This window comes from Homalodisca vitripennis, chromosome 3 (genome assembly GCF_021130785.1).
Source record: "Homalodisca vitripennis isolate AUS2020 chromosome 3, UT_GWSS_2.1, whole genome shotgun sequence".
In the NCBI taxonomy this organism is placed as follows: Eukaryota; Metazoa; Arthropoda; class Insecta; order Hemiptera; family Cicadellidae; genus Homalodisca; species Homalodisca vitripennis.
The window spans coordinates 110,706,586-111,180,000 of NC_060209.1; the positions used below are offsets into that span (position 1 = coordinate 110,706,586).

The following is a 473,415-nucleotide window of genomic DNA, read 5'->3' on the forward strand; positions in this document are numbered from 1 at the left end:
TGTGAGGAAATTTGATCGCCTCAGGGTTGATTGAGGGAAGAAAGTCACTTGTGGAGATATCCCATTAAGTCCGTAGGTAATTTTTCTGTTTTAGCTTTTTGAACAGTTTCACGCCATTTTTTAACTTTTTTCAAAAATAGCCTTATAATGTAACTTGAGATGTACTGTATTAGTTTTGGAGATTATAGTATAGTCTTGAACTCTTGAGTTTTTTTGTATAATCTTTTGTAGATTATTTTGAAGCTAAGAGTAAGCGTAGATAAGAGTACTTATACTTTTCTAAAATGTTCAGTGTTACTTATAGCAACATATTATATGAAGTATTAAACGAGAATTTTCAAATGCAGTAAGATGGTATTATTTGAAGTTTTTCAAGTTAGTGTTTTAAAATATAAAACATATAATGGAAAAGTCAATGCTTTTACCATTATTTAAAATTTTAAATCCTATATAATGGAATATCCGTAGACCAATAAATATATATTATGTGTTTTGGGAAAGGTATAGACAAGTTGGTGTATAAGCAGGTTATTTAGTATGTTAAAGTCAATAATATAATGAATAAATATTAGTCTGGTAAAAAAAATTATTATACAGTCCGCTTTATTGAAAATTAAGGACGGATAGAGCTTGCCTTGCTGTATTAATGTTACATGTCTTTAGCCGTGCCTTCGATTATGTAAATTATGTTGTAAGTTTCATTTGTGAAATATTATAATTTTAGTGATAATGCTGGTTAAATGGTTTGTCTTATTTGGAAGGGAGACTACAGCAAATTAAGACCGTTAGAGAGATGAAACCTGACTGGAAACTTCATTAAGTTACCAGTCAGATTCTAGGTATACCCCAAGATTCAACTTTATCGTCATTACTGTTTTCTTTGTACATGAATCGAATAAATGAAAGTGTGTTTTTTAGTAATATTATATTGTATGTGAACTGTGACGTACAGTTATATGTTCAATATAGACCTGATAAGATAAATTATGCAGCCAATCAACTAATTGTAGATGTAGCTAATGTTTTCTCTTGGTGTTGTGATAATGGGTTAAAATTATATATATTGAAGTGAAAAACCAGTAATATTAGGAACATCTATATTGTCGGATAAAATTATTGTAGGCGATATTATGCCTATATAAAGTAACTGTCAGATTACGGTACTGAGTTTGAAAAGTTTTAATTTAGGACCTAGAATTAAGGATAACTTGCCATGGACAAGCATGTAACCTATGTTAGGAAAATGGGCTACAACGCTTTCAAAATGTTACCCATATATATATATATATAAAGATAACGGAAATTTTAGATACGTTAAATATACGTACAGTTAAAACATTCCCAACTGATTCATTTGAAAGAAAAGGGAAAAGTAGCGAACCCCTTAAGAAAATAAAAAGCACATTTTTTTCAAATAAATTAAGATCTAAATTAATTCCTCACCATTCCAAAATACCCCATATGTATGGCCTTCCCAAAAATATGTATCATCTCTCCCTGGCCTGTAGTCAGTTTTCGTGATTCACCTTGCAGGGAATTGTCTGAAGTCCGTGTAGGTATTTTAACGCCATTCGTAGGAAAAACTGACTCATTTATCAAAATTGCTAGGGATTTTGTAGAAACGTCCAAATTCCTTAAGTTGACCAAAACTGACAAACTTGTAAGTTTTGACGTTTAAAATCTACTCACAAATGTACCAGTTCCAGAAACTCTCGAAATCATTGAATCGCGTCTCAAGGAAGTCAGACATTAAGTGAAAGGACTAAACATCCCGTGCTAGTAATTATGGAACTGTTAGAATTATGAAGTCAATGCAAATACTTCAAGTTGGAGGGTAAAATTTACCGTCAAGATGAAGGCATGGCAATAGACAATAAGGCATATCTCTACTGTCTACTACTCGAGCCAATATAGACTTGTTATTTATGAAAGAATTTAATAAAAAAGCCTTTTAGCTCAGTTCAAATCGAAGATTTGGCGGAAGTATATGGATGATATCTTTGTTGATTTTACTCATGGAGACACTAAATTGAATGAGTGTTTTAATCATATTAATAATATTTCTCCATCCATCCGCATCGCAATGGAAGTAGAAGTCAGAAACAATATTTCATTTTTGAATGTTGGTGTATTAAGAGAAAGGGATATTCATCAGGGTACGGGTTTTCGAAAGAAAACATACACAGGAAAATATTAAAATTATCAGTAAAACCATAAAAAATTTGTCCAAGAAGGATTGGCCTCCTCGTTATTTAAAAGAACAAAGCGCTTACGCTCATATTAAAATGGACTAAAAGAGGAATTTAAGAAAGTTTAATCAGATCTTAAACGTAATAGATGCACTCAATCAATAATGAACAAGTGCAAACGAACCAAAAGAATCATTCCTGATTCAGTCAACCAGAACAGTGATAAATTTGCGTTTATGTGAATCTCTTATGTTCTGGGATTATCGGAGAACATTAGAAGAGTAGGTAGAAAGTACAATATCAGAACCGCGTTTAAAACACACAATACCCTTAGACAAAGTTTCGTAAAAACAAAACCAAAAATAGCACACAGGATTCCAAATATTATGTTTACAGTATAAAATGTAGTTGCAATAGGATAGGCGAGACAAAAATACCATTAAACGTAAGGATAAAAGAAAAGACGAGGAAAGGACTAGGAGGAAAGTCCAAATTGCACGACATTATTGGCCCGAAGACCATCATATGAATTGAGATGATTTTCTGTTGGATTATTTATGATCTTTTCAACAGTATTTTACATTGATTTACTGTCGAATCCTAAAATGTGGTTAACAGATTTATTGTTGGATTATTTATGGGTTTTTAAACAGTAATTTACATTGATTTACTGTTGGCTCCAAAAGTGGGCTAGAAACCCCACATTACTATCTACTTATACTTATGCATTGTGTAGCTTCTTGGATTTTGCTAAGTGAAAGACAAGGTGAAACACATTTTAGAGATATCCCTTCTATTAATGAAACCTATTTAACAGTTCCTTAAATTTTTAATTCCAATTTTTCAACCATCGTGAATATTTAAAATAATATACAGTAAACTTCTTTTAATCTGGCACGGTCAGGACTTGAGGCATGCTGAATTATCAAATATGCCGGATTATTGGATATATATATATATCAGTGAAATAACGTAAACATAATAAATAAGCAATCGCAGTAAAACGGGTTTGTATTATTCAAATATAACCTTCAGGTCGTCCTCGTTATATGTGAATCTATAAGAACCATTTTAACACTTTATTTACAGTGCATAGTCTACGCATCCCAACAATTAGGCGAAAAACGGTCAACGTATGGTCATAATCTTTAAGCCCCTGGGTCAGTTGGATTTTGTACACATGCAGGCCTAAATCCAGACGCAAAATTCGCCAAGTTGAAGTTTGCGAAAAGCAGAGTTCTTGTGCACGGTTCATCACGAGATCCTGTACTTACCGTCACTGCCAGCTTCTCTAGTTACTGCTTGCCTATCTGGAAGGCAGTGTTGAGAAGTCAGTCGTGAAGAGTCAGTGGCGTAGCGAAGGGGGGGTCCCGGGGGTCCGGACCCCCCCCCCCCGAAATTTTAAGACATTAAAAAAAGAAGCATGAAGCAGGAGAAAAAAGGAGAGTTATCATTACTCTTGTCTACAAACAGTAAATTGATTGATTTAATTGATTAAAGTGACCGTTGTTAAAAATATAATTGTCCTTTCGTTTAAATCATAAAGTATCAAACGATACTTTTGGGCTCGGCCTTTCGGATAGTGTAGTGTAATCACGGTATTTCTATAGGGCGCGGTCACGTGACGTCGCAAAGTAACCTGAATCGTAACACGGCGAACAGTTTAAATTAGTAACCACTTCGTTCAAATTCGTCTTGGGGACGTAAAATGACCGCTATTTACAATTTTTTTTGTACGTATTCGAGTGGTCCAATTTTCAATTACTCTGCCGCATAAAAATTTGAGCGATGGCCTGGGTTATGTTGATCTTAAGTTCATCGGTTGATTGAGGCCTATTGGCATAGACCTGCGACTTTAGAAAACCCCATAAAAAGTCTAGGGGCGTCAAATCGCACGGTCTCGTTGGCCAATATCACATCACGATCACGTCACCTCTGCGAGAGATAACCATACCCTCAAATCGTCCATGCAAAATGTTCATGGTTTCGTTCGCTGTGTGGGACGTAGCGCCGTCCTGCTGAAACCAAAAGTAGTTTACGTCCAATCGTTCAATTTGGGGCAAAAATTCCGATATCATCGTTCTTTAGCGTTCGCCGTTATCAGTGATGACCTCACCAACGTTGTTTTCAAAAAAATACGGACAAATTACACTGCCAGCCCAAAATCCGCACCAAACAGTAACTTTTTGTGGATGTACCGCTACCTGGTGAACCTCATGTGGGTTTGCGTTGTCCCATATACGGCAATTATGCTTGTTAACATAGCCATTCACCCAGAAATGTGCTTCGTCGCTGAAGATAATTTTTCGGCCGAAATTAGGGTTCTCTTCTAAACGCTCCAAGCCCACTCGGCGAACAAACGGCGTTGTCTATGGTCATAAACTTTAAGCTCCTGGGTCAGTTGGACTTTGTACACATGCAGGCCTAAATCCAGACGCAAAATTCGCTAAGTTGAAGTTTTTCGAAAGGCCGAGTTCTTGTGCACGGCGAGGAATTTACTGTCTCGGGTTCCTCTGCACACTTTCACGGACAGTGGCGACGTTCTCGATATATCTGCTGTTCCTTTGACGTCTGGGTGTAGGCTGGTTGTTTACCGAACCGGTCTTCTCGAATTTAGCTACCAAACGTTGAAGAGTTGAAATTGAAGGGCGTCTGCGTCTGCCGTTAAATGGTCGCAACGCACGTAACGTTTTAACTGGCGAACACTCATTTTGATAATAAAGTTTAATCATCTGAACGTGCTGCTCAATCGTGTAACTTTTCATGATGAAATAAATTGTAATGAAATGGCAGAACTTACTGAACAACAATACACTAATGAAACAGCTGACACTAAAACACAGCCGCCACAGGCTGCCAACACCTACCCGCCCAAAATGAAAAACCTTATATTTAGTCACTATAATAGGGAATAACTAAAATTTAGGACTAATAAGATTTTGTTGATAAATGAATTGTTATATACATAATAAGAGATTGTTCCAATTAAGAGTGTAAAAGGTACCCATTCTTTTGTTGTGTATAGCTTATAATTTAATGGGAATTAAATTGTATAATAATGTATATTATTACAAACTTGACTCGTAAATTTCTCAATGTTATAGAACTATTGGAATTAAGAAAGCTTGCAGATTTATTTTAAATACATTTTGAAGAGTTCATAATTTTATATTAAATATGTAAACTGTTGACTAATTTGGACCCGTATTATAAGATGATAATATAAATTTAATTTATGTTATTGGCGTCTAGAAATTTAATTACAGCTCTATTATAATAACATTATGAATATTGTTTCCTATAATTTATACTTATTATAAAACAATATATAACTTTGAAATATATATATATATATATATATATATATATATATATATATATATATATATATATATATATATATATATGAACACACTAGGCAGACAATATCTACAATTCCTTGGAAGTATCTCGACATAGCACTCTTAGTTGTAAGATCTTAATTCGTTTTATATCCTTCTTAAGTAAAACAAATGATTTCTGAAATAGTAAATTACCGGTACGATTTTTCCATACAATTATTCCATAAGATGAGTAGGGAAAGTATTAGCCCATACATATTAAGCCATTTTAAAACATCTTTTCGAAAATAATTGCTAAGTTTTGTTTAAAAAATGTTGTTAGCCTATCTATAAAAGTAATAAAATTGAACGAGTCTCGTGAGTTTAGTGCAGGTAAACGGACAGAACAGCTGATTTGAATGCCTGCACAAGGTTGTCAATGAAGAACATGAAGAATTAACAATAAGGAAAGAACCTAAAATTTTTTTTATTAGAAATAAAAGTAAACTATAAACATCCAGCTTCATCCCATACTTATTCTTAATTAAATTTAAACCTTGCCTTCTAGTATGGCCATATGCAGGGCACGTAATAATGATATGTTCCAAAGTCTCACTATGACCTAAAGTACATCTCAGACATAATGGAGTGCAGTACTGACCAGTAAAATACAGGCTTTTATTTATAGCATGACCAAATCGTAATCTTAGAATATTAATTATTTCCCACCTTTTCTTTCAACATTTTTTAAACATCTATATTTTGGCATCGTTTTAAGAACCTCTTTATACCATCGGGCTTTATTTACTCCTATCCAAAGATCGTTATATTTTTAGAAGTATAATTGGTTTTGGTATGCTTTGAAATCGTCTATCTACATCGTTGTTGTGTTGCGTTGCTAAGATTGAATAATTGAGTGTTATTCAAAAACATCATCATTTGAGTTAAATACGTCGAATTGTGTGTCTGTAGATAAAATCTTGAGATTTTAGATTTTATACCTGTGGTTGCCTTTTTAAAACTTACCTAAATATCATTTTCCATTTGATTAACCTCAAAAAATTATGGTTTAACTGAGGTGTGTGTTGTGTCTGTGCTACTATTGGCAAAGTTAGACATTTATTAGACATCAAATTTCTATCCTTTGAAATTTTGTGAAATTATACGTCACATTTACACACATTTTATTTATTCCGGTAGGTTGGTCCTGACAAAATGTCAGGTTCAGCAAACTCCCCTCCAGGAGATATTGAATCACAGAAATTGGAAATGGAAACTCAACTGGCGGTTGCTTCGATTATAGGTCTCTAAATAGAAAATACAAACGTCAATCATGATTTTGCAGAAAATGTTACAGTACAATCAGACCATAACACTACTAATGTAGGCCAACAGAAAAGAAAGTTCAGTGAAGGTGATAATTGTATTAATCCAACGGAACAAAATCCTAGACCCAATGCCTCCAGTTTGGACACAAATCATGTGGCAAAAAGACCTAACATTAGACGGTTGAGATTATACAACGAATCAAACAAAGGACCGTATGAAGTAATCATACAAAGTAGGGACGGGAAAAAAATCAACCCATTTTTGGTAGGCAAAATATTTAAAAATGGAGACTGTAAAATTGACCATATTAAACGAGTAGGCAGAAATCTAACTGTGATTTGTGAAGATGCTTTTTCGGCAAATGAGTTAGTAAATTGTGTTCATTTAAAGAATTTTAATGTTTTTATACCAGCCAGTAACGTGGAAATCACTGGGGTTGCGTATATCGAACCTGAAATTACTGAACAAGAAGTGATAAGTGAGAGTAAGTCCCCTTATCCCATAGTTCATGCCAAAAGAATTACAAAGTATGTAAACCGACAAGTAACAGACACACATTTCATGACTTTAACATTTGAATCAGACCAGCTTCCAGATTTTGTGTATCTAAATTATGTGCGAATACCCATTGAGCGGTACATGTTGCCTATCAAGCAATGCTATAACTGTTTTCAATATGGCAATGTAGCTAAGTCCCCTTGAAAATTTGAAAAGATATGCAGAGAATGCGGACTGAGGTTTCACAATGGTGAATGTACACAGTCAAAAAAATGTGTCAACTGCCATGGTAACCACAGTAGCAACAGTAAGTCGTGCAAAGAATATGAGAGACAAAAAAACATTATGCAAAGGATGTCTATCCATAGAGAAGATTTTTTGACGGCAAGTAAACACTTCCCAACATATAACCTAAAACATAATCCATACAACATCCAGAGGAAATCATATGCAACTATAACAAAGCAGACTGAATTCTACAGTCAACCTCCATCAATTACCGGCAGTGATCATTCCCTTCTGCTCTCAAGTAATAGATTTCTAGGACTCAGTGATATAATAGAACCCAGCAATTCAACACTTGACAAACCTATCAATACCAAACCAAGATTTGTCAAACCAAAGGAAAACTTGTCTGGAAAATCATATAGTAGAACCTCCAGTTCAAGTATCGACAATATATCTTACCAACCTGCAAACAAAAATCCGAAAATCGAACGCTCAACGCCTGCGAATAGCGGACATTAAAAACAAGAAATTAAATGACAAAATTAAAGAATTGAGAACCAAAATACAAGGCGAAGGGGTCATTAATAAACAAAAGGTAGATGACTTACTGGCAGAACTTCTTAAAGATTTATTAGAGTCTCAAAAACCTGGAAATACAATCCAGACATATAATAATAACACATCAAATAAATCAGGAAACAAACAAATAGACCCCAAAGACAGTGTTTTTTGGTCCTAATCCACGAAACTTCTGCAATGAACAGAAAAGAAAATAATCAATTAAATTTGATTCAATGGAACTTAAGGTCTATCAAACAAAAATGGGCAGAACTTATTCAATATATTACAAAAAACAAGATTCATGTTGCAATCCTACAAGAAACATGGCTTTGTCCACATGATACGATCAGAGATAACAATTTCAGAATATTGCGACTTGATAGAGAAGATGGTTATGGAGGTGTAGCTTTCGTTATTCATAACTCTCTGACCGCCAAAATAATCAAAGAACATAATAAGAATAATATCCAAACCCTAGGCATAACAATAACAAACTCTTTTAGATCATTAAATATATCCAACGTATATTGTACCAATAAACCAATAAATTGCTCCTTCTGGCAAGAGTATATTTTTAGCTTAGATCAAGGTAATACAATGATTTGTGGAGATTTTAATGCTCACCATCAGTTCTGGAACTGCAAAAAACCTGACAAAAGAGGTAATGACATCTTTAGAAATTTCAGTAACTCAAATTTTATACTGGCTAACGACCATTCCTTCACTACTATTCCGAGCTTATTTCATAATCAGTCAACCATAGACCTAACATTCTTAACCCCTGAACTTTACAGACATCTTGATAACTGGGAAGTCCTATCTGATGCGATGGGGAGCAACCACTTTCCAATAGTAATGACTCTAAATTCTGTTAAACATTCAACATCCAAGGTAGAAACACCAAGAAGAAACTTTCAGAAAGCAAATTGGCAAAAATATTCAAAATTAGTGGAAGAAAATATGAAAAATATTGTCAACGAGTCCTTAAACATTCAAATAGAAATGTTGGAAAAAATTATGAACAATGCAGCAGATAAATCAATACCTGAATGGAACAGTCCTAGTTTATGTAACCAAAAAGGCTTTACACCAAAATCATGGTGGACTGCTGAATGTTCTCATGCAATTGCTCAACGAAGGCTTAGTTTTAAGAAATTTAAGATGGATATGAACCCTGTTAGTTACCAAAAATATCAAGAAGCTCAGTTAAAAGCTAAAGACACAATTGAAAGGTCAAAAAAGAATGAATGGCATAAATTATGTGCAAAAATAGGTGAGAAAAAAATAGCAAATTTGCGTGGAAGGTCATAAGAAAACTGAAAACAAACAAAAGCAATAATGAAATATCACTTATCAAAGAAGACCAGCACCTAGCAGAGAAGTTTATGAAACACATTGTCCCAGATCACGTTCCACAAGCTGAAGAGATCTCCACACCAAAAATAAAGGATACAGATCACATACTTGAAGAAAACTTCACAATGACTGAGTTAATTAATTGCAGTTCTTAAAACAAAGAAAAAAGACACTGCTCCAGGAAATGACCTCATTTCCTATAGTATGATAACTCACCTACCTGAGGAGGCCTTAAACGTTCTACTGAATATATGTAATAATATTTGGAATGACAACCTAAGCTTACCACAAAAATGGAAAGATATAAAAGTCATAGCTCTACTTAAACCAGGTAAAGAAAAAGATCACGAGGAATCTTACCGCCCGATTTCTTTGATTTCTGTTTTTATTAAGGTGATGAATGGTATGATAAAGAAAAGACTAGAATGGTATGTAGAGAAATACAATCTGATCCCCTCAACTCAGTATGGATTTAGAAGAAACAAAGGATGCGCCGACTATCTACTAAACCTAATACTGGATATGGAAACTGCTCGAACTTTTAACGAAACATTAATATTAACAAGTCTAGACATATCATGTGCATATGATAGTGTAAATTTACCCTATCTGTTTAGAAAAATGTACATTTATGGTGTTCCCAAAAAGTTTATCATTCATTGTCAAAAGTGGCTTGTGGGTAGATCACTTAATTTGGTTTCAAACCAAGGCATCATATCTAGAGTGACCTGTAAAGGTCTGCCTCAGGGAAGTACCTTGAGCCCATTGCTATTCTCATTATATTTGGCAGAAATAAATAATTGTTTGCCTGAAGGAGTCATATCCCTACAATATACTGATGATGTGGCTTTGTACTCAAGTAATAAGAAAATTTGTCAAGTAATGGTTAAAATGCAGACCGCACTCACAAATATTGATAACCTTTTCAATAATATGAGCTTTAGTTTAAGTGTGAGTAAATGCAAAGCTATGGTTGTATCTAGAAAGAAGAGGATAAATCTATATATATAAAAATGAATGTTTGTATGTTTGTCCTTTATGGAATCGTGAACTATTGGACCGATCATGATGAAAATTTGTACGTATATGTATTTTTCCACGGAGAAGGTTTATAAGCTATGCCCATCCCTTTCCCGATTCAGGATTCCGCCCCACTGGTTACAGAAATACCCATAAGAAATGCATTGCAGCAAACATATGTTAACGTCTTTTCAAATTTTTAATCAGCTGTTCTTTGTAAACATATATTACACTTATAGTTTTAAAGCATAGAGTAAGCTTAAGAGAAACGACAAATTTTGTTTAAACTGTTTTTGCAATCACTGTTAAACATAGACTTTACTATCCAGATAATACAATTCAAATTTGACGTAAAAATTCACCTTTAACTGCAATATTTATTTAATATAAACCATGCTCATGCTTGATCAGAAGAGTAATGCAGATATCATAATTACTATCTTACGTTGGCTACAAATATAAAGAATGTTATAAAATCAACCTTAGTTGTTTTTTTTGACAGAAGTATGGTTCTCAAAACTCCGTGTGTACATATTCTCTCGATCGAGACAACAAAGCAAGCTCAATCGTGGCATCGGAGATATAACTAATTTAATCTAAAATTTATTATAGTAAAAAAAAATTTACTAAGTAATATAAGGACTTCGGTTCTTAAGATTTGCGTGCGAAGCCGTGGGTAACAGCTAGATAGAGGCAGGAATATGGTACATACCTTCATAATACGCCCAAGAGGCTCACGATGGAACGACTATCAATTATCTCAGCAATGTTTAGAATGTGATAGAAAAAGAATAAGTGAATATAGTGTACTGTTTTCAACGGGAAATTGCGTGCGAAGCCGCGGGCAACTTTTGCAAAAAATTATTGAAATGCGCAGCAAAGCGCGCCGGGCCCGCTAGTAATGTTATAAATCTTAAAGTTGAAGGTCAACAACTCCCAATTGAGTCAAGAGTTAAAATGCTCGGTGTAACGATCGATAATAAATTAAAATTTTATGAACACATAAACAACTTAATAAACCAATGCAGTAAAGATCTGAATATCATCAAGATGATTACCTGTGGAAGAAACGGTGTTAATCCTCATTTCGCACTTACAGTTTATAAAAGCTTAATTAGATCTAAACTTGATTACTGCTCGTTTCTGTTTGGACACTGTTCAGAACACAGATTGTTAGAAATAGAAAAAATTCAAAACCAAGCTCTAAGAATAGCTTTAGGAGCCCTCAAATCATCTCCTATAATCGCCTTACAATCTGAATCAGCTGTAGAATCTTTAAACCTGCGAAGAAAATTTTTAACGGAAAGACTTGTGTATAAAACTATCACAGATATTGATAACCAAAATCGATACAGATGCCTATACCTACAACTACTAATCAACATCAACCCTTACTGGGAATGTAAAAAGACTCTACTCTATATTGAGGCCATAGATTCCATGGTTAACTTCATCCCAGACTTTCCTGAAATGAACAAGAAAAAATTCAGATCTACTGATTGGGAATTTCCCCCTCAACTAGCAAACATTTCTGTACAGATGAATGATACAATAGATGATAAAATTTTAACTAAGAAAGATAATTCTCCGGAAGTTTTCCAACAGATAGTTAACCAAATAATCAACTTAACCTACAGAGATAGGATCAAAATATTTACAGACGGTTCTAAAACAGGCGAAGGTACAGGAGCAGCAATTTTGATACCACAAATGAATGTGGAAAAGAAATATAAACTTTCACCAAATGCATCGATTTATACAGCTGAGCTTTTTGCTCTATACATGTGTTCTCAGCTTATGAATAACCTCCCCAACTGTGACATATTAATCTGCACTGATTCTCTTTCTGCCATAAAATCACTTCAAAGTATATGTGATGGCATAATAGAAGATAACATGTCTCTTGAAATAATAAAACACTGTGTAGACTCCAAGAATAGAATAACCTTTCAGTGGATACCTAGCCACGTGGGTTTGAAATATAATGAAATGGTTGACAAGCTCGAAAAAGAGGCAGTGGTGAATGAAATATCTGTTCAAGACATCGCCCTTCCATTGACTGACCTCAAGTCTTTTCAAAAGAGGAAGATATTTGAAGAAAAAAACAACTTGTTGCTATATACAACAAAGGCCAGGTGGTATAGGAGTGTACAACCTATCAGTCCTTTACTACCATGGTACCAAGATATGAAACTTAGCAGAAGGGAAATAGTAAATATAATCAGACTAAGAATAGGACATGTCACAGTTAACAAAACTCTTCATCTAATGAAACTTTATTTCACTCCTCTGTGCTTAAATTGCACTGCAGGAGTAAATGAGACAGCAGATCATCTTCTAATGAAATGTCCACAATTTGAATATGCAAGAAACTCATGTTTCAAACCAATTAGAAGAATACCTGATGATGATATCTCAGAAAAACTCAAAAAAATGTTATCTAGTTTTGATGAAAGATTATATAAGGAAATAAATCGATTTCTGACAACCATAAAACGAAACATAATAGTGAAATAATGATCAAAGGCAATCGCAGATGAAACCAGTGCAAAACATTCTTTTAAGTGAAAATTGACTTCATGGTGTAATGCCAAGTCAGCCGTAAGGAATTTAGAAAAAAAAAAGAAATCGTCTATGGATATATGTACTCGTAATTTTTCAATTATGGTGCCATCTTTAACTGCTTCTTACGCTAATTGTTCACTTTTTCATTACCAGAAATAACTATATGACTTGAAATTCACTGCAGAACAGTATTTTTCTTCGATTCTAATATTTTGAATATTATTTAAAAGACTACATTTTGTTTCGATAAACCTTTGAAGCTGTTTTCTATAGCGCTTAATGCTGCCTGCGAGTCGTTTAATGTAACAAACTCATTAAAGTCTGAATTATTTATATATTCAATACATTTTAAAACTGCTACTAGTTCGGCTGCATAATTAGACGAATACGGGTTTAATGAGTATTATTGACGTTATATATTGAGCAGCGGAATATAAAAAACAGACCACGTACCATCTTTTGTTTTTGAGCCAATTGTGAAAACACACAGATAGTCTTTGTATGTTGTGTTAAGTTTATGTCTTATTGGCTGCAAAATAACTTTTTGATTTTGAAGATACTTATTAATTGTAATTCATTGTTATCTGTTACATTTATACTGGTACTAAGTTTTTCAATACTACCAATCATTTAGAGGTTTTTTAAAACGCCATTGATTTTTAGGTTCGTCATTAATACAAAAATTAGGGTTCATCAGATAAATGTTTTAAATCATTGTAAAAGAAAAGGTATCTTCTTCTTTTCCCAATACTGCATATGTATATATGTCGAGTTTATGTACATCAAACCGAAATGATCAGGATGTTTACATTGAGTAATAATCTTCTAATCTTTCAGTAACAACTTTCTTCTTAGACTTAAAGGCATTATTGCTGCTTCTGCATGCAAAGCTACAATAGGGGAAGATCTAAATGCCCCAAGTGCAATGCTTAATGCTTGATGTTGAATATTGTCTATTTTGTTAAATTATTCAACTTTGGCAATGTTTCCATAAAAAAGCATCCATAATCTAACCTACTTGTAATAAGACTTTTATCAATCTGCAGTACAAATTCTGGTTGCGCTCCACTTGTTCAATTCAATTCAATTCAATTCTTTTTATTGCATAAGGTACACAAAAGTACATCGCAATCGTCAATATAGTATAAACTAAACTTAAGTATAAAAGTGCTATCAACAAAATCAAATTGAATAGTAGTCAAAAGAAAGAAATAAGCACACAAAAACAATTATTTAAATTAAAATTTAAAAGCCACTGTCAGAGAGGAATTCATTTACACTATAAAATTCCTTTACTATTAAGTATCTCCTCAGGTTCCTTTTAAAAATTGTCAGTTCACAAACCTCCTTCAAATTTTGAGAGAGAGCATTATAAAAAATTACACCCGCGTGCATCACTCTATAGTCTCGTGCAGGGACAATCGATGTGAGGGAGTACGAAGCAAAGTGCCGTGCCTTGTCGGGTAGGCATGAGTGCTTTCCACTGACGGAATCTGACACAGATGCTTCCTCACATACATGACAACTCTAAAAATATAAAGGGATGTCATTGTTAGAATGTTGAGATTCCTAAATAAACCGCGGCATGAATGAAGATTTGGGACCCTGCATATGATCCGTACAGCTCTCTTTTGGACCAAAAATGCATGTTCTGCAGGAGAGGCTCCACCCCAGACCTCAATCCCATACGCCAACAACGAAGCGAAACACCCGTGGTAAGCAGTCACCAACCCATCTCTGTCCATAAAAGTACTCAGAGTACGTAATGCAAAACACACTTGACTCAGTTTACCACACAACCCAGATACATGAGTAGACCACTGCAATTTACTATCGATGGTTACACCCAGGAAACACGTAGATTTAGATGGTTCTAATGAAGTTTCATTTATGTTAATCAATAAATGAGAGTGTTGCTTATTTTTTGTTAGAAACTGAATAAATGTGGTTTTCTTAGCATTCAAAATTAGGTTATTTTTGGAGAGCCAACTGTCAATATTTACGAGGGAAGAAGATGCTCGTAGGTCCACGTCACTATCTGAGCCACCGAGAAGAACCGTAGCATCATCCGCGTAGAGTACCAAATTGGCGTCCCCCCTGCACACATGAATATCGTTAATGTAGAGGATAAAAAGTAATGGGCCCAGAATGGAACCCTGCGGCACCCCATACTTGTTCTCAATCAAACCTGATTTCGAAAACCCAACTTGAACGAACTGCTGCCTGTGAGACAAATACGATTGTAGCCATGAAATACGATTGTTCTGCAACTAATTGATTTCCATATATTTAAATCCTTCAAACCTTGTTGCAATATTTTATTATTATAAGTCTTAAAAATAAGCTTATTATAAACATACCCAGAATATCCATTGTATCAAGTACAGGTAATCGGTGTTCCTTAATAAAGTATTGTAGCTCTCAGGATCAACAACTCTTTTCCTGGAAAATATAATTACACTACTTTCCTGGGCATTGAATTCCATGTGTAACAGTTAAAAATATGTAACAAGATTGCGTATGGCTTGTAGTATATTTGTACTATATTGCATATGCGTGTGTACTACATCATATAATGTTTATTTGCAAAATATAGCAGAATATCGTCAGCATACTGTAGAGATTTAATATTTGTCGGTAAAAACGAATTTATATCTGATATGTATAAAGAGAACAACAAAGGACTAAGAACACATCCTTGAGGTAAACCACTGTTACTATCTCTAGCGCAAGTAAACCTAGAATCAATGAAACTTAAGTGCCTGTTGATAAGCCAGGTATGGCAATAAACCAAGAATTTAGGTCTAATACCTAAATTAGACATTTTATTTATTAGTGCTGGTGTAAAAACAATATCATACGCACAGGTTATGTCCAATACTGTAACAACAGTAGTTTCTTTGTGCGACAGGGCTATTAAAGTGCATGTTATGAAAGTAGTAAGATAATAACTGCAACCTTTCATTTTTCTAAATCCATATTGGGTGTTCTAGGAGCATGATAAGAGCATTTATTAGCAAACATTTAATCATATTATAAGAACTTCCATCTAGGCCTGGTGATGTATTCTTTTTTACTCTTAATAGTTAGTTGTAACTCTTTTAAAGTAAAGTTTGTTTATAAGGGGTCATTTGTGGATCCATATAATTTCATTTTGACGCATTGCATTTCATTGACACGGGGTACACAATCTGGAGGTACAGTAAGTGTTTCACCAAACCCTCACACAATTCCTCGTTGTTATTTATAACAGCGTCATTATGAGTAATATTACTGTTACCCTTTAACTTCTTCACTTTCCCCCCAATATCTTGGCATAATTTTTCCCAATTTAATTGATTTGCCAACTAGATTTTATCTCTAGCCCTTAATTGAGCTATTTGACATGCATGGTAGTTAACTGCATTCATTTGTTTCTTGAATGTAGTGGTTGCTAGACGTCTTTGGGCAACAGCCCGGGAACAATTGTCTGTCCACCATGGTTTTGGTGAAAAAGCTTTTGTTGGGTTGGTAAACCCATATGAGTTTTTGAATTAGGTACTGTATTAGTAGTTATGTTACACTAATACGATTAGGATGTAAGACCTTGGGCTTATAGCCATTATTTTTATAGCCTATCCCATGTTTTGTGTATTTTTGTTGGCCTATCTCTGTTGGAGTATACGTAATGTTATAGCTACTCTCACTGTTTTGGCTGTTAAGCTCTGAATAACCTTCTTCAGTTAAGGGCGAGAACATGTAGACAGTTTCTATATTTAAAATTAATTAATGGAAGCTCAGGACATTTAGTTTAATATTATTATTTCATATTTAACTTTCTTTTTCTGCTATAAAATTAAAAATAAATTCGTGGACTAATAAATGTAGACTAATAAAATAAACAGATGATAAATAATATGCTAAATATTAAATCAATGGAATTTACTACTAATGCAAACATAACAAAAAAAACTGTTTAGAGAGGTTGCTTAAAAATAAAAAATGTATTAAACCATATCTTTTACCGTTACGAATATAAATCCAAATAATTATGATTCTTTCACTTAATACTTGCTACCCTGAACCCGACATAATAATATAACGCCCCTTGGCTAACTAACTAGGTGGCGACCAAACCGTGTGTCTCACGGAATGTTGAACGTTGGGGCACATTGTCGAGTTTAACTTTATCTTCACAAGTGATACGTTTACTAATAATAGCATACTATTATAAATTCCACACAAATATGACGCATCGCTCGGTTTTCAGATTTTCTCGATTTTTAATACTAGCCTAATATGGGAAAGTTGCTAAACCTGACTGACATTCAAGTGTGCTCAAACATAAGAATATTTATAATATAACTACAAATAGAACATTTATTCATTGTTTAAACTGTATTAAGGTTGGAAAAGGATTTGAAAGAATAATAATGGGATTTTAAACATTTGACATCGGTACATATGACATATTACTTTAGCGTGTGTCGATTACGAATTTCCGAAATTCTTACTCGTTATTGTCATTATGATTAATTTTTTATTTTACATAAACGATTGGGTAATATTTTAAAGTCGAATTTGTGATATTTTTGGGTGTCCTCAGTTCGTTACAACATTGAAATAAACAGTTGTTTATACCACATGACATTTTAGCGTATTATATATTGGTAAGCAAAAATGTATTCTAACAGACTGACATTGTAGGACTCAGCTTTCAGCATAAACATGGCCAAGAACCGAATGGAGTTGAGCACGTAGCATGAAATCAGTGCTGCAAATGTACAATTTACATTTTTAGCGTTGTTTCCCGAACAAATCATCTGCTTGTTTTTATGGTTATTGAATTTGAAATACTACTCAATATTATACATTTTTAATACCGTACTATCAACTAAATTATTTGTAACATCATTATTGATTTAGGGCTAAGAAATTTACAATACAATATTCACGAGTAATATATTAGTAATAATAGCTGTGTGCATAATAACATTACAATGCACTTATGGTCAGTAGTGAACAATAAAAAGTCTGACAAGTGAATACTGTGCTTGGCGATTGCGCAAATGAGATGACGTAGCGAGTGACATCGAGGGCCAGCGTAAAGTCCGAGCCGGCAGGCTTCGTTATGACGTCACGAACGGTGGCTGTGAAAATGAACTTTGCCCTTTTGTAAAGCATTGCGAGCACCCGCATTCGCTTATTCTTACTGGCCTAATTTGATATTACTCAATATGTATATAAAAAATATAACTTTGATCTGCATTAAGGAAGGAACAAAATTATTTGACACTATTTATTGTATCACATGTGCATAAAAATGAATAAAGAATTTTGAATTGAATTGAATATATCAATTATGTACAATTACGATTAAGGAATTAATTAATGATGAAATATCTGTCTCAACAAAGTTTGTTATAACATTTCTTCCACATATTATTTTGCTGAAATTTATAGCATTTCTCTTATATTTTTTCTAATTATGTAATTTGTCTTTAAAAATTTTTTGTTGAGCTGTAATTGTTTAGCAGTATTTTTGGAAAATGTGGATACACACCTTTTTACTCAAATTTAATGAGATATTTTACGCTGTACACTTTTAACACGTGTAGTTAAGTATACATTGTAGCATTCTTGAAGCATTTCTAATTAATCTGTGTACAATAATTTTCTTTAAGATTTCTTTTCGATGAAACCTTTTTAGTGTACTTCTATAATACAATTAACTAGTTTTAAAATTGCTATGAAAATACACACTATTTCAGGTTTAGGATTTTTGTCTACCGTGACCTATGATAGATTGGCTCGTTAATTTGCGTTTTGTCAGTAGTTGATTTTTGATCATAACAATAATGTCTCTGCAAACTGAACACCTGTGTGAATTTACTATCTTTTTATGCATATATATCAAGCTCATTTCCTCGTTTTCAGGCGTGTTAATTCTTTACTTCATCTAGCACAATATGTAGGCTATGTTGGCAAATATATTCATTACATTTTTTTGGCCTACTTCACAATCGGTTTCTTTAAAACTCAAATCTTTAATAGAAAACTTTCTAATTTTGAAGACTGATTTGAGCAAAGAAACGACTTAGTTTTTCCGATTCTAAAGGCACTATTATGTCAATGAGACCATTTCTGTCACTCATTTAGCGGTACTGACCAAACCTTAATTTAATGTTACCATTTAACAATGTTATGTTTTAGTTAGCCTATACGCGTTGTTGTTATTTACCGTGCTCTTTTCAATATCGATTCCAATGTTTCGAAATAAGATTTAGAGACATTCATCTCTTTTTGAGCTGCAGATCTACAAACTGGAGGGATATTCTTAATATTTCATGTAATACTGTCCATGACGTACACAAGAAATAACTTTTATTGCTTACCAAGCTAAACACGTTGTTCATAATGTCAACATCCTTAAATAAATATTAACTTGCAAAAGTACATAACGCAAACAGACAGACTTACTTTAGAAGTTCCTTTTAAAAATAGTTAATTTTACGAAAGGATATTCAATTTTCATTTGTTATTAGAATATAAACAAGCTTCTGATTTTAAAAGATGTCTAGCTTCTTACTAAAATTACAAAAACTATATATTTTTTCCTGTTTGAAGTAAATTTTGGATTGCCTTTCTTCATGAGTTTTCTATTTTTTTAGAGTGTGTATCATGAAACTCGGTTGATTTTTAAATAATGTAAGAAAAGATCTATTTCTCAATGTTTGATCTGCCATTTTACAGTTATTAACTGTTATATCTGTTCTTTTCACACAATATTCACAAACTATATCGTAATAAAGAAAATTATCATCACAAACTACATAATTTTTATTAGGTTCAAAATTGTGTTAATAAATAAATCTAATCCATATTTGCCTTAAATTATTATTTGTTGAAAATCTAAATACTGACTTCATTTCGGTTCCACCATAATTAGAATTTCAACCTGGAACACAATACTTTTACATATTCAATGGAATAATCGTATTGTATCCACACGGTATTGAGTATTTTACCGGTACGTCACTGTAAAATGATTAATTGCTTCCATGGTAGACAAATAATATCCATTAGGTTACTCATTCAGTTACTAATGAAAAAACATATTACAAAAGCAAGCGCACTGGTATGTTATGATTTGTCAATAAACAAACAAACACAGTGCTTATGGTTGTCGAGACAAGTCAGCCACCGTTCGTGACGTATAGTCGTGGAACAAACTGCCGTCCCTGCGCGGCGTTTACGTTGACCCCGGTACATGCTCCTCAATCATCAATGGAACAGATTGTGCAGGCTACACTCTAGAAGAGTTGAAATGATACTCAGACTATTCAATCGAACCCTTGATTTATTTCACCTTATAGATAGAACCAACATTGAGCTAACCATTTTATTAGACTAAATCAGTGTCCCCATAAATTGGGATATTTTGTTTCGATAGGTTGATAACAATGATAAGTTAGCAGCAACACGGAGTGAGTTCATTATTGTATGTTCCAGTAGCTAGTGTAAAATGACGCTCTTTGCCTGTTATTTGTTTGTGTGTGTTTTAAAAATGTTTACAACCCTACGAGTTTACATCCTTCAGTTGTGGTGGAAGCATAATAAAAATACTGCTGTAATAATTAAGAATGTAGTGGTAAATATCCAGGTGCCGCGATAACCACTCGACAGTATATGCGGAAGTTAAATAAGAAATTTGAAAACACAGTAAGCGTTTTAAATACCTCGAAGTGTGGTCGTCCACGACCAATTTGCAACGAAGAAAACCTGCAGACAGTTGTTCAAGCTTTTGTAGCCAGTCCCGGTAAATCGACTCTTAAGGCATCTGCTGAACTATAAATAACAAGAAGAAGCGTACAAAGAATGTTAAAACAATTCAAATTTAAGCAATACCGTCCATCTTTACTCCAAGCACTGTACGAAGATGATTCCGATTAGAATTATATGGAGAGGTATTTCGAGTACTGCACTGATTGGTCCTTATTTTCTTCAAGGAAATGTTAACTCAGAAAGTTCCTTACGATTACTGCAAGAAGTAGTAGTTCCCGAACTCAGAAACCATCCTGTTTTCAATATCCATTCGCTCACCTGGCAACAAGATGGTGCCCCAGAACATTTCGGTATCCAAGTTTGAAAGTTTTTAAATAAGACATTTAATGAATGGATTGGTCGCAGTGGTACAATTGATTGGCCTGCGCGCTCGCCAGATCTGATCTCATGTGATTTTTCACTATGGGGTATTATAAAGGAGACTGTGTATGCTTCAAACAGCAAAATCTTGACGAACTCAGAAACCTAATTAGAAATGCATTTGAACTTGTTAATAACGATAAACCGTTATTGCTAAAAATTTGTGATTCTGTTCTCAGTCATTGTATAAAGTATATAAAAAATCAAGGTGGACATTTCGAACAACTGCTATAACATTTATGTAAGTAATTTCATATAATGAATTTGTTTTCTTGTCGAAAAGTGTTGTACTCAATTAACCTATAACGCCTTTAAATTTCCATGAGATAATAAAGTACCTTTGCGTTAGCCTGGAAATGAGAAAAACTACTGATCTCAGTGTGTCATGTCTATGTCCCAAACGAATATTCAAGAATCTTTACTTATAATGATTACTTATTAATCAATTCTGTGTTCCAGCCACGGATAGCTCAACAGGCAACAAACAACCGATAACAGAATGAGCATCCCATTCAGTTAATGGTGATCAAGATAGGCTAATGAAAGTACCGAATCTTGAGGGGACGGAGAGCCACGTATATGAGGGCAAAGAAAGCCATCGGAAGACGAGACATTTTCGTTTGCTTGCAGGGCCCTAGCTCTCTGTCAAAGCGCAATTTTCTTCATGTTACACAACTAACTAATTACAGTTAGACTTTAGGAATGGCTTGTAGCCATGACTCCAACTCTGTCTACTGTATCAGCCTACATTACCTAAAACTTCTAAATACAAAATGAAGCTTATTGTATATACTAATCCTCACTAACATGCTGGTTTAAATATAGGCAAATTTTAAGATTGTCCTCACCCATCAGTGGAAACAAAAACTCTATTGTTCTCAAACGCAAATAGCTGAACCAAAACAATAGAACCCCTATGTATTAAGGTGAGAGTTTTTTTTTTTTTGTATAAGGAAAAATTAGTAGGCCTACGTGAATATTAGTCCGTGTTTTGCTAATATTGCAACGTTTACACGTGCCAATTATAAAAATGTTATACTATTGAGCACACTTCTTTTGAAATATTTTAAATTATTGCTAATATTTAGGTGGTTAATTAGTTTTGTTTTTAGATTTATTTGCTTTTCTGGTTTGTTATACTTAAATAAATTGTATTGTGCTGCTTTTTTGCAGTGGACCTAGGCTGGAATGTTTTTTTACTTGCTCAATTAATTGTAATTACGCCTTTGAATATATTTTTCATGACAAAAGTAAATAATTTCAAACCTTAGGGCCTAGGTTTATTTAAATATTTTTTGATTTAACAATTGTGTGTTAACAATGTAGAGATCGGTGAGTATACTATATTTTACGTAATCTCACAATCTATTTCTAGACTACTCTAAGCATACTTGGGACAGACCTTGCAGTAGTCTTTTCTGTTGAAAACAAAACATAACTTTTGCACAGAGCAAATATGTTAAAATCTGTCAGATCAGTCATGACTGTCACACGCAGTGTTATGTTATTCGTAACATTCTTAGTGAGATTAGAATATTTATACAATTTGTATGTTTTGAGATTTTAATTTTAATAATAATTAGAAGATTGACATGATTGGTAGTGGGATTATATTAATTAAACTTTAATCCATCTTGATATCCTTTGAAGGACGTACCTGCAACTAATGTCGTCTGCTGTGCTATTTATTTGACAATTAGATTTTAAAATATTATTTTACAGTTGTAATGAATTCTTGGACCTTAATGTTTATTTGTCAATTCATCACTTTTGTTTTGAATTAGGGTAAGTGTATAATTAAGATTTATATAGTTATTTGCATCTCAATTTTACACTATTTAGAATATAACAATAGTTCTGTAATAAGACAAGGCTAGCAACCCCTTGAAAAATTTGTACAGAACCTAAAAGCCTAACATATATAATTTTGGCTTGGTAATCTAATTTTTATGATACATTTTTGTTTGCTATTTCTTTAACCTTTTAGTGTACTGTACTTTGGAGTAGGTCAAGCTTTAGATGTAATGCCCTAACTAGCCTGTTCTAATAAATGGGTTTAGATCTGAGTGAATGGGTTTTCAAAATGGTATTTTTGGAAAAAACTCAATATTATGTATATTGTCTTACTTAACCCTATTTAGGTTAAGTTTAGCCTATAAGGAGCCCCTTTTTACATAAAATTAAAAAACTTTATCACTCAGAAGGAAAATTGGGCAGAGTACGATAAGCAGCCTCAAGTTATTTGTTATATCGCTTATTACAATTATCAGTACTTTATACTTATCGTATAACAGATATATTAATTGAGACTGCAGTATAATAAGGGGTCACCAACACAATCAGATGACCATTATCAAATGATATCGAATCATCAATATTCATGACCAACCAAAGGCCTGAAAACAAAATGTCAAACCAAATAGTGTTATAGATATTCCGAGTAGGGTATCAATCGATACTGATTAATTATTTTTAACGATTAATTAAATAATCTATATCAATAACTGTAAACACTTACAAATAATACTCTTAATGTAATATTTCAAATCTATATAAGTAACATTTGATTATTAAAAATTACAGTCAATTTTAAAAATCTACACGACATTGCTTTGGAAGATGATAAGACATGTTTTTCATGACTTCAACATGTTGGACTCGTGCAGATAAACCCATTATGTGAATTTTGTGGGAAAGAAACAACTGTAACTGTGATAGGAGCAAATATGGTCGTCTTCAGTTTTCCTAATTTTGGTTATAGTAATTTATTTGATCACTGTAAATATTAGATTCATATTTTAATTTAAAACATATGATTGTTATTGAGAACAATAGATACTTTATATCGATTGATAGTCTAGGATTTGAGATACGAATATTAGGTATTGATGATTACATTCTTCGATATAAAAAACCGGGTCCGCCTATCGTACCCTACCCAGCTATAATTTTATATGTAAAAGAAATGTATTTTTCTTTCAGATTACATAATATAACTAAACTTTATTTAAAATCTGTTTAACCAGCGTAGTACTTACGATTACTTTAGCCAATTTGAAATTGTTTACTGTAGATACTGACGCCGTCAGATCTACATTCTTTCATTAAAATGTCATAGTTTGTTTGACTTCAACTAAAATAGTAGATTATTCACACTATATTCTTAATAACAAATTTAGAATGTTAAAAGTTTCCTCAAGTGCATTTTTTGCAGTGTCGTGTTTGTTCTGACTTTTCTTGTAGTGAAACGCTATTTGATTTCCTTTGATTTCCACCATTAATTTTAGCTTTCATCTCCTCTCTACAAACAGGATACTTCGGATTTAAGAAGCTAGCTCCTTTTCTTTTAGCCACTTAAAATATTGCTCAGTACAAACATTTTGAGCCAATATTTGCATATTCATCACCATTGTTCTTGTCGTCACTAGCCTTCTCCTACAAATACAACAAAATAACAACAGCTGATGATGTCACTAGCAACGCTGATAATGACATCACTAGTTTAAATAAAGAAAGCTGGCAATAATTGATTACGAATATCTTGGTTAAATGTCGTATTCGATAGTATCGTTATTTGAAATCGATAATCATCATCCGATGATGTTGGTGGCCCCCTATTACACTGAAGCCTCAATCGATATCAACATATATAAAATACTAAATTAAGGTCACATGTTTCAAATTAATAGAAATATTTTAAATAATTATGTAATGTTTGAAATTTAAAAAAATCCATAACCATTAATCAATCAAAAAATGAAGACCAGTGACAGGAAAAATTTAATTTAATCTTCAAAAGTGATGCCTATGTAGAAATGATTTTACATACAGAATTGTATCAAATCAAATCCAGATTTTTGTTGCCAACGCATGGCAAAAGTCAACTTTTTACTTTTACTCGCTAATGTTTTGTCATACACACCACAAGAAATCTCATTCAAACATACAACATTTACAAACTTACGTATATCCATTCATTCGTCAATTATTTCCACTTCCAGCAACGAATTCAATTAGTTTTTTTAATTGGTGGTCTCCCAATCATATGATAAAAACATTATGGAATGTTTGTGACACTTAAAAGCGTATCAAACGAGTTTTACTACCTTGGGAGTTGGAGGGTTATTAATTGAATCTGGTAATTTGTTGAAAAAATGAATACCTGCTTGTGAAGGCAAGCGTTCATAAATTACTGTTTTGTGCCTACCAGTTTGGTAGTTATCTCTGCCTCTAGTCTCATAGTCATGTATGACTCAGCCATTTGTCATGGCACATTTAGATATACAAATCAGGGTTGTTTCTAAGATGTAGAAACTGGCCAGAGTCAACAGATGCATATTTTTGAAGACTTCCTTGCACGACTCTAAATTTCAACTGAGCAATAATGCGGAAAACTTGTTTTGGCAGCTTGAAAACTCTCATGAATTGATTGTTTGCATAAGCTCCCCACAACACCAGCCTTAAGTGAGATGGGGGTAAATCAAGCCATAATATGCTGTCATCAGAAGAACCTGACTAGGGCAGAATCCAATTTGGAGCAAACATGGTCGACGTGATTATTCCAAGTTAACCCTCGATCTAGGTATATTCCCAGGAATTGAGTAGTAGACTTCTTCCAGCATGGTATCAGTTAACATATCAGCTGGCTCGTCATACCTGTCTACAGATCTCAAAGCAAAATTTAGAAAATTCGGTTTTGCAGAATTTGACTTAAGATTGAGGCTGTTGAAATATTAAATCGCAGTTGTTTATCTCAACAAACCTCTGCTGTTCCAGAATCAATGTTGATTTGCTAGTGATTTATGTCTATAGCTCAATTTTTTCTCACTACATCCTGCGGTAAACAGACAGACAGTAGGAGAGACAGACAAAAGAGATATTTGGCCAACTCCTTGTTTGATTAGAAAATATGAAAAATTCAGTTCTATAACTCAATTTCAAGATATCCTCTGTGTCAAAGGCTTTGCTAACACATACCAAAATCCCCTAGAAGAACATTCATCATCATTTGGTTTTCAAGGTATCATGTGGGGAGAAAGACAGAAGAGAAGTTCTACTAGCTTCTAAGTGATTGGCGTACCCCTACCTTAACCTCTAAAGCAGAGCAAAGGCCCTTTTAGGACTAGGTGAAATTTCTAAGTTTTGTGTCTTAATTAATTTTAAGGATGCGTTCTTCACAAAACATTTTTGGAATATGCACCATAAATGGGAACCGATGAATATCTTTACTATTTTTGTTTACAATAATACTTTATTTATTTCACTATCAATAACCTTATAGGCTCATAATGTACAACAAAATTCCATTTAAAAAGACAAATTATGATGTCTTAAGATTATTTGCAGAAATGAGATATGTCAAGTGGTGTAATAGATAAATAACCCTATCCAATCTGTATATGTGAACCCTACATTAGTTTGGAACACATATTTGATCACCTGATGTGCATGTAATATTTCTTGAAAGATAAAATATAACATCCTTTAGGGTTTTTTTAGTGATTTAACAATAAAACATTTTGACTTTGACAAGTGAGAAACTTCCTCTTATCCGATTAAATCAATCTAATATTCTATTAAATTCAATTTTGAGCATATTTTTTATAACAAATTTATTATAACAAAATAATCTCTTCTTATTAGTAAAATTTGATTGATTTACAATTTTTATTAAATAACAAGTCATTAATTGCAACTAAGAAAATAATCTTAGTAAAAATGACTATACACTGTCAATAGAATAACATTTCTATTATATTATATTACTCCTAGGTAAGATCATAACATTTGCCAAACAAGGGCCAATCTCTATTACTATTAATAGATTATTTCATAAGCTGTTCAAAAAGCCATTGTGTGCCTGTATGATAAAACAGGGATTGTTGATAAATACATCAAGGCATTTAGGCTTGTTCCAGGCTCTACGTCAGGTTGAGGTACTTGGCTGGGAAAGGGTTATTCTTGTAGAAATATAGTTATTAGGCAATCCAGTATTTTTTTTTCATTCTGTAATTTCCTTCTCAGTAATAAACAGACATATCTTGTAGAATAAATGTAGTTAAGTATTATGATCTACAATACAATAGGCTTGATTGGGCAAGAAAATGTCCATGTCACATGACCCTATGGATCTATTGTGACTTAATCCTGGTATCTAGATAACCCAGGTCATCTTGAGGCTCTTGATAAACCCTAGGAGCTAAAAGTTCCATCTCAGTAGGTTTTATAAAAGCACTATAAAGGTGTTTCGACCTAGTCAGACAGGCGCTTGACAAACACAGATGGTGTGTATAGTAGTCTCCTTGGACTCTGTGCAGAAATAAGATATGTAAGTCCTCCTCCTTAGACTAATAGCTATAGTCTCAGCATTCTAACTGAGAGATCACGGGTTAGGGACCCGGGGAGGTCCAGTCATGTACTTTGTACCAGTGGACTTCGAAGCCGGCATAGCTGATGCTGAGGCTTAAATGAGAATTTAAAAAAAAAAGATATGTAAGACAACTTAGACACAAAAGTGCAGCTGCTGAGAGATCTCAGTGCAGCTTGACTGTCCAGTAGAATCTAGATCTTGGCAATCTTCAGGTTTCTTGATAGTTGATCCTGACACACGTGTACTGGATATTTTAAATACATATTTCAAATTATATAAAAGGTTCAGGTAGTTATAATGAATTCCCAGTTAAAATAATGTAATTGAACTAAACACCAAATGAGGATAAAATTAATACTTAAGTCAAAACTTCAATGTGATTGGTTTAAGAGGACACTGTTAAGAATCTGAAATAGCATTCTATGATACAATACCCAAGAGAGCAAATGCTAAAATTTCCTCAGAACCTCAGAAAATTGATGATAAGGTTCATACAATGATAGTTATTTAATATATAAACATATATCTTATGATTATATGTTTATAGTCAATTAAAAGACATTGTTATTCTGAAAATAGTGTTTAAAGAGTACTAATTTTTAGTGCTGTATTTGCCTTGATTAAAATTAAAAAAACCAACAAACCTATATTGATATTCGAGGAATACATGGCTGTTTTAAGTATGTGTTCACACTTGAGCCATGATCACTAATCTCCTAAATGATTGATTTTAATTAGTTATTACTTGTACCTTTCTTGTATAAATTTCATTAAAGGTACACTGTTGGTAAGAAGCAAACCTCAAACCTATACTGCTTGAATTGATCCAATGAGATATAAAGTAAAAACTATTGACGAAGCACCAGTACCTTATGAAAACTAATTTATTAAATCTTGACACATTAATGTTTAGTATTATTTTAAGCAAACGGAGAAGCCTGAAAATTGTTATGTAATGGTTTGTTGGGAAGCCAGATAAATGACTGTGAATGGATGTAACAGGATTCTCCGGAGGTTACATTGGAAAGTGAGTAAACTGCTTACATCAGTGTGTAACGTTACCTCAAGCAGGTTAGTGTCTTGTTAACTGTTGAGATGGGTAATAGTGCTACTAGTGGGGGAACGGTTTGTTTACGCCCGCCAAATGCACTTATTGCTTGTACTCATGGTAAGAAAGTTTCATTTCAATATAGTAATATATAATTTAAAGACCTACAGATTAAACATTAATAATTTTATATTTCGGTTTTTTTTATAATTATAAAATTATTTCAGAATATTGTGTCCTTGCAGGAACGCAAGGGAAAATCTGCTGTTTGATATTGTAATTTATATTGCAACATTTAAATTGCTGTTTATAGATGGATATACAGGCGGATTAAAACATTGTGTAAGACAAGCTCTCATTAAAAGTTTTAAATCTCTAACAAAGACATGGATGTGTACAATTTTTACAGGATATTTGTTTAAAATGGTTCAGAATTAGTGAGAGGATTAATTACTTCTTGAGTATTTTAAGTTAACAAGTTAGTTGGAGTACAGTAGCTAAAAGATGTATTTTACAAGGAAAGTTCCTGTAGTTTTAGTATTTTCCTCAGGAATCTACCATTATAAAGAAACAAATACTTGCCTTGGTAGCCCTCAACGAATTACAAGATAAACTGGTTGATGAAATTTGTATTGTACCAATGAGTTGTACACTTCACTTTTCTCATATAAAAAACTTCAAAATTAACTATCAAGTATGTTTTAAGATTTTTCATTTATTCAACCAATCAATCTCTTATTAACTTTATTTTCTTAGATAAAAGCAATACAGTCATATTTTTTACAAAATAGTAAATCACAGTACAAATTTAGGATAGAGCAAGTATACATACAGTAATTTTTTGTACAAATCAAGAAAATAAAAATAAATATTTATAAAGAAAATGTTGATGGATTGTTCTCCCAGTTCAAGAACTCCTTCACTGAGTAGAATGAGTATTGCAGGAGCCACTTGGTTGTGACAGACTTCAGTCTATTAACAGAAAGTCTCTTCAAGTGGTCAGGTAGTCAGGTAAATATAGCTCCAGATTTGTATGCAGGTTTTTTCTAATAGTCTTAGATTGTGATTGTGCTGTTCCATAGTTTAAATTTATTACTTCACTATTATTTTTTCCCCGAGGGAAAGAGACGGTTTTCTCCGCACGTAGTCCTAAAAGGACCTTTATACCTCCCTTACTTTTGTTTTTGCCCTCAAAATATGAGACTATTACAAAAGCCAATCAGATTTGAAGACTCCTGTACTTTGATGTCCTTTGGGCTGAGGAGATATGTCCTTAGGAATTTTTTGATTGTTTTAATCCTGAGGCCCCCCCTACTCCAGTTAAAGGATCTAATCTTCTTTTCCCAGTCTTTTACAACAGCTCTGCTGTAGGAGAAAGCTACTCCTCAGCCCGGCTCTGGCCCTACCGTAAGAGACTCTGTTCCTATTTTGGCAAGGTTATCTGCTGTTTCATTACCATGAACGCCTCCATGGCCCAGCACCCAATCTAGTGTTAATCTGTTCTTCTTCGCCAGTTCTACCAGAGCATTCCCAAACTGCTTTTGAATCAAACGAACAGGTGTCAAGTGCCTTTAGTGCAGCCTGGCTGTTAGAGAGTATTAAATACTCTGCTCCTTTTTGGCCTAACTTGTAGGAGTCTTCTAGTACATGATTCTACTACCATGACTTCTACTTGGAAGACCGTGTTTCCCCAGTAGCGCAGCTAGGTAATTCCTTGTCCGTATATACCGAATCCTGCCCTTGAGTTAAGGCTTGAACCATCTCTATAGAACTTTTGGACTCCTAGAGTAGGGTAGACCTCCCTTTTTGCTCTATTTTCCCTATCTTCAATAGAGACTATGTATGGTTTCTCAAAGGAGTATTTATTAACCATTGCTTTTGACACATTGGTTAGCATTTCAGCCTCAGGAATTCCTGGGTTATTTTCATGTGATCTTCTGAGGAGGTAGTTTTTATTACAGTGGAACCTGGCTAATTCGAACTTGTATAATTCAAAATCTTCTTTAATTAGAGTATTTATATTGGCCCCTAGCATTTTCTATATAAATAATGCAAAAATATCGTGGTTAATTCGAAGTTTATTTTGGATAATTCGAACTTTTTATTCGAACCCGATGCCGATTTTAAAGTGGAAAGATTCGCGAAAAGACGCTGCACTCTTTCTAATCACAAGGCACTTGCTTCAAGGGCATTGGACACAGATCTAGCCACACTCCCGCCTGGCCGGCCGGCTCGGCCCTATGCTTCCGCGCCTATTGTTTTGTAGACGTGACTCATCGCGACTGACACAAGCTGCGCTGCCTGCAAGACCACTCCACCCCCCACCCACTCCACTCCCATGTCGTCGCCTCGTAATCCTCGAACATACAAAACTGTCTTTGGCTCAGAAAATAGCGGCAATCAAAGAAGTAGAGAAGGGAGTTAAGAAAAAATCTGGGATTGCCAAGGACTTTGGAATTCCTCCTAACACATTGTCCACCTACTTAAAGAATAAAGAAAAAATTCTCGGGAGTGAAAGTGAAAACATTAAAGACCGGAAAAGGTTAAGGGAGCCAGAAAATCCAGATTTGGACAATTGTGTTTGTTTTAAAGTGGTTCAAACAAACTAGGGATCACAAGATTCCAGTGAGTGGTCCTCTCATAAGAAACAAAGCTGAACAATTCGCTACTGAATTGGGGAAACAAGATTTTAAGGCTAGTTTAGGGTGGCTTGAAGGCTTCAAAGATCGCAACAAAATTTCGTTGAAATCCATTTGTGGTGAAAGTGGAAGCATTAATCAACAAGAAGCCAACCAATGGAAAACAGATTTGGAGGAGATGATTCAGGATCAGGACAAAAGGGACATCTTCAATGTTGATGAAACGGGACTTTGTTTTTAATGCACCCCTGAAAAAAACACTCGCATTTAAAGAAAAAAATGCCACGGAGGAAAGAGAGAATTACTCTCCTGGTTGGTGCAAACATGGATGGATCAGAAAAGCTGCCTTTACTAATGATCGGCAAGTCGGCTAGTCCCCGTTGTTTGAAGAACGTCAAATCAAAACCAGTGGAGTATGTGAACAGCGCAAGAGCTGGGATGACCAGTCACCTTTTTGAGAAATGGTTGTTGAACTTAGACAAAAAGTTCATAAAATAAAAACGAAAAGTTATCTTGTTTATAGACAACTGTGCTGCGCACAACACGATTCCAGTAATGGAAAATGTTAAAGTGATTTTTTTCCCTGCCAATATGACTTCAGTTGTCCAGGGGGTCATAAAAAAATCTAAAACAGTTTTACTGACGTTTATTGGTTGAGTACATACTGACTGAAGATTGTGACGCCCTAAAAATCAAGTTAGACATTCTTCAAGCCTCTCGCATGTGCAAGAAAGCTTGGGACAAAGTAGCGCCCGAAACGATCAAACATTGCTTTAAAAAAGCTGGTTTTGTAAAAAAGGAGGACGACGCTGAAAAAGCCAACGACATTATAGCGGAAGCGGTACCTTCAGTTGACGGCTGGGAGGACGTCATTAGTGACCCTGCCATCTCGTTTGAAGATTTTGTCAACGTGGATGAAGATGTTGCAGTATGTGGTGAGATAACAGACGCGGAGATCATCCCTGAAGTGCTCAACAATAAACATGATGGCGACATGGCATCGGGTGACGAAGAAGGCGAGTCATCAGTTGGGGCGGAAATAAACGTTCCGAGTGCGGCCGGAGCAGCACATCACATCATGGAACTTAGACATTTTTTTTTAAGTAAAAATGACGTAAATGAGTCTATTTTCAATTAATTGAATATGGCAGAATCTTTGAAACACTTACCTTTAGAAAACAAGTAAAGATTTCCGACTTCTTTCGAAAAAATAATATTGTACTGTATAATGTTCCTTATCACCATTCAACTTATTTTCTTTTATTGATAAACATATACTGTAATTGTGTATTGTTTATATAATTCATGGTTCAATTTTGCACTGTTTTACCATACTTTGCTTAGTAGAAATGCACAGAAAAACATACATTTACAACCACTCATGTTATTTTCAATAAAGGTTTTCAGCAAAGATGTGAAGTGTCATTATTTTAAGCCTTTAATTCTTAACTTTTTTAATTCGAATTTTTGAATAATTCAAATTTTTTTATTGGTCCCTTGAGATTCGAATTATCCAAGTTCTACTGTACCTTTTTATGTAGAAGCTTCATTGCACTTAAAAGCGGTTGTCCTCATCACCTCCTGCCCCAGAGGAGTGTATCCCAGGACTACTTCAATTGCCAGGGTTGGACAGGAGCTCATTGCTCCTTTGATGTTTACGCAAGCTAGACTTTGAAGACTGTGCGCTCTTAACAGCTGTTATTTGTTCTACTTTCAGCCACCACACTAATGCAGCATCTGGACCATCGGTTTTATAATAGTATCATATAAAAGAATAATTTTATATAAAACAATAAATCATTTTGGGTTTCAAACCACTTTTAAATCCAAAGAGTCTCTTGCAGGCCCCAAGGGCCATTGTCGCTTTAGATATTTTGTTCTCAATATGTAAGTTCTAAGTCAGTCTCTCATCCAGAACTATATCCAGATATTTGACTTCTTTTGATTGTTTTATCCTGATTCCTTCCAGGACAGGACACGCTGGAACTTTCTTTTCCTGGTGAAGGTTATTACATTTGTTTTAGATGGGTTAATCCTTAGATCTTCCCCATGACACCAGTTGCGTATGAAATTGAATTCTTCTTGAATTAGGCATTGTATCATGCCTTTGTTTTTCCCCTTTGACCATAAGCACTAGGTTGTCAGCATAGAATAGTAGCCTTATCAGTTAGCCTCTTTTCTGCTTAAAGCAATTTGGGGTGTAATTTTCAGTGAAAGGCAGCCCAAACAATATAAAAACAGCGGTTAGGATAAGCTTACAATTGGTTGCAGAGACACAACCAATCCCTTTGAAATTTCAGAACAACTTAATATACATTTCATAAATTCTGCTGAACAGGCTCTCAAGAACAATTCCATGTGAGATCCCTAGCAATGAACACATTCAAAACCTCGTCCTCCAGTCCACCAACCTGGAATAAGTGATAAATGTCATCAAAACCTCAAGGCCAAAGCTGGTCATGATAAAATATCCCCAGACCTTGTACAGGCTTGTAAGGAAGAGATTTTACATCTTCTAGTTAATATAATCAATAAGTCATTTGCACAAGGAGTTTTCCCAAGCATGCTAAAACAAGCTAAGGTACATCCAACACTCAAAACAGAAGATAAAATGAAATAAGAAAACTACAGGCTCATATCAGTTCTATCCCTGCTCTCTAAAAATATTTTGCCTTATCAAAGTTGCTGTATCACTTGGTAACCAACGGTCTGGTGCCAGAATAACAGTACGGATTTTTAGCTGGACGCTCTACATCCACAGCTATAATAAACAACCAAACACCTCATAAACTCCCTCGAACAAGGAGAACAGTAACTGCTTAAGTCTTTACTGTATGAAATGAGGAGACTAAAACAGATTAGCAGCACTGATACAGTTAAAAAAAGCATATTTCACTCTTTTTGCAATATGGCCTGGCAGCTTGGGGAAGCTACTCCAAAGGAAACTTCAAAAGAGTCCTAGTACTCCAGAAGAAGGCTATATGTATTCTCTCCAATTTACTCCTGTAGGAATGTATTGAGAGATCTAAACATCCTTACAAATGTTGGACTCTTCATTATTAAGGTAGTTAACTATGCAAACATAAAACCTCTGATAAATCCACAATTTCCACACCTGAGTGAACAATTATGCTCTACCTGTCTATCATCTGACCATGTATGAGAAGCAGTCATTGTATCTTGGTGACAAATATTAGAATATACTTCAGAAAAAAAATATAGTCCTTAACAAACAGCGTCTGAGGAAAATCATCTACAAGTGACTGCTGGACCACCCTTTCTACAGTATAGAAGAATTTGAGTCTGCAACTAAAAACCTTAACCAACCAACTATTAAACTAAATTGATTTATTGTAAATTTTATGAAAACACTGAAATGTATATATTGTGTAGGCTAAGATGATGAATTATTACTATACTCAATGGATATGTTAATGGTAATAAAGAATTATGACTGACTGTGTTCAGTATTCTGGGATTCCCAGTTCCTATTTATTGTGATCAATTATCACACAGGTCAACAGCCAGTATTACTACAATATGCTAGCAAATAAAACAATGCCAGCTTTAGAACGCAGTGTTGAACTCTGTTATCAAGTCAAGTAATCAAGCAAAGGAGGAATGTAATAAGTGGCTCAAAATTTTGTCTAATGAATCCTTTACATATTTTATAATGGTTATAGTAACACCGTCACTATAACCAGAGGAAAACGTGTTTTTAAATGAACTAATTATCTTATTAACTTCAGCTGGAGAACTTCAGGTAGATGGAATTTTTTCTGTATTTTTGCATTATTTATTAAATGGTAAAATTGGACATCACTTGTCAGTAGCTGACCATCATGGTCTGATAAGACTGTTATCATTCCCTCCATCTTCAACTGGTTCTTACTGAATTTTGTTATGCAGTTGTCTATAGCGGTTTCTGATGTTTTTCCCACTCTGGTAGGGAAGTCTACTAGGTAACTGAGCCCATGTCTTAGCAAAATATTCTTGAAGTCCTTGAAACATATCTCCTTTAAACTATCAATAGTTATACCTCCCATAATAACAGTATATTCATATATATTTAATAAAAATTCTATGAAACATTCTAATTTTTCTAAAAAAACTTTTAACTTTAGAATTAGGAGACCTATATGTTCTTGTCAATGTCAATACAACAGTAAATGAATTTATATTAACTCCTATAGTACAAACTTCAAACAGCTTATCTTCTAATAACATATTAACAGATTCTGACAGATTTACAGGACTCCATCCAACTTCTTCTTGACATTATCAAGCTATCTCCTCCAGTTGATTTTCTGTAGCTAGCAAGCAAATAATAATTTTTTAGTTTAATCTATTAATTTCCTAAACTACTCATTTTGTGTTCCATTAGTATTATATCAGGATATGTTTTTGATAAAATAACTTCCAAAGCCTCTATACGGCTTGGTAAATACTGAATATTTTACATTCATTGGAGAGAAATTTAAAGATGAGTCATATTCACATTTACGCATGTGTGATGTTAAGACATTTGTATCACCAGGTGAGATTACAGATATAGAATCAGATTCGTTAGTATTGGTGGCAGTATTATTCAAGCTATTTTGACTGGGATTAAAGCCAAGGAACAGGCTAGGAGATATTGATAGTATTTCGTCTTATACAAGCCATATATGATCGTCAAGTCTTTAATCAGATACAAAAAAACAAACAGTAATTTTAATATTGCTGTAACTTAGAATATAATGTAATTGGTAGACTTAATAAGGTTTAAAATAATGAGGGATTGTTCACAGGGAAATATCCAGTTTTTCCTCTGTTTATACACAAAAATTAATATTATTACTATTATTATACTAGATGTGAGGATATTCTTAGTTTAATTGTAAAAAATCTAGAGAGATAATTATGGTTGTACCATTGAGCATAATGAAAAAGAGATCTTTACTTGGTGTTGGAAAAAGTAAAGATTACACATATGTTTATTACATATTTTAAAATTATTAAGATATTTGAGATTGTCAAACAGTATATGATAATACCGATTGTGAGAGGAGCAACGATTAAATCTGACTCTCAGTCAGAATGTCATTCTCAATAATGAAAGTCTATAGTCCGATTAAGTGATGTTTTATTGTTAGACATGATTTCAAAAATTGGTTCTATAACCATATAAAATTAATTTAAACTTGTACTCATAATTCTAATGAATAAATAACATTATTTGTTATCAAATAAAATAAATATTTTCAGGGCATCATCTAGATGCCAGGATGGGTGGAGCAGTCAGCCACTTCTTCCAGTCCGGGAGTGCGCTGTTAACTGTTGGTAACCATCGGGGCTGCTCAGATGCAACCAGAGCCCGCGTCAGGATGGTATTCGATGTATTGAGAGCGAATCCCAGAGTCACTGTTCAACGACTCGAAGGTCTTCTTTCACAAATACCAAAGGTATCCAACTATTTTATTTTACTATATTTACATTTGGATTACTTTGTGTAAATATTGAGATTCAATACTACGTACATTTTTCTTATTAGTGAGTTATAAAAAAACACCTGTTGCTATGTTTTTCCTCGCTTACCAAGAGTGTAGAAGCTTTTTGGTGGGTTGATGACCACATGAAACGGGAGATCACTTATTATCCAATTCATTGGTTAATTAACTAATAATCGTTTCTAAGGATCAGTTGATTGTAGATAGCATCTAGACTACACAGGACACTCACACTCATTCTACACATTTGTGTACAACTTGATGTCCAGTGTTTTATCTTCCAATCGCTAAATGTGTTGCTAAGCGCTGATCTCCAGAATGGCTGGACCAATTTGACTATTTTAAAAATATTTTTTTTTAATTCCGAGGAAGGTTTGTATAGAGAGAAAAATTTGAAAAGTTTCTTATATCATTTTAAAATTTGGAAAAGTAATGATAATGATTATGAAACATAATAAGAATGTGACTGACCGTAAAGAGCTGTTGGCACTTTCAGCTGAAGTTCACCAAAGAGGCAGAAACATTTGTTTGAGTTTAAAGTTTAGAAAATATTAAACATAGAGTGCTTGATCAGTTGTGTAATGCATATTGAAAAGACGAAGTTACTATCTAATTTTTACTTCAGATTGCACCAGTGACAAATTTTAACCATTGAATGCATTGGAAATAGTATTTAAACCCTGTTATAAAACCTATCTTAATCATGAAAGGTGTGAGTGTCTGTACATAATGTATTCGAAACTTAATTTATTACTTATATTATTAATAGAGAAAATACAAAAAATCGTAGGCTATTGTAAATCAACCCACATGGCTAGTTTTGTTTAGCAAAAAAAATTAAGAACAACAAGTTATTAAATTGCAGAAGCCTAGAATTAAAATTTATACTAAAAAAATACATTTCCGTTTAAGGACACTAGAAGGAGAGTAAGTAAGATTTATACTACTGTCCATGTGTGACTTTTTTACATTTTCAGTTGCAGAAAAAGATGGAAATTAGTCCAAAATAGGAGAGAAAATGATAGGTAGAAAGGGCACTGGTACCCACATTAGGGACCCCTTTTAATTTATCCGACTTGTGACAAGACGATAACGTTATTGGGCTCAACATTGGGCTTCTGGGTTAGAGTTATCAATGTATACTCCATAATAAGGACATAAAATGACATCGTATCAGAAAATGTTTTAGATATCACATTTAATTTGAATCTGTTTCTATGACTTTCCTACTAAAAGTTTTTTCTAACCTAAAAATAAAAAAAAACTTTCTCTCTTATTACTTTTTTAATGTTTTTAATTGTTTGAAGTTTATTTATGGTGCATGTCATCACCATGGATCTCCATGGGATTTGGCTGAACAAATATTTTTATATTAGTTTATGTATAACCACGATGGCAACAAGAAAGTATGTAGTAGAATAAATAAATTTGTAAACAAACAACCCTGTAAACATTGACTGATCTATTGGATGTCGATCTTGTAACTTCCAGAGAGCAATTGACACTAAAAGTGTTGATTTATATTTTACCTTTAAAAGAATTGTTACTGGTCAAAGACCTTTAAATTATACATCAACCAAAAGCCTTTGTAATCTACTTAAAATGCACTTATAAACATTTAAAGATAACCAGTTCGGCCAGTTGTTGGGTTTTATTCGTAACATTTTTGGGTAGAATGGTTCTGATCATTTATTTGGTGTTAAAAACGCTAAAAATATAAAAATTAAATCAAATTTGTTTTGTATTTTTATTTTGAATTTATAATACCAACTATTATTTTAGGATTAAATTATGGTTTATTGGGTTTAAAAATTAGCATTAATGAAAATGGAAAAGTGGTCAAATTAGACCACTTGTTTCATATCTGTAAAAATTCAAAGGAATGTTTGACTAACATTACAGTTTAATACTGTACAACTTTTGAATTAGTAACTTTAGGGGTTTGTGATTTGTGCCATTCTGGTTATTAAATACTTTCTTTTCTGTGTGAAAAAAGAAAAATGTGTTGAGTCCATTGGTTTGTAAGCATTATAGAAAGTGAAAATAGATATATACACATTATTTATATATATATATATATATATATAAATATATATATATATAATATAAATATATATTATAATTCTTGTAGCAAGAAATGCATGTAGCTAATGTTTCAGAGTGAAAATGTCCTAGTAGTCCACAATGAAGAGGGATACAATCTGCTACAGAAGGTTGTGGCCATCAATAACGTGGACATGCTCCGCTGGATCCTGTCTCGTAACACTGATCTTAATCGTGGGGCATGCTCCTTCCCACTGCACATCGCTTGTCTTAGAGGGTAATTCTGGATACATCTAAAACAACTCAAGTGTTTATTCTAGAAGTCAATAAATTAAAAATATTGGTTTTCTTCCAAATAAAACCTCAATTTTGATAAGTGACAACAGTCATCCAAAGGACGAGGCCAACACGTTTTATAAATAAGTTTTTAAAATCAGTAAATGTCACTTACCAGACATTTTCTTACTAAAGCAAATCATAACTCAGATATGAATGAAAATTTGCAAACCATCATATTTCAAGATGTCCATTTCAAATAGTATCTCTTAATATTTCTAGAAACAATAACTTATCAAAAGAATTTCTTATGAAGAAATGTATTCCTCACTTCGATTTTTAATCAATGTTAATGCCAAATCATAACTCAGATATGAATGAAAATTTGCAAACCATCATATTTCAAGATGTCCATTTCAAATAGTATCTCTTAATATTTCTAGAAACAATAACTTATCAAAAGAATTTCTTATGAAGAAATGTATTCCTCACTTCGATTTTTAATCAATGTTAATGCCAAATCATAACTCAGATATGAATGAAAATTTGCAAACCATCATATTTCAAGATGTCCATTTCAAATAGTATCTCTTAATATTTCTAGAAACAATAACTTATCAAAAGAATTTCTTATGAAGAAATGTATTCCTCACTTCGATTTTTAATCAATGTTAATGCCAAATCATAACTCAGATATGAATGAAAATTTGCAAACCATCATATTTCAAGATGTCCATTTCAAATAGTATCTCTTAATATTTCTAGAAACAATAACTTATCAAAAGAATTTCTTATGAAGAAATGTATTCCTCACTTCGATTTTTAATCAATGTTAATGCCAAATCATAACTCAGATATGAATGAAAATTTGCAAACCATCATATTTCAAGATGTCCATTTCAAATAGTATCTCTTAATATTTCTAGAAACAATAACTTATCAAAAGAATTTCTTATGAAGAAATGTATTCCTCACTTCGATTTTTAATCAATGTTAATGCCAAATCCGTTTACTGATTTCTTTTCTTGTTATTTATAGGCCTAACTAAGTGAATACGATTTTTCATTTTTACAAGAACCAAAATTGCAAAGAACTAATTTACTGAACTGTTAAATTATGTTGTAATGTTCTATAAAACTGTAATGTCCAGGTGCTTGGTGTAATATTGTTATCACAACAAATCATTGTTTCTCGGGCTTTAACCTGATCGGCTTATAATCTTTCTTTCAGCTTAAGATTTTTGAGTTTGACTGCTAAGTTCTTTTAGCTGTTACCGTCTCAGAATAAAAAAAATGCTCAGTCTCTTTGTCGTTTAGTCTTGGGAATAATAGTGTCAGTGTTTTAAGCTCCACACTCGATTAATAGACTGATTTCTGTGTTCTCTTGGTGATGAAGTCGTTTTGTTGGGTTAATAAATTACCTCACGTTGGTGATGCCATATGTTAATTGCGCAGATGTGTAGATTTAATAAATAACAACACGGGTAACAAAGATATTATGATATGATAAAGATCAAATGTGTGTGGGGATAACATGTGATAGCCCGATGTTGATTGCCCCTTACATCATAATATCTAAGTCCCAATCCAGGAATATGGGTTGTTATAAACTTCAGTGATGTCATAGTTATAGGTTGGGTGTCTAACTACCCATGTCATATCATATGTAGATGTCCAAGTCCAGGTGTATTTTAAAATATTAATAATATTTCCTTTTTTGGATATGTAGATATTTAAATGTAGATATTACCAATGTAGATATTTAAAATGTGTGTCAGTCAATATATGCCTAGACCAGTATAGGTGATGTGATAAATTGAGGTTAAACCTTGTAGTATGTTCAGTATCAATAACATACTCACCACCAGTTTACTTCAGGTTCAACAACCTTTCCTCACTTTAATTTAAACTACACTACTACTATTTGTTGTTGGGCTTAGACCTAGGCTACCATCACTTTACTGTTTGTTACGATTTTCAATGTGGGAAGATTGTAATCACTATCACTTTGTATATTTTCGTAAATACTAGAATATATGAGCTGTTGGGAAAACATTGTAGTACTAGAGGACATGCTGAAAAATCCTGGTCTTCAACCTGCAGAATATTTTGAAAGATAGGTAACAATAAGCATAATTTTTTCCAGCTTAATACAATAAATTAAAAATATAACAATCTATTATAAAATAATTTAATGTATATGTTACACTCAAACACCGAATTACGGACAATGTCCGAAAATTTTTTTTTGTACTCACTCCGCGATGTGGACAATCGTGAATTACCCACGTCGCGTATTTGAGCATTTTTTTCGGGGACATTGGCCGAAGCGAAAAATACCCAGAAACGCTGTTGTGCGGTAAGCGAAAGTACTCAAGAGACGAATATAAACACGTTCATCGGAGATTGAGCAAAAACCATAATTACCCATTAACCCGACGTGGGTAATCTAATTTGCCCACGTCGGGGGTTGTGGGTATTTGTAATTTGCGCAAAAACGCCGAAAAAGGCCTCCAAACACAACCGATACCCATACCCTACACATGAATTCCATTATAACAAGTAAAATAAAATCAAATTTTCCTTGAAATTCCATTTATTTCAATCAAAACAAAAACTAAACAGTAAAAATACAAGTATCTTATTATTGAAAAATAGAAAAAATAAAGTTATTTTTCACACATGTACCACTTTCAATGTTTATTAAAGTTTCTTTTCAGAAAGTATTCACTTTTACTTGTTAGCACAAGAGTGCTACCGTGACATTTAGAATTGCATTTTAAATTTGATTTTACACATTTGCAAGATCTGCCCGCAACACTTCTTCTTGCATCCACATCTGAATGAAACCTTGTTTGGACCCGGAGATGACTTCATTGCTTCTTTACGGACATTGAGCTGTTCATCAGGTACATCGATTGTTATTTAGATAAATTTATTAGGAAGCTACCTGGGAACTGGTTTCTGGGAAAAACTGTTTGTCAAGAACTCCATGCTTCTGTACCAAGGGGTATTAGGAATCATCGTTTTTCTTATTTATTACAACAAGCCATATTACATTTCTTGGAGGCTAGTCGGCCACGGGTACGACATTCAGGAATGTTATCCCAAATAACTGTTAATCGCCGCACTTCGAGACTGGAGGTTAATTTTCTTTCAGTTACGCTATTAAAAACCCATTTTGGCTTGCAGGACTTTTTTTTCCTAATGCCAGTTCACACAGTTTTCTTCGGTTATTGTGTCGTATGGGCAGGATTTTCTCTGCTCAGCAAAGAGTGCAACCAAAGGTAAGCCTTTGGTCTTCGTTATTTTAAAATCTTCATAATGTATGTTGGCTGAACCACATTCAAAAACAGCTGTTTTGCTATTGTCACAATCTATTGCTTTGTCATACAATCTATTGCTTTGTCACAAATCTATATTACAGAGTGGTTAAAGTTATCGGCTTGGACATAGTTTCTTTTTTCTACGTGTTCATTGTTGGTCTACCAGTCCTTGTCCATAAAATCTCCGAAGCCATATTCATCCTACTAGCAATTTAGTTCTTCGTAGTCTCTGCCTTTCTCATTAAAAACTTTTATTCAAGCTTAGAGAACTCTCACTTCTAGTCTCTTCCTACCTGTATTGTTATTTTTTTTTACGGATCGGCCGTCGATCGAGCTGTCAAAGCGGGAATTCTAATAATCCATTTTTCAACTTTGAATGTGAGTGGAACCAAACATTGCCTCATAAGAGGGTTCTCTTGATCCCACTTGTGGGTAACTGGTTTGTTTCTTAGTACTTCGATTGAATGATCCTAGTGACCATTTGCCCATTCCTGAGGTGTTTGTTATCAGTCATTTCAAGCCACAAAAGACTATCTCCGAACGTCTCTTGATTGGGGCCCGTTCGACAGGACCCTTGACTCTTGCGGAGGTGTCCTTTGGTCTTTCTTTGTCACTGAGTTTTATGGCACCTCCCATTTTACTGGCCTAGGTTTCTCGATCATTAACCTGAAAAACCGTACCAATTAACCATTACAAAAATACATAAATTTTCGTAGGGTGGGCAATCTTTTTCACTACAGGTTATATTTGTATTTTAACCATCCTTCACCCCGGTTTACTAAAAAATTCCCTGTCACCATTTATCACTGTGAAGATATGTTTGGAAGCCCAAATAATTCCAAAAATATATCCAAAAAAAGGGATGGTCGCGTATTACTTCAATCAGCAGTTTTTAGTTTTCAAGGGACGTTAGAACAACAAAACTGGTGAGATGATCTTGGGATAAAAATTAAGGATAAAACTTGTATTCGCCCGTCAAGAGGCTCTGATATGCATATCAATTTAAGATCCACCTAAAATACAATAAAAAAATAATATACATAAATCGACTCATACATAAATTGTTATGTTCAAACTTTATACCATTATACATACATTATAACACAACTGACCAGTGCGTAATACCGCTTAGGTTATTTGTCAGCAAAGGAGAAAACTGTCTTATTTAGTAGAAAATAGCTATGGATATCTTACCTATGGCCAGCTGTGAATAATTTAATGGCTGTCATTAATGATGGGTTTGTTAACAACCATAGCCCTTTTACTTTTTGACTTTTTCTTAAAGTGGCGCAAGGTTCGCCAAAAGATCCTCAAAATAATATTTTAATTACCTCCCTTGGTAATGTTACATAAATTTCTTTCTTTAGCTCGGCCTATCACATAGACTTTTTCTTTTTTATGATCCAACTCCGTACAGTTGAGCTGAATGAATTGTGTCAGTACGATTTGATCAAGTGCGACTAGAAATTATTTTATATCTTGTCATTTCTTTCAGTTAGTTTTTTTGCAATCAACATTTTCTTTATCGCGCAATGTTTATGACATCAAACCGATTGATTCGGGCGGATAATCTTTAGGGTGACATTCATGGGACTGCCCAGTTTTTCCTTCTTCTGTTTTAGCCTCCTTTACTTCTGCTGGCGATAATTTTCTTCATAGCGTGGCTCCTCGATATAAAATTTTTCGGACTTGGTGAGACACATATCTTATTCTTGGACATCAGGATCTTCCAATTTACTGGTGAAAATGATTTTTCCGTTAATTTTCAATACAAAATCACAGAACACAACTAGCACTCTTAAAATCAACGTCAACACACATGAGCCTACATACTATGACGCACAAGAAACAAAGAAAAAAACTGCTTGTGGTATCAAGCGTACCAGTGCACTTAATGTTCAATGCAAAATAGACAAGTAGGCCTATTTGTTGCTAAACAGTTGTACTGCATCACGATAGTGGGGGGTTGGCGGGGGGGGCCGCATGTTCTCGTACCCTTGCACGTCTGGACTGTCCAGTGAAACGGGATTTCCCACCGGCCAGTCCCCCCCCCCCCCCTCTCTCCCCTTAAAAAATATTGCGCAAACATTACAGAATTACCCACAACCCCTGACGTCGGGCAAATTAACGATTACCCGACGATCGGGTTTATGGGTATTATGGGTTTTGCTCAAATCTTCAGATAGCATGGAACGATTGTATTAATTTCGTCTTCTTGAGTTACTTTCGCTTACCACACAAGCGCTGTTCTGGGTATTTCGCTTTCGGCCCCTCGTAAATGTTCCGAAAAAAAAAAAAAAAAAAAAAAAAAAAATGCTCTCATATCCGCGACGTGGGTAATTCACGTTGTCCCACCAATCGCGGCATGTGAAGTAAAAAATTTCAGACATTGTCCGAATCACCCCCCCCCCCCCCCACCCCCCCCCCCCCCCACCCCCCCCCCCCCCCACCCCCCCCCCCCCCCACCCCCCCCCCCCCCCACCCCCCCCCCCCCCCACACTTATTGCTAGGCAACCGATAATTATTTTTACGCCTAGTTTGCACAGTTTTGCGTGCACCACTAAATTTCAAAAACATTTCATAATAGTATCATCAACATCACGATTGAAAGAATCAATGGTACTAAACTTAAATAAAGTGGTGGTACTTTGGGATTTATAACGACCACACCCAGACGATGCATCGTTATTTGAAATTTGTTTGCGTTTCATCGCTACTGATTACTAGCATTAGCGTATAAAAAACTGATCGTTTCCGTCAATATAAAACAGGAAATGTCTTATCGCAAACCCCTCCCCATCCTGCAGACAGAGGTCAAAGTCGAGGCTGGTCTAGTAGATAACGTGATTGCAGAGTCGCGTCGCTTTTGTCATTTGTACTTCAGTATGTGTTTTTACCTCTCCCACACTTTACTCATAACACAAAAATCTAATAACAAAACAGACTTCTACACTAACCTAAAAATCAAACTCTTTATTGAAAAAAAAAAAAACACAACTCAAAATTGATGTTGTTTTTTATTCTTGATCACATTCGGCCACCAAAAATGAGGGCTGAGCTCAGCGCTGATGGTAAACGAAAGAAAAACATTCCTGAAGATAGTAACCTATCTAGTAATAATATCAAATTCTAGTGGGGCTGATCAGAAATAAAAAATTGAATTGTAATGGTATTAGGCAATTATGTACCATGCAAATCATGTGATGCCGCGCGGCCTGCCGTAATCAGGTATTAGAGGGAAAGATAGAAAGCGATAACAGAGACAAAAATACCGATTACAATATCTGGAAATTCTTGTATAAGTTTTTAATTTTGTAATTAAAGTATTGTTTTTTGTTTTTATCATGTTTGTTCTCCTATAAATTTATATTTTTGTCTTTCTTTATACTGGTGTGGTCCGGGGTTATAAATCCCAAAGTTACCCAATAATCAAAAGTTTTTTCCCGCGGTCTGTTTTTTTTACTGCAGGAAAGGGAGGAAGGATAAAGGCAAGGTCAACTTCTAGCGATTAGACTAGAAAAAGTGTTTTTTTTAGGATTCAGTTTTATTCATATAACTTATATACCTCCGCCTGCTCCATGTCATAGAAAAAATATTATTGAAGGTTTTTTGTTTAGAATTAACTGCCTCCGCCGCCGTAATCCAGAACTAAAGGTTGCATTTAACTTAATCTCCTCAGCGAAAAATTGACATTTTTAATGCTTTAACGAACGTAAAAATGAAAGTTTTGGTGGAGAAAAAATAACTTAGAGAGATTTTTTTTTTTGTACATTTGTGTGGATATCATAAAAAAGGGGGGGGGGTGTGGGGGGGGGGGGGGGGGTGGGTGGGGGGGTGGGGGGGGGGATGAGTAGATAGTGAGTGTGGGGGTGGGGGGGTGGGGGGGGGGTTGGGGGGCGCGTGGGGGTTGGGTGGTGGGTTGGTGGTTAAGGTATGAAAACTATAAATTATACTATGTTTATTTCTGTTGAGTTTATTACGAAAAGAGTTGATAATATACTTAACAAGCATTGCTCATATTAGGAATTTAGCATTTTTATTTTTTAAATTATAAGCATTAGTCTGCTTGACTCTGAAAAAAATAGCGCCCTGGCCATTCCAGCAATAACATATTACCGCCCACTTAGAGGCCTCCTAGCCTTTACAATGGGGTTTACAATTCACAGCAAAATAGAAATTAAATCAGAATATAAAAAATTATATTAAGTCTTATATCAACTTCAAATTGTATGTATTGGCTTCTTTATCAACACGAAACAATTTGCATCAAATCTTAATTCACACTTATAAATGCAAAGAGAGAAATTTTACTCATTATTAGAGGTGCATCAGAGAGTAAGCGGCCTGTTCGAGCCACCCGCCCCTACACTAGTCGATCGTAGTGGAGATCTAAATTTCTGGCGTACTCACTCGCTTGACTAATCTTCTTTTTTCAACCCCACTCGTGTTCACTTTAAAAATTCATACAATATAGAGAGAGTTCGTTGGCGCCAGCGACGCCTGTTATATTTTAAACACCTCGTTACAAGGAATGGGGGTCGATGGGCCCAACTGAACCAATATATAGAGCTATTCAGTTGGTTTTGTACGCTAAAATTTTGGATCGTATGAAGCCAATGAACCTTGATACTGTGGAAACATGTAGTTTGTGTGTTTTTAAAATCCTATTTACTTATTCTTTAATATTTTAATTTATTTTCAAAAAAACATTTCTGTGTTGTTTGAGAATGGGGCTTGATAATAGGGTAAGAAGCGTAAAGAAATGGGGGTATCTATTTTACCAGGTCAAATGTTAGGGCCTAAGAGAAAGAAGCCTCTCGTCTAACACCTAACCTGGGATAATATTAATTTATTTTAATAATTATTTTATAATCAATTTACACTATCTCTATTTATATATGTATGAGAACAAATATTTATAAAATATCCCAAAAAGCATTATACCAAATGAGAGAGGAAGGGACAGATTTATCGTTTTTCCACCCACAAATAAATAGGGTGAATATTTTTATATTGGGCTTTTTACTCTGAATGCTAAAGAAATCGTTTTATTGAATGATAAAAAATTATTTTGAAAACCTTTTTTGATAGCGTCCCAAAAAATCCACTACTGTAATATTGTATTCATTTTCACCCAATTATAATTAACAATTGCTTTTACAAACTATAACTGAAATTCAACCTGGGTATGCAAACTCTACTATATTCTCATAATTGGTTTTAGGGCAAACTAAACGAAATAATAATAACATAATCTGCTCAATTAATGTCTGTTATTGAGTACTTTTAAATAATAAAAAAAAAAATTTACATTAACCGTTGAACACAGAGACCTTGGTGCTGCTGATAAGGATACCTATTTTCATATTTAGCTAATAGTCCCTCCTCAAACTCCCGGCGTCGCGCGGTCTACCGATGATAGGGCCGAAAATTCGCCAGGGCGAGATCGACGGACACCTTAGATTTGTTCCTATAAATTTATGTGTGTGTAGGAGGATGCGCGTGTGGTCGTTCTAGCTATATTACTAAAAGTAACCTAAAACAAAATCTAAACTAAAAGTATTCTATCTAAAATAAATCAAAACTATTAGGACAGAACACCAAAACACATCAAATTGGTTGGCCCAGTCAGCTGATCACTGTCCAAAACAGGTAAGCTTGTCGCCACTTTATATCTAACCATACAATAGAGGAAATAATAAAGTTTTTAATTTGTAAATTAGTTTTTTTACATTGAGTTTTTACATATTAAATATAACCCTTAATTGATTTAGCTTTTAATTATTATGTCAGTCGATTGATATTTCTCAGTTCGATTTTTTAAAACCAATAAACATCGAAAAAAATTACATCAGAGCAAATAAATTAACTGATTTCCAGAAAATTGCGTCCTACTTGGCTAAGGTGCTCGACGTTGAGCATGCGAGCGGCCTAAACTGGACCGTATATATTAAGCAGTTGCTAAGTTTACGAGGGGTAAGAAAATACCGTCTAGGTTCTTCCAAGGTCCAAATAAGAACTCTACTGATAGACTTGGTGTGGTACAAAGACAAAATATAAATTATAACTGTTGAACTTTGCTAATTCTTATATGACAATTTATCAGCAAGTTAACCAACATCGTGATCTTATCTTTGTTGGAATTATCGTGTTAGTTTCATTACAAAGTATTACAAACATTGTTTAAATTCGCTATCTTGTTGTCAAGTCCTTTGATAGTCCATTCTTGAGTTGATTTATCCTGGACAGTCAATCGCTATACTCTCCCAAAATAGAGAAACATGTTCGTCCATGAGGCTACAGGTCAACACTATAACTCTTCCAATTTCTATGTACGTACCATAGTCACTATTAAGTTAGAATAAATATGTAAAACATATTGAATAATCTCTTTATACAAACTAAAATCAACTTGATATATATAGATAAAATACTTTTAAAATTATATTATGCAATATAAAGTGAATTTAATAGTTTGAAAAAGTCTAATTCTTTGTTATATCATGACTAGACTACATAATTAATACTTAAAGACAATACAGTAGGAATAAACATTCAGAGACATTGATGTTTTGAGCTATCTAAGTTAGTAAGGTTTTATTTACAAAATTGTCCATGGTTAATTAATTCAGACTAATTTATCATACACTTACATTGCAAGAGCTATTTACATACCGCAGTCTGACTTAAACAAGCCATTTATGAGCACAACTTATGAGAGCTCATCACTCACGGGGCAGACAGTTCTAGTCTGCTATACCTCAATAGACATCATATCTTTGGACACAGTGTTCTCCATTTTTAAGCCTCATCAAAGAGAACATTGTGGATTAAATTTACACGTTGTGTGCTTGACTGGTCTTGCGAGTATAGCCCGATGGAATGGATTTCCGTGCAAAATAAACTTTCCATTAAAAACAATAACCTCTAACGAATTAATTAATGTCACAAGCATCTTATCAATAGCTTCACTTTCACTTACTTAATATAAATATAATTGGGATTTGAGTTGATTGATTATACATCTTCCGCAAAAATTTTATATACAAAGTAAATAAAAAATATTCTTTATCAAGAAAATTATTCCAAGCACATAGAGCGAGCATCACGATGTGATAGGAGGAAACGATTATCGACTCGATCAGTCTGCAACTACCAATAACACTCAAAAAAGCTAAATCAACAATAATGAGAGGATGAATTGACATTAAGTAAAAACATTTTCATTAACGAGAGTAATGAAGATAATAAAGATTTAACCTCTAAACATAACTCATTACAAGGCCAGAGCATGGAATAGCCTTGAAGTAAATATAGTTTAATACATAGATATATTTTAAATATTTGAAAGGTAATATACATATTTAGGAAATACAGTTTGAAGACTTAATAAAGTGTAATGTTTTAATAAACTTGTAACTTACATAAAAACAAAGTAAAAAGAAAATTTCTAGAAAGACTTTAAAAAATTAACCATTATATATATGTATAAGAACGAAGACTTGGTACTCTCACACCTGGCAGCATTCCCCTCGCATCAACCACGCACTACACACATCCACTCATCACACTCACTGGCACCGCGCTTTCTATGCATCGCGCACTTTACACACACACACACACACACACAATTATATGAGCAATATAGTGATGAGTGATGTTGAATTAAAGGCTTTAACGAGTTTCATGAGGAACAATAATTCGGGTAAGAAGTGGAAAAAATTTGAGGCTGTGGTTACTGTGAATGAAAATTGAATCTCGATGTTGAAAAATATGAACAAAACTAAAGTTCGGGATATATAATTGCTAGACGTTATAAACTTTAAATTACTTTCAAATAATAAATTGGTTGGATAAGTATCGTGTTTCGCTTCAGAGCTATCATTTATAATAGTTTTTGGAACAGACTTCTAAGGAAGCAAGGTTATTTTGAAAACAGCCACCCCATTCTAAATTACCGCTGAAGAATTGATTGCACATAAGCATGAGTAATACAGTTTTTAAGAAGATCTATTGTAAGTATAATTACGCACATTAAAAAATAAATTCATGAAGTTTATTCCTTGGATAAAAATAAATGTAAGCTGACTGTGATTACATCTTCACTGATCAATTATCAAAAACTCTACAACGTCAAGTATCTTCTATATCTCACGTCACACAGCCGAGCCCAATACAATCCTACACCTATGCCCTTTCACATGCTCCTAGTCAATTTACATTCCACACAACACGCATCCATCCTGGCCACCCACATTGTATGCACCTGTAGCTATTAAAACAAAAGGACAAAATGTTGGAGTGGGGAGGTGTGGGGTGGGAGGATCACCGTCAATGCCTTTTATAGAGATTGGCATACATTTCGTTTTGGCTATAATGGACAGTGATGTCCTTCAAACATGATCAACTCCATTAGCGCTTGACAGTGAGTCAGTTACTAGAGATACGCACTACACCACAATCCCTCAACTCCTCCCTCCCCCCACCCTAGTTAACAAATAATGAGTTACCTTAAAAAGATGCTTGTCAGTGCACCTCCATACAACACAGATCGTTCATCATAATCGTACCTGATCTATAATTCTGACATATCAGATGCTCTCCTATATTAGCAAACTCAACTCTGCCCAGAGATTGTTAATTAAAAACTTAAGAATAAGCACAGGTCCAAGAGTATTGTCACTTTGCAAAACCCCATCACTCAATTATTTGATGAACAGCCGCTTGTCATAAGCGCTAGAAACAGAAAACAACTTGATGCACTGATCGGACAAATAACTTTTGAACCATCTCTAAGAGTTCCCTTATATTCCAATATATCTTAATTTTTGTATAAATAATTGTCTATCAACTGTATCAAAAGCTTTAGCTAAATCTATAAAAATCAAAAATGATTTTTTATTACGGCTAATCGTGTCATGAACACTTTTAGTTAGCACATATAAATCGTCCTTCAAATTCTTATCTTTTCTGAAGCCGAATTGATTTTGTACAACAATACTATTGATGTTTAAATATTTTTCGAGTTGAAAGTTTCTAACACACTTCTCCAATAATTTAGATTAAAACACTAGTTAAAGTTATTGGCTTGAAAGCCTAACCCACCGATTTTTTGGAGCCTCCCTTAATAGTAGGTGGGAAAGGATGTTGGTGATTACTTTACCCATTTTAAAAAGATGCTGGGAAAATTTCCCTGTGCCCATACCTATAGTTTATAATGTGTAAGAAGTGGAGAGCTTCTTTAATAAACTTTAAAAACACCCCCACCCCCCCCCCCCCCCCCCCCCCCCCCCATTTTGTTTAAGACTGTAGCCGGGGAGGGGGACGAGATTTGGGTGGAGCTGAGGGGGGGGTGAGGTGGGAGGCAGGAGCGTGGGGGGGGGGGGGGCGGTGGGGGAGCGGTAATGTTGGAGAGGATAATGAGGGGGGGAGGGGGGGAGGCGCTGATTCCATTTTTCCCGGAGCAGACCCCCCCTCTAAGGTTTTCTGTGCACAACACGGAGCAACGACAGTCCCTTAGGATATCGGCTCCAGCTTGCGGGTGGGTAATTATAAAGAAAATCCCGCCCCGTCTCTAATTCCTCGTCAATTCGTTTTTTATATTATTAACACTGACTTCCGTCACAGGAGGCCACAGCACCTGGCTAAGTTGGCACCCCCACCCCAAGTTACTCATTCTAATGTGTTTGGCTACATTATTTATTTTATCATTTGTTTCAATATTATTTTTACCAGTCCAGGAAACTGTTCATATAGGGGGGGGGAAAGGAATCGTTATTTGATATTCATTGTCCATTATTTCAGCAATATTTTTCCACAAGAGGTTATTCAATTATCTCCCTACCTTTTTTTTTAGATTCATAATTTATATTCCTAAATGTACATTTCTATAGGCACCAATTTAAATATGTTTTATTTAAAGAGATTTCTATAGTGCTTTTGAAACCAGGGTTTTTAACATTGCCATTAACCCTCCCCAATGTGCTACTATTGCAACTGTAGGATATGATTTCGTTTTTGTTTAAGAATAAAGGATGAATAATTGCTGTTTTTAAAACGTTTTTTATTTAATTATTCGTGATTCTCTGCGTGATACTTTCATAGTTCACAACATAGGAAAGATTTCTCTACCCACTGGCTTCTACTTGTGTAAGCCTCTGTTTGAGTAGAAGATGAAAAATAACGAGGTAGAGCTGATTTTGTCAGCTGTAATTGTTTTTTGTTGCCCTCGGCGTGCCTCACCCCGCGCAGTACTTTTGTTGTTTTTAGTTTTTCGATCATACGGTTAGTTATACGTTATCGGCCCACAACGTATTGTTTTTGAATTGTTGTGTTATAATTCATTCCACTGTGCGATTAGATTCTTGCTTCTTGTGTATGTATTGTGTATTTTTCTATTTTTTCTATTATGAGTTTTGCTACAGTGAGTCTTTAGAAGCACCTTCAGGAGGGCCCTGTAGGGGTGGAGGCAGAAGAGTAATGAGGGGTGTTTAGTTGCAGCAATTAGGGGAATTTCTTGACCTCTGACTAAAGTTTTCTTTAAGTTAAATGTAAATATGTATACATATATTGTCAGCTTTTATGTGAAGGTTATAGGCACATCCTAAACCATGTGTGTGTTTGTGAGAATTGTTTACTTTGAATGTGGTCCCATTGTGCAAAAAAAAAAATTTTGGCCCCCCCCCCCCCCCCCCCCCCACCCCCCCCCCCCCCCCCCCCCCCCCCCCTCCCCCCCCACCCCCCCCCCCCCCCCCCCCCCCCCCCCCTTGTGCGGGAAACATTTGTTTTAGTTTTTATATCTTTTGTGGTGAATTGTGGCGTACGTGCTTAGCGTTGAGTTGTGTAAGGTTTTTTGTTCAAAAGGCTTCTGAAGTGACTCAATTTTATTGTTTCACAATTTGAAAATTTTTGAATACACAATTATTGTAATATTTCGAAATATTTTATAAACCCACTATGTGTTTTTAAAAACGCATTTATGTCACCATCTAAAAAAAACCAAAAAGAAAAAAAATTTGTACCTATTCATCAAGACTTTCAGAGACAAGACGGCCAGCAAATAATCAAGTCAAAGTAATAAGTGTTTTTTAATAACGAAAGATGAATGTTTCTCTTTTACTTTTAATTAATGTTTTGACATTCTACTTTCGTTGAGACAGCTAAAATAGTCGATCAAAATGTCATTTTCCGCTTTGAATGACTGCCGCCGACCTTAATACACCCGTCCGTTGTTTTAATATCTGTAAATATGTGATCAATACAACTTTTTGGAAAATCCCAGTAAAACTGTGGTTGGCACATTAAATGCCAGAACTCAAATGAAGAACCAGCTACCAAACATTTACATCAAGAGATCGTTGTGACAGTGGATCATTGGTTTCAGGTAAAAACAATACAACTAATTTAATATCACACAATCCTATGCCAGTGAACCCGATCCTCTCCCTGGGCCTGGTTTTACAAGATAATACCTCAAAATCACTAATGAAAGAGTCAACGAAGAGGTCACCGGGCGGACCTCCGGTAAAAATGGCGAGACAAACGACACACCGCTCTTCATGTCTCCTGCCCAAACGTATTATAACCTAGTTTCAAAACATGTAGCACCGCTTCAGTGTTTCACTTCCCAACATTCCTAGCCGCAATGACATACTGAAAAACAATTTTAATTAACCTAAAAACAATCACACACACCATTCAATTATCTGGATTCATCAATTTTCTGTTATTTGCGAATCTCTCATATATTATATCCATTGGCCCATACTCCACCATTCCCACACTGCAGAAACTCATCTTCAATCTTATTCATCCATTGCCAAGTCTCTGTTAAAATAATTATGTCAAACTTAAATATTTATAGTTGATTTCAAAATTGATAATTTAGCTTATCAAAATTCATTTTACAGCTTACGAGTATTCAAGCTAAGGATTGTCAGTCAATCTTCATTTACGTTCTTCCATTTTCTGCAGATGTGTGTGTCAGAACATTCACCAAAAGATATAGATCATTTAAACACATGCATTCACAGTCTATAGATTTGAGTAATTCATCATAATAAACTCGTCCATGTGCGGATCCTGCTCATTGCTTAACACCATGCTCAGCCCACCCGCCTCTCTATATATCTACAGATACGATATATATACAAGACATTACTACAATGAATAAAAACTACCATCACTTGTTAAAAAATAACACTAAAACCAAATGTATAACAGGAGTACTTTGCCACACCATACACAAAGCAGTAAGACCTGTAACAAAAAAACAATTTTATTATACAAAAAACTTATAGATAGTTGAAAACAAATATTAATATTAACTATCATATGTGTGTGTGTTGTAAAATAAATAATTTGTTTAATTTAATACAAATAAATAATAATAACACATATATACATAGAATAACATTTAAGAGTGCATTATCGGTATAGGTTTATTTAAAAACTTAGCTATGCTGCAACTTATGTTTAAAAATAAACAAGAAAGCACTTTTACAAATTTATGCAATTAAAACTTCCCACATATTAGATATGCTAAAAATAAATAAGTATCTTCTATATTACATAGCCACATATTAGCAATGGAACTTGCACAATACAAAAATATAAAATTTGTTAATAACATATGAATTACACTAATTAAAATTTAGAAATATACTTCAGTACAAATTCTGACATGTGCCACTCCCTTGCTCTATAATTACGCTGTACGTGTGTCATATATTCAAAAAACTGACTTTAAAAAATTATTATTCCTAATATAAAAAAGACATAGGACGGAAATTAGACCTAATATTACAATTAAACATCGCACTGCACCCAGGCAAAAAAATAACAAAATTTTTAAAAAATTTCTGTTAACATCATTGGGTACAGTTAATAAGATGCTTGTAAAAGGTAGCCTTATCTATATATTTTAACATTTTTGATTGCATATAAAACAAAAAGATGTGTGTGTGAATAGAAGTAAGAAATTCACATTCTGAAGTTTGAAAAGAAAAAAATCTATTAATTAATATTTTAAGATTTATACATTTAATTTTTGTTTTGTACAGTAACTTGTTATATCTTATATAAAAATAACTTAATAGTAAAAAGGAGGATAAAATGTAGATGTATATATGTTGTCATAAAACGTTTATTTTGATATTTGTCGGTTAGCCCGTGTACACATACATACTCCACATCCATACACATCATACTTTCTACCCCATTACCACAGTATTTATAATTTAATTATTATATTTATTCATATAAACACAAGAGATTCATAGTGTACAAACGGAAAAAATTTAGTCCATTCAAATCTTAATTATTGTAAGATACTGCACTATGTGTGCAGTATATATTACAGTTTTAAATGTAGGTTGGTATATAGTACAATAATATTTAATTTTGAATTGCAGAGTTTTAAATGAGTTTATTATAATTAAAACCAGGCATTCAAATTCCTCTCAACACACCTAAGTTAGTATTGTTACCTATGCCCAAAGTCAACTAGGTATTGGACCCATTATATACTTTTGTCTTTTCCCCCCCCCCCCCCACCCCCCCCCCCCCCCACCCCCCCCCCCCCCCACCCCCCCCCCCCCCCACCCCCCCCCCCCCCCACCCCCCCCCCCCCCCACCCCACATTCATACAACATATAATAAAAAACAGAATCTAGAAATAAATATATACATGAGAAAAAACAGACAACTTTAGGATAACTAGCCTAACGATCATAACAATGATGATATGTAGCACTTTTAGTATAGAAGAAAAGAAAATTATATTAAAGATTTCCAGGGGTCCAAAATATTATGTAAATTAGATCAATTAGGCCAGTAAGTAATTGCAATTTAAATCAATGCAATATAAGTAAGTAGTAAAAATGAATTTAGAAATATAATTACGTATAAACAGTAAAATTAGTACTAGCTATAACTTATTACAAAAATAATAAATAAAAAATAAGAATTTATAACGATATTACATCAACGCCATATTACACTGACAGAAATATTACATTAAATTATAAACGCATTGTTAAAGTTTTAATCCACTCATATAAATAGCAACTCAAGTTTATACGTCCGTAAATAATAATTTATACATCCAAAACAAGATAGTCTATAATTGAAACTTATCAATCTTAAAAAAATAAATGAAACAAACAATAAAATTTAAATCAAATATAAAATATATGTTTTTTATGGGGTTTCTAAGCGGAAGGAATGTCATCTACAGACGTGGCAACTCTTTTGTCCATTCCTGTCAACCCAGAAAACCCTGCCATCAAGAGTCCAGACACTCATAGGCCCAAATTTTTCAGTGGCTCTCTTGAACGTCTCTATCCTGGCAGCAGTGAGGTCCTCCCGTATTGTTATTCTTGTTCCTTTGAGTTTTTTTTTTTTTGTTCGAGTACACTTCCCTCCGCTGTCTGTAGCTGGTGAATTTTACTAAGATGGGACGCGGTTTCTTTTCTGCTTCGGCGCCTAACTGTTGTACACGGCCAACCCTATGGGAACGGCAAATGTTCTGAAGTTCAATTTTGATACCCAGCTTCTCACTGAAGACATCCAGAGCGAAAGCGTCCGTATCTTCCCCCGGAGACTCAGGTACACCGAAAAGCTGGAGGCTGTTACTGAGCAAGATCATCTAATGCTCGCTGCCTCTGTTGCGATTCAATCTGCTCACCTCGGACATCAGTTGGTCGATGCGATTGTTAGCAGCGGTCAGCGCAGTTGTCAGGTTTGCGATGACGATCTCGGAGACTAGCCGAGATGTCAGCCATAAGTTGCTGGGATGAGATGGCTTTGTTTACTGCCAGCTCTATTGCCGCAGTAACCTGGGGCGAGATCTCATTGCCGATACCGGTATCAGACAAGGTACGCTTGAGCTCCTTATCAGTTGACCTTGAGCGGGTCACTGCAGGAGATGTAACAGGGGTCGACTCATTGACATAATTACACTGATAAGGATAATTTCAGGTTGGAAAAAAAAGGTGATAAACTGTTCTTACCCTCGTGTCCAAAAGGTACTTGAGCCACACTGTGCATAGTATTCACAAAAACATATAAGAAAAACCCACTGGAATTATGATAAAACACAGGAGCGATAGAGCCACGTGTACTCTTATCTGTCCATCAGCCTAGTCATACCACGTTGTGATATCAGTTGATGGTGACAATAGGTGAAGTTAATCAAATAACAATAATAAAGCGATATGTCTTATTTGCAACAAGACTGTCACTGTTCTCAGAGCATTAAATGTTTAGGGATATTATGAAACAACACACAAGAGCAAGTATTCCAATTTAACAGGAAACATATGAGAGGACAAAATTGCTTCTTTGAAAAATTCCCTTTAAAATCAGAGTCAAGTTTTTACCACACAAGCTCAATAAAACTAGGCTGTTGTAAAAGCAAGCTTCACAGTCAGCCAAATTATGGCTAAAGCTGGTAAACCTTTTTCCGATGACCAATTGGTGAAAGATTGAATCTTGGTAAGTGTGGGAGAAATCTGCCCTGATAAACATTCACTGTTCAATGCTATTAGTCTGTCGACAAACACAGTAGCGCACCATACGAAAAAGTCTTGGAAATAATGTTGATCAGCTGAAAGACACATGCAAGGACTTTGAATGGTTCTCAATCACTCTTGATGAATTAACTGGTCACTGACTCGGTACAAGTTCTTTGATTTGTTTGTGGTATGAACAGTGATTTTAAAATTACAGAAGAATTGGTTGATGTTCCTCTATGGAGAGTAGTGTGACCGGAGACAAAATCTTTGTAAAATTGAGTGAAACCATTTCTAATCTTGATCACAACTTCAAACGCATGAGGGATGTTACCACTAATAGTGGGAAAATATGTTTGGTTGAAAAACTGGAGTAGTTGGAAACATTTGCAATTCTGTTAAAACAGCTGGCGGTGTTCAACCAGTGACTTATCACTGCATTATCCATCAACAAGCATTATGTAGTAAACATCAAGATGTAGCTGAAGTGATGAATGTAGTTGTAAAAACATTTAACTTCATTAGATCTAGTTCCCTCAAACACCGCCAGTTCAAAAATGTTCTTGCAGAAATTGACAGTGTATACCCAGATGTTCCCTAACACTGTGAAGTTCGCTGGTTCAACAGAGACAAAGTATTTCAGTCGTTTTTCGAACTTCATGAAGTGATTGATATTTTTATGACTGAACAGCTTCATCCCTTACCTGAACATTCTGACAATGTGTTTGTATGGAAATTGGCTTTTCTTGTTAACCTCACGGCACATATTAACTTTCTGAACTTGAAACTGTAAGGTGAAAACTTAAACCAGGTACAAGGTGAAACGTGGAAACTTCAGTTTGTGACTTATACTGGCATGTCAAAGCTTTTAGAAAAAACTCATACGTTTCGGGAAGCATTTAGAAAGTATGAACTTTAACCACTTTGAATCTTATCAGAACTTAAGTGCACTAAGCACTGCTACCTTCCCGAAGGATTAGGTTTTGGTAATCATGTCTAAGCTACGACAAGAGTTTGAAACCCGCTTTGAAGACTTTGACCATGCACCAGAAGGCATTCAGATGTTTCAAAACCCCTTTAAAACAACACGAATAAGTAGTAAACCATAACACTCTATAGGTGGCAGGACATTACTGCCTTGTGCATAAATCGCAGTTGCTTCATACTCTGAACATTAGTCCATCAAATTCATTAATCAAAAGGCCAGTAAGAATTTGATCTTTTATTACAATCTGAATTATGCTATTATGCTCATAACATAAAATTAGAAAATCGGGAACAAAATAATGATCAAATTCAGTTTGCAGTACTTTATTTCCAACCCAGTAATTATCATTTCATAAATTTGCCACTAAAATTGAAAGTAAAGACAACAAACTCATTAACGTTAAGTTACTCTAAGTAATATACAAACACCTGATAGACATATATTTGTATTATTATTTTGTACAACTGCTACACACAAAACATACAAAGGATTGTTTCTACAAGGCAATAATTGTTTATTGTATAAAATAGGTTTAGAATTGAGCTTACCTAATTGGTATTTCCTGTAAGTCTGACAGTATATTATAAACTTAGCCATTGTAAAAAAATTTAATAATTAATTAATGAAGCAAGTGCCGATGCAGCAAAGCATTAATTGTTACACTTTTATAATATAAATAAGTTATAGTCTAGGCATAATAGGTCTATAATATTTATTCTACCAATATAACGGCAGAATCATTCTTTCCTTTGAGATCGAGAGAGAGGTGGCTAGATATAAAAATGGTTGTAACTTATAACTAAACTATTACAATCTATTCTTAAAACTAAAACTTGTAAGTCTGTTATTAATACAGGCTTATAACCTAAAACTAGTAAATAATAAATAACGATAAAAATAGTTCTACAATAAATGATCTATGAATATTTCAATAAATAAGTAGTTTTTAAAGGGGATTTTCTCTTTAATAATGTTTGTAATCAATTCACTCATATAACATAAAATTTATTGTAAAATGAGTGAGTACCTTGTTTGTAATGGCAACAATGAATTTTAACATGGCAATTCCATGCCAAGATAGCAAACTAAACACTATATAAATTCAGTGTCATTGAATATCTTCAAACAGTTCCCCTGAAATTAATTAGGCCGTACCGCAAGTAACACTACACTACCTGCATATTTTTCTATTGTTATTGTCTACACTAAGGACATTGTTGTACAGTAAAATGTAATAATGTGTACGGATTTAGAATCACAGTGTATGAAATCAACTGACGCTAATATAATTTGGTATATAAGCAAGTCCATCAAGTTGATATTGTGAGAACAGAAAAAACATCCTCATTTGAAAGAAAATGCTTATAAATTTATTTTGTAAATGCTGACACTGTGAATAAATCACTAATAACACTCATAAAGATCTCTAGTAATAGTGTGTCTCAATGTTAATTAGATTCAACTATTCTGACAGAAATGCTTCTTCTTGATGTAGAATCAGTAGAACTTTTACAGATTAACAGGCCAGAACATTAAAAATCTGTATTTTAAGGGGAAACAAATGTAACTTAATGTAATCTGAAATATTCACTGGAATGGTTGCTTTAATTATACTTACTAATAAAATAAATTAAAATGATGCATAGGATGAAGACATTACACCAATTTTCTATCAATAATATTTCTTTGTGTGAATCCACTATTTTGATTTATATTATTCACTATAGGTATATTTTAAATTTCTTCTCATCATTGTTTTTATAAAGAAAGTTCATATAATATAGCACCCTGTTTAGAATCTATACTACAAGCACTAGGGCTATGATATCACACAAGTGACAAATACAGGACTGAAACTGAAAAATAAACAATGATAACATGATTTAATTGTATTCCACGAGGCTTTATATGAACAAAGATCAATAAAAAAATAAAAAAAATGTTCTCAAGATATATGTTTCAGTATTCCCTACTGAAAATGTCTCCCTACACAACTGAAAGATTATTAACTCGCTATTTAAAACTTGAGAACAAGGCTTATGTTTGCTTATTATCATGAGTTTTGTGATTTACTTCTAGCGTAGGCACAAGAAAAGTCTGTTGACAGTAAACACATGGTCACACAATCAAACAGTTAGTGACAAAATTAAAAGCCATTAAAAATAGCGAATTTGAACACAATGCTAAAATGATACAATTAACAGCCTGAGAGCTTTAGGCCTCGGCCACAATAGGTGTGGTAAGAAGTAAGTGGTAAAGCTACAATGGCCATGATACAAGTGGTGTTTTTGTGTTTAAGTTTTATCTAGTCATCAAAATGAAGTTTCCTGACATAGTTGTCCAACTACTGTTGTTTATTGAAAACAGTATTTTGAAGAGACGCGTGTTAGCTAGGTTGCACATGCCTAAAATGTCCTGTGTTCACTCTATAAACAGGCTTAAGAGTTCACTTTGTTGAATATCATCATCTGTTTGTCGGTTTGAGAAGAGATGCAACCTGTTCTTTTTTTAATACAACAGAATTGTCAATATAAATTGTGAACCAGACCTACATACTAAGCAAGATTAGACACTTTTTGAAGAACAACAGTATAAATTTGCAGCAGAAAGTAAATATAGAGAGGCTAGATGGACGTTTGGGTCCGACATGATGCACAGCAGTGACAGACCAGCAGCACTGTGTGGCACCATCCTGCCGTTCCATACGAACAATACAAACATTGAACTATGGGATCACTCACCACTTGTATCTTTGCAGAGGCCTTATGTGGGGTAGTTTCAAAGACCTGTGCATATCAGTGTGTTTTAAATATTACATTTAGAACCTAAAATTTTGGATACTCATTATATAAAAATGTCAAACCAATGCTAGTTATGAATAAACACCTGATAAAGCAGTTTTTAGTAAGTAAACTTTTAAATTATATGACGAATTTGTGTCATATCTGTAAAATTATTTTTCTGTTTATAGCTTTTATTACTAAGAGCGACACACAGCATTACAGAATACAGAAATATATTACTGTAAATATCGTAGTGTTATTATAAATATTCGCTACCACAGCTGAATACAATGTTTCAAACAAAATATTTGCTTTTTTCAAAATAAATAGTACGGAGAAAGTATCAAGAAAATTATACATATTTTAAACTGATGTATTTAATGAAAGGAAGCATTAATAATATGCATGATTATTTTGAAGTGTAAGCTTATTATTACTCAAAATGACTAATATAAATAAAATTATTTATATAATTTAAAAGTAGGCTATAGCAGAATATTGGTCCAACTTTTTTCTTCAAGATATACCACATCAAACTATTAGGCCTAGTAAATATATGGAGTGCTGTACAATTATGAGTACATACATATGAGTACATGTATGTATATATGGAGTACATTTTGTTTAATTAATTAAACAAATAAATGTACTAATTTTATATGTAAAACAACTGAAAGAAAGCCGTTTACTTGACTTGATTATCTTCATTTAATACATAAAAAAGTCATTACACATGTGATTTTCACATAGTGTTCATCTTTTTAAAATAGTATGTCTCACAAATCATTCAGATATTTTTTGCGATTTGTTTGATATTTCTTTGATCATGAATGTATCGTTATAGCCACATTTTCATTATATATAAAGTGTTTTCTTCACCCTATTCATACATTAATCTGTCAGAAATTGTTACAGTTGTACATGAATGTCTTCCAAATTCAATTTTCCAGCCTCTCAGTAACAATTTATCCCAATTACTTCAATCTCAGGTCAGCAGACAACTGAACTTCAACCAAGTTGATCACAGATGAAATGAAAAGAAAATAAATGAATGAAACAAAAGAATGAATTTTCAACAATGATTTGTATAACATTAGTATGTTTTAAATAATTACCTGATGGAGGTAATGACTATGTTAAATTTGTATATTGATAAATATAAAATGTATAAATTTTTAAATCACTAAGTAATTAATAAAAATTTCCATACAAAACATGCTTTTAGGAATATAAATATTATCACTTAAACATATGTAAAAAAACCTATTTGTAATTATTTTGAACAAGAAAATATAATTAATAATATATACAACATTGAAGTAACCTAGATCGATTATCTCACAGAATAGAGACTGACGTAAAATCAGTCAGATTTTACATTAATATGGTATTGACCAAGTGCTGGCATTACTGGAATCAACTTGGCAACAGTGTGTGATGTATATTGACTGAATAAAGGACACAATGCCTGCAGGTTTTGTGCTTCCAACAAACTTCTATGCTTCCACTGCTTGTACTTGATTTGGTATTATATTATTTCTCTTGTTTGTATTTCAACAAAGTGAAACATTATAGGAACCGATGATATACTTTTAAATCCTGGTAAGTCTGATGCAAATTTACACACAAATAATAAATAATTATTGAAAAATTAAGTAGGTATTTCATCATTTAACAAATTAATGACAATTTATTTACAGCAATTAGGAAGATTTCAAGAATAGAGATATATTGTACTTTGGGACAAAGAATAATATATTAACTTGTTAAAAAGGGAAAATAATTGCAATAATTTTAAGTCAAAATTTTAATTAAACTCATCAAAACAACAAAATTGTACTAAATATGTACTTAAGATACAAAATAAATTTCACTGCAAAAAAGAAATACCCTGAAAAAATATGTATTACACATTTTATGAACCATTTTTAAATTCTATTTAAAGAAAATGTTTCATCAATATTTATTATAGTAATTAATTAATAATTAAAATCCACCATTTAAATTTAATACGTATTTACAGTAGCCACATCTCTCTGACGCTAAATAATTGAAACAGTTGATGAAAGAATGATCAGGCACAGTTTCGCCCGCTGTCTCAAAGACACTCCGTCCGTCTCTCTCTCTTTTAAGATAGATCTGAAAAAAGTAAAAACACTCTTTGGTTTCAGGTTTTACATAATTATATCAAAATCAAACTTTGTTGTACTTTCTTAAAATGCACCTTGAAAATGTATCACATTATTTGATACTGGATAATAATTATATAATTTGTTACCATATGAGAACGTCTTCTCCAGTTTTCCATATGCCGAAACATATAGTATAGATGCAAGCAAGCTACAATTTCTTATCTGGCTTAGCCTAAATATGAATATCGCCATACAATAATATCATCTTTAATGAGCATATCTTTCTTGATTGGAAACAGCCTATGATACTACTTTACAGTAATGCTCTTTAGCCTGTGCGGTGCCCCTGCAACATTCAAGAGGCTAAGGGGCTTGTCCTGGACAACATGTACAGTGTATTTGAACAATGTAATCACGTTAGTAAGAAAATTCAAACATCCCTTGAACAAGTACTTCAGAGAACGCAAGCAGCCAATTTGAAGTTAAAACCAGAGAAACTTGTTTTTTTTCTGCAGGCAGATAAAATTGCTTTCCCATCCTGTTTTTGAAAAAGGGGTTTCAGTTGAATCACAAAAGGTTAGTATAATCGGGAGCTTATCTTAGGCTCTGTACATACTATAGAAGAGTTGAGAAAGCAGTTGCAGATATAGCAAAGACTCTTACAAATGTTTGTAATTTGTATGTACTTTTATTATTTTTCCCACATTTCCATACTATTATTAATAGTATATTAATTGTTATGTTATTAAGCTTTAAAACTTTAAACCTTTCACCTTGAAACATGATACGTTTTTCTTAATTTGAAAATGCAACAACAATAATAAAACAGTTTCAAATTAAGATGTTTTAATTTTTATGGATTCTGGAATAAAACATACAACCTAAAAACACACAGACAGAAATTATATTTGTATATGTATGTTTCATTTGTTCATATATGTTTATATTATATTTCTTGTTTGTCTTGGTCCGAAAAACAAAATAACCAAAATATTACCGGAGAGTTCATAAATGTATGTATATGAATTTTGGGAATTATTGTTATTTTATTAAAACTAATTGCTTGGGAAGAGAGAATAAGTTTTTATTTTCAGCTTTTGACTCAAAACTTAATTTTACTAAAAATTGCATTAAATAATTAGCAATAAAATCATACCAAAACCAATTTAAAAACATAATTTTAAAACATACTTACAGCTTGGTGCTGCTGCCATATCAAAACGTCTGTGTAACTGATCATTTGAAAATTTGACAAATGATTCATATTGCTCAGATAGTTTCATGTTTAAAATGCGATCATACTCTTCACGGAGCTGGGTTTCTCGCTCTGTCAACATCCTTTCACAAATAATCCCCACCTATACAACACAGTACCAATTACATGAATAATATTAGTAGAATCAATAATGTTAATTACATGAATAATATTAGTAGAATCAATAATGTTAATTACATGAATAATATTAGTAGAATCAATAATGTTAATGACACAAGGCCTTTGTATGACAAAATGGATGAAAACAGATCCACCACAATTTGTAGCTACCTTCAAATTTTACCTGATAGCTAAAATACATTCATACACAAAGAGCAAGTGCAAGATTGCCACAAACTTAAATTTAAATTTTCATGGGAACACTCAACATACAATACTTATATGCATAATAGTCAAGTCAGTGACATATTTGCTGATCTTTACACTACCCCTATCAAACCAATCACCGAAAGTCAGGCCAGGTTACATATATGTGCTTTTTGATTAGCCAACTGATGTCATGCAATGTGGTGTACTTTGACCACAGTAGTCTAAAACCAGTCCCGTTCACAGTTTTACAGCATCCATCTTCATCTATTGTGGTGGAGGATTTGTGGTAATTGTGCCAGGACTTTCTTATTTGTTTTGCTGTTGGTTTCTATTGTGAATTTTGCTACCTTTGAGGGACTCATTTCATACTAGAATAAAGTACAAACTAGGAATAATGATGGACTTTATGTAGATCTGTGTCAGTGTTACTGAAATTCTAGTGTATCCTGGAACTTCTCACGTTTCCGTTAAGGACATAAAAACTGATGTTAAGTGATGTGTATACCAACCCCATTCAGAACAAATAGCTGTAAGAGTGAGTTTTTTAGTATTCAATAAGTATTTTTATAAAAATAACCAAAAGACAAAGAATTTATTATCTATATTATCATTAAGTGTGTATTATGTCAATGTAGTCCGCTGAGGTTCGCATGGCAGCCTATTTTAAAATCAGTAGCATTCCTACTACAAAAGTAATGCTGTAGTGTGATCAAAGCCTCCCAAGGAAGGTTGTGCTACTCGTCATGCTGGCCAAGGGGGACAATTTGTTGTATTTCTTCTTCTGATCCTCCACTATTTTCGAGCATGTTTTACTAAGTCAGGGTTGCTACAGGAGTCCAATAATGAAATTCCCTGACTTTTCCCTGATTTCCAGACCAAATTTTTCATTTTTCCCTGACTTTTTTCGACACAATCCCCAGGGTTTTTGCTTCATGCGCCGCGTCGTCTGCAGGCTTGGACTCGGCGCGGCGGCAGTAAGTTTATTTGTGTAAAGGGATTTTATATTTTTCCCTGACCAACGTCGAAATTCCCTGACTTTTCCCTTACTTGAGACCGGATTCCCTGACTTTTCCCTGATTTCCAGTCCTGTTTTTTTTCCCTGACTTCCCTGACCTATAGCATCCCTGTAAGTGCATATTTGAACAAAGGAGCATAATAATGAGGGTGAAGAGTTGGAGAATTTTTACTCCCATGATAATGATGCCTAAGTGCAGAGCTCTGACAACTCCGATGATGACAAAGAGGTGAATCATGATTGGCAGCTCCGACACTTTCTATATAGGCAAGCAGGAGATCCTTGACTTTGAGTGCCAGTGAGTGGTTAATTAAGATGTAAGTGCCATGATTGCTAAGTGGAAGGATAAATTTAATGGACTCTTACTTCCGTCACCACCCAATTTGACAATGAAATGGTACTAACAGAAACAGTAGAAAGCAGCCAAAAGTTGTTGCAAAACTTGGGATGCAATAGATATGTACATTTCTTTCTTCTTCTACTTCTTTTTTGAGGACTTTTTCATTGTTTTCAAAGTAAGTTATTCTTTCCTCCACAACAATATAATGCTCACTGAATCAACCGCATAGACGAAATGTTGGCATATTATCCTTGCAAGTGAAAAACGCTCAAAACGATTTTCATCCACTTTCTACAGGTAATGATAGTAAATTTATATTATCTGTATCATATGAAAACCCCAACAACAGCATGGTACTTGATTTGCAATTAAATGTAGTTGAAGAACTGTTGTCTCCAAAAGAGGCTCTGATCATGATGATCCCAACTCGGAAAGGCATGTACCAGTTGTAAAAAGAGAAAAGAAAATCAAACGAAAAATAAGTTCAAAAATGTGCTGAGCGTGCTTGCAAGAAGACAGCAAACAACCTACATTTGTGCCATTTGTCCAGGAGAACCAGGACTCTGTGAAGCATGATATTTTGACAAGTTTCACGAAGCCGTTGCCCAGTGAAACTTGGACGATGCCGGTAGTGTTGGTACATAGTTTTTAATTATTTATATTCTTCCCATTTATACAAACACTGTGTATTATAACATATTTTATAAATTACACTCATTTCTATTGTGTGTGAACTAACTCAACTATGCAGGAGATATGTTATATAATTTAAAATGTTATTGATACATATGTAAGAAAAAAAGAGAAACTGTGGTGAAAAAAAATTTTCACTTTCCCCATAAACATTGTACCATAACATCATCTAATGGGTTTTGAAAAACATATGCTGAGTAACAGACAGTCTGCAATGGTGAACTACAATATTATATATAACAGAAATGATGCAACTGATTTTGACAGTATTGACATACCTCTTTTGTGAGTCATTAACAACCAAATATTAGGCATAAGGTGTGGAATGTTTCACATTTTCAGCATGGAACATATTAAATTGTGTTGATTTAACATGAAACCCTGTACATTACGAGTAATGAGACAAATGCTGGTGGGTAGATGAACCAAGATGGTGGCTCTACAGAGCCAATAAATGCCACACGTTGTGCCAACCAGTGATACCAATCCTGATCAGAGGCTCCGGATAGTTTTAATTAATTTCAAATTTGTTTTGTGTATCTTTTTGGCTATTTTAACAGATTAGACAAAAGAAACATACTAGTGGTGTTACTTCAAAGAAATACATTGTTTTATTTTCTTGTTCATTTAATAGTCAACAGTAATGACAAATAAGCAGGGGCATACGTAGAAAGTTATGTTGGGGTGAGGAGGACATCAAGGTGTGGCTATAAAAAATAACTGAGACTAAAAAGTTAATTCAAAATATTAAAAATTTGATGTAATCTCCCAAAATCCCCTCATTGGTCTTTACACTGCTCCATGCACATTTTCCACTATGCATAGCAATGTTGCAAATCATTTTCCATAAGTTTGTGCATGACTACTATCACATTTTCTTTTACTGCTTCAACAGTGTCCTTTCTCATTCCTTTCAAAACTGACTTTACCTTAACCCTCTCCCGCTCGTATTGTTTCCAAGCGCTCACGGTGCTTCTAACCTCAATTAATTCGCTCTGCCGGTCACACTCGGTCAAAATACGCGGCGCCTCAACTTACATACGTTCTGTCATTGTAATTAACTATAATTATATATATTAATTATTTTACTATATATTGGTTCAATGAAGTTGATTGTACGAGACCAGGGAGGGGACACACAGACAGCTGGGCGTGGGTTGGCGCGAGGTTGTTTGTTGCGCAGTTACTTGGTGAAGGTCATTGTCTGGCTCGCCGTCACTGCCACTGAATCGTCGAAATCACTACTAATAACGAGATCGATTTCACTGTCACGAAGTGTACGACTACAACACGCCATTGTTTCCCCACAACTAATATAAATAGCACAATAATGGAATAAATCTACTGTAAAAGTAAAGTAAATGGTCTCCTGATAGCAAACAACCCGTAGTAGTACAAATATTGCTACTCGAGAGCAGCACTTATCGGCTCTAGTGGGTAAGGCAGTGCGTGCCGATCTGTGCCGTTTAAGCTGCAGTAGCTATGTGGTGGCCGTGCCGATTCATGCCTTGCGAGCGGGAGAGGGTTAAGAGAATAAAAAAAAATCATAGGGTACCATGACAGGTGAGTAGCGTGAATGGTCTAAGACGGGGATGTTGCGTTTGGCTAAAAATGTTTTGACTGAAAAAGTCAGTGAACGTTGTGAGCTGGGGCATTGTCCTAGAGGAGTATCCATGACTTGTTTTTAAACAAATTATTCTGTTTTTACCATACACACTCATTGTATGCCCCTCCAGTATCCAATCAATATGCACACTGATATTAAAAAATCATCATTGCCTTGAATTTAGATTTTGTCATTTGTGCTTTAAATGCCATAGAGAACCAGGGGATTTCTAATGGATCGACTGATATTTTGGTTAGGGATCATAAAAGTAAAAAACTATAATTAATTGCAAATAATAATGTATTCTAAGAAAATAGGATATTCTTTTATGTTTTCTAGAATGTCAGAACAAATCACTCTTTGACATTCCTTCTATTGAGGTGTGAGACACTTCGGAACCACTTTTCAACATACTTTCTTCATCTAGAAATTTTCATGAAGGATCTGAAACATTCTCTTTGTCAAATCTTGTTAACTCAGGTATTGATCTGATAGTTAAATGGCAATCTTGTTGAACAAGGTTACTGTTTTTCCCATGTTAATATCACTTTTGCTTACAATGGTCTGCCATCAATGTGTGTCATTATAATCGCTGTACACTTGTAGCATTTAAAATGTTTACTTGCTATATATTCTGGACATTCAGCATTTTTTCAATGTAGAGACAGAACTTAACTGATTACAATTGGCACTATGGGTAGAATGAGTGAGGAAGCCATACGAAACTCGAGTAGTATGAGTCATGTAAATAACCAAACAATAATTCAACTTTATTGCATTAGTTCTATAGCTACTACAATACTAATCCGTTGTTTCTACCCAAACCTTTCACCTGTATCACTGGTATGCTATGTATGTATTTAGTTTTGTTGTTAGTTTTATTATTACTAATGTCAATTATATTTTATTAACATTTATAAAATAAATAAATTAAACATTCATATCATGAACTTAAAACTCACTAATTCCTTATTCAATATAATTAAATTTCAAAAATATAAGTATTGACAACTAGTTAATTAATTATAGCTATTCGAAAAATGTGCTATTTTCATACGTTATAAACCGAGTAAAATTCAGCACAATAATGTCAGGTCAAAATATTACAAAAATGTGCAACTATTAGACAAATTTACTCTTCAAAAGTACTGGTGTATAAAATATAGGCCTACTAAGTTATAACACTCAAAATGCCAGTTTTGTATTCAATTAAAAATCGAAACAGCAAAATAATATATAGCTCAATCGAATTAAAAAGTCTGAAGCAAGCAGACAGCTGTGGCTGAGCGATAAGAAAGATCAAAGGTCAGATTGGTGTGGACTAATCTTACCAACACTGCAGAGTGATACATGTCCATCATAACAGTCTTATATCTTTGTGAGCAAGTTATTTAGTTTATTATTTAAATGTTTGTCTTTCCAATTTCTTGTTTAAAATGTTAAACATTTTAATTTGTAACCATTAATTACATGAAAAGAAGTATGACAATCAGGTAATGCAACCTTATTTATTTAATTGTATTAATATTTTAAACGTGTATGCTGATAATGGATTATTCGGTGACTATATTTTGCAATTTTTAAAATATAAATGTGATGTTAAAAAAAGCTAACTCCAATCCTATTCTTTTTTTTTTGTCAGAACGGAAATCCAACATAGTAGACAAAATTCCTATGATTGAGCCCTTTCAGGTGAAATTTTTGTGGCCTTTATATTATTTAAGGAGTAAATGGAACAATTTAATCCTCCATCTTTTAGACGACGGCTAGTCACTAGTCTATTTTTCAGTCATATTTTTAACACATTGGAGTCTGGCTCGCTATTTGCTGTTTTTATAACCCGGTCTGCATAAATTAATTGGTTTTCAGATTCTTTTTTTTAGAAAACTGTTAAATATTATGTATAAGATATTATATTTTCTTGAAAGTTCTATCTTTCATCTTTAAAATGATATGTAAAAACTGTATTCCTATAAAATCTAATTAATTAAAAAAAAAAAATTCAAAACTTACATTTTTTTTTAGAAAAATAAAAACTCCCGCATGTCTTGTGTTACTTGAAAACTAACTTTTGAATAAATAAAACAAGTAATTTCAATTTTTTTAAAGGCATTTACTATATACATATTTACAAATAATTATTTTAATTGCCAAAAAAATTTCAAATGCTAAAAAAATGATTGTTGTCGTAGACAGACTGACGACGCGCCAGGCCACGTCAATGGATAAACAAAAGCCTCAAGCGGGTATGAAGTAGTAGCGCCTAGCGGAATTTTTCTGAACTAACCATTAAAGCTGGCTTTCCAATGCAGCAGACAGCACTCGAATATCACTCGAGCAACTCCGTATATCAATCGGCAAAGCTGTGCTCGAGTCACGCTCGAGCGCCGGCCGGGGGTTTAAACAATGGCGCTCGCGTCTGGCTCGAGCGTAGACTCGAATGTGTTAATCAAACTTTTAGTATGGAAAATACGATTTAAGTAGGACAAATATTATTACACTGGTCGGGTCGTTTCCCAGATTAATTTGATGTATAGTTTATTGAATAACCCTCCATCAGGCGCTTAAAATTAGAAACACCATCAGGCGCTCACGGATGTTTCCTCCAGGTTAGCGAATAATGGATATCATAGTCGTTTAAACTGTTTTTATTTGTTTAAATATTCATACTGATTTAATTACAATGCAATATATTCATTTTTAGAAATTAAATAAAAATTACTCTCTTATGTAATGAATTTTTCAAATAAGGAATTCAAAATCTTAAAAAATGTTATTGTATAATAACAACATGATTTATTTTAAGGAATAATGCAATTAATTGTAAAAATGTTTAACCTACTGTAATAATATATGGAAATTAACTTAGTTTTTAACTTTTACAAAAACAACTTACTTCAATTCTTGAGATATTATACAATTGTAATGTCAGTTATTACTCTGAAATAAAAATTTATTCTTTACTAAAAATTTTTTTAAACACTACACAAAGTTTCAAAACATTTTCCTTCTGGTTCTTATAACGACAATGTTCACTCCATAAACAGTACTTAAATGTTCCCTAGCACGGGTACTGTACTGACAAGTCTCTCGTCTTCATTCTCCATTTCACAAAATTCAAATAAAATATATTGTAAAACTTAAAAAGAAACCATCACAGGTCACACATTTAGGTGCACACAGATTATTACTCCATAAATACTAAACACAATAAGGCGCTCACGGAGATTTCGTCCAAGCACTACAAACACAACATCGGGCGCTCACGGAGGAATCCTCCAGTCTCGCAGGGAAGTAGACCTCATACTGACAGATTTTGACAAAGATAAGCGGGAGGCTATTGTTTCGCTTCACCGAAAGATGCTCGTGAAGTACACTGCGGGAAACGACTGCCAACATCAGAAAAGTAGTACTATTTAAAAAAATAAAAAATACACGGAGGAAAACTCCGTTTAGCGCCCGATGTAGAGTTAATAATGCGTAATAACTATGCAATGAATTTATAAAGTTGCATGTTCCATGTTGCGAAGAAGCAGCCATTGTTTGCGACATTTTTTCAATGTTAGTCGACTAGTTTCACTAATTGCTAGTGTTTTGGTATTTCTTGTAACATTATTAGAGTTGTGTCTGTATAAAACTTTCGCTTGTGAAATTTGTCGTCTAGTGGTATAAATATCTTGAAGCTATTTGTAAGTTATAAATGTTTATTTTGTGAACAAACTTTGCAAATTGAAGAGGACTGTGGCCGCCATATTGATGCACCGGCATTAGTCACTGTGAATTATAAATTATACAGTGAACAGTAGTTTTATTTATATTTATTTACTGTGAAATAATTTAGTGACTTTCACAGGTAAGCCTGTAGGCTAAATTTGTTATATACAAGATTTTATACCTAGGCTTAGGCCTAGTTTACAAATACTGCTTATTTACAAAACTTTTTACATATAAACCCATACAAAAAAACATAAAAATATATTTTTCTTCTCTGAAATGTTATGCTCTACAACGAAACAAAGGTGTAAAAATATAATAAGCATAAAGATTAATATCTGAACCTGTAGAATATGGAATATGTCATTTTTTGGTAAAAAGACAATATTTCAATATTTACTACAAAAAATCTAAAATGTTTTAAAAAATTAGAATATTCTTTATGTTTTCTATAAAAAACCTTCCATAGGATATTTTGTTTATTTTGAAAAGTTATAAAAAAATTATTTCTATTTTGTATAAAGCTTTACTTTTGGATATTTTATTTTTTTTTTCAATTGTAATAAAACAAATATCACTAAATGTTCTTAAATTATTATTTTTCAACTGCACAACAATGTTCCTGGTTTTGTACTGTAAAACAATATATATGATAGTCTATACTTTATTTCAATAATAAACTTTCTACATAGATTTGAATGAAGGTAAGCAAGCACAACTAGCAAAATAGTGCTTGCCATTATAGGAATTTCAACTGCCAGATGCAGTGTTAACTACTATTTGTCAGATTTTTTAGTTAAAAGCTTACATAGTGAAAAGTGGGGAAAAATCTTCGAATTATCAGGCATTCAATTTATTAAACGTTTATAACATACATATCCCATCCCATACAGCAAATTAAAGTAGGTGCAGTTACAAATAGGATAACAAATTCTAAATCTGACCTGTCTGAAAGTAAACAAAGGCTTATCCCGGTGACTCTGATGGTAAGTAGCAGCAAAACTATTGGCTGAAGGAGAGCCCGGAGAGTCAGAGCTAGATTCTCTGTCAAGTTGGCTCTCATTAGGATTGAAATGCAGTTGTTTACGGCGATGAAGACGGCGCATTTCTTCACGGATGCCTGCAGCCATCATTTCTGAAACACCATTGACAGGTAAGTCATGAAGGCATTAACAAAAATAATAAAACTAACTTGAGGATCCTTGGGTTTGTATAGAAAGTTGTGGCTGAAAATAGTTAATTTTATACTAAAACTGTTCAGTTATTTATGAAATTACAAAGCTCACCCAATTTAAGTATGTTTTGCTTGAATTTGGTTTAGTTCCACTCATACAAAGTCATTGAAAACTCCGGGGGCAAAAGAAAAAATAATAATTAAGAGTTACAACAAAAGAAAAAGAGCACAATTATACTGGGATGGATTTTAATATCAATGAAATAAAGAAAAAGTTTTGTTACTGCAAAGTTAAATGCCTATTATGGAGGACCTATTAATTCCACCATTGTCAAAGGATTTTATGGGAGTTTTTAACAAGTCAAAAAACTTTAACTAGTCTATCCATTGGAAGAGAACTTAAATGACCAGAATATCTTTCAGCTTAGCACTACATGCATGAGGTCTTATCATCTTTGACCGGTATTGGCTAGTTCCAGCATTGTTGCTCTATCTGAAATTAAAACTGTTATTTGATCGCGAGATATTAATAAAGGAGAGAGACTTATGTCAAAACAAATAAACAATGTTGTTATTCTGTTTAACACTTTCACTGCCAACAACGTTATTTGACGTCGCGTATGGGATTCCTTAGACTGCCGACAACGTCTTTTGATGGCACAGACTTTTACAGTAACAAAAATGCATTTAAACGTATTTAGACTTTGGGATTGATAGTCATTCGCTGTATCCATGTTTTTATTTCTTACTCCATGGATTATGATCTATGAAATGTTGTTGGCAGTCACCTGGAATATCGGAAAAAAGGTGGTTTGTTTACAAACTCATCTTCGAGACACGGCAGCCGTTTGTTGTTCTGTTAATTCATTTATTGTTATTGTTTTTCCCGCTATTACTTTAGTTTACGATTGTTTTCTGAGTAAATACAATGAATCGTGACAGTACTGAAGACAATCAAGTGCTACTAAAGTTACTCAGATTTTTAAGTGACAGTAAAAGTAATGATTTATTCAAAGCTGACGCAGATAATGATCCTAATTTGACCGGTATTTTGTTTTGTATGTGCATTTTATTCAACCTTTTCCTTTAAAATACACACACATACATTAACAAAATTTTGTAAGTAATTAACAGTAATAGTCGAATTAAAAATTGTTTAGTGGAAATCGTACATGTATCCTAGAATTACTTGTTATAGACAATTTGATTAGAAATCCAATGACATATGGTTTCAGTCATTTGAGTTAAAAAATAACTGAAATATTGCAACTTTAGTAAAGATAGTTTGTGGACTACGTAGTAATTCAATGTTGCTCTCAGCACAACAATTGAAATTATTTAGGTGACAAAACATTTATTAACCAACTATAAAATGTAGGTTAGTGACAGTATTAAAATTGTAAAAGAAACAAGTGTGTAGTTAAAACTTACTTGAGTGTATTTATTGTCATACAAAATACAAGATATGTTTTTTGATACACAACAACATCAAATACATTTTTTTTCAACACTTATTTTTAAATGAAAGTTCATACTTTGATCTACTTTTCTTTTCAATCGCAATCAATATCAAGACACTTATACAAAAACAACTTTATATATACAGTTGTCATAGTAGATTTCCACGTGATTTAATGGTGACTGCAACATGATAATTTTTACACTACTGTCCTACATTGACTGACCTTCAAGATACTTATAGTGATATAAAAATAAATAGTAGTCTCATTGTGCACTAAATTGGTGAATTATTAAATTGTTCTTAGCAAAATGCTGTGATTGAGATCTTGAGTCCGTTTTGCCACATTTGGATGAACTTTTTCATATGCAAAACATGTTTCTTGATAGTTTAAACCAGGGCTGCCCAACCTACGGCCCGCGAGTCAGTTTTATGTCGTCCGCCTTGTTGCCAAAACAACCAAATTAGTTTACAAGCATTTGAAATATTAAATAAATACAAATTTTGAGAACCAAGCAGTCCAGCCGATTTCACGTAGAACAAGCCGTATTCATTTGGTGGAGTGTTGAAAGAAGTAAAGTAGTTGCAGGCAGATTTCACTGACTACGGTGGTGGCTGCCGGCTGGCGAATAGAGCGCGCGTAAAGCACGGCACAGCGCGTGGTGCGGCGACGTAACCCCTACCCAACTCAAGGTCACCACTCGCCACGTAATTTGTATGTCCTAGTATCCTAGTAGGATTAATTAAAATCAATGTATTCAATTTATTGGTGACTTTTTTATTGTTCCCTCAGAATTAGAGCAAACATCCAAAAGTCTGGGTTTATATTTATTTCTACTAAAAGAACCTAAAAACATAATATATTATAAACCTTTACATAACAACTAATAAATAATAAGAAATTACAATAATCAGGAAACAAGGGCTAAATAACCTTAAAACTCATATTTTGCACAAAATTTCTGGAACAAACCCCCGGGCAATACGTTTTTTCTGGGGTTCCAAATCCCCTGGGATGTTGGCCCGCCTGGCCACAAAGGCTTTACAACGTGGCCCTTGGGTAAAAAAGGTTGGGCACCCCTGTTTTAAACATTCAATAAAAATTTCACTGAGACTTTTTAAACTTGAGGAAACTCTTCTGATATTGAAGAAATAGTGAAATGTCTCTTTATTTTCACTTTATCATTAACTTTCTATCTGCAATAAATCAATGATCATTGTGGGTCGCCCACTCTGTTTCTCTTCATGAACATTCTTTTGGCCATCTTTCAACGCCCTTAATTCTTTGAATGCCGTTCCATTACTCATAATGCTTAGTCCATATACTTCACAATTCTGTCAGTGACTTTCACTCCTTAAGCACTAAGAAAACAAATAACAGCACGTACTTCACAATCGACGGGATTCTCAATTGACTGAGATATTTGACATATGCATTAATGGATATTGATTTAATGATTGATTTTTGCCTTAATTGTATACATGGCTTGCTAACAGATGAAGGTAGACAGAGCAAGAGCGTGGGACACCGACCCCAGTGTTGCAGCGATACTTACTTAAAAAACATGTCTCGTTCCTTAAATTCATCTTCGGTTATTATTATTATTATTACCTTACTCAAGAGCTACCGTGAATTCAGCCAATAACTGTAAATGTTAAGAATTCAGAGTCTGAAGGTGATGGGTATGATATAAAACTCATGATGATAATAATGAATAAGTTAACACAAAATAATAAAATATAGAAAATTAAAAAAACACATTTTTAAAGCTGCCATTTAAGGTCCCAAGCCCTTATGAGAAAAGCTGATAAGAAATGTTTCAAAACATTCAGCCAATGAGGACGCAGCGCAGCAAGCCGTACGCACATGAAAATGTCGTACTCACTTATTCCGGCTCTGACCAGCCACTGCATTATTTCGTGAAATCAGTACAAATATAAACCATTTTACAATCATTGGATTTGTTAACATGTGTAAAAGTGATGAAATTTTAGTGTAAAGTACTCAATGATTTCCATACAAGGAAAGGCATTTCACGACTTCTATTAGTAAATTACAACTTATTTTCTTGAAGACATTAAATTCTAAAACTATAAAGTTAGCAATTGTTAACCTTGTGTTAAAATTGGAATGCAATCCAATGAAGGGTTTTAAAGGAATACAAATGGCCATGCACCCAGTTCACAGTTTCATAAGTGTGAACCCTGTTCATTAGTGAAAAAAGAAATATATACATAGAGTTTGTCATTATTTCTGTAATTAGAGAGCCACTTTCTATTGTTAGTTTAGCCACCCTGAATCAGTGATCTGCTTTTTCATGACCAGTGATAATTGATAATTTAACAAAATGTTTTTGCCGTACATAGTTTTAGTACCGTGATTGATTTAATAGCCAACAAACAAGTGTTTAGTTTTAAGAAAAGTAGTTATAATAATCTAAAACTTAAAGGCCCGAAGATTTAATTTTTCCAAAGACTTTCTAATATGACTGGGTGAAGACTTATGATATAAGTATTTCTTAACTTTTTAAATATGACACATAAATTTGATTTCATTACATGAAGATACGATTTTGAAAATGTCTCCTTTGTAAAAAACAATTATTTCTGAAGGTACATTTTGTTTTTCCTTTAATAATGCAGAAGAAAATCCTCTTAAATGTGAGGTGGCAATTATCTGGATCTAAACCCGAATATAATGTTATATCAATGTTTGTTAAAAATTATCATATCATTGTATATGAAATAAAATTAATAACAACACATTCTGTTTGGTTAACATTCACAGTTTAAAATTCAACCTGGCTAAACGCTAGTTAGCTGCCACCATGCATTTGGGGCTCCACTTTTATTATAGGACTCAAGATTCAAACTGCATTATAAATAGGAATATGTCTCAAATCTATAATGTTTCACTATAAAAACTTAAGATGCTAGTGTTAAAATGTTAATGTACCTTATTCCATTTCAGCATCACAGTTGACAATGACAATGACAACATGATACCATAACAATTTTTGTGAAGGAAAAGGTATTTAAAATCTCAAATCAAAATATTATTTTGGTACGCTACTGTAAAAAAATCATATAAAAAGTTTAGTTTAGTTTTGGCCTAAAGTAAAGAAATAAAAATTGGAGCGGTAGTATACTGCCGTTTAGACTTTTTATGCAGTTCCGAGGGTCCAATCAAAATGCCATTTGGTTGTTTTCCTTGGTTATGCTAACAGTCCTAAAAGAATTGATACAAGGCAGCTCATAATACTAATATTCAAGAATTTTTAAAACTTAAATTAAGCTTATTATTTAAAATAACTAAGCTTAAAATTCATTGAAATACTTTACTTTAAACACAGTTTAATCTTAACAATATTATAAATGCAAAAGTGCCTTTGTTTGTTTTGATTTCACATGTACGAGGTCTGTCCAATAAGTAACCGACCGCCGACCAGTAGGCTGGCGTAACCGACCAGCTCGAACTAGTTATTGGAGGGGAGGGGCGAGCCTACTCCTTCCCATATTAGGTATTGAATGACCCGGTCACTCAGTAAGTCACAGCGCTCTGTTCCGTACAGTACTGCCGTGTGTGTGCGTTGAATTTCAATATGACTGAACGTGTTAAGCAGCACATTTGCATTAAATTTTGCAAATAAAAAACAAAGCACATGGAGCAATAATATTTAAATGCTAATGTGTGGATATACCAGATGTCACAGTGTTGAAGAAATGCGCCGTACCGTCGCAATATTGAGGAACTTAAAAGGTAAATTCAACAATTTAAATTTCAAAATAAAATAATAAAAACTTACTTATCCAACAAAAACCAAACAATTTGTGAATAATTCATTCTAACACAATTAAAAAATTTGGTGGAACACCCACTTACACATATTGTTTGTAGATAAAACCTCTTCATGATACTTCATTTTACATGGAGTATGAAAAAAAAAACCATCACTCCTATCTCCACAAACAAGAATAACAATAACTATTACTGTAAATGACTACAAAACCAAATCTAACCAATCAAGAACATCAATAAGACACCCAAAGAGGATGCTTAACCCTGAGTGCCAAGTCTTTTTGAGGGGGTAGCGCTGAAAGTGCCAAACAATACATAAGTTTTTCAAAAATAAACATGAGATGATTTTTTTTATTATGTGGGGGGGAGTAGGCTATAACTTCTATATTTATTTGAATGATAAAATTTTAAAAACAAAAAAATTTGTAGGCTACAACAAAATTTTTATGTGATTGTGATTTTATGATCTTAATTTATTTGTATTGCATTTCTTTTTATTCTTTATGTACGTACATTGAAACAAACATACAAAGTTTCTAAAATGCACATATCTGTATAACTGTTTTGATTTTTTTAAAAATTTAGGTATTTGTGTAGGTCTAGTGTTCCACGAAAGAATTTACAACTTTTACAAAAATAAACATAATGGGATGTTTTTTTAAGAGTAGACTTTAATAAACGGCCTATACTCATTCGGTTGTTTTTATAAAATGAATGGATTGTTTTTATCTGAATGAATAATTTAATATTACAATTATTATATTATTATTATTTATGATTTAAACTAGTAACGGTAATTTTTCATGTATGTAACAAACAGCAAAATGTAACTAATTTTTGAAGAATTTAAAAGGGACAATCAATATGAGAAAATTATGTGAGATATTTCAATATACTCAAATGTGGGTTTGGCTCCTGGTTAACGATCTTCTGCTGGCCACGATGTTCTATCATGTTTAATATTCACATGTGATGGGCCTATCAAATGTGTTTCTTGAACTATTTATTTATTTGTCGTGTTTGTGAATTTTAAACTATGACAACTTCAGATGGATAATCCACACTTTTAATATTTATTGACACTGACACCAGAAGATGACCGATTATTAAAAGTCAAAACCATAGTAGCGTATGACTACAGTTTGAACTGTTCGATGAAGGTACGTAGTTATTGTTATTAGTCTTCTTTTTAATGTATTGTAACTACTGTTGCATACAATTATTATATAATACTGAAATTTTATAACATATAGAATAGCTCAATAATAAAAACGAGCATGGGCCGTTTATTAAATTTAGTTTATAAAATAAAAATTTAAATTATTTTTACATTTTGATTAAGAAAATATTGTAGTTTTTTTATCTTAACCCTTTGGACACCAACGCCCAAGGCTACCGCCCTACCCATCACGCTAGCGCCCGAACCAACTGTACTTGCCAAAACCATCAGCCCTGTTTTGACGTTTTTGTAACCTATGACGCTTTGCTCTGTATTATACTTAGTTTTTATGTTAATTGAATGTTTTTTTTATTTTGTAGGAAATTATTTACGCTATCGAATAGTGTTATTATAAATAGCATTTAGAACTACATTGTTTATGATGTGGTAATGCCTAACCAAAACATTTGTTTACATAAAAATTTCACTTTAGGCCAAAATATCAGTACGAAAAAAATATTTTTACCTATCAGTGATATATTTATTCGTTACAGATATTATATCTAAGACTGCTCACAAAAATTCAGAACTGAAAGTTGAAAAATAGTTTCACAAAAAAAACTTTGAATAGTGTTGATATTAGAAAAAATTTACTATAACTAGAATTAATTTTACAGTAGGAAATACGTTTGTACATACATAGTATTAAAATGAGAGCATCTTCTCACTACTACAAGTCTATATCATAGATTTTCTTAAAAAAAGTAAGAAAAATCTTTGCCAAAAAGATAATCATTATTTACAATCATATATATATATATATATATATATATATATATATATATATATATATTTGTCTCCGTCACTTCTAACATGTGTGTTCAGGGAAACACAATGGGTGGACACTTTTTTTACAATTTGTGCAAAAATACCTATCTTGTTTTTCTTCTTCTTCCACCTTGAACTGTACTTAGCCTACTGCACACAGAACAATTTCGTTCCTTGGAATTGGGCAATTTGATAACACGTCAGAATGATAACGATTGATATTAGCGCATTTCTCGGACGAAACAGACTACTATAAACAAACAGTTGTGTCAAGGTCATTAGTACTACCAACATTAAAATTGATTACAGAGTCTTATTTACTTCTAAAATAGTCCTAAACAGTTTAAACAGACTTTTCAAGTTAAAAAATAACTTTTAAAAGACGCTTTTCTCGAACGGCTGATCGATCAAACGTTGGCGTTTTTCGACTAGACTTCGACGGTCCGATCAACCGGACGTTGGCGTCCAAAGGGTTAACACATGTGTATGGACATGTTTTATTGCTCCTTATTTAAGTGGAAACAAGTATAACTTACCAAGTTAAAAAAGTAAGTATCCGTAATACAGAGTTTTGCCTTTTTTTCATATAGAGGGTCATAAAAAAAGGTAGCCTTAATTTTTATTCTTTATTGTAAAAGAAATAGTTAAGCAATGTGTGCAAAGCAAACATCATAATGCAGTCGAATTGTTCGAGTTTTAATTCCGCCACTGAGCTAACCTTAAAGTGGTATGTGCAGACTTGGCGCGCATCGTCTGTCGCCATTCCAGTAAGTAGAGGCGTTGCAATCATGACGAATGTGCAGCAAAAAGCTCAGTGTGTTTTGTGGTATGCTGAATTGATGTCAGTGACTTGTGCAACGACGTTTACACAAAACTTATGGACATAACCTACCTACTAATAAACCTATTCTTCATTGGTATAGGCAGTTCAAAGACACAGGAAGTGTAGACATAAAGAAATCGCCTGCCCGGCCTAGAACATCCAAAACAAATGTGGAATGTTTGAGGCAGTCGTGCTTGCGTAGCCCTAAGAAGTCCATAGCTTGACGCAGTTTAGAATTAGGTATACCAAAAAACAACATCTCAAAATTTGATTCACAAATGTCTGAGCCTATATGCGTACAAAACTTATTGCAGCATCAAATTAAGCCCGCAAACCGACCTAAACAAGTTGACTTTGCTGCTGAGATGCTAAATCGCATTGACGATGTTCCAAATTATCTCAACGGGATTTGTTTTAATGATGAGGCATCCTTTCACATGAATGGCAGTGTTACCCGACAACACTGTAGAATCAGGGGTTCTCAACAACCCAATGAAGAGTTTGAGTAAGTCCGTGATTCACCCAAGGTAAACATGTGGTGCGGTCTCATGCAGGATCGTGTTGTTGGCCCATTTTTTTTTGCTGAAGACACAATCCGTGGAACTAACTATTTGGACATGTTAGAATTCTATGTTTTTCCACAAATTAATGATATTGAAAGGGAAAAAGGAATAACTGTTAACTTTCCAACAAGATGGAGCACCCACTTATTACAGTCTTATTGTGCGTGAAACTCTCAACAGAAGATTCCCTAATGAGTGGATTGGTAGAGGTGGTCCTCTTGCGTGGCTGCCAAGGAGCCCTGTCTTAACTCCTTTGGATTTTTTCTTTTGGGGTTACATAAAAAACATTGTCTACGCTCAAACTAACCAGTGCCTGCAACATTGAAAGGACTGAATCACCGATGCAATAACAACTGTGACTCTTGACATAATAAAGAGAATCTGGATGGAGGTGGAGTATCGCTTCGATGTGTGTTGTGCCACAGGCGGGGCTCACATCAAAACATACTAAATATGTAAATAAAACATACGATTTTTTTCTATCTTTTGGTGTAAAAATAATTAAATATTTTTATTGCATTCTGAGTTATTAAAAATCTAAACTAAGGCCACCTTTTTCGATAACCCTGTATTATCGCAAACTGTTTAAAATCTGCATTCGCATAACAGTTGTCTCTTGTATTTGGCAATTAGCTTTTACCAGCTATAACAAATTAAATCAATATAGATGATACATTTTTATTCCATTTATTATGTATAAAATCAGACTAAATATAGGGTAATGCCATAAGTTAACATTTAGTAACAAAATAATAAATATTAGAAAAGCTGATATAGGCTAGTCGATCCTCTGTACTTTTCAAAAAATACCAGCAGGTCGATCTAATCAACCCTCAGCACTTTTCGAAAATCCACAGGCTGATCTCTTAGGCTGTTGGCACTTAAGGGGTTAATAGTCAACATATGAAATAACAATGGAAAACAATCAATAATCTTCACCATGGGGGTGAAACTGACGAACATGATAAAAAAACAGGAAATCTCTTTAAATATCTTCAAATGCACTTGGTAGGCCTATACCTATTCTTCCAGTTAACTCTCATGTGAATGTTGACAACCTTGATATCCCCTCCACTTAAACCTTCTTTCTTTCTTTCTTTCTTCTTGTTTGATGAATTTCAGCAGGTTCTGCTTACTTTGAGCATGGAACCTCGATAAACATTCTTGTATGTATGACCAGTTTTTTTTTTTTTTTTATATTACCTTATTTATAGATTTAAGAAAACTTACAATTTCCAGTATTATTTCCATATCAAAGCTCGTTAAAAGATCTTTCAATATATAAGGTGGATCTATTTTCTTCGCTTTCAGTTTAGTGAGCAATTCATGTCTGAAGTCGTTATATTGCACACAATCAAAGATTAAATGTTGAAGACTTTCTATGGAACCTGCATTGCATTTGAGGCATAACTGAGTGAAATAACAATTTACCTTAACCCTTTTAACCCCGACGTCCGTACTATACGGACGTCGTAAAAATGGCGTCAACTCCCGACGTCCGTATAGTACGGACGTGCACTTTTTATTACTTTACTGGCCACCTATTTCACCAAATGCTTTGAAATTTCACAGACTTGTGCACAAAGATATTTTGCATCGAAATATATTAGTTTGTAATGGTTTGACTTCGTATTTTGTCAGTCTGTGACTGAGCAATTGCAGTTCGTCCCGACTGACTGCTCACGCTTGTTGCAGACAGCTGTATATCACGTGGTTGTGAATATTCCGTTTTCTTCACACTTTTAGGTTAAAGCAGTGTAAATTACGGCAGTTAAAGTTGAGTTTATTATTTGTTTGATTTCAAAATGAGTAAAAGACATCGTTCAAAGTCTCCCGTAAGTGAAAATACACTAATTAATAACCTAGTTGCAAATGGTTTGGATGTGATTAGTGACGACGATTTGAGTGATGGATATCTTGAAAACATTTCTTCTGAATCAGAAGGGGAATTAGCAGAGGAAAGTGATAGTGAATTATCTGTAACTTATTTAGATGATATAGTTGAAGACCCAACTTTTGAACCCTTTGAAAATTCATCATATGAGGACGTTGCTCAACCAGGAACATCATCTGGTAGGCCTACTGTTGCAATGAGATCTACTCCTACAGGAAGACCTAGAGGTAGGCCTAGAACAAATATTTGTAACAATAATGTGCCTCAAAGTAGGCCTAGTACACCACCTGATCAAGACCCAAATTTGTTATGGAAAAAGGTTGATGAATCAAATGATCCTGGAAGCAGTACTCAGTTTCCCTATTTTGAAAACCCTGGGCCTAAGCATTGCCCTCCAGGTGATGCAAAGCCAGTTGAGTACTTCAATATTTTCTTTACTGTACATTTGTTGACGATTTTTGTTAACATGACAAATGAATATGCCAAAAAATATATTCAGTCTCACGCTGGCCTAAATAATACGCCTCAATCTAAAGTCCGTAAATGGACCAACATTACACATGGAGAAATGAAAGGCTTTATCGCTGTTTTACTAAACATGGGCCTAACTAAAAAGCCCACTATAAAAAGCTACTGGAATAGAAGTGACTCACAATTCATTCCATGGTTTGGAAAAATGTTTAGTCGCAATCGTTTCGAGGCTATTTTGCAATTTTTCCATATTGCGGACAACAACTCTTTGAGTAAACCAGGAGAACCAAACTACGATCCATGTGGTAAATTTGTACCAATAGTTGAACATGCTAACAGACTGTTTAGGTTACACTACACACCACATCGTGAACTCTCTATAGATGAAAGTTTATTAGCCACTCGATGTCGCTCTCAAATTTTACAATACCTTCCCAATAAACATCATAGTCGCTGGGGTATCAAATTATGGATGATATGTGACAGTGTCACAAAATACTGCCTAGGTTTCTTTTGTTACAAAGGTAAAAATGAGTCTGCTAGGCCTACTAACAAAAGTGAGGATCAGAGATTGGCTTTTACTGTTATAAAAAAATTGCTGACACTTGGAAACTATCTTGGGAAAGGCTATCATCTTTTTGTTGATAATTTTTTCACGTCAATACCTATTGCTAGGTATTTATATAGTAAGGCCACTTACATCACAGGAACCCTGCGTAAAAATAGGAAAGGTATCCCTATGGAGATGAAGGAGAAATTCCAAGTGGGGCAAAAGTTATATATGCGCCAAAATGAATTGCTTTTGCTTGGGATGAAAGAAAAGAAGACACAAAAAAATCCAGTACTATTATTGTCAACAAAAAGCCATGCCCAATCTGTTGATAAAATAAAAAAAGAGACATACTGGTAATTTGACAAGCAAAATACCTGAAGTAGTTGATAGCTACAATAAATATATGGGTGGCATAGATGTGAATGACCAGATGCTTTACAATTATTTAGACGAAAGGCGAACAGTGAAGTACTGGAAGAAAGCTACATTCAACATAATGGCTAGAATGGTCTTGAATACATATATTTTGTACAGAGAAAACTGCTCTGGACCACCAATGTCACGCTTCCAATATATGGTGTGTATAATAGAAGATTTGGGTAAAGAGTGGATGGACAGTAAGCAGCGACATGACGACCCATTAGCTGGTGGTGACAACATACAAAACTATGGACTGCAACACCTACCAGGAAGAATGGAAAGGAATTGTTGTGTGTGTAGCATTCAAAGTACTCAGTGTGGGGGTAAAAGAAAAAAAGCAAGGTATTTTTGTGTACGTTGCCAGAAAGGAATTCACCCCAATTGTTTTGGTGACCACAAGTGCTAAAACACTTTGCAGTGATGTAAATATTGTTTTAAAACATTTTTAAAATTTAGATTATGAACAATTTTAGTTATTTTGTCAGAAATAACTTAGGTTTTATGTTTATTTTAAATAATGTGAATTTCGAAAGTCTTGTTACATTGCCTTGCCCAGAAATGGCAAAAAAAAAACTTTACACGGCTTTACAAAAATTGATGTTACTCCACTTGTAGCCTAAATAAGGTAGGCCTATAATTTTTGTTTCCTTTTATTAAGGATTAAATATATCATAAATTAAATGGGTATTTTTGTGTCAAATATTTTTTTATCTATATGGTTTCCATGATCAAACTTTAAATTTTTTCGTTTTTATTTATTTTTTATATATGTATATGTATGTAAAAAAAAGTACTTTCAAAATAATAATTTTATTTGTATATTTCTGTAAGCTACATATATTAAGAAGTAAAACAAAAAAAGAATTACCTAAATATCTTAAAAAATAACCGAGTTATGAATTTTTTATAAAACCCTTACATTTTGTCTGAAAATGGCTTGGGATTTCTGGCACATCACTTGATTTAATGGCCGGGGTTAAAAGGATTAAATAGGATTTTATTAACCCAAGCATGTCCAAAAACCTATCCCTCCTTAGTTTACAATCCTCTCCCACACAAAAACCATGATTCCTCTGTCCCCTAGATTGATGAACTAATAAAGATATAATATAAAATTAAAACTATAGTAATTATGGGTGCAATATGTTTTGCGAAGGCTAGAAATTTCTTTCTGGAAATATAAGTACAAATCAAAGAAATTGCTAAAAGTTATTTTAGTTCTTATTAGGTAACATGGCATACACTAAGTACACATTATCATAAAATTTCAATGATTTATTTTTTCCTCTGAATCCAAGTAAAATTACCAATGTAGTTAAGGCATCCTAGGAAAAATTATTCTAATTGAAGGGAAACAAATCTACAAACCTGGTGTCAACTTTGGGCAAACATTTGCAAACGGAGATGGATCATAATCACTTCTGGTTGTAGGTGGTGAATTTGATGGAGATATACACATTGGAACACATCTTTGCCGTTTAGAAGGCCTGCTGTGAACTGGATCAAAATCTAAAGATCTTTTCAGAGTAGCACAGGCCATTTTGGTTTTATAGCGTTAAAAGACTGAGGCTGACACCGTTACTTTAGAATGTTGGATCTCTTCAGAATAACTTCGATATAACACCTTACATACAACAGAATAGAAACGTGGTTGTAAGATTGATAAATAACAATTTAAAACTTCAAAACTAATATTATTTCACAATAATTACAATGCTTTTGGTCGAATCAATATGACTCTCCCAATCTCAACACGACGACAGTGTTACCTTGATGGGGAAATTAAATTCCATTACACACGTCAAAAAGTCCCATTCCAATCGGCTCACTAAAAATTCCCTCCTTATTTCTCACAAAAAGCCTATTACTATAATAAATTAAATTTTAAAGAATTGATCAAATAAATTCATATGATAAACCATTATAATAAGTTTTGAGTACGTATTTATGAATTACTTTGACGGTATAAACTATTTTACGTTATTAGCTTATCTGTTATGTTGACTATGTTTTCTTTTACAAAATACGAGACAGGTTTGCGTTGTGTATAATTGTGCCGCAATATTATTATATCATACCGACACTATAATAGAGATAAAAGTACTCAATAATTAAAATTAGAACGCATTCAAATATATGTATAGATATACTGAAACATTATAAAAAAACCCTTATATATACGTGTGTGTGTGTGTGTGTGTGTGTGTGTGTGTGTGTGTGTGTGTGTGTGTGTGTGTGTGTGTGTGTGTGTGTGTGTGTGTGTGTGTGTGTGTGTGTGTGTGTGTGTGTGTGTGTGTGTGAAATTATTATTTTAAGCAAATTACTAATTCTTAAATTTTCATTCTCTTTTGACTTCACAACTATATGATAGTTGAAAAAAACTAAATGCACAGAGTGAAACCAAATATAATTTTACCCATGCAGGTGTGCCTGTAAATACTATGTATTACATAATATTAAGTAGATCTGCTTAAAAGAAAAAGACTATTTTAATTATGGTATAATATACAAAAAAAAACATACGATTAGAAATCAGATAGTCTGTATTGAAACTCAGTACTCTATCTTAATATATAGCTGCTTTGACACTCATTGAAAGCTACTATGTTACTTTTACAAAGAAAACACTTATTAGGCCTATTAAAGATTTAAACTTTACAAGTTTAAAATTGCCCAACAAAGTTTCATTCACAATTGTGATCATTGTATACTGCACATCAGATTGGCGGGTGGTAGCCAAGCAGGACTGGCGATGTCAGTCAGTCGCGAATACCATTCCGATTCATGATGCATAAGTTGTGATATAATATATATTACAGGATACTGTGTACAGTAGCCACCATAATAACGATCAGACCACGGCCTTTTCGGCCTTATTCCGACGGCCGAACACTGTTTTATAACAGTTTCGTGTAATAGGTTTTATTACTTAAAAAAAAATATTTTTATAGAAGTATATTTTATGAAAGTAAGAAATACATATATTTCAGAACTTTTTCTTCCCACGTTTGCCGCCTCCACAAATCTGCCATGTTCCGTAGCACTTTCAACTCATAGGTAAATTCTGATCTGTGCGTATATATTTTTATTCATTTTACAATAATTCAATTAAATCAAATCAAATTTATTTATTTTTGTAAGGCAGTTACACGTAGTGACAACGTCAAAATGCTACCAAAGGTATTGTCAGATTCACAATTTAATTTAGTCCGAAAACTAGTAAGGAGGTGACTTAACTAATTATAATTCTTTTTGAGAAAATTATATAACTCTTCAAAGATTTACTTAATCTGCAGTAAACAAAGGATAAATTAATTTTATTTCTCGTGTTATGAGCATGGACTTCCACATTAAACAACCAGCCGGTAGATTTATTAAGAGCATAAACAGCAAGATCAAAAATATAAAGATTTACAACAATATTGAGTTTAAGTTCAGCCAAGAGTGGTTTACAATGGCCGAACAGTTTAGCATTAGCAATAATTCTTAAAGCTTTCTTTTTGTTTAAATTAAAATTTCATTCAAACAACTTGAGTTTCTCGCCAAAATAACTGACGATATTGAATAATGGGTTGAAAAAAGCAAAGTAAACTATTCTAAGATAATCTAGAGTAACAAATAACTTTAAACGCGGTAAAAATGAATAACTCGAGACGACTTAGATACGATGAAGTCTACATACCATCCACAGGGAAGCTGATGATTTATAAAAACATCTAAAACTTGACATTATTAACACATTAACTACTTTACATTCAGTTGCATCAAATGGCCTTAAGGTATATGGATATTTTGAGTTTTCGCTTTATTAAGATAAACTACACTATTTGTAACCCATAAAGATGCCATAACAGAATGCACAGTATTATTAAGTTTAACAATATTATCCAATTATTCTAATGAAATAAGTGTCATCAGCGTAGCCTACAAGATTATATGTCAAAATTATAATCACAAAAAAAAACTTTTAAAAACTTAAATAATGACATATTTTGCACTTATTCATTCACATATGGTATATATTGCGCCACACACACACACACACACACACACACACACACACACACACACACACACACACACACACACACACACACACACACACACACACACACACACACACACACACACACACACACACACACACACACACACACACACACACACACACACACACACACACACACACACACACACACACACACACACACACACACACACACACACACACACACACACACACACACACACACACACACACACACACACACACACACACACACACACACACACACACACACACACACACACACACACACACACACACACACACACACACACACACACACACACACACACACACACACACACACACACACACACACACACACACACACACACACACACACACACACACACACACACACACACACACACACACACACACACACACACACACACACACACACACACACACACACACACACACACACACACACACACACACACACACACACACACACACACACACCACACACACACACACACACACACACACACACACACACACACACACACACACACACACACACACACACACACACACACACACACACACACACACAACACACACACACACACACACACACACACACACACACACACACACACACACACACACACACACACACACACACACACACACACACACACACACACACACACACACACACACACACACACACACACACACACACACACACACACACACACACACACACACACACACACACACACACACACACACACACACACACACACACACACACACACACACACACACACACACACTGTAAACCGTCACAATACCCAATTTAAGAAAGATGCATTCCATTACAGTTATAAAATAACACGAACTGGTTTTTTATTACTAAAATCGAATCAAAATTTTTTTGGATCCATATATTGAGATACCAAATACAATATGTGAATGAATAAGTGCAAAATAAATCATTATTTAAGTTTTACTCTACTTATATATTAAAATATGAATGTCTACAATCCGTAATTCAACATTAGATCTTGTTCAATCTACCATAAATGAGTCTGAGAAATCTAACAGTAAATCACGAATGAAAAGTAACCGTTGTAACACAAAGTTAATTGTAACACATTCTTTATCATTTATTGTCTTTTTACCAGTGATAACTAGGTGTAAATCTCTTTTAATTATTTCTTTCATATTTTTCTCATCCAAAAAAGTCAAAAATCTGTTCGGCAAGTGTGCTTTACAATCTTCCAACTCTGCAATTATTGTAAGCCCGAATTTATTTTTTCTAAATTCATGATTTTATATTTCTTATTTTCTTATAGGCCTACATACGTTCTAGTACAACAGTTTTTTTCCTGAAAAATCTACTGAATTGTCTCAAATTATTGCCAATTTTCAGAGTAAAAGTTGATATTTTTATTTAAATAAATAGATATTTTACTAAATAGTGAAACTTGACATATTCAAATGTTTTCCTATTCAAAATAGAGATGGCGCGAAGTAAAATAACATGTCCCTACTGCAAAAAAAAAGAAATTTTCGAACATCATTACACCAGGCACTAAAAGTCAATCACCTGAAAAATAAAGAAATTGATGAGAATAAACTCAATTATTTAAGGAAATGGGCTAAAGAGAATCGGATTTATAACTATAAAAATATGTATAATATAGAAAAATTAAAGAAACTAAAAAAATGTCTAAGTTGAAAAGAAATATTTAGATCTATTTAATAATGAAAAAATTCATCCAATCGCTGTACAATTATCCATCGAAACTAACGAAAAAAGTAAGTCTGAAATGATCGAAGAAGTAGATAAAACTCTTAACGAACAACCTGAAAATATCATTGATGTTTAAATTTTTTCCTCTATGCACAGTCTTTTCAAGCAATATATTTTAACGAATTTGAACGATAATTTTATGTCAATTTACAAATATCTATCAATTATGAGGCCAGAAATCAAGAGTTTAATTGAAAAATGTCAAGACACTGTGAAAAGTATGAGAGGTTATTTAACTTTAGAATGTGAATACGAACGAACTTTATTGAATGATGAAACACAAACTTGTCCAATGTATTTTATTATAAAAGCTGACGAAATCTTTGACGTAAACGACTTTATCTCTAAGCAGTTTAATAAATTATCACATCGAGAACAGACTAATCATCCAAATAAAGGTTCTGGATGGTCATTTAAAAGTTGTAAACAATTAGTTTTGAGCCTTAACAAACACAAAATGATGAACGCAGGATCACATATCGATTTACCACACGAGATAAAGTTAAAAAAGCTTGTGTAAATATAAAAAATATAGACGACTTTTGCTTTATTTACTCTATCCGATGCGCAATTAAAAAGTATAAGAGAGACTGTGAACGTGCTAAACAATATGAAAAATTCGAGAATGATGAAATATTTTCTGGATTCGGCTCTCCAATGTCTTTAAAAGATATACAAATATTTATTTTGAAAAACGAAGCTACAATTGAAAGTATAAATATCCGAAAATGTCCATAAATATCTAAACTTATGATGAGAAATTACACATTGTTCCGTTGCAAATTTCAGAAATATATGATGCAGAATTAAATATTGATCTACTGTATGTAAAACAAGATGACAAATCTCATTATGTTTTGATAAAAGATTTAAATAGATTAGTGAGTTCTCAATTATATAAGCATGAATCCAAAACATTTCTTTGTAGAAGATGTTTAAGCCATTTCTACAAATCTGGAGATTTAACAGATCATTTGGAAATTTGTAAAAAAACATGAATTTTGTAAACCAATTATGCCATTTCCAGGTCGAACAACTAAATTAACTAATTATCAAAAGAAGTTTAATCATACGTACGTTATTTATATGGATTTTGAGAGTATCTTAGAAAAAATCTCGACATGTAAGAACAAGCCACAAAGATCGACTACAACCAAGATTCAGAAGCACATACCTTATGGTTTTACTGTATATCTAGTATCGAATGTAACCGATGGCATATACAAACCGATATGTTATAGAGCGAAAAATGAAGAATATGTGCCTAATTTTCCTACAAAATTGTTTAAATAGCTCAATAAATTAACGAAATACATAGCGAAAAATATAATTAAAAGAATATGAAACCTATGAAATTGACTGAAGAAGAAGAAATTTCATATCAAAATTCAAACGTTTGTTATATCTGTGAATCATCTGGTTTTACTCCTAAAAATTACGGAAGAGATCACTGTCATTTGACCGGAAAATTTCGAGACGCAGCCCATAGAATTTCAATCTGAATTTGAAATTTCCAAAAAACATTCCAGTTTTCTGTCACAATATGTCAAATTACGACACTCATTTGTACATAAAAGAATTGGCTAAACAATATTAAAATATTGATTTAATCGCAAACACAGATGAAAAATATATAAATTATTCAGTAAATTCTGGATATGAACATGAGTTTGATGGTAAAAAACCTAGAATGTTTATAAAATTTTCATTTGTAGATACATTCAGATTCATGGCGTTGATTGTCATAATAAATATCATAGAGAATTATATGATAAAATTGAAAAATTAACTTTAGAAGAGAAGGAATGTACCCGTTGTAAAGAAATAAAGAATATTTCTAAATTTCACAATTGGCATATAGTAAGGATAAAAAGGAAGCATATTGTAAAGATTATATAAGAGAGATTTTTTTTATAAACCTGTTGAATGTGAATGTGGAAGAACTATTAACATTTTCTGTAATTTACAAAAACATTTACAAACAAAATATCACAATTCGAGAGTTTTATAAAAGTTATTAACATTTTCATCGTGTAATTTAGATATTTTATAAATAAGACGAGATTCTGTCATATTAGAAGTAAAATGATTCCCGTTGTATAGAATATTCAAAGATTCTTTCATTTGATTATAAAGATTGATTGTGTTTGGCTTGTCATCTATGAACAAAATATCTAATCCTGGATCATTTATCTTCGAATGTTTTAATCGTCTTGGTATTTCACGTTTTTGTGTTCGTATCACATAATAAGGATATTTGAAAATATGATTCTTTTTAATTAAAACCATCACTTGTAATTTATTTTCATCGAAATCTTTACTAATTATATCTCTCCTCATTAATTCCATTCACAATTCTTGATTATCTATTTTCAGTGATTCCATTTGACCTGAAATTTGTAACTGTTTTATTTATTTAATCTTTTAACTGATTATTTTCGTTTTTGAGTTTGTACTCACCATATTTTCAAATGGAGGGTAAACCTTCTTCTCAAACCCAGTCTTTAAATAATTCTGCTAACTTCATTAATGGTTCATTCATGGAAATAGTGTCAGGATGTAATTTTTGTAAGGGTATCGTTTCGATACCCTTCAGGTTTTTGTCTCTTTTTTATTAGATCTCAACATTAAAGAATATAAACCAGATTCATTGATAAAAATGGTAGAAGGATGAAGATTTTTCAAACAGCTATTGGATAGCTGCTTAGAATTTATGCATTTTAATGTTAGTATTTACCAAATTTACAAATGTTTGGTAAAACCTCTATTGCAACCCAACTTTTGAATATTTTTGCCTCTTTTTTATGTGATCTCAAAATTAAAGAATAAAGTCGATTCATTGATGAAAATAGTTTTTCTTGAATATTTTGTGTGGTACTATTTATAGACCCAAAATTATTTTTGTTAAAATAGGTACTGAAATTTATCCTCTTCATCAACATTTAATCTGATTGCTTGTTTTGTATTTTCATAATCTAGAATTATACATACATCTATCGCTTTAAACCAAATTTGATTATTTTCGTCAACAATCGTAAAAATGTCTTTATTATTGAATTTGAGTTGATTATTTGTAAGGTCTATAACTGTCTCCATTTAGATAGAAAAAAAATTTAACTAGCAACTTGTAATCTTAAATAAATTGTTGTGTTACTCTAATTTTTCAATAAATTTCCTTCAGAGTCTTGAATAGTTAAGACAATTTTGTGAATTCTTTTAATATATTTTTTTTTAATTGGAATATTAATCGAATTCATTCGGTTTTTCACAGATTTTTTTTATCCATAAGCAACATTTGAGTAAAATGTGTACACTATTTCCGATTCTTTGTGTAGATATTCAATATGATTTTCAAAACTAAGTTCAACATGATTACAATGTACCTCAATTACATCTAACGGTTTAAATTTGGGCCTTTTATTTCCTAAATTTATCTGATTTGGCTCAATTATTTCTTGTACAACCCTAATAAATCTCCTATAATTGCTGCAAAAAATAATTCTTACTGGTGATTTTATTTGAATTTTGTTAAAGAGAAAATTTTGTCATTTCAAATTTGTTTTCGTCAAAGTTTAAAAATTTATCTGATTGTTTGAAATTTTTCAGATAATTTTTAATGGAATTTTGTTATTTGATCGAAGGAATAATATCCTTTGTTTAAACCATAGTATTTTGTTATGTTCTTTTCACAAAATCCTATACAATAAGGAGAACTTTCACTAATATTTATTACACAATTATAATAATAAAAACCACTTAAACCAATAAAATAATTTAATTCTTCATCTATATGAATAGGATGTTCTAAGTTTAAAACTAATTTAGAGCTTTATGAAGTCAATTTAAACAGTTTCATTTTTGCTATTTAAATGGAGAAATTGTTAAAGCAAAAAGATCAGATAAAACTATAAACGTTTGAAGAAAATAAGAAAGATCAACTAATTAGATTGTTAATTGTTGGTTCAAGTGGATGTGGAAAAACAACTTTATTATTGAATTTCATCTACAATAGGTTGATTTCTTATTCAAATTTGTATGTTTTAGTAAATCTTTGGAACGAGACGCGTATAAAAAATTGCAAGAAAGATTTGTAAATATTGAGAAAAACTTAAGCAAAAATGTATCACATTTTTGTAATGCTTCTGAGGATATAGTTTCATTAAGCGAATGTAAACCAAATTCTTTAATCGTTTTTGATGACTGTATTTTAGAAAATCAAGACATAAGTAAAGAATATTTCGTAATGCCTCGGCACAAAAATATATCTTGTATCTATCTTTCTCAATGCTTTTCAAAGGTTGATAAACAAGTTATAAGAAATAATTTGAATATGTTGTGTGTTTTTAAACAAGATAATCACTATACTAGAAAAATTTACAATACTTATGTTGGATCTGATATGCGTTTTGATCACTTTAACGAGTTATGAGATAAAATTTGGAAAGAAGACTATGGATTTTTTAACAATTAATCTAACTTTGAAACCTAAACATGGTAAATATTTGAATAATATTTCCAATATAAATGATGATTTGGGGTCTACTGGATAAAATATTTGTTACAATTATTTTTACATTATCTTTAATTTTTATTTACATTATGAAATTAACAGAAAAACGACAAATTGTGGTTATTTGAACGTTCATGTTTCACGTCCACGTTTTCACGTTCCACGTTCACGATTTTACGTTTCATGTTTCAAAATTTTCCTAAATAAATGGTGAACGTAAATTCAGAAGAAGCAAAAAAACTTGATCAGATAGAAAAGAAATTAATCAAATAATTTAAAGAACAGATTAGAATTGATGAAAAAGAACAATTTATTAAAAAAATTAATCAACCTGTAACTTATTTTACCTGCAATAAAAATGTTGAGGACAAAATTAAAAATGTTTTAAGTGATAATAAAAATTTGAAGAATTTGGTTCCAGTTTGGCGATATTTCCATTCCAGAATCTGAAGAGTTTGAATTGCCAAAATTGCTATCTTCAACACCATTTAGACCTAGAATCGTTGAAGAATCTACAATAGTTGAACCGGTAAGTCCTGGAACATCTGATATAATAATTGGTGAAAGTGGTAAAAATTTCTTCCTAGAGCAAAGGATGATAAATTTGGTTTATATTGGGATAGAAAATAGAAAAGTTTTATGATTGCAAATTTACCTGTGAATTTTATTCATAATGATATAATTATTACTCAAGGTACTCATATATATATATATATATATATATATATATATATATATATATATATATCAAGGTTTATGGATATTGTTAACATAATTATGTTCAAAAAATGATTTATATTATGTAGAAGATTTGCTAAAGTATACTGAAATTTTATGGAAATCTGATTCAATTTACAAAAATAATGATCCATGAACTAAAAAACATAAATCAAGTAGAGGTAAAAAATATATGAATTTAATTAAACCAATTTGGGAAAAACGAATCGAAGGATCTGGTGTAAGAAAATACAGTGATAATAAGATTAAATACAAATATATCGATGATTTGACAAAACTTTATGGAATTATTAATTATATTTATGCTCAAGAAAAGGCTGGAAAAACAATTTTTTGAATGAATAGAAAGCGATTAAAGATTTTATTTCGAACAAACTTGACGAATTGATTGAAAAACCTGATGGAATTAAATATTTAAAACGAATCTTGCCTCAAATAAGTTCTCCAATATTAGGTAGAGGACTTTTAAAAAAAACGATTTTATCAACAATTTACCTTTTGAATTACACGTACCAGGCTATCAATATCTGGGACCAGGCACAAAGCTTGAACAAAGACTAAGAAGAGGAGATCCCGGTGTAAATAAATTAGATAAAGCTGCACTGGAACACGATATTTTTTATGCAAAACATAGAGACACAAATTCTAGGCATATTGCACATAAAGTTTTACAAGATAAGGGAATGGATCTATTTTTATCAAAAGATCCCAGTTTAGGATTTGTTGCAATTCCAACAGCTGGAGCAATGTTTTTGAAAAGAAAACTAGGAATGGGAATCGAAGAGAACTTGAAATTGTTGCTATATAAATGGAGAAACAATCTGTGAACTTAAATTTTAGTACAAATCAGAAAGAAAAAAAAATCCGCCTTTAAAAATAAAATAACTGTTAGTATTCAATTTAAAATACATCAACTAAAAAAATGGTGAAGATAAAATATTTTTAACGAATAGACAAAAAAATAAACTCGAAAAAAACGATAAAGGCGTCAGAATAGAATTTTCGTACAATCAGCTAAAAGATCTTAAAAATAGTGGACTTTTGAAAGATTCATTAGATTTTGGAGAAAATATTCCAGTTGTTAAAAATGTTGTTCATATGTTAGAAAAGCTGCTCCAATTGTAAAAAAGACGTGATTCCTATTGTTGGAAACATTTTGAATTGGTTAGATAAAGAGTTAGAAGATGTTACAGGGTCGGGATTAGATGAAAAAACTTTGAATTATGTGAAATCAAACATTTAAAAAATTTGAGATCAAACCATTAACATTCGGAGAGTTGGAAAAAATATGCAAAACAGTAAACATTTTAGAGGAATTTTTATACGTGATATATTATCTGAAAAAGTTATGACATTTGAATGTGGAATTGTGAATTTAGACTCGATTATGGGACTTGGAACGCACTGGATTTGTTATTATAAAAATGATAAGAAAGCATATTATTTTGATTAATATGGAAGAATTGAGGAGAAACCACCGAAAGAATTGATCATATATTTGAAAAAATCGAACGTCTACTACAATGACTCTCAGATTCAAGACTATAAAGATACCCCAATTTGTGGTCATTTCTGTGTTTTTGTTTTGAATGAACCGACTAATGGTAAAGATTTTAAAGAAGTTGTCAACAAATTATTACTTAATAAATATGGATTCGCAAAATATTTTCAATGTGTTTGGAACACAAATTATCTCTGAAAATATTCATAATATAGATGAAATTCTTATAAAGTTAATAGTTTGAATTTTGATAGTTTGAGAAATGAGTTTGATAACAAGATCGAAAATATATTACAAAACCTTCAAGATTCGGGTGTCATTGATGTAGAAATTGAAGATTTTATATCAGAATATGATAACAAAATTGAAAATTTGCTAATTTTAAAAACTGAATTTGATGAAAAAATAGAAAAAATGAAGAATGATTTTAATTGTAGACTCTTGGAGCAATTGGAAAATTCTTTAAATATTACTAAATGTTAATAAAAACACAACTTTTTCCAAATTGTTTACTTTTTGGGCGAGGCCTTTCAAAACCAAAGGTTTCATCTTCAGGCAACTCCACAAATAAATATTTACACATTGTTTGTTACAATTATTATTAAAATAACATATGGTGTAAAAATGTAAATACAAAAATTTGGAAAATATTTCAGCCAGTATGAAAAATTATATTTGACTAGAGTTTAATTTTTGAATAAATTGAGAAGAAAGAAGATTGGAATTTTCAATAGGGCCCTCTTCATTGTTCATGAGTTTTTCTTTATTTCTGTTTATGTATAGTGTTTCCCAAGCATTCAAGTTCATTGGTTTTGTTATTTCTTTTATTAATTTTAGATTTGTAATTGATGTTCTGTGTCCTGATTCAATGCAGTGCTTGGCTACGGCAGATTTGTCAACTCTTCCATATTTTGTATGTGATAAATGCTCTTTGAATCGTGTTTTTATTGTTCGCCCAAAAAGTAAACAATTTGGAAAAAGTTGTGTTTTTATTAATATTTAGTAATATTTAATGATTTTAATATTGGTGCAGAAATATTATTTAAAAAATTAATGATTCATATCGAAAAAGCCGATAAAATTACTGATGCGATCAAAGTTGAAAAGAATTATGTTAGTTTGGCTGTTGTTAAATAACAAATGTTAAAGCCTCTAAAATTATCAGAAAATATCGATATTGCTGATGTAAATAGTCCAAATGTTAAAAATGCCTTAGATTTTAAGGGAAGAAGAATTATCGGTGTTAGTAAAGGAATTTTTCCGTTTGATGTTATCGTAAAAGAGCAATTAGATGATCATATTAAAATGTTTGATGAACTAAACAAAAATTATGAGGATCATAAACAACATGTTAAAGATTTTACAACAGGAGTCTATGAAAAGTTAGAAGCCAGAAATAAAAGATCTATAGAAAATTGTAATGAAATTAATGAAAAACTTACAAAATTTAGACAGTATTTTGATAAGTTTAGTGTAGATGCCACAAAAACTTTTGAGAATATGGCTCATAAATTTGTTCAATACAACGATTCATATGATCATAAATTAAAAAAAATACAAGAAAAATTAAATTATCTTACACAAAATTTTGAATATTTTAGAGATATCGCTTCAAAGAAATTATTTCCTGATGAAGCAGAAGGTTAAGATTTTCCCTAAATAAATGGCGCTCATGTATTGTGTGAGGTGTAGGGCAAAAACTGCAACAAATGATATAAAATATTATGCAAACATTAACGGAGTTAAAAGAATTTCTGGGAAATTTGCTGAATGTAATATTAAAAAGAGCCAATTTATAAAATCTTGACTTGACATTTTTTTCCTAATAATTAGGGATGGCGGGACATTACAGCGCTTTCGATCTATTTATAATGCAACACGAACGAGATTTAAAAAGGAACATCAGGACGATATTTCTGCGAAATATGAATTATCTGAAGATACGATGCGATTATACATTAATAAGTTAAATTGGTATAACATTGCAAAATATCAAAATTAGTCCTCAGAGGTCATTAACGAAAATATGCATTATCAATTGAAAGAACACATGTCTATTATTTGCATTTTACTAACATTTGAGCACAGGATTTTTGGAAGAATTTAAAGATTCAGTTGATTGGAACAATATTACAGATAGCGGTTACTATCCTGTGCAAATTGTATTGAAATATGTGGCCGAAATTGCAAAATTTAAAGAAGAGAACTCTGAATATGACGAAGTTGATCATTAATAAATGAATCTAATCTTTTTAATTATTTTACTAAAATTTATATCTTTTCTTATAAAAACGTACATTAAATCGATGAAAAAATGAAATAAATTTCGTAAAAATTTGAAATTTTTTCTTAATAAATGGTGGACTACAAAAAGTATTCAGGCGATATTGAGAGGGTGGAGTTTAAACATTTTTATCCAATCAGTAAACAACATTTGAATGAGCCGAATAAAAAACCCGAGTTTAATATTGATTTTGGAAATAGTTTTTGCTCGTCTAAATTTCAGTTTTATATTTCTGGAACTTTAACAAAACAAGATGGTCAAGCATATCTTGGAACAAATGATGTCAGATTAATTGATAATTTCGTGCCATTTGTATTCCCTAAAATTGAAGTAAGAAAACACAATACATTGATAGAAGAAGTTGAAAATTGTGGTAAATTATGTACAATTAAAGAAACCATTTCATATTCCAAAAGACGTGATGTATTTCAAATAGTTTTGAATCAACTTTTAAATTTGGGCAATTTGAAGCAGTTGGTGATTTAGCACATTTCGGCTTAGGATTCTTTGAAAATGTAAATTTTCCAATCTATAAAGGTGGATTTTACATAAGTTTCATAAGAGCTGAAGATGATGATGCGATGTTAAAAACAAAAACTGGAAATGAAATGAAAAATGACTATTAGAGGCGAAGTTAGGACTATAAAGTCCTCTCTACCATTTAACATCATTAAATGATATGCCAGTTGATGGAAAAATGACAATTAACGAGTTTTCATTAGAGTTCCGATGATTTATTACAAAACCACGAGTAAAATTCGGTTGATTGATGAAATTACAAAAAGTCAAAACATTATGTTTAATTTTCTAGATTGGGCGTGTATTGAGCAAAAAGGTATTTCCGGAACAACTTATTCATTCGATATCACAAATACATTTATTTATTTTTTATAATGTAGGTACATGTCTAAAGTTTTTATTTACATTGTTTTGAAGATCAAATCTGTTAGGTGACGTCCCCCATTCTCCATACATTGCGTAAGCCGATTTCTGGTGTTTGTCATGACTGTTATTAGCGTAGCAGGTGTTATGTTGGCAATTACTTCTCGGATGTTGGTCTTCAAATCTTGTAGGGTTCTTGGACGGTTCACATAAACACGGGATTTCAAAAAACCCCATAGAAAAAATCACAAGGTGACAGATCGGGAGAGCGTGCCGGGAGCCGGCCATTCCAAATCGCCTCTAATTGAGGTAAGGCGCTCTGGAAAGTTTTCCCTCAAAACAGCCATCGATGCTCTCGAAGTGTGTGCTGTTGCACCGTCTTGTTGGAACCAAGTGTCCCTCAAATCCAAATCTTCTAGCCGTGGGGAAAAAAATTCTGTAGCATGTTTACATACCGGTCCGAAGTCACTGTCACTGTAACCTCATTTTCCTCAAAAAACCAGGGACCAATAATTCCAGCTGAGGAAATTGCACACCACACTGTAACTTTCGGTGAATGCAAAGGCCTTTGATGCAATTCTCGAGGGTTGGTGTCAGTCCAGTAGCGCATGTTTTGTTTGTTTACTGACCCACACAAATGAAAATGGGCTTCATCGTAAAAAAAACAATAGCGCCCTCGGGAACGACATCAAGAAGAAGCTCACACGCGTTCATCCGAGAATTGAAGTCACGTTCTGAAAGTTCCTGCACTATCGCCATCTTATAGGGATGAAAATGAAGATCATCACGAAGAATTCTTCTCACAGAACGATCGGATAGTCTAAGGGCAGATGCGTGTTTGCGCGCAGAACGCCGTGGTGATCGCAACATTGACGCTCTCACTACTTCAATGTTCTCAGGTGATCTAACGGGCCGAGGGACTCCAGTTCTTCGTTTTGTCGCACTTACAGTTTGTCTGAATGTAGTGACCCATGTAACAATTGATTTGCGGTCTGGGACGGGAGCCAACGGGGCTAAATTAAAGCGATTCCGAAATGCACGCTGTGTTGCAATAACCGAACATCCGCTTGAAAAGTAGGCCTCAACGGCAAATGCACGCTCCTCACTATTCCAACGCATGATGGAGCCGTGTCGGGACAAAACTTTACAGTACCCCCTCTTGAATGAGACCACTAGCGCTCCGCTATGACATCAACTAACTGAATGGCGCACATTAAAAAAAAGGAAGTTATGCTGCCGCACCCTGTATTTATAGAAATATTTTTAATCCCAAGTTCATTATTGTTGGTTTTCAAACAGATAGACAGAATAACCAAGAAAAAAATCCTTCAAAGTTCGGTAGTTTGAATGTTAAAAACATCAGAGTAAAATGGAATGGTTCTTGTTATCCAGATGAATTACAAATTTTAACATTTCCGGAGGTCTTTTCAGAACAATGTATCAGATGTATTAAGATTTTAAGAAAGTTTATTACACAATTTGAAAATGTATTACAATCCCAAAGAATTTATAGCAATACACCCATTTATGTCATTGATACAACAAAGAGTTTGACAAATATTTCTGGTTCAAAGAACGATATAATTTTATTATCAATATGGATTTTCAAAATGCTGTTGCAAATGCGATTTGTTATGTTGTTGTTGATTCTAAGAAATCTTTATCATATGACGTAATTAAGACAGATTTTAGAGAAATCCAGTAAATAGTTTGAAAAAAATCGTGTTATTCTCTATATTATTCATCGGATAATTTTAAAAGTTTACAGAATTGTTATAAACATTGATGAAAGTATTAATTTTAAATTATATAAAACATTTTTGAAAAATAGGGATGATATTAAGAAAAAATATTCCAAGGTAATGGACCGGAAGTGATGATTTAAAAAAATACTTTAATATTTACTGATCCTATTACCAAATTTCATCAAAAAACCTCCAATAGTTCTTGAGATATAAGACTTTAAAGATAAGGGTTGAATGGGGTGGATTTTGAAAATGTTGTTATTTTCATGAAATTTTAAGTAAAACTCGCTTGTATTTGAAGTTTCAGCTTTTTCTGATAGTTTTTTTTATTTTTCTATGAATATTAAGAAATAGAGGATGATTTCACCCTTATGGATAAGTTAAGTCGAAAGAGCAAATGATTTACTATGTGTGTACCAAATTTCATTAAAATAGAATAAGTAGTTTTTGAGCAACAAGGTTTGAAAGAAATATTGATATTTACTCATTTAATATACATTCTCACTCATAATACCTCTAGGAAATTAGACATTTAATTTTAACATGTTGGTAACACTCCATCTCGTCTTCTAGAATTTTCCTTCTTGCAGAGCGTTGGCCATGTATAGCTAACCATGAGAGATCTCCTCCATTTTAACGAAATTTAACAAGAAATATCATTATTTAGAAGATTCAAATGTATTTGTGAGTTGAAGAAAGAATATATGGACCTTATAAAGTAAGAAGATTGTTGTGAAGATCTGTTTTTTTTGTTAAACATGTTTAAGAAGTGAAGTGCTCAATTTTGCGTTGTCCTTTATATTTAATACGTTTCCATTATATTTTCGACTCGAAGAAATACATTACAAGAAGATTGTGTGTTGAATTTGTTTAGACATTCTAACATGTGATAAAAATAGTGTGTGAAAATAATGTGTGAAAAAAGTGATCATTTGTACGATGAAAAGTATCAAGGTCAAGCGTTAGTGGTAAAAACGCTCTCAGTGATGTAAAATTCGCTACAAGTTCTAGCTGAAAAGTAGACGTGACAAATCTAGAGATGATTTGAAATAAAACATATGGTACCTTTCTTCTTCTCCCATTCCCAATTTCTTAGAAGTTGAGTACATATGGGAATCCCAAGCGCAAAAACACGCACACTAACAACACTACACCAAAGACACAATAATTCATTTTGTCTTTAACAATAATTGATGATGTTCATATTATTTTCTTTAATTCCTTCTAAAACTTCAAAAATACACTCTTTCGCTGATGAAAAATCTTTACATTTTCAATAATAATCTTCATAATCGTAAACATAATATCCTAAATAGTTGTACACGTATAATAGAATAAAATCGTTTCTATTTATCTCAGTTGTTGAAATATAAACATTAACATTTACACTAAAAAAATTTATATCTCGGCAGATATAATTCCATAATATCCATTTATAACAAAAAAAACTTTCTACATATAATGCCAACAGTTACAAGTGCTATAATAGAGGAGAAATTATAGATAAAAGTGTAGTTTGTAGAGATTGTAATTTAATTTTGTATGAAAGACCTAAACCACATAATAGTGAAATAAATTACATTTGAATTATCTGCTTACAAAATTACAATATGGAGACAAGAAGCAAACAAAATTTGCCTCAGAATTTATATCGAAGAATAACAATTTTGAGTTATCTCTTGAAGAAATTGAAAAAATCAAGATATTATTTGTAGAATATGTCAGATTTGTTGGTCCCAACAACCTGTGATTTTTTTTATTATTTAGACTTCAGAAATGTTTAATGATTTCATAGTACATTTGGATTTCATAGTCCATTTTACTCGACTTTTCGAGTAAAAAAGAGCTCATTTAATTTTTTCCGTTAAGATTTCTCGTTTATTCGTAGCAGATTTAACAACATTTCCAATAGATTGATTCCAAGTAGAGTTGACTAAGTTTCCAATAGACAGCTTGAGAAGCAAACATCTATAGATTCGGTTATTTTTGATTCGTGATTTACTGTTAGATTTCTCAGACTTATTTATGGTAGATTGAACAAGATCTAATGTTGAATTACGGATTGTCCCAAAAGTGCGCTAGAACCGCCACATTCATATTTTAATATATAAGTAGAGTAAAACTTAAATAATGATTTATTTTGCACTTATTCATTCACATATTGTATTTGGTATCTCAATATATGGACCCAAAAAAATTTTGATTTGATTTTAGTAATAAAAAACCAGTTCGTGTTATTTTATAACTGTAATGGAATGCATCTTTCTTAAATTGGGTATTGTGACGGTTTACAGTGTGTGTGTGTGTGTGTGTGTGTGTGTGTGTGTGTGTGTGTGTGTGTGTGTGTGTGTGTGTGTGTGTGTGTGTGTGTGTAGATTTCTCAGACTCATTTATGGTACATTGAACAAGATCTTATGTTGAATTACGGACTGTCCCAAAAGTGAGCTAGAACCACCACATTCATATCTACTTACACACACACACACACACACACACACACACACACACACACACACACACACACACACACACACACACACACCTCGCCCGCACGCACCTTGAAGGGTGCATTGGGACAATGTATTGTGACCTTATATTAAAATGAATAAAGAGTTTGTGAACTGTGAACACACACACACACTTATATATACATATATATATATATATATATATATATATATATATATATATATATATATATATACACGTTATACATACACACACATTATATAAATTATAAAATATATATATAAATTAAGGTTTGTGTGTTTTTTCTTTATGGAATCGTAAACTATTTGACCGATCATTATGAAAATTTGTATATTAATGTATTTTTCGGCGGAGTAGGTTTATATGCTATGCCTATTGATGTATCTCGCCACCAGGCGGCAATGCAAAAGTTAACAGTTTTTGAAGCGCCTCTACACTATAAACTTCGATTACGAGACAGTTAAGCATATTAATTAGCGAAAAACTATTTGAAGGCGCTAAGCTTTGATGTATATTTGTCTTTAAAATACATTTCTGGTTGATCTTAAAGCTTGCGTGTTAGACAACTTTATAATAAAGTACATGTACGTAGACAATGGCTATAAACATACACTTTTGACAGATTTTCTTGATCGTGGCAACAATACAAACTCTACGTCGTCGATGGAAATATAATTCACTTGAACCAGAAGTGCACATACACGGGCAAAGCTTACGAAAAGCGTGCGAAGCCGTGGGAAACAGCTAGTATATATTTGAGGAAAAAATGGTGAGGACCACAGTTATAATACAAGAAACAGAAATAATTTGGCAGTAGCTAAACATAACACATTTGTTCTGTTAAAACCAATACAAATAGGATCTTGTGCCAAACAATATACAATTATTTTAAAATAAACTTAAAAGTTACTGACTATCCTGCCATTGTGCTCTTTATCTGATTTTATACAAATCACAATAGTTCTGACTATAGTTAAAATTACATTGTGTTAGATTTATTCAGTTACCAATGTCAAGTATTTTTATTAAACCTGACTGTTTAAATTCTCAATCATGTGACGCCATTGATGTACATCATATGTTACAACTGAATAAAATTTTTTTCCGATTCTGAATTTGATTCTGATTATTACAAGAAAGTGTTTGTTTTAACATTAAAAGGTAGATCATTCATACTGATCAAAAAGGGGGACAAGAACTGAATCTCGGGGTACTCCAAACTCGAGTTAAAAATCCTGTAACCACTCGCAATTAATACATACTCTCTGTCTGCGGCTGTTAAGAAAGGATTTGAGAAGGCTGAGAGCATGTATACCATAGTATTCAAGCTTCAGTAATATATCCCTATGACATACTGTATCGAAGGCCTTGCTGAGGTCACATAAAGTAGTTTGAGCAAAGAGCTTGTCCTCAAACACATGCAACACTTGGTAAACCAATTCATATATGGCAATCATGGTTGATTTCCCTTTGTGGAAACCAAATTGAAATTAGGGCAAAATTACATTTATAGATCTTATTTAACAAGTGCTTTGTTGATGGCTATCTCGTTGCTCCTAGATAAAACGATGTTTAGATTACTAGCAGTAATTAATATTAATTGAAAGTGTATATGCCTAATACAATTTTAGTCTTAATGCTTATATGCTTATCTCGATGTTTATGACACGGTTTAGTAGTATAAATATTTTGACAGTTGAGAAGTTTTATTATAGTTTCAAAAAGCCACACATATTCTATTATTGTATTGTGCTTTGAATAAATTTAAGGTTTACTTTATATACAGGATCGTATTCATATATCACCAAATGATTTGCTTAACCACATTAATTGTAACACTGATAACTTCAAACGCCTCGTTCTTCACACTGTTTTTCATTCTATTCCTCTCTGATGTAGAATTTAAGGAATCACCAAACTCTTTGTACTAACAATAATACATATTACATCCAAATAGGCTATTCCATTTACTATGAGACCTTCTCCTTTGCCTTCAATTAATATTCAAACGAGCATACTATAAATGAGTAGGCCATTTCCAAAACCTGTTATTTAGAATTTTTGTAATTTTACAGTATTAATTAAAAACGTATAAAAACATTACTAATTAACATATCTTTTTGATTTTTTCACCAAAAATTTTAGAAAAATGTCCTTTTTTATTTAACAAAGTCTGTATAATCACAAGACTTTTGTTTTTTAGTAATTAAATATTGAGTTTTGGATATAGCTGGTTTTGGAAATGATAATGAATATAACTGGTTTTGGAACTGTACAAGAAGCCATTTTGTTTTTTGGTACATTTCCAAAACCAGTTAAAATGATTTTAATTTCCAAAAACAGTTAAAAAGGGTTTCAATAAATAAATTACCTGTGACAAATTTTAATTTTATTCATATTTATTAACAAGTACAAAAGACTTGATGATTTTATTTTAATATTGCCCTTTCATGGTTGTGAAGACTTAACGACAATATAAAAATAAAAAGTAATTAAAAAGAACTTTAACCAACAACTCATGAAAATGTCACTTTACTGTCCACAACATTAATGTAAAAAGGTTTCTATGCAACCACTTCAACTTCATCCTCCATTAAATCGAAGTCAATATCTTCATGATCAATAGGTGTGTACCGGTATTTAAGTTGGCTTGCTGAACAAATACATTTGAATAGTATTGCAAAAGTTCGTTTTGGCTCCATTCTTCTTCAAAATGAAGTTCTAGAAGTCGTTTCACATCATCAAGTTTGGCGGATTTTACAGGAATTCCTTTGCTCACCTTTTCTGATCGTATATTCTTCAAAGTTTTTCTTCTTCTGCATAGAGTTTTGCCCTTCCCACTTTCAAAATTATAAAAAGGTTCTCCTCGAACCAAAACAGTTGTCAACGTTTTGTTTCTTCTAAAAACAATCTTTTTTTGACTTTTGTAATTGAAAATGCCAGTCAGTCGTCCTCTTCAAAACTTCATCTGAAGACTGTTTCCAATCGATAACCTCACAGTCTTCTCCAAGTTGAATAACTGTTGTAACTTTCCGGAACATTTCAAGATATTTATCAGGATTTTCAATAAAACTATTACTTTTGAACTGTCGCTCAAGGATTCCGAAAACCCTGTCAGGTGGGATAAACGAATGGCCAACGATGGGAAACAAGAGAACGACTTCTTTGGCGTGTTGTGGAGCTGTATTTAATAACCAGTCAGACAGCATGAATATTATAGTGCTATTTTTATTTTGGCCACCACAACCGTCGGAAAAGAGATGGACAGATGTGATCCCATTCATATCTGTAGAACATAGTCTATGGTTCAGGGCAGAAGCAATTTGAACTGATCCCTTAGCATATTCATTTTCACACCATACATAAGCAAAAGTGTTTTCCTTATTTAAATTGGCTTTTGAATCTCCTTCAACAACTGTGAAATTGTACAAATACATCTGGCGTCGATAATATGCTTCCTGATCTGGTATTTTAGGAAGAACTAAATTTTTTTGGCAGTCATAACTTAAGATTAACACATTTTCTTTCTTTTCTTGCAATGCTTTAAAAAATGTATCAGCTCTTCTTTTGTGAGCAAGAAGTTGCAGCTTTAGATTGTCTCGTTCTTCTTTGTTGCGTTCTAAGTTCAGCTTATTCTCAAGACTAGTGCAAGTAGAGCATTTGTCACTATACGGGGCATGAAAACTAATATTAAAATTTTCATTGAAAACATTCCTAAAAAATTCATATTCAACACAAAGATTTTCATCTTTTTCCCTAGCTGTATACATCTTCCACATTTTTTTACTGATAGTTCACTTGGTAGATATTGACGTATTTTAATTTTCCCCCTTGAGTAATGATTCTGAATCGGCTGGAATGTTTTTATAAAGTCTATTACAGCTTCCCTTTTTTTGGAACTTGTCAAATTGACGGCACCTCCTCGTGTTTCTTGGGGAACCTCACCTGTTTGCAGATATTTTTTACATAACCTTTGTAAGCGATCACGCCCTTCTTGTATTATACCCAAAAATGCAGTTCTGCAGACCCTTATTTGCTCGATCTCTCCTTCACGTTGTTTGGGTAGGAAGTATGAAGTGCTTACCAGCCGTTCACGAGAGCTGCCTGCATCATTTGGCTTACCTCTTTTTTGGCAGATGAGATTGATACATGCCGCAGGATAAAATTTTTCTTCGTATCCAAATTTGCATCTTTATAGTACTTTTGATGAATTCTCCGTGCATCCTGTAGTGATAGTTCATTGCATCTAAACATGCTAGTTCCTCCATGTTTGCATTTGGGTAACCTGGGGAAAACCAATTATTAGGTTATTATTATTATTATTGGCTTAAGACGCCGACTTAAAGACAGGCGAATATGAGATGAATGGTGAGTGTAGAATGAGTGTGGCGCGATCTTGTAGTCTTGTTACTAACTAAGGTCGACATTAACCTTAGAGAGGACTGTTAATTAATAGCCCAACAGCCAATGGAAACTTACGGGACCTACAGTTTATGTTAGGTTCCATCTGGTTAGGCTAACAAACGACCAACTCATAGCAGTTTGGCTAGTAAACAGAAATTATCCAAATACTGTAGATTATGGTTAAAGTCCAGTACATATGGATTAGAGAAACAAAACAAAAAAATCCTTTGAAGTGTTCAGACTATGAATTGGCATGTTGTGCATTTATTTTGTACATAAAAGAAATCCATAAAACAATAGTTAGGACTACTTATTAACTTTAATAATGTTTCGAAATGCATTATAGCTACAAGGGTTTTAGGCCTAAATAAAAATCAGTTTAGTTACCGGTAGAAAACAACTAATAAATATAATGTTTACAGAACTAACCTTGCTTTCTTTGCAACGTTATTCAGCCAATCGTCGGGGTACCTTTTCCTTTTCCTTGCTAGTTTAGGCGTTGTCGTTTGAACATTTTCCACAATATCAGTAGGCCTACTATTTTGTAGATTATCTAAGACTGTATCCTCAGATTCCATTAGATAAAACTTAAAAAACAAACTAAATAACTGAGAACAATATATTTTTCAACTTAACCACAACAAACAACAAACTCTGTTATAGATCTTGATGTTGGCGGCAAAATTAAAGCACAGCTGGTAGAAAAATACGTTAAATATTTTGTTTCTGCAGTATTGCCAACACTGGTAGTAAAATATTTCATAAGTAAAACTCAAATAATTATTTTATAAGAGTGCAAAAACTTCATTTTGAAATGCGCCTAATCATATGAGTGAACAAAATAGCTGGTTTTGGAAATGTTTTACTTTGACGCCATTTACATTTATTGATATATAACAGGCTTTGGAACAGTAAAGATTGATGAATAAATAACAGGTTTTGATACTGAAGCTTGAGTGTAAATAACAGGTTTTGGAAATGAAATCAATTTTTAAATCCAATTTTCTTGCTGTTTTAGCAGGTTTTGCAACTTGAAAATATTTCAAAACGGTAGCAAATTCACTAGAGTTACCATGGAAACCATTATCTCAATTTCGATTTTTTTTGACGGAAAGCTGGTTTTGGAAATGGACTACTCAAATAAATGTCAATTCTGCTATAGTCCATGAGAATTTTGTTGGCTTTTAGGCTAACCTTAATTTATGGTCAATAATGTTGACTCTATTAAAGTCTAATATTTGACTATACAATGTCTTTCTAGAATTTTCTGTTCTAGAAATACAATTGCATTTCAATTGCAACACAGCATCAACGAAATGGAACCACTAATGGCCTGAACTACCCTCTTAGCATCAAGAAAAAGATTGCTCAAAAAAGAAGACTTCGTAGGATTTGGCAAAATTCCAGGAATCCTCGTGATAAAAACAACTTCAATAGAGCGGCGCGGGATTTGAAACGTTTGTTATCTAACTTCAATAATGAAAGGTTTCAGGTTTTTACTGCAAGTCTAACTCCTACAGAAGACACGAAATATTCAATGTGGAAAACTACTAAACACATGACTAGACCAAGAGTGCCGATTCCTCCGATTATCTTGCCAGGTGGTGGCTGGGCCAAGAACAACAAGGAGAAAGCTGAAGTATTCGCTACGCACTTACGCGATGTGTTCAAGCCCAGTGACTCAGCTCAAGCTCCTGACCCAGAAATTGAATACTTATTAGAATCACCTACCCAACTATCACTTCCTGTTCAGCCCTTTACTCCCTCTGAAGTAACTGAAATAATTGTGAAACAATTGAAGCCGTACAAAGCTCCTGGGTATGACCTCATTACAGGAAGGATTTTAAAAGAACTGCCGAGGAAAGCTATTATGTTTTTGACTTTTGTCTTCAACGCAATATTGATAATTGAGCATTTTCCAGCACAGTGGAAATTATCGGAAATTGTCATGGTGGCTAAACCTGGGAAGCCTCCACATCAGGTTAGTTCTTATGGGCCCATAAGTCTATTGCCTGTGACTTCAAAAGTTTTTGAGAAGCTTTTTCTAAAACGATTTCAGCAAGTTATTGATAGCGGCAACCTTATCCCCAACCATCAGTTTGGTTTCCGCCAGAAGCACTCTACCATTGAGCAGATTCATCGTGTGGTCAATGTAGTGAAGGAAGATCTGGAAGCAAAAAGATACTGCTCGGCTGTTTTTCTTGATATCAGTCAGGCTTTTGATAAAGTTTGGCATGAGGGTCTCCTCTATAAATTAAAACTACTAGTTCCTCATTCTTTCTTTAATGTCATCAAGTCCTATTTGTCAAACAGGTTTTTTCGAGTCAAATTTCAAGACGAATACTCCGACCTCCACATAATTGAGGCGGGCGTTCCACAAGGCAGTGTATTGGGTCCCATCTTCTACACCCTCTTCACATCTGACATACCTGTACGAGCCGATGTCACCATGGCCACCTTTGCTGATGATACCGCTATACTAGCCTCTCATGAAGTCCCAGGAATTGCATCCCAACGACTACAATCTGAGCTGGATGACTTGTCGGAGTGGCTTGTGAGATGGAGGGTGAAGGTTAATGAAACCAAGTCCACTCATGTAACTTTCACAACAAGGCCTGCTAACTGCCCACCTGTCTCTCTTACTAATGTCCTCCTCCCCCAATCTGAAGAAGTGAAATATCTGGGTATGCATCTAGACCGAAGACTAACTTGGCGCTCTCATATCTGGTACAAAAGATTATTTTTAAACTCAAAATTCAAAAAAATATCCTGGCTTTTAAACAAGAGGTCGAAATTATCATTAAGAAATAAGTTGTTAGTATACAAGGTGATTTTGAAACCTGTTTGGACTTATGGTATACAGCTTTGGGGTACAGCCAGTAACTCCAACATCGAAATTCTCCAACGTTTTCAGTCTAAAGTCCTTCGGAACATCCTGGAAGCTCCGTGGTATATAACTAATCAATTAATACATCAAGACACCAAAATTCCCACAGTAAAAGAGGAAATAACTCGCTACAGCAATAAGTACCAAGACAAGCTGCATTCTCATCCGAACTATCTTGCGATGAACCTGTTGGATAATAGTGCGTCAGTTACACGTCTGAAGAGACACTCAATCCTGGACTTACCTCTTAGATTATAATTTCAAACTTTCTTGTTTATTTGTGTTAGCTCTATCGCTGGATAGAGTCTAACTCGTGTTAATTTATTATTTTATCTAATTTACTTATTGTTCTAAGAATGTCTGAACAGATTGTAAATAAAATTAAAAAAAAAATTGCAACACACTGTGCAACCTTTGCTTTTTAAAAGTTGTTTTACTTTTGTGTGTGTGTGTGTGTGTGCGTGCGCGCGCGCGCGCGTGTGTGTGTGATACACACACAAAAACAAAACATTATATATATTCTGCAATATTGATATAATATCGAAAACCAAAATGCTATAATACGTGTACCAATTTTGTTTTTATAAAGCATTTTATTTGTTTTTCAAACAAAGAAAATGATAGTTACTGCGAAAATAATGCATTACACAAACTCACTAAAAATTAAAACTTTTAATAATAAATCGCCTGTTTAGACAATTTGATGTCGATTTTTAAATAATTAAGTATATTTTACTGTGTAATATACATAATACATTTTGTTTATTTAATATAAATTCGGCAGGCAAGATAAAATATTAAGTAGGTAGGCTAGTTCTTGTAATGTAAAATTGTATAACATATTTAGATCATTTGGGAACTATTTTTTATAAAAGTTTTTTTTTATATATTTTTGCGGTAAATACTTTTCATGACGATTAAAACTGTTTTTATTATGCTAGTATTCTGAATCTGGTAAAAGTATAATTTCTTGCATTAAGTTAGGCCTCCAGCGAACCAAATCACGTAACATTACTAACGTTACATCATCGCAAACAGTTTTGAGTTATCAATTCATTAACTAAAATATCAACTGACTGAACAGATGCTAAAAGAAATGTAACCATGTAAGCTGATTATCTATGTATATACCTAAGAACTTAACACTAGTTTATTAACAAAATTAGATTGAGGCATATTAAAAGTCTTAGAGTGAATAGATTATTCTGTGTTTTAGCGTGATTTAAGTAAAAACTATTTGTTTCAAACCATGCAGATGCATCAGCTATAACAGACTTGACAGTATCACTGGGATCGTATATGTTTATCGCTATGTTTAATAAAAGAGGTATCGTCAGTATACATCAACATTTTGACCAAACATTTAAGAGAAGGTCATTAATGCTAATTAGGAATAGAAGAGGGCCAAGGACTTAACCTTGGGGAACACCAAACTCAAGCTCAATATCTTGTGACCACTCTCCATCAATACATACCCTCTGCTTACGGTTAGGTAGATAGAACTTAAATAAGCTAAGGGTAGCCCCACGTATGCCATAGTCGAGCTTCGACAACACGTCCGCTTGACACACAGTGTCAAAGTTCCTGCCCAGATCACATAAGGTAACCTGTGTAAAGAGTCTATTCTCAAAGACATACAACACCTGGTGACCTGGACCAAGCTCGTCCACAGCATCCATGGTTGCCCTACCTTTCCGAAAGCCAAACTGAAAATTGGACAAAGTACAATTATTTTAAAGAAAAGCACTTACTTTATCATGAATAATGATTTCAAACACTTTTGAAATAACATTTTTAATATCCTTAACAGAGTCTAGACAGAAATTATTAAAAGTTGATGGAGATATCCGAGTTATATTAGGCTTCCTATTAATAGAATAGAGCACAGATATTCTTAATAATATTCCAGGTAGCTTTACATTTATTAGGCCTAATGTACTGACTGTTGTAAGAATGTTTAGCCTCAGAAATTTTACTTCTATAGTGGATTTTCACTTCAGTTAATTCTCTTAGCATTAGGAGCGATTTTATATAAGTAATGAAGGTCAATAAGTTTGGCTTTTATAGCTTGTAGGCTAGCTCAGGTGTATACCAACTTTGACTTCCATTAAACTTGCCTCTTAAACCACTATATGTTTTCAAGCAACAGATTTACAAGATATTACATTTTGTTATAGTGGTAAAAAACGCAGTAAGTAATAAAGAGGCACTTAAATGATTAAGTTGCAAGAAAGATCCCAATCTATGCTGTCAAGTCTATCTATAAGTAATGCGACTTTTCGATCTGGGAAAATAAGCCTAGGTTTTTTTGTAGGTTGAATTAGGAATATCCTCAGTCATATCAGAACTTATATTATCACATTTTATTACAGCAACTAAGCCATCATGATCAGAAAAAACAAAGTTTCTAAAAGGATAGCAATCAGTAATGCTGTTAGTAAAAACATTATCAATACAAACATTGCCTCTGGCTGGAGCATTATTCAAACAATAACAATTGAACTGTCTTAACAAATTTATGAAATCAGTAACACTATTACATTTCGAGGACTTTAGCTGTGCGCGTGACCTTGAGTGCGTGGTGATGTGCGAGAGGGGAGGCGGGGTAGCATTATGCGCTTCGTCCCGTAAACATTTCCTGTGATTCATGAGTAAAACCATCCTTTCAGGAATCGTATTACCCAAATAACTAATCATACTTACTACAATCAGTCTGTTTTGTGACAGTGCTGATTGTGGTGGAATTAAATAATAAGAGAATACCAAATAATAGTAATAATAGGACTTATCCTTATTTTTCAGTTGTTATAGTGTTGTTTAACGTGATTTTGAAAATAACGTATTTTTCAATACTAATCTGCAAATCGAAATCGTGAGTTTAAAGTCGTTAAAGAGATTGTTGCGCCTTCATCTCAGCGGCTAGCACGTAAACGCAACTCGCCACACAGATAGCGTTTATTTGTTAAAAGGGTAGTATTTGGGCCCTATGAGCGCAGCTAAATTCCTCCAACTGTACGATGAGGTTGAGTGATATCAAAATCAGCGTTGAAATCTCCAACAACCAGAATAATGTAATTGCACCACTTAGATAGAAAAACTAATAGCATATCTAATAAATCTAAGAATACATAAGGAATCTTTGCCAGGTGGGCAATATAAGCTAACCAAAATTATTTTAAAAGAATCAAACACGATAGCAGTTGCCTCAAACATAAGCTCTGTACAGATATAACTTAAATCTAATACTTTGAATTAATGATTCAAACGTACAAAAATTGCAGAACCACCACGAACATGGTCTTTTCTGCAAAAGGCACTTAACAGTAAGTAACCATTAGGCACATGTAATAATAATTCATCATAGTTAAGCCAGTGCTCAGAAACACAAATAACATCCGCCAATAAAACAAACTTGACTTACCAGACAAGTCACTTAGAAAATCGTCCAGAAGGAGTGTTTTATTCCTCATCTCTTGAATATTTAAAAGACATTAGAACCCTTAATAGTTGCCCTCTAGGAATGGCAAAACGAGAACCCCATCCTGGGTGTTTCGCGTTGTAATCACCTCCTGCTATACATTTATTTCCCAATGTAGTGAAAAATTGTTCAGTTTGTTGTTTGGTTATAACATGTCTGGGGGGACAATAAATTACTGAAAATGTAATAGGCCTAACCAATCTTCAAGAACAATGCTGGAAGCTTGAAGGTGATTCTCTCTAAAGCTGGGTAGTTCATAATATTTAATTGTGTCTTTTACTAAAATGGCACTACCCCCATGTGCTGTATTGTCAGGATGATTGGTATAGTACAATGTGTAGTTAGGAATTTTAAAATATCTTCTGTCTGTGAAATGAGTTTCTGAAATAAGTAAGACGTCTAAGTTATGTTGGGTGATGAATAACTGGATTTTTAACTATGCTGAGTCAAACCGTAGGCATTTCATAAAGCAATTTTGAGAAGAATATTCATTTTAGACAAGAAACAATAGTAGTCAGCAGTATAAGAAACGTACTAATCTGTTCTGTTTGTTTAGATAAGATTTTTTCAAATCGTTCAAAAGATTTTTGAATTATGTTAGACAAACTTTCAGATTTATACATGTGTCCGTTAGATTCTTGTTCCCTAGAAGGAAAAATTTCTGTGATTATTCTGTACAAGCTTGAGAGAAATTTACCTCTTCAGTAACCAAACTATTTTGAGAGGACTGGTTTTCTTTAATATTAGTTGGGTTGTTTCGTCTAGAACGATACAGGTTGGTTTCAAAAGTCTTCTTTCTTAGTGGAGGGAATTGTTTGTTTTGTATTTCTCTATATACAAGACAATCCTTTGTAGTTAGCCGGATCCTCACCAGAGCACAAAACGCAAGAAGTGGGTACTGTTGAAGGCTTACTGCAAATCTTTGTATCATGATCCTAACATTTAACACAACGAAATGTATTTTGATAATATGATTTAGTATGTTCATAAAGTTGGCAACGTTTACATTGAACAACTTCCTTCTTTTTATTAAATGGTTCAAATAAAACTTTACCCTTATACTGAATTTGAAATATTTCTTTATTACGATCACAAGGTTCCAAATCAATAAAAAACAGGGACATTGGTTTCTTTGTGATTCTATTTCTTACATTGATCAGATTTCTTACTTTGTGGCCGTTATCTTCAATCGCTATTTTTAGGTCTTCAATAGAAATAGAGTTATGCATATTCTTCAGCACAACCCTGTATGCTCGTTCTTGCTTTAACTGTTAATTATGGAAACTTACGTTCAAGTCTGTGAGTCCTTTGACTATTTTCCGGTAAGCGTCAGGAGAAGATGGAAACAGTTTAATTCTGTCTTGATTAAGACACTTATAAGAGTATTCAGTTTTACTTACCATTGACGCTAGGGCTTTGATCATCGGTGAAACATTTTTCACTCCTGGCAAAAATATGGGAGGTGGCTTAGAATCTTTTATTAGGTTGTTAGTGACGATATCTTCATCCATGGAATTTTCTCTGTTAGAGGATAGCAATTCATAGCTATTACTGAGTCTTCTTTGTCCAGTAGCTTTACTCAAGGAATGGCACTTGATTCCATGGTCTGGCGAAGAAGTAATATTTCTTTTAGTGTTTCTTGAGTGTTTGCCAATTATCTAATTCGTTATCCGAAATGTAACGATCCGACGATTGTACTGACTTAATTCCAATACATTAGAGTTCTTCCCAAATGAGGAAATGTAATTATGATCATGTTCATGAGCGTTCTGTTCCATAATGGAAGAAAGATAAACAAACAAGTCCTTAACCTAAAAAATAATCGGAATATATCAAACCAAGGAATGTTCACAATTGAAACTAAGCTGACGCACTGACTTTACATGATAAATTCATCCCGCTTTAACAAATCAAAATAAAATAAATACAACATAAATAAAATTAAACACTAATTTTTCTTATAATTGGCTATAAAATGTATATCTTGAAAAAGTATGTTTGCTAATTATTAAATGGTTATTTTTATATTTTAAAATAATATGACACTCAACTCTTTAACACAAGAAAGTTTTATATTTTATATTAATTTTATACTGTTATACATATTTTTACATTTCATATACTATTATAATGATGAATGACTTCTAAATATAAAAGTAATAAATATTTATACATTTTCATTATTATCGCTTCTATTAAATTTTATAATTGAGACAGTATCATTTTCACTATCATCTCGTATTTCTGAAATAATTACTTCACTTTCATTTCCATTATATAAAAAAATGAAATTATGGATTTATAATATCTGAAATAAGAAATAACAATTCTGGAATCATATCTCGCTAAATATTTTGTAATACAGCATCTATTGTTGTACTTATGTTTTTATCGTTTGATACTGTTAAATTTATCTTTTAAAATGTCAATTGATGGCTTTGACGTTTCTTCAGCAAATTTTGTATTAAAATCTGATTTTACGTAATCTATTTTTAGTTGAATGTAAGGTGAGGTCTAATGTAATTGAGTAAGGTTTATAATTATAGTAAAAAGAAAGTCTAATTTTCTTCCAGGATGAAATTACATTACGGCTTTATTAGCTAGAAAATATCTAATAAATTTGTTTTGACCCATTTTTAAAAATCTCGTTAGGACGAAACTAGTAGTGACCTGGAATAAGACTTAATGTTAAAAGTACCCAAATTCAATTTTAAATTATGCAATAAGTTAGTAAATTTTACGTAATAAATAGATTATTAGTTCGTAGATTTATTCAGGCCAGTGTTCTACCCTATATTTTAATCTTTTTGTAATTAATTATTGGTAGAACTAATATTATATTAGATAATTTGAATTTGGCACCACAGACAGGACCCAGAATATAGAACATCCCGTTTAGAGTGAGCAACTTTGGGTACTACAATGCAAGAGTGCCCTGAAATCAAGTCTTTTCTAGATTACTTACCACTTTTACTCTGTGCCACTCAAACCCTAGTTGGGGTTTGGCCTCACCAACAATGCGCCTCGATGATCTTCTATCTTGGCTTATCCCAAGATATTTTCCTATTTTCCTCAGGTATGCTCTTGTTTGATCCCCCAATCCCATTTTTGGTCTCGTTCCGTCTGATTTTTCCTCACAAACTCTTCGAATGACGATTCCTACACCCTTCTATTAACATGGCCAGCAATCTTAATCTTTTACTTCTTTAACAGCCAGCCACATCCAGTTCCTGGTACAAGTCTCTTACTTCCATATTTTCTAATTCTCCATTCTCCTTCCTATTGGATAGGAGCATACATTCTTTTAAATATTTTGTTTTCAAAAATAATTAATTTCACTGGAATTTCCTTGTACGAGCCAACAATTCCTATCTATTAAGTAAAACTTTCAGCACCATCAGTAAATGCCAGCTCATTTATTTTACCTCCAGTGTTTAGACCATCTGGAGCACTCTTTGTTGTCTTACATGTATTTTCAATAGCAAAATTAAACAGGAGAGGGAAGAGGTCGTTTCCTTGCCTTGCTCCAGGGCTGATTTCAAATGTGTTTGTATGTTCCCTTTCAACTTTAACCTTGATTTGGAGTTGATGACACACATTCTCAATTAGGATCTCACGTCTCTACTCAGCTTGAATAAAGTTGTGTTTCATTTCTGACACTGTGAAATGATGAAATTAATTAAAACTGTTCCTTATTATACTAACAATGTTGACAATTTGTGCAGGAATGGATGGATGTTTCTAAAAAATTGGAATTGATTTTAGGTCATAGCTACGATATAATCATGAGATGATAGGGTTTGTTAAATAATGAACATAATGGCATAACATTTGCCGCTTGTGTCATCAGAACTCATGCTATTAATCGGCCTGTAGGAACAGTTCACACAAGCGAGAATTGCACAAGCCTAATCAGGAAACTAGCGGCAATCAGTTCTGGCATGATTTAGAGCGGTTTCACACATACCAAAAAATTTTGATGGAACGCAGATAAAAGCTGTTGGCTGTGGTAGTGAAATGTTTTTTATAATGCTTTGCTGTTTCGTGTTTTAAGGCGTTGCAAAAGAGAATGAAGAGTGGAACGGCAGTTAAGAGTTCCCATCTCGAGATCCAGGTTTCTATCAAGTCAGTTTTACCTGATGCTACTGCACTCAGAGTTTAGGCCAAACACCATACATTTTTAATATTGCCAAATGTCCAAAAAATCATTCAACAAACAAGTGTGGAATATTAACTTGTTTCTTGATTCTACAACACATGACTACACTCTTCTTCTGTTATAAGCCGTTTAAAGTTTAAGTTGCACATTTTTAACAGTAAAACAATGTTAATGATAAAACACCTTAAATGAAACACATCTGTAATCAAGCTGAGAGTTGAGAATCGGCAATAGATCCCATAAGTGCCGAGTGCTGGGCCACTGCACACGCTCTGGTACTAAACACTGAAATCAGCCCCTCTGTGTGAAAGCACTGATGCTCACCCCTTGTATCAAGTCCAACAGGTGAGCAGTTGGCGATAGAGAGCGAAAAGCTGAATTCGGCATTTTGTTGCCCATGTGAAACCTGCTTAAGTAGTATATTGAATCACATTATGGAGCGGTATACAAGAACGAGCGCAAGCTGGTCGATCGCAAGCAACTGCCCATTACTACAGGACAGCAGTGACGTAGTTATATGGGAGCTTTTGAAGAGTTCAAAGGGGCTGCCAGTCGATCGCCAATAGTGGGTGACACTCCACTATTCTTGAAGTATGAATGCCGGTGTGTTCCATACAGAATTGTTTTTAGACGAAATTATAAACAATCCAACCATCTTGGACATCACAATTATTAATGTTTTGTAGTAATAAATATTATTACATTTATTAATTGCCAGCTAAAATAAATATTCATTTTTATATAAACATAAAATGTTACATAACAAAACTGACATGTATTTTAAACTAGAAATATTAAATTAATTACTCCTGCAATCATGTAGAATCGTAATCCCATTAAAATTGTACTAAATGTATAAGGGTAAATGTGTAACTAACAAATATTTATAAAAATAAAAAAGTAGGGCTGATAGTTGATTATTCAAGTAAGCTAAAAATTATTTTCGTTATGTCCCAAATAAGTATTTTGGTATGAATAACATTTATTGTTAAAAATTTGTAGTACATATTATACTATTTAGATGGGATTATGAATTGAAATGAACGTAAGAAAAATTAATTTACTCTTTTTAGCCAATTAAAAAACTTTGTTGAATTTTGCATTAATTTAATTATTTACATGTCAAGCTAAGGCAAGAAGTTTATATTTCAGTAATATTTTTTTCAAACCATTTACACTAAAATTTTAATCACATGAAATTTAGCTGTAATTTGACATGCTTCCCTTAGTAAAATAACCAAATCATTATTAAATGCACTTATCTTGCCACGCAAAACTACCATATAAACATTATAGATAAAGTACTATAATTGAGGTGGTCAATTTTTAAACAGAACGGCTATTTGGCTTCACCATATTGTCTGCAACTGGTGAAAGTTTCCTAAGGATATCTTAATAACTGAAGTTGGTAGGCTTGTTTTAATTGAAGCCTACAGCTGAACATTTACACCTATGAACCAGCTGTCTGCAGTTGGCTTATTCTGTGCTTTGTGAATGTTTACTTGTTTTCTGTTTATTAAATATAATTATTATTAGTGTTAATGAAGGTTATGTTTATTTTCAGGAAACAGGTTATGGTCAAAGAACACGGGTTATTACTGACTGTTGTAAAATAAAATGTTTTGAAAATTTGTCTTTTGACAGTCTACTGGAACTTTCTGAACTTGTTCTACAATGGGCAAAGTAAATTCCTACAAGATTCAATGTCATCAAAAGCATGGAATTAGCAGAACAAAAAACAAAAACTAGTCTAAAAAAATCCAGAGAGCATATTTAGTTATATCACATATCTATAGGAAGCACTAAAACAAAAGTCTGCAGTAATTTTATTCTGAAACTATTCCAAATTTTGTTAAAATGCCTTCGTATTTTACAGAAAAAGTGGTTCACGTGACGATAGAAATAACATATGATTGTACCGTTTGACGATAACACATGGGGGTGACTTCTGAGGTCGTAGTAATAAATACTAGAACTGCAAAGTTTACTTATAAGTTCAGTTTAATTATTAAAACTTACAAGCACCACTTTTAGATGGTAAAGGAAATGTATGTAATGCCACGTTGCTGCCAATTAGAACATAAGAACTAAAAATGTATATCTTATAGGTGGGCCTAAAATATCCAATGTTCTATGGAATTATGCCTACGATGTTTTACTTTATAAAACACTAAGATTTCACTTCCCTTCGCAATATGTAGACTCACAACCTGGGTGTCGGCGTCTTGGCACGAGACATTGAAGCTGTAGTCTAAGAACGGTTATTTCTAGAAGAGGAGTAGAGTTGGGAAAGTGGTAGCCATCTACTCAAACAACACGTGAGATACATCAGCTACGTGAACTCGCCTAAAACAAATTCGCGACGGTATTAGCCATTTAATGATACAAATTAATTATTATAAAAACGTGTTCGCCATAAGGACGACGCCACAACTTTTATCTATCTCAATCAAGCAAATAAAATATCTTCAAGGATATGTTACTTTACTATTTACAACTTTACTTTACGTTACATTCATTTTTATACGTTTGGCATCAAAGGGCTAATTTAATAATACGAAAAGATAAATTTTACTTACGGACAAAGCGCGCGAGGTCTGATCGGTCACGTAGTTGGGCTGCTACAAAGGATTAGAAGAAAATATTCATCCGCTTGCCAATTAGGTAGTTACTCCACCGATAATTTAGTTCCGGAACATTGGATAAAAATAATATTAAATTATACTGGCTGACTAGGTTGTGAAATTTACATTATATGAAAATTAATTAACTAATTTACGGTACATGATGTAGTTACACATATAGGAGAGAATCTTTTGAGTATTCCTCATAATGAATCGCATTATTGCAGTTCCAAAAGCAACTTGTTATATTTTGATAATACGATACTGAATTTTAAAGACTTGTATTTTCAAGGAATATTATAAAGAAAAAAAACCAACAACTTTAAAAATTAGTTACAAAACTTATGAGTATTTTAAAACCAAATTCTCTTTTGCAATTGGTAGGTCCAAGACAGATATACACAATTTTTTTCTCCTTATAAGAGAAAAGTGCAAAAAAAAGGAAGTAACTAAGAGATGCTTACATAGCTTGCTAGTGCTATGAAGATTCTTTATACTAAGTCATAGAGGTTGATTGCTCACAACATTCCCCTATTCCTAAACTGAACGTAAATGCTTAATTTTATAAATGTATGTTTAGGTTATACTGTTTCAATATACATATTTTCAACGATAAGTCCAGCTAGTGTCATTGTTTTACAGAATGTGATGGCAAAAACAATCCTAATTCAGTTGTGTCATTTATATATCATTGCCTAAAGAAGCAAATGGAAAAGTCCCTGAAACAAAAACAATAGTATTTCGATCTGATTCTGCTGGGGGTCAGAATCGGAATTTTGCGCTCACAAGATTTTTATCTTGGTTAGCAAAAACAAGGAAGTTTACTATCACACAGCTATTCCCAGGTCATGGCCATAGCTTTTCGCAATGCGATAGTACCTTTTTTGGATAAAAGATTTTTATACAAAGCTGAAGTTATTGTAAACTTGAAACCATATCTGGAATGGTATTATGCAGAAAAATATGCCTTTTGAAGGAATAATGGATTCAGACTTGTTACAAGAATGGGATGTATTCTTGGGGCAATTTTTTTACATTATACCTCTAAACAAAAATGTCTCCTTTTAAAATTATGAAGTGTGTCATTATAAAATGCTTGAGAAATGGGGTCATTATGTGTTCTCAAACATAAAATGAAAACTATGATATATGTAGCGTATGGAAGCCTTCTGTTCAAGGTTATAAGGTTCTGTTAAGGTCTGATGTATGTGCAGAGAAGTCACCTCATTCTGAAATCAATAAAAAAAGTTGATGATGTTAGATGACATTTTTGACAGAAGACATCCAGTTAATTGAAAAAAATGATAAATAATATGTAAAATACTAAAGCAATAAGTAGTTACTTGATGTATTATGATTTATATGTAAGGTAATAAAGTGTTTGTACCCAACTTTGAAGCCTTTCTTTTATGCTATACTTTAAAAAATCGTTCTGGCTAAAAAGGACACATAACTGAATTTATTTTACTTATTTACTTTTATTATATGATTTCTAAAAATTTCAAAGGGCAGATGTTAAGTTAATTGAGTATATTAATTTTTGCAGTTATGTTACATTTATTATTGAGAAAAAGACTTATTACATGAAAGTAAACTTTAAACTCAAATTTCTCAAAAAAAAAAAAAAAAAAAAATACGTCAATAACGAAAATCGTCTTCTTCTGGACCTTGGGTCCGGGTAGTTTTAAAAACCCGCAATTTCTCCGCGGCAATCCTATTTTTTGCACCAGAGCCATGACATAAGCCCAAAAAACCCGGGCCACCTAGCTTCACCTGGGCCACAGTTTGGACACCCTTTTTGAAACGCCCCCCCCCCTCTCCCCCATCACTTCCAACAATGGCTCATGCCACTTTTTGTCGCTCAATCCCGACGTAGAACAATGTCCAAAAAGAAAATTTTCCCCAACACTTACCACGGCCGAGATCCGCAAACTCGTGGCCGCCATTTTGAATTGGGACCACCTACGGCATTTCTGTAAACGGCGTTCACCTCCCACTCCCAAGACGCATCACATGAACCCTTCACCTTGGAAAAATCTCTACCCGTTTAGAATCCCTGAAAATCATCCATTTCCAATCGTCCATGGTCGGAACCCCAGACAAACGATGAACAGCGCATGGCAAATTTTAGCCTTACACCTCTCCGGTGGACCGTGTGCAATGGAAAAACCCTACCCCGCACTCACCACCTCTCCCACACGAGGGTCTCGTGACGCCATCTTGAATAGCTCGCGAACAGGGGGGGGTGGCGACACGTACCCGGCGGGAAACCTAGGATGTCCCATACGGAGCACCGATCCCCCCCCATTTTGGCTTCGGCGCTCTTACCGTCTGGGCTCCAGTCTGAAAGATCCATTTTTGACCCCCCCCCCCGCATCGGACCAAACGTCCAAGGGTTGATTGTTCATATGGGCTGTCCCTACTACGACGCCCGTTGGTCGAAACCTGTTTTAAAATCGTTTTTCAAGGTGCTCATACCTCAAAAAAAAAAAAAAAAAAAAAAAAAAAAAAAAAAAAAAAAAAAAAAAAAAAAAAACCACTTTGCTTATGTGCCCTTCTTCTGTAATCGCCTCAGTTGTGAATTAAATAACGTCAGGTAAGCAATTATTCATAAATACATGTATATTTACTGAGCATCTTTACATCTATACCTTTCCAACCAAAATTTACCGAGATCCATATTTCGAGTAAGATTGGTATGTCCGATCAACTGCGACAACTGGTAACCAGTGTGATAAGTTTAATGCTTCCCCAAACACTACTAAATCGCCAGGACTGTGACACACCACTGTTGACTGTGATTTAGTAGTGTTACGGGTGTGTGTGATCTACACTTCTGCATGCAGAGCTCTGCCAGCTGGCAATGGCTCGAATAAACCACTCATTTGATCAGGTACACTACTACATCGCGCCAAGACCGATCACTGCAATTAAGATTGCTTAATTCTTGCTCATGTGTGAACCGGACTTATGACATAGTTGCGGAGACACTTGTTTATTCATTTATCATGTAGAGATTTTCACAGTTTGTATATTAAATTCACCGCTTATTTAAGGTTCATTGCAAAAAAAATTTACAACTTAATCACAGTTTCATGGTTGGGTGGTGGCTCTGTATTAACCAGTATAGAAATATTGAAACATGCGGTAGCAGTGGTCTTGGAGAGGTTGACAATTTTGATTTGTATCATATCTGACTAAGATGGCTGAGAGGCAACTACCAGGCCTAGGAAACCTGGCCCTCTATTACAAAAAAAAAAAAAATATATCTGACTAAGCTGCTTTTCTGGTTTTTACTGTTGTCTATCATATAAAAAAACTGAGGTTATAGACTTAAATCTTGATCGCACAAACATTTTACAAAATCAAGGTGTTGATTGGGACCTATTTTGAGACCAGTAATATTTAATCATTGGTTTCATAATTAATCCCCATATCTAATAAATAAAATTGCAATGAATGCCTGTACCTGAACATACTGAGATGGCAAAGGATTGTTGCCTTTTAAAGAAAAGTTTGTGTGGCATGTCTACTAATTTTGGTTACACAAATTTGTAACAAGTGTGTTCATAAATAATAAACTACTATAACTTGTTCTTTAGATTATCTATCTATGCATTAATTAAGTTATAAAATGTTTGAACTGCATCAAGCAGAAAGTAAAAAAAAACATATTTTAGCGATTGGTAAATTGTGTAATACTGATGAGCTGTTGTTCCCAAATAGACGTGCTCCAATGCCTTAAGTTAAAACATATAATATACGAATTTCAAGTAAAATATTTTTCACAGTATCATCATATATCTTTTATTTGACTGCTTCCAATTTTTTCAAGTGCCCCTATATACTATCCATATGATGACCAAGCTCTTATAACAAAGAAATCGCCTTGGCTTGGGCACTTCCGTTTCCCTCAACCGTTATCGATCGACCTTCAAAACAGACAGACGATGCATAAGATGTTATGTTGCTTTGTTATGGTGGAACATGAACATGACTCACGTCCAATAATTAGTAATGAGGCAAATCTCTGCAGATTTGAGATTTAACTGTGAAATCTCATGGACCAATTCTACAATTTTTTAAAGATTTGGCTTTGACACATAGTGATGTGTGGTTAGTGACCCTCCAGTATCTTCCAGGTTAGATTGCTTATAAAGTTCCCTGCTTATACTTCAGCACAGGCCATATTGGTAGGAAAACGTTGCCATCTGCCCCTAAACAACATATTTAACATTGATACAATTTTAAACTTATTATGAAGCTGACTGAATAAATAGGTTCTTCACATTACATAACTAAACAGTGTAATAATACATAAAATAGAAACTTGAATGATGTTTGTAAAAACTATAGCAAAACATCTTAGAAATCAGCAGCTCACTCATTAATCACCAGTTGACTTACAAAGAGTACCTCATCAACAGCTGATGTAATAAGATATTTATGCAGTTATGAAATATATTGTAATATTTATTGTGTACTGGTATTTCCAATTCAACATACTATGTACTTTACCACTGCACAAAGGATTGGCATTGAATTCCCACTTGGAACAAGTTAAGTGTACATTGTAGTACAACATGGTGTACTTTATTAGAACTAGTGTGTATACAGGTTACACACAAAATACATACAAAGGGAAAAGAGTTAAAAATTGTGACTATGCTATTACTGTATAATACATGTCTGTGGTAAATGGAGATGCAATTTTACCAAGGTGAGTTTATGTACTTAGTATACACTTGCCTTTAAAGCCTTGTGTGTTCATTGATTTGTCTAATGTTACTTAAATGGGGGTAGAAATAAAAACACTTACTGAATATTAATTCATAAATTTATTCAAATCCAAAGATCTTAATAATAATTTACTATGGTAAACAAAAAATAATTTCAGTCATCAACTTCTTACCTTTGAAATGTTACATTTCATCATTAATTGTAGTAGTTTGACTGTTATTAAACTATAAATACAACCATAATTAGAAAATATGAAGAACAAGTTAAACCAACCTGAAAGAATATTATATAAAAATAGGGAGATGGAAAAAAAGCTAAAGGTAAACATAAGTAAAAAAGCAAAACAAGCTAAACAATTGCATGTTATATCTTTGAAAAATCAAACACCTAGATTATAATAAACAAAAATGTTTTAAGTTCTCTGTATAGCCAACAAGATAGAAGCATCTCATACGAAGAACATGGGTGATTCCCTCACGATTGAGTCTTTAATAGTTCTGATTCTCATCTCCTGTTCCAGACTTGACAAGTTCACTTGTTGCCTAAAACAAACAAAAAATTGTAGTTAAAAATATTTAAAAAAACAGACAAAACCAAATTAATATTGAATATTAAAAAGGTTTGTTACATTAACAATATATATGAAATATATATATATATATATATATACATATATATATATATACGCACATGCACATGCACACACACACACACACACACACACACACACACACACACACACACACACACACACACACACACACACACACACACACACACATTCATACAAATACAAAGAAACAAAATTCATGGGATCAACCCCCAGGATTGCAACACCGCTGCCGGGCTTGAAAGTGCTTCAGAGCTCTTGTCTCATATCTATGTATATCACTGCCCTGTGTCAATATACACTGAAATCAACAGTAAAATGAAGTCTTTAAAACATCAGGGTTGCTACAGGAGTCCAATAATGAAATTCCCTGACTTTTCCCTGATTTCCAGACCAAATTTTTCATTTTCCCTGACTTTTTTCGACACAATCCCCAGGGTTTTTGGCAATTAATGGGTGGAAAAAAGCGGTGTTGAGGCTAACAGGGTGGCAAATATAAAAAAGCAAAAAATAAAGTGAACACAGTTTAATACGTACAAAAAGATTAACTTAAATGATCACGGGGGCAGTAAGTTTATTTGTGTAAAGGGATTTTATATTTTTCCCTGACCAACGGCGAAATTCCCTGACTTTTCCCTGACTTGAGACCGGATTCCCTGACTTTTCCCTGATTTCCAGTCCTGTTTTTTTTCCTGACTTTTCCCTGACTTCCCTGACCTGTAGCATCCCTGAACATACAAGCTGGGTAGAGTTAACAAGTTGAGCTCCCTGAAGGCATTAACCCTTAGCGAGCCACACATAAATAACCAAAACTACTTCCTAAGAGCCATACACCTTAAAAATAAAAAAATTCCACATACTAAAACCATTTTTTTTTTATAATTCTTATAACATAAGAGGTAAAAAAAAGTACAAACAAAAATTTTTTTTTACCCTTTATTGTTAATTTACAGCCAAAAAATGGTAAAATCATAATTTCACTGAAAAAAATTTTAATTTGACATTCTATGTGTTTATATATAAAATTAACAATAGTTGAACATATTTATTGTAATATTTTACAAAAAAACAAGTATATAGTAATTTTAATTTAAAGGAAATATAAAGAGTATAGTAAAAATTTTTTATATACAAAATTAAATAAAAGCAATGAAACTAAAAAATTTAAAATTTTCCAAGTATAAAAATAATAAAGAACACACTACATTTTACAATATTATAACATGAGAAAACTTATAAATGATACTTATTGAAAGTGAGCTTACATATATGTGTTCCTTAGGCGTAGGTTTATTGTTGTGTGTGGTACAGCTCAAAACACAGGTCAGGATGCAAGGCAGGCTTCGACGCGCACGTCTTGCAGGCATAGTTCGTCTCACGACGCAACCCCCTCTTAGTGCACACAACACAACGGAAATACTTTGGTCTCTTCTCCAAAAAATGACGTCAATAAGTCTTTCTTCCTGGGGTCCTTGTGTCAAACGTCTTCCTTTCCTCTTTGTAGAATTGGCTGCCATTTTCTCACTTACTAAGTCACATACCAGTTTTTTCCTGAACTGTTGGTGTGTTAGTGGTTTAGTGTTACTCTTTATTTGGATGTGTTTGAACAATAGGTAGGAATTTACAATTGATACTTCTAGCAACCAAAAAGAATACTTTTCTGTACCATTTTTTTGTTTTTCTCATAACTGGTAAGAAGCGATAAATGGTCGCTTCTGTCAACTGCGCCCATATGCTTGATATAATCTAGCACTACATTTGGTTTTGCAGTAGGGGGTTTATTTGGCCATTTGCTCGCAACCTCTGTAGTCTCTGATCTATTCCCTTTGCTCTTAGTACTCAGCATGTGTACAACCCTCTTGTCTCTCCAAGATTAAAACTAGAGTATCATTACTTCGTTTTGGCCGAGATGTCCCCAACCTTAATTTTTTTGGATTGTCTATTCAAATCTGGTGGCATAGATGTACGATTAGGCATTACTGTCCCAGTCAAATAACAATTTATACTCAATAGCTCATCAGCTAGTTCGGGACTAGTATAATAGCGGTCCGTAAATACATGCAAACCAGAAGTTGGATTTTGCGGGTCTTTGTAAATGACAGACCTGACACAATAATTTTACAATCTGTGTAGTTCTCAAAAGCGGGGAATTCAATATAATGTCACTTTTTCCAAAGTATGGCACAAAAAAATCGTAAATGTATCCATTTACACAGTCCGATAGAACGAAAACTTTCATGCCATATTTTGTGGGCTTGTTTGGATTGTAAACCTGAAACTGACTTGCCCTTTGAAGAAAATAGTACTTTCATCCACTGCAAACAAAAGTCACTAGTTGTATAGAATAGCTTACATTTATCCCTTATGTGTTCAACTATTGGTTCTATTCTTTGAGTCTTACTCATAGGCGCTCTTCCATCAGAATGATTGAAATGAAGACTCCAAAATATGTTGAGAAAATCATTTCTCGAAAAATACATCTGCAAAAAAAGGAATTTTATCTTCCCATTTTGTACTATGGTAAGATGTAATGTCTGGAAGGGGAATAAGACCCATGTTTATGATCATTCCCAAAATGCTTTGAAATCAATATCCGTAATCGGTTCCCACCTATTCATACGAGAATTGTGGAGAATTTAGTTGAGACTTTCTTTCTTGGGCAAACACATTTGTTTCAGATACGATTTTCGCGATACAAGTTTCATCAAAAAATAACTGGAAATATTCTAAAGGACTTGTATCCTTATCAAAAGTGCTAGGTAATACTGGGCCTTTATTGATATTGTACAGAGGAATTGTTATGAGATGGGCCTGGATGTTTCGTTTGTAGTAACATCAGTCCAAGTGCGTGGTCGGTGATTACGTCTAGGTCTAGGCCTACCTTGTATGTTTGGCTGCATTGGCGGTGGAGTAGCATTTTCCTTTCAAGAGTTTCATTACGTAATGAAGGAGTTTCTAAAAGGCTCAAAAATCACTGTCACTAAACACTGTCATTTTCATCACGATTATGTAAAATAATATCTTCGGCTTCACTACTGATCGATCCCTCTACGAGTGCACTACTAAAAGAAGCGTTCATTATTCCTTCCACAAAGTCTTCAAACCCTTGATCGTCTATGTTTTGCCATTGCTAAATGGGCAAATAAGAGTTTGTAAACACGCAAATAATAGCTAGAAAACACTTAGTATTCTAAAAAATTAAAAACTTTGACACTAAAGCCCTACATCACGATAATAATACATAAACTACACTGTACTTTTATTAAAAATATTGATTAACATATAAATTGAAATGAAAATACGCGGGATCGAAAATGGGAAGGGCGAATAAACATCTAACCTCACGGAAGGCTACAGGCAGGACTGAGCGCGCGGACAGTATACGTCGTTGGCTCTGAGGGAGACAATGTTACATCCGGCCGCCCGCCATTTGTCGCTCGAACAAGAGCCGTGACCTTCAAAATAGACACAAACGGTTGTCCCTTATTTAAATAAACCTTGTTTAACAGTTTTTACTAAGTTTGTTACCCAGAAATGCTTTTAAATTATATTTTAAAAAATTATTGATTTTGCGGCAGTGGACGTCGTTGGCTTTTAGCGCTAGTTTAGGTATGACGGACTAGTAACGTCATTGGCTCGGTAAGGGTTAACATGACTCTCTGTTGTTAAATTTTGTGATGATTTGAAAAGCTTTTTTTGCAGTCTGACTACTCTTTCCAAGTTTGATGTGGCACAACTACCCCACAGAGAAATTCTGTATGAAAGGTATGGAGATATTAATCCTTAGTAATCCACCATTAAAACATTAGATGTACAAAGTTTTGATAAATTTCAAAGGACAAAAATTCCAGTTGCCAATTTAGCACATACACTTTCAGTGTGAACTTTCCAGGTTAACCCTTTATCTAGGTGTATTCCTAGAAATTCAGCAGAATCAGTTTCCTCCAGAACAATGTTATCTACCATTACTGTTGGGGTTTCATAAGTATTCAACCCACGTAACAGAAGTTGATGTAATTTTTCTTTTCATGATTAGTTTTGAGATTATTTACCAGAAAATTTTAAATGCAGGAATGTCAATGAAGGTTTGAATTTCCAAAGAAGTCAGAGAATCAGCCCGGAAACATAAGAGTCATGTCATTTGCGTATTGAATGATTTTAATCAGCACGGATGCTATTCACATAAATCAAGAAAAGGACATAACCCAAGATTGATCCCTGTGGGACTCCTTGTATATTCTAATATTACTTGATACTGCATTCTGGACCTGAACACATTGACTTCTGCAGCACAAGTATGAGTGGAGCCATTGGTGTGCTGTCCCCCGTACACCACAACCTTCCAGCTTGAGTAGCAATATACCATGATTAACAGGATCAAATGCTTTTGAGAGACCAAGAAAGACACTGAGTGTTCTTTGATGATTCTCAAAGCCTTTTACAATAAAATCTACAAGTTGTGTGATTGCTCCAAAAGTTTATTTACCAATTAAAAACAATCACTTATCATAACAATAACAAAATATTTAATGAACAACAATTCAAACTTTAATATACTTTTACTTTTTTCATTGATAAATGAATATACAGAATAAAAAAAATAATTTTTATTAACTGTAAATATTGAATAATAATTATATATAAATCCACCCATTTATAAACAAAACAGCACTGAATCATGAATTATTTTTATTTTATTTGAAAGCATAACTTACAGAGTAAAAGTTTACTTATAAAAACATAAAATTATTTTTGAACAGTAAGCAATTTGCTGTCAACATTGTCAAGTCTAAGCAACCATGTCCTTAGTTCCCTTATGAATGAGCAAAGAGTTAAATTTATTTCTAGTGGCAATACATTATATTATATTTTTGGAGCCAAGAAACTATAAGTCTTTGTAAAGTGTGTATTTGGAGGTTGGGGTACATTAAAGTCATGCACATTAAGCAATTTCCACATATAATCATTATTACCCTTTGAGTTTTCACTTATCACATAAAAGATCTTTTATACCTTGTAAACATAAACATTTATAATTGGGAGGATACTTAATAATCTAATGAGTGGTCTAGTTGATTCAAATTTTGATCTACTCATTGTTATTCTTCTCTGATCTAATCATCTTCTTAGTGGATTATTGATCTTCATTGTTCTAATGATTTTGGAGCACGTGATATATTATGTCCCTCCCCAACATTCAATTCTATATTGTAATCTATGATGTACCAACGAGAAATATAAAGTTCTCATTAACTCATCAGAGCATATATATTTTTAATAAATAAAACATTCGAAGCACACTATTTAGTTTATTCTTTAAGTTTAATAAATGTATTTTCCAATTCAAATCCATACATAAATACCCTCACAAGTATTTGATACATTCATCTCGTCACCCCGAAACATTTCTTTTTACATATCTCCTTTCTACAGATACACTCTGGACACTTGTAAACAATTTTATTTTCTAAAGTAGGGTCTCCTATTAGACTAAAACTAAGGTATTTGGTTTTACTGGCACTCTAAACCATATTATTCTTTAAGAACCACCAAATAATAAGAGATTCAAGGCCTACATGAATTTTGAGGTCTAATTCTTTTATAGATGGTTTTAGCTATAAAAGAGTTTATTTTATCCAAACTTGGAGCTGTGTTATTTTTTTTAGAGATTCTATGGTTTTCTGCAGCTCACATTCATGCACAGGACTTATAAAAATTCACTTTAGTTCATAGTGGTCACTGAATTGATTGTTAAAATCAGGCGGCAGCTAAATATTTAACAGCTTAGCTTATCAACAACCGATAAAAAGAATTTATTAAATTCACAAGCCACTTCACATGAGTCTTATATCATTTTATTTTCTAATTGTAATATAATTGGTTCCTTCAGAGTTTTTGGCCAGTGACCTCTATCTCAAAACTTTCCATGTCTCTTTTGCATTGCTCTTATGTTTAAAAAAAAAAAATGTTTTGTAGTAGACATGTTTCAGAGTGCGGATATCAGAGTTTAAACTGTTTCAAAAAGTAAAAAAATATTCTTTTAAGGGTTTGTTATTAGGTTGTTTTTTAATTTTTTCAAATAAAGAGTTTCTTTCTTCTATTCTTTTACTTACTTTTACTTTTATTCTTCTTGAGTGATATCAAAATTAATGCAGGGGTTCAATCTGACCAATTTTTTATTTTTTATATTTACTTTTGCCATGCCTTTCTCAATATACATGTTTAATTTTGAATGAAAAATGTTGAATGCTAAGAAAGCATCCCACTGCTGATGCACATCTCTCCAACTTTCCCCATTTAGAAGATTGTTAAGCAGATTGGTATTGATGTGATAAGACAGGCCTTGTTCCGAAAATTTAGCTATGCCGCCATTCCCCGTTCCCACTCCGATAACACAAACAGCTGTCATTTGGTAATCAGTTACCTCAAGGTAATATAGTTGTTGCCTCGATCCTTGAGTTTGTTTTTGTTGGCTACCTTTGCAAGAATATGGTCAATGCAAGTTTTCAATGTTTCTGTGACTTGAGTGGGTTATTTAACAGCGATTCATTCCATAATTATTAGATTATTAAATGGTTTAATATTTTTACTAGATAAATACGATTTCAATACATCAATAAAAACTTAAATCGGAGATTGGTGAAGTCTATATACAGTGATTAACTTTAGGTCAAAACCAAGAACTTTAAAATGGTGCTATTACATCAGCTGGTGAAATATTGAAAGGAGATGATATCACCTGTTCAATGCTTGAATGCAGATAGATAGGCAGGATAAATTGGCAGTCGAAAAAAAATGAAATTTCAGTTTCCTTAATCCAAATTTCAGAAAATATTTTGACTTTGGATACATGGCTTGAAACTGGCATTTCAACTAAAAAATGATTAAAATTAGCTCACTATCCTGAGTAATAAATTCCAAATCATAACAACTCATTCAAAAAATTAGTTTGAAATTAATAAACAGGCAACTGCAATCTGTGAAATAATGCAATTTAAATACAATAATAATTATTAAGATAGAACTACTGGCAAACATACTGTACTAGGCCTACTTACAGGCTATTTAAATCCACCTGAGTTTTAACTCGGATAATCCGACTGTCGTCTTCTTGTTTCAAAAATATTCTTCCACCACAAATCCATAGCCATTTGTAGCCATGTTGTTTTCTTGCTTCTCGAGCCATGCCAAGCAGCCTCCTTCTAGTAGGGGGACAACGACTTGTTCACATAAACTGGGTTGTCAGTTGGAAGACCCACAAGTCTCGTTGACAGCTGCTTTTTCTGACATCGAAATGCCATTTCTTCAGCCTCCATCCTTCTAACAAACTTTTCAATGACGCCTGGTGGTCCAGTAACATTTGGTCTGCTTCTCAAAAGTATGACAGGTATCTACCACACTTTGTAATCTCCATTCCAAGGACCTTACCAACACTTTTGACTGCTCTTGCAGCATAATTTTCTACAAGCGGCACTCCTTGAATTTCAACACAGTTGCATCTATAGTATTGCTCTGTTTCATATATTCTACTCTCAAGTGATTCACTTCTTTCCCTTAGGCATCTGTTTCCCTGTTTTAAAGAGTTTATTAACTCAAAATACTCGTTGACCTTCTCAGTCTGTTCCCTCAGGACTTTAGTTTTTCATTCAGCACCTCATAAGATGCATTGAAGTCTTTGACGGATTGCTTTTAATCTTTAACAAGATTAGAAATTGCTTTCATTATGTCCTGAAGTGTCAACTTACCTTCAGTGGCCTGCAAACCCAACCTCAAACTTTGATGTCGATTTACACTGCAAGGGTATCCAGATCAAACCTTCATGTCCTCTTTGCTCATTTTAACACAGATTCTATAAAAGTTTATCAAACAATCAGAGCAGTTAGCCTTTAATTGTTTGTTTATAAATGGTCAGTTACAAACTCCACAGGCAGACTGTAACAGGTCAAATTACAACATTTGAATATTCGCGGGGAATTGGCAGACTGTGACGTCAGTGAATCACATGTTGTCGGAATTGAGATTTATTTAATTAATAACGGAGAAATATATTAAAACTTTATACGGGAACAAATTTAATTAATTAAACATAACCAAAATTCGTGTTTTACAAAAGTACTAAATAAAATTACGCAGAAAAGCCAATTGTGGGATAAAATGACTTGCATATTGATGACGTCATAAAGCACATGTTGATAAAAATTTAAATAAAAAGCTTTGGAAAAATAATAAAAGAAAATAGAAAGACTTAAATTGATTAATTATAGTGAACGTGATAAATTTCGACAATTATAAGAAAAGAATCAAATTATATTTAATCGTGAAGACGCTGATTTGAACGGGAGAGGGGATGAGTATTGTTTTGAGTCGGTATGCGTAGTTTTATAGGGAGAATCCTTCTTCTCTTTCTAGACTTGAAGCAAGGAGGTTGTGCTAATGTGGATCCTCCTGGGACAGTAGTGATAAAATTAATAGGAAACTGTATTATGGTGTATTGAAATTTTTATAAGGGATGGGATGTTATGTTAGATTCTCAAGTTATCAAAGCAAGGTGAGTGGAATTATATATGTATGGACAGTGTAATATAAATAAATTGACATCAAGGTCATTTGCTTTGAGTTTTATTTGAGTGTCCCATCTATAAAGAAGTGTGATAGGAACTTTAATGGAGTGATATTGAGTTTTTTAACCATAATTCAATTTATTTAAAAACCTGACATAGATATAGACTTGTTGTTGGTGATATCAACAACACCACAGACATTAAATTTTGATAGTTATTTGGTATCAACTTGGAATAATGTGAGTTGGCCAACATGAGGTGATTTGCATGGCCAATGAGAGGGAGCACATTTTGAATACCGATTCGGAGAAAATTGGGACAACAAACGTGGGTCTGGAACGTGGCAGAGTTTCAAACAAACGAGGGGACCGTAGCAAAAGGACACAGCTAGCTTTGGGCAGATCTCGCAGCAAGATGGCGACCAACGCGATCCGCAGCAAAATGGCACACAACAACGTGGGGCCTCAACAACATTGAATACCGATACGCAGCAAATTGGCACACCAACGCGATGCGCAGCAAGACATCATTGAGGTTATGTACTCTTTGTATCAAAATTATTCAACCACCGAAAAACCGCCAAATGCAGGCTCTCACACTATAATTTAAGTTTATACTGAACACATGGACATAGGATAAACAACTATTACATGAGAGATATTAGAAGAGAAAACATACCATGTCTGTGCTGAACAACTGCTGCCGCATCGATCTAGTACAAAAGGCTAAGGACTACTTGTGTATGTGCTGATATCATGGAAATGCTTCTTATTCAATATTACCAAAGACAACAGAATAAAACAGAAACAATGTGTAATATTACGTTACCCATGAAGAGGTTAAGGAGAATGTCTACATAACTTCACCAAACATGATTTGACCTCAACCCAAAATCACCCTTACTTATCAAACAGTAATCAAGTAGTAATAAAAAGGTAATCAAGTGAACCAAAATGTATTTTACAAACTTTAATTATTATTATACACAAATTATTTACATTTTTACCACAAATGCTCAAAATGGCTACTTTGTTCAGTAATGCATGCATGAACTCATTTTATCATGTTTGGTGATACCTTTTCAGCACATTTACAGTGATGTTGTTGATTTACATTGTTATGTTCATTTTTCATAGTGTGTGCGACAGTTTTTATACACTTTTTTGAAGTAACCCCACAGAAAAAAGTCTGGAGATGTCAAATCAGGGGATTTTGGGGCTATAACTCTTTAGATATGATATGCTCGCCAACAATCACGTTTACATTTTCAAGCAACGAAATAAACTTTGTAATGATGCCTTGGTACGCAACACTGTCTACAGTACATTTGTAAAAAATGGAGCCCAAAATTCGACAGTATGATACAACATGAGGATTTTCGGTTGATCAAATTCTTGTATTTTGGCTATTGACATAACCAGTAAGATAAAACAAAACCTAATCAGTGAAAAAAACACAGCCAAGCTGTAAAACTCCATTGGTATTGACAAATGCCTGAAATCATGTACAGTACAGTAGGCGCTTTACTCTATCCGGCTCTTTCAGTTCCTGAACACTAAGTATGTTCATAAAATTTTAATTTTTTCATCACTTTTATGAGCACTACCGTTTAAAATCTGAGTGTGTTTATAGTCTTCACAAACATTTTGAAGGTGAGCATAGTTCTAATCTACCATCACATTTCTAACCTCATCCTGATTAGCGTCTGTCAAAATGGTGGCCGGCCTCCTGGTTCTCTTCCTGTCTGCAACTGATCCACATTCACGGAAACAGGTGATTTGTCTTGTTATTGTTGAATTATGAAGCACCGCAGCACCTGGATATTTCTTACCAAATACAGGTCAACAATAAAACCTTACTGCTCTTGAGAAAACGTCTTTTACAAAGCAGTAAACTCAATACTACAGACTTAATGTGGCTAGTATAAATTTCAATGGTGTCTAGATTTGTTGTCGGTAGTAAATGTGATGCTATCTTGCGACAGTTAACATAAATAACTAATTCAAAACTACTATTTATAGAAATGTTCCTTTTGATGTGTGCAAATTAAATGATAACTTTGTATATTATATGCACTATATAATATGTTTTGTGGAAACAATAAATGTCAGAAAAAAATTAAAACATTTGAAATGTCAAAAAATCTACCTCCTTTTTCAGACTGAGCTAGAACGGGCAATCTATGAATACTCTAGCTTCTAACCACTTAACAATTACATTTTACATGTTCAACAAAGGCAAGCTTAACACAATTTTAACTCCTATTATTCTAATACGGGTGCATGATTTAAATTTGTTATCATCTAACAGAATCAATTAATTTTTATCATGTTAACAAAAGGAGCCTTAGTGACCTATATGGACAACAGAAAATTGGACTTTAAACCTGAGCCCATTATCATCAGAGCAGTGCCGCATTTGATATTCTACTGATCAGGGTTAATCCGGTGAATGGTATTGTCTAATCTAAAAGGTACATGGGATAGCAATAATTGAGAGTCACATGCACAGTAATGAAGAAAAGGTTTAACTGTATAGCAATATCAAGTGTAAAATATAAGACCTGACTTAGAGGAAGCTACCTCGAGGCATACCATTACCTTAGGTAGAACTGAAGAAGACTGATTGGCCATCTTTTTATATCATTTGTGTCCCACATACTAATAGGTAGAAAACCAGTTAGTGAACAGACATGATATCAAACACATGCACATGCATGCAAAATGTGTTAAGTGTTTGACCAAAAGCATTTCCATATTTATAGAATGTGGGAAAAATCAAGTGCTGTTATAATATTCCCAAGATGCCTATATTTGGCACAAAAGCAATTAAAAAAAGAGCAGTGCCAATACTAAATCCCTACCTAAAACAGTTATTACACAAATTATGAATTTTAAAATAAATTCATTAGCTACGTAAAAGGTCAATTGAAATGTGACTTTTAAATATTAGGGTGACTTATGCTAATGATTTACACTCACCCTTCAAGATAGACTCTGCCCCTAGCAGCTGCCAAGTGGGCATAGTAGGTGGGAGCAGGGTAACTGACTGAGCGAGTGCAGCGAGTGAACAAGTGACATAAGTAGTATGTCAATTCTTCCAGGTCATCCTCGCTTATATTACTGTCGTCCCATAGCTTGTGGTATTTTGTAGGGCGGCTTGTACCCTAATACATTATGAGTATATTTAATATCTTTCATATTTCTAGATATAACAGTTGTACTAGATTAGTGAAAATTGAATGTTTTGTTAATTTGGTTTTCTAATAACAGTACTTCCAATACAAAATATGACAAAATAAAGTTTTAGCAATCAGTAATTTGCATTCTGACTACAGCTGTGAATATACACAGCTGTTTCCTGGCAATACATGCACACAAATACACAAATGTAAGAAAATAAAACATATTTTCGTGATCGTGATTTGTGTAAAAACACAGTACAGCATAAACACGTTTTACTAATTGGTAATTTGTGTACTGTTTATCAGCTAATATGTTCTATTAGTATATAAAAGCACTCGTTGCCTGGCACCTATTCTGACCTTCATCTATAGCCATGGCCACATCTATTAAATAACAGTTTTGCTATTACAAAATTTGGTATATATATATATATATATATATATATATATATATATAAAATGGTGTTAAAACAAGTGTATTTCTATTCCTTCTCAGTGTTTTATCAAACAAAGTGTTAAGAATTTCTTCTTAGTGGATCCATTGATATTCTATTTTTTTGTTTTGTTTTAACTAGACAAAATTAATTAGTTTTATCAACTAGTAAAGATATAGTTAAAAGCATAACATTATCCGCCATATAAACAAGATTCCATTTCACATTACAGAGACTATTATTTAGCAAAACTAAATTGTTGATATTTAATGATCTAAACATGCAGAATTTGTTTACAACACTACAAATGGTTTGGTGATTTAATTTTATTTTCAATCTCAGAATTGCATGATCTGACTGTTTATATCTCCATAATAAACAAGAAAATTGAATTTCTGTAAATAAAGACAAAAGTTATTTTGTAATCATGATTGTATACCTGCTGCACCAATAAAACTAATATGCAAAAAGTCAGATAAGTCGAGTACCAAACAAACGAAGCAATGGAATATAAACATCTGTTTGCTCTTCATTTTCTATAAAACTTGTAGAAGGCTGCGTGCCATTAAACCATAACTGTATCAGTTACGGTGATGTAATTTTGCATGTTTGTCTTATTAGGATGCAATATTCTGATGAAATAAAAAATATAAGTACAAACAATAATTTGGCAATATGGACTGCACTAGAGAAATAAACACACATTTATAGTTTTTTGTCATTTATTTATAACAAATAAAGTTCTGTTCTATATATTTGTATATATTAATACCCAATGGGCAATAGAATGGCACCATCTTACACCAATATCTATAAGGGCAAGATTGAGCAGGCCTTTCTAAACAAACAACTCATCCTCCCAACATGTTGGTTCCGTTTCTTTATAAAATGGACTGCCAGGCAAGATTCTTTAAACAAATTCCTACAAACCCTCAACATATTTAGCTCCCTGCAGTTTACCCAATCAGCCTCCACCACACATACAGTGTTTCTAGGCAGAAACTTTAACTGGAAAATTGCATATTACAAACTGGAGTTCATTTAAAAGCAACAAACCACCTACAATACCTTCACTTCAACAGTTTCCACACTTACAACAAAAGATCTATCTCATTTAGCCAAGCACTAAAAAGGATACTGAATATGCTCAAATGAGAGAGAATTAAACACTTTCAAAAACACCATCACTGAAGATTTTGTACTGCGCAGATACCCACGGAAATTAGTCCTGAACCAAATCTGCCTTGCTCAACAATAGACCCCTACCAAAGATCAAATCTAATAAGTTCTTTTTTCTCACAACAATCAACCAAGGTGTACAATTACTGAATTTCATATTGAAAGATGGCTTCAAAATTTTACAAGCCTCTTCTCACACAAAGTATTTCCTAACATCTGCTTAACATCAGTTAGTAATAATTCACAGTATTTATTTGTAAAACTATCACTCAATACTATAAGAGTAAGGCAGAGCATCTATTTTGGATTTCAATTGTTGCAAAATCTCTAATGTGAAATGCAAGAATTACATACAAGGCACAGTATAAAATTATCACAACTAGTTAATGAATAGGTTGCATATCAAGTTACCTGTAGGCTGGCATGACTAACAAGATAAAAGTCCATTTCCCTAGGATGAGTAATCATGGTATCAACTATGGTTCCTGGAGGAACATTCTTGTTCTTGCCGTCCTCATCCTCTCTCCTAGTGGGGAAAAATCGGGTGTGATGGCGTTTTTGAACGACCAAGAATGTCACAGATGGTTTATAACTACCATCTGATTGAAGAGATCTGCAAGCAGCACGGATGGCTGATAATTCTGAGTTCAACACCTAAAACATTTTAAGTTTTCTTAAACTTAGCACATAAACATATAATTGACTCACTTCAATATAATAAATAAATACCATACATTTAAGTTATTTTACGTACATTGAATAAATACAACAGCTTAATTATTTTTATTCATAAAAAGTGCTACCAATATCTAGAGACTATGCTTCAAAAAGTTGTACAAAAATACATTAACAGAGTAGCCATTCCAAATTTTATTCCAAATTTCTGATTTTTTCCAGTAAAAAATTAACAATCCTCGAACTATAACTAAAAGAGAATATAATAAATAACTTAATTGTTTTATGTAATATAAATGCAAGTGTACAAGACTCAGTTTTTAAGTATGTTTTATGTTACAAAAGGTTTTTCAATAGGCCCCTTCTCAGTATTACACACATCCCACAATTTCAACACTGTGTGTTGCTCTGCGCATTACATTTGTTTGCAATTTTCAAAAAAAAAAAAACCTAATGGTGCCAAGCCTTGTGAACGTACGGACCAGCAGCATTTTGTACTTAGAGTAAATTTAAAGTATGATACAATTTGAAACTAACATGTTACTGTGCTAATCAGTCATAAAAATGTCAGTAACAACCATTTTTAGACTGACCTTGTCATATAATTTCTATGTTTCACTAAACAGCTGGTAGAATAAATAAAAAATGAATAAATAAATAATAAAAAAAAACAAAATAGTATCAATCTTTATACCAAACCTGACTGGTTCGTGCAGAATATATTATATTACCTGAACTCACCTGCATATCCAATGGAAAGGCTCAAACATATCATCAAGTATTGCATAGGCATCTAGGTTGTAACTCTCTTGACTTACCCAAAGTCTTCAAATACTTGTCTTATAAGAGAAAGGTTGTCAATTGACTTCCTAGTTCCCATGGTATTTTTGTTGTCAAAACAAATAGAACAAACAAGTGAAAGCGTTTTCTAACGTTGTGGCTACAAAATATCTGAGGCAGTTCTATCTTTACAACTCATTTCATCGATGTTTAAAAGTTGAACTAGTAAGGAAGACTTAGTAATGCCAACATTTCTTAAAAATCCGAAGAAGGACAATCTTTGTCTCCACGAGAATATTTCCTGCTTACAGATGGCCAGAAGGGTTTACTTCTGGATGGTTTATATTTTTCAGTTGAATCTACACTAGATACAGCAAAACTTGATGATCTGGGTAACTCTATGGAAGTCTGGGAGAGGGCACATCACTAACCGCGATTGTTGGGGTGTAATATTGATATATTGATAGGTCTAATCTACTGTGGGGGATGACTATTGGAGTTGATGGGGCTCTCTAGGTGTTGCTAGCCTAGAAAAAAGAGTGTGCCACCCCTGCCTGCCTTGGCTGGAGAGGCAGGTAAAGAGCTGGCATCCCCTTCTTGCAAGGAAACATGACAGATTAATGCCCAAAACCCTTCCTTATGGAATCTCGACAGGAGGTGGCCCCTACCCCCAACCTCACCCACCCAGAATATCCTGTATCTCTGAAAGCAGCTCCAATATCCTTATAGGACTAAGTGTAATTTCTCAGCTTGTTGCCCTAAGAAGAAGAAAAAATATCAATCTGGTGAATACTAGTTTGAACTGTGAATTGCCAAAGTTCATCCTAAAAGCTTATGTTACAGGATGCCAAATTAATAGTCAATGTTAAGTTAGTTTATAGTTGAGATAGTTATGTTGAACAAACTGCTAGTGAATAATTTACACTGTATAAAGTTTGAATATACTGAACCGGGGCTCAGTTTGGACATTTTTTGTCTTTTACCTTTCCCACCTCGGCCACTTTTGTCAGTCGGTGGGGGAGGCACTCCGTAAAAGTATTGATTATTTTCTGCCTGGTCTGATTGGTCGAGGTCAGGTGGTTGACCTTGACTGATTACGGACCAGCTGTTTACCGTCAGCAGCTACTGTTCGGAGCAGTCGGACACATTCAGCAGAAGCGACTTGATTCTCTGGCTGTTCACTGCTCGTCCTGATGCCCATGGCTGGCTAATTCTTCTACTTTCGGCAGGTAAATGTTTTTCTCTTTCTCTCTCTTAACTTAATATTGTTGGCGGTTTTTCTCTCCCACGCAGACATATATTTTCGTAGTTTAGTTAAATGTAGCTTATTTATTATTTAACAATTCAACCCTATCCACTTCCAGATGGAGAATTGTTAAATGAAATAAAATATTTGGAAAACAACTTACCAATCTTGAAGAAAAATACTACAAAGATATGATGGAATATGAAACAGTTGTAAACATTCTGACGATTGATTTGGAAACTATAACATCTGAAAACAACACCCTGAAAAATGAGAATCGAACAGACAAAATTGGAAACGGTGTGGTGCAACTGAGAAGTCAACAAAAGAAACATGTAACATCTTGCTCTAATAATAAATATCACGGAAAAAAAACAGAAATTATTAAAAGAGCACAGGAAAAACAGATACAACAAAATAAGCCCATTCTAATAATAGGCGATTCTATTATAAAATATGTTTCTGTAACAAATGCCAATGTACTGTGCTATCGAGGATCAACAGCCAATGAACTCTGTGATATAATTAAAAATATGAAGAATATGATTCAAGCTCCAAAAACGGTATTTATACATGCTGGAACGAATGATTTGAGTAACAGCAAATGTCCGGACGAGGTTATGGGAGCCGTGAATAACTTAATAAAATGTACAAAAAATAAGTTCCCACAAGCCAAAATTATTATAAATAGTATTACTCCAAGAAGAGATATTTGGTCTACAATCCTGTATCGTGCAAACCAAAATATCCGGTGGCTTTGTAAAACCTCAGGAGTGGTATTTCTTGACCTGGACAAGTATATTACAAATAGACATCTTGCAAGAGATGGTGTCCACCTTAATCGAAGGGGCACAAAAATGTTGGATAGGGTGCTAGCACATGTTGCTTCCTTGTGTGACAAAATTTATCCAAACGTTGTAAACAAGTATAATTTTTCTTCCCAAACTGCACAAGTGGAGGTGTTTAATCAGTACAATGAATTGAAGTCTTTCTACAGTGGTCAGAGTAACCAGAAACATTATCAAACTGATAAAACCAAGGACCTGACAAATTATCAAACTGATAAAACCAAGGACCTGACAAAAACCAACATTGTAAAATCAACAGATTTTCCACTTGAAATATTATCTCTTAAAGAGTTCCCACCATTACCTTCATCTTCTGATGACACAATTATCCCAAATTCTGTCATACTCCAACCTGTGGAAGAGGAGAAACAAGCTGATCTAGAGTCTTACGTCTCAGACACTTCATCATCTGATTACAACAGCCAAGGACACCAGTTCTACACAGATCCTACCATGCATGAGTGTCAAGTGAAGTGTCAAAAAGTGAACGGTTTGGATATGATCTCACTACCTCAATCTTATCCTGTGTCTGTTAAGAAAGATTGTAATAGCCATAAGTCTAATAATCTTTTTTTAGCCAATTAGCTCAGCAGAGTAAAGAATTCCTAGGGAGGATTAGATGTAAAAAAAACTATTGTTAAAAAACCTGATATTATTTCTTGCACTGAAGGATCACAAGATCAGAGATCACATGTAAAAACAAAAGTGGGCAACAAAATACATGATTATTACATAAATAGTAAGGAAAAATGTTAAAATTCTAAAAATATTTTAATTTTACACCATAATATTCAACACTTACCATCTCGCCTAGATCAGTTACAAATCAATTTAGAAGAAATTAAACCTGACATATTGGCATTATCAGAACATAAAATGACCGAAGCGGACTTGGAATGTCTCAACATAGAAAATTACACAGTGAGGTCGTTTTTTTCTCGTAAAGGTGCTCTTGGTGGTGGGGTTATAATTTTGGCTCAAAAAAATATTACTAGCAAAATTGTCTTGATCCCCGAGGTGCAGGAAATGGTAACAGAAAAAGAGTTTGAATGTTGTGTAACAGAATTTAAAATTGGGAATTATTTTTTTGTTTTGGCTTGTATATATCGGTCCCCTGACTATTGTTATGTAAACTCTTTTCTGAACAAATTGGAAACCCTCATTGATACTATTTGCAATAAATACGTCAATGTCATAATTACCGGAGATCTAAACATAAATGTGTTAAAAAAAGATAATATTTACCATAAGTTTTGCAATATTCTTAAAATGTACAATATGGATTACAAAATAGATTTTCCAACTAGAGTAACTCACAATTCAAAGTCAGCCATAGATAATTTTATTACAAATATTAAAAGTAATAAGTTATTAGCAGGTGGTTTAGTAACCAAAATTGCGGATCACGATGCTCAATATCTTAAGATAATGGACATTCACAGTAGTCATAGAAATAACACAAAAACAGTATGTAGAAAGTTTGATAAATGTAATTAATTATGAATTATTTTTCAAATATCTCAAAGCTGAAGAGTGGTTGGAAGTCTATCAGGCCCCTGTAGAAAACAAATATGACATATTTCATAACACATTTTTCTATTATTTTGATGTAAGTTTCCCAAAAGTAACAGTTACAGAAAAACCATTCAAAACTCAAAATTGGTTAACAAATGATCTGAGGAATAAAAAAACTGAATTAGTGGAACTAGAAAAAATGTTTAGATCCTCAAAAAACTTAAGTCTTAAACCAATCATTGATAAAAAAAGGAGATCACTGAATCAAGATATTACCAGCACACAAAAAAATATTATGAGTAACAAAATTTTAAGATCCTCAAATAAAGCCAAAACCACTTGGAGTATAGTTAACTCATATTTGAGAGAATCACAACAGAAAATTAAGAACATAACACTGCGCAAAGAAGGGTTGCTAATCAGTAATCCAAGAGCAATTTGTGAATTTTTTAATGATTTCTTTATAAATATAGTTGACAAATTAATAGTACCAAATATAAAGCCACAAAAGATTAGTCAAGCCCAACAAAACATCAATTACAATATGAAAAATACATTTTCCTTCAAACCAGTAACTGAAAAAGAAGTAGAAAAGATCGTTCTCTCTTTTGAAAATAAGTACTCTGCCGGTGTAGATGAAATTCCAATGACAGTAATTAAAGGTTCAGTAGAATTCATCAAGAAACCTTTAACACATTTAATTAACTCTTCTCTTATTTCGGGACATTTTCCCTCAAAATTAAAAATATCGAAAGTCATCCCAATCTTTAAAAAAGATGATATAAAAGAAGTTTCTTGTTATAGACCAGTGTCGATTCTACCCTCCTTCTCAAAAATCTTTGAACGTATTGTTTACAATCAATTACTTAAATTTTTAGAATCAAATAAATTATTAGATGAAGAACAGCATGGGTTTTTACCAGGCAAATCAACTATTACAGCAAGTATAGAATTCATTGAAAATATTATAAATTCAGTTGATGCCAGAAAAAAAGTTATAGGTATTTTCCTTGATTTATTACGTGCCTTTGACAGTTTATCCCATGTGCTGTTGTTAAACAAACTTAAAAATTTAGGAATAGTAAAAAAAGAACTAAATTGGTTCACTTCCCATCTTAACAATAGGCAACAATACGTGGAAACACAGTTCACAGAAAATATCAAGGGCAACACCTATTTAAGGAAGGTCGTCTCAGCCCAGCAAACAATCAAGTATGGCGTTACCCAAGGCTCAATATTGGGACCCCTACTTTTTATTTGCTATCTTGGAGGGATAGCCAAAAATATTAATCAAAGTAAAATGTGTATATATGCAGATGACACTAATATGGTAGTAACGGGCAATTCGAACGAAGAGATAGAGATTTCTGCCTATATTGAGCTAGCAGCCATTGAAGAATTCTTAAAAAATCATAATCTGTTATTGAATTTTAAAAAAATCCAATTTCATAACGTTCTCGACAAAACAAAATCGGCACAAAATTCAACCATCACTTATAATTGGCAATGATCTCATAACACAAGAAAATTGTCCAAATTTTTAGGTTTAATCATAGATTCCAACACCTTTCTTGGAATAAACATGTTAACAATGTATTAAATAAAATTTCATCTGGAATCTACGCCTTACGGCGTATGTCAAAGATATGCGACCAAAGTGCTCTAAAATAAATTTACTACGCACTCATTCATTCACATTTAGCATATGGAATAAGTATCTATGGAGCAACATCCAAACAAAATCTTGACAAGATACTAAAAATGCAAAAAAAAGCAGTTAGAATAATATTAAACCTAAACAGACGAAACTCAGTAAAACACCTGTTTAGTGAGCTCAAAATTCCAACAATTTGTAGTCTTTATGTAACAGAGGTCATTAAATATGTTAAAAGTAATTCTACAAAATTTTTAACAGTGAAGCATGACTACAATAAACGTAATAAAAACAGCACTGACAAACATAACTTGACATTCTATGAAATGAAAACAGAATATATGGGGAAAAAATGTTTTAACTGTTTACCCAAAGAAATAAAACATTACAATGGCAAAAAGTTTGATAGTGAAGTAAAAAAATATTTCACAAATAGAGCTTTATACTCAATTGGAGAATTATTATCAAACAACTAGCAGAAAACTGCTTAAAAAATAATCGTAAATGTTAGTGTTAGTTTTAATATAAGTTTTAGTATTAGTTTTAGTTTTAGATTTTTATAGTTATTGACGCTATTCATGTACAGTTGATGTTTACATTTAATGTAGCTCAATGTATGTTTTGGAATAAAGAAAATTCTCTCTCTCTCATTTTGTAAATTGTGTTCTTTGTGTAAGTTTTCGTGTCGCAAAGTGTTCTATCCTGTCTTTCGTAACGTTCTAAATTGTTAATATTTAACTATGTCAATTAAGTTTATTATTCTTGCACTATTGTGTCACGTAACTCCATTCCCATTTGGGTAGAAGTAATGGGAATGGAGTTACGTGACACATCATTTTGAACTTCCTCATTATCTCTAAATGAAAGTTGTTATAAGATATTATAAAATATCTATATCACACACGCACACACGCGCGCGCGCACACACACACACACACACACACACACTGTTTGAAAAAAGAACTCTCTAGTTTTAATGTGCCTTAGATTCTGTACAGTGACATACACTATTCTAATTTGCGGTGTTTGATTCATCAACTCTCCAAGTGAGTAATGATGTGCATGCAGATCTTGACACTCGCTTTCCAGGAAGGTGGCTAGGCAGGGCTGGCCTAAGACCTTGACCACCACAAAGCCCAGACTTAACCCCACTGAACTTTTTTTTTTGGGGGCCATATGAAAATTTGGTGTACAGTGAAAATATCATTTACGGGAAAGAATCAATATGGCGGTTGAGACAGTTACACCTGAAATGTTGATGAATACGCAGTGAGAAGTGTAACATCGTCTCTGACGTGTGCAGGACAGTAAATGGATTCCCATTGAAGTCTACTAACATTAAACAAAGCTTGAAGGAATTGTCTTTCATAATATGTACTCATTAATTTAATTTTTTATTAATTTTCCCCATTGATTTTTATACTTAAAACTGGGGAGATTTTTCACCCTATATATTTATATATATACATAACACAATAAACATAACAATACACACTATAATAATAACATAGGTAATAACAATCAACTTGAAATGAGTTACCAAAGTCACCAACATACCTCACTAAAATGGCCATCGCTGACACCATCTCTGTAGAATATTATCTTCTGTGGTTTCTGCTTGGTAGATCTATAGAAGAATTTTAATTGTTCAACCATTATTTCCTGCATTTTTTCAATGATCTCCAACTTTGGTTCCTGCAGTTTCCAGATCATATTATACTGGAATGCTCTACGGTCGTGACTAGCAGCCACCTAGAAAATAAATGATAACTTAATATTTATAAAACTTAAAAGTATACTGTGAATAACTGTATATTCTTTACCTCCCGTATTATAGATACATGTAAATAGATGTTTGCCACCTCACCGTAATTATTACTCTCGTGGCAATTGAAAATAAGTGTAAAATGGTTAATTGATAGTTTATAAGATATTCATACAGATTTGTTACTCAGATTTTCACAAACTAAAAAAATGGGCTACTATGACAGATTTTAAATTAATAAATGTATTAATATTAATTTTTATAGCAAATTAAAAAATTATGAGTTTTAAAAATAGAATACATGAAAAAATGCTATATTTTAAAATATCCAAAAAGTATGAAAACAAAGGATGTTTAAAAGTAGAATAAAATGTGTACTCAGGCTAAAAATAGAACGATGTAGAATAGATGGGCCACCATACAGGTATAATGTAACCTAGTGTTTGATTGGTTCATATAGTTGTGAGCAGGTGGGGAAGGAATGACCCATCGGCAAAAATAGTTAGTTCGCTTTGAGTTGGAAGCATGTTCACTTCTTTTTCGACTTTTGTGCAGCCATTCAGCACTAGTGAAGAGTGGCCACATGAAGTCAGGACATTTCGTGAGTTGTACATTTTATAATATTTTGTAAAAAAATTAAAAATACAATTTAAAATAACTTTAGAAATTATAAATATCAGTTAAAATATTTAAATTTATACAAAGGAGTATTTTAACCCTTTGAGTGCCGGAGCATCACTGTCAGCGATCCCGCATTATATGCAAGAAATGCCAGAATCGCTGTTGGCGACTTCTGCAGTAACGCTTATATTTTATATAGTATTTATCTAAATTGGCTCAATGACTATACATACGCATTCCAAAGGCTTCAACGTAACTTTTGATGTAGGTTTTGTTGCATTCTGGTTAGATTCTGATTTTTACGGCGGTTGTAAAGTGAGCGCGTCAGTCGAGTTTAGAATTGACCGCTACGCGGACGAACCGTCACATGTTTTGTTTGTGCTGCTGTTTATTTCACAAATGATATTGAAAGTTTTTAAGTGTAAATGGGTTTGTAGTGTTAGTATCTTCAAATTATTTTGTTTGTGTATGTTGTTCTAGTCTGTGTGTAAGTAGAACAATGACTTGACCGTGAGTTATGGCGATCGTAAGCATCTAGTACTTTACTAAATACGTTTGTATAGTTTTTATGTTTTTGTGTTTGTTCAGTGATATTTATAAACAATGAGTCATAAAAACATTGCTGACAATGAAGACCTAGTATTGCAGGCATTAGATTTAATCATTAGCAGTGAAGACAATACACAGAGTGTTAGGTTAGGTTAGAAAATTTCTAGTATTGTAGTGGTTCATATTTTCATATTTATTTTCCAAACTATGTTTATAAGTATAAAAAAATGTTATATGTCTTTTTATAAAGAATTCAGTGGAGTATAAGATAGAATAACTAAAAGAAAAATAAAATATTTGAATAACACTACGTTGTGTCAAAATAAAAAACAAAATGTTTTTGCTTATAAAGTTTTTCTTAATGATTTTTTTTATTTGTATAAAAACGTTAAATAAGTGATAAATGTATTATATGTATAAAGAAAATATATTTATCTAAAAAAAAAAAAAAAAAAAAAACCCCAAGACATTATACCAATAAAGAATTTGTTATTAATTTTTAACCAGACCCTTGCAGAATCAGGCATTTTCGCTCAGCATTTTATGCATACCATATAGCAAAACGCTGTGGCACTCAAAGGGTTAATTAAATCTATGAATGAACAACAATAGTGAAATTTATCCATAACAGTGGATGGTAGGAATAAAGTTAGGCAGAAAATATCTAATTCAATGCAAATTTTTAATTGCACATTACATTTGTAAGATCGTTACAAAAATAACAATAAATTGGTGTATCACTCAACTAAATGTATATTCATAATAATATTACATTTAAAACCCACAAGAAATGTCCTTAACTAAAATGTATATGCTACAAAATTCGTTACAAATTTGTGCATTGCCAAATAAATAAACATACTCATTAATAAATAGTTAAACATTAAACACAAGAATCATGTTCTTAACTAAAATACACATGTTGTATTGTAATAGAACTGACCAATATTGCCACTCAACATTTCACTTATATTATAATACGCCTTACTCAGTATTAATTCTTTAACGGCTTCTTCATATTTTGATTCAGGGAGATATTTTTTTTTTATTTGGAATTTTACTATAAAGTTGGATACCCATATAAATAGGATTTTTTCATAAAAGGTGACATTATGATAAGACTGATTACATTTTTTGGTGTTTATTCTATATATGTCCAACACTGAATCTTTGGTAGTAAGTCAGATTTTATGCATGGATCTTAAGAGCTCAAAGATGGCAATGTAAATATTTTTATGTTCTGAAATAAGGGGTGACAATTTGTCCTGTATGCATCTCCTATCATTACTCTTATTAAACATTTTTAGCTGTAAAAACTTTGCTGAGATCAAAGGAAGTTCCCCAAACAATAATGCCGTATTTAAAAATAGATAGGCATAATACAAAACTTTTCATGTTTCTACTGAGACTAAATTAAATAGGAATTAAAAAACAAATTTGAAAGTACTTCATTTCTGTGTTAAATAATCAATATGCAACTTCCAGTTTAGGGTTTTATCAATACTTATTCCCAAGCTCTTATAAGTCTTAACTACATAAATAATGAAAAGGCAGGTTCAAGAATGAAGCCTTATGGGACACCAAATGAAACCTTTTGTCATTTTTATTTACATTTGCTTGAATCTTTGGTAACAATTGTCCATTGAAAACTATCACTTAAGTATGATTTAGTAAGTTTTAGTGCTTTGTCCTTTATTCATTTAAAGTTCAATTTCAAGTTCAATTTCTTCAATAGCAAGCTATCAACCCTCGTGTTACTCTTGGACATCACACATACAGTGCAGCTGTCAAGTCAAGTCTAGTGAGAGAGCAAAAGCAGAGCAGTGATACAGTGTCAAATTTAATAAATATATTCATGTTCAACTTCCCTACTAAACACCACTCCACTACCCACTACTCTATCAGTTAACACTCCGCAAGTAATAACTTCAACAACCAATACTCCCTCAAATACCCCTCCACCAACCACTACTATTTCTCCCCCTGTACAACAACAAAGTAATGTAGAGGATAGTTTTTAGACTAATGCAAATTAATGTTTGTTGTATGAGAAACAAAATTATAGAATTAGAAGAATTATGCAGAGAAAAGAAATTAAATTTAACGTGCATATCAGAGCATTGATGGGAGGAGAGTAAAATAAATGTATTTGCGCCATAACAAGTTTGTGTGTATGTGAGTGTATGTTTTATAAGCAATATAGAATGTGGATTACTTTTGTGTTATTTCAATATTGTCATCTTATAAATTACACCATTTATTGTTGTGTGTATATTTGTTTCTCTTTATTTTTAACATTTTTTATTTACCATCCACACGCTTACAATAGTATAGTTTTAACCTTTATTTATGTTCTGTAAAATGCAATACTTTTATGTAAAAATAGTATTTATAAATGTTTTAGTTAATGTCTCTCAATCTGTGCCAACCTTCAATGATTTTTCTATGAAGTCAGTTGGCCCCACCCACAGGCTTTAAGCCTATGTGGGGTTTTCTCGCAATGGCTATTTATTGTACTGTACTATTTTCATAAGATAAATAAAGAATTTTTATCTGAGTTAACAAATAAGATGGAGAATTATTAAATGGAAAAATTAAAAAACTTAAAAGAATTAAACATTTTTGATTTACAACTGGAGGTTACACAATAAAGGAGTTAGAAGTTTGTTCAGTTGTGATATATAACTGATTAAACTTTGGTAGAGCACGAGTTCCCAGAAGCAGTTCATCAGGTTTGTTCAAAATGTATTAGATGAGGACTTTATTAATAGCATACACAGTCAAATAAATTATGAGCCTAAAAATTGTAAAAATATTAAATTATCCAAAATATTCAAAAGATTAAGAAGTGATAAGTTTTTGTACACAAGCTGAATGAACATTTTGAAAGTTCATGACATTACAGGAATTTATCAAAAGTCAAAGTTTTCTTCAATACTCAGAATGCAAAATGGAGGATTTTGGCAAATAAAAAGTCTATCTCACCACTGGTGTCTTCCATACCAGAGGAGAGCCGTGTTGCTTAACAACGGAATCCAAAGAAACAACTGTGGTACTATAGATTAGGAGGGAAGTGTTGGTAGAGGTTTAGGACTTAACGAATTATTTAATGGGAATGGTATCCAAAATTAGCTAACACCATCTTCTTCAGCCGTCCTTGGTAATAGCTGGAAGTGAGATGATGATTCAGGAAATGACACTGGTGAATCACATTTCTTCTTTCTAGCTGGTCACTTCTCTGCACTATAAATCGTTGACGAGGGAAAATAAATTTAGAATTTTGAAATATTACTTGAGATTTAAACTTAACAGCTTAATAGTATATAACTATTAAATGACAATTAACAATGTAAATGATCAGGGAATTTTTCATTTTAACACATTCGCTATGGGAATATACGTTAAAGAGAACCCCCCAAAAAAAACGGAAAAATACAAATTCATAAAAACGTACAGTAAGTGTTCTGAAGATCAGAATATGGCCCCATTTTGAAGTTGAAGTGGTCTTTCTGTTGATACCAGATATTTTGGTTTGTTAACCGCCGGCGTGTAACCCGCATAGTTTGAAGTTTCCTTTCATGCTCCACTGCCGTGTCAAAGTCACAGTTTTGTTGTTTCTTATTAAAAACTGCCTTTTTAAATGTTAAACGTTTATTTTACACATTTATTAAAAATACTACACATTAAGAATTTTTATTTAAATATTTACAACTCCCCTAACCACCTATATCTCAGCAAAATTTACATGTTTTCATGGTATGTTTGGAAACAATTCCCAACACACATGCCAGGTTGGTCAGGGCAGGTCTCACAGTAGTACAGTGTATTTACCCTTTTCCCAACTCTCCAGCATATGCGACATATTTTCCTTTTTAGCTGGTTTCTGTTGTCTCAATAGGTGTTTTTCATGACCTTGTGCGCAGTTTGACGTAGTCTCTTTTGTGCTGGAGTTCTACTAGTTCTACTTATGCCGGCACTCAATAATCAATTTTCAATAATCTTGGATTCTGTTTAGGCGAATCGTGCCCATATGCATTACTAACACAATGAAAACTTTGAGTTCTGCCACTGTGAAGTTTTTCCACCAATTTATTCTTGACTTTGGTTTGAAATAAACCTGAAGAGCATATTCATTTGTATATACTTACAAATTTCTTCAAGGAAAACAATGTCAACCAAAAGGTTAAACCAATCAATTGGTTTCCCCTCACTTGGTATGAGCACTAATAATGTGTGGGTTCTCGTGAATTCGATTGACCTCATGCCTGTCGTTGTTATAGACCATTGAGGAGCAGTGTAATAAATGTCTGGATCTTCATCAGGTTCACTGATTTTTCTCCATACTCAACATAAGTGTCATCAGATTCACCATCCATAACCTGTTGAACATCGGCAGCTTCATTTAGATTGCTGTCTAACTGTTCAACATTATGCATTATTTCAAACCAGATAGTTCATGTAGGGCAGGATCCATTGTGTCGTATTCAACTGGTCAATAAACACAAATACAATAAGTAACTATCACTTCCACAAAGCACACATGACAAAAATGGTGAAGAACTATAGTAGCAGTCTAGCGGAGTTATTCAAAACTAAGGCCTACTACACCTGTTCTGTTAGTTCCGTTCCGTTCTACCACCATAGTGCGCAACTTGTCAGACCCAGTCTGGTTATTGTGTAAACACTAATAATAAAAACAATTTATACTGATATTACATATGTTAAAAAAAAACCCTTAACAAATCGTGTTTACATTTTGTAAACCCAAAAATTTAGTAACATCCAAAATTAAGGGGAAAATTTAGTAACATATCTCTAGTCAGCTTTTACGCGCCAACTGAAGAAGCAGAAGAGGAAGAAAAAGATAACTTCTATGGTCTTCTGGACGAACTGGTGGGTAGGTTACCAAGTTTTGATATGAAGATTATTTTAGGGGACGCAAATGCCAAAGTAGGAAGAGAAGAAGTCTGGAGACCTGCTATTGGAAAAGAGAGCCAGCACCAAGAATCAAACGACAATGGAACCAGACTGGCAAGTTTTGCAATTGCAAATGAATATAAAATAGTTAGCACGATGTTCCCAAGAAAAGATATACACAAATATACATGGACATCACCTGGTGGAACAACAAAAAACCAAATTGACCACGTGATCACAGACCAAAGGCACAAAAGTAGTATAACTGATGTTCGAAGCATCAGGGGAGCGGAATGTGGAACTGACCACTGTTTTAGTCAAAGTGTGTCAGCGAATAGCAATCCAGAGAAGAAAGGAAGTAAGGCAAGAAAGAAGAATAGAAGTGGGTAGACTTGAGCTTAAGAATATTGCTGATGAATTCAAACTGAAACTGGAGAATAGATTTAAGGCCCTGGAAGACATGGAGAACAATGAAACGGTAGATGCCAAATGGTCTAATTTTAAGGAAGTAGTTCTGAACACAGCAGAAGAGGTATGTGGTAGTAGGAAGAAGAGAAACAAAAAACCATGGTTTGATCAGGAATGCGAGCAAGCTCTGAAAGACCGAGTTAAAAGGAAAATAACGTGGATGAATAGTAACAGGGTAGAGGATAGAGAAAGCTATAATGAAGCAAATAGGGAGGCAAACAAGTTGCTGAGGCGGAAAAAAAGACTGTATCTGCATAGATTGCTTGACAAGGCTGAGGAAGATAATACAGCAAATAACGCAAAGGACTTCTACAGGAAAATAAGATTCTTCAAAAGAGGTTTTACCCCATACCCATATGGGGTAAAAAACAGAAATGGAGAGTTGGTGACAGAAAGTACAAAAGTTATAGAAAGATGGAGAGAGTACTTTTGCGAGCTACTAAATGTAGAGGACCAAACTAGGGACGAAGAGCAAGTTGGTGAATACTATCATGTTCAACCAAATATAGAACCACCAACCATAGAAGAAGTAAAGGATGCAGTCAAAGCGCTAAAGACCAACAAAGCTCCTGGGAAGGATGAAATAACAGCAGAATTCTTGAAGAAAGGAGGAGAAATAATAGTGGAAAATCTATGGAAACTAATACTTCGTATTTGGGAGAAAGAAGAAATGCCAGCTGAATGGCAAGAAGCAATAATAATACCTATACACAAGAAGGGTGAAAAAGAAGAGTGTGGTAACTACAGAGGCATCTCACTACTCAGCATCCCATATAAAGTTTTATCCAAAATTGTTTTAAACCGACTTGAACATTATACAAATGAAATAATCAGGGAAGAACAGGCAGGGTTCATAAAGGGCAGATCAACCACAAATCAGATTTTCATTTTCAAAGAAATATTAGCTAAATACTGGGAATATAATAAAGAATTTTTTGCCATATTTATTGACTTTCAAAAAGCATACGATAGCATAATCAGAAAGGAGTTGTGGACACAACTAGATAAATTTGGCATCCCGAGAAAATTAATAAACTTAGTTAAGATGAGTGTCACAGAGTCAAGAGGCTCAGTAAGAATTAATGGTCGGGACTGTGTACCTTTTGGGATAAACTCAGGAGTCAGGCAAGGAGATGGTCTTTCTCCAATCTTATTTAATATTGCCATGGAAGAAGCACTTCAGAGTGTAGCAGAGAGGGATTTAGGGGTGGAAGTTGGAGCTAAACTAAACATCCTGGCTTTTGCAGATGATGTTGTCATATTTGCAGAAAATGTAGATGATTTGAGGTCACTAACTGGACTATTTATGAGTGAGGCAGAGAAAGTGGGGTTGAAGACAAATGATGCAAAAACTAAATATATGCACTTTAGAAGGAATCAAAATCAAAGAGGAGGACCCCTACAAATTGATGGGCATGTTTTCGAACAAGTGGAGAACTTTAAGTACCTTGGGGTCACAATATCAAATAAAAACACAGATGAACCAGAGATACAAAATAGGATCAACTCAGCAAATAGATGTGCATATGCATGCAATAGGATACTTTCAACCAAATCTCTCTCTCACAAAACTAAAACTAGAATATACAAAACAATTATATGTCCAGTGCTTTTGTACGGATCCGAAACGTGGAGGCTAAATAAGAAGGATGAGAAAAAGCTTCTAGTTTTCGAGAATAGAATTTTACGTAAAATTTATGGGCCATCATATGAACAAGGGGTATGGAGAAGAAAACATAATAGAGAAATCAGGGAGCTCTACAATAGTACGGATGTAATAGGAGAAATAAAGTGCAGAAGACTCCGTTGGGCAGGCCATGTTTTGAGAAGAGAAGAGGAATGCAAACTGAGGAGGGTAATGTACGGTAACCCAGAAGGAAGACGACCCCGTGGGAGACCGAAAGTGAGATGGTGGAACCAGGTGAAGGCTGATATGGAGAAGGTGGGCGCTTCAGAGGAAGATGCAGAGGACTGTTCAAGATGGAGGAGCTTTGTTGGTGCGGCTAAATATCACCTCCGATATAAATGGCCCTGGGAGTAAGAGTAAGTAAGTAACAAATCGTGTTTACATTTTGTAAACCCAAAAATTCCCAAAATCTAAAAAAAAACGTAACCCTAAATAAATACAGACTTGAACAACTATGCGGGAATGGTATCAATGGACTTCAACAGATTGCTACGCAACAACGACGCTTGGAGCTTGCAATTGCATTGTTTACTGCCAGCGGGTAACTCGCTATTTGTCAAACATCACTTATACACGCCGGCGTGTAACCCGCAGTGAATGTGTTAGATTAGGATTTTAAAACATGTTTAACCCTGACGTCCATATTATACGGACATCATAAAAATGGCGTCAACTCCCGGCATCCATATTGTGTGGACGTGCACTTTTTATTATTTTACTGGCCACGTAATTTACCAAATGCTTTGAAATTCCGCAGACTTGTGCACAAAGATGTATTGCATTGAAATATTTTAGTTTGTAAAGCTTTGACTTCGTATTATGTCAGTCTGTGATTCAGCAATTGCAATTCGGCTGACTGCTCATGCTTGTTGGAAACAGGTGTCTTTCACGTGGATGTGAATATTCTATTTTCTTCATGGTTTTAGGTTAAAACAATGTTAAGTAGGAAGAACACCTACTAAGAATAATGGAAAGAAATTGTTGTGTGTGTAGCATTAAAAGCACTCAGTGTGGGGGTAAAAGAAAAGAAAGCAAAGTATTTTTGTGTATGTTGCCAAAAAAGGAATTCACCCCAATTGTTTCGGTGACCACAAGTGCTAAAAAATTTTGTAGTAATGTAAATATTGTTTTTTTAACCTTTTTCAAATTTAGGCTATGCATAGTTTTAATTATTTTGCCAGAAATAATTTTTGTTCTATGTTTATTTTAAGTACTGTGAATTTCAAAGTTCATATCACATTGACTTGGCCAGAAATGGCAAAAAAGGGAAAATGACACATCTTTACAAAAATGGATGTTACTCCACTTGTAAGGCATTTACGCCTATAAATTTTCTTTCCTTAGATTAAGGATTAAATAAACATAAAATAATTGGGTATTTTTGAGTCAAAAGTTTTTTGACTATATGGTTTCTATCCTCAAACTTGAAATTAAAAATTTTTCTATATTTGTTATTTGTGTATATGTATTTAAAAATATAGTTTTCAAGATATTATTTGTGTTTACATATTTCTGTAAATTAAGAAGTAAAACAAAAAAAAAAGAATTAGCTTGATGTCTTAAAAACTAGCAGAGTAATGAGTTTTTAACAAAACCCTTACATTTTGTCTAAAAATGGCTTGGGATTTCTTGCACATCACTTGATACAATGGCCAGGGGTTAAAAGGGTTAAGGGCATTTTTCCTTAAACAGTTGCCTACTCTTATTAGAAACTTTTTCTACCATCAGATATATCAATGCATCACAAAATTTTTTTTAAAATAAACTCATCTGATTGTAATAAAATTATAAGAAGGATTTAAAACCTCATGCAGATGAGTTCAACAGAAACATTGTTATTTGAAATAAAAAGTCAGTATATGCCTTATCCAATAGTTGAGGACTGAATGTGGAGAGAAAGTATTTATTTGTTTTGTATCATAGATACTAATAAGATCAAAGAGCTTTTTCATAAATATGTGATTTTTTCATCAGTTTAATAAAGCAGTTTTTTACCGATTCGTATGTATAACTAGAAAAGTACTCCTTTGTCTCAGTGAGTTATTAATAGTTTTATTGAGCAACTCTCTACCGATACCATTGCATAGTGTCTTTTTTGTTTGTAATGTTACAATTTGCCTACTGTCACTGCAGCTCTCAGATTCAATTCCCATGGTGGTCAATACAAATTTGCATATAAATTTATTTTCATACTAGAACTGTGTGCTATTTCTTTAAAGTATCACCATAGGCCTACACCAAAACGTCTTTGTTTTATCAATACTAGAACTGTGAATGACACTTGTTATAGTTAAAATTATATTTATCTAACATTTCAAAATGATTACAAACATAAATTAAGTACAGAAAATTATAATAACATTAAGGTTCTGCAACATACCCAAATTCAGTAGACATATTCATACTCTACAAGGTAACAAACACAACCTTTAAATTTTATACCTTGGTTATAATATATCAGGCAAGATTACTTACAGCTGCCACTGATGGAATTGTAGTCTGGTCAGGGGATGGATGCGTCACATCAGCTCCTACCAGCATGGTGGGTGAATCCATTAGATGGGGGCTGAAAGTAATAAAAACATGTCTGTAGTCCATTCAGTAAGTGTTTGCAGTGACTAAAACCTATTCAATGTAAAATTTTTTTAAATTGAATTAAGACCAGACACTATTTCAAACCAAAAATACAGCCAAAAAATCCATACTAATTCTCTAATCTACCCAACAAAGTTCTCGTTCACCAAGTTAAAAAATATTTACAATATATTAATGAAAACAAGATTATAGAGTACCTTCTATGTAGGTAAGATTTTGTCTTTTAAAATCCATATTTTTACTAAAATGTGCTTTAAGTTAATAATTTTTATTCGAAGTATCACTTTATGTTGATTAATACTGTCAAGACATTCCCTAATTTATAACACTAACTTCTCCTGAATGAAACTTCCATTCTTACAGACTATAGACAAACATCCACTATCTTATATTATGCTTTCTCATTTCTGATAGTCATGAAATATCACGGGCTCTGAAGTATGAAGTTTTTTAATATTCTTTATTTCCATGTACATTAACCTCCACATGCATGATCTTACAAAACATTATAAAATTATTGGGATATCAGAATAATAATAAGAATATCTTTATTTATAAAAGTGTTATGTAGACATTTTAAAAAAATTACAAGAATTTTAAACCAATAATTTAAGAATCACTAACTATATTTAGCACTTTATACATATTTTAATATACCACGATGACTCTTACATCAAAATAAACTAAAAGTAACAAAAAGGAAACACTTTACTTATATGATCATACTAACCAATATTTTAATTAAACTTTTATGAATATATATAGGGCCTCTAAAGGCAAAGCATGTGCAGAGGTTCCTTCATGCTAAATTTAATTCATGATAGCTCGGATAGATGTTGACAATTAATTTTGATTAAAATAACTCCCATTTATCAAATGTCTGCGTTACTTCTAAATCTATACTTATGTGCAATTCTGATCTGAATAACACGTTTTAACTAATAGTATGTAGAAGAAAATTTATATTTTGTTTTCTTAATAGCCATAATTTCAATAGTTTTGAAAAAATATGTATATTTTTTAATCACATATTTCTTTTGGTATTACATTAAACATTTTCGGTCCCAAAAAAATAGCTTTATTTAAAATGGTTAAATTGGGTTTTGGAACTGCTGTTTTGTCTTAGTGCCTTAATTTATTTTTGTAGCTATTAACTAATACAGGCAAATTACCACTACTGACATTTTCAAAACCTTATACAATACACAAACAAATATGTTATTTGAAAAATTTTTAATTTTAAAACTAAATGGATGAGATGGCTCATATTTACCCTATTTAACTAATCGAACGAATTTCTTTTGTTGCATTAATTTTGTTCATAGGTTCCACCCCAGCAAAATATTCCATATTCCAATCTACTGTTTACCAATGAAAAAATAACATTCCCATAATTTCCTCTGTACACATATTTTGTAGAAAATAAAAGGTTCTTAAGATACTATTAAGTTTTTTCTTTACCATGTCTGTGTTTTTTCCAGTTTATTTCTCTATCCAGCGATTCCCAGGTATTTCAAATTGTCAGCCTGTGACACAATTACACACTCAGGATACTCTTTGTTTGTACACAAACAAATCACACAATTGTATAAAATTTATTGGTAAAATTTGTGTGGATCTTTTTTCAGGCTAAAATGTAAGTACTAGGTTTTTTCCGGACTTAATAACATATTGTTCTTTGAGAACCATCATTGAAGGACTTTAAAATCTATACTCATTGCTTCTTCTATATCATTTCAGTCATCTTTTATGTAATTAAATGCTGTGTCGTCAGCAAATGATGTTATTTTACCATATAAATTATAATTACAGAGATAATTGATATATAGTATAAACAATATTGCACTTATGCTGACCCTTAGGGTACTCCACTTTTTATTATATCAAAGTCACTGAAAGTGTTGTTAATGTTTACACATTGTTTCCTATTGTTCAAGTAGCTTGAAAACCAGGAAAGAACATTTCCTCTGATACCGCAGTATAATTTATTTAAAAGAACGTCATGATCTACAGTGTTGTAAGCTTTCTTTAAATATAAAAATAATCCACTGACTTTGCGTCCTGAATTGATCGGTTCAAATACGTCATCGATAAAGTTTTTTAACGCAGTTTCAGTACTCAAGCCCCCTCTGAAACCAAACTAATTTTTACAAAAGAAATGGGTTTGCTCAAGAAATTTAACTAATCTTTTTTTCATATTTTTTTTTCAAAAATCTTTGTAAAAGTTAAGAGTAAAGATTTTGGTCAGAAATTGTTGCAGTCATTATTCAGTCCATTCTTATGCAAAGGAAGTACCACAACGGTTTTTAACCCTTTGGACCCCAAGCAGTCGATTTTTACTCATCAGACCGGTCGCTTTCTGGACGTTCATAAATCACGCTAATAGGACCAGGCGGTCGATTTCTGGACGCCAGAATTTTGGTATTTTTAATAAGTAATATAATAACGTTAGAATTTAAAATATAATTTTATTATATACTTTAAACCATATACACTTTGTTAAAAGTATTAAGGATATTAAAAATATTGTTTTGAATGAACTACAAAATATTACACAGCAGCAATACAATAGCTCTGTCAGCTGATGACTGTATACTGCGTAGTGACTCGCCTCGCCGCCGCGGCCGGATGCCAGCTGTCTAGATATTTATGTTCTGTCCGTTTGTTGTTCTGTGTTTTCGAGGTAGTAATGTTTGCTTTCGTACCAATACTTTTTGAGTGAATTGTGATGATAATGGCATATGAGAACCTGAGAACAAGTGAACTTGATAGGGAGCTAGATTCGTCTGATTCTTAAATTCCATTTGATGACGACTCGGACGCAGATCCTACCTATAACCTTATTTCACAACCTCCAACATCTGGTCAAAACTACAAGCAATCATGAAATAAAATCTAGATTTGCAGTTGGTGCAAAGAGGGCTGCCATTCTCTTTGCTTTGGGAAACGTGTAAATAATGCTCTGAGTGAAAATTGTTTGTACATAGTGTATATACTTTTTTTACTTTATGCCATTGTAAACAGTACATTTTATTGACTTATGCCTATTTTGATTTCACTATATTGTAAAATAAACTAAGAATTCGTATAACTCCAATTACTTTTAGATTTACGATGCTGTACTGATATTTCCGAATAACAACTTTTTTATTGCTTTTGTAGCAACATGATAAATTTTTTATAATTTTATTATTAATTTGTATTCCAAATAAGTTAAAATGGTACACATGTAGGAAACAATATTCTCTGTAAAATAAACTGGTTTTCCACGGTTAAAACGCTTTTGTTTTTTCAGTAAAACACAATAAACTAAAAAATAATTAAATAATTTTGTTATTTAATTTTAATTTTTTTCCCCCCCCCCCCCACCCCCCCCCCCCCCCACCCCCCCCCCCCCCCACCCCCCCCCCCCCCCACCCCCCCCCCCCCCCACCCCCCCCCCCCCCCACCCCCCATTATTAATCTCGAAACATTGTATTTTATGTGTCATAGTTTGTAAAATTATGAATTAAGATCGACATATGTTTGTGAGCTTCATCTGAGGGTTGCCTCCATTAGTGTAGTGAAGTTTATCTTGGTTAGTTCTACTCCTGTGGCGTGGCAAGCCCATCCTAAAAAAAAAAGAAAAAAAACAATGAAATAATGAATTGCTTGAATCGGCTAACTGATTGTTCCGGAATCCAGCACTAAAGGAAAAGTATGCATTAAGGGACAGAGTGGTAGTGACACAATTGACAATTATACAAACGAGTTTTTCCTATTTTAAGTATTGTTCAAAAGTCGATGTGGGGTCTCCAGACGAAGTTGTCCATACTTATTCTTGAGTGAAAATAGTATTTTGACAAGATGTGTGTTAGATAGATAACACAGGCCTAAAATGCACAGTATTCACCCTATAAACAGGCTGAATAGTTCAGTTTGTTGAATAATATAATATGTTTGACGGCTTGATAAGAAGTGCAACATTGGTTTTTGAGTACACTAGAATTTAATTTGTATTTTTACCAGGCCTGATAAGATAAATTTTGGAGAAGAAAGTAGTGGATAAGCTACAACAAGTAACGCCAATAAGGGCGCGTTTGTATCTGACATGTTGCACAGCAATGACAGAATGAGCCGAGGGCTGAGCGGCAGGAGAAAGATTTATTTCAAGAATTGGGGGCGATTCAGTCTGACTGTCAAAATGGTGTGTTAATGGGTGCAAGAGCTCTCGCAAGCACTGTCGCAACCAGTGTCGCAAGAACTGGAGGACAGTGTCAGCTATTAAAATTACAATTATAAAAATTGCCGAGACATTACAGCCGTGTGTGAACAGACTTCATATTGACTCCTGGAACAAACAGCGATGTAGCATTCTCGTGAGTAAAATGCTTCTTTTATCCACATTATGCTATATTAGTTGTGCAGATTCTCTTATAGCGATAAATCATCACCGAAGTTCTCACATATCGCCAGCAACAAAATTTGCTAGCACTGCAGCTTTGTAGCATTTCTTGCAAATACAGCTGATGCCGACTATCATAGTTGTACTCTGTGTAAGGGTTAAATACAGTATTAACGTTACTTATTTTGTTTGAAAATAGTGTAGAGAATCGGAAATTTTCAGCTGGAAAAACTGGGAATTTGAAAAGAGGCTTTGAGTGACCACCCTGGTTAAGAAATGTAAAAAACAAAAAAGAATATATGTAAAAAGGATCAGATTTAGATTTATAGGTGATTGAAAATTAATGAAACGTAATTTTTATTTGTCTTATATCATATACTTTCAAATTAACATCAAGTAATTTAAATTTGCATTTGTTCCAGTTTCACACCAGTAGGGAGATCTTTCTTCACACCTCCCAAAAATCAGATAATTAGTCTAGGAAATGGACTAGAATTGTGGTATGGATTCTACCAAAGTTCTGCTTTGGGGTGGAGGCCATTTCTTAATGTAGATGGTATGTATTGAGATATTACTGTGTATTCTTATTTTACTGTCCTTAGAACAAGACAATACTGTAAACATGAGCCTGACACTTGCCCCTAGGCTCAGTGGCAGCAATTAGGTTGTGGAATCTACACAACAGTCAACCTCACTTGCCACTCACCTTGACCTCTCTATGTTGTATGTGCTCGATCGTTACGGATAAGATGCTGTATGTTAACTGATAATGGCTACTAATGTATCATTAGTTTTCTAGGTTATGAGATATGTCTCTATAAAAAAAATATCACAATATTATATTGACGATAAAAAAAATAAAGGCTCAAAATTATAACTCATTTAAACAACCGGTACTTCTTTTAATCACCTTAAAACACAAAAAACACGGTCTCTGGTTTATTTGTTGTTGAACTAGTTCCTATTCCTTAACCTATCCTTCCCAAGTTGGGTATTGACACTTGAATGTATGTGTGCACTCAAGACGGAGCTAGAGGTTAAAAAAAATTAAACTGATGGATTGAGGGTAGCATAGAGCCCCCAAGGCTATGCCATGACACTATTTTGTAAATTTACTGCAATCCTCTCTTACCTACTCACCATTTCCTATATACAACTATCTGATATAGGGAAGTTTTATAATTATATATTTAATTGTTGTTCCAGCTTATATTAGTACACAAATAAAAGCAACTCAGAGAGTTAGGAACTAAGGAATTAATGATTTTATAAAGGCCATCTTACATTAGTCAGTTAAAAATAATAACAAAAACCAAACTGCTATCCAATTACTTAGAACTAGTTGATTTGCATTCGGGCACATTGGGTTGTCTCTGTGCTGTCCCCTCATTTTGTATTTGAATATTGTGTTTAGTAAGAATTTAGTTAACTCACACTGGAGTCTGTTGTTTGTAATTATTGTAAATAAATCCTTATCATTTGGATTCCTTGGATGACGCTAACCTAAACCATTCTGGGCTCTGGTCTAAATTGAGCACTAGTGGATACAATTTCTTTTCAGTTCGCTGTAAAAAACAAAACTGTCTTGCACGACATGAGGTTGGTAGGCCTGGTCCTACACGGTAAACATGCTAGTCCGTAATTTATTACAAATTTAAAAAGGTTTTCGATTATTATTGACAGTTGCCACGCTCGGAACATTTATTTTATTTATATTGCAAGTGGAATGTGCATGAGGACTAAACTATATTTGTCTTGTAAGTAAGCAACTGATATAAAGTTCGTAACCACAATTTTAAAGGTTAAACTTGCTTACAAATAGTGTTCTTTCCCTGGTTCTTTCATCTATTACGGAGCACCGCACTGTTTGAATTGACTGGACAGTTACTACCGTCCTGTGGCTGTAGCACAGTCAGTATAGTAGTCTATACCTGAGTTACCCGGTTCGATTCTCAGTCAAGGAGATATATTTTTATCGCTCCATTTCTTAATTTTAATTTATAAAATTTTAACCCCGTTGTTTTACCATTCATATTTTATCTATTTGTTATATTGTTAAAATTTTATATTATTTATTTGTAAACACTTTATTAAAGATAAGTCTATATATTTATTTTACGACTGGACGATGTTTTCAATAGAAAAAACCAGAACTGGCACACCATGTATATTATTCAACAGTTACAAATACAGGCTGCACAGAGTATTAAAATCTGGAGAAAGTTCTTGGCAATGTATATAGGCCGTAATTGTGGCGAATAAATAAAATCAGATGTAAACATGACTAAAGTGACTGTGTGCAACGATAAACACAGCGGCGTGCATCCAGTGACCATGCGTACACTGTCATCACCGCTGCAGCAGCCTGCGACTGCTGTGTCACTCGCACCCCCCACACCACCACCCGACTCTGCTGTACCGCCCGCGTCCCGCGCTCCTGCCTTCTCCACGCCTGGCCCCGACATCATGCCGCCGTCTGCGTCGCCTTTAACACCACATTATTAGTAGAAAACGCAAGGTTGAAAGCAGAAGTCGCCAAGTTTAAGACCGAGGTTAAAGTTATCCTCGATCACTATTGAATCGGACCAACAACTGTTACAATTCACGGATGCAATATTTACATCATCAACATCGGTGACACCTCATAAAAAATCTTACACAAACTATATAAATGCATCAGCTCAAACCGAGGAACTCCCTGGCATCTCAGAAAAATATTATAGTGCAGTCTAAGAAAATAGCCGACCTTGAAAAAGAAATACAAGATCTAAAGTGACCCTACCGTAAATTTTCAACTCTTAGATAAGAAATTTAAAAAATGATTGCCTTAATAAGATGTCTAGAGGAGGAAAATAAAAATTTAGTTCAAGAAATCCCTAGATTTAATATAGTAGTTTCAAATAGCTATGAGGCGCTGGAAGATTTGTGCAGAGGTAGTGAAAATGAGTTCACCAGAGTGGAAAAAAAAAGAAGAAAAGCCTGGAACCGGACTGTTGGGTGGGGTTGAGGGGAGTCAACCTCCTCCCCGGGAAGCTGTAGCGTTTTGATTGCCGGAGCGAATGACATCGGAGCCAGTCGGTCATCTACCAGCAATTGGAAAACCAGATCACCATGCGCACCCGTAAAGCTTGGTATCAACAGTGCCTTATCGCCACAACCTCTCCCCCTCCCACCTTATTAAGAGACAACTTGTGTTAACAACTACATAAGGGAGCTGTGTATCAGGTGTAAGGGGTCTGTGCTGCTGGACTTCAACACCATCGGGAGGCGACACTTCACTCGCCATGGCCAGCACCTGACTATGAGGGGAAAGTGGCTTCTTGCCGAACTGGTGGTGGTCGGCCTGAAGAAGGCTAGCTTAGTCACTGCTGGCCGGTCACCATCACCACCTCCGCCATCACTACAAAAATCTTCATTGCCACCCCCACCGCCTCCATCACCTCCTCTTTTTGTAATAACGGAAAACGGTTTCAACAAGGACAACGTTGTACTGTGCTAAATTCCAAATTATAAATTGGCTTCCGCATATTGCCGATCCCACTCCAGAGGAGGAGGAGTTGCCATTTTTCTGAAACAAAATTTCTCGTCTGCCCCCTTTCCGATCAAGAATTCAATTGAAAAAGATTTCGAAGCAGTTGGTATCAAACTTCAAACAAAAACATTAAAATTCTTCGTGATCGGAATTTACAGGTCTCTCAGTGGAAACGAAGACACCTCCTTTTCAAAATTCGAATAGTTACTGACATCAGCATTTTGTCATTATGGGGGATTTCAACATCGACCAAGTTGGACAACACTTCGCCATGCAACAATTCGATTGGTCGATTTACTTAGGTCATTTGAGCTTGATTTGTTAGTCAAATCTCCAACGAGAGTGACAGCTACAACAAAAACTGTAATCGATGTTAATCACCAATCACCCAAGTGTCACAGTGTCTGTGGTGAATACAGCTATATCTGACCATTATGGCTAAGAGGCCGTCGTTAGTAGGATACAACTTATAAGGGAGCCCAAAATTAAACAAACAATAATAGACATAAGGCCAGAAAACATCGCTCACCTTAACGCTTCCCTTTCTAAAGAAAGATGAAAATTTCTAAATTCATCTCAACCTGTAGACCAACAGTTTAAATTGTTTACCGACACTCTTAATTAATCATAAACAATAAAACAAATGCACACAAACAAATCAAAATTAAATTTGGGGATAGGCTTGTTGAGGATGAGACTTAGATTGCCAGTCGGTTTAACGAATTTTTCACATCCGATGCTGACGGGCAAAGTCCTCGGTCATCTGACCCTAAAGTATGTCCCTTGCGAAGGCAGAGCCCAGCAGCATCAATGTTGTTGCCGCCTGTTGTTGAGGATGATCTTCACCTAATTATCCAGCAGCTCAATCTGATGTCCCCGTGGCTCATTAAAAAATGCTACAAGCATTTAGTGAGACCCTTAACTGAATTAGTAAATTATTCATTCCAAACAGGAGTATTTCCCTCTCTCCTTAAAATTGCAAAAGTCATTACAATTTTTAAGAAAGATGACCCAGCTTCTATAAATAACTACCGACCTGTCTCAATTTTGCTAGTATTCAGCAAAATTTTTGAAAAGATTTTTCTTATAAGAATGCTGCACTTTTTGGACAAATACAATCAACTCTCAAATGAACAGTTTGGGTTCAGAAAGGGTAAATCGGCAAACAACGCAGTTGTTGGTCTTGTGGATATGATTGTAGAGGGGATTGAATGTTGGAACCACACGAGTGTGTTCCTGGATCTGTCCAAAGCATTTGACTGCGTTGACCACAATATACTCAGGGTGGCCACCGGACCGGGAAACCGGAAATTTAACGGACCGGGAAAATTTTAAAAATAAGTTTTCCGTCTCTAAGAACTTATAAAATCAAGCCGTAATTTGACAGAGCTGAGAGTTGAGCGGCAGGAGAAACGTTTAATGTCCTCACACACGCTCCAAATGTCATCAAATTATATAGGTTTAAACAAAGGAAGTGGTGTTATGTTTTGATATCACGGTCATATCCAAATTACGACTGAACTGTGTTTACACAGGCAAAAATAGCGGAAGCTTTGCGTCCAACTAAACGTCGCTAGTCTAAACAGGCGCAAGAGCTCTCGTGAGCGCAGCCGCAACCAGTGCAGGACAGTTGGTTACAAGAACTGGAGAACAGTGTCGGCTATTAAAATTTCAATTATAAACATTGCCGAGACATCACTGTCGTGTGTGAACAGACTTCGTCTTCATTCCCGGAAGAACCAGCGATAGAACTGTAGTAAGTACTTGCGACAGTTCTCGTGAGTAAAATTGCTTATATTGCTCATGTTATGCTACAGTAGTTACAATACCCCCACCTACGCTATGGAGTGATCCTTTGGGGATATTGCGCTAACACTCAGTCCCAAAGAGCTTTCAGGCTCCAAAAAAAAAAAGCAATTCGAATCATTGCAAAAATCTAATTCAGAGAGGTGTTTATGCAAGTTTTCAAGAAATTGCAACTGTTGACTCTGCCATGTCTCTACATATTGGAAACAACTATTTTTTGTATGAATAAACCAGAGGCCAAGACATACACATGTATGAGACACTTGGCAGAGTAAAGTACCGAACTTGTAGACACAGAACGGTGGTTTATGAACGCCTGCCTTTACAAGCGGGCGTTCCTCAACAGACTGCCCAATTCAATCAAAGATACTCCAATGCCAAAGACTTGTCTAAAATGCTTCTTGGTGTCTCAAGCATGTTATAATGCAAATGAGTTTTTGGCTTTCAACTGGGAGGCCGCCCAATTAGAAGACTGACACCACTGTTCGAAGTGGGTTGCATTGGTGATGAATGAAAGAGGTGTGATTGTAAAGATTGTGTCTCTGTGTGTGTATTATAGTATGAATAACAGAAATGTTAGGATATCATTATTAATAAATTGACATTTGCCATACAATGTAATTATTGTCTCAGCAATAAAACAGATTTGATTTGATTTGATTTGACAATCAGACACAAATGTAATGTCTCCCCTCAGTTTGAAAGCCATCAGTCAGGCTGTAGTTTGTAAAGAGAAATCTCTAGCTCTTAATTTAAGAAAGGTTAATAGTAAAAAGTGGAAAGTCATAAAAAGTAAAAAGAGTAAGAGAACTAAAGCCTTATCAAAGTCTCAATATACTGATATACCCTTGAAAAATACCTTTTCAGTTCTAGAATTCTTTTCCCACCAGATGTTTTGTCAAATCCTGGTAGCAAAGCTTTTGGTTTAAGAAACAAACATAAAGGTCACCATAAATTAGTCCAAACAAAGAACTCACTCTATTAAATCAGAGTGTAAACGATAAGAGAAAAAGAGTGTTTCTAATTTGTTGGAAATGAGAGCAAAGGGTGGTGCAAGTGAGTTAACCTTGGTAAAACCTAATACTAAGTATGATGAAATACTTAAAAGTGCAAAAATTGAAGTTTTCACCATGAATAAAAATGGTATTATTTTGATGGGAGGTACCAATAACATTGTAAATGGGCACTGTATTGAGTTCAAGGAGGAGCTGGATGGTTTGGTGGTTTCTTGAGTTCATTGTCGGGTCCGAGGTCGTCCTTCTTGGAGTCTTCTTTAGGTGTGACTCCTCTTCTCTAAATCCCAAAATTTCCAAAGTCAACCTTACTTAAAAAAACGTAGCTGCTCTGCATGATAATACTTTGTTAATGCCTATATTTGTCCACCGTAAAAATTTAACAAAACACTGAGGCTAATAAGTGACAGCGAAACTCTATAAAGTTAGCTCATCAGAATATAAGAGGCCTTCTCAATAAACTTAATGAAACCGAAATTTTTCTAGATGAGGAGAGCCCTAATTTTATATGTTTTAGTGAGCATTTTCTTAAAGATACTCATTTTCAGAACCTTTGTTTAGAGAATTATGTGAGTCAGACTGCTTTCTGCAAGTCTCATATAAAAAGGGGAGGAGTTGGTGTCTGGAGCCGAACTAACATAACATTTCAAGCACTGGGGGGTGATGTACTAGAAGGAATCTGCAAACTGGCTGCTTTTTCAGTGAAATTAGCTAATAAAGGCAAATTGATGATAATTGCAAGCTACAGACCTCCAACAGGTGGCTCTGAATTTCTCTCTGAATTTTTTCGAACTATCTCTGGTTGCTTAAACAAATATTTTGGTACACAGACACACTTTGACTGTTGTATTGGTAGACTTATATAGATTCCAAGAAAGACTCTTTCAAATGTCTAAAATTCCTTTCTTTGATGACGTCTTTCAACCTGAAAAATATAAAATCTTACACCAGAGAAGTCTTGAGTTCCAGAACTTTTAATAGACCCCATTTTTACGAACGGTGTAAAGGCAAATGAGAAGTTTATAAGGTATCTAATATGTTCTGCTATATCTTTTAACATTCTAACTGATATTTCATCACCCAGCAGGGATCACTTCTGGATGGTTGAACCTACCACTGCGCACAGCAAAAACTGATGTGTCACTTTAATGTGGGCAACCTTATGGATGTCCAGGAGCAGCATATCACCAACTGCAAATCTCGAGATTCTGGGGTGCAAGAGTAATTTGATAGGTCTAGTCTACTGTGGGAAATGACTGTTGGAGTTGGTGGGGTTTGTTCCTTAAATATCAGAGGTTTTTGGGGTATGCCACGCCCTGTCTACTTTGACTGGAGAGGTTGGTTTAGAGCTGGCCTTCCCTTCTTTTGGTGTGACATGACTTTGAGATTAGTGCTCTAAATTCTTCTCATGGATCTTGATAGAAGGTGACTCTACCCCCTAACCTTACCCATCCTGAATATCCTGTCACTTTAGAAGCAGCGCAAAGGTTCTTATGGGACTACGTGTAATTTATAAGATTCTTGTCCTATGAGAACAAAAAAAAAACTGATACAAGGAAAATGAAGCTTTAGGCTGTTCTGCTAAAATTGAGTTTGATGATGAATCATTTATAAATATTACATTGTATTCATTGGCATTAACAAATTAATTGTTCAATTTATTGGCAATGTGCATTGGCAAGGATCATAAGTCAGTTCGCCATCAGCATCTAATAAACAACTCTTAGGAGTATTTTCCCTTCATAGGCTTTCTATTGTTTATTATTTGCCAAATTACTTTTGTTTTACAATCAGATGACTCAATTTCGCATAGTATTTCACTAGACTTTTACTTTAGCCGTCTTCAGTTTTCTCATAAAAAGTTTGTAGATTCCAAATCCTTTGTTCATTGGTGAAGGTCATTCAATTCATCCTTAAGTTTTATTGTATCTGGGCTGAGTCTGGTTTTCTTAGCTTTCTCCTTTACAGCCTCTTGTAAATTCAAGAAAGGATAAGTCGAAATAGTACTTAAATTTATCAATAAAAAAGTTATATTTTAAGTTTGTATCATCAGAGTTTAAAATATCAAGTCATTTTTCTTTAGAGAGATAACAATTAAAAACTCTCAAGTTTGCATCATCAAACCTGCTGCTTATCATAACTTTTAAATCAGGAATCTCTTAGAGGGGAGAAATTTCAATAATAATGAATAAATGAATTTATTTCAAATCAATATACCCACAATTGTAAAAATTACTATGTTTGGAAATTGACTGACCACTTTTACTTTTGCTTTTGTACTGTGGCCAGTTAGTAAATTTAAAAAAACAATAAATATAGATTAACGAGAGTCTAGCATCTTAGATTACTTTGAACCGCCATTTGGGTATCTATTAAAATTTTATGTGATAGTACCATTCAGAAAATAAATTATATACAATAAACAAATACACAAAACAAATAAATTATACACCACAAATATAATTAACAAAAAAAAACTAATAAATATCAATAAATACCAATAAACAATGATAAGAAGCAATATATAATATAGACAAAGACCACGAAAATACCAAAGTACCTTACACCTTATGACATCACAGTACTAAAATAGCCAATGTCTTGCTGCAAAGTAAGCCAAATAATTATTTTTTTACAACTTTTTTAATTTGGAGTATTTCAATGTGTTATCGGATGTGATTAAAAAACTTTGGTCCCAAATACTGAAATGAATTGTGAAAAATGGATTTATTTACTTTGGGTAGTCTAGAATTATTTCTATTTACATATCTAGTACAATAATGTACATATATTGTCATTGCCTACATTCCCTCTTCTAATAAAAAACAATCTTAGGACTTTGTACACAAAATGTTGAATAGGATTAATATTTATTTCTTTGTAGAGGGGAAAGAAACTTTCTCTTTTTAGTTTTTTTAACACAACCTGTAAAAAGTAGTTTTGGGTGGTTCTGAATTTTTCTGTCAAATGCTTGTATGTCCAGCCCCAACATATTATACCATATTGGAATCTAGAGTTTATTAAGCCAAAATATAGGGAGTGTAGATCACTATTACAAAGCGTTCTTTTAAAAAGTAAAAATTCTAATAACAGATTTTCATTTTTTATTCAAACTATTAATATGTTGTTCAAAACTCATTTTTTGTCCAAAATAATCCCCAGATACTTAAAATGGTTTACTCCAAAAATAGACAACCACACACTGTTAAGTTACATAAAACAGAATGGTAGATGAGAGGAAGCGGTATTTCAAAACCACAAAGATCAAAATTGACAAATTTTTTTTTTTACATTTATTTGCATATTGTTTTGGAGGCACCATTGTATTAGCAGCAAGAGATCTTGATTGATTAAATAAAAAAGTACAACAGAATCTTTATTTGAATAAAATAATGTTATGTCGTCTGCAAAAGCACTGACTTTTGCCATGAAAATTAAGTTCCAATAAATCATTTAAGAATATCAGGAAGAGAACTGCAGAGGTCACTGAGCCCTGAGAGACACCAGATTCAACTACTTTTGGAGAGCTGTAATTACAATCAATCAATCAATCAATCAATTCGTTTATTGCCAAAAACATAACATGCATAGGCATTCGTCAAGAAAATTATAATATCCTAACTTAAAGTATAGACTACTGACAGATCAAACACAACAAGACCAAATCAATATAACAGGAGTGATCTACAATTTATTATCCTCAACGTATTCCCGGACACTGTAATATTCTCTCGAAATAAGAAATTTTTTTCAGACGATTTTGAAATTCCATATCGTCCACAACAATTTTCAAACAGGATGGCAAAGAGTTAAAAAGGCGGATGCAGGAGTAAAGACTTTGTTTTTCAAAAAAAAGATGTTTTATGGCAGGGTAGGATTAGGTTGTTTCTTTTTCTTAAGGAGTAATTATGGGCTGGATTAACGTTGACTGAAAAAAAGGTGGGGATACTTTTTGTAAAAAGAAAGACACTGAAGGATATAAATGGATGGGAACGTAAGGATATTATTACTGCGAAAGTAACCTCTACAAGACTGGGAACGACTCAACTTGAAAATAATCCGTATAGCTTCTTTTCTGGAGACGAAAAACATATTGAGTTTTCTTACTCTCGCTATCCCCATATAGAGACTCCATAGCAAAGGTAAGGATAAAAACAGCCATAGTAAGTAAGCAAAAGAATTTCCTCACTAGCAAAACAGGATAGTCTATACATCAAAAAATATGCAGCTGCTTAGTTTTTTCGTGACTTTATCAATGTGACTAAAAAAGTTTAGCTGATCATCCAAAACAATTCCAAGATAATTAACATTCAAAGAAGGACACATTTCTGACTCTCCAATCATAATGTTTTGTGATTCAATCAACGTTTTAGCAGACTTTCTAATTCCAAAATCAAGAAAATTGGTTTTAGATGTATTTACAAACAGAGAGTTTTCACCCAACCACTGCAGCAAATTACTGGCCTGAACAAAGGTTTGGATTTCAAGCTCGGCTCGATTGCAACCAGAGATGACCAAAGAGGTATCATCAGCAAACAAAAACAACTTGGAACCTTTCACGCTTCGATGGATGTCATTTATGAACAGTAAAAATAATAAAGGACCAAGTACGGAGCCTTGGGGAACTCCAGTGCGTACTTCTCGCTCCTCAGAAATTGTTTTCTTAAGCAGCCTGGTATCATCAATAAAAGGAATTTCAACAATCTGTCTACGGTTCAGGAGATAAGAAGCAATCCAATCAAAAGCTTTCCCTCTAATACCCAAGTTTTTCAAGTTTCTGAGCAACAACCCGTGATCCACAACATCGAAAGCCTTCGTAAGATCCAAAAATAAGCCAAACACGTGATTTCTGTTATCCAATGAGTTTGATACCTCAGTTTAGAAGACTAAAATTTGCATTGACTGTAGACAACCCCTCACGAAAGCCATATTGATGGTCATGTAAAATTCCCATTGACAGACAGGTAATTGGAAAGTCTGGTCAGCACAAGCCTTTTCAAGAACTTTTGAAAATGTAGAAAGGATCGAAATGGGGCGGTAATTGCTAAGTTCATTTGGACTTCCTTTTTTCTTAAATATAGGTTTTACAATTGAGAGCTTCAAGTGTGATGGGAACTTCCCAGATTCAAATGACGAGTTCGCAATCTGTGCAAGAGGATCAGCCAATATATCTATACAGCTCAACAAAATCCTGGATGAAAACTCCATCAAATCCTGCTGAATTGCTTGTTTTCAAGGACTTTACGACTGAGATGATTTCATTCTTATCAGTTGGAGCAAAAAATATAGAGGAACTCATACTTGATGAAGACAATGATCTAGGAGGAACAAATGAAGAATTACCCTCAGAATCTCTCAAACTCTGGCTTATTTCTGCAAAATGGATGTTGAATTTCTCTGAAATCATCCTAGGATTGTTCATCGGATCGCCCTTCTCGTCATTAAGCGTAATATGTGTGAAGGCATTAGCTTTCTTATCAGGAATGAGATCCTTAACCACATTCCAAGCAGCTCGCTGTTTATTCTGAGCCCCGCTGATGTAGGTCAATACTTTTTTTTCGCTTTGGCGGAATGGATGCGATTCCTAAACTCCTTCTTGGTTTGAATAAAAGAAACTCTCAAAGGATGAGAAGAGTCAAGATGCTTAGACAGCGAGTAGAGAAACAAAAGGCGATTATGAAGTTTTTTAGATCTTCATCCAAAGGAATCCTCATCTGAGTGCCCCATGTACCGAACTTAATCTTTTTTGTAGGAAAAACACAATCAACATAAAATGACAAAATTGCAAGAAATGAGTCAAACATTTCATCAACATCAGCGGCTCCAAAAAGCTCATGCCATGATTCACCCTCCAGAAGACTCCTCAAGACCCGAATGCCGTCCGGGGTGAAGCACCGCTTGAATGTAAATTTAATAATATTGTGGGTTGAAGGAACAAATGAGGCAATGTCTCCAATTTGCGCTTATTACAACTTATACTTTTTGTTGTCTGCCTACCAAGAAACATCTAAACCAACACAATGCTGTTCCCCTAATACCTATCGCCTCCAGCTTACCTAAGAGAATCTCATGATCAACACTAAATCGAATGCTTTTTTTTTAAATGTATAAAGTCCCAATGTGTTTACAATTAGAGTTAGGGCCATTGTAAATATTTTCTGTAACATAAAGCATCTTCGGTTGATTTACTCTTTACATAACCAAATTGATTACTACTAAGAAAATATATTTTGTCTGAATATCTACACAATCTTATACCCATTAGTTTTTCAAATAATTTGGAAAAAATTGAAAGTAAACTAATTGGACGTATATTGTTTTACTTTTAAGAATTGGTACAACAGAACCCAATTTTAGGCGTTCTGGAAATATACCTTGATTAAAACTGTTATTGATAATATAAGTGAGTACTGGCGCTACATCATCCACAATAAATCTTAATAGTTTCGCAGAAAAATTATCATATCCAGTAGATCTCTTATTTTTTAGACTTCATACAACAGACTTTATTTCGTCCTCTGTATTTGGCGCTATAAAAAAGGATTGTTGGGAAGTGCTTATTGGAAATGGTTGGTAGTCGGGACTGTACTAGGACGGTCAGACTGTACTGAGATAATGTAATCATTTACCTCCTCCGCGATAACGCAAGGATCTGTTATAATACTACCATCCGCCAATTCAATATTGTCAATACTTTTGTCCAAGACATGACCTGTCAAACTATTTATTATTTTCCATTGCCGAGATACGTCTTTGTTACAGTCTAATAATAATTTAGAATAATATTGGTTTTTTACAAAAGCCTCTTTCTGATTTAAATCGGTACAAGACTTAATGAAATAATTTTTAAATGCTGTGTCATAAATCTTCGTTTACTAATTTTGTAAAGCCTCTTACGCCTATTTATATCATTCATAATATCAAAGGTCATCCATGGACTCAATGATTTGGACTTCTGTAATTTATTTCCTCTGCTTATCTTTTTATAACTTACAGCAATAAATAAAGCAATAAATTGTACACAGAATACCATTACATTTACAATAACAACTATTTACATTATTATCACTGTAGACTATGTCCCAATTAACGACTTTCAGTTTCTCTTTAACTAAATTATAATCGACTTGAAGATTGTCATTATTAAACTTGTTAGTTAAAGTATTTAGGTCAGGTGATTGGTTGTACACAAGTCCCAAAATACAATGGTCTGTAATACCATGATCAAAAACTGCACTTTTAAAGGAATTTATGTTTTTTATTCTCACAAAAATATAATCTACACAAGTTTTAGACATAACAGTAATTCTAGTAGGTGTGTTTATTAATGACATGAAACCATGATTATTAAGTAAGTTTAGATATCCATTCATAATTGGTTTATTATCAAGAACATTCACATTTATGTCCCCAATATAAACCACATTACCATGCATATTTTTCATTATTTCAGCTAACTCGCTAAGAAACAAATTTTCAGAAGTGCGTTGGAGCCTATACAAACAAAACAATTTAAAATATTGTTTATTGATAGTAATATTCAACAATAAGGCATCAGCTGAAGTCATACCTATTTCTAATCTACTACAATCTATACTATTGTCTACATAACTGGTAACACCATCCGATCTGTGTGTATCATTGCATTGAGCAAACAACATATCCTGGTATGTTATATAAAATTATTTCGTCAGAACCTATCCAAATTTAGCTAATTATTATAAAATGTATTTCCCCATTTATTTTATTTATTACCACGATAAATCAATCAAAATTTTTCCGCGTACTTCTAATATTGGTGTGAATGAAATTCAGATTATCAGTGTTATTTTGGGGATTGAAAAAAACATTAATATTAAGTTTACGAGCTATGAGGAAAACTGCTCCACAGGCCTATTTTTTTTATTTGAGCAAGGTTTTTCATCCCATCAATCACGATCTCCGACTTGAAAAAATGAGTTGTAATGGGATAAGTGGCTTGGCATTGGATTGGTTCAAATCTTATTTGAAGGGAAGGAGGCAATGTGTAAGGGTATTGGCAGTTGATGAGTGTGAATTTGTGCGGCAGGATAATTCACCTGAACTCTCTACATCGTGGTGTGTCCCAGGTTTCCATCCTCGGTCCTACTCTTTTCCTGACAATTATCAATGATCTTCCTGTGGGAACTGAGGCAGCCATGGTTGTCCTCTAAACCGATGACACATCTATTTTGCTGTTCAGCCCCATTGTGGAGACAATTGACTTTTATTGAAGCCAACTAAGCAGTACAATGGTTTGACAGTAATCTGCTCACTATCTATTCATCTAAAACCCAGTTTCTTAATTTTTACATTTCAGAAAAATTTGCTCCTGATTTAGTTTCTATCTAGATAAAATATCCTATCCACCCAATTAACCCTATAAGTGGCGGTCATTTGTGGTCTCAGTGGCAGGCCGTTTTTGGGTAAATTGCCGTGATCGTTAAACTTATTTTTAGAAAATATTATCTAAGTGATAACCTAGCAACATTATATATTTTCGTTTTCCTTATGAACTATAGAATAAGAATAAATATAATATTTGGTGCCTTACCATTATTTTCAGATTAATATCATTGTAGATGTGTAAAAAAATTTTTTTAGAAAAAATAATTTTTAAGTTCTACTGTCCGTCACTTTGAAACTACTGGAGCTACAAAATAATGTCAAATTCACAGAATATACACAATTTTATTCTAAACAAATTACTTCTTATACATTTTTTTCTATTTACAAGAACAAAAGAGTTAGATGGGAAAAACTAAATCTATGTATAAACTGGTTTTTTTTACTCCCGAGTCACTAGAAGGGGCTTGTCTTTTCCTCCCAGTAGAGTAGGGCCTATAATAGTATAATAGTGGCTTAGTTTGTCATAGCACAGTATATTTCGTAAATATAAAACAGGAATTGTCTTATCGCAAACCCCTCCCCATCCTCAGACAGAGGTCAAAGTCGAGCGATCTAGTAGATAACGTGACTACAGATTCTCGCCGCCCGTTCAGCTTGTGCGCCGCATTCTTGTACTTTTCGTGCCGAAGTGTCTGTCGCTTTGTTGTACTTCCGTGTTTTACTGTGTGTGTAATAGATTGGTGATGGGTGACACTATGAGAATTTGGGATTTACCCAGGAGCGAAGAGGGGGCTATTCGTTTTTTACAAGATCATGACTAGTTGCCTACATCTAAAATATGCGTTGCGGTCGGCAGTTACTGCTGAAGGCGGAAATCCACTAGACTCACTCATCCTTGATATTGCTGCTTTCTGGGTGTCACAGGAAACCCATTAACAATTAATCATCATTGTAAGTTAGTAATTGAAGAGTTGCTTTTTCGTTCTATGTTTTTTTCTATAAATTTATTTGTTTGTGTTCCTCATACTGGTGTAGTCGGTATAATCCCAAAGTACCCCAACATTTTCCATGACGAACGAATAACCTAAACATTTACCGGTAACACGAACAACGCGATAAACAATAATATACTGACAATAACAGTACGCAAAGTCGCCAAACAAAACAGTGACGAGACGAGTAGACAGCTGTTCTCTGGTCTGCCGCCAGGTCATACGAAAACCGTCTGAATCATTTAAGCCAGCAAACATTAGTAACATGAATACACACTATACTGTATGATATGTATAGGAAATTTCATGGAGAATACGATAGTTCAAACTAGGCCTAAAAATAATGGACGGTTGAGGAGCAACGGCCTTAAATGTGAAGCGACGGCTGTGACGGTGCTTGCCACTTCGCGGCGGCGTGAATCATACGTCTCAGACGGCGCTTGCCACTTAGAGGGTTAATAACACAAAATTTCTTGACCTGACCTTGGATGACTAGCTAAAATTTCACAGCCATATTCAAAATGTATCCAACAAAGTGAGCTCAGGAATATTTACCATTCTCACCTTAGCAAAATCATCCAACTCTGATGTTCTTATTTCTGCCTATTACGGGCTCAATTACTCGTATCTCGTCTATGCTCTGTCTATATAGGGGTGTGAGAACAAAAGGACAGTGTTTCTGTTCCTCCTACAAAAAGAGCATTCAGAGTAATTTTTTCAATTACTTTTTTAACAGGGGTCAATCTTGTAAACCTAATTGTAAGTATCTGAATATTTTTACTTGTCTATGTCTTTTATTTATGATACTTTATTTTTTCTAACTGAATACATTGAACATTTCAAAATTCCTAGTAGACATCAGTATAATTTAAGAATTTATAACAATCTATAAGTCCCTGCACATCACACATCTTTTTTCCAAAACATTGTCCGTTACAATACAGTTAATCTGTTTAACAAACTCCCTATGCAGCTCAGAGCAGAGTCAAACCATTTAAAATATAGAAAGAGGCTTAAGTTATTTCTCCTTGAAAAATGTTTTTACAGCATCTGTAAATTCCTAACTGACGGCTAATTGAGTACCCTGGTTGTTTTATAACACATTAAGATTTCAAGTTGTTTTAGTTATTTTTACTGACAATTGTAATCTGTTGTAAGAAATTTCCTTACATCTGACATGACCAATGCATGTTATTGTGATTTTTGGTTGAATAAACGAGTTATTGAGACTCGACCGATAGTAGGGTCTAGTACATATTTGGTTCAAGCTGGCAGTGACTGGCCTAGGTACTACATCCTGAGACCTCTTGGAATATAGTAATTACAAGCCTTGTGGTCAAACCAAATTATTTTTCAAGGGAAAATTTTGTCATTGGAGGCCTGATTCTCGTTCCTAATTCCTTTCTGCTCTAAGTACCACATATACAAGAAACACCACAGGTATTTTACTCCATAAGCAAGAGGCTTTAACTGAAAAGAAAGCTTATGATTTAAAGCTGAAGGGTCATCAAGAGATTGCTAAAAAGATTTCTTCTTCTGAAAACAAAACAAAAACATTATGATGAAGGATTTCTGAACCAAATAAAATTGCAAGCTATCTTAGCACTATCTTTGTCACTCCATCCAATAATGATCTGTCAGCTAGTCAAAGACCAACACCAAATATACCACCCGTGACCCAAGATAATCTTCCACATCTGACATTACTTCCTACTACATTCAATGAAAATCAGTGAAGTAAAAGATTGTATAGCCCACCTGGCTGCAACATCATCTGGAATTGACAAAGCATCTTCTAGAGTATTTAAATTTTGTATTGACGAGCTTGGAGAACCATTAACTTATTTGGTAACAATGTTATCTATAGAAGAAAAGTTACCATTCCGTCTGAATTTTACTGAAGTAATACACGTCTTGTAGCAAGGTAGTCTTTCTGATGCAAACAACTAATGCCTGATAGCATTAATACCAAAAGCATGAAAGGTTTTTGGAAAAATTGCATTAAAGAGACATGTTAACCATGTAACAGAGAATAATCTATACTAACTGATCAACAGAATGGCTTCATAAAAGATAGATCCACAATATCTGCAATTACAAGTCTTATATAATGTATTATAGACCAACTTGAGGAGGGTGCAACTATAGTTGACTTAAAATACAAAGACAAAGCCACAGAATGTATAGTGAAATGTAGCTTCCACTTCCACTTCTACTTCCAGAGGCATTCCACAAAGTTCAATCTTAGGTCCTATTTTGTTTATTGTCTTTACAAATGACTTTCCAAATACCTAGCAGAAACAGCATAAAATATTATGTATGTAGATGACACTGTTTTAATCCTTAATGAAAAACATCCAGAATCACTTTGTTTCGCCATACACTGCATTAAACATAGCTACACAATATTACCAAAACAATAATCTTGTATTAAATGAAAACTAGACTAATCTACTAGTCATGGGAGTTCATAAACATAATGTGGGAGTTTTACCAAACGCAATGAAGCAGAATAAGTATATATGGGTTACCATTGACATAGGCTTTATATGGAATAGATAAATCTTTGTAGGGAGTTGAGCTCAGGATTATACATTATACACAGAATGAAAACAATAAGTGATGTTTATCTTTTTAACTGTATTCTGGTATAGGGTGGTTCTAATACAGTAAAAACAAAAGTTTGTTGATTTTACAAAAAAATGCATAAGAGTTCTTGTTTGGCTTTAGCTTAAAGAAAGTAGTAGAACAACCTTTGTAGAGATCTTTATTCCTACTGTGGTGTCAGACTATGTCTATCAAGTTGTGTGAGTCCGAAGATGTACTCATTGAGTACGAAAGGCCTCACAAAAATAAAAACTTTATATTATTGGAGAGTTTGTTTAAATTAATATATATGTCTATCAAGCTATATCGTATGCATAAAAAAAGACTTTGTCCAGAGATAATTATCTTATTTTTCTCTGCCTGAACATCATACTGCCCAATTTGAAGAGAAACCTTCTTACTTCTAAGTTATTCAAATGCCAACCTGCTGACATCAGGATAGATGGCAATTTCAAGACAAAACTTACAAGGTAGCTTTTACTTTACCTCTTTTATTCAATTTACGGATTTTTAAACTGGAGAACTTGGAATATAACCTAAACTTCTTGTAAATTGTATGTCACATTTACCTTAAACTGGAATATAACCTAAACTTCTTGTAAATTGTATGTCACATTTACCTTAAACTGATCACAGTTGACATTATATGTTTATTTAAAATCTTGTAATCATGTGTGACATATATTTGTAATTCTCAAGGATTGTTCAAATAAGGATTATTATTTATAACACAGAATGCTCATGGCAAAGAACCTCCTAATTTCCACAACCCATCCAGTGGAGGAGGACGTGGCACTCGCCAACCAGTTACATTATTCATGGCCATTATAACTTGGTTTTAGAGTTTTTGTCATTCTGCCTCTAAGGGTCTGTAAACATCATTGTTTTGGACAGTTGAATCAGTGTAGTCCATTCTTTATCATAATATGGGGATTCAAAGTTCAGCTCAAAACTGGAGGAGGATATTCAGAAATGAACGAGTTGAGTTTGGAAAGCTCTCTCTTGCTGCCCGACTGAGTCTGAAAACGTATCTTTGTAGGTCTTTAACCCTTTGAGTGCCACACGAAGTGGTGAAGGTCATGCAGCCAGTGCCAATCATTTGTGACAGGCCTTTCCCCTCAGTGCCAAGCACTATTTTTATGTTACTGCAGTATTTTACTAAAAAATTAACATCTTCCTTACAAATTAACGTAATGAGACACTTTTTGCTTTGTTATTTAGGGCAAGATACAGGCTACAAATTGGTATATATATATATATATATATATATATATATATTGACCATAAATTAAAAAAATATTTATATATGTGTAAACAAAAATACAAAAACAAAAAAACACATTTGTTTTGTTTTAAGATACAAAAAGTATTTATTTATTTTTGTTTTATTAGTGTTATGTGCCAATTTTATGTTCCCCATGTTAGTTGAAATAAATGTACCAAGTTTCATAAAAATACATTTATATATAACTGAGTTTTGAATTATTTTTTTTTGCTGCAAAATGCTGAAAACCTGCAACAACATGCACGCTTACTCTTGTTCATGTAAAATATATTTAACTAGTTTTATGAAATTGAATCAAGGTAGATTATACAACTGTTATTTATTTATTATGAACAGACTTAAATTAATTACTTTGGGCTTATTTCATAAGGCCAATTATGCTAAATCCTTCAGATGAAATAACTGAAAGAGTGCTTTTATCATATAGGCTAAGAATGAATTGATGTATTTTTGTGGTCAGATTCCGTTATATGCCCCCAACGCTTAAACTTTTTTCAATGAACTTAGAACGTTATAAAACGATGTAGTTGAGTAACAGAACTAACATTCCATCAATCAACAAGCATTTCCAGGTATTGCGATCGGTATTGTTGTCGCTGTTATCTTATCTTTCTCGAGAACCCCGATTACGGCAGGCCGCGCGGCATCACATGATTAGCTAGTAACCAATTTATTGTAATTCGTTATAATCATACGTAAATGAAAAATTAGCGTTGGGGGAATAATGTTAGTTCTATTACTCAACTATATCGTTTTATAACGTTCTAAGTTCATTGAAAAAAGTTTAAGCGTTGGGGGCATATAGCGGAATATGACCTATTTTCGCTTAAGGGCGATCTGTTTCTTTTATTCATTTCGGCAAACTATACCTTATTAAAAAATGAAATTGAACTGAAGTAATAAAAGTAGGAAACTTTTAAAACACTAACCAAAATGTCAACACAGCCACACTAGACAGCTAGCAGAAACAACTGAACGTAAACAAAACGACTGCAGCGTGACAACAGGCGGTTCGCGCCACAGCCTTCTAGATATCAGCTACATTAGATTAGATGATCGGCCCTTGGCACTCAAAGGGTTAATGTCTGGCCATTAATAGTTGTCTCTTTCATTCTGTTTACTCATCAAGTCTATTTTTGGTGTTTTGCCATTCTTGTTTAGTCCGAGTTGAGAAACAAATTCATATCTCTCAACCTTTATGGCTTTTTGGGGATGAAACAGTAGCTTCTCTGTCGCTACAACTGAAAGTTACTGAAACAAACTTCAATATCTAATAACCAAAAAATTTAATTGTATTAATGAATTGGTTGGTTTTTCCTTAATAGCATTGGTTAACCCATTGCGGATCGTATTGTTTTGGCGCGCAGGCACCAGCGGGCGCGAATTAATTCACGGTCAGCAGCCGCACGAACAGCAATGGTGCGACACATCGTATCGCTCGCTATTGTATACTAGAAAATTCAGCTGCGAAGGTATTCGTTCAGATGGAACATGGGCCTGCTGGGGTATCCGTGATGTAGGAACGATAACACGCGAGCAAGGTTACGGCGTGGCAGGGATGATGTCTGAATCATAGTCTAAATAAAGCAGATCGGGCGAATCGATTGCAACATCCGGGCCATTGTCTAGACTAAACCCACCAACATGTACGTCTGCGTCGTTTAGTTGTGTTACTAACCTCAAAAGTATTATAATAACAACTGAGGAAAACACCCAATCAGAAGCGCTAAAAAGCAGAGAGTAAACTCATATGAATGATTTTTCAACTTCGACATACAACTGCCATCTGTAGGATATTTATAAAACTTTTGAAAATTCTAAACGTAGACCGTTGTTAAACACTCTTAGTAGACAAGTGAAGACGATCGCCCGATCTATCAGACATTAACAGAACTATTTGGAGGGAAATTTAAAAGCAGAACGCTTTTGCGACCTCAGCTCGTCACCGTGCCGTTAGGCCCGGCCGCTGCGTGACGAGCCCAGCTCGTCAGTGATCCGCAATGGGTTAAGTGATACTAGTAGACAATAGAGCCAACAATTTTAAATATTGGCAAAATATCAAAAATGTATATATACTCTTATAGTATGTATATATACTACAGTTTATGTAGACAGTTTTGTTACACCCAATTTATCATTTAAAAAACCACTATAAAAAACTGTATTCGTCTCTAAATCCCACTTTCCAAACTCCCAGAAAATGGTCATTTAACCTCGGGTCCTATATTGCAAGTGAAATCATTTGTCGGCCATTGCTTAGTAAGAAAGCATTTCCAGATCCATGTTTACATGAACTTTTTCATTATTTTGTATTGTACAATAAGCTCAGAAAGTGCCGGTAACACTACCCGAATCATTCTGTATATATATTGTCAAATTACGTTTCAAGATGGCAGGCTTTTGAAGTTTTAAAGCTTAATACTGAAAAACTAATAAAACTATGTAACTAAATAATAAGTTACTTAATGTAATTACAAACATTTTACCACCTAGATCAGTCAATCTGTCATGTAGAAATATACTTCTAACTGGTTGTAATGCATGGTCAATTACTGTATGTCAAACATTTCAATAATTAAAATTTTAGATTATATTTTCTGTGTCAAAATATTTATATTGATTTAGCAACATTTATAATTTAAAAAAGTTTCATAATCAGTTTCTATAGTATAAAGCTTTAAACACTTTTAACTGTTCAACATCTTGCAACATGACATTATAATGAAATATTAAATTTTCTCTTGATTTGAGATGGCAAGAAAAATAGTTGTACTAAATTTGAGTTTTGTATCTCTACTGTGGAGAAAATAATAGACTCCATGAAAACAAAAACCTCATCTGGCCTAGATAACATCTCATCAAAACTAGCAAAAATCTGTAAAGAAGAAATTTCTGATCCCCTAACACACATCATAAACATATCCTTACAACAAGGGATTTACCCTGAAAAACTAAAAACAGCAAAAGTATACCCGAAATATAAAAAAGGACCAACCACCGACATGACTAGCTACCGACCAATATCACTCATATCCACCTTCTCCAAAATTATTGAAAAGATAGTACTAGAAAGACTTTTACAATATCTTGAGCACAATAACCTACTAACTAAACATCAGCATGGTTTCATGAAAGGACGATCCACAACCACAGCCCTAATTCAACTTATAGAGCATGTCATAGACAAACTGGAAGAGGGCCACACTGCTACTAGTTTATTCTTAGACTTTACAAAAGCATTTGACTGCTTAAATCATAAACGCCTTCTTCAAAAACTAAAAAGCATGGGTGTAAAAGATAAAACTGCAGACTGGTTCTGGAACTACCTAAACAACAGGAAACAACTGGTGGAAATCCAATACACTAAAAACAATTTATTAGAAAAAGTTCAGTCAAAAACTGCCGACATGCAGATGGGAGTGCCACAAGGATCAGTGCTGGGCCCGGTCCTGTTCCTACTGCTTACAAACGACCTACCCGACTACCTAGAGCGCATCTGTCACACAACCATGTACGCAGATGACACTGTCATAACAATATCTGACAAAACCACGCAACACCTTGCCAGAAGTCTAAGCAGCGCCCTAATCACAACAAAACAATACTGCATCTCGAACAACTTAGTGCTAAATGGCAATAAAACTGTTCAAATAAACTTCTCCACCAGGCAAAAAAATACACATCTTCCAATCACTGACCTAAAAACAAAAAACCAAACAAATCACCTTGGTATATTAATTGATGAACATATAACCTGGAAAGCACACACTGAACAGCTTTGCAAAAAATTAAGCACCAGCATATTTGTAATACGCAGAATTAAACAGATTAGCAATAAAGACGCAGCTAAAACCGCCTACTTTTCACTATTTGAGACACATCTCAGATACGGTATAGCACTATGGGGAGGAACAGCTAACTGCAACATGGAGAAGATCCTCAGGCAGCAAAAACTAGCAATAAGAGCTCTAGAAGGACTCCAATACCAAGAAAGCTGCCGGGAAGCATTTAGAAAATTGAAGATCCTCACAGTAGTAAACTTGTACATCCTAGAAGTAATTCTGCATGCGGTACACTCAAGAAAAACTAGAAACAGAGACCTTCACCAGTATCACACACGCCATGTCCTTGACTTCACACTGCCTGTACACTAGGGTGGCTCGAAAAAAACCTTTTTTGGAGTAATCAAATTCTAATAGCGCAAAAAACTTGCGCATAGACGTCATTATTAAGGAAAAAATATAAAATAAAATCATTTTCAAAATTTGAAATCGCGCAGAGGGCTTAAAGTTACAAAAAAAATAAAAATTTTGGCAATTTTCGAAAACACGCAAAAATTCAAATTTTAATTTTTTTGGGGTCTAACAGTTAAAAAAGGGTTTAAAGAGTGGCCTTAATAAATATAAATAAAATTTAGACTCAATCCTTTTAAACTGAAACCGCGCAAAAGGCCTGAAGTTGAGGCGTTTTTGTAAAAAAAACGATCTTTCATGATTTTTAACGATTTTTAAATATATGTATCAATCTAAAAATTAGTAACTTAATATTTTAATAGACTGAAAACCATTCAAAATTGTTCTCCCAACACGGAAAACATACTTTCCGAACAGATAATCCTAAACTGTATTCGCGCAAAAGGCCGAAAGTAAGGTACTAGTTAGCTCTCCTCAAAACATACTCCCCTTCCGCTTGGACGGATAGACTCGCCCAGGCTACGGGACACGCGGGCGGTCAGTTGCAAATCATCCGCGTTACTGCTAGTGCTTACGTTGTTAGTGCAATCAAACAGTGATGTGATGAACATTGTGATAAAGTGTTTTTATATGTTGTAATTTTGAAATGGCATGTCCAAACGCTCCCCGTGTCACAAGACAGACTATTGCGTGCCCTATCATCGGTGTGCCCAAAGAACTAAGTGGATTGTCGCTGCCAACATACGAGGACATCCTGCTCTGTTGCTTGGATGAGAAGTATAAACGTTCTTTGTTATTTAGCCCTAATAATAAGAAAGAATTAGGATTTTTAGCAATTGCCGATTGTGTAGCTACTCAAGTAGTTGGAATTTACAACAAGGCTACAATTCCAACAGTCACACACACTCGTGTGGTCCAATTGATCCAATCATATTACAACTCGTATATTGCATTAAAAAAATCTTATAACCGAGACTGTGAAAAAGATTTTTACAAGAAAAAAATTGAGGCTTTCATACAGAATGCAAAAAGCAAACATTTGATATTGCTGCGTGTAAATGCAAAATAACTTTGAATTGCACATGTGGTACTGTCATCTGTAAGGGCAACTGTCCTTTGAGTGTAGCCTGTAAATGTGATAAAACTAGAAGAATTCCAGACATTGAGTTGAACTTTATGTATGATCAAAGAACAACCAGAATTATGGCTATTGGTAGTTTAGATGTACAAGAAACAACTAAATTAAGAAAGAGAGAAGAGCACAATTGTTGTCTCAAGAATCGCAAACTACTTTTGAGCCTAGTACTCCCAGTACAAGCAAAGGTGCTATTAGTGGTTGCAGTAATGAAAAAAAGAAAATTAAGAAAAATTTACCAGATGTTGAGTGTGATGTAGGGGTTTTGTTGCCTTCTTCGTCTACACAAATGCGTTCAACGTTGACAACAACATCCTTGATGAGTGACAGGTTCGGGGTGTCGGACAGAGCCACCGCAGCAATAGCTACTGGTGTTTTGCACTATTTGGGAATAATATGTGATGAAAACATGGCAAAAGTAATAGACAGAAATAAAATAAGAAGAGAGAAAGAGAAGATTCGAAAAGTAATTACGGAAGAAGACAACCAGATGGAAGAAGTAAACGCAATCTATTTTGACGGAAGAACAGACAAAACTATAACTGGCTTACCTGTGCTAACCGGGTTTTAAGATTGTATGTCTCCCAAACTAGTCCAACAATTGAGTTACGGACTCTTGCAAATTACATAGTGAAGACATATGCGCCTGTGTGGTTTGATATAAAGAAAAACTGGACTGTGAAAGATGGACCGAAGCATATTTTGAAGGTAGTCAAATCAACCAGATATCTGCCAGAAAGTATCAAGAATATCATTGATCCAGTGATTCAAAGGAACGCATTCTTCTGTCACCCTGAAAATATCATGTTGGCTATGATAATGGATAAGAACCCAAACATTAGAGAACTCGGATACAGGAGGATCCTAAAATCCAGAAATGAGCCATTAGCCGAAGGATTCGTTAGAGACTTCATCATACCTTCAATCAATTTTAGTGCAAACAACTATACCGAACTAATTGATTGGTCTACCTGTAAGTTAACACCACCGCCACTTCTGTCTAAGATGTCAACTGAACATATTGCTTCTTTATTGAAAGAAAAGGCCTTACCGGAGTTTAACTACCTCAAGTTCCCATGCCACACCCAGGCAGTTGAGAGGTGTGTAAAACTGGTTACAGAATCAGCAGAAAAAGTGTGCGGGCAAGAAAATCGAGATGGATATATTAGAGATACCTTAAAATCAAGACAGCTGATGCCCACATTTGATTTCAAGTCACAATTCAAAGGAGTTTCCATCTAAATAACCTTTTGCCTATCACAATAACATGCATAATGTATAATATGATGTAATATGATGTCATTGGCTAATAAATTTATTTGATTATCACTTGCACGAGTCTTAATACAAACCTAAATATAATATGTTATGTAAACACACGTTAAATATTGAAAATCACAAAAATTATCATAATCATGGAAGATCGATTTTTTACGAAAACCCCCGCATCTATAGGCATTTTGCGCGATTTCAGTTTAACGGGAATTAGTCTAAATTTTATTTATATTCATTGAGGCTATTCTATAAGACCCTTTTTAACTATTAAAACAAACAAAAAATAAAAATTAGATTTTTTTACGATTTCGAAAATTGCCAAAATTTTTATTTTTTTTGTAACTTTTAAGCCCTCTGTGCGATTTCAAATTTTGAAAATGATTTTATTTTATATTTTTTCCTTAATAATGATGTCTATGCGCAAGTTTTTTGCGCTATTAGAATTTGATTACTCCAAAAAAGGTTTTTTCGAGCCACCCTACTGTACACCACCTGAGCCTCACAGCCAGGAAACCATCATATAAGGGAGCGGCCTACTTCAATAAACTTCCAGAATCCCTAAAGAATTAACCACCCAAACGTTTAAAAAAAGCATTAACTGCCTGGCTACAAGAGAGACCCTTTTACTCAGAAAGTGAATTTTTAAACTTGTAATTTAGATTAAGCTATGTAATTTTTATACAACCATGAAATCTGTACCAATGACGCATGTACTGTTCTCAACGAACATGTCAATAAAGTGTATTGTCTATTGTCTATTGTCTATTGTCTACTAGTTTCTTAATTAACAAGTGAAAACTAAAAAAAGCACATACAGACAGATAAACAAAAAGATGTAGACCATTACGTTTAGTGTTTAGCTTATATCTTGGTCAATGGAGCAATATTTTAAAGTTTGTTTAGTGAATTTTTTTATACCCTGCATTTATAAGAATAATTAAAAACTGCATCTTGAAAATGTTGTTACTATTGTGTGAAATTTATTCATAATTACTAATTTAATATTTATTTTTCTAGTGGCACATAAAGGTTTTCCAGAACCAAAACCTCTTCTTGATATAATGTTGGATATGATGAAGAAGCACAAGTCAAACTTCCGAGATCCGGACCCTGACTATAATGTGCTGAAGACAAATGGGATATCTGGGCCCGCACTTGATGATTTCAGAAAATTCATCAAAGGTCTTAAAGTGGATTATATGATTCCTAATCAACCCAACACCCGTAAAGTGTATAAGATGAATGACATCAGGCAATCGGCTATTCAACATAGGTATTTTTCTCCAATTAATTTAATTCTAGTTTGTAATAATGTAGAAAAAAATATTCTAACTATAAGCAGTAAATGTTAAAAGTACAAACAAATTTTTACTCTTTTCAAGAGATTATATTTCTTCCTAGATTGTTTTTTTTTTTTTTTCTGATCGCGGAAGGATGGTTTCAGACATTGGGAATTAGTGAGGGGAAATCCAGAATTTTCTAAATTTTGAATCCTAAAACCTTTAACCTTTAAGTATGATTTAAACAAAATCACCACCAATTCAGTTCCTGTCATTCTTGATAAGCCTTTGGAGACTGTGGCGTGACTGTGAAGTAATTGAACAATACCACTTTCAGGGTATCTGCCCAACCTGGAAAATCTCAAAACTGTTTTCTGTCTCATAAGTACTTATGAAATCAAGAAATAATTTGACATATCCTTGAATCATGAGTTGATTAATCCCAAATATTGTATTGTACGTGATATGATTTGTAAAAATTTGAATAAAGATAAATGGCGGAAGCCAAAAGACTACGATAGCCTATGATTTTGTCCAATTGTTTATAGTACAGAATGTGGTTATTACAGTGTGTGTAATCGACGACGTGTTCTCCAGTCTCACTTGACGATTTTATTCCAAGTTTGTCTCTGCTAGTAGTGGAGTTTAACTAGGTTTGTTCTACTCCTATGTTGTGTTAAGTTCCCATGCATGCAAACAGTCCTTTGGATGATTAAAGTGGTCCCGACTGATCTTGGTTTATGACTGATTGCTCGTTCACACAATCTAATTGGTCGTCAGAAGCTAAACATAATTTACATGGTTGTAAAAGAAATACACAGTGAAACTAAAAATCTTTATAACTTGTGAACAAAACACACCTGTATTCAAGCTGAGTTAGACACGAGAACTGGCAACAGACACCATATTTGTAGCTGTAGATTTGATAATTAATTAAGATTGAATAGGAACCCTGTTTGTATCTTCCAGGTGTTGCTGCACACAAAATAAACTTAAAATTTATATCCTGAAAGACACAAGATTCATCAAGATTGACACCTATGGAAGGGGATAATTTATATACTTCCACATAAGCTAACTAAAACTGGTAGTTCTTTTAAATTAAATTGTATTACGTGCTTTAACAAAATACCTGAGGGTGCTAGATTAGCTAGTTTTTTAAATTTTAAAATGAAAATTTATAATTGGCTGGTTTAAAATTCTTGTTTAAGCACGTTGATCTCAAAGTTTGATGCAGAAAATCCATTATATGATATTATAGATTTGATAATGTACATAATATATGCTTATTTAATTATATGTATATAATATTATAGAATTTTTATTTGTATAAAAATTATTTTAACATGTAATATAATTGAAGTAATTGTAAATATATATAATCACTGTAATTAGGTTAAAATTAATAGGACTGAAAGCCAAGGATTATTGTTAATTGATAGGAAAATCAGCAGGCATACCTTGAAAACGTCCTTCTAAGGTCCACTGATATGAAAAAAAAAAAAACACGTAAAGGCATATAAAAGTACTCGTACAGTATTAAGAAATATTTTATTGCGCTGCAGTTTTTCTCTCGCTCTAGTTTTTTGGAGAGCATTTCAGTTGTTTGCCAACTTTGGGTTGCAGAGTCAATGTGGAAAGCAGGGTTACTAATTCACTTCTTTCTAGACAGACACTGTTATTACTTTGTAACTTTTAATATTTTAATACTCTTTTGAGTATTATATCCTTATATCTATGGGAACTGTTAGCCTGTTGAAGGGAGTGGAGGGAGGGAATTATCTCAGGTTTAGTTTTGGAGGATTTCTTGATAACACAGAAAGATTTTACAGTGATACCAGTGTTTAGATACAGATGGAATGCTCTCTACTGATTGAGAAGAATTTGTTTCATTGAAATTACTGTAATTATTTATTTAATCATAGTGCATTAATTAATCATACATATAAGTTTAATCTTTCCCTATTTAGCTTAGCAGTGGGGGTGTGCTAGGACTGGGAGTACCGTGGTCGAGCGGTCTAAGATGTTGGACTTAAGATCTGAATGAAATATAGTACAGTTTCTAATCCTGTCTGAGATTGTAGCTTTTTTATCAGTACTATATCGGCTCTCTCCTTATTTTGTTTGATTAGAATGCCAATGGCCCATGAGGACTCTCAAAATAAGGCTTAAAAGGGGATCGACCTCTCCTTACAAAAAAAATGTGGCTGTTGGTTTTGAAATGCAGTCTGAACTAACTTAATTTAGGGGTTGTGAAATGCAGTCTGAACTGACTGAGATTAGGCTGTCGTATTGTTAACAGAATAACAAATTACACTGGAAATTCAATAAAAATAGTCTATTCTTCATGAAATTGGATTAAGATAAATGAGATCTAGATAAAAAATGTACTGTAAATAGTGATTAGAGTGGCATATATTTTTCATTAAACTTTAAAAGTACGTTCTGGATTTCTAATAGTTTGCCCAATTAAATTATCTACTAACTTAATTTCAATAATAGACTTCTACATAAATTCCTCTTTCTTCTGTTCCATATTAACATTTATACTTCTCGACAAGTTGGTAAATTTATAATAATACTCCAATAATCATCATATTCACTATTTGAAATAGATCAATTTTAACTATGGAAAAAGTTTTATTCAACACAATTTGTTTCACTTTTTACTTATGAAGTTTTAAAGAAAGGATATTTATCACAGTGTTTAAAGTAACAACATTAGGCTATTATTTACTTATATGTCATTTGTTGAACTGCTGTTTAAATATGCTATTAAAATAAAACAAGGTTTGTTGTTTACCTGTTGCTGTTGTTTTATTATGAAGTTAATATAAAACTGGTATCTATTTTATACAGTAAATAAAAAGAAATGTTTAAGGTGGCATTCACCCTTTAGAATTTTAATAAATAAAATTGAATGTCACGTTTACACGACTATGGACCACCAAAACTATTTTCTTTACACCTTAATCAGTAAATTCTATTCAGAAATAATAGAGGAGTTCTGTATACAAACTTTGCTTTAGTATATTATAGATATAGCCTACATAATTATTACGAAAGCAACTTTTGTGATTTCTTTTATTATTAGTAACTTGCATATAAAATATGAGCATTATGGGAAGAAATCTGGGTATTCAAACAGGAAAAGTGGGAATTGATGTATGTATTACATCCACTGTTGCCCTGCTAGACTCATTAGTTTCCATAGTTCTGGGTTGCATCTCCTCTACTACATTGCAAACTTTTTGTGTACAGCATTATACTATATTTTGTAAATGTTATGACTGACTTTGTGAGCACAACTATTAAAATTTTCATCCATTGTAACATTTTGTTGTTTCTTTAGGTTTACGCTAGATGATAAAACCAATATAAGTATTGGTGAATATTTCGAACGACATAAAAACTACCGTTTGCAGTTTCCAAAATTGCCATGTATTCACGTTGGAAGTACAAGCAGAGATGTTTGTTTGCCTCCCGAGGTAAGTTGTTTATCTCAAATTATCAACCTTGTAGTGTATCGACTCTCCCCCTTATTTTGTTTGATAAGATCCTCACACAGGCCAGTGGCCCATGAGGACAGGAAGAATAAGGCTTAAAAGGGGATCGGCTTCTCCTTTAACAAACAATCTTTTAAGATTTAGTCCTGGATCTGACAATTGAGAAGTTCTATAGCACCAAGCCAGTTGTGGCCTATATGCAAGCTTTTAAAAAATTCATAAAAAATAAACTTGCTACTCAAATACATTTTGTTTGCTTTGATTTGTTGTTAAATAAAAATACAATAATAATTTGTAAAGGCAAAAAAAATGTATCTGTCTTAAAATCTGACTAGTTAGTGAAGCCTCATCTGATTTGACTCCCTGATTTGAAGAGTTAATTGTAAAAAAAACATCAAAATAATTAAAAAAGATTTTTATTTCTGAAAACCTACATATAATGCTATTTAATTTTCATTAGGTTTTGAAGATGATATCGTCCAGGTAACGACCTTGATGTGCGATGCACACATTAACCCATTGCGGATCAACGACGTGAGGGTGACGCGGAGCGAGGCGTGGACCAAAAGCACAATCACGTGACCCTCACGCGGATGACGTGGTACGGATGACTCATTTGTTTTGAACGCTGTTATAAGCCTCGGAGATATTTATAGTCTGTTTTCCTGGACTGGCTTCCTATCTTATCTCTGGTACTCGTCCACAAATGCTCCCCTCGTTATCGGTCAATAACGTTATTATTTGCGACAAATAGTTTGTCTGAGGCGTACAGTCGTGGCGTTCGATTTTCCTTTGCCTCGTGTGCGTGTACGTAAATAAAATGGGTGACAATTTACGATCATCTGAATTAGATAGACTATTATTAGAAATTGGAAGTGATATCGATAGTGTTATTGAGGATGGAGACGGTTCTATCACGTGTATTTGTCCACGTTTTCATAATTATGCGGATACTAATGTTGACAGTGACGAGCGGGCTATCACACTAAAATCCACTACTAAGACAAAAGACAGTCTCAATATAGTGTAAATATTTTGTAAATATTAGATTAGTTGTTTCTTGAAGTGACAGTTTTATTACAACATTTTTTTATTGTGTAAAACATTTAATCCGTCCTACATCAAGCAGCTACAACACGCAAAAAACGTTAGTAAAAATGTTACGTACCTGTATTTTTACATTTTTTCTAGTATAATATACTTGTCTAATATGATCTGTATAATGTTTATATAACAACATAAACAAACAAAACTTGTATAATTAGCGAGCGCGCTAAGCAGGCAGGTAGGCGTGCAAACACTGCGGGTGCTGCGTTGTAATACGGATTAATTCGTACTCTAAGGCCCGCGCACGCGCCGTTTTCACGATCCGCAATGGGTTAAGTCATTCAAAACAGTTTTCAAAAACTCTCCCCAGCATAAGCTGGCGTTAGTCCAGCGATGACATCAGCAATTGCTTCCTTAAGGGCTTCCAAGGTCCGTAGTCGAACTTTATAAACCTCAGATTTAAGGTAACCCCAAAGAAAATAATCACGTGGACTCAAATTGGGGAATGAGGGGGCCATGGAACATCCGTTCGCAATGAGATCAGGTGGCCGGGAAACTGTAAGAGTTCTAGAGCGCCTATGAAATGCCCTCTGTGTCGTCACAAAGCGCCTATGAAATGCCCTCTAAAACCACAATGCTCGTCAGTCCACTGCATGGTGACAGCTAAAATGGTGTCTTCCCCCCACCAAATGCCACTACTCCCACTCCGCTAACTGACCTATGCACTCTTCGGTGACTGTAACTAAAGATACCATTCTGCCCCACCCTTTATCTGTATGCATGATAAGTGTTGAACGAGTTGATCTAGAGCAGTGGTTTTCAACTGGTGTTCATGGACCCCCCTGGGGTCAGTGGGCTAGGGGTCCGCGAAAGGTGAGATACACAAATTACTTTTACAGCATTTAATAAGTAGAATGTGATGACCACTTAGCAGATCTATTGTTTTGAATATTTTTTAATTTTGTCAAATAAATTAAGGGAAATGTTGCATGAAACGTAATAACTTGGGTGCACATTTATTTGTGTTTGTTGTACTTTCTATGTTGGTTGGTATCAGCTATCGGACTGGGCGTAGTTGTTCAAATAGGTGCTCCTACTGTAACTATTGTAACAGAATATGTTATTGAAGAGGAGGTAATAGATGTCTATTATTAGAGGAATAAATACATCAAGAGGGAAGGCAGGGGTAGGCTTGGAAGAGGTAGGGGAAGACAAACAGATAGGCCTAGACACACTATCAATAAATGGAAATGGAATGATGTCGACAATGTACCCAAATATATATACCTTTTAAAGGCCAATCAGGACTAAATGCTCATTTCAGTAGAAAATTTGATAAAACTCCAACAGCTCAGCAATGCTTTTCCGAATTTTTTGGAGAAGAATTTTCTTAAATGCTTGTGTTGAAAGTAATGATTATGCTTCAAAATACTTAATAAATCCTGCCAGCCCAAAAACATCTTATGAAAGTATCTTTAAACGAGTAAATTTTAGTGAAATGAAAGCATACATTGCCCAGTATATGTTTATGGGTCAGGTAAAAAAGGGTGTCATAAAGGAGTATTGGTACAGAAGAAAAATTATTAAGGGGATAAGGGCGCCAAAAATCTTAAAAATACCCTTTTAATTTTTTACAATAATAAATTTCTTGTTTCATCATGAAAACAATGATATATAACACAATGCATAAGAATTACAGAATGATTTTTAATAAAGATTTTGTAACATCTTACACTGAGTTTGGAAGTGGTAAAATAACCAGCACTACAGAGTGTTTAGTTTAGTCTTCTGTAACATTACTAATCAAATATTTTATACTCTATGCTTATTTTCTTGATTCTAAACAGCTGTGTTCTACTGAGTATAACAACACTTCTGTTTTGTCTGGATTAACTTCTGTTTTGTCTTGATTTAACTTCTGTTTATGTTTATTCAGATAACCTAACTAATTCATTTGTAATACCTTGTACTTAGTTTATTGATGGTAAGTAGTGATTTACTGATAGTGAATAGTGTTTTAGTGATAGAAAAAATGTGATGATCAGTAAGTTATAAGAAGAAAAGACAATTTACAGGTAATTAGTACACAAAGTTCTTCCCTTGTTAGTAACAAGACTAACATTACACCAACATCTGAAAGTTCCAGGCCTACCCAAAACACACCACCCAGTTCTAGAAAATACTTAGTTACTTAGATATGCCTAGTTAGAGTTTAAATGTGAATGTTGGTTCAAATGTGAATATAGTTGTTGATTTAGAGTTTCTTGCATTATCTACTAAATGCAAATGTTGCTACAGTGAAGGTACTCTTTCAGTTTCTGAAAATGAAGAGGAAAGAAAAGGGATAGCCACCTGTTTGGTTTTAGAGTGTAGTAATTCTCAAATGACTTCCAAATTTGAGCCAAAACATTCTGGTCATATTTATGAAACAAACATCAGATTTGTGTATGCCATGTGTAATCTAGGAGAGCTTGGTAAAGCTAAAGGCTAGACTCTCATACATCCAATTCAATCCCAAAAAAGGGCAAGGTTTGGTGAAAAATTTACAAAATTTGTGAGAGCCCAAGTAGATACTGTGCAGGATTCAAAATATATGTTGGTGAAGATAAAACTCCAGAACTCCTAGCCAGTTTTACTTTATTTAGCAGAGCCCCTTCCCAACCTTGGCCATGTCATTTATATCGACAATTGGTCCACCTCACCAGATCTCTGCAAAACCTTACTTGATAATAATACTCATGTAGTAGGTTCAGTCAAACAAACAAGGATAAACATGCCTGAGGACTTTGTAGACACTGCATTTCAACTTGAAAGGGGTGCTGTAGTTCGAAGAAGCACAGATAGCATTTTAGCTATTTAGTGGAAAGACCGGAAAGTAGTGCAGGTGTTGTCTACAATAATGAAGGTATGAGAATGTCAGTGGCCAAAGAAAAAACTATTGGAGGGAAAATTGTAGACATAATCAAACCCAAGAGTGTTATTGATTACACATGGCATCTTTTCCTATCATGCGGAGAACAGTCAAAGCCTACAAATAATCTATTTTTATCTGATTGACCTGACAGTTTTCAACAGTTTTTTTGTCTGGAGGAAGATGAACCAAAACATAATAGTATATTTATTCACCAAAGAGACATTTCATTACAAATGTATAAGACACGTCACAATAAAAGGCAATATTGGGATTTATGACAAGATATCTTCTTCAGTTTGTTGTTCACATACACACTCACTAATTGAGTAAAATGCTTGTTTAAGAAAAAATTGACTAATCTTGTTCTTAAACTCTTAACTGCCTTACAGTTAAATTAATTTTATTGAGCAACTTGCAGGACATGATGAAATGACTTTTACCACTATTGTTTTACCTATAAGATGGTACATCAACAAAACAACTAGGGTCGCCACCTAACCAGGAATAAGCCGGGAATTTTTCTGAGAACCGGGAAAGTTTCATAAATAATTTTTCCGTCTACAAGAACTTATAAAATGAAGACATAATTTGACAAGTTTTTTTAAGTCAAGAACTGATTAATCACGAAACATCATATTTTAGGTGACGGGGCTCATGAAATTGTAAATGAAGATCGACACGTGTTTGTGAGCTAAATCCGATGATGCTGGTTGATCTAAGGTTTCATCCACTAGTGTAATGTGTTTCTCTAGGTTAGTTCTACTCCTCTGCCGTGGCAAGTCTCCACCCCCCCCAAAAAAAAAAAAACGTAACAATGCATTGGACAATAAAATCGGCCGACCGATCGTTTCAGACTTCGGCACTGAACGAGTGGTACGCTTTAGGTTGTACACGGCAGAGCGGTAATAACTGCAATACAAACGGGTTTATTGTACTTAAGTATTATTCATTTGCCGAAGTAGGGTCTTCGGACGAAGATGTCCAACTCTTATTCTTTAGAAAAATAGTGTTTTGGAAAGACGTGTGATAGATAGCACAGGCTTAAAATTACAGTGTTATAAACAGGCTTCAGAGTTCGGTTCGTTGAATAATATGTTTGACGGTTTGATAAGAAGTGCAGCCCGGGTTTTTGAGTACACCAGAATGTCAGTTGGATGTACATAAAGCTTAATAAGATACCTTTTGGAGAAGAAAGTAGTGGGTTAGTAGCAACTAGTAACGTCGAGAAAGGGGTGTTGGCGTCCTGTTGAACAGCAATGCCAGATTGAGCTGAGGGTGAGTGAGTCAGTCAGTCACTGTGACTGTGGGGGGTTGTTCCCCCACGTCTTTCTAAGCCACTGCCGATTTGGCTTTTGCTTAGTGTATGCAAGGGTCAAAGCCCTAGTAGCTTTTGCTACTTGTCACTGAGGGTGAGTGGCAGGAGAAATATTTAATATCTAGAATTGGCGTCGGATAAGCGCCATCGTGTGGTACCGCTCTGCTGATCACGTATGCCATGACTAGTGTCGGGTGTTCCCTATATGTAAAACATTAAACTTTAAGTCCCCGCCCAATCTACCGCCCACCGCTAACCGCTCGAATCGCAGCCGAGTCCTCGGTTGGTCTATGAACGATTGCCCCTCACACATGCTCCGATTGTCCTCACATTACATAAGTTAAAACAAAGGAAGTGATATTATGTTTTGATATCATGGTCACATCCAAATCTCGACTGAACTGCGTTTACACAGACAAAAAATGGCGCAAGTTTTGTGTCCAACTAAACATTGCTAGTCTAAACAGGCGCAAGAGCTCTCGCGAGCGCTGCCGCAACCAGTGCCGGACAGTTGGTTAATAGAACTGGAGAACAGTGTGGGCTATTAAAATTTCAATTATATACATAGCCGAGACATCACCGTCGTGTATTAACAGACTTCGTCTTGACTCCCGGAACAACCAGCGATACAACTGTAATAAGTACTTGCGACAGTTCTTGTGAGTAAAATTGCTTACACATTATGCTACAGTAGTTGTATAAATTCTCTCGCAACTTTACTTGCCAGTGTAAACGCAACTTAACGTTGTTGCCAGTCTACAAACGGCAGATGGCCAGCCGATTGAATCAGCTACGCTCATCAGTTTTCGTCGTTAGAGCGGCATTGGTTGGACAACAGCTGGAAATCCCGTCATTTCTCCGGTCAACTATTTATCGGAACAACTTTTAAGCACATGTGACAATCGTTCAGACGATTCGAATTGTTCAAACCTAATAGTCCAACGTGCATGAGGATCTTTATGCCTTGTTGTTTCGTAGTTCTTGACTGTAATAAAGTAAAAGTAAAGTAAAGATGTCTTATTTTACCAGGCGAAGTTAGGGCTCTGTAATCTAACTGACTAACTGACTGAGTCTGCACTGTCTGTTTATTTGTTGATTGTACTGAACCGCCCTTATGTACCGGCAAAATCATTGTCTCGTACCGAAAGTTCGTCCACCACTAGACCTCTGACCCACAATACCGGACTGCAGTCTGCTTCATGGTAGCACTGTGTTGGTATTTATTTGTTATCTTTGTATTTCCGAATTGGATATATGTATTTTCTAAACATATAGAAAGGAAAGTTATTAGGTATACATAATGTTATGTCGACACATCGAAACACACAGAGATAAAAACTAAGGAGCTTAGAATAGGAGATAGCGATAAATTGTCACCAAACTTCTCGCATATTGCTAGCGACAAATGCTAGATCGCCGCAGCTTTGTGGCATTTATTGCAAATACTGCTAGTTACGATAAAACGTCATCATTGTACTTGGCGTAAGGGTTAAATACAGTACTACAGTTGTCTATTTGGTTTGAAAATAGACTAGATAATCGGAAATTTTCGACCGGGAAAAAACCGGTAATTTGAAAAGCGGTTTTAAGTGGCCACCCTGAACTAAACCTAGTATCATAAGAATGCATTTCATTTCTTAATTGAACTTTCTCAGGGTATTTTAGACAAGTACCTTACAAAGTACTTTACAAAACATTAATTCTGAGGTTTCAAAGTAATTCTCTATAATGTTCAGGTTTAGTAGCTTCTGCTATGACTTGCAGCTTTTTTTTGTAACATAAATATTTCTTGTGATAGTGAATCACCACCCCAGACAATTAGACCATAATTAATATTGGTCTAAAACAGCCTAAAGTAAGCCTGTCAGATTGTATCCCTATCTAATTCACCACTAAGGCGCTTCAGAGCAAAAATACTCTTGACAGTTTCCTTTTGAGGCCAATAATATGTTGATTCCAACAAATATTTGGGTCCAGGGTTAATCCCAGACATTCTCGAATATTATTAGATTTTTCTTTTGTGCCAAATGTAAAATTATTTGTTTTTTCTTCATTTAAGACCAGTTGATTTGCAACCAACCAATTTTGAGCTGAATTTTTATTTAATTTTGAATTATCCAATCTTTGGCAGCAACTTAAATGCTTGTTGATGATAGTGGTGTTGTCAGTTTATAAGACTACCTCCAATGGCACATTCTTACCTAGATCTAATCATTATCAGGAAAAGCAATGGTCCGAGGGCAGAGCCCTGTGGCACACCACAAGAGACATCCAGACAAGTGAAATAAAGATTGTTAAAAATGACATACTGTTTACGATCATATAGATAGGATCTGAAAATTTTCAAAGCTTGGATTTTTTACATGATAGTTACTGCAACTTGTTTAGAAGAATCATGAGAAAAGCTATTGAAGGCCTTGCTGAGATCACAGAAGGTGACCACAGCAAGATTCCTTCCCTCAAAGCAATCACCAACAAGCTTAATCAATGCATGTTTGATTGACAGTCCTTTCCTGAAGCCAAATTGACAATTACTCATTAATTTGTTAAGTTCTACATCATGTATCAATTGTTTACCAATAAGAAGTTCTAGAACCTTAGAAAGTGTAGGTAAGATAGCAAGGGACCAATAGTTAATAAAATCATCTTTACTCCCTTTTTGTAAATTGGAAAAAATTTAGTGACTTTTAGAACCTTGGAAAACTTTCCCTGTGTAATGTACATATTAATTAAAATTGTCAAAGGAGATAAAAAAACTAGTTAAAGTATCTTTCAAAGGACTATTAGAGAAACTAGCGATCCTTACTATTTTTGCAAGACATTTGTTTCACTATTACTAGTAAGTCTTTTTCATTAATTAAATTTTAATAAAAAATTATTAAACTGTCAGGAATAGTTTTATTGAACTGATAAGATTGCCAAAATTTACATAAAACAATGAAAGTAATTTATGGTCCATTTTGTACTCCTTATTTATTAAAATTGAGTTAGAATATGTGTATGTAATTTTTAAGAATGTGTACATGCATAAATAATTAATGGTGTCATTAATTGCACTGCCATCTATCGGTAGTGTGTAAGGTGGTAATGCTTTACGTTTTCCTCTTCAGTACTCATTTTTTTTATTCTTTGAATAAAATTGTGAGTGATATAATTTTTCTAAGAATATTAAAATGTATCAAAATGAGGTATTAGGCATACCTTGTAAATAAACTATTTCATAAACAACAAAGTAGTTCATGTAGAAATAGTATATCTGTATTTCTATATGTGCGTCTGATACCTGGCACAACTACTGTTTTTGTTAAAGTTAATTGGTTAACATTATATCTAAATATATAGTTACGAACCTCCCTTAACACTTAAAACATCATGGTATCCGGATGATTTCATTTTAAATGCATTTTATAACCCCACTTTTACTTTATTATTTTAATGTTCCAGTTCTGCACAATAGTTAGAGGCCAAGTGGTGAATAAAAAACTTGATGAGACACAAACTGCAGCCATGGTCAGAGCGGCAGCTAGACCGGCTGATGAACGGAAAAGAAGAATAATGCAACATGTAAGTATTAGCATGAATAATTATGTCACTTTGCACATTAAAAAACATAGACATGATACTTTTAATGTAATAGCAATTACAGTTTCATAATTTGATTTGGTAAACATCAAGTATATACCTTCATAGCCATTGAAAAATCTAAATTCAACATTTTTAGAAGGTCTCACAGCAAAGAATTCTCTTATACTGTAAAATGTTTTAAGCAACCAGCTGTACATACTAATCCTAAACATACGTATAGGTGGAGTTTTATCAAATAGTGATAATTTATTGAAAAAAGTGTATAAGATACAGTTTGTGATTTGACAGTATTTGTTAACACATTAAACCGGAAAAATGGATTTACTCAGTATACTGGCCGTTTTTTTGTGATTTTAAAACATTTTGAAGTTTATAAAGACATTGTTTAAACCTAACATATTATATATCAAATTAAAGAGGAGAATATTTACTTTTAGAAAATATGCCTGTTTATGAAAAAATAATTATTAGAAAAAAATTATGAAGTAAACAAAATTATGGACAAAAATCAAATTTGATAAATTGTTACATTGTATAAACGTTTTATTTTTCAATCACCTAATGTTCTATAAATGTGTTTTTGATATAAAATTAACAGAAAAGAAAGAAAGAATTCATGTTAGTGCATGTAAAATAAAATTGTACAATGCAAACATGCAAATTATTTCCATTGACCATGAGTGAGAAATGGACACAATAGGCTTAGACATAGTTAGCTTGTGTGTGATACAGTCTGAAGCACTGAGGTACACACAGTGCAGTCTCGCAGTCCTTGCACCACCAAGAAGTTTCTATCAATAACCCCCCCCCCCCCCCACCCCCCCCCCCCCCCACCCCCCCCCCCCCCCACCCCCCCCCCCCCCCACCCCCCCCCCCCCCCACCCCCCCCCCCCCCCACCCATAGAGAAGAGGAGTCACACCTAAAGAAGACTCCAAGAAGGACGACCTCGGACCCGACAATGAACTCAAGAAACCACCAAACCATCCAGCTCCTCCTTGAACTCAATACAGTGCCCATTTACAATGTTATTGGTACCTCCCATCAAAATAATACCATTTTTATTCATGGTGAAAACTTCAATTTTTGCACTTTTAAGTATTTCATCATACTTAGTATTAGGTTTTTACCAAGGTTAACTCACTTGCACCACCCTTTGCTCTCATTTCCAACAAATTAGAAACACTCTTTTTCTCTTATCGTTTACACTCTGATTTAATAGAGTGAGTTCTTTGTTTGGACTAATTTATGGTGACCTTTATGTTTGTTTCTTAAACCAAAAGCTTTGCTACCAGGATTTGACAAAACATCTGGTGGGAAAAGAATTCTAGAACTGAAAAGGTATTTTTCAAGGGTATATCAGTATATTGAGACTTTGATAAGGCTTTAGTTCTCTTACTCTTTTTACTTTTTATGACTTTCCACTTTTTACTATTAACCTTTCTTAAATTAAGAGCTAGAGATTTCTCTTTACAAACTACAGCCTGACTGATGGCTTTCAAACTGAGGGGAGACATTACATTTGTGTCTGATTGTCAAATCAAATCAAATCAAATCTGTTTTATTGCTGAGACAATAATTACATTGTATGGCAAATGTCAATTTATTAATAATGATATCCTAACATTTCTGTTATTCATACTATAATACACACACAGAGACACAATCTTTACAATCACACCTCTTTCATTCATCACCAATGCAACCCACTTCGAACAGTGGTGTCAGTCTTCTAATTGGGCGGCCTCCCAGTTGAAAGCCAAAAACTCATTTGCATTATAACATGCTTGAGACACCAAGAAGCATTTTAGACAAGTCTTTGGCATTGGAGTATCTTTGATTGAATTGGGCAGTCTGTTGAGGAACGCCCGCTTGTAAAGGCAGGCGTTCATAAACCACCGTTCTGTGTCTACAAGTTCGGTACTTTACTCTGCCAAGTGTCTCATACATGTGTATGTCTTGGCCTCTGGTTTATTCATACAAAAAATAGTTGTTTCCAATATGTAGAGACATGGCAGAGTCAACAGTTGCAATTTCTTGAAAACTTGCATAAACACCTCTCTGAATTAGATTTTTGCAATGATTCGAATTGCTTTTTTTTTTTTTGGAGCCTGAAAGCTCTTTGGGACTGAGTGTTAGCGCAATATCCCCAAAGGATCACTCCATAGCGTAGGTGGGGGTATTGTAACTACTGTAGCATAACATGAGCAATATAAGCAATTTTACTCACGAGAACTGTCGCAAGTACTTACTACAGTTCTATCGCTGGTTCTTCCGGGAATGAAGACGAAGTCTGTTCACACACGACAGTGATGTCTCGGCAATGTTTATAATTGAAATTTTAATAGCCGACACTGTTCTCCAGTTCTTGTAACCAACTGTCCTGCACTGGTTGCGGCTGCGCTCACGAGAGCTCTTGCGCCTGTTTAGACTAGCGACGTTTAGTTGGACGCAAAGCTTCCGCTATTTTTGCCTGTGTAAACACAGTTCAGTCGTAATTTGGATATGACCGTGATATCAAAACATAACACCACTTCCTTTGTTTAAACCTATATAATTTGATGACATTTGGAGCGTGTGTGAGGACATTAAACGTTTCTCCTGCCGCTCAACTCTCAGCTCTGTCAAATTACGGCTTGATTTTATAAGTTCTTAGAGACGGAAAACTTATTTTTAAAATTTTCCCGGTCCGTTAAATTTCCGGTTTCCCGGTCCGGTGGCCACCCTGAGTATATTGTGGTCAACGCAGTCAAATGCTTTGGACAGATCCAGGAACACACTCGTGTGGTTCCAACATTCAATCCCCTCTACAATCATATCCACAAGACCAACAACTGCGTTGTTTGCCGATTTACCCTTTCTGAACCCAAACTGTTCATTTGAGAGTTGATTGTATTTGTCCAAAAAGTGCAGCATTCTTATAAGAAAAATCTTTTCAAAAATTTTGCTGAATACTAGCAAAATTGAGACAGGTCGGTAGTTATTTATAGAAGCTGGGTCATCTTTCTTAAAAATTGTAATGACTTTTGCAATTTTAAGGAGAGAGGGAAATACTCCTGTTTGGAATGAATAATTTACTAATTCAGTTAAGGGTCTCACTAAATGCTTGTAGCATTTTTTAATGAGCCACGGGGACATCAGATTGAGCTGCTGGATAATTAGGTGAAGATCATCCTCAACAACAGGCGGCAACAACATTGATGCTGCTGGGCTCTGCCTTCGCAAGGGACATACTTTAGGGTCAGATGACCGAGGACTTTGCCCGTCAGCATCGGATGTGAAAAATTCGTTAAACCGACTGGCAATCTAAGTCTCATCCTCAACAAGCCTATCCCCAAATTTAATTTTGATTTGTTTGTGTGCATTTGTTTTATTGTTTATGATTAATTAAGAGTGTCGGTAAACAATTTAAACTGTTGGTCTACAGGTTGAGATGAATTTAGAAATTTTCATCTTTCTTTAGAAAGGGAAGCGTTAAGGTGAGCGATGTTTTCTGGCCTTATGTCTATTATTGTTTGTTTAATTTTGGGCTCCCTTATAAGTTGTATCCTACTAACGACGGCCTCTTAGCCATAATGGTCAGATATAGCTGTATTCACCACAGACACTGTGACACTTGGGTGATTGGTGATTAACATCGATTACAGTTTTTGTTGTAGCTGTCACTCTCGTTGGAGATTTGACTAACAAATCAAGCTCAAATGACCTAAGTAAATCGACCAATCGAATTGTTGCATGGCGAAGTGTTGTCCAACTTGGTCGATGTTGAAATCCCCCATAATGACAAAATGCTGATGTCAGTAACTATTCGAATTTTGAAAAGGAGGTGTCTTCGTTTCCACTGAGAGACCTGTAAATTCCGATCACGAAGAATTTTAATGTTTTTGTTTGAAGTTTGATACCAACTGCTTCGAAATCTTTTTCAATTGAATTCTTGATCGGAAAGGGGGCAGACGAGAAATTTTGTTTCAGAAAAATGGCAACTCCTCCTCCTCTGGAGTGGGATCGGCAATATGCGGAAGCCAATTTATAATTTGGAATTTAGCACAGTACAACGTTGTCCTTGTTGAAACCGTTTTCCGTTATTACAAAAAGAGGAGGTGATGGAGGCGGTGGGGGTGGCAATGAAGATTTTTGTAGTGATGGCGGAGGTGGTGATGGTGACCGGCCAGCAGTGACTAAGCTAGCCTTCTTCAGGCCGACCACCACCAGTTCGGCAAGAAGCCACTTTCCCCTCATAGTCAGGTGCTGGCCATGGCGAGTGAAGTGTCGCCTCCCGATGGTGTTGAAGTCCAGCAGCACAGACCCCTTACACCTGATACACAGCTCCCTTATGTAGTTGTTAACACAAGTTGTCTCTTAATAAGGTGGGAGGGGGAGAGGTTGTGGCGATAAGGCACTGTTGATACCAAGCTTTACGGGTGCGCATGGTGATCTGGTTTTCCAATTGCTGGTAGATGACCGACTGGCTCCGATGTCATTCGCTCCGGCAATCAAAACGCTACAGCTTCCCGGGGGAGGAGGTTGACTCCCCTCAACCCCACCCAACAGTCCGGTTCCAGGCTTTTCTTCTTTTTTTTCCACTCTGGTGAACTCATTTTCACTACCTCTGCACAAATCTTCCAGCGCCTCATAGCTATTTGAAACTACTATATTAAATCTAGGGATTTCTTGAACTAAATTTTTATTTTCCTCCTCTAGACATCTTATTAAGGCAATCATTTTTTAAATTTCTTATCTAAGAGTTGAAAATTTACGGTAGGGTCACTTTAGATCTTGTATTTCTTTTTCAAGGTCGGCTATTTTCTTAGACTGCACTATAATATTTTTCTGAGATGCCAGGGAGTTCCTCGGTTTGAGCTGATGCATTTATATAGTTTGTGTAAGATTTTTTATGAGGTGTCACCGATGTTGATGATGTAAATATTGCATCCGTGAATTGTAACAGTTGTTGGTCCGATTCAATAGTGATCGAGGATAACTTTAACCTCGGTCTTAAACTTGGCGACTTCTGCTTTCAACCTTGCGTTTTCTACTAATAATGTGGTGTTAAAGGCGACGCAGACGGCGGCATGATGTCGGGGCCAGGCGTGGAGAAGGCAGGAGCGCGGGACGCGGGCGGTACAGCAGAGTCGGGTGGTGGTGTGGGGGGTGCGAGTGACACAGCAGTCGCAGGCTGCTGCAGCGGTGATGACAGTGTACGCATGGTCACTGGATGCACGCCGCTGTGTTTATCGTTGCACACAGTCACTTTAGTCATGTTTACATCTGATTTTATTTATTCGCCACAATTACGGCCTATACATTGCCAAGAACTTTCTCCAGATTTTAATACTCTGTGCAGCCTGTATTTGTAACTGTTGAATAATATACATGGTGTGCCAGTTCTGGTTTTTTCTATTGAAAACATCGTCCAGTCGTAAAATAAATATATAGACTTATCTTTAATAAAGTGTTTACAAATAAATAATATAAAATTTTAACAATATAACAAATAGATAAAATATGAATGGTAAAACAACGGGGTTAAAATTTTATAAATTAAAATTAAGAAATGGAGCGATAAAAATATATCTCCTTGACTGAGAATCGAACCGGGTAACTCAGGTATAGACTACTATACTGACTGTGCTACAGCCACAGGACGGTAGTAACTGTCCAGTCAATTCAAACAGTGCGGTGCTCCGTAATAGATGAAAGAACCAGGGAAAGAACACTATTTGTAAGCAAGTTTAACCTTTAAAATTGTGGTTACGAACTTTATATCAGTTGCTTACTTACAAGACAAATATAGTTTAGTCCTCATGCACATTCCACTTGCAATATAAATAAAATAAATGTTCCGAGCGTGGCAACTGTCAATAATAATCGAAAACCTTTTTAAATTTGTAATAAATTACGGACTAGCATGTTTACCGTGTAGGACCAGGCCTACCAACCTCATGTCGTGCAAGACAGTTTTGTTTTTTACAGCGAACTGAAAAGAAATTGTATCCACTAGTGCTCAATTTAGACCAGAGCCCAGAATGGTTTAGGTTAGCGTCATCCAAGGAATCCAAATGATAAGGATTTATTTACAATAATTACAAACAACAGACTCCAGTGTGAGTTAACTAAATTCTTACTAAACACAATATTCAAATACAAAATGAGGGGACAGCACAGAGACAACCCAATGTGCCCGAATGCAAATCAACTAGTTCTAAGTAATTGGATAGCAGTTTGGTTTTTGTTATTATTTTTAACTGACTAATGTAAGATGGCCTTTATAAAATCATTAATTCCTTAGTTCCTAACTCTCTGAGTTGCTTTTATTTGTGTACTAATATAAGCTGGAACAACAATTAAATATATAATTATAAAACTTCCCTATATCAGATAGTTGTATATAGGAAATGGTGAGTAGGTAAGAGAGGATTGCAGTAAATTTACAAAATAGTGTCATGGCATAGCCTTGGGGGCTCTATGCTACCCTCAATCCATCAGTTTAATTTTTTTTAACCTCTAGCTCCGTCTTGAGTGCACACATACATTCAAGTGTCAATACCCAACTTGGGAAGGATAGGTTAAGGAATAGGAACTAGTTCAACAACAAATAAACCAGAGACCGTGTTTTTTGTGTTTTAAGGTGATTAAAAGAAGTACCGGTTGTTAAATGAGTTATAATTTTGAGCCTTTATTTTTTTTATCGTCAATATAATATTGTGATATTTTTTTATAGAGACATATCTCATAACCTAGAAAACTAATGATACATTAGTAGCCATTATCAGTTAACATACAGCATCTTATCCGTAACGATCGAGCACATACAACATAGAGAGGTCAAGGTGAGTGGCAAGTGAGGTTGACTGTTGTGTAGATTCCACAACCTAATTGCTGCCACTGAGCCTAGGGGCAAGTGTCAGGCTCATGTTTACAGTATTGTCTTGTTCTAAGGACAGTAAAATAAGAATACACAGTAATATCTCAATACATACCATCTACATTAAGAAATGGCCTCCACCCCAAAGCAGAACTTTGGTAGAATCCATACCACAATTCTAGTCCATTTCCTAGACTAATTATCTGATTTTTGGGAGGTGTGAAGAAAGATCTCCCTACTGGTGTGAAACTGGAACAAATGCAAATTTAAATTACTTGATGTTAATTTGAAAGTATATGATATAAGACAAATAAAAATTACGTTTCATTAATTTTCAATCACCTATAAATCTAAATCTGATCCTTTTTACATATATTCTTTTTTGTTTTTTACATTTCTTAACCAGGGTGGTCACTCAAAGCCTCTTTTCAAATTCCCAGTTTTTCCAGCTGAAAATTTCCGATTCTCTACACTATTTTCAAACAAAATAAGTAACGTTAATACTGTATTTAACCCTTACACAGAGTACAACTATGATAGTCGGCATCAGCTGTATTTGCAAGAAATGCTACAAAGCTGCAGTGCTAGCAAATTTTGTTGCTGGCGATATGTGAGAACTTCGGTGATGATTTATCGCTATAAGAGAATCTGCACAACTAATATAGCATAATGTGGATAAAAGAAGCATTTTACTCACGAGAATGCTACATCGCTGTTTGTTCCAGGAGTCAATATGAAGTCTGTTCACACACGGCTGTAATGTCTCGGCAATTTTTATAATTGTAATTTTAATAGCTGACACTGTCCTCCAGTTCTTGCGACACTGGTTGCGACAGTGCTTGCGAGAGCTCTTGCACCCATTAACACACCATTTTGACAGTCAGACTGAATCGCCCCCAATTCTTGAAATAAATCTTTCTCCTGCCGCTCAGCCCTCGGCTCATTCTGTCATTGCTGTGCAACATGTCAGATACAAACGCGCCCTTATTGGCGTTACTTGTTGTAGCTTATCCACTACTTTCTTCTCCAAAATTTATCTTATCAGGCCTGGTAAAAATACAAATTAAATTCTAGTGTACTCAAAAACCAATGTTGCACTTCTTATCAAGCCGTCAAACATATTATATTATTCAACAAACTGAACTATTCAGCCTGTTTATAGGGTGAATACTGTGCATTTTAGGCCTGTGTTATCTATCTAACACACATCTTGTCAAAATACTATTTTCACTCAAGAATAAGTATGGACAACTTCGTCTGGAGACCCCACATCGACTTTTGAACAATACTTAAAATAGGAAAAACTCGTTTGTATAATTGTCAATTGTGTCACTACCACTCTGTCCCTTAATGCATACTTTTCCTTTAGTGCTGGATTCCGGAACAATCAGTTAGCCGATTCAAGCAATTCATTATTTCATTGTTTTTTTTCTTTTTTTTTTAGGATGGGCTTGCCACGCCACAGGAGTAGAACTAACCAAGATAAACTTCACTACACTAATGGAGGCAACCCTCAGATGAAGCTCACAAACATATGTCGATCTTAATTCATAATTTTACAAACTATGACACATAAAATACAATGTTTCGAGATTAATAAGTTCTTGATCCCACGAGCTGTCAAATTATATCTTGGAATTATATTATTTTTATTTTATAAGTTCTTGGAGATGGAAAATTGTTTTCAAATTTTCCCAGTTCTCAGAACGATTCCCGCCCGATTCTCTAGTCCAGAGGTTCTCAAAGAGTGGGGCACGACCCCCAAGGGGGGCACAATGAAGCTTTCAGGGGGGCGCAATGAAGGTCCAGGGTTGGCCAATGCATGCTTGAAAAATTTATTTAATTTATTTACAAAAATAATACAGCAAACTTTAACAAAAATTTTAGCAAGTGTACATATAATGTTTCGTCATCGTTGTAATAGTGCCGAATATTTTATTTTTCTCATTTTATCGGCAGTAAGATACTGTGAGTGTACACAGACATGTTTTCAGAACAGTGCTGGAGATGACTCGTGGTAGCGTCTGGTTGTTGTGGTTTTCCAATAACTTGTGAAGTCTTACCGCTCGGTAGTGTTACTGATTTTTTGTATCACTGAACGATGGCAAGTGTCCGGAAAAATCCTGTTCCCTTTACAATCCATCCATCGTCAAAAACAATCTTTAAAAGATGTGTATATATTTACACCAAAATGAAAAGATTTCTTGTAACGTAACAAGTGGTGGAAGTGGAGACGCATCCGTGAAGGCAGGTAAGAGTAACACTAACAGTAAAAGTAACAGTCAAGGGCAAAATGAGAGCACGGCCGACATGGCAAGTGTAATCACTCGTTTTCCAAGTCTAAGTTGACCAAATGTAGCCAAAGTGCGCAAGTATTACGACCATTATTTATCACTAGGTTTTACAAAAACAATCACAATTGGCCAAGAACGATCCCAGAGTGTAATCTGTATAGCTGTCCTGACCTCTGGGCAGCATGAAACCTAACAAAATAAAAAGACATCTTGAGACTAAACATGGAAATATCGCAGAGTTTTTTTATTGAAAACTTAACAGTGTTAAATTTACAAAAAATGCTTTTTCCAACATAACAACTGACCTTCAAAGACTTTGATGAAAGACATAAGATTTTTCACAGAATCACTCAGAAGAACAGACGTACACAATTGGAGAAGACATGATACTACCAGGAACAATTGATATAGTTTCAACTGTGTTTAGAGAATCTATAGGTCAACAGTTAAAATCCATACCAATGTCAAATGATACAGTATAAAGACGTTTAGCTGACATTTCGGAAGATATTCACGTGCAATTGATGGAAAAGGTGAAAAATTCTCATTTTGCCATACAAGTTGATGAAGCTACCGAACTTCATAGAGTTGCTTATTTAATATGTTGTGTAAGATTCGTCCATGGTGATGCGATGCGGAAAGGGTTGCTATTTTGTGAGACGTTTTCAGCCGATACCACTGGTAAAACCATTTTCCGAATAATTGTTACATTTCGGCAGGATATTGACATACCTTGGAAAAAATGTACCGGAATTTGCAAATATGGAGCTAGGGCTATGTTAGGAAAGTACACTGAGTTTTGAGGGTTGACCAAAAAGGTACGATATCAGAAGTGCGATAAACACACTACATAATTCACAGAGAGGCTTTATCAGCAAAAGGTATGACCTCGGAACTTAATGTAATTTTACACGTGGTCGTTAAAACATTCCATGTCATTAAAGAGCAGCCTTTATAGTCTCGAGTTTTTAAGATCCTCTGTGAAGATACGGTCTCAAAACATACAGCTTTACTGTTTCATACTAAAGAGCTTGAAAAGATTGGGAACAAGAACCATGATCATTGGCCAAGGACAAGTGTAACCGAGGTCAACATTGAGTGGTATTCTTGAATTACTTTTTGTGCTATTGTGCGATCCTCCTAAGATTCAAGAATTGGAGAAATTGGATATGTGATGATTTTGTTTGAATCATACTTTGGTTAAAAGAGCTATTCGGATTTAAGAACCAGTTATCAATATTTTATAAGTTTCAGAATTGGATTCGAGATTAGGAAATCCTGGATTTCCCCTTAACTAATCTCTATTAAATACGAAAATGATTTTGCATTTAGAGTTAGTTTCTACAGACTGTCATCCATGTGTGTAACCTTTCCTTAAATTGTAAAAACTGATCGCATAAATTAAATATGAACTTACTTCATTGCTGCAGGACTTCGCAAAACAATATCCAATACTTGAGCTGCTTCTTGGGGAAAATCCATTCTCTGACTGAAATATTTTGAAATCTGTGACATGTCAACATAGTTTGTAAATTTTATTGTTACATCGAATTCCTTTGGTTCTTTTCTTTCAGGATCACTTACTGAGACTGTGTCTCGGATCTGTAAAAACACAAATACTTAAAAAAATACAAGTTATAAAAAGAACACTTTATATGTTGTAATTTATATTAGAGGAACTGGCATGCTTCAAAGTTTGATCCTTAATCTCTTTAACCTTTTTTCTATTTTTAGTACTATGAATTGTCTCATAAAATCTTCACCTTTTCTCATGGGACACCCTGTGTGTATGAAATAGGTAATTTTAGGTGTGTCATTTCAGGATCCAACACAGTTGGTGGGGATGCGACATCCGTTGGGAACGTACATTACAACCTACGTTGGAAACAACATATTTTCCACGACAAATACATTGACAACAAAATAGTTACTATCAAAAACGTGAGTGGGGTTTCCACACAAAACCTCTCTTCAAATTTCGGTTTCTTTCTGGTCAAAAATTTAAGATTTTCTAGTTAATCTTCAAACCAAAGAAACCATTGTAATATTGTATTTAACCCTTAAGCCAAGTGCAATGGTGACGGTTTATCATCACCCGCTGTATTTGTAGGAAATCCACTGAGGGTTGGTGGTCAAGCATATTTCATGGGTAGTGATAGGTGAAAACTTTTGTGAAAATTCATCGCTACAACCTATTTTAAGGTCCTTAGTTTTCCCTGAGTCCTTCAATGTGTCGACTTAACATTCAAGTAAACCTCAAACTTTTCCTTTCTGTAATGTTAGGAAAATATATATATTCAATTAAGAACAATTACCAACACAGAGTTACCGAACTTTAGGTATGAGACTACAGTTTGCCAGTACAAAAGGTTGATTCGGTACAACCAACAAATAAACCAAATACCAAATAGAGTTTAATCTGAACTCTACTTTTAACCTTGTTTGACCCTTTGGAAAAACAAGCCTAATAATAGCTACTTCAAAGTAATTTGCAGATATTCAGATAAATGAATATATTTTTAAAATTACAAGTCATATCCTTTACTTCTGCTTTTAGATCATACAGATGATAGCTTGTAAAATGATATTCCAAGATATATTCTATTTGTGTAAAAATATATGGATATATTTATAGAGAATCTATTTATACAACTATCTATTTACAATTAATTTTCCATTTCCTTAAATCCTTCCGATCGAATAACTGGTCTAATAACTACAATGCGTTTTTGGTACTACTGGGTAAAATGTAATAAAAACAATATTAATACATGTCATACACTGTAAAGCTTATCAAAGTAACGGTTTTACTAAAGTTAATAAGTGTAAAAGGCTAAAGTAAATTAAATGGACTTTTATGACAATAACCACTTAGAAGTAAATCAAGGTGGGATGGCAAGACTGGGTAATTAACACTTTCAATTCCCCAGTAATTCTATAAACTATCCAATTGTTTAAATCAAGCAAACAATATACTTTTCATTTATTTTATTCATTCTTAGAACACAAGAAATAAAATTAACCATAATTACAGATCATAATAAATGTTTTGGGAAACAACCAATTACATTGGTATGAAACTTTAAAAATATATCCCAGATCAATGAAAATAATCTGAATAAATTTAAAAAAGACTGAAAGATTACCTTAAAAATACAACGCTATAATCTCTAGATGATTTTTCCACCTCAAAAATCAAGAATAAATAGTAGTTGTCAAAATTAGACAATAACACTACATAAAAAAATCATATTTAATTTAATGTGAAATAAACCAATAATTGCTAACTTTAATTTTGAAAATAGTATTGTTTTTGTAAAAAAATGTTAAAGTCAAATTCATAATAACATTTATATAATTTTAAGATTAACTTAAAATTAGGCAATAATGACACTATAGTCAAATAATACAATATGAATAAAGAATTTTGAATTCAACTTAGAAGTATCTTTTTGAGTTGGAATAGTTGTTTCTCTGCAGTGGCAAAATTTATTGGTCTGCAGTATGCATATACCATTAATGATCTAGATAACATTTTTGTTATTAATAATTTCTGAACAAAAACCATTATCAGTTCTATCAAGGAATATTGCATTAAATTTAATGTGGTTTAACTCTTTAATAATCAACACTACTCGAACAGGTAAGCAATTCTAAAATAAAAAATCATACATCAGTTGGCTTTAAAAAAATGAACAGTTTTCAAACAATAAAACAGATGACACGCATTTAAGAAAATAGGATACACAGTTGTGTTTTTCCCAGAGCCACTACAAAAGGGAATCACACTATATCATACCAAAGTGGACTTACAGTTAAGAAATACAATTAGTATAATTACCTTATTACTTTATAGTTTGTTCTAGGTCCATATACTACCTTTAACCCTTTCCGCTCGGAGCGGTAATGTTAGAATGTCCACAGAGTTCGGATGGGCAGCAGTGTTGGCCACCGCCATTTCCTCTAGCGCGCGCATTTATTTTTAGAGTTGTCGTCCTCAAAGATCGGATGGTCAGCTGTGCTGTCCGTTGAATAATCCTACTAGCACTCGGATGGACAGCAGCGTTGACCACAAGTTATAAACTCTTTTTTTTTATTCTGACATATTTTTTTTATAATATAACGCATTAAGATCAATCAGCTGTTTCATTACAAAGCTTGAAAATTGATCATCTGGTCAAATATTGCATTCTAGGCTTTCGTTTTAGCGCGCTTTTAACCACATTGTCACTAGTGAGTTAACCTACACGTATTACTAGAACGGATTGTTTATTATTCTTAATATTGTGCAATTTTATTAAATATTAGTGTAAATGAAGTATTGTAGATATCAGTGTAAATATAACTGTAAATAAAAGTGTAAATATATCAGTATTAATATCTGGTTTTACTGGTATTAGAGCTTGTTGGCGATGTAAGGAACACAAATAAAAAAAGGAAGACCATCCCAATTGCAAGACATTTCCTGACTAAATGGGAAACTTCATCTACCATATCCTCCTCTTGAAGATAGAAAAGTGAAGGATTGCGTCGTGTGTAGCAGCAGAGCACAATGCGGCCCAAGGAAAAGAGTGAAGTTTTATTGCAAAACTTGTGATAATGAGCCCGGTCTTCACATCGGTGTTTGTTTTGAAAAGTACCATTCATCTCAGATATTTCAACAACAAGATGACAACTAGCCTGCAGTTAAATTTGTATTCGTAACAATAATAAGCAGTTCAATTTTATTTTTTACCATGTTATAATTATTTACTGTCACATTATTAATACTCATTGTAACTCATGTTAGTTTATAGAAATATAACATTTCCATTGTAACACTTTTCAACTACATTATTATTTACCTTTGGACCTTTAAATCCATTTAACTTTTTAAAAGGCACAGTATCAATGACGCGGCGAAAATAAATCCGAGCTGGTGGGGACGCAACAATGACATGGCTGCTGTGTGCACGCAGGCGCCATAGTGGACAGCACCGCTGCCCATCCGATCTGAGTGGACAGTACGCGCTAAAATAATACGAGCCTACGAGAAGCCATATTTGGTCAGCACTGCTGCCCATCCGAGCGGAAAGGGTTAAAATTGAGTATATCTAATTAATTTGTAAGTGGACCAGTGAATAATTTATCTATAACCCTATTCAGCTATCAATTTAGTAATATCATTAGCCACTTGTATATTGAATACTTACTACTTTACCAAAAGGTAGTTCACCAGAAGAGTACAAGTTTTTTCTTCCATCAAATGCTGGATATCGATTTGGGAAGTGTTTTCTCTGCATCTCCCTAATTGCTGGTCTGAAATAAAATTGAACGTTTTAGAACGTTTTATTTCTATATTTTATTGAAGAATATCTAAATTAAAAATTAAATAGTTTAATTCTTGGATTATTTATGCTATTCGATTTTTTACAAAGAAATAAATTTAAAAAGATATTTATTACATTTAGAAACTGTCTTCACACACAGAGAGACACTGAAGATCTTAATCACTTATACATACAAATACAAATTGCATACAACTTAACCAATTCAAATATAACTCTTAATAAGGCATATTTAGACATAATTACTATAGGACAAGACATCATTGCAATCCTAGCTGTATGTGCAGTTACCGCACCCCACTTCTCCCCTCACCTTGCTGCGTTGCCACATTGTCATTTCAGGTGATTCCCAGTACGAGACGATGCCTCGCTTCATTCTGGTTGTTTACACCCACTTTGTTATTCGTATTTGATTATTCTGCATGTTTTTATTATTATTTTTGCTCGAATTTGTGTACACAAGTGTTAATTTGAATTGTGAAAGAAAAGGATTCAGGAAGATAGAGGAGAAGTAAAGATGAGGAGCAGTAACTATCACTCGACTGTTGAATTCAATCAATTATACAAACACTAGTTATTCTTTGTTACACTGCAACACAACCGAGGCAGTTGATATGTCTATTACTATAAGGAAATTTCTAAATGTAATATAAAATCAATGTTAATCTTTTTAGACCTCAAAAAAAAGCCTTTGACTCTGATGATAGAAATAAGTTAATGAATAAATTAGAACAATTAGGTGTTAGGGGCATGCCCCTTACTTGGTTTCAAAGTTATTTTACCAATAGAAAACAATATGTCTCAATTTGTAATGTTAGTAGCGATGCAATTAATGTAGACTACGGTGTAGTTCAAGGGAGTACACTTGGGCCAATTCTGTTCTTATTATATATAAATAATATTGCCAAGCTAAATTTAAACGGAAAAATAACATTATTTGCCGACGACACACTTATTTTTCTGAAAGGAAATATATGGGTGGATGTGAGACGAGAAGCATTAAGTAATTTAATGTTACTGAAAAAGTGGTTTGATCATAATGTCCTTTCCTTAAATATAACTAAAACAAAATTTATGCCAATCTCTTTGAATCCTCAGTCAGATTATGTCTTAGGAAATCTGATCATACATAATTGTGGAAATCATAATAACAGTACCTGTATTTGCAAAGCAATCGAAAAAATAAACTCGTATAAATATCTTGGCGTTATTTTAGATTTCCGTTTGAAATGGTCAGATCATATTGAATATCTCAAACAAAAGACCCGAAGTATATCTTTGCCTTTAAGAACCTTAGGGATATTTTTGCTGTTCAAGAAATGAAAATGGTATATTATGCATACGTGCAATCTCTTTTTGCATTTGGGATAATTTCTTGGGGGGCAGCTTATAAATCAAATCTTGATCCTCTGTTTACGGTTCAGAAATCAATTTTGAAAGTAGCTTTTAAAAAATGTCATAGGTTTTCAACATCCATTTTATTTCAAGAAACTAAAATGTTTACAATAAGACAACTTTTTATAAAATCTTTATTAATACACATGTATAAAAATTTAGATGATTTATTTGTAAGAACCCAACACACCCATAACACACGTTATTCTAGATCAACAGGAATTCTACCACTGCAGTTAACTAAATCTTATTTAAACATCAACTCATACTATCTAGCTCACGTGCTTTTTATAAATATGAGTAAACAGTTTCCAAATTTTAGTTTTTTCAATGAAATTTCTACAATTATTTTTAAAAGGAAAGAGTTAACCAGTGGTTATTATCATTGTCTATTGAGGAGGCAGAGGCAGTGTTGTCTACAAACTATGGGCGGACAGTTTGACATGTAAACAGCCACCACTCCTATCCCATCATCATTCATTATCACTAACCTATTATAATCTGTGGTGACCCTGCTTATTTACCATTGTTCCTAATATGTATATGTTTTTAAAATTAATAATATTCAATGTTTTAAAACAGGTACAAATCAAAATTACGCGGTTTTTTTCCTTTTAACTTATTCATTCCATATTCACGTATGTATGTGCATGCATGTATATGTATGTGTGTGTATGTATGTATGTGGTATACAATAGTGTATTATTTTATATTATATTTATATTCATTTTTTAAAATTATATCCAGTCCGTTATTTCTTCAGGCGTGAGCAACTCGAGTTTGCGCACAGGCATCATAGCCCATGCAGGCTCATTCCCCGAGGACAATTTTTTATACATGATGTTATTTTTATGATGTTTATTCTATGATGGTTATTTCTTATTCTTTGTTCACATTTCAAACTCCGTTCGGTAATGTAAAAATTTAGAAGTTAATTGTACAGATTGTATTGTAGTATTGTATATATATTTGGGAAATAAATCAATTCATTCATTCATTCATCTAATAATCTGAAGGAAATGTAATACAATTTAATACTGTCTGCCAAACAGTATTCACTTGACACATCTTTATTTAAGTTTAAGTATGAAATACACATACAGTACAGGTCATAGGTTTTTAACATAAAGATGTTAATTTAATGGATAAGTAACTTGATTAATAAAGTTTAAGAACCAAAATTGACGTTATATTAATAATATTATAATTATCAAATTTATAAAAGACAATTCTCATGATAAAAAGTGAAATACCTTTTCAAAATGTACTTAACAATACATCAAAAGTAATCAGATCATAAAATCAATCTAAAATTAATCTCTTGCTAATATTATTATTATAAATTAGTCAGTTATAGTGAAAATATTACAAGTTCATAAAGAAATGCAATTATTATATCTACAGTTTGCAATTATAAATAGAAATAAGTTAATTCATCATCAAATTCAAAAGTAGTGAACCTAAACAAAAATTCAAAGAGGATTATTTAAAATTTGGCATAGTTGAGAATTGTATTGGAACATCAAATCAAGACATGACAAATGAAAAAAGGTCAATTTATTTTATAAACTTTTTCTAATTCCATTATCAAAAAGAATATATAGGCTGACAGTTAAGTCCAAAACAGCTTAATATTATCTTAACTATTAAAAAAAGCTACAAAACTTCACATGTTAGTACACATGAAAAAGTATTTTAACATACTATATTCAGTGAACCACTATGCTACCAGGGAGGGGCGACTTGCAAGGATTCAGAGTAGTAATTCAGTTGTAATGGAGCAGAGATCCAGTAGCATATAAAATTAAAGGCTTTCATTAGTAGAAGGCAATGCCACAAACCCAATTTTAATTTACATTTTAAATCACACAAATAAAGGAATGGTAATACAAATTTCTCCACTAGTAAGGAAACCTGAGTTCACTACTTTCATGAGGAGAGGGGAGCGCCCTTTGTCTAACTCTGACCACCTGCTTATCAGTTCTGCGTCTCCTACAGAGCCATAAACAAACATATCCATGGTGTGTATTACTGCTTTCTCAGTTGTCATGTCTGCGCATCTACTATGTAACAAATTTTATTTACAATAGTTTTAACGAAGGTGAAAAGATTACGGGATTATTCATAGATTTCAAAAAAGCGTTTGATTTAGTAAATCACAAAATACTTTTATGCAAATTAGAATCAATGGGAGTAAGGGGAAGTGCTCTAAAATGGTTTGAAACATTTCTAACTGGAAGGAAGCAGCGTGTAAAAATACAAAACTCTTTAAGTAGCCCTACTGTTGTCAGAGCTGGAGTGCCCCAAGGTTCCGTGTTGTCTGCTACTCTTTTTTTAATATTTATAAACGATTTACTAGAATCAAATTTCTGTGGAATTCCAAGCGCTTTTGCCGATGACATAGCTATTTTTTATTCTAAAAAAAATATTCAGGATATATTCGTTAACATCTCAAATGATTTGCTTCTTTTGAGGCTTTGGTGTTATAATAATAAAATGGAATTAAATGTAAAAAGACAAAATATGTAAATTTTCATTTTAATGGATTCAGTTTCTTGTCAAATTTAAAGTACCACAAATTAGACTGCGTTGACATGAATTGTGACTGCTTGGTCATAAATAAAGAATTTAGTTTCAAATATCTTGGAGTTATTTTAGATGAAAAACTTACATGGGAAAAACATGTACATTCGATACTTACACAACTAAAACCAGCTTTGAGAAAATTCTATTTTTTGAAAAACTTTTGTAATGAAGTTTTATTAAGAACTCTTTATTTTGCGTTAATACATTCAAAATTACAGTACAGGATTCAATGCTGGGGAGGAACTTTTAAGTATAAAATTGAAAAAATACGTGTTCTTCAAAACTATTTTATAAGAATAATTCTTAGAAAACAAAAGAGAGAAAGTTCTTTTCCATTATACCATCAATTAAAAATTTTACCAGTACAGCACCTGTTTGTCTACAAGGTTCTACGCTTGTTTTACATTAAAAGTGGTGACACAGGAACAAACCAACTTTTTTACAGTACAAGAAGTTGCAGTAATAATGTTTTTAGAGTGCCTAAAGTTAGAAAATCACTATTCAGACAATCTTTTATTTATGTAGGCCCAAAATATTTCAATAAACTACCAATTAATATAAAAGTATGTTCAAATATTAGAGCTTTTTCTCGGGAGGTGAAATACTGGCTGTTTGGTTACGATGACTTAAGTTTTCTAAACAATGTGATTATGTAAGATAAATGTATGTTTTGTTAAAAGGAAAAAATGGAAGATACGGCAGTTATATGATTACTTTAAATTTTGTTTTTTGTTTTCTAATATTAATAATTTTTTGGTTGTAGAATGTATAGAATAAGTAATTTTAAGTTCTCAATTATGTATACAATTTTCATACAGTTGGTGTAGCATAGTGTATATAGTGTATAGTGAGCACAGACGGCACAGAGCGTGGTGCTGCTCTTATCAAAGGACAGTTACTTTGCTGGACTAAACAATATTCATGTTTTTGTTTGTGTAGCACTGCCACGCTACTTGAAACTGTGGCAGTGTAATTCCTGTCTACAACTCTGTAAAATACCTGTATTTATTCTGGAATAAATCATTATTATCATTATTATAATGTATCACGTTGTTATTCTTCATTGTGTGATTAGTTTGAAATATTTATCTTGTTTTATAGTGCGATGAGATGTATTTAATTTAAATTAAATTTATTTGAAATAAACAGTTTTATAATTAGTTCTTTGTTTTGTTTTTATCAATAAATACACTAATTTTACGTAAAATCCTGTTTTGTTTTTACCTTTTATAAATTAGTTATAATAAAAATTAGCTTTTAAATTAAAGAAAAATATTTTTAACTTGTCTTGGCGTTACAGGAAAGTTAATGGATTTATTAGTGGCGTGCAAAGGGTTAACAGGGTCATGAGGACAGTAAGCGGCACTCTTGACAACTATTCCTCTTCCTAGCCTTCCAGTATTTAGTAACATCGCATCCCCTGCTATATACCGCAATGAGGATTTACTAAGAGAGATGGGAAGATTTTGTTGAACCCTGAATTGCCTATCCTACACGACCTTCCACACGACAAGAGATCGGCTGAAGTCCATACATCCACCCCTACAAACTGCCAGCCACCAAAAAATAAATGAATTTTCAACCAAAAAGTCTGGGTAATGTGTTGGGATGCATATGATGGCACGTTTATGTTCCTGATTCTTAATTCAACAGAAATAGTAGCTAAAGTAGGTGATGTACAACTCTCTCTGAGAGTGGATTTTGTTGAATAGATTTCGCACTGATAAGGGTCAAGATCCTATTAAATCCTGCGACTGTGGAGATGAAACCTGGACTATGCATTATATAGTTGAAGACTGCATGTTTTTCCAGGGGAGCTAAGCTATCTTTATATGGCAGATGAAGCAGCGTTTGAATGGAAATACAGATTGGATTTGGATGTAAGCAAATAGGAATGTTTCCTAGTTTGTTATTTATTTTATGCTTTTTACTTGAGTGGGAACAAGTAATACCGCAAGACAAAAGCAGTGACTGATAGAAGTGCAGCACAACTGACCATTAGCTCCTATTATCAGTACAATAGATAGCTCAGTGGTATAGCTGTGTACTTCTAATCTCAAGTGTCCAGGATCAAATCCAACACAGGGCATAACTTTTTGCTTTCTTGACTATTCATAAATTAAAAGAAACGGGCGATTGTTGTGTGAAATTGGTTGTTTATTGTTTAATTTAAATTATTTTTTGCTTTTTGCTTTTCCCTCCCCCTCCCTCACCCCTCTCTCTCTCTCTCCCTCCCTCCCTCTCACTCTCCCCTTACTTGATTAAAAATTACTGACATTCAAAATTATTATGTATTTAGTTTTTTACAAACTAACAAGAAACAGTGTTTGTTCAAGAAAAAAGTACACTTAAGAAATACGTATACAGGGTGATTCATGAAGTTCTCCCCCCACTTCTACAGCACATTGTACTAGTAAAAATAATGAAAAAATGTTATATAAACATAGGTCCGAAAACGCTTCGTTAGCGAGTTACAGCTAGAGAAAGATTTCGCCTGAATTCCTGGGTAAAGAGTAAAATAAAGCCATACTGAACTTTTGGAAAGGTTAATTAAGTAAGAAATATCGTGAATTCTTATGTATTTTTACCTGATAAAGCTAATAAAATAGGTTTCAGAACTGTACCTGTAGTAGTTTTTGAGGGATTCAGGGTTAAATGCAAAAAATTGGGGTACGAAACAATGTTTTTTTAAGTTTGATGTACAATAACTTTGTTAAATTGGTAATAAATACATAAAATCAACAAACATTAATTGTAGAGAATTTAATTCTTAGAAAATTGATATAATCAAAGTCTAAAATAAAACAGAAATAAGTACAAAAAATCTATTTTATTCAGTATAATACATTACTAGTTTTAAGCAAAATTAATCAGGTTGGGCCAACCGTACGCACCTTTTTATAATAGATGTTCGAAAATGAGGCCATCATTATCAATACATTTTGCAGCACGTTTGTGTATTGCTTTTGTTGCGTTTCTTAATTTTTCAGGACTTCCCTGTATCTGCACAGCCGAATCCATAATACGGGCAATTAATTCATCACGAGAATTCACTTTTGTCTTGTATACAATGTCTTTCATCCATCCCCAGATGCAATAATCCAATGGAGATAGATCTGGTGATCTTGGTGGCCAAGGGTGAGGCCCTCCACGACCAATCCAGTGTCCAGGAAATTGATGATTTAAGTAAGCAGAAACGGCACGTGAAAAGTGGGGAGGTGCTCCGTCATGCTGGAAGTACAAATTTGGTCTGAGATGTAAAGGAACATTCTCTAACAGCTGCGGCAACTCTTCTTGAAGGAAATGCAAATAGAACTCAGCATTTAGGTGTCCAGGTAATATGAAAGGTCCAATCAGCCGATTGTGCAAAAGGCCACACCAGACATTGACGCTAAATCGGTGTTGAAAGTTCTGTTCCACTACCTCATGTGGATTTTCTTCTGCCCATGAGTGTTCATTGTGCAAGTTATTGACACCATCCCGAGTGAATTGTGCCTCATCCGTAAACAAAATACGCTTGTAGAGTTGATTATTAATATTCAAAAAGTTGCAAAACTCCAAGCGAAGCGGACCATCCCCTAGCTGTAGATGTTGAACCTTTTGTTTATGAAACGGATAAAATTTGTTTTGATTAAGTGACCTCCACACCGTTGACTGCGAAACTCCTATCCGCCTAGAAATACGTTGTGTACTTACACCTGGACTGCGATGAACAGCATTAATAACAATATCATCATCAAGTTGGACAGCTCGTTCATAATTGGTTCTAGTACTTGGTAGTGATCCTGTTTCCCGAAGAGTACGAAAAGTTCCTGAAATTGTTTTGGTATCTGGAATCCTCCTATTAGGGTAACGTAGTTCATATTCTTCTACAGCAGCTCTAGCATTACCATTACAGTAACCCAAAATAAAAACCATATCAGCGTATTCCTCTGATGTAAATAAGTAAGGCATTTTTTCGCTGAATAAACAACCGAATTATAACTCACAGAAAAATTGCATTTAATAACACGATTCACAGAACCCGATCTCCTGCTGTAGCTTGCAAAACACCACTAATACACAGTTCTAACGTAACAGTACAGAATACCATTGTTGATCAGCTGTTATTCGTGCGTTACCAACTTAGAAATTAATAAAACAAAAAACTGCATTTCGATGATTAGTAAACAATAATGGGAAAATGTTTGCTTCATTTATTTTCGAACATTTGATGTAAAATTTTATTGAAAAAAAAAAAAATACAACGTAAAAAACATGATATTTTTATTTACAAACAAATTTATTTAACAGTTAATCTTGTTTTCTCAATTTATCTCATCATTAAGGAACAAACATTTTGTTTTTGTTTTATTTTAACTAAATACCGTACGGTATTTCTTTACAGCTAGTAATGTATTATACTGAATAAAATCGATTTTTTTGTACTTATTTCTGTTTTATTAAAGACTTTGATTATATAAATTTTCTCAGAATTAAATTCTCTACAATTAATGTTTGTTGATTTTATGTATTTATTACCAATTTAACAAAGTTATTGTACATCAAACTTAAAAAAACATTGTTTCGTGCCCCAATTTTTTCCATTTAACCCTGAATCCCTCAAAAACTACTACAGGTACAGTTCTGAAACCTATTTTATTAGCTTTATCAGGTAAAAATACATAAGAATTCACGATATTTCTTACTTAATTAACCTTTCCAAAAGTTCAGTATGGCTTTATTTTACTCTTTACCCAGGAATTCAGGCGAAATCTTTCGCTAGCTGTAACTCGCTAACGAAGCGTTTTCGGACCTATGTTTATATAACATTTTTTCATTATTTTTACTAGTACAATGTGCTGTAGAAGTGGGGGGAGATCTTCATGAATCACCCTGTATATAAACAACTCTACATTAAAATAAAATGCCTATGATTATGACCAAAACAAATAAAAAAAATTATAATTATAATAAATAAATAAAAAATACCTGATAAATTGAGAATTTCTAGGAAGTTACTTATCACTAAAAATGGACACTGAAAAAAAATGACAGTAAAATACCTAAAGGCTGAAGAGAAGAGATAGTCAGGAAAAAAGGTGTAAATAAAGGCAAAATAGATGTGTACATAAAATCCCCAAGGGGCAAAATATTTAGATCAAAGAAAGAGCTGGCTACATTGAAGCTGGCTATTGAAGATAATAAACTACCTTACAAAATTGAAATCTTTAACTTTTCTACAAGAAAGTGTAATGTGACCTTAGAGGACACCTTCGACAAAACCACTGTTAATACAAATACCTCAGAATCAGCACAAAATGAGAATGATGATAGTCTGAATTATAAAACTCATATTTCACCTCCTCAGTACTCCTCCACATCGGCACAAACAGATGAGAGTTACAACTCCATTATGACATCAAATGAACTACTTGGTAAAAACTGGGTATCAGACTCAACTCTTTATCAATATTTTGATATCATTAATAATACATTTCTAGAATCCAAGTCAGGACTAATACTGAATCCTGCTATAAGTCATGACTTGAAATGTGTGGATGATTTTGACCATTTAATAAACATTTAACATACAAGTATCTGTTCATCCCAGTAAATGATGCAATAACTCTATATGAAGAGGGAGGTTCACATTGGAGCTTCCTACTCTTCAGTAGAGAGGACAGTAATTTCTTTTACTATGACTCTTTTAAGGGGAAAAATTATCCCTCTGCTGAACTTATTGCAAATAAGCTATGTGCACATCTGAGCGGTAACCATAAATCTGTGATAAAGATGACCAATGGACCCCAACAAACACACTGTTATGATTGTGGTATTTTTACCTGCTATGTGATAGACTGGATTGTATACAATATTATTAATGAAGGAACCCCAAGTCTTAACAAAATCAAAGAAAAATATTAAGCGAGGCTGATCTTGTACAAAAACGCTCTATCATGGCTTATATAATAAAAAACAATGTCATAATTGAAAACAGGACACTTTGGTCAATTATTTTTAAAGTTTATGAACATGTGAAACCATCAGTACCTCCCACTGGTTCACACAGTTCACGAAACCATCAGTACCTCCTACTGGTTCACACAGTTCACACAAAGCATTACCACATTCAACACAGGAGAAACTGAATCAACAGACTGAAGGTAGTGTTCTAAATAACAACAAGTAGACTCAAGTTAAACATAGTAAAACCACACCTAGAAGTAAACATATCTATGATAAATACACTATTCAGAGAGAGGTTGGCACGTCAAACAAATATCATATTCTGGGTCAAAGTATTAACATTCCAAAATATTTTAAGGATGAAAATAAAAATGCAAGCAAGATCAATAATGGAAAAGATAACAAATCAAACAACAAAACATCAAGAAATAGGAATATTTATATTAAAGTGAATATACTCAAGAATAGAATAAATGCAGAATTCTATTCAGATAGTCAAGAAAAAGGTATAATCGAAATAATTGATATTTCTAGTAAAGGAAAAATAAACTTGAATGGATTAGTTACTCCAGGAGCCACTATCAAAACTGTTCTGAATAATGCTGCAAAATCTCATTGTAAGCCACTTATAATAATAGCAGGAACTAATGACATGTTGCAGAAATCTACTACAACATTCTACAACAAACTAGAAAATGAACTACGCATTCTTAGTAAGATGAGAGCCGTATGCGTCACAACGATCCTTCAGCGCTACGATTGATTTGGACGTGTTGAGACGATGTCATTTCACAACGCATGGACTGCATTAAAATTATCGAGGGAAGAAAAAGCCGTCCTATATGATTATTGATGCACTCGAGAATATTAATGAGAGCACTTGTCACTTGGAATCCGCTGATACAACTACTCAACCTATTTCAAAACCTGCTGATCACCTTCCCAACTACACTTCAGTTCATTCTAAAACAGTTAACTCTTTAGAGGGAAATATACAAATTATTGAAGACAATTTTAAAAATGTGATACCACAGTTCTTGTATAATGAGCAGGCTGCTTTTGCTCACTGCATTTCAACGGATCTTGACAGTAAGAAGAATATGAGTACAGGTGTGGCAACAATTTTTAAGGAACAGTTTGGAAAACCTTTGTGCTACCTTTCCCATCACTTATCACGTCAAAAGTTACAAAATGGTGCTACAGTACACGGACTAATCACTAAACCTAAGTATTAGAATAAACCTGTTATAGAAGACTATAGTTTAGCATTTCAACATCTGACAGAAGACTTCATCAGAAGAGGATTGAAATACCTTATATGCCCACCTATGGGTTGTACTAGAGACAAAAGTTCATCAAGTGTTTTTGCTGCAAACATAATAAAATTTCAACAACTTATGGAGCTTCTATTCGAATAATCACATACAATGAACATTCTAAACAAGAACTAAGTAACGGACTTCCATACCTTGAATTTGTGAAGACTCTGAACGATTTCATTCCTCACAACTTACAGAGTAAGATACCTGCCAGCATTGTTGACCAGCCAGCCAACTTCTCATCCATGATGGAGTTTCCACCCTTACTCCCCTTGAAGGAAATGTCTACCAGCTACAACCAGAGTGTGGAATCAAGTTTCAGTGAGAGTGTCAATGTGAGTGAGGTGGTTAATCAGAGCCAGAGTGAAGTTGTGCCTCATTTTTTATTCCAAACCCCTCCACAAAGGAATCATGTATAGACTTAACAACAACCTAAGAAATGTTTCCAGAGAGCATTTTGCACAATGCTACATGTTGTAATAACCTAAACAATGTTACTGTTACTGAGATCGGTGTTAAGAGTACTCCTATTGCTTTAAAATTATTCCACCAAAATAAAAATTGTTTATCCGCAAAAATTGACCCGTTGGAAGTTACTCTAGATGATATAAAACCAGACATACTAATCATTTCAGAACATAAAATAAAAAAATATGAAATTACCAGGCTTAATATTCTAAATTATAGCACTCACTCCTACTATGCTAGGTGCTGTATGAATGGTGGAGGTGTAATTATTTTGGCAAAAAAGCCATTAAAATTAAAGAAATAATGTTGCCTGCAATAAAAAAATTTTTATGTGATCAAATTTTTTAGCTATGTTTGGTTGAGGTTTATTGGGATAATTTAAAAATATTATTAGGCGGTATTTACAGGTCTCCAATCAATGTAAATGTGAATAAATTCCTGGAAAATCTAAATTCAGTTTTTAGCATTCTAACCATTAGGTACAGGTATATAGTGATATGTGGAGATATTAACATCAACACCTTGACAAATTTATTCTTATGTAAAAAATCTAAAGCACCTATTAAAACAATACAATATGAAATACTTAATAGACTTCCCCACTAGGTCAACCAGCATTACTCAGCAATAGACAATATTATAACCAATCTCAAACAATCACAGATTCAAGTTGAATGTGGAATGCAATGTTATCAGATCACGATGGCCAGTTAGTTACAATACTCGATTATGTATCTAACTCAGAGCAACAACAAAATTATTTATTCAAGTATTCCAGGGTATTTTCTGATGAAAATATGAGAGATTTTAATCTAAGTTAAACCCTAATTAATTAAGTTTAGAAACATGGACACAGCTTTATAAAGCGATCATTTAAAATATGACACCTTTCTCCGTATCTTTTTATATTACTTTAATACTTATTTTCCAATTGTAAAGGTCAGAAATTACTTAGATAAAAAAACCTTGGGTTAGCGAAGATCTAAAACTAGAAAAAAAGAAACTAATTACTGAAAGTAATGCTGCCCGAAGAACAAAATCGCAAAGAGGCATTGAAAACGTAAAACTTAAATATAATACTTTTAAAAATAAAATTATTCAAGAAAAACAAAATTACTATAATAATAAAATTAAAAGATCTAAAAATTGTGAATGAGACACTTGGAAAATCATTAACTATGAAACAGGTATTAATAAACTAAATACAAAAAATATATACATCAGGCACAATAATAAAATAGTATCAGATCCTAGTAAAGTTGTTGGCATTTTTAATAATTATTATATAATTTCAATTAAGGACAAAGCAAAATTTAACACATCTCAAAAAAATCTTAGTTTTAATGCTTTTCAAAATTTTTCAGATATTAATTTTCAATGCAAACTAATTGATAGAGATGATATTATTAGAATCATCAGAAGTCTAAAAAGTAGTTATAGCACTGGATATGATGACATACCAGTGCCAATATTAAAATATGCTATGGAATTTCTAACTGACCCACTGCTTCATATAGTTAATTCATCTTTCCTCTTTGGGCTATTTTCTGAAAAAGTAAAAATTACAAAAATAAAACCTCTATTTAAAAAGGGCGATCAGTTCAATACAGCAAATTATCGGCCACTTGCATTGCTCCCAGTTATATCCAAAATATATGAACATGCAATGTCTAACCAGCTGGTTGACTATTTTGATAGAAACAAATTACTTGATAGCATACAACATGGGTTTAGAAAAAGTAAATCTGTAGTTACAGCTGCCACTAATTTCATTGAGTCAGCGATTGATTCTGTGGATAGAGGGGAAAAGGTAATAGGAGTATTTATGGATCACCATAAAGCATTTGACAGTGTTAGTCATTCTAAGTTACTAACTATCACAGTTTGGTATCCATGGGAAGGAGTACAACTGGCTAAAATCATATATACAAAACAGACAGCAGTTTGTGGAAATACATAATCTGAATAACAAGAGTAATTTAACTAGTAAATATAATTCTATTTTAAAACAATCTTCTTATGGGGTTCCTCAAGGATCCATTTTGGGGCCACTTATATTCCTCTGCTATCTAAAAGGAATTCCAGAGCTAGATAAATTATGCTTATACGCTGATGATGCCACTCTAAGAATTACTGCTTCATCTAAAGAGGAAATAGAGGAGTTTGCTTTTCTCAGTGTATAAAAAATAAATAAGTTTTTCAAAGAAAACAACTTAATTTTAAATCCAACAAAAACAAGCTCTATGGAATTTTGTACTAACCAATGCAGAAATAATTAATCCTCATATAGAAATAGATGAAGTGGCTATAGTTAAGGAAGAAGAAATAAAGTTTTTGGGTTTAACATTAGACAGTTCACTAACATGGTATAAACATTCAGAAAAAATAGTTTCAAAAGTTAACTCTGGTTTATATGCTCTTCGCAGAATGTCAAAATTATGCTCACAAGAAACTCTAAAAATGATTTATTTTTCACATATCCATTCACATAAAGTTATATTTGGTATCTCATTATATGGATCCAAATCAATAAAAAATTTAAATTCAATTTTAGTGATAAAAAAAAGCAATTCGTATCATTTTAAAAATTAAATGGAATGAAAGTGTGAAGGATCACTATACTCAACTGGGTATCATGACAGTTTACAGTGTATATGTATATATATATATATATATATATATATATATATATATATATATGAAACTATAATGTCAGTGATGAATCGTGCTTATAGCTTAGGCAAAAGTGGTGAGAACCATAGTTATAATACAAGAAATAGAAATAATATGGCGTTAGCTCAACATAACTTACATTTTTTCTGTAAAAAACCAATATACATAGGAGCTAAATTTTTAATTTGCTGCCAAGCAATATAAAATTAATAGAAAATTATAAATTATTTAAAAAAAAACTTAAAAGCTACCTGACTGACCTGCCGTTGTACTCCTTTTCTGAATTTTATACAATTCACAATAGTTTTTACAATCATTAAAATGACATTGTATTATATTTTGTTAGATGCTAATGTAAAGCATATTTAGTAAACTTAACCCCTCAACGCATTTTTTTTAAGTCCAGTCCAACCCAGTCTGCACCACTTTTTTACCCGTTTTCCTTTATTTTGACTCTTTTTACTATAAGGACAATAAAAATTATAAAATACTCTTATAGGGATATTTTATATAATTTTTTACATTAACTATGAACAGAAAAAATTTATTTAGTGATAAAATAAATAAATTAAATTATTTATCCTGACCGAGATATAACAAAACATGGTTACTTTACACTAAAAGTTAGTGGTAGTGTGGTAAACCTTGAAGCATTCTTCAAGGCATAGGCCTGCCTCACAATTTGGACACCAATACACTGTGTCTCTCCTCCTTCTATGTTTATTACACACCACACATCTTCTTTGAGGATTGGATTTTTTCCCAGTAGCAGGAATTTTCTCAATGAAATGCCTTTCTGTAAGACGAGACGGAGGTGGCACGGTTGATGGCCTACCATGTACAGTTGGAGGAATTTAGCTGTGCTCATAGGGCCGTAATACTACCCGTTCAACAAATAAACGCATCTGTGTGGCGGGTTGCGTTTACGTGGTAGCCGCTGAGATGAAGGCGCAACAATCTCTTTAACGACTTTAAACTCACGACTGAGATTTGCAGATTAGTATTGACAAATTCGTTATTTTCAAAAACACGTTATACAACACTATAGCAACTGGAAAACTAGGATAAATCCTATTGTTGCTATTATTTGGTATTCTCTTATTATTTAATTAAACCACAATCAGCACTGTCACAAAACAGGCTGATTTTAGCAAATGTGATGAGTTATTTGGGTCATTACGATGCCTGAAAGGAGAGTTTTACCCATGAGTCACAGGAAATGTTTACGGGACGCAACGCACAATGCTACCCCGCCACCCCTCCCGCCTATAACCACACACTCAAGGTCACGCGCACAGCTAAAGTCCTCGAACTGTACTTGTTTAGGAACACCAGGTTGATATTTTTCGATAATTTCTTTGATCAAACCTAATATAAAAGAGAGATGGTCTGTGTTTGGATGTTTGGCCTTCTAGATTACATAGGAATTTAGAATTGTTATATTTAGTAATCGTTTGAACACTTTCAGATACCATTTTGTGCCCCGTTTCCTTTCCATCAAATAACTTTCCAGCATTTGGTCCCTCAAGTCCACTCCCCCCATATTTTTGTTGTATTCAACAACAACTGCAGGTTTCAATACAACAATAGAAAACAACAATACATGATGTAAACAAACCACACGGGACGACTATTTTAGCCGGCGGCACTCAAACTGCGCAGTGACTGTTTGTCATCAGCTGATCCACTATCGATTGTTTTGCTAAACGGAATCAATAACAATAAATCGATATATAACTTAACCATTTGGTATTTCAACTCAGTAGCTTTAAAACGAGTATGCGTTTAGAATATATTAGTCTAAAGATAACTGGTAATTTGCTGAACGAACGATCGAATGTCACAAAACGTACTGTGTACGTCGTGGTGCGAGCTCATCGGAATAACGTAAACGTACCACGTACGTCGCAATTCATTGAAGGGTTAAACATTTACTTTCTTAATCATGTGACATTCATGTACACCATGTGTAACAATCGAATAAAAATTTTTCTGATTCTGATTTTCTTTGATTATGAATAGTAGATTTTTAGATATAACTGAAACAATACGATATATAAATGGACAATTGAAGAAAGAATTGTAAACACCAATTTGGTGAGTGATAAATATTTTTATTATAAACTTATAAATTAATTGTCTAAAGTTATGTACAATTCAAAAGTAATACTGCTCAGAGGAACCGCAGATTCGGACATTTATTTGGTTTATGCACTCGGTCGAGCGGCCAGTGGTGCGAGCTAGCATCCGTTGGATTATGCCTGAATGCATCTAAGGCTGAATCCTGTCTAGTGGGCGCCGACATCCAATTGGAGTCTCATGAGTGAATGCTCAAAACAATACGAATTTGCTAGGCGGTGCCGTCCTCATGGCATCTCGTCACACGAGCCGGTGGCCACGTACCACAAGTGGACAGATTGATCGATTATGATTGTGTCCGTATTGGTACGCGCCTTAACTCGGGTCGACTCTTTAAGGAGTTTGATGTCGGGATTCAGAATCATCTATAGACAACTTTGGAAAATGAAAAAATAAAAATAAAAAACTACATGATAGTAAACTTGTTTATAAAGATTGATATACACATAAATTAATGCGTTGATAGAGAATACAATTTTCAAAACAATTCATTTAAAGGGACATTCAGGCCAAGAGTAGCCACGGCCAGATGATACAGCTTGTACATTTTTATTTTAATTAAGGATGGGTCAATTCTGATACTCGATACTTTGATTCTTAGTCATATTGAGGTAGCAATGACTCTTGATACCATGGCTATGTAACTCTATTACAAAACAAACATAATTTCACAATATCATGACTAGCGATGTGTCAAAGCTGAATGTCGAATCGACCAAAACCTTCAAAATGTATATTCACAGATAATAGGTAATAGACAGCATGTAAATAACTGATCACTAAATACATGTTATTGTTATTATGGAAAATGTAGTCATGTAAAATAATTCTAGTAATTTAATCAAATAATATTTTCTATTCCATTTATTCATGATCATGTAACATCACGAACCTGCTACGTCAACAGCTGATCAGCAGTACACAGATTACTGCAACTACCAGTTTGTGCAGTTCCAATCCTTCAACACGACCAGATCCTCTGTCATTATACCCCTGATTGACATTATTCAGACAATACATACCATCTTCAGATTGGTAACTGTACCTCAGGGGAGTATAGTACCAGACTTTCAACATATTTATTCCTCCCTTATCTCTCCCCACCAATCCATTAATTATATACTATTCCAGGTTTCCTAATTATAAAATGTAGTTGCTCTTAATAAGATATTATTCAGAAAGTAAAAGATTTTTATATAATATTTCTAAAACAAAAATTTAAAGTGACATATGGAAATAACCTTACCTAAATAGTTTCTTGGGGGCATCAGGCTTGAAATCACAATCATAATGACAAGCCTGGGTCGTCTTCTTTAGGGTAAGTAATAGATGATTAACTTCAATTTCTATAACTCTCCCTCGTGTTCCAACCATGTTATTTTTGTCCGCCAACTTTGTTCTTTCAGGTATAGGCCAGAGTCCTTTTGACCCATTTCCTGATGAGGACACCTTCAATGCAGCCACACCACTAGTGACCTGACCTGAATCCAACAAAATTATTTGTTTATAGATATTGTTATCATTGCATAAACTAGGTTAATCTTAGGAACAATATGTCTCTAAAATTCTGATTAATTTAAGGTTCATTCCATTTCAAATCATAAAATAAAATATAAAATGTCACCCATGACCTCAGATTTGGTTGAACATTTTTGTATTTGTTTATTTGACCATACTAATAAGCTATGCCAAGTTTAAACAAATTATCTTTATTAGTTTTTAAGTTGAGTTTTGGAAAATTAGCAAATTACAGTTAAAATGGCGTTTCCGAGCCTATCACTTTCAGTGGCGTTATTATATTGAAATAACTTAGGAGATTATAGGTTAGGTTATAACTTTATATTTCTTTGTAATGCTTTGGTAAACTTAAATGTTAAGACATTTTTTAATCGTCAAAAAAACAATCTTTAAAAAAGTGATTATTAACCAAAGGCATAGCAGTAACCAAAGTAGTTTTATCTAATTTACCTAAATATGTAAACCAATATAATATGGAATAAAATTAATGGTTTTTTACCTGCTAATACTTTTAAGATTACTCTTAAGTTAAAATCCAGGTTATGTTGCATAAATCATACAAAATCGATTAATTTACGCTTCTTATCCAGTTCTTCTAATTTCAATATAATATCTTACATTTATAATATTGTTCTATAAACATTAAAATATATTATGACCACAAAATATAATATGTTTAACACGTTCGCTGCGGCAAGAGCGGCCAATGATGTACCCGATATGCGGCAAAATTTGAACTTGCGATTTTCGTTGAATTGGCATTATTTTGGTTTGATACGCTATAAAATAATAATATTCGATTATATTACGTTCTTATGCGTTCGTAATCATCGGGACTGTCCGGACAGTGGCCCGCATTTTTGGCATGGCATCATTTATGTTAACATATGACGGGCTATATAACATTTAACTATAACTTACTAAATGTGTTGTGTGATGTCCAAAAGTAGCAAGAATACATCAATCGACTTTGATATGCATCAGGTTCCGTTGCTAGACAACGCTACTGTCCGGACAGTAGTCCCGCACATAGCGTAAAACACCCACAGAGCTCGCGGTGCAGATCGCCGCCGCGTACTGTCCGCACAGTAAAACAAATAAAAGTATCGTTTGAATGAATTTACTAAGGAGACAATACATACTGTATACAAAAAAGCAAAATATGTGTATACTGTGTACAATCAAAATATTGACACCACACATATAGATAAAATCGCAATACCGGTAAAAGATTACCTTACTTTTAATTTAGTAGTAATAACCTATCCAATTTGTAAACAAGCCTAGCTGCTAATATGTCTACTCTCGAAAACAATAACACAAGGGAAAAGAAATTAGGAACACGTATTTTATTGTTTTCCTACTGGTTCGTAATAGCAATAAACATGTGACATTTAAGCTGTTTCGCTGCCACTGTCGGAACAGTAGGCCCGCATTTCCAGGACGAACTGACGTATCAGAAAGTAAGTATACTTCATCTAGAACAAGCTTGAAAAGTTTCAGTCAATTCCTGCAAGATCGCAGCAAGTGACAAGCGAAACGATTAAGCAATGCATTGTGCGTATCGGTACTGTCCGGACAGTGCCTCGCAGTTTTGGCGAGGGTCACGGGACTGTCCGGACAGTGGCCCGCAGCGAACGTGTTAAATATACAGGGTATTAAAAGGTCCCATACGATTACATGCAAAGCAATAAAATTTGGTACATCATTACTGCAGTTTTTAAGTGTAATGTAAGATGTACATCAAGTAAAATCCAAAGCTCAACCTAAACATAAGAACTTTTATTGTAATAACTGATACCACGGTTTTCCTTTTATCATTCATCTCTGCTAAACAACCTCCAACAAATTATGTACATCTTAAGCTATGCTTATGTTACATTTTTTGTCGACATCCTTTTAGACCAATCACTGGATGTGAAGCGTCACTAACTACATAAAAACTATTTCTCAAGTCCAGTATTCATTAAATAAGTTTAACTTTCACAACTTGAGCCAATACAAGAATATAAAACCATCTACAACAGGACCTACTTTTTAAATGTTTCATTAATTTAATAAGTTTAATTTTCACAACTTAAGCCAATACAATAATATAAAACCATCTAGAACAGGACCTACACTGCAAATGTTTCAAACTTTAAACCAGTATAATGTTTTAAAGAGTGCACTTTTGAGGTCAGATTTACAGCATTCTACTTTACTAATGAAGACCTTTGATTTTATGTACCACTCAACCTATGCTGTCATTTAAGATTTAAGATTCCCTTCCGACTCCTTATGGGCCATCCCCCTGATATGATAAAATGGTAGTTACTTCAAAAATTAGATCTATAGATGCAGTAATGTTGCACCAAGTTTTATTGCTATTTTAAGTGATGATTTAATTGCTATTTTATTTCTGTAATCGTTCAGGAATTGTTAGTCTGTGCAGGACTTTTTTAACGTCCTGTATATTTTTGTAGTATTTGGTTATTTATGGAATAACACAATACCAACAAATGTTTTAATGACTGGTTTTTCTTAATGTGTACTTAAAATCACTGCTTAAATAAATCAAATGGTTAGAAATTAGTTGATAAGACTCTATCTATCTCTCTCTAGCTCACTACATTTCTGTAGAGAGAATTTTATCAGATACAGGAATCAACACGATGAACTCGATGCCAAGAATAGTTACTATCTCGAAAAACAAACACATGCAAAAGCGGTTGTTACTAGCAAATTTAAATAAATTATACAGAGCATTTATTTTTAAGCACCCTTACATTAAGATTTTATTTACAAAATCTTGTATGCTCCGGCCAAAATGGTGTAATAATGGGTACTTCTGGTACACACTCTGATTGTGCATTTCCATTCACCAAAACGTTATTCTGCTGCTTCATGCATGCTCAATCGAAAAACACTACCATGATCTGATTGATAAACTAGTATATTCAAGAACTAACAGAGATCGTATGGCACTGCACAAAATGTCCTTCTAGTGAAAATCTCAGAATTTTTATTATGAAAAAATTTGAAGTGTGGGATTCTGATGATGAAGTTACATGTTCTGCTTGGATATCAACAGAACAAACCCAACAGATACCATATACTGTTACATGTGAAGAATATTTGAAATTTTAGATTATAAATCCTTGAATCATTGATACCAGATTCTTTCATAACAAAAGCTCAGGTAAAATATTTCAAAGAATATAAAGAAAATCTTAAATCCAATTAAACAATGTTCTGTTAGATTTCAGTGGAAACTTTTCCTATTTTATACTGAATGAATCCTAAAGCTACAACTGGACACGTAAAAGCTGATTCTGTTCATCCGGCCATTGATTACCTGGAGGGTAATCAACTCTGAACGAAAACCTAAAGAAAAAATAAACCTCCTGACTGAACTTGACATACAAGGTACACTCTCATCTGACCCAATAAAGATGGCAGACTATATGAACAACTTTTTTGTCAACATAGCTGATGACACAATCCATAACAATGGACAAACTACTGGCCAAGCAATGTTACTACCAGTTGACAATCCAGATATTCCTGTATTAGGCCTCTACCAAACAACCAGACAGGAGGTGTCTCGAGTTATGGATAGTCTGAAACCAAAAACTTCATCAGGCTATGATGGAATCTCAGCAAAGCTTTTAAAAACTTGTAAAGAAGAGCTGATCGACCCCATAGTAGATATAATACAAAAATCTTTTTTGTCTGGAAACTTCCCATCTGCTTTAAAAATGGCCAAAGTCTACCCATTGTTTAAACAGGGATCCCCAACCCAAGCCTCAAATTATCGACCGATTTCTGTAGTTCCAACATTCTCTAAAATAATTGAAAAACTGACACTAACCAGACTCATAGACCATGTAACGACAAATGAAATCCTTACAACCCAGCAACATGGATTTCTGAAAGGCAAGTCAACAACCACCGCCCTAATCTGTCTGGTAGAATTCCTTATTGATCAACTTGAAGATGGCAACACTACCACTGCTATACTACTAGATTATAGCAAGGCTTTCGATTGCCTCAACCACGAACACCTCATGGCTAAGCTTAGTGCGATAGGTGTAACAGGGACTGCAGAACATCACAGGACTAAATAAACCAACCAATCCAAAAAACCTGTCAGCCTTAAAATTAGCCAAGGTGTATCTTAAGTTAAAAAATGGAAGTCCAACACAAGCAAGCAACTTCAGGCCTATCTCGCTACTTTCAACTTTTTAAAAAGTGATTGAACGAGTTGTGCTAAAAAGACTGATGGAGTACTGTGAACAACATAAGCTATTAACAGCGAGTCAACATGGTATCTTACAAGGGAGATCTACTATTACTGCAATCATTGAGCTAACAGAGTTTATAATTGACCATCTGGAGACAGGAAAGCTAGTTACAGGCATTATGCTCGATTTCAGTAAGGCATTTGATTGCCTTGGCCACTCTCTCATTTTAAACAAACTTGAAAATCTGGGCATTAGAGGTACTGCCCTTAACTGGCTCAAGAGCTACCTAGAACAACGCAGCCAACTGGTCGAAAATAGACACACGGAAAGAGGACAGATCCATACTGTAAGATCAAAACCACTCCCTATAAATAGAGGTGTACCACAAGGATCTGTCCTTGGCCCTGTATTGTTTATCCTTTTTACAAACAACATGTCTCACTATTTGGACAGTCTCTGTCATACGCTCATGTATGCAGACGATACAACCCTTCTCTCTTCAGAAAACTCTACTGAACAGCTGGCGGTACGCTCATACACCTCATTGAACATGGCATACCAGTACCGCCACTACAACGACTTGGTAGTTAATATGTCTAAGACTAACCAGCTAGCATTTGGTAGAAAGCGAAACCAGGTACCAGCCCTACCAGATGTTAATGTAAAGCCACACACCAAATTTCTGGGAGTGATAATCGATGAAAAAATGTCATGGACACAACACATTGACAAGCTATGTAAGAAATTAAATACCAGTCTTTATACCTTGAAGTGAATAAAAACAATCAGTAACACCCCAACAGCAAAGACTACTTACTTTGCAATATTTGAAACCCACATTCGATATAGGATAGCTGCCTGGGGAGGAACAACTCAAGAGAACCTACAACGACTACTGCGACTTCAGAAAAAAGTTATAAGGATTCTTAACTGCCTGGGCCCCAGAGACACCTGTAAAGAAGTCTTTAAGAACCTAAAAATCATGACAGTGATTGCCCTCTATATTCAGGAGGTTATACTGTATGTTGATGGGAAGAACCTACCTCGAGCTGCTGACCACCACGACTACTACACCCGACATCCTGCAAACTACCCACTACCAGCCCACCATCTTACACTGTATGAAAGAAAACCGTCATATGCTGTCAAGAAGCTGTACAACACATTACCACAAGAACTAAAAACTCTTAAAGGAATGAAGCTGAAGGCATCGCTGAATGACTGGCTGACATCAAGACCCTTCTATACCCTAGATGAATATGTGCACTGGAAAGACATTCAAGAGTAAGATTATTTTTGTATACAATTTGAATTGTATCCACTGTAAACTGACACTATACATTTCTCTAAGAAATTTTGTAATAAAGAGTTTCTGATTTCTTAAGTAACTAAAATTTACTTCCTAGATCTATTTTCTATATAGTCCAGTTAAGACTCTTTAGTGTTCCTGTAATTTTTGCACGGTTTATTTGATTATTGCTAATAGTGATAGGCTACACTTATTTGAAAAACTATTAGTTGCATTATGTATATATATATATATATATATATATATATATATATATGTATATATATATATATATATATATATATATATATATATATATAGAATTAACTCTATACAGAAAATGCTTTTCAATGAAGACTTATATAATCTACACATTAACCCTTTATATTGCCTCATAAAGACAATCATGTATCTCAAGCATAATAAATCGAAAAGACTAAGTATGCATTATGGCAGGTATTTGAAGTGTAGTAGCTGCTAGCGTTTATGAACACTATAAGACACTTTATAGAAGAAATGAATCAATTATAATACTTGATTCCGAAAACAGGTAGTATTCAGGAGATATAATGAAATAGCCACTATTATAATGAATCCTAACATCTTCATATAATGGACCATTTTAAAAACAATTATTATAAAAACAGACTTGTAACACGTGATTGACAGTGAAGTATATTGGTCTACTTAGAACATCTACAAAATATTGTGAAAGTTTTGTTGGATACTATATCCCTCATATTTTAATCTACTTTCTGACGAAACTGAAAATATAAGAAATTACTCAAAAAGGGAACTGTGGAAATGGCTGATAATAAGACATTTTCATAATGCTCCCCATATGTCATGTCATTCAAACTTAGTGTACGCAATGTTATCATTTTGATAGATTAATCATATACAGCACATTTACATCACATCCTCAGACTCATCAGCTAGTCAACAGCATGTTGCTTACACTAAACATGCACATAGTCATGCAACCACGTGCATACTTATTTATACTCATAAAAGCCACACAATTCTTTTACAAGAGGTGAGGATATTGTGATTGCAAATCCAACAATGAAATTGTTATAATCAGGTAATTAAAGCAGCTAAATTTAAAACAGTTGATTTTTATAGCTCACAAGAAGTGATGTTACGAATGAAACATTCGGCCCTAATTTATGAACTGATTTCCATCAACTTGGTAACAGATTTAAAATAAAATTCTCCAACGAAAATATAATTACAACCAATTTTTTTATCACGTATTGTATATTATTTAAACAGAATGTACATTTGAAAACATCCCACCCTTTTTACTTAAATACTTAACACTTAGCAAATTTCTATTTGTGGAAGTTTTTATTACTTGTTGGGAGAAACAAAAAGAAAATATTTTTCAAAGGAGGAAGCAAACTTTCCCTCCAACCTTACTACAAATTAAAATGTTCAAATTGAAAACTATACCTCATGGTACCTTTAATGAAAGCCCATTAAAAATGCAGATTTTTGTGAAAAAAACTTTTTAATTGTCTCACCCGCTCAGTCACTTTATTTAAACACCAAATTTTCAAGTAATCTCTAAACAAAATTTTAAACACGTGTTAGTGTAAACTCGCAAAACCTTGCCCAATTTATTTAAACCTTCCCTATTATATTACAAAAACTAAAAAACTGCATTCCCTATTTTGGGGGACCTTTTTAGTTATTAGGTAACTGAAAACCCTTGCTAATTGTGCAGTATAACGCTAATATGAATAGGGTCAATAGAAACTACAAACTCCTGTGTATTACCCCAAGGAACACACATCTTTGAGATGGTCCCAGACGACCATGATCAATGCATATGATCTGGATAATTTTGTTGTCAACTGAGTTTAAAAAATGACCATTTAAGATTTCCACCTATAAGTAATAGTGGCCTTCCTTTCTACGAAAGAACAAACCAGTTCCTATTCACTCTCCAAAACATCATACGCATGTGTTGTCAAAGACATGCAAAAGAAATAAAACTGTTTATATTTGTGTCCATTGCCTTGATGAACAAGCCTTGTGTCCACTCTAGTGGTATAAAAAGTACTGCTGAAATCAATCGTACCGGGACACTTGCTTGTGGGTGCTTCCAGCGGATGGACCAGGAGCTATCTGCCACTCAGCTTGAATGGACCACTGTCTGTCCCACTACTTTACTGTACTTAACTAGACCGGAATAGTCACTGTCAGGTCAGAATAAATGTAGCTTCCTATGTCATTTTATCACATGAACTCGTACTGTGCGTACTTTATTTTGCGCATGATAAACATAAGGGGATTCACTAAGGACTTTTTTATCTTTTAATAATCAGAACTTTCAGTAAAAAAGAGAATCACAATTAAACTTAGAACAATTATTATTATATGTTTTCAAATTATAACATTTTAAATTGTAATTATATGTTAATGACATTTTAATACTTCAGACAAACAAATTGAACTAATTGAACATTATCCAATAAAGTAAGGTACGAAACAGTTTATGCAACTAGAAATTAAATAATTAACTATGTACAAATGTAAAATATACATCTTAGAACACCTTTTTCATACGTTCTTTCGTATTACCTCTGGAACACACATCTTTGAAATGGCCGAAGAAAGTTTTCACTTCCTCCAGATGACCATGCATATAACCTGAATAATTTTGCTAACTGGGGTATTAAGAACCACATAAGTTGGCATTTAAATAAAAATAGTAAAAGAACTTATATTAGGTACTTAATAGTATAATTAAAAGTTAGTTTATAATAAGAGGCTGGAGTTAAATTACTTTTGAAATACAAGAAATTTATTTTAACGAATAAATGCGTCATAGCAACCGTCTTTGCATTTTCAGACAATTCACTATCTTCACAGTCACTATTTAGCATTTCCTGGATTAAGTTAGATTGTAAATCAACATCACGATCTATGATTACGCTTTTCTATAACTCAATTAATGATTTATAACCAATAAAATATAGCACATGTTATTAAACTGGGTCTTGCACCATTCAGAAATGTAACGATTTCAGCCAATAAAATAATAACTCAACTGACAAAACACATTGAGGTAATTAATAATGTCCCAAACGATAGCAGTACCGAACAAGTGAATACAGACAGAACAACACTGGTTCAATGTTACGATCCATTACAAGCTTTATCAACGTTAACCGGATGGTCCACTCAAGCTGTAGAGCTGGGACAGGGGAAAGCACCACAATAAAAAATCTGAGCTAAATGGGAAACACTTGATAGACCTCTTCAAAACATAAAGAAATAGACTTCAAAATTTTCAAATCCTAGCTTACAAAAATGAGCATTTTGTGTTCACTTTTCATAATTAGAATAAAAATACACTATTTGTAATTCATTATTATTGACTAAATTATGTATTTATACAATAATGTACAAAAATGTTTTAATTTTTTATACATCCTCAATTAGTTTTTATTTTCCACACAGTAGTCACCACTGAACAGATTTAATGATCTAACTTTGTTTCTTATGAAATGAATGCCATCTTATATGGATTTGTTACAATCTAAACCTTATCTTTTAGGGAAACTGAGAAATCTATTTAAAATTGAATGGGAACCATGTAGATTCAGTTGTTCTGACTAGTTGACAAGAAACCCTGTCAAATTCTCAAGCCTATGAAACCTTCCTACTCTCCTCTCACACATGTTATTCTATGACCTAGACTATTTTGATTACAAATACAAATTATGTTAAGAGAATAAATACATTTTAAAAACATGCTTGTTTGTTTTCATCAACACTATTATAATGTTAACAAAACTCTTCAAATATACAACCATGCTTATTTTAAAAACAAAACCGATGAAAAATACCAATAGACGACGAATCTGAAGAAACATCAGACCCATCTAAATAAAGACATAAATATTATCAATATCACACAAGTAAAACACTTTTACTTAACCCATTGTAGACCGATTTGATTGGCCTTGAGTGTCCTAGCAGATGCAAATTAGTAATTATTAATTAAGTTTCGACAGCAGAACATAATGCCACACCACATCCTAGTTATTTATGCTTAACTTACTCATACATTGAGTTGAACTGGATTCTCGTAAATATACAAGTTTTATTTTCGTCTATATATATATATAAAAGCACATAATATACGCAATCAATACCACAAGGTAACAGTAAATTAACCCTTTCAGTGCCAGACAATTTTTAGTTCTGCTACCAAGAAATACCTGGTCTTTTACTGGTGGCCGCACATGAAATGCCAGGGCAATTTTGTCAAAAATGTACTATTCAAAAAAAAATGTATATCTCTGTTATTTTTACCTAATTTTTGTGTACCTTTTTTGTATTGTTCATAAAAACCTATATTTTGACATTCAAAAATTAAAACAACAAAATGCAATAAAAAACTATTTTAACACGCTTTTTTATAAGCAAACACGCTCTCATGAAGTAAGAGTTCAAGTAATAAATACAGGCATTTCTGATCATACTGGACAGCTGTGTTTCTTGGAAGTTCCATCTCGCCTTAAAAAGTCTTCAACCTCAATTAGAAGGCACTTAAATGAAGACAATCTTTCACATCTGAAAAGCCTGCTTGTACTGCAATAATGGGAAAGAGTCTATCAAGAAAACAGTGCAGAACGTGCCTACTCTAACTTTATAGCCACTTTTTCAGCTGCTCTGGACATTGCCTGTCCTCTTAAGACGTCTCGAAGAAAAACCAACCGGAACCAAGCCTCAAGTAACCTACCATCCAGATGCTGTAGAGCTCAGGAAAAGTTTAATTGAGGCTCAGGAAAGCTTTATGTGAAGCGGAAGAGAAGAGGACAAAGTAATTGCCTTTCAAAGGAAGAAGGATTACGACCCGAAACTGAGGACTTTAAGACAAGAGGCAAATGAGACCTTCATCACTAGATCCGACAACAAATCAAAAGCCATTTGGAGCATCATTAACAACGAGAGATCATCCTCTACGGAAACCCCAGTGACCACTTGGCGGCTGGAAATTTCAGAAGAGGTGGACAGTGATCTTGACAAAGTAACTGAACACTTCAATACATTTTTTGTCACTGCAGCTGAGAATTTGTTACACAATACTAACACTCGAAGATCACATGTTGCTCAGTTGAATAACTCTTTTCAAGGAGAAACACTTGCCAACTGGCCGCTTGCGTCACATGAGGAGGTCTTAAATATTGTTTCTTCGCTGAAATCAACATCGTCTGCGGGGGTTGATGGTATCAACTCTAAGATCATAAAGTTTTGTATTAATGAGATTAGCAAGCCTCCCACCAACAACATCATTAATAAGTCTCTGTCTCAGGGTGAATTTCCTACAAAATTAAAAACATCTAAAGTGTATCCTCTCCACAAAAATGGAAGCAAACAGGAGGTTAAAAATTACAGACCCATATCTCTTGTTCCAACTATTTCTAAAATTATTGAAAAAATAGTATTGGTAAGGCTCTTGGATCACTTAAATATCAACAACCTTCTAGCTGAAAGACAACACGGTTTCATATCCAGAAAATCAACCACAAGTGCACTAATTGACCTAGTAGAACAAATTATAGACAACCTTGAGAAAGGAATCACTGTTACAGTGTTTTCCTTGACCTCAGCAAAGCGTTTGACTCCCTAGACCACAGATTAATAATTCAAAGGATCGAATCTCTGGGCTTTGAGGGAAGCACACTGAGGTGGTTTCAAAGTTATCTCAGCGAGAGATGCCAGATAGTCGAGATAAAACAAGTGCAGTGTGGATTTGAGAGAACTGTAAGGTCCAAACCACAAATGGTCAAACGAGGTGTCCCTCAAAGTTCGGTTTTGGGCCCAGTCTTGTTTGTACTTTTCACTTCAGATTTGCCAAAGTACCTCGAAAATCAATGTTATCCAATCATTTTTGCTGATGACACTGTCCTGTTGACTGGCAGTAACTCTTCTGAGCTCTTAGATATTAACACCTATATTGCAGTGAGCATGGCACAACAGTATTGTGATAGCAATGATCTTGTTTTTAACTCCTCTAAGACAAAACTCCTAGCACTGGGAAGGCTGAAAGATGAGTTGACTGAGCCTCCAGACTTACAAAGGGGGGACAACCAAACATTTGAGTGTTATACTGGACGAATGTCTTTCCTGGAAAGATCATGTAGATCAGTTATGCTCTAGACTCAATTCTGCAGTTTTTGCATTGAAGAGAATCAAGGCAGTAGCCACATCAACTGCAACAAAAACTGCATATCATGCCATCTTTGAATCTTACCTTCGTTATGGGATAATCCTCTGGGGAGGTTTTACAATGGATAACCTTGAACGAGTCCTTATTGCGCAGAAGCGTGCTGTTCGGGTCATGGCTGGTCTTCAACCTCGAGATAACTGTAGAGAAGCCTTCAAGTCTCTTGGAATTCTCACAGTGGTGTCCATCTACATCATAGAGGTCATCAACCACGCAGCCTCACGTGGGAACTTGCCCAGAATGAGTGCTGTCCATGATCATCACACGCGACATGGTAATGACTTCTCCCTACCGATACACAGGACAGCACTTTTCTCGAAGGAACCTTGCTACGCTGGGGCAAAGCTGTTCAACTTACTTCCTCACGACTTCAAAAATTGTGACTCTAAAACCTTAAAAAGAAGACGCTAAATTGGCTCAAAGACAGATCCATCTACACCCTTGACGAGTTCAAGACTTCAATAAACAATTTTCATTAAAACATGATGACATGTAATATAATTATTTCATATTGTAATACCTTGACACCTATTCTTTTCTTGATGAAATTGAATAGTTTTCTGATTTATATACAAAAATATATATATACTTGCATATATTTTTTTAGTTTTTAAGTTCTACAGCACATATCCACAGTGAAAAAATCTCTTGCCCAATTATGACCACAGTCTCTTGAAGCCACTATTGGTTTTATACAATAGAAAACTGTCCCAGGATTTAAAGAAAAACTTAACTAAACTGGTTTTTTTTCAGTTAAATAAAAGTAGCAAATCACTTTTCAATAAATAACAAATATTGGAACCAGCAAAAATATTTACATAATATACACAATCTGTGTTGTGGCATATACCTAGCAGGTATCTTTAGAAAAGCAGTTGTATGAACTGCTTTCTTACATTTTCTGCAGACGTAAGATCTTTTCCTTTTACCACCAGTCTGTGTGCCCACTTCAATGCATATACAGCAGCTTCTCTCTGTCTGCTTTCCATTTTTCAGAGGCAGTTTTTCAATATATTTGTTAGAAGCCCTGCTTTTATCGACATCATCTTGGTGTACTGACCCATTTGTTGGTGATCTGTATAGCACAGGTCTATTCTCATGTATTTACAACCATTCTTTACTAAGTTCTTCTACTAATAAAACAGTATAAATAAGTCTGTTCACTGGCTTGTCGGTATTTAGTTTGTAAAGAAGGAAAGAATTAAGAGACCTGCAAAGGCAACACAACACTCAACAAAAAAACATGTACTTGAAACATGTTGTTTTGGTCTGTTCTGGTACATCCAAAAATATTGAACGTTACCTTCTTCCAATATTTTAGAGCCTTTTGGTCATCAAGGTATTATTACAACATTTGATCAGAGCCATCCACATCTCCCATAAAGTCATTGTAGGCTCTGATCACTTTAGGTTTATTTGTTATACAAATTCCAATGCCTCTCTTCTTTGTTCTACGTTCACTGCCAGCTTCAGCATTGGTTGAAAGCAGAAGGACTTTGTTTTACCGAAACTGTTTTTCTCTGAATCCAAGAGGAAGCATTTCTTCTTTCTTAAGATATTTTTGTTCTCCAACACTAAACTTCCCTTTTAAATGATAGGGTATTCTTTCCTCATTTTTCTAATGGTGCCTGTCAAAAAGTACACTGAGAATATAAATATTTTATGAGTTTCAGAGAAGTGAAAAAGTTGTCAACAAATATGTGATAACCTTTATTATGAAGGTTGCCCATATCCATCAGCTTGACAACTACAGTGTAGCCCAAACCCTTTTCTTTTATTTCATTTCTATCTGATCCTCTGGCTCCTCTGGCACCTCTGTACACACAAAAATTTTGGCAATAGGCTAAGTCGTACAACATCCACAATTTCACACCCCGCCTGTGGTGTTTCTTTGGAAAATACTGGAAAATCTGTTCCTTGTAAACATTCTAGAGAACCAAGGGATGTACTGGCTTGAATATGTACACCAATAACTGGACATAATAAATGGTAGGCTGAGGTTTTATATCCATATTTATAAGAATGGTTACAAATGCTTGGATTTCAAGAAGTGTCACTGGTTTCCATTTCTTGGCTCGAGTGTTAGGCTTCAAATGGTTTTGATTTTTGTTTATGTTGTCTTCAGCATACTTGTTTGTATAAGTAACAAACATTTCTAGCAGTGTTTTAGTAAAAAAAAAAAAAAAACAACCTAAAATAGTCTACAGGGCTTGAATTTTTTGGAGGGCAGTGTTTTGAGTCTGGTAACTCATGAAAACTAAACTCATGAGCAAAACCAGGATCTTGGTCATCAATTATTTCATTCCAGCAAGACTCATTCTCATTATCACTGCTACTAGAATTATTCAACCAATTTGCAGTAGGGTTTAGCCTAGGATGACCTCTAGGCCTAGGCCTAGTGCCAAGTGTGATAGTGTTAGCCTAAGCCAACATCATCATTACTGGTGTCATCGGTGGAAACATCTATGTTTGAGGCTATGTTTGGACGGTTGGAAAGTAAGCTAAAAATATTACCTGAGGTAGATGGACCATCGTGATTAGGCAAATAATCCGGGTCTGAGTGAGTGTCTTCAACTATACTACTAGAATCAATGCCCGAAGTAACTAAAATTGTCCAGATCAGAAACAAAACTGTCACTTAAAAGTTCATCTTCCAAAACCCTCTGAATGGTATTTTCACTCAAAAGTGAAGCTGCTCTTTTCATCTCATTAGATAATAACAGCAGTGAAAAGTTACATAACCAAAATACATGACAACAACAAAGAAAGGAAACTACACAGTTACCAAGCGCCGACAACTGATGGTCAGCTGGGTTCACGGCAGACAGACGAACTACAAACTACCCTGTTGAAACAATCATATAAATGTTATACGTTATTTTATACATCATAACAAATATTGATATTGAAGATTATTAAATTTTGAAGATTATCTTATGAGTCAAAATGTTGATTATTATAATTTTAATAACAAAATAAAACAAACATTACAGATGGCCGGTTTATCCGCAGTTGGCACTTAATGCAAGAAATGTCGGCGGCCAGTATATCCGCCGTTGGCATTTCTAGTGTAAATAAGAGATAGCGGATTTACCCGCTGTTGGCACTTAAAGGGTTAATTGCTGTTGTAAAAATAACAGAGGAAAATATTAGATCAGTAGTGCTACATAGTGGAGAAGTTCAGCTGATTCTTCAACTTCTACATAAAACTGCAATCTTTAGAATAATACAAAAATTCTGCTTCACAAAAATAAAGACTGTTGTAAAAAATGTTCAGTGTTAAAAATATAATTATGTACACTCATTCTACAAGACATTGTTAGAACTTTTAACAGGCAAGATTTAAAGCAGATCACTTTTGTGATCTATGCTGCTAAGCCTTGCTACTGCATGACAAAATATTTCATCAGTGACTTGCAATGGGTCAAGTTGTGATTACTAAAGCTAATACAACCCCAAACATCCTCACAAAATGCTACACTCCCTCCTCCTCTTCCTCTGTAATAATCCACTACAAAAATGCAATATCAACAAGGATAGTTAACAATTTTTTAAAGACAAATGTAACTATTTATTGAAAGACGTTTCACTTTGTGAATGATCGTAGATTATTATTGTTTTCTTGAAATTTTCATTCAATGTCTGAATTGAGGTTTTACGTAAAAATAAGAAACAAATACCTACAAGAACAAATAAGTGGATTATTCAGGGTATTATAATACGAACCCAGATGAAGAAATAAGTGCAGTCATGCCCAAAGTAAAGATTCTCTTTTAAAAATAGATACAGGGTCTGTTCCGTAAGTATCGGGACTGGTTCACTGTATCATCAACAGTGTTTTTCCAATGTTTTGAGAAATCTAAGCTCATGTAATATTCTCCATTTTATACTTAGCAATCAACACTTTTATATTTCCAATAAACTAAAATAATTGTATGAAATAAAGTCAGTTTTTAGGATTCTAAAACAGACAGACATTAATAATTACAGAACCACATATTGTATCTAAATCACCCAAAGAAAGGATAATTTGCATGACAAAAACCAATGAAAGTAAAGAAACCAATAAACAGTATAATTTATTTAAAAAAGAATTGAAACACAAAGTCAGTACTTATTTTTGTGTGAAAAGCATGAGAGAGACGTTATTGGTCACACTATACTATTAGTACTTTTTGTGACCTGTACTGAGCCTTTGATCGTGTTGATCATAAACTACTGACAACTGTAAAATTTAGAAATTAAGCTCTTCAATTAATGACTACAGTCAAACCTCAATGTAACAAATTCCTTGATATAACGAATTTTTTTAAATCCCCTAGAATTCTCCATAAGAATCTAAGCATACCTCACCTCTACATAACGAATAAAGCATACTTACAACCTTGATATAACGAATTTTTAGTAATCCTGGAAAAAATAAATCACCCACGGTATAGTGCATTTTTCTTTGTTAGAACCTCTTGTAGCAAAATTCACCTCTATATAACGAATTTTCCACGACTGCACCTTGTTACAAAGAAAGTAAACGAACACCGCAATTGTAACAAAGGGCAAAAAACGAAAAATCGTGTCTCGACATGAAATCTTAGTCACAGCCACTCCGGTCTGAACTGCTAGACGAGTTTATTCAGTTTTCATGGAAAGTTAGGATTGTGCGGTGTTTCGGAATTAAATTACAATAGTTTAGTGATGCCAATAACAAAAGAAGCGGCATGCTAAAAGCGTAGAGTGTAAATGAAAAATTATCAAATGCATTGAAGACATTCCGACGAAAAAAAAATTGGAAATCGCGGAAGAATTTGGCATTCCGCCCAGCACTTTAGCTACAATTTTAAAAAAGAAAGAGAAGTTCGATGACGGAAGTGTACTGTGTTCTCAAATCAGAAAGATAAGGTTGTGTGTGCTGAAGGACGTAGAGGAGTATGTGCTTAAATGGTTGAAGCAGTGCCGAGACAAAAATATTGCAATAAATGGACCTATACTTCAAGAAAAAGCCCAACAGTTTGCTTTTGAACTGGGACATGAAAACTTCCAAGCTAGCAATGGATGGTTGCAAAACTTAAAAAAACTAAATGAACCTATTTTTTGAAAAGTGTGCGGTGAAAGTGGAAAAGTCGATAAAGGTGTTTGTACTGAGTGGAAAGATAATCTTACCGAGCTAACCGAGGGATATGAACCAGAAAACATCTATAACGCAGAAGAAACTGGATTGTTTTTCAAATGTTTACCTGATAAAACATTGTCATTTAAGGGTGATAAATGCCATGGTGGAAAAAATAGTAAACATCGTTTAACAGTTATGCTGGGAGCAAACTGCACAGGGACTCATAAATTAAAGCCTTTAGTAATTGGAAAAACCACGTTGTTTTAACCCATTGGCCTAGACTCACGTATATACCACGTGCAGTGATGCACGGACCGAACCTGGACTCACGCGCGCAGCACGATCTGGTGGCGGTGCGATGTACTATTTAAAGTATTTATATTTTTTCCCGTTAGATGGTATGCCAATACGCTTTCTGCAGACCTTTTGAGTTGTTGGTGAGTTCAGGTGTGCCAACTATGGCAGAAAAATATTATTTTTTTCAATAATTGTAATCTATTACCAGTGCTTATTTTGTGTTGATACTAGGATTATGTTACGTCTAAAATTACGGCTAGCACTTCTGACAATATTATTGAAAGTTTATTACAGTAGTTTTATAAAATCCATTTAAATATTTATTTGTGATATTCGGTAAAATTTTGTTTTGTTGCAATGCTAGCTTGCAAAATAGAAACAACGTTGTTTGTTTGTGAAGTCACATGTGCGTGTTTCGTAAATAGTATTACAAAGTTTCGTCCTCGCATACGTAGTTCTGAAATCGATAGATGGTTAGACTCTAGTGATAGTGATTTTGAAGAACAAACTATTGTAAGTCCACACGATGCATTAGTACACGATCCTAGTGATGACGACCTAGGAGCCATGTATGAAGATGTGAATGAGGGACATGATTCCATGGAAGATGTGCCGGTCGACGAGGATAGTAGTACGGTTGATGTCGCTATACCGTCTACTAGCTCTGAAATACTGAGAATTTACAATCGTAAAAGGCATAGTAATTCACATACAAATGCAAATTCGGACAATCCTCTGCCTAAAAAGAAGAAAAAAAAAACAAATTTTGTGATAGTGATTGGTCCTGGCTTGACAAGGACAACGAGCCTAAAATAATAAAACTTTAGTGGTAGTCCGGGTGTAAATGCTTTATACCTGCGAAGATTGGGAAACAACCCAACAGAACTGGATACGTTTTATCAGTTTTTCGGAGATGAACTGTGGAATATGATATGTATTGAAACTAATGACTATGCAAGAAAAAAAAATGCAAGATGTCAATGTTGACTAACTCAAGGCATATTTCGGATTGTATGTCCTAATGGGCCAAGTCAAAAAACCTAGCTTACAACAATATTGGTTACACCGAAAAATTCTAGAAACTGCAATTTTCAACCAAGTGATGAGTTTTGAGCGATTCACAGCCATATCTAGATTTTTGCACTTTTATGACGAAGAAGGAACATGACAATGCAGACAAGCTAAAAAAAGGTGAGGCCTATATAGAGGTACCTAGAGACAAAATTTTTATAAATTTATGAACCGGAACAAAACATTGCTCTCGATGAAACCCTTCTAAAAATGAGATCAAGGTTAGGCATTATTCAGTTCAACACAAAGAAAAGAGCATGTTTGGTGTAAAAATTTATAAAGTGTGTGAATCTTCTTCAGGGTACTGTTGTACCTTCAAAGTGTATATCGGCAGTGACAAAACTGAACAACTGCTTGCAAGTGAGTCTGTAGTTATGGACCTTATAGAACCTTTTTTTCGGAAATGGACATGTTGTGTTTCTGGATAATTGGTATTCTTCACCATTGCTGTACACCAAATTATTGGACAACAATGTTTATGCTGTAGGAACTGCACTTGTGTCAAGAAAATGCATGCCTCAAGTCTTTCAACATACTAAGTTGGAAAAAGGTGATGCTATTCGAAGATCGGAAAAAAATCTTTTAGCCATCAAGTGGAAAGACGTGCACATGCTTTCAACTCTCCACAAAGGGATCAAAATGGAAATTGATATGGAGATTACAAGAGGAAACACTCGAGAGATTGAGAGAAGGCCGAGAAGTGTTATTGAATATAACAGAGGTATGTATGCTCGGTGTTGACCGACAGGACCAAGTGTTGGCTAGCTTTCCCATTATGCGTAGGAGTGTGAAAGCGTACAAAAAGATTTTTTTCTATTTTGTTGATGTGGCTATGTTCAATGCGTTCTGCATTTTTAGAAAAGTAACTGGCAAAGGAAAAATGCATTTCACTGGCTTTTGACTAAATTTGGTTGAAGGACTGCTTCATGATGTTGTACTGCCAAGCCGCCAGACACTGGGTCGCGCTTCGCTGACTGACACGCCTCTTCGGCTCCAAGCTAAATGCTGGGCTCATTTCCCAGTGAAAATTCCCCCTACATCTTGCAAGCAAAATCCACAAAGGGCTTGTAAAGTGTGCAAAGCTCACAACAAAAGATCAGAAACAGTCTGGATGTGCGAACAGTGCAAAGTGCCACTCCACATTGAACACTGCTTCAAGATTAACCACACTGTGGTAAATTATTAAGTGTGTAGAACCAAGCTGTAAATATTTGTATATCACATGTAAATTTATTTTATTTTTACAGTGTATTTTTTTAGTATAGTTCAGTGCTTTTACATGCAAATTGTGTGTGAATGCTACAAAATTTGCGACCCGTGCAAACTGATGGAAAAACTGCACTTGGTGAGTACTCAAATATAAATTTTTTAAATAATAAATGTTCAAATAAAAATTTGAATATAATTTATTTTTTATGACAAAGAGTTACTGAACAATAATATATATTCAGTTTTTAGATAATAAATAATTTTAATAGTGAAAACAAAATTAAAACTAAAGGTTTTTACATAAAAATCCCAACATTTTTCTTATAATTAACATTATTAGTAAATTTAAAACTAAATAAAAATTAATTTTAAAGTTGTAAAATGTAGCCTAGTTTCTTAGAAATATGATGGTAAAATAACCATGGTAATAACTTAATTAGTTAGGTTTCTATAAAAATTATATGAAACCTTTACACTTTCAGCAAAATTAACCCTTTGCGTGCCACGGCGACGATACATCGTCGCCAAAAACCCTTGCGAAAAGTGCCGCGGCGACGATCGATCGTCGCCGACTTACTGTGCGAAAAGTGCCAGGCGACGATCCGTCGTCGCCGTCTGTTATCGTAATTTTTAACGCTTTATTTTTCATGAATTCTTTTCACAACCAATATTGTTTTATTTGTTAACTATCCTGCAATAGATAAATAATAGTTCACATAGTACTTTATATTAGTAAAGATAAAAAAAAAAACACAGAATAATAGAAGCAACAACAGCTGGCGGTGATCAACCGGACGCGTAACATCGTTGGCGCGTAAACAACTCGCTACGTATAGTATGCGTAATATCTAAAATAATACGTTCGGTCATATGGTTGTGTTTATATCGTTTTGAGGTTAGGAGTTAGGATCTCTAAAATGATTTTGTTTAATTGATATCTCCCGTGCGTGCGTGCGTGTGCGCGCACGCGCGTGTGTGTGTGTGTGTACATATTTTTGGGGAAAATATGAAGACTATATATTAGATATACCTTAGAACCAAAGGATAAATGTAAGTAATGCATTAATTATTTTTGTTTTAGTGTTGTGTTACCGGTACTGAAAAATGATTTTTTCTTTATGTACATAATTTCAAGCATTGTTATGTAACTATAGTAATTATATAAAAAAGTTAACCATTATTTTTTTTCACATTAACAATGTTATAAAGAATATTAAAAAAATTCTTCTCATAGTAAAATTGTTTCTTATTAATTTGTAAAAATAATAAAAACTAAAAAATAAAAATTGCTTTATACATTTTTTGGTTTTGACATGCCAAAACTAATATTATTTTATGTTGTTTCATTTGTTTTGTAACATTTTATTGTAATACAATTTTTTACAAACATTTTTGATACCTGTTTCATAAAAATAGTATGAAAAATAAAAAAAATATATTCTTTTTCCGGAAGCCCGGTAATACTTCTTATTATTCCCTGGCATTTTTTCGCATATGACTTGCAATATAGTTGCTAGTGCATTTCTTTTGTACAAAATTTTTTGCCTTGTGGCATTCAAAGGGTTAATTGCTAGTTCAGGTCCATGCACCACCAGAAAAACTACTAGGCCAATGGGTTAAAAACGTGAATGAACTTCCTACAGACTACATGGGGAATAAAAAGGCTTGGATGAATTGTGACACTTTCAGGGCATTGCTTCAAAGTTTTAACAAAGATATGAATAACAAAAAGAAGAACATTCTCATCTTCATTGATAACTGCACGGCTCATGGAGACATTCCTAGGCTGAGTAACATTATGGTCGAGTATCTTCCTCCAAACACAACCTCCAAACTGCAACCGCTTGACCAGGGCATTATCCGAAGTTTTAAAGTAAATTATAGAAAAGAGGTTGTACAACAGTTTCTTAGAGACATGGAAACCCGTTTACCTACAAATGTCAATGTCTTGGACGCCATGTGGATGATCACAAAAGCGTGGAGTTAAGTTACAGAAACTACAATTTGTAATAGTTTCAAGAAGAGTGGATTCTCTGTTACAACTCAGGAGGACAATTCAGACCAGCCTCCTACACAAGAAATAGATACTGCGGAGGGTTGGGAAACAGTCAAAGAAGCATTAGAGCTAGAGAAGGATGCAGAGTTTGAAGACTTTGTTAGTTTTGATGAAGACGTGGCTGTGTGTGGGGAGTTGACGGACGCTGACATTATTTCTTCTGTGACCTCTGTTCCAGACGAAAATGTGGCTGCCGAAGATGACGATGAACCAGATTGTGTAATGCCCGACCCTAATTTAAAAGAGGCTCATGAAGCCATTGATGTTCTAAAGTGTTTTTTTCTTAAAAAGGGTGGTTTGAGTGAAAGTGTAGAAAAATCTATAACAATTGGATTGCTCATTGGATATTATCACGTAAGCAGATTACTATTACTGACTTTTTTCTCTAACAGGGCAAAAATAGCAACAATAATGATGCCATTGAAACACAAAATGTAGATTAGGCCATTTAAACTTTAACAATTTGTAATTTTCAGTTTAGTAATACTGTACAGTAAGAGTACTGTATTTTTTACTATCTGTAGCGTAAGATTTTTAAGTAAGTTTTGTTGAGGTCATGTTTGATTTTCAATTTTCTTTTAATATGTTTTCAAAGTACATAGCTACTGTATTACAGTTTTTCTGTTTACATACTGTATTCTTAATTGAAACAAAAAAATAAAAATAAAGTTTCATTGTTCAAAATTAAATGCATTTTTATTTTGTTTTACACACTATTTAAATACAGTACAGCATACGATTTCACGACCGAGCCGATGGTCTGTGAACCTCGATGTAGCGAAATTCTACCTAACCTAAGATCAATATAACGAACCTCATTATAACAAAATACTCGATATAACGAATTTTCTGTCTGGTCCCTTGAGGTTCATTATCGAGGTTTGGCTGTATTTACCTCCGGAGGAGGAGGAGGTAAATACAATTTATTTTCATTGGTTTTAAATTAACATAAGAAATAAAAACAAATCTGCTGTCTCATATTTATTTTATTATTTGTAAATCAAGTGAAATAAATTTAATATATTCAATAATTGTGTAAAATTATAAAATAATACTGAATTACTGACTATTTAATTTTTTCATTGCTTTTATACTTATTGAATACAAAACATATTAAAAGACAGAAGTGATGTCATGTCTGGAATTTTATAATTAAACCAACATGTAGTAAAAATGAGGCAGAATAAGGGAATATATAAAATATAGATTTTCACATTATTTACCCAATTCCTGAACAGGAGGTCTGGCAGGTTGTTGTTCTTCTGATGGAGGAGGTCTGGCAGGTTGTTGCTGGACTGATGGAGGAGGTCCGGAAAATTGTTGCTGGACTGACGGAGGAGGTCCGGAAAATTGTTGTTGTGGAGGTTGACTGAGTAGACCGGGGCCTCCTGAAAAATTGAGAATGGAATAAGCCTATTGGTATTAGAAAATGAAAATACAAAACTTTGATGTTATTGTACATTGGTTGGTAACATTTTTCTTAACATTTTTATGAGGATATTTAAATTGAGCCATAATTTATTGTCAGAGTTATGAACATCAAGTTTTAACCTAGTTTCAAATACTAGAAATATCAACTTTAAATAGAAACCCTATCAAAGTAAAAAATAACTTATTTTCGACTGTCAGACCCGCTCTAGGAAAATAAGCTATTACAACTATTGGTTATTTGTTGATACAAACAAAGAATAAGTCCCCTTTCTGGTCAATTTGGGTGAATTTAGAGAGAGTTAGTTTATCTGAGCCCGCTGGAAGGGAAAGATAGACAGTATGTGAAAATTTCCGATTCACTGATACATATTGAAATTAAATATGAACAACTGTAATAATACATTTAACCCTTGATCCAAGTTCAAAACATATTTAAACATTTCTGTTGGTATCGGAATCAAGTGAAAAGAGTTACAGTATGGAATATTGGATTCGACCAATCCCCAGTTACAAACTCAGGAACACTATACAAATTCACACATAATCCGCACTTTTCCAGGATTTAATTGTCAGTGGCAGCACACGCTAAAGTCCCGTGAAAGTATCGATGTCCCAAATATCACACTCCTGACCAATATATGAAGTATGCATCAGAAAACTATCTGGTATGTAAATTACTAAAGTGTGATAAATTTGTGATCTGTAGAATAAGTAGACTGGTACCAAACAGTGCCTACCATAGATGCCCACAGAATGAGAGTATAATTAATATAAACAATTATTAGCTCTTAGATATTTTGTATTTGTCTTAAGATTATATCTTCCACACACAAGCATAAAATTGTGCCAGCACAAGATAACTACAACGTAAATGAATAATATATAAATAGGCTCAAGTCACAAGTTTGTCAGAAAGTAGTCACGGACTACAATACGACACGACGTGAGACATCAAGTAACAATTTGGTTTGAACAGTTTCAATTATCTGACCAATCATCACATGTGAGGTAGTCGTTCAAACAAACAAATAGTTTATCGGAGAACTAATAAAATTTCCACTTTCCACCACACATTCAAATCAAATCAAATCAAATTCTTTATTGCCAGAACATCTTTACAATGTATAGCAGTGTCAGAAACAAATTCAGTATGAACTATCATCTATTATATGCATTGCCTAGGCCTAGTAACAAGTGTCTATCCAATTACAGCATAATAATCACTGATGTCATATCAATCAATCAATTTATTTGTTGTTTTAAGACATTTTACAATTAGTATTAACAACGTCAGTATTGCAGCACAACGCCAAGTCTAGATATACTTATAAATATAGATATATACAAATTACAGATAAACTATTACATTTTAAATTCAAATTTTTTTATAGTTTGATAATTTTTGTATGTTAAGGTGTGAAAATAGTTGTTAAAATAACGCCATCAATTAGTTAATATAAATTACTTCAATTAAATGACAATTAAAACATGTAAAACAATGGAATTAATCAACAAAACTAAAATTCAACAATTAATAAAATATTTATAAATAAACTAACAAAACAACAAATAAATAACAAGCGGTTATAGACTCATTTAAAACAACAAGAAAAAAGCAACATCAAATCAACACACAACAAACAGAAACAAATTCAGCATGAACTATCATCTATTATATGCATTGCCTAGGCCTAGTAACAAGTATCTATCCAATTACAGCATAATAATCACTGATGTCATATGGGCTGATATTAATCAATAGCTTCTTTACAATTTTCTTGAAACAATTAATTTCAAGAAATTTAAGATGAGAAGGAAGAGAGTTGTAGAGTTTAATGCCTGTTTCAGCAAAACAATTTAAAGTGGTTTTAAGACTACATTGAGATATTCTAAGAGAATTTGAGTTTCTAGTCATATGGTTATGTACAGATCTATTTGTAGGTATGGCATGTAAATTTCTTTTTATATACAATAGGTAATCTAAAATATAAAGTGCAGGTACTGTAAGAATACCATACTTTTTAAATAAAGGTTTACAGTGAGTCCTTATGTTTACATTAGCTATAATCTTAATAGCACGTTTTTGTAAAATTAATAATTTTTTTGTGTTACAATCATTGCCCCAAACAATAATTCCATAAGACAAGAAACTATGAAAGTATGCATAGTAAACAGTAATGAGGATGTTTGTAGTTACAATATATCTTAGCCTAATTAATATAAAAATACCCTTAGACACTTTATTGCATAACATTTCAATGTGCCTATCCCATTTGATGTTACTTTGAAGAATAACTCCTAAGAATTTCACATAGTCACCGTTCTGTTGTCTAGACGGTTTAAAAAAAAATTCTAGAGTCTGGGTATTTCCTGTATTAAGACAGAGTGAATTGGCAGCTGACCAGTCTTCGATAGTGTCACTAATATTAGAAAGAACATCTTTAGCAAATAAAATATTATTACATTTAACTTGTACAGCCAGGTCATCAGCAAACATATAAGAGCTCACATGGTTAGTAGTAATACAACCAGGTAAATCATTTATGTAAGTGATGAAAAATACTGGGCCCAGGATTGAGCCCTGTGGGACACCAGTTCTTACATTTAAGTATTGTGAAAAATGGCCTAAATAATAAACTGCTTGTAACCTTTCAGACAAGTAAGACCCTACAAACTTAACTGCCAAACTATCAAAACCATAAAATTTAAGTTTATATAGCAGTTTGTCATGTGAGATTGTGTCAAATGCTTTTGACATGCCATGAAGGAACCCTTTTTCACCAGTATTCTAGATAATTATTGGTCTAGAAGCTGTAGCATGAATTTAGCCTATATATTACCATTACTGTTTTTCTTCCCATATTTTTATCATAGTATACCTTTAGTAATTGTTGATTCTTTCATAGTTTATTTAATTTATTATTGTTTATTGCATCTGGATCTCTATTGTGTGTTGTTATAGTTAATTTTTATTGATATTTACATCTCTTTAGTTTATTGTTCCCTTTATTGGAGGCAGTCAATTTAGCTTGTTGCCTCTCTACCTATTGCTAATAATGTTTAGATTTTGTGTTATCTGGTCTGTTGCCTTATGTACAGTAGTTTTGCAAAGTCTGGTTAATTGTAAACTCATGCACATAGATGATAGCGATTGAGACACTTGAAACACGTCACCTGTAAGCCACCTGTTTTTTCTTCATCCGGCATACAAAGTACATTATTTGATGTAATTTTGTCTTATTTATATTTGTACAGTTTTTGTATTATAAAAGTTTATTTCTTTCAAATTACCCCAGAATTCCCTGAGTTGACTAAAAATCCTGTGAGCAATTCTCACGAGATCAAACATATTCTGGACCAATCCTGGGTATAGAATGTATATTATCCCCTATCTTATTCATTCTGTTTATAGACAAGATGATCTCAAAATACAGTTTCAATGGTTTGAGCTTCTTCTGTTACAAAGGGAAAAGTGACAGGAAAACAGGAATAAATCAAGCAATTTGGTCTTTCGTACTATGTAGCAAAAAACTTCTTGACTGCTTAACCCTTTGCACGCCAACGTACCTATATTACGGCCGTCGGCTATTCAACTGAAAATCGCCAACGGCCGTAATATAGGTACGTCACGTTTTTCGCCTGTAAATTTCTTATAGTTCATCTGATTGCCGCGAAATTTTGACTAATCGATAGTCGATTAGTTGCTTTGAAACCACAAAGTAGTTTATTCCTCTATGGACTGTTTGTTTGGTCGTATTTGAGCTTCGCAGCTGTTGGATTGTTTGGTCGAGAGTGAGGTTACGTTCGTGTTGCTGTGCGTTGTTTACGTTTGTATTTCTCTCATTACTTTTGTTGTTGGGGCATTTTTATTATGCCCCTTTTATTAGATTTATTGGTACTTTGGGATTATACCGACCAAACCCAGACATGAATCGTTATTTGACATTTAGCTTCTACTGATTACTAGATTAGCGTAGAACAATATTCAGTCAATATAAAACAGGAATTGTCTTATCGCAAACCCCTCCCCATCCTCAAGACAGTTGACATTTAACTTCTACTGATTACTAGATTAGCGTATAACAATATTTAGTCAATATAAAACAGGAATTGTCTGATCGCAAACCCCTCCCCATCCTTAGACAGAGGTCAAAGTCAAGCGGTTTAGTAGATAACGTGATTGCAGTCTCGCCGCCCGTTCAGCTGTTGCGTCGCTTTGTTGTACTTCCGTGTTTTACCCCTACATTTCTCCAAACACAAAAATTGAACAAAAACAAACATTACCAAACAAAAACTAAACTCTTAATTGAAAAAAACACACAAAACTTGTTTTTATTCTTGATCACACTCCGCCACCCAAAATGCGAGTGCCTCCGGCCGAAGGTGCTGCCGAAGCCCGCGCTGATGTCAACGAAAGAAAAACATCCCTCAAGATAATACCTATCAGTAAAATATCAAATTCTAGAGGGGCTGTTCAGAAATATAAATTGAATTGTAATGGAAAGGGAATTATGTACCATGCAAAAAACTTAAATAATCATGTGATGCCACGTGGCCTGCCGTAATCGGGATCCTCGAGCAAGATAAGATAACAGCGACAACAATACCGATCACAATACCTGGAAATGCTTGTTGATTGATGGAATGTTAGTTCTGTTACTCAACTAAATCGTTTTATAACGTTCCAAGTTCATTGAAAAAAGTCATATAACGGAATCTGACTCCATTAACAATTGATAATCGTTGTAAGTTTGTAATTATGTAATTAAAGAGTTGATTTTTCGTTTTATCATGTTTGATTCTATAAATTTATATTTTTGTGTTCTTCATACTGGTGTGGTCGGTATAATCCCAAAGTACCGATTTATTTTAGTATAGTGTCAAATATTGATTTGTGAATATAGTGTAACATTACATACAACGTCCATGCAACTTACAAAAATTGCGCCCGTGTCACATTTTAGTGAAAAAAATCATAACTGTACCTCTAACTGCCTGTGTAATTCTATATAAGGTAGGCTTTTGAAATTTTGTAATTAGGTTAAGAGGTAGATATAGTTTACTAGGATATAACAGGAAATCAGCATACATTTTTTTTTGAAACCATTTATTTGTGCTAAATATATTTTTTTTTTAATTGTTATTTATTTTTCTAAATTTTTATTTTTGTTATAAGTTTAAATTACATTTATGCAACTACAATTTACCAACTGAACAAGGGCATTTCATAAGCAAAATAATGGTAAATAAATCATCAATATCTGTTAAAAAATGAAAAAGTTATGATACATTTTGTGAAAGCTTGCAAAACTGCTGAAAATGTCCTTGGTGTTTCTGGGTAGTACTTTTGGAAAATAGGCTGGCGTGCAAAGGTTTAAATAAATATTTCTGGTAAAAGTACTTTTAAACAAATAAAACTTTTCATACTGGCACAATTTGGAAAAAAAGGGCTTCCCGATGCAGTCAAGTTCAGTTACAGGTCAGATAAAAAGGTTGCTGTAAGCAAATTAAAATTTTAACGTTAGTGTACAGTCAATAGAAGTTGGAAAAAACCCGTCTTTCTTGTTTCTTCACACTCTGGACCAAAGATAGTACAACACTAAAAAAAAAGTATAATCAGGTAAATACAGAAAAAAACTTGCACTGGTCTTAATTAATAACAAATAAATGGGTGGAATAGATTCATCAGATATGATGCTTTATGCATATCTCAACAAAAGGAGAACATTAAAATACTGGAAGTTCAGTCTTTAACATATTTTCACAAATGGTATTGATTTTGTGCTTTATTTATAAAGGGGGAAAATTCAAAATAGACAAAAAGCAATTTCACGTTACTTATTGTAGCTTACCCACTAATTTCTTCTCCAGAAGGTATTCTCCAAACCGGGTTGCACCTCTTATAAAATCGCCAAACACATTATATTATTCAATAAACCGAACAATTAACCTTGTTTATATGGTGAATACTGTACATTTTGGGCCTACGCTATCTATTTAAGCTCACATCATGACTACTCCACTAGATATCGAGACCTTATTGATCTAGAATTTGCTAGGCTTACTAAAACCCAGCACTCCTACTCTATGTTGGTATTAAATTATTCAATAAGCTGCTTGTAAATGCCAAAGATGTCTCTTGTAAAAAATTTAAAATTGTTCTGCTTAAATGGTTGAAACAAAAACTTGATGTGTTAAAGGAAAACATATACCAAATAACAGATAAAGCGTTCCAATGTGATGATATGCGTTCCTTATGATTAATAGAAAATTATCATTTATTCATTTTAATTAAGGTGTCCGATTAAAGTATTAAACTGTAAATTTACTAATAAATTTATATTCCCTTTTTATAGTCTTATATTTTAACCCTTTGGACCCCAAGCGGTTGATTTTTGGATATTTGATAAGTGTGCTCAAAAGACCAAACGGTTGATTTCTGGATGCCGGAATTTTGGTATTTTTGATAAATAATATAATAATTTTAGCATTTAAAATATTATTTTATTACATACTTTAAACCATATACACTTTGATAAAAGTATTAAGGCTATTACAAATATTGTTCTCAATGAACTACAAAATATTACACAGCAGCAATACAATAGCGCTGTCAGCTGTCACTGCGTACTGCATAGTGGCTCACCTCGCTGCCGGGCACCAGCTGTCTAGTTGTTTACGTTCTGTCCGTTTCGGTTGTTGTTCTGTGTTTTTGGGGTAGTAATGTTTGCTTTCTTACTCATAATTTTTGAGTAAATTGTGATTATAATGGCATTTGAGAACTTGAGAACAAGTGAACTTGTTAGGGAAATAGATAGGGAGCTAGATTCGTCTGATTTTTCAATTCCATTTGATGACGACTCGGACGCAGATCCCACTTATAACCCTATTCCACAACCTTCAACATCTGGTACATTTGTTTTGAATACAGGTAGATCTAATACTAATAATTTACTTGAATCATTAGACAGTGATTGACTATTTGCTAAGGCCACCAAAACAAGCAAGTTGTATAAAAACTTGTTGGGTCTGCACTGTAAAAGGTAAAAACTACAAGCAATAAAGAAACTAATCTAGATTGGTTTGCAGTTGATGCAAAGAGGGCTGCCATTCTCTTTACTTTGGCAAATGTGTGTAAATAGTGCTCTGCGTGGAAAGTGTTTGTACATAGTGTATATATTTATTTGCTTTATGCCATTGTAAACAGTACATTTTATTGACTTATTCATATTTTGTTCGGCACTAGATTGTAAAATAAGTTAAGAATTTTTATAACTCCAATTATTTTTAGATATACGATGCTGTACTAATATTTCCGAATAGCAACTTTTTTTATTGCTTTTGTAGCAACATGATAAAGTTTGTATAATTTTATTATTTGTATTCCAAATGAGTTAAAATTTGGTACACATATAGAACACAATATACTCTGTACAATAAACTGGTTTTCCACAGTTAAAAACTCTTGTTTTTTCAGTAAAACACAATAAACTAAAAAACAAATTAAATTATTTTTTTATAAATGTAAAAAAGGAGGGTCACATAAGACAATTTGGAGTTTTACCTAGTTAGGCTGATTTAAAATGTACATTTTAACACCAAATACATAATCATAGGCCAACAATAACATTTTTTATGATTTTTCTCTTGAACCACTTCAAAACAGCATGACTGACAACTGAGCAGTTTTGGGAGCAAGTTCACACAGCAGGTATTACAGTATTGGGCAACATCCATTTTATTGTCCGGTTCTTAAAGGGTTAATAAAAACATTAAATTGCAAATTAAAAATTAAGAATAATTTAAGACAACCTTAATGAATTTTTAATTTTGAAGGTTAATAGTTTAAATTAACTTAAAAGATTAGTTAATAGATTAGATTAATAATTTTAATATAATTTCTATGGGTTTTAAAACAAAATATAAAATACAAACATAAAAGTGTTATTTTAATTAAATTAATGTTAATTAAAATTTGTTTCATTGCAATATTAAGCATTTAAATATTAATGACAAGTATACTATACGAATATAATAAAATGTAATTGATAGTAATGTTAAAATTTTAATTGTTAAAAGTAAAATTTCACCTTTTAATATTAACATTTTAACTATAAATTTACCCATAAATCCAAGTAGAGTAGACATCTTCCCATTGATAAAATTAAAACTCATATTAAAAGTTTGAATTTTAAGTTTGAATTCATTAACGATAATTTGTTTGATACAATTAATACTTCATTTATTAATACAAAATAACAAATTAAATAAAATTAACGAATAAATCGAGATGTAGATAGTTCGTATTGATATATTTAGGCAAGAAATAGATATAAACAGAAAAAATATAATAATTAATAATGATCCATCAATTAATGATAAAATTAAAGGTAATTTTATGTTAATATTAATTCAGCTCATTAAAACTTAAGTGGTACATTTTAATCATGATTAATAATGTAAAATAAATCAATATCTTAACCCCTCCACAATTACTAACACCCAATTATGAAATGCTGTTATACCTAATTTAATTAACACAGTAATTAAAATCAAGTTATTTCTATAATTCAAATATCAGGGTTTTAAAACATGGTTATAAATATTTCAAAATACACAAATTGTTTCAAACTTCATTGTGAATAATAAAAATGTCACTTCAAAGCCTTTTGAACAAAAACTACACACACAAAATATAAAAACTAAAAAATGTTCTGCACACCAAAATTTGCACAATGGACACATTCAAAGTAAACGCTTCTCAAACAATATTGGTTTGGATGTACATATAACCTCACAAAAGCTAAGTTTCTGTTATAATAATTATGAATAGTAAAAAAAATCCTATTATGGGCCTTTTGTTTATATACATATGTATATATACATATTTACATTTGACTAAAGAAACTTAAGAGTCAGATTCTGATTGCTGCACTACCCTCTTTCTTCTGCCTCCCCCTACGGGCCTCCTGAAGTGCTCTAAAGCACTGTATGAACTCATAATAAAATAGAAAATACACACACACAAGAAGCAAGAATCTATCGCACAATGAATGATAACACACATCAAAACAATATGTCGCGGCAAAACGATAACTAACCTAGACGAAAACTACAACAAAGTACTGCGCAGCAACAGCTCACAAAATTAGCTGACTGTTATTTTTCATTCTACTCAAAGGCTTACGAAGTAGAGCCAGTGTGTAGAGAAATCTCTCCTACGTTATACTATGAAAATCACGGAATAATTAAATAAACCGTTTTACGGCAATTTAAAAAAAACGAACATATGGCACAGTGCGATAGTAGCACTTAGTGGTTCGAACATATCGCGCAGTGCGATAGTAGCACTTGGAGGGTTAATCTCGAAACATCGTATTTTACGCAATGTGGATAGCGAAATTGTGAATGAACATCGATATATGGACGTGAGCTTCGTCTGAGGGTTGCCTCCAGAAGTGTAGTGGAGTATGTTTTGGTTAGCGGCAAGCCACACAACCCCTCCCCTACAAACACGTAGCAATGCATTGGATAATTTAAAATCGGCCGACCGATCGTTCCGAACTTCAGCATTAAACAAGCGGTACGCAATAAATGGTAAAGCGGTATTGACAGCAATACAAATGGGTGTTTTTTATATAAATATTATTTAGTCGTCTTAGTACCGTCTCAGGACGATGTTGTCCAACTCTTATTCTTGAGTAAAAAAGTATTTTGATAAGAGGTGTATTAAATAGAATCAAGAATATATATAAATTTTGCCTAATTTTTAGGTTTGACACTGAAATAAGTGACCAAAAGATTCCCACACTCAATAAGGTCAAGCATACTAAGAGAACACTTTATTTTAAACATATCCATAATATTCTCTCAAACTATCACAAAAAAATATAAGTAAAAATCTTTTTTTTCAATTTTTTTTTAAGTTGCTCACTATTTTATGAAAAACTAAAATGCATATCTTGATTAGCAAATGTCCATTTCTTTTACTGTCTTTATTACTTTTCTTATGAGTGATAGCTGTAATAAGTACATATGTATTTAAAACACTAATCTGGTACGTGGCATAGCGTTTTGGGGATTCTGTCAGCTGTCTAGTAGGGAGTGTCAACAATTACTTCATCAATGTGGCTGAAGACACCTTTGAAGGAGAAAAATCCCCCAAAAACTTATGCACCCACAAATAATACTTTTACTGTTGAAGATCATCTCAGAATATTTGCTCCAACCACAAAATATGAAGTTTGGGCGATCATCAGAGCAACCAAATCATCCTCTTCAGCTGGTGTAGACGACATCTCTTCAAGGATCATGAAACTATGCAAGGAAGAACTACTGGTTCCTTTGACCGACGTGATCAATAAGTCTCTGGCACAAGGAGTGTTTCCATCTAAAATGAAGACCTCAAAAATATACCTCCTCTATAAGAAAGGCAAAAAAGATGAGATCAGGAATTACAGACCGATCTCGTTGCTTCCTACATTCTCTAAAGTCTTGAAGAGAGTTGTCTTAAGTAGACTTAGAGCGCATCTCCAGCAAAATGATATTATTCTTGAAGGACAGCAAGAATAATATCATATAATATGTCGAGCGGCCTGGCTTTATGCCAGGCCGCTCGACAATAACAGCTCTTGGAGTCCCTGCAACTTTTTCTTGGTCTTCAGCCAAGAAAAAGCTGCAGGGACACTTTACAAAACCTTGGAATTCTAACTGCAGTCTCATTATACATCTTGGAGACAATTGGTTTCGCTCTAAGATCTTCCTTTTCAAGACACAACAGTATCCATAGCTACAACACAAGGCACAACATCGACTTTAATCTTCCTACCCAGAGAACTTTAATCTTCTCAAAAAAAAAACCCTCATATGCTGGACCAAAGCTATAATATGCTAGATGCTGGGAAAACAATCATCAGCACATCCCTTGACCTAAGCAAGGCATTCGACTGTCTCGATCACAACTTGATTTTAGACAAACTCGAACAGCTTGGAGTTGTCGGAATAGCTCACTCTTGGTTTAAAAGCTATCTAAGCAGTCGAATGCAGCTTGCGGAGCTGAAAGGAACCACCAATGGTATTACAACACTGACCAGATCGAAGCCACTAAATGTCAAGAGAGGAGTCCCTCAGGGCGCGGTCTTAGGACCAGTGCTATTAGCTTTGTTTACAGCTGATATCCCCAACTACGTTAGCCAATATAGCAGAGCTATCATGTTTGCCGATGATACCATGCTCCTGTCTAGCAATACGACAGCAGAAGCACTGGAGGTGAACAACTTCGTTGCAGTGAGTTTAGCACAAGACTACTGTATCAGTAATGATCTGGTCATCAATAAAGACAAAACTACACAGCTAATTATAGGAAAGCTTAAAAATGAAGGTCACTGGTCCTCCTAACATTCAAACCCATGATTCAACAAAACACTTAGGTATAATCCTTGATGACAAACTGTCCTGGAAGTATCATGTTGACTCACTTTGCATGAAACTGAGCTCTGCAATTTTCGCCTTGAAGCGTATTTGAGCCATCAGCACGGCTGGAGCAACAAGAACAAGCTACCACGTGCTTTTCGAGTCCCACCTCAGATATGGTATAATATTCTGGGGAGGGCAAAGCAGGAGAACTTGAAACGAGTGATGGTGCTCCAGAAACACGCTCTTCGATCCATGGCAGGTCTTCAGCCAAGAAAAAGCTGCAGGGACACTTTACAAAACCTTGGAATTCTAACTGCAGTCTCATTATACATCTTGGAGACAATTGGTTTCGCTCTAAGATCTTCCTTTTCAAGACACAACAGTATCCATAGCTACAACACAAGGCACAACATCGACTTTAATCTTCCTACCCAGAGAACTTCAATCTTCTCAAAAAAAAAACCCCTCATATGCTGGAGCAAAGCTATAATATGCTTCCACAGTCAATAAAGGAAAGTCCACCCTCCGCATTGAAGAAGAAGCTCCGGCAGTGGCTTGCAGACACTCCATTGTACAGTCTGAACGAATTCACTACTCGTGCAAGACCTCATCTCGACAACGCCACTCCATTTTAAGTTGCATACAAATTAATTGTAATTATCAATTGTTTGACACCATTCTATGCTTGAGGCTCATGAATAGAGTGATCTGTATCTGTATCTGTTGAAGAATTTATCGGGTGTATTTTTGGTTCAGGGCGGTGGGATTATTTTACAAATATTTTCAAACAGCACTGCGCTACCTCTCTGTATTTATACAGTATCATCGATAATCTACAATAAACTACCCTAATAAACAATGAAACAAAATTAGAAACGATACATTCACAATTATTGTACTCCATACATTAGAACAAATAAAATTAAAATGGACTGTATTATTTAGGTACCTGGATGTGATGTACAATTGTTTACCAGAGTAATTAAAAAGCAGTTAACCTATTATTTAGTGAAAGAATACTACTTACAGCATGACATTGATTTATATGATTTTTCTGCTCCTATTTTAAAGAAATCACATTAAATGATATTAAATAAGCATTTAAGTTGTATTTTGTTACATAAATCCAAATGTCTTATTACTTTAAGTTTTATAAACTGACTTAAGTTTATGATTAAAGACAGAATGTTACCTTGCGGTGGTGGTTGTGTATATTGACTTGGTTGTTGTCTATCAGGCCCTCTTGGGCCTCCTCCTCTTCCCCTACCGCCTCTATCACCACGTCCTCTTCCTCTCCAACCACCACTTTGCCCATCATCAGAGTATATTGATCCTGGAGGGCTTGGACCCATTGCTCCTGCAAAAATACACAATTTAATTATCTTTACTAATGATTACAATAATCAAAACATGTTGTGAAGACTATAATGGTGCAGTTCTCTTAAAATTCATATAATTGGGATATTATTCATAAACTTTGGTTTGCCTATATATGAGGGATATTCACAACAATTCCACATATAGTCAAACGCTTTGCTTAGGTTCATAAAAACCCCATCAGCACGGCTGGAGCAACAAGAACAAGCTACCACGTGCTTTTCGAGTCCCACCTCAGATATGGTATAATATTCTGGGGAGGGGCAAAGCAGGAGAACTTGAAACGAGTGATGGTGCTCCAGAAACACGCTCTTCGATCCATGGCAGGTCTTCAGCCAAGAAAAAGCTGCAGGGACACTTTACAAAACCTTGGAATTCTAACTGCAGTCTCATTATACATCTTGGAGACAATTGGTTTCGCTCTAAGATCTTCCTTTTCAAGACACAACAGTATCCATAGCTACAACACAAGGCACAACATCGACTTTAATCTTCCTACCCAGAAAACTTCAATCTTCTCAAAAAAAAAAAAAACCCTCATATGCTGGAGCAAAGCTATAATATGCTTCCACAGTCAATAAAGGAAAGTCCACCCTCCGCATTGAAGAAGAAGCTCCAGCAGTGGCTTGCATACACTCCATTGTACAGTCTGAACGAATTCACTACTCGTGCAAGACCTCATCTCGACAACGCCACTGCATTTTAAGTTGCATACAAATGAACTGTAAATATCAATTGTTTGACACCATTCTGTGTTTGAGGCTCATGAATAGAGTGATCTGTATCTGTTGAAGAATTTATCGGGTGTATTTTTGGTTCAGGGCGGTGGGATTATTTTACAAATATTTTCAAACAGCACTGCGCTACCTCTCTGTATTTATATAGTATCATCGATAATCTATAATAAACTACCCTAACAAACAATGAAACAAAATTAGAAACGATACATTCACAATTATTGTACTCCATACATTAGAACAAATAAAATTAAAATGGACTGTATTATTTAGGTACCTGGATGTGATGTACAATTGTTTACCAGAGTAATTAAAAAGCAGTTAACCTATTATTTAGTGAAAGAATACTACTTACAGCATGACATTGATTTATATGATTTTTCTGCTCCTATTTTAAAGAAATCACATTAAATGATATTAAATAAGCATTTAAGTTGTATTTTGTTACATAAATCCAAATGTCTTATTACTTTAAGTTTTATAAACTGACTTAAGTTTATGATTAAAGACAGAATGTTACCTTGCGGTGGTGGTTGTGTATATTGACTTGGTTGTTGTCTATCAGGCCCTCTTGGGCCTCCTCCTCTTCCCCTACCGCCTCTATCACCACGTCCTCTTCCTCTCCAACCACCACTTTGCCCATCATCAGAGTATATTGATCCTGGAGGGCTTGGACCCATTGCTCCTGCAAAAATACACAATTTAATTATCTTTACTAATGATTACAATAATCAAAACATGTTGTGAAGACTATAATGGTGCAGTTCTCTTAAAATTCATATAATTGGGATATTATTCATAAACTTTGGTTTGCCTATATATGAGGGATATTCACAACAATTCCACATATAGTCAAACGCTTTGCTTAGGTTCATAAAAACCCCATCAGCACGGCTGGAGCAACAAGAACAAGCTACCACGTGCTTTTCGAGTCCCACCTCAGATATGGTATAATATTCTGGGGAGGGGCAAAGCAGGAGAACTTGAAACGAGTGATGGTGCTCCAGAAACACGCTCTTCGATCCATGGCAGGTCTTCAGCCAAGAAAAAGCTGCAGGGACACTTTACAAAACCTTGGAATTCTAACTGCAGTCTCATTATACATCTTGGAGACAATTGGTTTCGCTCTAAGATCTTCCTTTTCAAGACACAACAGTATCCATAGCTACAACACAAGGCACAACATCGACTTTAATCTTCCTACCCAGAAAACTTCAATCTTCTCAAAAAAAAAAAAAACCCTCATATGCTGGAGCAAAGCTATAATATGCTTCCACAGTCAATAAAGGAAAGTCCACCCTCCGCATTGAAGAAGAAGCTCCAGCAGTGGCTTGCATACACTCCATTGTACAGTCTGAACGAATTCACTACTCGTGCAAGACCTCATCTCGACAACGCCACTGCATTTTAAGTTGCATACAAATGAACTGTAAATATCAATTGTTTGACACCATTCTGTGTTTGAGGCTCATGAATAGAGTGATCTGTATCTGTTGAAGAATTTATCGGGTGTATTTTTGGTTCAGGGCGGTGGGATTATTTTACAAATATTTTCAAACAGCACTGCGCTACCTCTCTGTATTTATATAGTATCATCGATAATCTATAATAAACTACCCTAACAAACAATGAAACAAAATTAGAAACGATACATTCACAATTATTGTACTCCATACATTAGAACAAATAAAATTAAAATGGACTGTATTATTTAGGTACCTGGATGTGATGTACAATTGTTTACCAGAGTAATTAAAAAGCAGTTAACCTATTATTTAGTGAAAGAATACTACTTACAGCATGACATTGATTTATATGATTTTTCTGCTCCTATTTTAAAGAAATCACATTAAATGATATTAAATAAGCATTTAAGTTGTATTTTGTTACATAAATCCAAATGTCTTATTACTTTAAGTTTTATAAACTGACTTAAGTTTATGATTAAAGACAGAATGTTACCTTGCGGTGGTGGTTGTGTATATTGACTTGGTTGTTGTCTATCAGGCCCTCTTGGGCCTCCTCCTCTTCCCCTACCGCCTCTATCACCACGTCCTCTTCCTCTCCAACCACCACTTTGCCCATCATCAGAGTATATTGATCCTGGAGGGCTTGGACCCATTGCTCCTGCAAAAATACACAATTTAATTATCTTTACTAATGATTACAATAATCAAAACATGTTGTGAAGACTATAATGGTGCAGTTCTCTTAAAATTCATATAATTGGGATATTATTCATAAACTTTGGTTTGCCTATATATGAGGGATATTCACAACAATTCCACATATAGTCAAACGCTTTGCTTAGGTTCATAAAAACCCCATCAGCACGGCTGGAGCAACAAGAACAAGCTACCACGTGCTTTTCGAGTCCCACCTCAGATATGGTATAATATTCTGGGGAGGGGCAAAGCAGGAGAACTTGAAACGAGTGATGGTGCTCCAGAAACACGCTCTTCGATCCATGGCAGGTCTTCAGCCAAGAAAAAGCTGCAGGGACACTTTACAAAACCTTGGAATTCTAACTGCAGTCTCATTATACATCTTGGAGACAATTGGTTTCGCTCTAAGATCTTCCTTTTCAAGACACAACAGTATCCATAGCTACAACACAAGGCACAACATCGACTTTAATCTTCCTACCCAGAAAACTTCAATCTTCTCAAAAAAAAAAAAAACCCTCATATGCTGGAGCAAAGCTATAATATGCTTCCACAGTCAATAAAGGAAAGTCCACCCTCCGCATTGAAGAAGAAGCTCCAGCAGTGGCTTGCATACACTCCATTGTACAGTCTGAACGAATTCACTACTCGTGCAAGACCTCATCTCGACAACGCCACTGCATTTTAAGTTGCATACAAATGAACTGTAAATATCAATTGTTTGACACCATTCTGTGTTTGAGGCTCATGAATAGAGTGATCTGTATCTGTTGAAGAATTTATCGGGTGTATTTTTGGTTCAGGGCGGTGGGATTATTTTACAAATATTTTCAAACAGCACTGCGCTACCTCTCTGTATTTATATAGTATCATCGATAATCTATAATAAACTACCCTAACAAACAATGAAACAAAATTAGAAACGATACATTCACAATTATTGTACTCCATACATTAGAACAAATAAAATTAAAATGGACTGTATTATTTAGGTACCTGGATGTGATGTACAATTGTTTACCAGAGTAATTAAAAAGCAGTTAACCTATTATTTAGTGAAAGAATACTACTTACAGCATGACATTGATTTATATGATTTTTCTGCTCCTATTTTAAAGAAATCACATTAAATGATATTTAGTTTATATTTTGTTACATAAATCCAAATGTCTTATTACTTTAAGTTTTATAAACTGACTTAAGTTTATGATTAAAGGCAGAATGTTACCTTGCGGTGGTGGTTGTGTATATTGACTTGGTTGTCAATATACACAATTTAATTATCTTTACTAATGATTACAATAATCAAAACATGTTGTGAAGACTATAACGGTGCAGTTCTCTTAAAATTCATATAATTGGGATATTATTCATAAACTTTGGTTTGCCCATTTATGAGGGATATTCACAACAATTCCACATATAGTCAAACGCTTTGCTTAGGTTCATAAAAACCCCCATTACTTTCTTTTTTCTTCCAATAAATTGATTACTGACTCAATAAATTTTGTTGCTGAAGTGGTTACTGATTTTCCTTTTTCGGAAAACATGCTGGCAATCTTGTATTAAATCGTTTGTTTCTAAGAATTCAACTAATTGGTTGAAAATACTCCTGTTATGAAGGATGAGTTTATTAAATGTGTTATACGTTTTACTAACTGAAATTTTAAGTTTTTATTAAATTTATTGGTATTCCCCCCAATAACTCTTGTCTGATCTTGTTTTGTTCATTAGACTGCTGATTATTTTCAAAGTTTACTTCTTATCAATAGGGTTACATCTACAGATTTTACAACTCATGGTAGATAAGTTATCATTTAAATAATTATTGCCATTTGTCCTACTATCATCTGCATAAGGTAAAATATTGCCCTCCAAAAAATTTATAAATTAATTATTAAAACGTTCACATATAGTAACAGGATCATGAACAAGTTTATAGTGCAGCTTAATAATTATACTATTCTCTTTTAAGGTGTTCTTCCCAGCCTCATTATTTATTATTTTCCATGTTGTTTTATTAATATTGGAAGATAAATTAAGGGTTGTTTTTGTTCTAGTAAACATTTTTCCTATATGAATAATGTATTCTTCAACTTTCAGAAACATAGAACTGTCTTGTGTATCTCTGGCTTCTTTACTGAGTTCTATTTCTTATTTATCTAGATTAAGATCCTCAGAAATCCAAAGCTTTTTATTTTTATAATATCTATTAATTTTTTTGGAAAGAATAAATTAAAGTAAAACATTAATATATTATAGAATATATCATATTTACAATATTGGTCTGCCATGTATATAAATATATCAAGCCACGATTCGGATTTTAATGGCAAGGAATATTTGCATCAGAAAATGTTCTTGGAATCTTTAACGTTAGAAATATTATGCACTTTATTTTCTCATATGTTACTTTCAACAAAAATCCTCAAGACCGTGTAGTCCGTCAAATGTGTGCCGTACGGCATTTGGATTGATATAAGCTGACAAGTAATACTACGAACATAAACTGCTATATAAAATGAATTGATAACTATGAGCAGAAGATTCGACTGGTGTAAGTTATGTCTTTATAACTTAACTTAACGATTTGGGTGTGGAAGTGGCGGGGTCTTCATAACCCAACACATGTGCCAAGCCAGAGCGTCCATGAAGCACACGCACAACCATTTTCTCTCTTCTTAACTGCTGTATTTTCGTGCTCGCGCACCTGTGAACTGCCTGATCCAATTCTTGACTTCTTTGATTATTCCGATTAGGCTGAGCTGATCTGGCGGACTTCTTTCTGACTATCCTTACCATACTCATTTTTCATTTCATACTACCCTCACCTATCGGGAAAACTTCCCAAAACTCTGACTCCAACTATACTCTACTATACTAAACCTAAATTTCTGTCTTTATTCAAGCCAAGGTGGAACAGCATAATTATGCTGAGTAAAGAAATACAGTAGAACGTCGATAATTCGGACGTCAAAAATCCGGACCGTCAATAATCCAGATTTGAATCTAGCAAAAATTAAAACATCCTACCATTTGCCCTTGCACTATGTTCCATGGCGTCAAGTGTGCGATAGCGAAAAGACCCGTAGGGAGGAGACCGGGAGTCTGTTATAAACTGTAACAGTACACTGTACTGTACAGTACTTATGGTTTTTTTGCCTACATTCTGTTTGATAATCTTTTGTATGTAATATATACAGTACTGTGTAAAGGCATGAAAAGAAAGCATTTATTTTTGGTTATTTATTTAAGCAATGGAATCTGAAATTGACAATCCATAAAATGAATTGAAAGAAACAGAACCCAGTTTAGAACCCTATTTAGGATCACGCCTAGGTACTTGACCTCAGACTACCAAATCTGGAGACCGCATTTATAATCGCCTGAGTGGCCATATTGTCAAAGGCTCCTTCGATATTCAAAAAGACACCTATGGCTACCTCTTGTGTTGCCAGCTTCTTCTCAATCCTGCATACCAATAATTGATGCGGGGCTGAGTCGCATGACCTTCCTGGAGTGTAGGCATGCTTGGCCCGGCATTTTATGCATACCACATAGCAAAACGGCCGTGGCACTCAAAGGGTTAATCATAAAGACATTGGAACGCTTTATCTATTATTTGGTATGTGTTTTTCTTTAACATATCAAATTTTTATACCTTAACACGTACAGTGCAAAACATTTTTTTGGAATGTTAATCAATAATGCCAAAGGTATTTTTACAGGTGTTATCCAAAAGTGCCATGCAATTTTTAGCCATTTTCACACAATTATTATAAATGTCATAAATTGTTATTTATTACCAAATTTTTATAATTAATATTTTTTTTACAAAAATGACTACATTAACAAACTCTATAATTTATCCAACAGGAAAAACAAAAAGTGACTACAATAACATCTACATTTTTCTTAATTTTTAAGTTTGGCAGTTTAGATTCTGTTCAAAAATTCCAAATGTTTTATCACTTTCAGTTTTGTAAATGCCTTAACCCTTTCCACTCGTATGTCGGACGCCATCCGACATTGCAATGACGTCAGCTTTACTTTATTTTTAGGCAGCCTACGATGCTTCCAATTGGTGCTGCGATCGCACAGCATTCTCAGGAACTAATAAATGACAGCTGAACTACGATGTACAATGAATAGAGTCACATCATAGTTAATAAAAAAATTATCTAACATCAACTTATAAAATATTAACTAACATAGACATTAGTACTATAATTTTAATATACTTATAATTTTTAAGTGTATTTCATGTACAGTTGCTGGAATAAACATTCATTCATTATAAGTTATGGTAATAAATCGTTATCTTATACATATAAACAAACACATACATACATAAATACATATAAACAAACACATACATACGTAAATACATATAGACATGTTGAGCGAAACCAGTCAATTAGCCCTTTCAAAAAATTCTTGGAATGAATATATAGGTTTATTTAGTAGATATTCTTTAAGTTTAGTTTTGAAATTATTTGTGTTGTAGTTAGTGTTCAACTCAATTGGTAAATGATTTAGAAACTTTTTCCCCATGTATGAGGTTTTCTTTTTATAAAATTCCAAGTGATGAGAATCATTAGATATATTGAACCGTGTATTGTATTGATGTTTTCTTTCTGTTAGGGCAAGATTGCAGAAATGTACAACGTAATTTATAGTTTCAAATATGTATAGATTGTAGACAGTAAATATTTGGAGTTCCCTAAAAATATACTTAACTGAATCTCTCCTCTTTAATCTGTTTATAATTCTAATAGCGTGCTTTAGTTTAACTAGAATTTTGTATAAATTATGTGATGTGTTAGCTCCATAAATAGCTATACCGTAAGCAATGTGGGAATTTATGAGAGCATAATAAACTGATTTTAGAGATTCTACACTGCAAACCTTAGCCAATCGTCTCAGTGCATATAGACCACTGGAAATTTTATTTAAAACATAGTCCACATGTTCATTCCAACTTAAGTTTTTATCTATAATCAATCCTAAAAATTTTGTGCTGTAAGCATTTAGCAATTGTTCTTCCTCAATGAAAATGTTGGGTTGAACCCTGTTTAGAGCGTGTTTTGTGGAAAAAGAGATAAAATTTGATTTGTTTGAGTTTAATAAAAGGGTTTTACTTATCAAGAAGTCTTTTATCATTGAGAGACCTATAAAAGCGGACATCTCAACACTTTCAACATTTTTTCCTGAGATAACCACATTTGTGTCATCAGCATATAAACAGACAGCAGAGCTTTCTCCAACCAATAAAGGCAACTGATTTATATAACAAAGAAAAAGAAGTGGACCTAATATTGATCTATGTGGGACTCCATGCTTTACTGTTCTTAGTTTTGAATTGAATTTGTTTTTAAAACAATATCGAGTACTGTTTGAAACATGCTCTATTTCAACGTATTGCATCCTATTTTGAAGGTAAGAACTAAACCACGCAAGTTCCTTTCCCATAACACCCAACATTTTAAGAGTACTTATTAATTTACAATGTGACACACTGTCAAATGCTCTGGTCAAGTCCAGAAATACTCCAATCACGTGTTCTCCCTTATCCACTGAATTGATTATTGAATCAATAAACTCGGTACCGGCGGTAATTGTAGATCGTCCAGATCGAAAACCGTGCTGAAAGAAAGAAAGAAAGAAAGAAAGAAAAGAAAGAAAGAAACAAACACTTCTTTATTGAGGTGAAATTAGGACCACATGGTCCTTTCTTACATTTACCCTCTTAAAAAATAATCTTAATAATGCAAATTAAGGCTAATTAACTATAACTTACACTTACGATATTCCATTCACTCTTCCATTCACACAGTCACGATTCAAAGAGTAGCCCCGCCGCCCGCCTTGATCATCCGGTCCAGGTATTTTCGTCTCAGCTCCGCCACAAACCGTTTTCGACTCTCAATTTGTTTGACAGGATCTGGTAAGGAGTTCCATAATCTACAGGCGGTAACGGTGAAGGATCGGTTATAGGTTTTGGTTCTGTGTATTGGAATTCTGAGACTTAGTGCACCAGACTGAGTTTCTCTTGCGCCACTCCCCGCCAAAAACTAAGTTTTCAGATAAATATTTTGGTGAATCTGTATTAATAATAGAGTGCAACAATGACAAAATTCGAATCGATCTTGAATCAGCTAATTTTAGAATTGATGATTGAATAAAATATGGTGTAACATGATCAGCAGAAGTTTAATGTGAAATGGTAGAAGTCCTTGCATTCGTTTCAGTGTGTGCACAGCAGTAAACACCCTGTTACAGGTGTACACCACTGCATCGGTCCATCCAAGTGTGTTGCTTATGATTAGTCCTAGACTTTTTACCCTTTCAACGTATGGTAAAAGTTTTCCGTCTACAGTTATTGTCGGTGTATTTTGTAGGTCAATGGAGTTGGCAAGTCGTTAATGACAGACAATCATGGGTTGGGTTTTATCTGGGTTAAGTTTAAGTCCATTTTTTAAAGCCCATTGAACAAGTCGTTGTATGTCTTCATTCATCCACTTCACAGTCTGGTTTATGTCGATAATGTTAAAGTGTGAGTAGATTTGTAAGTCATCAGCATAACAGTGAAATTTGCAATGTCGCAATACAGTGTTAATGTCATTTATGTACAAAATAAAAAGTAGTGGGCCAAGTATTGATCCTTGCGGAACTCCGCAGGTCACAGTTCTGAAATCAGACATTGAGTTGTCATTGCACACACACTGCTTTCTGTCCCTCAGATATGATTTTATCCATGCTAAAGCATTTTCAGAGAAACCTAAATTTTTAAGCTTTTTAAATAGAATATTATGAATGATTGTATTGAAGGCCTTGCTGAAATCGAATAGAACTAGTAAGGTATAAAGACCTCGATCCATGGCTAATCGAATGTCATCAGTTATTTTCAGAAGTGCAGTTTCTGTACTTTGGCTTTGGCGAAAGCCAGACTGAAAAACATTAATAATATTATTTTTAGACAAGAAATCTGATATTTGGGAATGAACTATTCGCTCAAGGCCTTTCGAGAGAGCTGGTAAGATACTAATTGGTCGGTAGTCTTGGGGTTCAGATGGAGATTTAATTTTATTTAGTGGACAAACTAAGGCGGACTTCCATTGTGTGGGGAAAACACCTGTTGTGAGAGATTTATTATAAATTGCTGTAATGACAGGGAGAATAGCAAAAAGAATTTTCTTAACTAATAAGATTGATATGTTGTCTGAACCCATAGCATTCGTTTGTATACGCCTGATTGCTTTAAGGACATCTACCTCTAATACTGGATTTAAACGAAACTGGCTGTCTGAGGGAATATTATGGGTTTGTTGACTCAATTCATCTAAATGGGTTGGAACAACTGCGGTGATAGATTTTTGGGAAAATGATGAAAAATACTCGTTTAGATCATTAAGTGAAATATTAATAGAGGCAGGAGAGGGTTGCTTACCAAAACCAAGCTTCTTGACATTACTCCATAACGCAGTTGTCGATTGATTTCTGTCTGAAAACATTCCATCGAAGACAGGAATTTCTAATTTGTTGTTTGACTTGGTTACGAAGATGGCGGTACCGTATCATTAAGTTGACATCTCTAGAGCACCGAGCCCTCCGAAACAAGGCATCTCTTTCGGCCATTAGACTGAGAATATTCTCGGTAATCCAGGGAACGGGTCGTTTCTTATTAATTTGCTTGGTAACAAAGAGGGGCATGTTCGTCATACAGCTTTAATATAAGAGAATTTAAAGAGTCAACCATCTCATCAACAGTCTCCTTATTCTGCACGGAATGCTATGGGTATAAATAAACATCCGCAAAAAATGCAATTTCTTTCATATTTCTGTATGATCTGTAAGTTATATATTTTTCTTTAGGTTTGGGAACTTTTAATGAAAGGGCACAGAAAATTAAATCATGATGGGAAATTGCCGGAATTGGAAGCTGCCCATGGTATAATGATTCCTCAGGGTCCGAGACTACCATAAGATCTAGCCAGGTGGCGGTTTCGGCAGTGTGGTGCGTTCAGTTGGCGTTCAGTGGTAGTATAGTCAGGTTGCAGGATTGAAACATCCTAGTGAGCTGTATAGTATTGTGATTGATAGGTTTCAGAAGATCCGTATTAAAGTCACCCATAATCAAGACACGACCATAGCCCGGGAGAAGGCGCAAGAGAGTATCCTCAAAGTCATCCATATGCCCCACCTTAGGCGGACGGTAACATAATCCTAAGAGAAGTACCTCTGAAACAGACACATTAATTTCTAAAAACATAAATTCCGGTTTAGCCAAATATTCCTGCGGTGTAGAGTACAAGTGCTTAACCCCAAAATTTTCTTTTATAAATACACACACACCCCCACCAACTTTGGACAATCTATCATTTCTGAAAATTAAATAACCCGGAAGTGCTACCTCACCGTCAGGAATACTCGGCTTTAACCAAGACTCAGATATAGTAATGCCATCAAACATATCTGATTCATAAAAATAGTTCTAACTTCATCTATATGACATCTAAGCGATTGAGAGTTCAGATGAGCTGCTTTAAATTGTTTGCGATAGGGAGACATACTATTGATAAGGAGTTGGGCCGTGGTGATGGGTTGTGTGATAAGGAGGTTAGGAGGGGGCGGGGGGAGCAATGGGAGGGGGAGGACAAACCGGTCGCGGAGTGTGAGCGGAGTCGTGCGGGCCTGCTATCCTAGACCCACGGCCGCCCAGACACGGCGTCGGCACGGGGACGCGGATACTCTCATTACCGGGGCTACACACAGACACACATACACACACAACAAGCACATACTATTCATACAATTTACAAACATTCTATAATATATGTGACCATATGCAGGGCACAACTTCATTGCCAACCTTGGCCACTAGCCGGGCTCCAGAATAAAATAAAAACAAGTACCATAATTTTTAACCGGACAAATAATTTAAATAAAAATAACAACTTATAGCTTAAAATTACCCGCTAAATTATAACGATATAAATATTAAACAAAACCATTCTATGTTAAATAAGCAAAACCTGATATACTAATATATACATAAACATACATACACACATACATACGTACATACATACATACACACATCCATACACACATACATACACATATATACATATACATAAAATATTAACCGCTTATTATAACAACCTATAATAGAATATTGAAAATAAAAAATAACAATAACTTAACTAATCTGACTTTCATTATTAAAACATTATCTCAATTAACAATTATTGAAATATGTAGTAATCAACTATGTTATACAAAATCAAGTTTATTATTGGCTAGCATTATCATAATCTATATTTAAAAAAAAGTATACTCTCTTACAAAAAGCTCGGAATAAAAACATAAAGTCAATATAATTATTTAAAAATTTTAAAACAAGCGCAGGCACTTTACCAAATAAAGCATTTTACTGTAAATTAATTAGTTAGTTTTAAGATGGTGCCACAATAGAAATAAAAATCTACAAAAATTTCTCTTACTACTGTTCAGTGTCATGTGTCTCGCTACTCCAGGTCTGCCATGCGTGTTGCCGCACCCTTTCTTCCATCCTCGGTTATCCACAGGATCCTTCCATCAGACGTCCAGGTGCGCTTCTCCCCGTGTCATTCCACAGCTTGGCGGTACAGCTGGTGTCGGCGCCTGGTGAGGTCCTCGCAGATCGTCACCCCGGTGTTCTTTAATTGTTTTTTGACGTTGAATACCCGCTGCCGGTCTCGGTAACTGGTAAAGCGGACAATTATGGGGCGGGCCCGTTTCTTCCCGTCGACCGCCGTCACCTTCTTCCCGACTCGGTGAGACCTGCTGATGGCTTCCAGCGGCAAGCTGACGTCCAGGTGTTCGCGCCACAGCTTCATCACCTTTTCATCGGTGTTCTCGCCGACAGTTTCTTCTACACCGAAGATACGCAGGTTGGTTCTTCTTCCGTACTGCTCGAGCTCGTCCATTCGGTCTTCCATCTCTTTCATATTGTTGACTCTCTCCCTGAGCGATGCCACCTCCTTGCGCAGATCCGTGAGCTCGGCATTGACGGGCGCGATCGCTGCCCGGACGGCCTCTGCAATCATGGGCTTCATGGCCTCACACAATCTGTCAACTAACGTCTTAATAAACGCTTCTCCTGATAGATAGGCGTCTATACAGGCCTCCACTTCAGTTGGTATCTTAGTTGTTATGACAGGAGCAGACGACTTGGGGCTAGCAGACGACTCCGGTGTAGACAGGGAACGGGCGGTCTTGCACTTATCCCCAGCTGATAGAGGGACTGGCTGACCTTTACTCCCACACCTTAGCTTCTGAGGCGATCGAAACATGAACCGTTGAGGTTATTTTCACGACTGTAGCGATAATTAGGTTAGTTATTTTACTTTAAACTTTAAAAATATGTCATCCAGCGGATCACTATTCACTTATCTACGAAAAATAGTATGCAATTTCGAAAAATACTGGTTAAAATTACTTAAATATACGGAGCCGAAATGCAGTGTGACTACACTTTTTGGTTCATTCCACCGATCCCAGTGCTGTTGACTGTTTAAGAAATTGTTAGATTCCAGATAATTTAAAAATTGGTTATAAACAACTTTTTCATTAGTAAATGAATCTGAGCACACTATCCACGGTGTTTCTATTTTCCTTCTAGGTTTAGTTTTGATCCGCCATCCCGTTCGTTAGGGTGCTTACTTCCTAATTGTCTACTTTGGGTGTGCGAACGGAGATTTGCAGTTTAAATGGTAGCAGAGCGTGGTTAGCTGCTCTCTCAGCTGTCTCTCGGGAGTGGTTTTGTTGTTGGTGTAGGTTTAGTTTTAGGTAAAGGGAGTTGGAATACACAATATATTTTCTTTGTTCATTCGGAGCTCACCCTAACACAGGATACCGAGTGGAATTGGTTTAGTGTCTTGCTTTCTGCAGTTATCCTTTGCAGGAAGCAAGGGAGTCTAAATTGCTTAACAGCAAAACTTATTTAACTGTGCTTTACTCCCCTATCAATAAGTTGTTTGTGTTCTCTAGTGTATCAGTGTACGTAGGTTGTGTTCAGTGGTGAATTTCTAATCAGTAAATGAATCTGAACACGTTATCCATGATATTTCTTTTTTCCTTCTAGGTTTAGTTTTGATCCCGTTCACCACCATGGGTGCTCGCTTCCTAATTGTCTACTTTGGGTGTGAAAACAGAGATTTGCGGTTTCAATGCTTGTTGAGAATTTGAATTCGAAGACTCTGTAGAAATTTTGTTTAGTTTTTCTTCAGGTATTCTCTTTTCTTTTAATAATGTGTCATACTTTTCTTAAGTACAACTATTCTAAGTGATAACACTTGCAATCAGAAGCATAAAAATACCACAGTCAACATTATTTTGTTGTTTGGGCGTCACAACATTAAAAAAAAATAAACATTTATCTAACTTGTGAAAAAAAAAAAAATATATGGGCTCCAAATGTGAGCCAGATCCTCCGATGTTTTGTACATTTGAGGAGTTGCTAACAGGTATAAAAACATATTTTTAATGTCCATAGGTTGGTACTTTAGAATGTGTTCAATATCTATCAAAGTCCTAATTGCCAGTGTAACAACTGGATTCAGAAAATGGATACTACGTTCACTGGTATTGTCATTTAAGATATCAAATATCACTCTGTGTCATCTGTGACCCGCTAATTTTCCAGCAAACACAGTGAAATATTCTCTTTCATTTTCCCTAAGCTTTTACTATTACTAGAATTATAATCATCAACTTGAGGCAATGTCATCACAGGGCTTCTTATAGCAGAAGTCAATTCTGCAGGGCTCAGACACATCAGATTGATTAGTGGCATTTATTTCCTGGACTGACATATTACTATATGAGATAACGTTGTTGCTGCAATAAAAAATCTTATATTTGTTTAAGTTTGTTTCAATTTCTTTCACTGCATTTGTAAATTTAATATTTTTTTTATTTTTTAAATCCCAAGTATAGATTTGTTTTCCAGACATCCTTATACATTTATTTCTTTAACCCAGGCAACATCGCCTGTACCATAGAATTTTACATAATACTTAGGTATTTTAATTTTTGTTCAATGTCACTAACAGCTGGCCATGTGGTGAATGAACTTTAACTATGGCAAAAACTCTATTTTATATTTATTGAAATCATTGTTCTTTGTAACCATTGACATTTTTAATATCAATATATTTAATATTCAATGTCAACTACAGATATAATCAATAACACTTATGCAGTTAAAATGTATTTTAAAATATAATTATGTATGTAACTAATATTCTGAAAGTATGTAATTTCTTTTCCTTTAGTAGCACAGAAGTGACAGATAAGAATGCAATCAAAGCTGAACTGAGTCAAACAAGTATATCTATCAAGTTCAAGGTCAACTCTTATCAGTGATCTGGTCTTCTCTCAGTTGAAACTGAGTCTATTATTTGCATAAGCCAGGCAGCTAGTTTGGATAAAACCTGTTAGTTTTAATAGACTCCAGAAATCAAGATAAAAACTTTCCTCTTCTTGCTTTTATAAAATGTGGTTTATATTAAGACAAGATTATTTATATTGTTAAGTACTTGATAATGTGTAATGGTGTTCAAAATCAAATATACATGTTGCAAATCAGTAGAAAGTAATGAAAAGTGTAATAAATACCTAAACTATTCACAGAAAACCATGTGATTTCAGCACCAGCAAAAGTGAGTTACTAGTTTACCAAACTTATCTTTTTAAACTGTAAAAACAATGCAAATTTCAATAAATGTAAATATTATGGTACTAATCAAAAACTTTATCCTAAACTTAAAATACTATTATAGTTCTTGAAACTTGCACGAAATAAAAATTGTGGTTGCACTTGCTGACACTACCATTGACCCTGTACAACGAGGGTAATTTGGAAAGTAAGGTCCGATTCGCGTTAACCAAACAAACAGTAAGCGAAATGCGCCCTGATTCCCGGCATGCATTGCACGCAGAACGACGCCATTCGCAGTGAAATCGTTGGTCTGCTGTTGTCAGTGCCTTTTTAAAATGTTTAAAACTATTGAACGTCTCGCCGACTGTGAAATACGGTTTTTGACAGCAAGGAACGTTTCAGCAGCGGATATTCATCAACAGATAAGTGAAGTGTACGGTCCAAATGCAATGAGTGACAGCAAAGTGCGGAAGTGGGTGAGAGCTTTTAAAGATGGACGGGAAAATATCCATGATGAACCACGATCTGGTCGGCCGTCAGTGATCACCAAAGATTTAGTGAAAGCCGTTGATGAAAAAATTTGTGAAGATCGGCAATTCACTGTTTCTTCATTAGCAATAGAATTTCTAAACGTGAGTAGAACCACATTGTTTAAAACTGTTTCTGAAATTTTGGATTTTCGCAAATTGTGCTCACGTTGGGTTCCCAGGTTGCTTACTGAGGAACAAAAAAAAAGAAGAATGGGTACTGCTCTTGAATTTTTGATCCAATATAATCAGGAAGGTGATGATAACCTTTTAGACCACACTGTGACGGGTGACGAGACATGGGTTTCCCACATAACCCCAGAAACGAAACACCAGTCGATGGAGTGGCGTCACTCGACGTCACCGGTTAAAGTAAAAGCAAAACAAACATTGCCCACACGCAAGGTTATGGCAACAGTGTTTTTGGGATAGACGTGGGATATTGCTAGTCGAGTTCATGAAGCGAGGAACAACAATAAATGTGGCCACTTATTGCAACACTCTGACTAACCTTAGATGAGCAATACAGAACAAGCGACGTGGCCTATTGACAGCTGGAGTTTCGTTGCTGCATGACAATGCCAGACCCCACTCTGCCTACCAAACCCACAATCTCATCAAATCATTTGGTTGGAAACAGCTAACGCCATACAGCCCAGACTTGGCGCCGAGCGACTTCCACTTGTTTCGCTACCTAAAAGAGTTCCTAGGCGGGAAGCGCTTCGACACTGATGACGAGGTGAAACAAGCAGTACAAGACTGGTTATCGTCGCAGGCGGCCGACTTCTATGACACCGGCATTCAAAAACTTGTAGATCGTTATGACAAGTGTTTAGACAAAAGTGGAAATTATGTAGAAAAATAGTGATTGATGTCAGGAATCAAATAAAACAAGTTTTTTGAAAAAAATCTGTTGTTTTTTTTTTTAATAAAAAAATGGACCCTACTTTCCGAATTACCCTTGTATATATACATTCAATTTTGAACCTATTACTAGTTCAAATGTACTAAATAATAACCATTTTATGATCTAATATTACAAACATTTGCCAGAGGAAAGCCTCAGACACCCTACTAATGTAGGGGTATTTCCATAATTCACGACTCCACAGTGTTCAGGACACCCGCAGAGAAGATTTCTGGGTGCTTCATAGAAAGTCATCATCATCATCATCAGACGTTCCCGTTATCACGGGTCGTCGTACACAGCCTCCTCCACTTTTGTCTATCATTCCAGGTCTCCTCTTCCTCCACCTGTATTTTCTGTAGTCCCCTTCTCTCTATGTCTTTCCACACTTGGTCCTCCCATCTTCCTCTCGGTCTTCCTCTTGGTCTTCTTCCTCCTTCCTCCTTCTCCAGTGCTATTCTAGGCATTCTATTATCTCCCATCCTCTTCACATGCCCCATCCACTGTATTCTTCTTCCTTCCATTGTCTCTTGCAGTGAAACTACCTTCAATCTTTCTCTGGTTATTTCGTTCCTTATTCTATCTCTTCTTGTAGTCTTCTCTATCCCTCTTAAAAATCTCATTTCTGCAGCTTGCAATCTGCTTAAATCATTTTTAGTCCACGTCCACGTCTCTGCTCCATATAATAAAATTGGTTGGAAATAAGATTTATACATCAATACTTTTGATTCTTTCCCAATGTTCCAACTCCACACAATCTTCTTCACCATATTGAAAAACTTTCCACTCTTCCATATTCTGTTTCCTATCTCTTCTCTTATTGTGCCCCTATCTGTTATGATATTTCCTAAATAACAGAATTCCTTCACCTTTTCAAGTCTTTTTCCTTCAACTAACACGTCTTTGTTATTTCCTTCCCTTCTCTCTACTTTCATTACTTTACATTTTTGTATGTTCATCTCTAAACCATATTTCTTCGCCACTTTTGCCCATTTGTTCAACTCTCGTTCTAACTCTTCTTCCCTATTTTCCCATATCATTATGTCATCCGCATATGCTATTGTCTTAAGTTCTTCAGCTCCTCTGTTTCCTTGTACTTCTAGAATAATTTCATCCATTATAATATTGAAAAAGAAAGGTGACAATATGCTTCCCTGCCTTACTCCTCCTCTCTCTGTTTTAAAAGTTTCCGTATATTTTTCTTCAATTCTTACCCTGTTTTTACATATGCCGTACAGGTTCTTTATTCTTTCTACTATTCCCTCACGCAATCCTCTCTTTCTCATACTCTCCCATATCCTTTCTCTCAGTACCTTATCATATGCCTTCTGTAGGTCTATAAAAGCTACCATTGTATCTTTTCCGTATTCCCACCTCTTTTCTAACACTTGTCTCATCACAAAAATAGCATCCACCGTTGACCTACCTTTCCTAAAACCACATTGCTCCTCTCTTCCTGTTTCTTCCAGTACTGGTCTAATTTTCTGCAACAGTATTTTTTCATAAATTTTTTGTGTATGGCACAACAAAGTTATTCCCCTGTAATTCTCGCATTTTTGCTTATTGCCTTTCTTAAAAATCGGCACTATTATTCCCATTTTCCAGTCTTCTGGTATCTTCTTTTCCTTCCAAATCACTCTCATCACTCTGTACAACCATTGCATTCCCAATGGACCCGCCGCCTTTATCATCTCAGCCGTCAGCTCGTCTATTCCCGCAGATTTCCCCTCTTTCATCTCTTTAACCGCTTTTTCCAATTCGCACATACTAAAATCCTCTTCATCTTCTGTCTCCTCTGTCATATCTCTTCTTTCCTCTTCATTTTCTGTTCCTTCCAGTAGTTCCTTAAAATACTCTTTCCACGTCTTCAAAACCTCTTTCTCCTCCCATTTGATTTCCCCTGAAACATCCACCACCTTAGTCAACATTTCTTTAGGTTTCGTCTTGTTCCTTATCACCCCATAAAAAATCTTCTTATTTCCTTTGAAGTTTGATTTCAGTTTTTCTTCAAAATCCTTCCATGTCCTCTCCTTTGCCTCCTTCATCATCTTTGCTGATGCCCTTGCAAGTCTCTTCCATTTATCCCTCTTTTCGTTTGCTCATACTAAAACTATAGTAAATAACTGATAATAAAGCAAATAACCAAAGGCCACCAAAAAAATCTGACAAAAAAATAATTTGGGCAGAAACGGGTTAAACCATTCTCGCCAAGCTCTATTTTTGTTTTTAACTGCTTCAGCAATTCTTTCATTCCACCAAGGGGTCTCTTTATCCCTTCTTTTACCTGAAGTTCGTCCACATGTTTCTTCTGCAGCTTTGACTATAGCATTCTTGAAATTTGTCCATTCCTCCTCTCCTGTTTTGACCTCCCCCTTGGGTATTGTTCCTCTAATGTTATTTACAAACTCCTCTCTAACTTTTGTATCTTTTAACTTCCATGTCTTGATTCTTGTTAGTCTTTTGCATGTATCCTTTCCAAACCTCATTCTTTGAAAATCAGCTACCACCAGCCTGTGATCTCCTCCCATACTTTCACTGGGTATAACTTTTACATCTGCCATGTATGGCTGCAGGCAATTTCCTCACTAATATATAATCTATTAAACTTGGCTGTTCACCATTCCAATTGTATCTTGTGTATTTGTGGCTCTCCCTTTTCTTGTTCCAGGTGTTCCCTATCACTATATCATTCCTTAAACAAAAGAAAAAACTTCACTTCACTTTACTTTCTATGAAGTGAAGTGAAGTTTTTTATTTACTTCATAGAAAGTAAATACAATAAATACATTTGTTTCAACCATTAAGAGATGAGAGATTTTAATATTAAGCTATGTTGTGTGGTTTAGTTTGTAAAATATTCAATAATTAAGGTTTTACTGTATTTAAAAATATAAAATATCCACTTTTTATCATTTATCTTAGAATTTGATAAAAGAATTTAAATATTTTGTATTGAAATAAAGTTATTAGATTATCTAATCAATACAATAAATGTTATTAAGAGCTTATTACCTGTGTGGCCCTGGTATCCTTGACCACCTTGAGGGCCCCATTGCCTGCCTTGGTCCTGATTGCTTCTACTAGACCCTCCTGGACCAGAAAAATCCCCTCCAGGGCCCACTGAATGTTCTTTGGTCTACAACAAACAGTGACATTCTTGTAATTTTGCTTAAAAGTATAATAATGTTAATACATAAAGAATATAAATCATATTACATGTCACAGAAAATTTCAAAATATATTATTTCTAAATCATTACTTATAAAATAATACCAGCTAACAAACATTAAGTTGTGTAAAATTAACTGTTTGTATCCAAGTATAAAAATTACACAAAAGTATTTACTATTTGAACTTATTCAAACAATAATTTATGAAGAAGGCATGATACTAAAAATGGGTTGATTTCCGATACTCTATACTTAACGGCATCAACTATCCTTGCTACCGCAGCTCTTCACTATATTCCAATAGCTATATTTTCAAATTAAGATATAGTAAATAATGAATAAAATCTACAGAAGTGCTTAAAATATATATATGGATAGAGGTGCTGTGTAACAGGATGTCAGATGAAAGATTACTTTTGACATTGTTGAGGAAAGTTGATATACACGATTTAATTTTTTCCTCTTGGTTTTTAAGTTTTATTAACACAAGATCATAATCTGCCTTCAAGGTCATAGGGTAGTTATTTTTGTCCTCCATTTCTCTTTTTAAATTTTCCTCAATGGAAAACAGATTTTCTATTTTAGATTTAAGGGAAGTAATGTCGTTTTCAGATATACTCTGAATATATTATATAGATATACCAAGATATACTCACTGAAAAACCAAGTTAAACTCATTACACTAGTGGAGATAACCTTAGATCAACCAGCCCCAGATGTAGCTTATAAACATATGTCAATCTTCATTCACAATTTCATAAGCCATGTCGCGTAAAATACAATGTTTCGCGATTGGTTAGTTTTTGATTCAAGAAGCTGTCAAATTATGTCTTCATTTTATAAGTTCTTGGAGACGGAAAACTTATTTTTGAAATTTTCCCGGTTCTTACAAAAATTCCCGGCCTATTCCCGATTTTTTTCCTGGTCCGTTAAATTTCCGGTTTTCCTGGTTGGGTGGCCACCTTGGAACATGCTATTGCCCGAGTCCAACCGATTTTGCTTCCGTTTATTTGTATATATTGGTCTATGTAAATAAAATCTTACAATTTCAGTACTGTTTATTTTGGCACATACTGTATCCTAAACACTGATTACTTTGTAGAAAAAGAACAACCAATAAAAGAAATATATATTCAATGGACAGTCACATTTCTTCTATGTATTACATACCTGCCAACAACATTGGCTATGCAGGGAAATACATTTTAGTATGAGTGTTAATGTTGTCTGGTTAATAGTGATAGACGCAAAAACTGGAGGTAGATGCTTCAAAGTTAATATAAGATAAATATAATAGATATAATATTGAACTTGAAATTCATATATTCTATATTTGTGCATCAGAAAAAGCACATTTGTGAAGGGCAGCTAATTGGCATTACGCACATTACCAACTGCTAAAATGTGTTTTCATGTATGGATAACTGTTGATAGCTAACAGATTGAATTAACAAATTATACTTAATATTTTGCTTACAATTGCTCCTGCATCTATTTACCTGTGGCTGCCCCTGTTGTTGAGGCCGTGGCTGCCACTGCTGTTGTGGTTGCGGCTGCCCCTGCTGTTGTGGCCACGGCTGCCCCTGTTGTTGAGGCCGTGGCTGCCACTGCTGTTGTGGCCGTGGCTGCTCCTGCTGTTGTGGTTGCGGCTGCCCCTGCTGTTGTGGCCGCGGCTGCCCTTGTTGTTGAGGCTGTGGCTGGCCCTGCTGTTGTGGTGTATCTGGAGGTGGTTTATCTTTATTTCCTCCTAAGGATCAATGGTTTTGTTAAAATACTACTTCAATGTGCAAAGTGTCCCACAAAGAGGTTTAAACGTTTAATTTTATATTACTTGGCCATTTATGTACCGTACATTTTCAAACTCTACACAACTTATTAAATAGGTTTTAAAAATATTCTGTGAAAATTTCAGCTCTATAACAATTGCTGAAGCAAAATTGTGGCATTTTTAAAAACTATACTTTACACAAGAAAACAGTATTTTTGGTTTTGTAAAATTATTTATTGTCATATTCTAAAGAAATAAAGCATTTCAATCAGAAAATTAGAACATAGCCTATTAAAAAACCCATAATTACAGTCCACAGTTATTCAAACTGTAATCCACCCACAGTGACACACTGATAACAGCGCTTAACAAATGAATCATAAGCTCTGACAAAGAAATTCTGCGGTATCCAGAGAAGTTCCTCTTTAATTCATTGTTTTAATTCCTCATCATTATTGAAGCTACGAGTATAAACTTGTTAGTTTAAGTAACCCTACAGAAGGAAATCACACACAGTTAAATCTGGGGATGGGGTGGCCAATCTAAAAAAGATCACTTGAAGGTTGTCATTTAGTAATCACTTGACAGGATTTGCGAAATGAGGAGGAGCGCCATTTTGTTAGAAGTTTGCTTGACCCATTTCTGGAACTGTAAAATGAGGCAAGACTTGTTCATTTAAAACCTGTTCATACCTATTCCCAGTCATTGTACTGTCTGAAATGTCATAAGATAGCACCATATTACAACTGACAACTGCCCAATGTCATAAGATAGCACCATATTACAACTGACAACTGCCCAAACATTAATTCCTTTTGATTTGAGTAGAGTGTGTTAAAGAATGTGTGGATTACCGGTGTTGTAATAATTAAAATTATGCCCATTTACAGCACCATTGCGGTAGAAAGTGGACTCGTCTTAAATAACAATTTGATAATGGCAATTAGGATCTAGCTCACAAAACTCAATGATCGAGAACAAAATTTCACTTTCCTGTCCGGATCATCTTCGAGAAGATTATGAACTAGGTGACTTTTGTAAAATCTAATTTTGTTTTTCTTAATTATTCTCTGTACTGAAGACTTTGGAACACCAGATTCAAGTTCAACCTTCCTTAGTGATTTCAGTTTACCTGGAGAGCATAGCATTGATGCATATATAGTACTACTTTTCCTCATTTGATCCTCTAGAGTACTTTTTTACAACACTTCCAGTTTCTAACAAAAGATTTTTCCACTTAGTTATTGTTGGATTGCTAGGTGGTTCAACTCCTGAGTAGCCAACATGATTTGTCTAATTGCTTCTGTAACGTTTCCAAAAGCAATAACCCACGCACAACCCTTCACTTTTTTTCAACATTAAAAGCCATTTCTCGATCTTGAATATCAGTAAAACTAATAATAGTAAGTTACACAGTTAGTAAAACTGTAATAGGGGAGATTAGGTTATGTTTTTATAGCACAAGCAATATTCTTCAATCAAACAGCTGTTTTCAACAATGAGCGTTATTACATAGCTGTAATCAATTCAGGTAATTCAAGAAATACATTTTTATAGGAAGCAAAATGGTAAAATTTTCTATGTCACCATTTTGTTTCTACAATTGTTAGGGAGCTTTATTTTCACAGAATATTTTTAAAACCTACTTTATTGATTGTGTAGAGTTTTAAAATCTTCGGTGCATAAATAGGCAAGTAATATAAAATCAAATGTTTAAACCTCTTCGTGGAATACCCGGTATATTGTAGACACATATTAACCATAAAGCATTCATTCATTTTTTTCATGACTGTAACATATCTCAAGATATTGCTAATAACGAATAGTCTATCATAATGAGCACACCAGTTTTTTAATTCTTTGTAAAATTTATCTAATAAACTATTCTTTATAGCCTTGACATATAAATACAATGTGAGGGTACACTAAACAATTGTCGAGTATCAGACTTCGATGAGTTTCAAAAGAAAATTTCAAGTCTATAGCTCATGATTTTATTTATAGATAGAATAATGACAAACCATCATACAGAAAATAAATTTTAACATCTTCAGACAAACAAGAGAAAAATTGTGTCAGCCTACTGAATGGTAGGCTACAACGATGCTCAGCCAAGTTTCATGATTGAACACACATCAAACAACTCATTTTGTCTACTTAGTAATGAAGTTTCTTGACAAATTCCAAGTCAACAGATAAAGTCCTTTTTAAGATATCTTGTAACATGATAAATTCACATTTTTTTTTCATTAAACTGGATTTCATACTAGTATTTAAACAACTGTTCTTTCAAACAAAGTCACTAAAAGATGATAATGTGTGTGTTAGGATAGTTAGCTTTGGAATTCTATTTAAGGTGTTGAAATATGACTAAAAATACACAATATATATTATTTGTTATGTTATGTTTATTATTTGTAGGTAGAACAGTACTTTTTTAATTAGGCTAATTAATTGTCATACTTTATTCACACATAATTTATTTTTTGTAATGTTTTTGTTGTATTCACCCTTTCCATCCCAATGTCCAGTTTTCCGAACGTTCGTAATATGTTTAAATAATCCCCTTGTCCTGTTTATCAGAAGTTCGAAAAATGTTCCAAAAATCCCAGCATCCAGTTTCTAGACATTTAGAAACATACAAAAAAAAATATTTATTAACTTGGAATATTTATATAAATGATATTGAAATGTTCGAAATAACGTTTTTTATTATAAAAACATTGATTTTTTACACAATAATGTTTTATTATGGTATAACAGCTTATTTATTTTGTTCATTTTGTGTTGCATCAATAACTGTGTTGACTTTTGTCAGCTATATTTGTTTGTGTTTTAATTCAGCTTATTGTTGAGAGGTTAATTCTTGTTTCGTGAGTTATTTGATTGTTTTTTTGTGGTGAAAGGAATTAATAAAACATTATAGGTCACCAATTAGTGATAATGCAATTGGTAATTGTATTTTTGATGAGACTGACAAATCAAATGACTTGTTTGAAGATTGTGGTAGTCCTTCTGATAGATGCTGATTCTCATTGGAATCCAGATCAGCCTAGCACTTCAGGTATAAATTTACTTTTTCCTAATGTACCTAAAAGGCATACTAGACCTCAATTGGTATAGCAGTGATAATGGATTGAACTCTACAACACCTAGACCTAGAGGATGCCCAAGAACGCAAGATATACCAGTCCCTAACTATAATTCTAGTGACTCAGATAGAGATGTACAATGGTCCAATGTAAATGAAGATCCAGGGTGTATCCCTAACTTTAGTTTTTAAGAAATATCTGGAGTCACACATTGCCCACCTCGCAACTCAAATTCAACTTCATCTTTTAAGCTCTTTTTTACCTTCTCATTGCTTCAAAGAATTGTCAAGTACACTAACCTATATGCTCAAAATGTTATATCTGCCAAAATCCAACACAACACAAGCAGTCCAAATTCAAAACACTGGATAAAAGTTAAAGTTGATGAAATTCAGGGCTTAATTAATGTTCTAGTCAAAATGGGTGTCACACGAAAACCAAATATTGCTAGCTACTCGTGAACAAATCCTAATCAAAGCACACCATGGTTTGGTAAACAAGAAATAGGTTTCAGGACATCTTAAGTTATTTTCACTTGGTTAACACTTTAAATTTTCCTAAACTTAGAGGCCTAATTATGACCCATGTTCAAGATTTCAACCCCTGATAGACCACATGAATACAGTTTCAAGACACTATTTTACACCTGGTTAATATTTGTCTACTGATGAGAGTATTGTTCCCACAAAATCACACAACCCTATGATGCAGTACATTCCGAGTAAGCGCTACAGATTTGGAGTGAAACAATGGATTATTTACATTGTACACACATTATTCAATAGTCAATAGTCAATAGTCAAAAATTCTTTTATTTACATCAGCATAAAGAAGTGTAATGGCGTCAAAATTTACAATGAATTAAAAATCCAGGTCTCTTGCTTTACAATGTACTGTTTACAGAGTCAAAAAATTCTGTCATGGTGTAAAAGGGTCTTTCCATGAGCCAGTCTTGAAGGCTTTTCTTCATCTCATTCCCTCCAAGATTTTTCAGGTTGAGAGGTAGGTGTTGAAGATTTTTCTTCCCATGTAGGATGGTTTCCTGCTGTAACCGTGTAGTATGGTGTCCAGGAAGGAGGTAGTCAGTTGCTCTCCGGGTGTTGTGGGAGTGAGTATCCTTAGCTCTTGGTAACTCCATTTCAACTGTCTGGACAACTACAGAGTAGATGTACAGTGCTATGACAGTCATGAGTTTTAAAGTCTTAAAAGCTTCTCTGCAGCTTTCAAGTGGTCCCAGATCTGCCAGTGTCCTTTATTGCCTTTTTTTTGGGAGGAGTAAGATCTTGCTAAGATTATGGGCAGATGTTCCTCCCCATACTGATATACCATACCTTATATGGATTCAAAAACAGCATGGTAAGTTGTCTTTGCCGCTTGCAGTCCTCCTATCCACTTAATTCTTCTTACTGCGTAGATTCCAGATCCAAGCTTTTTGGTCAAACTGTTAATATGATCAGTCCAGGTAAGATCACCATCAATCACTATGCCTAATAGTTTTGATTGTTTTTTCTATTGTGATGTTTTGGACGTTAGGCACTTGATCTTGTCTTCTGCTAAAATTAATTTGGGTGGTCTTTGTTGGGTTAATTGCCAGGTCCATTTTTCAGGCAGTACTGCAGAGTTTTTGTTTGTTGATGTGACAATGTCTGCATGCAGGCCCAGTGTGTGGAGTCATTTTTTATAAGAAGGGTTGTATCATCTGCATACATAATAGTTTTTTACATTGTCAGTGTTGATATAATGTGAAAAAATCATTAGTAAAAAGTACAAACAAAAATGGGACCCAATACTGAGCCCTGTGGGACTCCTCTATTCACTGGAGCTGTTTTGGATCTGTAAGTACAGCTTTGTCCATTTGCAGTTTTCTTTACTTCACAACAATATGCTTGCGTCCCTCGAGATAGCTAGCCACCACCCAGTCATTTGCTCTGCCTTGAATTCCTAGTGCAGACAGTTTCTTAAGAATCAGCTCATGCCCCAAGCAGTCAAAAGCCTTACTGTAGTCTAATAGGACTGCTGATACATAATTATTGTCTTCAAGTTGGTCGATGACGTATTCAGTAAGGCTTGTGATGGCACTGATTGTAGATTTTCCTCTGAGGAAGCCGTGCTGACTTTTTGTTATTAGGTCATAGTGTTCAAGGTGGACCAGCATTCTTGAAAGTGCAATCTTCTCTATGATCTTTGAAAAGGTGGAGATCAGTGAAATTGGGCGATAGTTTTCTGCTTTGGTTGTGGAGCCTTTTTTGTGTTTAGGGTAAATTTTGGAGAGTTTCAAACCAGATGGAAATTGGCCAAGATTAAATGATTTATTTATTATGCTTACAAGTGGGGCTGCTAAATGTGTTGCCACAGTGTTTTACTACTTCGATGGAATTTTCATCAACACCACAAGAGAGTTTGAATTTCAGTGACTGAATAACTCTTAGTACTTCACTGGATTCAGTAGGAGGTTTAGATTTAGTGGTTCACCTTGATATAAGGTGAAGGCATTTCCAGTTAGGGGGAGTATGTTATTGTTTTGAATCTCGTTACAGGATTTTTCAAGTGTTTTGTCTGCAATCTGTGAGAAGTAGAGGTTTAGATGTTCGGCTATAAGATATGGATTGTTTTTCTATCTTGCCATCTATTTCTAAACTCGATAAAGAACTGCATGCTAGTTTGTTTTGTTTTTCTGAATTGATAATCTCCCAAAGAGCTTTGGACTTGTTGTTTGATTGAGCTATATGTTTCAGCGGCACTGTTTGCGTTTAAGGGTTCTAAGTATTAATGTCATACGCTTTTCTTTTTTGAAATCATTGTTATCCTGTCGCTTTCATTCCCCGTCATTTCATACTTATAGTGTGCTCTAAGGAAGTCATCTTTCATCATCATAACTTCTTCATCATAGTAGATCTTAAGCTTAGATTTACGTTTTGTTCTAGTTCTTTTCTTTGGGCAAGCATGATCCAGTGTTCTAGCCATTATGGTTTTTGAAATGATTTGAAGGCTTCTTCTGCATCAAGGGCATTGTGAACGGAATCCCAGTTTTCTAATGCAAGTGTAGCTTTCAAGTTTTCAAGGTTTCTCCTACTGTAGATTCTTTTGAATGAGCTTCTATTTTCATGAGTACGTTTTTAATCCTTAGATGGAAGCTACATGATTGTCCTAAATGGTCAGATATTCCTGTTTCAGTAATTGAAAAGCTTACTTTATCCTCTGATAGGTTTGTACATATACAGTCAATGGATGATCTTGAGTTGTGAGTTAATTCGAGTTGCCGGCAGTAGAAGACGTCGGATTCCGTAAGTCAGTAAATCCTCTTCAAACAGTGTGTTGTCAGTATTTTCAGTAAGTCTGTCAAAGTTTAACATCACCCATTAAGACTAGGGATTTATTTTCAGCTTGAATGGATGAGAGAACAGAAGAGATGGTGTTCATTGCCAATCTTGCTTGCCCTCCTGGTGGTCGGTAGATTCCAAGCACATATATTGTGTGTGATTTTAATAATAAATTTTGCTAATGCAGCTTCACATACAAGTTCTAGACAGTGTTTCTGATATGTTAATCTCTTCTGCCTCAATGTTTGCTGTATCTTTGATGTAAATGGCCACTCCACTCCACCTAATTTGTGATCTTCCCGACAAAAACTTTGTAACCAATGAATAACCATCAAATTTTGTTAGTAACAGGTTGTTAGTATTTAATCCATGTTCAGTTATTATTAATATGGTTGGGTTATCAGTATTTAAAATGTGGTTAAGCCTATCTACTTTTCTTAGATAGTCCTCTTACATTTTGATGGTAAATTATGAAGTCGTTTTGTACTGTTTTTTTAGTAGGTTGGAGTTCAGAAAAATTCGGGGATTGTGCCTGGTCTGGTTTATTTTCTTCTTGGTGTGAGTGTTGTCTAAAAAAAGAGAGGGATGTTTGGTTTGATGGCTGTAGATATTTCTAACGAAAAAAACTGTTCATAAGTTTCATTTTCTCCTAGCTTTTGGGATGTCACTGGTGGGCACCTCTTCACTGTTTAAATAAGAACCAGTAATGGGGCTAGTTTTCTCTGGCGGTGTTTTCAATCAGTTTTTCTGTCGGGGTTTGGCTGATTCCCCCAGTTAATCCAATTGCCTGAGAAGTTGTCGGATGGCTGGAATCCTCTGTCAGTGTCGGATGGCTGGATTCCTCTGTCAGTGTCAGATGGCTGGATTCCTCTGTCAGCGTTTTGTTGTAGACAGTTTTTCTTTCGGGATTTCACTGATTCCCCCAGTCAATCCAGTTGTCAAGTGGTAGAGATCCTCTGTCAATGGTCTTGGTTTACTTTTTGCTACCTGTTGGGAAACATTAAACAAATTTTTCTTTTTTACCAAAATGTTTTTAGGTTTTTTAATGCTAGTATAAGATTGGCTCTTTGGTTTTTGCTTGTCTTTATTTGTTCTACTGCAGACAGTGCAAGGGACCATTTTTAATCTTATGCTGTTTCCGGGTTGGGATTGTTTTTGAGCTTATCAGCTAGTTCCCTTACTGTGTGCTCCATTTCTTCTTGCCTCTTTCTTAGCTGTGCTACTTCCAAGAGGAGTGGTGTGGTCAAAGTAGTAGTAAGATATCCATCGAATGTTTTGAGTTTCCGAAGTGTCATAGCATTTTGGTGTTGTTGGGGTCTCATTAGCTATTTCTTGTAGATGATGTTTTTTCATCGTTCAGTTTTAAAAGGGATTTCTCCAAAATGCTTATCTTTTCTGAGTACTGTAAAATAAGGTGGGCCTTGAGTTTGATCGTGTTCTTCAAAGATGTTTTGTAGTTCTACTTGTTGCAGTTTTACTTTTTTCCAGTTGTAGAAGAGTGTTCTGCAGTTTTACCTGGAGAGCCTCGATTTTATTGATATATTTTTTTCCTCATTAGCTAGCAGATCTTCCAATTTAGCTTCCATACTAGCCAGGTTTGCTTTTTAGGATAGAGTTATGGGATTGTATGTTCTGGTAGTCTTGCTTAAGTTGGTAATTTTCCAGCAACAGAGCATTTCCAGCCTCTGCAGCTAAAGTCCAAATGACGTTTCCAGGTCACGTTCTTGCGTTTCGTGTTCTTTTAATTTTGATTTCACCTCCTCAAGCTCTGGTATCTGACTGGTTTCACACGTTATTGCCAAACAAGCTAAAGACTCTGACAGGCAACAGATATGTGAAAATGGCCTAGGCTATATAGTTGTGATGAAGCTCAATAGAACTAGGAAACTACTTGAATAAGTGTTATCATATTTGTGTCAATAATTTCTTTACATCCATAACACTTGCTAAAGGATTGTATGCCAAGTGCACTTTTATTACTGGGACTATCCTATATAATAGAAAAGGTATTCCTGATGGACTAGAAACATTGTATGAAGTAGGAGAAAAAATACTACAGAATAATATGTCAATGCTAGGTTATAGACAAGAGACAAAATAAAAAAAACCTGCCCTTTTATTATATTAATGAAAGGAAACCATCAAATTTTGGAAGAAAATTACATTTAATACCATTTCTAGAATGGTCTTAAATTCATATACATTGAACAAAAACAACACAGTTGATAAATTGACAGTTGAATGGGCATATGTGAAAGAAGTAGGCCTAGGTATTCCTCAAAATCAAGCCAATAATGCAAACAACATGGTACCATAACATATGTTGAAAAAATAACCAGATAATAAAGAAAGAAACTACTGTTTGCAGTGCAGAAAGTACAAGAAGTGGAGGGAAAAGAAAAAAGGCTACTTTTATGTGTGTTGACTGCAAAAAAAGGCCTGCACACTAAATGTTATCTTTTTCACAGATTCTTGTAAACAAAAAGTTTGTATTTACTCAGATGGTAATTTTTAGTATTTATTTTGTTAGGATTAGGAGATTTTTAAGTTAAAAATATGAAATAGTTTATTCTTTGGATATTGACATTGAATATATATTGGTTAGAAGTATATGTTATGTGGAAGTGGAACATGATATGCCATATTGTTGTTTTAACTTGTAAAAAGACCCAAAACAAAATTTTGTTGTTTTAAAGCCAAAGTATTTTTATTTTTCAACATATCAATGTGAAGTATGAATTTTTCTAAAGATTGTTAAATGTTGTTTTATCAATTTTGGTCAAATAATTTTTTGTATGCCCATCCACAACAAAACAAAGTAAAAATATCCTCAAAATATTTTTTTTGGTAAGTACATATTATAAAAAAAGTTATTGTAAACATTTGCATGTATCTTTATACTTTATTTCATAGTATATATATATATATATAATCTATTTAGGAAGCTAATAACACACAAACTAATAAATTTGCTTCCTAAATAAATTTGTTAATGGTTTTCTAGTAAATCACGAAAGAATTGGCTAAAAGAGCCTGGGACTTTTGGGTATGTCATTAGTGAAAATACCTGGGATTTTTGCAATAAATTTTTTTTTAAGTCTGCGATGGAAAGGTTAATACCATATTTCACAGAGATTTCACTCTACCCTAACAATACCCAATCTAACGTAACTCTACCTACGTACTCTAACTGCCTTACAACTGGACTGGTCATAAATAACCTGTACTATTCTAAATACTCTAAATTACACTTAATATTAATATTCTATTCTGACTTACTCTACCTAAACTACCCTGTTTTATATGTTATCCGTTATTGAATGGAAGATATGGATCAAATTCAAAAGCTGCAAAACTGTGCAGTTCGATTCATTTCCAATGTGAGGCACTTCGATCATGTGTCTCCCTTCCGAAAAGCTATCAGTCTCGGAGCTGCAGTATCTGAGCAAGAGGCTCCGTTTCCAGGAGGAAGTCTCTCAATGCAGTATCCACCATGGTGACCTACTTCACTTTTCTAAAATCAAGAATGAGTTTGGGAGGAGAAGCTTCTCCTACTGTGGCCCTAAGTAAGTTGTACAATGACCTCCCACGAGATCTGAAACATTGTACTGTTAGTCCGGTCAATTTAGCCAAAAAATAAGGGTAACTTTGCATCAATTCCCAGAAGGCTGAAAATTTGCACAGATGTTAGGGACACCATTGTTATTAAATTGTAAAAAGTCCCCATCAATCCCATGTCTGCAAAATTTTTTATTCAAGGTCAAATTTCACAAAAATAGGTTTTTAAAATTTTTCAGCGAAACAGTTAGTTTTATGAAAACATGTTACAAACAAAAATTGTAGATAATGCAATTATGTACAAAAATGCTTTTTATACTTTTTTTCATAACACTAACAGTTTTTGAGAAAAAACAATTACAAAATTTCTTACGCTGTATTGTCCATAGTAAGCACGACTAAGCTGCCTATGATATCATTGGGCGTGTAATATAAGTAAAACTATAAGTCTGCATGACTTCGTAGTGAAAACACGTAGTTATTTCATATATTCTCTGCTAAAGTTTGAGCTGTATTCACTTTTTGTTGAAAATATGTCGCAATAGTGTTTTATTTGCACTAAACTTTAATCTTCAATTGAATGTGTTATTGTTGATCGCGGCATAAAGACGTTACTTAACGCGAGTATTCAAGGGGGGAATCAACTTACTGATTACTTGAAGAATGTAAATTCAGCGACAAATCATGTGCAGTGTCGCAAACAATACAATAGAAAGAGTACAATTGCAGCAGCAAAACGGCAACATGAAGAGGAATCAGCTAGTACCTCTCAAAAAGTCCTCCTCGTACTAGAGCACATGTAAGTGAGTCATATTTTTTTTTAATTGTTGTTTATTTTGCGGCGACGAGTTGATTGAGGAATACAAAAAGATACAAGCACAGAAATGTTGTCGTAAAATTTGTAACATTAGAACTCTTTCATTTAAAGACTCAGTAAATGAACGCAGCTCAGTCTCGTTCTGATGACACCGCAAAAACTATTGTTGCTCGCATCGGGTTTTAACACGATTTAGTTACCGCTGAAGCTAAGTACCATAATGATTACTTTGTACTGGAGGCTAAGTCGGCCGTCCTCAAGATGAAACATTGTATCTCGCCATGGGGGAAATATTTTAATATATTGAAAGTAGTGATGACTGCCAGTTTACGTTAGAAGAATTAGAAAATATTTGTAAAAGTGTAAGTGTTGATAACAGAAAAATGAAATTACGATTGAAGTTAAATTATAGTAATAGAGTCATTATTACTCAGAAACTAGGACAATTAACATTGTATGTTTTCTTGTTAATTATCATGATATTATCAATCAAGCTTAGAGTGAAAAAACCTAAAGGCAAAAAAGAGCAATTGAAGGTCCTATCAACTGCGGCAGCAATTATTCGGGAAGATGATACTGACTGTGATCCAACATATGCAATGTTTCGAAGGGGTAAAACAACAATTTTTTAATTGTTTGAAAAAGAAAATTTCATTACTTGTGCACAAGCTTTCCAAGATATCAACTCTTTACCAGAAACTCACTTTCTTCTCTCTGTATATGGAGCTCCAAAAAAATACTTCGATAGACAAATTACGTTATTGATCTTTTGCAAAACAAACACGTAATAAAAACTTGTGCAATTAGCTTGCCTTCCTCCAACCGCAGCTTCCGCTCACCAATAGTTTTATCGTGTATATTACTAGGTTCAGGTGTGGCTTGGTAATCAACTAGACCCAGAACAATGGGGTTGGAAGCATGTCAATAATGCATTGGAACTAACCCACGCGCTTCTTCCACCTGCACCAGAAAACCTCCATAATTCTGTTTTTGGCAACTGCAAAAAGGGGTATAACTTAAGATGCGGCTGCAAAAAGGTAGGCTTATTTTGTTCACTAGCGTGCACCACTTGTCAAGGCCAATCGTGTTTAAATGTTGAATCTCCAACAAAAGAAGGTTTTTACATGAACGACGAAACAACTTATGTATCGCTGTTAGTACAATTTACGTTTACTCAAGAAGATGAGGAAGAAGAAGATGGAGGGGAAGAAGAGGAAATAATTAGTGACGATGATGATGAATAAAATATGTTTACAATCAAGTATAACGGGACTTGTCACTCGAGCTGTACCTGATTGACAACGACCACACTAACAAAAGTGCAACGACTTAAAAGAAGAAAAATAACCAAACACTTATTTAATTTTACTGGAATAGGCCTACCGGGGAATCCACAGTAAAAAAATCGCGCTAGGTTCACTACCTCATAGGTGCCGTGGAAACGTGTCCATATTATAGACAATACAGCGTAAGAACATTTTGTAATTGGTTTTTCTCAAAAATGGTTAGTGTTATGAAAAAAAGCATAAAGAGCATTTTTGTAGATAATTGCATGATCTACAATTTATGTTTGAAATATTTTTTCACAAAACTAACCGTTTCGCTGAAAAACTAAAAAGACCTATTTTTGTGAAATTTGACCTTGAATAAAAAATTTTGCAGACATGGGATCGATGGGGACTTTTCACAATTTTATAAAAATGGTGTCCCTAACATCTATGCAAATTTTCAGCTTTCTGGGAATTTTTGCAAGGGTCAATGTCTAAATTGACTGGACTATGTACCTGTATTTAGGAATAAGTTGAAAATAATGACTGTACAGTAATTATTTGTTTTGTTTTATAATTATCTGTGATGTAAATAGTGTAAGATGACATGAGTTGTTCTGAAAACCAATTGTACTGAGAAACACTTGCACAATAAAGGGCATTTTAATTTCATCTATTTATTTCATTTTATTTATTTATATTTAAATACTGAAAATTATTCTTACAAAAACCCTGAGTGAGAGATGTTTTCCAAGTCAAGGTGTAAATTTATTTCTTCTCGATTATATTATATAAAAGTTTATACATATTCTTAAAACATATCTATATAGTTTATCGGGTTTTAGACCCCTTGAGAAACAGTGTTTTTTATTAAATGTATGGATGCATGTTTGTTCGTAAACAAGCTGTTGGACAGAATGAACTGATTTTATGAAACTTGGTATGTATATTCGGTATAGGCCTAGATTAAAACTTATACCCCATTTTTAAATAATAGCACCATTTAATATGTGCAGGTCTAGCCTACAAAAGGAAATTTGTATGCCAAATTATAAACAAAACAGTCAATGTAGCAATAAAACACAATGACGACCTTATTATTTATTTACCTTGCAGTATGGGTAAAAGTCCCAATTACCTAATGCTATTTATTTTGGAATTTGTTGTGTACATTATTCATTAAGATTAAGAATAATTATGTTATATATATATATATATTCTTTTCAGACGCATATCCCAAGTAAAATAAGCATGTTGGTCCTCCAGATCCTCCAAAGGATACATCGCAGATTCTGTAATATTAAGAGTAAGATTCACCAATCGATCATGGCAGCAATTCGTCATCTTCCGATTCAAGAATTATGTATGAAAATGACATTGCACTATACGAGGTCTGTCCAAAAAGTATCTGACCGCCGACCAGTAGGCGGCCGCAGCGTAACAGACCGGCTCGAACTGGTTATTGGAGGAGAGGGGTGAGCCTACTCCTTCCAATATTAGACATTGAATACGATCCGATCACTCAGTGAGTCACACACAGCGCTCTGTTCCGTATAGTAATGCCGTGTGTGTGTGCGTCGTATTTCAATATGACTGAACATGTTAGGCAGCGCATTTGCATTAAATTTTGCCAAAAACTTGGTCATTCAGCATCAGATATGATTACTATGATACAGAAAGTTTATGGTGACGTGTCTATGGGCGATACACAAATAAAAGAGTGGTTTAGGCGGTTTAAAAATGGCCGAATATCAGTGGAGAGTGATGACCGATCTGGCAGGCCAGAAACACTGAAAATGTTGAACGTGTTCGTACAGCAATTAACCCTCCCAGCATTAGAAGTCGATTATTCGATGTCGAAGTACACGCTGGAGCGTCAGTCGTCGAATAATCGACGGGTAGACAGTAGTTTACAAAGACGCCGCTAGATGCGTTTCTATCGCAACAAACGTCAAGTATCGTATATCTGTTGTAAAGAGCAGATTGCAAGCTTTCTGCCGTTTTGTACTGTGTCAAGACAGTTATAATGTTTGGTGAGCTGTACAGCTTGTAGAAAAACGACGTGTTTACTGACAGCTGTTCTTGCACAACAGGTTGCCGTTAGCGTTGTTTTGTCATGGTCAGTTCGTGTTTATAGTTGGTTATCTTTTGAAAATGAGTGACAATTTACGTTCTCAATCTAGTCCTATACGGAATATATTAGACGAAGTGATTTCTAGTGAAGATGAGAGCAATGGAAGCGACATTGATGTGGGAAATATTCCATCTGACCATTCACTAGCAGATTTTTCATCGGGCAGCGGTGAGGAATACGTTCCCGATTTTGAAGACTTGGAAACATCTGACAAAGAAACTCCAGGTAATCAAGATGATATTTCTGATAATGGTAGTGTTGTCGGTGATAGGCCTGCAGGCCGTTTGAATCCATGGCTCAGAATTTATCCCCCAGAGCCAGAAAAGAACATTAGGCCTCAGTTCCAAGTTAGAAATCCTGGTATAAAAAAATTGCCCTCCTCGTAATAGTAGGCCTATTGAGTATTTGAATTTGTTTCTAACTGCAGCTTTTTGGCAATTACTAACTAGAGAAAATAATGCATATGCTGACAGAGCAATAGCTAAAAAACGAAATGAGGGAACCCTATCGAGAAAGAAATTCAAGGTGGACAAAATGGTCACCAGTCACAGTAGCTGAGATGAAAAAATGTATGGCATTGACCATAAATATGGGGATTGTTATAAAAAAAAATGTGAAGCACTACTGGGATGTTAGGACCTCTCAGGGCACAACCATTTTTTTCCATGGTTATGAAATCAAGCAGATATTTTCTAATAAGTGGTTTTTGCATCTGTCATCAGCAGTGAACATTGAGATAGGTCAGCCCGGTTATGATCCCTGGCAAAAAGTAAGATACTTTCTTGACCATCTAAATTTAGCTTTTGCTAGGCACTTTGTACCTTTCCAAAGTGTTTGTATTGATGAAAGCCTAATTGGGATGAAGAATAGGTGCACCTTCATCCAGTATCTTCTAACAAAAAACATAAAAACAATATGGGATCAAAAAATTTGAGGCTTGCGATAGCTCAACAAACTATGTATTACGTGTTTGAACTTTATAGTGGAACTGACTATCTAGCAGTTCACCACAATGATATAAATGAACCAGTCTTGTTCACCGAAAGAGTTGTGATGAATATTATGGATAAATGTGGACTCTTGGACAAGGGCTACCATTTGTTTACAGACCAGTTCTATACGAAAATTCCACTAGCAAATAGTCTGTTGTACAGAAAAACCTTTTTAACAGGTACCATAAATAAAAACTCTAAATTTTTACCCAAAGCTGTCAAGAATGCAGACCTGGAGCCCAGAGAAAACCATATATTTCAGGAAAGGAGATTTGCTGCTTGTCAAGTTCAAGCAGAGAGCTGGTAAAAAGCCTTTGTTTGCTCTGACATCTGCATGTCATGCAGAGGATCAGCTGATAAAGAAGCAAAAAAGGTCTGGAAGGGATGAAACCTCTTCTCATTCATAAGTATAATCAGGATTTGGAAGGTGTGGATGTAAGCGATAAGTGTGTGTTTCACACTACTTGCAACCGCCAGACAAACTAAGTATTAGAAGAAAATGTTTTTCAATCTATTTGATTTGGCTCTTTTCAACGCTTATGTTCTATACTCCCTAAACACTGACAAGCCCATGGACAGGAGAAATTTTATTGTAAGCATCGTGGACACTCTTGCTGCCAGTGAAGAGCCTGTGGTTGTAGGACCTGCTGGTGACGCTGGACCTGATCCTCATCGACTGGAGCGTCTTCCTGGGGTCCAAATGAGGAAGTGTGTTGTTTGCAATAAAGGAAGATCCACCTTCTGGTGACCAGGATGCAAACTGTGGTGTGCATCCAAGTGCTACCACTTACAAAAAACACTTTTGGAGGCCCATGAGAGGTGGAAAAAAAGAGAAGGCGGCAGGGAGAACTGTAGCAGTTCCTCTGACTGAGCAATATCAGTCTTTTTCTGAGATTGTACATAGTTTCGTTTTTTAGTTGTAATTATTCTAAAACTATATATAATGATCTAAGTGTTTATATTTTCTAACAGAAGACTAAATTGTGGACAAATGGCTATTTTGGATTTTTTAACTTTTTGGTTGTGTGTTTTCTAGGGGGGGGCGCAAAGTTAAAAAAAAAAAAAAAAAAAAAAATTTTACATTTTAAAGGCAAAAAAGTTTATAAAATGCAAGGTAAGGACATTACATTTATTTTTTATATAATCTCTATTCATTTGTAAATAAAATGATATATAACAATGCATGGTTTTGTTAGTAAATATGACAGCTGTATATTTAAAAAAAAACCCTTACAAATGGTTAGAAAATGGCTGTGACACCAAGAGGTGTTAGAGTGGACGCTTGGAGGGTTAATGAAAACCATCGATTGACTGTCCGAGAGCTGGAAGAAGATTTAGGAATACCAAAATCATCAGTTTGTAACAATTTACACAAAGATTTTTAAATGAACCGTGTTTCGGCAAAATTTTTCCTCGACTGCTGACAGAAGACCAAAAGAACTGTCGATTTGAAATCGCACAGGACAATCTGGATTTGATAAAAAGCGACCCAGGGCTATTTAAAAAAGTTATTACTGGTGATGAGTCATAGGTTTATGGCTACGACCCTGAAACAAAGGCTCAATCTTCACAGTGGAAAACTCACAAAGAGCAACGGCCGAAAAAAGCAAGACAAAGTCGAAGCAATGTCAAGACAATGCTGACAATTCTTTTTGAGCAGGACGGCGTTGTTCATCACGAATATGCTCCAAGAGTGAATAAGGAATATTTTCTTCAGGTCCTAAGGCGGCTACGAGATGCAGTGCGAAGGAAACAACCTGAACTGTGGACAAGCCGTGACTGGATCCTGCACCACGACAATGCGCCAGCTCATTCCTCAATTCTTATTCAGCGTTTTTTGGTCAAACACAACATCAACCAACTACGACAGCCTCCCTACAGTCCTTACATAGCTCCTTGTGACTTCTGGCTATTTCCGAAATTAAAAATTCCTTTCAAAGGAAAAGGATTTGACGATGTTTAACAAATAAAACAAAATGCGACAAAGAACCTGTTAGCCATTCCGCAAAATGAATTTAAGGAGTGTGTCCGGAAGTGGGAGAAGTGTTAGAATAAGGTAGTGGCTTGTGGAGGGGAGTACTTTGAAGCGGACAAGATTGCCATTGCCACCAAGTAACGTCAGTTTATGCCAGACGTCAAGGTCGGATACTTTTTGGACACACCTCGTATATAAGGTCAAAGCCTCCTGACAGTTCCAGTTACCATTCTTAAAAACCATCGGGAACCTCCTATGGGATCAAGTAGCCTACCCAAATTCTTATCATGTTAAGGGTGGGAAATTAAAAAAACAATTTGTGAAAAGAGAACTTGGAAATGTACAACTTGATTAGTTTTATAGCCATCCAAAGGTCTATTTTGTTAAGTTGGCCCATTCTTTGCTTCTGCTCTAACGGTTGGTCATCATGGAAACATGAAAGTACATATGTTAGTGACAGCCACTAAAAAAAATTTCCAAGATGCTAGGAAAGGTCGGTGACTTAGAGAAACAGCAAATCGCTTTATTATCAATACGCTTTAGAAAGTACGAACAACTTTCTGGTTTCTTAAAAAAATCCTGAGAAATCTGTTATAAATCAAAAATTGACAATTACAAATTTTAAAAAGCATAAACAAAATCAAATTCTTTTTACTTTTTCTTTACAAAATTCAATATTTATTAGAAGGCAAAATATTCCTTTAAGAGAGCATCGTGATGAGATTTATTTAGATTCAAAGTATGTGAAGAAACTGAATTGGTTTCACAATGCAGTTCAGAAAGTAAAAAAACAACATTTCTCAGCAAAACTTTGCAAAATGATTTGGTCAACTGTTGTGGAGAGAAATCATTCCCGATATTTGGTATTATTCGGAGGCCACTATTTTTGGAAAAAAATTTTCTTACTGAGAACTTAAAAACTACATTATTAGAAAGAAAACCCACTGTGAAAATTACATATCATTATGACGATTGGTTCTTATGACAAACGGTTTCTTATTTTTTCCTTCTCAAAAGGATATCGCTTATCTGCGAGAAGGAACCCACCCTGTCCCTTTCTACAATTCACTACTAAGCTATAATTTAAGTAGATAAGTAAATACATACATGTGTATTATAAAAATAACAAGTTAACGACCGCTCACATGATCTAAGCTTATATTTAGGTACCATCTCAAGAGATGTTTTTATCTTTCTTACTAGAAGTATGGGAAGGCACCACCTAAGCCCACACTGATGGTCGGGGGCATTTCTGATCGGTACTTTCCCAACCTCAGATCATGTCCCAAATTGTCCAACTTCTCCGTCAGATCACATTGGACGGTCTGGTATGTGACCTGAGGTCGGGGAAGTGCCGATCGGAAGTGCCCCTGGCCATCAGTGTAGTCTTCAGTGGCCACCCCTCACTTTTGGCATAATAAGAAAACCATCCATCAAGATGGTACCCAAATTCAAGCTCTAACCACGTGAACGCTCGTAAAAGATTATTTTTAACCTTAATACTCCGAACAAAATATTTATGATAACCTAATTTAAATCTACTTATAGAGATAGCCTATTAACAAATAATAGATTGAGGATATGGTGGCCTCCTTCTTGCAGATATCGATTCCTTTTGAAGGAAAAAACAAGAACCAATTGTCTTCATAACATGTATTTAGCAATAAGTCAAATAAAGTCTGTTCTTTTGAATAATGTAGTTATTAGGTCCCCTGTAAGAAAACACAGTCTTCTGAACACAGAGGCCTCCGGATAATACCAAACAATCTCAGAAATCCTAAACTGAGTCCAGGAAAATAGATTTTACAGTATTGGGTTGGATGAACCCACTAATATTAGCCACAAGAGTCAAATTAGCATTTTTACATATATTTTTGTCAAGACATGATAAGAGAAGATTTTGTAGGATTTATTAATCGTCATCAACCTGAAACAAATCTGTGGCAACATATGAAGGTTGACCAGAAGCTGGGAAAACAAAAGAAAAAATGAAGGTAACTGCCTAATTTTGGATGACACTGATCAAGATGAAAATTTGTCAACATGTGAATTTTGTTGATCAGATGAAAATGAAAAACCCCTCTTTATCTAGGGAAAAATTAGACAGAACTATTTTAAACGCCATGAAAAGCCCTGACCATATTGACAAATGCATTGACATTTCAACAGATGGATGTACTGTGACGATTTCTGAAATTATAGGTGTAGTCAATACAGTCATGTAAAAATGTGGAATGTTCACTCTGAAGCACCTTTAGATTTGACAATATCTAAATGCTCTGTTGTTTAATCAGTGAGAAAATCAATTGGGATTATTAACGAAGTTGTTTCATTCTTATGTATAAAACAAAGTGGGAGGAAAATCTCTCTCACTAACTTTCTTAAAAATTATTGACAAAATCGCAACAGTTTTTTCTAAGGACAATAGCAGTGTTACAGTTAGTATACTACTTGTTCTATTAATAATTAAATGTTCTGAAACATAAACATGAAAAACCTGATGAAGAAAGTAGTGGGCTAAAAAAACTGTTGAAAGCCTAGAAAGTAGTATCACAATACCTCAGGTTGAATCCTAGCAAGTTTACAGATCTTGTACTGACTTCATCAAGCACAGAAAACTAGTTTAGGGTTACCTAATGTATTCTGATCACTAGATTCGCCAAACTTGAACCTAAAAAAGCGGGTTAAAAAAGAGGGTTTCTTAAGACTTATGAACCTTTATAAACTGAATTCTCTATTGCCGAAGCCTTCTCATCTTCAACAATGCCAGTAGAATCAACAATTGAGGATGCAAAAACCATGGCAAAAAGTAAAAGTAGCAAAGAACACCATTATTATACCATCCTGTGCAACTGACTGTTTGAAATTTTACACAACATAAATATTTCTATTAATAAGGGTCTTACTGTTGATTTGTTACCTATTCCAATTTTTACTGGAATATCGGATATATTATTCTCAATGTTCAAATTTTAAAAAGACTTAGTTGAGGAATTATTGTGAGAAAAATCAGCTGACTGGTCTTGCTCTACTACATAGAGGCATAGTTAGTTATTGATGAAAACAAGGTAATACGCAAATATATTCAGAAAGGAAGAACAATAGTTTTTTAATTTTTTAAAACCCCAGGCATAAAAAAGGCATTAGAGTGAAGGATTTAAAAAGTTACAATAAATAAAGCCCCATGGAAAAACTGAGCAGTAAAATAACTTACAAAAGGCAAAAAATATTTCGATAAATAATATATTCAAACACAAAAATTCAAGAGAAAAGCGCTTTATTGCAAAGCGAAATCAGTTAAATGGTGCTAAGAGAAAGGTAAAAACAATTTATTTCCATTACAATCTTGATTGCACAGACTTTAAGTCTTTTTGGACTGCTTTAAGAACAAGTGGAGTGCTGAATAATGATAACAATTATGGAGATATTGCTTTTTCACCATATGAAATTAACAAATATTTTGCTGATATGGGTAGTGGTAACAAAATTAGTTTGAAGAAGCTTAATTTCTCAGTACTAAGAAACAGTTACAACAAAAGCCTCAGGTATTGATATAATCTACATCTAAATAGTAAAAGCAATGAGTCCATATTGTACAGGTGCTATCACTCATTTGATCAATTTATCACTTGTTAGGCTGCTTTTTTACAGATTGGAAGCAAATTAGAACTATACCCATATCTAAAAAAAAAAATAACTCACTTGGTATCTCACTTTAGGCCCATATCAATTTAACAAATTTCTTTCAAAACTCTCAAAAAAGTGGTAGTTGATCAGCTAACAATATTTATTGAAGCCAAAAATGTTCTCCTTCAAAATCAATCTGGTTTTAGAAAGTCTTTTAGCACTACATCGGATTCCTGAACATTACAGATGAACTGTATATAGCAAAGGATAAGAACCACGAAAATATCCTGGTGGCACTGGACATCTCTCATGTGTCTGACTCAGTGAATTTATAATTGTTGCTTGCTAAATTAAAATTCTACAAGTTCGGTGATACAGTTATCAAATGATTTTGTTTTATTTAAAAGATTTTAGTGACAAAAATAAAAGAAAGTTGCTCGAATGTGCTTTCAAAAGCTATGGGTGTCCCTCAAGGTTTATATTAGGGTCCAAATATATTTATTTTGAACACTCCTGATCTTGAGAATGAATTTTAATACTGTTCCCTTTATTCATATGCAAACTATACTCAAGTTGTTTAGGTGTAACCTCCTTCTGATGTCAATATACCTGTGCAATGTTTGAATGAAAACTTGCAAAAAGCTGGTTGGAAAGATATGGGCTTAATTAAATGCAGATAATTGTTCTGTTTTGCATTTTTGCTCGCTATCTATTAAGGAGGTAATAAAACGCTGACAGTCTGTGTTGCTTTGAGGAAAAAGTGATCAGAGGATAGGAAATTTCTAAATGTCTTAGGAGTCACTTTGTCATTGAGCAATTTTTGTTAAGCATATTAAAGATATTTTTCAACACGCAATGACTAAACTAAGAATTCTTAATATATTTAAACTTTAATTCCTTTGTCATCGAAACTGTAAATTTCTTGCTATTTTATTAGAAAGTTGATAATACTGCTTCACAGAGGCAAGATTGTGCTCTAAGGTTCATCTATAATCTAATTCCATTGGTTTGATCACATTCCTCATGATAGAAAACAGGCCAATTTGCTCACAGTGAGGCATCTCTGTAGGCTACAGATAGTAACATTGATACATGAGGTTTTGGAAAATGGTGAACCGTATTATACAAAATGCAAGCTGTCAACACGAGTTACTGTTAAACAACAGGTGACATGCTATAACTGTTGCATGTAAGGCTGGAGGAAACAAAGAAAGCTTTGTTGTACTTTAGAACTCGGGTGTACAATGCCCAACCATCCGACATTAAGGGAATTAACTTTTAAAGAGATTTAAAAAAGTTTAAAACGTATATATATATAGGTTAATTAAATGTGTTTGTGTTTAAGAAATTGATCAAATAGTTAAGCAATTTAATTAAATATAGTTATATAAATTTAGATATACAGTAGTTATTGATTTGAAAAAAATGTTGAAAAGTTGATTGCGAATTGAAAACCTCTCACGAATAAAGACCTTATTGATTTAATCCCTAGTATGCTAAATAATAAATTTGTAAAACCTAATTGTAAAGACATGCATATTAAGGACAGTTTCGGTCCAACATCTTGCCTGAAGATAGCTCTCCAAAATAAACAGAAATATTTGAAAAATTTAATTTTATGAGCAATTGTTTGACACAATGTGAAATGTAAAAGTTAAATGTCAGTTGTAACGCCTGCCGTGTGAGCTTAAGAACTAAGATAACATGCTTCTCTTCTGTTTCATATACTGTATTTTTTTTAACATCTTAAGCTTCCCATAAACTCACAGGAGGAAAAAAATACCATGTTTGAATACAAAAAAAGTTTTTATAGGCTTAGTGTATGCAAAGGATGTGTAAACAATAACTAACAATTGTTAAAATAGTTTGAAATTTTTATTGAATATGTTATTTTAAATGTACTAATTAGAGCAAATCTTTGTGAGTAATGTTTAGTATCAACAAAAAAGTCAACTATGTTTTGTTAATGAACTTTATATTTCACCATAAGGAGGGAAGAAAGTTCAAATATAACATCTCTGATATTTACAGATCCACTACAGAGACTAATTCTACTTTTATTTAAGTAAAACCACATCTAGAATTTATAATACTACGTTACTTGGTAATTGTATAAGATAAGAATTATCATCCCATGATAAAAATTTTAACTTAAAGCTAATAAACATTCTGTGTTCGACAATTACTTTTAAATCCTAGTAATTTAAAGGGTCGAATCTCAAATCCAAGTCAAAGTAATGTACGTGGTTACACAATCCTGAGTGGAGTCACCAAAAACACAAAACCCACCAAACTGAGAGGATAATTACTTTTCACGTGATCTCTTCGAAACATCAGTTAGGGCCACACTTAGTAACCTGCCTAGGACTAACGGTTAAGTATTTCGTTCATAAATAATTTATCATAGTACTTGTAGTTTAATCACAACCATATCTTACACAAAATATGTGAAATGTGCATGTATGGTATGACTCTATTCATTTAACACTAAGTACAAATATTGAATAAAATATTTTCAATTTAATTCTAATATAACAACATACACTTTTACTTGTCTACTTCAGATTTAATTATTAAACTCACCTCCTCCACCTTTTTTGCCTTTTTTCCCCATTCTGAAAAATACAACAAAAATGTATATTACAATCACTATTAAATTAAAGATTTACTAACATTTATATGTAACCTTGGCTATTAATAGATAGACTTCTAAATTTAAAATATGTTTGAAATCATGATTTAATAGTCTATTTTTGCAACACATAAAATTAAACCTTAAAATTGTTCATCGAATATAGAATAAATAAATTCTGTTGTAATATTTAAGGGTTAGGAATAAACATAAGAAAATTACTAAAACCTCATTTAGATAAAACATTTTTCCTAATAATATTATAAATTTGAAAGTGCCTTTGTTTGTTTTGCGTTCACGCATAAACCATTCAACCCATTGTACTGAAACTTGACATGAACATTATTAGATTCCCTGGTGTAAATATAGGCCTATTCTTGTCTCAAAAAACTCCGTCCCAAAGTAGCGAAAAATCCCATCTTGGTCACTAAAGTTACAAAATATTACAGGTTGTTGCAGTTAAAATATATTCTTACTTCTACCTCTACACAGTAAGGGTAAAAGCTTTTAAAGAGATATGTGATTCTATTGTTGTTAAGTATCACAAAAATGTTGGGAAGACAGCAAAACTCGCTGGCTTGCGATAATACCAGCAATGGAAAGAATATTGATTTTATGCCACTTAAGTAAACTTTCTAAAGCAAACAAACTGTCCTGAAATTCAGAAATCATTTTTTGAAAATCCACATTTGGAAATATGGTTTTATTTCATACACAGCCAAGCAGCTACGTTAACAGACTGTTTTAAACGTAGAAGGGGATAAGATCTCAGCAGTCGAGGTCACAGTGTTCAGATAAAAGTCTTGAAAGAAAATCTCCAATAGAAGACCATAAACAGATTTATTCCACACATAATTCGTAATCTGATGGTTCAACGGTGCTCAGAACATGAAAAGGAAACTATTACGGACATCTTTGTTTATTTTTACGAGACATCACCTCAGTATTTGGAGCAATAATAGATTGTCTATTTACAAAGTTTTGAGATTTTTTAATGGGCAAGATTGAAGAAACCTCGAAGTGGAAGGACATCCAACCTTCAGTGGATTGCTTGATTGAGAAAGATTATTTTCCATTATCTTCTGATAAGCAAATCTTTGATGAAATCGGCTTTGTAACAAAATATGCCAAGAGTAAAGTTCCTGAGTGAAATGAGAGAAACCTTGAAATTTATTCTAGATGAGTAGAAATGTTTACACTTTTCAAAGAAAACTCGACAAATTGCATCCCAGGAAGCTACGTGTCAGTTGAAAGTTTTTTATCAATGAAGAAAGTATAGACAACTGAAAAACATAGCTCTCAGTGGACGTTTTAGGTCAATCCTCTTGTAAAATTTTTATTTCAATTCAAGCTGCCAAGACCTTCATACAAAGTTGCAATTATCGCCAAATCTAATGAAAGAAATTGGTTCCTGGGACAAATATTGAACACTGAGATTTTGATAAGGGTTCAATATCTATGTTCCGTTTCAGCTAGGACATTTTACACGTTGTAAAATGTCCTAGTTGTAAACATTTGTAAACATTTGTAAACAATTGTAAACATCGTTGTAAACATTTGCAAATTTTATGTGTAATTATTTCATCCTCTCAAACATAATTATTACACAATGCCCCCCAATGCTCATAATATAATAAAGTATCCCGCTTTGGAGTGAAAAATATCTGGTCAAATTACACAAATACCACGAGAAAGTATACAATATAAACTACATATTAAGATATATATATATATGTATGTATGTATACAACACATCTGGCTTTATGTGCTGAGAAAATTTTTATTAGAATACCAATGATTTCAAATTCAACAAATTTTGAAGGTAGACAGTCAGAACTTCATTTTTTGTAGTATATAATACGTACTTTCACATGCAAAATCTGTAATTCTTTATTATGATTTTCAAATCTGCCACCGAAAAGGGCCAACTATGATGTTGTGACTTTTAAGTTTTTTTTATTTATAAACGTTAAATTTATATTTAGTAATGTAATATTGCCAAACTGTAAATTGTTTAATTTTGCGAACAGATTACATTTTAAGTTTATAGCTTAAGATTTAATGACTATCGTCTGCCATTTTCTTCTCTCGCTTAGGTAAGTAGTGGGGAACTGGCTATGAAGTATTACCAAAAAATTTGAAAATACGTTAAATTTATCTAGTAGATAGAGATAGAAAAGGTAGATAGGGACCGAGGTGGTGTTGGCGAGCTGAATGTAGATACGAATTGTAACATAGTTATAGAAGTACTAGACACTTGAAAGTTGGCACGCAGGTAGTTTTAGCAGTTAAATCCACAGGAAAAGTCTAAAAATCTGGAATTTTAACTTTTAAGCCTTTAAAAAAATTTACTTTTTTCACCCTTGCAGGCTTTCCTTTGAAGCCCGATAGCGGGTGAACCGTTAGAGCTAGCTCGATTCTGAGGAAAAATCGCTAGTCAGGAATGAAGTGATCTAAATAAAGGTCCTGTGACTTTTACCTTAATTACCTTTGCTTTACCTTAATCAGTTTGGCCGCAAAACGCAATTATGTGGCAAATGTTCGTAATTTTCACTCAAGAATTTACCTTCCGTGCTTGATAGCGGCCAATCTATTGCCCATAGCTCAAACCAAAACCTTATGTTTAATTTAGGAAATGACATGATCTACAAAAAAGCTCCAGTAACTTTTGGTCCTACCTCTATTGGTTTAGCCGCAAAACACGAACTTTTGCCATTTTTAGGTGAAGTTTTAGTTTCAGGGCTCAATAGCGGTGAAACCATTGGTCGTGGCTCAAAACACATTATTTCACAAGAGTTAGTAAATGACATGATCTAAAAAAAATCCAAACATTTTTTGCCCTATCCTCAATGGTTTGGTTGAAAAACCCATTTAAATAGAATCATTTTATAAGTTTTACCTGATAATTCTGTTTCTGGGGTCTATTGCGGCAAAATAGTTAGCCATAGCTTATTATAAATTTGTTATTAGCAGATATACCTATTCTTCTGATAAAAATTGCTTTCTATTTATTTTAATTGCAACACCCTTCAGTAAAGAACAACACATTTCTTACCCGCATGAACATTAATCCTCCACCCCCCTCCGGACTTTTCCGGTATACAATACAGGCTTGAAATTTGGCATAATTCTATCATGTGACCCCTAGAGAACACCTAATAGTAGCAAATTCTACAGTGAAATTACTCTTAAAACTCATGAAAGCTGTCCAGTGCAGTCATTCCTCCCAAGCTCCATACCAAGAAACTCAGAAGTCATTGCTCAAATCCGAGGTCAGAATCAAATTACAAAACATACAAAATTAAATTTCCGACAAGAAAGGTCCAGTCACTTTTTCTCTAACGGTTAACCCACAAAATGCCCTGTAAGTTAAAACTTTGGTTAAATCCAGAAAATTCAACACAATAGGTCTACTTTAAACTCCCAGATCCCAAATTTAATGCTTGGACTTAACCTGTCCCCGAACTCCACTTATCCCGATTTTAACAAATACTTGAATCTGGGGTCTGAGGCGAGCCAAAGGCGAGTATGTCATTATGCAACCTCAAAACAAAATGCTAATGCGGATAGGTAACAGACTTCCTAAAGAGTCCAATAAATGCAATTCAGAATATGGAATAAGCTACCTTATGTTTTTCGATTAATGTAATTTACCTCTTTGTTTGAAGTTTGTTTTTGACAATGGAAGGATTGTGAAGGAAACAGGATTTCAGGATTTTTCCAGACATTTACCATGTATTTACCTGTTGATAGGAACATTATAGCATGTGTAACTGTTAAAGATAAATACCTCAGTATTGTTTTGAAATATGAGATGTTCAGGATGGCCTAGTGAGGTAGTTATAGAACTTAAGCCTTAATTTATCAGAAAAAAACCCTGATAAATTAAAATTACTATTGAATTTTTAATAGGCCATAAAATTATCATAGCTAAATAGTTACAGAAAAAGTTGTATGAATTACATTCTTCTCAAATTGGTATTGTTAAAACGAAATCACTTGCAAAATCATATGTGGTGATCGTCAACGGGTTAGGCAAATTGAATCAATTAAATAATTGTAAACAATGTTAACAGGGTTGGTCTATGTTGCCTTAAACACAATAAACTGTTGGCTTTATCCCAAGTAACCATGGCATATGATTAATGATTTTTCAGTAAAATGTACTTAGTTATAGTAGATACGTTTCTAAAGTAGACTGAAATTAAAAAAGAAGATCCCCCAAATCTTTTCAAATTGAGAAAGCCTTGCATGAAATGTTTGCTACTTTTGGTATTCCATCTTATTTAATGAGTAATAATGAACCTTGTTTTGTTAACTCTAAGTTGGTTGAAGGGTGAGCACGGCACTAACTTGAAGGATTATTATGCTCCAAATTATGTTAGTTTGACAATACTAGCCTTATTGGCTATCCTTCAGTAGTGGTAGCTCCGAACTTGGGAAGAGAGGGGGTCAGAGACGTAAAAACAGATGATACTACGTGTTAGTGATTGCCGTGCTCACCCATTGACCATTGACGTTTACTGAAATATCTTTGTTCTTAGTTGGTTTTAAAGTCATTATTTTGATTGTATTCAGTTCAGGCGTTATATCACCTACTCAAGGTATTTTGGTCTTATCTGTAAGCCACCACCAAATAATGTAATTTTATAGGTCCCTGGTAAGAAACCCTTCCAAAAATAGCCTCAGGATAATACCAAAGTATCATTATAAGTGTTGAACTGAGTTTTGTATTTTTTAGAACTTTTTTTACACATCCATATAGTTGGACAATGGCTTTATTTGCACATTTTATGAACATCCTTATATTCGAACATTGGCACTAAAAAGGTTAGATATTTAAAGGTGATAGTGTAATAGTTAACAATTGATGTCAAGAATATTAGCACCAAGTTACAACTAAGCCTGACTGCAGTATAATAAGTAGCCACCAAAACAATTGAATCAAGTATCGATTAGAAATGTCTAAACTATCAAATACAAAATATATGAACTATAGATATTCACAATTAATATATGCCAGCTGTTTTTATTTTTACAGAATAACTATATTACTTAAAATTAAGTTAATTCAAATGTTCTAAAATCATTTGCGTAGCGCGTAATGACATTGGCAAGAACAATGGTGATGAACAAACACACTTACGTTCCCAACGTTCTTGCTCCTTCAAAGTGTCCAGTCAATTTCAATCATGAAATTCCTGCAGTTCTCAAGTACATACCTTAACCCTTTCCACTCGTATGTCGGACGTCGTCCGACATTGCTATTTTGCCGTTCCGCTCGTAATGTCGGAACGCCATCCGACATTGCAGTGACGTCAGCTTTACTTTATTTTTAGCCCGCCCTACGATGTTTCGGATTGGTGCTGCGATCGCACGGTATTCTCAGGAACTAATAATAGACAGCTGAACTACGATTGGTCGGCTGCTGATCTATTTTGCTTTGTCATTGTAGTCACGTTTCCTAACCAATTTTCAGACGCGTTCGCATTAGTGACTCGATATGTCGATACCAAGTACATCTTTTCTTTCTGATTCAGAAGTTATTGCTGAATTACAAAATGACAATTATTCAAGTTCTGACGAAGATATGCAAAGTGATTGTGATGAAGTTCTTCCAACACTGGAAAACATAACTGATAGTGACAGTGACAATAGCCTAGACCTAGGGCCCAACAGCAAATAATGGTGGTGGTGATGATGGATTTGGACAACGGTTGGTCTGTTTTATCAAGGACCTGATTTTTCCTCATTTTTCCTTACACTTTGTTTAGTGGATATAAGGAGCCAAAATGGAAATAAACCTGTGAGTATTTCAGACTTTTTTTTTCACTTGATGTTTACTATCGAACTTTTGAATGACATTGTTGCTGAAACAAATCGTTACGCACAAGTGAAAATAAACAAGCTGAGACCCCTAAAAGCTAGATCTATCTGGAACACTTGGAAAAATGTTTCTCCCTGGAAGAAATAAGGCTTTTTTAGGAGTCATTTCTAAATATGGCACTGAATCCAAAGCCGTCAATCCAAGACTATTTTTCTTCTGAGTGGGTATTTTAACCAGCCGTTTTTTTGTGAATGTTTTCTCAAGGGAAAGGTTTTTACAAATATTTTGGTGTCTTTCATGTATCTCCTCCAAATCCTGATACGAACAATAGAACCAGGGCTGATAAAGTAAAGAATGTTGTAACCTATTTACAAGCTCGCTTCAGAGAATATTTTTGTTCCACTTTATGAATGTAGTGTAGATGAAAGCACCGTGGCTTTCAAGGGTAGAGTGGAATTCAAATGTTATAATCCACAAAACCAACAAAATGGGGTTTGAAAGTTTTTTGTACTCAGTGATTCAAGATCGGGATATGTTCATAGTTTTTGAACCTTATTACGGTTCATTTACAACTGCATCATTAGTTCGCCCAGATCTACCATTCACTTCTAGAATTGTATTGCATTTTGGCAGAAAAATTAGTATCGGGTGACAATGCAGGATCTGGTTTTCATATATTTACAGATCGATACTACACAAGCTTACAACTTTTCGGAGGAATTAAAAAAAAATGAATATTCATTTAACTGGAACAGTGATGACTAATCGAAAGGGCTTGCCCAACAGCATAAAAAAAGGCAAACTAAAATTGAAAAAATATGAAACTAAGACCTATCGTCCATAACAAACAACACTTTAGTTTTAGCTTGGCGGGATAAGCGTGATGTAGTAATGTTGAGTAATTTCTACAACAATGATACTGAAACCATCTCAAGAAGAGGCAAGGATCATCAAATAAACATAAAAAAGCCAACAGTTTATCTGTCAGTATAACAGATATATGGGTGGCGTGGACCCAAGCAGACCACTATATTGCTTCCTACAAATTTTCCCGTAAATCTCTGAAGTGGTGGAGAAAGCTATTTTTCCTGGATGTTGGAAGTGGCAGTAGTAAATAGCTTTCTCTTGTTCAACATGAATAAGCAAAACCATGGAGAAAAAACAATTCAACACAGGAATTTTCAGAGAAAATCCTCAATCAATGAACTTGTATGGGCCATGTCCGTAACCCTATGAGTTTGAAGCGGGGTCGTCCTTCATCAGTAGAAAAAGAAGAAAGGCTAAACAAACAACCTCACTTTCTTGCAGCTCATCCAACAAAAAAAACTAAAGACTGTGCTGTTTGTAGCAATAGAAAGGTGCCAGGAGGAAGAAAGGAAACACTTTACTATTGTAAAAAACCTGTAAAAAAAATCCTGGTCTTCATCCTGCAGAGTGTTTTTGAACGATACCATACCATGATAAAATATTAAACTTATTAGTGTAAGTATCAAATTTATATATCTCTATAATATAAATTAGAAATAAAATAAAATTAATTATACAATATAATAATGTATATACTTTATTGACTTCCAGTTTGCTAAAAATGGTTTTTTACTGAAAATATTCTAAAATAAATACGAGCTGAGGGGGCAGACTAGTGAAAAAAATCCGAGTGGAAAGGGTTAAAAATACCAGGACAATCGTACCAAAACTGCAGTCCTCACGAATCTTTTCCAAGCCTCACGAGTTCAAACAGTTCTAGGACGGCGTCCCCCACCCCCAGTGGGCCGGTACGGCCAGCGACATGGCTGGTTTACGTGACCTGCCGTTCACGGGTCAACCTGGCTTGCTCGTTCCCATTCCAGGTGACAATTGACTGGTTCAATCTCCTTCTTGACACCGTGTTTTTAGAGAATATCATTAGACAAACCAACCTGTATGCCCTGGAACTATTTTGTGGCCCCACCACTCCTCCCGCGTCTCGCATAACCAAATGGAAGGATTTAGTGATGGCCGAACTAAGAACATTCATAGGCCTTCTACTGTTGACTGGTAATGTCAGGCTAAATCGATTGAACGACTATTGGAAAACTCATTGGTCGTTGAACTTTCCTATGTTCAAGGAGTATATGTCTCGAGATTGATTTCTTGGCATTTTGAGATATCTGCATTATTCAAGAGTTGATACCCCTGATCACCCCGAACCTGCTAACGACCGGTCTTTTAAAATTCAAAATACTGTTGATTATTTCAACAATGAGATGCGACAGATCTATTATCCCGACCGTGAACTGACCATCGACGAAGAGATGGTACTGTGGCGTGGCAGACTGGTCTTCCGCCAGTACGTAAGGGCAAGCGACACAAATATGGAATAAAAATTTATTCCTTGAATGAACCCGAGGGACTCATGCTACGCTTTCATGTTTACATGGGAAGCCATGACTCTTGTAGTGGCAAAGATCATACCGTCAAAGTCGTCATGAAGCTGATGAGTGACTTCCTGGGGAAAGGCCATTCCCTGTTCATGGATAATTTTTATAATAGTTTTGTCTTATCATTCAAACTTCTACATCACTCAACCTACACTACCGGCACCCTACACATCGACAGACTGCATACACCTCCAGCAGTGAAGGCAAAGGCATTGGGCAAAGGTTAAACGATAGCGAACTATGCCCAAAGTGTCATGATTGGAAAATGGAGGGATAAGCGGACGGTGACCTACATCTCCACACAATATGACAATGAGATGGTCCAAACCACCAACAGGAGAAACCAAAAACGAACGCTGCCAAAACCAATCATGTACTAAAACTCTCACATGAAGAGGACTGACCGCTTGGACCAAATGGTATCTTATTACCCCTGTGAGCGCAAGACCCTGCGATGGCACAAGAACATATTTTTGCACTTTCTCCAGGTTGTTGTAGTAAATTCTTTTTACCTGTACAACATTTACAACTCAGATAGGTTGTCCCTGTATGACTTCCGAGTTTGTGTTCTTGAAGACCTGCTCCCTCCAACGGAAGCCCCACTGCTCATCACACTGACACGCAACAGCATGCATCGTCTCTCCAAACTAACAAAGCGCAAAGGAAACGGCAAGTCAGTTACCCGGAGGTTTGCTACCAAGAAGGCAAGCGTAAGGAAACAGTGTACTATTGTGCAGTGTGCCCTGACAAACCAGGTCTGTGAACTCAGTTGCTTTGATAAGTATCACGAGGACAAATAAGTAGTTTTTAGTCTTTGGCGGTGGGTGGGGATGTAGTTTTTTTTCTAATTTTTACTCGGGGAGGGGGGAGTGTTAACTGTTTTTGAAGTTGTATATTTTTCAAACTAATATGTAATATATCAGTGTAATTGATGTACTATCTACGTGTCATTCATGTACTATATACATGTAATTCGCGAGTGTTTGTGCCGAAACCTAGTGCGCTGCGAGCACATACAACACGGAGACCGGCACCCGGTGCGGATGATGAGCAGACTCGGCATGGACATGACGTTACCTGTTCCGGCCAACGAAGCTTCCGAGATACCTTGGACAACCCTTTCGGCTATCCTGACTACGTTTTGGGTAAGAAAAAACAACAAAAATTCCCGCATTTTCTGTCACCAGTAATTTTGTCATCCGCAGTGAATGTGTTAAAGCTAGCAGTAGCAGGTAAGCCCATTACTTCTACACTGATCGACCAGCGAGCCAAAGGATGATGCCACAACACTCACTGAAGGTGATTGACCTTGAACTGTCAATTCGCCTCATAACCCTCTACCCTCTCTTTCACGAAGACATCTAATATCCATGAACTTGATAAAAAAAATGATCATTTGAAGTGGTTAATTTATTTTTAATATTTATGAATTTTGCTCTAAATTCCTGTATATACCCCACATTTCCTTTATAAATAGTAAATTTAAGTAAAATTGCCGTACATGGGACACCCTGTCCTTTAAATTCAATCCAGTTAGTAGTGAGAGTGAATACTAGAATTAAAGGTGGAAATCCCATAATAATGCGTTACAAGAGAAGTCAAAACAAACATGACGTTACAAAAACGCACTTGAAAAGACATTTTACACTATAGATTTGGTTTAATGAATATATTAGCAATCATCTAGGCTACTATTTTTGTTGGAACCAAACCAACTATGAATTTAAATGAACGTAATTTTACGTTAGCAGTACGTGCAGAAATACCACTTCAGATTAGCTATAATTTTGTACAGAGGTTTATCTTGTATGGTTACAAAATTATATTAACTAAAGTATTAATATTTTCTGTAATCTTAAATATGCTACGTATATTTCTTTTACGTTTAAAAATATAGCTTTGCTACAATATAATCGTAACAGCTTATTGGGTTCGACATTATTGTTCCAAATTAATTAAAACAAAGTAAAATCATGTATATGGTATTTTAGTAATGGCCATAAGTACAATAGTGATGTACATGTGTTATCTGTGTCACAAGGTGCCAGACAAGTTTATCCTTAAATAAACGCTGTTAAAAGCCGTTAAAAGTAACTGCTGCAGTATAATAAGCATCCAACGCTTGAATTATAGATATTCATTATTATCAAATCATCAATATTCATGAGTAACGAATCCTCTATATAACCACTTAAAACAAATTACATTATAGGTATTTTTTTCAAATTACAGTATAGTTCAGCTGTATCTATATTTATAAAAAAGTAATAATTTGATGATCAATGAAAAACTATATAGCCCATGTTTATTTATAAAGTGAAACAAATAAAACTGTGTAACATCAGTTATTTTAAACTATTTTATAAGATACACATTTCTGACAACTTATGACACAAATAAAACATGTACATTGCCATTGTACTTGCAGTCATTACAGATGGGTACTATTGGCGTTTGTAACAAGTTCATCAGTAGTAACCTATTACCGGGATACCATTATTTCAGTAACAGCTGGGCTAAATAATTTGATATTCTCATGATGACTTTCTATATTGCTTTCTGGAATTGTCTAAGTTCACCTGAGTTATTTACTAGGTCATTCATAGTGTTCAATAAATAAAAAAACAATTAAATAAACATTATTTGTTATCTAGGCGTAGGCCAAATTATAACGATTTTTATATCACAGTTTAGCCTACAAAACTGTGAATGTCACTAAATTATTAACCCTTTGTGCGCCGCCGCTCCCGCGCGCCGTCGTTTGCTAGACCGCCAGACGTTTGAGCACCGCACGGATCCAATACCGCCACGGCAAAATCACCCGTTTTTGCATGGTCACATATTAAATTACATAACTTTCGTAAATTTTGAGCTAGCCTTTTAGTTTTGGTTTTGTTTTTGAGGGGAAGAGATGTACTTTCAGTTGATGTAATAAATTACAGTTTTATTATTTTGTTTACATTTGTTTAGTAGTATGTATGCTTGTCGTAATTAAAAAAATAAAAAATCTTAAGTTTGAGGTCCAAAAACACACTGAATAAGTAACTTGGGCTCAAATAACGTTTTTTAACCTAAAAGTACGTATTGTTTTGAGCATATACTAAAAGTTACAAACATATTCCACAGAAATTGCATAAAATATTGTAATTTAAGTAAAATTCAAAAAATTTCAAAAATTCCGCTGTAGGATGAAGATACACTTGTTACTATAGAAACAAGTAAATATCAAAATTTTATAGTTGAAATGAAGCAGAGCAATACAATTCAAAGTTGATATAAATATATTTAAATATATTTTATATATATTATGTTTAAACTATAAGGACAAAGACGTAAAGTTCACAGAGCCACTATAGTGGCCCTCGGCGCTCAAGGTACCGCATACAGCGAGCCACTATAGTGGCCTGCGGCGCTCAAGGTACCGCATACAGCGAGCCACTATAGTGGCTCACGGCGGTCAAAGGGTTATACAATAAATGAATCACATATAAACCATTGATCATGGTATCGTTTAAACGGTACAAGCTTAGAATTCAGAAATAAAAGCTTCACAATGAGTAATGCCGGTGCATCATTCAATATGGCAGCTATAGTCCTTTAGAAATTATAACGTTTGATCATAAAATGAACACTTATAATTTTCTTATTCCATGAAGATATCAATACCACTTAATTACAATTTCACAAGTAAACGTTTGATGTCATTTGATACTAACACAACTCTAATAATAATACGAGAAACAACAAAATACTAGAGACTAGTGAAACTAGTCGTCTAACATTACAGAAATGTTGCAAACAATGGTTGCGTCGAAGGTCTTTTTTTGCAACATATACCAACGAACAGATGTTTGAAGCAGATGATCTTATTGAGAAATAAATTCTAAACGCAGTTATGTAGCCAAACTCATTCCTAAGCGAAGTTTCCCACAGCAAAAGTATAGGGAAAAAGTCTCATTTTTTTTGTGCACTCCCTAAGTGCGCGACTAGGCACGGCAAACAAAAATTTGTATTGCAACTTTATAATATTGGTACATACTTATTACGCTTTATTATTCAATAAACTATAAATCAAATTAATCAGTGGAACATCACAATTACTTTGGTATAATTGGTATAAGTTTTGTTTTCGATAGCAAAACTTTAATTAAATACATGACTGCAATATCGACTAGTGACTAGTAGTCCAACATTAGAGAAACATTTTTTAGCGACTAGTCACTAGTCTTTACAAAAAAGCTATTCATTTGATTTTCAAGATTTATTAAATAAATTGTTACTAACAAAATGGAGAAAACATGCAATTATTTCTATGGATATTTAGAATACAAAATTACATTTGTTTAGGCTATATACAAAAATCCCCACTTTTTATAAAATAAAAAGTTTAAAGTAAATTTTGTTGCTTTCTACATATTTTTTTACATTTTTTACAGATATATCATGATAAAGGCCATGAAATACTAAATAAAATTCATGTATAATATATGATTCTACAATAAAAACAAACAGCATTATATGTACAAACAAAATGCTGCCCAGTACCAACATTTTATAAATTGTACTTAATTTGTCACAGTTTATTACTTAATAATAGTGTAATTTTCACAAAATCATCACATAGGTACTTTAATATTATCGCAGCCCACTTTTTTTAAAAAGAGTTTTCCTTATCAGGGACCAAAATAAACTTCATTATATATTCCTATTACAGTACTTTCCTTGCTTCATAATGAATAAAAAAATAACCAATTAGTCACACTTCTTATCACCAAATCGCCCTAGATGGCGACCCTACAAATAGGCCTAGACGCATCAATCACCTGTCACTTTTGAATTATTAAGTTAATTGTTGTTCTGGTACTTTGGGATTATACCGACCACACCAGTATGAAGAACACAAAAATAGAAATTTATAGAAACAAACATGATACAACGAAAAAACAACTCTTCAATTACAAAATTACAAACTTACAAGCATTTCCAGGTATTGTGATCGGTATTGTTGTCGCTGTTATCTTATCATTCTCGAGAATCCTGATTACGGCAGGCCGCGCGGCATCACGTGATTTGCACGGTACATCATTGCCTTTCCATTACAATTCAATTTATATTTCTGATTAGCCCCTCTAGAATTTGATATTTTACTGATAGGTACTATCTCGAGGGATGTTTTTCTTTCGTCGACATCAGCGCGGGGCAGCACCGAAGGTGCTGCCGAAGCCCGCGCTGATGGCCGGAGGCACTCGCATTTTGGGTGGCGGAATGTGATCAAGAATAAAAACAAGTTTTGAGTGTTTTTTTAATAAAAAGTTTAGTTTGGTAAATGTTTGTTTTTGTTGAATTTTTGTGTTTGGAGAAATGTAGAGGTAAAACACGGAAGTACAACAAAGCGATGCACCAGCTGAACGGGCGGCGAGACTCTGCAATCACGTTATCTACTAGACGCTCGACTTTGACCTCTGTCTGAGGATGGGGAGGTGTTTGCGATAAGACAATTCCTGTTTTATATTGACGAAATATTGTTCTACGCTAATCTAGTAATCAGTAGAAACGAAATGTGAAATAACGATTCATGTCTGGGTGTGGTCGGTATAATCCCAAAGTACCGTTGTTCTTTTAGTTTTTTTCCCATTGATTGTCGTAAAGTCTTGTAAATTTCAAACCGGTTAAAGTCTGTTCTTTTTAATACTGTAACTTATTTTGGTCTCCCAGATAGGGAAAACTCATCCAAAAATAGAGGCCTCCAGAAAATACCCAAGTACCTAAACAAAATATGTTTTAACAGATCAAAGAGTAAGGAAAATAAAGATGGAACACGTATTTATCCATAGTTCGGATCTATTGAATACAGCTATCTGGTTCTTTGGTCGAATAAGCTTGTACTATATAAAACATTGAAATAAAAAATGTCAAAATTAGCGACGCTGGAACTTTATGCACTTCATCTTACTGCCAAAATTAGCAACGCTGAGGTATTCAATGGTTTAAATTATGAATATCTACAGGTCAAATGTCCTGTTCGATATTTAAGATTAATATTCATCATCCGATTGTGTTAGTAGCCGCTTATTACACTGTAGCCTTAGACAATCACAACATATATAAGATACTCATAATATCTCTTATTATTTAAGATTCGATACTCATTAATATTGATGATTTGATTGTTATAATGGCTGATTATTACACTGCAACCAAAAGCCTAGGACAATAATTCATAACAAGCCTAGGCCTACTAGGAAACAATACACTACTGAGCTGACTGTCTAGTCATATACCTTCATGTAACTTAAATAACATACAACTGAGTACAAGAAATTTGAGAAAGAAAAATCAGAAAAAGAACCTTTCATTCAACCATTCATTTATGAATATACTAGCCATTTTTAGTTCAAAATCAAGCTAGCATACTTGGTATAATTTAACCTATGGTAGACTAGGCCTGGAAGACTAGGCCTAGAAGACTATCACTATCAAATTAACTCAAATTGAAAAATACTGAATAACAAAATCGTTTACCTTCAAAATTAGACAAATGCTGAATTTACAAATAAAATGGGTACAATTAATTTGTGTTTGTTGGAACACGCCACGTCCGTTTGCTCATAGCAACAGAAATTATAAATCTTTATTGACGTTGACATTATACATAATGCATGACGATTGTCAATAATTCACAATTTAAATATAAAACAATATGGAAATAGTATAGCTATTACACCATACAAATATGTAATGCATTTTAACAAGTGAAAATAGCACAACGGAATTGCACCATAGTTGACCTAATATGATTTGATTTTCACATCAATTTTACAAATTACAATACCTTTAATATGATTGATAAAAGACAAAATTATTCTTTATAGGATAAAATAATATTAATACTAAAACTTACTAACATTAAAGTGTTAACAGTTTCTTACGATGAGAAATAAAGCGACCAACCCAACCTTGACGTCAAGTTTAGTCTGAAACTAATCAGCAGCTTTGTGACTTGTCAAGTTCCAGCACTGACCGGTTAACAAACCACCTCCAACCTAAAAAGCGGTTCACAACGGTTGTGGAATGGACGGTTATGTACCGTTATATACGTATACGGTAGTAACATCTGGGCTGAATGATTTTGCGTTCTTATAAGTTTTGTGGTATTAGGTTACTCAGTAGTAACTTGTAACAACTGAGGCAATTATCGTGCAAGCAATGAGGCTAGAAAATGACCAGTTTTTATAACGCTTTCCTGGTAAAAGTTTACTGAGAAACCAATAAAGTAGTGGTGGAGTAAGCTGGATGTAGCGGGAGGAGCAGGGAACAGAAGACTAAATTTATCAGATAGACCAATTTATCAAAATAGACAGAATCTGTGCAGACTTGTCTCTGGAAAAATAAAAACAAACCCAACTTATTCTTCATTTGCTCCGTCGTTCTGTTATCATCAGGCACGTACTCAAAACCGGTTTTTTTGGACCATTTTATCGAGGTCGGGGCCCTCAGAGGGCCCAGACCCGTCACCGCCATACGTCTATTTGAAGGGACCATGTCGATTTTATAAAATGGATTAAAGTTTGAACCAAACTGAAATGGTTTTATTCAAATTAGATCAAAGCTAAATTTAGATAAATGGATTTACAGAAAGTAATGTAGCTCTCTACTTGAGTATTATCTATGGAGATTGTTGGGTGATGAGCGACATGTGGCAATTCCTTTTGAATGTAAGAAATCTCTTATTTCGCTGGACATTAAAGCAGAACCTTGATCGGAATGAATGTATGCAGGTATTCAAAAGATGGTAAAGATTGCGTCAAGATTACTGCCGGTGAATACAAGAAGATTGCTGATGGAACTACTAAGAACTGGTCTTGTGGTCGCGTTGATTGTGTAGACTCACAGTGCGTTAGACCTGTGTCTGCTCAAATATCTGATCTGTCCTCGAAATTTGATCGTGTTATTAATAAACTGAATTTGCTTGATGGCCTGTCACAGGGAATAGAGGATATAAAACACGATTTATCCAGCATTAAAGCTTCTATTGCTGAATTGGAGCCTCGAGTCTCTGCTAATGAGTCCAAGATAACTGCTTTACAGCAAGACGTTCAATCACTTAAAGATTGCCCTCAAACTGAAAATCTAGAATCAATACTGGAGGAATCTAATGACAGAGCTCGTCGTGCCAATAATGTTATTGTGTATAGCTTATCTGAAAGCAAAAGTGGCGATGTGGCTATGAGAGTGCGTCACGATTCAGATAAGGTTCAAGCCTTGATTAATGCCTTCTGTCCATCCCAAACTGATCTTACCTTCAAGTGCTACCGTATTGGTGCTGCGACTAATAAAAAGGTGCGCCCCCTAAAACTCATTCTTCCTACTCTACAGGCTGTCATTGAGTTCTTCAGAAACTTTGATGAAAACGTCCTTCGTGGCATCGATCCCGACTTTGCTAATGTAAGAGTGTCAAGAGATCGTACACCCCGTGAACGTGATCATCTCAACAGCTTGAGGGACCAGCTCAAAGTGCGCTCAGAGAAGGGAGAGAAGAATCTCACTATAAGGTACGTGAATGGAACGCCGAAGATAATGAAGCAGGCTTCAAAAACTGAGCGGCGTAGTCACCAGTGTCTACTATCAGAATGTTAATGGGTTAAGAACTAAAATTCAAGATATCAAACAGTCCATCCCTGTTTCTGTATACGATATTGTAGTCTTGACTGAGACCAATCTGAGTGATGACATATCCTCAGCCGAGCTTGGCCTTTCTAATTTCAAAGTATTTCGTTCTGATAGATCTTCTGCCACAAGTTCCAAATCTAGTGGTGGTGGAGTATTGGTGGCTGTGAAGAATTCAATAATGGTTACCGAACTTAGTCCTTGCATTAGCACAACTGAATCTGTATTTCTTCAAATTAACAAGACATCGTTAAGTCCATCCATGTTTATTGCTGGACTTTACATACCACCAAATAAACCTGCTGAACCCTACTCGAACTTCTGCGACATTATTGAAGAGTTTTTGAGTACTGGTCCTGATTATGATGTGGTACTGCTGATTGGTGATTTTAATCTCCCTGATGTTAATTGGTCTGACATGTCTCCACCTGCCAGTAATAAGTCATCTCAGCTATTGCGCGACCTGATGTCCTTGCACCGACTGTATCAGATTAATAGAGTCCATAATGCTCGAGGGGTTATGCTTGACCTTGTATTCAGCAGTGATGAGAAGTATGTCGTCTCTCCTGCCTCTGATCCTGTCTTGCCTTCTGAAGCTGCTCATCCTCCTCTTCACATCGAGGTACCCGTACAAACCTGTGGGTCGGTGTCCAATGTTGCAATGAATTATAACTTTATGCGATGCAACACTCAAGAAGTTTACAATGAGCTTAGTCTTTGCTGTGGTGAGGTGTTTTTATCATATACCTGATAGTCATGATTTTTTCGACAAGTTTTCTAAAGACCATTCATGATATTGTTCTGAAGCATACTCCGTTGAAGAGAGGCGGTGTGTGTAGATTTCCATCATGGTTTTCTCCTGAGTTGAGGAGTGCTGTCGTGTGCAAAAAGATCTTGCACAGAAAATACAAGGCTACTGGTAACTATGGGAATTATTTAGAATTCCGGAGGGCCCGACACCATTGTAAGAAGCTGAGTGACCTTTGCCATGCAACATACATGGAGCGAGTTAACAACTCTATTCCCCTAAATATCAAGGCTTTCTGGAGTTTTGTCAGGAACTTGAAATCTGAGTCTACCAGAGCAAACGAATATTTCTCGGATGATCAACGTGAATCTAGTCCTGAGGGTATATGTAACCTATTTGCTGATTATTTTGCATCCGTATATAGACCTTCGGCTGACCTCATCCCTCAGTTTGACTTCTCTACCCAGATCAATATGTCGTCTTGTTCGTTTGGGGTTGAGGATGTGGAGAGAAAACTTTCTTCATTGGACACTTCCAAGGGAACTGGGCCTGACTTGATTCCTCCATCCGTCTTGCGCTTCTGTGCTCCCATTGTTGCGCCTCAACTTACAGTCATCTTCAATAGATTACTTGAGGATGGTATATTCCCTGATGGACTTAAGAGCTGTTTTATTGTGCCAATTCATAAGTCGTCTGATCCTTCTGATGTCCACAATTACCGACCTATTGCTATTCAGCCAGTTCTGGGGAAGATTTTCGAAAGCTTAGTTCTTGACTATGTGAGCTTCCAATTCAAAAATATCATAGCGCCGCAGCAACATGGCTTTGTCCGGGGTAGGTCAACAGTTAGCAACTTGGTTGTTTATGTGGATTACATTTTGTCTGCCTTCTCGAGTGGCGTTCAGGTCGACAGTGTTTATATTGATTTTAGCAAAGCTTTTCATGCTATCAGCCATGGGCACCTTCTGGCCAAACTTCACGGTTATGGTATATGTGGTAGCCTACTTTCTTGGTTTCACTCCTACTTAAATGATAGAACTTTCCTAGTTAGTTTCGCTGGCGCCCTGTCAAGACCTTTCACCGCCACTTCTGGTGTCCCTCAGGGGTCACGCCTGGGCCCCTTTCTCTTCAATCTCTATATTAAGTCATTAAATGTTGACTGCCTAATGTTTGCAGATGATGTCAAGGTCTTCCGTGCTGTTAGGGACCCTTCTGACACTGAGAGACTGCAGATGAACCTATGCTTAATTGAGAACTGGTGCATCACTAACGCTATGAGCATAAATGCCGCCAAATGTTCATTGGTTTCTTTCACTCGCTCTGCCCAACCTCTTGTGGTATCAGACTACGTGCTCAATGGAACTGTACTATCTCGCAGTACAATCGTCCGTGATCTGGGTGTCGTCTTCTCTGCAGATCTTAGCCCTGATAAGCATATTGACTTCATCTGCGGCAAAGCCCTACGAATGCTCAACTTCTTACTAAGAGCTGCAAGGGATGGTCTTGGCATTGTGGCGTTGAATATCCTATATAAGTCCTTGGTAAGGAGTATACTTGAATACTGTTCTGTTGTCTGGTCTCCATATCAGCACAATCACATTGAACGTCTAGACAGGATCCAGCGACGCTTCGTCCGAGCTGTCGGTCTTAGGCTGGGTCACAACTATTTTGATGTACCCATTGATCTAGTTGAGGCCTCTCTTGGACTTCTCCCTCTGTCTACTAGAAGGCAACAGGCTGATGCTCTTTTCCTATGGGGAGTTCTTCGTGGCACGGTCGATTGTCCTGACCTACTCTGTCGTATTGATCTGCGAGCTTCAAGACTGACCCGCTCATGTAACCTGTTTTTTGGTCGGTCGCACCCCACCAACTACATCATGCACGGCCCTCTTCCACGTTTGCATCGACTGGGCAACCAGCTGTGTCGCCGGTTCGACTTCTTTGATGACAGCCAATCTGTGATCAGAGGAGTCTTCCGGAGACAGGTTCCCCGGTGAATGTTTGTTTTCCGGAATGGAGTTCTCCTATATAAATAAATATATTATATCTCGAGCTTACTTATTGTTTTTATGTTTATGTATGTTATCGTTGTTTCTTGTCATTGTTATGTCAGCTATTGCTATTATTGTTAAACTGTTATTGTTATTATTTATACTGCTTTCCTCGTATTACCTCTATTTACTGAATTGTTGATTTAGTTTATTAGTTTGCCTATTGAACTGGCTTATTGTTGGTTGACGTGCTTGCAATATTTTATTGTTTTGTTATTTATTGATACCTTTGTATTGTTTTTCTACAATCTGTATTGTCATCTTGATATCCTTATCTGTAAAATGGTGTATTACCGTTGATAAATAAATAAATAAAGCTTTGATCACTGGAGATGCTGATGAATCTGAACGTGGAATAGCAAATGGATATGTTGAAAACTCATCGACGATGGTTAGAATGTATTTGTTTCATGTAACTGAGGGGATTGGTCCTGTTAAATCAATATTTAGTCTCTCAAAAGGTGCCAGAGCGTAAACTAATGTAGTTGTAGATATGCGATAGAATCTTGGCTTGATGTTTGTGCATACGGAGCATGTAGCACATCCTACGCACATCATCTATGGAGTAGGGAAGATTCTTGCGTTTCAAGAAGTGAAACATTCTCACAATACCCAGTGTCCAATATCTGTGCGCATCATCTGATAAAGTTTTTTATATTCCCGAGTTGAAACCAGAGAAAAAACACCTGTTACAATATTTTCTTTGCCAGATCGCTTCACAATATCATAAGGGTATCGTGTTATCTACAGTTGCCTATCCAGAATTTTGTTATTCTTTACTTTTTCATTATGTTTGTGGCTGAAATCAACTTTTGAACTGTAATAAGTTTGAAACGCCGTCTAATCAGGAAATGTCTTCACTTTTGAAGAGAATCAAATATTACAAGGGCGTCCATTTCAATTGCCGGCGGGTGTTGTTCACATTTAGTAAGGGTTCTTGAAAAGAAACATACAGGTCTATCAGATTGTGATAGCGTGGTTGCTATAGCGTAATCAGACGCATCTGTCTCGACAGTAAAAGAGGTAGTCTCATCAACTACATCATTATGGAAGTCTATTTCTTCTTTTAAAGTCTTGAAGGCAAGCTTTGCTTTACTATTTAAAAGGAATGAATTTAAGTTAGTAAGGAGTCTAATCTTCCCAGAGGATTTTGGTATCCACTTGGCATAGTAAGAAAGCATACCGAGAGGTAATTTAAGACTTGCATTGTCGTGTGGGTCGGGTAATTGTAAAAGAGACTTGAATCTATTTGGATCAAGGCGCATAGACATGTTTTCCACAATGTATCCCATCAATGCAGTCTCAGATATCAGAGCGCCCTGTGTCGAGTAAGGCTTCGACTTGATTTCCATTGGTAACCAGGGAACTGTTACTTTGGATAGACATTTTAGATATGCAGCCAATGCGAATGATGTCATGGAGTTTACTTATGTTCTTTTGCTTTAAAAGTGATTGTCCTTTACATTAAATTACTTTGTAGAATTACACATTATGGCTCAATGTCCCTTTTTCTCACAAACATTTCAAATCGAATCTTTAGCGGGACATTTGTTTCGTAGATGCCTAGGTCTAACACAGAAAGAAGTCTCATTCTTCTTGAGTGAGGAGAATTGATGGGAGGACGAATCAGTCATCGATTCAGATTCATTATCATTGACTGTAATCTTTTCAGTTGTATATATTGGACATCCGGGTATTGTGGGAATGTTTCACTTCCTGAAAAACAAGAATCTTCCCTACTCTATAGATGCCTGCTAAATGCTCCGTATATACATAAATTAAGCCAAGTTTATATCACATACGAAGCATGTAGCATACAGTAAATATAAATATTAAGAATAAATAAACAACTGTTTTAAGAGAAAAATATATAAGGTAGTACTACAGTCTACGGCCGTTATAATACTACAAGTATTTATGAATACGACAAATATTCGCACTGGTATTAAACGCAGTCATTATCAGTCAGCCCCGATGCGGAAGGTTGTGTTCGCTTTGATAAAATCGCTGAAGTGCAGGTTTTTACTCGGCCTACCCATCTGTGTTGCCCTGTGTGCATAACATTAATTAATTAGTACTCATGGTTTCTAATAATTATTTTTTCTATTTCACAAGAGAATAATTTATTTTATTTTTCTAGCTGCGTGTTGTGTAAGACATACGTAATTATTAGTATAACAAAATTCATAGAATCAATTTACAGATAGTTACTGGAAAGGAAGTCTTGTATTACAATTCGAAACAAACATCCTCCGGATGTAAGTGGATACGCACATCCGCCCAGACACGAATGAAGAACAAAGAGGAAATGCTTGTTTAAGCAGCGAATGAAGTTTATTATTTACATGCTTTATTTCTTGGTTAGTATGGCAATGATATGGCATGTCGTGCCGGTGCGGGAGTGAAACCACAATCGAATTTGTGTGACTGTTAAAGTTGGTACTAACTCTGGTTGAGAGTTTCCTGGCGTACACCTTGACAAATCATTCGTTCCAGTAATCAGAAAAGCAATATCCTCTTTTGTTAAGTCCTTCGACATGTCACTTGCATTATTAATAATACTATCAGAAGTGGCACTAGGATTAGAACAAACAAACAAGTTTGTGGATCTCGGTAATTTTTCTTGCAGGTATTGAGACAAACCCTTGGCGTGACTGTCCCCATAAATATGGATATGTTTGGCTGATTTTAAGCGGATATGTTCTTTGTTTGTGTTTTGTTCCTTATTTTATTTACTTTTACTTTGAGGTAGTTTTATTTTAGATATTTTTTGTTCAATATTGTAGATTTTCTTACTGCAATTTTTGTTTTTTTGGTTTGGTGTTGTTTTTCACCCAGATCAGTTCTTACGGTTTTCTGTTGATGTGTCGTCTTTCGATCCAAGTACATTGAACATATTAGTAACTGGCACATCAGGGTGAATTTCCAAGGGCCTATTTAACAAACTATCGTCATTTCTGGTTTCAGTACCTTGCAGATAGAGAAGTTACTCATGTGATTCTCGTAAATCATTATATTTTACATGCAATTCCTTAAAACTTAAATGCAGTTTCTCAATAATACCCTCGACCTTACAGATCTTTTGTTCTAATACAGGACATCACACATTGGAATAAACAAGTCCGTCTGCATAGTAAAATCCAACTTTTTCTGGCTCGCACCCTACTGCCACGTTTACCATCTCGGGACTCGAGCGAGATTTCGCAGCGATCTTCTCTGCTTCTAGCTCGAGATGGAGACTCTGAAGTTTATCAATTAGAGCTGATTGTCGCTCTGTAAGCTCAGCGATTCTGTCTAAATGGTCATTTTAGACTTTAGGCATTCTTCCTCAGTCTGTACGGATCTCTCTATACACCTAATTCTATTTATCTGTTGTGAGATTAAGGATGAGAAAGGCAGGTCATGTGAATCTACAGGGGACTGTGGTTCCGTAGATGTTTTCTTGGTCTGAGTATGAGCAGGGGACACGTTACGAGGATGCCGCCCCGTGTGGAAGTCCTTGTGTACCAGTATGGAAATACGATCAGTGTTTGTTTTTACTGACGCCTTGCACGTACTTCCGAGACACCTCCATGCGACATCACCACTAGCCAGTACGTGTGATTCTCTATATGTATAGCTTCCAATAACCAGACACGGTTTACCGGAGGTAGATCGTTCGATTGTGAAAGTCATTACAATTTAAGTTGCATATCTCTTTTAGAAACAAACAAGGGGACAGACTGCAACACTCCAACACTGAAGTGTCCGTGATGTGTTACCAATTATTGCGTATAACTATAAATAGCAATAAATTATATAATTAAGTAATGAAGTCTGTTGAATGTTAAACAAATTATAAATCACTTTGTCAAGGTACTAAAAAGTTTCACAATTCGGAAGCATCAATAGGCCAGAGATAATTATACTGGTTTACTGATAAGTGGGCAGGTTTATAAACTGGATGGGCTGGGTGCGGGAGTGGAACGGTTATCAATGAGACAGGTTGGCTTAGTAGCTGGCGCTCTCAGTGTGCATTGATAAAATTTGATGGAGGCAAACTTATACTTCGGTACTAATAACCGAACATTGAGATTTCGTATTCTGAGTTCGTGTGGAATCTCAATACAAAGAAACCTGATGCTTTGGAACTTTGTGGATTATTCAAATTGAATTGAATTTATGATATAAAATATTGTAGAGCCATTTCCGTGTTCATTCCTCTCTAAAACCAAATTGTGTTGAAGCTATAAAGTTATAATGGTCCAAAAATGGAATAAGTTTTAATTTAACGATTTTTGTAATAATTTTGAGTAAACTGATAGTAATGATATTGGCCTGTAGCTTTCAACGGATGTACTTTGTCCTTTCTTAAACACAGACACAAATTTGGCAATTTTTATTTTTTCAGGAAACACCCCTCTTGTGTGATAATATATTTTTACTGTGAAGCTAGAGATAGAATCAGCCCTAGGTGCCTTATTTCCGGATTTCGAGTTTATCAATTTTACTAATTCATTTTCTGCTACAGGAAGCCAAAACATGGAATGAGGAGGCGAGCCTGTCCTGAACAACCTCTCATTAACAAGTCTTTGGTGCTCATTTGGTTGCTCAAGTGAGGCAGCCAGATCAGTAGGTCCATTAATAAAAAATCTGTTAAATTCATTCACAATTAGTAGCTGATTACTTGTTAATTCACTGCCTATCTCTAGTGTTAATGTTTTGACAACAGATTTTATCGCTGGGACTAGCCCACTCAATAATTATATTGATTTTCGATTATGCAAATTACGGGTGGGATTCATTGTTCACACTTCAGACTGTCACTTAAATGAATGTTATCAGCCACATTACCGCATTACGTGGCGAGTCAACTGTTGGTTATGACGGTGTTCTGACTTCTACACTCACAGACAGTACTATTTTTTTCTACATTTTATAAACCTTACATTGGCGTATGGAATATTTTCTGATATTTTAAACTTAGCTAAAGTATTCAAACTTCAAAAAGCTAACACATTTACCGAGAAAAATAACTATTGCTCCATTTCACTATTAAGCGTGTTTGCTAGGGTGCTCGAGAAAATGGTCAAAGAACAGCTTGTAAATTATCTTCAACACTACTTTTAATTTAGAAAGTACAAAACTTGTCTTGATAGTTAGAATTTTAACAGCTTCGTGCACAGCAGGTGGTAGACCCGAGGAAGGGAATTTAGGACTGAGACCTTGAGGGGTTAAGCCGAAAAACAATAAAGTGCCAATGAACAAAACATGACATTTAATTATAACGATTTTTAATAAATGATATTTGAACTGTTTCATTACATGCCTTTTGCTAGTATGCGTATTAATTTTGATGAAAAAAATATTGAAAGCTTTAACGGAAAATAAACACTAGTGTATAAGGAGTGTAGAAGACAGACTTGTTACTAAAAGGCTTCGTGTCATCGATGGTAGTGCGCCAATCGGCTGTTACAGTATTTCACTTATTTAAATAAAAAAACAAAGATGTAACGCTTTTATATTTCATGGGATTTTATACCCACATCATCAGGAAGCAAAATAAAAATATCAAAAGAACAAGAAACACAACAATTAAGAAGAAAATAACTGTATATAATGTAAATATGCAACGAAAACATTATTTTTCTTCAGGATAAGGGAAGACCTTATTAGTTCCTTTAAGATCTTAACCAATTTGGTCTTTTTTTGTGCCCAGCAGCATGTTTGGCCATTGGCTTCTCCTTATCTTTATGAAAGATATCAAATCTATGCCCTGTTATTCTGACTCTAAGGTGGTAAAATGTTTGCCACTAATGCCAAAATGTTGCCATATATATATATATATATATATATATATATATATATATATATATATATATATATATATATATATATATATATACATTACATTACATACATTAAATTGGATAAATGGCAATTGCCTTTATTTTGCGTATTTAAATGCATATGTGACAGATATGGCCAAATACAAAATAATTGAATCGGAAAAAGTAAGCGCTCTGTGGTGTAATGGTAGCACATTCACCCGGCAAGTGAGAGATCCGGGTTCGACTCCCGGCGGAGCAAGTACTGTTTGCGATTCAATGTTTATTGAAATTGTATATATATATATATATATATACACAGGGTGTTTGAAAAGTATGGGTACGGCTTAATATTTTTAAAACCATAGGAGATAACATCTATAAACTTTGCACAGTGTCATATGGCTATGTAAACTATTTTCCCTTGCTATTACCATGACATGCCAACCATGGGGGGACGGCCCACAGAGGAAAACATGGAAATCTTAAATTGAAGCATGGGTCGAGTGATATCTCATTTGAAAGAGCTCACTTAGTAGAGTTGAATGCCGCAAACCGCATCTCAAAAGGTTTATCCAATCAGAAATGGCGGGTTGTTTTAGGTACACATTGTGAAGTACATTATACGCTGCCATTTCTGACTGGATCGTCGTATTCTGATGCGGTAGGCGGCGTTTCACTCTACTAACCAATGTGTTTTCACTGACTTTTTTAATTAGCAAATTATGTCATAAATTTATAACACAATAAATAAAACTAAAAAACATCGGTATTTATTGTGTTTTATTTATTGTGTTATAAATTGTGTACATATGGCTCAGAAATACATACTCCTGTCGGTTTAATGAAAAAATGTAGATTTCACTGAGAGGGATCTAGCATCTCGAAAAATATGCATTGTTAGTTCAGACGGTTAATTTGTACAACATTGATGGTATGATGACTATGAAGGTTGGGATGATACCCGCAACACTTCCAAATACTGAAAAACTCTATTGTATTGAAACCTTAGAAACAAAAATCTTGGACACATACAGTTGTTTGTAAAAACGTAAAATGTATTTAATTACGATCAACCAGAAATTATGTTTGTTAATACATTTACTTATAACGATCATATATACTTTGTATACTTCCAGAGGAATGGTTAAATTTCAGTGTTTTCTTCGCAAAGAAAAACTAGCAAGAGTTTTAGAATTAACAGGCCATCTTGCTATATGTGTTTTATTCTGTCGTAAAGTTTTTCAAATAACGGCGATACTGCCCCTAAATGATATACAGTACCATTACGGGAATAATGGTGAACACATGATTGCCATAATTTATAGCCAGTTTAAATTGAAGTTATACAACTTTTGGATAAGTTATATGCTAGTCACAACCGATAGAAAGTTTTAAGATGCCCGCGGCCAATCGCAACTGTACAAATTTCGGTCTGAGATATTTTATAACATAAATTAAAATTGAGACAACATTTTAAAGCAATTTAAAGCTACTGTTATTCTTGGTATTCTTTCCATACTGCTAGGTGTTGTCCCCGGAGTTGTCCTTTCCCCCTCCTGTGAAACTTTACGGACGATCTCAATAGGTCATTGAACAATCTTCACCCAGGGTAGATCGTAATTCCTGTGAAGTGCAAATTTGATACTGCAGTCACGGAGGTAACCAACGCAGCTCTGAACACAATAGAAACTATTGTGGTGGATTTGGTCTTAGTGTTAATATTGCCAAGGCTCTCGCTGTTGCCTTTACAAGAAGTCGTCAGATTAAGGGCATAGTCCAATTTTGCGATAGTCTTTCCCACGGAATGGAAGTCTGAAGTCAAGTATCTAGGTATCATCCTTAATAGGGTTTTAAACTAGGGGCCCCATTGGGAAAAGGTCGGGGCGATACAGTAATGGTCCTTAACGCACTGTAGACTTGTGGAGGCAGCTGTTCGTAATTTGGTGAAGAGAAATCGGTGGTTTCACACTGAACATTTGACCAGGTGGAGATTTCACCTGGGTCCAAGGATTAATAGTCTGGTTCTACAGTCACCTTCCTCAGGGCAACTGATCTTCACTCCTTAAATATATCACTTTCTTTTCAGGTTGTATGTTTGATTACGAGACATTGTGGCATCGTCACAGAATTGACATTTTTCTAGGACAGCAGATTTTTGAATGAAAAAAGGAAACTACTGAATACCTACTCTTTGACTGTCCTGCAATATCGTGGGAAAATTATGTCATCTTTAGCATTATAAAAAGCTAATATCTCTTTCCAGTACTAGCATTCTAGGCAGCAGCGTTCAACGTCCAGCTCTTGAAGAGTCAACGCCTCAGGTGAAGAAACAACAGAGTTGACAATCTTAAAGTAAACGGTATATTCGGTCTTAAAGTGGACATTCGGAGGTGTTACGAAGATGGCGAAGAAGCTCAGTTCATCAAATGATGGGCTTGACACCAATGAAACTTGCTACCTCAATAAAAGGCCTCATGGCTCCTCCACGGCTCCGACGCCATGTCTAGCAACAACACCGTGGATCCCATTCATATTATTTTACAGTGTCCCGGTTTGGCCTACCCACGCCAAGAAGATAAAGGAGATAACGATGGTCATACTTGATGCTGTCTTCCACGGTGGTTGCTATTTAAAACTATGGACTTGTGCCCTTTTAACAAAATGCACTAAAAAGTATAAAAAATAAACAATTTCTGATCAAACTTATGCTTTTATAGCTTACATTAGTAGATTGGTATAGATAGCATTTGGATTATAAATTAGTCAAATTAATAAAATAAACATTTAATTTTATTTGAGAAAATATTTTTGAGCCATAGTATTAGCTGGTCACTTTTTAATGTGTTATAAGGTCTCAACCTCTGGTACTCAAATCTTCTTCAGCTGTTCCAATGGGTCCATTTACAATTTCATTATAAAATTCCAGATGTTCTACTGGTACATACTGAAGAGCTTTCTTGATGTCATTGGCCTTGGCTTCCTTCAAGGGAATTTTCCCGGTATGCAAGTCTGGTTGGAGCTGAAGGCGTACCTGATTGAGCAGACATGAAAAATGTTTTGCTTGTCTAGGCCATTGATTGTGGAATAGGCCGTGATGTACCCTTTTAAGTCTGACCTATACACAAAATGGTATCGTTTACTAATACCAAAGCAAACCCTACACTCTTTTCAAGTTTTTCGTCTCATCAGAAACTGTGCGGAGTTTGTAATGCTTGCCCCACCAGTTTTTGAAATCCAATATTTCATCACAGTTCACTTTCTTAACCAAAAACTTGCCTGGTATGCTGCTTTTAACAATTTGCTCCACAACTTCATAGGGGGTGAAGAGTCTGTCATATTTCCTAAGTTGCCTTTTCACAAGACCGTTTGACATGTTAAACAAAAAGCATTTTACAACAAAAGCAAGTTATAACCTTGAAATGCAGAAGGTTAGTCTGGAACAACAATCTGGGAATGGGAAACAGCTGAGACACAAACTAAACAACACAGCTGGAGACAGTGCTGCCAACAAACGGTTTGTTAAAGGGGCACAAGTCCCGGACTAGTGCCCTTTTAACAAAACTTTCAATACCAAACAAGCTCTGTAGCTTATGCTATGTGGTGGATGTGTGCCTTTCTAACACAGTTAGATGAATCTATGTCTGAAGAATGCAAAACAGTGAAAAAGTGAATTTTTCAAAAAAATGGACTAATGCCCTTTTAACAAATCGCGATTCAAATAAATAACATAAAAAACAGTTTGACCTTTTTTAAATTCAATTATGCCTCTCAGTGTCGAGCATATAAGCCCAAACTTTTAAAAATTTGATAGAAACATGTATAAAACAAGAGAGGTACGGTACGTAAAAACCTAACGAATGTAGTACTGTGTTAAATAGTGAAAACCCACGAATATTTTTTATGAAAGTAATAGTAGTATTAACAACATTAAATGGGCCCACCTATAGAATGTTTTTGTACAACTTTATTACGTAGGCTAAGGCTTTCTAGCCTATTTCAAACGTAAGACAACACAACGTTTGCGTAGGGCAGACGGCATTCCGCATTGAGCGTTAGAGGCCTACAGTGTACCAACTTTTGATTGAATATAACGTTTTTACCCGTACACAAAATCGGTTGGGTACAACCAAAAAATTTAACAAAAAACTTTCATTCAGCCCATTAAAAAAATTGTTTATTACTTTGGAAAATACAGTACACTAAAATATCGCGTCATTTCAGAGCAATTTGCAGAGCTTCAGGAAAACGGTTATATTAAAGAAGTACAATATGCATGCACTACCTTCCTTTTATATGATAGATTATAAAATGAACTTCCAGAATCATAATATATTCCATTCACACAAAACATGTATGGGTATTGTATATAATATCAACATTTGGGGAAAAATTCAAACCACCAATATTCCTTACAAAAATATTATATATAAACGTAACGCAGATGATTTATTGCGTAGATAATGATACACTGATATTTTGATTTGCTGTTACAATTAGGATCTATCACCTTTCAACATAGTCCTCCTCCGTAGACTAATGGTTATAGTCTCGGTTCTCAACCGACAGATCACGGGTTCAAATCCCGGGGAGGTCTAATAATGTACTTTGTACTTTAATACAAAAAAAACCAGTGCACTTCGAAGCCGGTGCCTCATAGCTGACGCTGAGGCTTAAATGAGATTAAAAACGATGGAACGTTTGCCACCAAAGAGTTCAGAAGTTGCAGATAAATATATATATATATATATATATATATATATATATATTTGTTTACTTATATATATATATATATATATATATATATATATATATATATATATATATATATATATAAGTATACATATAAGTAAACAGCATAAGAAGTTTTTTCCGTATAATACGCCAGAAAAATACTCTTCCAAATATTCAGTTTATGAATAAAAAAAGAGAGTGAGCCGTAACCGCTTCTTGCATTTTTCTTACAAGAATTAATTTAATAGCATTCCGAGCTGAATGAGTGCTCTTTGCCATAGATCTAGCAGTAGTTGTTGCATATTTGATTTTAAAAGCGATAATATAATGAATTAATATATTATCACTAGCTATGGATTTATCAGCGCATCCGTTACAATATATGTAAAAAAAATTTTCATAGCGCTATTGTATAACAATAATAACTATTATGTTTATAACTAACGTCTAGTTGCATCGTACAGACCTACCAGTATTCCACCAATACTTTCAACCCTGCAACTGGCTTTAAGCGATTATCGACGCATTAACTACAGTTTCAAAATGGCACTAAGCTATTTTGACGCATTAACTATGTCGTAATATGATCTCTCACAGCAAGTCTATTTTTACTTTGTTTGAAGTAAAACATACGTAAATCTAAAGATAAAGATCCAAGGTTTCATATTATCTCATAAAACGTTCTATAATTACGTTAAATCTTTCATTATAAAATTCTAAACTTGGATGTTCACATTTCCGATTGCCGTTTGTTTGCGTCATTTCCGAACACGCTAAAATTACCGTAGGTATGTTTGTCAAAATTCCCTATCGTGAGTTTACGTTCTACACGATCGTAAGTGTTGTCATTGAAAACATTGTATTCTTGGCTTTCAGAAACATCTTTTCAATTACCAGTAGGAAAATAAATGTTTATAAAATAAGCGTTTGAAAAACTCGTGTTTTGTAAAATCCCAAAATGCCTAATGCGTCGAAAATAGCTTCATTAAGTTTTATTATTTTTGTTACTTTATCGTTGTCTGGAAATAGTGAAAATCATATCAAAACAAAGAAGACGAATAAATTGCTCTAAGCAACAGTATAATAGACAACGAAGACTATGAACTAGTATTTTATTTTTGTTCTGTTGCACAATCGCCGACTCAGCCAGTAGATAAGAACAACGCATCGCTTGGTTGCCATGTTGATTTCTGTGTTGTTATTACGCCATCGCCGGTATTAGTTTATTGCTTGCTATTTATTGGGATATTTTAGATTTTTCGTTATTTAGTGTGTATAAATAAAAGTTTGTTTAGTGTTTTTTTTTTTAATTAATGAAGTGAAAAATGTAGAGGTTAGGTTAAGTTTTAGTGAATAGGTTGGATTTTTGTGAAACTGAAAGTAAGCCTATGTTCACGTAGGTTCAGTGTTTTATTATTTTGTAGACAATTTATAGTTATTTCATAATGAGTGTTAATTTGAACATTAATGTATTTATTATAAAAGCATGTTCATGTATTTTAGACAGTACATTTTTTTTACTTTTTCTGAAGGTATTAGCGTTTTATTTCCATGACCATCGCTTGTTTTAATTTTTTAACAAAACAATAATAGAGATAAAAATACATTGTTGTACATTTTTGTAAACTTCAATAAATGTACTATCATTATAAATAATTTCTAGATGAAAAGAAAATTGTTAGCTAAAAATGTTAGGAATTTATTTCACAATTTTGACTTTTGTAAAACTTTAAAAAAAGTTTGTTGCCATATAAAAATATCTTATACAATGTAAAATTCTATAAATATCATACTTTTCTCTTCTACATATATTTATCTCTTAGAAAAAAATATTTGTTCATCCAATAGATTCCAAAATGTCACAATGGTATACATAATAGTGCTATACAAACTTTTTTCAGATTTTGTAGTTTTTATAGATATATTATTCAAAAGTACCAATAAACTTCTTTTACCTAAATATTTTTTTGTAATTTTTAATTCAGATATATAAGCAAACTTTTGTATATTTTAGAATTATTCTAAAAAATTTCATATTACCTGAGAGGGTGCTATACATTTGAGAAAAATTTATTCTTTACTAAGATTTTTATGTTAATCAGTAAAAAAATAAAAATACACTGAAATGATTCAATGTTTAATATTTTTGGGGGAAACTACATTTATTTATAAAATATATTGATGTTTTTAAAATGTTTGTATCTTAAAAAATAGATGAGCAGTGATTAAAATACAAAACCCTTACAAAATCACCAAAAAGTGCCTGCCATTTTAAGAAAAATGATGGCCAGTTCCAGGGTCAAAGCTTTTTTTAATGCACCTTAATATTTTTGGTTTGCAATCAATATTTGAAAAAAAATTATCCTGGATCATCAGTTTGTTGGCTTCAGACAATGTTCAAAAATCGAACAAGTGCACTGAGTGGTGAATGTAATAAGACAATACAAAATGGCGAATAGTTTGTTCTGCTGATTCCTTAATCTCAGTCAGACTTTTGACAAAGTGTGGCATAAGAGGCTATTGTAATCAAATCGCTTATTTATCACACACGTAATATTATCAAATATTACTTACAAACATAGATTTTCAGTACAAACTTCATAATTCAATTTCAAATTTAAATGAAACGGATAAAGTGTTCCACAGGGCGGTTCATTAAAATTAGCATAAAACCTCTGTGAACGATTTCATCCAATTACGTGGAACTGCTTCAAATTCAAACGATATCATCAAGGGCTTTTAATCCAAATCCCTTGTAAGATTTTACAAGCTCATTAGTACATTATACAAATGAAGTGATTCGTAGAGACACTGAAATTCCTTTCATAAAGGGCGAAATTCCCAGTATGAGTGAGAAATATATGTTAAAACTAAAAACTAATAACAACCATTCCGCTGTAAATTGGTTGGAAAATAGTATTCATTCATATTATACACTGGACAGAGCGGACTCCCTAAATTTATGTTATCGCTTTCAATGGAGTCTATGTAATGTGTTTTAATTTTAATTAACTTTTTATGTTGGTTTTATACATTGGGTTATGACTAACCATTGCTTTAAAACACATCACATTTGCTTATTGCTCTAGATTTTAAGAACAGATGGAACGAAAAATATAGTTATAATAAAACACTTTTTCTTCCTTGTTTGTATAGGTCGCTGTTGTTCACACATCTTTGTTGTTCTTTGACATCGTCTGCTTGAATCACTAACACTTGCTAGTTACTACTGCCAGTTGTCACTGTCAGAGCCCGAACCGATTACTGGTAGAGGCTGAGGTATCAGAATGTTATATGGTAATGTTGTTTTGTTGTAAATACAGAATGAATCAAGTATTATTCCCGTATTTCTACAATTGTCGGATAATTCTCCTGGGCCTGTATTGAATTATTAGTTTTTATACTTTTTAAGGTATAAAGCTTAGTCTCCGTTCAGTTATGAGTGGAATAACATTGAATGACCGAATTCATCGCAGAAGTGGCCATGTTGCTGTCCCTTACAAAAACTGTATGCTTGTGTGGGGTGGCTATATGGTAAGTGATAAGGCAAATAATTATAAATATAATACAGACTTGTATAATAATAAGTTATACAATCTGTTTTGTATGATGTGTCCACATTTTGTTTATTTTCTGTTCAACTAAGACTCACTACTTGACCCACTGCAGAATATTTTTTAATTTTTTAAATGGTAAATCCTTACAAGGTGGATGTGAAATCAAAAGTATACAAAGTGTCTATGTAATAAAAATAAAAGCCTCATGAAAGGAACTAGTAGTGTAAGGGCTGTCAATAATTCCCCTGACCTCTGTGCTGGCTAATGTTGCATTGAATAAAAATTATTCCTTGAAGTAGTCTAGCAACTATCAATAACGGGTGAAAAGTTTTGAGCGTCTGATCACAAATGCCTGAGTGATCTGATAAGAATGCAGTAAGCGGCCACCACCACAATTGAATCAGGGATTGCAGTTTATTAAGTGGCCACCAACGCAATTGAATCATGATTATTGAATGATTGTGCATTATCAATATTGATGACCATCTAATACTACTGAAAACATGATGTTGGATCAAATAACATTAACTTATAGATATTAAAAGAAACAATACAGTTCTGGTGGTTTTTAATCTTACAAATTAATATATTAACGATAAATATCATAACTATATATGCTATCAATATTTAAAACATGTTACAAACAATAAAATAACATTTAATTACCTTGAACTAATTTCAAAGATAAACATGTCTGACTCCTTCCGAGACAAAGAACACAAGGAGACTATTAAGCGGCCTACACTCATTCTGTTGTTATTATCAAACTATTCGATATACTATCAAAATTCTATATATATTAATTGTATGAAACAGGAATTATAATACATTAACAAGAATAATACATTACAGTTTTAATAACATTAATTTAACAATAATACTACAAAATAAATCTAATTATGGCCTACATATAAATTCATTACAATATTTATAGATTGCAGGGATAGCAGTGAGCAACTGCTTTTGTGAAGGCAGTAGCCAAACCCACCTATATGTCAAGAAATTTATCACATCATTTCATCATATTCATTGTTATTTTCAAATTTTTAACAAAATAGTTCATTCTTGCTGTTTATATGACAAATGATTGTAACTAAGAAGTAGGAATCATATGCTTTTTTAAAATTTGTAACGTTGAATTATTCATTCGGATAAAAACAATCAAACCATTTGATACAAAAAAACCGAATAAAGAGTGTAGACTGCTAATTAAAGTCTACCCAAGAACACACATACATCATTAATGTTCTTGTCGCCATTAGTCAATAACCAAACGCATGGTTTCACTTTGAATTTATTTTCAAACACAATTTAACCTTGGGTTAATTTTGAATTATATGTCAAAGTGAATTAAGTTTTAGGTTTTCCACCCTCTGACTGCCATTCAATGGATATCCATTGTTTATTTTCGTTCCTTAAACGGCAATCAACAGATATCCGCTGATGTGCTGATCCGCTACCGGCCTCTTAATCTCATTTGTTATGATATGTAAACAATAAAGTATCAACATGACTCATATACCCTAAATATTATTATTATGATAACAAAATAATGCTCTAAGTTATACAATATGTTTTGTATGATCTGTTAACATTTTGTCAATTTTCTGTGAAACTGACTAAATATATATATATAACCCCCCCCCCCCCCAAAGAAAGGTCTAAATTTATGACCTTTAGGTTATTATAAAATTTTACAAAACCTAATAACATTATTAGAATAGATGTTTTTATCTGGTAATTATTCATTTTCTTAGAAACATATCCAAATTTGGGTTTTTAATAGGCTAACCATAAAAAATAACAACCTAGGTTTTCACACAATATTTATTATTATACTGTTCTTTAGTTAATTGTAAATAAAATGATACCAAATACAGGTAGGTTTGTAAAAAACAACTATTTTTTACAGATTTTAGAAAGATGGCTTGCATAACTGGAAAAAATGGATTGGCATTTAAGGAAAGTACTATGGGCAGTTGGAGGGTTAAAATTATATTATAATGAAGCTATACTTTTTTGTGAAAAAGAAATATATTTGTTTCAAATTATATAAGATAACTGAAATTTGTTTACATGGCTTGAGCAACATAGTACTTACAATATTACTTCTCAGGGTAAACAAATAATGCTTGAATGGATCACCACCAGTAATTATTACTTGGAAATATCTATGTTAGAGTTTATTTCTAATGTTGCCAGCTCTTTGTCTTGCAACCATTTAAAACATTGCTTAATGTTTAAAAATTAATTTTTGGGCAAATATCTGCATGTACATCGCCATTGTTGTTGCCGATGTTATTAGCCTACTCAGTACGTAAATAAAATAAAAACAGCAATGATTAAGAATTTCTATAGGTCAAATGTTGTATTCTGTAGTATTGATATTTATAGTTGATAATTTTATGATTCAATTGTCATGGTGGCTGCTTATTACACTACAACCGAATCATGGTACCTAGATTATCAATTATAAATATCTAAACAATTGAATGTAAAAATATTATAATTATGGATATTTACAATTAGTCATTGCCAGCTCGTTGTAATGTATTGAATAATGTAAAATATGTAGTTCCAGATTAATTAAAACAAAGTAACATCATTTCTATGGTATAGTATTGGAATAATGGCCACAAGTGCAATGTACTTGTGTTATTTGTGTCTCAAGCTTCCAGACATGGTAAAGGTTACCTTTAACTTTGGTACTACTAGTAACACACTTATACAAACCTAATCTAAACTACTTATATTGCGTAACAACAAAACGTAGATGGGCATGAAGTTGCTTACTTCTCGTCGACATTGCTTCCTTTCGTGATGCAGAATGACATATAATGTTTACAGTAAGTCAAATAACAAACACATAAGGGTTAATTGTAAGACAGGGCCTTATGGCCCTAAATTCACCCTTTTGTATATATAATACAAATAAAGTCATTTGAATTTGAATAAAGTAATGTACTCGTAGAGTTTATGTTCTGTAATGATTTAGTTATAGAAAATAGAGGGTCCAGTCCCACCTTTATTACCAGAACAAGACAAGAAGTCCCAGATATAACCTTATCCACAGGACTCAAAAATATAAACATTGTAAGGTGGCACGTTTCACAGGAGGCATCACTTTCAGACCACTGCCCCATTAGGTTCGATATAGACGAGATAGGAGAGATAAACGTGACCCACAGGGTTCCTAAGTATGCCAACTGAAGGGGATACCGAGTGTCCCTAGCCAAAGAGTTGGAGGAAATAGAACCCTACCAGAAAAATGAACTTGATTTAGAAAGGTCTGCTCAATTAGTTGAACAAGCTATAACAAAGGCCTACGAGAAAAACTGTCCTCTCAGACAAAACAGGCAGAAGAAAGATATGCCTTGGTGGACTGGGAGGCTAGAGACACTTCGAATTAAAACTGGGAAATTATTAAAATGGCCAAAAAAGACAAATGACTGGATCTCTTATCTACATAGTCAAAATGAATATACAAGAGAAATAAGAAAAACATTAAAGAAGAACCTGGAGGAAAGTTTGCAAACATATAAACAGCCTACCAGAGGCTGCTAGGCTTCAAAAAGAAGTTCCAAAAAGTCCAGACTTCCAGTCTGAAGTTGCAAAAGCACGACAGCGGTCTAAAAGATTGTTGAATTAAATGGGCAATAAGATCCTTTGTCATTAAATCTCCTAGGGCGGATGGAGTTTTTCCAGCCCTTTTCAAGATGGGTTAGACATCTTAAATACTCTAATCATTCTGTTTAGAAGGAGTTACGCCTTAGGATATATTGCAAAAAATTGGAGGACGACACTGGAGGTGTTCGTGCGGAAAGAAGACAGGGATCTGACTCAACCCAACTCATACAGACCCATACAAAGTCTAACCTCGTTCATGGTGAAAACTATGGAAAAAGTAGTAAATAGACACATTAGGGATGAAACCTTACCAGTACATCCACTTAGTCTTACACAACACGCTTATGTAGAAGGTAAATCAACTACCACCGCTCTCCACAGCTTAGTGGAAGCGGTGGGGAACACCTTCAATGAAAAGGAAGCTCTAGTCAGCATCTTCATGGACATTGAATGAGCTTTCAACCAAGTTGCATATCAATCAACGGAGGCTGCTATGGAACAATTTGGAGTTCCCTCAGATGCAGTCAAATGGACAGTAGCCCTCCTTAAAGGCAGACAAGTGAAGGCAAAAAACGGAGACAAATCTGTCACAATCACTCCTCTGGGGCAGGAGTTGATGACAACAGCCACTCTAAGCGCAATGAAGCTTCTAGGAACAAAGGTTATAAATACTACGTTAGAAGGTCACATGAAGATAATGGAAGAAGGCATTTTCTGAGGCTGAAATGCTAACCAATGTGTCAGAAGCAATGGTTAAGAAATACTCCTTTGAAAAACCATATACTGTCTCAATTGATAGAAGGGAGAAATGGATTAAAAAGGAAGCCTACCCTACAAAAGGAGTCCTGAAGTTTTACACAGATGGTTCACGCCTTGACTCTAGGGTGGGATATGGAATATACAGTCCAGGAGTTAACACAGCAGTGCCCCTGGGAAAACATGAGACAGTCTACCAAGCGAAAGTCATGGCAGTAGAATCACGCGCCAGAAAACTCATACAAATGAGGACAAAAGGAGTAAAATACTTGATACTATCTGATAGCCAGGCTGCACCAAAGGCATTAGATACTTGTTCGTTTGACTCGAAAGCAGTCTGGGAATGTAAGAATGCTCTAGTTGAGCTGGTTACGAATAACAGAGTAACACTCAGTTGGGTGCTGGGCCATGAGGGCATTCATGGAAATGAAAAAGCAGACATCCTAGCCAAAAAGGAACGGAGTCCATAATGGTGGGGCCTGAGCCAGGTTGTGGGATAGCTTTTTCCAACAGTAAAGCTCTTGTAAAAGATTGGAAAAAGAGGATATGAATCACTAGTTGGAGTAGAGCCTCAGGATTAAGACAATCTAAAATGTTTATCTCTCCCTATGCTGAAGGGTGGGCAACTCTCCTAGATCAGAGTAGGGAGGATATGACTGATATTAGGGATGTTGACAGGACATGGCCCCTTAAGAAAACACCTTATGAGGGTGGGCCTCAGCCAGATTGATGAATGTAGACTCTGGGGAGGAGAGGAGGAATCAGCGGAACATATTTGGTTAAATTGTCCTGCCATTTCAATAATTCGGAAAATATTACTGGGAGTATATCTCCTCAGCTCCAAGGATATCAGAGAACAGGAGCCCCCAAATCTGATCAGCTTCTGTAAAAGCCTCAGATTCTGAGGACATACAATAATATAAGTAAGGGAGGCGCAAAGGTCCTTTGTAGGACTAAACTGACAATTTAAAATAATTTTCCAAATAGTATTAAGTGTTGTGATGATGAATATTAATGAAAAAAAATACAGTAATAAATTGGTAAATGTTTTTACTTGGCATGATTTTTGATTATTTTTGCTGAAACTACTTAAAAAGTTTTCTATTATTTCACAAAAGAAAACTCACAATTATCCAATAATTTGTGAACAATTCTTAAAAAGTGTTGAGAATAATAACATTGAAGAAAAAAGTGAGGAAAGACACAGAAAGTAAAACTTGTGCATGTAGCAGTTAATACCTTTATGTAAAGAATTCTTTATTTTTCTATTTAGACCTAAAATACTGATATATACTCTATTTTTGGAATAGTTTTTCCTACCGGGGACCTAATAAACTACATTATTACAAAACACAGACTTTATTTGACGTACTGCAAAATGACATGTCATTGCCTCCCAATAGGAAACGATGTCGGCATGAAGGACTCAACAAGAGCCTGAAGGCATACCACTTGGGTAGTCTTTTATAATAAATAAGCAGCCTTGTTGTTCGGCTGTTTTTATCAAATGTTTAGATGGTTTTTTTCAAATAAATAATTCAATTTTACAATTTATGTAACAAAGATATGATTTCAACTCATTACAATTTGTGGAAGCCTTACTTTAGTTTAATTGATAATGGGTTTGTACATTTACAGTTAAATTCCAATAACGTAATTGGTCCATTGACCGGTAAAAATATTAAACAATTGAAAGTTCTTGGTGAACCATCAAGAGAAGTTTAAAGAGTGGAATACTGGCAGAATGTCTATCAGACATCATTGTGATTTTTTGTACCACACGAAAGTGCACCTGAAAACCTTTCCTCCATTTCATAAAAGCGGTTACTCACTGCTACCCGGGCAAACTATAAATATTGTAAAGTTTCTCTGATATATGTCTAGACCAAATTTTATTTTGTTATTTTTTAATGTTATTCTTAAATATACTTAATTAAAAATGAATTGTATTATTCTCGTTGTTAATGTATTTTAATTCTCGTTGTGTACAATTTGTATATAATGTCAAAGCTGAATAATATATTAAATTATTCGGTAATAACAATAGAATAACGAATGTAACATGAATAGTTAAGCTTTGCTGCCAATTGTCCTATAATTTTCTCTCGCAAACTCCTTTATAGCCATTTTCAGTTATTGCACTGGAGTGAAGATTGACATTGTTTTATGAATACTGTGTACTCATACCACAAAATACACATATTACAAAAGAGTAATTATCTAGACAAAAGTATCTTATTAGAGTACATGCAAAGTACATGCAATAAAAATCCCCAAATGCAAAGCTTCATATCATGGACTTCTTAATAAACATCATTAGACAAATATTGGATACACATGTTGCACTGAGAGAAGGGTGCAGTTGTCCCGTGTTAGATGGACGGAGCCCAGCAGCCGCTACACTTGTCACATCACCATTTCCCTCGCCCTCTACCAGAAAGGGAAAATGGCTGAACAAAACTAAAACACTGCTTTGTGTGGTCAAATACAACATGGAGTGAGCGTAAGGAAAAGAAACTGCTAACTAGCTAACGAACTTAGTCTAAAAGATATTTATAAGATTCAGCATTCGTATTGTTAGTAAAAAATTCTTATGGGATTTACATGTTTTCAATAGCTTGAAGAAATTGATATACAACAAAAATAATTAATTACAAAATGTTTAGTAAATATTATAAGTCAGAATATTTTTTTCTTCTTTTTATCTAGGTTTATATATATAACAGAGTTGTGAATTTTAACAAGTTAACACCAATGAACTTAGTTGGAATATTTATAAGATACATTTTTGTACCAGGTTTTAACTTGTTTTAGGTTTTTTTTTGGGACAGTTATAATTTTCACAAGCCATATTATAATATAGCATAGATACATTCAAATATAGGTAATTATGTATATTTATATAATATATTTTACTGGTTGGTACTATCTCAGGGATTGTTTTCATTCATCGCCATCAGGATAAGGTGCACGTTTGCACTGATGTACTGTCAGCCCATTCAACTACTATTTCTTTTTATGAAAAAACAAATACAAAATAAAATAGAGCAAAAAATGTACTGGTGGCGAATGAACGGAAAAGGTGCAACTTCTTAGGAGGTTTAAAGTTTTATAATAAAATTCCAAATTTTATTAAATATAATATTGATGGCTTTCTGACTGAGCATGCTATTTACACAATTAAATAATTTCAAGGGCTGACCAGCGTTGAGTAACTCTATATCACATTATTCATATTAGTTTTAAGGATTTGTACTATAGTGTGATACTGTTCATCGTACAAAATGTTATTAATTGAATAAAGATATGTTGATTGATTGTTACTACTCAATTGTTACTCACTGTCGTCTTTTACATTTTTCAACCATTTTATAAACAATAAACACTGTCAATAAATCCATTGAATATCTATTGTAGGCGAAAAGAACTAACACCACGCTCTCAAGTATACTCAAACTACTACTATACTCTTGAAACGGTCAAACGGCATTGTTCCATCTCTTACACTGATCTTAGCTGGACTGAGACAGGCAATGTGTAGTGAGTGGTTGGAATGTGAAGGTCACAAGTGGTCTCTATCACACTCTCTGCTGCATAACTTAAAAGCATTTTTAAGCACTACTGTATCCAGTCAAGTAGTTGTTTTCTTGAAAATTGGTCGTGAAAATTAGTATGGATATTAGAGGTTTTCGATAGCACAGGGTGGGATATACAAGGGTTTAAAGAGATCTGATTAGATCTATATGTATAACTGCTTGACTAAAATCTGATTTTAGTGTTACTTTTGACTGAACTCTGTGAAATTGTTGTTTAGGAACAAATGCTTGATGCAGATGTGGAGATAGCTTACAGTACATACCACCCCACTGATGAGATCTGGGTGTACAACTGCCTGACTGAAGTCTGGTAAGCAAACGTACATTAAGTTTATTGTGGATACTGTATGTATTTTAATTCACGTATTGATTTCCTTAGCAAAAGTCTGAAGTTTATCTCTGTCAAGTTACTGTAGTACTTTAGGTTTTTAATTGTTACAAATAAAAATGAATCACAGAATAAGTTGCTAACCTTGAGAAAACAACGACCAATTTGGCTAATTTTTTGTTTGAAATTTTGTTGAAGTCCAAGGAAGGTTTATAGGAAGAGAAACATCAGAAAACTTTCTGGAACACTTAAGAATTAAAAAAATAATGATAATATTTATGCTTCACAATACAAATTTAACTGATATTAAACAGCTGTTGACACTTTTAAACCTTCTTTGATGTTTCAGCCTATGTTTGTCAAAACAGCTGTTGACACTTTTAAACCTTTGATTTTTAGCCTAAGCTCATCAAAAGGCAGACACATTTGTTAACATTATAATTTTATAAGATACTAGCTGTTTCCCGCGGCTTCGCACGCGTCTCTTAAGCTTTGCCCGTATATTTCTTTGCCTTCAAATAGTGTTTGGATATTTTAATATACGTAACTACTGTGTTGTAATTGCAGTTTATAATGTGCAGGCGCTTTGATAACTTTTATATCTTGCAGTACAGCCTGGTGGTTAGTTACATCAATGGGCATTGCGTATAAACCTTCTACATAGAAAAATACAAATTTTCATAGTGATCGGTCCAATAGTTTCTGAGTCTATAAAGGACAAACACACAAACATTCATTTTTATATATTATGATTGCAGAAACAGTTTAAACAAAATTTGTCGTTTCTCTTAAGCTTACTCTATGCTTTAAAACTATAAGTGTAAAGAAATTTATATATAAATATATTTTTTGTCGCATTATATATGTTTACAAAGAACAGCTGATTAAAAATTTGAAAAGACTCTTTCACTTAATAACATATGTTTGCTGCAATGCATTTCTTACGGGTATTTCTGTAACCAGTGGGGCGGAATCCTGAATCGGGAAAGGGATAAAAAGTATCCTATAACCTTCTACAGATCAAGACGAACAAATTAAAAAAAAAATTAGGCGAATCCGTCCAGCCGTTTGTGAGTGATGCTGTTACACACGAACAGTTTCATTTTTATATATATAGATTAAGTACCTACACTGTGCTTGATCAGTTTGTAGTTGAATGCAGATAACAGAGAAAAAGTTACCCAATAATTTTTATTGCAGATTGCGCTAATGACAAACAAAAAACATCTAATACATTGGAAATCATTTTTTTTTCTCTGGAAAACTTTTACAAAACCTCCTTGACATTGTGATGTAGCAATTTTATAGTCACTTAAAGAAAAACAGAGGAATGGACACTAACATCCCTCAGTGAGCCATTCTTTCCCAGAACTGTAGATCCGAAAAACAGCAAGACTTCTTTCTATAACAGAAAACCTACTTTATACGATTATTTTTTTAATTTTGCATGAACTTAGTAAGGATTCCCCCTTATATCGGGAGAAGTTGTTTTTTGTCTGCAGTAGACTTATCAGTTCTAAGTATATTTATGTATTTTCTCCATCGGAACAATAAGGCAAAGTCAACTATGGAATCGGTGATATAATTTATTTGAACTAGAAATGCTCCTATTTGCACAAAACCGAATATAAGAGTCAGTCCCCTAACCTCTGATCATCTTGACCATGAACACTAAAATAATACTTATATGATGTATATTAACTCATATTAGAAAAATATAGGACACCATCATATCACATCATAAGTGCTGTATCCAAGTAGGCTAAGGACTGATTTAAAAAATTCCATGTGTAGCCAAGGGTAACAGCTAGTAATGAAATAAAAATAGCTGGTTACATAGCTGCAACTTTTGAATTTGTACCAATAGTAGATGGAATTTTTGGTTCTATTAAAAACACCCAATTGATCAAATATAGATCCTAACTAGACTTGGCACCTGATGTCAACCGGACCATATGAAAACAAAAATTTACTCACTGGAACTTGCCACATCATTCCATGATACAGGGGCCTTAACATACTACAAATAAATAAGGTTACATATTCTCCTTCGTCAATCCTACTTTTTGTAACTAGATGACTAGATTTGAGAGCGCTGTTCCATTGTTGTCAAATAAGGCTGTCAAATTTGTTAAAAGTTGAACATGTAGTTAAGATTAAAATTACAACACAACACAAATAAATAAACTCATCTATGCACTGTTATCAATTTTATTACCAATACTAATTGGAACTTCAGAAACATTTCTATCTTGTTTTGTTCCAAATAAAATAAATTTAGTTTTTTCAATGTTTATAATAAGTCCATTACCAGTGAAAAAATTATGAGGAGATAAATGGAGGTATTTTTATGGTTTATAGGAGAAGCTGGTTTCCGAGTGTCATCACAGAGTTATTTAATGAATGACCATTGAATGTTGAGTCAAAATCATTTATGATGTCATGGATCACGTAATTGATTGACCTATTATTGGATAAAATTTTCTAGTACAGTTGTACTAAATAAATAAATGACCTAAAGGTTTGATGACATACATGCTTTCATTTACCTAATGTCATGCATGCGGTGGACTATACTCGTATTGAAAATTTAAAAATCATTGGTTTTTAATAATATTACATAAAAAGAAATTGTTATACTAGTCTTAATGTGCACACTACATGTGATTCTGATGAAATGTTCACTCTTGAAGTGCAAATGGCCTCGCAGCATACATGATTCTAGAAACTGGAGATGGAGTCCAGTGAGGGATCTTTTGTCTTAGTTTGGAGGATGTGCCAGTATTTTGTGCAATTCAGGATAATGATATCTTTTTGGTTAACTACAGCATTCAAGGCATCTAGAAATGCTAATGGATGTTGTTTGGTCACCTAATCAGTCTGGCTCTAGCCGCCAAGTAGATAAGACCAGCTGACATATCCCAGTGATAACACGCCCTTGTACGCCAAATCATATAATTCACATTGCCAAGTGTTTAGTTTGGATTATTTTTATCAGTTTTATGCTATTTACAATGCTTTATTATGCTTACATTTGTATTATAATTTCGTCTAATTATGGTGTTTGTGGTCTTCAGTGTTCTGAGGGAGACTTTGTTGAAATTTGTTGGAATGTGTGGAAAATCATTTCATACTAAATGTGTTAAGGATGACGTGGAAGGAAAGAAGATTTGTTTTTACTGCAACTGGAGGTGTAAAGAGTGTCGTGATGTCTCGTCATCCCACAGCAGTGTTAGCTCTCTCACTAGCCCAGCCATTTAGAAATAATTCATTATGTGAGTTTTTGAGGAGCTGAAGACTAAAGTCTTTATGGAGCTGAAAACATTCAGAGGTGAGTTTACTTAATTTCCCAGCTTTGTAAAATTCATTTCTAAGAAACTGGATGAGAACAATAAGAAGGGAAAATGAAGAGCTTCATGCTAAGAATGCAACTCTTACTAGTGACATTACTTGTTTGGAGGAGAGACTAGTGACATTACTTCTTTGGAGGAGAGGATGAGAAGAATGGAGCAACTCAAGAAAGGATAACATCGAGATCAGTGGTCTTCCCGTTACTCCTCATGAAGATGTCATCAGCCTGGTTAAAGACATTGGGGCTGCCGTTGGAGTGGACATCAGTGAGGGTAATGTTTCAGCTGTTCACAGGGTACCGTCTTTCCAGAGGAACAGTACCCCATCACTTGTGGTGAAATTTGTGTGAAAAACAACACGTAACAGCATCCTCAGGAAGTACAGGGAGAAGAAAGGAGGTATGACAGCAAGGGACGACAATCAATCCTTTCCACAACAACGGATATACATAAATGAACACTTATCACCGAATAATTAGGTATTTTTCTCTAAATTAAAAGCTAAATGTAAGCTAAAAGTTATGCTTATGTCTGGTCTAAAATCAGCTTTTAAATGAATTTTGAGTGAATTGTCAAAATAAGAAGAAGTCAGGAATACATAGAAGACTCAAAACAAACTTTAAACGGAAATCTCAGACATTTATAAACTCTGAAGACAAGACAGAGTCAATTCAAAACCATCTGCACATCCATGAAATACTAGAAAACAGTCAAGAATGCACTACACTACTATAACCACTACACACGAACTTCAAAAACAAATGAGACCTGGTCGTACAAAAACTAATTATTCCCTGAATATCTTTCACCAAAATACTGACCGTGTGTCTAACAAACTAGAAATACTAAATGATCTAATACTATAACTAAAACCAGACATCATAGTGCTGATAGAAAATATTTTGCATATATTTGAGAGATGTAAAAATCTATTTCGAATTTCTAAAAGAACACTATAATAACAGAAAATTTACTTTTCTAAATTTAATAATGAATTAAAAAATGTGATTATTGAAACAACAAACAAGTATTATTCAAAAATATTTGAGGATTGTAAATGCGCTGTATCTAAACAGGGGATCTAAAGTGCCGGAAATTCAAAGAAAATAGCGGAGCAAATTGTATTGCAAAACGTGAATTTCTTCAGTCATTGTGATTATCTTATAGGACTCCAGTCTGACCGTCCTGACATACATTCCAATACCCTTCCATCTTTACGCACTTATCAGCAGTCCTTCTTTATTACTCCTACAGACAAACAGGAAATTAAGAGCATATTAAATTTTTTTAAAGAGTAAGAAATCAACTGGCTTTGACAAAGTTATTGTACATTAATTTTAAAATGCATAATTGATGAGATAGTATCAGTTCTAGTTTTTTTTAATAAATAGTAATTTTAGTAAAGATGTAATTCCAGAAAGCTTAAAATTAAGCTCAGTACTGCCTGTTTTAAAGACAGCAATTCAATTAAATTATATAATATAAGACTAAACAGCTTGCTATCAGTATTCTCTAAGGTATTTGAAAAAAAACAATGGTTAAAAGTCTCCATAATTATTTGCCAAGGCTAAATTGTTTCGGTTTATGTCAATTTGGTTTTATCAAAGGGAAGTCAACTGAAGATGCACTTCAGAAGTCTCAGATATAATATATAACAGTAAAAATTCCAAGCTTAAATTCACAGGATTGTTTATTGATTTTAAAAAGGCTTTTGATGTGGTTAATTTTTAAATTCTTGTAGGAAAACTGGAAGCTATAGGTATAAGAGACACTGCATTAAATTGGTTATCTTTTCTTGTGGGAAGAAGACAGCAAGTAAAAATTGGAAACACTTTATAGTTCTATAGTTTTAGTAAAGGCTGGCATTCCTGAATGATTGGTTTCATCCGCAGTTTTATTTTAAATATTTATAAATGATTTATTTAATTTGACTTTCAATGGTACAATTATTGCTTTTGCCAATGACATTTCGATTTTTTACACCCATAAATATCAGAGAATTATTGGTCAGCGAATTAACATGGACCTGCTCATGCTAAGAGAAAAGTGTGTGAGTAATAAGATGCAAAATAAATAAAATATATAAATTTGAATTTTTTTTTATTTGTCATAACAATTCTTTTGAAATTTCATTCTAGAACATGTAATCTTTATGTACGTGATTGTCAGGCTTTAGAGAAAGTAAATATCAAGATTAAGTATAAAGTATTTAGGTGTAATTTTTAATTGAACAGTGAAATCTTCATTGAGCAGTGATGACAGATTCATTCAGTTTGAAACACTGTTTAACAGCAAACACGTGATGTTGCATGGTACACTGCTCCTTACTACTAAAATTGGATGCTCTAGTGTACTGTGGTGTGTCACTGACAGTTCCCCTCCACTATACTATGCTGCTCAAATCCATGCGTCCTTTTTGTGCCACCCTATATGTATGAAATTCTATAAAAATCTAGTTTATAAATTGCCTTCAAAATTAAAATCAGTTTAAAGTTAAAGGAGAAAACATAAAAATAAATTTGGCCATAGAGGTGGTTCTACCCATCAGATAAATTTCATAAAATTGTCCGGTATGATTAGTTTTAACAGAGCCGGAATGCTTAAAAATTTTTGGTATGTTTAGTTCAAGACAGAACATGGAATTCGAAAGAAGTAAACTGATCCCAGAACTTGTTTTAGGCCTTTGGGCACATATCTACATGTTCAATAGAATAAGAAAATATTTCATGTCTTAGAATTAATATTAGAGAAATTCACATCTGTTTTTTTAAGTACATTGTAAAGTTATATGTTTATAACTTTAACACGTTCACGACGACGGCAATTTTACGTGTTATTACATATTGAGCAGTCATATATAACACAAAATCTTCAAAATAGGCGTAAACGTTGTTTTCTATAAAACCATTCTATAATACATAAATAATGCATTTTAGGTTGAAAAACAATGATAAAATGTATATGAATAACTTAAAACCAGTGTGTCACCCGTGGCACACGACGCCTATACATTGCCCTTCGCTTCAATGTGCGTCGTGTGTCACCGGTGACTCACTGTTTTACTGAACCTAACCTACTCTATGCTACGATCTGCTGGCGGGTGGCGAGCCACATCACTACTTTCCCGCGTTTTCCTTGTTGTTCTCTTCCCGTGCAATCATCAAGCTAACCTAGTCACTCACTTGCGACTGCTCAGTGCTCTTACGTCTTCACGACAGCTTGTGTTCTGTTTATCACAATTAGCTCAGTGCTACTGTTGTGATGTTTTATATTGTTTATATTAGTTGTTATTGTGCAATTTGAATCTTAGCTTGGGAGATGGATGACAGTGACATTGAGAACGCTTTGGACGATTTTGATATAGATGAACTAACTGATTTTGAGTACTCAGGAAGCGAATATGTACCTTCGTCTATCTGCTCTGACGACAGCAGGGCAGAATCTGTAGATGATATGAGTGATGTGGAAGATAACCCGCTACCTGTAAGTAATCAACAGCTTGTAAACATTGACATTGTAGCTAATCCTCAGCTCCCCCAGATTGTGAATAATTTACATGCTGAAAATAATCCACAAAATGATCATCACCCCAATAATGTTGAACCTCATAGGCCTCAACGACAAACTGAGATTGTAAGAGTTTGGGGAGAATGCACAGAAACTGTTAGGCAGTTTCCATTTACTGGAATATCTGGCTTACAGCTCAATGTTGATGTTTCTGATCCTATGTTGGTTTTTGAACAGTTTCTAAATAACGATGTACTGGACCTTATTGTGACGGAAACAAACAAGTTTGCAGATCAGTTTTTGACCAATAACGATGTAAGCCGAAGGTCTATGATGCGTCACTGGCTTCCAGTTGACAGAGACCAAATAAGGCAGTTCTTAGGTATTGTTATGATAATGGGTATGTGTCCTTTACCCCACATGAGATTATACTGGTCATGTAAAGATATTTACAAAAAAGACCTGATCAAAAATACAATGAACAGGGACAGGTTCGAGAGTATTTTAAAGTGCCTTCATTTTCACAACAATGATGTTGTTGATACAGTTGAACCTAGGCTTTCTAAAATAAAGGAGCTAACCAATTTACTGAACACTTTGTTCAAGAACATATATGTTCCTGGGGAAGAAGTCGTCATTGACGAGTCGATGGTGCCTTGGAGGGGAAGACTGATCTTCCGCCAGTATAACCCTCAAAAATCCCATAAATATGGAATAAAACTTTATAAAATATGCACAACATCTGGCTACACACAAAAAGTCAAAGTATATGCAGGAAAAAGTGATGATACGGCTAACGTTGGTCATGCACAAAAAGTTGTAATACATTTGATGGAAGATTTGCTGAATAGTGGCCGTACCTTATTTTGCGATAATTTCTACAACAGTGTTCCTCTTGCTGAACAATTACTAAGCAAGAAAACCTATGTATGTGGAACACTGAGACAATATCGACGAGGTAATCCCAAAGAGTTGTGTGCTGAAAAAATGAGGAAAGGGAATGTGTATGCAAAAGAGAATGAGTTTGGGGTTAAAGTAATTAGTTGGAAAGACAAACGAAGAGTTCTGATGGTGAGCACTCGTCCAAAAGATGTCGATAACCTTATACCAACAGGAAGGCGCAACAGAAGAGGTGAGAAAGTACGGAAACCATCAGCTGTACTTGCTTATAATGCTGCAAAAAAAGGTGTCGATTATTCTGACCAAATGTCTGCATACTACACGTCTCTAAGAAAAAGTACAAAATGGTACAAGAAGGTAGCAATCGAACTTTTGTTGTGTACATGTGTGGTCAACGCTTATGTAATATTCAACGAACATCGGCAGAAAAAAATAGAAATGTTACATTTCAGAGAATCACTCGTAAAGTCACTTATAGCACCAGCCGCAGCACCTCAGCAACCTGTTCGGAGGAGACCATCGCAGAACCACACATTATTGCAGAGACCAGGACCAGTACGATCATCACGAAAACGATGCCTGCCATGCTACGTGAAAATGAGCAGTGAAAGGGGAGCAAAAGAAGCACGAAAAAACTCTAAGCGGGTTGTAACGTATTGCAGTGGGTGCCCAAATGAACCTGCCATGTGCCTTGAATGTTACAATGCAAAACATATGTAATTTTATATATCAAACATAAAATGTTGTAGTTGTTTTCTTCATAGTTTTGTCAACAGTGTGATTGGTTATTTTTATATACACATTTTTATTAATACTACTGAGATTACTTCACGATACTATGAGATACTTCACGAAAACGATGCCTGCCGTGCTACGTGAAAATGAGCAGTGAAAGGGGAGCAAAAGAAGCACGAAAAAACTCTAAGCGGGTTGTAACGTATTGCAGTGGGTGCCCAAATGAACCTGCCATGTGCCTTGAATGTTACAATGCAAAACATAAAATGTTGTAGTTGTTTTCTTCATAGTTTTGTCAACAGTGTGATTGGTTATTTTTATATACACATTTTTATTAATACTACTGAGACTTTGCGTACATTTTTACCTCCCAACCACAATCACTTTATATAAGAGAAAACACCATGCTAACTTTTATTTTAACCGTATTTATTAAAACAAACATTATTATGATAGGCGTTGAACATAAAACATGGCCTTAAACTCTGGCGTAAGTTAACAATTCATCATAACAACGTATAGCGATAGTGCGTCACCCATGCCACACTCCGCCCAGGTGTAACCTATAGAGTGCGTCACCGGTGACACACGCCGGCATTCTGAACGAAGCAGCGTGTGTCACCGGTGACGCACGTCGTCGTGAACGTGTTAATGTTTGTTGATTAAAAATATCTTCTTATGAATTAATTTTTCCCTCTTTATGTAAACAGTAGAACTGGAGTATATTCTCTGCTGGTCTTGATTCAGATGGTGATATGTATACTGGCTTTTTACCATTGTCTTTTCTTTAATTTAATTCTAGTTGAGGATATTTTTTTCAGTGATAGCAACTCAAGACACATTTTATTATTAGATCCATCATCTATTAACTTCTGTATATATAACCAATAACCGATGTTAGAGGTTGGTTGTAAAATATGATGCAATATTTATTTTCCATGTTCAGGAAATGGTATAATTCTTGAAAAAAATTATTGACAAATTTATTTTTTTCATTACAAACATGGTTTATAATTATACAAATCCTGTAAATGACTAAAAATTCACAATCAATTCACAATTTTTTTTTATGTTGAAATATAAGTTGATTTTCTTATTCTGATTCTCTTCTGTAGGTGCAGAGTTCTTACGAAAGGTGATATTCCACCCAAAGTTTCTGGCTGTTGTGCACTTCTACATGGAGATGATCTCTACACATTTGGAGGTATCGTCACTATATAACCATTCATTGTAGTGTTGTAAACAAAATCGTTATAAAGTTTCAATATATATAATGTGGTAATGATTAATAGTTAAAATACAGAAAAATAATAGGTTTGTGTATAAGGATAAAATATTTAGCCTAAGTATACAGTATATTAGTATGAAGCAGTATAGAATGAATGTACTGCTGTGAAGTTGCAGGTTTGACCCAAATATAATTTGATATTTATAAAGATTTTTATCGTACTTTAATACAGTATAATGCTGCTTGAAGAAGTAATAAATAATTTAAATTCTGATTACTTATACAAACTGTAATATTCTTTTGCTCTTCTTAAGAGCAAGCGCAGAATATAAATAGAGAGGACACCCATCATAGCAAGTGATGTTAGGAAAATACTGATGTGCATCCCGCTGATGCTACTACAACTAACTAAACTAAGAGTTTAGGCACAAAAAAAACCATATGTGAAAATTGGAGAAACAGCTTTTAGTTACTGTCAACATCAAACACGGAATCCGATACTGAAATTGAATGAGTAGTTACAGCTAGGTAATATTTATGGCATTTGTTTTGTGCAGTAGCGTAGCCAGAATTTCGTTCGGGGGGGTTCCGAAACCGGGGGATCCGGGGACGTTTTGTGTGTATAATTTTGCCAATGATTCACTGGTAAAAAGTAAATACCAAAAACATTGGAGCTTTAGTAACTACGCCTTATAGAAAGTGGAAATAAGTTTAAAGGCAAATTAAACTCTCACAGCAACTCTAGTACCACAAATTTTCTGTATAGCTACAGAAACTTTACGAAGTTCAATTCTGGCCGGGTAGAAGGCACCAAAGTGATAAGAAAAAAAGAAAAAGAACACAACAAGCTTCACTCAAGCATATAATTGACTCAACTATATTCTGTTGAGAAAATGAAATACCCCTTCGGGGACATTGGAGGCCACTGACGTCCGAAAACCCTTTAGAAAAGAAGGGCGATTTTCCGAGCGTTGCTCGGGTACAGATGAAACTAACGCAACGGTCGGAAAATTGCACACCGGAAAAACTCTACTGATTAGAAATTCTGGGGCCACTTTGGATTTCACTGATTGGGGTATTTATGAATTGAGTTTATAATGACGATATTTTGTATCATTACACTGTAGACGAGTATATAATTATCGGAAAAATCACTTTCGGCTCGGAAATGAAATACACCTGAAAAACTCTAATGATTAGAACTTCAACTACTTCGGACTTTGGGGTTATTGAGGTAAACGTGGTATTTTTTATTGAGTTAAGGCGACGACCGATATTTTTTAGTTATCATTAAACTGTACTCGACTACGCTATATAATTATCGAGCAAAAAACACTGCCGTCGGTAAATACCGAAGAAAAAGCTCCTCATACTGATTCGTTTTTGACGATTTTGGATTTCAACTGTTTGAAGTGGTTGAGGTAAAAGCAGTACTTATAATTTAATTATGTTAGGACATTGAATTTTAGAGATTAATTCAACGCTGACTATAAAATATTAATAAATTATCGAGAAAAAAACAAAAATAATCACTTCCGATCGGAATATACTAAGGAAAAATAAAAAATACCTCATCAGTCAGTGAAATCCAAAGTAGTCGGAACTTCTTAATTCAGTAGAGTTTTTCCGGTGTATTAATCTGCCCGGAAGCGATTTTTTCAATTTTTCCTTTCATAATTATAAAGATATATTAGTCGGCGTTTCAATTGATACCTAAAATCAATGTTCTAATCATAATTCTAAGTACCACTTTTATCTCAACGACTCAACCAGTGAAATCCAAAATCGTCAAAATCTTAATCAGTAGAGCTTTTCTCGGTATAGTTCCCGACCCGGCTTAGTAATAATAATAATACTTTTTACTGTGTCAACAATAATAAAATTGCGTACAATCGTCAAATTAAATTATTTTAGAAATATGTATATCTATTTTAAATTGCCGCCCCATTCATACCCGTTCATACACAGTCCACACTCATTCCTAAGACTGATACATACTTACAGCCATACGTTTTTAAAATCTTCTAAATTTTACCACCAGAAAATAGAGGATGACCGAATTACATTAAATTTCATGCCCATGCGGCTCATCATAAACTCTTCCACTGAAAAAACACCCTCGACGCCAAAAAGTGTCTCAATCGAGCATATAAAAATTATGTTGGTTTCATGTCAAATTTTTGATTTCCTCAGGGAGCTTGTTGATCAGCTTAACAACCAACCTCGGATGGCAAATGTTTTGAATGCGGCTGTTCTGTGCGGAAGTAACCGAAAGGTTGTCCCTGCCTCTTGTCCCATAGTTGATAGACGACCAGCCTCGCGTCCCCGGACCGAACTCGCCACTTAAATCGGCAAGTACAGGGCGACATCGAGGATGTAGATCCCAGGCAAAGTTAGAAATCCAAGCTCCCTAAAGGCATCTCTGCATGAAATTTCGGGATTTCAATTTTGAAATGATGCGGACCCCCCAGCTTTCCCCCCCCCCCCCCTTATGACTTTCCTAAATACTCGCTCAAATTTGTATTTAGACAGCTGCCCCATAGCCTCAACTCGTACATTAGATGGGGGTGTACAAGGCCGAAGTAGGCCATTTTTTAGAAGTACATCCCGGGAGCAAAATTTGGAAAGGTTCCGTAGAGCATAAATGCCTGAAGAAACCTTTCAGCAGGCTACTTTCAATGTGATTGAATTTTCAATTCAGACTTCGATTAAGGTACATCTTCCGAGGACTTGGTGGAATCAGCTTTCCTCATATGAAGACATCGTCCGCCATCACAGCATCGCGATCCTCAATCATCTCTCTTTGCCGCAAACAGAAATTTAGTGCATTTGATTTGAAGTTGTTGGTCCTCAGATTTAATTTAGAAAAAAACTGAATACAATGAATTCAGTTCTAAAAAGGAAATGATTTCTAATTCATGTTTTGTTGGATCTTTAATGCAGAGCGTTTTGTATCGTCAACATACTGGACCATTTTGCCCCTCTCAGGAGCGAGATGAGTTCCGACCTGCTGATGTACACAAGGAGACAAGACTGTCCAAGTATAGATCCCTGTGGGACTCCATAGGAAAAAAGTCGCTAATTTAAAGTGATTTAATTGTTTTTTTTCTCGATAATTATATATGTATTAGTCGGGCGTTGAATTAATACCTAAAATCACCGTCCTAACATAATCCTAAGTACCACTTTTACCTCAACCACTCAACCAATGAAATCCAAAATTGTCAAAACTTGAATCTGTAGAGAGCTTTTCTTCGGTATTTACCGACCGGAAGTGATTTTTTTTCTCGATAATTATATAGTACGGTGTACAGTTTAACGAATAACAAAAATCGTCGTCCTAACTCAATCGAAAACCCCCCCACGTTTACCTCAATCATTGAAGTTCAAATTAGTTGAAGTTCTAATCAGTAGAGTTTTTCAAGTGTATTTTCCGTCCGAAAGTAATTTTTTTCAATAATTATATACACGTTTACAGTTTAATGACACCTAAAATCAACACGTAGTAACTTAATTCTAAGCAGTCACAGTTTTAACGTCCCCACGACGAACTTTTGAACGAAGTGGTCGCTAATTTAAACTGTTCGTCGTGTTACGGGTTCAGGTGACTTTGCGACGTCACGTGACCGCGCTCTACTAGAAATACCGTGATTACACTACACTATCCGGAAGGTCCGAGCCAAAAGTATCGTTTGATACTTTATTATGATAAAGGACAATTATATTTTTAACAACGGTCACTTCATTCAGTGAAATCAATCAATTTAAATGTTTTAGCGCACACACACACACAGAGTAATGATAACTGTCCTTCTTTCCTCCTGCTCCATGCTTTAATTTTTAATATGTCTTAACATTTCGGGGGGGGTTCCGGACCCCCTGTGGACCCCCCCCTTACGCTACGCCACTGGTTTTTGTGCCAATATCTTATTTGTGCTACAGACTGATCCACCTAGCTCAAACCTTAGTGCATGCGTACGAGCAACCCTTTCATCTCCATTACACATGAGAGCACATAGTACAGCCCAGTTGCTTCTTTAAGTGAAGTGGTCTATGATCGGTTGAGCTGCCTGGTTCTGTCTTTACGAGGAGTTCATTGATACTTCTACTGTGGTGTGATGTATATTTGGTTGAACTACCAAAGGAACATAGAAAGCGCATTTGTGGAAACAAGAATTCGTCTCTTAACCTAAAGCTCTGATAAACAATAGTATATAATCAGTGCACTACACTTCAAAATTACATATCTATTATTTAAAATTAATTATCAATATAATTTGTAGTAACAACCATTCATTCCAAGTTACCTGTTTGAATCTGTTTGGCCTCTAGTACTTGCCTGGAATTGGTAGGAGGTTATAGACCACATTAACAAGCTTCTTATAGCTCAGTGGATATAATACTGGCTTAGTGAGTCTGGGGTTAGTGGTTTAAATTACCTGGCCAGCATATCTTTTTGCTAACTTGAAATACATTTAAAATTTAAGTAATTTTCAAAATAATATTTTTCACCTCAGAAAATAAATCAAACATTTCAGATTATTAATTTATTTCATATTTACTATTTAAAATAGATTAAAATGAATAATACAACTCCCAAATACACTTGTGGTAACTGTTCTAAAAATGTTAGCAAAAGCAGTCATGCTGCATTGTGTAGAGGCATGTGTTTTAAGTGGTTCCATTTAAAGTGTACCTTCTTGACCACCGATGAGTACAAAAACTTTAAAAAATGTCATGGAAAATGGATTTGTAGTTAAGCTCTTGTAATAATGACACAGAAGACACTCCTGATATGGATATCCTCCAGAATCTCAAACAGAAATAATAAAGACTTTAAATGACGATCTACAAAATCGCAAATCAAGAAATTATCAAGCGTAGAAATCACTCTGCTAATCTTGAAATTTTGGTAATAGAAAAAGAATAGAAAATAATCCTGTTAGAAAATAACATTTATCAGTTAAATGCAAAACTTAGTGCACCAACAAACTTAAATATAAATATATCTAATTTAACTCAAGTTATAAAAAATTATTTAAGAGAGAAGACATAAGGTGGATTTCTACTACAAATCATTCAGATCTGTTCTGTCTTGTTAAAGGGAAAAATCATGCAAAGATACCAGAAATGTAACAAATTACATAGACTTTTTTATTCCTCAAAAACCTTATAAGATTCCTGCAATAAGTGAGGAGGAAGAGGAAGACGTAGGTGAATTAAATAGAAATATTAATTTGTGCAGACAGCCATGGTCGGGACTTGCATAAGTCCCGATAGCATATAATTAAAGTGCGAAAAAGTCCTATGAAGTTGTCTGTTCTTTTAAACCAGGAGAACCTAGTTTTAAATAGTGATAACTTAGTTTGAGAGAATCTGAATGAAAATGATTTTTTAGTGATTATGTGTGGCTCGAATGATGTGGCTAAAAACAAGGATAATGAAGCTCTTGAAGAAATAGAAGTAACTCAGAATAGTATTACACAACCAAATATTACTCTGATAGATTTGCCTAAAAGAAAGGATTTAGAAGGATGGTCTTGTGTGGATACTGAAATACTAAAGACCAACGCACATCTAAAAAGTCTATGTAACAGGTATCTCAATGTTACTTTTGTAGAGGCCAGCAAAGCTGGAAGGTGATTCAATACACATTATGGGCAACACTTCAATGATGCAGGAAAGGAATGGCTTGCCAAACTTATTGTGGAAGCAGTGACAGGAAGAAAGACACAGTCACAACACCCACATCTGACGGATGAGCAGCCTCCACCACTAGGCACAAAGACTCCATCGAGAAACTGCAGCTCAGTGTTTCTAGTCCGAAACCTCTAGGGGAACTTTCTATTATACCTCTTAGTGTTTTGCATTTAAATATACAGTCAGATAGAAAAAAGTTAGATTTATTAAATTTATTTGTAAGTAGTATAAATTGTGATGTTTTAACTCTTAATGAACATTGGTTGTGTGAACAAGAAATTTCATTTTATGTTCCTTATGGTTTTAGTGTAGTTTCTGTTTACTTTAGGAAAAAATCTACATACCAGAGGAGGTGTAGCATAATATTTACTGGCCGAATGAAAAAACCCACTAGAGGGGATGCATATCTAGACAATATATATATATATATATATATATATATATATATATACACAGGATGTTTGAAAAGTATGGGTACGGCTTAATATTTTTAAAAACCATAGGAGATAAAATCTATAAACTTTGCACAGTGTCATATGGCTATGTAAACTATTTTTCCTTGCTATTACCATGACATGCCAACCATGGGGGGACGGCCCACAGAGGAAAACATGGAAATCTTAAATTGAAGCATGGGTCGAGTGATACCTCATTTGAAAGAGCTCACTTAGTAGAGTTGAATGCCGCAAACCGCATCCCAAAAGGTTTATCCAATCAGAAATGGCGGGTTGTTTTAGGTACACATTGTGAAGTACATTATGCGCTGCCATTTCTGACTGGATCGTCGTATTCTGATGCGGTTGGCGGCGTTTCACTCTACTATCCAATGTGTTTTCACTGAATTTTTTTAATTAGCAAATTATGTCATAAATTTATAACACAATAAATAAAACACAATAAATACTGATGTTTTTTTAGTTTTATTTATTGTGTTATAAATTTATGACGTAATTTGCTAATTAAAAAAATTCAGTGAAAACACATTGGATAGTAGAGTGAAACGCCGCCAACCGCATCAGAATACGACGATCCAGTAAGAAATGGCAGCGCATAATGTACTTCACAATGTGTACCTAAAACAACCCGCCATTTCTGATTGGATAAACCTTTTGAGATGCGGTTTTGCGGCATTCAACTCTACTAAGTGAGCTCTTTCAAATGAGGTATCACTCGACCCATGCTTCAATTTAAGATTTCCATGTTTTCCTCTGTGGGCCGTCCCCCCATGGTTGGCATGTCATGGTAATAGCAAGGAAAAATAGTTTACATAGACATATGACACTGTGCAAAGTTTATAGATGTTATCTCCTATGGTTTTTAAAATATTAAGCCGTACCCATACTTTTCAAACACCCTGTATATATATATATATATAGAGAGAGAGAGAGAGAGAGAGAGAGAGATCAAATCGAATGTCAAATAGTTGAACCTCACGTCGGACCATGCTGGAGTTTGTGCTAAGTTTGATGGATTATCTCTGTCAGATAACCATCCAAAGTACAAAACTAGAACTAAAAGAGAAATGACACCAGGAGCAATATTTAGGTTTAGAGAATATTTATGTCAGTCTAGCTTATCACAACTGAATAAACATACTGATGCAGAACTAGCTTTTGACAATTTATGTTATAAGTGACAAACTCTTTCAATGAGTGCTGTAAATTCAAGGAAATTAAAATAAACACTGTTGAACCGCATAATATTAAATTATATACACTTGAGTTCCAAGAAATGGAAAAGTTTGTTGTAACTTTTTATGATAGATTTAAAAATAGTAAAGGAACAAGTAATGAAAGTAAATATAAAAAGGGTTATGCAAATATATAAAAAAAACTCTATGAAATAGGATAAATAACCTTAAAAAATAGCAAATTAAGAATGTATTAAAAACTCTTCTAATAAATCTAAGGCTGCATGGAAAGTTGTTAAGAGTAAAACAGGCAGTAGAATAAATTTCAGTGACACAGTAATAAATTCCAGTTCTGTTAATAATTATTTTACTAATTTAGTAAGTGAACTGGATCTTAAAGGCAATATGAGACCACCTCAAAACTGTGCCATAGGGTTGGTAGAAAACTATGTATCTAATTTTAATGACTGTGACACTCTAAAATGGCAAAAATTACACCAGTTGATGTATTAAAAGTTGTTGCCAATTTGTCTATCATGTAGTGAAGACTGTTATGGTATTTCTAATATGCTTGTAAAGAACATTATAAATGAAATAGCTGATTCTTTGTTATTATTGTTTAATATAATAATAGAGCAAGGTGTATTCCCTCATGCCCAAGGTCACTTAAGTAACTAATGTGTACAAAAGAGGAGACAAATTGAGCCTATCTAGCTACAGGCTGATTTCTTTAGTACCAATTTTTAGAAAATATTTGAGATGTGTATAAAATGGCAACTAAATTCATTTTTTGTTAATAATAATCTATTTTGTAAGGAACAGATTGGGTTAATACAAAACCGAAGTACAATAAAAGTAATTGAAAATATTGTAGATAAAATGTTAGCGAATTTAGAAAGAGGGGTTTTATCATTTGCAATATTAATTGACTTGACCAAAGCATTTGACTGCATAGATCATGAGTTATTACTATCCAAACTTTATATATATATATACTAGCTGTTTCCCGCGGCTTCGCACGCTTTTCGTAAGTTTTGCCCGCGTATGAGCATTTCTGGTTGAAGTAAATTATATTTCCAACCCCGATGTAGATTTTACCTTGATGTCACGATCAAGAAAATATGTCAAAAATGTATTGTACATGCATAATGTATTTTATTACAAAGTGGTCTACCACTCAACCTTTAAGTTCAACCAAAAATTTAGTTTAGACAATTATACATCATAACTTAGCGCCTTCAAATAGTGTTTCACTGTTTAATATACGTATCTATCTCGTAATTGCAGGTTATAATGTGCAGGCGCTTTGAAAACTTTTCTTCATTTTATTCGTTTATATTCACGACATAAGCGAATAATTCAGATAATAACTATCCTATCTTCTAAGTTAGACTAAATTACGGATACATGTGAAATTTGATTGAAATTGGTTCAGTCGTTTTGGAGTTTATTGGCAACATACATCGTGACTCAAGATTTTTATATATATATATATGGTATTAGAGGCAAACAACTGTAATTAATGATATCCTATCTAAAAAAATAGAAAGCAAATGGTAGTGGAAAATAAAGATATATCTGACCTAAAACCGATTGAAATTGGAGTCCCTGGATGATAAACTTAAGAAGTCAGTAAGTATAAGTAATGTTTCGTCCTGTCTAGGAGAAAATTACTTGCCTGGTCCCAGTGGACTTCAAACCGTGACGATTACCACACCTCCCCTACCTCCACCAAGTCTCCTACCCTCACCAAGTACCCTACCTCCACTTGACTGGCAATACGAAGTGGGAAAAAAAAACTCATGTTGAATTACAGTGGGATGAAGTACCTCAGATGAAAACATTTTTGTTTTACCAACCGACTACGTGGCAACAATCCAATGGATTATTTTCAACTTATTATTGACGATTGCTTCTTACATGCCATTATCAGGAAGACTTATTTGTATGCAGTTAATGTCTTTTTGAATGGAAATCTGAAACCTAAATCACCAATTAATCATTGGAAAGACATTATATTGCCTGAATTTAAGTCTTTTCTTGGCCTTAAATTTAGAATGGTATCATGAAGCGGCTTCAGCTCCAACAGTATTGAATGAAAGACAAATTGTTTCGTACCTGTTTCGGCAAATATATGTCGAGAGACAGGTTTTTTTGTTGTATTGAGATTTTTACACCTAGCATCTGAAGACCAAGATGACCAATTGTAAAAAATTAAACCGGCCATGGATTATTTCAACAACAAAATGTCTTGTATTTATGCTCTTTGGAAAGAGTTATCTTTAGATGAATCCATGGCTTTATGGAGGGGTCGGTTAGTGTTCAAACAGTACATAAAAAACAAGAGACATAAATATGGCATAAAGCTGTATGCAAACCAAATGGCCTGATGATGAAATTTGCTGTATATGCTGGTGGACATACTTTCTGGTGAAGGGCACTCAAAGGAAGTAGTACTTTATTTGATGAATGGCTTAACAATGGGCACTCAATATATGTGGATAACTTTTACAATAGTATCGAATTGACAAAACCTCTTATTGAAAAGGGAATGTACTTAACAGGAACTCTTAGACAATAGACAAAGTTGATGTTCTGAAAGAAGTATTAAAAAAAAATAAGAGAGGTAAGACAGCAGCGAAGTATCACAATATGGTAGCAAAATAGAAAGACAAAAGAGATTTTTTGTACATTATTAGCCAATTTGAAAATGTTATGAAAGAAGTGACTAATAAGAGAGCAATTGAAATGGTTAAGCCTCTACATGTACGAGGGTTATTAGAAAAATAAGGTTCCCAAGATTTTTTAAAATAGACAGCTCTATATTTCTACTTAGTGTTATACATCAATTTAAAACTTAAAAGTTAAGCTATTTATTCACGTAATCACCGTTTCTGTCCAAACACTTTTGTAGATGATGCTTCAACTTTTCTGTCCCCATGTTGTATAATTCTGCCGCCAATCCTTTTAGGAATCAAGTAACCTCTTCCTTGACTTCATCATCGGTACTAGAGCGTTGGCCACCCAAGTGTTCCTTTAGTTTTGGGAATAAGTGATAATCACTTAAGGCTAGGTCTGGGCTGTAGGGGAGATGGGGTACAATAGCCCAGCCAAAATTTGTCAGCAGTTCTTGAGTTTGACGTGAGACATGAGGTCGAGCGTTGTCATGGAGAAGCCTCATATCACTGGACAATGTTCCTCTCCGGCGGTTCTGGATCGCGCTGGAAATCTCAGGAATAAGCAAAGCAAGTTCGTGAATGGTGATTTTCCGATCTTCAAGCAATATTGTCTCAACTTTTTCAACAACTCCATCTGAAACTGAAGGCCGTCCACTTCGGTTTTCATCGTGAATTTCCATGCGACCTTCACTGAATTCTCTACACCATTTCCGAACGTGTTGAACAGATATGCAGTTTTCCCCATAAACTTCGATTAACTGACGATGAATTTCAATAGGTGAAATCTCTTTTGCATTTAAAAAACGTATCATAGCACGAATTTCGCATCTGGCGGTAACAACGATAGGGAGCTCCATCTTCGAAGGCAGCTAGGCCGGCAGTGTTGGACGTAGCGAGGCGCGAGTGGTATGGATAGAGAGAGGGACACCTGATGAGTAATAGAGTGTTGCCAGATTTCTCCCAACATATCGCATTCTGTCTCGGTGGCATAGGGAACCTTATTTTTCTAATACCCCTCGTAACACTTATATGAGTGGTATTTATAGGAAAAACCAACTTATGAGCTATTAATCCACATGAACGGAAAACAATTCGTTGATATAAGAAGCTCCTAATATAAATTTTGCAAATGAGTATACTGAATGCTTTTATATTGTACAACAAGCATAATGGTGACAAGAAAATGACAATGTTTGACTTAAGAGTGGCCGTGATGAAAAGTCGGTATCTTCTTCAATACACATGTGTACAATGTGTCTTTTTGCTTCTGAGCCCAGCGATGAAAATAATGACAATGAAGACTTGCAAGAAAAAAATAAGAGGCATTTACCTACAAAACTAGCTTTACAACCAAATGGAAAGAGAGGTAGAAAACGATGTCAAGTTTGCTACAAAAATGGCAAGAGGAAAGACTCAATGTTTTTTTGTGAGGCTTGTCCAGAAAAACCAGCTTTGCGCCTCAAAAGATGTTTTGAGGAATATAATTTTAACTAAAACACTTTTTGTGTAAATAGTGTATATATTTGTAGATCATTGATAACTACTCTAATCTTGCAGCCTGATAACCATTATTTTTCTTGCAAAAGTGGTAGACAAATTTTGAACTTATATTTTAGCTTTTTACAAGAATAAAACGGTTTTGTATAATAAAGCTTAGGTTTTTTTGTTTGCCACCTATTTTATTGGAACAAGTTTTTTGACACAAAAACGTTGAAATTCAGTCTACGAAACTAATATGTTTATAAAATTTTCATAAAAACGATGAAAAATATCATCACAGCATTATAATTTACAAGGTAGGTATTAAAACCTAAATTTAGTTCATTTATTTGTAAACAATTGAGATAACAGTTGTTTTCATAGCATGACGTGCAAGTGCGTCTTCAATACAGAGCACAAAGCGTCTTATTATTTGATGCTGTGTGCTAATGATGCACTTACACGTCAGGTTTTTTTATATTCGAAAAAAGGTAAAATTTACATATGTTTGTTGTTTTTCTTTTAAAGTCTCAAACACTTACTCAAATGAAAATTTTTAAAAACGTACTTCAGCACACAGCATGGTCCATTAAGGATAGTTCAGGATTGAATGTGTTAAGTAACCTATTATTTATCTATTATTTTAACATTTTATGTACACTTTTAAATTTGTCCTTGATATTTTCCTATACAAATACAACTCTTCAACTGTACTAATATAAGCATTTTTTGGTTAATCATAGTATGTAACTTAAATGTGAAATCATAATCAATGTTATCATAAATATAATATTATTCGTAAAAAGGTTTTTTTTATTTAAAATCTACTTTTTTATATAAATTTAACATAAGATGTACTAATTACAAGATATTCATATATTTTCTTACATTTCAATTGCATTTAAATGTGTGTAGAAATACACACTTTTACTCTAAAAATACAACAAATTTTCTCTGGGGGTGTTCTTCCGGACCCCCCTATGGCTTAGGGGGAGCCCCTAGAGCCTCCTCAGATGGTATCTTTGCTTCACCCACTTACACAACCACTCACACAAACTGACAGGTAACATTGCATCTTAGTGATCCACAAGAGGGCAGTGAGGGCACATGCAGGCTTGTAACCAAGAGAGAGCTGTCATCCATCCTTTATCACCTTATCAAACTAACGGTTGTAGCTCTGTATATTCTGGAAGTGGTAACGTATGTTCTTGAGAGCGGACTACCCAGAAGTTCCAATATCCATCACTACATCACTAGAGGTGGGGCAAACTTCCAACTTCCTGTGCACTGACTAGCTCAGTTTGAGGAGAAGCTCTCATACATGGGAATAAAGCTGTAGAGTCACTTACCAGAAGACCTCAAGAAGAGTAAAACAAATAGTTTCGAGAGAGAAGTAAATAATGGAACATATTATATTATTCCTAATAAAATTCCTCACATTTTTACTATTTATTGTTTTTGCAAACCTCTTTAGTTTTTAGTCATTATGAGTGTTCAAAGTTAGAATTTTTCTCAAAAACTTTATGTCGCTTTCCATTCTTTAAATAAAAAAATAAATCTAGAAGAACAATATCTTAGTGACAATTATCACTCATATAGATTATTTCTTTAAAAATATGATGCACATTACAATATAGTTAATTACTTTCAGTATTTTTAAGATTTGTATCCTGATGGCCAGCAAACTGCTTGAAATGGGCATACCAACTAAGAAAGTTTGCATGGCTAGAACACTAGGTTTATAGTTATTTTAAGTAGTTTATTATTTATTTCACAAAATCCTAATCTACATTTCATGAAAAAAACTATTTATAACAGAGTACAATTAGAACAAATCTTGTACATGTGGCGATTAAAAAAAGCTTGCAAAGTGTTGAAAATGTGTTGACAATTTTCAACAGTTAAAATTGCACAGATCTATGGGTAATGTATTCATATTATGGTGTTTTGTTTTTGTTGTAACAACACTAGTAGCATTTTTAAAACATGTGTTTAAAAAGTAATACTCTATTTGGTTTGTATGATGTCTAGAATGAATGTGTTGCCCTGTGAATGTGTGTGAATACCCTCTGTTGCCTTGTCACTTCGTGAGGTTTAGTTTAGTAACTAAGGGAGTTTATTAAGTTAAAAGTGGGCCCAGAAACACTTGGGTATTGATATGTGTCAACAGTGTGTTATCATCTGCATCTGTTAAGCATTTTGTTTACTATGAAGTATTGAAGTGTTTTGCATTGCTTGATAAAGTTTTGTTTTATTTGAAACATTCAGTACTCATGTGTTCCAATGATTCATATACAACAGTTATAAATCTATTAGATTTTATCAAACTCAAATAGTACTTAATTTACTTCCTTCTGAGAAAATATAAGCTATTAATTTGTACAAATTCGTAATATTAGTTTAAATTAAATATAAATTTATTGAAATAATGACTCAAAATATTTATAGATCATTATGCATGTTTTTACTCTCTTTGTATGAACCAGAAGAAGGGTTGGTACTTAGAAATGAATTGAATTTATTTTCTTCCATCATGTGCTAGCTCTACAAAAAAAACTTGTGGTTAGCCAATAAATTCATTTTTGGAAGTTTAATTCCATACTCAGGCAAAGATAGCTGCAAATAGTCATTACATTCAAAATGCAAATAACAAGTGTAAAGCTGCATGGAATGTAATAAAAAGCAGAAAGTCAAAGTATTAAAAATTAAGTAAAGAACCAGAAGTGGATTCCAAACAATTGAATGAATATTTTGTTAATGCTGCTTCCCAGCTAAATCAAAGTAATGCCATCAGTCAAAAACAATAATAGTAGCAAAGCTTTAGAATTTTTAAACCAATACCTGTCTAGTCATTCTAATTTAGATTTAAAGTTTAAGTGGCATCACATTACAGAATTTGATATTTTTGAAATGTGTATCACAGTTAAGTTCATCTCAAAGTGAGGACATATATGGGTTTTTTTCAAACAAGGTTGTAAAAGAAATTATTCATGTTATATTGGGAGCCACTATTATATCTGTACAACATGATGCTTCAGCAAAACGTATTTCCAAATGTTATGAAAGTAATTAAAGTGATACCTATTTATAAGAAAGGAGATAAACGGAATCCAGCCAATTATCGCCCAATATCTTTGGTACCTATTTTTAGTAAGATTTTTGAACATTATATAAAAGAGCAGCTGTATGGATATATATCACAGAATGGTCTTATCTGTGATGAGCAGTTTGGGTTTATACGTGGCCGTAATACTATCAAGGCTGTAGAATCAGTAGTCAGTAAAGTCTTAAATAGTTTTTTGAATGTAAAACCATATGTTCTGCTACACTAATAGATCTATCAAAAGCATTTGACTGCATTCCACATGACTTTGCTGTTGAAAAAACCTAAATCAATATGGTGTTAAGGATGGGGAAACTGAGACTTTTTTTCATCATACCTCACTGGTAGAAGGCAGACGGTGGTACAGGCTAATGATCAATCTGATTTCTGTAATGTAAAAATTGGTGTACCACAAGGATCAGTATTGGGACCTTTCTTGTTCATTATAGCGGTGAAATGACTTTGCAAATAGCATGCCTTGCAATTCAGTTCTATATGCAGATGATGCAACACTACTGAGCAGGAACAAACAGCTAGACCTTCTTATGTTGGATCAGAGCAGAGCATTAGAAAGAGCAAAAGAATGGTTCAAAGTCAACTCTCTTGTAGTAAATAATGACAAAACTGAACACATATGTTTCTCCTTAGATTTTAATGTAAGCAATAATTTTAAACCTGTTAAGCAGTTAGGTATATATTTAGATAGTAGGCTAAGCTGGGACTTTCATATTCAAACTATTTGTAAAAAATTAGCTAGAGTAATTTATTTATTACGTAAAATTAAAAAGCTGTGTAAGTTCAGAGATGCTGTTGACAGCTTACTATGCATTCTTTCATCCTCATCTACTGTATGGAGTGGTGTTATGGGGTAATAGTAGTGCAGCCCAAGCAAGTGTTTTTTATGGCAAAAAAAGGCACTAAGAGTAGTTAAGGGTATACCAGAAAGAGAGTCTTGCTACCCAGTTTTTAAAGAATTACATATAATGACTCTGCCTTGTCTATTTATTTATGATTGTTTGGTTAAGAGTTTAAGGCAAACCTAAGTAAATATCAGCTACAAGACAGGATGTACATAGTTACCCAACTCGATATAATGGAAAGTTAGATGTTTTTAAGTGTTAGATTAGAGAAAACAAAGAAAAGTCATATATTTTATTGAAATAGAATTGTTTAATAAACTACCAAGAATAGCTTGGTCAGTCAGCATGGTGAAATTTAAAAATGTACTGAGGACCTGGTTTAAAAGAGAAAGCTTTTTATTCTATAGAACAATATTTGGCAAGTGATACTAGTGATATGAGATTTTAAATTAGGATAATACATTCATTACTGTTGATTTGTTGTAGTTTATTTTAAATTGTTGACTAATTTTACCAATTTTATCTCGATTATTTTAATTCACTAGTTATAGGCTTTTTGTTATTGTTTTGTTATTCACTGTTAATCTTGTTAATATTTTCTGTTAATTCTTGTTGTTAGTTTCTTGTTACTCTATTTAAATTTTGTTAATTAATTATTAAAAATTTAAGAAATTGAAAGAAGCTTAGGGAAACTGAAATAAGAAGTTCTTAGTTTAAATATTTTTTTAAGCCATTCATATTACTGACGATGTTTTATTGCATGTAAATCATGTTTAACAACAAATAAAGATCTTGAATCTTGAATCTTGAATCATATATGATTATTCGGTAATTTTTTTACTTGTCTCACGGACTGTATAACTGATTAGTCTAACTGAACATACAGTACTTACATTAGTATGCACTCATTGTGAATGTAAAGTAAGACCAACATTTAAAGAGTATTGTAACCATCACTTTCAGGATATTTATCGTCACTCATTTATCAGAGCATTGCAATTCTCCTTAATCAGAACAATTACCATTTTGGTTCTGTAGTAGATGGTTAAGGCATAATGACTGTGAACTAGGTCCAACGACTTTGCAGCTCTCATCATCAGAGCAATTACCAATTCGGTTCTTGTAATGGATGGCTAAGGTATAATAACTGTGAACTAGGTCCAACGCCTTTGCAGCTCTCATCACCAGAGCAATTACCATTTCGGTTCTCTAATGGATGATTCCATATAATTCTATGAATATTTTGGTTATGAAATCTCAATTTTTATATCCAGCTATATGAAGCCTCCATGTCTGCTATACAGCTCAAAATTTAATTCTACTTCTAGTAATAGTCGAAGAAGGAAAACAAAATAAATAAATAGCAAACACTATAATAATAATGATTGATTAGACTGTTTCTTATTTTAGGGTATCAGCACAAATCAGAAACTGGCACTACCAATCATTTGTACCGGTTGAACCTTAAAACATTGGAATGGAAGCGACTGTTCCCCATGGGTGACTGGCCAGTTTGCTGTGACAAAATGGCTGGATGGGTCTATCAAGACAAGTAAGTGTACATAATCAGCCATTGAAAACCCTTTCCTTCATATTATTCTGATACTTGAAGAGATAAAAAATACATGAGTGTTCAAATGTAACACAGGGGGAAAAACAACATTGGTAATTACACCAGATAGATGAAGGGAGGTCACCGTGAGGACCCATGAAAACCTTAGTACTGTCTTGTCTGTTTTCTTCTTTTTCTTTGATTCATCACCCTTTTGCACTGGACTGATGGCTTCTCTTCAGAGCAAAAATGGATTTTTCCAGATTTGAGGTCATCTGTCCTGATCTCTGAGTAAAAGAGACATTCATTCTCGGAGTGATTTGGATTGCAACATCAACTGTTCTCATTTTTACACCTGAACTGTCCAGGATATAATATTCTGTCATCAATTGCAAGCAGTCGATGATGTAAAGCAGTATAAGGACTCTTTTATACTTACGAACTGACAAATCCGATGTAGAATCTCAACATTTCCGCTAACTATACTGCCACATGTGACCCAGATTTGTGCCATTACCACTCTTCTTCACTGGTAGTGTTTGGTTCTGGTAACAGGTAGTTTGGCTAGGTACTCGACTACCTTTGGTGTTTCGCTTTCTTCTGAGTTTCTGTCACCTTCCATCAAATGGTGGTGACCTCATAATTTTTCGCCTTTTGCACTTCTTTGTGTTCCTCCTCTGTCATCTGAAATGCAGAACTCCCTCTATTGGTATGGTAATTTTTACTATCTATTAAAAAATAGATTTGCTCTCTAATTCAAATGTAGGATTGCATTCTTGAACCACAGCGACACAATAGTCAGTGACCAGAAACCGGACCATTATTATGGTTGCAGCATCTGCCTCCCGCTCTCCATAGATCTGTGGATCCAGTTGTCCATTCTTCCTCTTTATCCTTATGTGACCATCCACATCAAAATTCCGAAGGTTAAATAGACTCAACCACAGAACCATCAATCTACTGCCTGACTACATCCAATGGCCAAATAAGGCAAACAGCCAAACAGGTGTTTTCCTTAGTTGAATTGAATTGAAACATCTTTATTCATATAATATACAGTGGTATACATTGAATGGCGTCATTATGTTAAATTAAAATAGCTGCATCTAAGTAACAGTATTTACAGTTTTCTCCATAACAAATCAAACTACACCTACTACCAGGTTAAACATAAATTAACGAACTACTTCCCAAACCACAGTTCACCTGGAGTAGAATTGCAGCAATGAGAAATGTTCAATCTGGTGGCCCACAGACCACATTCTCATCAATTACCAGTTATGGCCCCAGGCCAGATCCCTGTCTCATCCTCACGAGCACATGTGTATTCAAGGGAGAGCAATTCAAGATAAAGGGAGAGGAAATTGAAAAAAGGGGAAAAGAATGTTGGTGAAGATATAACAGAGAAATAGAGACCAGGGAATAGCAGAAATACTCTTGTCATAAGTAAAGATTCAGAGAAGATTCCTGCTCTCACACAGGGATTAAATTGCACATGAAATATGAGACTAAAATGATAGTCGATAAAGATAATATCTTAAAAGATATTTAGCCATTACAGCAATAAAAGCTGGCATTACTGATTTTTCCCGATCTTCCTTGATGCTGCTAGATGGCAAAAGCTTCTTAGTTAACCTATGTTTACTTAAACAAAGATTAGACTAGATCTTATTAGACCAATATTTATGGACGTAGCATAGTTGCCAGAGATACAGCAGTTAATGTTAGGTTTAGTTAAGTTCTTGTAATATATAACAGTGACAAAACCTCTGAAATCTGTTATCATATAATATTCAAATATTTAAACTATTAATTTTAACTGTAGTGTCATATGCCATATTTATGTATATTCAGTTGTGCTTGTTATAAACTGGTTTTAGGTCATCTCTGGCTATTATTCAGTTGCTTATCTTCATAATACCGTGAAGATAAGCAACTGTATATGCTTATTGTATTGTACTAAAACCTGTGATGCTCTCAATAATAATATCAGATACTATCCGATTCTTAACCTTTTCACCCTTTATCTTTCCCTTTCTAATATTAAAATTATGTAATAATTAAGTAGTCCAGCTAACTCATCTAATATTGTTCTGTTTCATCTGTAATATTAAAGTTTTCTTTAATTTAGTTTATGATATCTTAATCCCTGAAGGTCGGCTGACCACTAAAGGTTGACCGTGGTACTTCCGCCGAACACTCACGTGTCAACTATAGGTTTACCAAGATATTTCAGCTTTTTTGTAACCGTTGTTTGACATTTGAGTTATTCGACACTTTGAACTATTTGTGTTAAATGAATACTACTTTGATGTTTACTTATGATACAAGAGGCACTGAAATTAAAAAATTTAGGTTGGATCCCATGTGAGAAAAATTATCACACTCAAATAACCTGTAAATGAGTAAAACCTGTTACTAAAGGGTATTTTAGTTCTATGTTTACCTTTGTACATGCAATTTTGGTCTATTGTTTATGTGTGTAAAATAAAAATTATTTTTTATCAAGTTGTTATTTTATTTTTATAATTTACACATTATTACCTATAAATATAAACAAAATGTTTTAAAATAATGTATAGGCTCTTTTTTAATTATTAACTTACTTTTTTTAAAACAACAAATAAAAAATATTACAGGAAAATGTATTTAAAATACTTGGTTTGTATAATGTAAAGAAGCTGTAACATAGCAGAAATTAAATACAACCTGAGGGAAAATTGGTGTGATTTTTAACGAGACATAAAAGGGTTAATTTAATCTTAATCTAAAACTAATTATTAACATTTTAGTTTGCTTCATATTCTTCTCATGGTAGATTTACACAGTGAAAATCCAGTAATTATGTTAGTATTTGGATCCTCATAGCTTGTTATAAGTGCCATTGATCTTACCTGAAGTTTTTCTGCCAGTCCTTGAAATAAGCCTCTTATCCATTGGTAATAACTTCTGCAAATTTACTTGTCTTACATAACGATTTCTACACATGATAACGTTATCATAATTCTTGTATTATATTTGTCAATAGCATTAAAACAATACCACAGTGAGGTAACCATCTGTGGAAAATTACAAGTACAGTATTGTATAATACGTTTATTTTGTTGATACAAGGATGCTGAAAAATAATGTTTAAATAAAATTTTATTAATTCAACTAATAAAAATAAAACCGCACATCAGTTAAGAATCTTAAAGTTTTGTGCAATCTGCATTCTTCACTTTTAGTCAATTGTTTTGTGCAATCTGCATTTTTCACTTTTTTAGAAGGGACTACTTAATAGGGATATAAATCTAAATGTAAACATAAGTCAAGTTCCATTCCATCCTAAAAGTCTTGATGAGCCAAGAATAATAATGCAAAATAAATTAAATTTGGACATCCTTTTAAAAATAGGTAACCATTATACAGATTGTCCCACGAAGAGGTTTAAACGTTTGATTCTATATTACTTGCCCATTTATACACCCAAACATTTTCAAACTCTACACAATTAATAAAGTAAGTTTTAAAAATATTCTATGAAAATTAAACCTCCCTAACAATTGTAGAAACAAAATGGTGACATTGAAAATTTTACCGTTTTGCTTCCTATAAACATTTATTTTTTGAATCACCTGATTACTGCGATCAGTTTTAAAGAACAGCTGTTTAATAACGCTCATTATTGAAAACAATTGTTTGATTGAAGAATATTGCTCGCACTATAAAAACATGACAACTTTCTCCATTAGAGTTTTACTGATATTGAAGTTCAAAAAATTGCTTTTAATGTTGAACAAAAAGTGAAGTGTTGTGCATGGGCTATTGCTTTTGGTAACATTACAGAAGCAATTAGACAATTTCAGGTTGCCTAGCCAGGAGTTGAACCACCTAGCAATCGAACAATAACTAAGTGGAAAAATCTTTCGTTAGAAACTGGAAGTGTCGTAAAAAAGTACTCTAGAGGATCAAATGAGGAAAGAGAGGTACTAGTAAGCGCATCAATGCTCCACTCTCTAGGTAAACCGAAATCACTAAGGAAGGTTGAACTTGAAACTGGTGTTCTAAAGTCTTCAGTACAGAGAATAATTAAGAAAAACAAAATTAAATTTTACAAAAGTTACCTAGTCCATAATCTTCTTAAAGATGATCCAGTCAGAGGAGTGGAATTTTGTTCTTGTGTCATTGAGTTTCATGAGCTAGATCTTAATTGGCATACTCAAATTGTTTTTCACAATACAATTCCACTTTCTACCGCAATGGTACTGTAAATAGGCATGATTGTAATTATTACGACACCGGTAATCCACACATTCTTGAACAGACTCTAATCAAATCAAAAGGAATTAAGGAATTACTGCTTGGGCAGCTGTCAGTTGTAATGGGGTGCTATCTTATAACATTTCAGACAGTACAATGACTGGGAATAGGTATGAACAGGTTTTAAATAAACAAGTCTTGCCTCATTTTACGGTTCCAGAAATTAATCAAGCAATCTTCCAAGAAGATGGTGCTTCTCCTCATTTTTTTAAATCCTGTCAAGCGATTGCTAAATAACAACCTTCATGGCCGGTGGATTGCTCATGGAAGATTGTTTTAGATTGGCCACCCTGATCCCCAGATTCAACTGTGTGTGATTTCTTTGTATGGGGTTACTTAAAGGAACAAGTTTAAACTCATAGCTTCAATAATGATGAGGAATTAAAACAATGAATTAAAGAGGAACTTCTCCGGATAACGCAGAATTTCTTTTTAAGAGCTTACGATACATTTGTTAAGCGCTATTATCAGTGTGTTGCTGTGGATGGATTACAGTTCAAATAATTGTGGACTGTAATTGTAAGTTTTTTTAATGGGCTATGTTCTAATTTTCTGATTGAAATGCTTTATTTCTCTAGAACATGACAGTAAATAATTAAAAAAAAACCAAAAATACTGTTTTTAAAGTATAGTTTTTTCAAAATGCCACACCATTTTTTTTCAAGAGTTGCTAGAGAGCTGAAATTTTCACAGAATATTTTCAAAACCTATTTAATGAGTTGTGTAGAGTTTGAAAATGTTCGGTGCATAAATGGGCAAGTAATATGAAATCAAACGTTTAAACCTCTTTGTGGGACACCCCATACATTTTTCTAAATATGTGATACAAATTATGTACTAAAATTAATATTTTTTGAGTTGAGTTTTATTTTAAATTTATTTTTATATCTGTGTTCTAATCCATTTCCAAAATGGGTAAATACTTTTTGGGAAAACACAAGTAGGGGAAGCAAATAGTAATTTTGTGCCACAATGAACCGCATGGTGTTAATACTCAATTCACATGTAAGTTGAACTGGATTCTTGGATATATGTTAGAGATATTTGCCTATATATTAAAATAATGTTATAAGGGGTATTCAAGAACTCTTTGGTAATTTTGTGGAATTTATTTTTTTGGGTTAAGACAAACAAATGATGTAATATAAACACGGGTCATAAATGTTCAGTTCACCGTATATCTGCCTGTACAAATTCTAGCATGGAGTACAAATTGTAGGCCATGGAGACCTGTACAAATTGCAAGTTGTTTAAAAATAACTGTAAGCTGATGATCTGTATTATTAAGTTTTTATATTTTAGAATAGTTACAATATTAATTTTATATTTATGACAAATTACCTGACCAAAATGTGTTCACATTGTGCTTGGATTTAATGTGCCAATAAAGAAATTCTAATGTTTAATGTTTAAATGTATGTTTCTCCAGACTTTATTATTTATTTTATATATAAGTAAAAATAAAATATTTAAATGTTATACAATTATTGAAATTCTTGCAATTTCAAATCAAGAGAAAATGTAGTATTATATTATCGTGTCTCGATTGAATGGTATCTAGATGGTGGACAGTTGTTTTTATAAAGTTTAATGCTGTAGAAACTAATTAGATTATGAAAATATAGGAAGAATAGTACAAATTTAACTACAAATATTTTGACATCTACAACATCAAAATCGGTCAAGGAATTTTATAGATGTAAGCGTAACGTTGAATGCACGGAAAGTTGACATTATTTACATGTTTATGGCATCATTACAACTGTTGAAAGTTTATATCTACATTATTTACTGACCAATGTTCATTATCTAGAAATCAAAATGTTTGTATTTAAATGTAGCAACTTTTGTTATAGCAACTGTTATAAATCTTATTAGTTTTTAGTTTTAAGGTATTAAGCTTTATAAAGTTCAACCATCTACCATCTTGAAATGTGATATGGTTATATAATATTAAAGTTACTCATGATTTTGGTCTGTAAGAACAGTAATTATTTAAAATTAAATTAAATTAAATTTGAGTTTTTAACCTGTACTAGCTTCTGAAATCAAAAATAATATCTAAAAACTACAGACAGACATACAGGCAGTAATCTTTACATTACACTTTCTGTATATCTTGATACAAGGAACAGATCCTTAAAATATTACTGGGAGATTTTGTAAACATCCTGTATACAGTATATTATTTTATGAACTATTATAACTATTTCTATTATACTCACTAGTACTCTCTAATAAATTCTAATCCAATTTGGATTATCATAAATTTTCTATTTTTAACTGCACATAATAATAAAACCAAAGAATACTACAAAATATTAAACAAGTTGCTGTTGTAAAAATAGCTGAGGATAACAATAAATCAGTAGTTGAGAATAAATTCAATTGATGCTTCAACTCTCATATATAATTGTGATGTATAACATATATTAAATGTGTGTGAGAAAACTAAAATATATGTTGTTAAAACATTCAGTGGACTAGTAAAAATGCTTGTGCAGACACAAGACATTAGAACTATTAGGATGTAAAATTAAAAGCAGATAACTTTTGCGCTCATCATTGTGCTGCTAGCCCAACTATTACATAACGAGATGTTTCATCAGTGATCCACAATGAGCTTATCTTCAGTTAATCCATTGTTCCTTTATAAAACCTTATCTCAAACGTTTCATTGTAGAATTGAGTATAGACTGGGTTTCTCAGGCTCTGCATGGTGTTGAAAATGCATTTCCTTTCCAGCATTAACTATATTCTATGATGTAGTTTAATGATGTTTTTGTTTCAAAATTAACCAGTTTTAACGAACTTTACTGGTATCTTCCAGTAGCTTCTTAGAAGTACACAAATGAAGATATATCTGTTACAGGATAACAGGATTTCAGATAGTTGCCATTTTTATGGTTACAAAAGGTTACTTGTTATCCTGTCAAACCGTCCATCGCCAATAACAAACTTTAAACAAAGAATATCTGTTTTGTATAGGAATACTTTTTCAAAACTGACACCCAAGCCAGCCAATAAATTATAAAATACATAAATATTAAATTAATAACTCTTTTTTGACTTCCATTTCAATTTAAATAAAATGTATAAGATTTGGATATTTTATAGAAAATGTAATTAACATCCTCAGGGTTTATAAATAAGCAATTTGGAATGGTTAACATTTCATTTAAAGTTACAATGTGATTAGCTAAATAATCATTGTTTTCTTTGGAAATGTTTCTGAAAAATAACATGTGGATGTTTTAGCTCAATTTCTGTAAAGTTTAATTTGAATTTTGTGTTGAAGCAAGTGTGATAGTAAAATTTAGTTCAGATAGTAGGGTAATTCTTACAATTTTATCGCACTTGTTTGCAGGTTATATTTCTTTGGTGGTTTTGGACCTGTGGGCCGGTGCCGAAATGAGTTCCAGATAGTATTGGAACCAACATCGGAACTGTCACCTTGGCCTACTGGTTGGAATAATCAGCTGGCTGTCTACAACATTGAACTGTAAGTGTGACTCTTGTCCAGTAACAGTAACCACGTAATGTATACACAATCTACTGCCATCAAGCCACCAAATTTTAAATGCTTTAAGTTTAATTTTTATTTTGTCTGTACATTTGGATTTGTATAGTAAATTTTGTTAATTGATACTTGGTCAGTGTATTGGAAATGTTAAATAAGCATCAAACATTACACTTTTAGAAAATGTATATTAAATTGTAAGTGTTAAATTCAGCTCTATTTCACCATCCACCCAGTGTAGTGTCTGAAGTTTAACAATGTGATAGACTTGACTCCTAGAATCTAGAATCAACATCTGTCTGAAGAGATCTAAAACAGTTGGCGACGAAGAAACTCAAAGTACATTGTTTCGACATAGAGACATCTAGACTACTAACAAATGTAATCCAGATGAAGTGGTGTTGTCATTGTCTCATCAGGTGCAGAATTGAGTGCACTATGATGTTTCTGATGCGATCCCAAATCACTGTGGAGCAATCAAGGTTTCTACACATAACGTAGAAAAATGGTGGGAAGGGTTGATTTAAAGCATATTTTAAGTTCATCTTCATTTCACCATCCACTCAGTGCAGTATTGGAAGTCTAAGTGCACCATCTGTACTACATTTGTTTGTAATCTAAGTATCTCTGATGTCGAAACAATGTAAAGAGTTCGTTTTAACCTTAAAAACATATTAATGTGGACTTATTTAAAAAAGAGTTAAAACTATATTTTTTAATCAAGATTAAAATATTTAACTTACCAGAAGATGTTGAAGGAATATATTCGTCACTTCCTGAATAGGAGAAATAACTCGTCTTATAAAACATCATTCATTTCACCATTAATACTAAAACTGTGGAGACCTTTTAGTCGTCTTTGGTTTCCATTGTTGTACTGCAGAGAAGATGTCAGATGTCTTTACACTAAGTGTTTAATTGCATTGTTAATTTATATAATATCACGAAGATATTGGTACCAATAAATTCAGATTATAATCTATATATTTAGTTATATTTTGTGTCTTTAGATGCAATATAATGACCTTAGTAAATAATTTTCCAAAATTATTTTGAAATCTGCATATCAAGCGGAACCCACAAATATATCTCTCAACCAATCACAGATATTCATGTAAAACAGGTTTGTAAACTATCTTAATTTTCAGTAGGAAATCAAGATTAAGCCGCTTTGGTTGCCAATTCTGAAAAAATGAACTAAAAAGAAAACCAAAAGTATCAAACAGATTAGATATTTGAAATAAACCAATGCGGAGTCGCAGTATGGATTTAAGATATTAATATCTAGCATGAACCAATAATAAAAAAGGGCCTACTCTTGTTCCCTTCCTTTTTTGCCGCCATCTTGTTTCTGCCGTGACAATTGCCATTTGCTATTGGCCTTTGGTCAATCGTAGGTGGTTGGTCAACAAATGCAGACCTACTGTGACCTGTATTCTGTAGTTGAGTTTTAATAATTAGTGTTGGGTTTAGTTTTGTGTTAAGTGCATTTTTAGAGTTAGTGAAGTTGACACACAACATGGTGGTCGTGATTCCTGACTTATGCGTGTCACAACGCTCTGGTATGATTTGTTTATTGTAACCTAGTTTGTTATTATGTGTTAGGTTAGTTATTTACCTGAAGAGATCAGATTTCAGATCTCGAAACGTAGTGTTAGTGATTTTTTGTATCACTGAACGATGGCAAATGTCTGGAAAAATCCTGTTTCCTTCACAAACTTGAATAATTTTTGTGGTTGTATTTTACTATTTTCCATGGAACGTCCAAAAGTATTGTTTATTTATTTACCTCTTCTAAATACATCATACATACATAATTTGTCTGTTGTCAGTTATAAACATTAGTTGCAAAATAAAATATTCTGTGTTTTTTAAATTAGGCTTTAATCTCAACTCTACATTTTTAGATATTTTAATATTCACCATCCTTTTCATATTATATTGAAAAACTTAGCAAAACCGAAGCTATCTATCATTCTTAATATCTTTGATTTTCCATACTGTTTTAATTCACTTATTTTTTATATTAAAAGAAGACTAAATTAAACTGTTAATAACATAGAACCTGTCATAACATGTAACAAAAATAAGTGTTCAAATACTATAATATGTATATTTTTTTTTAATTTTTACTTTAGAAGAATTATTAATTGTAATAAGTTCACTGTACAATGACTGTATAGGGATTGCTGGGAGTGGCCACGATGTCGAGGAAGTATTCCCGCACCACGAGCCGCTCATGCCGCAGCTATTTCGGAAAATAGGGTAAGCTATCTCAGAGGAATAAAACTATAATTTTATCACTGTTTGTGTACACATTTTTGCCAAATTTATACACTGCAATTTTAAGGTATGTGAATGTGTTTAAAGAGAAATATAATTTCAGTATATGTTTTACAAAATTGTTCTTTTTTTTAACAAAAGTTTTATTGCGTATTCTTGTCTGTAAAATGATATAGGTTTCATACTATTGGCTTGTATTACCTATGATTGAGGCACCATACCGGGTTAATGATCCTCTCGCCAGTAACACGTCAGTCGGCTGGAGCTTGTTTGTTCAATCCGCGTTGGTGGAGAAAAGTGAGATTTTATTTTTACAGTAACAATCATGCTTTTTTATTTTTACAGTTACTAGTAAATCATATTGTAATATCTCTCAAATGAATATAAATTAGTTAATATTACTTAATTTGATTATTCTTTTACCCTTAATTACAGTATGGAAAATACAAAACCCTTGATCATATTCTAAAGGCAGTAATAATCCTAAAATAATTTTTTTTTATCTTATTCACTTTGCAAGATTGTTTTATTCATGAAAGACTCTTTATTCAGGTAGATGTTTAATTCTTATTACCATTGATTGTTAAGAATGGTCGTGTTTATTTTTATTACCATTGTTAAGAATGGATAGATTTGAAATACTTTTTGTGTTTTCTATAATACAACTTTACATGTCCATTTACCAGCTGCCATAGCAGGCCTAGAGGTGGAAACTATTATTGAATCCAGTTTATAAAGGAAAGACAGTTTACATGATAAACTGAAAGACAGAAAATCGATTTGACTTCATGTATACTGTAAGAAAAATGATACTATGTCTACAACAATTCAAGCCTAACTTGATTCAAAAATATCAGCTTCTGAAACTGAATCATTACTAAGTCTCAGGAGGATTGAAAGAAATTTTAAGTTTTTTAATGACAGTTTTTATTTGAAAAGGAACCGGTTGTTTACTCAAAATACCTATGAATTTGTATTTTAACATTGAAACAGCGTGCTCCATTTTCTGCTCTTCTGTGTACTAAAAAGTGATGTGAAAGCCATTGCACTCTTGTATTACCTTATTTTCTTAACACGTTCGCTACCGATATGTTAAATAAAAAACATATATATAGACCAGCTGTCCCATATATGCGCCGTACGGTTTTTTACTCCTGGACCAGCGTCCCACATATGAGCCGCTCGGGCCCGCTGATACAGACCGACGGCGCATATTTGGGACAGTGTTCTATTGTTACTAATAATATCCTGACAAATCACTGGTCTATTTTAACGGTTTAATATTTTTCGTATCGGTCTCTGGGGGTGTCTGGCGCAAATATGGGACGGTTGGTCTCTGGATAAGTCAAAGTCAATGACCTGTATTTACGGTATATATTTCACTAGTCTCAACAGTATTAGTTTGTGAAATGCTCGTCCGCCGCGCCACTGCAGCAGAGCACGTGGTTCACTAAGTTTGAGGTTATGTTCAGTGAATGAGGTTACGTTCTGTGAGTAAGTTTACGTACTGTATAAGCTTCTATCTGATTTTTTATGAACATGGAGCCAAATAGAAAACGAAGAGGCGTGTGTGTACCAACAGTGAGATTGACCGTGAGTTAATTGATAGTGACAGTGACACTGAAATAAAGTTCTTTATTTTCATCAGATGGTAACAGTGAGTACATTTCCAACCTCTAACAGTAGTGATGATTCTAGTAGTGAAGTAGACCGCAATGAAGTTGTTACTGAAGTAGAGGCACATGAATATGTGCAGAATCAAAATAATTTTACCGATGATGTTAATGTACAGTTCGTTGCCAATGAAGTCCACAATGATCATATCAGTATTAATGGTTGTTGGGACTGACACGAACAAAGTCCCACTAATTCATGATTTTGTGGGTGAAGAAAAAGTGAATATACAAACAACTGATCCAGTTGAAGTGTTTGGCAATATTTTTGACACCGCCCTGTTAGAAAAAATTGTCACATGGACCAAACACCAGAGCTGGAATCATGCGAGGGACACCTCTTTCCAAACATGCTCATCTAAAACTTTTGGGAAAAATGTTTCTGTTGAAGAATTGAAAAAATTTTTAGGTTTGTGTGTATGTTGATGGGTAATGTAAACCTTCCATCTATAAAACACTATTGGTCCAAGGACGGCTTATATGAGCATCCTATCTTTGGCCAGACCATGTCCCGCAATCGTTTTGAATGTATTTTAAGATGTTTGTGTTTTTATGATCCAAACATAGACTCCACAGACAATAGGATGCATAAAAATTGAGAATGTCCTCAATGATATCTTAGCAAACTCTGTTAGGGTTTACAGCCCTGGGAAGTCACTTTCTCTAGATGAGGCTATGGTCCTCTTCAGAGGCCGACTGTCGTTTCGGCAGTAATATAAAAAACAAATCACACAAGTACGGTATAAAACTGTACGAACTGACAACATCTGATGGATTCATTTTAAATATCATCATCTACTTAGGAAAGGGGACACTTATTGACAAAGAAAAGGGCCACGCCTTTGAAGTTGTGAGAAAGTTAATGCAGAACTACCTCGGCAAAGGCCACATAATCTTTCTCGACAATTTCTACAACAGCGTGGACCTGGCCGAGTACCTCATGACCAACCAGACTAACATGTGTGGTACTCTACAGTCAAATAGAGTTGGGAATCCGCAAGTTGTGGTGCAAACAAAACTGAAAAAGGGGGAGTGTGTGAGCCGTCAAAGAGGTGACGTTACCGTCATGAAATGGCGAGATAAAAGAAATGTTTTGACTATTTCAACTTCAAATGGCCCCGAGATGGAGGAAACAAGAACAAAAAGGGGAGAAGTGATCCAAAAGCCCAGCATGGTTGTTCGCTACAACAAGGGTATGAGTGGGATTGATCGCAGTGATCAAATGATCTCTTATTATTCCACTCCTAGAAAGTCTCTTCGGTGGGTACATAAAAATATTTTTCCACCTGCTAGATGTATCACTGTGGAACAGCACATTTATTTTTTCCAAATTGACAACGAAGACAACCTATCTGAATTTCAGAGACATTATTATAAAACAATACATTCATGTAGAAACCCATTCCACGGAAACCTCGCCCCATCCGCTCTTCACAGACGACTCATGCTCCTGTCAAGCTGGAAAAGCGACTGAGGTGCCATGTCTGCCGAGAAGCACACAATACAAGGAAGCAAACCTTTTATGCCTGCTCTATTGCAAGGACTCTAAAGACAAACCATTTGGCCTTTGCATGCCAACTTGTTTCAATCTATGGCATGAGAAGTAGGTCCAAACATCCAATTTATCTCAAGTACACTTTTGTTTGAATTTATTTGTAATCTTTGTAATGTAAAAGTTTGATTTTATATGTCTTATAAAATATGTAAAATAAACTTGTTCATGGAATAGGTGTGTTTTTTTTGTTAAAAATTATCCTTGAATCTAAAGTATATTTCAACAAATAAATAGTGGCTCATATTTGGGGACACTCGGTCCTATGATACCATTTTGATGCTATAGACCGACCGGCTCATATATGCGCCGTAATAAAATAATGCTAAAAACCGCAAAAACAGAAATATACATCAAATATATATATAATTAGGGTTATTTACAAAGTATAATAACCTATTTAAACAAAATCTTACCATCGGTCTGTGATGAAGGGCACACCAATATTAACTTGGTCTGTGTGTAAAGATCGTATTTCTGACGTCGGTCTCTCGTAATAACCCGGCCGGCACATATATGCGCCGCTCGGTAGCGAACGTGTTAATTAAATTTTAATCGTTTCAAAATTATTATTATTTTCAAAATTAGCTTTAATAGCAGCCTTAACCATTTTAAATGTAAAATTTCTTTGTGGAATCCATAGATAAACCTAATAAATATTACTTAGGTATTTTACCAGATATACATTGCCCCAGAGGTACCTTCTATCAATAAAGGAATGAAATGACCAATGCCTTTCATGAATGAGACATTCTAGATTGTAAGAGATTAAGATTATTTAGTTATTCATTCTATTTTATTATATTATATTTTATATTTTACTTTAAGTCTTGATTATGTTTATGAGTTACTTACTGTATTATAGGAATCTCTAACACTTTTCATAGATTGATAAATAATAAGATATTTGTTTCAGGTTTATGTGTTTGGTGGACGCCTTAGACTGATTCGTAATAACGAACTTCACTGCCTTGATTTAGACACTATGACATGGAGTGGAAAGTAAGTTAATTTAACAGGGATGTTTTCAGATAATAAATTAACAACCAAATTATATTATTTCTTTATATGCAGATTAAATGTGGTTTTTTCCAATATTATTCCTGAAAAGATCAATTCTTTAACCCTCTAATTAGTATTCTCAGTAAATTCCTTGCTAAGAGCAATTTTATACTGACAGCTCTATAATATTAGAATTTTTTTGTTCAATTATTTCACACAGTGAACATGAATGGTGTCATAATATTAAAGCTTCACACACCTCTAATAAATCTATAAACTTTCCTATAACGCCAAGACAAGTAAAAAAATGTTTTCTTTAAATTCAAACCCAAATTGTTATTATAACTAAATTATAAAAGGTAAAATCAAAAAATTGTAAAAGAAGGCATTCGACTTAAAATGAGTGTATTTATTGACAAAAATAAAAAAGAACTATCTACAAAACTATTTATTTCAAATAAATTTAAACTAAATTAAATACACGTCATTGTAGTATAAAAAAAATTCTAACTAATCATAACACTATCACACAATGAAGAATAATAACGAGATACGTAGCAGACGCGCACTCGTGACAGCCGAGAAAGCAGTAATGCACACCACGGATATGTGTTTTGTTATAGCTCTGTAGGAGACACAGAACTGACAAGCAAATAGTTGGAGTTAGACATAGGGCGCTCCCCTCCCTCTGCCACTGAGTGAAAGTCGTTTATAAATACTTCCTTATCAAGCGCGATAAACACAGAGTGTGCACCGGTCATTTCAAAGGCCTTTTATAAACTACTAAACTTTCCAAGAAATATAATTTATAATATCGGATATAACTGTATTTGATGTTTCGGTCAAAGTCTATCATCCTAATATATCTGTCTACGGTGTGGGAATGGTAAAAACACAAGTTAATTAGAAATAAAATTGTGGTTACATGGCTATATATTCACTTATGTTTTTAAGAAAACTAAAAACTGTGCAATAGACTCACATCAAAACAGTCAATATAAATAGACACTTATTTAGAGAAATTTAAAAAAATTGTAACTCGTTCTTAAACACAATTAGTTCCATAAAATTCAAAGATTAGCAGTAAATGTTAAATTACCTTTAACATGAGTTTTAATTTGAATATTTTAGAGTTGATTGAATTTAAAGTTTTTTTAAATACTTTAAATGATTTGGTTATAAATTATAAAGTCGTACTCACAAATATTGTGGTTTTTTAAAAAGAATCACAAATTATGTTGAGTTACAGCCATATTATGTTTTTTATTTTGTTATATTGATGAGTATCACAGTTTAATTCAATATAATTTGCTTGAATTTTTACAATGGAATAGAATGTCATAAATCCAGTTCTTAACTCTTGAAATTTATTTTTCACAAAATCATTGCAATTTAGTTTTAGAAGAATACACATAGCTTTTATTCCGAAAAACCAGTATTGAGTTTGGTTTATTCGCTGACATTGATCTATACACAGAAATACTGAAAATAATATGTGAATGGATGTATGTGATTTTGAAAATAAAATACCTGAAAATAATGCTGCATTTATAATGTGGTTCAGTGTACCAACCAATTAAAACTGAGCTTGCTTTATAAGTGTCATAGGCATTTCATTATATCCTGAAGAACGTTTGTTGTCAAAGATTTTAAAATTTTAATTAATTTTTCACTGTCAATAGTTTTAAAATTGAAGTGTTGTCAGTTAAAAGTGGCTGAGGGAGATTTGGCAACACCATCTCCTCAACAGAATTGATGAAACAGTTATTAAACGTCTCGCCAACAACACCTCGATCATTTACTGTTGTCTTGTCTTTAATGAGATTTATATCTGTTGGTATACTGTTGTTTTTATTGCTAAGCTCTAGGTAGATTTTACTTTATTATTAGACTTTATTAAAATTGTATGTAACTCTCTATTTTTGTTTGATTATTTTTTTTATTTAAAACATTTTATTTTCATTTTGAAATTTTCTTTCATTGTTGGACAATTGTTTTTTATTGACAACTTTGACAGTTCAATTATTCTTTGATTATCCTTTTTCAATTCATCATTTTACCAAACTTTAGAATTCATTATTTTAGTGTTTTTTTTCTTAGGAAAATGCAAGTTAAAATAGTGAGGAACATATATTTCTTTTTAATTGGTGTATCAAAAACAACCATCCAAGACTTGTTAGCAAGATCATTGTTAAAAGTTACTATACAGTTTGGTACAAATTTCCTGCTGATTTTTGTAATATTTTTGTTCTTATTATTTAATTTTTAGCAATTGAGCATCATGATCTGATAATTTTGTTATTATCCTAAAACTTCTAATAGATGTGTGTTCATGTTTGTAAAAAATTATCTATGGCAAAGGAAGCATTGGTTGTGACCACAGTAGGAAATTTTATTAAGTACCTAAGCCCATATCTGTTTAAATGCTTTTCATATCTTTTGTAGTTTTTTTTCAATATTTACATTTATATCTCTACATTCTATAATATTTACATATAATTTGTTTAGAATACTTAAATACATATTTAATGTTTTCAAAAAAGGTTCCTCTTAACTAGCTTTCTGGTGACATATATATATACAGCCCAAAATAAAGGTTACTCCCATAAATTTGAATTCATATGTACAGCAAAAATCAGGCAATTAGATTTTGTATTGATGGTAATTTAATTTGTATTGAAATTACATTATTGAAGGCTAATATTAAAACTCGACCACTTGTAGAAGTTCTACAGTAATAATCATAATCTATAGCCTGTAACATTTAATAATTGTATATCAGAATCTTTCATATAATGTTCACTTAAGACAATAATACTAAGCTGCAATTCACTAATAGTAATTTGCAGTATTTCTATTCTAGTTTCTAAGTACTGGTTATTTTGGTGCATTATAATTAAGCTATTCTTAAGGCTACTTAAAAATATATTTACAACAGAACTATCATTGAAGATTTCTCCTATATCCACCTCATATTTACAAATTTTCGTTTTATCTAAGCGTAAGTCATTAAAGTTTTTGTAAGACAGTTTTTTTCCACTTGAGAAACTTTGACATGGTGTAGTTGTCACTGCAACCTCAATCACATTGGACTGGATCACTGTTGGTGAGCAATTAATGTTGGCTGGTAATATGAGCAGACAAATGTGGGGAGAAATTGTCTTGGAGTTCTTGTTAGACAATGATACAGTTGTTGATACAATGTCATCTGTCGTATTAATACAGTTGTATTTATCTCCCTGGATAAGCATTGAAGCACCAATAAGTGCATAGCCTTTCTACAAACTCTGAATGAGGGAACCCATTTCTTAATGTGGTTGCACTGTGTTCATTATGTACCACTACTGTCACACTAACTCCAGTGCTTTCTTAAAATTTATGAATGTTTCTTTCTTTCACAAAATGTTCTATCTTTATCTTATTGCGTACGCAACCCATAGGTGAACATATGTTCTTGAATGTCTTTGCTATAAAATCTTCAATTAAGCTCCGAAATGCTGCATCATAGGTAGCTATTGAAGATTTGTCATGAAACACATGCTTTGTGACTAAACTGTACACAGAAGAGCCACAGTAACCACTGAGAAAATACCTGAAATTAATGATGCATTTATAACCAAAAATAAATAAATAATAAATGTTAGGTTTCTTGTGTTGTTTTATATATATATATATATATATATATATATATATATATATATATATATATATATATATATATATATATATATATATAGTTTGATAGACCAAGTTTTTACAAGATTACAGGGCTTTCTAATTTTTTCTTTAAAAACCAATGCAACATCAGCACTCATCTGTTTTGTAATTAAAGTCTGCAGAAATTCAATGTGCAAAACGTGTCAAGGTACTGTTGCAGAAATGTTCTAGAACGTTTGTCATATTTCTCTCAGTTACTTTAATTTAGTTTTTGGTTCCCAATATTTCTTTGGATTAAATAGAGGATTTAATATAGGTGTCATCTTTAGTGTTATTAGTTTTTGGTACATTGGAATTTAAACTCAAGTAAACCAGTCAGGTTGCTATTTACATTTACATTGCTAGTAGTTAACTTTCCATAATACTTTTTCAGGTTTTTTCTGATCATACCACCAGATAATAGCTCGAATAATAATATGGGCTAATTTAGTTTTACCACGGCCATTTTGTGTGAAGTGAAATCGTTGTAATCTGTTAAAGTTAATTAAAAATACATTATCGATCCTTGTTAAAATTTCTATTAAATAATTTTTACAGTCATCAAATTTTAATTTACAAAATCATTCTTGTCATGGTGATAAAGACTGGTTGTTTTTCACTTGTGTTAGTAAAATTCTAATTCGTTGTAACAAAGTAATTATTTAAGCTATTGTTTGTCCCACATAGGATTACAACGGTGTGTACAGAGTCTACAATCTCAGATTCCAAAACTTGAACTAAAGTTCTTTGATCTTACATAACTGAAAGTATTGATCTTTAGATTACTTAGCTCACATATCTTTGTAGAAATATAGCTTCCTTGACTGTCAGAGTAAAATTACAGATTTACTTCTGGTGGTTCAATCCGTAAATGTTCAGTACTCCTATTGTTAGTTTTCAGTGCACTAGTTTAAAATTTTACTAAGCTGTTTTATTGAGTTTATGTTAGATTGTGATTGTTTATGATTAGATTTATGGTTAGATTGTGTTTATTAGCTAGACTAAGAACATGAAATAAAGAAATAATTTTAACATAAAATCAAAGAAATGATTTGATAGCTCCTTTAATCAAGAGTAGATTAATTCCAAACATTGTATTTTACACAATGTGATCTGCAAAACTGTGAATAAAGATCAACAATGCATGGGTCTGCAATAATGTTGCCAAATTGCTTACAAAGTGCTTGGACAGCGCATTTAAATTTAACGATTAAAGTCGGCTAACCAGTTGTCTCAGTTTAGTTTGTGAAGAATTGCTTGTTCCTATTGGTTGTTAAATTGCATAGATTTTAAAAAGTGATTTGTTTTCTATTTTTCAAATAAGATACCAACAAATTTAACTCACTACCTTGTACACCATAGCAATAAGGTTTACTTATAAGTAACTCTTCAGGTATACTTTTGAAGGCTTTAGACAAACCAATTAAGGTTGCAGATGATGTTGTTTTATATTAAAAATGATGAATAACATTACCAACTAGAGTTTCTATATCTTTGTTGTATTCAGTCCTGGTAAAAACCCAAACTGTTCTTTACATAAGAGACCATTTAGCATGAAAAAGGTTTGCTATTGGTTTTTAATACAGTATTCAAATATTTTGCTAAAAATTTGTATTAATTAAAGATATGGGACGATAACTGGAAGGATTTGTTTTATCACCCTTCTTGTAGATAGGAACCACTTTTACTATTTTTAAAGATTGAGGATATGTGCCTTCAATTAAATAGATAAGTAAGTGAGTTATATTCTCATTGCCAATATTGAATTTTCCTTGTTGTCATAATCAAGAACATCTATCAAAAAGTTATGGCTGCTGTAATCTATTCTGGTCTTTGCATTTTTTGTTTGATTAATTGTAAACAGATCAAACTGTCTCACTGATCATCGTGTGTGCTAGGAAGTCACACAAATAGTTAGTTGATAAGAAAACTGATGGAATTTCCTTCAACTGTCTTCCAACCAATGCTAATCTGACAAAAAAAAACTGACGTGTGTGGGCAAATCAACCGCCTGGCTGTTTGCAGACTGGTGACAATATTAGTTCAGTCAAGGAATGAATGTGACCGTGATATCAAACCATAACCTCAGTTGTTCAGGGTTCTAATTCGTCTCTTATAAAAACCATTCAAATCGGTGTGCCACAATGCTCGGTTTTAGATCCTTTTTTATTTATTGTTACAGTTAATGATTTTGCTTTCAATTTACCTTAAATGTCAGGTTGTTTGCTGTTGATACTATTCTTCTAAATCACCATAGTACACTTAATGGTTTAATAAAACAATGAGAAAATGAAATGAAGATAGCAGCTGAATGGTTTCAGGCTAACAGGCTTGTAAACAATAGCAAAATGTAAAATATAATTTTTAAATGGACAACGTTAATTACAAATGTTTTAAGCCTGTTAAACTACTAGGAATCTTCTTAGACAATAGACTACGCTAGGAAAGCCATATATAAAAGTCTTTCTAATAAATTAGCAAAAGTAATTTTTCTACTGCGTAAATTGAAACTCTGCATCACTGAAGAAATGGTACTAATCTCCTACTATGCCTTTTTCCACTCCCACTTAGTCTATGGAATTACTTTATGGGGAAATAGTTGCCATTCAAGTAGAGTGTTTGTCTGGCAAAAAAACAATAAGAATTATAAAAAAATCTTTATGAAAGGGAATCTTGCCTGCAAGCTTTTAGGTACTTGAATATCATGGCATTGCCCTGTTTGTATAATATTATTGCTTACTGGATGTAAAAGCAAATCTAAAAAATTATACCATTAGAGAAACCATACACACTTATAAAATTAGAAAAAAGTACATGTTAGAGCTGTCTAGGACCAGGCTTGAAAAAACAAAAGGTAGTCATATCTATATGAAAATAAAACTATTTAATATATTACCAAAAAGTATGATGGATTGTAAATATAAATAGGTTTAAAAAAGTTGTAAACAAATGGCTTAAAGAAAAGGCATTTTACTCTGTGAATGAATATTTGGTCTGTGATATTAGTTCCTTAAGTTTTTAATTTTATCTTGTCAAGTTTTAAGTTTTAAGATTTTAAGTTTTAACCACCTGATTTACATATTTTAAATATTTATATTGTTACATTTTTATTGGGTTTTAATTGTATATTTTCTTTGTGTTTCTTGTTCAATTTGTGTTTTTGATTTTATTTAATTTACCAAACAATGCTCTCATTATTACTTAAATAATTTCCTTATGACCACTTTCTATTTATATAAGTTAGTCTTTTGCAACATTCCTGAACTTAAAAATAAGTGTCTAGTTCTAAAATTATTATTTTTTACTTACTATTGCCCAATAGTTTGATGAAGTCTATTGTAACTTTTTATGTTTCTTAATGACTAATATAAAGACATCTTGAGTCTTGAATCTCATTCTAACCAGAAGTGCTCACACACATGCAAAGCCTACGAAATTATGGGTGAAGCTATAGGTAATTCATATATATGTGAGAAATAAAGAATTTTGTATATTACTTACTTATTATGTATTGTACTTGAATATATTATAATACATAATAATGCACATTTTGTACATAATGTTAATCATATAATAACCAAGCCATAGTGAAGCATTGCCGGGTTAGATAGTAACATTATATATATATATATATATATATATATATATATATATATATATATATATATATATATATATATATATGTTTGTCTCTTAAATTTTTCTGAATTGGATACATTATATTTTTAAACTTCACAGAAAGAAAAATTATTAGGTATACATGAAGTTATGCCAGCACATTGAAAGACACAGATAAGTAAACAAAGGAGCATAAAATTGGTGGTAGAGATGAATCGTCACTGAATTTCTCATATATATCACCAGCAACAAAATTTGCTAGGCCACTGAAGCTTCGTGGTATTTCCTGCAGCTGGTGATAAAAAACCGTCACCGTGACACTCACATAAGGGTTAAATACATTATTACAGTTGTTTATTTTGGTTTGAAAATGAACTAGAGAATCACAAATTTTTGATCAGGAAAACCGGGGGGAAACCAGAAATTTGAAAAAAGGTTTTGATTGACCTCCCTAATTTTTTATAATTTTATCTTTTTTTTATGGTTATGACGATGACAAATGAAACAACTCTTTTACACTTACACTAAAAGGGTGAAAATCTATTTAGAAACAACAAAGATCAGGTCTTAATTCAGATTATTGTACACTGGAACACAATGGTCTGACAAAAATCAGGCCTTCAGATTGAACTATTCATGAGTAGTGTTTTGTTTAAATATATTGAATTTAAAAATATTTGTTTCAGTTTGACTGATGCTTCCAAGAGTGAGTGTGGTGTGCCTGAGGGTCGTACATGGCACACTCTCACCTTCATATCCCCTGATAAGGCTGTCTTGTATGGTGGTCTCAGCCAGTACAATGCAGTTCTCAGTAAGTTCATTGCTTACTGTATCAGATTAGGTAGTTGAAATCACACCAAAGAACCAATGTTTTGGTAAAAATTGTTATGAGTTTTTTTTAATAACTGAATAAATTATATTTCAGTGCTTTCTCTTATAATTTCCTTTCTCCTTAATTTATATAATTGAATAATCTACAGTCTTGTGTAACTTCACAGGGAACAATCTTTCAACCAAGAACAGAAGCAAAATCTTCTTAGTCATTAAATTTAAAGATACATTTCTTGAATTCCCATCGGTAAAGTGTACATGTAATATACAATAGTTCTTTTCTAATTGTTTGTACTAAAAACTATTCATGTCCTGTAATTAAATCTGATTGTTGATGTTTACCTGTTATCTTACTTACTCTTACTCTTACTCCTGTGGCCACTCGAAACCCAGATGGTTTTTGACCTTGCCAACAATGTCTCTCCAACTTCCTCTATCTTGAGCCACTTCCAGTGTAGCACCAATCGTTCTTAAATCCTTCTCCACCTGATCTCTCCATCGCATCCTAGGTCTGCCCAATGGCCTCACTCCCTCTGGTTCCCCTCGCCACACCTTCTTTATCATTCTATCTTCTCCCCTATGGGCAACATGGCCCATCCATCTCATTCTTTTACTCCTGATCAGTGCAATCACATCGGGATCTTGGTATATTTCTCTTAATTCTCTGTTCTTCCTGATCCGCCATATGTCTCCTTCTTGAACTGGTCCAAACATTCTTCTTAGTATTTTGTTTTCAAAGGTTATTAACTTTTTTTGGGATTTCTTTGTCAGTGCCTATACTTCTGACCCGTACATCAAAACTGGTAAGATCATGGTTTTGTAAATTCTTAATTTAACTTTCCTCATTAATAGTTTGCTTTTGAGAAGTTTTGCAAGGCTCCAGTATGTTCTATCTGCTGCTGCTAATCTACATTGGACATCAACTTCTTCTCTATTGTCATGTGTTATCGTCACTCCTAAATACTTAAATTCCTTTGTAGCCTTGAAATCATGGTTGAGTACTTCTAGCTTTTCTCCTTCCTGTTCCATTCTTCTGCTTATTTTCATGTAGTGCGTCTTGTCTTCGTTTACTTGTAATCCTACTTTTGCAGCCTCAACTAAAAAGGCTTCTACTAGTCTGTTTAAGTCCCTCTTTCTCTCAGCTAGAATGGCTACATCATCTGCAAATGCCAGGATATTGAACTTATCTCCTAATTTTACTCCTTCAGGCATCCCCTTTATCTTTTTTAGTGCTTCTTCCAGAGCAAAGTTGAATAGAATTGGTGATATTCCATCACCTTGTCTCACTCCTGTATTTATATTAAACAAGTTTGTGTACTCCTTTCCCACTTGTACTTTTCCTTTGGAGCTGCTTACACAGAGTCTTGCTAGACTTATCAGTTTATTTGGGATACTAAACCTTTTCAAAATGTTCCATAGACTACTTCTAGAGATACTATTGTATGCTTTTTTAAAGTCTATAAATATTATATACAGATCCTTATTGTATTCATAGTATTTAGAAGTTAGCTCTTTCATTATAAATATCTGGTCTATTGTAGATCTTTCTTTCATGAAGCCTGCTTGATGATCTTCAATGTTTCTATCCGCATACTCTTTGAGTCTATTCAATATTAGCTTGGATAATATTTTGTAGGTTGTGTTCAGTAGAGATATACCTCTATAGTTTTTACAGTCCAGTTTGTCGCCTTTTTTGTGAATAGGTACAATAACTGCCTCTTTCCATTCTTTCGGGGTTAATTCCGTTCTCCATATTTTTATTATCATTTTGTGGAGGTATTCTAAAAGTGAGTCACTTCCATATCTTATTAACTCTATTGGTATTGCATCATCTCCTGGTGCTTTTCCCTGTTTTAAGCTTTTTAGCACATCCTTTACTTCTTCTAATGTAGGTTCTGATATCTGTTTGTCATAACCTGGTGGTCTTTCTTGTTGTTCTTCTGTTTCCGCTTTCTCTTGCTCTTCTTCTGTTTCTGATATTGCTTGTTCTTCCGAATTTAAAAGATCTTTGAAATAGTTTTCCCAGACCTTGAGTACTTCTCTAGGTTCATGTATTATTCTTCCTCTTTCATCTTTAACACCCTGGGGTTTTGGTTTAAAACCTTTTTGTAAGAATCTTATTCTTCTATAGAAATCTTTTGTATTGTTGTTAGTGAGGTCTTCTTCCGCTTTCAGGAGGGTGTTATTTATATATTTTCTTTTCTCTGTTCTTAATGTAACATTACCTGTTATCTACCTATTTTAAAAGGTATGTAAAACAATAAACAGTTTTAACTTTTATAATACATTTATTTAATACACTACTATGATTATCAGCGAAACAAATTTTTCAACACTCCTTGTACTTTTCTGATATGCCTAATTTCATGGATTAAATTGTATTTATTATGTATTGAATTAATTGTGTTTGTATGTAGTTTTAAGCCATAGTCCCATTTTGGGTTTTGTGCCAGATTTAGTTGGTCTTATACTCAACTCCCAGTTATCCAGGGACGTATGAGCTGTTTTGCAGGTTAACTGTGAGATCAGACAAAGATCAGGCCTTAATATTTTATAAAGTTGGAAGGCCAGTGAAAAGAGGAATTTCCAGCTTTTCTCCGTTTCAGCATGAGAAAGAACCACAAATCAGTCAATAATTCATTACAAGCAAAAAGACAATTGTAAGATATGCTAATTTTATACCAATAAAATTCTGAGCGGCTTCCTTGTGGCTATAAATTGACATTGTACAATACTGAGCTCACATTAATATTTTTATTTATAACACTTATTTTCCTCAGTTATCTTTTAAACCAAGGTTTAGAGTTATTTATATCACGTACTTTTGGGGGAACATTATTTCCTACTTCCGCTAAGATACAAATATCTCCAAAATTGTATTTGTGGAATATTTTTATAACATGTTTAAAACATTTTATAATAATCATGTATTCATGTCTTATTACATGATCATAGGAAGTAAAGTAATTTATTTAAATTAATAAAAAAATTCTTTGTTACAATAGTCTCCAATTTTTTGCATGAATTACTTCCATAAACCACCACAATTTCATTTTTATTCTTTTTTCAGTATCAACATTAATAGTCATTTATATTTAAAATATTAATATGGTAAATTGCTTTTATTGATCTTATCATGTTGTTGAGTACTAATATCAATTCTTTTTTGAGAATATTTTATTGGTAAAGGATAGTAAATTGAGAAGGAAGAAAGTATTTTGGACATTTGTCATTATAAATGAGGGTAATTCAGAAAGTAAGGTCCATTTTTTTATTTAAAAAAAAACCACAACAGATTTTTTCAAAAAACTTGTTTTATTTGATTCCTGACATCAATCACTATTTTTATACATAATTTCCACTTTTGTTTAAACACTTGTCATAATGATCTACAAGTTTTTGAATGCCGGTGTCATAGAAGTCGGCCGGTGGACGTCGAGTGACGCCACTCCATCGACTGGCGTTTCGTTTCTGGGGTTATGTGGGAAACCCATGTCTCATCACAATGTGGTCTAAAAGTTTATCACCTTCCTGATGATATTGGATCAAAAATTCAAGAGCAATACCCATTCTTCTTTTTTTGTGTTCCTAAGTAAGCAGCCTGGGAACCCAACGTGAGAACAATTTGCGAAAATCTAAAATTTCAGAAACAATTTTAAACAATGTGGTTCTACTCACGTTTGGAAATTCTATTGCTAATGAAGAAACAGTGAATCGCCGATCTTCACAAATTCTTTCATCGACGGCTTTCACCAAATCTTTGGTGATCACTGACGGCTGACCAGATCGTGGTTCGTCATGGACATTTTCCCGTCCATCTTTAAAAGCTCTCACCCACTTCTGCACTTTGATGTCATTCATTGCATTTGGACCGTACACTTCATTTATCTGTCGATGAATATTCCCTGCTGAAACGTTCCTTGCTGTCAAAAACCGTATCACAGACCGTATTTCACAGTCGGCGGGACGTTCAATAGTTTTAAACATTTTAAAAAGGCACAGACAACAGCAGACTACAACGATTTTACTGTAAATGGCGACGTTCTGCGCGCAATGCATGTCGGGAGTCAGGCCGCATGCGCATTTCGCTGCTCGTTTACTGTTTGTCTGGTTAACGTGAATCGGACCTTACTTTCCGAATTACCCTTGTACATTAACAAACACAGATACACTATTACACTGTATACTAACTCCTTGTCTTCAAGCTGCTGTGAAAAAATCCTGTCTTGTTATTAATATAAATTAAAAGTTAATGTAAATGTGTAATTTGAAAATTAAGGATTTACTGTTTTTAATTTATTGTTTAAATATTTAGGGTGTCCTTGTGTTGTAGTGCATGTCTAGTATTTGTTATAGTTAGTAGAGGCAGGACACAATTCTTTTATTATAGTTTCTGATTCTGGCGTACTACAGTGCTTTGTTATGACATTTCCTTTAACTAGTTTGTGTTCTCATTTGTTATGTTATTTATTCTGTAAGGTAGAGGGAGAGAGACCAGATTTCAGGGCAAAAACCTTACTATTTAGGTTTTATGGTTATTTTAAAAATCTTCACTGGACTTTCTAACCATTTTATATGTGAGCTAGGTGACTGTTGGATGCTGGATGTGGCACAGTGTGGAGCTCGATGGTGCAAGCGCAGTGACTGTCGTCCACTGCTGTGGCACCGAGCTATCCATTCCCAGGACACAGGCGAGCTGCTCATACAGGGTGGGCTCAAACGGTCCATTGTAGCAGCTGTCACCTGGAGAGTGAGTAAACTTTGAGAAATTTCTTGTTTTGTGCAGATTGTGAATACAGGCCACGTGATAACAGATACTCCAGCTACACACTTGGGATCGCTATCAACCGGGTTATGCAGAAGACTGACTCTATGTGTTGACACAGATGACTGTTGGATCATGAGTGTCGCAGGGAAAGTGACGTGGTCAGAACATCAGCTACCATATGATCATGGAGAGCCACGCTGTTCCCACGTCGCTTGTTTCTTTCCCCCCCGTCTCTTGGTGCATTCTGGTCTCACCCAACCATATTACAAATCACGACTTCTTCTTACCGTAAACAAAGCCTCTGATATTTGTTTAATTAACAGCTTGTTGCTGTTTGCCACTAATTCGGTGTCAGTTGGTAGTTTGATAATTTTATACAATTGTTAAATATAATTGGGTGGAGTACGTTATTGTTTTTATTTTACAACAAATAGCATTGTAAAGTAAATTAAATATTACTTCAAAATACTGTTCATACTATTAATATATTACAATATCTCAGACATAATTAAAATGGTAATCTTTTTTAATAATGTAGAAATTGACATTACTTATAAAGTTAATGTTATTTTATTGTACACCTATTGGTACAAATGAAGTGCATAAATGCCTTACTGTGGTGACAGTGACGCTAAATTGACAGGCAATGATAATACGTAAATTTTGCTAACTTCAATAAAATTTACATTAACTACTGAAATTTTCACATCAAATTATGCTTTTAACCACAGTATTCAATCTGAGTTAAGTGAACTATAGACATTTTGGAGGTGTCAATTGGTTTTTTAAGTGACCATAAAAAAAACATTTAACGTAAACAAACAATTTCATAATGATGTATTGTATCTTCTGCCATTGATGCTGTTTTATTATTTAAAACTAATAAATAATAAGTTTACAATACAATGAATATTGTTAAATGAATTTATTGATAAACTCACTTATTACAAACATAATATAATTGATGAGTCTTTTAATTTTATAGATTTTTAAATTAATATCGAAGTATGCTAGGCATTACTATATATAATTAACAGAGATGCCATTTATACTTTTTGCTATTTTGATAAAACCAACATATAAATAAATGTAGATCCAATGTTTTTTGTTAGATTTCCAAGACTTCTAATATGATGCAAGGAACCTTGTAATATTTTTTGTCTACTTTCTTATAAATCACAATAAACAGCAGTTCAGGTTTATTTCCCTACTTGAATTTATAAATAGGATTATTGGAATGCTCTTTGTAGTGCTGCAGTAAAGTGTTTTTGGATTGTGTAAGTAAATGGATTTAGATTAAACACTTTAAGACAGTAATCTAAAAGGTTACCGTAGTAGTTATACAGGATGAGAGAGACTATCCCTGTCTGCAGTGTATACAAGCGGGACCAAGAAACCTACCTTCTTCATTTTAACGAAAATTCCCATATTTTGACCCCAAACAATTCATAATTGTTAACCCCAAAATGGAACTTTTGGGTGGTAAGGGTAAATTTTTAAAGACTTTCAAATGTAAAAGTAGGTCAAGCCATACCTCATTTTAAAGATCATTGATCATTTTGAAAAAGTTTTAATTTTTTCGATTCATGTTTACAGAGTGATCTAAAATTTTAAAGTGTATGGTTTCATAGTTTTTTTTTACTGTTATTTTGTTTAAAAATTTTAGGAAATACATATTTGTATCCAAAGTTACCAAAGAAGTACTCATTCTAAAAATATATTACAGCTGTCCCTTTGTTTCCAATTGTTATTAAATTGTTCAAATTTAGGATAATTCAGACTCATTGTCAGTCCTAAAAAATATAAATAGCAAGGTATGGCTTTCATTACACCTATCAATAGCTCTATACAAACTAAAATAGTTTGTATTTAAAGTTTGGCTTTACCTTTGATGGTTGTGAAATTACACCAAAAATACTAATTTTCTTGACATTTTGTTGCAGTATTACGTTTTTAACTCTTGTATTTGCCATAGGTTCTTAGTGAATTAATTTTAAAATTTTTTAAACTTCAGCAAAATTCAAGATTCAAATTAATTTAACTCTTCCCACCATAGCTACGATATGTGTAGAAAACTCTATTGCTCCACTTTACATAGAGATTGTGTCCAAATATCTTTATGCACTCAAATTGTGCATCTGTGAGACAATGAAAATACCTCTTCACTTAGATTACCCTATATTTTGTAGATTAAGTGTCTCTGATGTTGAAACGATGTACGTTTTAAGCTTCTTTGCCACAGAATTTTTTTGATGTCTTCAGATGAACATGACTGTAGATGCCAGGAGTCAAGTCTGTGATGGCATCAGATTCCAGACACTAAACTAAAAAGAAGATGAACTGGCACTAAACTCAACATTCACATTTAATCAACCTCTTCCCACCATAACTACATTGTGCTTAGATAGAGTGTTTAATATTTGTAGTAAAGCCCTGCCTGATTTTAATTTCTTTACCTTGACTCTCCAAATCAGGAACAGAGAACTTTTGCAGGAATTGTGTGAAAGATTTAAAAGATTGTTATTAATAATTTTATGGAGAGATGTGATTGGTTTGATGTTCTAACTGTGTGCAGAGTTTATTAATATATACAAATAAATTGTTTTGTGTTTAAATGAACTTTAATAATATTAATGTCAATTTAACAAATTGTTTAAACATAAAAGGTCCATTAAAGGAAAGTTTCAGCCAATACTCTAGTATTGTTAACTTATTTGTAGTGGTTTAAACTATAAAAGCCTATTAATTGTAATTAAATTTTATATGACATTTTTACTGAAACTCCTTGTCCGTTAGTGAGAAAGCTGGTTTCATATTTTAGCAAAAACTTTGGAATAAGCCAATCTAGCTGTGCCAGTGGTGCTGAGAGATTTTTATTAGTTTATTTATATTATAGTATTCAGATTTTTTCAAGAGTATCTATGTGGTGTTCACATCTATAGTCAGGCCCAGGAATTTAACACGTGGCTCCATTTGTACATCAGGAATGATTTGAACTTCATTCTAGTCTTCCAAATGCTATCGGACTGGTTTTATTTTAGTTTGTAACTGGAACCAGGTCACTTCCCCAATAAGCATTCTCTCATGTCTCTCAAAATGTCTAGAAAGAGTAGTCCACCAATAATTTTCTTCTTATCTTTATAATTACAATACTAAAGTTGACCAAAGTTCAAGCTGGATTCAGATCTAATCACAGTACCACTACAGCCTTCTTGAAGATTACTGATGATATCTGATTGGCAATGGACAAGAGACTGGTGAAAATGTTGATATTATTTGACTTCTCCAAGATCTGCGTTTACCATCCCCTCTTCCTTATCAAATTAAAGAAGTATTGTTTCTCCGATGGTTGTGTTAGTTGGGTCGAGTCTTACCTTATTGGATATCAGCAATGTGTGAAGGAGGGGAATAAATTTCTGACTAGAAACCTGTTATGGGGGTTCCATAAGGCTCTGTACTTGAGCCTCTCTTATTCTCATGTTATATAAACGTCACTTCAATTATAACACATTCAAATTTTCACCTTTATGCAGATGATTTGCAAATATACGTTCACTGTTTATCAAACAAACTACCCACTTTCGTATATTGAAGCCATTTACTTTTGGGCAATACAACAAGGACTGAAACTAAATAAAATAAAAAAACAAGCAATGATTGTTGGTAACTCAAATAATAAACTAAATTAATCTTGATACCGCACCAAAACTTAAACTTAACAGTTGTGAAAAAAATTACCAAAATAAACAAAAATCTCGGACTCACTATGAACACAAATCTTAAGTGGACTGATCAAGTTACGATAACGTCTTCCCTGGCATCCATGGTTTGAAGCGGTTTGCCTTGTACCTGCCATTCTATGTTAAGGTGATACTCATATCTTATACTACTACTTAAGACTCTTACACTACCACTCTTTGACTACTGTGATATCGTGATGATTGACTTGACCGTTGAGCAATCGGATAGACTCCAGTGTGCTTAGACCTACTGTATAAGGTTTATTTTTAATCTCAGACGTTATGAGCACATTACACAAGATTTTCACCAATTGTCATTCATGAAACTTCATCAACTACGTAAATTCCACATTATTTTTATTCTAAATTTAATTATCAGAAATCAGAAGTTTTATTGGCCATTAAGTACTCCAATGATTACAATAGGCTTTGTCAAAATAACATTATTTTTCAGCGTAATTCTAGTGATATAGTATAAATATATACTAGTTTCCAGTCATATCTATTGTAATAATACTTAAATCTACTCAAATAAATAAAACATAATAAATAATAGTTTTAAAAACTAGTCAATAGTCAAAAGTTCTTTATTTACATCAGCATAAAGAAGTGTAATGGCGTCAAAATTTACAATGAATTAAAATCCAGGTCTCTTGCTTTACAATGTACTGTTTACAGAGTCAAAAAAATTCTGTCATGGTGTAAAAGGGTCTTTCCATGAGCCAGTCTTGAAGGCTTTTCTTCATCTCATTCCCTCCCAAGATTTTTCAGGTTGAGAGGTAGGGTGTTGAAGATTTTTCTTCCCATGTAGGATGGTTTCCTGCTGTACCGTGTAGTATGGTGTCCAGGAAGGAGGTAGTCAGTTGCTCTCCGGGTGTTGTGGGAGTGAGTATCCTTAGCTCTTGGTAACTCCATTTCAACTGTCTGGACAACTACAGAGTAGATGTACAGTGCTATGACAATCATGAGTTTTAAAGTCTTAAAAGCTTCTCTGCAGCTTTCAAGTGGTCCCAGATCTGCCAGTGTCCTTATTGCCTTTTTTTGGAGGAGTAAGATCTTGCTAAGATTATGGGCAGATGTTCCTCCCCTTACTGATATACCATACCTTATATGGGATTCAAAAACAGCATGGTAAGTTGTCTTTGCCGCTTGCAGTCCTCCTATCCACTTAATTCTTCTTACTGCGTAGATTCCAGATCCAAGCTTTTTGGTCAAACTGTTAATATGATCAGTCCAGGTAAGATCACCATCAATCACTATGCCTAATAGTTTTGATTGTTTTTCTATTGTGATGTTTTGGACGTTAGGCACTTGATCTTGTCTTCTGCTAAAATTAATTTGGGTGGTCTTTGTTGGGTTAATTGCCAGGTCATTTTTCAGGCAGTACTGCAGAGTTTTGTTTGTTGATGTGACAATGTCTGCATGCAGGCCCAGTGTGGAGTCATTTTTTATAAGAAGGGTTGTATCATCTGCATACATAATAGTTTTTACATTGTCAGTGTTGATATAATGTGAAAAATAATTAGTAAAAAGTACAAACAAAAATGGACCCAATACTGAGCCCTGTGGGACTCCTCTATTCACTGGAGCTGTTTTGGATCTGTAAGTACAGCTTTGTCCATTTGCAGTTTTCTTTACTTCAACAATATGCTTGCGTCCCTCGAGATAGCTAGCCACCCAGTCATTTGCTCTGCCTTGAATTCCTAGTGCGGACAGTTTCTTAAGAATCAGCTCATGCCCCAAGCAGTCAAAAGCCTTACTGTAGTCTAATAGGACTGCTGATACATAATTATTGTCTTCAAGTTGGTCGATGACGTATTCAGTAAGGCTTGTGATGGCACTGATTGTAGATTTTCCTCTGAGGAAGCTGTGCTGACTTTTTGTTATTAGGTCATAGTGTTCAAGGTGGGCCAGCATTCTTGAAAGTGCAATCTTCTCTATGATCTTTGAAAAGGTGGAGATCAGTGAAATTGGGCGATAGTTTTCTGCTTTGGTTGTGGAGCCTTTTTTGTGTTTAGGGTAAATTTTGGAGAGTTTCAAACCAGATGGAAATTGGCCAAGATTAAATGATTTATTTATTATGCTTACAAGTGGGGCTGCTAAATGTGTTGCACAGTGTTTTACTACTTTCGATGGAATTTCATCAACACCACAAGAGAGTTTGAATTTCAGTGACTGAATAACTCTTAGTACTTCACTGGATTCAGTAGGAGTTAGATTTAGTGGTTCACCTTGATATAAGGTGAAGGCATTTCCGGTTAGGGGGAGTATGTTATTGTTTTGAATCTCGTTACAGGATTTTTCAAGTGTTGTGTCTGCAATCTGTGAGAAGTAGAGGTTTAGATGTTCAGCTATAAGATATGGATTGTTTTCTATCTTGCCATCTATTTCTAAACTCGATAAAGAACTGCATGATAGTTTGTTTTGTTTTTCTGAATTGATAATCTCCCAAAGAGCTTTGGACTTGTTGTTTGATTGAGCTATATGTTCAGCGGCACTGTTGCGTTTAAGGGTTCTAAGTTTAATGTCATACGCTTTCTTTTTTGAAATCATTGTTATCCTGTCGCTTTCATTCCCCGTCATTTCATACTTATAGTGTGCTCTAAGGAAGTCATCTTTCATCATCATAACTTCTTCATCATAGTAGATCTTAAGCTTAGATTTACGTTTTGTTCTAGTTCTTTTCTTTGGGCAAGCATGATCCAGTGTTCTAGCCATTATGGCTTGAAATGATTTGAAGGCTTCTTCTGCATCAAGGGCATTGTGAACGGAATCCCAGTTTTCTAATGCAAGTGTAGCTTTCAAGTTTTCAAGGTTTCTCCTACTGTAGATTCTTTTGAATGAGCTTCTATTTTCATGAGTACGTTTTAATCCTAGATGGAAGCTACATGATTGTCCTAAATGGTCAGATATTCCTGTTTCAGTAATTGAAAAGCTTACTTTATCCTCTGATAGGTTTGTACATATACAGTCAATGGATGATCTTGAGTTGTGAGTTATTCGAGTTGCCGGCAGTGGAAGACGTCGGATTCCGTAAGTCAGTAAATCCTCTTCAAACAGTGTGTTGTCAGTATTTTCAGTAAGTCTGTCAAAGTTAACATCACCCATTAAGACTAGGGATTTATTTTCAGCTTGAATGGATGAGAGAACAGAAGAGATGGTGTTCATTGCCAATCTTGCTTGCCCTCCTGGTGGTCGGTAGATTCCAAGCACATATATTGTGTGTGATTTAATAATAAATTTTGCTAATGCAGCTTCACATACAAGTTCTAGACAGTGTTCTGATATGTTAATCTCTTCTGCCTCAATGTTTGCTGTATCTTTGATGTAAATGGCCACTCCACCTAATTTGTGATCTTCCCGACAAAACTTTGTAACCAATGAATAACCATCAAATTTTGTTAGTAACAGGTTGTTAGTATTTAATCCATGTTCAGTTATTATTAAAATGGTTGGGTTATCAGTATTTAAAATGTGGTTAAGCCTATCTACTTTCTTAGATAGTCCTCTTACATTTTGATGGTAAATTATGAAGTCGTTTTGTACTGTTTTTTTAGTAGGTTGGAGTACAGAAAAATTCGGGGATTGTGCCTGGTCTGGTTTATTTTCTTCTTGGTGTGAGTGTTGTCTAAAAAAAGAGAGGGATGTTTGGTTTGATGGCTGTAGATATTTCTAACGAAAAACTGTTCATAAGTTTCATTTTCTCCTAGCTTTTGGGATGTCACTGGTGGGCACCTCTTCACTTTTAAATAAGAACCAGTAATGGGGCTAGTTTTCTCTGGCGGTGTTTCAATCAGTTTTTCTGTCGGGGTTTGGCTGATTCCCCCAGTTAATCCAATTGCCTGAGAAGTTGTTGGATGGCTGGAATCCTCTGTCAGTGTCGGATGGCTGGATTCCTCTGTCAGTGTCGGATGGCTGGATTCCTCTGTCAGCGTTGTTGTAGACAGTTTTTCTTTCGGGGTTTCACTGATTCCCCCAGTCAATCCAGTTTGTGAAGTCTTTATTTGTTTTACTGCAGACAGGGCAAGGGACCATTTTAATCTTATGCTGTTCCGGGTTGGGATTGTTTTTGAGCTTATCAGCTAGTTCCCTTACTGTGTGTTCCATTTCTTCTTGCCTCTTTCTTAGCTGTGCTACTTCCAAGAGGAGTGGTGTGGTCAAAGTAGTAGTAAGATATCCATCGATTGTTTGAGTTTCCGAAGTGTCATAGCATTTTGGTGTTGGGGTCTCATTAGCTATTTCTTGTAGATGATGTTTTTCATCGTTCAGTTTTAAAAGGGATTTCTCCAAAATGCTTATCTTTTCTGAGTACTGTAAAATAAGGTGGCCTTGAGTTTGATCGTGTTCTTCAAAGATGTTTTGTAGTTCTACTTGTTGCAGTTTACTTTTTTCCAGTTGTAGAAGAGTGTCCTGCAGTTTTACCTGGAGAGCCTCGATTTTATTGATATACTTTTCCTCATTAGCTAGCAGATCTTCCAATTTAGCTTCCATACTAGCCAGGTTTGCTTTTAGGATAGAGTTATGGGATTGTATGTTCTGGTAGTCTTGCTTAAGTTGGTAATTTTCCAGCAACAGAGCATTTCCAGCCTCTGCAGCTAAAGTCAATGATGTTTCCAGGTCACGTTCTTACGTTTCGTGTTCTTTTAATTTTGATTTCACCTCCTCAAGCTCTGGTATCTGACTGGTTTTCTTTGGTGAAGGAGCATCTTCCTCTACAGAGGGGTTATCAAGAGTCTTAACTGTTGTGCATTTAGTACAAGTCCATAATTTAACATCTGACTTGGTCATTTTTGTAAGTTTTCTCTCAGGTATATTGACACATGCAGCATAGTACCACAGTAGGCAGTGACCTGTGCACTTTATACCAGCGTAATTGACTCCAATACCACACTCACCGCAGGGAAAGTTTGTTGGTGCCATTATATAAAAAGGATAGTCGAGTTTATATTAGGGGGAAAAGAAGTTATTACTACTATAAATTAATAAATGGTAAATTATAGCCAAGATTTCACTGTGAATTTTAATTATAGGATTGCAAGCTGATAATTATTGTTGTTTATAATACTGCAGTACATGAGTTCTACTGTTTTATAAAACTAAAAAAAAACAAGCTTTTATAGCTAACTAAACTAAAAAATAGCAAATAATTTTTAATTACAAAGAGTTTATATTATGGTAGTAGAAGGCAAAACAATCATTCATAGTCAATCACCTCAAAATAAAATTATAATAAAATTTAAGTTATTAACAGAATAAATTAATTCAGAGTAAAAAGCGTGGGGTGCTTGATATATTACAATCATTCTATCGGTAATTATCTTTGAGAGGAGACTTATGAAAAGTAATAAAATGCACCCCACGCTTTTTATTCTGAATTAATTTATTCTGTTAATAACTTAAATTGTATTATAATTTTATTTTGAGGTGATTAACTATGAATGATTGTTTTGCCTTCTACTACCATGATATAAACTATTTGTAATTAAAAATTATTTTCTATTTTTTAGTTTGGTTAGCTATAAAAGCGTGTTTTTTTAGTTTTTTAAACTATTATTTATTTTTCATTTTGTAGTTCGATGTATCATTTAGTTTCTTCGATGTAAATGTGGTATTTCTTACGAATCATTCCGCAATCTCATCATTTCATTTAAAGCTTCACTATTGTATGGGGTATTTCCTGTTAACTTAGAGCAATCAAGTTCTTCAATCTGAATACCATCTAAAGATCTTACACGACTAAGTGCTACATAGGCTTGTCCAGCAGCAAACAATCGCGAGCATAGATAAATGACTGCATGATCAACTGTACAACCTTGCATCTTGTGAACGGTCGAAGCCCAACTTAGGATTAATGGCAACATTCATTTCTCAGCAGTTCCATAGCTGTATTTTGCTGGGAACTGTATCGATATCGGTTTAATCATGTGCACACCATCTGGTCCGAAATCGATACGGACTGACGGGATATCTTCCACATATACAGTTGGGCTCTGCGAAAATTTGGCCAGATAATTTCTGTGATAAAACCCATATTGCCATTCACTAAACCTTTCGACATGTCAATGTTCGACCTTGACATCACTTTAGCTCCTACGAATATTTTCAGTACACTCGGAAGTCCTCCGGTTTTATTAATATCATTAGGTATCACAGAATCTAAGTCCTTGTTACCTAGATTTTGAGTAGCATCAATGAGTTGGTCTTGTGCTTTTATTGTATAAATAACTGTCCCTTTACTCTCAAAACTCTGGAGAACTTTTTCGTTGTGTCTAGCAACTTGATCATTGGTTGGGTAAATTCTTAATGCTCTCTCAATCGAGAATTCGTTAGTCGCATCTGTTGAAACCTTTTCAAGAAGGATTTCAAGATGCCTAGACGTCATTTCTCCAACTCTAAGGGCGTTAAGCACATCTATAAATGTCGTATCTCCTTGTTGACGCATATTTTGTTTAAGTTCAACCAGACGAAACTGTCTCCACAAATGTGTAGCTGGCTTCATGCGTTCTGGTTGTTGAAAAACTTGATGTCCTCGAACAGGTGGTAACTGCATCAGATCACCAAAGAGTATCACATTTATGCCTCCAAAACAAGCGTCTGGAATTTTCAGCTGTCGCAAACAATAGTCAATCATACAAAGCATCTCATAGGGTACCATAGAAATTTTGTCTTTGGACAAAAACTCAACATTTTGCCATAATTGAAGCATTCCTCTCAAATAATTGCCAGTAAGAAGTAGCATACTCACAATTACTCCATCTTTTTGTACTGGTACAAAACTATTTAGCAGACGGTGTAGCGTAGATCCACCGATCAACCGTACTGCAACTCCAGTTAGAGCACCAACTTTTACCACCGGTTTACCATAACATCGGTTCACTTGATTTTTCAATAGATTAAAGAGGAATGTTTTCCCTGTGCCTGCTCCACCAGTAACGAAAATTTTCTCTCGTTTAGTGTCACCATTGAGTCGGTTCTTGATACTCTCTGTGATAAGAATGAACAATTGTCTTTGTTCAACATTCATAGCATATTGCGCTCTTTGGAATTGGTCATTGTTCATTTCTGTCTTTAGTAACTCTTCCTCTTCAGCTTCAGGATTTATAATCTCTGGCTGTTCTAATATTTCGAATGCATGTATCTGGTTAAATGCATTTTCAAGCTGTTGGTCCCGCTCTCGATGTTGGCACATATGTCTACTTGTTTCCCCTAAACGACTTTCTCGAGCTAAGAAAGCTTCTTTTGCATTATCGAAGCCTTCAAGTAATTCAGTTTCCGAGCGATTTGGCATATATTGAAAAAGTAAGCTGTAGAAAAAGTTTTCTGGATCCGAAGCTGCTATAAAATATGGCACCCTGACAACTGCAGGAACATTTCTCACAACCATTTTGCTCTCATTCAACAGAGTGATGAGTGGACGACGCGTATGTGATTGTTCTTCATAGGCATCATGATCAACGCTCTCCTCGGTATCATTTACCACTTTCGAAAAGTGAGGTTCAAACAACATAGCAAACTCTGTAAGGCTCATGTTCGCAAAATCATAGTCAGGATGTTGTAACGGATGTTTTTCATATCTTTCAAAGATATTGCTATAGTAGCCAATTAATTGCGTGTTCGCTTCTGTCGAATTGCAATACTCTGTAACGCTGTTCTGGCTTTCTTGTACTCAGGAAAATACAATTTCGTGAACTATTCCGTAATGGGATATGACAAAGCCGATATGCACATTCTACAGCTGATATTTGTCGTTCATGAAGAATCTTCATACATATTTTGAACAGTTTGCGTGAAAGATCAGTTTCTTCACGTTGGATTTGTTGTATTGCCTGTGCAATGCCAGAATCAATACCCTCAGGTTCTGCTTTTGATAGATATTTTGCAATATAGTATGCTATCGCTTCGTTCGATCCGCACGGCTGAATGTCCTTATTACCTGTCCACAGCCTCAATAACTCTGGGTGGTAATTATTTACCCAAGCAACTTCTTTACAACGTTTAAGTAAGCAAATTCTGCCCCCATTACAGAGAAAATCATCAGAAGAATGTGATACTATTCATGTCTCGTCACATTCTTGACGTAGAAAGTTGAATCGACATCTTACAGAGGTATTATTTTTCGTACAAGTTTTTGTATGTCGATGAATTTGACATTTTTTCACAAGCTCGAAGAGCTCTGGATCATCTTCTTCTGTAGTTGAAGAATTCCTTCCTCTGTATCAAATGCTGGATGATTTTCGATCCAGACTACCATATGAAGGTGAGGACTACCACGATTCTGAAACTCAATACGCCACCAGAAGTCTTTTACTTTTCCTCCAAATACTTCATCATTATTTTGAGTGAATTTCATTAGAGCATTTACTCTGATCATGAAATGTTGACTCAAAATCACTGGATACTTTTCAATGAGTCGTTGAGTCTCAATGAATTGAATGTCAAGTGAACTTGGATCAACGTCAGGTCTACCATCGGCTATTAACAAAGCCTTTTGCTGATCTAACCAGTGCAGATCATTTGAACTAAAAGTTACAAAATATGTTGGGGCTCCTAAACAACTGATTTGAGCTAATAGCTCGTTTAAGGCTGATCTCCAGTAGGGTGCAGAACCTCTGAGTTTCTTAAGATAAAGATGGACGTCTTCGACTGCTCCTTCTTGATTAACAATTTTCTTGCCGCACGCTGTTATAGTGCTTTGGATTCAATAATATTCAAAGAATGATAAAGCATAAAAGAGATAATCGTTTCGTTGAAATCTTCTATCACTTCCCAAAATTCTAAACTGATAGTAGTCCAATGCTGTAATTTTTACAGGCCTCTGCTCTTTAAAACCATTCTTCCCATAGGGAAAAAAATGTAACAGGCGAATTCTTCTGCTTTCAGTTCATGACCCACATTAACAATATTATCTTTCGTCTTGGGGGTAATTTCATTAAGGTTTCGTGAAACCTGTAACTCATCTTCCACATTAGGAGGCATGACATCAATCGGTGCCGTCATTGATGTCTGCAGTGGGATGGTTTGATAAGTTAAATTCTGTTGGGAAGTGATTGTTTGGGATGCTGCTGCTGCTCTCTCAGCGCTCTGATGAGTCTCTGCCTCAGAATCATCATGTATACCCAAGACTTCAACATCGATGTAATCAAGAGTATATTGTACATTTTTGCTGCCTGTTGTACGTTTACATATTCTCAAGAACTCGTCAAAATTATCACATTCAATAACGCAAGCTTTTCCATTGTTATCATTGGCTCTAGATCCCTTTTGGCCACAAGAATGCGAGTTACAGAAGTAATATTTGTTATCATAATGCATTACTCCGAACTATTGACCACCTGTTATTAGTATGCCTGCGTTATGTACCATAAATAGATCTTCCAAACCTTGGCGAAGGGTACTTCCAAAGTTTGCTTCGTTTAATTTGTCATTCAAGTTTCCATATATGCTTGGTTCTTCGTCAAAAGTGATCTGAAATCTTTTTCTGAATACGACCAAATCATCTTGGATGACTGTGAAATTTCGCACTAATAGATATTGATCATTTCCTGTAGGATAAGCTGCTAAATTTCTCTCCGTCTGAAATCTGATATTGCTGTAAATTTGATCACCTGTTACCATATTTAGATTAAGGATGTTTGTAGACCAGTTTTGTGGTGAAAGAACGCAGGCTCGGAGAATGTTTGCTAATGCCATCGCACAACATTGTACTCCTGCGAATCCCGATGTATGACCTATGAGGTCGTTACCTTGATGCCACGAAGCACGAATGATTCTCGAGGAATCGCTGATCGACATGTAAGCACTGGCGTTCTCAGTAGGTTCTTCACTGGTCTCTACAGCAATCTCGACTGGTACTTCTTCTACTCTTATAATATAATTTTCTTCAATTACAACGTTTGGGTCGATAGTGACATCTTTGTAGAGTGGATTGTTCAAAATCAGCCAATTGAGAGCATCATATACTTTTTGTTTGGATATCGAAAATTGTCGTGTTACGTTAATGTTTTCTAAATGCTCAGTAATAACGACTATCCCAGCATTATTTGTGGTTCTTGGTAACATGTTTGCAAGGTTTTCAGTAACCTCAAAAACATCTTTTGCGAACAGTACCGCTTGACCACGAAAACTATATTGCCCAAATACGCCATTTAATTTGATAATTTTTATAAATGGAATTATGCGTGATATTAGTCGTTGTTCGGCTTGTGATAATTCCACAATCACTTCTGGAATGGATCCTGGGTCCAGATTGTTCCAATAAGATTTAGACGGTGCAAAGTTTTTCTTTGAATTTAAATGAGTCTGGCATCGTTTGCAAACGATCAAACAATTTCTTTGTTTCAGTTCGCTAGGCAAATATGGTGCTGATTTAGTGTCTACAATCCATTTACAGACCTGATTTTTGATTTTGACTGTGAGGCTCGACGTTCAGCATCACGTTGCCGCATATGCTGTAATCGAGCTGCTCTGTCTTCCTCTGACTGTGAGGCTCGACGTTCAGCATCACGTTGCCGCATATGCTGTCATCGAGCTGCTCTCTCTTCTTCTGATTGTGAGGCTCTATATTGTTCCATATATAGTCACCTTTTAGTTTTTCTCTCCACCATTTCTTCGTTCGACAATCCTGAAAGTTTTTCTTTCAGTTTTTGTGTCTTTTTTGCCAATCTCCTCTTTTTTTGTGTTGTAGTTTTAAGTGTCATTATTATTACGAGTAATGGACAATTAAACAGTTGACCCCCCCAGAGGTCCTATAGAAGGGTAAGGCCTACATTTGACAGGGTCGGCCTGGTGCCCTGAAGTTGACGCTAGCGACATGACATTTTTAAACACCCTCTGCCATTCATCCCTCGGCATGTTTCTCACCTTATATTGGATTGGGTGGTACAAAATTGAGTGAAAATTTTGTGCTCGACATACGTTAAAATTATGCTGTACATTTTATAGTTGCGGATACGGGAAGTGCATCTTTATTTAAAATTATGAATTAAAATTTTTAAGAGCATGTTACAATATAATGGGTAATTTTCTTTAAAATTGTAGGATTCAAAAAAATTTTTATAGAATTGAAATTTTTTGAAATCTCTGAATTTTGTCTGTTTGTACATTTCAGGTTCACTTTTTAATTGATTTTCGTTTGTTAGCTTTTCCACAACGATATGTTAGCATTTTTCAAGCAGTAAAAATGGATATTTTTCTTTAAATATTTAAAACTGCAGGATTTTATAATATTTCTAATTTCTAAGTTAATTGCAATTTTAAAATCTCTAACTTTTCTATAATCGAGGTTCCTTTAATAAAATATCTATTGCACTTCTCCATCTATTTGTACGACCAGATACGTTGGTCAGCACAGCTATAACCTGTACAGTGCAACTTCAACCTATGCCGACTGTGTTGCTCTAAATATTTCACCCTTCCATATAAATACGGGCAACGTGAAAAATAACTATGAAGCATGTATTAGATTACATGGGCTCGGCGGTGGCGGATAGATCGTAAGCGCCGACGTATAAGTTCAAAGAATGAACTTGTACGGACAGGTTCAAGCTCCCCGGCACAAGCTTCTGCGCAGGCCATTGCGCAACCGCAATTGTTAACTTTTGTAAATTTTACAAAATTTCCGTTAATGTTGAATTTTAAAATTTAATTATTAAGTTACTGATTGCTCATGAGTTAATGTGAAAAAAATTAATTGGTGTAAGCCGGAATCGAACTCGACCCTACTCATTCGCATGTGAATACAGACCCAACAGGCTATTGTTGACTTTGATTGATACTGAGTTATTTTGTTATTCTAATTCAAAATTTTTAATTTTTTTCCGAATTCAAATTTATTTTTATTTTTTTTTCAAAAAGTTTTCAAGTTTATCAAACAAACTCATATTTACTCAAATGTTTTTGGCAACACTCTTCATTGGTCACAATTAATGATTTGGAATTTTTAAAATCCTTTATCGACTGTCAAATCAAAGCTATGTAGAAATGTCCTTGAAACAGAGGCAATCGGGGGAAGAACTTATTTCTCGGGGAGAGAGCCTGGAAAACAATACCCCATCCAAGGAAAACAGCGGGCGCACAAATTACTCACTCCCGGAACGAAGAGGTAATTACAGATTTTACAGAAACGAATAAGGCTCGATCGGGCTTTTTTCCGTATGAATAGTTAATTATATTTCCGGCCTTAAAATTTAAAATTTGTTATCTTCGTTTTAGTCGGTGAGAATTCATGATTAGATATGTTTTAATCATAATTCCTTCTTTATCGACTGTCAAATCAAAGCTATGCAGAAATCGTCCTTGAAACAGAAATAATCGGGGTTAAGAACTTATTACTCGGAGAAAGAGCCTGAAAATTGCTACCACATCCAAGGAAGGCAGCGGGCACTGAAATAACTCACTCCCGAAATGAAGAAGTAACCACAGAATATACAGAAACGATTAAGACTTCATCGGGCTTTTTCCTATATAAATAGTTATCTAAACTCTCAGCCTTGTTATTCTGAATTAAAATTTGTTATCTTCAGTTTAGTTGGTGAGAATTTATGATTAAATATGTTTTAACTATAACTAATTTCTTCTTTACTGACTGTAAAACTAAAGCTGTGTAGAAATTGTCCTTGAACAGACGTAATTGGAAGATACTCTTAGCACAGAGAGAGGTAACCGTGGATTATATTAACACAATTAAGACGCGATCAGCCATTTTTCCAAAAGTCTTCTTAATTAAAAATCTGGTTTTGTTTTTTCAATTCATATTCGTTATTTGCATTTTGATCAAGACTTTTTAATTACAAATTTTTCGATCGTATGAAATTCCTTCTCTGTGTTTAGGTTAAGTAATTATTCCAGATCAAAAGATGTCTATGGACTTTCCAACTATTAAAGGAAATATTAGATGCTATAATCTATCCTTTAACACAGCTGATAAACTGGGTGCTTAATGATGGAATATATCCACAGTGCCTTAAAATAACAGTAACAGTACCTTTACATAAAAAGGGTGACAAAATGAATTTAAACAATTACCGGCCTATTGCCCTAGTACCCGTTATATCAAAGTTAATAGAGACTATTTGTGAAAAACCGACTGGAATATTACTTTGAGTACAATAATTTGATTTCTTCATCTCAGTATGGGTTTAGGAAAAATCTTTCAATTGTTAAAGCTGTAGAAAATATTGTCTCTTACGTATTGAATAGCTTTGAAAATAAGGAAGAAACAGCTGCTGTGTTATTGGATTTAAGTAAGGCATTTGACGTTGTACCTCATGATGAACTCATTCAAAAATTGAAATACTATGATCTGGAGAACAATGCTTTGTCTTTGATTATGTCTTATTTGAGCAATAGACTTCAGCTTGTCAAAGTAGGTGACCAGAGATCAGGGCTTAAGAGGGGGGGCAAGCGAGGTTCCCCAGGGCTCAGTCTTGGGCCCCTTCTTGTTTACTGTCTTCATTAATGATCTCCCTAAATTTGTCCCTGGTAAGGTTGTCTTGTATGCTTATGATACTACTCTGTTATCATCAGACAGAGACTCAAAATTAAATTATATAATTATGGTCTACATGAGGGAAAGGTCCTATATCTGGTTCTCTGCTAATAAATTAACTGTTAATAATAACAAGACTGAGGAAATTGTCTTTAGTTTACATAATTCTGATAATAAGTCTGTAAAACTACTTGGTATCAATTTAGACTCAAAGCTTAGCTGGGGAATCCATACACACCATTTATGTATTAGATTAGCAAGAGTAATATTTCTACTAAAAAAACTAAAATTGTATACAAGTCTTAATCTTGTCATTAGTGCATATATTACGCTTTTTTAATGTACACCTTCTGTATGGGGTTTTACTGTGGGGCAACTCTAGTGGGGCCAAGACTGTGTTTAAGTGGCAAAAGAAAGCCATACGCTGCATAGTAGGAATTAGCAACAATGAGTCCTGTAGGCCATTTTTTGAAGAACTGGGTATACTTACGCTTCCATGTATGTATATATTACACAGTTTAGTTTTTGTTAAGGAAAATCTCGACTCTTTCAATCTTAGAAGCTCTAACCATGAACACAACTCTAGAATTAACAATACAATTGATGTACAATATGCTAGGTTAAGTAAAACTCAACAGAACTATGCAATAACCGGAGCTAGGCTATTCAATAAGTTACCTTTAAGTGCTAGATCAATTTCTGTTGGTAGGTTTAAGAATGTTGTTGCAGAGTGGCTCAAGAGAAAAACGTTTTATTCTGTAGATGAGATTTTTAATGCTAATTTTAGTGACTTACAATTTTAAACTTTTAACATAGATATAGATTGTATTTATTTTAGGCTCTGTAGGCCTACTTGTGATATTTTAATATCATATTTGACTTTGTCAATACAATTTTGTAATTGTTGGATGACAATAAAATGATTCTGATTCTGGCACTGCTAAGTCGTCTGATGATTGTCGTTCAATAGCAGAATTGTATCATCAGCATACATTATGGGGGCGCAGAATCCTTCCAGATACTGGGGCATGCCATTAAATAGAATTAAGAGTGCTGATCCTAGCACCGATCTCTGAGGGATTCCCCTTTGGATTGGGAGGGGTTTTGATTTTATTTATTCAGTGGTACCATTGTGAGTGTGCTTCAGTTCTACTAGTTGTTGTCAGCCCTCCATATAGCTTTCAAACCATTTATTTACAATTATATGTACTCCCAAATTTGCCACTTCATCATGAATAAGTTTATGACTGAAGCAATCAAAAACCTTACTTAGGTGTCAAGCAGAATTGCTGTTGATAAATTACCTACTTCAAAGTTGTCAATAATGGTTTCCGTTAGCTTGATCATTGCTGTAGTTGTTTATTTTCTAGTGATGAAGCCATGCTGGCCATCATTAAGGAGGTTATTTTTGGCACAATGATCTAGCAGTCTCTTTAGAACACTTTTTCACGGACTTTAGAAAAAGTTTAAATAAGTTAAATAGTCTGTAATTTTTTTACATTTTGTGGTTTTTTTCACCACTTTGTAACTTAGGTGTAGACTTTTGACACTTTCAGTCTTCTTTATTATTTTTCTTGTAATAGTGTAAAATGGTGTATGCCGTTGGTGAATAAAAATAAAATAAAATAAAATACAACTTTTTTCCGATATTCCAGGTGACTGCCAACAACATTTCATAGATCAAAAGCCATAGAAACAAGGAAATAGCGAATGAATATCAATGTCAAAGTATAAATACGTTTAAATGCATTTTTTTTACTGTAAAAGTCAGTGGCGTCCAAAGACATTGTCGGCAGTGAAAGTGTTAAGAAACTGAAAAGCCGGGTCGCACACGTCAGGCCTGAAATAATAAATGTCTACATACTCCAACACGACAATGCCCCCTGCCACATGGCCTTCGTCGTTACCTGGCCTGGAAAAACTCTCCTGTGGTACCCCGGCCTCTTTACAGTCCTGACTTGGCTCCATATGAACTTTTTTGTTTCCTTGATTGATGAAAGAGCTGAAGCTAAAGCACTAGTAGTCTGTGAATATCCAAGCTCACTTTACAAGGTTCCTGGGAGGCATTCCTGTCGACAAGTTCCAGGGTACTTTCTGGGCATGGTAGAATCATCTCTGCAGGTGTAATGATGCAGGAGAACATTATTTTGTAGAATTTTAACCATCTTTATCAATCGGATGAATAAAACTATTTTTCTTATCTAATGCACAAAAGTGACATTCTTTTTATAGTATAGTCACTAGATTTTATTTTTTTAAAGTGAAATTACAAGATAATTACAATTTAAGTTTGAATGTACTATTAATCCCAAAACGTAATATCGTCATATGAGTTTTATTACTCCTGTTCTTTTCTATTAATGAATTACAGCTGTTTTCTCAAAATTGGAAGTACCCCTTAAATTTATTTCTTATTGTACTCAAACAAACCAGTATATGTAAAGTTAAAAATTCTAATGAAAATTTAAATATGTACACCTTTTTTGAAGGAGGTCATACATATTATTTGTACAGAACATAGTGTAAATATTGTCAATTATGATTAATTGATCACAACTCTGTTTCAGGATCATGCTTATGAACTGTTGGTACTGCCGTTTGCACCAAAGTCACTTTTTAGGTAAGGTCCTTAAAAAGATACATTTTGTCAAATTAGCATAAGGGTAAAAGTTTTTACTGAGCTGTAAGTATGGATTCAATGCCTATAGGTGCTGGTGCAACTCACACTGATGGCAGGGACCATTTAAGATCAAACTCTCTGAATTTTTATCAAATTCAAATCAAAATTATTTATTTAATATGTATCAATATACAATAAATAGTGTCAATTACATTAAAAATATTATTAACATATACTGTAAAATCTCATAATATGGTATCTAATAGAAACAATTTGTAAAAAAAATCTTAAAAACTATTGTACATTTATGAGTTGTACTGATTGTCCTAATGAATATAATTCATCTAGTGAACAAAATGCATGCTGCAAAAGAAATTCTTTTAATCATAGTTTTAATTTTTAAAGTAATTTAGTTCCCTTATTGCTTTAGAGATATAGTTTAAAAACTTTATTCCAACATAGGTAGTGCCTTTCTTAAATTTTATTTGCCCTAACAAAAATTTTTCTAGGTTATGATGAGGTAATATAATGGTGTTTTTGTTTCTGGTATTGTAAAAGTGTACCTCTTTAAAAAATACCTGATAGTTACTATTTTGAGAGATGTTTGCATCCGTCACCAGTAGTGCAAGATCAGCTAAATGTATTCAAGATCAGAGCATGTAGAATTTTAATTTGTTACTTGAGACGTAATGTCTGGAGAGATGCTTTTTATCATTGCCAGCAGTGAAAGATAGCTGATTAAGGTTAAAATGTGTAAACATTGAAAGAGTCATTCTTTCCTTAATTGAATAATTACATTCTTTTTATATTTTTAAATATAAAAAAACAGTGAAAATTATATTTTAACTGAAATAAAAATACACGTAGCTTTTAAATTTGCTTATAAAATCCATTGAACAAGGAATGTTTCATATTGCTAAGTGAAGTCAATATTTACTTTAGCATCAGTCAGCATATAGAAGATTTAGAAATATAACAAATTGTAGTTATAACTGTGTTAGTAGTATGTTTATTTCAAATGTATGTGTAGTACAAAACTCCAAAATTGTAAAAAAAAAAAAGTATAAACATTAAAAAGCCATTCTGTATGAGAAGAGTGAAGGAGTTTAAATCACAGACAATAACAATAAAGTTTTAGGTTCTAACGATGAAAATGTGTTTTGTGGTATATAATAGATGAACAAGACAGTGTAACATATTCTCCTTATGAAGTTGAAACCGCATAAGATCTGCTCCCAGCTTCCAACTTTGATAGTGAACATAATATTTGCCCAATTTGTAAATGATAACTTTTTGCACCAAAAGATTTTGTGTTTAATTATTCAAACTATGATCTTCAAGTCGACTGCAAGGAAAATATTGAAATAGAAATCGATTTTTTTATAAACTGTTTGATTATAAATAAGTTTCACACATTACTTCTGAGACTAATAAGTCAGTACGCCCAGAACCAAATAAAAATAGAGTTAGAACTAAAAGTATTTTGAAAACTCAAATGCTGAACCATTAAAAACCCTGATGAATTGTAATGCTTTTTTACAATCTTACTTGTAATGCCTTACTGCAAGTAAAACCACTGAAATTCCACTGGAGTACTGATCCACTACTGAACACTCCTATTTCTCACAGGATAAATTCCTATTGTTACTACAGGTATTACACTTAGATGGCAACTTACTTGAAGATGGGGGAAGCAGTTGTACAGAATTCTTACAGTTAGTTATTAAAATCCTATTGAGAAAATTTTCTTCATCTTATTCTCCTAATAATAGTCTTGTCATTGACAAGAACCTTATGCTGTGAGAAGGTTATCTGTCATTTAAACAATACATTCCATCAAACGCAAGTGATTTAGAATAATGTGTATATATTGTGTGACTGTAGTTCTGGCATCGTTCTTGATTTTAATTTATAACGGCAAGACCATTGACTATTTGACTGAGAATGAAGATGTCTGTGTCTCAGCAAAGGTTATAAGGACACTGATGCAACCCTATTTAGGATATAACCATTTGTGTATGTAGATACAGTAGGTATAGCAGTCCAGCTTTATTCAATTGGCAGTGGCGTAGCGAAGGGGGGGTCCAGGGGGTCTGGACCCCCCTGAAATTTTAAGACATATTAAAAAATAAAGCATGGAGCAGGAGAAAAAGGGAGAGTTATCATTACTCTTGTCTACAAACATTAAATTGATTCATTTAATAGATTAAAGAGACCGTTGTTAAACATATAATTGTCCTTTCGTTTAAATCATAAATTATCAAACGATACTTTTGGGCTCGGCCTTTCGGATAGTGTAGTGTAATCATGGTATTTCTATAGGGTGCACCGTAACACGGCGAACAGTTTAAATTAGCGACCACTTCGTTCAAATTCGTCTCGGGGACGTGCTTAGAATTATGATACGAAGTTGATTTTAGGTGTGATTAAACTGTAGACGTGTATATAATTATCGAAAAAAAATATAAAAAATCACTTTTGATCTTAAGAATTTTGTTAGAACATTCATTTTAGGTATCAATTGAACGCCAACTAATACCTATATAATTATCAAAGAAAAATTGATAAAATCACTTCTGGTCGGATAATACACAGGAAAAACTCTGCTGATAAGAAGTTCCGACTACTTTGGATTTCACTGATTGAGGTATTATTTCATTTTCCTTAGTATATTCCGATCGGAAGTGATTATTTTTGTTTTTTTCTCGATAATTATATAGGTATTAGTCGGCGTTGAATTAATACCTAAAATCAACGTCCTAACATAGTTATAAGTACCACTTTTACCTCAACCACTCAACCAGTGAAATCCAAAATCGTCAAAACTTGAATCTGTAGAGAGCTTTTCTTCGGTATTTACCAACCGGAAGTGATTTTTTTCTCGATAATTATATAGGTAGTTGAGAACAGTTTAATGATAACAAAAAATCGTCGTCCTAACTCAATCAACAATACCACGTTTACCTCAATAACTGAAGTCCGAAGTAGTTAAAGTTCTAATCAGTAGAGTTTTTCAGGTGTATTTTGTTTCCGACCGAAAGTGATTTTTTAAAATTTTGTTGCGATAATTAGGGCTATATACTCGGTCTACAGTGTAATAATACAAAAAAATCGTCATTATAACTCATTCATAAATACCTCAATCAGTGAAATCCAAAGTAGCCGAACTTCTAATCAGTAGAGTTTTTCCGGTCCATTTTCCGACCGTTAGTTTAATTTGTACCCGAGCAACGCTCGAAAATTGCCCTCCTTTTCTAAAGGGTTTTCGGCCGTCAGTGGCCCAATGTCCCCGAAGGGGTATTTCATTTTCTCCTCAGAATATAGTTGTGTCAATTATACGCTTGAGTGTAGTTCTGTTTTGTTCTTTTTCTTTCTTATCCAGTGAATCCAACATCACTTTGGTGCCTTCTACTCGGGTTTACCAGTGAACTCATTGGCAAATAACACACAAAACGTCCCCAGGATCCCCCGGTTTCAGACCCCGAACAAAATTTCTGGCTACGCTACTGTCAAATGGCTTCTTGAAAATGAAACAGTAGCTTGTAGAACTGTCAGACAAAAACTGTAAAGGCCTGCAAACATGCTTGCCTAATAAAATGGATAAGGGATAATGGATAAAATTGTGTGACTGTCATAATATCATAGTGCTTACTGCTATCCACAAGCATGAGATGCTTCCCGTGACCAAGCTAGGAAAGACTGTATAATAAGGACCTGGGAGTCGTCGGTTGTTCCGACGTGATAATTTCTTTCAATGACACTACAAGAAAGACAAGAAAGTGGTACTGGACATTATTTTTGATTGATATTGTTGTTTTGAATGTGTACATGTTTGTAATCAAAATAAACAAGAAGACCAGGTTTTCTACACTCAAATTGAACTTGATTTGACAAATTTTGGGAGACTCATGACACTCCCAAGTGAAGGCATACTAATTACCACGGCGCCGAGAATTGTACCGTCATAGGCTGCTACCAGGTACAAACACCCACTCTTTCTCACCGGTAGACACTTTCCTCACCCTCTACCAACACCCAAAGGTGAGATGTGAAAATCCCAGAAGAGAAGCTACATCTGTTCCCCCATTACTCAACCAGGGAAAAGAACTTTCCAGTGGTGTTCCGCTATGTGTGTATTCATGCTTTAACCCTTTTAACCCTGATGTCCGTGTAGTGTGGACTTGCACTTTTTATTATTTTACTGGCCACCTATTTTAACCAATGTTTTGAAATTCCACAGACTTGTGTACAAAGATGTATTGTATCGAAATATATTAGTTCGTACAGCTTTGACTTAGTATTTTGTCAATCTGTGACTGAGCAATTGCAGTTCATCTTTGTTGACTGCTTATGCTTATTTCACGAGGGTTTGAATATTCCATCATGCTTGACGGTTTTAGGTTCAAACAGTGTAAAGTACGGCAGTTAAAATTTAATTTCTTATTTGTTTGATTTGAAAATGAGTAAAAGGAACTATTCCAAGTCTCCTGTAAGCGAAAATACACTAATTAGTAATCTAGTTGCAAATGGTGTGGATGTGGTTAGTGACGACGATTTGAGTGATGGCTATCTTGATAACATTTCTTCTAAATCAGAAGAGGAATTAGGACAGGAAAGTGAGAGTGAATTAGCTGAGACTTATTTAGATGACACAAATGAAGACTCCAGTTTTGAATCCTTTGTAAGGTCATCAGATGAGGACGTTACTCAACTAGGAACTTCCATCTGGTAGACCTACTGTTCCACCGAGACCTACTCCTACAGGAAGGAATCCCTGTGGAGATAATGCAAAATTCAAAGTGGGGGAAAAAGATATGTATGCACCAAAATGAAGTGCTTGGGATGAAAGATAAGAAGACACAAAAATATCCAGTACTATTATTTTCAACAAAAGGCAAGGCCCAATATGTGAAATAAAAAAGGGACATACTGGAAATTTAATAAGCACCTGAAGTTGTTGATAGCTATAATAAATATATGAGCGGCATTAAAGTCAATGAGCAGATGCTGTACAATTATTTAGACAAAAGGCATACTGTGAAGTACTGGAAGAAAGCTACCTTCAATATAATAGCTTGAATGGTTTTGAATACATATATTTTGTACAGACAAAACTGCTCTGGACCACCAATGTTACGTTTCCAAAATATGGTGTTGTAATAGAAGATTTGGGTAAAGAGTGGATAGACACTAAGCAGCGACATTGCGACTCATTAGCTGGTGGGGACGACAGACAAAACTATGGACTACAAAACCTACCAGGAAGGATGGAAAGGAATTGTTGTGTGTGTACTATTTAAATCACTCATTGTGGGAGTAAAAGCAAAAATTAAGGTATTTCATGTACATTGCCAAAAAGGAATTCACCCAAACTGTTTCATTGACTACATTTTTGACATCATGTAAATATTTTTTACACTCTTTTTTTATTTAGGCTATGAACAGTTTTAATTATTTTGTCAGAAATAACTTTGGTTTTATGTTTTATGTTAAGTACTATGAATTTCAAAGGTTCGTGTTACATTGACTTGCCCAGGTATGGTAAAAAGAAAACATGACACGTCCTTACAAATATGGATGTTACTCCACTTCTAAATAAGGTAGGCCTATAATTTTTGTTTCCTTATATTAAGAATTAAATTTAACGTAATGGGTATTTTTGTATCAAATATATTTTAGATATATGGTTTCCATTAACAAACTCAAAAATTTTAAATTTAAATTTATTTTTATATCTATATGAATTTTTTAAATCATTTTTAGGGTATTTTTTATTTGTATATTTCTATAAGTACATTTAATAAGAAGTAAAACAAAAAAGAATTAGCTTTATAACTTTAAAACATAGCTTAGTTATGAGTTATATAAAAAACTTATATTTTATCTAAAAATAGCTAGGGATTTTTGGCACATCACTTTATATTATAGCCAGAGTTAAAAAATTTCATACAAAAAACCAATTTTAACCCTCTAATGTTGTTTTTTCTTTCATCAGAAGTCAATGTCTAGTTTTTTTTTATTGAAAAAGAAATGTTAGAATAATTGTATGTGAAAATAAAAGAGTGTTGTGTGTGTTTTGATTCAACATCCTTACTCTTATGGACAATTCATGTAATGTCGTTCCAGAACATCAATATTCCCCAAAGTGTTAAACAACACTACAAATGAAATATAGCAAACACGTGCAGAAGGCATTCATTATTGTGTTGTTAGTTATATAACAGAGTACATATTCAGAATAAATGGACAAGGAATATATTGCATACCTTGAAAGTAATTTATTGAAAGAAACCATATGTAGTTTCTTTTTAGTGGTGGAACCGTAATTATCCTGCAATACTTTTGTTCTGCTTAAAAATACCACTGCCGAAATGTGATATTAAAATTGTAGTTGTATTTATAAGAGTATTTACTCTGTGTATGGTATACATACACAATTTTTCCGACCTTAAGGATAGTTTATTCACCATGTTAATACGTATTTATCTTAACGTCATATTTTTATGCAATCATCGACTACCATTCTTACACATTGGCCATTCTAGTGCACATTTCCTTTGATAATAATATTTTTCCAGAGTAAATCATGTTAAACGTTTATTTTAGCTTATATAAGAAATTAACCAAATTTATATTGATTGATTTAACTTAATATTTTAAACTTACCAATCGTGTACAATCGTGTACCACATGTACTTTGTTATCTACTTTTGTTAATAAAACCGATAGACAACATGATCAATTCAGTTCAGTGTAACTACAACCAAAATTATAATATCAAAAACTATTGGCTGTTTTGGATCTTTTAACCATTTGAGTTATAATTGTTTAATTGGTTTTTCAACTGTTAACCTCAGAACTGTCAATCATTTTCCCCCGTTATCGCAGACAATTTTTTAGTGTTTTGTATTGTACTATAACAATACTGTAAAAAATAATTATATATTGTAAACCTATATGTTTAATACATATTTTTTCAGGGGAACGTAAACATAATTATGCATAAATAACTAAACAAAAATTTGAACTATATTTTTTTTTATTTTTGAAAAGTGGTGAAATAGTACCTTGTAAATTGTGAAAATATAAAAAGTATTAGAATGTAAGATAACCAATTTATTCCGTCGTTTTATCTAGTTTGAAAAAGTATTTAAGAAACAAGAAATCCCTCTAGAAGAAAAGTTATATACCTAAATATGTTGTAAAAACCACAAATATTACACAAAAGGCTAAGTGTGTTTGTATGGGTACAATTGTTTTAAAAATGTACAAAAAAATATAATTCTTTCATGAGATGTTTCCAAAATATACCAAAATTTTGAAAATTATATGCACTACAAAGTAATGTATAACTGAATAACAGAATTTTAAAATTTTGTATTTTTGAAAGTGGTGTTGAGAGTGACAGGTTACTATAATCAAAACTTTCTTCTTATGTAAATTTTGTATATGGCAATATTTCAATTTATATATTAGTTTTACAATAAAATAAATACTATTTTTGAACTTTTTGTTGATCATTGGCTTACTTTGGGGTTCCAGAAAGCATGAAGGGAAACCTAGGTGTCACTATCAAGGCCTAGGTTGTCTGAATCTGACAGGTCATTAAGGTTTCGAATGTCAGAAAAAAATATCGGCCACATTTTGGGACATTATTGAAATGAAAGCCTAAAAAAAGTTATAAACTAACATAATAAACCATAACAATGATGTATTAATATCGTAGCTCCTTAACAATTTCAGTGCACTGCACAATAGCCCAGATAGAAGTAGGCTTACTAATTACAACATATAACATACAAAATCATGAAATTACTAACAAAAATGCTATATATCAATTTTAAAAGATACATTATAAACTTCTTAAAGTAATTAACACTATATCTCGAAATAAATACCTTTTGTGACTAAATCAAAACAGACAGTTACTGGATTCAAAATTGTTTCAGTAGATGATCGTTCTGAACAGAAAGTAAGTTTTATGACATCACTGCGATATCATTGTTGCCAAACACCAACAAAAATTTCACCATTGAAATCAGTAATTGTTTCTGTTTGAAATGGTATATAAATAGTGGTGTTAGTATTGACTTGTGTACTATATGAACTGTCAAAACGTATGCATGTCAGATAAACGTTATAATGTCGATTGCGATTATGGAATTGTTTGCCAGTTTAAGAGGAGTTATTACAATCATGGTTTAATAATAAATGCCTTACAAAAAAACCCAGATTGAATGTTTTTTTATCGCAAAACCAAAAATATAAAATGGCTGTTTTGGATCTGCTAAATTTATACCAGAACACTGATTCTGCCAACTTCTACCCAAGCCAATCACTGTTAATTTAAGATGGTTCCTCCGGCCGCTTTGGCAGAGACAAATGACTTATGTAAGTGTACATCAGACCGCAAAAAACTCTTTCAGGCACAGGAATCGAACCCGCAATTCCAACTCTCACGTCCAAGAGTAACGTGTCATATCATGTAGCCATCCTGACTTCATGTTTTGAATGTGCAGTTAATTCACTTATGATTTCGCTTCACTTAAAAAATAGTTCCGTCAAAGTAGGGCAATGGATTAAAAGTTTTGTTATCAAATAGACACAATAAAAAGGGCTTTAACAGAGTTAAACGCACACCAGACTTCGATTCAGCATTGGAAGGCCTCGCATTCCCTCCACAGCAGAAAACGCGATGGTCCAGAGAGCAATTCCCTGTGGCCTAATGTTTACCATGTTAAATTTAGATATAAAGGTATTAAAGATAGAGTTTCAAATAAATTTAAACCTCCTAAGTTAACTCACTCGAAAGGTTTGCTTATACAGACTAACACAAACAAAGACAGAAATCTGTTTTCATCATCATCTGGTGAGAGAGATTGTGCTAAATGCTCAGCTAACAACTTCCTGGTCGCTAATTTTAAATACATGAATAACTTTCAAGGTCTAACCCTAGATTTTACAATTAATAAATTTATTGTCACATTTCCTTGTACATCATTTAGACACACAAAAAACACAGAATAAATAAAAACTGCATTGATTTTCAGATGGAAGAAGGTATTCCTTTTGTTTTTAAGGACACTGTCTAAGTAATTTGCAGACTTATAAAATCATATTCGAGTGTTTACTATGTATATCCTAAACTGCATATTATACCACTGTTATCCGTCCTGATTTATGTTCCAAACTTCAAGACTCTTAATTAAACAAAGGGAAAGATAGGTTATAATTAGTATATAACAGACAAATGGGAAAGTGAGATAATAGACACTTGTTAAAAACTGTGAGATCCACACTCTGTCCTCCCAGTTTTACTAGTAATCGTAGCCAATATAACACAGTTAATAAGCTATTTACTATTTAGTTTATTATGAAAATAACATTGCAGGTTAAACTAAATTTTTGAACCTTTGTATGAAGCCAACCATTCCAACAAAGTACTTCACCAATATAAATTAAGATTTCCATTGGACTCTTGGTTACCATTTTCATTAGCGATAGAGTTTTATACCAAATTTCATCCCACTATATCAACTCGTTCAACAGTTATCGTGCATAGATAGACAGACAGAAATTGGAATTTGTTCATCCTGCAGGAGAGGCTTCGTCAATTGCTTAGCCAAAAATATACAAAATAATTCACAGTAAATGGTACAATTGTTCAATATATTATTTTAGTAACAATTTCCAATGAGATGTGTAAATTTTTAGAAGTTTGTTTGAAAATATTAAGTGATTTAATATCTATAATCTTTTTCTATATTGGTTGGAAATTAAATTAGAGTACCTCCATTTTATTAAATACTGTACAGAGTGGTGGGGGAATTAATTGAGTAATGCTCATATGCTTTCATGGCATCTGTGCAAAGCTACAGTCAAGGAATGCAATGTGCATGCATTATATGGTGATTGCCATGCTTCTGTGGCAGCAGAATGAAACAGTACTTACTACTGAAACTTTCTGTGTATCTTTGAACATATTTCTAGATAATTATTTAACTAACATAATCATTGTATTAATTAACGTTAATAAACCAATACAACTGAGTATCGAAGGAGATAACCAAATGCAGTGAAATAGTTACCGAACAGACAGATGGACTTTCCTTTCACCTTTTTGATCCCAAAATAATTAGGGATTTTCGTTGGACCATGAGGAATATATGTACTAAGTTTAAAGTCTCTAGCATATTTCTATGAAGTGCTATCACACAGACAGACAAACAAAAACACAATTTTAAGAAGGTCCTGTCAGGTCCTTAATAATTACATTTTAAATGCTCATCGTGTAATACTGGCTTTTAATAAACCCAAATTTGTTTTGTTCATCAGGTTGTGTCTTGATGTAGTCTGCCAAAACAACCAGTTCCTAAAAAGTGAATATCCAACACTGCCAGTCAATCTGCAGTCCATCATATCTGCTCGACTGAACAACCCGTCCTAGTCTCTTACCTATTATATAATTTAATTTTTATTACATTTTAGAGTCTATTGAAGTTTAGTTTTATTTTACTGTTTATTAATCAAATGGTGATTTTACAACACTGAAAATTAATTGTTTTATTGGTTTCTAATCAGTGTTTTTCTATCAAAGTTAACTTTATGTATAGGTAAAAAGTTAGAAAATGTGTTAATCTTGTTATTGAATAGTTGTTTGATAATTAAAATAAATCAAGGTTTTAACTAGTTGGTTTCTTTTACAATTAATGTGGTTTGTTAGTTAATAAAACAACTCTTACCTAAACCATAAATGTATTGTTTTGAACTGACGACTTTTCTCTGTGATTTATTGTTCTTATATAAGTTAGTGCTACAATTAGTTAGATAGATTAAGGTACATTTGGAGTGTTGTGTGGGTGCATGCATGTTTCACTAAATAAGTAAGGGTGGTTGTTTTCAGTTAACTGTGTTATTAAGGTGCTGTGTGGTCTGTTTTAGGTGTTACAGTTACATAAAATTTATTAATATTCTCAGGCGATCTCAAGTGAACTTTTTCTGTAAAACAGAATAGTTTATGTTTGATTGTCAACTTACTTAAGGTATTGATTTGTTTACAACTAATTACCAATTGATTACGTCAAATAACTATGTTAATACTTAAAGGTAGAAATAATCTTGTAATCCAATTTTCAATGTTAACATTAAAAAAACAACTCTTAATAACAAGAGATGCAAGGTAACCTAATAAGTGATCTTACAAGGAATTCTAAATAATGTACAGATCTACTATAACATATATATAGTTTATTGAATTGTGACATTCTCTAAAAAATTAGAATGTTGTTCCTTATGTTTACTTAACAATTCTTTCAGTTTTTGGAACGTGTTAAATATTATTTCGGACCTTCAGTGTTGTGGCTGTACTTTTAGGTTATCAGAAACAAGAGTTAGTATACACATTTTACTCAATTTAAATACTTAAATGTATAAAGTAAAATGTTTAACCTTCCTGGTGGACTTTGGGAACTGTTAGATCTCACTCAGTGGACTGTATTTGTGGGATGGCGTAAATATGCAGTTTCAAGTTGGCGACGGTAACTTAATCCTAGGACTCAGATTTTTTCATAGTATTTTTTACTATTTTTTTATTTTGTTTACAGTTAAAAGAGCATGCTAGTCAACTGCCGGCTGCACATCCGAGGCTCCATCTTCAACAAGGGAAAAAGTTTAAAATTGCATTATAAATAGGAACCAGGTCCAATCCATAAATATTTATTTCACTTTAAAAGCTTAGATGTTAGTGTTTTAATGCTAATAAATTTTGTTTAATACAATTATCTGTATAGTATTAATTTTTTCAACATAAATTTTGTTATAGGAAATCTATACTGAATATAAATTATAAACAAGTAATATTAACAGATAATCGTATTTAAAAAGTGTCATTAGCATTGAGACACTTAAATCTAAATTTTTAAAGTGAAAAATTTATGGTTTTAAGACTAGTTCCTGTCTATAATGCAGTTTTAAACCTTTTCCCATGTCAAAAAACAGAGCCTCAGATGCAAACAAGAGTTGACCAGTGTTCCTCAAATCTGATCACCTGTACAATACAGATCGAGAACTTTAGTGACAAGTGGTGCCTTGAGTGTGTGGCGATAGGCAGGAGGGGTGGCAAGGTAGCATTATGCACTGCGTCCCAAAATCATTTTGTATGATTCATCGGCGACAGTCTCCTTTCTCGGATTTGTATTGACCAACGTAACTCATAATACTTACTAAAATCAGTCTGTTTTGTGACAGTGCCGAGTGTGGTGGTTGTTTGTGCTTCATTTTTATTGATAATGTCTGATGAATTAAAGTCGAAAGTAAAATAATTCGTAGTCAGGCCCACGAAATCGTGAGGAAAGTTAAAAAATTTGTTAAGGATGAGGTAGACCGTCAAATTGTTAATATTTCATTGTCGAAGGCTCACCAAAGAACTGCTTCAGCAACTGGTGTATTAGAATGAGTTGATTTGATTCACTGTTCATTTAATGAATCAAGTGAACAGTGAGCTTAAAAAATTTAAAGTTAGTAATCAGTGTGAGTTTTTTTTGGTGTCGAGTTTTATTACATCAAACAAGACCAACAACAACGTAGAACGGTTACAATTTTAGATGACTTTAAAAAATGTGTAGTGAGAAACCTAGAGTATTTTCACATTGAAGAATATTGAATACCGACTTCAAAACCATTGAGGGAGGCATTAAGGTCAAAAATAAACTTCCAGGGCTGTAACTGATAATAGTCCAAGCAGGTAGAGAGAGAAAGGGTTCATGCCTAATGCTTATACCTGTTGGAAAGCAAGCAACCACAGTGGAGACTACCAAGACAATGTATATGGGGACATATTTATGAAGTGGCTGAAGGAAGAAGAATTACCAATTTGGAACCAATTCAGTACTGGTAGTCAATAACATGCCCTACCACAACAAACAAATTGAAAAGGCTCCTAGTTCAAAAAGTAGGAAGCAGGATATGAAGGCATGGCTTTCAAAAAACAGAATACCATTCAGTGATGATATGTTTTTACCTGAACTGTACAAACTTGTGCAGCTACATAAACTAATACATGTCCAGTACGTCTCGGCTAAAACTGTTCAGCTGGAGGGTCATGACATCTTACAACTTCCGCCCTACCACTCAGACCTTAATTCCCTCAAGTTAATTTGGGTGGAATTCATAGTTTTATTTAGCTAAGAGGAACATCCTGTACTGTGTCTCAAGCTAACACTCTCTGGAAAGACAATATATCAAGTATGCAGAAGAGTGGTTAGTAAAGTGCAAATACGTAAAGAAAATCGAAAAGACTATGCAGCTGCAGAACTCCAGATTGTCAATATTATAAAATCTTTTATTATATCAGTTGGACGGATACAGACATCAGTGACAATGACTCAACAGAGGATGACCATTTGAGTGGAACTGAAGAACTCCAATAAAAAAACAATCTTTGTAAGTCACATTGTTGTTATTTAAAAATTATATTTATTCAAGCCTTTTAATTAATACTGCATAAAACCGCAATAATAATTTATTTTTATATTGAAAACTAAATAATTAGAGAGTCCAATAATAGGACATTTCCTTGATTTTTTTTTTCAATTGTTGTAGTGTCATTTAATGTGTTTTTCGAAATAACTTATTTGTCTATACTAATCGGCAAATCGAAATCGTGAGTTTAAACTGACGATAAAGAGATTGTTGTGCCTTCATCTCAGCAGGTAGCATGTAAACATAACTGGCAAAACAGATATTGTTAATTTTTTGAAAGGTTAGTACTGTGGTTCCATTCGCACAACTAAATTCCTCCATCTGTACTGGCTGACAGTTGACCAGCATGCCTTCTTAAATCTGACCACCTGTTCAATACTGCTTCCTATTGTGAACATTATAAACCAACTCTGCACATCTTTTACTCACTACATATACTAGCTGATATTTATAGCGTTATAGTTCAGAAAATTTCAATCAGCGTCTTATCAATTAATTAGTAAAATAGGTCATTTATAACTATGAAATATAAACATGATTTATCTTTAATTATAATCAGACAAATGTTAGAAAGCGATCAGGTAAACTAGTAGAATGAAATTGACAAGGATGTTAAGTTATAGAGATAAAAAATTATTAATGAATAGAATAGGATAAATTAACAGCAAATGTTTGTTATTGTAATTCATTTCTTTATTATTTAATACGTAAGTATATCTAGTGTTTGATTCTAAAAGATAATGTTGTTGGTTTTATTTTAAATTTGTTGGTGAATCACCTCATTTGCATATTGAAAAACGAATGTAAAAATGAGTTGAGATTTATTACATTGAGTGGTTATTCTAATACTTGTATTAGATAAGTATGAAATGTCCATATTGTTTGGTCATTTAGACAGATGTATCAGTATATAGTAATACCGATCTCAGATACATATTGAGATCAAGTTGTGGTGCCAAATCCATTAATTACATCAGCAGTACAAAATATTTAGACTATTAGTTGTGCGTAAAGTACTATTCAGCTTTATTGTCAACAATTTTCTTATTTTATGAATAGATATTATAAGAGTAAAGTTGAAATTGAACCAAAAATGTTTACCTGTTTAGTTAGATCTCATTTTGTATTTAAGATGTTATTGTACATAAATCTTGAGATATGAGAAGTGTTGTATATTCACCCTATCTCAGACCATATATAATTATTGATTGAATTTGTTCCTTCACTTCAATAAGTGATAGTCATTTCTCTCTTTTTAAAGTTCCTTGTTATAAAACAAATCAATTTCTTATCAGTAGTATTATATTGATGTTATTGGTTTAGGTAAATGTATGACTGTTGTTATAAATAATTTGTAATTATGTTATTTGATGTTTTAAAAGTTTTAACTATTAAATAAATAGTGTCACCCAGTGAGATAGTTGTTTTATTACTCTTGCAGAGACCTTTGTCATATTCAAAATTGATGTTTAATATTTGTACCCAACCCAAACAGAGCCTTTCCTAGGTTCTTTGCAACAACTGTGTAAGAGCTTGTCTCATCAAAACATACAGTTGAGATGTTCTTTGCAACAACTGTGTAAGAGCTTGTCTCATCAAAACATACAGTTGAGATGTTCTTTGCAACAACTGTATAAGAGCTTGTCTCATGAAAACATACAGTTGAGATGTGATTTTTACTACAATAAATGTTACCAGCAATCGTGACAACAGTTCTCATTCTAATTTACATTATAGAATTTAAACATTGGCAATAAAAACTTTGATTTAGATGTTTCCGACATTTTTTAATTCTATGTCGATTACTGAGGTGATACTCTGAATTGCCACCTACACTTGAATCTGAATGGGGCCCGTATACCATTCTTTTTACTGGAGTCTTATTCTCTCCAAGACAGGTGTGTTTGGGCACCTTTATTAAGGCCGTAAGTCAGTGCCAAGGTGAACAAAAATTAAGAGAATTTCTCATCTCCATAACACATCTCACTTTATAACAAGTAGGCTCTGAAGGATAGATTATTGGAAAAATGTTCTTATCCACATTCCCTACTATTTCACTATACCAGGGTTGGGCACTAAAGGCCTTAAACAGAAGCATCAACAATAACTTATAATGGGATCAAATTTGCCCTGTCAGTTAGAATGCCAGAATTAAATGAAAGTGTACTATATGTAGTTAACTATCTCTTAAATACTGTTACCACGATTGCTCCATTTCATCCCAAGGTGCAGAATTCCTGTTTTGTTGTTATTTGATTGCAAAAGCGAGTAATGTTGTCAAATGTCATTCCTAAAATGCATATTGTTGTAAAAAGGATATGAATGCACAATAGCATCCTGGATCAAAGTTTTAAGATATGGCAGCATTGCCTTAGCAGCCTGGTGATTTACACATATTTATGTACTTGGTTTGAAATTAAATATTTGAGTAATAGCTTCAGGTACCGACATGTTTTTTTTCCCATTTATGATTGAAATTTATTCATATTTAAGGAAAATAACATATTTTTTAATTTGGTTTTTCTAATGGAATCATTTTGTTTATTACAGTTACAATATTGTAATATATTTCATACTGAATAAAAACAAATTTAAATCTTGAGAAATGATAAAAAGTAATTTTTAAAAGAATCTATTGTAAAGTGTTGTGGTGTTATTACTAAAAATTTTAAAAGCTCTTTTAAGTGTTAAAATTTGTATGTGTTCTTTGTTTAAAGTTTATTATTGAAAATCGAAGGTTTGAACAGATAATAACATTTCAGACATTTACCATTGTTATATGTTATAAAATGTATAACATGGATACTGGAGATGCTTATAATGTATAACTGGTATCCATATATAACGATTAATATATATAAATGGCAAATCTCCGAAATCCAATTATTTGTTAAATGTATTTCCAGGTTAGTTGTGTTCCTACTAGAGTTCAAGGGGACTGATGTAATATTTACAAGACTACATTTATTTATATTTATAAGATAATTTCCTCCCTTTATATAAGATGTTTCATATGATAGTTTTTGCATATCATACTGATCAGGTAAACCCAGAACTCTAAATAGGTTCTTAAACAAGGGCATTACAAAACTCGGATTGAATTAAACTCCAGGGTTTACAGCATCAACTAAATTCTGGAGTTTAACATTTCGCTTCATACATTAGAGGTTTTTTTATAATTTTTTAAGTCTAGGGTTGAATACTCACTTATTTTGGGCTGTGTTTAAATCTTAGGTCAGAGCAGTGTTAAAAATAAAACTATAACGTTTCGAACTTTTCAAGTACACTGTATATATATATATATATATATATATATATATATGGGTATGTAAAATGTCTGGAAACATCTTAATACCTTTTTAAACCTTAACAGATAAAATTTACAAACTTAGCACAATGTTATCTAAACAACTTTTTTATGGAATACAGCTTGATGAAATGTTCTTCTTTAACACTGCTCGTTTGCTGGATGTTGGATTGTATTTTGAATTCCTGATTTAGATATAGGGTTTCAGGGCTTTCGATTGGGATAAGTGTCAATAAATAAATTCCTTACTTCTTCATAAGATCTCACCCAGTCTTCATATCCTTGCGTCATCAGGATCATAGTACCCTCTTGTTCACTTAAACTCTCTATTTCAACGTAAAGTATCACAAAAACTTAACTTTGTTAATTCCAACCGGAACCTGAATATGATACTTAGTCCGGTAAAATAAGGATGCAACCTCGGAATGAAAGATAATAAGCTAAAAATTTGCATACGTCTTTACTTTGATGGTATAAAACTTACCTCAAAAGTCTCATATAATCATCAGATATTTAAGGTCAAAATTCACGAAAATCAGTTTTTTGCAAATAGCTTGTTTCCCTTACGCTAAATGACTTTGAAGGTGGTTAGAGAAATTGTAGAACGGAAAATTCTCTTCAACTTTTGTCTGAACTAATTTTATGTACGTTCAATCCTTTTTGAGATACAGCGCAAAGAGTAGAGGCCGCTTACCTGTATATACGATAATGCGAGGTCAGCCAGTAGAATACAATAAATAAATGATTTATATCGTTAATTATTCACTTACTACTAATATTATTACTTAATACTATTGTTATTGTTATTATTATTATTTATTATTTAATATACCATATTTATAGATATTAATTAATTATAAATTATATATTCTTTAAATAATACTTATTTTATTTTTACCAATACTTATGCGTACGGCAAGTACGACTCGACGATTTTCAGGAGATAAATAGGAACGTAGAACGTGTGTTTTAGCGCACACAGTCAGTTCAACACTGGATAGCGTCGAAGGTAGATGGGCCGGGTCGGAAACCGTGCTGCTGCGGTGACAAGTCAACCGCAGAGACCATCGCCTCGGTCAGTCTGACTCGAATGAGATTCTCCATCACCTTTCCCGCTGTGTCGAACATACACAAGGGGCGAAATGAAGGTGTCCTCGGTGCAGCTTTAGCCTTGGGGATGAAGAGTAAAAGACACCACCTGCTAAACACGCATTGAACAAGTCCAGGAGAAGTCTGTGATTTACTCCGCGACGAGTTTAAGGGCTTCAGAGGTATGCTATTAGGGTAGGGCGTTCTTCTGTTACGGAGAGATCGGGCAGCGGCGATAAGCCCCTCTTCTAAAAAAGCTGGGAAGGCACCAATAGCTCTGAACCCCCGAAATGGTCGCACAAGGTGGGACGATAACTGTGTGTCGATGACTTAAAATTCCATGATCATAGGTGGAAAGTGTATCCCTAGCTTAGGGGTCATTATCGACAACCTGACAGCTGTTTCCAACACCTGACCTCACTCCAGTTTATGGCACAACGGAATTCACGCCTAGCGGCCCTGTGCTCAGCTGATCTGGCATTCTTGTCGGGTCGGTTCCTGGCTCGCTGCGCAGTTCTTCGGAGACCAAGATATCTCCTCCTGAGTTCCACCAATCAGACGTTCACCAATAGACTGGTTTCTTCCCTTGTCGACGAGGGACTCCGGATATGAACTGTTCACACGCGAACGAGATGATAGTCACAGTCACTGTGGTCAGATCTTCAGCGCTTTCATGATGACCAAGCGTCTTGTTCTTGATGAGATCCTCAAATGAGCTTTTGTCCAAACGACTGACATTCCAGCGTCAATGCAGAAGAGCATAGTTGGTGTCCGGGTTCGCTTGCTCTGAAAGGAACTTAAAAAGGGTGGCCTGGTGGTCACTGGCACGATAGTCCTCACAGAGATGCCAGTCGGTAATCCGGTGGGCGACCCCTTCAGATGAGAAAGATGTCCGGGATTGTCTCTAAATACCCTTGGCGAAGGAAGGTAGAAACGCCACCCTTGTTGAGGATATGGAGTCTAGACCTGGCAGCCATTTCCAGGATGTACCGGCCTCGAGAGTTAGTCTCAGATGAACCCCACTCCACTGCTCTGGTATGAAAGTCACCTCAAACAATGACCCCATCGGTAATGTTCCTGATCTCATCCTCAGGGAACCGATCATCCGAGGAAAGTCCACAATGGGTTGATTTGGTGTGAAGTATTAGGAGAAGAAGGTGAAACCCCCGCCCCTCACCCAAACGAAAGCGTTGCCCGAGCCGTTTATCAGGACAGATATCTTTCCGAGGTCAAGAATCTAGATTGCCGCAGTACCAGAAGGATCCGAGAACTTACTGCCGGGGCGACGGTTCTGATATTGCTCACTGAGAAGCAAGATGTCAGATCCTCGCATACAGGCAATCGTTTGTAGGCAATCCTGTATAGTAGATTGTTTGCTGTTTTGCTTCTCTGCATGTTGAATTGATGAACTCTTATCGGTTCTTCTGAGATCTAAGCTTCTGGAGCACTTGTTTATACGCCCTGCAGCGATTAGACCCAGCGGAATGTCTCATCTGTTCGTCCTTCAAACCGGCTTCCGAACACAGGATGCAAGACTCAGCGATGGTGCATGTACTAGCCTTGTGGTCCTAGCCACCGCACTTATAGCAGATACTGCTCCTGTCGGGACCACTGCAGCGATTGGCTACGTAACAAAACCCAGGAATTTATAATGCCTGAAGGTCGTGAGCTGTTCGCGTACGCGACACCTGACAACCACACAATCTTGTTGTCATCCTCGGCTAGAAGTTTTACCACATATCTGGCACTTAGGGTAAGAATTGTCATCTTCTGTCCACGAGAATTAGCCTTCGATGCGAAAATCTTTACTTCGATGGCGTCACCAACGACAGATTTAACGGCGTTATCTACCTCCAACTCGGTCGTGAACTCGACGAGAAGATCGACGGCACGGATCTTCCTGAAGCCCTTGATTACGGAATCAGGCTTCGCCTTCTGGCGGGTTTCCCCCAGCACATCGGCGTAGGATTTACCCTCCGTTGGTCTGATTTAAATTGCGCCCGGACGCTTCCTGAGAGACATCTTCGGAGGTATCTTCTTCTCCTCTTTGCCAGCTTGACCTACCAACCACCCAGTGGCCTAGCGAAGGGGGGGGGGTCCAGGGGGTCCCGGACTCCCCCCCCCCCCCCCGAAATTTTAAGACGTATTAAAAAATAAAGCATGGAGCAGGAGAAAAAAGGACAGTTATCATTACTCTTGTCTACAAACATTAAATTGATTGATTTCACTGATTGAAGTGACCGTTGTTAAAAAATATAATTTGTCCTTTCGTTTAAATCATATGGTATAAAACGATACTTTTGGGCTCGGCCTTTCGGATAGTGTTGTGTAATCACGGTATTTCTATAGGGCGCGGTCACATGACGTCGCAAAGTAACCTGAACCGTAACACGGCGAACAGTTTAAATTAGCGACCACTTCGTTCATATTCGTCGTGTGGGGACGTAAAGTGACTGCTTAGAATTTAGTTACGACGTTGATTTTAGGTATCATTAAAACTGTAAACGTGTATATAATTATCGAAAAAAATCACTTTTCGGTCGGAAAATACACTTGAAAAACTACTGATTAGAACTTCAAACTAATTTGGACTTCAATAATTGAGGTAAACGTGGGGTTTTCGATTGAGTTAGGACGACGATTTTTGTTATCATTAAACTGTACACCGTACCTATATAATTATCGAGAAAAAAATCACTTGCGGTCGGTAAATACCGAAGAAAATCTCTCAACCGATTCAAGTTTTGACGATTTTGGATTTCATTGGTTGAGTGGTTGAGGTAAAAGTGATACTTAGGATTATGTTAGGACGGTGATTTTAGGTATTAATTGAACGCCGACTAATATATATATATAATTATCGAGAAAAAAACATTTAATCATTTTAAATTAGAAACTATGGAGTCCCACAGGGATCTATACTTGGACCAGTCTTGTTCCTTGTGTACATCAGCAGGCGGAACTCATCGCTTCTGAGAGGGAAAAAACTGAATTCATGTATTCAGTACGATGTCCGCATAGAGGAAAACTGATTCCACCAAGTTCCTCGGAATGTACCTTAATCGAAGTCTGACTTGAGACAATCACATTGAAAGTACCTGCTCAAAGGTTTCTTCAGGCATTTATGTTCTAACGGAACCTTTCAAAATTTTGCTCCTGGGATGTACTAAAAATGGCCTTGTACACCCCCATATAATGTACGAGTCGAGCTATGGGGCAGCTGTTCTAAATACAAATTTTGAGCGAGTAATTATAAGTCAAAAGAAAGCTGTCCGCATCATTTCAAAATTTAAATCCCAAAATTCATGCAGAGATGCCTTTAGGGAGCTTGGATTCCTAATCTACATCCTCGATGTCGCCCTGTACTGCCGATTTAAGTGCGAGTTCGTCCGGGGCAGGGACGTCTATCAATACGGGACAAGAGGCAGGGACAACCTTCGGTTACATCCGCACAGAACAGCCGCATTCAAAACGTTTGCCATCCGAGGTTGGTGTTAAGCTGATCAACAAGCTCCCTGATGAAATAAAAAATTTGAATTAACCAACAAAATTTAAAGGTCGATTGAGACACTTTTTGGTGTCGAGGGTGTTTTTATTCAGTGGAAGAGTTTATAATGAGCCGCTGGGATGAATTTAAAGTAATTCGATCATCCTCTATCTCTGGTGGTAAAATTTAGAAGATTTTAAAACGTATGGCTGTAAGTATGTATCAGTCTTAGGAATGAGTGTGGACTGTGTAATGAACGGGTATGAATGGGGGCAATTTAAAATAGATATACATATTTCTAAATAATTTAATTTGACGATTGTGTGTAATTTTTATTATTGTTGACACAATAAAAGTATTTTTATTATTATATTATTATTACCTCCGGTCGGAATATACCGAGGAAAAGCTCTACTGAATCAGATTTTGACGATTTTGGATTTCACTGGTTGAGTCGTTGAGATAAAAGTGGTACTTAGAATTATGTTAGAAACATTGATTTTTAGGCATCAATTGAACGCCGACTAATACTTATATATTATCAAAGAAAAATTGAAAAAATCGCTTCCGGTCAGATAATACACACCGGAAAACCTCTACTGATAAGAACTTCCGACTACTTTGGATTTCACTGACTGAGGTATTATTTCATTTTTCCTTAGTATATTCCGATCGGAAGTGATTATTTTTGTTTTTTTTCTCGATAATTATATATTTATTAGTCGGCGTTGAATTAATCTCTAAAATCAATGTCCTAACATTAATTATAAGTACTACTTTTACCTCAACCACTCAACCAGTGAAATCCAAAATCGTCAAAACGAATCAGTAGAGAGCTTTTCTTCGGTATTTACCGACCGGAAGTGATTTTGTTCTCGATAATTATATAGGTAGTCGAGTACAGTTTAATGATAACAAAACATCGTCGTCCTAACTCAATAAAAAATACCACGTTTACCTCAATAACCGAAGTCCGAAGTAGTTGAAGTTCTAATCATTAGAGTTTTTTCAGGTGTATTTTATTTCCGACCGAAAGTGATTTTTTCCGATAATTATATACTCGTCTACAGTGTAATGATACACAAAATCGTCATTATAACTCATTCATAAATACCCCAATCAGTGAAATCCAAAGTGGCCGAACTTCTAATCAGTAGAGTTTTTCCGGTGCATTTTCCGACCGTTAGTTTGATCTGTACCCGAGCAACGCTCTGAAAATCGCCCTTCTTTTCTAAAGGGTTTTTCGGCCGTCAATGGTCCAATGTCCCCGAAGGGGTATTTCATTTTCTCCACAGAATATAGTTGAGTCAATTATAGGCTTGAATGAAGCTCTGTTTTGTTCTTTTTCTTTCTTATCCAGTGAATCCGACATCACTTTGGTGCCTTCTACTCGGCCAGAATCGAACTTCGTAAAGTTTCTGTAGCTATACAAGAAAAATTTTGTGGTACTAGAGTTGCTGTGGAGAGTTTAATTTGCCTATTACATCTTTCCACTTTCTATAAGGCGTAGTTATTAAAGCTCCATATTTTTGGTACTTACCTTTTACCAGTGAATTGATTGGCAAATAACACACAAAACGTCCCCCTGATCCTCCGGTTTTCGGACCCCCCCCCCCCCCCGAAAGAAATTTCTGGCTACGCTACTGCTGAACCACCACAAAACCTAATATAATTCAGTCCGCACATATAAATCTATTAACAATAGATTTAAAAGATATAACCTTGAATTTAGATGGACATGTTCGTTCTTGTTCTCAGTAGCGGGATGTACTGGATGTATTAAGTTCTTTAACTGTTTATGATTCGATAAAGAAGAATTTAGTTACTATGGGTACAAAGGTTAGGAGCATTACAAAATATTGGGATACCTTTTTGACATACACTTAGTTTTGAAATTCTTAGATGTTATTGTTTTGACTGAAAAAATATTAAAGATAAAGAATGTTGCCGAAAGAATAATAGAGAAGGTAGAATATTTATTTTGTATAGAAAACGTTTTGAAGTTTTAAGTTTAATTTTAAATTATAGCTTTAATGCTTGTGAATTTATATTTTCGAGGTTCTCTCTTAATCACGAGCACTTCACTTTACTCTCTATTTATTACTTACTTATTTATTCCACCCCAAAACATTAATACTTTTAATAGTGAGCTGGAAAATTGTTTACAGATAAATAAAAACGTTGCTGATAATGGTAGAAACACAAGGAAACATGGAATATAATCAATAAATTTCTCTCTAAAAACATAAATAAAATACTTTAGATAATATCAAAACGAATTTTGAAATTAAAGAGGATAATAAAGTAAAAACCATATTAAAAGGTTTCAAAGAGAGTTTTAAAACATAAGTAGAAGATATTAGTAAAGAGTTGGTAGGGGAATCGTTTGATTTAACAAAAACATAAAAACCGGGAATTATTTAACAGGACAAAAATGAGTATGAAATTATTTACATATGATATTTTGATCTATAGGTCAGTAAGTAAACTTAAAACGGTAACTCTTTGGCAGGTCCTGGTATAATTAGGCCTAAGGATGTAAAACATAATATATTTTTCATGATTATAAGCAAAACAATAGGTCAAAATAAGCTATAAGCTTAAAACTGAAAATGCATAGCCAGTCTAGCATTTTTGTATCATCCTGTGTAATATAATTGCCTGAATTTTTTCCTATACAAATACAGGTTATTTTTTATTTTTAAGGCTATAATAATACTTGCATTAACTGATTTTATATTTCAGCTGCCACCTTCCCTTTTCTGTATACGGTAATTTCCTTATATATATATATATATATATTTGATGAAAAACCAAAAAGGGACCCAAAGTCTACATTTTTATTTTGAGTAATTAAATTTGAATGAAATTTAATTTCCTTGAAGTAGGTACTTCAAGTTTTGAGTGATTTTACACCAAATTTACATTTATACCTTTTAAAATAAGGAAGTAACGGTCGTTTGAGAATAAAATGTGAAAATATGAAAAAAGAAATCATAGGTACCGTAATGTAACATAGGTATAGGTATAGGTTACATCATAGGTAATGTAACATAGGTTTCGAAATAACATGTATTTTTTATTGATACAAATAAGTGTAACTTGTACAAAAGTGTTTATATTAATGCTACAAACAAAATGAGTTGAACATGTTCTGGAAATTAAATTACTGAAATACGCATTGATTACATATATTAAATTGAGCGCTTCTTCTTCGTTGAGCGACTTAGGCCAGACTTTGCTTCAGGCTGTTCAACTTCCTCTGGAATAGCACTATCTTCAATTACAGGGGAGAGAAGGTCTTTACATTCTTCCTTGCATTATGTTGAACAGTGTTGTTGAACAAATATTTTCCCTGGCCCCCGTCAATCTAGGGGGAAGTACTATTTCCGGAAACCCGGAAACTCCATCATCGGAGAGAAAAATGTTATGAAAAAAAAAAAAACATAACCATCGCTTTCAAATATGTAGTTGACAGTAGGTACCTTTGTGGGTTTCTTCAAATTCAAAATGATTAAACTTTGTGATGTTAGGTATTTTCTTGGTATTTTGCTATCAGCAAGAAATGCCAGTCAATGTAGGTAAATGGTGTTGCCACTTTCATCACCAGTTGCAACGCCAAAGTTTACTTTTGATGTTGGTGTAGATTGTTCAATTGTATTTACAACCTCTGATGACACATGACATGTTCGGAATTTGCTTTTAAAAAGTCCGAATCTCCAATCACATGAAGATTTTGTGTGACCAACAGGAAGGGAAGATAAAATGATTTTCTCATTCATTTTCTTACAGATTCTCCAGGCCAAGTAACTCATCAAAATGTTTTTGTTTAGGCCTACACAGTTTTCTGCATGGATGTGCATGGGTTTTTTCTCCATGCCTGTAGTTTTCGAGGTAATGACGAAACAAGCTGAAATCAATCAAATTTGAGATCTTACCAGAACTAGCACTCTCTGGGATTAGATAATTTGTTATTTGTTATTAGTGGTATCGCACATTACTCCAAAAATCTTTATTTTTAAAGGGACCAAAATATAAATTGGTCCAGGTTATATAGGATTGCTTGAGATATGTATTTACTGGGCAGTATCAAAACTATAATAGATTGTTCCATTTACACATCATGATTAAGGTTGGCCACTTTCCTTTACATGGAAGCTCTCTTTGCTTTACTTAATAACATGCTTATTAAATCTTTCTTTACAGATCAGATTTAGATGGTTTGTTAATTTTTTATAGAGTTTCCAATTATTGTTCTTCCTCTGTAGCCATTGCCATTTTGGACCAAGATGTGTAGTAATTTTGTCATTTGTACATAGATCTGATCGAGGTTTTACTATGACAATAGCTACAAGTTTGACGCAAAATATTTAGAAATACAACAAATCTCCTAGAAATGAGCGCCTCAGCATGGCACTGTTAAAATTTGCAGTGTATTTCCCATACACTGATTGTTATTGTTTCATGTAAAGGCCGTAGTTTTAGACGTGTATTGTATACGGTGCTCGCTCGACTAGGTAAATTAGGACATTTTTTCTGCATAGTTGTTAAGAAATCTGACCACGAACTCCATGTTTGAGTAGGTGGTTACATTTTTGCCATTTTACTATCGTTACCATGAGGTTTTGCAATCATACCACTATATATTGTATATCTTGTTAAGACACTTAAATGGTTTGATTTTAATTATTATGTGCAAACATGTTTCACGACAAACTTCCAAGCTTAGTAAGAGCAATGCACACCTTGACTTAACCCGTCCCTTTTTTGTGAGCTCCAGTTGTCATTTATGTGCTTTTCGTAAGACAGTGAAGTTGAGCCAGAATTGTTTGGTCTAGCTTGTTATGTTACTCTCGTAAAAGTCAATTTCCGCAGAACTTCTACGCATTTGCAGAAACTCCTGAACATGCCATTAACTGCAATAAATTTTTGCATCCACACCCATTTCAACAGACTGTGTTACAAGAACTAGATCAACATCTGCTTCAAAAGAGTCAGGCAGATTATTATAATTTTCTTCAACTAAAGGGTCCCCTGCATCATTTCTTCAACTACTTCTGTAACATTGCCTTCGATCTCTAAGATTACATCATTAATATTGATATTGTGAACATTATTTCTATATTCATCCAGCATCGGTATGACTAACAGCAAGGAAACGTCCGCGTCTGATACACTGATTGAATCTTCAGCAACACTTTGTTCTTCACTGGGCTCATCATTACTCGGCAAATCACATCGACAGAAGAAATCTTCATAAATTTTGTAATCATCTTTACTGATTTTGTCCACCCCAAACTCATGTAATACTTTTATAACTCGATTGTCATCCATTGTTAAAGAAACACACCACAACAACAAAAACTCTACCACAGCGACTCTACAAAAACTAAAATTAATCAGCTGTTTTATGAAAAGTAGTAGACCGCAGCTGATCGACTACAGTTGAGCCAAATTAACTGCTTATTTTCACCGTAATACAGTCAAAAGAAGAACATAACATGTTTCGCTATATTACGGATACTTAATTCATAAATATTAAGGGGAGTTGAACGCAAAAAATCGGTAAAAAAATGTTTTTTCCGCTTTTATTTTTTATTTTATTATTTGATTCTTTCTGAACAATTTACTGCAGTCCCTACACAAAAATGGCTTTCCGTTGAGCTTCTATGATTTTTCAAATATAAGACTACATAACAAATTTCGCATCAACTTTGCCCTCCGCCTCCTAACACCTGGTGCAAATACAGGTTAGCAGAAGTAAATGAAGAAGAAATTACCTACAATCACAAACATTCTGTACCTCAAGCTGCATTGACAGCAATAAAACCTACATACAGAGATTTTTCAAGATTAGATCTACTAAAAAAATGTCTTCACGGTAAAACCCAGAACGTGAACGAATCTTTCAACAATGTAGTGTGGAACCGAATCCCAAAAAATGTGTTTGTTGGAAGAGAGACTCTTGTATTAGGTGTTCATGATGCTGTTCTAACATTCAATGAAAGTAACATTGAAAGGATCAAGGTTTTAAAGGAGTTAGGAATAAAAGACTGTGGCAAATACACTGTATGCACATTGAAGAGCCTCGATGAAGTCAGGATGAGGAAGGCAGATCTGAAAGCAGATTCAATGACTAAGGAAGCAAGAATAAAGAAAAGGAGACAGTTGTTAGGTGAGGAAGAGGAAATGGATGGTAGCTACTATCCTGGAGGCTTCTAAAGTTAATATAAACTTATAATTATTTAGATTTTTTGTTTTCCGCTGTTTCTGAAAATTACCGGTTTTTAATATATATGTACCTTTTTCTCAGAAACTATAAATGCTACACACATAAAATTTTTACTGGTTATAAAGTAGCCTTTTAGAAGTATGTAGCTCTAGTTTTATAAAATTTCATCAATAAATAAATATTTAGAAAAATATTTTATCTAAAAATATAAAAATAAAAAATAACACAAATATAAAAACTTTTTTCTTTAGTTGTATCAATTATTTTACAAAGATTTTAGAGGTATAAATACAATATTATATCCTACACCTTGTGTAAAAATTTCAACTTCCTAACTGTTATGAGTTCTGAGAAAAAGGTACATAAAGTTACCTTATTTTAACATTGGGCCTTATGGACCGTTCAACTCCCCTGCGAAGTACTGTTAATTGTTATTATTACAAACCTCACCATACACGCGAGTAGCATCACAGTACGTCAAACAGTTTGGACGAATTTATTTAGGCAAAATAATGTAAAGAAACACAGTTAGCTATTGATTAGGACCAGCAACTATTCTTCTAATAAGTGGAACTAGAAGTTTTTGACTAATATGAAACTATAATACAGGGCGGTACTGATTTTGAAGCTATTACTTAGTATTTGGGAAAGGGAGCCAAAAGTCGGCGTTTGTGTTATTTCTTCATAAAGACTTTTTGCCCTTTTCGCCTCCCTGACAACAATGGCTTTATTGTCATTAATCAAGTGTTTCTCGATAACAAATTACTTTAAATCGATATTAGGTAGTAAAGTAAGAGTTTCATAAAGATAAATCTTTAGCTACAAAATACATTGTAACCCCTTTCAATGTGATACAAGTCATGTACCGAATTTACGACAACCGAAATAGTAGTAAGATCCCTCCAACGCAGTCACTGTGTACACTATGATACATCTCCAGCTACAAAATACATTGTTAACTCTTTCACTCTGATACGAGTTATGCACCGACTTTAGGGCAGCCTAAGTAGTAGTAAGGTACATTCACCGTAGTCAGTGTGTATACTATGATACCTCTCCAGCTACAAAATACATTTTTAACTCTTTTCACTGTGATACGAGTCATGTACCGACTTTACAACAGCCGTAATAGTAGTAAGGTACATCCACCGTAGTCAGTGTATATACTATGATACATCTCCAGCTACAAAATACATTTTTAACTCTTTTCACTGTGATACGAGTCATGTACCGACTTTACAACAGCCATAATAGTAGTAAGGTGCATCTACCGTAGTCAGTGTGTATACTATGATACATCTCGTATACGAGTCATGTGCCGACTTTACAACATCCGTAATAGTAGTAAGGTGCATCCACCGTAGTCAGTGTGTATACTATGATACGTCTCGTATACGAGTCATGTTCCGATTTTACAACAGCCGTAATAGTAGTAAGGTGCATCTACCGTAGTCAATGTGTATACTATAATACGTCTCGTATACGAGTCATTTGCCGACTTTACAACAGCCGTAATAGTAGTAAGGTGCATACACCGTAGTCAGTGTGTATACTATGATACGTCTCCAACCAAAAAATACAATGTTAACTCTTTCACTGTGATACGAGTCATGTTTCGATTTTACAACAGCCGAAATAGTAGTAAGGTGCATCTACCGTAGTCAGTGTGTATACTATGATACGTCTCGTATACGAGTCATGTTCCGATTTTACAACAGCCGTAATAGTAGTAAGGTGCATCTACCATACTCAGTGTGTATACTATGATACGTCTCGTATACGAGTCATGTGCCGACTTTACAACAGCCGTAATAGTAGTAAGGTGCATCTACCGTAGTCAATGTGTATACTATGATACGTCTCCAACCAAAAAAATACAATGTTAACTTTTTCACTGTGATACGAGTCACGTACCGACTTTAAAACAGCCGAAATAGTAGTAAGATCCCTCCAGCGCAGTCAGTGTGTATACAATGATACGTCACGTATACGAGTCATGTTCCGATTTTACAACAGCCGTAATAGTAGTAAGGTGCATTTACCGTAGTCAGTGTGTATACTATGATACGTCTCGTATACGAGTCATTTTCCGATTTTACAACAGCCGTAATAGTAGTAAGGTGCATCTACCGTAGTCAGTGTGTATACTATGATACGTCTCGTATACGAGTCATGTGCCGACGTTACAACTGCCGTAATAGTAGTAAGGTGCATTTACCGTAGTCAGTGTGTATACTATGATACGTCTCGTATACGAGTCATTTTCCGATTTTACAACAGCCGTAATAGTAGTAAGGTGCATCTACCGTAGTCAGTGTGTATACTATGATACGTCTCGTATACGAGTCATGTGCCGACGTTACAACTGCCGTAATAGTAGTAAGGTGCATTTACCGTAGTCAGTGTGTATACTATGATACGTCTCGTATACGAGTCATTTTCCGATTTTACAACAGCCGTAATAGTAGTAAGGTGCATCTACCGTAGTCAGTGTGTATACTATGATACGTCTCGTATACGAGTCATGTTCCGATTTTACAACAGCCGTAATAGTAGTAAGGTGCATCTACCGTAGTCAATGTGTATACTATAATACGTCTCGTATACGAGTCATGTTCCGATTTTACAACAGCCGTAATAGTAGTAAGGTGCATCTACCGTAGTCAGTGTGTATACTATGATACATCTTGTATACGAGTCATGTGCCGACTTTACAACAGCCGTAATAGTAGTAAGGTGCATCTACCGTAGTCAGTGTGTATACTATGATACGTCTTGTATACGAGTCATGTGCCGACTTTACAACAGCCGTAATAGTAGTAAGGTGCATCTACCGTAGTCAGTGTGTATACTATGATACGTCTCGTATACGAGTCATGTTCCGATTTTACAACAGCCGTAATAGTAGTAAGGTGCATCTACCGTAGTCAGTGTGTATACTATGATACGTCTCGTATACGAGTCATGTGCCGACTTTACAACAGCCGTAATAGTAGTAAGGTGCATCTACCGTAGTCAGTGTGTATACTATGATACATCTTGTATACGAGTCATGTGCCGACTTTACAACAGCCGTAATAGTAGTAAGGTGCATCTACCGTAGTCAGTGTGTATACTATGATACGTCTCGTATACGAGTCATGTGCCGATTTTACAACAGCCGTAATAGTAGTAAGGTGCATCTACCGTAGTCAGTGTGTATACTATGATACGTCTCGTATACAAGTCATGTGCCGACTTTACAACAGCCGTAATAGTAGTAAGGTGCATCTACCGTAGTCAGTGTGTATACTATGATACGTCTCATATACGAGTCATGTGCCGACTTTACAACAGCCGTAATAGTAGTAAGGTGCATTTACCGTAGTCAGTGTGTATACTATGATACGTCTCGTATACGAGTCATTTGCCGACTTTACAACAGCCGTAATAGTAGTAAGGTGCATCCACCGTAGTCAGTGTGTATACTATGATACGTCTCCAACCAAAAAATACAATGTTAACTCTTTCACTGTGATACGAGTCATGTTCCGATTTTACAACAGCCGAAATAGTAGTAAGGTGCATCCACCGTAGTCAGTGTGTATACTATGATACGTCTCCAACCAAAAAATACAATGTTAACTCTTTCACTGTGATACGAGTCATGTTTCGATTTTACAATAGCCGAAATAGTAGTAAGGTGCATCCACCGTAGTCAGTGTGTATACTATGATACGTCTCCAACCAAAAAATACAATGTTAACTCTTTCACTGTGATACGAGTCATGTTTCGATTTTACAACAGCCGAAATAGTAGTAAGGTGCATCTACTGTAGTCAGTGTGTATACTATGATACGTCTCCAACCAAAAAATACAATGTTAACTCTTTCACTGTGATACGAGTCATGTTTCGATTTTACAATAGCCGAAATAGTAGTAAGGTGCATCTACCGTAGTCAGTGTGTATACTATGATACGTCTCCAACCAAAAAAATACAATGTTCATTCTTTCACTGTGATACGAGCCACGTACCAACTTTTCGACAGCTTAAGTAGTAGTCAGGTGCGTCCAAGACAGTCAATATGCTTATGTTGTATACGTATCCATATGTATATGTATACGTATGTATATGTATACCCTCTTTATCCAGTGGGATAAATTACTTTTAATTTGTTATTATGAGGTATCCCAAACAATATCCCATAGTTGGTCTTTCCTTCTGCACTCCACTTTTGGGCATTCGTTGACAGCTAGATCTACGCAATAAAAATATTTAAATTGTGGAAATTTATGTTCTTGAAATGTAATAACGATATATATATATATATATATATATATATATACTGTTTTGACAGTTATAACAGAGCTAAGCATAAACAACCACACTATATACAGTCCACAAACACTAATGCATTCCTTTTGGGCCCATGCAGGGCTAAATTTCAACATGTTAGGACGAGATATTTGCTCGAGTAGGACAACAATTTTACGGATTCATATTACGCAGTGTGAGGCCAAAGTCTGGATACACACTTAGAAAAGTCAAACGGTGCAAGGAATCACAATTGAGTCTGGCACGAGATATCGTAAGTGGGTAAGCAACTTTTAGGAGCTATAGCAACTTCAACGGCCATGTTGAAATGCTTTATCTTTTATTTGCGTACCATTTTTCAAATATAGGGGGCTATGTGGCACATCATATGAAACACCTTACTTTCAGGAATACAAATATGAAGTATGTTTTAAGGTATCTTTCTTTTTGTAAGCGTTATGACCTGTTAAAGCCTGTTAAGTCGGGGTAAGGTCTAAATACATCCCTACAAAAGTCGATCTTTTCTCTGGTATGGGGTGTCTGGAAGAGGAGACACAACTTTTAGAAACTATGGTGGCCGTCTTGGAATCCGGATTTGGGTAGATTTATCAAATGGAAAGGGATTCATGTGGCTCATAATTTTGAACTGCCTCATTCTCAGGGCAATAAATGTGAAATCTGTGTTAAGATGACTTATTTTTGTGGGAGCTACGGCCTTTCAAAGTCCAACCAGCAGTCTATATGAGTATGCCATAACTCCTACTTAAATAAAGATATCTGAAAACGGATTTCATACGTGGTATTCTGGAAATGAGGAAGTTCAAAATGGTGGTGTTCCACATGAGCCCTTCCTATTTGGAAAATTCTACACGATTCCAAAATGGCGAATTTTAAGATCGTCATCACCTCTGTTACCATAACTCCTTAAAGTTGTGCTCACCCTCCCTCCTACAGATACACTATACTAGATCCAATTGACATTCTTTGCACTATCCAACTTTTATAGGGGTTTATCCAGAATTATACCTTCCCCTGTAGTTTGCAAATTTAAAATTTTGTGGATCTACGTTCTTGAGAATGAGGACGTACTACATTCTGTTACATGTGTTTTTCATGCCATTAAGAATAACAATGTAATAAATTATATAACGTTTTAAACAAAGGTATGTCTCCAAAAGGTTTGAAGGAAAAACAAAAACGCTCGCGTAATTTGTTTATAGTTGTTGGTGCTCTTTTGTAGTGCAAGCAGCGTGTATTCTAAAACATCCACACATTAAAAGACTGTAGTTTATTTTAATTTATAGTTTTCAAAAAGGTGTACCACAAAGCGAATCTAGTGACAATTGGCAGACATTTTATTAAAACTTAAACAAACAAGCGTTAAGATAATTCGTTTAAAACGTGAAAGTTAAAATAATCATATCTACGTAAATAATCACACTACACAATTCTGTTAAACCGCTAGAAATACTACATACATTATACAGATTTCATTCATTATATTACAAATGTAAAATGTATTATATTATATTAGAAAGAAATATAGCAAATAGTTCCATAACAATGAACACTAGAAGTCAAAATATTTTAGCTCAATCGAAACATCAAGTGTTTGATTTTTTAAGAAAATTGTAATTTGTTGCCACAGTCAGCTGATCGCTGCACCACGTGAGATGAGGTTATGTTGACAGAGAGAGATCAGCTGATGCTGCAGAGGGAGGCTGCTGTATTGATCAGGACCAGCCCAGTGTAGTGCGGGCCGTCGGACGGGGACGAGACATCATCCACACCCTCTCACGCTACCGTCCATATCAATGTTCGCGTTTTTGTACAATTTGCTTTTAATAGTTACGTTCATTAAAGTGTGAAAATAAATGTGAGTACCTCCACTCAACTTGTAGACGGCTGGTTAGTTTTCCTATCTCAATACACAATATTTTATTGCATGCCGAGTTTATACGCCACTAAACACATTTTGGGGCGATAATACGTAGTCTTAAAAGTATTCCACGCAGTAAAAAATTATTTTAATGGCATATAATTAGTCTGACACTTGCCTAAAACTGTGGTGCGGTCATGTAAAATAAAAAAGAACTAATGAAAAAATTAAACAAAATGAATGAAAAATGTACAAATCTGAGTTATCAATAAATTCTTAAAAGTATAATAATTCTCATTTACGTAATTGTAAAAAGAGTAGGGAGATAATTCTTTTAAAATATGAACGTTACAATATTCATATCTACGTAAATAATTGTCACCGGATTATGTTAAACCACCAGAATACTGCACAAATAAGAATGGCTAAAAATTACTATAAAAATTAGACTAAAATGGTTTAGTGAACTAGTATATAATAATTATAAACTGATTTATAGTTATTATATAATAAAAGATTGTTTAAAACTAACCAAACGTCAAGTTTAAATCAGTTTTATTAGATGTCCAGTTATTTCAAAACCAGAGTATCCTAAAAAGAAGACGAAAGTATGTTTATAAATCTTGAGTTGAACTAAGTTTGAAATATACATTTTAATATGGACGTTAAGATTTTATATATTTATATATATATATATATATATATATATATATATATATATATATATATATATATATATACACACACACACACACACACACACATATATATATATATATATATATATGTATATATATATATATATATATATATATATATATATATATAAAAAACCAAAGCTCAAGTATTGTTTTTGCACAATTACTCAAATCTATACCACATTATTTATTACCATCTAAAACATCTATTTCTTGGTTGAAGTGTAATATTTTGCTTTTACTTTCATCGTTCGTTTAGAATGTTTCAATAGTTCTTGAAAAGCCTACTATTATACACAAACATATGACTTGCATATTTTTATTACTAATATTTTTATGCCTAAGTCAAGCATTACGCTTTTTTTTAAATCATGTCAGTTTGTTAAAAAAATGTTTTTGACACATAACATACATTTAACAAACAAAAAGAAAGTTTAAAAAGAGAGTTAAGGAAAATCGAGTTAAATGACATACATTTCACGTTGAACACAGTTTTTCAAACGTAAAATTATTAAAGGAAACCCAAAATTAAATAATCCTAGAATCTTATGAAACTGTTTTTATAATTGGTAACCAAATAGTTTAGGAATTAATGAAGCTGGTCGTTTCCTAAATTAACCGTTATTGTATTTGATCTAATTAAATATTAAGTTGAGTATTTTTACGTGCAAATTAGACAAACTACTAGACCAAAAAAATAACATTTTCCTTACTTGTATTTTGTAATTACGTGGTTTTATTTTATTACAAGTTTCTTTATATTATTATAACATTTATGACTACTTTGCATTTAGTTAAGTGGGTTTCTTTCCTTTAAAGCGAAACGCCTGACGAAAATAATTATTGCATTGTTTGTTTTTGTTTTAAATTAGTGAATAATGGTTTAACACAGTTAAACAACTGTACACTAGCGTCAGAGTAAATAGATTCCGAAGATATGGCTATTAACGGAGGATCCAGTTAGTTTGCAAAGATTTCTTTATATTTATGACTACTTAACATTTATGACTACTTTGCATTTAGTTATGTGGGTTTCTTTCATTTAAAGCGAAACGCCTGACGAAAATTAAGTACAATTATTGCATGGTTTGTTTTTGTTTTAAATTAATGAATAATGTTTTACACAGTTAAACCTCTGTACACTAGCGTCAGAGTAAATAGATTCCGAAGATATGGCTATTAACGGAGGATCCAGCTAGATTGCAAATTGCTATCTTAATCCTCGCTTCAAACTCAAAACCTCAAAAGATATCTTTTAAAGATTCTTCTAAAACAAAGTCTACTTTCTTGTAGAAAGTGTACTTTCTATTTGCTTAGAAAGTATTACTTTCTAAGCAAATAATAAAATTATAACGTAATTCTAAAAATATTATTATTAAATATATAAAACAAATGTATCTAAAACAAAGCGTAAGCTATATGAGATTAATAAATACAAAAATAAAGAGTGGATTAAAACTTTTTATACAAGAGAAAGTGAAAATGTACTTTGTGGATGATGTATTTTTTTTATTAATGCAGTTAAACAAGTGAATAGATAAAAATAAATCTAAACTGTGTCGCCTGCAAGAAGGTGTTGGACTCATAATTGTGCCATGTTTCCAAAAATCTTGCAATTCACCTTCAATTCAGTAAATAATAAATTATCAAACTTGTCTGATGACAGTGGTAATTAAAAACGGAACTGATACATCCAAACCTGTGGGAATTGGTCAATGGAGATTAGTTGGTTGCAAATAAAGAGTTCTCCTACAATAAATGAGGCATTTTAACATTATTAAAATATAGCCCTATACATGTATTTATATATATATATATATATATATATATATATATATATATATATATATATTATAATAATAGATGTAAATTTAACAAATAAAATCTGGTAACATTCAATGCAATATTTTATATCCGTAACTTATACATTTTAAAATAAGAAGTCTGAGGTCATAAGCCTTTCACCAAAAATACACATCCGGAGTTTGGATTTTGAAGACTTTTGAGGATAGGTTTTATTAAAATTTTGTGTCACATGGAGTTTATTAAAAATCCTTCGACGACTTCCCTAGATATGTCATTAGTGGAAGTGAAGTCATGGTAATATCAATAACAGAATTACCGTGATACGGTTTCACGTAAACATCTACGTTTTTAGGCTATTTATCAATGGCACTGACTTCTATAAGAAGGCCATTTACACATAACGTAGTCAACCCTATGATGGGAAGGGTTGACTCGATGTGAATGTTGAGCTTAGCCCCAATTCACCTTGCTCTTAGTTAAGAGTCTACAATCTGACGCTGCCACAGACTTGACTCCTGGAATCTAGATTTGATTAGTAGTATTTAAAGGTTTAAATAGACGTGAGGACTTATAAGTCCTAAATTCTTCTCTATAAATGAAGACATTTTTATTTAATTTTCGTTTCATTTCACTTCCTTTTAAAACAAGAAGAAGCCTCTTACCAGGAGAAAGAAATTAAAAGTGATCAAAATAAAAATATATTTATTCAGTTTGGTAAAGAAATCTAATAATATGGTACTTTTGACAATATAAATTGTGGATACCTGCCTAAGACGAAAACATCCATTTAATAAGAATATGCAGACTACCATTATCTGGGAGTAGTTGGTAATTTGTTAAAATTTGGCTGTTTCTGTATTGTGTCACTATATTTCTGCGTTTGAGATTTTTGTGAGATTTCAGAAAAAAAACGAATAAGGTGTGTATATATATATATATATATATATATATATATATATATATATATATATATATATATATATATATATATATATATATATATACTAATTACTGTGTTGAATAGAAGAAAACAAAAGAACCATTTTTCACTTCTATATTTCAGGGGATTTAATACCCCCGTCTTCAGGAAGTTTAAAATAAAAATTAATACAAAACTATAACACGTAAACAAGAATTAAAAAAACAAATGTAAACACAGTGCACAACATTTGATAAAGTCCAGCTGACGTGAAATTTTTCTAATTTAATCTTGTTGGAACAGTTGATTTTTATAAAGGATAGAATACAACTTGTAATTTATGGCCAATTTTGAATCTATTACAATTATTTAAAAAGTTATCTTAAATTTAGACCGAATGGATTTGTTGTCTTCAACATAATTTGATGAGCTTGCTCCATGTGCTTTAATTTTAATCTGTTGTAGTTTTCATCAGATACTACAGTTGAAATATTCCACTCGAGCTAATGAAGCTAACTACGTAATAAATTAAGCGTTTTGTATGTTTTATTGACTTTTTGTAGCTCTACAAGCAATTTAAAAATACTGTTTGTCCATACGGTTTATGTTTGAAATTACAATTTCTTAAATAAAGTTAAAAGAATTTACTATTTTGACTGGATTTTATTGATTACAAAATGTAAATCCACAGGGTACAAATAAATAGTACAAAAGTGCTAGTACATAAATTATACCTGTGCAGAACTCTATATTTCTCCAATAGTTTTTGATAAGGTACAGAATATATTTCAAAAAGAAGTATTCAGAAGAACTAAAATTGAGAATTGGAAAGTAAACTATTCCTTTATTATGGATGCAAAGGTTTATACTGCACAAATGTGTATTTTAATG

At 34.0% G+C, this 473,415-nt stretch overlaps 6 protein-coding genes across 12 annotated transcripts in view; 4 read left to right on the forward strand and 2 right to left on the reverse strand.

Moving 5' to 3' along the window:
* The first annotated feature begins 22,486 nt into the window (after positions 1-22,486).
* Positions 22,487-41,282, forward strand: LOC124357301. Of its 3 annotated transcripts, none has more exons than XM_046808963.1 (3): positions 22,487-22,582; positions 36,555-36,751; positions 38,956-41,282. In XM_046808963.1, exons 2-3 carry the CDS (start codon positions 36,575-36,577, stop codon positions 39,118-39,120), a joined length of 342 nt encoding a protein of 113 aa, XP_046664919.1. In that variant the 5' UTR covers positions 22,487-22,582; positions 36,555-36,574; the 3' UTR covers positions 39,121-41,282. The 3 variants fall into 3 exon arrangements, with proteins under 3 accessions (XP_046664919.1, XP_046664918.1, XP_046664916.1); XM_046808962.1 differs by lacking the exon at positions 22,487-22,582 and adding an exon at positions 22,684-23,035; XM_046808960.1 differs by lacking the exon at positions 22,487-22,582 and adding an exon at positions 28,190-28,788.
* A 17,965-nt stretch (positions 41,283-59,247) lies between these two features.
* LOC124357302 (akirin) lies at positions 59,248-87,718 on the reverse strand. The gene is made up of 4 exons (XM_046808964.1): positions 87,320-87,718; positions 73,753-73,943; positions 65,051-65,213; positions 59,248-63,862 (listed from the first exon to the last, which is right to left on the reverse strand). Exons 1-4 carry the CDS (start codon positions 87,489-87,491, stop codon positions 63,852-63,854), a joined length of 537 nt encoding a protein of 178 aa, XP_046664920.1. The 5' UTR covers positions 87,492-87,718; the 3' UTR covers positions 59,248-63,851.
* A 40,588-nt stretch (positions 87,719-128,306) lies between these two features.
* Positions 128,307-334,671, reverse strand: LOC124358318 (protein argonaute-2-like). The gene is made up of 23 exons (XM_046810617.1): positions 334,554-334,671; positions 319,353-319,384; positions 295,718-295,965; positions 294,061-294,184; positions 276,706-276,870; positions 275,264-275,428; positions 273,822-273,986; positions 261,007-261,171; positions 247,657-247,692; positions 238,011-238,245; positions 220,101-220,206; positions 216,326-216,510; positions 212,720-212,863; positions 210,816-210,974; positions 210,212-210,358; positions 209,803-210,064; positions 191,069-191,210; positions 168,213-168,384; positions 161,396-161,507; positions 150,471-150,665; positions 142,607-142,849; positions 140,380-140,564; positions 128,307-128,769 (listed from the first exon to the last, which is right to left on the reverse strand). Exons 2-23 carry the CDS (start codon positions 319,381-319,383, stop codon positions 128,676-128,678), a joined length of 3,480 nt encoding a protein of 1,159 aa, XP_046666573.1. The 5' UTR covers position 319,384; positions 334,554-334,671; the 3' UTR covers positions 128,307-128,675.
* Positions 166,304-205,835, forward strand: LOC124357303 (protein argonaute-1-like). Its single transcript, XM_046808965.1, has 4 exons — positions 166,304-166,455; positions 193,122-193,377; positions 196,737-196,872; positions 205,611-205,835. The coding sequence occupies exons 2-4, from the start codon at positions 193,166-193,168 to the stop codon at positions 205,818-205,820; spliced, it is 558 nt and encodes a 185-aa protein (XP_046664921.1). The 5' UTR covers positions 166,304-166,455; positions 193,122-193,165; the 3' UTR covers positions 205,821-205,835.
* An 18,190-nt stretch (positions 334,672-352,861) lies between the features above and the next one.
* Positions 352,862-450,227, forward strand: LOC124357304 (kelch domain-containing protein 1-like). Of its 3 annotated transcripts, none has more exons than XM_046808966.1 (11): positions 352,862-353,189; positions 361,410-361,501; positions 371,127-371,215; positions 388,100-388,241; positions 395,911-396,045; positions 398,247-398,328; positions 402,488-402,573; positions 410,574-410,698; positions 415,605-415,774; positions 435,280-435,332; positions 445,668-450,227. In XM_046808966.1, exons 1-11 carry the CDS (start codon positions 353,094-353,096, stop codon positions 445,777-445,779), a joined length of 1,182 nt encoding a protein of 393 aa, XP_046664922.1. In that variant the 5' UTR covers positions 352,862-353,093; the 3' UTR covers positions 445,780-450,227. The 3 variants fall into 3 exon arrangements, with proteins under 3 accessions (XP_046664922.1, XP_046664923.1, XP_046664924.1); XM_046808967.1 differs by lacking the exon at positions 415,605-415,774 and adding an exon at positions 415,305-415,468 and having other exon boundaries at positions 352,864-353,189; XM_046808968.1 differs by lacking the exons at positions 352,862-353,189; positions 361,410-361,501 and adding an exon at positions 364,421-365,348.
* Positions 450,228-468,976: 18,749 nt separating this feature from the next.
* LOC124357305 (protein PALS1) overlaps positions 468,977-473,415 on the forward strand; it is a 262,643-nt gene continuing 258,204 nt past the window's right edge. Inside the window, exon 1 of one of the 3 annotated variants that reach the window (XM_046808971.1) lies at positions 468,977-469,098. The gene's annotated coding sequence lies outside the window, so the exon portion shown is untranslated. Of the gene's footprint in view, positions 469,131-473,415 lie in introns of all 3 variants that reach the window. The other 2 variants (XM_046808969.1, XM_046808972.1) reach the window with 2 other exon arrangements.

Excerpts from the sequence above, each read along its gene's own strand:
- LOC124357301 (XM_046808960.1), top strand. The coding sequence starts at position 28,716 with ATGGGTAATAGTGCTACTAGTGGGGGAACGGTTTGTTTACGCCCGCCA. Across the intron at positions 28,789-36,554 it reads ACTTATTGCTTGTACTCATG|GGCATCATCTAGATGCCAGG; the intron begins GTAAGAAAGTTT and ends AAATATTTTCAG. Across the intron at positions 36,752-38,955 it reads TTCTTTCACAAATACCAAAG|AGTGAAAATGTCCTAGTAGT; the intron begins GTATCCAACTAT and ends CTAATGTTTCAG.
- LOC124358318 (XM_046810617.1), bottom strand. The coding sequence starts at position 319,383 with ATGGGGAAAAAAGGCAAAAAAGGTGGAGGAG. Across the intron at positions 294,185-295,717 it reads AACAACAGGGGCAGCCACAG|ACCAAAGAACATTCAGTGGG; the intron begins GTAAATAGATGC and ends TGTTTGTTGTAG. Across the intron at positions 212,864-216,325 it reads CGAAGTCCTGCAGCAATGAA|TTTCACACCAGTAGGGAGAT; the intron begins GTAAGTTCATAT and ends CATTTGTTCCAG.
- LOC124357302 (XM_046808964.1), bottom strand. The coding sequence starts at position 87,491 with ATGGCCTGTGCTACTCTGAAAAGATCTTTAGATTTTGATCCAGTTCAC. Across the intron at positions 73,944-87,319 it reads TTGCCCAAAGTTGACACCAG|AAATGATGGCTGCAGGCATC; the intron begins GTTTGTAGATTT and ends ATGGTGTTTCAG. Across the intron at positions 65,214-73,752 it reads CTTTGTTTACTTTCAGACAG|GTGGGGATTATTTGTGAAAG; the intron begins GTCAGATTTAGA and ends TGTGTTGTATAG.
- LOC124357303 (XM_046808965.1), top strand. The coding sequence starts at position 193,166 with ATGTTGGATATGATGAAGAAGCACAAGTCAAACTTCCGAGATCCGGAC. Across the intron at positions 193,378-196,736 it reads CAATCGGCTATTCAACATAG|GTTTACGCTAGATGATAAAA; the intron begins GTATTTTTCTCC and ends TTGTTTCTTTAG. Across the intron at positions 196,873-205,610 it reads ATGTTTGTTTGCCTCCCGAG|TTCTGCACAATAGTTAGAGG; the intron begins GTAAGTTGTTTA and ends TTAATGTTCCAG.
- LOC124357304 (XM_046808966.1), top strand. The coding sequence starts at position 353,094 with ATGAGTGGAATAACATTGAATGACCGAATTCATCGCAGAAGTGGCCAT. Across the intron at positions 353,190-361,409 it reads TTGTGTGGGGTGGCTATATG|GAACAAATGCTTGATGCAGA; the intron begins GTAAGTGATAAG and ends ATTGTTGTTTAG. Across the intron at positions 435,333-445,667 it reads GCACCAAAGTCACTTTTTAG|GTTGTGTCTTGATGTAGTCT; the intron begins GTAAGGTCCTTA and ends TTTGTTCATCAG.